Source organism: Topomyia yanbarensis, chromosome 1 (assembly GCF_030247195.1).
Source record: "Topomyia yanbarensis strain Yona2022 chromosome 1, ASM3024719v1, whole genome shotgun sequence".
In the NCBI taxonomy this organism is placed as follows: Eukaryota; Metazoa; Arthropoda; class Insecta; order Diptera; family Culicidae; genus Topomyia; species Topomyia yanbarensis.
This window is the reverse complement of record NC_080670.1, coordinates 4,881,781-5,458,496: the sequence shown is the minus strand read 5'-3', so window position 1 is coordinate 5,458,496 and position 576,716 is coordinate 4,881,781. Positions and strand designations below refer to the sequence as shown.

Sequence of the window (576,716 nt, the reverse complement as noted above, 5' to 3'; positions counted from 1 at the left end):
CGTTCGCCTCGTCTTTCACAGTTGTTTGCTTTTTGCAATTCCAAGACCGTCGCGGATGATTTCCTGTATGCTCTCAAGACCCCCATGCCAGTGATATTGTCCGAAAATGGGCACAAATAAATCGTTTGAACTGGATGTATTTTTCCAGTAAACACTATTAACAATATTTGTTATTTTTCTTGACCTGAAAAACAGTTTACACTACCAGGTTATCGTTAACACTAATAAAATTACAAATATTTTTTTGCTCTCGTGAACGGATGTGGTTTTAGTAAATGCTGTTACTAGTAAAGAGAAAAAAAAACTAAGAAATACTTCTCCCAATCGCATTGCGCGCATCAAATGATTGTCATTTGGTTCAGCCCGAGCACTGAAAACAGATGAAATACGAATGATGAACTGCTGTGATTTGGAATAATGATTATCAACGCCATCGTTTACTTTTTCGAGTGCAATCAATTCCTTTACAGTTAAGTTTATCATTTGAAAATCGACAACCTGTTCATTCCAATTCAAATATGAAGTCATTCGATCTTGAATTTACTATTTTTTAAATGATTGCCATTCGAAATCGTCAACATCGAGTTTTTAGGCCGTTCATATGATAAATCATACGCTATATTGGAATCATTTTTGTTCAATGTAGGCGTGTGTTCAGCGCAATGAATTGAAATGTTCATGGTCATCGGAATGTCAAGAGGAAGTTCAATCCTAACAAATTATCATAAATTCATTAAAATGAGCTGTTTCATTTGTGAATTGATTGTTTTAAAATGATTAAATGTAACACTAATTAGTTCACAGGAAAGTGTGAATCACAAAGCTTTTATTTTACTGATTCTCGCTAGTGAGCAAATTGGGTTAAACCGAAGTGGCCTACTTATCAGAAAGACTGACATCTCTCTCTCTCCTTCTTCCTCCATACAGAAGGTTCAGCGACTCTATTAGGCGAAGGTAGGAAGCTTAATGTGTGCGTACACATCACTGTGGAAAGTACCACCTTTACCGGAGAAAGGTTACTGTTCCCAGATTCTGGATAAAATTGGAAGTCATCTATGGTCTTCGGTTAAGTCCAAATTTGCGAATATAGGTGCACCAAGTCAGTCTATTAGCTACTGACAAGAAGAATACTAAGCACAAAATATTACTTTTTATTTTACTTTTTAATGGGAGAAGCTGCAACATGTTTGGTTATTTTGTGTGTCAAAAGTGCTAATTTTGTTACTGGTTTAGATACATCATCTAACTAGACACCCAGTTGGTGCTAGTTACTGACGAGATGAATTCTAAACGCCAAAATCAAGCTTCATTCTGTTAGTGAGTTTACCTCAGCGGTAGATTTGATTCTGAATTCATATATAGGGATTTTGCCGGTATATTTTTCCGATCTAATGAGATTTAGGGGCGTAGAACATCCCTATTGCGCTAACAAAAATTTGAACAAGGGTCCCGAGCAAACGAAAAGCCCCATGGTCAGTACAATTTCACCCCCACGTCATGGGGTTTTGATAGTGTTCAAAAGTGCCATGAAACCACCATCACCATAGTCCGGTAAATCCTATGTAAAAAACCTGTTTTAATCCACCTAGAGGTGCAATTGTGCCTTTCTCATTTCTCCAAACTATGATTTAATAGCTGGTTCGTACAATATAACATTATGGAAATGTCTTTCATTCTTATTACACTTAAGTATATATAAGAGCACCTTTTTGCATTCATCGCGGTATCGGTTTGAATCGGAGTTTTCTGTGTGATCGCACTCCACAACCCGTAGCTCCGGAGCCGGAAGTTGGATGGAGATGGAATTTAATATCAGTTTCCGGGGACGGAACACCTTTCATTTGAGACTAAGTTGATCAAATCGGTCTACCCATTTTCGAGAAACCAATATAACCGTTATTCTGAATTTGGATGCTTCCGGATCCGTCGATGGTGGCCAGTGTGGCCAAAGAGACTTTGAATGACTGTTGGTGACCTAGATCTACAAATTCAACAGTTGTGTTTACATTTTGGAAAAAAATCCCCTTTTTACATTCATCGCAGAATTCATTGGAATCAAGATTTGCTGCGTGATCGTACGTATCACCCTGTAATTCAGGAACCAGAACTCGGATCCACACAAAATTCAACAGCAGCTGATGGACCTTCCATTTAAAATCAAGTTTGTCAAAATCGGTTCAGAAAATTCCGAGAAATCGATGTGGACAAATCAACAAATTTTGTTTTGTAACCATACTCTTCAAATCGTAATCCGGAACAAGATGTCGGTTGAAAATGAAATTCAATAGCAACCTATGGGATGATTATACCTTTCAGTTGAATCTTAGTTTGTAAAAATCGGTTCAGCCATCTCCGAGAAACCGATGTGGACATTTTGTTAACAAATCCGCACATACACACACATACATACATACATACATACATACATACATACATACATACACACATACACACAGATATTTTGCGATCTCGGCGAACTGAGTCGAATGTTATATGAGACTCGGCCCTCTGGGCCTCGATTAGAAAGTCGGTTTTTGGAGCAATTGCGTAACCTTTCTATATAAGAAAGGCAAAAGAATAATATTTAATTAGCTTAATAAGCATGAGTTCAATGTTATCTTCATGTGATTATAATTTGGAAAGGTTGGTGGAATGGGTTTGAACGTGTAGGGAATGGGGGGTTAGTAGAGTGGGAGTGGAGGATGCGTCAGAAATCCATCATCTTATTTCGGTATACGGGGTGGATGAAGGAAATGCGGGCATGAGGGTGGTCCAAGAGGAGGGGAGTGATGAAGGAGGAAGGTGTAAGGACAAGGCGGGGGGGGGGGAGGTGCGGCGACGCAATACTCAACTGCATATTTTACCTTCCATTTGAGACTTGGTTTGAGAAAATCGGTTCAGTCATCACCGATGAACCGATGTGACTTTAATTGTGGAATATGCCCGGAATTCCGGACTTCCGGAATCGTCGATAGTGGACAATACATCCAAAGAATGTTTGATTGGCAATCAGTGATCTAGATCTGCGATTAGAAGTAATTTGGTGACCATTTCAATAGTTTTTAGCCTCTGAGGTATTACGATTGTACCGATTTATATGGGAAATTCCAGTGTATCCTTACTAACACCCCTGTAACTCCGGAAGTAAGAGTCAGAACCGAATGAAATTCAGCAGCAGTCAATGGCATTACTGTATCTTTCATTTGAAATCAAGTTTGTAAAAATCGGTAGAGAATTCGTTGTGGAATGGGTGTGATATTAGCTTAGGAACATGGCGGGTTCCATGGGGGCGTCATGAACCGTCATAAGTAGCCAACGTGGTCAAAGCTGCTTTGATTGACCATTAGTGATCCAGACCCCCAAAATAGAGTAATGTTACATCAATTTTAATATGTTTTACATCATTTGAATTTCATGATGGTACCAGTTTATATGGGAATTTGCTGTGTGACCGCACTCTTCAACCCGTAACTCCGGAACCGGAAGTCGGATCAACTAAAAATTCAATAGCAGCTTATGGGAGCGTTATACCTTTCAGATGAAACTAAGTTTGCGAAAATCGGTTCAGCCATCTCTGAGAAAATTGTGTGAGTTTAAATGACACACACACACATACACACACACATACACACACATACATACACACACACAGACATTTGCCGATCTCGACGAACTGAATCGAATGGTGTATGACACTCGGCCCTCCGGGCCTCGGTTAAAAAGTCGATTTTTACAGTGATTGCATAGCCTTTCTTTATATGAGAAAGGCAAAACCATGTTTCGTGTATTTATGAGTTATTGAGACCATTTGACGGTATTTTGATGGTTGTAAATTTTGGCACGGACCATATTCATGGTCTTTTCAAGAGGTTGAATGGTGTCTGAGCCCATAAGAATTTTCTCGGGATACCCTTCTGCCTGTTTTTTCTTATCCGGAACCATCTAATCCACCTTAATCAACTATCCTTTCAATATAGCGACTCCTTTGTTCACTAAAGCTTAACTATTTTGGTCATCAGGCTGATAATAATTCGGTTACATGTCATTTAAAGGAAACATTGTTTTTGAGTTTATTCCGTTAAGGTCCGGTGTGATCCTCGGGGAGTTAGGGGTGAGGAAATTTATTGGGTGCAGGTGTGTTATTGGGTCACGGGCGACCTCGTGAACACCGAAGATGTTGTGGTGAAGGGCCCATATTCGGGTTTGGGTCATCGGAGATCTCTACAATACCGATGAGGAGGGCCCAAGGTAGCCGGATTCGAAAAGGGTTGCTAGTCGAATTCGCCATGTGGGCCGGCGTGTTGGTAAGACCGGGGCCTGGAAAGAAATTCGGTGTTATTGGTTGGGTTTCACGGCTTGTAGTCGTTGGTCCGTGTGTAGGAAGTTGCGAGTGGTTAAATGAGCGGGATGGGGATATTGGGGTTCTTAGCTGTATTTTTGACGGGTGGTCCGCCGGGTTTTAAATTCAGTTGCGGTGGCCTGTCTGGCTCGATCCGAGTCCACGAGCGACCTCCTCCGGGGGGTACGGCGGACGATCCATGCTGGGCCATGGATTAATGTTACTCCTGCTTGGCGTTCGTATTGGGCTATGGGTGACCTCCCCAGTACTAGAAGGTCTGGTAGAGGGCCAATCGCTAATGAACTCGTGGAGGCATCTGTTTATATGTTGCCGAATACGTTGTCGTCCTTCAAGAAGTCCAGAACGATTTAGGGCAGGAGTTGATGTTTTACCTGTAGGTTCTAGAGTTCCAAACAGTTGGAAATGGGGGGTTGGACGGTGGGAATAGCATGGGCATGCAAGATTTTGGATGGATAGTCCTTCAATTTTCGGAGTGACGAATGATGTCCACTGCTGTATCCTGCAAAGCCTGCACGAACGGGTGCCAAGACTGGCCAACTGCAAGCCCGCGGAGTACCGAGAGGGAGTCTGTGAAAATCATGTTTTCGGTTTCTTCTGGTTTTCTGAATAGGGCCAGGACGATGACTGCGGCTTCAGCACAGAAAACCGAGCAATCTGATGGAAACTGGAAGGACAAGCCTGTCCCGCTGTAGCTGACTCCAACTCCAACCTCGTTGTTCTTTTTAGATCCGTCCGTTGTTGGTTTTAGGCGGACTCTTTGGGGGCTCCTGCAGCCCGGATCGTCTGAAACAGTGCTGTGTCAATCGGGTGGGATCTCGCGTTCCAGAGGCGTGGTCATACTCGGTGGAAGCGTACGATCAGCGGTAGTTGGGATCTGGTGAATTCCTGGTAGATTCCTCTCGCTGGTTACGGACTCGTCGTTCCCGGATGTTCTCCCTAAGATGAATATCACTCGCCGGAGGGATACCAGGGCAATGTTCCAGCGGAAGGGTACTAGGCTAGCTTCGACGCAGACGCTCCCTGCGTGTGTGCTGGGTAGAAGTTTGGAATCTGCCCAAATGGACCCGTTGTATAGAGACACCAGGCTACGTATTGGCGCCTTGCTTATGGTTACTGACAGGCTCCGATTGTCTTTGAAGTATCTAGCGCATATGGTACCCGTGAGCCTTTTCCAGTTTACGACTTAATTCTTGACCTTCCTGATCCCTGCGATTCCGGATCTTCCGCCCTTCCGAGTTTGAAGAAATTAATATATGTAGTTGCCGAGGTTGCCGCGAATAGTTACTGAATAACTCCTTTACGTAACACTGTATTGTAGGCCGACGTTATCGATGTCAACGTGAAGGCCTTCGTTCGTTGGCTGCCCTACGATCTCTCCCAGGGATGCGAGGTGCGTGCTTTTTCCTTTCCGGAATTCACGTTATCTGCTGTGATTACATCGCTGCCTCTCTTTGAGGATTGTGGTAAGGCGTCTATTGGCCACTCGCTCGAATGTTTAAGCCATTCAGCGGAGGAGGTTGACTCCTTTGGGGATCGGTATTGGAAATGCCGTCTGCCGGGAATCCAGAAGCGGCTCGCCCTTCCATATTAGATCGTAGCTCCGCAGCAGCGCTTTCTTGCCTTGGAGAGGGGGGTCCTTAGTAATAGTTAGCTGAAGTTTTCGAGTTCGATGGCTTTTCCTCGCCCGCGGAAAAGTACATCGTTCAGTTCGGGTCCCGAGAAATGTCGATTCCACTTCGATGATGTGTCAGGGAGAAGGCCACGGATGTTGCTCCGAGCATTGGATTTTTGCTCAGGAAGTTCGATGGCAGTGATGTGGTTGCGAAATGGCGTCCCGGAATAAAAGTCGCGTAAGCTTTGAAACGTTTATATCTGGAATGGATAAATTTCGTCGACAAAGCATTTGTGAGGTGCGCATGACTGGTGGATTACAATTCAATTAGTTCGTTAGGTTCCGGGCTACTAGCGGAGGCCAATATTTTTATTTCCGATGGTTGCAAAATGGCAAGGTAGCGATTCTTAAGAATTTCCGACCAAAGCTTGTTTGTGATTAGTTCCTGGTTGAACAGAAAGAATTGTGATTTTAATCGAATACTTCTAGCTCGTCGGATGCCTTCCTTTCGGAAGACTGAATATCAACACCGGAATAGAAGACGGATCCAGCCGCCTCCATGCTCCGTACTAGAAATGAATGTCTCCCATCCGGAGAATATCTTCTTTAACAAACAAACTAGAAGGACTAGCGCTTACAAACTATTCAGAAGAAAGTGCCTGAACTACATAAATGAGCAGGAGAGTTGTTTTTAAATTTCAAAGAAAATTCCAACGAATTCAGAAGACCCGTTCCCACCCTTATAAAACGTTGACTTCTTATGTCAATTCTGTTTTCTGATTCTGTCCGTCACAACAGTGGTGCAACATAATTAACAGTCTTCACTCATCAACAGAAGTTATTAGGAGTGCTACGGAAAACTCCTTACTTGCTAACCTACTCAGAAGCCTGAAAATTGTTTCTAAAATTGTCCAACACAGGTCCAATAATGGACGCCGGTTGGAGTTAAAAGGAAAACAGCTGTCTTCAATTTTAACTAGAATTATTTAAAAAAAAAAATTAAAAGCTTTCTGAAAAAAGGTCTCACGTGTTTTTAACATTTTTTCAAATAGAAATGAAAAATACAAAATATAAAAGATTTCAAGAAACTTCAAGCTGAAAAAATAAACTGCGCTTGCCAGCCAACTTGCCAACACTCTTCAATCCAATTTTGCACCATTAAATACATCATTGCCAGCTGATTTTGAAAAACTCAAACTGTGTTACCGTGATAGGCAGAACCGTTTTTCTTTTCTTGTTCTATTTCACAAAACGCTTTCAACACTTGATTAGAAGTCATTCTCCAACAACGTTGTCAACAATAACTGATATTTTGAGCAACAACTTCCCTTGGCGCAGCCTGCTTAGTTTCCAATTTTGTTTCCATGGCCGGCACGTTTGACAAAAGTAAACCGGGAGAGCTGTTCGTGTTCTATTTTCCTGAGCATATTTCTGAAAAAAAACACATCTCAATATTATTGGTCAAACAATCATACTTACCTGGCAAACACACTGCGGAACCTCAGTCGTCGCCAACCCCACTTAAACTTCTCCACCTGTGACCATTTCGTTCCAAATTCCAAAACCTAAAATTTCCTAAATTACCGGTCAAACAAAGACAACCTGAAACCGGGTTAAAAATTAGCCGAGCAATTTATTCTGAGCCAAAGTGTAACGCTCGACCGAAAACCATCCATTTCATCGATTAACAGCCGCTAAAAGCATCGGATAATGCGTCGCCTAAAGTTAGCACCCTTCGCGAGACGTCAAAGGCAGAGCTTTTACCCCGTAGATAGCGAACGATTCCACGAATCGATCGACCGAACAGCCGACCTGCTTCTTAGCTGTTCCAACCCGGTAACCCTTTGCTCTGCTGTCTCCCAAAAGGCATGCAACCATTTCTCACAGTCCACGACGCACATCGCTGCCGCTGCTAGTGTTCTCATTAGACCCAACTCGCTAAATAAACAAATTATCCGTTTAGTTTTAATTAAATTATTGGAACGCAAACACGAACAACGAATATACCACCGCGGGAGACCCCGACTTCTGCAATTCCGTGAACTCATCTTCTTCTGCTACGAACACAAAACCAGACATACACAAATGAAAAGTAGTTTAACTAGTTTCAAATCAACTTTCCAATATAAGTAAAAAAAGTTTCACTTCTTTGCTTCGACGAAAATAAAAACTCAAAACCTGTAGAACGTATACGTGCTAATGCCAACCACTTTAGCATTGCGAAACAAGAATACAAATTTACCTTCAATTTGTGACCAACGTTGAATGGTAGGACAAATTTAGAGGTTTGAAGAAAAAAAAACACGAAAACAAGACTCTGGTTTCATAGTCCACAACAAATGTTGACAGAGAGGGAGGGTAAATATTCAGACAAATTGCCCACAGCGCTGGCAACACTGGAAGAAAAGAATCAAAATGTGCAATTATGTATAACTAAACAAATGTCACTTTCGAGGAAAAAAAGCAACCTGTCCTTACGAATTCCTCGAATAATCCTGAGTACTGTACAGTGAAGAAAAAGCCCTATAGTTTTGATAATTTCATCTGAGTAAATACTATTAAACGGACGCCACGGAGGTGTCCAGTAGCGGTAAAGCAGATTTGTTTTTTATATATAAATATATTTTGCAATATTATTTCCAAGGTGTAAATATTTTATTATCTCTATGTCTAAGTCGAATCTTTTTTATATATACATAAAAAATAGAAAAAAAAAACAAACTTTTCAGAAGTATAGTAATATAAATCAAAGAATCTTGTACATAGAAAATAATTTTAGTTTTCCTAACTACGGACAACTCCTGCAACTCTTCGAATCAAATTGTGAACATAAGCAAGCAAACCGATTTTCGCTCCCGTCATTAGTTGTCACGCCAAAATTACCCTTCGAATAGTAGGCGCGCAAACCAAACCAAACCAGAAACAAATTGTCGCAACCACAGTTATTTCGAATACTACAACACTAACAGCTCTTTATAGGTAGGTAGATCCCCCTCTTTATATGGAAAGGGTAAAAATTGGTTCTGGTGCAACCGCAAAATCTCAAATCCCCTCCCGTGTAGTGAAAGAATCCATGCATCCATTTCAGAAAGGTGAATCAGTTTAGGGTAAGCGACATGAACGACCAGCAAACAACAACAAACAAAAAAAACGATAAACAAATTGTGAAAAAAATGTAAGGAAACCTGTAACTTTAAGTGATGAAATGGTCTAGTAAATAGAAGATTTAAATTCTCTTAAAAATAAAGCAGCAGCAAAGCAAACACAAACGTACGTAGAAACCGGCCGCTGCCGGATCGGTGTATTATTCCGAGCAGTGGAAGGGGACAGAGGTATAATACACGCGTGAGAAGGGGTGGGTGTCCTCGGACAGACGATCCCACCCCTTCGGGCATTAATTTAAATTTAGCAACTCTCGTTTTTTGTCACGAAGCATACAATTGAAATAAAAACCATTAAATAAAAGAATTAAGTGTTTTAAAAATTCAACTTGGGCGTTTTTTTTCTTTTCTATTCTCATGGATGTTTAAGGCGCGGGCGGACGCGTTTTTAGAGAAATCCTTTCCAGGTTAGGTGGACGAAAATGTCGCTCCCGAAAATGTGGACGGTTGAAGTGGCCGGGCTCCTAATGATCTTACGGATGTATTTTTGTGATAATAAAAATGGTAGATATCTTCAGAGTGACATCTGTATGGCGAACTGATGCTGGTAAGTCACGCTTATAATTAAGGTTTTCGATACCTTTAATATTAAATTCAATAATCAACTAAAAAATTTATGTAAATCGAAGGAAACCAAAACAAATTCATAACTCATAAAGATTCAACATGTATAAACAAAGATGGCAGCAGTGTAACAAAAGGAAATATAAAATAAGGTAATAATCAAACATCATCCAACCGAATAAAATACAAGTAACAAATAATAACGTAACTAAACAATAATTAAACTTAGAAATTGTTTGAAGAAGCTTTAAAGCATTTTGTTGGTGTTTTGACATTTCATGACGAAATTTTGATTTGTGATAAATATACAATTTTTAATGTGGGTAAACGACGTGATATGTCTCCAACCGAAAATTCAGTAAAACTGTTTTGCTTGTTTTAAAGAATTTGGTAAATCTGTCAAGTAATGAACGTGTATTGTAGTTATAGTGTCGGAAAAGATTTCTTTTCCACTTAAATATAATATGACCATTTTGCTTGAAGGGGTGAGTAAACTTGATTCGTTAAAAGACACATTTTTTTTAAATTTGCTATAGCTTAGTTAATTTTCGTATAACAATGCCACAATTGAAGTTTTCTCAAAAATTCATTGCAAAGTACTGAAAATAGAACAAGCGACAGCGAATCTTCCTTGGTACGGTGTACATCATAACTCAAGTTATTGAAGCGATCGTTTTGAAATTTGGAACATTTTTCAGTCCAATTCCTAGATAACAGCTTTTATTTTTTGATCGATTTTTTAATTTTTCGTGGTACTTTGATACCAGAAGTCCGATTTTTGTTAAAAAAATTGCTTGTAAAAATATTAATACAAATTTGTAGAGCTGTGAAAAATTTCAGACTGGTTGGTTAAGAAAATTTTGAGATATGGTGTGCACCGCGTTTTTTCGTGATGCCTCTTGAAGATTCACTGCTTTTCGCCCAGTTTTCAATATTTTACGATGAAAATTTAGTAAATTTATTCAGCCATTGCACTATAGTATGGAAATTGACTGAATAGACTTACACTCTTTGTATCACAACACCAAAAAAATTTAAGAACGACATTTCCACCTAAAATACCGCCTCCATACTAAAATCATTGTTTGAAGATATATCAATTTATTCAAATATTATGTTGTATTTGACCACCCCTACAACCTTTACTAAATCACCTAAATTTACCTTCACTTTAATGAAATGATAGCTGCGCCAATGTTGCTTGCTAACCAGCAACCACTCCTTGCGGCTTCCAATGAAGACACAATCGTAAACACAACCTGCAATCTGATAACACTGCTAACCTGACTCAATATATGAGAACCAACACCGCCATTGCTACTCAACTAAATTATGGAATGATCAGATTCCAAGCTAAACCATTTCTATTACCATCACGGCACGACTCACTTTCTTCATTACTTTTGATTGCAGAAATAAAACGAGCTTTCCGACTGTAATCTGCTCGAGAACGGCACACGCAACTTCACTCACTCAAGTGATCACTATTTACAAATTTTTCCACTAGAAAACACACCTTCTTCAACTTCCCTTTACCTGGGGACAAGCTCACTTTCCGCATCGCATCACGCCGACAAAAACAAGCCTCCCAGCTTGCACATCTGTATCGATTTTTCGATACTCACATAACCTCACAACAGCTGGAGTAGAGGTGAAATTCACCCATTGATCAGCCAGCTGAACCGATAATTATACCACTTTCTTTTTTCACTATTTCCACATTTATTCCGGGAAAAGCACACAAATTTTCACCGCGGAACGACCGGACCGAGAACTAGACCGTTCGAACCAAAACCCGAAGCGAACGCGACGAAACCCTCTAAGAACGGTTGGTTTCAAAATCGTCCAATGAAGGACGTTCGTTGGACCAATTTGGACATCGTCCAAATAACCGTTCAACGAACGTCCATCGTTGGACCTGTGTTGAACGATTTTGAAACAATTTTTTGGACTTCTCAGTGGGAAACCAAGCGCAAACTGATATTGAACACGATAGAAAGTGATTACTGCGGATCAGGGTTGCCACTACTTTCGCAAGAATATCTGGCAGATCAACTAAATATGTCTGGCAAAATCTGTCACATAACAGTGACCTCAAAGTCATCGAAATTTATCAATCGATTTTTGTTAAATGCGGGAAAATATGCCCTAAATTTCCAAAATGTGTGTACAAACACTTCTATAATTAAAAAATCTGGTAGGATGAGAGGTTTGTCTTTTTGTTTGGAAGCTGCAAAAAACTAAAGATAAATCTGGCATAATGGCATCCCTGCTGCGGATAGGTGATACCGCGCCCAGTGTTGCCACCGTGAAAGCTTTGCTTGATATTTGATCAAAATGAGAAAAGGGGAAACGGATCAATGAAATACTTAACGGGATTTTCTTGTGCAATTAATCAATATCGGGTTAACTAAGAGAAACGACTTTGCCTGTAAGACTTGAATAGTGAAAGTTCATTCATTGCAAACTTGGTCATGTTTTTGCAAGCGAAAATAAAAAGCAATATTAGTTATATTTCTACTCAGGAAAATATGAAGATTTCACGTGTTGTGAAATGAAATTGACGCGACTTTTGCGTCCAGTTTCTTTGGAGCAACCAGCGCTTCTGCTTACTAAAGTTTGTTAAGCTAACAGAAGAAAGGCGAAGAAGCAGGTAAAGGAACGACGTACTCCTTGTTTGCTTCTAAGTACTTCCAGTTTCTTCCGGTAGTGAAAAAAAATATAATATATGCCAACGATTCTCCATTCTAGCCGATCATTCTTGGTAGTGCAAATTACGCAGAAATAAAATCTGTGAAGGTGGAAACCCTGTTCGCTAGAGAGCAAAACAAAGAAAGCGGTGGCAAGCGAAAAGCTCCTGCTACCTATTCTTGTTGCAATTGTCTTGCGACATGATGATGTGACAGATAAAAGTGTCGCATCAGCGCGTGAGTGTATCGCGGTTCTACCGAAAAGGCTTTTCAAAATCAACCCGCTAAGAACGGTTGGTTTCAAAACCGTTCAATGAAGGACTGTTCGTTGGACCAACGTTGGGTAGGCGTCCAAATAACCGTTCAACAGACGTCCTTCGTTGGACCGGCGTTGAACGATTTTGAAACAATTTTTTGGACGTCTCATGCGATTCCACCCGCTAAAAATGGTTTGTTTCAAAACCGTCTAACGAATGACGTTCGCTGGAAGAAATGCAAATAACTCAAATAACCGTTCAACAGACGTTCATCGTTGGAACCGTGTTAAACGGTTTTGAAACAATTGTTTGGGCTTCTGAGTGTCAAGTTTTTACTATAGGGGTTCTTCATACATAAATAGGTCCAACGTTGTACGGCGTTTCACCGAACTGTTCAACAGGCGAGTTGTACTACTGTAATAATGCCAAGAATATTCAATTTAAAAATTATTATTTCTTCGCATTTTTTCGATAAGATTGACATATAGAATGATTTGGAATGGCGTGGATAGGGATGTCCGATTAGTTCTCGATTAATCGAACTAATCGATTATTATGGAAACTAATCGATTAATTTTTAATCGATTAACGAATTTGACGATTATCGGATAATCGATTAGTTAGCGTCGATTATTGGTCGATTAATTTTTTAATACGTTAAAATTTTAATTTTAATTTATTTAATTTATTTATTTCATCTTGGCGACAAGCGCTTTCAGACTACAACTTAACCTAAAATACTAATTAACATTGAAATTCATAGGTCTAAGAGCAACAATATATTGTGCTGCCAATTGTAACTTTGAAATTCACTTCTAGGGGGTGTTGAAACACCATTAACTTACGTTTTTGGAAATCTTACATTCACGATCATATTTTTGAATAATTTGAACAGATCAGTTGGAAAAATTAGATCAATCGCGGAATTACGAATTGAACGTCGTCATTCGTGCCGGATTCGTTCTATAAATACTCTTAGGTTGTCTTGAGTTCAAGCAAGAAAAGGCTTAAAACAGTACCGGCCGCAAACGGTCTGAAGAGAAGGAGAGGTTTAAGTACACTATATGCGTCTCTCCTACAGACACCATCCATGAGAAATTCTTTGAGATAAAGGGGTCCTTTAAATTAAACTTGGTAGAAGCAATTCCGTCTTTATGCATGGGCAGACTGGGTCAAGGCCAGGGGCCCCGGGATTTTGGGGGCCCACACTTATCATAAATATAAAATCATTCTAAAGATTATATCTAGAGAAAATTTTCAATAGGACGTAAGTAACAATGAGAGATTCTCTTTAGGGTCTTTCTCTTCTGTTCATTACTCGGCCATTTCAACATTTACTACTCTACTGTTTGCATAATATTGCAGTAAAAACCGTCGGCTTTCGATATGTACTGGAAAATTAGTACAAAGTGTTGTAATGACGTCGTAATAAACGAAAGAGAAAGTAAACAAAGAGAGACTCTCAATGTTACTTACGTCCTATTGAAAATTTTCTCTAGATATTTCAAAAAATTTCTTCACTCAGATCAGTAGCAGCTCGAAATCACGCATTGCACCGTATCCCGTGTGATCGAAATGTTTAAAGAGCATCAGAGCGGCACGAAACGAAGCATTGCATCACTATCCAACATTTCCATTCAAGTTTTAATTTATTTTTAATAACAGTGAAACGTTTGGTACATCACGTATACAAAGTTTGAAAGTCTCCGAACCTTAGCCAACCAACCAAAAACCTTGCTTGGCAAGCGAACTGCGGATGTAGCAAAATATTCATTTTTCAATCGCATCTTGGTCTTTCAACGGACAAATCCACCTGGAAGCGTCCAAACGTACGAAGACTCGACACTTGTTGGCCGGATTTGGCATGTTTCACTCTGCCCGGTCAGTCTTAGATTGGTACAGAACCAATAATGTTATTTTTGTACTACACTCTGCCGTACTAAAAAAAAAGTCGTCATGAACGTAAACGTTCGTGAAATCTCAAAAAAAGAAGTTAAATAGAGCTATTGTGGAAGTGTCTCCACGTATCTACCCTAGCTGTACCCTAGATTTGACAAAAGAGGTCATGACAAATGTGTGTGCATTTTGAGGATATTTGAAGAACCTCGGCTATTTGGTAGCATAAATATTTTTATAAATACTCAAAGTATGCTTCACACAAGCAGAATATTCTTGCAGTGCTGAAAAAATATATTTAATTTTAAAATTCAGTTTTTCCTTGCTTAATTCAAAACTTCCGTTTATGAACACTCGGCATCTCTTATATTCCGACTGTTTTACATTACTGGCATTAAAAGGAATGATACCGATCATACTGATGGATTCGAGTAATTTTTATGTTTCGCTTTAAAAGTAATTTTAAACAAACTTTACGCGACAACTAAGGTATTGACCTCTTCTAATATCGAATAGCGATCATGTTATGGCTGTCTTCGACACAACAGTTTGTTGAATAGGGATTTTGTTATTATTATATAAAATTCGACCATCTGTTAGCAAAGTGGAATACTGGTCGGGTGGTTAGATTACACCATCTGGGAAGACTATAGCGTAGTTGGTAGGTCAGCTACACTGTACGCGGCTCACCTGAGTTCAAACTCCCACCTCCGCAAATAGTGTGTTAGGCCGTTTGCTACTACCGGTCAGGAAAACAAATAACTTTTTAAGATGCACTCATATTATCTTTCTTTTTCGACGATATTTGGACATCAAGTTGTGAAAATCTGGGATAGTCTTTGTTCTCCATATATTTTGAATCCCACTTTATATTTTGTTAAATATGTTCGACACGGTTGACTGATTTGGCTCAAATATGAAAGAGTGTCTCAGCATGGCATAAGGTAGAAGTGGTTCCTTGATGCTGGGAATTAGTTTGGATCATACTCATTCTCGACAGCTGTTTATACCTGTTCAATTAAAGGGGATCAATAGTGCCCAAGTGCCTCGAGTAGTCTAAAGACGACCCTGGGTAGAAGATTGTAAAGCCAGCATTAGCCATTCGCCGAAATTTTACTATATACCGAAATGAACGATCATCATAATCAGATTGAGATGGACGTTTTGTATTTTCTGTTACTGCTCTCAAAAAACTTAAACTAATCGATTACTTCGATTAATCGATTATTTCTTGATTTTAATCGATTACGATTAATAGCTATGTAAAAAATAATCGATTAGCTACTAATCGATTAATTGGAAAAATCGGACATCCCTAGGCGTGGAATCTTTGCCAATACAAATAGAACATCGTCTTATGACAATTTCAGTGCTTGATCAAATCGAAACAAAACATGGGCAGCATATGCGGCGTTGCCAGTTACAGAAGGATTGATCGGAATTCTAACAAGGTTTGATTTGATTTCACCATATATTTTTTGTAACTTCGAGAGTCCTTTGCAGAACTCAGCAAAATTCAACTAGGGATCGGATTCAATTAACCCGTGGACATCATGACAGCCAGGGCCGGCGAAACACTTTTTTCCCATGTGGGTCTGGGTAGTAAGATTAAGAATGATATCTACCCATGCTGGCGAAAGTTCAAACAAGGAGTGTGTAAGTGAAAACGAAAATTCCTTGAGAATAGCTGGTGGCCGTTTGAAAACACCCTTTGTTAATGGCCTGTATGGTCGACGGCTCAGCGAACGTCCTTCCAGGCTTAATGGAGGTCGATTTGAATACCGATGGCAAAAATAATGCTGATAAGTCTCCTTTTCAATACAAAACATAGATGCAACTGGTCAACTTCCGGACCAAAGATTAGCCTTTTAACATCAATCGTTATTCCGCTTGATATAACTAAACAACACTCGGGCGTGTACGAAGAAGTATTTTGTGTACGTATACGCCCGGGAAGTAGAGATTGATGGTGTAGTATCCGAGAGGGGGGATATAAGGTTGGTTTCTTCCAGAACCCGTCGCTTCAATCAGTGAAAATTCTGGTATGCCAGCAATTGCGTTCAGCAAAAATCGATGAGTATAAAAGCAACTTATTTTCCATCAGTCTCATTTCGTGCTTTTTGCCGGATCTGTTCCTCAAAACGTCTAACTGTTGTGTCTTGTGCCGCGGATCATGAACTGCCGTCGTTGCAAACAATGTGGCCATAGAGTTACTTACTGTAGAAACAAGGCACGGTGCGGAAAATGCGGAGAACATCATGAGCAGTTTTCCTTCGGTGGACAGACTGCGCTTGAACTGTCGACATATCCTGCATTTAAATTATATGGGGACAACTAAAGCATTGTTTTGAGAAACGTTCCGAGAAGAAATCGTAAAGAGGGCCACCGTCCACGACTAGTTTCTACGCTCCTTTGTTCACTAAAAAGCGAGATTTTGATAAACCCATTGAGGGATCATCTTCTAATGTACCTGTAAATTTTCGAAAGAGGAGAATCATTTCCTTTACTAAGCATCCTCGTAAAGACCTCAGAGTGTCCCGTGATGGGTGCTGTTATATAACCGACTTGCCAACAGCTACCTGGTAATTTGATCCCAAGACTTCCCAGCGGATTCAAGGAGGCTAATCGTCGATCCGGTTCATGATGTCCTGACAATGATCTTCCGTTTGTCAAAAAACTTCAACTTTAATTTCTTTTTTCCTTGTCATTGTTGTCCGCCCTCTCTTCACTTTCCCTGATACGGTCTCTACTACTGATATTGGAATCAACCCTTCTTAAGTATGTCTATTGTCTTTCTTATAAAAAATCTACTAGTGTTTCTCCTTGTTTCAATTTTTAATCAACATTATTCTTGTTAAAAATTTGCAAATTGTGTATCAAGTTTTTAAAAATATTGCAAACTGCATCCTTTAGTCTGAATACAATTGCATTGATATTTTTTGTATATCGATCTGAACTCCTTGTTTTAAGGTGTAGATGTGTCAAAATGCATTCCCCTTAGCATAAATATAAAAAATAATTTCAAATTTCAATATTATCCCATATTTTCAAGAAATTTAAATTGTAAAGCACAACAATTTGTATCTGAATAAAATTGTGAAACTGTTGTATATCGAGAATTTCAGACGAATGCATTTTGTGCGCGAGACTTATATATGGTTTATCTCAGGTTTTGTTTTCCAAACTTTCGAGTGGGTAATTCCCCCTCAGTAATTTTCGAGTGGGTAGTAGTACCCATACTACCCACGTGTTCCGCCGGCCCTGAATGACAGCTCCCATAATTTGAATTCAAAAGCAAACTTTGTATTAATTTGATGGTATCATGGCGGCTGAAATAGACAAACATTTGAAAAAGGGCACATTATTTTTATAATTTCCCGGGCCGGTTCAAAAGTATATAATTTAAGTACTTGTAGCTCCAAATTTATTGCGCTGTTTAAATTAGAAACAGAAAACATGAATTCAAAATTTCTGAATTTCTGAATCAAAACTCAATATATCAATCGTTTGTTTACAACGAAAATTCGTTAGTTCGGTCACGACTGGGCCCCAACTAGCGAATCGTATCCGTTAATTGGGGCAACTGACAGCTAGCAAAAATTACCCAAGGGAAACGCTGATCGTTTGTTTTCTTTCGATAAAAAAACAGAAATATTTTGCGGTTCACGAAAGTTAGATGTTTCCTTCCGGTTTAAAGTTGAATTTTATGATAAAGTATGTCATTAGTGTTCTGGCCATTAATTACTTTTTTGAAAAATTCCTTCACATCAAACAGGGAATGGATACGCGGCCGGAAAAAACTCCGATAATGCGCAAGCATAATACATTACCACTAGTTAAAAAATCGTAAGATAATGTAATTGAATACATCAGAGATGACCTCCAAGAAGTTAGCAACCAACACACAACGTCACAAACTAATTGATGCCTAATGGAAGAAGCGCAACATTTAACACTTTTATTTCATTAAAAACATTCCGGAATATGAATTCAAAAAATATGGTTCCATTGGATTTCAAAGTTTGTTTTTTTTCTAGATCACCTCAGAAATCAACCAATGAGCCCCTTGAAAGCGATTACTTTCAAACGTCAATCACTTTTTGACTTTCAGTTTTGACATAAGATTTTTTTTTAGTTATGGCGTGACCTAGGGGCAGATCACTCTAAGAATGTATAATAAATTTGCATCAAATTAGAAAAAATGCATTTAATTTCCATTTTTGCATCAGCTTGGCACTCCCTCGCAGAAAAGTTTGTTTAACAAACGTCCTACGCTGATCCACTTTGTTCGACGTTTTGTTAAATGTAGGGCTAGTTTTTCTGTAGGGTTTTGACGTCTTACACGCAACGCAAACCGCATTGCAGGCAACGCAAAAACATTGCACGCAACGCAAAATACATTATGAATTTCTATTTTGATGGAAATAAATGCATTTAATTTCGCTGATTTTTAAAAATGCATCACAAGTGATCTGCCCCTAGGGCGTGACCCAACTAGCGAACCCCTAACTGACGAATTTACATTGTATCATTTACCTGTCAGTGTCATTCCAAACTTCCAATTCTTTAAATCCTTCTTGAACGAGGGCCGTTTGCATTCGCCATTCAGAGTGACACTGACAAATAAATGGTAAGTAGAAGATTGAGTTGCCAAGTCCTTAATCGGAGATTCAGCGACGCAAATGATGTTCTATTGCGGAAAGAATTATTGCTGAACTTAGATTTTTTACAGGATTGTCCCGGTATAGTACGCCAACAAGTTCAAAGTCATCAGAATAGTTAGTTTAGGCAGTTATTTGACTGGTTTCGGTTTCTGTAGTTTTCACGGTTGTGAATCCAGTTTCCTTCCAGTTAAGCTCTGCCGGAAATGAATCGAAATTCTGGCTGGCTCCAATTCGTATTCCGGCTCCAGTGACACAACCGATTCTAGTTAGAATCGGTTGTGGCACTGGAGCCGGAATACGGACTGAAACCAGCCTTCTGGCTGGTTTCAGTTCATTTCCGGCTGAACTTTACTGGGCTTGTTTGCATCTTCGTTGGTGTGTAAAAGGAGCTTGTGAACGTTTACGTTATTCAGTTCCATCATGTCAGTAATGTTGTACCGCTATCATTTAAAGACTAGGCTGACGCAGAAAGCTTTGTTTGACGTAATCGGGTTCACTTCGCCGAGAGTGATAACGTTAGGATTAGGATCTCTGTGTATATTGACGATGACAAAATCAATCGATCACCTACATTCATTTATACTACAAAACTGTTTTCAAGAGTATTTTTCAAGGTTCTTCTAAAACTTGAAAACAGATGTGTAGGCTCATGTTACAAACGTGTCCAAGTAAAATAAGTTTTACTGTTTCTGCAGATTCTAAGTATTTGATGCGTCTTTGCCGATATCTGAACAGCAGAGCTCTCAGTAAAAGTGACATTTGTTGGCGGCGTCGAGTAATCGAAATAAATGGAAGATTGAAAACAATTTTGAAACTGAAAAATTCTTGCTCAGCTTTTAAATTACAAACTGATTAATTCAGGATACGGGATATGAAAAACTGAACAGAATAGCGAATTTTTGAGTAAAAACGTACTTATTGCAATGAGCTGCCGAGGATGCTTATCCAATAGCTTGTTGCCACTGAATGTCGGATTGCTACGATAATAAACATTCCAAACTACACCTCTTCGCTGCATTTTTTCCGGCGATGACCAAAGTGATAAGCACAATTCCATAATGGGATAAAACCCCGGTCGTCCAACGATCGAATCTTCAATGCATCACCCAACTGTCATCATTATCATTCTCACTGTCAGTCGAAACCATCGGAAAAGATATGGGAATTCGAAGTGAGCACTTTTACAAAGACCATTGCACTTCCTGGCCAACGGGACGTGAGACACGGAGATGACACATTGACGAAACGCAAATACACTCACATCGGACGGAAATAAAACACGAACAATATTCCCCCTTCGTCTGCGCTGCAGACCTGTTCGACAAGGCCAACTACGACCCAGCGCCATCTGTATGAGTGTTGGCGTACAACTGGAATGGATGGATGGATCCTCGATGGTATGTTGTCTTCCATCCAACAGTCTCACCCTGGCTGGAACAAGAATGACTTTTCCTTCGTTTTTCTCGTAACGGAACGGGGGAACGGCTACGTAGGGCGGTAACTTTCCACCCCAAGTGGGTTGTGCGAGCTTGTATTTGCTCCAAACCCTCACCGGCCCGGCCCGTCTTGCCCCGTGCGCGCACCATTCGCATTCGAAAAACTCCGACTGTTGCTCTTCAGCTTTCAGCTCTCTTTCTCCCCTGCCAAAAGTTAAGCGAAAGGGAGCCGCTTGGATGATAGATATCTCTCTGTGCCGTGCCGCTTGCGTCCTACCAGAGCACATGAAATATTGATAGGAAAAATCAATAAAAACCGGAAAAGTGGTACGGAAAATGTAGACTAGGAAGATTTTAACTGATTTGTGGTTCATCAAATAATTTTGTACATGTTTTCCCAATTTTTTTTTGACGTCTACTCTAAATAATTGGCCAGAAAAACTGAGCCAAAATGCGCTATTGATTGCAGGGCTCTTGAATTGCAGCAAGCCATGCGATAAGAATTCGCCCTCTGCGGTACATTACGCAATAAATAACTATATGGGACGACCGGTGATGGCACCACCAGTCCCCGCGGGAAAACAAAAGCCGATTCGAAAACGCGGAAACCGTAGGCACAGGTACCAGCAAACATTTACTGGCTCATAAAACAGATTGAGCACCAATTGACAGTATGGTGCTTTTTGCAATTGGAGCAGAGCCCTCCGTAGAGTGGGTATTGTTCGGAGTATTTGCCGGAATGCTTGCGGTGAATATTATTATTATTTGCGCTTTACTTTATCGTACGTTGGTATACATTGTTAGCATATAGATTTAGTGCGGAGGGCCGAGGTGTTTGATTCGGAAAAGTTTGATTAGTTTGGATGGTCAAAGTGGTACGCTGAATGAGTTGTCGGGGTGATTGGCCGCACTGGAAATCGTGGGGCTACTGGGCTACTTCGATTTTAGGTTTGACAGTCTAAAATAATGTATTTTTTCACAAACCAACCATAAGTTTTAATCAGATATTGTTGCCAGTTAATTTATTATGTAACTCTAACTTATGAAGAAGAAGAAAAATTTGATCATTGAGCCCTTATGCTGTCTTATTTTTTCCGATACAGCTGACGTTAAAGATACGCAGTTGAATTTTTTCCCCTTTTTTACTTGCAAAATGACAAATAAAAAATATTTAATAAAATTGAACTATCTTGACTCCCACCAATTTGCTGGGATAACTGTTCTAAAACTTTTAACTCCCCGAACAGAAATTATTAATGTCAATTTCGTAGAAATTAGATGAAAATGTTATTACTGTGATAACATTGTTCGACGCAGAGTTCTTCCAATAGATTTACAATAAAACTTCATGACACAATTTTAGACCCCAAAAAATGATTCCCTAAGCTTGTGAGAACTTTGTATGATAGTTCTTACTTTCCACACACTAAGCAGGTCCTAGCAGTAATAACTGATAATAACCCAACCCACACAGAACCAAAATGTTCACCATTTCCGGCCTAGACACACTTGACAGCCCCAGCAGGTCTGATGAAGACCTTTGGCCACCTCAAGCCCAGCACGTCATTGATAGATTTCGTCTTCAAAGTCACGTTGAGCGACCTCAAGTGTACCGGCAAGGGTGGCACACTATATGCTAATTTATGCTGCTGAGCAGATGTGAAGTTATTCGAACAACGGAGAGACACCTCATCTTCATTGTTGTTGTTGCTGTTGTAGTCTCGAACCACACGTGTTTGTTTGGGCGTTCTTCGGCGATTGTTATTCTTCGGTTGGGTTGTCATTCCTGTGGAAAGGTACGGAACCACTCCATCATCGGAGACCCTGTACGTGAGAAATGCATCACTTTCGGTTGGGCAAATGCATCGTCCGCGGAACGTAATTTTCATGAATGAATGAAGCTGATTTGTGCTTTTCCTTTTCGCTGAATGCTTGTTCAACGTGATGTTTTCATTATCCGGCTCCGGATTTGAACGTAGGAGGGGGTAAAAATAACATTCTGCCACTTAGTTCGCACTGACATACTCTCTTCAATTCATAGTTCGTTGCATTAGTTATGCATCGGACGGGACGTTGTTAACCTATAGTTACTTGCTGGATTTGAAGTCTTACTTTCTGCAAGGGACTACTCAAGCATCGTGAGATTTTTAGCTCTGAAGAACATGGATGGTGTCCCTTTCAGGTCAATGCAACCGAGCAGCAATCAAAATCAGAAATTTTAATGGACATCACAGTTGGCTACGTTCTGATTGCACCCTGTCAAGCGGAAAACAGTGGCACTCCGCTTATATCGAAAATGGATAACACTTCGCCAGCGCTGCCGGGTGGCAATGTTTCGTAGGTGGATTCTCGGAACAAGGATGGTGTGCGGAAAATCGATGAATGATGATGGTTCGAATATTCAGGGAGTTCGGCGTTTCCCGTTCTCTGCCTCTAGCTAGTCTTCTCGGTTCTTGTCGTGTGAAGGATGCCCAAAATTCGTTCACCGAGCTGTCATTGTGAAAATTCAGCATCCTTTCGTGCATCGTGCAATACTTGTATCTATATGTAGAGGCGTAGTCTGGCCGATCGCCGAACGGAAAATGTACCGCTTGTTAGCTACAAAATTCGATTCTTCAACAAACAGATTCAATGTTCGATATATGTGGCGAATGAACGGCGACACTGGGCCGGAAAAGTTGCCCGATGTCATAATGCATCATGAAAAGAGAAAGTTTTCCCAACCTAACTAATGCCGTTTTTTGCTTAAACTCGAAACTGAGACGGTTCCAAACAAAACCGCTGTCAAACATTTTGACAACAGTTTTGCTTCAAGCAAAAATGGCTATCAAAATTAACGGATCTTATTTACTATCTTTTTCATTAGCCAGTATGCCATGACATTTTCCTCCATTTTGTCACGTATACACGACCAGAATAAAACACGGTAAGATTTGAATTTGTTCCATACTTTAAAGAAGCAGCACTATTTTATCAAAATTTATCGAACAGCAACAGAAAATCGTTAATCATTCCATTTCAGCAGTATCCCCCGAAGCTCCATCGTTGAACGAGGTGTGTGTGTGTGTGTATGTGTGGTATCGTTTGGCAGCGGCTGTCATCGAAGATTAACTACAGCAGAGCATATGGCGCCTATGTGTGCAGCGCAGTCATATTACGGCGACGGCTCATATAAAGACCCTCGTTTGTTCGAGAACGGTTCTGAATTTATGATGACATGCTCGTGAAATAATGCGGAAGCTATCTGGTCCCGTCCGATAAGCGAAAGGCGTTTATTTTCGTTATTTTCTGTCCAGACGTCTAAAAACGACGAGTCGATGCTGGTATGACAAGTCGTTTATAACTTTTTTTTCAGTGTACATCAATTGTTTTCCAACTTAAGGTTCAAGTTACCTTTTTTGAGCATGTGTTAGAATTGAACGCTTGGTAGTATGCGTTAGAAAAATTGTGTTCAGCTTTGCCACCAGATTATCCATTTAAACCTTTTCAAAACTCCAAAAGAAGAATATCAGTCGTTTTATTTGATCATCACGATTCAATTCATGCAAAATACCTGCTGGAAAAACCATCGGCTTAGCTAAATGGTGCTTTTGAAAAAGTGGCTGTGGTTTTTTCATTGCGTAGTTTTGTTCCGTATCCCAGCACGGTGTGGTAGTGTGACAAAAATCACAGTAATTTTTTCAAAAGCACCATTTAGCTAAGCCGATGGTTTTTGCAGCATGTATTTTGCATGATTTGAATCGTGATGATCTAATAAATCGACTGATATTCTTCTTTTGGAGTTTTGAAAAGGTTTAAATGGATAATCTGGTGGCAAAGCTGAACACAATTTTTTCTTACGCATACTACCAAGCCTTGAGGTAACTTGAGCCTTAAGGAAATATAACACATTACTTCAAAGCTCTTTATATACTTGTTCTTATTTTTTAGGTTTTTTAGTGGAATGATTTCAGCACTTAATTCTAATAAAACTGTTCAGCATACGATCGGGGAGCAGAACTAAAAAAGGGCGAAAGTTTGCGGTCCCAGGAAACCCCTGGTGAAGAATTTTTTGAAAAAAAAAATGGAGCGGGTCTTCACAAATTAAAACCAAAGTTTGTATCGAGAGCTAGGGGTGTTAAAGAAGGAAGATATCAATGAAAATCTTAAATTTTCGCATAACGTCTTACATAAAATGCTTATTACATCGAAAAAGGAATCTATGCAATTTTTTGACTCAATCGCACATCATTAAGGTGATGTAGCGTTTGAATATTGATTTCATAATATTCGAAAAAATCCAAAGGAAAATCGAAAATGAAAATCAAAATTTTTGTCTAAAAATAGCATGAAACATCAGAATTTAGTGTCAAACCAAACGAAAACTGCTAAAAACAAATTCAATTTTTTGTTAGTTCCAAGGACATACAAATTTTTGAAAAAAAAATTCGGAAATTAAATTTTTTTGATTTTAAAAAAAATTCTAAGCGAACTGGGCTTGGAAGTACAGCAAATAAAAAGTTGGCAAGGTTTTAGGGTTCCAATTGCATCAACGTGAAAATATTTTTGAAAAAATAGGAACGGGACTCCACAGTTTAAAACCGAAGTTTAGCGAAATTAAAAAAAAAAACCTGTTTTAATCCACCTAGAGGTGCAATTGTGCCTTTCTCATTTCTCCAAACTATGATTTAATAGCTGGTTCGTACAATATAACATTATGGAAATGTCTTTCATTCTTATTACACTTGGTAAGTATATATAAGAGCACCTTTTTGCATTCATCGCGGTATCGGTTTGAATCGGAGTTTTCTATGTGATCGACCTCCACAACCCGTAACTCCGGTGCTGGAAGTCGGATGGAGATGGAATTTAATATCAGTTTCTGGGGACGCAACACCTTTCATTTGAGACTAAGTTGAGCAAATCTAGCCATTTTCGAGAAACCAATATAACCGTTATTCTGACTTTGGATGCTTCCGGATCCGTCGATGGTGACCAGTGTGGCCAAAGAGACTTTGAATGACTGTTGGGGACCTAGATCTACAAATTCAACAGTTGTGTTTACATTTTGGAAAAAAATCACCTTTTTACATTCATCGCAGCATTCGTTAGAATCGGGATTTGCTGCGTGATCGTACGTATCACCCTGTAATTCAGGAACCAGAACTCGGATCCACACAAAATTCAACAGCAGCTGATGGACCTTTCATTTAAAATTAAGTTTGTCAAAATCGGTTCAGAAAATTCCGAGAAACTGATTTGGAAAAATCAACAAATTTTGTTTTGTAACCATACTCTTCAACTCGTAATTCGGAACAAGATGTCGGTTGAAAATGAAATTCAATAGCAACCTATGGGAATATTATACCTTTCATTTGAATCTTAGTTTGTAAAAATCGGTTCAGCCATCTCCGAGTAACCGATGTGGACATTTTGTTAACAAATCCGCACATACACACACATACATACACACATACACATACACACATACATACATACACACATACATACACACAGATATTTTGCGATCTCGGCGAACTGAGTCGAATGTTATATTAGACTCGGCCCTCCGGGCCTCGGTTAGAAAGTCGGTTTTTGGAGCAATTGCATAACCTTTCTATATAAGAAAGGCAAAAGAATAATATTTAATTAGCTTAATAAGCATGAGTTCAATGTTATCTTCATGTGATTATAATTTGCAAAGGTTGGTAGAATGCGTTTGAACGTGTAGGGAATGGGGGTTTAGTAGAGTGGGTGTGGAGGATGCGTCAGAAATCCTTCATCTTATTTCGGTATACGGGGTGGATGAAGGAAATCTGGGCGTGAGGGTGATCCAAGAAGAGGGGAGTGATGAAGGAGGGAGGTGTAAGGGCAAGGTGGGGAGGGGGGGGGAGGGGCGGCTACGCAATACTCAACTGCATATTTTGCCTTCCATTTGAGACCTGGTTTGAGAAAATCGGTTCAGTCATCACCGATGAACCGATGTGACTTTAATTGTGGAATATGCCCGGAATTCCGGACTTCCGGAATCGTCGATAGTGGACAATATATTCAAAGAATGTTTGATTGGCAATCAGTGATCTAGATCTACGATTAGAAGTAATTTGGTGACCATTTCAATAGTTTTTAGCCTCTGAGGTATTACGATTGTACCGATTTATATGGGAAATTCCAGTGTATCCACACTAACACCCCTGTAACTCCGGAAGCAAGAGTCAGAACCGAATGAAATTCAGCAGCAGTCAATGGCATTACTGTATCTTTCATTTGAAATTAAGTTCGTAAAAATCGGTAGAGAATTCGTTGTGGAATGGGTGTGATATTAGCTTAGGAACTTGGCGGGTTCCCCGAGGGCGTCATGAACCGTCATAGGTGGCCAATGTGGTCAAAGCTGCTTTGATTGATCATTAGTGATCCAGACCCGCAAACTAGAGTAATGTTACATCCATTTTAATATGTTTTACATCATTTGAACATTATGGTGGTACCAGTTTATATGGGAATTTGCTGTGTGACCGCACTCTTCAACCCGTAACTCCGGAACCGGAAGTCGGATCAACTAAAAATTCAATAGCAGCTTATGGGAGCATTATACCTTTCAGATGAAACTAAGTTTGCGAAAATCGGTTCAGCCATCTCTGAGAAAATTGTGTGAGTTTAAATGACACACACACACATACACACACACACACACATACATACACACACACAGACATTTGCCGATCTCGACGAACTGAATCGAATGGTGTATGATACTCGGCCCTCCGGGCCTCGGTTAAAAAGTCGATTTTTACAGTGATTGCATAGCCTTTCTTTATATGAGAAAGGCAAAAATACATCTTTTAGGTGAAAATGGGCATTTTTGATCGAATTTTCCCAACGAACTGGGCTTGGGAGAAGAAATAAAAAGATGGCAGGGCTTTAGGGTTTCAACTAAATCATCGCGAAGAAATTTTTGAAAAACATTGGAACGGGACTTCACAGTTTAAAACCAAAGTTTTGTGAAATTCAGTAGGCAGCAAATTTTACTAAGTGTTAAATCGCCTTTTAATCACATTCGCAAATCGCATTCGTTGATAGAGACAATCTGTACAGGCGAGTGAGTCAAGCGTCAAAGTGTTTAAATTGCCTGACAATATTCATTCGCCTTTTTTTGGCTGGGAATAGCCAGGCAATGTTCATTCGCCTTTTTTGACTGGGTTACGTCGTGCTTTCTTGACGTTTACGGTTGATTTTTCTTTTTTGTTTCTTGTTCTTATTGATCGCTATTGTGAATCCGTGCTCTTCGGCGTTCGAATCTTTGTTTGTGACACTGGCTTGAAGATATTGGGAACAGTTGTTATTAAGTGAAGTTCCTGTCAGATCCGTTGATATTGTGGTTTAACATAGGATGTCTGCGTCCTGTTTTTGATTGTAGTAGGCGGACTTTGCTTAGCTGCTGCTGCGCAAGGTTCTCCGTGGCATAGTGTCTCATTGCCGAATTGGCTTGTAGGAATCTGCCCTGGGTGTGCGGTCAGCGTGTTTTGATTGAAAGCCTCATTTTCGGTTTATCAGCATATAATAGTCACGTATTAGTTTGATCGCACCATTTGAAACACCCGGAAAAAAGTGCCTTCAAGTATTAGATGGAATCCACTTCTCCATGGCTTGGCATGTATTTTATAATCACGATGCTAGGAGTGCGCGGGGATAAGTCAAGTAAGCGAACTTCTACAGAGTCATTGTCAATACATAGGGGGATGCTGAATTCAACATTGCCACATTCAGCGGTAAGCTGCATATTGCTCCGCGAAACGAATGGCTCTGCTTTCGGTAATATACTTTAACATAATTAGCACTAGATGTGAAATGTGGTGCAGTTGTAGAGTAATAACTTCTGCCAGATTGAGCTCCACGTTTAATAATTGTTATAAATACTTCAGGCACGCTATTTCAAATGTTTAAATTGACTGACAGTTTTATATATGACAGCTGGAGGAAAACCAACCCCTCCCCCAAGTAGTGTGTGTGCAAAGATTTGCATATAACGCTACAACGGGGCGTTTTTTGTGCTTCTACTGAAATGAAAATATTTGTTAAATTTCCTTCAGTTTTGCATTTTCTTCACTTCGCGTAAGTTTGAAATATTCATAATTTTTTCTATCGAATCGAGTTATTCCTAAGCACTTTCGAAGAAGTTACAACCACTATCCAATCTCAATCGAATCTTGTTCGAGTTCCGACCAATTTGATGTATCAAAAAATGCAATCCAATTCTCACAAGATTTTTATGCGCACCGGTAGCATTTTTAAGCTTGTTGGCAGAAATTTTTCTTCCGGCTGTTTTAGAAGTGCTGTGTCGCTCACTCTTCGAAACGAAATGTGGTTTAACGAGCAATAACGAAAGGTGTCCAGAAATTTTGCGATTGCTCAGACCTTCATTTACATCCGGAAAATTGCGTAGTATGCACGAAGTTAAGCCGACCTGGTCAAGCATTCCTAGAAACGCCTCAGTTATCGGATACCCTTCCACCGAAATCGTCGTCGTTTACTTTTTACTATTACAACAAAAATTGAGTGTTCGTCAAAAACAACTTTTTAACAATCAACGATCTCTCAGATTTCTACAAAATCCTTTAAACATATTATTGTTATTTTGTTATGTTGAAATTGTTTTTTTCCGAAAATATTCGAAAGAAAAATTGTAAAGGTGGCTCATCTTTACAGAAATTTGGCTTGCTGCCGCACTGGCCAGATTACTAATGCGGCAGAAGGTGTCAAGCGAGTTCTCTAGGACTATACCTGTTTTAAGAGTCCGTTCATGACGTTAAAACTCACCTTTACAGACTACAGGTTAGAATTTAAAAACTAAATTGCAACAATATTCGTTACTCTCTTCTCATGCAACCTTTCCATGTTCTGAATTGAGCGGACAGATCGTCGTCTTCTGAATAACAAACAATCATCAAAATGACTCGAAACTCTACTAGAATCATCGTTTTCCTTAACTATGACTCCTTCTTTAATAAATTATTGTCAAATGAACAACACCACTTTTGTATTCAAAAAAAATAAAAACTGTTGAGCCGGAAAATGTGCAGATTACTTTGAAGTACTCAATTAAAATTCATGTTAAATACTTGAATGTACGGTAGACAATACTTCAAACTTATAAATTCGGATCAATTATTAAAATATTTTCTTCATTGAATACAGACAAAAACAAATTTTTATGACGTAGATACAGATTGTCAACTAAATCATCTGGCAGCTCTGTGACCGTAACCCACTGACACTTAACAAGTATGAAAAGGCCTTTTCTGGCCACGTACACTAAGCCACGTTGCGCAATTTACAGCGACATGATGCAACATGTCGCACGACCGATCTCATGTCACATCGCCACATTGAACCACGGGAAGCTTTTTTTTCGCGATTGACGGTTCGTGATTGTGTGTGTGCTGTATTACGTGGCGATATCTCAATCGAATCCATTTGCAATTTTTGTTCGATTTCCGCCGGAATTCCGACTCAAAAGAAGCAATCGATGCCGACTCGTGATCTGTTGTTTTATTTCGGACGGACTTCTATCGGCAACCAGCCGGAGCTTCGAATCAAATTTCCAATGGGTGTTTGATTAGTAAGTGTTGGTGTCGAAATCACGTCCGATCGTGTTCAGTTTTATAATTCGCACGCGGTTTTACTCGGTTACGGATCGGAATCGCGTCGGTCGGTATTTTCGCGGATAAAACGGATGTTTCCCACGGGGGAAAATATTCGAAATGGTCAATAAAAGAAACGCCGGTTCTTCGGTTCAACGATCAACAGTGCGGATTAGTTGATCGTTGAAGTTTGGGTGAATTAAGCGCCCGTGTGCCTGTGGAAAAAAATGGTTGTGGTTTCCGCAATGAAGAAGGCCATTTTTGCGCAAGTTTATGCGCTGGCCTAAATGAGAGAAAAAAGCGAGCTGAGCCGTTTTTAATGAAGAATGGCTCGGCAAAAGTGATGTAAATGTTTAGGCTAATCAGTGGAAGCAGTTCCTTTTGTTGGAAAGAAGTGGTTCGCCATAGGCGAAATATTTTTTGGAGCTGCATTGCTGTAAAGTGTATTCCGTGTGAAGTGACCAGTGCGGCCTGATAGTATTTTTGTGTCGAGTTGTTAATTGCTCGAAAAATGGTTAGTCATCGAAGTAAAGGTTAGTAAGCTCCGTAGTTATAATTATTACCGGTATCTTTGGAATTGGCATTTTTTCTATAATTTTATAATTGTTTTGATTGAACTATTTGAGTTCATTTTGATAGCGAGTTCGAATCAATTGTTTTAATCGAATCGAACCATAAATAAAATATTCCAAATTCGATTTTTCATTGAATGTTGATTGAAATTCTCTTACGATCAGCGATGCCAGATGTAAGGAAATGTTCTTAGCGAAGACATCTATACGATATGCAGTCGCAAATGTGTGTTAGTGTTGCAATGGCAATAACCGATTCAAAGTCACGATCTTTTTCGGTTGGAATGTCAGCAGAAACCAGCCAGCGTTACGACCCCAATTTCTGACAAGTTTAACTGAACTATTGATGTTGAACATCAATAATTCGCGCGCGGTTTGACGTACTTACGTTTCAAAGTCGTGTCGGTTTAATTGGCAGATAAAAAGTGTTTCCCTCGGGGGAAAATGATCGAAATAGTGAAAAAAGAAACGCTTGTTTCCCGGTTACCTATTCAGCAGTGCTGATTTGGTGATCAGTAGCAGTTGGGCGAAGTATTATGTATCTTCGGCGATTGAAGCAACGTGTGTATGTGAAAACAAAATGGCTGTGGCTGCAATGAGGCCATGCTAGCGTTAAATTTGTGAAAGCGAGCTAAGTAGTTCTGAAAGGAGGAAGAATGTGATAAATTATTAGCATTAATTAGTGGTAGTAAAAATTAAATATCAGTAGGCGAAATTAAATATCAGAGAGTAGTATCGATGTTACGTCATCATATTCCATGTGAAGTGTGCTATGTTACATGATCGTTTTGTGAAGAGTTTCACCTCCATCAAAAGTGTTGTCTACAACATTTTCATCTCCCCCGAAAAATGGTGATAAGTCATCGAATTGCAGGTTAGTAAGCACCGTTGTTATTATATGCATTACTGATAGTTTTGATGTCAATTTTAATAACTTAATGAAATTTACAGGTTAATTGTGATATCAACAACTTTTTTGAGAAACTTAATGGAAAGTTTTCAATCAAATTGGTTGTTTTCCTATCTTAATTACAAGAATAATTTCAAATCAGCTTTTCGTGCGAGACTGTGACCTATTTTAATATCTTAAAATGTTTGATAGTGCCACAAAATCATTTATGTGAAAACCTTTCAGATCTTCCTGATCGGGCAACCTACACGTGTTAAGCGATGCCATTCTCGCAATAATCGTTTGAACGGCTCGACTCGACAGAACTCGCAATAAATCACTTTAATTACCAAGCTAATAATTTCCCGGCCAAGAGCAAACAGAATGAATGGTCACTCAACTCGAACTGGGCTGCAGCAATTTCTCCTTAAAAGCCATTAAATTTCTCGCCAACCCGTCCTGAACACCCCGCACATATCTGTCCCTACGGCGTACGGCGCCGCCAGACTGATTGAAGAACTGAATACGAACCCCACATCGCATTCAAGCGGAGAACTCGGGGAGAAGCACGGATTAGAAGTCGAATGAAAAATTTAAGTTTCGAAGAACGGAATGTGGAAAAAGTTTCCGTTCTCGTCTTTCCATTTCTTCGGGCTGATGCCGAGAAAAAGGACATGGAAATTTATACCTTATGTATATATTTTATTTCAATAACAAACATTATATATTTAATGTTTGAATTTTATGTTCTCCAAGGGTTTTTTTTTGCTGCACTTGTACACGATCAAATACAGGCAAGTCGCGATTTTAAACCACTCATCATTTCTGTTAGAGCGGACTCTATCACTACCTTATTTGCTACATGAGCAGCACCGTAACGTAGAGTGAATATCGTTCCGTCCCTGATGCATGCCATTTTCGCCGTCAAGAGCGCCTTTGCACAATTTCCGAGACAACCATTGGACCGGAATTTGGCATTTCACTACAAGATGAGGAATTACAAATTTATAACCCGTCTCGTTAAGTAGCTCCCTGTTTCGTTTCGAGAGAGAGAGAGTGCTGTCCGTTTCAACAAAAACGGCAATGGCGGAGCACAGACAGCAGTAGTAAAGTGGAAGCGAAAGGGGTTGAATTTATTGACTTGCTAATATGCGCATGTCCTCTGTATGCTTCAGTTGGGATTGGGGTTGAAGGATGGGGCTGACAGTCGCGCGCGGAACTCGCTGTGGATCTTTTGATGGTCCGGAGTAGTATCATCATCGTCATCATCAATATCATCAGTCAGTGGTTAGGGTGGAAGGAATCTCGTCCAACGACGTCAGTCGGAATAAGAGGGGCAGAACGTTGATGTTGAACATCAAAATATTTCACTTTATTCTCGATTCAAATAATATTTCTACCCTAGTAACGTGATCAAACTTTTAGAAATAGAACATTTCGGCTAACAACCCCATTTCGTTAAGCAGCCAACGAAAATTTAATAATCTCCCGTGTGTGTATGTTTTCCCCGTTCAGTCTACTTTCTGCTTCCCAACTTCCCCCAAGGGATTTCAAGCCCTCGTCTGTCCAACCAACTCCACTAGCTGTGAAGCGAGATGTTTCAACATGGCCTCCGCTATTTTCCCCCTCTAGTAGTCGTTCGTCATTCAGCAGGAAACAACTCACCATCGCATAAAATAAGCTTCTTTCTTTTTTTCCCGAAATTCGTCGTCGTTCCGCCTCTCGCTACGGCCGTTCTCAAAATTATTGCTCGCGTACATATTGACGTATGCACTTAATTAAATGGATTTGTACATATATCTAGCCAATTCGGGTACCTAGTAGAGGTAGCTGGTTGTTCTCGGAACTGTAATTATTCTGGAGCTCGTCGGATGGGATGGAATGTACACCGGCTTTTGTTCCGGATATTGTAGCTGGTCGGAAAAATTGATTCGGATTTAAGTACACAAACAAAATCAATGCAATGAATATTTTTAAAATGTCACCTTATAATTGAAGCAAAAAAAAATCGCGATTTTATGTTCGAAGCATGATCCGAGACTCGTATAAAGTCAACACAAGGAAGTACCTGGGAAAATTCCTTTCCCTGCAACCCCCTTCATTCAGCATCGTATCCTTTCGACTACATTAGAACAAATATCACAGATGGAGCAGCAGTAGAGAAAAAAAAACTTTACAATTTCAAAACAAACCCACTTCGCTCGTCCCTTTGTCCCCAAGCCCCGAATCGTCCTGATCGTCAGTTTCAGAAAGATGCCGTTTATCACCTTCCACCGGCGAGTATATTTGGAACTTTCTGTTTATCGAGAGCCAATATTTGTGCTGGAAATTTAGTCTCCCGACAGCATCGATCGACGGACCGTCGCCGCCGCCGCCGCCATCGTCGTTCTTCTCTTATCACTTACACACATACCCGGCCAAACAGCTCCGATTCCGCTGTCGTTTTGCGTGAGGTCCTGTACTACTAGGTCTCCATGATTTAGACCAAATAGCAGGACGCTGTCTGACCGTTCTCATGCTTTCTATACATATGCATGTGATTAAGGCGAAAGTAAACCTCAAAATCCGGAGTCGAAATCGGATGTGACCATTTTGTAGGATGAAAAAAAAAACGAAGAAGAGAAAAAACGGACATTGGAGTGACCGAGGAACGGATAGGTCCGGGACGACGAAGACGATTTTGTTGTTGTTGACGTTGATAGCAGCGATGGCCAGCGAGAGGACAATCTAAATCAAATAGAGCGCGAGATATGGCGACGACGCGGGTACGTTCTCTATATTTGTCGATAAACAACATGGTCTGTTTGGTTTAGAATCGATTTTTGTTTGATTTCTTCATAAAAGTACCCGACACAGAACTATGTACGTGCAGTTGTCTATCAGCTGAGCTATCGGCGGGTTGGTTACGCCGGAGCGTGGAATGAAGAATGTCCCTGACATTGGCCTTCGAACGAAGGTGACTATTTGCCAATGGGCGAGCGAACAGCATCTGAATTCAAAAGGTGGTGGTGACGACGACGAGGATAAAGCGAACAACAAAAGCTCGGATAAACAATTTGAATTAATTACCGATTCAGCGAAGGGTGAATGGGTACGGATCAGAATGGGTAGGGCGGAGCTGAGTAATCGAAGAGCTTTAAAGGTATGGTTCTGGTGGACAGGTTGCAGGGCACTGTATACTATGATATTTGATCTTGGCAGCTTGAGATTTTGTACGATATATTTATGGTGGGATTCTTTCTAGGAAATTCAAACTTCCCCGATTTCGTAGATAATTAGTAAGATATTCTAAAAAAATTAATTCAGCTCTAAGAAAAAAGTTTCCTCTCAAATTAAATTAGACCGATTAGGCAGGCAAACTGTAACTGCGAACGTATTAACATTTTTATTTTTAGTGAAGACAGACTTACCAATCGTGTTAATTTTTTTCTCAATTTATTCCTTTTATTAACTTTTCATTTTCTTGATTTTATCGTCTTTGGCCACTAGTAGGTTGATAACAGTCATTCTCTTTTTCCGGACAAAACCAACCCAGAGGTCGGCGATTATAAGCCAACATGTTTGGTATCTAATAGTTGACCTGCAACCACGTGAAATGCCTGGTGCATGCATACTTGCGAATAGTGCTACTTATGCAAATCTATCGAAAATTACACATCAAGAAGTCTGGCAACCTTGCCCAGAATCTGGAGACGGCAACAGAAACACCTCTTGCTGGTGAAGATAGTACTTTTCATAGTGATGCACACACACCCATATATTCTGTTACGTTGAGCTTCCTACATTTCAATAGAAGCAATAACTTTCCTCACTTCTCATTTGTATGGAGAAAGGAAAGAGATATCAGTCTTCTAGATATGAAGCCTTCACTTGTATCCTACTTCATAACTCGTGATACAGTCAATACGACTGTTTATAACATAAACAGAAAATGCCGCATAACCGTAGCCTTCTGATGATTTCAAAAGGATTGTATCATACTGTAGCAGAAATGGGTTTCCACTTATAATAATGCAAATATAATTTAAGGGCAGCTCAGATAGCAATTTGAGAGACCCTGAATTGGGTTTTTTAACCTTGAACCTTCGTTAAATATAAATCATTGTCAAAATACTATGCACTATGGCACCGAAAGTTACACTTTCCTGGACGACAGATTTGGGCACCCGACAAGCTACGTTTTGTATGAATATCGTCATCCTCGACTATTTAAATATCAGCATTGCTGGAGCGAGCTCATTGTTCAATCAAACGACGGATCGGAACCAATAGTAGCAGCAGGCAGGTATATTTAAACACTACGCTGCACGCTGCATTTGAGTACCGCAACCGTATGTATGTATTGAAAACGGCACTCATTGTCGGTCAGCTAGTGGGAGCAGGCTGATCTCAAGTGTGCCGCTATCAATCGAGTGTTTTCGCTTTATGAATCATGATGAAAGTTGTACTCGTATCCAAGCGACCGCTTGCTGAATGTGGGCATTTTTTTTTTAATCCAAACCAAACCGTCGAGAAAGCTAACACATAATATTTCAATTATTATACATTTAAATTTACTAGCAAATGGATTAATATATTCTATATTAAGAAGTGTAGTTCTATGTCAACAGTTCGTACAACTCAATTAGGCTGTCTCTTGTAGCTTTTATGTTACGTGCTTTTTCCAACTATGACCAGCCCAAACTAAGGTCAAATGATTAGTTAGCGTTTCTACTACTTATATTTTGTACGGAATACTAATTTTCTTTTTATCATGTGCTGCATGTTTTTGCCTTTTTCTCCGGCCAATCATGGCCTTTGTCTAATATATTCTAGTATACGAGTCGTAAGTTCACCTAACCTTTACTTAATAATGTGTGTTGCTTCCTTTACTGTTTCTCGGCAAGACATAAAGGCATATGGAAGTATGCATACGACCACACGATTATAGAAATACATTAGTACACGCAAAATTTCAAAATAATAGCGACCAACAAACGCCCACGCGATAAAAATAATGCGCACAATAACATACAATCGCTCGGTGGGAGTGGGCGTAGCGTATTGGTAAATCGATTGCCTTGTACGCAGCGCACCTGGGTTCGGGTCCCGACCCCGCACATAGGGTTAGAAATTTTTCCTAAGAGATTTTTCTAACCCGAAGAGGCGAATGACCTTAAGGTTAAAACCTCTATAATTGAAATAAAAAAAAAAAAAAAAAAAATCGCTCGGTTCTTTCGCGATAATACATCTCCGGTCGCAAATACGATCATTTACGCATCTCTACGCCCAAGATCTCGCAATCATAAAAATGTTTCAGTGCGAGGCAACGTGTTAGCACTTACGAATTTTTAAACGCGGTCTCAAGTGCGAATAAACCGTTTCTACGTGATCATGAACCGGTTACGTCCAGAAACCCCTATCATTAGTCCTAGCAGCGTAGGTACATCCCTTCACTCTTCGACTAAAATAGTGGTTTTCAACCTTTTCCGAATATTGATCCCCATAATGTACCCCTTTCTGAAAATTGCTCACCCTCATTATCCTGCCAGAAAAACATAACTTTCAATTGGATGAAATCCATAGTTTGCTAATTAGAAACCGGCTTCTGATCGCTCTCTGTAAGCAACAATATATAAAGACAAATATCCGACGGGAATGTTAGGATCAAAGCTAAACTTACCCCATATATTTCACCCCCTACAACAGTCTAATTTACCCCTGGGAGTAAATTCACTCCGGTTGAAAACCATTGGTCTAAAACAAACAAGTATAGTAGAAGTCTCAGGGAACCGTGGCTAGTCCGGAAACCATTACTCTGTCCTAATAACTTAGGTCCATACATTCAGTAGGACTAATAAAAAATAAAGCTCATATACACTAGACAACACGTTCCATGGCGACATCACCGGGAACTCTAGTGATATGGAAGATCTCACTCTCTTTTAGCATCTTAGCCGCACACCCAAAATAAAGTATTAGATTCACGGTCCGCGCGCGATTATCCAAGAACACACACGAATATGCAAAAGGCACACGGTTCTAAAATAGAATTTATAAACGCGAAGTTACATACACGTTAGCACACGCGACATTCAAACGTACACGCGATCAAACACGTTAACGTACAAATGCTCGAGCTCTTCGCGATGATACACGCGATCGCTAGTCCCTGTACAATGAATATCACATTCAGAAACGCGGCCCGCTACAATTGGTCTAAAGCAGTGTTTTATTGGGCGACATTGCCTGTCTCGTCTGCAAATTGTAGTATGTGATTTTAACGGGGAGCCCTTCCGAGAACCTAGCTCTACAGCTCCAGTAGGACAACATATTTTTATAGATTTTCGTTCACATATTTTTTATTTGATTTGTTTTCCGTAGAATTTTATGAATTTTCATTTTTTTTTGTTTTACGGTGTCGATCGTTTTGATTCTTTTAATCTTTTTCATAACATTTTTTCTGATACTTTTTTATCATTGGTAATGGTGCTGTGGATCAAGTCCATCTACTTCCCATGCTATCTGATTCTTATCTTTCCCACAGGAATATGCCTCAAATTAGTGAATTTCCTGATTCCATCATCCATAAAACTAATAATAAACCTTATTCCCCGCGCACGAAACTGTACTCTCATAACTCAGCTGAGCTATTGATGGTATTCTTGCTACCTCGAAAAATCGAAAAACGCTCAATAAAATTTGCATTTTTCGAGACCTGCAGGCACATTATTCTGTCGTGACCGATATTTGGAAGGTACGGTCTTGCCAACTGCGCGGTTGTGGTTAGTAGCCTGAAACAAACAAATGTCTATTAGTTGTGATGATCGCTTTACGCCGGGCTATCGTGTATATTTCCCAGCTCGTGACGTAGAGATAAACGGCGTTATTGCAGAAGACCTGCTGGAATAGGTCTAAGAACTCTTTCTTTCAGCCAGTTAAAATGCTGGACTCGCCAGCAACTTTACTGTAAGTAAGCACCGCAACACGCACTACCTCAAGTCGAACTCCGTCAGTTCAACTTAATCATGTCACAATGTCTACCTGTCAGTGTATCGCGTGTCATGAAGTGCCTCAACTGCAAACAGTTGGATCATACAACCGACCAGCATCGTGACATCGAATCATGTCTGAATGTATTATAAATCTCCAGGTTACTTGATCTTGGGCCGCCAGTCACCAGAGCTCTGGAAAGACCTCCACACATACACAACCAGCTAGCGAATGCAGGGTCTGCCCCGAAGTCGACGACCTCGCGTCTTATTTACAACACACCAGTCAGCGAATGAGGTAAGCTCGGATTACAAACGCAGGGCGTCATCGTTGTTTGTGATAAACGAAAAAAGTTTAAAATCTTCAGCGCAAGGCAACTTAAAGCAACTGATAGCAAAATGAGCATCATTCAGGTATAGCAGAAAAATAAATGGGCCGAGAGGGCTTCCTTGAGGAACTCCAGACATCCTCTACATTAACAAAGTTCCAAAAAAAACCTTTAAGGTGGTGTTTGCGTTTTCCTTGGACACGGCGCAGACGATTAGAATTGAATCGGCAGTTTATATTTTTATTAGTGAAAATTTTTTGAGATTTTTTTCAAGGTGGACCTTTTTGCAGATTTTAATCTTTGTAGGAGTCCAGGGAAGATACACAACAGTTTTAAGCTGTTTCGTGGGCTCAAATTGATCAATTGCATAAAGTAGAACATTTGAAAATGCTGACACTGCCCTGTAGATGTTGTTATCTGATAGTAGATCATTCCAGTCTATGTTAGTAAGGACTATCATCATAAGCGGTGGATGGTGGTGACAAGTTTTTACAAGCGCAGAAAGATCTCTGGAAATTGAGAAATTGGGAATCATGTTGTAGCTCACAAAACAGAGATCGAGAATACGTTGATTATTGTTGAATAAGCTATTTATCTGACATATTCCAGCAACACTTTAACTATCCAACTCCAATAGCGAATGGAAGATAATGATGAAGCCGGAAAAAGGTTTTCCATTCAATGTCGGGTAAATAGAAGTCTCCAAAAACTAGAATGCGGGTGTCCAACTTCATTTGTTCAGTTACCCATGACAGAGATTTTAGTTGTTGGTCTAACAGTGTTATGTCGTTTGTTCGGTCCGGCGGTAAAGTAAAGCTAGGGAGCTGTACTACTGTCCAGACTCGTTCAACAAGATTGCTGTTCGGAGAAAATAGTTGATGAGCTTTGAAAAGTGAAGGTATTGCAATTAACACTCCGCCACCAGAGCACTTGTTACTGATTACCTCACAACGTTCCAATTGGAAAATGGAAAACAATGGGTCGAATAAAAGATGGGAAGGTGTATTTTCGTTGGGCCCCTTGTCGATAAATCGACGTTGACATCGTAGCAACCGTTAGAGCATGCTTAAGCGTGCGTTGATGCCTCCTACATTTTGATAGTATATGGTGAAGCGATTATTTGTACTAACGACGTTCTTACGTGTGAGTTGGCCATTGGTGCAGCAAGGGGAAATATTTGGGACAGAGTCTGAACGTTGCGCAGATCTAGGTTAGGTTCTTGATAACTGAACGGCAATGGATGCGAGGCAATACATTATTGATTCCAAAAAGGTCGCTCTCTAAAATAGGAGTGATAGAAACACCAGAGGGTCAAAAATCACGGCGTGATTAAATTCTCTAATAAATCAGGAACACATCTTAAACGTGGCCCGGATTCATCACGGTTGGGACATAGAAACTTATGGCATCGAATGACGGAAGGGTCGCAACCAGTTTTGCTGACGACGAACCGAACCAAATTTTTAAATAATTCGTGGGGCTGAAATCTAGGCAGATAGTAGTCAGATGTGACTGAGTAGCAGAGCCGGTTGACTGATAGGAGGCGATAGTTGAACAACTTCCAAAATACTGGTTCTGGGGCTATTGAGCAATGGTTTTAGTTGGTACGACGTTATTGGTTTGTTGTGAAGTAATTGCAGTGGCTGTCGGCTGGATAGAAACGGTCATGTTGGTAAATTGTGAGATGTCAGCAATGGCGGATTGGCGGTTCGTGACGGTACTACGACAAGATTTGTGTCAAATTGGTGCCAGTTGCTGATGTGAATAGTCCAAAACACTAAAACCAATACTTTTAAATTAGGTATTTTGTTCCTATGCACAAAATTTCGTCGAATACAAGAAAATTGTTCTTTTTGCAAAATTATGCGGATTATCAGATGTACTAAATGATAAATTGGTTTCATAACTCTTTTGGAATAATGAACTCAGGATCTTGCTTCGGAAATGTCATCAGTAAGTGAGGTAGGTCTCGAACCTCCAAATCGATCAATGCGGCTCCGGGTGGGGATAAAATAAGGTCTCTGCATGCCCCCGTACTCTTAGCGAGCCTGGTGATGAATTGAAAGGTTACCATCATAACAAATGCGATGGGCAGGCTAAAACACTAATTAAAAGCCCTTGTTAATTGTTGTTTATAATCAATGAAAAAGTGTAGTTTGCTTCTCTCTAGTCTTCGATCCTCGAACATCCGTGATTAACTATCCGTAGACCGTAACTTGCTCGTCGACTGATTAAAAGTTATCGAATAATTGAAAATGTCTCTTGACTGTCGAACTTATTTGTAAAGGGTGTTTTTCGGCTTATCAGTCGTGAATTAGACAGCGAAAACAACTATATTGTTTTTACTTCCAACGTTTCGATGGCTTTATTCCACCTTTATCAAGGATTAATTTTTTTTGTTTTCTTGTTATGTTAAGATTTGTTGAAAAAGTGAACCGTCCTAATATTTTGTCAGCGTCAAATAGGGGTGCCGTCGTTCGCATATTTTGCACTTCACTGTATCTGATGAAATTTTTCTGGGTTATAATTAACTAACGTTTTTGGGTAAATACTTAGGAAAAAAGCGCTAAGGTTTGTCTGCTAACTCTGCTGTTGAATGTTTGCTCACCGATGTTTCTGGGTTGACATCGTAACTTTTTTAGATTCTACCTGTTTAAAGCTACATTTATTAAATTATTCGTTCGTATCTCTGTTGCTTGAGAGTTTGAGTTAATTTGACCAGTATCAGTAGTTGACAGAGGATTGTAAAATCTCTTTTCAAGAACAAGACTTTTTTGTGGTATCCAACGGGGAACGAAAGCAATTATGTGAAAAAAAATTCCCCAGAGGCATCAACCTTCCTGCAACCTTCGGGAATCCTGGTACTAGGGAAATGTTTTTTCACATAATTGCTTTCGTTTCCCTGTTGGATTCCACCCAAAATTCCTAAATAAAGTATTGGCACATACTTCAAACCCCAAAAAATCCGTTAGTTATTTAACCTTGCTTTGTAAGGTAGAGTCAGTATTCATAACTGGTGTAGACTTGCGAACCTCAATCCGCATTTAAACTGAACTGGAATGATGCGTATTTTTTGGATCCCTATGATTAGATCATATTACTGCCATAGTTTTTCATTTATTCAAACTACCTCAGATAAGAAAAAACTATCTCCGACCGGTTGAAACGTGTCAACGTTGCCATGAAACATCAATGTTCCGAACGAGCGAAGGCAAAACTTCACCAACTGATAAAAGCTACCATTCTATGGCACTGATAACGGACTGCATGGATGCACCAGCAAATCGAACACATCGGGGCTGCGGCGACTGACACACGAGGCCGCCGAAGGCTTCACGCAAAAACCTCCGCACTGATAAAACCGAACCGAATGCATTTCCTACTTTCTCGATTGAAAAACAAACAGTTGTAAATATTTTCCACAGCCAGTCGTCGTCGTCATCGTCCTAGGTTAGTTTTCCCGTTTCCTAGAACCCGACAGCCAGCGACGCTGATAACGCATCCATCATCGTCAGCCTTGCAACTCTCTGTTCGGTTTTCTGGGAGCGGGATGGCTGGCACCTAATGGTAAACAGGCACTGATAAACAATCGTTCATATATCCCCTCGGAACTAGTCCAACGGTACGTGAGATCAATTGTTATCAACTTTAGCCGGGATTATGCAGGACTTCACCAGAACTGAGGTGAATTGTTCCCTGCTGATGAGTCTCAAATAATTGCCGTATGCTGGACTGTTTGGTTAGTTCCCAATCGGGGACTCTTCTGCAATCTTTTGTCCTGGCTTGCAGAATGATTAGCAGAAAATTGACTGGGAATTAAGGACTACAGACAAAAAGATATACTTAATAGGAATTTTAAAGGGAATCTGGTCTAGCATAATACATTACATAACCAAAAAACCAAGAAAAGCTTGCCCCATCAGATCTATTATAGTTTGCAAGTGTCACTTAAGATGGCAAACCGCATCGGATGATGTGCAAACAGAAAGCGGATTGCAAAAGTACTGGATCATGTGTGTGGGTTCAACTGTCATGTTTCCCAGTTCAAAAAGAGCGCACGAACATTTTTTTCAGTGTGTGATGCAAATTATCGTTCAATATTATAAAAAAAAATCGGAATTGCACTTACAATTTACGTCTAACGTGTTCTTAGTGATATGTCCTTTTGTCTGTGCTATGACTGTTTTCATATGAGTAAGGCAAGGGGTGAGTCGCTTAGAACAATGTGCCCTACACACTGTATCACTTCCGATAACACGATATAAGATTACGCTTCACAGTAATACACGATCATTTCACTCGTTACCACAATGTGTGGCACACTGAGGCACACTTCTGACAACTCAAAAACTGTCAACAAAGTGTAGTTAAATGATCATAGCAACCATTGCTTTTGTTTTACTGAACACCATGGCACATCGTGGCACATCGAGGCACATTGCGGCACAAGCTACCACCCTTTTTGAATTGTGAGCACATTTCGATTTGTGTTAAGCGACTCACCCCTTGGAGTAAGGCAATACCTAATCCTGAGACATCGCAGCAGGTCACGCGTTTGCTAATGTTTTTAACCGGTGCTTATTGCCACAGATTTCATAGCGGATAAGTAAAGATCGTAACATCATTTGAGTGCAACCAATTCAAATCAAATCAGAAGTCATCTTCTTCAAAGTAATTGAATTAAAAAATACGAAACTCGTTAATTCAAATTAATTGATATCGCTTCGAAAGCACCCTAACTTCATCGGACCAATTGTTTATAATTAGTATTCCAGAACTGGCGAGCTCAAAGTGCTTCTCCATCGTCACCTGGTCGCGGATCGCTGCATCCCGCAGGACAAAAAAGAAACTACAATGACCAACAATTGATTCGTTTCCGGAACCGGAAAAATCGTGCACAGTTTAATCTGATTTTCCAATCTTCATTATCTCGCTTTTTTTCCGGATTATTTTCCGAACGACACTTTCTACTTTCTTCTCTAAAAGAATGAAACTTATTCGGAAGGAACGAACCGATGTCACATCACCATCATCACCACCAATCACGAAGGGTACCGAGAAGTCAAACAGAATTAATTGATTCCAATTTGCCACTAATGAATCAATTTGTTCTGCTCTGTTCGACTACCGCACGATGAAAGGTGATTGATCCAAGTTCCAGGTCCGTTCGAACGTAGTCGGTCAAGTGTGAAATATGGCAGCCCCTAAATTTGACCAACCGGAAACGGAGACCGCAAAATTCGGGTACACTTCGGTACAGGGACTTTTAATTAGCAAATTGTTCAAACAAAATGCGTTTCAACTGATGAAACCAGTGAGCCTTCTGAATGGTAAAAATCTAAACAATACGCATGTTTGCCAATTGTTCAATTGGTCCTGTCCGTCGGCACTGATTTCGGCAGGTGTCGTTTGTTGGCTACCTTCGTTATTCTTACGACAATCAGCGTCGGAACACATTGCAAAATTATACCGGAGAGTCGCTTGAATTGGGAAATTCTGTTGATCCGGATGGTGGCCGGGGTGTATGCCTGCTTGCTGCACGTCTGCGAACTTTAGTTGCGACTTGATAGAATTGGATTATAGGAAAACACCGATCGACAATTACCTGCAAAGTTCGCTCATAATATCCGAATGGTGTGAAAGGCACAAATCTCCGATCAACATGGGGAACGTGCCATTTGAGCCAGACGCTACTGATTCCTGATTGACTGCTTTTCCACCAAAAATTTGTTCAAACTTTGATACTATAGAACGGTTACATTCAGTGCTTAATATGTGGAAGTAATACGCATTGTTGTGTTAGAGTGAATGGCTACTTATTCATTTGGATCCGAATGAGAAGGACCTTTACTGGTTTCTTCAAAAAAGTATGCTCTTCATTATGTTCCCATTTTGTTGTGTGTTATGAAATAAAGTGTTTAAAAGTTAGTGTTTTTTTCGAGTTTTCATTTGTTTTCCGAAAAAATGAATAATACGCATCGTCAATTTAGCATGCTTATCTAAAAGAGCTGTACAATTTATTCTTTCGCACTAAATCACTATTTCTCGTATTTCCCTACCTTTTTTCTATCTTTTGGTCTATCTTTAGCCCTATCTCAATAAGTATGCGACTTTTCATATTTTTTCTATTTCCACTGGAAGGCCTCCTCGAAAACATGTTTTGTAACACTAGCACTCGCGCGTTATATTTCATAGAATACAGACAATCTATTCACTTCTCTTCAGCGTACCTCGCGGTCCTGATCATATGGAATACTGCTCTTTTCTGCAAACTTGGACAGAATATTATGACCTTATGGATGGGTAAATGATTATTTAAGAATTCTGTTGCCAGGCGGCGCTAGTGAGCGTGCCATTTTTTGAGCTCCTGAGGTTCCTGAGCTTTTAATAGGATGGTGTCTTTGGCAATGTTGCTCAGGAGATCAAAACCTACCAGGTAGTACGTTGAGATTTTAAAACTAAACGCCAGTGTGAAGTTTTTTTTTCGAATTTCTTTATCTTGAGACACTGATTTTTTAGAAGGTCATCAAACATCATCAAGCATGTTTCCTGCATCAGCTTCACGGAACCTCTAACAGACAATTCTTTAAGGATGGTTATTGCACTACGCACCAAGGAAACCGAGAGGGCTTATGGGCTTTTTATATTTTGTGTTTCTTCACAATTTGCATGAACCCAAACAAACGATCAACCCATTGGTGTAAGTGTAGTAATAATTGTTGTTTTTAGTACTAGTGTACAGTGTAGTGCTCTGTGCTAGTCGTAAATCTATCTGTGTATGTGTTCGTCTGAGTATCTGTGATAGCTGGTTGAGAGAATGGGTGCAGAACTGGAGTATATGATAGAATAGTGGGTAATTTATTGTCTAGTGTACATTTTTTTCCTTCGTAGGATTCGTTGGTCACTTTTGTTCAATTCGTGCATTCAATTCGATGCATTCGGTAAGATCGGATTAGATAAATTAAAGTACGATTAATTCACCGACGCGATTTATCCATTTCCGGTCAGCTTAGCATGATAAAATTGTGGTTAATGGTAAATAAATATTATTTGCTGACATTTCGACAAGTATAAGTAATTAGATTGATTGTTACATGTGTTCCTTTCGTTAGTACTTCATTAGTCGGCTTTGATTGTACTACTATTAGCTATCTTTTCTACCATTCATGCATACCATAAAATAATATCGGTAAATAAATACCCGCCACCTTGAACTTCGTTCTTTATCTATACTCGGCATGTTATTTTTCTTTTTTTTACTATATCTTCAATTAGATTCATACAAACATTCACTAACACAATTGTATATTCTCTCATTTACGCACACAATCTCTGTCAACCCAAACGTACAAACGCTCGTGGCCTTCGTGATAACACAAACTTGGTCATAAACGTGAACGTGCAATCGCAATCATCTAGACCTACTTACGTCCGCGATATCGCCAGCATAAAACACTCCGCTAATTAAGTGAACGCTTTAGTTTATAAATTTACAAACGTGACTTTAAACACATCGTTCACGCGATCACATCCGGATATTCCTACCCTCGGTCTTAGCAGCTTAGACTCATACCTTCAGTCGGACCAATAAAAAATAGTCATGACCGGGAACTCAAGTAATATGGGGAAACTCTCTCTTAGCTTCTGAGCAGTACACTAAAAATTAAGACTCAGATTCACGGTCCACGGTCCATGGACACACGGTTATAAAATCGAATTTATACCCGTGAAGTTACATAAACGTACACGCGACATACAAACACCCACACGATCGAACACGTTAACTTACAAACGCCCGATCCTTTCGCGATTATACAAAAAAACGAACATGAAATCGCGATCATGAAGTCTGCTATGAACTTAGTGAGGGCAAAAAATAAAAGAAGTCAGAATAAGTGCAAAGATTCAAAATAAAGAAATACACCCTACATCAATCGTTTTCTTAGCTTCGTAGAAACATGAATGGGCAGGTCACTTACCTAAAGCTGTGGCATAGATCGTAGGCAAGATTGAATGTCACCGAGAAGACTACTCCATGCAGTACCATGAGAATTGATGTTTCCTCGGGCCGAAAGTAGCTGCTCAATTACACAAAGAGTTCGGTGCTCAATCTAGGCCCAAGCAGTCCCGCACTAAGTTGAATCTCTGGTTGGAATGTTGAGTTACTTTTTGTTTAGGTGTTCTAGGAAACGCTCGTTTGATCACAAATTTCTAAGATCAGAGGCTTTTTGTATCGGCTTTGTGTCAGCGCTTCCTCGAGCTGTTATATTTTGCGATCTAGCTAGATAAAATATTAAGCCTTTACGAGGAATCTCATCTCCCTACAATTTTTGGGAGAAATAACAGATGTCCCCCACAAGGGAATCGTCAGAGTCCAACTCTTCCTGAGCCATGATAGCATAATAATAACCGAACAGACAGACGAACCTCGTCGAACAAGACGTAAATAGGTGAAGCAGTCTCACTAAAGGCCACCCGATACGAGTTTGTATATATTGTTGCCCAGTTTTGTACAATTGCCATTTCAAACCTTTACTTTACTGGAGCAAATGGTTTTTCAAACATCCAATTCAATGCTTCAGTAGATCTATGCATGAAAAAATTAAAGGGTTGTGTACAGGACACGACCACGGTGACATTAAAAATGTAGCTTTTTTCAAGAGCGTGCAAATGAATTTTATCTATCACACATATCGACTCACATTCTTGTTCACTCGCCTGTTTTCATATGTTACAATTTGCTATATACCCTCCCCATAAAAACATAATTTATTGAAGGTCTTTTAACGGTAATCTATTAATTAATCAAGTATCTCACTAGGTGATTGGCATTATTTGGCTGATCCATCTAGTAAAAATAGGCTGGTCTGTCCAGAAAATATATTCAAAAGAAAAGTTCCATATTGAGAGCTGTGATGAGGAAGCCCACGCCCGCCAACGGAAATATACAGATTCTCCATGAAATATGAAATTTCATTTTCCATTTAAATTTTCAATAATGTACTAATGAACTTAAGTAAACAATCTTAAGTTTAAGTATTTCTTGATCGATTAGTGGTGGAAAAATTGAAATTATTTGATAAATTACATTGTTATGCAACGTTCGCACTACCAGTTAAAAGGGGTTTTTATGCTATCTTGGTGACATTTTTCTTGTTGCTAATTTAATAATTAGCAACGTGTTATAATTCTGTAGTGTAAACATTGTATTATTAAACCAATTCTGCAGCGTTTTATGTTATATAGGTGTTTTATGTGGTAATAGGACTGACATAATTATATCTTCAGTACAGCGGTTTGTTTCATCATTTAAAACAGATTTATTTTAAAATTTAAATTAGTATACCCAACCGTTCTATTTGTTGTACTTTAAAACGCAATTTGAACTGTGTTTTAAATACATAGGGTAGGACAGATATTCTGACTGGATAAGCTGGGAAAACAATTTTAAATCCAGTAACGCTTAAGACATGGCTTGAATTTGAATCGAAAAAGAACACCCGCTTCAACTGCTGCTGGGACGGTAAGTTCTGTTTTAAAATTTTTTGTTGTGTGCAGTACGAAACAAAATGTTTGAAATTATAAAACAAAAAGTTCCGCTGGGAATGTGATTGTTTCCGATGCAATTACACTCAGATTTTTCACGCAGGGGATACAGGCCGTGTAAATGAAAACCGCGTAAATTTAGAAAAAAAAACGCGTTAATGAAAACCGCGTAAATTTCAAAATCCGCGTAAAGAAACCTGAGTGTACTCTCCTATATAAAATACTACGCTGCTGAACAGTGCAATAGCTACAGTAGCACGTTGTCAGATGCCTTACTGATAAAAAACATATAACCGAAATATGAAATATGAAAACCAATAGGCTCTTTACCCTACGCAGCTACAAAGCGCCGTAAACATGGATTAACAAGTTACAACGCACACGCATGCATAAAAATAACTATATTTTTTTCAAACGCAACACTCTTAAGCAGCACACACTGTATTGAAATAAATCCAAACCACCCCGCCCATCCACTTTGCAAATCATTCTGTGACACCGTGCTGGTACCCGAAAAATCCGCACACGGCCACCGCTGCCGAAAATGCATAGCGTCTACCGCTTATTGTAGTGCCCAGACGCTGCAACCATGATCTTACCCGTTCGACATAAGAACAAAAACTGATTCAAACGGGTACGCGTCACCTCTATTTATAAACTAACCGTATATGGTTTAGTCACTTAGGTGCGAGTGTGTGCAAATGCCAACGTTACCGAAAATCGATAGCGCTTATTGCATCGCCCGGAGACGACGTTGCTCGTGTGGGATAAGAGCAACAACTGATTTAAACGGACATGCGTTGCTTCTATTTATGACTTTTCGTGTTTCATTGAGCAACTAAGCTGCCCTCTTTTGACGGCTGTGTCTGAGAAATCTGCCTCACGAATGATATTTTTCCCGTTTTTTGTGAACTTTTTAATTTTACCAATTTCCAAAAGTCTACTTTTATTGGGGAGATATTAAATTATTACCAATATTTAAGTTAGGTGTTTCTGAATCGGTTGGTATATGAATGATTAAAATCCATCTAGTAATATCGGAGTTATAAGCGTGCAAACCTTACATAGTTTCGTTACATGGGAGATAGTTTAGATTTTAGAATGACACCTAGCCCCAGATAGTGGAGTAAGACATTTTTAATGTCAAAACGTGTATCGTTGACAACACCACCGATCTCAACTTTGTGGGCAGGTATGCAGACGCGGTAATCCTTCATAAAATACTTATCGTCAGTAATGTCATTGGTTTGCTTTGTACGGGCCTGCATCGTATTATCACTGTAAGTGAAAATAAGAAAGATATCTTAATTGTCTACAACTTTGTGCATGGGCCAAGCAGTGCGTGGTTATGTATCAGTACTCAATTCCCACAAACTAAACATTTTTGTGAAATAATGGTTAGATTTAGCTGAATATTACCTTCAGAAGAATTGTAGTACATCTTTCTTATTTTCACTTACAGTGATAATACGACGCATACAGTGCCACCTAGCGGCGAAAATGCAAGCTAGTGAGTTTTCTTCATGTAAATTGTCGAAGAATCCCATAAAAACTTCAGACATGTTGGTCCGGTAGCTTCAAAATGGGAGCAAGTACTCCAGATGGGAATAGGAATCGACTCAGGGTTGGGCAGATAGGGGTAATTTTATTCCTATCACTATGAACAGTTCAATATTTGTAAACAAACTTTTGATATGCTGATTTCTCTTAATTCGCTATAATTTTAACGCAGAAAATATTTCGAACGGTTTCTGCGAAGGGTAAAGATGTGAATCAATGTGTATTGTTCATTCCGCTCGTCAGCGGAATAAGCAGCAAAACAAGTTTGTTTACAAAAATCTCTTTAGCCTTTTTGAAGAATTAATATTGAATTAACTAGAGATTAATAAATCGGGAATGTTATGAAAATTTTAGATCCATGCTCGAATAGAAATGTACAGTAACAAAACCATGATTTTCATTGACAGTACAGTGATTTTACAATAATTTACAGTAAGTTTTAGTGTTATGCTACAATACAATAACAATAAACTTTACCGTTTCTACAGTACAAATTTCAATGTAAAATCGACTTTTATAGTTAAAAAGGGGTGGTTATGTATCTTAACATTAAAAAGATCGATTTTTATCCATACATGCTTTTCTTGAAAACAGTAAAATTTAATGTGAATTTACTGTATCAGTTCTTTGCGGAACAGTAAAATTGATTGTTACATGAAATTTTATTGTAAATCTACTGCGAGAACTCTGCGACGAACAATGTTGAAACAGTAATAACTATAATATTTATTATTTTATGAGTGTTTGTAGAGTGAATGCTATTGTAAAATTCTATTCGGGTAGTACTCAAGTGAGAGGACGGATGTGAAATATACAGATCGGAAAACACGAGGTGGCAGGGTCATTAAAAACAGGCTTAAAATCCTACAGACTAATCTTTTGTCTTCTGCTGGCAGGAGTCGAGCTTAGGTAGTGTTACTACAAATCACTCAAGTCTACCTACATGTCTCACGGCAAAGATAGACTTGTCCCTCTTTACCATGAGAACCGAGAAAAGAGAAGTCACGTAGAATCACCACTGAAAACCTGTCGACGTGCATTAACAACATTAATGAAAATGCTGATTTTATCACTATATGCCTTTCAAATGCCGGAATAGATTTTTATTAGGCTATTGCCATTACTCTTGCAGTGGTTGCGGGTCTGGTACTATGTGTAAGTTGGTTGCGGTACCTACAGTGGCTACTCACCGCTGCTCTGAAATTTTCATAACTTTCCCTATTTAGAAATCTCAAACTAAAAGTCGTTAGAAAGTAAAAAAATATTCAACTAAATTCTTCGGATTTTAGCATTACAGATGTGGGTTGAATTGCCTAATGAATTTTGTGCTCAGTAATCCGATCTGTATGTACAGTCTCCCGGAAAAATACTCCATCCGTCGCCTTCAAACGCCTATCGTCTACTGATTGTACAATATTTCTCAAGAAAATGCTCCATCCGTCGTCTTCACACTCCGCAATGATGACATTTCAGACAAATCTGCAGTGGACTTCTATTTAACAAAACTTTGGTGTTCTGTTGGCGCTTCACATTGATAACTTTTCCTGAAATGGGTTCGGCAATTCTTGTTTTCCACGTCGCTTTCAAAAGAAAATTTTGAAAATTAGCTTCCGCAAACACTCCCTCAATAACGACTGTATCTAATGCCTGCAAACCAACATCCAGCACAACCAACAATTTGGCAGGAAAATTGTGCGTAATTTCGGGCGAAAAACGCCAAAACTAAGTGAAGAGGATATAAAGAACGCAATTGCATCTGTACAAGATGGCGTCAGTATTCGATCAGCTTCTAAACAGTTTAAGGTTCCGTTCGAAACATTACGTGCTCGTGTGAAAGGAAAGTGTTCGTCATCAATGAACGTGTCGAATTAGTTAACATTACAATAATTTTAGGTGTTGAAGTAGATAACCGAAAAAAACAATCGAAAATGAGAAGCAAAACGAATCCAGAAAAAAATGCTCCGAAGAGCAAACGTAATCGTCGCACAGTTAAGCAACCACGTTAGCCGGAATGCACAACTTCAATTCCACACTCTGGTGACGACGAGGGCACCAAGAAGTCATTTGCAAATACAAGACCAGACGCAGCTGCTGAAAAAACATGTTTTTTCAACATTTCCTTCCATGGTTTCATGATTTTTAACCTCATTTGTCACTTCATTTTCTTACCTGAATGACGTCAATGGATTGCATTTATTATTTGAGTCATTTAATTTCAAATGATCTGCAGTATTCTTACTCTTCAAATAAAAGTCCAATATCCAAAGTTCATTAATCTACCTTTTATTTCCGAAATTCAAGATAGTCCACGAACTGGAAAAGGCATTTTTCAGAGCTTTCATCAAATTCCAAATGTAGTACCTATCTGTTCTGCCATATACTGATGAGACGAAGTCTTAACAAATAATCCGTGACGTACCAAAAGCAAGTGTTCGAATTATAATTTTATCTGGTAGCTCATTTCATTACCTTCTGATATTTCCAAAAATATATTTGAAATGAGTCTCGCTCATTTCAAATATATTCTATAACAGCCACAAAAATATTAATCATCTTCCAACGTGTCCCATTGTCACGATTGATATGACACGCATTTGTGTGTAATTGGAAGGGACAGAAAAAAGGGCTTTGTCATGTAGCATCGACGGCGACCAGCCGGACCGGAAGATGAGTTGACCTTTCTCTATACCTGGATCCCCGACGCAGCTCCGATGATGGTCGAAGGTGCAGCACAAAAATAAACATTTCCCTGTCGCTGCTGTTTGTTGCCCCTGATTGTGTCATTGAAACGTCCAGCAGCATTCGATTTGGTTGTTGTACTGGGGCATGAAATTTTAAAAATAAACAAAGCTTTCCACCCAACAACATTCAGCTTCTGGTTTGAACGACGGAAGCTGCTGTCAGGCAAACAAGCTACAAATGAGAAAAGCTGCTTTTTAATATCGAATCAATTCCTCCTCAATAACCGATATAAAATCGAAAGAGTGAGATAGCGAGCTATTTGTAGTTTTTAAGGGTCTCGTGTCCGAGAACGGCCCCGGGAACAAACAGGACGATTGTAGCCTGTGTGTGTGTATAGGTGATTCCGAAAGTTTCTTTGTCTCGCAAGCTGCTGACGGCAGCATCTTGGACTTGGCCCATTTGATAATGGAAATCGAGAGCAACTGTGCAAACAAAACCCGACAGCAGCCAGTGCCAGTGAGTGGCGTGCGTGTGTCCGTGTGTTTGTATCTGTCGGAATACCGGTCGGCCCATTGATAACGGATAGATCTTGAAGGATGCTCCTACCTCTTCGATCGATTCGTTGTTCGGAAGGATGCGGAACTTGAACACGGGGTACACCCGTGCGGCTACGGAGACCAGCAAATGTGTCCGGAAGAAAAGAAAGATTATCAAAGCTGAGCAAATATATCGTTATTGGAAAAGATGGCCGGCTATCCCTTCGTTGGAACATCTTGTTCGGGGTTTACTCGGGTGCCGCCTTGCCATCAAGGTTCCAACGCATGACGACGGCGGCTGCTGGATCAGAGGATAGGAGGCCTTTTGTTATAATCAATCACCCGGTGGGAATTGAAATGGGAACCTTCCGAGAGGATCGACCCGTGAAAAGGGGATGAGAGCGGGGAGGGAATATGGATTAAATTGATTCTATGAAGAAGGGTCCTAAGCCTGAAACACTCAAATGAGAAAAGTCTTTCGGGATGGTTATTGAACGTTGCGAATATGCAGAGTATCTAACGATATGTCAACAAATCAAAAATTTGAAAATTAAGCGAGAAAAAAAAACAGTAGGCCTTGAATTTTCACATCAACCGTCAAAAACACGATGCATATACAAAGTTGCTACTTACGAAAAGGGTGGCAGCCAGCGAACGACAATATGTTGCCACCCGCTCAGTCGCACACAGGGTGTGGAAAAAAGGGGTGAGGTGAAGTGCACTTGAGTCTTTTTGGACAAAACTGCGGTAATTGTAACAAAAATAATTACACTTTTCAGGCGCTTGCTTGCTAGACCTGCGACGGAGGTTTCGAGTGCTCTTCTGCTTTGTTATCGCGGGTTTTCTCGGAGGCCACTCAAAATATTGGTTTTCCCGGTTGCTTTGTGTTGTTAGTGTTTGATTAATTATTGCTTGAAGGGTTAGGGAATAAATGTCGTTTTTGTATGAAGTTTTAGGCATTTGAACGTTTAGTGCTTTTCTTAAAAAAGTAACTTGTTTATAAACAAATAAATCGTACAAAATTATAATTTGAGCACACAATGGTTTCGCACTATTTTTTGAAAAAAGGATACTGCAAAACAATAGCTAAATGTATAAGTTGGAATAGGTTCATATATGATGTATGTTTTTTTTTAAACATTGATTTATATTGGTCAAACTATTGTCGATCAGATTTCGTCGCATGGTATAATAGGGTATTGAAATTAGAAAATACCAAACATCTTGGCCTACTGCGAACCCTAAAAGGGGTATTAGGTGTTGCATTTCTCGCGAATCATTTCTCCGTTGTAGCTGTTGCGAAACAGTCATTTTTAACCAAAGATTATGGAATTTTGTCGGTTTTTATTTTTCGTCCTCTTAGAAATGTCCTACCCACTACATGAGGGACAAAACTATCATTTGAATACTCGATTTGCGAAGAAACAAACGTCCACTGTGTCAGATTGTCGCTTTACCCGAGCAGAAGAAAATAACTTCAGAATACTAAATTCGGGTATACTGCACCCAATACTTGAACACCACAATAAGGTATTGAGCAGCATTGCATAAGAGGTAAAATAGCTGAAATAATAACTGAGACATGTACTAGGAATAACTAGTTGATAATGAAACGAGTTATTATAATCCCTGAATGATAACAAAACCTTTTCAACCTTCCAATAAAAAAATTCACTGTATGGAGGTATTCACTAATGTATTGATTTGGTATTTGTAAAAATTACTGAAATGCATCAATAATACCAAAATAAAGTATTATACCTCATTGAGGTATTAAGCAGGTATTGAAAAATGTTTCTTCAATACCTGTTTAATACCTCAATGAGGTATTGATAATCAATTAATACCAGGTTTTGGTATGATACTAGAAAGTAGTATGCTCGGATTATTGGCCAGTTATTTTCTCCTGGTCGGGTACATGGCACCATGACACTCCTCCGTTCGCGACTGGCATATTTTAGTTTTCTTCTCTTAATTGTTGTCAGTGGAATGCTAGGTAATTAGGCCGAAAGCCGCTATGCAGATAATCATTCGGCCGAATGGGTCATTTGACCGAATGAGTCATTTGACCGAATGTGTCATTTAACCAAATGGGTCATTTGACCGAATGGGTCATTTGACCGAATGGGTCATTTGACCGAATGGGTCATTTGACCGAATGGGTCATTTGACCGAATGGGTCATTTGACCGAATGGGTCATTTGACCGAATGGGTCATTTGACCGAATGGGTCATTTGACCGAATGGGTCATTTGACCGAATGGGTCATTTGACCGAATGGGTCATTTGACCGAATGGGTCATTTGACCGAATGGGTCATTTGACCGAATGGGTCATTTGACCGAATGGGTCATTTGACCGAATGGGTCATTTGACCGAATGGGTCATTTGACCGAATGGGTCATTTGACCGAATGGGTCATTTGACCGAATGGGTCATTTGACCGAATGGGTCATTTGACCGAATGGGTCATTTGACCGAATGGGTCATTTGACCGAATGGGTCATTTGACCGAATGGGTCATTTGACCGAATGGGTCATTTGACCGAATGGGTCATTTGACCGAATGGGTCATTTGACCGAATGGGTCATTTGACCGAATGGGTCATTTGACCGAATGGGTCATTTGACCGAATGGGTCATTTGAGCGAATGGGTCATTTGAGCGAATGGGTCATTTGAGCGAATGGGTCATTTGAGCGAATGGGTCATATGAGCGAATGGGTCATATGAGCGAATGGGTCATTTGAGCGAATGGGTCATTTGAGCGAATGGGTCATTTGAGCGAATGGGTCATTTGACCGAATGGGTCATTTGACCGAATGGGTCATTTGACCGAATGGGTCATTTGACCGAATGGGTCATTTGACCGAATGGGTCATTTGACCGAATGGGTCATTTGACCGAATGGGTTCTATCCGATACCGTTCCGTAATTCGGGCCAACGAGTGGATCACAGGTTTGCTTGCGAGGGGCCGTATCCATTAACAATTTCCTTTCAAGTAACAGTAAGTTTGGAGCAGACTCGTACGTATATTGCGTCAAAAAACAAAAGGGATCCAAAGTTGGTTGGTTACCCTAATCAATACAATGGCAGCGGACACAATCGGATAGGAAAGCAAAAATTAAGCGAGTTTTCGTGCCTTATTTACACAAGTTTGACAAGTGTATCCAATTTCAATACAATAAAGCAATATTTGAACAACATTTTTCCAAATTTTTATTGCAAAATCTTGAAAATTGGGTGAGTGACAGTGAATCTCCAGGAGGCACCTCGAAAAATTGCTGTGTATACCATAACTCAAAAGCTCAAAATTTTACATAATTCTTGATATCATTGCCCAGGTAACTATAGGAGCTTTTAACAAAATTATTAAGATTATTTTTTACAGAAACATGTTAACTAACTTTTTAGCGAAAATAAGGTTTTTGGTTTTAAAGTGCTACGAATAATTCAAAAATCGAGAAAAAAAATTAAAGAACTGAAAAATATTGTGAAGAAAAACTGTACAAAATTTCTAAACGATTGGTCTAGTTTTGAGTTATGATGTACACCACCAAACAAGTTTTCGAAGAGGTGCTTCCGGAGATTCACCATCACACAATTTCCAGTATTTTACAATTAAATTTTGAGAAAATGTTGTTCATTTATTGGCATTGGAAATTAGATGAATATATCAACACTCTGTATCACCACCACAATTTATAAAGTTTTTTTTTACCGAATTAACCTTCCCCCCTCCTTTAAACAATCGGCTTTATTGCCTACGTCGTAATATTTATTCGGCTTATCGTCCTAGTCCCATTCGGCTGTATACCTTTCTGACGTCGCTACCGTTACTGTCTCCAGCTGTGAAGAAACCGAGCAAATGCATCAATACTACAGTTTCGTGAAAATTGAAAAGGGCAGCACATGATTTAAAGAAGGAAAAATACGCAGCTGATTTTTGCAGATTCTTAAGACATATATCTATCATTTCAATGCGTCATGGCACGAAACTGTTTCTACTGATGCGGCTAACTGCAACGTGTAGCTATATCAGAGACTATTAATAATGTGAAATGAAGGCAAAATTTTACTTTTATTTTCACAGTCTAACAAGCTCAGATGTTTTAAACCTTATGTTACTCGGCCTAATAACCTTTCGGTCTTATGGCGCTTAGCCCAACGGTTTTAGACCTAATGGTCCGACACCTGTTGAACGTCAACCTACGAAAAATACTTTGTCGACGGAAAACAAACACGGTCTTTTCAAAAACATCAATTCGGGCTGAACGGCTTTTATCAGATTTTTCACTGCTTTCACTGTGCTTCTAACGACGATTAACCCTCGATTTCACAATTTTGTTTTCTTGACCATTTAACACAGCAAAAGAAACACCTTCCACAAGAAAAACGAGGATATGTTCAAAATATTGTCCCTCTGCACTTCCGGTCCAAAGCTGCAAACACCTAGAACAACAAACCGTTTACGTTTACAATTACGCACAAATGCATCCATCTCGGAGATGACACAACATATCTCAAAGCCTCAAAGTCGTCGGTCGGCTCGAAATAAAGCAAATCCATTGTCCCCTGGTTTTCCTCCAGTCTCCAGTCCAGCGCACATCAAGGCCTACTTGGACCGGTGCTTCTTCCGTCTCCTGGCTGTTTAGTTTATTTTTCAAATTTCTCCACAGCCTACCCAACCACCACCAGCACTAATTTCCCCGCCTGCTTCACCGCTGTCTTCAGATGTCTTCGCACAATGAGGTAGGTAGGTAGGCGAAAACCGAGACAAATTCTTTTATTTATAGAAGCACCATAAATTATTCATACATGCACAATCGCTCTCGCTCTCTCTCCTGGTTCCGATTCTGGTGTGTACATACATACTCTGCTCGAACCATTTCTTATCATTATTTTCACCTGAACTCGCTAACTAGGTAGGCTAGGTTGACGGTAGGGAACTGAAAACGTTTGTTTGTTGTTTTATTATGAGCAGTTGTATCTCGATTCCGGGTTCTGGAACGCGTTTTGTGTTTGTTTTACTGTGTGCTTTGTTGTTGTTGTTGTTTTGGGGAATGTTTCTATTTGTAGTTACATTTATTTCCTTCTCTTCGAATGACTGATGCTGCGATGGTGAATAATTTAAATCTAGCTTCTAACAGAATGTTTGATAAAGTCAAAATAACAGATTCGCTTTAAAAGTTTTCTAATACCATGCTCACACTACAGAGTTAAAACATGTTATAATAATTAGCAACAAGAAAAATGTCATCAAGATAGCGTTAAAACACGTTTTAACTCGTAGTGTGAACGTAGTATAAGGAATTCTGCTGTCGCGTTTGGAGCTAGCGTCATTTCGGTGCTAGCTTAGTCCTGTCACTAAGTTAATGTCAAATTCTGATGAGACGAAGCCGAAGTGAAAACTACATAACTAATTTAGTTACAGGTTTTGTGCCCCTCATGCGCAAATATGGTTTTACCCAATTTTCCTCTAAATCTAGAAAAATTGGTTTCTACTTGAATTTTTCTCCTTAGGGAGAAATATAACATAGTGCATAAAATATAGTTTTTTTTAAGTGTCAGAGATTCCTACGTACCGAAATTCTAATGATAATAAAAAAAATCCAGAACCGCTTTCGTTACGCATTATTTTAGAACTTGCCTCTATAACCCTCACATACCATCGCGAAAATCGATTGATCATTACCAGTTCCTTCCTTGCCAAAGCAGTTATAATCCGATTCATTACAAGTTAAGAACCCTGCCAAATTCCGTAAAAGCCCATCATTCATTACCAGCTAAACTAACCATAAAAGTGTGAATTTTTCTCAGCCTCCTGCTGGGTTCGAAACACGCAACCGCCGGAATCAGCAATCGTAATCGCTACCAAGGGTTGTTATGGGCAAGCCAACAACAGCCTTCCCTTGTTAGTGTCATGTGTAATGACTGGGTCCTGCCAGGGTTAAATGGCACAGCGGGAGACTCGAATAACAATTAACTCCGGAACAAAAACAGGAAATATCGGCTCACCCCGAGGGCAGAGAGGGTGTAACTTACTGGCCTACTACTAGTCCTACTGAAGGTGTTCAAGGTGTCCATTCGCCGCCTGCTTTGTTGTGAGGCATCCCATTTGTTTTGCATTGTTACTGTTCGGGAAAAGTCATTAGATGATGCGCATTATGTGACGCAGGCCGACGGACGGACTTCCGGTTCCCGGGCTGATTGTGTAATGTTGGGATAGGTGCTGTTCAGTTACAGCGAAAACATGGTTTTGTTACTGTCAAGTCGACCTTTTGCAAAATGGATAATAAATAACTGTCACTAGAGAAAAGAACATTTTTTACGCCTCTGCGATTATTCTTCCGATTGGCATCAGGCGTTTAACAACAAATCAAATATTTAGGGGAACGCGGGGCAAGTCCGACACCTTAAGCGCAATAATTTTTCTAAAATTCCACAAAGTTCCTAAAATTGTATATTCTGTGCATAATCCTTGTTTAGGTGGTTCTTAACAAAATATATTTTTTTCAGCGTTTCAAAAAATTGAATTCATTAAAAATTATTGGTTGCCAAAAAATAGAGAAAAATGTCATTTTAAAAACGCTGCGGGTAAGACCGACACCCCAAAGGGGCAAGAGCGACCCCCTTTTGATCTTTCTTTCTGTCTAATTTTTTCCAATGTATTGTGTATGTGTGATAACGTGCAATTATGTGTATATGAGTATGTGTGATGCAAACGCATACTTTCTGTAGTTTCATCGCGTAGCAAGAGGAAGAGCATTCGAATGCGTGGTGTTATGAATAAATAATGTTTAACGCATGGTTTATATTATGGTACAGGTTTTCTCAAGTAATTCTTTCGAGCTTTATTGCCACTTGTATAGCCATTCTAACGAGGAAAAGCTATTCTGCAAGCAGATTATATACGCTGTTACTAGGACTCATTCACTCAGAAGTGACGCACGCTTCGTAGTAAGCTATCCGGTTCGTGTTGTGATTTTTCGGAACATTGTTGAGCAACAATCCGATGGTCAATGAAATTTTTTCATCAATATCATTTCAAAATCTCATATTAGATTATACTTTTCGTTTCTTTTTGTAATATTATTATGAATCACGTTCAATTAATTTTTAATTTTTTTGGTCGGCTTGAGACAATACTGATAAATAAATGCAAAAAACATAGTTTCCGTGTATTTCAATTATTAACATGACGTAATTATAGTATTATTGAACACAACAAATATACCCAGTCGTTTGTATCGAATCAAAAACGAACCCAATTATCTAAACACCGTGTCGGTCTTACCCCACCCAAAACTGTCGGTCTTACCCCAACAGCGCCCATTTTTGTTAAATGCTCAATTAACAGTATTGAAATACTCAAACTTATCTTCAATACATACAAATAACGATATGGAGAGTAGAATAGAATGTGTGACAAAAAAACTGTTCATTTTCAAAGCTTTTGTGTTATTAAAACCTTAAAATGTATCAACTAAAAATAACATCCAAAAGCGCATCAACTTTGCTTTCGCTTGTTTTGTTTATTTTGTTGACGTTTATGAACCCATATGGCATCGATATGTATCGAAATTCCAAAAATAATGGTACTAATAATATCCTGTCATTATTGTATGATTTAAAATTTGATATCTGGGAAAAGTCGTGGGGTGTCGGGCTTACCCAGGGTGTCGGGCTTCCCCCCAGTTCCCCTACCGGAACCCTTCAGCGATAGATTTTGTTACGAAAAATTATAAATAGTCCCAAGAATGTTTCCTATGATGTAAGGGACAATGAATGACAGCTCTTTCTCTCTCGTCGATCGCAGTAGCCGTAGGGTTTGGTACGACTAAATGGAAAATCGACAATGTTGCAAACGTTTTCCACTGCCACCGATAGATGCCACTGCGGCCGTCCGGAGTGGAATCATCAGTAAACAAACAAGATTTTGCAATTTTCCATTCATGCATATATATATTGCCTAAACGGAACTAATACATACACGTGTGGACGTAGGATGGCGCGGCTCTGCACGAGACGTACACGCAAAATAAGCCTGGATTTTGCATTAAATCGAAGTTCGGAGTGAGGCTATGAACAGCCTGCCTGACGACAAAAGCCTCGGCGTTCTGGCATCCGGTTGCTCTCTGTTCCAACGGTGATGGTGATGTATGGCATTTTTTTTGATAGACCGCTCTCTTCTCGGTCCAATGTCGGTTGCCTCCTCGTCATAAGGGGAGCACGTTGTATGGAAACTTTGGACGAGGGGTCTTACCATTGCGCATACATTTGGCAGGGAATTCAACTTTCCTCTGATTCGAGTTATTAGAGCTGTGCAATGTTACTCTTACTCTTACGATCTTACTCAGTCAAACCATTCGGAATTTGGTTCCGCTCAAAAGTTATAACCGATTTCGTCCCAGATCAGTAATAACTTTTTTTTCAATATGACACTGGATCTCGACAATCTATGACATTCTAATGCTGATTTCGTTTTTAAAATCGAGTCACTCTAAGTTCGCTCTGAGCTGTCCTTTTGTATGGATTTTGTAAATATTAGAGCGAACCTGGGGCGACTCTGATCTAAAACCGAAATCAGCATAAGACAAATTCGATTTTAAAAATTGCGCGGGTGAAAATTTTTATACTTTGACCGTTTTGCATGACCCTTTAATTATGTACTTTAGCTTTAGCTTAAATTTGACATAGGAAATTCCTACGAGGTGCTAAAAGTTCTGAGGTGTGCCGGTTATAAAAGTCGATTGTCATTTTTTCCTAATACAATCCATTGTTTTGTAGCAACTTTCATGTTTTTACTTTTAACGAAAGGCCAAAATACAGTTGGGTGGGCCCGTAACCAGAGGCACTCTCGCGCATTCCGTGGGAACAGATAATCTCCTGTCTTGTTCTACTTCATTCGAACCCTGAGATTTTCTGTTCGTTGAAATCCTATCCGGACTCAAGTATTTGAAATCTAAAGATCGAGAATATAAAAAGGTTCGTTTTTGAGAACTTAATCTCGGCCCGAGTCTACAGGATTCAGATTCCGACTGAAGATATTTTCCGGGACCCGATCTAAAGAAAAGATACCAAGAATAATAAATTTGAAAAAGCCTGATGAGAATCTAATTTTGCATTCCGACTCAAGTCGACCTAAAGAACCCGAATTTATTATTTGGCACACTTAATTTGAGGAATCTTACCGAGTTTGTCCAGGTTACAATCCTTGAAAACCTGACCGAATCCGACTCGAATTTCAACTTGAAGAAACCCAATCTAACGCGAACCCGTCGTATTCGGGTTGCATTCGACGGTTTAGGGTTAAAAACATTATAAACGTAACCAAAATCCATCCGAAAAATTAAAACTTTTCGATCCCGACCCGAAAACCGTTAAGCCGAAAGTTGTGAGACTGAAAACTAATAGACTGAATGGATCATTAGACTGAAGGCCATTAGACTTGAAAACTAAGTTAGTTCCTTAGTCTACGAGGGCAAAAGTAAAGGATTCGCGTTTTTAATGTTGTAGCTTTTCTATTTGGAAGAACGTTTACTTCTCCCGGAAACGATTCTTTCTGCGCTTCTCTGTAGAGGTAGTTCGATGCTTGCTGTAATTCCACGCCTGATAGAAGGCTGAGTTTACGTTGGATACCCGTTACCAGTTGCTCAGGAATCGAAGCACGAAACCTACTGTACCGACCAACCGTTGGCCGTTGTCGAATTACTCCACGTTGATACATGGTTTCATGGCAACTCTATGATGGATCATGTGACAACGCATTTCTTCGTTTAGTATTTCCAGTTGTAAACGGCTCAATTTTGCCAGTTGTCGCATTATTGCCAGAAATGCTTTGGACGCTTAAACCATCGACTGTCATTACCAATATCCGGCAGACGTTGCCACTTGATCGGATCATCTACCTTCGCAGGCATCAAAGGCCACGAGCTATGAATATCGTCTATAATCGGACCAGATTCAGCACAGAACGTCACAATAGTCAGTCAAAAAGCACCGTTCGTCCACCTTGATTGATAAGCTTTTGGTTATCATGTTCGCTAGTCACTTCAAGTTCAAGCCTCAGAATCGAAGCAAACTTGAAAGGGGCCACCCGTAATTTCACCGCAACGAACTAAACACTCCACACGGCTGCCTTACTGGAAGCGTAGATATACGACTGCTGCGTAAACATCCTCACTGGCACCGACGAATGTGTGTAACTGCACATTTGATTCGGAACCAATTGACACGAGCAGTCGGTACCATCTCGATACAATGTACATCCCGTATCGGTGGAAGACTCTTCAACCTTTTTCCGTATGTCTCATAGAGCGTCATCGTCCAACCAACCCATGAGCGCCACATCTCCTGCAGTAGAATCATGAGGAAGATTAACAAGTGCGATAGTAATCACAGAGGGTCCAAGATGGTTATCAAGGTGCGCAAAATTGTTCTCTTGGTAGGTCGTCATTTTCCCGATAACAGGTCTTCGTTGTGCTTCAGTGATATTTGGAACGTGAGTGTGTCCGTTGCGGTACACCCCCACCGCCATTTCCGGAGCAAGTTCGAACCCTAGATTTTGGCTCTTCTCGTAGATCCGTTCCTTTTGTAAAGCGTAGAGAACTACTGGAAAGTTGGATATACCCAAATCGAACCCTGCCTGGGCGTCGATACGAGTCGTACTTCGCGAACTAGCTGGATCACCTCTTCCTCTGCTTCCGTACTTGTTAACATATCGTCCACATAGTGGTTTTACGACGATGCCTTCGGATACTGCCCGGAACGTAGGTACTTGATTCGACATCCAGTGAATTTTTTCTTCGAAGAAATCGTAAACAGTTTTGACCCTTTTTTCGAAATCTTTGAGGACTATGATAGCCAACAAGTTCTTCCTGTGATTCTGTTATACCGTGTACCATCTTCCTTCATTTCCTTTCACTGAAAGCGTCAATTTTGCGTTATTTATGCCGGTAATAATACATGGTTGTGCATACTGGTATTAGACTGGAATACCTGTCAGGTTCGGACACTTTAGATAATTAATTAAGGTACACTTTAGATAATTAATCCTGCCTAGGCTTTCTGCCATTATCATGTGATAAATGCCTTGCAATCATTTAAAAACGCTAACTTCGAGCCGCGTCACCGAGTTAGTCATTCCGTCACATTTCAAATCACGATTAATGCAACCGAAGCAAACAGTTCTCCATCGCCTCGTTATCTCAATCTTCGTGTATTCGATGCCGCGCATTTCTGTATCATTCCTCGTTCGCTCTCATACGGTGCTGAAGCAACCTCGCCCGTGCCTCATTCTTCTTCTCAATTAACTGTTGGCACACACCGTCAAACCAGCCAATTCTTCAATGCGGAGCACTCGTACCTACTCCGGCCTCGGCAGTTCTGCAATGGCGGTTCGTATGTTGCTCCAGCCAGTACTCAAGATTAGCCTCGTCTAGCGCTATTTTATCTGCTGCACATATGCCTCGGCCTCACGATCGTCTCATAACTGCTCGACGGTGAGAGGCGACGCTACCAGGTAATGGTCCGAATCTCAGTTTGTTGATCAGGTGATTTTCATTTATAACGGTGATAGGCAGACTGTCCGGTGCGATCACCGGTTTATACAATGCCGTCCGGCTTATCCAGACGTTCATATCGCCTTAATATTCCGCCGCTGGTTACTGTCATATACACGTGCGAAAAATGCATCTTTCACGTCCTCGAGTCTCGCTTCGTGAAGGCAGTGCACGTTGTTGATGCTATAGTTAAAGAAACGGCCTTTGATCCACACTACACAAAGGCGTCGCTGATCGCCTGCCACTTGGTTACGCGTTGGTGCATTTTCTACAGGACTATGAAGTTGATTCCTAGCTTGTTTGTTGGGTTGTCGCTCGGGTAGAATGTCGAACCCTGCTTTTGTACATCAAAGCAAAGCACCTGCAATATTACGGCTTCGAAGTTGCAAGTTTTCAGCTCCTCGTGCAGGTTTCATTTGATCCCAGCGAAGCAAAGTGACATGCAGTTCCATACTCCAAGTTTCCAATCGTAGTCCTTTTATGTCACTTGGATTTTGACCAATCGTTCCGATCCGTATTTTCAGAGGACCGCCGTGCGTCTTTGTTGTCCGTCAGCTCACATTACTGACACCAGCAAACAAGTATTTAGTTCTGCTTACGGTAGGATCATCGGATCAATAACAGTGAACAATCCAGCCTGGTCGAAGCCTTGATCCGTTTAGAGGAAAATACGGTATGTCGACAAAATTAATTGTCTTGTAAGCCACACCCATATGCGATACGTTGCTAAAAAGATGGATACGATTTTTCTTAGCACGCTGGTAGGATCGGTATATGAGTAATTCAAATGTGGAAAGAAAATCGAATTGTAGGCGCCTTGTTAGCAACAAATAGAATATGTGTTTGGCTCACGTGGTAAAATAATTGTATAGACTGGACATTAAGTTCTCTGAACCATCTGTATTGTTTGGAAATTTGTAGCAAAACTTCGTTGGCGAAAGCAGAACTACCATTTATGACACTAACATATCGGACGCCTGAACTTTTCATAGCGGCTGCACCAAAGCGTAGTGTGTGTCAGAATTTTTAAAAATAGTTTTTTTTCGCTATTTTTGCAGATTTTCTAACAAAGACAATACAAATTGTTGGTAATGAAAGAAACATTCAAGTATATTATTTAGATTCACGTGTTCAAACTCCAATTGAAAATTAAGTCTGATATAGGCTTGGAACGTAAAAAAAACTAGTAGCTATAAGAGCAAGCAATTCACTCTGGTTGCACCTCCTTGCTTTCTCCGGCTGTGATCTACTTGACGGTTTAATTGTTTGCTTTAAAATAGTTTATGCCGTATGTATCTAAAAAGCAATTGTTAAAAGAGATAATTTATTCTGATTAATGATAAAATTCTTCTTCCTTCGAAACCGATTTTTTCCCTGAATTAAATGTCCTTTAAAAGTACAGTTTATGAAGAAACATTTCCGCATCCATTGAGCTACCCCTCGATGATTGTCATTCTATAGACTCGTGACATATCAGCACAACCATTCATCCATCCATCCGCCAGCAGCAGCACAGCCAACTGCGTGAGTGCCGGAATTAATGGAAGTGCGAGATGTGGAGCAGTCAACGTCAACGTCGTCATATGCTAATGGCTACCAGCGACGCCTGCTACAACCTATACCTACTACTATTACTGCTGTTGCTGCCGTTCGATTAGAACCATCCTGATGGCAGAGCGACGTTTATGCATGGGTAATGTGTTTATGTTTGAGAATGAAATTATTGAATTTTTGTTCCGTTTATGTAACACATTCGGAAAAGCGTCGTCATTTTGTCGTCTATGTACATATATTGACACAACTGGGTGCCAGAGTTCTACCGGTCGGAGACGTTTGCTCGGAATATTTGTTACCTACTGTTCCACACACACACACACACATGTATTGTGTATTTCTATAACGAAGCATCCTGTCACTTCCGGATAATGCCCTCGAAGCTTTAAGGGTGCCACGTATAAAAGTGGCCACGGAAAGATTGTCTATTTTTATTGTGCTCTCTTTAACTCGAGTGTCACACACACACCGCCCTGAGAGACCGTCCGTTCCGTCTATTGTGTGCGACTGTTGACAGTTTGTCCGCATCAAACCGCAACCGAGCACTCGTGGAAACTAAATAAAATAATACAACACTTCAAACAGGCCAGCCAACGTTCCCGTGTCCTTTTTTTCGAGTGGCCTCTAGACGTCAGTTGCAGTTCCTCTCGCATCGTACTGTAGCAACTTTTCCATCTGACCAATCCATTCAGGCAGCGTTCATGAATGGCACAGAACTATAAATCAACTCGCTGAGAGAGAGTGTATATTTGCGTTCAGTTCCCACCCATTCCGCATCAGAAGTGCAAAAAAAAAGTTTGCTATTTCATGCGAAAGAACGAAAGTATTTCGCCTTGAGCCCGACAAAAGTTTGCATGCAAACAGCAATACTACAGTCAAATTGCACGGAAACGCCACCAACCAGATTCTTTCGAACAACAGCAGCAGCAGAGCGCCCAGAGGAACCACCTTGCAAACAAACACCATACCTACACACACGCAAAAACACATATGTAGTAGGTAGTAGGCCGTACGACGAACGCGTCTGTTGATCTCCAACACTGAGTTTCGAACCGCAAAATAATCGGCCTGCTGATCCGGTAGGGATAAAAGTTTTATTACAAAGGATTAGAAGGCGGTTTCCCAGTACATCAGCTCTTTTCTTTCTTTATGAACTGCACCAAATTATTTAGCATCCTGCGGGGTGTTAAGTGGTTGGAACTTTCCTAAATGCCTTTTTCATTGCATCTTGCGTTTTTTCCATCTATTGGGTTTTTGGAGGGGGAGGAGAGGTTTGCTTACGCTAAGATTAACTTGGTGCACCCACCCCATTGCCGGTTGGTCGGTGCACTAGGCAATAATACCGTACCGAAGTGGGTTCTTGGCTGCTTGAACCACTACAGGCGAGGAAAGTGGTTTGATTGTTGGCAGTTTTTCCGTCGTCGTCGTCGGAAGTGGGTATTTATGCTCTGTGACAGTTATTATTGTTTATGCATTTAACAAGAACAACACCGCCGATGACAGGGGAGAGATCTGTGCCGAGTGGGCGCTGAGTGTAGTACGCTATTGCTATACCCACTTGTCCAGATGGTGGATTGTTTCAGGGGTTTCCGATGAGAGCAAGAGTGATTGGACGAACAGCTGTGATGAGGTGTAGGTGGATGTTTTGAAATTTTTCGGGTATGTTTATTGCTATTATAGCAAACGAAGTAAGAACATACCAAGTCCATAATTTAACGAAAACAAAGTATATAATTGTATTTATTGAGACAAGTTGAAATTGTGATAGGTGAACAATCAAATTTTTGATCCGTCTGGCTGCAGCTTTTATTCGGGCCCCAAAGCACTTCTCATCTCCCTATTCTATATACCAGCGAATTCGCGTGTCGTTCCAAACCAATATTTTTTCGACTTTGAATATACTCCATATTGAAATCGCATCACCTAAAGAGCCTAGAATTTAAACAGGAATTATTTCAATCGCAGTAGCCCAGTCACCGCTCTCTGTTATATAACGTGAAAATTAGCGGTACTGCTGTGCTTTAGTCAGAAATTTGGCAGAAATGAACGTTGCGAGAGCTTCCCGGTTTTGGTTCTGAGTGGCGTACCCCGTGGCGTCGGGTCATGAGCAGTTTGTCCAATGTCGCGTTGGCATGGGTGGAGGACGCACCCCTTTTGGTGTAGTGGTGTTGGACCATGGGCGACCTATCCAGCACCGGGATGGTTTGGCAGAGGGGTCATTGGTGATGATCGCAGGTAGTGTTCTGAGAGCTTCGCTGATAGATGGATGTTCCGGATTGAGAAGGGTCGTAGGAAAATCTCCCCACAGCTCCGGAGAGCGTGGCGGTTGGCTCGCGTTCGTTTAATGATTAAATGCGGTCGTATAGGTCGACGTCCTTCAGGAATAGGAGGAGTACCTTCTCCCGGACCAAGTCGTTAGTTAACACGTCTCGTAGTGAACTTGCTAGATCATATTGCCGCCCTTCGAGCTCCCAGCAGTTTCAGAGTAGGTGCTCGACGGAGTCAGGTATTGCAGGATTTGCATTCCGGTAGGGGGCGCTGGAGATGGTGTGTGCGTGGGTCACTTTGCTGTACCCCACTCGTAGTCGAAAGAGTATTTTCTGTTCTTTTTGGTTGTCTCAATCGGTCCAACTGTCGGTTGACTCCTTGACTTTTAGTATGTGGCCTCATTTTTCCCGCCAGTTGTTGATAACTCTGTACAGATTTGTGTTGAAATCTCTACAGACATCGGTGGTAGGGGTCTCGTTTGGGAGTCAAGTTCGCACTCGTCTGCCATGTAGAGCAAAACGGTCGGCTTCGGTGTTGCGTCTGATGTCAATGTGGTCATGGTCATATTGTGATCAGTGATGATCGGTGGGCTTCAATGGCCTGTGCAAAGTGGAGTCAGGATGTATCGGGCGCGATGGCTCTCAAGACTGAAAGTGAGTCAGTGATGATGACTGTAGGTGCATCGGGGTTCCTTCTTGCCATTGCCACTGCGATGGTAGCCGCTTCTGTCGTGAAGATTGAGCAGGAGGGGAGTTAGCGGAAGGAGATCCCGCTCTGTAGTCCGCTGATTCCCGCTCCGACACCGTCGTCCGCCTTGGAGCTAACGGTGTAGATCTTGGAGTGTCGTGGGTATCGTTGTATTTTGTCACAATGCTCCACGGGGGGTCTTATTGTCCGGGTAAGACTATCGTCGATGTTTAGTCCAGGGTCGTGCCAAGTGCGTGGTCTCACGTGATGCAGTCGGGTGATAGTTGGGAAGGGCTTGTTGGTGAACTCCTGATGTATATTGGTCGCATGAAGGAGTAGAGTAGATTCATCACCCGAAGTCTTCTTGAGGAAGTTCAGCGTCCGCTTGAGGCCTACCTTAGCTGCCTCCCAGCGGCAGGATTGTACTCCAGCCTCGACACAGACTGCTTCGGCAGTGCTGTTCTGCGGCTATTCTTGAGCTAACCAGCCGCTTTCTGTTTCCGCAATACTTTTTTAGTCGTCGGAAGTGGGGCGTCAACATGAGTATTCCGTGTAGGGTGATTCCAAGGACGATTGCATCCTTCCGAAAGGGGACAGCAATGCCATTGAGGCGGATGGGCGTGGAGTTTGCTAGTTGGTGGGAGCCGCAGCAGTGTGTGATGGCGTACTTTTCGGCAGAAATGTGGAAGTTAATGGCGAATGCTTATCGGCCGATCTCGGTGACGGCCGACTGAAGTGACATCCCAGTACACAGGATTGTTCTCCCCAGGGCCACTAGAATTATATCCGCGTAAACGAATACGCAGATGCCTCCGGGAAGCTAGGCGAACAGCCAGTTCAGCCTCACAACGGCTAGTACTGAGCCTTGCGGTACTCCGTTGGTCTCACGGAACTCCTGGGATAAGGTCCTGTCTATATAGACTCAGAAAAGGCGATTGGAGAGGCAGTTTTGGATGAATGTGCTGAAATTTCCCTGCAGACCCCATCGTTTAATATCTTGGAGTACGCCTTCGCGCCACACTGTGTTGTGAACTCTGGCCACGTGGCGATGTCGGTGTGCAGGTTTTCTGCTATGGCATTGTCAAGCACTTCTCCGAGGGAGCTAAGGTGGACTCCGGTGCCGAGTCCCTTTCGGAAGGCAAATTGACGTGGATCGAGAAGTTTGGCGTCTTCCAACCCCGTGGTCAACCATCCTCTCCAGGATTTTTGCGACACCGGATATCAAGCTGAATGAATCTAATAAGGGAAAGATGCCAGGGCACCGGATAGCTCACCCGGTCGGGGCCGTCGGTTTTTCCAAAGGCGCCACTGCGGACGGCTGCGAGCTCCATTCCGGTATAGGGAAGATTGCAGGTGGCTATGAAGCCGGCGTTAAGGTTATCGGTCAAGCTTGTAGTCTTCTTTTACGCTGTACGAAAGCAGCGGGCAAAGCTTCGTCGCCAGATAGGGATTGAATCCCAGTCTGTCCGCGATTTCCTCAGGGTCGGTGATGGTGGCGTTATCGATCGGTAGGCAATAGCCTTGTTACCGGCGTTTATCCGTCTCCTCAGCTCGGTGGTTAAGAAGTCCAGAAGGATGCCGTTGATAAAGTTGGTGCAGCGATCTTCCTTGGCTGTTAGAATCGTTTTTCTTGCGGCGTTCCTGAGCGTCCTAAAATTCTCTACTCTTCAATCCCGAATGGGGTATTTGGGCTTTTTTTCTACAGGATTCGGAGGTTTTCGGGGGGGCTTTGATAGCGACGGCGACTTCTGGACTCCACCAGTGTACGAGTATAACTCCATCGACTTCTCCAATGAACCGGTCGATCTCGTTTCTTCGGTGGCAGCATTTGTCCGAGTTCCAGGCCGTGTGGTAGGCGTTGAGATCGATCTCCTATGACGACGAAAAGGGGTGGAATCTAGTTGATCAAGTTGATGAGTTGATTTCTGATGTTGGTGGTTTCCTGTGGAATGTAGAGGCAGATCATGGAGCACCTGATGGGGGTCGATATTTTTCTGGGGACCGCAAACAGTTCGGTGTTAAGGGGAAGGAGCGGTGAATAGCAGCTCCGCCTTTATACCCAGACCGATGGCTTAATGGTTGTTTTCGCCCCTCGTCATATTCCACTCGTATCTGTTACCAAACCATGGGGAGGGGTCGTCACCGGTGTGCAGATGGGTTTCTTGTATAACGACGCAGAGTACCTCGGAGCGGGCGATTACATCCTGCAGATATTCCGAAGTTGTTCCTTTGGCCTGCGGTTCTCAACCACTTTCGTCCCGCGAACCCAGGGTTGTTGCGAACCCTCACGACTTAACATCCATTTTGTGTACTATCCAAATATTATTGTCAGTTTATTACAAAAAAGCTCATTGCGAAATAAATTATCTTCCTCGCGGACCCCTGGTAACCACCTCACGGCCCCCTCGGGGTCCGCGGACTCCAGGATGAGAATCGCTGCCTTTGACCATTGATGTTCCACTAGGCCACTAAAGATGGAATGTGTTGAGCCGGGGTTGCTGATTGTAGAGCCGTTGGAGAGGCTGTGTCGAGAGCTACCTGGAGTGGATACGGAGCCGTTCGACTGTTCGTGGTAGGAGTAGTGAGAGGCTGAAGTTACCTGGAGGGGAGCCGGACCCCTTCCAGTAGCAGCCGCCAAAGGCTCTTCGGGGGAGGGCGTCCGGTACACCCGTGGTTAGGGCCGGTTCAGGGGTGGGGTTTTTCCTGTGCGCCAACGGCTGTCGTTTTAGGAGGTGACGGGTAAACGACGTCGGGAAGTGATTCGGTGCCTCGAACATCCAGGGGTAGGGTGGGTCATTGGGTTGAATCCGATATATTGGTTGTGGACTAGTTCTTTTTGCCTAAAATTTTGGGGTAGCTGGTTTTCTTAATGGGCTTCGGGATTTTAGGTCGCGAGTTGTTGGCAGTACCTGATTGGTTGTTGATTATCGGTTGCAGCATTTTAGGCTAAGTTGTGGTTTGTGTAGGGGTCGTTTTTAGTTTGTTGTTTGGGTTTTTTGGCGGTAAAGTTGTTGTGAAAGAGAAGCGACCGGGTGTAGGGCTGGCGGAGGGTATTTGCATTGCAATTGCAATCATTGTATCTCGTTCTGCAGGTTTTTGTTCTTTATTTGTTCGTTGAAAATCCGCTTTTTTAGTGCTGTGATCGTAGCATCTTTGCTGTTGTGTTTTTTTGAAATTTGTTCCTGGGGCAGGGCGACTTCCTGGATCAGATGGTGGATCGAGTCTGTCTCAAAAGCTGTACTTAGCGTTAACGAGGGCGCTTCAGGGAAAATGAGTCCTCAGGCGGTCTTTATTTTGAATACTTCTTCCTCTTTCAAGAAACCGGGGGCAGCTCCTGTCCCGAGGCGGAGTGGGCGCTCTTACAGTTCATGAAGGTGCTTCGGTCCTGGCATGGGCTCTCCTAAGATGTCCGGTTCTTCAGACTTCGGTCACTCCCTGCTCTTAGAGTCCGTTTTGAATTGTTTATCAGTGGCATAAAAATCCAAAATGGTGGCATTGGTTTTGTTGAGGTGAAGCTCGGAGCTTATTTCTACTTTCGTACCGTTAGAAAGGTGGGTTATTCCAATAAACTTCTTGTAAGTTCTCTTGGATGACGTTCTGAGAACGTACTGGGTCCCGTCTGCTTCTTTAGTGACATTTAAGAGTTTTTTCGGGTAAGCTATGAGGGAAGTTTTGAGAGACGTGTAGATTTCAAAGGGGTTGAGGATAGACTGGGTACATTGCCTTGGTCATCCTTAACTGCCCTCTGGAGAAGCGTCTGCTGATCGCCTACATCGCCTGTTTTAAGAAATCACGAGTTGGATGAATACCTTTTCTTTCCATCTTACAAGGATCCGCTGCGAAAGTTTATCGGACAAAAGTGACAGCAATCAGTCACTCGAACGAAAACAGTTTGCGTGTCCGGACGTCCCTGTCAGTAAATAAAATGATTTTGTTTTAAAAAACTGCCGTAAATCTAGTCACGAGCAGCGCCTACTAACACTTTTTCAATCGGTCCAAATTATTTCCATCGAACGAAATGATGCTTCCATAGTGGATCATCAAATCGTTTATTACACACAAGCAATGTCTTCCCCGAAAACGGGGTCATTTCGATCGTAGTAGGCGCAGCGATGCATACGAGCAGAAGAGGGTTCTAGCTAAAGTGTTTAAATTAAAAATATCGTCACGTGTCAGACCACCGACGCCACGCCACGCCACCGCCGTCGTTCGGTCGGTCATGTTTAGCCCAAGATAATAACGAGAGTTCACGTAATCAGGCTGACTATTCCAAAACCGAGGCTCTGTCTCCGTGTGAGCAACGGTGGCCACTCGAGTGGGTCGGTCGTGCTCTGCGCTGATATCCTTGATTGAGTACGTGTGATTGGTGACGTGCGTGGTCTTTGTGGCGAGTGACGGTGACGAAACGAAAACTGTACTCGATTTTGGTCACATCCCCGTCGTCACTGTTTCGAACTTTGCGTGATCTAGATGAGGACGAGTGGATTTAGATTGATTGGACACTTTACTAGCAATGGTTTTTGTTTGAACGGAGGGGACTGATTTCAAAACAGGCATTTATAAATTCATAAAAATGCCCCACTAAAACCGAGAAACCCAGTTTTGCAAAACTTTCCAAATTAATGCGACCTAGTACAACTTTAAACGTCAGAACTTCTTGCAACTTTATCCCTAGAGGTTTTTTTTTCTTTGAAAATGCCACCGCGCTGTCGGTATGTGTCGGGAAAGCAAACAAACATTAATGATCAAACATCTGCCATCATTTGATCCTTTCACTTTACGGTACGCACACACCTATCGCATTATGCATGACGCTCTGCGATGAGGCAAAAGTAATATGCACGGAAGAAATTCAAAAGGGGACGCCTGCTTTGCCGCCGAACGAGAAACACCTTTAAGCCTCGTGAAACAGATATGTATGATGTTCCTTTTTTCATCCGTTTACCTTAATATTACCGGTTCACTTCACGACCGTTGATGTCTGAATTCGTTGATCGGTTTCGTAGAGAGAGAGAATTTATAGAGTTGTTATTGTGCGTGGAAATGTGTGGTGAGTTATTTTTCCGCTTACAATAGTGCTGAATTCGTTCCACCAAATCACCGCCACAAACGAGTGGCAATGAGGAGGGGAATGCAAGTGTGTATAGTTCGGGATCATCGTAATCAGTGAATTACTGTTCGGAGGGAAAATCATATTAAAATTAATTTAACAGCCGGGGCTGCGTCATAAATTAAGGTCTTACGGGGTTGTGTTTCGCTGATTGAATTATTGGATTAGGAAAGGTTGTGGCGAATTATGCGATTGGAACGCGTTTTTTATACTGTATTATTGATATGGTCTATTAATCAATAGTACAGAAATAGCAACAACAGGAAGAAGACGAGCTGTTTTAAAATTTTGAAATATTTTACTATTATCACCAAACCCGCGATACAGGTGCTGGCTGTTGATGTTGGGATGCTTGATGCTTTGTATGCAGTTGGACAATTGCCACAAATTTGGTCACCTTTTGTGGTTCAGGTGATTGTAGTTGGCTTAGTTTGTTGGAGATGAACTGGCAATTGATTGTGATGCATTCTCCTGACCATCTTCCGCTCGAGATTTTCATGGTGTTCCATCTGATTACAATACTTGTACATAGGAGTCTACCTGTCATGCAGGCATAGCGAGGTTTGTTCAATTTGAGCTCCGTTATTTTTCGAATTGTAGAGTCAAGAGGGGATAGGTCTTTTGACCTGCATTCTCTCTTAAAAAACGTTACACACAAAATTACACGACATACAAGCGCACTCGCGTTGAAAAGAGCACGCACAATAACATACAAACATTCGAGCCTTTCGCGATAGTACAAATCCGGTCTTAAACACGATCAATCACGCATAAAGGGTGTCCCACGTCAAATTGCATCACGGAAAAAAACGCTGTAGAAAATAACTCATTGGAAATTTTCTCTAGAAAATTTGGGTAGAAGTGGTTTAGAGTGTATTGTTTTCACTGTATTTTAATCGCTGTCAGTTTTATGAAAATTGCGGCACCTCAAAAGCAACATCGCGAATTGATTTTTCGCAAGCACCTGGAAAATACTCAACTCTCGACGGCGCCGGTAGTTGAGTGGTAAGCGTGACCACCACTCATTCCAGTTGGTCTGGGTTTAATCCCAACCGAGATCGTTGAGATTTTTCTGAAGTGAAAAAATCTGTGATCACGTCTTTCTTCGAAAGGGAAGTAAAGCCGCTGGTGCCCGGTCCATGAGTTGATGGGTCGACATCTAGTCCAGATAGTGGAATCACCACTCTGGCGTCGGTAAAGAAGATGTAAAATCCATCTTCTATACTTACTAACAAATATCTCCTCCCCCCGTGATACTTGTGGAGCGCGCAGTAGTATAGTCGGCTTTTGCTTTTACTAGAGCAAGTATCGGACTAACATTCCTTCCCTTTCCTTTCGGAATCTACGTTGGGACATTGAAAGATTTTTCGCTATTCACAAGCATAATTATCTACCTGTGCAACTTTAGCTAGTCCAGATCGATAACGGAGTAGCAGCCAGGGGTGGCCGCACAAGCTCAAACTCAAGCACCTGGAAAATCCTCAATTCTCATCGAGGAATCGGAAAACAACTCGGAGTTGCGCAGTCAACGGTCTGTTGTGTGATTAAACGTTACTACTAAACTCTTAGCATCGAACGGAAGGAGAAAAGTGCTCAGAATGAAAGTTCTATTAGTGATCAGGAGCACAAGCGTGTAGTGAAAGCGTTTAAGCGGAATCCCAATGCTTCGGTCAGGGATGTGGCCAACAAGTTGAATCTATCCAAGTCTTTCGTTCAGGGAGCCAAGGACTGGGATGGACTGCGTACAAAGTACAGAAGGCTCTAAATCGTGACGAACGGCAAAATACGGTTGGAAAATCACAGGCCTGGAAACTGTACACCCAGATGCTGCCGAAGCTTCATTGTCTCTTCATGGATGATGGGACTTGCGTCAAGGTGGACTTCCGTCAGTTTTCGGGGCTACTTTTCTTCATCCCCCAGCAGCACCAGTTTGATGTTCCGGAGGAAGTAAAGAAGCAGAAACTTTCAAAGTTTGCCAATAACAACATGATTTGGCAAGCGATCTGCTCATGTGGTAAACGGAGTTTGCCGTTCGTCAATACCGGGACTGTAAACGGGAAGATCTACCTCAAAGAGTCTCTACAAAGCGTCTGCTTCCTCTGTTGAAGCAACACGAGGACCCTACGACCTTCTGGACGGATCTAGCTACGGGCCACTATTCAAATGTCCTGGGGTGGCCAGAAAGCTACGCAGACACTTTACCCCCCCCCCCCACACACACACAGACACACACACTCCCACGCACCAGAACTAAAGCCCAGAAAGACATGAAGAAAAAGGGGTTTTACGTACAGAAGAAGCTGCAAACCAGATATTGTACAGAACCTAATGAGTTGAGTTAAGCGTAAGGTGCGAGCGTACGGTTATGGTATTGAAGTTAAACAAAATAAATATGCCAACAGCTTAGTAATGGGTTAGATTTTATTGTCTGAAAGATTGAAAAGGTCCTTGACGCAACTTGCTGTGGGACACCCTTTAGGCGCCTAACAATACGTTTTAGGAATATCATTACGATGAACAGCAAGAAAATGTCTAGCAACGTAGTAATTCAAATATTCTTAGAGAAGACAATCAAGCACAAATAATCTCGAAAAAAACAACCAAAAAAATAAAAATAATAAATTAATAGTAAAAACACTGAGGTTACAACTGAAAAGGTATTGATCGAATTCGCGACAAGAAAATGAAATAATTTTGAGAGGCCCAAAATAAGCATTACCTGTAATTCAACGCACGCGTCATTTCTAGCTACTAGCAGAGAACGAAGCAAACAGCAAGATAATAGTGATATCAAACCCCCTAGTAGATACCAGCCCGGATAACCAATAATCGATCAATAATTATTCAAATATTTATTGTATTGCGGGAAAATGATGTCAAAATATAATTGTTCGATGCAAATCTGATGCAATCTACGAAGTTGTTCTGTCCATTCTCGAGTGAGCATTAGAAGAAACTACTGAAGAAAAAGAAACGTGCATAACTGATCGCAAAGTGCAACAGAAACGTCGAAGTGGAATCGTTTGTCATCAAATGCACTTTCCCAACAACTCAAGATTATTCCAAAAATCAAGGCTGATCCTAAAATCTCTGATAAAAAATTGATTACTAACGGTTGTTCTGTTAAAGGATTCATTTCCAAAAATTGAACAAATGTTACTGAAAAAAAGTTAAATTGAGGAATCAGATACGAAAGGTTATCCCGGAGCAAAATCCTGGAACTCAAATTTTATAAGGCTCCTGCTCGCGATTAAAGTTTTTTGACACAAAAAAGAATTATGGTTTGGCAAGGGATCTGTTCCTGTGACAAGAAAATCAGCGTTTTGTGACGGATAAGACTTTGAATTTGAAAGTTTTAACATGAGATGCCACCATAAGAAATGGATTTCACCCTTAAAGTCCCACGATGTTCTACCGTGGGCTCGGCGGTGGACTCCAGACTACAATTTTTTATGCTTAGAGATTTGTAGCTAGAGACCTTGGATTGTGGTGGTCCCTAGAATCTAGCAGCAACACGACGCGCGCTTCAGGTGATGGATTGAAGCTAAGGGATAACCTGACAACAGGCAGATTGAATTTTTTTGCCGTCAGTATCCTACGGTTGGTGGTTACTACACATAATCGAAATTACATATTCAATTTGAACAATGTTTTAAAACTTAAGTGAGCCAAAGTATACCAATTCAAACCCAAATCTAAAGCAAACATCATTTAGTTGCACAATGCATAAAATTTAAGTGAGCATATCAATAAAAATGTTCAAAATCTGCCTAGTAATCTGAAGAATCACCATCCACGCGAACCAAACCGTCAAATAAAGTGGCTGTGTGTTCCCAAATATAAGCAACTTTAAATACATCCCTCTCGCTCTTTTCTTCTACTTCATTGGACTATTTTTGATTTACTTCTATTAGGTTACTTTTACACTACTCATGTATACCAAAAAAATATGAGTCAATTTATACGCTTCTACTTAATCTCTTTTGATATTTTCTTCTTTTAATTCGTCATGTTTTTTTTCCTTTTACTACTTACTATATCTTAAGTTAGATTCATACTTACACTCACCAGCACATAAAATTGCATATTCTCTCATATACACTTACAATCTCTTCCATTCCAAACGTACAAACGCCCGTGTCTTTCGCGATAACACAAACTTGGTCACAAACGCGAACATGCAATCGCTATCATTCATATATACTTATGTCCGCGATCTCGCCAACATTGAAACACCCCGTTAATTAAGTGAACGTTTTAGCAGCTATACAATTTACAAACGTGGTCTACAGAGCTGCCAGATGATTTTGCTAGAAAATCTGTATTGTCTCAATGAAAAATCTGTATTCGTCTGTATTCAATGAAAAAGGGAAGTTTTATAATTTGAAGAGTTATAATGTGAGTTATGAACTTCGAAATATGAATGAAAGTATTAAAAACTATATAGAAATGAGATCATCATAACTACCTGCATGATAATGATTTGCTTTACAATGGTAGCTGCAAAAACTGTTGAAGGAATGGCCACACCGATTTTCCGATTAGATTTTATAAAATCTGTATAATCTTATGAAAACCTGCACTAAATCTGTATTCTGTATCAGACCTGTATTTGCACTTAAAATTCTATATAATACAGATAAATGAATAAATTGCAGCTCTAGTCTCAAGCGTTAACCCACCGTTCGTGTGATCATGATTCGGTCACGTCTCTACTCTCGATCAGCCTAGAGTCATGCCTTCAGTTGGACCAATAAAAAATGACGCTCATATTCACTGGACAACACGTCCCTCCACCATACACCAAACACTAATCAGATTCACAGTCCGCGTGCGATCATTCAAGAATAAACGGGAATGTGCGAATGTCCACACGATTATAAAATCGAATTTATGCACGCGAAGTTAAATACACGCTAGCATTCGAACGCTCGAGCCCTTCGCGATCACACCCTTACGCAATTAGTAAACACCCGCGCCATCCCAGACAGATATGCACCCCTGAACATGAACGCAAAAACTCACACCTTCCACGCACACACCACCACAGGACTCACAATTAAATTCATACATACAAAGTCACAAGCAATAATTACAGGTATTCGTCTGGCAACCGGGGAAAGTGCATCACAAACGCGTTGGATCTGCGTTGTCTGTGTTCAAGGCACCATAGCTTCGTCCGTCAGGTCAACGAAGTATGAAACTCTCTAGCCACCACCCTCGGCCCTAGATGTCCATGTAAATCACAGCTGAAATTATGTCAAAGGGGTCCGACAATCCCACGGACGACGTCTCTCGTCATGCTACCCAATTTAGGTCCCAATTTTATGTCGAATACCGTATAGCCCGCTGACTCATACATAATCGAGATACCCACCAGCCATTTCTTGGAAACGTATGTGCCGGAGTTGACATGCTGCTGTCTGCCAATTTTAAGTGCGCAGCGTGGTCTGAGCATATGGTATGACGCGACTCATTATCACAAAGGATGGGATATAGTATGAATTACACTTTTTAAACTTTAAATAAATGAAATAAAAAAATCAATTAAGAACCGAACCAAAAAAATTATCTAATGATATCAAAAATCTACAATTGTTAAAGTACAATTACTCCTTCGAAAAAGATGATGTTAATTTATCTTCTGTTATGAAAGTTATCTTTTTCCAAACATCCAGCAGCAATGAGTTATCTGCAAGTTTCGGTATCACGCTCTGAGCAAACGACCGTAATCACGCTTAAAACTTTCAACATTCGTTACCACCGACCGACTTTTTCTTTCGGCTCTCGGTTTTGCTGGAAGATACCGCAGCTTCCGCAGTGGCAAATTTTTCCCCTCCAATACATCGCATGGCCGGGCACCGGCATTTGCTCCCCGTGCTCCTAACAGCTATATACACATTCGCCTGGTAGCAGATGCGAGCAGTAAACCAAGCTGGAGAGAAGCAAAAAAAAAAGTATTATAATTTTAATTAACAAAGTTTTCAAAGTACATAGTCATAGAACGGAAAGTAAACGCCTTGCGGAGGGAAATCCTCTTTTCTTCACGGGATGGGACGCCGACGCCGTCGTTTTGTGTGCTAATACGATCTACCAACGGCGAGGTTCGAGAACCTCTCTTTCTATTTTACACCAAGCGATAACTGAGCTGTGCGATGACGCTGGTCGTCGGCGATCGAAGAAGGCCATGAACGGAGATTTCAAGATGGAAACCGAACCATTTTTATCTGCGTCTGGTTTGCTTGGTTTCTCTATAGAACTTATTGGAGTGAAGTGGGATTTTAGTTATTTTTAAATTGAAAAAGTAGTTTTGTGATCAAAATTAACTGATTCTCTGCTATTTTATTGCTGCTACTGCTTTGATTTCCAACTAATATTCCCATTCTGATAAACTCCACCTTGTTACGCATCCAGCGCCTACTTGGCTAATATTTTCGTTACCATTTTCTACACTCGACAAACAGTTCCCATTTTCTTTCTCGCTTCCACTTCCGATGCTGTCGAGGGTCGTTGGGTGCAAAAAGAAAGAGGAAAAAAAACTGCGAAGCCTAAACAACAGCAGCGCAAACATTTGCTCGTCCAATCACATAGTAAACATAAACAGTAGACTTAATTTTTGAGGCGATTGCAATTATCCATAATCGTTATTTGCCAAAGTAATCACTTTCATTACAGAAAGGGGACAAGGTCGCTGGAGGAACTGGCGGAGAAGAAGCAACAGGACCTTACCGTCGCACACAAAAGAAACACAAACGGAACCATTTCGTCCTGGTCTGGCCGCTGCTGCCGTAACTGCATCGCTTTTCCGACAGGAAAAGTCACGCAAATATAAAATTGAGGAGCAAATACGTCCTGTGCAAGGCAAACCGGGAGCGAGAGGGATAGAAAAAAAACATGGCGCGCACGGTTTTTCGTTCGTACGGATAGATTTGTGCACAAATCATCTTCCTGATCTACGGGCCAGTTGGGGCGCAGCAGCTCCACAACGAGACAGGATAAAGCAATGGCGAAAAAGTGCCCGCACTTATCTGCGTAACTGTACGATGCTCCCGAATGGGAACGTGGGGCGCCATCTATAGGTCAGCATTGCGAAACAGGTTCGCCAGGCTTCCGACGGTTGGGACACGGTGTGCCGGAACCCGCTGCATTTGACGCGCTTTCTCACTGTCGCTTGAACCCCCCCTTCCTGAGATAGATCACCAGAACTCGCTCTCCTACTCCCGCTTTTCGGCCAGGAAAATAGGACGACGGCGCGGTTTATGGACATTTTTCATTCAAACACTCTAAAGATGAGTAAATATTGATGTTTGGCAAAGAACTACGCGACCATCGCCGTTCCATCATCGGCGGGAATGTGTACCAGTGATACATTCTTCTCTTCGGTGGGGGTGGTGTTTGCGTTACCCCTCCGAGGTCAACGGCGAGAACCGGCGGTGAAGGTGGCTGAAGACGATGCCAGGATCGACAGGACGGCGGCGATGGCGGTGGCCACTGATGGGGCTTGATTTTTTTTGCGCGACGTAAGGACATGGACATGGTGACGGGAAATAAACTCAAGTGGGGGTTTCTTTGGACCCGGCACTCAATCGGCCGGATTTGATCCGATATTGTGTGGAGTGTTCGGAGAAGTATGACGGGGAACTGGCCGCAACGCAACTGATCGTAGAGATATGCGATGACAAATTGAGTTCAGATGAGGAGAAGAGGATCCAAAATTTCATTATTGATGAGTTTCTTGTACTGGATTTCTGAAATATCAATTAATACAAAAATCGGAATAAAACTCGTTTAATAACTTATTAAATACTAAAAATGAAACCAAAGGCCAATCAGCCCTTTTGCAATGCCACACGTGCCTGTAGCTCCAACGCAGACAGGCTCAATTCGTCCCATTCGAGAAAAGAGCAATCTTTCCAGCAAACAACTCACCACTAAATATCAATTTGCTCGTGCACGTGCTCCGATATTCTGCGATATTTAGTAGTGGATAAGCCGTCCAATAAATGGAACATCAACAATCCGTCAAAACAATTCTATAGTTGACACGTTTTGTTTTTTTTTTTTTCTCGGCACATCGCATGAAACCGCACAACCGTCCGTCGGTAGCAATCAGTTTTTAGTTATAGAAAAAAAAGTGTGCAATGCGTCCTAATCCGCCTAATCGTTATTTGAATACAACAAGGAACCCCTCCGTATAAATGTTACCGTGCTCGGAGGCGGCAAACCCCTACAACACAGCCGTCCAAACCAACAACAGATCCAGATGCGACAAAATCCAAGACCCGGCGGCAGCCAGCAGAAAAAGGGTCACACGTACGCAGTAGCTCGGTGATTCCGATAAGCACCCGAATTACACTTAATCTGCGATTATTTTTCGCTGACACTTTTTCGTTGCGTGTGTCGCAAACCGGCTGGCTCCTGTCAGTTGACAGTGCGTATTCATATATGTATGTGGCAACGAAAAACAAAGTAGCCGTCACAAGCACACCGCGAGTCCGTTCGCCCCGCTTGGAAGTTTGTTCTCGATCCAAGCAAGCCCCGATTTCAAGTCAAAAAACCGATATAAATGTGTGTAATGAAACGAAAAGCATTGTCCAAACAATTGTTTTAAACTGTTTGACAGGGTAAAATATTTATTGCCATAAATATTAATATTAGTACAAGTAATTATTTATGTATGTTCGTTCGTAGATTACCCGCGCCAACCAACAACACTGTGCTGGTGTATGCCGATGGCAAACGCAAAACCAGCAGGCGAAAAATAGGCTTCTGCTGTTTTCCGTTCCGGCTGTTCCACCCGCCCGGACACCGTCGTCATTCGGATTGGGTTGTTGGTGTCGCTTCGCTCCTTGTTTCCACCGGTAAACAATTAAATAATTTGCACCCATCGCGGTTCGGGGTCGTCCGGGAAAAAAGGGGTACAAATGCGGGTTTTTTTACTCCCGCACTCGCAATCGAAGACAAATGTGCTTTGAATGTACGCAAATCTGTCGGATGCCGCTATTGGCCAGTTGTGCTAATATTGCGGCGTAGGAAGATTTTAGGTATATTTTTGTTTTATTTGAGAAAATTAATAAAAGAAAATGAAAATCAGACGGTTGTTTCAGTTTAGAGAGTAAATGTTTTTGAAGTAGAATACTTCTAACGTTTCAATATGGGGGTCCCGTTTCAAAAATTTCTACTGAGATATTTTCCCAGTCTTCAAATGCAAATAACTTCCGTTGTACTGATCGAAATCGCTTAGTTTTATAACGATCCGTAGAACCAGATTAATTGTATATCTGCTGATCGGTTTATTTTATTGATTAATGATTCAACGTTCATTTTAAGTATTTTGTTTGCGAATTTACAGATCAACTAGTGAAATGCTCCATTAAAAAGAATGTCCTGGCGCTACATTCGTTGTCGGTTATTATCAGACTCCACACTAAGAAACCTGCTTGGTTAAGGTTTGAACAAATTATTTATAGGGCATTCACCTTATCTCTTTATTGCTGACGTAGAATACGCGGCTCTTAACTGTGGAGTGAATTCAACTTACAGTAAGTCTAAAAACTATTTGTTATCCGATTTAACCCTTAATTTAGTTTATTTGTACATACCATATTTTAATGTTGCCTAAAAATAATATTGAAATAGCTGATTTTAATGCAACCATGCAGAAGATAGTAAAAATTGCAGCAATCGAATTAACAGCCCGAGTGTATTTTACTTCACTTCTGACATTACCAACCCATCTTTTTCATTCAGATATTTTATTTGATGTGACCCGTGCGTTAGGTTTGATGTACCGGGGTATTCGCGTTTCAATTTCTTTAAAACAAAGGAAGTTACAATTTGGTATTTGCTTAAAACTAAGGTGAAAAATGTGAGAATTTCTTTAAACTAATGTCATAATTTAATAATTTTCATTTTGTTAAGGTAAATGGATTAAAATTACTTAAAACAAATTTATTATTTCAATAAACTATCTTCCCAAGTCACTTATAACTAAAGGAATATTTCGACATCGGAGTAGAATAGCACCTGGGTAGGGGTTATAGGATAGCGCAGAGAACAGACATATAAGCTGGAACAAACATCGCATACAGGTTCACATGCATGAGTCACCATTGCATCCAAGTTTGCACACAAGTCCCGTATAGCGATTGCTGGCCGATCAAAGCGCCACCACGTGGCAAGTTGCTACTTGCTGTTGTCATTTCAAAGCGACAGTTTTATTTCTTACACAAATTGAAAACTTTACTTGTATGTCAGTTCTCAGTGAGGATAGACAACAATTGCAAGGAAAGAAAAAAAAAGCATACTTATAAATTTGTGGCTTTCAAAAAATTATAGATCGACATCATGTCGAAATACCACGAACTGGAACGAGGGGTGGTCTTTCTCGGGCCCGTAGAGAATCTTTTAAAAGGGATCTAGCATATTTCACACACGACCAAACAACATGCTCCATGTCTTGGTAACCCTCGGTTTATCTATGTTGTCAATTTCGACAGTTATCTCCAAGAAACCGAATTTGAATTATTTCGACAGGAAAATTGTGCGTAATTTCGTGCGAAAACACCAAAACGAAGTGGGATGGTATAAAGAATGCAATTGCATGTGTACAAGATGGCGCCAGTATTCGATCAGCCTCTAATCAATTTAAGTTTCCGTTCGAAATTTTGCGTGCTCGTGTGAAAGGAAAGTGCTCGTCATCAATGAAAGCACGTCAGATATTTCGCGTGAGTTAACAATATAATAATTGAAGGGGTTGTTGAAATAGATAATCAAAAAAAGCATGATCGGAGAATAGAAGGCAAAGGAAACCAAAAAAATGCTCCGAAGCGCAAACGAGATCGTCGCCGGAATGCACAACTTCAATTCCACACTCTGGCGACGACGAGGACACTGAAGAAGTCATGTGCAAGTACAAAACCAGACGCAGCTGCTAAAAATATATGTTTTTTTTCAGAATTGTCTTTCGCTGTTTCATGATTTTTCACATCATTTGCCACTTCTTCATTTTCTTACCTGATTGACGACAATGGATTGCATTTATTCTTTGCTGTATTAATTTTTAAATAATCCGCAGTACTCATACTCTTCAAATAAAAGTTAAATTTTCTAGGTGTTTGTTTTATCTAACCTCGAATATAGTGACCTATCGCCTCAGATTTTAAAACCATCGAAAAAAGTACATTCACCTTATTGGATTTAGCTTGAAAAACATTTCGCCATGCAAAAATTCATTATTGCCAAAACGTTGTCAGATGTATAACCTTTCCGACGAGTGCTTGTTTACAGTGCAAAAATACAGTCGAAGGAGGTTGCCAAAAAAACTGACCTACTTGAACCCACCCTACTCTAAATAAGACTCGGCCCTTCGGTCCTCGGATAAAATCTTAAAAATTTGAGCGAATTCTATATATTTTTTTATAAGAAGTGGAAAAATGAAGTATAGAAACAAGAATGATTCAAAATTGAAAATGAAAAGGGAAATAGAGAATTTAAAATAGAAAATCGAAAATGGAAGATGCTGAAAGTGGAAAAAGCAAAACGGAAAAAATACACTCAAAAAAAAGTAAACGTTATGCCTATTGATTTTACACATAGATTTTTGCAATTAACGGAGGCATATAAACACTATTTACTGGAACATAAACCTAATGTGTGTATTTACAAGAAATATTAATCTTACATTTACATTTCATAATTATTAGGCACATAAAACCCCATTCTATAACAATATGTATATATAACTTATGTGTGTGCATACATAGTTTATACAGTTGACACATAAAAGGTATGTGTGCGCGTGATAACAATAGCATTTCTTCTTCATATGAATTTTAAGCGGTTTGAAGCAAATAGAATTAACGTTTGGATTTTTTTCAGTGTAGGAAACGGAAACAGTAATAAAAAATTTAGAACCATTAATCGAAAATCGAAATTCGAAAATTTGATGATCGAAAATCGTTTTCGAAAGTCGAAAAATTGAAAAATGCAGAATCCAAAATCCAAAAACCGAAATCCAAAATCGAACATCGAAAGTGTACAATAACAAATCTAAAATTGGAAATTCACAAGTCGGAAAATGGAAAATCGGAAAATCAGTAAATTGCAAAATTAGAAAATTTGAACATTGGAAAATCAGTGAATTGTACAATTGGAGAATTGGAAAATTGAACAAAAAAATATAGAAAAATTGGGAAATTGAAAATTTGACACATTGAAAAATTGTTAAATCGGAAAACTGAAAAATTGAACAACCGGAAAATTGGGAAATTGGAAACTGAAACATTGAAATATTGGAAAATGGAAAATGAAAACCGCAAATGGAAAATTGGAAAAATGGAAAATTGGAAAATTGAAAAATTGGAAAATTGGAAAATTGGAAAATTGGAAAATTGGAAAATTGGAAAATTAAAAAATTGAAAAATTGAAAAATTGAAAAATTGAAAAATTGAAAAATTGAAAAATTGAAAAATTGGAAAATTGGAAACTTGGAAAATTGGAAAATTGGAAAATTGGAAAATCGGAGAATTGGAAAATTGGAACATTGGAAAATTGGAAAATTGGAAAATTGGAAAATTGGAAAATTGGAAAATTGGCAAATTGGCAAATTGGAAAATTGGAAAATTGGAAAATTGGGAAATTGGAAAATTGGAAAATTGGAAAATTAAAAAATTGAAAAATTGGAAAATTGGAAAATTGGAAAATTGGAAAATTGGAAAATTGGAAAATCGGAAAATTGGAACATTGGAAAATTGGAAAATTGGAAAATTGGAAAATTGGAAAATTGGAAAATTGGAAAATTGGAAAATTGGAAAATTGGAAAATTGGAAAATTGGAAAATTGGAAAATTGGAAAATTGGAAAATTGGAAAATTGGAATATTGGAAATTGGAAAATTGGAAAATTGGTAAATTGGTAAATTGGTAAATTGGTAAATTGGTAAATTGGAAAATTGGAAAATTGGAAAATTGGAAAATTGGGAAATTGGAAAATTGGAAAATTGGTAAATTGGAAAATTGGAAAATTGAATTGGAAAATTGGAAAATTGAAAAATTAAAAAATTGAAAAATTGAAAAATTGAAAAATTAAAAAATTGAAAAATTGAAAAATTGAAAAATTGAAAAATTGAAAAATTGAAAAATTGAAAAATTGAAAAATTGAAAAATTGAAAAATTGAAAAATTGAAAAATTGAAAAATTGAAAAATTGAAAAATTGAAAAATTGAAAAATTGAAAAATTGAAAAATTGAAAAATTGAAAAATTGAAAAATTGAAAAATTGAAAAATTGAAAAATTGAAAAATTGAAAAATTGAAAAATTGGAAAATTGGAAAATTGGAAAATTGGAAAATCGGAAAATTGGAAAATTGGAAAATTGGAAAATCGGAAAATTGGAAGATTGGAAAATTGGAAAATTGGAAAATTGGAAAATTGGAAAATTGGAAAATTGGAAAATTGGAAAATTTGAAAATTTGAAAATTTGAAAATGTGAAAATGTGAAAAATTGAAAATTTGAAAATTTGAAAATTTGAAAATTTGAAAATTTGAAAATTTGAAAATTTGAAAATTTGAAAATTTGAAAATTTGAAAATTTGAAAATTTGAAAATTTGAAAATTTGAAAATTTGAAAATTTGAAAATTTGAAAATTTGAAAATTTGAAAATTTGAAAATTTGAAAATTTGAAAATTTGAAAATATGAAAATTTGAAAATTTTAAAATTTTAAAATTTTAAAATTTTAAAATTTTAAAATTTTAAAATTTTAAAATTTGAAAATTTGAAAATTTGAAAATTTGAAAATTTGAAAATTTGAAAATTTGAAAATTTGAAAATTTGAAAATTTGAAAATTTGAAAATTTGAAAATTTGAAAATTTGAAAATTTGAAAATTTGAAAATTTGAAAATTTGAAAATTTGAAAATTTGAAAATTTGAAAATTTGAAAATTTGAAAATTTGAAAATTTGAAAATTTGAAAATTTGAAAATTTGAAAATTTGAAAATTTGAAAATTTGAAAATTTGAAAATTTGAAAATTTGAAAATTTGAAAATTTGAAAATTTGAAAATTTGAAAATTTGAAAATTTGAAAATTTGAAAATTTGAAAATTTGAAAATTTGAAAATTTGAAAATTTGAAAATTTGAAAATTTGAAAATTGGAAAATTTGAAAATTTAAAAATTTGAGAATCTGAAAATTTGAAAGTTGGAAGATTAGAAAATTAAAAGTTTGGAAAATTGAAATGTTGGAAAATTGGATTATTGGAAAATTGGAAAGTTGGAAAATTGAAAAATCGGAAAATTAGAACATTGAATATTTAGAAAATACGAAAATATTTTGAATTTGAAGATTCAAAATATTAAAAATTTGATGAGTTGAAAATTGTAAAATCGGAAAATTGGAAGGTTGGAAAATAGGCCAATTGTGAAATGAGGAACTGAAAATTGAGGAAATGAATATGTCGGTAAAAGCGAGTACACTAGAAAATCGAAAGCTGAAAAATCGGATAATCAAAATCATCATGAAGCGAAAATGGAACTGTGAAAACAATCTTCTTTCCAAACATGTTGTTTCGAATGAACATTTTGCAGTACAAAGTTGTTGTAACTCTTTTTGATCAAATAATGCAAGAAATTGTCATTTGGCACGAGTGCTACTAATGTTCAAAATCTAACATCACTTGCTTGCCAAAGCACATAGATTAAAAAACTATATGTTGAATATATCCCGAAAACAAACTATAATTTAATTTACATCTCTGTCCGATATTTTACGCATATTTCAAAAAATCGATTTTTCCTACCTATCACAAAACATCTTCCACCTGCATTAACCATCGACTATGAAAAGCCATTAAAACCTTCACTACCCCAAGTGTGTGTGCATGCATCGCAGAGTGCATGCAAATAAGCTGGTCGGCATGCAAAAGCTTGTCCCCGTAGAGTACCTGATTACATACTCGCGCTGTGTCGTCACTTATTAAAATTATGGTCTCTGCTAGTTGAAGCACCCTTTGAAATCCATCCACGAGGCGTACGCCTCAGGAACCAAACCCAGCAGACAGACCCGAATGGTTCGGCTTTTTAGTACCAACCCGGGCTTGAAAGGGCTAACCGGCGGGCAACCATAGCAGGCTTTGGCTTTGATCTTTACCGCGACAGGTAAAATGGAACTATTTATGGTACTGATCTGTTGACTAGACGACGACGACTACTACGACGACAACGACGACGACGATCGGTGTAATGATGAGTACCTACTTTGCATCCTTGCCGCGACCGACGTGTCGCCCCATTATCGTAATGAACAGCAAAAGCCATCAAAAGGGCTCCTGTGATGTGCACTCTTGAGTTGTCGAAAAGGCACAGCCTGCTGGCGCGGGTCCATCGACGCAATCAACGCATTATCAAAGAGTAATTTATGCGCGAATGTGAAGCTTTCTACTACACGGAACGGGAGTTGGTGGGTCAAAGCTGTAGTAGCTGTCAGAGACTATGAATAAATTTGTTTTCGGTATACATACTTATATAATATAATCAGCTTTGCGCTGTAGCAGGAAGGTGAAAATTTTAATTAAAACGTGTCATGATTACAAAAAAAAAATGGCGAAAATTACTCCCGAAAAATCCGCCATCGTCTAATCGAAAGAGTTGTTCCGTTCCTGTACGCCCATCGGTTGGTAGACTGCCCTGATTTTACCATCCGACACACGACGACAACGACGACGTTGTTCTGGGCTCCGGTCGATATGACGGCGACAAGCGCGGTGCAGCAGCAGCCCTCGACGAGTGAAGAAAGGGGTTAGCAGCGAGGATAAATTTTTAATTGAATTCGTGACTTCGTTCTAGAAAATGCAAAGTTGTACACGACGTGCGGCACCACCGGAGCGTAAATTTTAATTACTTTTCGGGTAGGACTTTTGTTTTTATTTCATTAAAAGGAGATTTTTGAAGCTTGGCAACTCTTTCCGCCCGGCGTTGGCGAGTTGGTAATTTTATTACCGCAACGAAGTTTTTAGCTTGATTTGGAATCGGTTCGGTGCTGTTGTAGTTCAAACAGTCAGTTTTTAGGTTAACGAAAATGTCAACGGCTGACAGAAGTACGTTTTGTTAACTTATTCCATTTATTTTTACTTCCCGGTGTCACGTCTTTACAATGCCAGTTAGTTTACATTTCCTAGTACAAAGAAACAACCAGGTTTTCAATGGGATACAAGAAGTAGAGCAAACTCACAGTCGCCTGTACTGAACAAACGGAAAATGTCACAATTATTCATTTAGTGCACCTTTGCAACAGCCTAGACTCAGCAAATTTTCGTCGCATCATCACAAAGATAACAAAGAAATGACTCCGAAATTCCGTGTGCAAATTGCAAACATTCCGCATAGACTTCTCCCTGACACTTTGTCGTAGCTGCGCAAATATCGTGCCTGTGCCTACTATGCGCCTCTTCTTTACATCTCATCAACAACGCTCTTCTCGTCGTCCGTCGGCGGCGCCGGTTCCGTCAGAATCGTCGTCGTCGTCGTCGTATTCATCGCAGTAGGTCTTATCTGTTGCAATGCAGCGCGGTAGCAACGCGTTTCCTTTGCCCTCTTTCTGTCTTCTTCCGTCTTGCTGCATCACTCGCAGGACCTGACTTGAAACCTTTATCTCCTATGATGATGTGCATATCCGCACTCACAGAGCGTGCCAACAAACGAACTAGCTCTCGTAGGGCGTTGCAGTCAAGTCGGAACCATACGCTCCGTAATACAATCACCGGAATGACTTCCACGACTGGATGCGCCACCTTGTTCACGTCCGCGAGTTAGAAAAAAAGCATAAAGGCTCAAGTAGGTTGATTGTGTGATTTCGCTGAAAATAGGAAACTGCGACAGAGTCTTTTCGTTCTCACGCGCAAAATATCCTTCTCGCTGACTATTGCGGGGGACACCAACCGTACCCGGATGGTGCACTGGTATAGGCATTCCAGAGCAAATGCGGATGTGTACCGTAGGTAAACTTTGTGCGAAGGATCATGTTTCTCCCCATCCTAGCGTCCTGTGCAATGCAGTACCGAAATCGGGAAGAAACCTACTCAGCTGCAGTAGCTGGGCCGCCCTAGCAATAAGGATCATTCTTTGGGAATGCGGCAGCGCCTACTATCTATCTGCAGTCGTCGTTAGCACGGTTGACTTTTTACCTTTGTCATGTTTTCGCAAAACTTTGGGCGCGGATGAGTGTGTGTATGTGTGAGAATGCATTCTGCATCTCCGATGCTCGCGCAATTTGTAGCTATGGCAAAAAATAGGTCCGACGGCGTAATTTTTGGTTGCTATCGTACCTTAACTTTTCCACTGCTAAGCAAACAGGACACGTTTCCCCTTTTGCTTGAGTATGGAAGAAATGGACCGCTTGCGCTGCGGAGTACTGTCACCGTCATTTTCTATGACTTGTGGACGTGACGGGAATTTCTGGTTGACTGTGAAACGATTTCAGGAGAGAATTAAAGATACTGCGGTGACAGGGCTAGGGCTTTTTCGCTATACATATATTATTTGTTGACTTATTTCGTTCTATTTTAGGGATTGCAAATGATTCACTGCATCCATATATTAGTTGCTGGATTTAAAATTTCATATTTTTTTTAAATCGATTGAGAAACACATGTCTTAAGATTGAACTGAAAAAGCCTCGAAAAGCGGCAATTTTTGGAAACAAAAAAAAACAGTTATTTTCCATGCCGTTGGCAAAATTTGAATGAACATCAATCAGTAATATTCTAACGACGGTCCGAGTACATTAATTGATTTTCATGAAGATTGTGTAAGGGCTTTCGAAAAAACGGCCTTTTTTGTTCCCAAAAAATGCCCGCTCAATTAAACCCTCAATCGGCCGATACGAATTGCGGTCGGAGGCTGGATTCTCAGTTTGTGGGTTTCACTAACTCTCGTATCCAGTCATGTGAAGCAATGTTCGTTACAAGAAACCTATTGAAGAAAATCAACAAGCGTCTCCTTGCAGAGTCGGGAAGATTCTTTAATAAGATGAATTTTCATTTTGCCTGGCCCAGGAGTATTATTCTAGTTCAATCATCGAAAAATTTAGATCAATTGTGAAGTTTTACGATTACACATATGCTACTTAGGAACAGAGCCCGGGCTTCAGTCAAAAAACCCATCGCGTCGAATATTTCTCGCCTTCGTTCGCTACATTTCCATTACGCATTCTTTAATCAGTATTTCATGAAAAATTCTTCGACATTTCTTTCGAAAAACCATTGGCAAACCGATGCCAATGACTGCTTTCTTAAAACTTTTGACTAAAACCGTATACCGCCCCAATTTTTTCGTTGTTTTGATAAAAAACAAAAAGATAGTGTTGCAAAAACCGTGAAATATGAAGATGGTGGAAAAAGTACAACTTTCTATACTTCTTAAATAAGTCCTTTAGGGTCGATTTCTTCACCCTCGCTTAACTTTTAAACCAGGTTTACCAGTACATTTAAACCTGGCTTAAGCGCATAGCGAGGGTGAAGAAATCGGCCCTTAGAAACTTAAACTACTAACTTTTCAATCGGCCGATACGAATTGTGAGCGGAGGCCTGTTTCCAAGTTTATCGATATCAATCACTCTCACTTGTATCCAGTCGCGTGACAAAATGTTCTGCACAAGAAATCTACAGAATAAACTAAACAAACGTCTCTTTGCAGAGTCAGACAGATTCTTCAATTGGATGAATTTTATTTTGTCTGGCCTCTCAGATTTTTTTAGCATGACTGATAATTCCATCATCGAAAAAATCGTCTGGATATCGCGCCGAATATTACTCACTTTCGTTCGCTTCATTTCCATTACGCATTCTTTTAACAGTATTTCATTGAAAATTCATCAATATTTCTCTCGGAAAAACCCTCGGCAAACCGGCCTTTTTAAACTCGCTGTCTGGAACTGTATACTGTTCCAATTTTTTCGTTGTTTCACCACCACGCTAACAACATATTGTGCTCGAGCTTCAGAACCCTCTTTATCCCATCGCGAGTACCAGGCTTGTCCGTTTGCCGTCGCTCCAGGTCTTGAACCACGACTTCGATGCTCAGGCCAGCGAGAAAATCGTATTCGTCGTTCGAAGGAAGTAAAAATGTAATTATATTACACTCAGGTTTTTTTAACGCGTAAATGAAAACCACGTAAATTTCAAAATCCGCGTAAATGAAAACCGCGTAAATGAAAACCGCGTAAATTTCAAAATCCGCGTAAAGGAAAACCGCGTAAATTTCAACAACCGCGTAAAAAATACCGCGCAAAAAAAACCGCGTAAAAAAACCTGAGTGTACTGGCCTCGGTCGGTGAACTCGCCATCGTTGGATAACATCGCTGCAAGCGGGGGCCGTTAATGTTTTTACTGTTTGGAGAATTGATGTAAGGACTAGTTAAAGGGGATCTGCATGAGTAAAGTGGCTGTAGATTGTGAATTCTTTGGGCTTTCGCTTTCTTCGATAGTGCTGTGAGCTCCTGTATGGATTTAAAACTTCGCAATCCTGAAGCTTGCTTAGGTTTCCTACCAGGACTATTCCAGTTTGTGTTAAATGTCACTCCCGGGAATATCTTAGTTCTATTACTAGGAAGCGCAAGAAAAATAAAATTCTTTCTTTTCTACATCCGCCAAGTTTAGCAAATGAACAAGATTAGCACTTCCCTTTATATTGTTTTGTCGCGACTACCGACTCACCTTTCAATATAGGGGCCCCTTTTCAAAATTGGATTGAATCAATTTCTTCGCCATTTTGTCGAAAATATGTTCAGCAATGTTGTTTTAAATTTTAGAGTATGTATGACATGCATTAATAACGAAAAACCGTTTCGAAATTTTTTTCGAAAACTATTCGAAATTTCGTATTTTCGCCGCCAATATGGTGCACAAACCGAACAGTTAAGTAATGAAAAATTTTAAAATCTAGGCTCTCTACATATTTGTTTCACTGTCATTAATGTTGAGCCGTTTAGAGCGTCTCCTTAAAAAACTGTACAATACCGAAATGGAAATATTTGTAGGCTGTACACGGCTGGTGGATGAATCAGTTTGTGTCATAACCTGCTACTAGCAGAAGTATTCATTTTTATTTCTGATGTTAGAAGTAGCATACACAACGAAGAACCGACCAAAACCAGTTCGTGTTTGGTTACCGCTAATTTCATGCAAACGAGCCGTAAATCTTGAACAGAATGAATTGTGATTTTGGTCGGTTTCTACTAGAGAAAGTGATTATTATGATTAATCCGTTTTCGTGGACTGACTGTAATAATTAGCTTGTACAGCTCCGTGCTAGTAACGGGGGACAATTGAAACAAAACTCATCCACACAGAGAACATTTTCTTTGGAAAATAAATTAGCCCTTATCAGCGCTATCACATCATTAAACCAAGATTTAAATTTTGAAATATTTCTCTTCACCATGTATTAGACGGGTCGAAATTAGCATGCACACACGGGAAAAAACCCCGATTTTAAATCATCTGACTGAAGCTCGTTCGTGCTTGGTTCCCGCTAATTACATGCAGCCGCAAATCTTGAACAGTTTTCATTCGCAGCTCCACCTCTTTAACGATGGAAGTAAACTGATTTCATTCGATGGCCAGACCATTTGGCTTCGAACGTAAACTGAACCGAGTACAAACCCGGGGGTCGTATGCGAGTGTGGCATCCAATCTGGTAGGGTTTATATGGCGAGCGTGTCGGTGCCGAAGCATCCGTCCAGTTAGCGACGAAATATTGGAGCTGGTAGGAAACGCTGCCCAGGATCATGAATATCCCCCGCCAGTTGCAGCTTCTTTTGTTGGCATATGAAACGTTGCCGAGAAAAGAAAAGATGGGTGGGTATTGGGTAATGTCTGTGACATTTCCCGTCTCGTATGCAATTGTAGTGAGTGATTCTTCTTCCGAGAATCCCGCTTTACAGCTAATATAGTAGGAAAACTCAAAAAAAACTATTCAACATAGTGATGACCACGAAAAATTAAAAAAATGATTCACTCTATTAAAAACGTCATTCTTTTCTATAAGAGCCCTTTAACGCTGCGACTCTACAGTAGTGGAAAGTTCCAATCAACCACCATTCTTTCATCAACATTGAGTCATCCGCCGGCCTGCTGCACCAAATAAACAATTTCTGGCTCTGGTATGCAACTTCCCGCAGCATAACCATTTCATTTCGGCGTTGGATTACTGACCTCCAGTGGTAATCCTGTTTGGGCTTCAATGCGTCGGCTTTTTTCAGTACAACAATCAGAATCATTTATGCAAGCATATTTCCAACTCACGTCGTTCGTGTGTTTGAATAAGATAAGAACATGGTTTCGATATTCAAGGCGGGGATTCTGAAAATCACAGGCATGAGGTTGCTTATGACCACGTATCGTTACAAGCTTCCATGAGTACAGATTCTTCCGATGAAGAACAGTGGAAAGAAAAAAAAATTAATCGCGAAAAATGGATGAAAATATTTTTCAAATCTGTCTGCGCTCGGTATCTGGCCCAATTTTTATCAGTACATATTTCGGAAGCGGTAAACAATCCAATGTAGAGATTGTGTAAATGTATTATTATTTTGTGACAGCTAGAGTTTGAAGGGACTAATAGAAGGAATTCTGCAACACTCCCCCGTTGTGTGAGTTTTAAAGAAAAAATGGAACGGTCTCACCAGAATTAATCAAAAAATTATAGCATTAGCAATATTAGCATATCGTAGTTGATATTTAGAGCACAATTCAGTACCCACGTTCTCTCTATTTGCAGCAGGTTTCCTACTTTTAATTCCTATTGTATACTCCGCCCTCACATCGCTGTCATTTAAATTTTGCGACACCGAAGTACAATCGCGCGAAGCTCGATGCCTCGGTATTGTGCAAGAGTGCAATTGCACAATACTTCCCTTACCCTTGCCCCTTCTTTAGTTTATGTACTCACAGTAGAACAAACCGGGATGCAGCAGCTGCGCTATTTTGTGTGTGGCCGAATTCAAATAAGCACCGGCAAACGACGACGTCGCCGTCGCAGAATCACTGTCGGTGAGGTACAACAGAGCTTCGCCGGTTTCATCGTCACCGGCGCCGGTGTCTGTGTAAATAGTACCAAATAAAATAATTAATTAGATATAAAAGCACAAAACCAGCGGCAATAGAGAAACAGACATACAAACACACACACACACCGGCATTTGATAGAACAAGCGATACTAAGTTAAACATTTGAGACCAGAGCTGATGTATACGGGATGATGGTCTCCCGCCCGGTTTGGGGTGTTTGTGTTGGCGAAACGCATCCCTCCGTTAATCGCTGCCCGTGGGATGAGCAATTCCTCGGAGCATCCGAACACCGACGCTGGTTGTTTCGGCGGACACCCAATTTCAGCGTAAACAATATTTTGTTTATTAATTAAAATCGTCCAGGGCAACGGAGGTGCAAAAGCTCGTACAAGGGACTAGTGCATGGTTACTACGATGCTTATTTTGTTGCATGGGTCGAAGTAGAGTTTGCTACAGTGCTACCAAAATCCACACAAAGTGACAGATTCAACCGAATCTGTCCTGAGTTTAGTTCAGATTCGAGAATCGAATTTAGTGCCATGTTTGTGCATATTATTTCCTTGAAAAATTAGAGCTTCACTTATAGGCACTACAAGAGAAAACCTAGTTAGAATCGTTAAATGTACACGAGTATAAATCACGGTCCTAACCCATGATTTTTTTCGTGGAGTTGTTTTAAAAACTTAAAAACAATTTCCCCACCGAAAAAAATAGCGCACATACCGCGAAAAACAAGTAATGGTTTCCAACTCACATTCGAATCGAAGATGAGAAACGGTTTTTTATAACTCACTGCATTTTTAACGTTAGCGGCCAGAATTTTAGCTACACTAGGCACATTTTAAGCAAAATTTTGACGTCTGCTTTTTGTTTCAAGTAAAACTATGTGTGTGTAGTTCGTTTGAGTTGCGTACATTTTGCCCCTCCGTTGCGAACAGCAACCAGCGATGCACACGATGATCATCGCCTACTTTTGTCTCAGCCGACGCAGTCACCATCAGCCGAGCAAAAGGTGGCCGCCGACGATGCTGCGGCAAAGAGAATGGCAGTACATACTATTATCACGAAACATTTTTTTTTCTCCTTTGCGGTGACAAATATTTATTTTTGAATAAGTTGGGAAAATCAATAAAGAGAGATGCTCGTTTACCTTTGGGTTTGTTATTTTTCTGCCTTTTTTCGCCATCACCAGCGCACCATCAGAGGTACGGGTCTTACCGTCAATTGGCTGCGACACGGAAAAAATGAAAAAGGAAAAAAACGTGGTCCAAAAGTGAACTTTTCTGTTTTCAAGGTTTTTTTTTTCTTTCTCGAAATTTTGATGTCTGGCATTGAAGTGGGCCCCGGTTCGGTGCGTCACGAGATGAAAGGAGGAAGCGCCGCCCGGCAGCGCAGTCCATTAGCAGCTCGCTCGATCTCAGATGCACCCCACCCAGGTACACACAGACGCCCCGACGAGGATACGAACACCGGCAACGCAGAAAGAAAAGGACAGAAGGAATCTGCTGAAGAGGTGTACCCTTTAAGAAATGGATCTTTTGTCATAATCACGCAGTAATTCAATTTGGTCTGAGCAAATATTGACACCCCGGTTAGTGGGTGGTCCATTTACGACGACGTCAGCAAAACCGACCGACCGACACGATGATGAAGATGCCAACCACCATCCATCCATCCGTTCAACCATTTACGACAAAGCCAGGCTGAGCTTCCCGTGCCGAAACCGGTACCGTCCAGGACTTAAGTAACGTTTTGTGCCACTTGTGAAAAGGTGAAGTAATTCGAGAAATCGAATGGACATTAAAAACAAACGAAATTTGACACCCCGGTTTGTTCCTGGGTTGTTGTTTCGGTGGGGATGAAAACTAATGATTCTGAAATAGATTTTGGTTGTGTGTTGATAAACTTACTTCCGGTACACATTAGATTGGATTGGCTAAAAATCGCTACACTATAACTATCCCTACAGCAAACAACTTATTATACATACCGCTTTGTTGCTTATCCACTACACAAACAGTATATTCTCGCGGCGCGCAACTCTGGAGTGATATGTATGAGCCACGCAATAGAATAGTGTCGGTGCTATGGGAAATTACCATTGCGATTAACTTTAAAGCCAACAGTCCACGTGGTAGAACAGTTTTTAATGGTGAAAATAAACCTATATCATGAGTTCCAGGGCAAAAAAAATCACACTTGATCCACCCCCACATATTGCTCGCTTGATTCATCCCACGATTAGAATCAACCCTTCATCGGACCAGAGCTCACTGACGCCCTCAGGCAAGTACGCGGGAACTCCACTGGTATGGACGGCGCTCGTTATTCCGATCCAAGGATCCCGAACACATGGGAAAACGCTCGAACGGATGGTCAACCAACGGCTCGCTACCATCTTCGAACAACGCCACAGCATGCAGCACGCCTTACGGAAGCGAAAGGGCACTGGAGCCTACCTAGGATCCCTGGGAGAATTCCTAGGCCTCGCAAACAAAGATAATCTACATAGACAAGTCGACGTAGACAAAGCCTATAATACCGTTTGCCTAGAAGAAGTACTCCGGTCGCTCGACCCTTCGCTGATTCAAGGTAACCTCGACCCATACATCCAACGTTTTCTGAAGTCTGAACGTAGGAGAACTGAGTACCTTAGGGATACGTTCTGGTGCTATCTCTCTTCCTAATAAGCATTAAAATAGATCTTCTCCAGCTTACCAGGGGGAGTTCACATCTTCGGTTACGCCGATGACATTCTGTTCGTCGCTACCGGAGAAACCAAAGACCGAATACGGATCCTACTGAAAACAGCAGTAAACGCTGTCTAAAAGTGGACAACATCCGTGGGCTTCCGTATCTTCACTCCAAAAAGTTTCTACTCCCACTTCTGCACTTCCCACCATAGAACAACAGACCAACCAATGAAGATCGACAACACGGCCATTACCAATAGTAAAGGACCAACCACCCTCGGCATAACAGTGGACTTTAAAACAACATTCATTCCCACTTCCGTTAGATCAAAGCAGAAAAAGCTCGTCCAGGCAGTATGCGCCCGACACCCAAAAAACAACCGCAACCTGGCATTAATAAACGGCAAATCTTTGATCCGCAGCCGGATCTACTACGGCATAGAAAACATCGAGCGGAACAGCGAAGGAATCAACCTATCTTGGTCCCCCTATGCCACAGATCCATGCGCAGCGCTGGAAGGATGCCTTAAGTGACCTCGAAAGAACATCCGGAGACGACAACTTGATAGCCACGGAAATCGCTCAAAGTATCCCCAAAGCATTCGCAAGACTTCCCCCTTCCACAACTCGCATTCTTACCTCGAGTATGGGCCCTCCCTTGGAACGCTTGGGCACCACACACCGATACAGTCGCTCTTATAGCATACCACCAACTCGTTGAACGCCGTTTTTCGAACCACGACCACATACACACTGACGGCTCCACATGAGACAACGAGGGTTTCCTAGATAGGGCTAGGGCGATAGCGGAAGTCATCTAGGAAATCCAAAGACACAGCTACAGTCATCTTCTCGGATTCCCTCTCCGTATTCCTAGGGTTGGAATCCGGGCATTTCCGGCACCCTTTCCTTGGGCTATCCATTTTTACAAAATCAAAGGGATCCTCGAAAAATGGAATGATCGTGACGATTGGAAGGAGCAGAAGTTACTCGGCCGACTGCGTACCGGGAATATCAGAGTCTCCCATGCACACACCATCTTCAGCAACCAACCTCCCGTATGCCGCACAGTCGAACACATACTGTCCAACTGCCGGTAATCCGAGGACTTTCGGCAAAAACACGATCTAAAATGCTCCGTCAGGGACAACCTCTTTAGCAATTCAGTCAGGGAGGATTTTTTTGTTAAATTCTATGAAAGACGCAGGCCTCTATGATGACACTCACAGACCTCACCACCTGACCTGATTGGCCCTCTGCCACAACGAATTGGCCTTGGGGAGTTCGCCCATGACCCAACGCAACTTCACTAAAATTATACAGTACCAAGAAGATAGGCCCTCCACCAATCGCCTCGGCGCTTGAAAGGTCGCCCATGGCCAAATACAACGACACCAACACTACACGGAATCAAGAAACGGTCAACCCCCATCATCACCCCAGAACACCCACCCCCACCCCTTCCGTGCCAGCCTCGTCAGCATAACCGAGTCCAACACCCTCAACCGTGAGCGTCCTGCCACTCCTGGACCTGGTGCTAGAGAGGTTTTCTGCGCCCAAAATCAGCCAGACAGTATCCGGACACACTATCACATCGGATTTTTTTTAACCAAAAAATGACATGCAATCTATATATACTTCCCCATTGTAATCGGCTTTTATTGATGAGTGAATGACCTTAAAAGTAAAAGCTTATATTAATAAAAAAAAACAACAACAAAATAACAATACCATTGTGATTAACTTTCAAACCAACATTGCACGAAGTGGAATAGTTACTAAAGGTGAAGATGGAGCTTGGTCTCATGAAAGTGTCTCGTATACAGTTATACCATGTACGTAATGTCATGCTACTGATAACGTTCCTAAGTATAGCCGAGGTAGTAAACATTCTTTGAAAAGAACAACACGCACTACGATTCTAGATCCTCGTGTATGTGGATGCTGATAAAATCGAGACACGTTAACACGACTTGGCATCACACACTTGCACGAAGTTTATTGAAGCAATCGTGTCGAACTACGGAGAAGTGGTATCCGTTATAAATAACACTTAGATAAACAAATCCAGATGTGTCCAACGGCGTTCGTTTTGTGAATATGCGGGTGACGATACTTATTCTTTTTATCTGAGTATTATTTGCAAAGGCGTAACCTATAATCAAACAACGCTCATAACATGTCACGATTAGATCCCTGCGTGACAATTCTGTAATCAGGCGCCCCACTGTTGAAAACCATGGCCCCGAACCAGCTAAAAACTTGTCACCGACACCTGCAGCTAAATCACAGACAGCTGACCAATCATTTGTTGCTTCCCCTAGTATCTCGAAACTAACAATCAGTACCAATTACGGTAAGACCCTGTGTCATAATGCGAGAGAAGCCAGACTACCTGACCCGCAAGTCGCAATGGAGCGTGTAGATAATACTTTACCGCCAAAAATGGACCTCATTAAAGACCAACGACAGCGTCAACAAGACTCAACGGACAATTTTATTTTTTTTATATATTTGTTGCTAGTGCTGATGTAGCTAGATGCCTATTTCGCTTTTATAATCGACGTTTCATGTTGTTCTGCACGATGAAGTTTTCTACCTCGGCCGAATTTCTTAATGTGTTGATTACAACATAACGCAAATGGTGGAGCTGTATGTGGGCCGCTTCCGCAGTCTTAAGCTCCATTGAATTGTAGTCGAGTATTAAAGCATATGCAGTATGTTTTCAGCATCAGCATGTTTTGTGAAGATGGAAGCGAAAGCGGAACAATATTACAAATTTGAGTAGTGTGTGCTATATACACACGCGATATTTTGCGAAGTAGGACTTGGTTAGTCCCTCCCCAAGGTTTAGGGGTTTGACGGTATTGCAAACATCATCAAGCATCAATTGTTTTAAGATGGGTACTGCATTACGCCTCGATAGTGGTGCATCGAGGAGACCGAGAGAGCAGTTTCAGAAAACGAATCCAAAAATCTGCCGGAAATCTGCTTTCACAGGTTTCTCGTTGAGACAATGTGGACGGTGTCCACTGTTAGTCAACATCTTAGTTCAGAGCTTCCGCGCATGTTTGATTAATACATTTTAATTAACAGTCTAGAGCAGTTATTCTCTACTTGGGGTCCGCGGACCCCTAGAGGACCGTGAAAGGTTTCTGGGAGTCCGCGAAGATGAATATCTTTTCAGGTGGGATATTGAAATTTAAAGCTTTTTGCAACATACGGAAAATATACTAATAGTAAAACGAAACGATCGTCACAAATAGTATTATATCGTCATCTCCGGTTGCGCAGTGGAATGAACCAGCCATAGAAAATAAAAACGCCTGTAAAGCGGGAAAATATAACTTCAACTGACTTTAAGCAAAATTCTCTGTGATCTACAGTACATGACGTCGAACTGTTATTAAAAGTGATAACGGATATTAATCTTAAGGAAGTGACATACATACAGTTACACCACGCGAGAAATTGTGTATAAATATCGGTTTAGCTCAGGCAGAACACTTAATTGCGAAGATCAACCAGGATTATGAATATATGGATACCAAAAAAATGTAGTGTGCCTGCACGACCTAGCGCTGCGCATACGACCGCTGGTTTAGAGCGTATTCTGCTTCACTCCGATTATGCCTCTACCCATCTCTTCTCAAAATTGAAATTTTATCAGTAGGTTTTTATACTTTACACAACTGTACAAAATACAAAAAAGATTCTCATCATTTTTGGATAAAAACCAAAGCAACAATTCACTTTATTCGTGTAGTATTATTGGACTAACCTGATCGCATCATCGCTATTACGTGCCAGTATTACCCAGTACTGTGCACTCGTAACATGTAAAAAGCACCTTTTTTCCGCTCATGACTCCTACCACGCAGCGGAAAGGCCCTCTACCTATTCGCTGGAAAGACCCAAACTACGTCACATCCCATATCCGATGCCCTGGACGTTGTTGTTCGTCGGTTGACTTCACCTCGTGCGAGCTGCGAGGAATTCCTTTGTTTGAACTAATTTTAATGGCAGCCGGCAATGATGGCATTGTTTGCTTTTCACACATCGCATGCAAGAAGGTAATGAAGTTTCACGTTTTTGTCGTTTTGCCCATCCATCCTGGTTATGTTTCGGTCATCCGGTCGTAAAATCGACTATTCGTTTCCCCGCTTGGTTTCCAATTAGTTGTGTCACGCTGACGAAATGTGAGGAGTATGTGAATTTTTCAATTGTTAGACTCTTTCAATGTAACAGCACAAATTAAACAAGGTCAGATTATTCTAGCATATTCCAAAACACGACGCCACGATGCGCATTTGGTGCCGATTAGGATCAACATAATGAACCTAATAAACGGCCGCATCCCTCTGCCGCCGCCAGTTCCGAACACAGATTATGACTGTTTAGCAGTTCATTGATTGAATATAATTTCCCTGCCTATTGTGTTGCACCCCCGTGCACCCTAACCGCCGAAAATCTAGATCAGTTACGGTGGAATACCTTTTTCCCTGCTCGGTTCTCCCTTCGCACGAGAATAAACGCACCTTACAAAGCGAAAGCGGAATTGAATGCGTGCTAATGCCAGCCTGCGTCCGAATCCGTCTGACGGGATAAATCGGTGTCAAAACACCCACAACCCTCCTCGTTTGGTAAGCGGGATAAAATCACCCCTCCGCAATTAACACGACCGATAAAAATGGTATGCGAACATATGATATAAATAAACTAAGCGCGGATAGTAGAAAACACAATAACAACAGCAATAATAATAACAACAACAACAATCGACGACCTTTTCTCCGGTCCATTCGGTATCGACCAACTGCCGGTATTATCGTCGACTCATTCGGTTGAGTGCCTAAATCGTTCCGCTCCTTTGAAAGCCGAGCTTATAGGCGACATGACAGGGTCTACAGGGTGTGTCAGAGAAGTGAGAACGCAACACGGGTTCAGTCCACAGTTATTTTTGTTCCAGATAAAATTAGAATGCAGCGAACTTCGTACCGGTATTAGCTATTTGATAAAGACCTAGTAGGCGGTGATAATAACAGATGGAGTGGATTGTCATGCTTGTATTGTTTCAAACTTAACTATAAGGTGCTTACAGAGTGGCGGCGAGAAACTGCGCAAGGGCTGGTACTGACATTAGAATGCGAGAACAAACCTGCTTGCTGCAAATCAAAGGGATGATGTCAGAGTGAAAGCCGAGCGGATCTGCGCCGACTGCCTGCTTTTACTCTGACAAGCTTAATTTAATATGCTGCAAGCAGGATTATCGTATCTCGCATCCTACTGTCCGTACCAGCCACTGCTCAGCTTCTCGTCGCCACTCTGAAAGCAAATGATCTCGTGAGTTGATGGTTGTCACGGAATTTTTTATTCAGAAACAATTAGTAAAACAGGTATATACGCATTTCACAAGGTAGTAATCAAAGGATCGATTTAGGAAAAGATTATGAAAAAACGTGCATTCTATTCTATTCTAACCCTTACACAGCCAGTATTGAAAAGAATCCTGGAAAACGCTACAGTTATTCTGTAGTATTTTTCTTGTCAATATTAATATTTGAAGCATATTTTCATATGTCGCAAATATTAAAACGGCCAGGCCGAAGATTATGAAAAAACGTGCATTAAAAAAAAACTGAACGACCTTCATTTTAACCCTAGAACGTTGCACTGGGGTACAAATGTACCCCACGCCTTCTTTGAATACGAGAATTCGGTATTTACCGACCTGGTACCCTAACCATAATTCAATTTAGAGCTCCTAGCAAGAGTAGGAAAAGATGGTATAGCCAGTTTGCTTATAGCCTTCGTGGAAGCAGGTGTCAAAGTTGGCGTGGGGTACATTTGTACCCCTGTTTACGGTTGCCGTTAGCGTTTCGCCAGGTTTCGTACTGTCAGTAGAAATGTGACTGACAATACCAGTTAAAATAGTGGTGATTTTACTACGCAAGTAACAATTAGTGTTATATAATCGTTTTTAACCATTTATTCAATTAATTTAATTTAATTTTGAAGTAGAAAAAAATCGTTTTGATTTTTGCTGCGTTTTTATAGTTTTTCTAAGCAATGGCTCGGAAGTATAATTTGCGCACAGTAACTACTGTACCAGTAACATTACGTGTTACCAATGTAGTGCTGGTCAGAAATATTTTTTTCGTTTCAATTTCCCGATTTTCAAACTTTTACTCTTCCAAGTAATTGCACTTTTTTCGAAAATATCAAAATTCAATGTTATACCGTTTCTAGATTATTCTTTCAACTTTTAGAATCATTTGATTTTTTTCAAAGCGGTTGAAAATTCGCAAAGTTATAGATTTTTTTTATTGCGATTATACTTTTAACCTTAAGGTCATTCGCCACTTCGGGTTAGAAAAATCTCTTATGAAAAATTTGTAACCCTTTGTGTGGGGTCGGGACTCGAACCCAGGTGCGATGCGTACAAGGAAATCGATTTACCAACTACGCTACGCCCGCCCCTGCAAAGTTTTAGTAATTTTTGTTAAAAAAGTCAAAACCGCGATTTTTTTACTTTTTTATTAAACAATATATGTATCATTGATTCAATAAATTCGGTACTTTCACTTACACAGCTGTTTTTGCAATTAAAAAACTAATTAAATGAGATATTATTCATTTACTTTGTTTGCATTTTGACCTGCGAAAATTGAGATCAAACGCGTGGGGTACGTTTGTACCCCAGTGCAACGTTCTAGGGTTAAAGATGTATGTGTGTAGCATCATGTCTACTATTTAATTTTGATATTTGCTCTTCTGTTGTCAAAATGGCATCGACATAGGAAGAGCAACGGGGTAAAATTTTGCTCACGCATCGCGAAAATCCGAACTACTTACAAGCCAAGTTGGCGAAATTGTTGCATATGGCGAAACCAGTTGTCACCAACGTAATAAAAGTGTTCGGGAAACGTTTGTCGACGGTCAGGAATATTGGATCGAAAGCCTCTCTCTCCGAGATGAGGGCAATCAAGCTAGGATTGTCATCTACGGAAGTTGTACATAAAGATGCTGACCAAGTTTGATTGCGTGATACAGAATGACGAAACCTACGTCAAGGTAGACTTTAAACATGATTCTGCGCCGCAATCGACTGGAAGAGGCAAGGTGGCAGAGATTTTCAAACACATTAAGCAGTCGAAATTCGCAAAAAAATATCTCGTGCGGCAAGCCATCTGTTGCTGTGGTTTAAACAATGACATTTGCATCGCTGCTGACTTGCATCAACCAGGAAATTTATGTGCAGGAGTACCTGTAAAACAGCTGTTGCCTTTCCTCGAGCAATAAATTAGTTCCGTTCTGTTTTGGTCAGATCTGATATCTTGTCATGGAGCCGCGAGCAACGCCACGGACATGAACCCTTCTAACACACCAGGGCTCCGGCCGATTGGAAAATGTTGGGCAATCGTCAAGTGGAATCTCAAGCAAAGGCGAATGACAGTTGTCAGCGAAACACAGTTCAAGGCAATCTGACCTTCTGGGGTAAGGAAAGTGACCAAGTAGATAGGCTATACGAACTCCTTCAATCTTTGAGGAGTCGATCGTCACTTAATCGATTTAGACACCAACGGATACATTTCAGAAGATACAGGTTTAAAATATTAGTATATCACAGTTTACACCAAAAACCAAGCATCAATGTGAACAGTAATGTTTTCTAATTGCTCCCATATGAGATTGATGATAGATTTCTGGAGCTCTAGCACACAAATGGGTACTCAGTCATTACATTTTCGTACATATTGCACTTAACGTTATTATATGAGTATGAATAAATTTTAATTGCTAACTTATAATATATTCAGTTAAAAAATTGAGGGGCGGACATAGCGTAGTTGGTAAATTGATTGCCTTGTACGCAGCTCACCTGGGTTCGATTCTTAACTCCGCATAAAGGGTTAGAAATTTTTCTAAAGAGATTTTTTTAACCCGAAAAGAGGTGAATGACTATTAGGTTGAAAACTCTAGAATCGAATTAAAAAAAGTTAAAAAATTTAAAAGTTTCGTTGAGTTCCCTATAACATCTGTCTCCGATTATTCTGACCAAATGCTGTACAGTGCCCAGGAATCCATGCACAAAAAAGTGCGGCAAGATTCCAGCGTTTGCAAATCTAACAACATGCATTATACGGCGGAAAACGGATAGGACCGCTCCAAAGCAGTTTTAGAGCAAATCATACAAAGCTTCTTTGAACGCGCTTCAACCAGTTAATTTGAACAGAGTGCAACATACTCCAAAATACTCAGATTTTCAGATCATCAGCTAGAGTAATTTTCCAGTCTTGATGCGGGTGCGTATATCGTTGATGAATAATAGAAAGATAAGTCACCCAAGGTGACTGCCTTGAGGGACACCGATTGGCATTTTAAATGCGCTTTAGCGTGCGGTGCTAATTCTAACAAAAGCGTATCTTCGGAGAGGTGAGATTGCGGCCATCTGATTACCCACGGAGGAAATCCTAGTCACTGAAGTTTATCGACAACAATATTGTGGGGTACCTTGTCTAATGCTTACGTGAAATCAACATATTTTGCATTTACTCAGTCGAAAGCTTTCATTAAACCGGCATTCACTAAATTTCACTGTATTAGGCGAATAATTCTCGTTTCACGAAATGTAGATTAACGGGAAATTAAGAAAATTTGAGCTGATACATCGAGGTGAGCTCAGTTTCAGTGTTGAAGTTGATATTTCAAGAAAAATCATAAATAAAGAATTTAAAAATGAATCAGTGCAAGTTAATTGTTGAAAAAAGTTAGAATGTTTGCATAAACATTTTCATCCCAAGCTCTCAAAGTGCTGAAAGAATTCAGTAAAGATAAATTTTCGTAATCCAATGAGATCTAGGCATTTTGCACAGAACAGCATTTTTGATTTTACCTGATTTTCCGATATTAGAGATTCAACAATTGCAATTGTCCTGAAATTGCAGTCAGCTGGAAAACTGCCAAATTACTTATCTGAGCTGCGAAGCATTAATACCTTTGTGTGAGCTTGAAAGAGGATCGAATGCCCCACAATGTTCCAAGTCGGTTGTTTGCTCCATTGCTCCTCTGTTCGATGCAGTATAGTCATTGGCAGGGTTACGTTCCAACACTTCTGTCGGACCCTGTTACGATCGAAGATCGCGCCTACTTTGATTTAATATATTAATTATTCGCAATAAACGGTTTGCGTTCAACTTTCCATTCTTCCCGAACACTTCTTCTCCCTCTCCCCCTTCCAACCTACATTCGTTTGCTAGGCGGAAGACCGCCGCCGACCAAATCCAACTGATTTTCATCCCTTCATTTTCCGACGGACACGCTTATTCTTGGCTGGCGTCCCAAATCGAGGGTGATTTTAATTTGATTTTATTATATTGCATTTAATTCCTGTATGTGTGCTGGCGTGTTCCCGGTATGTCGCGTCGGTCTCGGTTCGGCTCCATAGACGCGGATGTGCGGGTGGCGACGGTGGTGGTTTGAGACTCACACCCTTTTTCGCTTCCCATATCTGATGCGGCGCTATCTAAAAATTGGCATCGCAGTAGGTTCTGACGGCGAGTAGCTTATACCTAGAGGAAAAACTAGCGCGAACGCGATGATTGATCTCGGTGTGCTTTGTTTGCTTTGGTTCTGTGTTTCATTGGTTCCTTTGTCTACTGGCAGGGAGTAGAGCGATGAATGTTAGTATGAATGACGGGTGCGCGCGCTCACTTTTTCCTTTTACTCTATCTTTAATTGAATGGGGGTGTTTGCTTACTGTTATTATGTTTCACTTTTGGCGGGGTCTGATGCGTGTGTGTGTGTGTTTGTATGCGTCTCAGCGTTGGATATGAGATTCCCAGTTTTGTTCGGGCTAGATTGATCTGAACCCATCATCACCGGTCGGATGGGATGATAGGGGACCGACGATGGTGAACTTTTTCGGGGTGAAATTTGTAACAGCCGAATCGGATAAACAAGTTTTTAATTAGGAGTATAAAGCTAGCCGGCAAATGGGAACACATTGTTGTGGATTTCATGGCTAATCGTGTGATGATAACTAATATCTTAATTCAATCTTGAGTGTTTGAAGGGAGGGGTCTCCGAATAGTTTCGAGAGTGGAATGGATGTGATCCGACACCTTTGAAGTGATGCTAAGAATGGAATTATTAAACATCGTATCGTTAAGTTGGGAGAATTTTTTATTTAAACTTGCTTATTTCCGGTTAAACTTTAACAACTTTATCTGTTCTTACATCCTAATATTTGGTCTTTAGCGGCTGCATTGTCCCCAAAAACTAGGTTCTATCTGTTGCGATCCTAAGTGTTTATAAGCTGCTCCTTAGAATTAGAAGCAAATCTTCAACCAGCACTTCTATTGCGTAGATGCTTTTGATAAATTTGCCTTCAATAAAAAGGACCTAAAATAGTAAAATCATGATCAGCAACTACCCTAGATTGATCTCCCATCTCCGCGAAGACACCGTATGATTGACTTCAATTACCAGCAAATGTCAGGTTCCAATTGTTGCAAACACAAGCGAAAACCACTCGGTCCAACCGATGGAAAAAGGGTACACAACAGTCACCCGTCAAGTGGCTTTCGTGATTGAGACTTCCTACATTCGAGCACCTTTGAAGTTCCACCCCACCAGGTTTTGCCACCGTCAATGGCAGACAGTTCATAAACCATATGGTATATTTTAGCGGCTGTCAGTTCGGGAAAATATGTCGATTTTCCGCGCAAGAGCCTACTCGGATCATATTTGAAGGCACACACGAGCGCGGTATGAAATATGACAGTCGCCTCCATTCGTTTTTCGCCTCTAAGCAGTAGTAGGCTTTTTTCCCCAGTTCTAGGCCGGGAAAAAAGATTTAGGGGCGAGGAGACCGAGCGAATGGTTTGTTCGGAACAATGTCCATCCATACTTTGTCGAAATTAGATGCATAAATGACCTAAGTGGGGGTCAGTTTTTATCATAAGCAGATTGTAAATTTTGACTCTGAAAAATCGTTTTTGCTCTGGTCTTTTCTTCAAAAATTGAAATGGAAAATAAGGTGTATTTCATACACAGAATCGGAGGTCTCATAATGGTCTCATTTTTCAATATACTTTTTCTTTAAATTTCACCACTTTGGTAAGGAGGTATGCAACGGCCTTTTTTCTATCAAACGTACTGGTATTTAATTCTTTTCGAATGAACGTGTGCTTTTGACATTCAAAGAACTGCACAAGATTTTCTGTTTACAGTAGTTACCAGCCGAACGAACAACATCGCGGTGTATAGTGAAGATTACGTTCATTCAAAAGTAAATTTAATGTTAAAGAAGATAATGAAAGGATATCTGCATGCCCACTTACTGACTTACTCTTAATGAGGTGAAATGAAAAAAAGGAATTCAATGATCAGAGAGCCAGAGTGGGAAAAAAATTTTCACGTCTGGTTTCTGGAATAAAGCAAATGACCAAATGACCTGTGACTGCGTAGAAATATTCGTTAAATGCATTTCAATTTATTTGAAATAAATAATTATGCATTCAAATCAGAACGAATGGTATTATTATTCGCGGGCCTAGGCTGAAAAAGATTTACTCTTCCATCATATGAAGCACGTTGTATGTTGATTAGCACTACAAATTCTACAAAAAAGGCTGTGAATTTACCATACCTCACTTCATAATCGACATTAGATATTTATTATCGTGTGTAATCCGCACCAACTATCTCAAATAGAAGTTTATATGCACTGTCGTCAACTCAGGAGTCGTAAATTATTTAAAGAGAAATTCTAGATAAAATACGGCACTGTTGTAGAATAAATTAGAATGAAAAGTGCGAAATGTCATTAGACAACATCAAACATTGCAAATCACGGACGAAAATAATTAAAAAATATAAGCAAAATTCAAAATTGCTTAGAAGATTCCTTCAAATTTTTTCTTAAAACTCTTCGACTTAAAATTACTGTTTTTCGTCACTTGTCGTTATTTTTCTTTACTTTCTGCTTAATGGGGTCCCATCAAGCTCCATTAGTAAGGGGGCATGCAGCAACCCTTTTTTACCAAATGTTTTAAATTTATGATTAAACGTTTGACGACTGGCTACGGAATATTTACAAGTATTTTAGGGCTTTCTCAGTGTGAACAATTCAGGTGAATGATTTATTTGTAGATTGTCCGACGTTTCGTCCGTTTTAGGTGGCCTTTTTCAGGGGAAAATCTCGTCTCATTTTTGTCGGAGTCGTTTATTGCCAAGATTTTCCGTTAAAAAAACAACTAAAAACGGCCGAACGGTCGAGCTATCTACAAATAAATCGTTTGTCTAGATTATTCAGACTGAGAAAGCCGTAAAATATCTCAAAGTTCTCTATTAACTGTTACGCTTCAAAATGATGGATTTTGAAAAAAAAAAACGTAATGTGCTCTTCCCTTAATTGATTAATTCTTATACTATTTATTCTTCTTTTGGTCCCAATATAGTGAAAACCCATTTTGATCAACCCATTGGTTTATTTTTTCAAGCTATCAAAATGGGGAAATATTTTTTCTTTCTTTTTTCATAAATCGAAGCTGTTTAAATATTTTCCTTTAGTTCCTAGACATAGTCTCATAGCCCTGTCTGATCATTTAGTATGCAATTCTATTGATTTTTTCAAATTTTTGTTCTAGATAAAATAGGCTTGTGAAAGTATTCGCTCGAATTTGACATGGTTCGTCTGCTAGAGCCCTTCAAAAATAACTTGTCTTAATTCTTTATCTTCTCTCCTTGTGAAAATTGTAAATTAGGGTCAAAGAAGTACTCCGAAAAATTCAATATTTAACGTAATTAATGTATGGATTTAAAAGTTCATGATAGTCTTATTTCGCTTTGCTTTGAATTGCACCGCTTTGTTGATGCGTTTACTACGAGGCTTTATGAAGCTTCTTTAGTAAGGGGGCATGCAGCGACCCTGTTTTTTTTGTCAAACGTACTCTCGTAGTTAATCGGCTTTCTGATGACCATGTTCTTCACATTTGATTAACGGCACAGGCTGTGCAGTTTTCGTTGAAGCTGGAACTGAGACCAAATTGAGCTCAAACAAAAAATTGAACGATTCAGAAAAAACAGCAAAAAAAATCAATAGCATTCTTATTAACCTTTTAGAAGTCAGTGACCATGTTTCCACTAAAAAGTCATATTTTTTAGCACAATAAAATAATAGAAACAATTAGTTATTAGTTTATAATAAGTACATGACTATTAAAAGTACTTAATATTTTTTTGGACGTCAACAAACGCACAATAATATTTTGATAGCAGGTTGTTTGCTTTAAATTGGCTATTTTTGAATGGTAAGAGAAAATAAGCTCAATTTTGCTGAATGGTGCGTTTCCTTCGAGGCTCTATGAAGCTTCGTTAGTAAGGGGGCATGCAGCGACCCTGTTTTATCAAACGCACTCGTCTAGTTAATTTGCTTTGGAATGACCATGCTCTTCACAAAGCCGTGCGGTATCCGACGAGCTGAAATCTTTCGAAGTATTGGAGAGGCGATTAACGACAGAAGGCATTCCTGAGTTAAGGTACTTTTTCGTGCCGAAGGCCGAGTTTGACAAATGGGACCTAAAAATTTTAGCCGGTCGGAGTATTATGGGGTGTGCCCTTTCTCTGGTTAGCGAATCTCTATGGAAATGAATATTTATTTCTTCGCAGAGCATGGGATTGAAATTATGGGCATGTCCCAGGTTCAATTTTTCTGATCCACGGATAGTGATTATAATACAACGTGTTTGGACTCTTTTGGATGATGCACAAAAATGGCGAAAGACCACATTTCGGGTTCTCTGAACGACAAATTAATTTCCAGTATGAACTTACCGCACGTCATCAGTTCAGTTGTTGAAATACACAATAAATGCTTCTGTTCTAGCAATCTAGCGTGATTTGTTTTGTTTCACGGAATCGTACGCGCTGTTGGGATACATGTGTAGATGATCAGTCCCGTTGTTGATAAATAGCGGATCATTGAGAGCACAGTTTGCCGAACTAGGTATGCTGTCCGTCGACTGTATTAAGAAGTGGCACGCCACAATACTGCAATTAAGTATGTGACGTTTCTTGTATCCATTGGATATTTTTTTCAGTTCATTTCGATCACCTTGTATTGCTTTAATTTAGTCAGGCGCTTTCGCTTTCGATGATTCGTCAACAATGCAGTAACTCTGGTTATGCAACTATTTTTTCGCTCTTATTTTGTTGCAAATAAGTAGTAGTCTTTATTTTATTATTTTTTAAGTTGCACATATTTTGTCTTATTCAATTTTAAATGTTCGTTATTTTGATGGCATTGTAAGGGAGGACGTATCCGCCGCGCGAAGCCAATCGGGATGGCATTGCTTTGAACTTAGCAGAGTAATTTCTTTGTTTTTGTTTGACCAATTAGGGAATTAATCCACAGACAATAGGTGTGCGTGAAAAGGACGCATGGTCTTGTCTGAGTGTAATAATGATTTCAGTCATGTATGAGGGTTGAGAATTGCCCATTCGCAAGAGGGATCGAAGGCCAGTTATCGATTTTCCTCAGTCATATCACCACAAAGAGATTTTGCTCATATCCCCGTCGCAAAAACGGTAGATATCGTTTAGTTGTGGCCCCAGCTCGTTTCCCCTCCGTTTTTTTTTCTATACGAGATAATATAATATTTTTTGGCAGTTTAATATTATTAAAATCCCTCCCACTACGAAATTATTATACAAAGTTCAATTCCAACTATCTACAAGAATAGTACCTAACACAAGAAAAAATTAAGACGCCCACAAATACCAATTATATAGGATTCCGCATTTTATTCAAACGATCGCCGGGTAAAATTCGCACCGACACGATAGAAACCACGAAAACTTCGCCGCGAGATTGAAATGTCAACGTTACCGATTTATTAAAATATAAGCAATGCTCCTCATAGTCGGCTATCCGGATTCCAAGTTGCTTATTTGGCCAATCGTATTAATACAACAAATGACAAATTTCTCAAATTCTCGGCAGCCGGCTGCCCAGAGCAATTATTACATGATAACGCTATTGGCACAATTACTAACAACGCTCTCCATCCCGTGATTCCTGTTGAAGATGCAGAGGATTCCTCGGTCTCTAGCAGCGACATGTATCAGGCTAACGTTTCTTTCTTTCCCAGAAGATCTGCAGGCGGACGTGGCCGGCGTTGGTATTGATCAGCACGCAGGGATTAATATAGATTGCACAATGTGGCGCATCATTTTATTCCCAAGCATGCTGCTCTGATGAACATTTTGAAATCTCATTTGGTTATGGTCAATAACGGAGTAGCAACTGCAGGCGATCTCTTATGCTTATGCTTTCGAATGACCATGCTCTTCACATTTGATGAGCGGCACTGGTTGATTAGTCTTCGTTGAAGCTGGATCGGAGACCACATTGAGTTCAAAATAAGGAAATTCCCGTAAAAAACAACAAGAAACAATCTTAATGAAATTAATTTTTATTCCATTTACTTTTTGGTTGGTTAGAATATTGATTTTTATGTTTTTTCGAACCATTTTTAAATTTAGGGGTCGATCCTAGCTGATAATTCAATTGCTGCGAACCTATGAACTCATATTCTGTATTTGCATCTTTGGATATGCGTCTGCTGAGGGCGAAAAAAACCAGACAAACTTTACGTCACTGTTGCGTATACGTCAACTGTAAACTGCACCGCCAACTGGCACCATCGCAAAGCGGGAGGCAAAATAAAGCTGCCACTCTGATCTGGCAGGGAACGTGCAGTAGAACATACACGTACACTACACGCAACCTGCTCCAGATAGCGAGGCTCTAGGCCCGCACTAGCAAAAGGGGGAAAATTTGAACAGGTGCTCTAGTTTATAAATAGTCAATTGAACAAATATTTGAGTTTTAGTATTTGAAAAGTTTTTTTCCGTCGTTTTCACACACGATTTCTCTCCGTCGTTTAGAGTTTTGTGCTGGAGAACCGTCGCCTATTGTTTTTTTTTGTGCATCACATAGTCAATGCTGTACGCGCTCTAAAACAACCAGATCTTTATCTATTGCTCCAACTGTCAGAATGCACCTGATCGGATCGAAAGAGAAAATCACTATCGCATCGCAGCATGCTATGCGGCGCGACTGGAAAATCATGCCACTTGTGCTGCGGCGACAGCCTGCAGCGAAAAAAAGTATACATACTGCGCCAGAGGGGCACCAGCAGCGCACGAGAAGTACTAAAGAAGGATTACTGTCATTATTATTTTATTGCCCCTGCAGCAGCGCGCTGCCACGAAACATCCTTTATCTCCGTTTATGTCGAGCCACACAAAACCCCCTCCTCCTGGCTGGTTTCTATACATTATATGCAACGGTTTGGTGGAAAGTCCTGCGGCGCTATCTCATCCTCAATGGTACGCGTACTGCTGGCTGAGCTGCTGCTGCTATTGTCGTTGCCTTCGTTTGGACCAGAAGTTTGATGAAGAAGATGAAGCCTACATCCCGCCCGAGTACAAATGAGGACAAATCGTTTTGGATTCGGATACTAGAGTTACCAGCTGTAGGTACCATTTTTCGTTACCAACCAATCGTATCAATCTAGTCACCCTGGATAATAGAGAACTATTGTACGGTGATCGCATATGCCGCAGTGCAGAGCACCATCATCATCAACAACATCAAGAAGCAGGCTAGGCTAGGACGTCCGTCGCTCGTCACGTCATCAAACTGTGCTGTGCGACGACGACGGGCCGAGAGAACTCCGGGAAAATTGCGCGTTTGACGCAAGTGCTTTGAAGCGATGCGGACCGAGAAGGAGAGGGTGGATTAATTTAAATTGAATACAATGAGTGGGTAATTGTTGCTGCTACTGATGTTTGTTTACGTTGTGCTCTATGCTCTCTAACGGCGACGAGGGACGCTATCGAATCCTTACGAAGCGGGGACGTGGCGGTAGTTTTCCGCGAAGGATTTGTCGTGATTATTCCGAGACAGACTGTTGTTGTTGTTGTTGTTGAAATGCTCTGTGCGTTAGGATTGGACATATGTAGCAGGGGGTAGGGAGGGCAAGGAAACGATTTGTTTTCATATGTTTCAATTCCACGGAGGGTGGGTGAGGAGGGCAGATTTAATTTAGCCGACCGACCAGATGTGGTCTCGGCGACAATTTGACAATTCAATTGCGTGCCCCGAGGTGATGACAGATAAGACATTATGCAGTGCTAAGCGCGAGCTGCGGGGCTTGGGCGTGATTTATAATCCGATCAGAATTGTTACACGGAAGAATGAAAATAGTTTAATAAATCTCGACTAAATGTCACATTTAATGCTAATGAGATAGAATGTAGAACTGACGCAATATGTCGCATTTAGTGGGTTTATGAAGTATGAAAATCGTAAAAATACGCTAGCGTAGTAAATATTGTCAAGAGTAGAATTTTTAAGCAAAATACCAACTTCTTTTCCCAGGTCATTCCTCATTTCCTTAATCTCTTTCTCTCGCTCAACCGCTTTATTTGTCTCGTTTCTTTTTCCCTCTGCCTCTTTCTTTTCTCATTTTGTTTAATCACCAAGTTTCTTCTTTTCTCCTAATCTGCTTCTGTTTCTCGATCTTTCATTCTTCAGCCTCTTTCTTGCCTTAAGTCGTTTTTTTTTCTCTTTCTTTCCCCTGTTTTACTTCCTTTTATTTATTTCTTATTCTTCATTATTTCTTTCCCACAGTTTCCTTTTCTTTTGCCACCAATGCTCTTATCTCGCAATCTTTCACTCGGCATCTTTCGTTTTCCCGGTCCCTTTCTTTTCCCAGATATTTTCTTTTCCGGGAGTTTTTATGTTTCCCTCGACCTTTTCTTTTCCTCTTTGTCTTTAGTTTCTTCCCTATTCTCCAGATTCTTCGGTCATCACTGAGTGTCTATCACCAAAGTCAGAGCGACAAATCAACCAAAGACTGAGACCAAAGACGTTACTTCCTTTCCGAAAGAATACATGACCAGAGATTTTTCATCACAAAAAAATCCCAGCAACCTTGACTGGGGTTGAAAACAGAGCCACTGTGGTGATGTGCACTCGCTTACCACTCATCCAAAAGGTTTTCTCCTCACTCTTTCTATATTTCCTTTTATCCACAGCCTCTTCCAGAGACCTCTTTCTTTCCTCAGAACTTTTTGACGTAGGACTACGCCGATATAGAGGTGCACTTTGCAAATTCTACAAAAATGCATGTAACGAAAATGGGTTCAATTTTAAACGCATATAATTCAGCCATCTCAAGATAAATTTTCAAATGTTTTATGCATATCGCGCCGAAACACTTCTACGAATAGATTCCAATAGATAGACCCAAAGAATTTTGATATCATGGCATTAAAAATTTAAATAATGTACAACCTACTCAAAATATCGCGCATTTACACACAGAAGATAGCGCTTCCCAAGTGCGGCACGACAGATTTGTGCAGCGTGCTACGCTTGTATGAATCGTATTTAAAGAACGGATTTGTCTGGACAAGCTCAGTTGCCTGCTGGACGGCAGGCGGAGCAGATCACTGCCGCTTAGTTAGAAGTCCGTTACACTGGCTGTGGAGGTACGCTACTCAGCGCCGTCCAACACGCGACTGAGCTTGCTGGTTCAAACACTATGTTTTTTTTTGTGTTGTGCTCATTTCCAGCACACTTTTATGTGCAATCTCGAACACAATTATTCGTACACAAAATCGCTTGTTCAAGCCTATTTGTCAACACGGTTAACATAGTGTAGTGGTACTAGTTGTCTCTTTCACTCTACCCATTATCGTTGACTAATCTTGTTTTGTGCGCTTGTGTTCAATGCTTGAGGCGAATGTGTAGATAGGCATACCTAATTTGTTAGCAGAGTTACCATATTGACTGATTTTTCTGTAATGCCGCAGATTTTTTTCACAATTTTTGATCACAGATTCTTTTTTACAGATGGCAGATTTTTGCATTTTGATGAAAATTTCAGATTTTCACAGATTTTTGGAAATATTGTGATTTTTCACAGATCTTTCGAAAATTTATCACAGATTTTTCTCCTGTTTGATTTATCACAGATGGTGAAAAGATATTTTTGACTGAAACACAGATTTTAATGTGGCATCCCTGTTTGTTAGCGGTTGCATGCGTAACCTGCATGATAGCAATCTGTGCTTTCGTTGTGCAAAGACGAAAACTTCCTTAGCAACAAATTTACGCGGATCGATGGGAAGCACAACGAAAGTTCATTATTTACGTTCGATCAATTCATTGATTCATATCCACTCAGCCTATTTATAAATGAAAACACTGTCACTAGAAAAACCGTTGCAAAAGCGCATCTAAGCCCATATATAAAATTGTTTTCGATTTTTGTATATTTATAGTTTCGTTATACGATTAAGACCACTGTATGCGCTCTACATTTGTATGTGTACATTACCAAAGTTAAAATAATGGCTAAATATAACTAGAAAGCTTAGTCTATACATGAAATGTGATTCTATTGTCTTAAATTTGATTTTTCTTCACCGATTCGAGTTTTCACAATTTTTAAAATCTGATCTTGTGCTATAAAGATTTAGTTCCAGATATTAGTTCGGTCACGGTTTTCTGTCTTCCTTCTTTAGATCTCCAGGTTTCTACTTTTCCACCAGTTTCTGTCTTCTATCAAGTTTTTCTCTTTTCTCAGGTCTCGTTATTTCTCTCGATCTTTATTTCCCACGACCTGTTTCTTTTCGACCCCCATTTTCCACTGTTTCATTCATCAGGTCTCTTTCTTTCCCACATAATTTTATTTCACCAAGTTCTTTCTTTTCTCCTGATCTGCTTCTTTCTCTCGATCTTTGTTTTTCCGCTCTGATCACTTTCTTTCTGCAGAACTCTAACTTTCTTCAATGTACTTCTTTCGCCCGGTGTTCTTATTTCTGTCGATCATCCTTTTTCACAGCTTACTTTTCTTCCGGTTCTTTTCATAGGTTTCTTAATTGCCATGGATTCTTTTTTATCACACCGTTCTTCTTTCACTTGGAATCTTTCTCCGGTCACTTTTCTCCGGGTATTTTTCTTACCAGGGGCTCTTATATTTCGTCCAGCCTATTGTCTAAATCAGAGCGGCTTTTCCCCATCAACACATAGACTCGGACAACAATCGGTTCCGACAATAAGTTAGTGTCGGTTTCTGATGAGGCGAAGCCGAAACGCAACTTAGTATAAAATAAGGATTTGTGCCCTCCTGTACAAAGACTGGTTTTACCAACAAATTTTCACCCTAGTGAGAAATTTTGGTTTTTACCAAATTTTTCTCCTTACGGTGAAATATAGCATAGTGCTTTCGCATAGGCCTGCTAAGCCAAGATAAGTTTCGGCTTCACTGTGTCTCATCGGCATATACAGAACTTCTGCTCGAACGGGACATCATGTTTGATCAGTCGTTCGATTGAAACACAAAGTGTGTTTTAGTTTTAAGGGATTTGCGTCAAGCCGGCGCTAATCTATTCCGACAATAAGTTAGTGTCGGTTTCTGATGAGGCGAAGCCGAAACGCAACTTTGTATGAACAATCGGTGTTACTTCCTTTCCGTAGGAAGACGCTACTGGAGTCTTTTCAGCTGGTTCGGCTGGGGCTGAACACAGATCCACTGGGGTGAAGTGCAGTCTCGCTTACCACTCACTCAAGAAGTTTTTTTTTCCACTCTATATCCTTTTTTCTCAAAGTCTTCCATAGACCTCTTTTTTACCTCAGGTTTTCTTTCTTGCCAATGCCTCTTTCTCTTGACTTTTCCCCAATTTTCTTCTATTCAGAGTTTTTCATTAAACTTGTGATCACTTTCTTTCCTCTTATCTTTTTTGAGTCTATATTTCTCAGCCTCTTTCCACCGGTTTCTATATCTTTCCCAGTCTCTTTCTTTTCCTGGTCGCTTTTTTCAAGTCTTATTCTTTTCTCCTGCTTCTTGCTTTCTCTGCGACCACTTACTTTTTCCAGCTTCTTTTATTCCCCTGCCTTTCTTGGGTTCTTTCTTTCCTCTAGCCACTCTTTTACTCTTCCTTTTCTCCAGGTTTCTTTCTTTCCCAAAGAGCCTTTATTTCTGGCCTTTTTTTTAATCGGCCTCATTTTTATCTAGGGTCAACTTCTTTCTTCTAATAAAAAAAAATCTTTTCCGTTTGTTTCTTTTTCCACAGACCTATTACTTTTCCCCGGCCGATATGTTTCCTACGATCTGTCTTGTTTCAACGGTGACTTTCTTCAACACTCTGTCTTTTGTCTCGCGTTGTTTCTAGCTTGGTCATTCTCTTTCAACTATCAGTTTCTTTCTCGTACCCTTTTCTCTTCTAGGTGTCTTTTATTTTCTAAGTTACTTTTCCTGCTACCTCTTTCATTTCCAGTGCACTGTTCATTGTCTTGTTGTTTTTTCTTTTGTCCGGTCTCTTTTTTTTCTAGCGGGCTTTTTCTTTCTACCTGAAACATACTTTTCCCTGACCTTCCTTTGCCACTGCTGCTTTGGCTTTTCTCTCGCTTCTTTCTCTTCGGCAAAGACTTCTCTTCTTTTCCCAAGCTTTATTCCTTCTTCCAATCACTTTTCTTATGTTTCTTCCCGTGCTTTGATATCCCTCATTCTCCACCAGCCTCTTTCTTGTACTCGGTTTCTTTCTTTGCAGTGCCCTCTTTCCCTGCACCTGTCTCTTTCTTCATCGGTTATTTTCTTTCCCTGCGTACTTTTTCTATAGACGCACGTCTCCGTATTTATTTTTAAACTGCACAAAATTATTATGTTTACCTAAATTTCATCCGAAGTTTATCGAAAAATAACAGCTTTTTGACGCAAGGTCTTAAGTATCTTTTCAAAGGTAGTTTCGAGTTTCGGGCGTCGAAAATATCCTCAGATTTCTGACCTTTTTGGTGGTATTCAACGGGGAAAACAGATCGAGATGGTCAGTTAACCCATTCATGCCCATGTTGTTTGTGGACAAAAAAGTTTTTAAACAGCTATAACTTTTGATTAAGGCAAAATTTGCTAACAAAAATAAGTAAGGCTAATAAATGTGACTATTGCCATTCATTTGAGTATTAATACTTGCAAGGATCAGCTCTAGAACTTAAGTTATTGTAATTAGTCTGATTAGATTCTGATGAAGCAGTGCTGCCAAGAACAGTTTACGTTGACAACGGAAAATGATTTTTTTCATATATCTTCATTATGTTGCAATATTGTTGAAAATTGATAAAACTTATCAAATTAGAGTGTCTTTGGCTACATTTTCCACGCAATTGGACTATTGTAAATATTCTAGGAGAATTGTATTGAGTATTGTAAGCTAAAAATTGAGCAGCTTCTAGCACTGCGAGGGAAGCACCTATCTTTATGAAAAAAGGCTTTTCGTGTTTCTTGACTCCACCGTTTTCAAGGAAAAATAGTTTTGAAACCCTACATGATCGAGTCAAAAGTTGAGCATGAAAGGGTTAAACTAAAACAGCTATGTGAAAAAATGATCCCAGAGGCAGGATTCGAACCTTCAACCCTTAGGACTCCGGTCAAATGCACAAAACCTTATGCTATCTCTGGGCTATGATGATGTCCCAGGCGTATATGATTATCTCCTTGGCGACGGTGATTGTGCCCTACCTCTACCACCCAACAAATTTTATCTATTCAATTTCCCCGCTAGATACCAAAGCTGGGGTTTTATTATCGTCTGGTCTCTAATTTTTGCTCTGTACCCATCGAACTTCGGTGGATGATAGATGTATTAATATGACTCACCTTCCTGTCGAGCAGTCTTTCCGCGGTTAGTCGGAACGTTGGTTGTGTTGGCACATTTTTCAATATTAATACCCAAAAAAGATTCTTCCATATTGCTACCTAAAGGGAAAAATTGGATTGAACCAATTTGCGCATAAAATGCACGAGATCTAACTTAAATGTAGTTTGATTTTTGTGTTTCGAGTTCATCTCGTCAGTAACTAGCACCAACTGGAAGTCTAGTATAGTAACTGGTACTAATTTGGGTACTAGATTAGATACATTCTCCAACTAGACTCCCAGTTGGTGCAAGTTACTGACGAGTTTAATTAGAAACACAAAAATCAAAATTCTCAACCCTCTGGTCGTCTCATTAATCAGTTCCGTTTCTGTTTTCACCACGAAATTGTTCCAATTTTTGAACTGGGCACATTAAGAGCGGGAGGCGGTTGTTGAGTTCTTATGGGACGACTGAGATCTTCAAACGCTTCATTTCCTCCAGCGACCGCTGGGCGTAATGTGCCGTGACCACTAAATACGACTAAACACAAAGTGCCTTCTTACTGCACCATTTGAACGTGCATCCACATGTTTCTCGATCGACTGGCGGGCGACGAATGAGGTATATAATGTCACAATACTCGATCAGGTCTCCTATATGCTCCATTTGGACACCAAGAATGTAGTACCAATTCTTCACTTTTTTATCTGAGTCGGTGATTCAGCTGATGACGTACTTTTTTTTGGTTATTATTGGCAAATTTTAGATTAAGAAAGCTGTAACGGTAGAACGGGTTAATACATTAATATCTATTATCGTTTTTTTACCATTCATCCGAAAATTACGACGAAACATGACATGATATGGCGAAACATGGAATGACAAGACGAAACGTGACATGACTTAACGTGATGTGATATGACACAATGTGTTATGACGTGACGTAACATGACACCTTGATGTGACATGACGTGACATAAGTGACAAATCCCCGATTACATACGGCGAACGTGCCATTTAAGCCAATATATTCTGATTCCTGATTCCTGAAGCGAGATTTTTCATTCAATTCTAAGGGTCAACTCGGGTGAGGTGAGATTTCCCATTGCCGTTAAATCGGTGTCTCATGTCACCAGAAGTGACTCTCCCGAATTGAGTGAGACAAGCCCAATGCAGTTAGGTGAGATCGTCTCAAGTAACTCACCGCACAGAATAAGGATATTTATATTGTATTGTACCGTGAGCCTAATCAAATTAAGTGACATTAATAATATTGAATGGTCTCCATTCATGGAAATTGGATTGGTCATAGACTGTGTTTTGGATTTTTACGAGTTGGGCGTTATAATTGGTTCAGCCCTAAATTATTAATGATTTTTAAAAAAGAAGCATCAGTATAGGTTTCTGTCAAAGTATATTATAAGAATTCAATAGACACAACAATTCGCTTGGCATATAACCTGCCTTATTCTGCGCCGTGTGTGACGTGAGACGACTAAACTCACCCCACACCGTGTGACATTTTTCGCCCGATTCTGAGAGTCGACACGGCAGAGGAGAGATGCCCAATTACCGCTAAATGAGCATCTCACGTAAGCAGCAAGTGACTCTTCTGGATTGGGTGAGAAAAGTCACGTGAAAATAGTCATCTCACGTCACACAAAAACCGAATGTAAGGAAATCTAGGCAACTCACGTGACAGATATGTTTCTTGTCATTTACTAACGCATTCAAAGTTTGTCTCTGAATTGTGTCGACATTTTGTTCGAAATCCGTTTAAACAACTCCAATTTTTAAATTTGGAAAATGCGATGTGATGAATATATGAAAGATAAAAACTTATTTGGTGCTCGATTTTGCCAAAGCTTATGAGTGAGGAATGGCGTTTACTATTTCTAGAGAAAATTTTCAATAGGACGTAAGTAACAACGAGAGATTCTCTTTGGGGCCTTTCTCTTCTGTTCATTACTCGGCCATTTCAACATTTACTACTCTACTCTTTGCATACTATTCTAGTAAAAACCGCCGGCTTTCGATATGTACTGGAAAATTAGTGCAAAGTGTTCTAATGACGTCGTAATAAACGAAAGAGAAAGTAAACAAAGAGAGGCTCTCAATATTACTTACGTCCTATTGAAAATTTTCTCTAGATTTGTTTTATGACGATGTTATTATTACTTCTTATTTATTATTTATTATTTATTATTTATTATTTATTATTTATTATTTATTATTTATTTATTATTTATAATTTATTATTATTATTTATGGCAATGTCTTACAAAGTTTATGATATTACAATAGTTAAGGCTGCAATATTTGTAGTAAAACAAACCTAAACTATTTTTCCCTCCTCGTCGAATAATTTTTCTGTAGGCAGCTTGTTCCAGTCCAATGATTTTCCACTCAAAATTCCCCTGATCAAGGTGTTGAATATCGGCTAGCAAATACTTATCTAAACAAATCGACCTTCCCCCGAATGGCAAAAGGAACAAGCAAAGAACTCAGATCTAAAAACCAAACCACTGTCATCAAGGACATGCTAGAAGAACCGACGGCGACGACGACAAGGATGGTTTAGCCACAAACATTGAGATTCACCGTCGCCCGGACGCTCCACTGTACCACCTCGCTCCCCTTCCAACAACAACCAGCACACAATGCACAATTCCAAACAAACTTTTCAGGACACCCCCCGCCCTTCTTCCCCATGCCCCATCAATGGACGTTGTGACACTCTCTCGCTGGGTGTATGTGTGTGTGTTCCTGGCTCGGTGAGTGAATGAGTGAGTGGCTGAGTGTGAGTCAATGCGGAATGTTTGCAGGGAAAATATTTGCCACAAAATGGTATGTCTATATGATGACGGTAAATAATTTGCCTTCGGAAGAAGACGGAGACTCGTCCTGTTTCGAAACCATGAACGGGGAGAGGACGACGACTCATCGCCGTTTAACCAACCAATCAAACGATTGCGGCGGACATTTGCGTTGGAATCTTTTCTATCCATGCACACAGAGTGTCAGAAAAAAAAAATAAAACCTTAGAAAAGTAGGTTGTGAAGTTATGTTCATTTTGTTGATTGGAAGGATTGACATTTTCACTTTTCCAGTGTGCCCCAATGTTGTTGAGTTTGAAGCTGTCATCGAACGATTGAAGCTGGTGCAGTTCCGTGCAGGCAATTAGCATTTACGAGAAAAAAAAAGTAACCACGTTGCATATTGCATTGTTTACCCAAATTCGTAATTTATTGATGGCTAACAATTATGATTCAACATCCGCGGGGACGTCGATAAATCGAAATGGCGAGAAAAAAATCCTCCGGCCCCCAACCCCCTTCAAGTCAATAGTTCTCGTGAAAATCACAGTGACACACACACACAAGCATACATAAATAACGCGGCTTGTCGCATTAATTTGTTGTGCTGAGCTCCACTCCGCACTTTTTTTTTATTTATATTGTCAAAGCAAAAACAGTTTTCATAGGTCCAAACAATTTTCCCCCGAATGAATTTTTAATAACGATAAATGTTAAACGTTGATTTTTCCCCCGTCTGTCAGTGTGAGTGTGCGGTGCATTTACACATGTTTGCCTGCACGTAACAATATATGGTTGACCGTTGCCGAGTTTTATTTTTCGTTTGCGTTGCAATGGGATCCAGCGGACGGGACGGCCTACTTTGTATCGTTTGGTGGTTGATTTTTTACCTACTGTTTTCATGGCAACAACGAAAACAATGGATGTGGAAACGGTCTATGCTTTTGTTTAAATATGTTCCATCACGAGCTATTAATTTGTTTCAAAACGATTATGATTCCAAACAACATTCGCCATCAATATTTGCATAAATCAATCAATTAATGAGTGGTCCATTGGGAAATGAAGGAAAACCGAGCGTGAATCGAAGCTTTGTTCTGGAACTCTGTGTCGGCTTTTTTTTTTGCTTTATTATTGTGTATGCCCAGTAATGTTGCTACATTTTAATTAGTTGTTTTCGAGCAAGTATGAAAAATTTACGGTTCTTGATTGTTTGAATCGAACCAACCCCGTCGGTATTTCTGTATGTTTAAGTATAATGCACACGCCAACATTGTTATTAAACGTTTTTGTCGAGCACTCATTTATCAAATATTAACTGGTCGGTTTTTAAAATTAATATGTTTCGGTTTACCCGTGATTGCCGGCTGTCAACGTCGGTCCTGTGGTAAATGTGCTTGGAAATTTTAGTAATTGCTTTGAGTGAGGATGGTTGGAATTCATATTCTGCTTTAATTGAAAAATCAAGAAAGTTCTATCTTGAGAAAGTCAAAACTGTATTTTTGTTCTTTCTGTCGGCCTTATACCATGTTCATACTACAGAGTTAAAACATGTTATAATAATTAGCAACAAGAAAAATTTCATCAAGATAGCGTTAAAACACGTTTCAACTCGTAGTGTGAACGTAGTATTACCCGTTCTCAGGTCACTTTCTTTTTCAGTTTTTTTGTGCGTTTCTTTTCTTACTCCCGGGCTCCTTCTTTCTCTTGATCACTTTCTAACTCACAATTTCTGCTTTCTTTCCTTCACCTCTTTTTTTCTCACCTGGTCACTTCATTTCCCCATGTTTATTTCTTACGTGCGGCATCTTTCTGTTCTCTTCTCCGAACATTTTCTTTCCCCAGGTACCTTTCTTTTACTCCTGCCTCTCTTTTTCTCTCGGCCTATTTCTCTCAATCACTTTCTTTTCCTTGGTCTCTTTCTTTGCACCAGCCCCATTTCCGTTTCTTAGGTTACTTTTTTACTTCAAGTCTCTTTCTCTGCTTTGTTCTATTCCTCGGTGTCTTACTTCTGGTCTCTTACTTTTCCCCCACATTCTCTTTCCGATCTTCTGTGTTTCTTTTCCCCTCCTTTCTCTTCATCTTTTCCTAGTCTCTGCGTACATTATTTCCTATGGGGTCTTTCTTATCCTCGACCTCGCTCGCTTTCATCCCGTGGTCTCTGCATCTTGCTCTGGTTCCTTTGTTTCTCTTATTCTACTTTTTGCTCTCGATCTTTTTTTTCTTTTTTTTACTTACGCCAACCATTTTCCCCGGCCTCTTTCTCTTTCCAGGTCACTTCTCCAATGCTTCTTTGTATGATTTTTTTCTTTCCCCCAGTCTCTTCTCTTTCCACACGTTTCCTTCTTTCCTCTGATTCCTTTCCTTTCTCCGGTTCTTCTTTTTCCCTGACCTCATTCAGTCCACTATCTTTTTTCTTTTACCTAACCTCGACTTACACCCAACGACACACTACAAAGCTTCCGCTGTAAGCTCGTTCTCATTTTTTCCTCCGAATCCGATAAAAACAATATCGCAACAGATGGGTATGAACCAGAACCAGATAAAATACAGTGCGCACAGCGATATAGAATTCGAGCAATATAATAATAAACATCGCCACCAGGCATTCATCTTCTTGGGTAAACAACAAGACCAGCTCCGCCACCAGCCCAGGTAGGGTTCGGTGACATTATTTGGGCTCACGTTGGACTCAGTGTTGATTCCAAATCGTTTGCTTCCCTCTAGGAACCATCTACCCTTTGCTGGAAGGGAACAAGAGAGAAAGAGAGATAACACGCCAACTGGGATGGATATTTTCATCAGCCAACCAACCAACGCAGTACCACCAGCAGCAGCAGCAACAGCGAAACACGTCGGAGTGAGAGGGTTCAGCGATCGTGTTGTAGTTAATAAAAGTTGGGTGCAAATAGCCAGCGGTGCTTGCTTGGATGTTTGGAATGAAGATCCTGTTGGATAGGGACGGAGCTAGCTACCTCCCTTTCCTCTCCGGGGGCTGTAAATCTGTTCTAATCTAATAAAACATTTGCTCGCAACGGAAGGTCATCGGAATTAGCTCTGTTATCTTAATTCAAGCGGGGAAGACGGGTTCTGTGAAGCTGGGGCGATAACGAATGGCTTGAAGTTAAATGGAACTTTGGCTCTGATTTTGTATTTGACTTCCACAGGAACTTTTTCTAAGCTTAAACTCATCTCAATGGGATAGTTAAATTTCGATTCATGATTTTTCTAACTTCAAGTACCAAATTTTTAATTTTTCGGTTAATTATTTAATTTAAAACAATAAACATTTTTTTAAACTATGATTTATAATTTATAAATTATACTTTTCAATTATGTAATCGTCACTTTTTCTAATCGTCCATTTTTCCAGTTTTCCAATTTTCAATCTTCCAATTTTCCAATTTTCTGATCATCCGATTTTCTAGTTTTTTATTTTGCTATTTTCTTATTTTCCAATTTTACAATTCTCTAATTTTTTAATTTTCTGATTTTTTAATTTTTCAATTTTCCAATTTTGCTGTTCTCCAATTTCCCAATTTCTACTCTTCACATTCGCTAATTTCCTAATTTTCCAATTTCCCAATCTTCAAATTCTTTAATTTTCCTATTTTCCAATTTTTCAATTTTTCAATTTTCCATTCCTCAAAATATCCAATTTCCTAATTTTCCAATTTCCTCTTTTCCAATTTTCCAATTTTCTTCTTCTGCAATTTTTCGATTTTTCAAATTTTCCAATTTTCCAGCTTTCCAATTTTTAATTTCCCAATTTCCAATCCTCAAATTCTCCAATTTCCTAATTTTACAATTTCCCAATATTCCAATTTTCCAATTTTTCCATATTTCAATTTTTCATTTCACCAACGTTTCGATTTTTCGCCTTTTCCATTTTCCAATCCTACAACTTTCCGATTTTTCCATTTTCCAATTTTTCGATTTTTCCATATTTCCATTTTTCAATTTTCCAATTCTCCAATTCCTCAATTCTTCAATTTTCAAATTCTCCAATTACCCAATTCTCCAATTACTCAATTTTCCACTTTTCCAGTTTTCCAATTCTCCAATTTTCCAATATTCCAATTTTCTGATTTTCCAATTCTCCAATTTTCTAATTTTCCAATTATCCAATTTTCCAATCTTCCAATTTTCCAATTTTTCAATTTTTCAATTTTTCAATTTTTCAATTTTTCAATTTTTCAATTTTTCAATTTTTCAATTTTTCAATTTTTCAATTTTTCAATTTTTCAATTTTTCAATTTTTCAATTTTTCAATTTTTCAATTTTTCAATTTTTCAATTTTTCAATTTTTCAATTTTTCAATTTTCCAATTTTTCAATTTTTCAATTTTTCAATTTTTCAATTTTTCAATTTTCCAATTTTCCAATTTTCCAATTTTCCAATTTTCCAATTTTCCAATTTTCCAATTTTCCAATTTTCCAATTTTCCAATCTTCCAATTTTCCAATTTTCCAATTTTCCAATTTTCCAATTTTCCAATTTTCCAATTTTCCAATTTTCCAATTTTCCAATTTTACAATTTTCCAATTTTCCAATTTTCCAATTTTCCAATTTTTCACTTTTTCAATTTTCCAGTTTTCCAATCTTCCGATTTTCCGATTTTCCAATCTTCCAATCTTCCAACTTTCCAATATTCCAATTATCCAATTTTTCAATTTTCCAGTTTTCCAACTTCCAATTTTTTTATTTTCCAATCTTTCAATTTTTCAATTTTTTCATTTTCGAATTTTCCAGTTTTCCAATTTTCCAATTTTCCAATTTCCCAATTTTCCAATTTTCCAATTTTCCAATCTTCCAATTTTCCAATTTTCCAATTTTCCAATTTTCCAATTTTCCAATTTTCCAATTTTCCAATTTTCCAATTTTCCAATTTTCCAATTTTTTCATTTTCGAATTTTCCAGTTTTCCAATTTTCCAATTTTCCAATTTTCCAATTTTCCAATTTTCCAATTTCCCAATTTTCCAATTTTCCAATTTTCCAATCTTCCAATTTTCCAATTTTCCAATTTTCCACTTTTCCAATTTTCCAATTTTCCAATTTTCCAATTTTCCAATTTTCCAATTTTCCAATTTTCCAATTTTCCAATTTTCCAATTTTCCAATTTTCCAATTTTCCAATTTTCCAATTTTCCAATCTTCCAATTTTCCAATTTTCCAATTTTCCAATTTTCCAATTTTCCAATTTTCCAATTTTCCAATTTTCCAATTTTCCAATTTTCCAATTTTCCAATTTTCCAATTTTCCAATTTTCCAATTTTCCAATTTTCCAATTTTCCAATTTTCCAATTTTCCAATTTTCCAATTTTCCAATTTTCCAATTTTCCAATTTTCCAATTTTCCAATTTTCCAATTTTCCAATTTTTTCATTTTCGAATTTTCCAGTTTTCCAATTTTCCAATTTTCCAATTTTCCAATTTTCCAATTTTCCAATTTCCCAATTTTCCAATTTTCCAATTTTCCAATTTTCCAATCTTCCAATTTTCCAATTTTCCAATTTTCCACTTTTCCAATTTTCCAATTTTCCAATTTTCCAATTTTCCAATTTTCCAATTTTCCAATTTTCCAATTTTCCAATTTTCCAATTTTCCAATTTTCCAATTTTCCAATTTTCCAATTTTCCAATTTTCCAATTTTCCAATTTTCCAATTTTCCAATTTTCCAATTTTCCAATCTTCCAATTTTCCAATTTTCCAATTTTCCAATTTTCCAATTTTCCAATTTTCCAATTTTCCAATTTTCCAATTTTCCAATTTTTCAATTTTCCAATTTTCCAATTTTCCAATTTTCCAATTTTCCAATTTTCCAATTTTCCAATTTTCCAATTTTCCAATTTTCCAATTTTCCAATCTTCCAATTTTCCAATCTTCCAATTTTCCAATTTTCCAACTTTCCAATTTTCCAATTTTCCAATTTTCCAATTTTCCAATTTTCCAATTTTCCAATTTTCCAATTTTCCAATTTTCCAATTTTCCAATTTTCCAATTTTCCAATTTTCCAATTTTCCAATTTTCCAATTGTCCAATTTTCCAATTTTCCAATTTTCCAGTTTTCCAATTTTCCAATTTTCCAATTTTCCAATTTTCCAATTTTCCAATTTTCCAATTTTCCAATTTTCCAATTTTCCAATTTTCCAATTTTCCAATTTTCCAATTTTCCAATTTTCCAATTTTCCAATTTTTCCAATTTTCCAATTTTCCAATTTTCCAATTTTCCAATTTTCCAATTTTCCAATTTTCCAATTTTCCAATTTTCCAATTTTCCAATTTTCCAATTTTCCAATTTTCCAATTTTCCAATTTTCCAATTTTCCAATTTTCCAATTTTCCAATTTTCCAATTTTCCAATTTTCCAATTTTCCAATTTTCCAATTTTCCAATTTTCCAATTTTCCAATTTTCCAATTTTCCAATTTTCCAACTTTCCAATTTTACTATTTTCAATTTTCCAATTTTCCAATTTTCCAATTTTCCAATTTTCCAATTTTCCAATTTTCCAATTTTCCAATTTTCCAATTTTCCAATTTTCCAATTTTCCAATTTTCCAATTTTCCAATTTTCCAATTTTCCAATTTTCCAACTTTCCAATTTTCCAATTTTCCAATTTTCCAATTTTCCAATTTTCCAATTTTCCAATTTTCCAATTTTCCAATTTTCCAATTTTCCAATTTTCCAATTTTCCAATTTTCCAATTTTCCAATTTTCCAATTTTCCAATTTTCCAATTTTCCAATCTTCCAATCTTCCAATCTTCCAATTTTCCAATTTTCCAATTTTTCAATTTTTCAATTTTTCAATTTTTCATTTTTTCAATTTTTCAATTTTTCAATTTTTCAATTTTTCAATTTTTCAATTTTTCAATTTTCCAATTTTCCAATTTTCCAATTTTCCAATTTTCCAATTTTCCAATTTTCCAATTTTCCAATTTTCCAATCTTCCAATTTTCCAATTTTCCAATTTTACAATTTTCCAATTTTCCAATTTTCCAATTTTCCAATTTTTCAATTTTTCAATTTTCCAGTTTTCCAATCTTACGATTTTCCGATTTTCCAATCTTCCAATCTTCCAACTTTCCAATATTCCAATTATCCAATTTTTCAATTTTCCAGTTTTCCAACTTCCAATTTTTTTATTTTCCAATCTTTCAATTTTTCAATTTTTTCATTTTCGAATTTTCCAGTTTTCCAATTTTCCAATTTTCCAATTTCCCAATTTTCCAATTTTCCAATTTTCCAATTTTCCAATTTTCCAATTTTCCAATTTTCCAATTTTCCAATTTTCCAATTTTCCAATTTTCCAATTTTCCAATTTTCCAATTTTCCAATTTTCCAATTTTTTCATTTTCGAATTTTCCAGTTTTCCAATTTTCCAATTTTCCAATTTTCCAATTTTCCAATTTTCCAATTTCCCAATTTTCCAATTTTCCAATTTTCCAATCTTCCAATTTTCCAATTTTCCAATTTTCCACTTTTCCAATTTTCCAATTTTCCAATTTTCCAATTTTCCAATTTTCCAATTTTCCAATTTTCCAATTTTCCAATTTTCCAATTTTCCAATTTTCCAATTTTCCAATTTTCCAATTTTCCAATTTTCCAATCTTCCAATTTTCCAATTTTCCAATTTTCCAATTTTCCAATTTTCCAATTTTCCAATTTTCCAATTTTCCAATTTTCCAATTTTCCAATTTTCCAATTTTCCAATTTTCCAATTTTCCAATTTTCCAATTTTCCAATTTTCCAATTTTCCAATTTTCCAATTTTCCAATTTTCCAATTTTCCAATTTTCCAATTTTCCAATTTTCCAATTTTCCAATTTTCCAATTTTCCAATTTTCCAATTTTCCAATTTTCCAATTTTTTCATTTTCGAATTTTCCAGTTTTCCAATTTTCCAATTTTCCAATTTTCCAATTTTCCAATTTTCCAATTTCCCAATTTTCCAATTTTCCAATTTTCCAATCTTCCAATTTTCCAATTTTCCAATTTTCCACTTTTCCAATTTTCCAATTTTCCAATTTTCCAATTTTCCAATTTTCCAATTTTCCAATTTTCCAATTTTCCAATTTTCCAATTTTCCAATTTTCCAATTTTCCAATTTTCCAATCTTCCAATTTTCCAATTTTCCAATTTTCCAATTTTCCAATTTTCCAATTTTTCAATTTTCCAATTTTCCAATTTTCCAATTTTCCAATTTTCCAATTTTCCAATTTTCCAATCTTCCAATTTTCCAATCTTCCAATTTTCCAATTTTCCAATTTTCCAATTTTCCAATTTTCCAATTTTCCAATTTTCCAATTTTCCAATTTTCCAATTTTCCAATTTTCCAATTTTCCAATTTTCCAATTTTCCAATTTTCCAATTTTCCAATTTTCCAGTTTTCCAATTTTCCAATTTTCCAATTTTCCAATTTTCCAATTTTCCAATTTTCCAATTTTCCAATTTTCCAATTTTCCAATTTTCCAATTTTCCAATTTTCCAATTTTCCAATTTTCCAATTTTCCAATTTTCCAATTTTCCAATTTTCCAATTTTCCAATTTTCCAATTTTCCAATTTTCCAATTTTCCAATTTTCCAATTTTCCAATTTTCCAATTTTCCAATTTTCCAATTTTCCAATTTTCCAATTTTCCAATTTTCCAATTTTCCAATTTTCCAATTTTCCAATTTTCCAATTTTCCAATTTTCCAATTTTCCAATTTTCCAATTTTCCAATTTTCCAATTTTCCAATTTTCCAATTTTCCAATTTTCCAATTTTCCAATTTTCCAATTTTCCAATTTTCCAATTTTCCAATTTTCCAATTTTTCAATTTTCCAATTTTCCAATTTTCCAATTTTCCAATTTTCCAATTTTCCAATCTTCCAATTTTCCAATCTTCCAATTTTCCAATTTTCCAATTTTCCAATTTTCCAATTTTCCAATTTTCCAATTTTCCAATTTTCCAATTTTCCAATTTTCCAATTTTCCAATTTTCCAATTTTCCAATTTTCCAATTTTCCAATTTTCCAATTTTCCAATTTTCCAATTTTCCAATTTTCCAATTTTCCAATTTTCCAGTTTTCCAATTTTCCAATTTTCCAATTTTCCAATTTTCCAATTTTCCAATTTTCCAATTTTCCAATTTTCCAATTTTCCAATTTTCCAATTTTCCAATTTTCCAATTTTCCAATTTTCCAATTTTCCAATTTTCCAATTTTCCAATTTTCCAATTTTCCAATTTTCCAATTTTTCCAATTTTCCAATTTTCCAATTTTCCAATTTTCCAATTTTCCAATTTTCCAATTTTCCAATTTTCCAATTTTCCAATTTTCCAATTTTCCAATTTTCCAATTTTCCAATTTTCCAATTTTCCAATTTTCCAATTTTCCAATTTTCCAATTTTCCAATTTTCCAATTTTCCAATTTTCCAATTTTCCAATTTTCCAATTTTCCAATTTTCCAATTTTCCAATTTTCCAATTTTCCAATTTTCCAACTTTCCAATTTTACTATTTTCAATTTTCCAATTTTCCAATTTTCCAATTTTCCAATTTTCCAATTTTCCAATTTTCCAATTTTCCAATTTTCCAATTTTCCAATTTTCCAATTTTCCAATTTTCCAACTTTCCAATTTTCCAATTTTCCAATTTTCCAATTTTCCAATTTTCCAATTTTCCAATTTTCCAATTTTCCAATTTTCCAATTTTCCAATTTTCCAATTTTCCAATTTTCCAATTTTCCAATTTTCCAATTTTCCAATTTTCCAATTTTCCAATTTTCCAATTTTCCAATCTTCCAATCTTCCAATCTTCCAATTTTCCAATTTTTCAATTTTTCAATTTTTCAATTTTTCATTTTTTCAATTTTTCAATTTTTCAATTTTTCAATTTTTCAATTTTTCAATTTTCCAATTTTCCAATTTTCCAATTTTCCAATTTTCCAATTTTCCAATTTTCCAATTTTCCAATTTTCCAATTTTCCAATTTTCCAATTTTCCAATCTTCCAATTTTCCAATTTTCCAATTTTCCAATTTTACAATTTTACAATTTTCCAATTTTCCAATTTTCCAATTTTTCAATTTTTCAATTTTTCAATTTTCCAGTTTTCCAATCTTACGATTTTCCGATTTTCCAATCTTCCAATCTTCCAACTTTCCAATATTCCAATTATCCAATTTTTCAATTTTCCAGTTTTCCAACTTCCAATTTTTTTATTTTCCAATCTTTCAATTTTTCAATTTTTTCATTTTCGAATTTTCCAGTTTTCCAATTTTCCAATTTTCCAATTTCCCAATTTTCCAATTTTCCAATTTTCCAATCTTCCAATTTTCCAATTTTCCAATTTTCCAATTTTCCAATTTTCCAATTTTCCAATTTTCCAATTTTCCAATTTTCCAATTTTCCAATTTTCCACTTTTCCACTTTTCCACTTTTCCAATTTTCCAATTTTCCAATTTTCCAATTTTCCAATTTTCCAATTTTCCAATTTTCCAATTTACCAATTTTCCAATTTTCCAATTTTCCAATTTTCCAATTTTCCAATTTTCCAATCTTTTCATTTTCGAATTTTCCAGTTTTCCAATTTTCCAATTTTCCAATTTTCCAATTTTCCAATTTTCCAATTTCCCAATTTTCCAATCTTCCAATTTTCCAATTTTCCAATTTTCCAATTTTCCACTTTTCCAATTTTCCAATTTTCCAATTTTCCAATTTTCCAATTTTCCAATTTTCCACTTTTCCAATTTTCCAATTTTCCAATTTTCCAATTTTCCAATTTTCCAATTTTCCAATTTTCCAATTTTCCAATTTTCCAATTTTCCAATTTTCCAATTTTCCAATCTTCCAATTTTCCAATTTTCCAATTTTCCAATTTTCCAATTTTCCAATTTTCCAATTTTCCAATTTTCCAATCTTCCAATTTTCCAATTTTCCAATTTTCCAATTTTCCAATTTTCCAATTTTCCAATTTTCCAATTTTCCAATTTTCCAATTTTCCAATTTTCCAATTTTTCAATTTTCCAATTTTCCAATTTTCCAATTTTCCAATTTTCCAATTTTCCAATTTTCCAATTTTCCAATTTTCCAATTTTCCAATTTTCCAATTTTCCAATCTTCCAATTTTCCAATCTCCCAATTTTCCAATTTTCCAACTTTCCAATTTTCCAATTTTCCAATTTTCCAATTTTCCAATTTTCCAATTTTCCAATTTTCCAATTTTCCAATTTTCCAATTTTCCAATTTTCCAATTTTCCAATTTTCCAATTTTCCAATTTTCCAATTTTCCAATTTTCCAATTTTCCAATTTTCCAATTTTCCAATTTTCCAATTTTCCAATTTTCCAATTTTCCAATTTTCCAATTTTCCAATTTTCCAATTTTTCCAATTTTCCAATTTTCCAATTTTCCAATTTTCCAATTTTCCAATTTTCCAATTTTCCAATTTTCCAATTTTCCAATTTTCCAATTTTCCAATTTTCCAATTTTCCAATTTTCCAATTTTCCAATTTTCCAATTTTCCAATTTTCCAATTTTCCAATTTTCCAACTTTCCAATTTTACTATTTTCAATTTTCCAATTTTCCAATTTTCCAATTTTCCAATTTTCCAATTTTCCAATTTTCCAATTTTCCAATTTTCCAATTTTCCAATTTTCCAATTTTCCAATTTTCCAATTTTCCAATTTTCCAATTTTCCAATTTTCCAATTTTCCAATTTTCCAATTTTCCAATTTTCCAATTTTCCAATTTTCCAATTTCCAATTTTCCATTATTACAATTTTCCAATTTTTCAATTTTTCAATTTTCCAATTTTCCAATTTTCCAACTTTCCAATTTTACTATTTCCAATTTTCCAATCTTCCAATTTTCCAATTTTCCAATTTTCCAATATTCCAATTTTCCAATTTTCCAATTTTCCAATTTTCCAATTTTCCAATTTTCCAATTTTCCAATTTTCCAATTTTCCAATTTTCCAATTTTCCAATTTTCCAATTTTCCAATTTTCCAATTTTCCAATTTTCCAATTTTCCAATTTTCCAATTTTCCAATTTTCCAATTTTCCAATTTTCCAATTTTCCAATTTTCCAATTTTCCAATTTTCCAATTTTCCAATTTTCCAATTTTCCAATTTTCCAATTTTCTAATTTTCCAATTTTCCAATTTTCCAATTTTCCAATTTTCCAATTTTCCAATTTTCCAATTTTCCAATTTTCCAATTTTCCAATTTTCCAATTTTCCAATTTTCCAATTTTCCAATTTTCCAATTTTCCAATTTTCCAATTTTCCAATTTTCCAATTTTCCAATTTTCCAATTTTCCAATTTTCCAATTTTCCAATTTTCCAATTTTCCAATTTTCCAATTTTCCAATTTTCCAATTTTCCAATTTTCCAATTTTCCAATTTTCCAATTTTCCAATTTTCCAATTTTCCAATTTTCCAATTTTCCAATTTTCCAATTTTCCAATTTTCCAATTTTCCAATTTTCCAATTTTCCAACTTTCCAATTTTACTATTTTCAATTTTCCAATTTTCCAATTTTCCAATTTTCCAATTTTCCAATTTTCCAATTTTCCAATTTTCCAATTTTCCAATTTTCCAATTTTCCAATTTTCCAATTTTCCAATTTTCCAATTTTCCAATTTTCCAATTTTCCAATTTTCCAATTTTCCAATTTTCCAATTTTCCAATTTTCCAATTTTCCAATTTCCAATTTTCCATTATTACAATTTTCCAATTTTTCAATTTTTCAATTTTCCAATTTTCCAATTTTCCAACTTTCCAATTTTACTATTTCCAATTTTCCAATCTTCCAATTTTCCAATTTTCCAATTTTCCAATATTCCAATTTTCCAATTTTCCAATTTTCCAATTTTCCAATTTTCCAATTTTCCAATTTTCCAATTTTCCAATTTTCCAATTTTCCAATTTTCCAATTTTCCAATTTTCCAATTTTCCAATTTTCCAATTTTCCAATTTTCCAATTTTCCAATTTTCCAATTTTCCAATTTTCCAATTTTCCAATTTTCCAATTTTCCAATTTTCCAATTTTCCAATTTTCCAATTTTCCAATTTTCTAATTTTCCAATTTTCCAATTTTCCAATTTTCCAATTTTCCAATTTTCCAATTTTCCAATTTTCCAATTTTCCAATTTTCCAATTTTCCAATTTTCCAATTTTCCAATTTTCCAATTTTCCAATTTTCCAATTTTCCAATTTTCCAATTTTCCAATTTTCCAATTTTCCAATTTTCCAATTTTCCAATTTTCCAATTTTCCAATTTTCCAATTTTCCAATTTTCCAATTTTCCAATTTTCCAATTTTCCAATTTTCCAATTTTCCAATTTTCCAATTTTCCAATTTTCCAATTTTCCAATTTTCCAATTTTCCAATTTTTCAATTTTCCAATTTGCCAATTTTTCAATTTTTCAATTTTTCAATTTTTCAATTTTTCATTTTTCAATTTTTCAATTTTCCAATTTTTCAATTTTTCAATTTTCCAATGTTCCATTTTTCCAATTTTCCAATTTTCCAATTTTTCAATTTTCCAATTTGCCAATTTTTCAATTTTTCAATTTTTCAATTTTTCAATTTTTCAATTTTTCATTTTTCAATTTTTCAATTTTCCAATTTTTCAATTTTTCAATTTTCCAATGTTCCATTTTTCCAATTTTCCAATTTTCCAATTTTCCAATTTTCCAATTTTCCAATTTTTCAATTTTTCAATTTTTATATTTTTCAATTTTCTAATTTTCTAATTTTCTAATTTTCTAATTTTCTAATTTTTCAATTTTCCAATTGTACGACTTTTCCAATTTTCCAATTTTCCAATTTTCCAATTTTCCAATTTTCCAATTTTCCAATTTTCCAATATTCCAATTTTTCAATTTTCCAATTTTCCAATTTTCCAATTTTCCAATTTTCCAATTTTCCAATTTTCCAATTTTCCAATTTTCCAATTTTCCAATTTTCCAATTTTCCAATTTTCCAATTTTCCAATTTTCCAATTTTCCAATTTTTCAATTTTCCAATTTTCCAATTTTCCAATTTTCCAATTTTCCAATTCTCCAATTTTCCAATTTTCCAATTTTCCAATTTTCCAATTTTCCAATTTTCCAATTTTCCAATTTTCCAATTTTCCAATTTTCCAATTTTCCAATTTTCCAATTTTCCAATTTTCCAATTTTCCAATTTTCCAATTTTCCAATTTTCCAATTTTCCAATTTTCCAATTTTCCAATTTTCCAACTTTCCAATTTTACTATTTTCAATTTTCCAATTTTCCAATTTTCCAATTTTCCAATTTTCCAATTTTCCAATTTTCCAATTTTCCAATTTTCCAATTTTCCAATTTTCCAATTTTCCAATTTTCCAATTTTCCAATTTTCCAATTTTCCAATTTTCCAATTTTCCAATTTTCCAATTTTCCAATTTTCCAATTTTCCAATTTTCCAATTTTCCAATTTTCCAATTTTCCAATTTCCAATTTTCCATTATTACAATTTTCCAATTTTTCAATTTTTCAATTTTCCAATTTTCCAATTTTCCAACTTTCCAATTTTACTATTTCCAATTTTCCAATCTTCCAATTTTCCAATTTTCCAATATTCCAATTTTCCAATTTTCCAATTTTCCAATTTTCCAATTTTCCAATTTTCCAATTTTCCAATTTTCCAATTTTCCAATTTTCCAATTTTCCAATTTTCCAATTTTCCAATTTTCCAATTTTCCAATTTTCCAATTTTCCAATTTTCCAATTTTCCAATTTTCCAATTTTCCAATTTTCCAATTTTCCAATTTTCCAATTTTCCAATTTTCCAATTTTCCAATTTTCCAATTTTCTAATTTTCCAATTTTCCAATTTTCCAATTTTCCAATTTTCCAATTTTCCAATTTTCCAATTTTCCAATTTTCCAATTTTCCAATTTTCCAATTTTCCAATTTTCCAATTTTCCAATTTTCCAATTTTCCAATTTTCCAATTTTCCAATTTTCCAATTTTCCAATTTTCCAATTTTCCAATTTTCCAATTTTCCAATTTTCCAATTTTCCAATTTTCCAATTTTCCAATTTTCCAATTTTCCAATTTTCCAATTTTCCAATTTTCCAATTTTCCAATTTTCCAATTTTCCAATTTTCCAATTTTCCAATTTTCCAATTTTCCAATTTTCCAATTTTCCAATTTTCCAATTTTCCAATTTTCCAATTTTCCAATTTTCCAATTTTCCAATTTTCCAATTTTCCAATTTTCCAATTTTCCAATTTTCCAATTTTCCAATTTTCCAATTTTCCAATTTTCCAATTTTCCAATTTTCCAATTTTCCAATTTTCCAATTTTCCAATTTCCAATTTCCAATTTTCCAATTTCCAATTTTCCAATTTTCCACTTTTCCAATTTTCCAATTTTCCAATTTTCCAATTTTCCAATTTTCCAATTTTCCAATTTTCCAAATTTCCAATTTTCCAATTTTCCAATTTTCCAATTTTCCAATTTTCCAATTTTCCAATTTTCCAATTTTCCAATTTTCCAATTTTCCAATTTTCCAATTTTCCAATTTTCCAATTTTCCAATTTTCCAATTTTCCAATTTTCCAATTTTTCAATTTTCCAATTTGCCAATTTTTCAATTTTTCAATTTTTCAATTTTTCAATTTTTCAATTTTTCAATTTTTCAATTTTTCAATTTTCAATTTTTCAATTTTCAATTTTTCAATTTTCCAATTTTTCAATTTTTCAATTTTCCAATGTTCCATTTTTCCAATTTTCCAATTTTCCAATTTTCCAATTTTCCAATTTTTCAATTTTTCAATTTTTATATTTTTCAATTTTTCAGTTTTCTAATTTTCTAATTTTCTAATTTTCTAATTTTCTAATTTTTCAATTTTCCAATTGTACGACTTTTCCAATTTTCCAATTTTCCAATTTTCCAATTTTCCAATTTTCCAATATTCCAATTTTTCAATTTTCCAATTTTCCAATTTTCCAATTTTCCAATTTTCCAATTTTCCAATTTTCCAATTTTCCAATTTTCCAATTTTCCAATTTTCCAATTTTCCAATTTTCCAATTTTCCAATTTTCCAATTTTCCAATTTTTCAATTTTCCAATTTTCCAATTTTCCAATTTTTCAATTTTCCAATTTTCCAATTTTCCAATTTTCCAATTTTCCAATTTTCCAATTTTCCAATTTTCCAATTTTCCAATTTTCCAATTTTCCAATTTTCCAATTTTCCAATTTTCCAATTTTCCAATTTTCCAATTTTCCAATTTTCCAATTTTCCAATTTTCCAATTCTCCAATTTTCCAATTTTCCAATTTTCCAATTTTCCAATTTTCCAATTTTCCAATTTTCCGATTTTCCGATTTTCCAATTTTCCAATTTTCCAATCTTCCAATTTTCCAATTTTCCAATTTAACATTTTACATTTTACAATATCCAGTGTCCTTTTTCCAATTTCAGATTTCCGATTCACCATTTACAATTTATAGCTTATAATTTGTAATTTATAATTAATACAGTGAAGACCATTTATCAGCCCCTTGGTGAATTTTTGGCTGATAAAATAAAAAAATTAAATATTCCTTAAGGGGTCCAACAATGCAAAATTTAAAAAATCGTGTCTCTAAGATAAGAAAAATATGCTCAAGAATGGATTTACTCGTATTCCATTTGCATCTTCTACTACAGCGTATCAAACTACCAACTATTAATTTTCATATGAGGCTGACAAAATCGGATCATAAAACTGGTAAAATGTCTACCCTCGATTCGGGGGCTGATAAAATCGAGTCTTAACTGTACTTAAATATTTATAATTTATAATTTATTGTTTATAGTTAATAATTTAGTATTTCCATTCAACCAAAAGATGACGAATTCAATTATTTTGGGGATAGTCGGGTTCCCAACATTTTTTTCTGCTGTATGTTGAATTATGAAGTAAAACGAAAAATCTAGATGATACTACTAATATTGAAAAAAAACCACCTTCGCTCACAGTAGCCTACTGCGATTACTTTCCACGCTGTTCCCTGTGCCAATGTTTATCGCGAGTCGATTACCTTCCTGTTCCTTCCCAGGTAAATATTCACCAATCAATTACATGTTGATTATCAACTTTCAAGTTGCCCATAGCCAGACTCAAGTAGAACACAGAATGGACGTAGGACCGGAGTTTCCTAGTTGCGGAAAATATTGTAGAGAACGAACAAAAAAAAATCAAAAGCAGTTTGCCAAACACAAATATATTTATCGACTCTGGAATGGATCCTCCACCACCCGAACAACTAACTGACTGACTGACTGAGTGAGTGCCTGACTGCGTCTAGCTGGCTGGCTGGCTTTTGTATGGACAGAAGGAACGCGAACGAGCATCAAATATTTTCATCGCACACACAAAGTCAAGGAGTTTGGACTTCCACGGAGGGAAAAAAAATTGTAACGCTTGTCAAGTGAACTGGAGCAAACCGTTCTTCCCGCTTCCTAGCCCCGGCCCCGGATGGATAGTCCACAGTCGTACCGGGTTTTGTTTTTATTGCTCAAACAGTTCCGCAGTTGACTGTGACACGTGATATCAGGAATGTCATTAAATGTGTATGCGGTAAACAATAAACAGCAAACGATTTCCTCTAATGATTTCTAAACGATTTATGGAACAAAACTGTAATTGATAATTTCATAGAATTTACGGTCAACTGGATTAATTATATTTGAATCCTGCAAATTGACCATCAGCAAATACTTCCGAAAGTCACCAAACAAGCCGTCATTTTTCAAGATATTAAATTTATTATACGCCCAGGTGGTGGTTAGGTGGCGCCTACCCCCAAAAACCGGACCGGAGGTTCCGTTCCGTTCCGAGAGTGCTGTCGGTCGGTGTTTGCGGTACGCTCGAATTACCTAATTAGTTTACAAATCCAAAAATTTCGAATCAATATTGTCCCAAATACTCAACATGATTATCTTTGGTCAAATATGCTAACCTGCGAGGCTCATTTTATTAGATACCGCCGCCGCCGCCACCCTCCGTTACGCTCCGGTTTATCCCCGCTGGTTTTTTCACACATACGCGCGATGTTTTGGTGGTGCCGTGCGCGGCCCTGTATGTGTGCTGCGAGAGAGCAACCTGTTTGTTTACAGTGCTGAAAAATATCTAAACAACGATAATTCAAACGGGTACACGCATGTGTATAGGGTTGCGAAATTCGCGTCCGCCATGCTCTAATCGGGATCAGTAAGCCCCTTACCCACATATCCACACACACACACCGTCCTACTTCGACGAGGGGAGGGGTGCTACAAACATTTGAATTATTAGCAGGCAAATATAGATGATATTTTGATAGCCTGAAAATTCATCCGTGGGTTTCATTGCAGATTTGCGATAGCTAGACCAATTTGATTTTAATCAGCGCACCAACGCAATTTTTTAACACTTTGTACTCAAATATAAAATTTATAACAATACGTTGTAAAGGATTAATAAATGAAAAGCAAAAGTATTAAAACTACAAAGGTGCCACTAACGCTTTTGGGTATAACAGTTTCATGCATTTCCGCATCAAAGCAACCTATGAGAAATGCCCATTTAGCACATTCCGTGTCACTTCTACTTACTTTATTACTTTTTGGTTTAACATATTTTTGTGCATCTCATAGAAGACTGTTCGAATGGCATTCGGTTAGATATTTTTGAAAGAAAAGATGATAATTTCCGATAATCAAAGGCGAAGAACGGAAGAGGATCATTGGAAGAAAATTTGCGGAACAGCTACTATCACTAGAATAATATTATTATCCACTTCATATGTGTCTATTTGGCAAACTTTGATATTGAGGTGTACGTTGTAGATGCGAGGAAGCGTACGAATTGTAGCGCATTGTGTGATCACGGACGCTGTGAATATTTACGCTCCACGGTCGCCACTCGGTTTTGAAGTGCTCTGTTTACAACACTCGAAAGTTTACTTTTCCACGTCAAGTTTAGTGGTTTATTCAATGGAGAAAACCCTAAGGTTGGGCAGGCTGCGTTTAGTTTAAGGGAAAAAAGAAAAAAAGACATGGCAATTTTTGCGTTACGTAATTTTTGAATGGTGCTTTCACATTGTTTGTGTGCTAGACGTCAAATAACTCAATTCTCAGTCACTGTTAGATCATTTGTCAGTCACTCGACGAGAGGTACTTCGAAAGGGACTTTCGGAAATGCAAATTGGTGTCATTTAACCTTCAAACTACCAAGCCTTCTTCGATACACCAAAATCGACGTTCAATTGGCCATAACTTTTTTTCTGTTTAATCGATTTTGATGCAGTTTTTTGCCAAAGAACCGGAAATTATTCCAATTTTCGAAAATGTGTTTAAAATCGTATTCGGAGCTACGACCCCGGAGTAAATCCAGATTGCAGTGGGGTACCAACTTTTGGTCATTTTCAGTTTTTCATAAATATTTTCAAAACAACGCTAGAATTCAACATTTTTCGACAAGAATTTGTCAGAAATGACCTTCTTACATAATAATTGCACTTCATATATTAGTAATACGAATTGGCCAGTTCCTGGGAGCGGTTCCCAAAAGTGGCCATTCATGAGCTTACATTGCATATGCTTTATTATAACAGAAACACTAATTTATTTCAACAAATCTTATCAAATCGTCTACTTAGTATAGCAAGCAATTAATTCAATAAAGGTTTAATATAGATTTGCCACTTTTTGACCAGTTCCGGGAATTCCGGAACACGGTTCCCAGGAAGAAATTTATTTTTTATGATAATTGTGGAATGCGGCACAACAAAAACATCAACTCGATGAGCTATGAAGAATGCAATCATATACGAAGGCAAGGTACACATGTGGACCATTAATGACCAGTTCCGGGAATTTCGGAATACGGTTCCCAGGACAAATTTTATTTTAATGATAATCGTGGCATGTGGCACATCGAAAAACATCAACTCGATGATCTATGAAGAATGTAACCATATACGAAGGCATCCGGACACATACTTAACTCCGCTAGCGAATGACGGATCCCAATAGTAGCATGTCTGTAATAACATACGTACATGGAACTATTGAGAACCAGAGCTACAGGTCCAAAGCCCTGGTAAAGGAGGATGGTTGTGATGATCCGGGCCGAGATCACCACGTAAAGCAAGGTAGGGCATAACCCCAATTCCAAGGCGTGACGCGACCCGTGCCGAGGGATGAGTGATCGAGGGGGTGAAAAAGATGCTCGATCGTTAACGGAGCCTGTGGGGTACCTGGGCAACCCCCACAGTAAGCGTCCCTTACCACGCTAATGCGGAGCTCTGGCGTGGCGGACATATATTTCTCGCGCTACTCGTGGGACTATACATGGAGATAAACAAAAATAAAAACAAACAGACGGACCTTCGCAAGAGGTGGTTTGGCGAGGTCTCCCCCCGTGGGGAGAGTAGTGGAGCGATGAGTGCTGCATCCGAAAGCACCAGTGACCCCCCAGCGGCGGTAGGCAATAACCCTACCAATGCATCGGAGGGGCCAATATCTGCGATGCGCAAAGTAGCGAAGCAACTCGATTCTATAATCGACTTCGCTAGCGGAGAGCAGAATATAGCCAAGGAGTTGAAGTTGAGCCTCCTGGAGCTCCGGAAAGCTGTTCGTGTCGCAAGACAGGAACAGCAGGCATATGTTGAGAGGGTGGAATGTCGGGAGAGGCCCGACAGAGAAACCCAGACAGTGGCCTCCAATAGGGAGGAAAGAGAGAAGGTCGATAGAGGTTCACAGACAGTGGCCTTTACCTTCTACGGAGCAGCCACGTCGATTGGAGCGGCGACCGAGTTCCCCTCGAAGGGAAAAGGAAAGGGCAATCGCAAGACGGCATCGAATGTGAAGCGCCCTAGGAAGTCGCCAGGCGAGGATGCCAAAACCGACACCACTCGGCGTGCAACCGTCAAGGTCAAACGCCGCCTGGGTGAGGTAAGCGAGGGCGAGAGTGACCTCGCTGTGAAGAGCGATGGTACCAGCAACCCGGCACGACCGGGGCAGGGGGGCCCAAACCCCTGGACGCTGGTCACCAAGAAAAAGCCGGCACCGAAACCGGAGGTACCGCGGCCTGCGAGGAAGGCCAAGGACAGAGGCGAAGCCTTGTGGTTAAAAACCGACAAGGACAAATACGCCGATGTCCTTAAATCGATGAAGGCGGCCGAAAGCCTCTCGGCCCTTGGGCAGGATGTGCGTAGCGTAAGACGCACCAACACGGGAGAGATGCTCCTGGTGCTGAAGCGAGGCGCACAATCAAGTGCAGTATATAAGGCCTTGGCCCAAGAGGTCCTTGGTGAAGGAGCCCAGGTCAAGTCGCTAGGGGCGGAAATGACTCTCCAGTGCAAGCATCTGGACGAGTTCACGACCGCAGAAGATGTCGACGCAGCCGTTAAGGAGCAATGCGACGTGACAATCGAGCGTGCCTCTGTGCGTTTTAGAGAGGGACCCTCTGGCACCCAAGTAGCCTACCTCACGCTACTGAAGGCGGATGCCAAAAAGGTAACCGAGAAAGGTAACCTGAAGATCGGCTGGTCGGTATGCCCAATTAGCATACCCTAGCCGTCTTCAGTGGATAGGTGCTATCGGTGCCTTGAGTCCGGCCACAAATCCTACGAGTGCAAGGGCATAGACAAGAGCAAACTATGTCGTCGCTGCGGCGAGGAGGGGCATAAGGAGCGGGGTTGCACTAAGGCGCACAAGTGCCTTATCTGCACCGCTAAGAAGCAACCCCATAAACATACCTTCGTGTCCCTTCGGTAAATAAGAAGAAGCCGTGAACGTCACACAGCTAAATCTTAACCATTGTGCAGCAGCCCAACAGCTGCTGTGTCGCCCTCCTATCAGACCCGTACAACATCCCTGCCGGCAACGGCAATTGGGTGTCGGACGGGTCTGGAATGGTGGCAATCTGTACAACGGGACGGTTCCCGGTTCAAGAGGTAATACACTCCTCCGCCGAGGGTGTTGCGATTGCCAAGATCAATGGTGTGTTCTATTGCAGCTGCTACGCTCCACCAAGGTGGCCAATAGAACAGTTCAACCAGATGATCGACAGGCTCTCGTCGGACCTAGTGGGCCGGAAACCGGTAGTCATAGCGGGAGACTTTAACGAGTGGGGCAGCCGCTGTCCAAATAACAAGGGTCAAGCGCTAATGGAGGCGCTTGCGAAACTCGATACTGTGCTAGCTAATAATGGCTCCGCTAGTACATTCCGTAGAAACGGGGTGGAGGCGTGGATTGACGTAACATTTGCCAGCCCGAGTCTGGTTCCAGGCATGGAATGGAGGGTAGTCGAAGGCTACCCCCATAGCGATCACTTTGCAATCCGCTTTAGGATCAACTATGGTGTGCAGCATCCGAGAGCGGGAGATCCCTGTCAGGTACGCGGGTGGAAGTCCAATCACTTCGACAGCGAAGCTTTCACCGCGGCCCTGGGACTGTAGGTCAACACCGACAGTCTAAGCGGGGATGCGCTGGTAGCTGTTCTACCACGCGCGTGCGACGCCACTATGCCGAGAAAAACACTGCCAAGAAACGGCAGATGCCCGGTATACTGGTGGAGTTCCGAGATTGCAGCTCTACGGTCAACCTGCCTCAGAGCTAGACGTAGGATGCAAAGAGCTCGCACCGAGGATGCAAGAGAGAACCGCCGTGAAGTGTTTCGAGCTGGGAAATTGGCCCTTAACAAGACCATTGAAAGCAGCAAGAGAGTGTGTTTCGACAACCTGTGTGAGAGTGCCAACGCGAATCCGTGGGGTGACGCCTACAGGATTGTGATGGCCAAGACCAAAGGGGGCTCTTCACCCCCAGAACGGTCTCCGGACCGGTTGGCAACAATTATCGAAGTACTCTTCCCGTCTCGAGCCACAAGCCCCTGGCCACCTGCACTACGAGACAGTGCGGGCACGGCCGAAACAGTGGCTCCGGCGATGAATGAAGAACTACTTGCAGTGGCTAAATCCCTAGCAATGAACAAAGCTCCAGGGCCGGATGGAGTTCGCAACAGCGCTCTCAAGGCAGCGATCATAGCGAACCCGAACATGTTCAGGCTAGAGGTGCCTTGACGAATGCCGTTTCCCCGATAGATGGAAAAGGCAGAAATTGGTGCTGTTGCCGAAGCCCGGGAAGCTGCCAGGCGACCCATCGGCGTACAGACCAATCTGTCTGATCGACACGACTGGCAAAGTGCTTGAGAGGATTATCCTCAACAGGCTAACCCCGTACGCGGAAGGTACGGACGGCCTGTCAAGCAACCAGTTTGGCTTTCGGAAGGGTAAGTCCACAGTGGACGCTCTCAACTCAGTGATAAATACTGCCGAGATAGCGATCCAACGAAAAAGGCGAGGCATTCGATACTGTGCGTTAGTGACACTTGACGTGAAGAACGCATTCAACAGCTCAAGCTGGGATGCCATCGCACTCTCGTTACACCGGCTTAGCCTACCGGTGGGTCTGTACCGGATCCTGGAAAGTTACTTCTAGAACCGCGTACTGCTATACGAGACCGATGCTGGTCAGAAAAGGGTTCCAATTACCGCCGGAGTCCCGCAGGGCTCGATCCTAGGCCCGGTGCTATGGAACCTCATGTATGACGGGGTTCTGAGACTGAAGTTCCCTCCTGGGGTCAAGATCGTCGGCTTTGCTGACGACGTAACCTTGGAGGTCTACGGGAAGTCAATCCCTGAGGTAGAACTAACCGCAGAACACGCGATCAGCACGGTGGGGGAATGGATGAGCGCGAGAGGCCTGGAGCTCGCTCATCATAAGACGGAGGTAGTTATCGTCAACAACCGCAAGTCGGCACAACATGCAGTTATCCATGTGGGAGAAGTCGCGATCACTTCACAGCGAAGTCTGTCATTATAGACGACAAGCTGACCTTCGGCAGTCATGTCGACTATACATGCAAGAGAGCGTCGACTGCTGTTGCGGCTCTATTGAGGATGATGTCCAACAGCTCAAAGGTGTGCGCCAGTAGACGTAGGTTACTGGCAGGCGTTGCCGTATCTATCCTCAGGTACGGCGGCCCGTCATGGTCAAGAGCACTAAGTTACCTAAGTTACCTACAGAAACTGGAGAGAACCTACCGCGTGATGTGCCTCAGAGTGATATCTGCCTACCGCACGGTATCACACGATGCATCCTGCGTGATAGCAAGCATGATGCCAGTCGGGTTGGTCATTCGGGAAGATGAGGAGTGTTTCGAGCTACGTGGAAATAGAGGAGCCCGCGAGCGCACCAGGGTGACCTCGGTCGCCAGATGGCAGCGTGAGTGGGACAACTCCTCGAAAGGTAGGTGGACCCACCGGCTGATACCTAGCATATCGAGCTGGGTGGGAAGACCCCATGGGGAAGTTCACTTCCACCTGACACAATTCCTGTCAGGCCATGGCTGTTTCCGTCAGTACCTCCACAGGTTCGGGCACGCGGAGGTCTCAGCCTGCCCGGACTGCCCAGGTGTAGAAGAAACTGCCGAACACATACTGTTCGTATGTCCTCGGTTCGACGTCGAAAGAAGAGCAATGCTTGACGTCGGTGGCTGGGACACAACCCCTGATGCCCTTATTCAGCGGATGTGTCAATCGGTGGAGAAGTGGGACGCAGTCTCGGCTGCTACCACCCAGATTGCCTGTAGGCTACAGGTAATCTGGCGAACCGAGCAACAGACGACGGGCACGGCTAACTAGTGATTGGTTAGCTGGAGCGAAAAAGGTCAAGCGCAAAAAAGGGAGTGAATGGTCTGTTCATGGCGAGGCAGGTTTGGCGCAGCGACTGGCAACCGCGTAAGGGGTAAACCCAGCCACCCCGAAGCAAGACAGAAGAGTGAGTGTATAGGCGTATAAGTGGACTGCCTCATGCCAAGACGGGAGGGTCGTAGCGTAGTATGTTGGGACTTAGCTATCGATGCCTCATGGCGTGGCAGAGGAGTGAAAGGGTGAGCACAAAAGTCAGCCTCACATGGTATGGTAGAGGCTAGCACACAAGTCAGCCTCGCAAGGAACGAAAAAGGTGAGCACAAAAGTCAGCCTCATGTGGAGTGTTTGAGAGTGAAGCAAGGTGCGATAGAGAGAGCACCCAAGTAAGCCTCATACAGGACGTATGAACGCGTGAGTAAGAGTGAATGAGTACATTAAGTGCATCCATCCCCCCAGAAGTAATACCGAGAGGTTGTTCCTGGGAGGAACGATGGCGGAGCCCAATGGAGTTCAGTCGGCATTAATGGCAGCGTCACCATTCGAGCCCGACACGCCCCCAGTGCACCCCGTGCGGTAGCTTGGACCCTACCAATAGCACGTGTACTGGGATAGGACGTAAAGGTCTTCTCCATTGTAAAAAAAGGGTGACATCTACACTACACAACAAACTTTCATAAATATAGGTTGAATGTGACGATGCATTGTTTGATTCAAACGTTTTCTGAGAATATAAATTCAAGCTGGAGTTGCCCTATTGTATCAAAGCAAGCGCTCGTTTACATTAAAGAAGCTGAACCTTTCGCTTTTTCAATAGCCCTTAATGACGGCGTCGGTGGTTGAGTGGTTAGCGTGTCTGCCACGCATTCCAGTTGGTCTGGGTTCAATCCCAGCCGAGGTCGTTGAGATTTTTCTGATGCGAAAAAAATGTGTGGTCACGCCTTCCTTTTGAAGGGAAGTAAAGCCGTTGGTCCCTAGTCCATGAGTTGATGGGTTGATACCTAGTCCAGATAGTGGAGTTCTGCAATGAAAATTTGGGAAAATATTCAAATTCCGTAATGCCTAAAAAGTCAGATCTCTTGCAGAGTGGCTTTATGGACATCGTTCTCTCCAAGGAATTGATGAAGTTCTTTTCTTGTCTCCATGGATCTGTATATTGTTTTGTAGTACCTACTTTTAGAATTTTACACTTCAATGCAGCCCTGATGTGTTTCTTTTGATTATCTCCTGTATTGTATTCGGTAACTCGAGAATAAGCTGATCTCTCCTTTTATTTCCGTTTTGTTGACCTTTTCCCCTATTTTTATTTGCAGAAGTTTCTACGGAAGAATTTAGTTCTGATTTCTTGTTCCGAAGATGAAATGTTTATACATCTTGCGGACGAAGTGGTCAGATTGATTGGACATCCACACGTAGAGTTCCCCTGCTCCGATCCTCGGTGTTGTGTCGACTTTTCTATGTACAACAAATTTGAGTCTGTTTCTATCACTTCTGAGTCGTGTTCTATATTTCCTGTTCATACCATGATTCTATGTTCCCGTCTGTCGTGTTTTCGAATCTGTTTCTTTTTCCAATCCAGCATATCGGTCAAACAGTTTTAGGAATGCAGCTCCTGCTACTTTGTACGTCTTCTTTCTCTATCGGGACACCCTCCTGTATTCGCTTGGTGATTACTTCCGTAGTTGTTTTATTTGTTTCGTCAGTTTTAGTTGACGCAGTTGATGGCCTGGTTTTACATCGATATCTGCTGGTGCATTTGTTTTCTCTGTGTCACTACCCGACGCTCACAGCGGAATGGACAACCGTATATTTTGACGATTCTAGGAATCATCTGCCCTGCCGCGGTAAGCTTCAGATTTTCGGTAGTAATCGGTTGTGAAGTGTAGGAGTTCTTCATCTCCATAACCTTCGGGAACTCCCTTGGAAGAATGGGAACGTTTTGTTGTCTTTGATAGGAGAGAAGAACTTGATGTTGTAAACTGTCAAATCGAGCGATGTCAGCTGCATCAGTGTTAAGCGTATTAACTTTGAATTTGGATTTTCCGATCTGTACTATTTCGTGACAACCCTCGATAGTATTCTCTCGCATTTGGATTTTTATTTGCCACTGTCGTGTGTGTTGTGGCGGAACTTGTTTACAGTTCCGAATGTCTCGCTGCTTATGAGTTCTGTTTGGCGTAATCTGCTTCCTTCCCTGTCGATACTGTCGCGAGTTAGATCGGATTTGATTTCACCGAAACGTCGATTATTTTTCCTTGCTTTCATGCATGCTTTTTTCTTCTTAATTATCTGTCCAGAGCCGCGGCACGGTTGTGCCACTTGTCTGACTTTTGGGCTACGGCTTCGGAGACATTCTCAAGCCGGTTAATTTAATCAATAATATTCATAAAAACACGTAATTTCCTTCTCTTCTTTTTTCTCTCTAGTTTCAATCACTGGATTTTCTTCATTTTGTTCATATTGTCTGCACTCCCAAGTTACATATTTTTCCTTTATTTTAGAGCACTCGTGTTCCTTTTGTAGCCCATTTGTCTTCCAACTGCGCCGTTGTGCTTTTCACACCTTATTCAATTGTTGCTCCGTTGCTATGGTTATTTATTTGTAATTTCCCAAGAGCTCTGCGTTTTGATCGGGAGCTGTCATTCGATTCGGCTGTGTTGCCAGAAATGCTAAAAATGTGAAAAAGAGATTTGAAAATTTTCGCAAAAATTATGAAGTGAATTATGACTTGAACCGAGATACCAGTGTCAATTTCAAGTGTTTAGAATTTTGTAACCTTTCGGGTAACTATTTATACCAATAGAAAATGCGATTAAAGGAGCGTGCTGCCAATCACTGAAATCAGTAATAATTATTAGAAAGGACCGACAAAATGCCATGAAATCGAAAGATAATGTAAACACAGAGAGGCTCTTATTAGAACATAGAAGCAGTTCAATAAGTTTATCAGTTTAAAAATGGCACACCTCATATCACTATTTCAACGCATCAATTCGACTCACATCTAATAGCCGACATCCGAGTTGGGATGAAACGCGGCACATTTAAATGCTGTAGAAACCAAACGAACCAGAAATAATAAACCAAATGGAGAAATGTGATCATCGATTCATCAACGTTTTTTGTTTCAGGTTGTACTTTTTCATTGCCTCCCCCTAATTCCCACTACACACTACTAAGTGAGTGCGCACGGCCATTATGGCGGCATCGATCGATGAGAGGTGGAGAACGGAAAAATATCCACTAGGCGGCAGCGACAGCAAAAAAAAAACTGATGATGATGATGAACCATTGAAGAAATATGAGAAGCACCGACCAGGAGGCGGGCCGCCGAGTTCGAGAAATATCTCGCATGTATTAAATTTCAATATTTTATTTCATTTGTTCCTGGCAAATATTTGGGAACAGACATTTTATTTTAGAGGGAATTCTGGGCGGGCATCCGCCGGTTCGTTTTTTTTCGGATGCGAAATTTGAAGCCTAATGGATTTCCCAAGAAGTCAGATGATTTCGAACAAAATTTTCCATAGATCGAAGTGAATTATGATTAGCATTCCATCAAATTAGTGTGAGTTCTAATCCGAAAATCGGCCATCCACGGATAATCCTTTGTGGGCATGTGAGATGAAGGAGGCAAGGGTTCAAATGAATACACATGAGCGGATCTGCATCGGTTTCATAGCACCGAGCACAAATATTGGCCGGGAGAAATCTGATGCTACGGAATTGGCCGTTGTTGGTCATTTAATTAAATTAATATAATATGACTGATGGCCGGAGTTGCCTTTCTCTCTCTCTCTATCTAACCCATACACTGGAACTCTCGTGCCCTCAATAGGTGACCAGTATACAGTCGGTTGTGCAGAACAAATCCAATAAAAACCCACCCACATTAGATTAGAAATCAGATGTGTGGGAAATATATTGGGTAATATTTGTTCGAGGTCAACAGTAAGGAGCCTACGCGTATGTGTGTGTGTGTTTAGTTGAGTGCAGTAGGGACCATCAACCGTGGATTGGTTCCAGGTCGTTAAATGTTTGACCGGAAAAACAGTTCCACATATTCGTCGATTCAATGTGTGTTTCCTAGCTTTCCAGGTGCACAAAATCAGTGCTGCCAAATTTCTTGAAGAATGTTCAAAGAATGACAAAACATCAAAAGTTTCAAGTGGCTACCTTGTTAAGCCCACGTTCTGTTGAAAACCTTTTGATGCCTGCCAGCATGACGTCCTTCGTTTGGTACTAAAACCAGAACAGCGTAGCTTCATAATCGCCATCAAATAGTAACGTTGACAAGGGGTCTAACAGCGACTACAACATGGATGTACTCGACACCTCTGGAACAAGTGAACGAGATTAGTCCCAACTACTGGGCGGAACTATCATGTTTATTCAATTCTACAGTTAATGTGTCAAATAAATTATGGATACTTGTAAACCGCTTTCTCTTAGTCGATTAAAGTTTATGTTATATTAAATCAAAGAACACCGTACTCGTAAAATGCACTTTCTTCTCAACCTTTTCTTCCAGCCATCTATTTGATTTCAGCCCTTCACGGAACTGTTTCCCGCAAGCCGTTACATCACTCGTACAGCGCATCGAAATTAATTTGAAATGCAAGATTTCATTTCCTTTTCCAACCCGACCCCGACAGGTTGCTTCGAGGGTCTTCTTGAGGTGGATGTTCCTTAGCTTCTTCCGCCATCGGAGCCACATTTGGCAGTAGCAGCCATGCCAGACACCGAGGCAGATATACCGGAGCGCTGTTTTTGTTACCCCCTTACGATTTGCTCAATTTGTTTTTCTCAATCTCGCCGAAAAAAAAACGTTCGGTGCACAGCCAAGCCCGAAACGGAACGGAAGTGCAAGATTATCTATCCTTTGTGTTCCTGATGGGTTTTTTTTTCTCAGTTGCTCTTCCGCATGATCGTTTCGTGTAGGAAAGTGGCGAACAATGATCATTCTGAAGTGTCTGTGCTCTTTGGCGAAAAGGAGAAGATACATGAAAGTCAAATCTTCCGTTCCTGTTGTCGATGAGGATTAGACCTTTTGCTAATTATGTTTAATCCTGTTACGATGGATAAAGTTTTGCACCAGCCTTCGGGATCGCTTGCGGCTGGAAATACATTTACTTATTACCGAAAAGAAATTACGGATTTACCTGATTTTTCTCCTCTTTCCAACATGAATCCAATCAAAGCATTCATCGATTCCGAGTGCCCGTTTTCGGTGGTTTGTTTGCCATGGCTGTGCGTTTTGTTCCGGGACGGGAGGAAATCTCTGAAAATCGGAAAAGCACATGCTCATTTACTATTCAGTATTCATTTGCTTAGCCGCGTGTCAACATGGCGCTGCTGCACTACCCCCTGGCTTTGGGGGGAAAATCGACCGGATGACGACCATAGGGAAATAGGAATGTAGCCGAGGCTTTGCCGGTTTGTGCTTGGCCCGTCGAGAGATAGCGAGAGAGCGATATTTTTCGATTAATTGGTACATGTTCAAATAAATATAAATCTAGTTTTTGATTAGATTGATCTGATTACATTAGTTTATGGCTTTGCTGCAGGTAGTTTCGTCATTTGGGAAATAAATTATGGCTGAAAGCTAGCCAACGTTGGGTTTTGGTCGTAAATCTGGATACAGAATATGTGGGCAGGGGTGCCAAATCATGGAAAATCAGCTACTATTTTCTAAACGTTAAACTATCGCCATCATTAATCATTTCACCAATACGATTGCATGTCACATTAGTTCCTGGAACTTCCCAAACGTCATGCAACATCATCGATGCATATCACAGGTAGACACTGGAATCGAAAGCACTGAAGCTGCTGCTCTCCCGATCGGCCTAAAAATCGTTGAGTAAATCCTACGATGATCACTGATTTTGTTTCTGAAATTGTGTTGTTGATAATCTCTTTATTTTTTGTGAACTTTGGCATCTTTGTTAAACTACCAGTTTCAATAATCGATATGTTCACTTGTTTCTTTATGTGCGAAAAAACTGTCAACGCCTACTGCTACCTGCTGCGTCTTCAAAAATGACATTCAAAAATGAGTGCGTTCAATATAGCGTAGCAATATGGAATTAAATTGAGTCGGTATTGCAAGTATGGATGGATTCTTGTGAAAAGTGCCCTACTGCGAGAATAGTTTACATGAGCTTAAGACATGTCCCGCGTACAAGCAGCGTGAGAAGAAACTCAAGCGTTATTTTCGCCGAAATTCTAAAGAGAGCTACACCGTCTACCATGACAAACTCTTTCGCTCTCTTGGCTCAAGTTTAGGTGTGACTTTAACCAACCCTAAGACACAAACATATGCAGTTATTGGCGCCGGTTCGTCAGCGGGCTATCGAAAAAAACATCGATGAGCATTCTTTGCGGGCACCGTCGTACCATGTACGGAGCAGAAACAGTTCCAACGAAAGCGTGGAATATTCCAGTCACTAGATATTCGATTTCGCCATGAAAGTTTGCCACTCTGTGTCGGCACAGTACCGTCTTTACGCATGGGCACACTGGGAGAGGGCCAGGGGCCCCGGGATTTTGGGGGCCCCGCACTTAAGATGAATATAAAATCCTTCTGTAGACTATATTTCAAAGAAAAGTCGCACTCAATTGCTCATTACTTTTTAATATGTGGGTAACAATAGATCAGTAGCAACTCGGAATCGCACATTGTACTGTATTCCAGGTGAACAAGACGTTTGAAAAGCATCAGAGCAGCAGGAAACGAGGCACTGCATGCCTATTGAGCCAATTCAAGCGTAAATCCAACATTTCGATTCAAGTTTCAATTTATTTTCAACAACAGTAATGACCCTCTATAAAAAGTTTGGAGGGCTCCGGACGTTAGCCAACCAACCAGAAAATCTTGTTTGGCAAGCGATCTGTGGATGTTTATATTTCTTCGTTACATCTGAGTCTGTCAACGAAAAAATCCACATGGAGGCGCCCAAAAGAGACTCCTCGAGGTCTTACGAAGAATGAACACTTTTTGGGCGGATTTGGCATTTTTTTTTATAATAGAACTTACCGTGATGGGGATTCATCGTTGCAGCGTTGGGTGAAAGCTGCCGACACCGTGCAAATCAGCAACACATGTGACCATATTGTCACACACGCTGAGACAGTCACAATAGTCGATAAAATAAAATCACTCAGGCAGGCAATTGGTGAGGGAACAAACAAAACTGGCTCATTCAATGAGTTTCAACGTCGCAAATGCTTAGTGTGGAAGTTTACCATGACTTAACTTTTTGTCGGTTCCGACAGCATGAAGTAACAAGTTACTTTACGCTTGTTCGGACATGCCGTAGACTCAGGTGATTCGCATTTCTAATGCCAAAAGACCCTGACCCCTACGGTAGCAGACAAAAGGTTAAGTCGCCGGTGAGCTCTAAGCTTGCATATATGATCCTTCCACACTTTTCTAAACTTTCTCCTTTCAACACCTTGCTCTCCCTTGAGTACTATGGCTCTAAATATTGAAAAATATACTTCACCTTCCAGTTCCTTGCTAATTAAATGCCGAAAAAACTGTTGACAAATTGACTCAATAGGTCGTTAACAAAAATGGTTAACAAAAAATGGTAAAAATATTGGTTTTTAACGTTTGGGATTCTCCTCATCAGTAACTAGCATAATGTTGGTGCCAGTGAGATGGTTTTAGCATCTAACTGGCACCAAGATGGTGCTAGTTACTGACGAGGAGAATCCAAAACGCTAAAAACTAACTAACTAATGTTAATATTCACATTTCTTTTCCATCGGTCCCTCTTCGCACTGGGAAGCGATTCTACTAACTGAACCCTAGATATCACACCGGTCGGCTTTACTTCTTCCACGTAGGAAGATATAGCCAGAGAATTTTCAAAGGATCTCAACGGGTTGTACTGGGGATGAACCCAGACCCACATTCCGGCTTGCCGCTCAACCACCAGAGCAGTCTTCAAAACACCAATTTGTTGAGTAGGGATACTATTATTATTACTTTAAATGCTACGCCTCCCCGAACCGGTCACAATAAATGAATGCACAACACGTCTGACGGAATATATAACAAAAAGCAACTTCACCAACAATTCGTACAATGAATAAATAATATTTTAATGAACCGTAATTTCTATTCCGGCTGAAAGTAATGAGAATAAAATGAATGAATTGCAAGGCGATTCGCGCGCTTAGATTGATTTCAAAGGTTCCCGAATTCAACCACCTGTAAGTAAATTCACAATATTCGATTAAAAGAAAAAAATGGGCGGTGGTCAGCTATTTTCGTCCGCGTCCCTTATCACCTATTTTTATAAAGTGATTCATCAGCAGTGCTATCTTTGAAAATGAACCACCTTGGTTATGCAACTAATTTTTCCGGTCTTTTTTAAATGCAAATCATTAAGCAATCTTCATTTCGTTATATTCTGAATTGCACGTATTTTGTCGTATGTAATTTTAAATGTACTTTCATTTGATGGCATTGTAAGGGAACACGTATCCGCCGGTTGATGCTAATCGAGCTGACATTTCTTTAGACTGAGCAAACTAAGTTATTTGTTTGTTTAGTGTTTATTTGACCAACTAGGTAACGAATCCACTGGGTCTTTAATGCGTGTGGGAACTACGCATGGTCTTGTCTGAGTGTATGACTTTTGAATTATGTATGAGGGTGGAGAATTGACAATTCGCAAGATCAATTCAAATCCAATTACCAATTTGCGGCAATCATTTCAACATAAAAAACAAATTTTTATAGTCATATATAATGGTTTACTTTTAGTCCATTAACTCATCAGTTAATTATACTGAGCTGAGAATAAGTACGTACTATTTGGAAACGGGGGGTGTTTGATTCGTGCATCATTAATATCGTTTAGGAACGCAGCATTTACTCGAACGAGGTGGAAAATTTCAAGTTACGGGATCACAATATGCTTAAGGACGATTTATAAATTCTGCCACGCTATTAGGAGGAAGAGATATGACTAATTGTGACATGAATGGGAGGGAAGCACGTCATGTGCTTTGACGCAATCGGCCGTTTTACGCACGATTGCGCCATGTATATAGGAAATTCCATGGAACATGAACACTTTTGCAAGTAGCGGCATTAATGTGCTACTACAAAATGAAGGAAAAACTAAAATCATTTGATTCGTATTAGACCAAGGATAAAAATAACGTGGTAATATGACAGAGACTTAGTTAGTGTTGGGTAATCTTTGCGTGACATAATTTATGAATGTTCCACAATACCACTTTTAAACTCATTGTTTGCGGTCCATTTTACATTGTCGACAACACTCCCGACAGCCGGCTGTTCGGAGTTCAAGTTGTTTTCGATGAAAAAATTTCGATAGACGATTACCCAGAGTTTAAACGCCTAGAACATTTACGTATCCTTCAGTCAATAAACTATTCAAACATCTTATGCACGAAAGTATATTCTCAGTCGCATCGCTTGCTTGAAGCGAATCCTGACTAACAACCCACCCACTACCCAATCCGTGGTACTTATGGGAGTGTCACTGAGTCGGGGCCTTCCGTTAAGTAAGTACCACATCAACACTTCCTTTCTCATCCCAAGTTACGGTAAAGATGGTCGTGGCCCGCAATGGTGGCTCTCAGGCGAAATTCTCGCTTGGACTGGATCAATTGTTATTCCCAAACAATGCTCCTCAAGTAGTCTGGCTGGAAATGAGAGTCATCAGTCTGCAATCTACGAAGTTGCTTACGCAACGCAACGCAACGCAATATTCGATTAAAAGAAAAAAATGTGCATTTTTCCAAAGTCGGTAGTCGACTCTGTTTCTATTCATCATATCAAGAGCATCAAGAAGCTATCAAGATCAACACTAAACGAAACAATGTAAATGAACATGTGCCAACTACACCAAGTATTCCAAAAATCATGAACAGCAGTGCACTTCGTTTTTTGTTTAATGGACGTTTAACAGACCATGCTCCAACATCCCTCCTTCTTGATTGAGGCACTTTTAATCTTCAAAGAACGTCTTACAACTATGAAAGTCAGATTACATCGTCTAGGAAGACAATTGCGTAGTTGGTGAGTCCATTACACTATACGTCACCTGAGATCGAACTCACACCACCGCTTTTAGTGATTTGGACATCAGCAACGGCATCTGGTTGTGAAAACCTGCAATACTCTTTGTTCTCAATACATTTTGAGTCCCGCTTTATTTTTTAAAACATTTTCAACACGGTTGACTGATTTGGCACAAATTTAGAAAAGAGTCTCGGGTGACATGGAGTAGAAATAATTATGTAATGCTGGGAATCATTTTTTGATCATCCTACTCTGCAGCTGTTTACTAGAGTGGGACACGGTTATATAAAAAAATTAAATTTTGCTCCGAGTAACTTTCTGGGTTCCATTTAGGTCCCAGAACAAATCAGCAAATTTTAAGCTCAAACGGTGAAACTATATTTTTTGCGCCCACAGTTTAAAGTTTATATGGGATTTCATATGGGGAAATCGACTTTCGCAAAACAATTCTTCCAAGAGCCGCCCGTTACCACCTAAAAGTAAATAGATCTATAGGCAGGAAATTTGTCAACGAAACAAAGTCTCAAAGACCGCGAAACGATCTGATACTTGTGGAAAAAGTTATTAAGCAAAAACCTATTGACGCCCTGAAGATTGACGAAAATCTCAATTTTTATAGCATCATTGCTGCTGAAGGTCGAATTATATACAAAAATTTTAAGTGTCATTTATTATGTACAAAATAAGCCTCAGTTTATCTCTCAAAACTCTTGTGAAGTGGCCAAACAGTTTAGATAATTGAAATAGACACATTAAGCGGTGATCAAAAAAATTGCATTTAATTGGACAACCAACAGCAGTGGTGCTAGAAAAAATTAATACTTTATCAAACGTCAGAGTATCAATCAGTTTCTGATGCTTAATAACTTTTTTTTGAAGCATCATATCGTATCGTTGGCTTCGAGACTTTGTTTCTTCGTTGTATTTCCAATGAAAGCCACATAACAATTTATTTTTAGGAGGCAATGGACAACTCCTGGAGGAATTATTTTGTGAAAGTTAATTTTCTCATGCAAAATCCCATGTAAACTCAGTGGGCGCAAAAATATAGTTTCAGGGATCAAGCTAAGAATTTGCACAGTTGATCTAGGACCCAAATGTTACCTATAAAGTTGCTCGGAGCAGGAATCTAATTTTTGTCGCACCCTACTGTTTACACCCTTTCAATTATTGGGGCCCCTTAGCTCAATAGTGCCCAGGGGCCCCGTGTCGTCTTAAGACGGCCCTGTGTCGGCACGGAAGACCTCCCACAATAACACGAACGAATCCCTTGTTATCAATGCTGCAGTTCTTACTTGCACTCTTTTCATGTAAGAAAAATGCTCCGGGCCCAGGGTTGTTAATGCGATACATTTTTCACGATAATTTATCGGCGTTACTCGTTAACGATAATGTATCGTCATCGGAAACTCCGTTAACGATAATGTATCGTCGCCTTCATCGTCATCGTCGATAATTGTATCGTCGCTTTCATCGTCATCGTCGGTTCATCGGTTATCGCGATACATTTTGCGTTACTTTCCCGTTTATTGCAGTTGAAGTTGATGCGGTTAACTTTCAATTGTTTAGAAATAAATACCTATTGAAGGACATGTTATTGGCAATTGAAAATCAATAGTTTTGGACATTTTCTATGCACAGCGGGGTCTGACGATGCGTCAAAATGAAATTATTTCAACTTTTCGGGAAAATGTATTATGTTGCAGGGAAAGTTGTTGGCAATTGAAAATCAATAATTTTGGACATTTCAATACGCAGAAGGGGATCGATGATGTGTCAAAATTGAATTTTTTCAACTTTTCGAGTAAGTTGGTGCACAGAAGAGTCCCAGGTGCACAGTGTTTCCAAGCGGCAAAAAGGTGACCAAAATTGTTTTGACCATGAAGAAAACAAATTTTGAGCTATTGTGCAATTAGTAATTTTTAGCACGCAAAAACATATATTGAAAAAACTACTAAACCACTATTATTAGACCATTCACAAATTACACTACACATTTAAGTCGTGTGGTGATTAACAGATTTTATTATAATTTTAATTTAAACCAGAAGATTTCGGATTTTAAAAAGGAGAATATACATACATATTTCCAACATTTGATTTCCTTTTCTAGCTAGGAAGCTTTTAGCCCCCTCCTCCGTTTCTTTCACTATGTAACAAGATGCTTCCTTCTTTTACCCTTAAATATGTAGTGTAATTTATGTACGGCCTCATAATAGAGTTTTATTCGTTTTTTGAATACAGTGAAGACCCGTTTTTATCAGCCCCTTGGCGAATAGGCGGATAAAACGATGACATTGACAAAATCGGCCCATATTTTTTCTGGTTCTGAAGAGACGAAGTCGAAACGCAAACACCTGAACTAACATTTTTTTCTTTCTTTTTAATAAACCGGAGCGGTTAAAATATTTTTCTTTAGTTCCTCGACAAAGCCTCATAACCCGTTCTGATCATTTAACCAAAAATTCCCTTAAGGAGGTCTTACAGTACAGTATTATTATTTTTGTATATTTTGCATCTCTAAGATAAGAAAAATGTGCTAAAGAAGGAATTTACTCGAATTTGACTTGAACGTAAGCTAGAGCCCACCAAACGATTTTATAGTGTTTGTTTTACAGATTCGTATTGGTATTCGTCTGCGGAAATTTGCGGCTTCCGTACCAAAATATTGCTTTTTGGGCACTAAAACATTCGATAACTTCTAAGTTGTAAGAGATACAAATAAACTTACATTACAAAAATTCTGTATTTTCTTATGCTGAACAACATCTTAGCACATTTTGAAATTCTACAAACTTACCAGGAAAAGTATTTTGAAAAAAGCAATTTTCAGGGGTATATCAAAGAAATCTCCACAAATGTAAATTAAAATCGATAGATAGACACATAGTCTCTTCAGCGAAGTTAATACTTAAGATATTCTCAACAACTTTGAAAGTTTTTTCAATTTTCATAAACATAAGCAAAAACTTTCTTCTCAGCTTTAGAGGGATTAATCACCCAACTAATACTTTTTAAATGCAAAAAAAATATAAATAAACTTTTCTGAAGACACTATAACTAAAAATGTTTTTTGTGGTTCAAAGACTTTCTTTCACCTTTTTGCCAATTTGGATCCTCGTGTGAATTGAAAATGTCCAAAACTATCGATTTTCAACTGCCAACAACCTGCCCTTCAATATAAAAAGTTCGCGAAAAGTTGAAAAAAAATCTATTTTGATGCACCGACGGTACATTGAAAATGTCCAAAACTATTGATTTCCACTTACCAATAACTTCTTCAATATAACAAACTTTCCTCAAAAGTTGAAAAAATCCATTTTGACACGTCGTCGAGCCCCTTGTGTATTGAAAATGTCCAAAACTATTGATTGTCAACTGCCAATAACTTTCCCTTCAATATAAAACTCTCCCGAAAAGTTTACAAAAAATTCCATTTTGACACATCGTCGGACCCCCCCCCCCCCTGTGCATAGAAAATGTCCAAAACTATTGATTTTCTACTGCCAACAACATGTCCTTCAATAGTTATTTATTTCTAAACAATTGAAAGTTAACCGCATCAACTTCAACCCCAATAAACGAGAAAGTAACGCAAAATGTATCGCGATAACCGATGAACCGACGATGACGATGAAAACGACGATACAATTATCGATGATGACGATGAAGGCGACGATAAATTATCGTTAACGGAGTTTCCGATGACGTTGACGGGTGGTTAGCGTTATCGACGATGACGATTAATTATCGATTAACAACCCTGTCCGGGCCAGACAGAATCTAATTCAACTTGTTGAAGAATCTCCCTGACGCCGCGATAAGGCCTTTGTTGATTTTTTGACCTTTGTTGAACATTTTTGAGAGTAAATTAGTTCCTCATGATTGATGGTCAGTGTGTGCCCTCTTCTTTTGAGATCCAGGAAACCTAGCCTTAGAATCAGGAATCAGAATATATTGGCTTAAATGGCACGTTCCCGCATGTAGTCGGGGATTTAAATGGCAACGTCAACGTAGAGTTTGTGTTAGTAGCTGGAGAACCGTTGACGGATCAGGATGTACAAGTGCTGAAATATGCTGCAGAAGAAATTCATTTAACAGCAACGATCGTTGACGCTCCCTGCAACGAAATGAATGTTTCCGGATATATTCGTGAGGTGGAAATTGTGGTAAAAGAACTGAATTTAATGGCAAAAGTAAGTCAAACTCGCTTTTTTGTAATAAGAAAAATAACAGGTGAATTTTCTTTTTTAGGTCATTCGTGGCGAAGAATTGAACGAAAAAGGTTTTGGGGGTATTTACGGCGTTGGAAAAGCAGCTGCTGATCCACCGGCGCTAGTTGTGCTGTCGTATGAACCGAATGGTGCAACTGAAACTGTAGCTTGGGTTGGAAAAGGAATTGTTTTGCGATACTGGCGGTCTTAGCATCAAAGGCAAAACTGTGATGTCTGGAATGAAACGAGATTGTGGAGGAGCGGCCGCTGTTCTCGGTGGTTTCTATGCTGCAATCAAGAGCGGTTTCAAACAAAATTTGCATGCCGTTTTCGGCCCGGCGGAAAATTCTGTTGGCCCAAACTCAACCCGTCCGGACGATATACATCGCTTGTATTCAGGTTGCACTGTTGAGATTAACAATACTGACGCCGAAGGTCGGTTGGTTCTGGCTGACTGAGTTTGCTATGCTGATCGTGATCTGAAGGCAAAAATTATACTTGATATGGCCACTTTACCGGGGGCTCAAGGAATTGCGACAGGAAAATATCACGGTGCCATTTTGACCAACAGTGGGCTGTGGGAACAAAAAGCTTTAGTTATTGGTTGTTTGTTGTTGATTCACTATCGTTGGTTCCGTACTGTCCAGAGTTACATTTCAGCGAATTCAACTCTGCTGTAGCGGACATGAAAAACTCAGTTATGGATCGTGGAAATGCTCAAGTGAGTTGTGCTGGACTATTTGTCGCTGGCCATCTTGGTTTTAAGTACACAGGAGCTTGATTACATGTAGGGGATTTGAGCCTTAGATCACAATTCGTATCGGCCGATTGTAATGCTGTCAAAGTAAATGGTTTTCTAGCAGATAAACAATTTGGCTTCCGCAAAGGCGAGGGAAAAACCGATAGTCGTGTTACTCTTAACAGAAGTTCAAATGACATCCTAGCAAAGGTCAGATCTTCATGGATATAAAAAGGAGGCTATAACTTCCATGTATAGAGGATCGTGGTAAGCCAGGATGTTTCTAGCAGGAACACGGATTGATCTTCCTCGGACTTGTAAAGAATCTACTAATTGTGATCTGGCTTCACACGATATTCAGTGCACGACCAAACAACATGCTCAATGTCGTGGTAACTAGTCCTTGTTCCTTTACTACGTGACACATAGCAACAGTTCAATCCCAACCGTGTCCGTTTCTTAGATAATTCCGATTCGACACAGCTATGAAGGAAAGTGATTCGTGGAATTCCGCATCACAAGCGCTCACAAATAATTCCAAATCTTGCTTCAGTTTACCTCGCTAGCTGCGAAGTAAACACTTCGCCCACAGAACGCTAATGAATAGGACCATGGATCACTTTAAGAGACCTGCCTGAAAAAAAACGTTCACACCGCATCCAATGTAGCGCGAGAAGCACCCACATCAATTCGATTTTGACAACTCGAATAACAATGGAAAGCAAATAAGTATCCTTGAACTTTCTACGTTAATGATAAGTTACAGAAAAATATATTAACAAGGGAAAAAAGCATTAACAAAATCTAGTCAAATTGTCAGAAGTAGCAATAGGGATCTTTAGGGAAGTGCAGATTAAGGCGTATTATGATGCAGATTAGTACCGTGAGTTTATATCTCTGCCCTTTTTTCAATTTTTTGGCCCGAAACTATTGAAAAAAACATTTTTTTGGTTTGTTTCCTTTTAGGACAACAACACATCCAAACCCATGCAACTTGCACGACTCTATAGGTTGCCTTATCAGATCTACCATAGCTTTCAGATGAAACTTGGAATGGCAGGCTGCTAGCGGATTGCAAAAGTACTAGATCCAAAGAGAATAGGGAAAGAGACGAAGAGTGAAAATCAGTCAAAACGGCAACACTCCCTTTATGATGATTTCAACACTAGAATTTTGGCAACCGCTTCCACAGGCAGCACTTTAAATGACTCCTATTATATTTTGAAAACAAGCCGTATGTTGATCGTTGGATTTGTTTATCAAACGATGCGCATTTCGAAACAAAGAGATGAAATAATTCTAAAGCTTGGTTTTACTCATACATATACTCTAGAATGCACCTCACAATCACGATTGAACCAAATTCTGACGAAAATTGAAATTTCTTTTTTAATAGATGTACAATACTTATCTCCTCCAACTCAGGCATGAGTAATGTTTATTTACATTGCACGATTGGTCTGCTCAATAAGGTATTTTTGGCTTCACACTATTTGTCTCTTTCCCTATTCTCTTTGACTAGATCATGCTGTATATGGGGTCAAGATGGAGAGAAAGGTGGGAACATTTGACACTTTTGAGTGTATTAATATTATACTTGCAAAATTAAGCATGGCGGCCGGGGCCCTTGAAGTAAACATCAGACATCGGCGCACGATGAAAAGTGAGAAAAGGCCGAGCTTCACTTCGGATCTATCGACTAGAACACTTATGGATACTTTTTTCCTCGAAAAAAACCGATTAAATTAACTATGACCGAACCGAAACAAAACTTATGGCAACAGAAGGGCCCGCTACGTCAACCGTTTGTGCTTTTTTTCTTCATATCCTCTTGTTTTTTTCGGCTTCATCAAAGAAAAATGACAACCGCACTCACACACAGAAAAAAATGTGTACACCTGTATCCGTCTTGGTATGGGGTGCTGTCCCGGTTAACAATGAGGCGAACGAGATATTTGCAGGTACGTTATTTAGTAGGACAACTGTCAGTTTGTTGGTTGAATTTAATTTGTTTTTTTTTTTTAATTTAGAAATCGGAAAAGAAAAATTAAGATTTAAGAATGATATTAGTGTACTCGTAAGGAATAGCGAGTGTCATTACATAGCGATAGCGAGCGAGTGTCATTACATATCAAAAACTGACACAATTTTACCAAATTAAAGATCCTCATTGGCAGCACGGATGATGATATTGAACGCATTCATTTATTAATGTTTTGAAGATTCGTTGGATCACAGCAATCGTTGATCCATTTTCCACCTCAAAACAACAACAAACATCGAAACCGCATCAAGGATTTTCCTGGTTATTTTAGGGCCAATTTCTTCACCCTCGCTTAAATTTTAAACCAGGCTCACCAGTACGCTTAAACCTGGCTTAAGCGCTAATAGAGGGCGAAGAAATCGGCCCTAAGACGTAAAGGTACGTGAAGATTAATTTTCATTCTTCCTTTTGGGAAACTGGCCAATTTTTTCCTTCAATTTCAAACTTCAAAGCGAGTCTATACCAAAGATAACTGAATGAGACCAGAATCCGGAATTGTGATTCTTATAGGATGAAAAAACTTTTTATCTATCCTATTTCTGTTCCTTGAATCCAAAACAAAAAAAAAGTCGGTGTACAAGTAATAATCATAAAATGTACCAATTTCATCATTGCCAGACCATTCACAGTTTCCAACGTCTTCGTCGTCGTCGTCGTCGTCGTAGCCGGCCCGTCACCGTCATCGCATATCGCCAGGCTGAAATAAAAACGGCCATGTTTGTTTGTTTAGCTCCGCCTTATTCTTTCGCTGTTCGCATCATCCCGTAGCGTGGAGGACAGGCAGCGTATCTTTGTCGCTGTTGCTGCCTCCTTTGCCAGCCAGCAGGCACATCGCTGAGCCGTGTGCTATGGATGAGGATTTTCTTCTTGGATTATTGTTATTATTATTATTATTATTATTATTACCGTCGTCAGCATCATCATCACTATCAGCAGCAGCAGCATTCGGTTTTGGTGGGGTGTCTGCGCCATGTGTCGCTTTGTACATCTATAGAGGTAGCTTCAAACACGATCCCGCATCCAATCCTGCAGTGGTGAATATTGAAATGTCTATACAGAGAGAGAGAGAGAGCAAAAGGTGCATCCAAGTAGGCCTTAGCTGTGAGAAGGGGGAATATGTGCGACATGGAATAGGGTTTCATTAACGGAAAAGCAATGCAGAAGGGACTCATCTGTTGATTGTCGTTGTTGGACCTAAAGCCTGTAGAGCTGCGATTCCCGATTATACGTTTTGTGTTCGTGTAGCACTGCTACGGAATTACTGGCGGGACGGTGTCCAGTTCCAGGAGCAGCTGCAAACGAAATAAAAACTCATAAACGTGTGGTGGGCAAGTACGGTATAAACTTGCCTGCGGAATAAGAGAAAAGTTATTCCAGTGGAAAAAAATGAGCTCTACGGAATGCTTTTCAATTATCAAATCTGAAACTTGTTGGCTAAATTGGTTAGAGGAAAAACGGAGGGATATAATAGGCATTAAGGATGTCGCAGCAGCGCTATTATTTTTTCTATTAAAAACAACGATAAATGTGATAGCTGGCATTACAATATTAGCTATGGAATTTGCGTTTCCACTTCGTCTTATCAGAATCCAACACTAACCTAAAACCAGGTCTAACCTAGCGTTGCATTGACATCCCACAGAAAGTGACATCGCACAAAAAAGTCGATGAGAACCACTGAAATCTAGCTTAGCCCTGGCGCTAAGTTAGTGTCGGATTCTGATGAGACGAAATCGAAACGCAAATTCCACATCTAATTCAGTTATAGGCTTAGTACCATTCATACGCGAAATTGAATTTACACAATTTTCTTCATAGCAAAGGAAAAACAGGTTCCCACCTATTTTTTTCTCCTTGGAGAGAAATATAGCATATTACAATATTGTACCTATTTTCTACCAAATAGTGTAAAATGATGCTTTTCAGTTCGGTACCACGAAAGATATTAACGTTCAAAATCTCAAGCTTTGCTCTAGAACTGTTTACATCAGGTTTAGCAATATTACATGTACCATTAGAGTGTACTATTTAGGAATCATCAAATCTTTAAAACTGTTGATCTTTGATTTTTTTAACATTTCATATTAACGTAAAACTTTTCGAGTCCCAGCCTGCAACTCTCACTTTTATTAAGATTTGAGCAAAACAAATTGGTTGCTGAAACATCAAATGCTGCGATTACGAAGTTTAATCCTGAAGACCGCCGCCCAATCCATCACGCCAGCGGATGGGGCCATCAAAGATAAATTCTCCGCCTCTCCCATTCCGAATTTATCCGCATCCATCGTCGGTTCGTTGAATGGATCTGTATTGTCGGTCCCGCATGCATTTTTTTTCTTGAACGCATACATTTGAGACTGAGACGACAGTCTCGCCATCGTTCAAAGTCACGCCGGCACAATCAAACCCCCGTTCCGACTAACCGGCCCGAGACCACGGCGAAAGTGTGTCAACATTTGTGCAAAATGCATTTCGCAAATATTTCATAATCACCATAAATGCATACACCTCTTCAGCCGTGTTTGCTTATTGATTTTGAAAAATATTACTGCACAAACAATATGCCAACGAAAGAAGAGGAGACAGAGATAGAGACAGAGAAGAAAAAAACACGTCCGCTGCCGCTGAATGCACGAAACGCATCCACAATCAAACATACAACACCGGGTGTGCGGCTGTGAACGGGTCGTCTAAAAAGCGAAGTAGGCGATGTCGTACGTCGTTTGTGTCTGGTTGCCAGCCGGGAAGGGGGTATAACCACGCGAAGGAATAAGATAACTCGATGCGAGACAATTGGTTCTTTTTTATCGGAGCTGCGAGAGTGCGACCTCTATCTTTTTGACTTTACGGCACCGACGAAGATAGTGGCGTGCATAGCGTCTTTACGTTTTGAGGAGTGGAGATTTCCATATTGAATACTGAGCCGAATCCGAAGAACATTCCTGGACACGTGGAATTCATGATTTTGATTTTAATTTGGCGTCTATTTGTTCGAGAGTTTTAGAGAAAAAATGTTTGAATATTTTTGAGCAGCTTCCATCAATCAAAAACGATGACAAAGGAACCTTACACAAAAAACGACACCGTGGCGCCATCTTTGGACCATTTGAATAGAACACAATACACTGCGTGCTCGCTACAAAAAAACGGTTTGTGTTTTGTTCCGCTAGATGGCACGCAATTCAGGTTGTTTTCTTTTCGGGGCGCCAGATGTCACCGCGGATTATGTTTTTTGTGTGGAGGGATGTCATCGCTGGATAGGCGAAAAAGGGGTAATTGAGCTTTTGGTCAAAAAGGGTGGGACTAAGGGACCAACCGCTAAGTCTATCTAATTTTAGTAGTCAGAAGTATTTTTTTTAAATAAAAGTTATTTTTAATAACAATTGTTTTTAATTTAAAGTGATGTTCTGATTATATCGGCTGTCAAAAAAGTTCGAAAAAACGGCAATCTTTCACAGCAAGCTCAGCAAAGGAAATGATTTTTTTTAAATTCTCGCCTCCTAATTTTTTTTACCTTCCAGAAGGAAAGGTGGTGCAACCGTCTGAAACAGAGGGAGCATTACCGCGGGATTTGAAGCTTATAACGGTTGAAAAAATCAAAATATACTCAAACTGCACATTACACTCAATATTCCCATGACTAATCCTAACTCGTTTCCCCATATCGAAAAAAAAAAATCATTTGGATTAATTTTACGTGGAAAATATTAAATAAAATGCTTCCATAAAATGGTTTCGAAATAGCTTGACTCACTTTCTTCCAACGGATACCGGTATTTCGACTACTGCTTGTAGTCATCCTCAGTGTTTGTAACAGTTTTTCTATACAAAAAACTTCATTCGTATTCAACAAGACGCATTTGTCTAGAACGAATTCTCACCGGAAATAGAAACAAATTTCAATGTGCAAAGGAGTCGTCAATGTGCCAAGTTTTTTAGTTTTTCGAGGGGTTTTTTTAGAAAAATATATGTTTTTTTATTCAGTTCGTTAAAAGAAGTTATTGTCCGTTGAAAAGCAATAGTCAAAATTGTTAAATATTTCAACTATTTAAAGTTTGTTAACTTTTTTGTGGATTACATAGAGCAACAGTTATTTTAAACTTTTAAAATGAGCTAGTATAGCAAAATGCGAAACAAAATAATGTTGTACACACACAAAATTTTGAAGAAAAGAAACTTTTTTGGGACTTTTGGCACAACAAAATTAGCTACGTTGTTTTCAGCCGATTTTTGATTTTATAACATTTCTAAGTTCCACGGAAACAATCTCCCTTTATTAGATATTTGAGAGTTATTGGCATCTGCTCTTGGAGACCACTAAACCTCGAAACGATTCAATCTGCTCGAACCGAATGCGCATTTCAACTACTGAGCATTCAACTCGAACATATCACACCAATCTGAGGAAGCGATGTGTTATTTCCAAGAACCAAAGTAGTTGGTCGAGTGAAACAATCAACATTCTCGCAGGTGTCAGCCTGTACTCTTTCCTGGAACCAGCCAACGTACCCAAACTCGACAGCTAGCAGTCTCACATAAATCCTATCAGCTGACCTCCACCCAAGCGAAGTGATCAATTTACTTGTAAGTACGACCACTTACACACAAACCAGTCATGAACACATCCATACCAACGAGAATGGATCATGCCAGACGAAGGCCACAGGTCCATCACCAACTCGTCCCATCTCAGAAAAAAATATACTTGTGTCTGTCCCTAACTCTTTGAAAGCCCCATTTCATCGGAGATCACTAATTGGTTGATAAAAAGAAACATCGGTCGTTATCTACTCAGACCAAACAATACGTATTTTCCTTGCATATTATAATTCACGCTATCAGTTCCTAGCTTATCACATAGAACAATACTTTGTGCAGTGGCTTGTGAGTTTAGCACTACTCGGCGGGAACTTGGCCGTATACCCACTGCTCTATTGCCGACGCGATGTGATATCCGAGCCAGAATATTATTTGATGATATCTAAAAAGCACACAATCCTATGAAAACCAGGACTGTCAGGTAATCAAGTGTCACATCTCATAATCATACGTATTACATGATATGATAACTGGAAGAGTAGATAAGCGACTATCCGCATACTTTGGCGAACCCGTTGTGCATTTAAAATATCAAAAATTATTGTTTTACAACTGCATAAAGATTAAGTACAGATAAAAGACAATTAGGCTGGAAGAAAATTTATTGAAAAACCTTTGTGAACTTTCAAATTGATAAACGTTGGAAGTCCTAATTGCTGTCGATCACTGCGCCATCACCAAGCGCATTTCAGCCACCCGCGTTATTCGAAATTTCAGTTACGGATACTTAAACACATTTTGAACATTTTTTCTTAACATTCCATAAGGAAAATTATAGTTACCACCATCATAGACTGTACCGTGGGTTGTTATGCAACGGTCCAGTATGACTATCGGTTAGAGCCAACCGTCGCTCAACTGATCTTCAAACCTGCCTATGACTTTCTGGTAGCCAACTGACAATTGACTAACGAACTGATGGAATTGAGACAATCCGGCGGTTTCGAACGCTTTCACCTCAGTTGCATTCGGTCGTCCGCCGCGAATATTTTGGAAGCTGCCCTTTCGAAAAAAATACCCGCTGTGTGATTCGATAAATCCTATCAGCTGACCTCGAAGCCACAATTGGGAAAGGTCGTTTGCAACGATATTAATCCGACCGACGGTTACCTCGCAACTTTTTCTCAACTCGCTTCCATCAGTACCGCTGTCTTTTCTGGCTTGAGAACCAGAGAAAGTTTACAGCAATCACGCGTCGGGCGCGAGGTTCATGCAATCGAATTTATACGTGCGAAGCCACATACACGCGACAAACACGTTAACATACAAATGCTGGAGCCCTTCGCGACCATCCACGCAACCTACACACGCGTACTCACAAGTTTACGTTTGTCTGCGAGGTGTAGGTGCTATTTTCAAAACTGCGTAGACCTCGATATTTTTTCGTTTTTTTGTATTACTAAATAAAAATGAGATTTACAGAAAGTTGTTTTCAGCATACTAGTCAATTCAGCTAGATGTATTTGTGCAGATACTTCGAATCTAGTACACTATTGAGGAACTAGGCGACCGCTCGACCCAATTTTTGTTGGTCAAAACAACAACGTTGTTGTTTCTTGCGTATATTTAGATATAGTTTCGATCCCAAGGAACAGTTCTAAGGACGATCTTCTAAAATTCATCTTCACAAAAGATTTTGACTGGAAATCCCGCGGTCGTGAATTATAATCTGAGACACCACTAGTTAGTAAACATGCATGAACGATTTAAATATAAAAAGTGGTCAAAGTTAAACATTAATAGCTCCATTTTAACAAAAAAGCCCGATTTTTAACAATAAGTGTTTCTCTTTCGTTTACAGCTGTGATTTATATTCGGCGATTAATCGTTTGTCTAGAATTTCCTCTCAAAAAGGATTTGGACAGCATGCTTATTGGCCCTTTTCAAAAGAAACGCGAGATTTGAGCATCAAATCAATGCGAAAAGCATTATTGATTAATTGATTTGTGTTTCTCCTTAACTTTTTAAAAGATTAAAATAAATCTGAACGCCTCACGATTAATTTTTATTTGTAAATTATAATGTGCTTCTTTCTAATTTCACATTTTCCACAAATAAAAAAAAGAGAAAAGTCTATACGTAGACCTTTGAGGAGGGGGGGGGGGGGGTTAAAAAAATCATAAATATCGGACTACGTCGTTTTTGATGGGCCCTTACTGAAATGTCATCAAATTAATGAAAAAGTTGTTTTCGATGAAGTATGTACGCTGCTGAATAAAGAATTGTGATGACAAACCTTGAGAGTAATAAACACAATTCAAAAGGAATATTTGGTTTTGCGTCTTTGATGCATAAAATCGACATTAAACTGTTGCGATGTTTTCACTATCCCTGCTATCTTCGTCAAAAAGGGAAAATTGCTAGCTAACGGGGGGCTATTTGCCAACTCGGATGCGCTAATTGCTCTTCAATTTTCCAGCAAATTGCTGGCAATTAGGGGCATATTTCAAATGCAACATTTGGGCGATATGCCGCCGTCATTTTTGCCGCCCTACCCGCCCTTCAATCGCCCCAAAATCGCCCACGGAACGCGCCATTTAATCGCCCTTAATTGTCTAATATGAAAATTACAAGTAATACTTATTTTCGGATTCATTATCTACTCACATAAGCTTATCAATATGCTAGGTAATCACCACCAAACTATAGAAAGAATGAATGGGGAAATTGGTATTGCACACCAAAACTTACCACAATCTGACGTTCATTAAGACTTTAGGCCAGAGATCTTGTTCTGCTATACTTACACACGATTCCACAATTTCCCACATCCGTTGGCTAAATGAAGTGCACTAGACAAACGAGAACACGCCAATTGTTAAAAAAACAATTTTAAGCTTAAGCCAAACATGAACCGCCATGTTAGAAAAACGCGAAAAACAACTAAGTTCATTTCAGCCGCCAGAAAAACTTGTTTAAGTATTGAAATTGCCTTTAAATCAGATCCGCAAATTGCAATTGTTCCTAAGAGGAGCAATTAGAACAGGCGAGTAGAGTCAAACGTCAAACTGTTTAAATCGCCTGACCATGTTCGTCCGCATTTTTTTGACTGGGATCCATTTGTTCCTACCTTCTCTGCCCTGCAGTACTTTTGATCAAAATCAAACACCGGCTATTGAAACGTCAAATCAAAATCTTAAAACAAAAACAAAATCACATAACATAAGTCTCAGTTTGGACATTTTCTTGTACTTTTCCTTTGTTTTATGTGATAATTCTAGTTAATGTAGAGGTTTAGCAGTATTTCCAAAGTTAAATTAGTGCTAATGTTTGTCATAAGGTCAGCGTTGAGCAGGTGCTTACATAAAACATGTTTCATTACAATTAAATTTCGATTACTCTTAATGCCCCATAATTTGTAGGTTAACCAATGAAGCGATCAAACAGAACTCCGCTGCACTGTGGCGAAAATCATCCCTACGTGCCTTCCAAACCAGCACACACGTTCAGAAGCGCCGTAAAACAAACGAGGAAAGAAAAGCTCCCCGTGTGATAGAGTTTCCCGCAAAGAAACACGCTACTTCAAACGGCGGCGGCCCGGGAACGGTTGTCGATGTGTGGCGCAATATGACCGTAGCTGATCTGGCCAGTACCTGCCACTTGGAGCTGGAACACATACAGGAGGCGATGCTGTACGTTAAAGGTTCCGGCAGTATCGAACCGGGGGCACGAATCGAAGATCCACAGGTCATCAAGGAGATTGTTAAAAAGTGCGGTATGAGAACGAAAATTGTTGCTGCTCCCAGTGTTGAGAAGGAGACCGAAGTTAAGGATCGGGATGTGTTTCCAAGGGAGCCGCCGGCGCTGGAAAATTTAAAAGAACGACCACCGGTCGTAACGGTGATGGGTCATGTTGATCATGGCAAGACAACGTTGCTGGATTCGTTGCGGGGTGCTTCGGTGGCAGCAAGCGAAGCGGGCGGAATTACACAACACATCGGTGCTTTTACGGTTGAGTTGGACAGCGGGGAGAAGGTAACGTTTCTCGACACACCCGGCCATGCAGCTTTCAGTGCGATGCGAGCGAGAGGGGCTAATCTGACGGATATCATTGTTCTGGTTGTGGCTGCCGATGATGGTGTTATGGAGCAAACCAAGGAGGTGCTTAATTTAGCGAAGGAGGCAAATGTTCCGATTATAGTGGCCATTAATAAGATTGATAAGCCCGGTGCGAATGCGGATCGGGTGAAGAGGGAGCTGGCGCAGTACGGTGTGGCTTTGGAAGGGCTCGGTGGCGATACGATAGCTGTCGGTGAGTGTCGAATAAGTTTCAATTAGTATCAGTCTGAATCATTATTTTTTCAGGAGTATCCGCTTTGCACGGCGTTCATTTGGACGAGCTGACGGAAGCGATCAGTACTCAGGCAACATTGATGAGCCTGAAGGGGGAATATGTCGGTTTGATGGAAGGAGTAGTTGTTGAATCGAAGCTCGATACTCGCCGGGGAAAACTATCGACGGCTATTGTAACACGTGGAACGCTCCGCAAGGGTAGTGTTCTAGTTAGTGGTCAAGCGTGGGCTAAAGTGCGTGGTCTATTCGATCACGCCGGTCAGCCGATAGCGGAAGTGACACCCGGAATGCCGGTGGAGATTTTGGGTTGGCGAGAGTTACCTTCCGCTGGGGATATAATTTTGGAGGTAGAATCGGAAAAAGTGGCTCACTCGGTTATGCGATATCGAGAGGCGCAGGCAAAGTTGGCGAAAGCTGAAAGTGATAAGGATGCCATTACGATAAAGCAACATGAACACGAGGAGAAATATAAAGCCGAGAGGGAGCAGCAACGAATGGCGGGTTTTTTCCGACGCCGGAATCGTGGTCCTCGTCCGAAGGAATCCGCCCCGGATGATCCTACGCCGAGGGTCAATGTCATTATCAAAGGAGATGTTCACGGGTCGGTCGAGGCAATTCTTGATGTGCTGGAAACGTACGACGGAAACAAACACTGCCGGTTGGATGTGGTTCATTATGCCGTTGGGGACGTCACCCAAGGCGATTTAGAGCTGGCTAAACTATTCAAAGCAATAATTTATGCATTTTCTGTCAACGTCCCGGACAAACCACCGAAAGAGGTTCAAATTCGACCGGTTAACATAATCTACCGGTTGGTTGACGATCTAAAGAAGGAAATCAATGCGAAACTACCGCTGGTCGAGGTGGAAGAAACGGTAGGCGAAGCGAACGTTTTGCAGCTTTTCGAGATCAATGAGGGCCGGAAGAAGGTGACCGTACTGGGCTGTCGCTGCACCAAGGGTATTCTGAAGAAGGTCTGCAAGTACAAGCTGGTGCGAAATGGGGAAACGATTGCCACCGATCTGACGTTGGAGTCGATGAGACATTTGAAGAATGAGGTCGATACCGTCAAGCGGGATGTCGAGTGTGGTTTGCGGTTGGACGATCAGAGTCTGGAACTGCGGCCTGGTGATACGCTGGTAGGCTATAAAATTAATCAGGAACCGCAGCAGACCGATTGGGATCCGGGATTCTAGGTAGAGCAGCGGCGAGGATTGTTATGCTAGGAAATATATTTGCTTCGGTGCTAATGAACAGGTAAGTTTGAATGTTGAATTGATTGATAATATCACTGCCGGTTTTTTGCAGCGGTGTGTATATTTATATGATTTTAGGTTTAAAAATTTGGATTTTAGAGTCTTGTTCTGCATTTGAAAGCGATTTGCGTTCTTACTAAGAACGTTTAAAATAAATTAGACAAGGGGTTTGCTCAGGAACACAAATTGTGTCCTGTTTTTGGAGCTAGCGTCAATCCGGTGCTAGCTTAGTCCTGTCACTAAGTTAGTGTCGGATTCTGATGAGACAAAGTCGAAACACAAGTTCATAAAACTAATATAGAGTCGTATTCGTTCGAAAAATCAATCCGTCGTAATGACCAATAATGTTGAGTACAGTTTTATTAGTCCATAGTCTAAGGGTCGATTTCTTGACCCACGACTAACGCCAAAGAAAACGGTCCTAACATCGCTCAATAATCTGTTGCATATCGCCTTTTACTATGCAGCAAGCGCTTTTAATAAAGCATAACTCTAGGCGTAACATTCTTACCTTTTTATGATATCGGATGAGAGGTAGCAAAGTTGCCTGAGTTCAGCACTATGGGCTAGAGCTATTTAAGTGAAAATACCCAGTTTGAAGTTCTCGAGAATTCAGACTGTTGGCAAGATTATACAAGCATACTAACTGAGATGACTTACTAGAGAATCCTGGAATTTGAACATAAGTTGAACTTAAGAAACTGTTATCTAAGTAACCATTGGAATTTGTAGACTGGCTAATATAACAACGTCCGTTGCCGTAGCAACGAAATAAAACAATGAAGCAAACATTTTCGAGGAACGGAAAATGCCAGAGAAGTGCAGCAAGGAACGATATTCGAAGGTCAAACAAAATTAGCGGTGAAGAATGTTCGGAAGGAAATAGTTCATTGGCAATCTATTCGAGAAAACTGATTGAAGATGGAAGTGGTTCGAAATTTTTGGCGGCGAGTGCAATCGTTCTGTTCCCAGTTAAGGGGAGAGTGCGTGGTCGGCATAACAATACTTGGGTGTTTGCTGCCAAGATGCTGTTGATACACGACACCGGGAAAAAGAGCCAGTGGATCTTCAGCTACTGACGGTGCTGGTGACAATCAGCCTTGTTAAATTTTTATTGTACTTGAATACGTCCACCGGTAGAGATAACGGCACAAAAAATTCGCTAGATTAGTTTCCCATATGGTGTAAGTATTTCTTCATATTTTCGTTATCGTCATGGGTTAGGTTGACGTTCAACAGGTCAGTACCACTTCACCTCGTTTACAAATCGATTCTATTACGACTTCTCCCGTTACAGATGTGACTAGTACGCATCGAACAAGGAATTGAATTGGGGAGGAAGAGAACACTGTAGATTCCTCGAGAGGATCGATCAGAAGAAAAGGACTGTTACTATCTCCCGGATACACAGTTCTTGCAATTTTCACGCCGCCAAGACCACACAATCACCAACGCGTATCGACCACGACACCCTCAGCGTAGTCGATCGCGGATGATTGTTCCAACGGATGTTTCGCACGGCAGTGGAAGCTGCGTGGTCGCAAAGCGAACATGAGTCACTTGAAGCTGCTTATGTCCAACCACGAACCATGCGCAATAGAGCCGCAAGAACCGAAAGTCAACCAAATCGGGTAGAATCGAGTTTTGCTAGCAGGAACTATGCGTTGCTACTGAAATAGAACTTTCAACACTATTGGCAACATGGTGTAGAGTCTACTTTTAGTCGACTTTGCCGGAAGCATTGGACGGCTTTCTTAATGAACTGGAAGGCCTAGCAAATGTTTCATGGAGACTTCAGTAACGCGCTTGGTCGCTTCATGGCAGTTGGTGAACCCTTCTAGACAGCAGTTAGTAGAATGCACAAAATCAAAAATGGCACTACAATTGAGCAGACTTGCCGTAGTTCGTGTGCACCACACGGCTGAATTCATCAAAGTCACAAGGTGGTGGGACATTGACAGATACAATCGTGGCAGCAGAAATCAAATGCATACCACAACATAGTAGTAGAACTGGCCCAAAAGTTGTGCCATGGTGGTGTCCTGAAACGAAGAAAGTTAATAAGCAGTGGAGAAAGAATCTTTACATCCACCGATGTCTAGATACACACGACCCAGACAGATCACCAGCACTCAGTCTATTCCAGGAATCAAGAGTATCAGCACGAAAAGTGAATAAACTAGCGAAACAAAAGTCATGGGAAGAACTGTAGCGTACAGTGAATACTTTGCGTGGTAATCGATAATGAAGCATTGCAGTACTTAAGGGAACGGCAGACTACATACTAAAGAAGTAGCGGAGGAGCTAGCAAAACGCTACCCTGACGGTTCGGGGAGCACCCCCTGGCGTCTCAATTGATTACGTCTCTTGATAAAGGCTGCGATGTCGTCAATTTATCATCTGCCTGTCATTGTTCACCATCTCTCCCCTGTCTCCGATACCCAGATGCAGGAATTCACCCCCGCCCCCTTCTGATAGTATTTCTTTACAACGGCGACTGGATTGATCTGTTGACAAATTTTGAACTCCCGGCAGTCCCATAACCTAGGACTAGAAATAGTCGAAGATTGTTAAAAAAAACCTCCAAACCCTTTGTATGAGATAGGATTCAAGACGAAAATTCTTCAGGATCAGTTTTTCGGTAGTGATGGAACTCTTCACTGCTAGCAGCCGATAAAAGAGAGTAAATGGTGTTGCTGCACTCTGTCAGAGCCCATGTCACACAATAGTTAGCGACAGGCAGAGCAGTTTGGATTCCGACGAAGAAGATGATGATCACGCCTCCCACGGGAATGAAGAAGAACTACCAGGTCGCAGAGACTACAGTAATACACCGAAAGGCGATTTGTTATAGTTTGTTGAAATTCGATGGGGACGCTCACATCTGGCCAGTCGTTATAAAAAATTATGAACAATTCACTGCTGTGTGCGGTTATAGTAACCTCGAGAATCTAAACCGGTTGCAGGAGGGTGAAGCACTGAATGCGGTTAGGAGCATGCTTGTATTATCAGGGTCTGTACCGGACGTAATTCAGGATCTACGGAAACTGTTCGGTTAGCCCGAGAAGTTGATGCGGACAATGTTGGACAAGGAGAGAAATGTATCACCATCGAATGCAGATGGACTGGGAACCCTCATTAGATTCGGTAAGCAACTTTACGACAGCCTGGTAGCAATTATATTTGCGGAATTTGTGAAGAAGCTTCCACCAGGTTACAAATTGGATTGGGTGAGGCAAAGAAGGTACTCCGTCGAAAAAGTTTGCCTGCTTCATTACCGGAATAGCGGCCGACGTTTCCAAGGTAGCGAACTGATCCGTTACAGCAGAAAGACTTGTCAAGGAGGAATTCGAGCATTTGCACGAGCAAGGGATCACAAGGGTCAAGGGGTAGCAAAACACGTTGGACTTTTCAGCGGACGGACAACTGAATGAGGTTCTGCAATTACTTTAATTGCAATGCTCAGGGCGCGAATCTCATGATGATTTTTCTCATGTTTCCGGTTACGCTGCATATGGGAAAATACGGTTCGAAACATTGGTGTTTTTGGATGAGGGCTCCCCAGCCACGTTGGTGAATGAAAGTGTTACCAAGCGACTAAAGGCACCGGCGGAAGCTGAGCAACAAATCATTAACTGGACCGGAAACATTAACCGTTACGAGAAAATTTCCAAAAATATTGGCCTGATGTTTTCAGCAAAGGAATCAGCAGAGAAGTGGCCATTGGAAAACATTCGTAGTGTCCTAATTGGTTCTACATAAGCAGAAGATGAACTTTGTGCAAATGGAAAAGAAGTATCCAAGAAGAGGAGGAGAAGAACAAGCCGATTACAGTGTGCACGAAGGTAGGCTGGACGGTTTTTGACTTGAAAAAGCCGAAGCCTAACGCGAACCTCTATCCGAAATTACATTCCCCAACGGCAGTAATTAATCAACAGTTTCACGATGGGTGCGTAGGTTTAAGGTGTTGGAGCGGAAGTTGAACAGAAACCCAGTGCTCAAACAGACGGTGGGTCAGCGTGCGATTGCACATTACTGGAATAAGGGCTACGCGCCTAAAGCAACTGGAGATATGTCGAGCCATGCACCCCTGTATCTGCCACCAAATGTCGTGTTAAATTCGCATAAGACAGGCAAGGTGCGGTTCATATGAGATTCTACGGCCATGGTCAGTGGCGTGTCCTTCAACTCAAAGCTTTCGTTGGGACCGGACATGTTGGTTCTAGGGTCATCTGTGACTTTCGAGAACGCCTGACAACTTTTGGGGAAGACATATAGGGAATGTACCATCAGGCCTCGAAGACCAGCATCAGGACAGTTTCGCAAGGGGATGAGACTGTGCGTAGTTACGTCCTGACGTAACTCGACCCGCTAGGATTTCTCGCACCAATAGTTTAGCTCGGAAAAATGCTCATAAAAGACGTTAGGCGTACCGTAGACGAATAGATCTACGACGTATCGTTCAAGAAATGACAGCGCTAGATGGGACTCTTGCAGAACATCGAGTCGCTCAGAATCGTTCGAAATTATTTCGGTAATGCAAAGCCGAACGAAATACAGGATGCGCAGTTGCATATTTTTCTCCGGAGCAAGCGAGACGGCGTACGGATACGTTTCCTACTTTCGGGCGATTGTTCAAGACGAGGTGAGATGCACGCTAGTGGTGAGTCGATCAAAGGTCGATTCCTTGAACTCTTGGCTGCAGTTCTCGCTTAAGAGAATCATAACTTTACGTTTGGTGAAGTCGTGTACTCCTCAACACCGATTCAAACAATTCGTTGGTTTTCGGGTTGGTGAGATCCTAACTCCGGCAAAATTACCGGACTGGCTCTGCAGATCTAACGTGACTCAATGTTGCAGACCAGTTAATCAAATGAGGGAAGAACTCGGAATTGACGTCGGACTGCGTGTAGAGGCGAGCGCCAACGTTCTTGTGCACTCCGGATACTGAATGATCAAAGATGCAGTTGCCATCAGCAAAAACAACACGAACTTCGGGTGCATATTCTCGTGCTTGAAACCGTCATCGATGCGAGAAATTTTTCGAAATATTCGGTGATAGTGCGGTCGGCATACGTTCTGCGGTTTATCTCTATCTACCAGCGAAAGATGAAGAAGATGCCAATCGAAACTCTGAACGCAACGGCTAGACAGAAAAAGTGATTCAACCGATTAGCGTCGGTCAAGTTCGCTGGACATTTCAGCAAGCACAAGGCTTCATCGACAAGTTGAAGCTTCAAACTAACGCCGTTGATTGATGAAGCTGGTTTGATTCGGGTGGAGAGACCATGCGAGCGAACTATGATCTGCGCTTTTCAATGATCTTGCCAGTTGGTAATCGAATCGATCATCTAATTGTTCTATACTATCATGACAGAAGCAGCCACGGAAATCGCCAGACGGCGAAGAACAGATTAAGGCAGTTATACTACATCGTGAATATTGATGAGGTACGTGGTTCGTACGGTGCTGAGTTCCTGCATGTGGTGTAGAATGGCTCCACTACCCGAACAACGCATTACACCATATCTGTGCCCATTTAGTTACACTCGGGTGGCCTATACGAAGCCTTTCCAAATAACTGTTGGACACTGATGTTCCTGAAACTACCGCATCAATTAAAAGTACAGTCATGTTTGAGGCGATCTACCGTTTCACGGACGGACGTGGTTCACCGCTAGGATTTTCCTCGGATAGCTGGATAAACTTCCCAGGTGTCTGTTAGGAATTACTGGCATCGTTCCATGAAATAGAAAGCGATTGTGCAGATCAGCTGACAAATGTTCGGAAGAAATAGACGTTTAATCCTCCTATGGCACCTCGTACAGGAGGAGTCTGGGAGCGTTTCATTCACCCGCTGGATTACAGAGTATGCGCCCTCGTTGAACCATAGGAAAAATAGTTTGGTGAGTCGAGGCTATTGAAAAAAGGAGACGTGTACGTAGTAGAAGGCAACAACCGGAAGTGCTGGATCCGACGACAAATGGAAGAACCCATTGCATCGAGTAACGGACGTGTTCGACAGCCAAAACAGTGGTAATAGTGGTGATGGTAACACTAAATGGGAAGTGGTCTCCGGGTTAAGTTACGAGTCGGGGAATGTTCCAGCGTCCTGTCGGAGCCACTATCACCAACGTTTAGTTGGTGAGGCACGTTCAACTAGGCTGATAGGGCAGCAGCAGAAAAGTCATACGACTGGACGACTGGCTTAAAATTAAATATTTAGTACGGTCACGGTATTGATTGAATTTGAAGACAAAATCACAGTAAGAAGGAGTAATAATCTAACTGTAAGATTCGGATTGATAAAACTTAATTTTATTTGTAACACATTGAAATATATTTACAGTGCCAGTCAAATGGCACGAAAGAACCATCTCTTAAACGTGCCTTAATTAATCTAAACACTTCTTATCTTGTAGGTATATGAGTGAACAATAAGGTCATTTTTAAGCATACACAACTGTCGATGTTCGCTAAGAAATATCTAGTTTGGTAGGCTGTCTGTACTTGTTGCTTAAAAGGCGACATTTTCATCGCAACCAGGATACTTACAATAGCGAATATCTGAAAAAAGCGTCTGTTGCCTGTCCCAAAGCAACACAATCGTTCCTTGATGTTTTGGTCGGATTTGACATTCTGGCATTATGGAAACAAGGCAGTGGAGTGGTAAGTCTCTCAACGCACCAGAGCTCGGCCCAACCGAGAAATATTGGGCCATCGTCAAGAGAAACCTAAAGAAGCCAAAAAAAAAACTGTTGGAACCGAGAAGCAGTGGTCAACAAAGCGAACGGCGGGTCTGTATAAAAACGGATGACAGGAGTCAAAAGAAAGGCCCGCTAATTCGGATTTTGCGTCGACCGGACCGGAAGTTTAAGAGTATTATTGAAATTGAACTTCAAAAAGAAAATTTTTAAGATTTTTGAATTTACATGCATTTTTGATCAAATTTTGATTGTATTACATTTCATTCCAGACATCCAGCAAACAGAATTTTGATTGGATATTCGATTGGGAAGCTACATCGCATGCTTGAGGACTCAGAACAACTTTCACGCAATATATCGATGTGGCAAATAATGAGGAATCATCCGTGATCGCTAATGGATTTGTGACGTTGTCCACTAATGACATAGATATAAACCTTTTTTCCCGTGAGCAAAATGTGAGGTACGGCCAACGTTTGTTGAGTTGGTGGTTATTGGCAGAGAAATCGGAGGGTTTTGTCTGGCCAACCGGCAGATTTCATAAGCTGTGATAGCTGAGAATGAATATCTCGATCGGCACAACCTAAAACAATCGGGATCGAATATTAGGATGCAGTAATTCCTCAATGTGCTATAACCGAAAGCATTATCGTCAGCCTTTCAAGGCAAGAAGGGGTTCAGAGCAAACGACGTTCTCTAGCTATGTGTGTGTCAGCCGTGATGTCTTTGTCTTCTTTCTTATGAAGAAGACAGAAGTACTGAATCGTTTAAAGAATTTCTAAACACACAGTGAATCAAACTGCGAATCGCTTCAAAAGTCTTAGAACTCCAATATATCAACTTGGAAATGAAATATTCTTCGAAGATCGTGGATCCATCACGAGATAACCATTTTACATAATCGAAACAAAATAAACTGGCAGAACGGATGAATCTTGAGTGGAGAAATGTTTTCATGTAGAAACTGTAGCAACGGCAGCGTTGCTTAATAACCGATCGCCAACAAAGGATTTATCGTTCACATCTAGAGAAAGCTTTAGTGGTAAAAAGTCGGATCTCTCAAATCTGCTAGTTTTTTGTTCGAATGCTATGACAGCATCGATGATACTATTGAAGAAAATCCAATCCTACAACAGGATCGATGTCTCGCAAAATAGCTACAAGACCTTCAGGGGCAGCGTATGAGAACGCAGAATTCCAAGCGAATACTAACATATTGCTATGTCTAGCAGTATGCTTACTTAAAACTTTGCCTAATCGCAAAAAACTCCCGAGCAGGGGAGGGATCGTGAGCTGTAATCTTTTCGAGAGGCAAGGACATCCCGTTTTGGCAAAGCACAGTGGAAGCGAAGTTTTCGGCGTTGAACGAAAAGCGTTAAAGTGAAAATCGATGTATAACGTGAAGACGAATTTCGGCGAATCGGTGAATCAATATAAAGCACGCCTTGTCTTCAAACGTTTCTCGCAAGTAAACTACGCATGTACTACAGTTGAACGTACACACTGGTTGTTAGATGTGGCGAACACTCGTTATCTGATGGCCTAAGCGGCTCAGTTGGATATATTAAGGGGGGTTAAGATTAATTTCAAAAAATTGTTTTGGTAAATGTTTACGTAAAGAACTGTTAGAATAAGGGGCATCAACGAATTACGAGTAAGACGATGCAGGGTGAAAACAGTACAGGTATTGGGGGCTTTTTATTTACTCGTGATTCCTACCACGGTTAGAATTATAGGAATGATTTGGAAATAGTTCAAATAAGGGAACTCAATATCCAGATTTTTACTTTCCTTAATGGCGGTCTAAATTGTTCAGTTGGTAATACGTTTGTCATTTTTTGACAATAATCATTTACGCAAGCTTGACAGCAACGTCCAGTTGAAGATGTCGGGCGTTCATCGAATAAACATCCAACGCATTGGACTAACGTAGGATGACTTAATCTCACTGGGCGGTTGACGTAAGCGATTATTGTCAAAAAAGTGCCATTAAACGCATTACGAACTGTAATATTTAGACCGCCATTTTGGCGCGTAAAAAACTGGCGATAGATAACTCGGACTCGTTTTTTTCGGAATGTTTAATTAGTTGTCAGGTCGTGTCGTTGTTACAATCATGTATCAGTCTTCTTCGGAAAATGCTACCTCACTGATGCGCGCTGGATTCATAAGCCACGGTCGTATAATCAACTTTCAACCAGGGAGGATTTCAATAGGATCGTTACTCTAGTTCTGTAACTCTCTGTACACTAACATTCTATTGCCTCGAGAGAATCCAGTGCCCTCAAAAATCAACTGTTAAAATTATTTCAAGCCCTTCAACATTGTAGAATGAGTGGTATCCAAGAAGCATTCCCTTACAGGGTCACTTATTTCGGTTCCGCTTTTAAATACGAAAAAAATGCTGTAATGATACATTTTTATACAATGCCCTCACGCGAGTGCCGAAATCTCCACTGGCTCGAGGCAACGAACCGACTGAGCACAAGCAGTTCGCTGTTGCGTTTAGGTTAAGGGCCCTTTTAAACAGCGAAATCTGTATAGGTATACATATAGTGTTTCAGACCAGAACAGCAGAATCACAAATTGCATCACATGACGACGAGAGCGATTTAAAATTTCTTATTCTACCCTTCCTGTCGGCCTCTAGCTCACCCCCCTCATCCTCCAAGAAAATAACATGGTCAGTCACTCGCACCGCGATGATCAAAAACCCACTCGAAGCTGCTAATCGTGCGAGGAGCCGGGGGAATGCCGTCAGGCATTTCTACAAACAAATTTGCAGACACAATCGACCGACCACGGAGAAGAGCAGAATATTGTAGCTCGGGACAATTCATTCGATCAATCATGCGGCTGGAAGGAGGGAAGTGAAGTTTTGTTGAAAACAATCGAAAGTGTTGAACCAGTTTCCACACCGATTTTCGCCTGCCACAGTTTATTTGACTAAGAACTAGCAATGTTTTGATATATTCGATCTCAAACGAAGTAGGCTCTGAACTGGCGGCACAGAACAAAACACCCAATGCTCTGCCACATCGTCAACAATGGTCACACCAGCCCTGCAGGCGCAGAGCCCAGCGTCGTTCGTTCTTTCTTTGTGGGGAATTTAAATTATTATTGGACGGGATCCAGCACTCTCGCACTCATACACACGCCGCGGAAGGAAGTCTCCGTGGCGGAAGACCACGACTCGGGATCGGAGTCGGAGAAAAGACAGACGACTGTCTAGATTAGTTTTATGTTAGCACGTAAATTATATAGACCCCCTTTGCCGCCGAGCAACGTTCACTGCGTTCTGCTGGAAGCTGTTGTCCAATGCTTTAGTTTCCTTTTAATGGCAAGGTGTGTGTTGCAATAAAGTATTTTTTGCTTCTCTTGTTTGCCGGATCTGTGATGTTTCCTCCGTTGTCGATCTGGTGCGAATTAATGTGCTGGATGTTACAACGTTTATTTTTTTGTGTTCCGCGTGCGTAACGGCTCGTGGTACAATTTGAAGAATCAGTGGAAAATTCTTAGGCTGATTTTGATTTTGGTTCGTTTGAAACTGTCATTTTTCTGTGGATTTCATAAACATTGGAATGAGCCTACTATGAAATGTGTGTGTTTTTCATTGCGCATATTTCACGAAAAATTGTAATTCCTTCACATCGCCTTCAATTAGCTCTGATAATATCACTGCCCCCGCATGGCTCAGCTCGAGCTACCCAGCAGCCAAAGCACAATCCCAATCTCCGAACGGAACTTGCTGGACTGATAAGAAACGCTCCCCGACCGATCGACCGTCCCCGCGGCCACAACACTACACACAGGAACAACTGAATCACTGAAAATGAGTTCAAAGCGATAAAAACAAATGCTACCACTTCGAAACCAGCGCCTGCTTTGTTAGTGGAATCCAATTGTTGCTTAGCATAACGCACACGTCACCTCCCCTGTGGCTATTTCTAAGTCCGCGGTTGTCCACCGCCCACGAAAAGTCGCGGAAACAACCGACCGGATGTGAGGCATGTTTCGCACTTCCCGGTTGTCCTCGTCGGATAGAGAAAAAAAAAAGAAAGTTGCGTGCGTGTCGACAAGCCTCGCGAAAAAATGTGTCAAGTGAAACACTGATAAGCAATCACTTATGTAATATGTGTGGAAAGTGTTCAGCTTCTCTGGAAGCTGGTTAGAGAATCGCAAACACGGAAGCCAATCGTTTTGTCGGAATTGTGATCGGTTGCCTATGCGAAGGTAGACCCTTCAGCTGCCGGTTCGTGGAACAAATCAAAGTTTCCCATTCCGAGGTTCCTCTGCGATGCGTTGCGTTGAGTTGCGGGTGTGGTGCCGGTGATGCATATTAGAATCATATTTCCAGTCATGTTTTCCTTTCTGCTTCTGGCAGTACGCGTTACCCAGACCGGTGGCGGTGCTTTTCATACATCATCAGATGCTGAGAATTTTTCTGCGTTTTGCTACTACACTGATGGATGCTGGTTCTCCTGTGTTGGTATTTGTTCTCCCTCTTCGAGAACCACCGATTTCCGAAAGTGTCCCCGGCGTTTTGTGTTTTGTTGTTTCTGCATTCTGACTTCGGAGAATTTTTCGTTAACCGTGGTATCAGTTTCGATACGGTGGCGTACATCAGGGGAGGGTTATTCTGAAAATGATGGTATCGATTAGTTTGTGATTTTTGCTTCTATTGCTTGATTTTGTGATAGCCAAAATTTATTCAGACAGTTTCCTTAGAAAAGGGGTACGCTGAATTATTATTATTATTTATTTATTGGATCAATTTAATCGCAACTGGTCATTCGCCTTTACATGAAGTTAGTATTATTGATCGGGACTAGCTGAAATTGCACAGCGAATCAATCGATGATAATGCCTGGAAGTAACAAACCATCTTTCAATGTACAACTCCCAGGCGCGAACGCAGGTCCGGCGGAATACGTGAGTAATATGGGTAGTACTACCGACTCAAAAATTACCGAGCAGGGAATTACCCACTCGAAAGTTTGAAACAAACCACAACCTGAAATTAACCACGTAGTGTCTCGCGCACAAAGCGCATGCGTCTGAAATTTTCAATGTACAACAATTTCATATTAAACTTGCAGTTTTTTGACAAACAGAAAATCACTGTCCGGACATCACGAACCGGATCGCCGACTGGCCTCCTTGGATTCTCTGGGAACGCTTGGGATCAGATTTCCAGGTAGCTGTTGGCATGTCAACCAAAAGAGAAGAGATAATTAAATTCGGATCGGGGTTTAAAAATATGTGTATCGGAGAACTGACGCTAGAGCACTAGGCGCACGACCAGACAACATGTTTAATGTTGCGATAACTGTCACCACAAACGCAGAAACCGTTTTCCACGACTCCAATACTCCGAAGATGTGCATTCAACGTACCAAAATTGAACATGACCCGATAGACAACCCAACGGATTTCACGACCTTCATCCATTCACTTTAACCAAGGTTTGCTGATACCTTTCGGATTCCAAAACATTCATTACCCCACAAAATTTGATAAATTCTCAAGCGTCCTCTGACAAGATATACTAAAAATTCGTTGAAGCAACGCGATCTTTCATAAATATCTCCTTATGATGCCGAAGTGTCCGCCCTCTCAAGCCAATCAAAACGTTGTACGCTTCCACCGGACGCCTAACTCTTTGAATCAATGGGCACACTAAATATAGCGAGGTCGAGTACAATGATAAGGCCGAACTGCGGGAGTTGGCGTTCGTGTCATTTCCATCGTAGTCAAGATGGTCATATTGAAATTGTCGCGAATATCATACATTAAGATAGATCGGAAGTTGAAGTCACCTAGAACCAGCTGAGGTGCGATGAGTATGGAAACAATATCAATATCCCTTTGATTCGGATTGGACAAGCGACAACTTCAATACCTGGTACCGAACATCCGATTGAAATAATAGCACATTTTGATCCCCTAAAACGCTCCTACGTAGTGTTTTTGCGGTTCTGATGAATAATGCTAAAATTGTGGAAGATCTACGTCGAACATTAATTAGGTTTTCTATAATGCAAACACATTGTGTAAAACTTAGGAAAATAATAGGTGTGGCGCACATACTTCGGTTTTTATAACAGCACCCATCAAGGGACACTTTCAGGCATTTACGAGGAAGCTCAGGAGAGGAAATGATTCTCCTCTTTCGAAAATGTATATGGCACATTACAATGGGATTATCAGAATCTCGCTCTTTAGTGAGCGTAGAAATAAGTCGGGGCCGGTGGCGTAGTCTTCTTTAGCATTTCTTCTCAGAGTGGACCTCAAAAGAATGCTTCAATGTTTCCCGTCTAATTTGAATGAGGGATATGTCGACAGTTCTTGCGGACTCTCTCCACAGCAGGAAAGCTTTTCACGATTCCCTCCGCGCCATTTTTTGTTTCTACAATGGGTAACTATATAACCCTATTGTTTGCAACGTCGGTAGTTCATGTACAAAAAGGCCAATAAAACATAAGTTGTTTTCTTATTTTCCTGATTCACTGATTGAAGCGAAGGAGCCAATCCCATATTTCGCAGCTTAGGGCCCTCCCGGAGACTACACCATCAATCTCTACTTCCCGGGCGGGTACGTATACAAATACTTATTCGTATCCGCCCGAGTGCTGTTTAGTTAGATCACGCGATATGGTCCGGAAGTAGACCGTCCAAGGACCGGTTGTATTAGATGGATATGGTTTGTATTGAAAAGGAGACTTATCGGCATTATTTTTGTAATCGGAGAAATATTCAAATCGCCCTCTGTCGGTCGTCGGAGATACCTCTCCATTAGTCAATATTATCATGCGGGCTTCAATACTCACCAAACAAGGTTCTATCGCAGGAACTGAAACGAAATTGAAGAGAATGGAGTGATTGGTACTTAGCTGTACTAATATTCTATGTAGTATCAGTAATCAATAAACACATTTTCGCTAAGCCGTCGGTCATACAGTCCGTTAACAAAGGGTTTTTTCAAATGAATACAAGCTATTATCAGCGAGTTTTCATTTCCACTTACAAACGCCATATCTAAACTTTCATCAATACGAGTAGAAATTACTCCGAATCTAGTATGGCATCCCTGCTTGCATATGAGATCACAAGAGGCGATTACGTACAACGAGTGGAGATAGCAGCCCGAAGCTGAGACCCAACAAAGTGGAGAAATAGCGTGACACCCGCACATGCGGATTGGGCGCGGCGAATTCGTTCACCAGAGGAGGTTTGCTGAAGTTATTCAGCAAACGCAGGAGAAGGAGAAGCAGTAGGTTTGAGCAACACCCCACAGAAACCGAAAGTAGTGACAGCAGGCGTGCTTCGTGGAGAAGTTTCACAAGTTTGTGGACGCGAGAGACAATGCCCATAGGAACATTAAGGAGATAGTTCTCAGAATCCGAAAGGCACTACTGTCTGCCGGGAAGGAGTAAAGGGCTGATCTAGCTGAGCTGGCCTTGACGTCAGCTAGTCCACCCCAGAAGCAGGGGAACGAAAAGCTGGTTGAAGTGAAGAACACGCCAGTTTCTACGACTCCAAAGAGGGCAAGAAGCTCACCAGGAGCCGGAAAACCAGGCGGTCCCAAGAGACAGATGCGCGAAGACGCTTCTACTGCCGAAGAGAAGCAAGTCACTCAACAGGGAGAAAACTGGAGTACCATTGTATGTCGGAGGGAGAAACACGGGGAACAGCAAAAGCCGAAGGGAGAGAGAAAAGTGGACTCGCCAAAAGGCGCCAAATGGAAGAAGCCGTGCTCGTTAAAGTTAATGATACGATGACGAAGAAGAAGGATCCGGAGCTGAGGGATTTGGGGGGAAACATGGTAAGAATCAGGCGTACCCAAAAAGACGTGATGCTCTTCGAGTTGAAGAAGGATCCCACACTTAGCAGCTCGACTTTGCAGGAGACTATTACCAAATCAATGGGTAGTTGAAGCCTTAAACCCAGAGATGGTGATAGTGTGCAAGGACCTTGATGAAATCACGCCGGAAGACGAGCGGAGAGGCACTGAAGCGGTAGTGTAACCTATGCGGGGGGGTACTGACGATCCGGTTACAAAAGGGGTCCGTCGGTAATCGTTACTGGCAAGGCGCTGGAGGTAGGCAAAATTACGATTGGCTGGTCGAGGTGTCCATTAAGAACCGCCCCACGAGCGAATAAACAAGTGGAGAAAAGTTTCAAATGTTGGGTTATGGACATTTGGATGTGCTGGAAATGCGGGAAGACGGGCCATCTTGCGAGAGATTGCACGCAGAGACCGAACTGCTTGCTTTGCACCGCAGTGGACGGAAACGACCACCAGCCGGGCGGCTTAAAATACGCTGCTACAAGAGGGCGCCTGCAAAGCAACGGTAACGGAGATAACCCAAATAAATCTGAATCACTGCGACGCCGCTCAGCAGCTGCTGTGGCAGTCTACGACAGACACTATGTGTGACGTCACTTTGATCGCTGAGCCTTATCAAGTACCCCTGATAACGGTAACGGGGTGGCGGATAGATCAGGAACGGCTGTGATACAAGTTATGGGCAGATTCCCCATTCAAGAAGTGGTAGAATGCTCGTATGAGGGCTTCATGATCGCCAAAATCAACGGCGTCTTCGTGTGTAGCTGTTACGCTCCTCCAAGGTGGGCAGTAGAGCAGTTCAGCCTAATACTGGAGCAGTTGATCGGTCGGAAGCCGATAGTCATTGGTGGTGACTTCAACGCCTGTACTGTGGAGTGGGGCAGTAGAGTAACCAACACGAGAGGGTGTATCCTGCTGGAAGCTCTAGAGAAGGTTCTGTTAACCCATTTCAGAGAAACTGAAGGGAGTATAACATCGACGTCACGTTCTGCAATCATATCATTCATTGACAGCGAACATGGATTGCAGAGTATACGAAACGTGTAGATAGCGCCAGGCGATTCGCTACCGTATCGGTCAACAGAATTCTGCTGCAGCACGGTGCCGGATGACCGACGAGCGAAAGTGGAAGACGAAAGCCTTCAACAAAGATCTATTTGTTGAGGTACCTCTACAGAACGGTAAGACTGAGAACGTTAGTGCGGCTGACCTAACAAGAAGGACCGTGGTGGCTTGTGACGCCACAATACCGCGAAAACTGGAACCAAGCAATAAACGACGTCCAGCTAACAGGTGAAACAAGCTGCTTAGAACGCTACGCGTCGTTTGTCTCAGAGCCAGAAGACGGGCTCAGAGAGCAATATAGGAACCAGTTAAAAAAAGTGCAAGGCAGCGTTTCGGGAAGCTAGGGCCGCTTTAAAACGGGAGGTCAGACTTAGATTGACACAAGGAGCTGTGCTGAAAGGTAGACGCCAATCCCTGGGGTGATGCGTACCGGATCGTGATGGCGAAATAGAAGGGCTCGACGACGCCAACCGAAATGTGCCCGATTAAGCTGAAGATAATCGTCGAGGGTCTTTTCCCGAAGTACGATCCAATTATCTGATCCACCAACATCGTACGGCGAAGAAGAAGGAGCAAACACGAACGATCGGCAGGTAACTAACGATGAGCTCGCAGAAGAATTGAAGCGCTTGAAAGCAAAGAAAGCCACCGTTCCGGATGGAATATCAAACGTGGCGCTGAAAGCTGCGATCCTGGCATATCCGGACATGTTGAGGATGGTGCTGCAGAAGTGTCTAAATAAAGGTAACTTCTCCGAAATGCGGAAGGTCCAGGAGCTGGTGTTGCTGACGAAGCCAGGGAAGCCACCGTGCGATCTATAAGGTATACTCGGAAGACTCCTGGAACGTCTAATCCTTAGCCGGCTGACTAAATGCACGGAGGGCGAGCGCGAACTGTCCAAGATTAGTAGTATCGACAGTGAAAGCAATTCGGACAGTGTTCGGTAGCGCTGAGAAGGCATCTAAACAGAGACGAAGAGGAGCGCTGTAGTCTCGATAGATGTAAAGAAGGCGTTCAACTGCACCAGCTGGGAAACCGTCGTCGCTGCGCTGCGCAGAATAGGGGCCCCCGAGCATATATGACAGAACCTGAAGAACTACTTCCAGAACAGAGTGCTGCCGTAGGAGAAGAATGAAGAGCAGAAGTCAATGCGAATCACATCTAGCGTTTCTCAAGGCTGCATTTTCTGTTCAACTCTCTGGGACGATAGTTCACCGCAAGCCGGAAATATTGTTTGTCAGCAACTTCAAAGCGTGATTGCATCGAAGTGTTCACTGAAGCAATAGGCAGTGATAGTCGACGACCAATTGAGCTTCAATAACTACGTCGACCCCCTCGGCTGATGGCCGTACGAGTCGTGAGCGCGTACAGCACAATATCGTCGGAGGCAGTATGCGTTATCGCCGGGCTGATCCACATCTGCATTACGCTGGCGTGCTAGCATCAGAGAAACGTAAAGAAGATGGTGAGAAACGATTCGACGGCGAGGTACCAGTGGGAATGAGACAATACGCAGAAAGATAGATGGACCTACGGGCTCATCCCAAACCTGTCGACGTGGGTCTATAAAGAGCACGGAGAGGTGAACTTCCATCTGCCGCTACTCCTGTCGGGCCACGGCTACTTCAAGAAGTGTCTTCATCGCAACGTCCCCGTTCTATTCGGAGTGAGAATGGCGAGGAACCACCATAGCACTTGGTTTTCGAATATCCGAGGTTCGAAGCGACATGCAGGGAGATGTTTGGGACCGGACATCAACCCGGATAATGTCGTCCACGAAGCGATCAACAGAATGGTGACTCCTTAGTCCTTAATGATCGCCTTATAGTGGAAATGGCGTGACGAACAGGGAGCGAGCGAGCGTTTCCGGGAGAGCGGCCACCGCCAGAGTAGGCTAGATCCACCTTTCGGGGATGTATGAATTCTATAAATGTCGCAAAAACTGATCTTCAGAAAACCCTTCGCAAACGATGGCGGACAAATCAAAATTTCTCAGTGCCAGTGAAAGTATCCGCACGGTGAAGTGAACTTTCACATGGCGTAGTTCTTACCTGGTCATCGCTGTTTCAAAAAGTATCTGAGCAGGTTCTGACACGCGAGATTGCCGTTCTGTATCGCGTGCAAACACCTGTGTACGTGGTCCTCGAATGCCCGCGATTCGAGCACGAACAAAACGAAATGAGAACCATTGTTAGCGAGGACGTCAACATGAACAATAGTTTCCAAAGAATGTGCGGACGAGAAAATGGGACGCGGCGAACAGAACATTCGTTCCGATCATGTCAGCATTGTAAGGAAGATGGCGAGAGAAGCTACGCAGCAGTACAGGACTGCAGGTCGTCGAGGCACCAATGAACCGGAAGTCACACTTCAACTGGAATCGTCAGACCGACCTTGGTACTCCAGAAGTCAGTCTAATGAAGACAGATAAATAAGACCAGCGGCCGCGACCGGACTAAGCTAGATCCACTATCGGGGACCAGACCGAGCGTTACGTATTGTGGACGATAGGCACAAATTCCCGACTATGTACGGGGAACGTGCCATTTGATCCAATATATTCTGATTCCTGACCTCAGCATCTGTTCGGGTAGCATCGGTTTCGGAAGATCTTGAACTGCCGGGGAACTCTTCGTCGGAATAGGAAAGATCCACCATCAGGGACTATTCCGAGTAGTCTGTAATGAATTGCTGGCATGAAGCGTCGGGGCACTAGGATCGTTAGCGCGTCTGTTAACGGTTTCGGGAGATCTTCTTTCATCGGGGAACTCCGCCAAGGTAGGCTAGCTCCCCCGTCAAGGAATACGCCGAGCAACACCTAACGCGAAAAACTACCAGTATTGGTTCCTCGGGGCACCAGTGAATCGGAAGCCACCCTTCAGCCGGAATCGCTGGATCGACCACGGCATCCGATTGGTCAACGCAGAGAGGAACGCATATAATGCCGTGCAGGACTGATATGGCGATGATGAGACCAGCGAAATAGCACGACCATAGAAATAGACCTGGAATGAAGCGAAGAACATGAGAACACCACCCCCCCCCCCCCCTCCCCTAAAGTTGTAATTTCAAATAGAATCCCCCTCTCGCAGGTTGATGGGATTGACGGTATTGTAAACATCATCAAGCCACAATAGATTCAATAGAGTTATCTAAATATAAAGACCTTCGCTCTTTTTAGTTTTTATTTGCACCAAGTTCTACTACTAGAGGTTAATTAGTTTTCATGTTAATAATCCACCAAACATTATGACTACTGAGGATTTGATTTATATAAGAAGCCCGCTTCAAGATGTTGATTACAATACGCCTCGATAGTGGTGTGTCGAGGAGGCCGGGAGGGCTGATATGAGCCTTTTGTCTGTTCTTTACCTTTCCTCTATTTACCAGCTCATAACCAACAATCAACCAGTAACAAATAGATAATTGAGAAAGGATGTGCTATGTGTGGTGATTGGCTATTCAAGTATTAGTAGTGTTTGAAGTACTAATGTATGTCTCATGTGATGATCATAACTTCAGCTGTATCTTGTACCTATCTAATCTATTACGTCTCTCATATATTGTCTTTTATTTCTTCTTTTCGAGTCCTATACTGCCATTCTACACCCGCCTTCAGCTGGGTCAACAAAGATGGTGATAGTGAACGTCTTAACACTCACACATTCTCAAACGCGGTCTCAGCGGGAACCTACAAAAATACCATCGTGCACGCGATTACGACTCGGTCACGTCCGAAAGTCTATCCTTGATCCTAGAAGCCTAGGTCCATGCCTTCAGCTGGACCAATTAAGAAAATACGCCCATACCTATTAGACAACACGTCTCATGGCGACATGACCGGGAACCCTATCGATATAAACGATCGCGCTCTCTGCCAGAATTCTAACCGCGCACTGAAAATTTAATATCAGACTCACGGTTCGCGCGACCATTCAAGAACACACGTTACAAAATCACGTCAGCGCACAAACGTTAGAGCCCCTCGCGATTTTCCAAGCAACTTACGAACTCGCAAACATGATTACACCCCGGTGATAAGGTGAAAATCTCAGCACTCATAAACTTACCAACACGATCTCAAGCGTCAACCTACAAACTCCCGCGCTCGCGCCATCATGAATCTGGATCGTCCGGAAGTCTCTATCCTCGGTACCAACAATCTAGGTCCTTGTTAATTAATAAAAAAAAATAATAAAATTGAAAAATAACTCCCATATCCACTAGACAAAACGTTCCATGGCGACATGACCGGAAACTCTAGTGATATGGGGTAACTCTCGCTCTCTCTCAGAATGTGATCCGTACACCGAAAACTAAAGATCAGAATGACGGTCCGCGAATATATAAAGCGCCGCAGGGTTTCAAAATCGAATTTATACACGCGAGGTCACATACACGCGAGCACACGCGACAAACACGTCAACATACGAACGCTTAAGCCCTTCGCGATCATCTACGCACACCTATGCCCGAGATCGCGTAAACTTGATAACACTCCGGCAATTGTGTGAACGTTTTAGTACTTACGACGTTACAAACACGGTCTCAAACGCGAACCCGCAAACGCGCGCGATCATGAATCGGTCACGTCCGGAAATCTTTAGCCTTCATTCTAGCAATTTAGGTCCATACATTCAGTTGGACCAATCAAAAAAAAATAAAGCTCATATCCACTAGACCACGCGTTCTACGGCGACATGAATGAGAATTCTAATGATATGTAAGAACCCACTTTCTTCTGGAATCTAAACCGTACACCAAAAATCAAAAATTAAGTATCAGATTCACGGTCCGCGCGCGATCATTCTAGAACACACGCGAATATGCGAAAGGCACACGGTTATGAAATAGAATGTATACACGCGAAGTTCATACACGTTAGCACACGCGACATACAAACGCGCACGCGATCGAGCACGTTAACGTACAAATGTTCGAGCCCTTCGCGATGATACACGCGATCGCGAGTCCCTACGCCCGCACATACCTGAACCGTACAATGGATATCACATTCAGAATCACGGCCCGCTACAATTGGCCTAATGCAGTGTTTTTTTGGGCGACATTGCCTGTCTCGTCTGCAAATTGTAGTATGTGATTCTGACGGGGAGCCCTTCCGAGAACCTAGCTCTACAGCTCCAGTAGGACAACTCTCGAAAAAAAAAAAAATTTCAAATAGAATCCGGGGGGATCTGGCAAATGTCGGACTTTTTGGTGGAGTTTCGAGGAGTAGAGACCAGAGTTATCTTCCAAGTAAAAAAACACAATATTATAACAGATGGCTTAAAGATGTTGGTCCCCGGAGTATTCTTGATATTCGTGTGCACTGTTCGTATAATACTGGAATTTGAAAAATAAAAGGCCTACTTGATTGCCTTCATCCAAAAGGTACCTAACGACTCTCCCGTTTGTTTTTAAAGCTCCTCCTAACCAACAGTATCTGTGCGGCGTGTTGCCTTTGGTCCTCCGTGGGTGCCTGCCTGCGGTAAAGAAAAACAATAACAAGCAAATGAATATTTTATGCGCTGATGGGAAAAAGAGTGCTGGCAAGTAACAGATTAAAGAAAAGGAAAAAAAAATGACACACATGTGTGCGACCGTCGAACCGTGCTGCTTGCTGCAGTATTTCTTGCCTGCTGAAGGATCTGATCTGAGGGCAAATGTACAGTGTAAGTGACGTGATAAGCATAAGCATAAGGCAATGGTTTGAATTCTCGCACCCGCGCACATCCCCGCTCTCAGGATATATTAATTCCGTTTTATTCAATTTGAGCAATGAATATGCAAAGCTTCAAAGGGAGACTTTCCGAAGGGATTAGGACGTCAGTTCTGGATCCGGCGGTGCACCGTTTGACCAACGAGAAGGCACTTGCTTATGTTGTAAACGGAGCTGAAAGTGAAAATTCAAATTTAGCTGAAACGCGCAGTAAAACGATGCAGGATAATTAGGGAACGAAACGAAATGTGATATTATGTTGCTGAAAGAAGATGCACTCGAGACGTTGTTATGCACACAACCCACGCAGCATCAACGGAAATATTTGACTCTTCTTTGCTCCGTAAACGCAAAGAAAAAATGCCAAAATTCCTAATCGACATTTGGCCCGAATATTGTTTTTCTCTCTCTCGACCGGAACAGACCGACAAATTATATCTAAACATGCTGCTTTTTTTCTCGTTGGAAGTTCTTGCTCAGTCAAGACGCAGCAGGCTGCGATTTATTTTTAGGTCAAACTGCACGTTCTGTAATCGGGCAACACAGGAAGTGGGTACTGACTGATAAAAAAGGAGGGAAAAAATTCCCCAAGTCAGCTTGTTTCAAGCTGGGCAATGCACGAATCGAGTGGTAGCTAACTGGTGAGAGTTTATTTTTTTCAAAACAATTTTGTTCGAAAGAGATCGTTTCATTTGATGATTTGAGCACAAAAATTTGTCATCCTCAAAATTAATTCCTTCAAATATAAAATAAAACGTCTAAATCGCCATGTATTTTTTTCGGTGTGCTATTTCTTCTATTGAATTCAACTGTTTATTCTGGCCTACTACGGTTTGTTTTCCTAAACTAAATTTTCAGCAAGTAGCTGCCTGACGAAAGCTTTTTCACATTTTTCACAGTAAGCTGTACCAACCTGACGAGAGTTTTCACAACTTCAATCCTGTATCAGACCACCCGTGATTTAATCAATTTGATGTAACTCACGCTTGAACAAACATGATGAATGACATCAGCGAGCTTTACAAGCACCATCAGCCAATCAATCCCGGCCGCCAAAGCAGAACACACAGGGACCGATGATTGCCGTGTCCTCTGAGGCACAATAAAGTCTTTATTGTCACAACACCACACGGAGACACTAAAACAGATATCTGTTAATTTCCATCGGTCCTATCGTTCATCCCCGAACTGGGTCGACCGAACACAGCACCCTGGCCAGTGAACAAACTACGCCATCGTATATATGCAACGGTCCCCGCCGTCCCACGGAGCGTGCCTTCCAGCAGAATTTCACACTCCACGTGAAAGAAGCACATAGAGCCTCGGATTTGTGTCGCCTCTACTGCTGCTGCTGCACAACAGATGGTTGTTGGTTTTCAACGCGGCCAACTAGATCGGATCGGCGAAAACGGATAGCGAGAGGGACGATGAAAAAACCACAAAAGGAAACAGCCTGATTCGCCAACCCTGATGACTTCATCCGATGACATTTGAATCTTTCGCCTGGATCGGACACAGGATGCCAAATCAATTCAACTTCCCGCCGCTATCACAGTTCTGTTTCTGTTTCCAGTAGTCTGACACCCGCTTGCCGACGGCACGTTTTAGTTCTAGCGCACGCATAACCTCCAAACGAACCGGGAAAACGGTCAGTCAGTCCATCAGTCCGAGTCAGTTAGCGTGAAAAAAGTGGCGGAAAATTAATTTTTTCCACGTGTTTGCTCCAGTTCTCAGTTTTCAAGTTCTGCGTCTGCTGGGTGCAAGGCGCGCTGCATCGTGCACAGTGAGTGCAGCATAGCAGGCGAGGGGTTTTTAAAATTTTTTTTATCTAAACATTCGCCATCCAGTAGCCCGCAACGGAACGAGTACGGTGAAAATGTTCGTTCCCCGGACGCGTGTTCACGCGCAGTATATTAATCAAATTTGGTCCGATTCCAACGAATCCGGACTCGAGTCCGTAGCGTCCATGGGCATCATCGCGTCGTCGGAAGCTAGCTCTTCGAATTCGAACCGCTGGCAGAGTGGAAATGGTGCAATTGAAGTGCGATAAAAAAACAGTTTCTACAATGTTGTGAAAATAAACTTGCTGCCACATTATTGGAGGGAGCCGTATCTTCATGCGGTAGTGATCGGGCGATTCCGCTAATGTGTGTAGTAAAAGTTGTTCATTAAAAAGTGATTCCCGATTTCGTCTGTTGTTTTACAGCGGCTGCATTCTACGATTGTTGTGATGCCGTTTGAAGTTTCTCTAGCGATTAGTAGCAGGCCTTGAATTTTCAATGGAATTGCATGAACAATGCTCGCGAGATTTTTAAAAGCAACGTAACTGCAAATGAGAGCCTCTCTTTATTTACTTTCTTTTTCGTTAATTACTCGATCGATTTTACGTTACCTCTTGAATCTTTTTCGGCATTGGCTAGCCAAAAACATTATCCTTCGATATGTACTGTGAAATTTTAGGTAAGTTTTGTTAGAAGGCCGTAGTCAGAGAAAGTAAAAAAGAGAGGCTTTCTGCAAAGAAATGAACTGCAAATAACGAAATGTTTAGTGTTTTTATCCTAATGCTTTCCTTAATCCTATCACTAAGTTAGTGTCGGATTCTGATGAAACGAAGTTGAAACGCGAATTTCATGACTCATGACAGTTATTGGCTATGCGCCCCTCACGCGCAAAGGTTGTTTTGAACAACTTTCTCCTTAATGGAGAGAAAATAGTTTTCACCTAAATATTTTTCTCCGCCAAAGAGAAAAATAGCATAATACCCTTTATCCCAGTTTTTAGACAAATTTGCTTCTACATCTCCGAAGAAGGGTGAATACATCTGGCTAGAATCGTATTTCTTATTAAACAAATTAAAAATATTTCGATTGCAGCTGGTTAAAATGATCACAAGAAAATTCGTAACCCATTCCCCATAATTCGAGTCTTCAATATAGTTTGGATCCATTCCTCGGAAGGAGATTGAATTCGGACAACTAGAGTTTTTCATTAAACGTCTTGGAAGTAGGCTGACTACGGCTGGCATTTCTTATGTTTAAAAGTCAGACTTTAGATTATTAGAATGACCACGTGAAAAATCTAAACCCGTTTTATCCTAATTCTTCCCATTTCTCTAGCCTTGAATTTCTTCTGGTTCTATAACTTAAAAGGACATTGAATCCAAATGAATCAAATTCAACTTTCCTTACGTAAAAAGCTCACGAAGTTGAATGCTAAAAACTATTTAGACTCCTCGAACATTTCGATTAAACCCAAATCCTCTTCTCGGAACTAGAATATATGTGGTTGGCCAAAAATAGTACTTCTAAAAAGTTCACGGTATCGATTGCAGATGTTTTGCATAACCACTTAAAAAACTTATTCCATTTTTACCCCGATTCTTCCCTATAACTCAATTCATATACTGAGGCAATACTACCACGACCGGCTGTTTAGAGTTCAAATTGCCTTTGTTTAGAAAACATAGGTTACTCTAGGCAGCCGGCTGCCCAGAGCTTCAAAAAATTCAAAAACAACAAGATTTTTTCTTTTCTGCTTGATCCGGTACTCGAAGACTAACTAAGCAACTAGATAACAAATTATGCTCTACAGGTCGCATCGCGATCCACAATTGCGGTTTATCACCGTAAAATCTGATTGCAGTGACTACGATCTGTTCCAGTCAGTAAACAGCAGTCTAAAACAATTAGAGCAATTTGTAGTTCCCGCATTTGTTTACACAGTTAAATGCAATGAATGTATAAGTTCTTCCGAAGTAGGACATACAGATGTTCCTGGCCCGGCTGAAAATCAAGACCCCTATTACAGGCGGACACCGCCACCATCGCCGCTCGTCTTTCTACCGCTCAACCTTTAGCACTTTACTTGTAGGAACATATTAATATCTACTATCAGAACGTAAGAGAACTACGCACAAAAATTGACAAATTGCATACGATGGTATTGTTCTGATCGAATTGGATGGCTGGGGAAAACGTGGTGGCGGTGTGCTTATTGCAGTTTCCTATCGATTCTCGTCCAAACACAAAACCGAGATTAACGATTTTGAACATTTATGCGTAGATAATCGCGGTTTTCGGTGGGTGTAATATAAATTTCCCCCTGGTTTCGCAAGTAATGTAGAAGTTACTCTGCAGCACATAGACTCAGCACTTCCAGTCAACCCAACACGGCTCATCTACTGTTTGGTGCTTATAATCAACCTGAACTTCTCTGGAAGAGTACTCCCTCCGGCTATGCCTTCTCAGATCCTTGTGAATCTATCTTTTCGGGAACGAGTATTGCCTTACTGGATGATGCACATTCAGTAACTAACAGACGAAATCGAACTCTGGACCTCCTGTTCGTAAATGAAGAAGCTTCTGTTAACTGCGCCGTTTCAGAAGCCGTTTAACCGTTAGTTTCTTGTGACGCACATCATTCTCCCCTTCTAGTAACGCAGATTTTCGTCAGTTGGATTTTTATGACGAAATGCTGGCTGTCAGGGAGTTCAAATTTTCGAAAACTGATTTTTCTAGGCTTCAAAACTCACTGCAGGCTTTTTATTGGACGACTTTGTTGAATTCCGCGATCGATATAGGTGTTTGCGTAGAAAAACTTTCACTTGTCTTAAAACAGCTTTTCAAAACACATGTTCCCGCACCCGTCCACGACCAAAACCATGGTCCATAGTTCAAACGTCAACTACGTAAACTGAAAAAAAGGCAAGCAGTTGCGCTTCAGCTATTACATTAATAAAACAAAACAAGAGCCTTTCAAGCCAGCAACAGTTGCAAGACCTATAATCACTTTCTCTATTTAAGACACGTAGCACCAACCCAATTGAGCCTGAAACAAAATCGAATCCAGTTTTGGTCTTTCGTTAACGGAAAAGGCAAAGAAAATGGGCTCCCTTTCAGTAGTTTCCTTGCAAATGACACATCAAGCACTCCAAGCGGTCTCTGTGACCTATTGTTGCGCAAATAAAAGTCTCGGCTAACTCCGGCCCAATTCACTTCGCTCTGTATTAAAAATATTGAAGTTGGATCTCAGATCGATACCGTATACACGGATCTGAAGGCTGCATTCGATCGTGTACATCACTCTTCTACTGGCAAAGATCGAGCGGCTGGGCGCTTCATTAAATGCTACAGGGTGGCTTAAATCATATCTCGAGAATCGTTCTCTATCTGTAAAATTAGGAACTATCGAATCATATAGCTTCATCAACTTGTCGGGAGTGCCTCAAGGGAACAATCTAGTACCGTTGCTTTTTTCGTTGTTTCTCAATGACACTTGTTAGCACCCTCTCATATTTTCATGAAACTTTCTGTACATGAAGACTTTGTCACAAAAAGCCACTTTGCATACTTTGTTTTTCCAAAAATGATCTAGACTGTCTTTTGAAAGGATGTCAAACTTTTTTACCAATTTTGTTCGAATCGCTATAGTCTAAAAATGACAAATCCTACAAAAAATGTTGTAGGAACGATTATCACAAAATTAGTCAAATTTTTGAATAAAAATATTGAAAAAATTCTTCATCGGTTCCTACACTGACAAAAATTGATTTTAATAATTTAAAGTCGATTTACAAAAAACCATCTTTGATTTGAATGGAATTTTGTTCCCTACCTTCCGTAAAAAATTCAAGTTGGGCACGTTCAAGGAAAAGTTATTTGAAAAAAAACTTTTGCTTGTCCAAACTGAATTTTTTTCAGTGTATTTTTATTCAGGGTCCATAGCCCAGAGACCAGAGCCTAAAGTCCCGAGGAGAGAACCCACACATTCAGATTCCACAGCCCAGAGTCCAGAGTCCCGAGGAGAGAGACCAGAGTCGCGAGTCCTTAAGCCACAATGCTGAGGCGAGTCTAGAGTCCAGAATCCAGAGTTCAGTGTCGAGAATGCAGAGTCCAGAGTACATAGCGCAGCGATCAGAACCCAGAGTTTCGAAGACAGAGCTCAGAGTCTCGAGTGCAGATTTCAGAGTCCAGAGTTCAGTTCTTATCCCAAAATACTGAGTCCCGAGTCCTCAGCCCAGAGCTCCTAACCCAAAATAGTGAGACCAGATTCCAGAGCTCAGAGTCCAGAATCCAGAGTTCAGATTCGAAAATCCGGAGTTTAGATATCACAGCCCAGCGGCCAGAACCCAGAGTACCGAGGAGAGATCCCATAGTCTGGAGTCCAGAATCCAGAGTTGATAGTCCAGAGTCCATAGTTCAGAGTCAAAAGTCCAGAATCAAGACTCAGAACCCATAGCTCAGAGACCACAGTCTACAGACCAGAGTCTATAGCACAAAATCTCGAGGCGAGAGCTCCAAAATCCAGAGTTAAGAATGTAGAGTCCAGAGTTCAGAGTGCCGAGACCAGAGTCCAGAGCCCGCAACCCAAATTACTGTGGCCAGAGCACCCGTCGCTCGAAAACTTCTAGCACTTGCAGGTCCTCGTCTCGTGCCCGTAGAGAACCACCGGTCTTATAAGCGTTTTGTACATGGTGCATTTGGTGCGAGGGTGAATCTTTCTTGATCCTCTGGAGCCCATAGTAGGCCCGACTTCCACTGATGATGCGTCTTCGGATTTCACGGCTCACGTTATTGTCAGCCATTAATAAGGATCCTAGGTAGACAAAATCCTCCACTACCTCGAAGGTATCCCCGTCGATCGTAACGCTGTTTCCTAGCCGGATCCTGTCGTTTCCGGTTCCGCCTACCAGCATATACTTTATTTTGGACGCATTTACCACCAGTCCGACCTTCGCTGCTTCGCGTTTCAGGCGGGTGTACAGGTCTGCCACCGTTCCAAGTGTTCGGGCGATAATGTCCATGTCGTCCGCGAAACATACAAATTGGCCGGATTTCGTGAAGATCGTGCCCGGGCTGTTGAGCCCGGCTCGTCGCATCACACCTTCCAGAGCGATGTTGAATAGTAGACACGAGAGTCCATCACCTTGTCTCAGTCCCCGTCGAGATTCGAATGGACTGGAAAGTTCACCCGAAATCCTTACGCTGTTTTGTACACCGTCCATCGTTGCTTTGATCAGTCGAGTCAGCTTCCCGGGAAAGCTGTTTTCGTCCATGATTTTCCATAGCTCTACGCGGTCGATACTGTCGTATGCCGCCTTGAAGTCGATGAACAGGTGATGCGTTGGTACCTGGTACTCACGGCATTTCTGGGGGATTTGCCGTACGGTGAAGATCTGGTCCGTTGTCGACCGGCCATCGATGAAGCCGGTTTGATAACTTCCTACGAACTCATTTACTTTAGGTGATAGACGACGGAAGATGATCTGGGATAGCACTCCGTTGGCGGCATTCAAAATGGTGATCGCTTGGAAGTTCTCACACTCCAAATGGTCGCCTTTCTTGTGAATGGGGCAGATTACCCCTGCTTTCCACTCCTCCGGTAGCTGTTCGGTTTCCCAGATCCTGACTACTAAACGGTGCAGATAAGTGGCCAACTTTTCCAGGCCCAACTTGAGTTCTTGAGATGTTGGATGGCATCCTTAACTTCCCTCAACGTTGGAGTTAGTTCATTCCCGTCCTCAACTGCACTGACACTGAGTCAAATCCTCCGTTGCCTTGGTCATCTGTACCTACATTCTCCTCGCCGTTCAGGTGCTCGTCGAAGTGCTGCTTCCACCTTTCGATCACCTCACGGTTGTCCGTCAGCAGGCTCCCGTCCTTATCCCTACATATTTAGGCTTGCGGCACGAAGCCTTTGCGGGATGCGTTGAGCTTCTGGTAGAACTTCCGTGTATCTTGAGAACGGCACAGCAGTTCCATTTCCTCGCACTTCACTTCTTCCAGGCGGCGTTTTTTCTCCCGGAAGAGGCGTGTCTGCTGCCTCCGCTTCTGTTTGTATCGTTCCACATTCTGTCGGTTTCCATGCTGCAGCATGACCGCTCGCGCTGCATTCTGCTCCTCCAAAACCGCTCTGCACATCTCGTCGAACCAATCGTTCCGTCGTCTCCGTTCCTCGTACCCGACCCGACAATGACAGCAACGTTGTTGATGACTGCTTTTACTGTTCTCCAGCAGTCCTCTAGAGGGGCCAAGTCGAGCTCTCCCTCGTCCGGCAACGCTACCTCGAGGTGCTGCGCGTATGCAGTGGCGACATCTGGTTGCTTCAGTCGCTCCAGATCGCACCGAGGCGGCCGTCGGTACCGTACATGATTAATGACGGATTGTTTTGGGCGCAATTTAACCATCACCAGGTAGTGGTCAGAGTCGATGTTAGTGCCACGATAGGTCCTGACGTCGATAATGTCGGAGAAGTGCCGTCCATCGATCAGGACGTGGTCGATTTGCGATTCCGTCTGTAGCGGTGATCTCCAGGTGTAACGATAAGGGAGGCTGTGCTGGAAGAAGGTGCTACGAATGGCCATGTTCTTGGAGGCGGCGAAATCAATGAGTCGAAGGTCGTTTTCATTCGTCAGCTGGTGAGCGCTGAACTTTCCAATCGTCGGTCTGAATTCCTCCTCCTGGCCTACCTGAGCGTTTAAGTCCCCAATGATGATCTTGACGTTGTGGCTTGGATCCTGTCCAACACACCTACTGCAGCGCTACGATTCCGAACCCGCGGTCCTTGAGAACATCGGCGAGTACGCGGGTGCTCCCGATGGAGTTGAGAGATCTGCAGTTCCACGTTCCGAGCTTCCAATCGCTAGTCCCTTTTCGTCGCAGTGGTCGTCGCCATTGGTTGGTATCGGTTCGCATTCTTATCTTCTTGACTTTTCGCTGGAATTGTTTTTTTACGGCTGGCTCGCAGCGCCTGACACCAACCCCCTAACTTTCCGGAGGACCACAGTGCACAGTTGAGCTTAGAGTCCTTCACTGGCACTCGGACGATGACCAGCCGCCCCTAACATGGGGAACAGACGCTGTTTTGAGCCACTCCTCCTGGAGATCAGACGCTCAGGCTTGCAGCAGCAAACCCCCCTTCCCTGTCAGCCTACGACCAAAGTTCCCACCGGGGTTGGTTACCCGATCTTCCCTAAGGTTGCTCGTAGTTCCCGGCCAGTACCACGAGGAGGTAGGGATAGGAGTTGCTGGGAAGAGGCTCTGTCTTACGCATTACCCAGTCTTTACGGACCAAACTAAACTAATACATCTGATCTTTTCCCAGTTCCTACTAACACAACACCTTTCCTGCGATGCTCGTGGAGATGCGGAGGTAGTCTCGGTATCTATCAACAGTGAGTGCCGAACTAACATTCCTTTCCTTCCCCGGTGGAAAAGCATTGGACGTGGCCGGCGTCGTTATTGACCATTTTATGAAAATTTTGGGTCAGCGAAACATGCACAGTGAGAATGATTTGCTACTCAAGGGTTTTTTGGTTCATTATGCATTTTTACTTTTTCGTCAATCACGAAGTGTAATTACGGGAAGTCTACGTAAGCTAAGAAATAAAAAAACGCGTTTTGAAAAAACTTACATGGCCAATATTTCGACCAATTGCCTACCCTTCTGCGAAAAGTAAAAAATACGAAAAAGACTAATTCCAGATTAATGAAAAAAATTTGTTGTATAGTGAGTCAGCCCAATAATCCGGTCGTTATATGTCGGCAGCCCTAAGTTTGCGCCGCTAAAACAACAAAAATGATCCATAAAAAATTGAAAAACGATCCATAAAAAAGTTGTCCATGTTCCATAAAACAAAACTGAAAATCCATAAAACAGTGTGAATGATCCATAAAAAGGGGTGATTTGATCCATAGATTATGTAAAATTGAACCATAAAATGGTCGTAAAAGAGCACTAAAATAGTAATAAAAGAGCAATTAAAATCAACTAATGCCCCATAAAAATATTGGAAATGTTCCATAAAATGATACATTTTGCGCCATAAATTTACTGACATTGATCCATAGAATATTAACAATGTACATTAAAACACGTCGATATGTTACATAATATCGACCAAAATGTTCCACGATATTACAAAATGGATCACTAAAATGTCAGAAAAAGTTCCATAAATTTGATAAAAATGTTTGCTAAATAATTTTTCTTGCTCCATAGAAGATGTAGAAATGAACATTAGAATCTTTCATATATCGAACGTTAAATTATGGTTCATGGATATTTACAAAACGATCCATAGGAAAAGAAAATGTAAAACGATCCATTAATATGTGCTTATGCACCAGAAAAATTAAATTTAATGAATTCATGCGAAATTGTTGCTATTCGAACTAATAATAAAGTTTATTACGTTTGGTTGTAATGTCAAAGTACAACAAACAATGCATACATTATAGTTAAACTTCAGCTTCCGTATCCCACTAGTAAGCTAACTGACCTTAGCTAACCTGAAATCATTATGGCAACTCTTTAAACGTCAGGGTATTTATGATATTAGAGCGCTGAGAGTTATTAGACCACTGATACAGGCTGGCATGAGTCGCAAATACTATCTGAATAACTATCTGAAGCGAAAACGGACACTTTATACACGAACACTGACTAATGTGGCTACGCCACATCGCTTTCTAGTGCACTGTCCGACTTCGCTGCCGCTCAGTCGGCTTTTAACTAGCTATAGCCCCTATGTTTAAGTAAACCGGGCAAACGAGAGGACCACGGGTTTGCTTGCAATTTCAGCTACGGGTTAATCAATGCCTCGTCCAACGGATCCTCAGCGGCTTTGCGCCGCTTCGGATCCTTGGCCTCGGATATGCGGCCAAGCCGCATCATACTAGCTCCCAGTATAAGCTCACTTGTTAAAACACTGTCACTGTTATGAGAATTGTTAAGCACAACTTATTTTTTCAGTTTACCATAAAATTTCGCATGAATTCATTAAATTTATTTTTTCTAGTTCATAAGCACAAATTAATGGATCGTTTTACATTTTCTTTTCTTATGGATCGTTTTGTAAATATCCATGAACCATAATTTAACGTTCGATATATGAATCATTTCTAATGTTCATTTGTACATCTTCTATGGACCAAGAAAAATTATTTAGCAAACATTTGCATCAAATTTATGGAACTTTTTTGACATTTTATTGCTCCATTTTGTAATACCGTGGAACATTTTTGTCGATATTATGGAACATATCGACGTGTTTTAATGTACATTGTTAATATTCTATGGATCAATGTCAGTAAATTTATGGCGCAAAATGTATCATTTTATGGAACATTTCCAATATTTTTATGGGGCATTGGTTGATTTTAATTGCTCTTTTATTACTATTTTAGTGCTCTTTTGCGACCATTTTATGGTTCAATTTTACATAATCTATGGATCAAATCACCCCTTTTTATGGATCATTCACACTGTTTTATGGATTTTCAGTTGTGTTTTATGGAACATGGACAACTTTTTTATGGATCGTTTTACAATTATTTATGGATTATTTTAAATATTTTATATGCAAAAGTACATTTTCCCTTATATGTCCAATCCCCGACTAGGAAAGTTTCTTAGCGGCAGTAGGATTGTTTCATTAGCCCTGCACTGTAATCTTAGCATCTATAGCGAAATGTGTCGAAAAAGAAGATAATAATTCCGCAATCCGTCTTTGTCTACAAATTCCCTGCTAGATCATATTTTTTAACGAAACTGATGCGTCATATTTAAAAAAGTGACGAAGCATGGCCTGCTTTCTAACGTGCATATCGTCGTGCATCGTAACCAAAATACTCTCGTTTTTGGCTCATCCCAAAGCTCCATTCGTTATTCATTGATCCAGGTCAAACTAATATGCACTAATTATGCAAGCTGCAGTAGTCTATTTCGACAGGCCTCTTGAACATAAAGGGGGGAAAAATAGAACAGAGTGAAACTCCTGCCCTCGAAGGAAGCACCCCGCGTTGATTGACCATTTTCCTCACACTCCTCCAAGTGCGATTTGTTCTACATTCAGTTTTCAAGAAACGAATAAGGAAAGAGTGAGCGAGAGAGAGAGAGAAAGAGTTTTTACACACTTGTAACATCGATTTCCGTGGAGGTACTCGAGAGGCGTGAGGTGACGAAGTTTTTTTTTCTCCCGGACTCTAGCTGGAGGAATCCGTCGGTCTCGGTTCTTCTAGCACTTTTACTTTTATGTTGGACGTTCCCAGCACTGCTGCATCGAGAGCCGGTTCGGGGAGTACAGATGTTTTTTTTTGTATTCGCTGTAGACCAACTCCGATCGTTTTGCGTTGGTTGTTGGTGGGTTCCCTGCCGATGCCGGCCTGAGAACGGAACGCAAGTATTATTTTTATCGATATATGCTTGTTTGTAATATACATAATGAAAACGAAAACTACAGTTTACATTAACTCACGTCCCGGCTGTTCCAGCCGAGTGAGGAGATTGAAATATTGAAACGCGCTGAGATCGCCTTACGCCGGCTTTAGTTTATTTGTTGAGAAAGTTCGGCAGTAAAACTCTTAAATGAACTAACGTTCTGGGAACTCGCTGCTTAACAGATGATTCGAAACACTCGAAATGAGTTGGGTTGAGAAATTGGTACTTGTGAAAGGGAGGAAACCTTGAAAATATGTCGCTCCCGGGTCAAAACACTTGAAAACAACCGAAAAACATCCCGACATCCATTCGTTTGACAGTCTACAGGCATCCGTAATTAGCATTTCTGCATATATACCATAGCCGAACTACGGGAAGAAGATGCAAATTCTCGGACACTTGTAGCGTTGAGGTATTCGTCGTGCCATCGCAGATGCACGACAACGACGTCGCAGACAGAAGAATCGTCACGCGAAAGCCGGTTCACGACCGGCCCGGGTGTGGCGCGGTTGCCGATTAGCTGGTCCGATCTAACGATCGCCTAACAACAACAAGAACAGCAAATCTGAGCACAGGGAGAATCTTTTTGCAGATTTGCCTCTCGCTTGGAGAGTTTCAACTGATAGCAACTCGTTGGAATGCCAGCGGAGGTCTTCTGGGTCTAAGAGACCACCGCACCACAATCGTCTCCCGATCGAACCCGTTCGAACCGATCATCGGTGCGGGAGAGACCGATATTCGGTCGTTGTGTTGTAAGTCGCTTACAGCGTTGTTTTCCAGTGTACATACACGTGTCTGGCTGGCTGGCTGACTGCCTGTGTGTGTGAGTTTGTGAGCATGAGCGCGCGCACGTTCGATGCTATAGGCGCAGGACTGGTAGCAGTAGTAGCAGAGGGCGAGAAAATTTGTTTGAGGAAAGAAAATCGTTCAGGCTCAGTAGGCGCATATGGAAACCGATCGGCAGCCACAGCTTTATGTGTGACGTTCTGCTGTGCGAGCGAGCATATGGTAGCGATGGTGGATGGACTCGAACAGGGACTGATGGTGAAATGGGAACACGTGATTCGATTCGTTTGCTTGGGATTGATCCGAGGGTTTATTGCTAAAGATTATTGTGAATTTGGGATGAAGAGAAGCTGTATTCCGTGCGATGTTTCTTACATCCGCAATTAATATTTACTATCTATATTTAATCCTCAGTTCTAGATAGAAAAAACCTGTTTAATCCACCTAGAGGTGCAATTGTGCCTTTCACATTTCTCCAAACTATGATTTAATAGCTGGTTCGTGCAATATAACATTATGGAAATGTCTTTCATTCTTATTACACATTTTTGCATTCATCGCGGTATCGGTTTGAATCGGATTTTTCTATGTGATCGCACTCCATAACCCGTAACTCCGGAGCTGGAAGTCGGATGGAGATGGAACTTAATATCAGTTTCCGGGGACGCAACACCTTTCATTTGAGACTAAGTTGATCAAATCGTTCTAGTCATTTTCGAGAAACCAATATAACCGTTATTCTGAATTTGGATGCTTCCGGATCCGTCGATGGTGGCCAGTGTGGCCAAATAGACTTTGAATGACTGTTGGTGATCTAGATCTACAAATTCAACAGTTGTGTTCACATTTTGGAAAAAATCACCTTTTTACATTCATCGCAGAATTCGTTAGAATCGGGATTTGCTGCGTGATCGTACGTATCACCCTGTAATTCAGGAACCAGAACTCGGATCCACACAAAATTCAACAGCAGCTGATGGACCTTTCATTTAAAATCAAGTTTGTCAAAATCGGTTCAGAAAATTCCGAGAAGCCGATGTGGACAAATCGACAAATTTTGTTTTGTAACCATACTCTTCAACTCGTAATCCGGAACAAGAAGTCGGTTGAAAATGAAATTCAATAGCAACCTATGGGAATATTATACCTTTCATTTGAATCTTAGTTTGTAAAAATCGGTTCAGTCATCTCCGAGAAACCGATGTGGACATTTTGTTAACAAATCCGCACATACACACACATACATACATACATACATACATAAACACATACATACTCACATACATACACACAGATATTTTGCGATCTCGGCGAACTGAGTCGAATGTTATATGAGACTCGGCCCTCCGGGCCTCGGTTGGAAAGTCGGTTTTTGGAGCAATTGCATAACCTTTCTATATGAGAAAGGCAAAAGAATAATATTTAATTAGCTTAATAAGTATGAGTTCAATGTTATCTTCATGTGATTATATTGTGAAATGTTGGTGGAATGGGTTTGAAAGTGGAGGGAATGGGGGTATAGTAGAGTGGAAGTGGAGGATGCGTCAGAAATCCTTCATCTTATTTTGGCATACGGGGTGGATGAAGGAAATGCGGGCGTGAGGGTGGTCCAAGGGGAGGGGAGTGATGAAGGAGGGAGGTGTAAGGGCAAGGCGGGGGGAGGGGCGGCGACGCAATGCTCAACTGCATATTTTGCCTTCCATTTGAGACTTGGTTTGAGAAAATCGGTTCAGTTATCGCCGAAGCACCGATGTGACTTTAATTGTGGAATATGCCCGGAATTCCGGACTTCCGGAATCGTCGATAGTGGACAATATATTCAAAGAATGTTTGATTGGCAATCAGCGATCTAGATCTGCGATTAGAAGTAATTTGGTGACCATTTCAATAGTTTTTGTCTCTGAGGTATTACGATTGTACCGATTTATATGGGAAATTCCAGTGTATCCTTACTAACACCCCTGTAACTCCAGAAGCAAGAGTCAGAACCGAATGAAATTCAGCAGCAGTCAATGGTATTACTGTCTCTTTCATTTGAAATTAAGTTTGTAAAAATCGGTAGAGAATTCGTTGGGGAATGGGTGTGACATTAGCTTAGGAACTTGGCGGATTCCCCGGGGGTGTCATGAACCGTCATAGGTGGCCAATGTGGTCAAAGCTGCTTTAATTGATCATTAGTGATCCAGACCCGCAAACTAGAGTAATGTTACATCAATTTTAATATGTTTTACATCATTTGAACATCATGGTGGTATCAGTTTATATGGGAATTTGCTGTGTGACCGCACTCTTCAACCCGTAACTCCGGAACCGGAAGTCGGATCAACTAAAAATTCAATAGCAGCTTATGGGAGCGTTATGCCTTCCAGATGAAACTAAGTTTGCGAAAATCGGTTCAGCCATCTCTGAGAAAATTGTGTGAGTTTAAATGACACACACACATACATACACACACACACAGACATTTGCCGATCTCGACGAACTGAATCGAATGGTGTATGACACTCGGCCCTCCGGGCCTCGGTTAAAAAGTCGATTTTTACAGTGATTGCATAGCCTTTCTTTATATGAGAAAGGCAAAAATGTTACTGGAATTTTTTTTTCATAAAACGTTTATTTGATACGGCATTTGCAAAAGCGTTTTTACAACGGGGTTTCTTTTTGTACATAACATTTTACAAAAGTCCTCAAGAATATCACGTTATAATAAAAATTCACTTTCTAATGCTAACACTGAGGATTAGACCTCTCCATATTTTGAAAAAGTTTTGAAATATACATGGGTCAGCTCAAATTTTTGTTCTAGGTGTGAATTTAAGAACTTTCGCCAAAAATGGCTTCATGTGGACATGATTTAGAGGTGTCTCCAATCAAAAATCGTGTTTTTGCTATATTTCCATAGGAAGATCACTTACACTCTGAATTAATAGGCCCTACATGCCCACATATCATCAAACGTTGTTCCTTGGACATATCTTAACATGTTTTAACAGGTGAACATAACTCTAATCGCAATAGAAAATTTGTTAACTGGATTTTCATATAGAAAAGTATATCAAATCCAAGGAAAATTAGTAGAATTTTTTCTTGGTTTTTGTATTTTTTTTCTATATAAAAATCCAGTTAACAAATTTTCTAGTGCGATTAGAGCTATGTTCACCTGTTAAAACATGTTAAGATAAGTCTAAGGAACAACCTTTGATGATATGTGGGCATGTAGGGCCTATTAAATCAGAGTGTAAGTGATCTTCCTATGGAAATATAGCAAAAACACGATTTTTGATTGGAGACACCTCTAAATCATGTCCACATGAAGCCATTTTTGGCGAAAGTTCTTAAATTCACACCTAGAACAACAATTTGAGCTGACCCATGTATATTTCAAAACTTTTTCAAAATGTGGAGAGGTCTACTGAGGATAATCATCATTTTAAATATTTTTATTTCTATTCTATTTTCTTGAATTTCATTGTAAACCTATTGATAGTTTTTCTATAGTGTTTGTTTATTTTCTTTCTTTTATTTATATTGTTTGATCTAACTTAACTGACTGCGAAGATATCTAAATTGTTTGTGGGTAGTAAGGGAAAAAAACTAGGAACATAGTGGGGATAATTATATTTTAATATTTAATGTTTTCAGGAAATGATAAATATGGCCCATATGTGTAAGATCTCGTAAAGCGAGGATATCACGAACAGAAACATAGGGTGGTTTTCTTCTGGCTCGTAAGGAGTCTGTTAATTGGGATCTGGCTTCACGATATTCAGTGCAAGACCAAACAACATGTTCAATGTCTTCGTAACCCTCTCCGCAAGCACATTGATTATCGTCTGCGATCCCAATACGGCGGAGTTGCGCATTCAACGTATGGACATGAGCCTAGACATCACACGAATGAAGTTTCGACCTACATCCAACCCTTTTGAACCATGCCTTCGTTGATACTTTAGGGATAATTGAGTGCAACCACCGTCCCAGGTCTCCATTGTCCCACGATGTTTGCCAACTAGTAAGCGTCCTCTGACGAGAAGTGCTATAAAATTCATTGAAGGCAATAGGTCTTTCATAGATGTCACCGTCCAGTGCCCCTATTTTGGCTAAATTATCCGCTCTCTCATTACCCGGCATTCACACTAAGGTGAATTGACAAGATTTTTTTGTTAATTTAGTCAAGTATTCTCGCATCTTCTTCAAAAATAACAGAGCGTGATTATCAAGCTCTAATGAGCTTAGTGCCTTAATAGTGCTGAGGTTATCTGTGAGGATGAAATAATGACTCGGGACTAAAGTATCAATGATTTTCAGACTATAGTGAACTGCTGCTAGTTCGGCTGTGTAAACAGATTCTGCAAGCTTGAAAGAGATCGAGGTGTTATTGTTGAAAATACCGAAGCCAGTGGTCTCATTGATTTGTGACCCATCAGTGTAGAACATTTTATGACAGTCAATGTGTTGGTATTTACTTATGAATATTTTAGGGATCTCCAGAGAACACAGGTGATCCTGGAATCGAGAGTATCTAGTATATTAACACATGTCATAACATAACTAGAAGGCGTTATCTCTTGTGACATCTGATTAAAGTACACTGTCATGAATCTGGTTTGGGATTGAAGCTTGACAAGTCTTTCAAAATTTTCAATTACCAGTAGGTTCATAACCTCACATCGTATAAGTAAACGAGAGGAGAGATCCCAGAAACGATCTTTTAAGGGAAGAACTCTCGCTAGTACTTCAAGACTATATCGTATGTGTCGATTGCATGGAACCTAAGGCGATTCGTAAACAACGATACTGTATTCGTTCCAATTTAATAATGTAATAATAATATTCCATTACTGAAAGTATCGTTGTTTGATACAATCTTATCACGTCACTTGGATGAGCACCCCACCAAGATCCGGTTTTGTTCGAAGGAAATTTATCCTTTGTTGGCACTTCTTTATCAAATACCTAATGTGGCCTCCCCATGTACCTTTAGAATCGAACCAAATTCCGAGATATGAAAAGGTTATGACTTGGGCCATCGTACTACCAACCAACTGAAGCTGAAGCTGAGCTGGATCACCCTGCCTTGAAAAAACAATCAACTTTGTTTTCTTCGTAGAGAAATCGATGTCTAGCTTCAAAGCCCAACTTGATAAATTATCCAAACTAGCTTGCAATGGTTGTTGTAAATTTATGACTTTTGGTCCTGTAACAGAAACCACGCCATCATCTGCAAATTGCTGTAGAGTGCATGGGCTGACGATACAATTATCAATTTCATTCACGTAAAAATTGTAGGAAAGGGAGCTTTAACAAGAACCTTATGGGCGGCCCCTGTAACTTACTCTGAATGTTGCCAAATCGCCATATGAAAAATGCATGTGCTTTTCTGACAATAAGTTGTGTAAATAATTATTTAATATTGATGAAAGACCACATTGATGTAGTTTCTCTGAGAGAACATCAAGGGAAGTCGAATGCTCCTTTTATGTCTTCTGACGAAAGTAGCGCCAGACAGTCATTCGTTCCCTTGCCCCTCCGAAAACCAAACTGGGTATCTGATAGCAAGCCATTCGCCACAACCCAATTGTCGAGACGTCGTAGAATATTTTTTTCCAACAATTTCCTGATACAGAATAGCATTGCAATCGGTCGATACGAGTTATGGTCGGAGGCTGGTTTTCCCGGTTTTGGAATGGCGATAACTCTTACTTGTCTCTGTCTGAAGCACAATATCTTCAACTTCAAAACATTAGAAAAGAAAACTACCTATGGGGGTTTGAACGTTGTTCATTTTTCGAGTTTGCAGGTTGGAATGATACTTGTGGATAGTTTTTGTTTTTGAATTGGCAATACTTTATCGAAGATGCTTGTTTACTTTAATAGTTTGGGGTTTGTTTACTGAAATAGTTTGAAATACCAGGTTTTCGTAAACAGTAACTACAATTACAAATACATTAAAATTAAGCATTTTCGAAAAATAACATACTACGCCAACCCCTCCTCCTCGGCCATATCGAATTTCTTGCTACGCGGGCTATTATTAAATTTGATTTGGTGAAAGGAGGAGGCGTGGTAGGTTAATTCGGTAAGATATTTTTTAAAAATCAGTGGCAATACAGAGAGTTAGAACACGGAATAAAAATTGTTCCCAAAATCATGATTAAAGTACCATGAATTCTGGAACAATCACGTTTTTTCTTTGATTTTTAGAATGCATAACAAACATGTTCTGTTTTCAACACATCAATAGAAATTTACTCACTTCCGCGCAAAAGTGTGTCAAAGGTCCGAATTACCCCAACCCTGGTGCACCATCTGTTTCATATCTATTTTTGCAATAGAAATGAATACGCAATTAATCCTATTTGTATTTTACCTAACTTTCAAACCGTGAAATGGAAAGTTCTCCCCATTTGTAATTCTTCGTGTTAAAAAACATATAAAGCTGGAATCTAAAAAGGCGTTAATCATCGAAGTTTGTCAACCGGAAATATCTGATTTCCTGGAAGCTTGATCGACTGCGCGCACTATTTTCTCAGCCGGTTTTTCGCGATGTCGTACCAGATCGTATCTATGGTACGTCACGATTAAGCGAAATCAGATGTCATTCTTATCTAAAGTCTGGTTAGATAAAAGATATTATCCGATTCAATTTATGTATACATTTGTATATATCACCGCTTTGAATTCAAAGTTATTGGCTGAATAAATGTTTACCGCGCTTTCTTGCGGCGCTTCTATTCATTATCGTTTGATAATGCGGACAAAGTTGCGACAGACATTTTGGTCTAAGCGGGTTCGCAGCAACACAATATGTTTACGCCTTCAATCCGTTGTTTGAAATTCGCCCGCGGCGATGTTAGACGTGAAATAACTAAGTTGTTAAGTGCTAAAAGTGGCGTGCGTTTTTTCTGTGAATGAGAAAGAGGCGAAGAGGGCATTTTTTCCATGTTGTCATATACTATATAGTTAATAAATTAATAAACAATAATATGACTCTTCGGATCAGGAAAAAATCACGATGAATCTGTATCTCTTGATGATTTTATAGCTGATTTAATAATTAATATCGGTCAATAGGATTTCCCGCAATAAATGTTCCATCTGAATTTGATTTTGCAATGACCAATACTATCGAAATTGACCTTTTAAAAACCATTTTCAATATGGTTCGTTCAACAATAGAATTGCCTGGTATAATATCGAACATAATCGTTATCGTTTTCCATACTCAACCATACCAACTACGGGTAATTAAGAACGGTCAGAATACCAATATAGGCTTTTTTCCATATACATTTCGACAACATACCATTTAAGAATCATATAGTTTATGGTGACATGCATATTTAGATCGAGCGATGCATAATGTATTAGGTGGAGAAAATAAAAATTCTTCCCTTTCATATTTCAATTCTATCTATTGATGAAGTTTTCTCATGACATTTCTTTAAAATTATTGTGGCGATACAGAGAGTTAGAACATGGAACAAAAATTGTTCCCAAAATCATGAATAGAGTGCCATGCATTCTGGAACAATTACGTTTTTACGTTATAAAAACGAGACCATGAACAAAAATCATGTTTTATAATTATGTTCAATTTCGCTTCAGTAACGCCCGCATAACGCTTTTATTACAGTCGTGATTCGATGGTTGGACACTTTTTAACTGGACCGCTTTTTAGTTGGACCTCTTATGTCAAATTTACTTTGACAATCAATCTGGCAATATGTGAACAGATACATACACACTGCCAACATCTCTTACAACTCTTTTAGAGAGTTTTTGACATTTGTCAATCGGTCCAATTAGCGAAACAAATTCGTTAGTTGGACAAGGCTGTGGCCTAACTAGCGAATCACGACTGTAGTGGGAATATTTGTTTTTGTTTTGTGAACCTCAGTTACGGTTTCCGCCAAATTATTTCTTATTCGATTTTCAGTACGCGAACTAATTCGCAACTTTATGAACATTATTCATAAAACCAAAGGTTGACTCATTATGTTTTTATAGATATAGGAACATCAGTTCACAAAAACAAAATATTCTGGTTATGTTCTCGTGAACTATTTCCCGAAATTCGGAATTTTATTCGTAAATTCTCACTCCATCCCCGTGAACTAATTCATGATCTGTAATATTTTACCTACGATCCAATATCCGTGCTCATGAAATAATTCACAAAATCATTAAATATAATTCACCTATTCGTGAACTGGTTTATGATTCGTAATATATTTGTTACGATCGATTTGTGCTCGTGAAATAGTTCACGAAACCATGAAATATTCATAAATTCGTGAACTAGTTCATGATACCCAGTATAATAGTCACAACTTACCATTCGTGTTCGTGAAAAAGTTCACGAAATCATAAAATGTTATTCAGGTTTTCGTGAACTCGTTCAAGATTCCTACTACATGATTTACAATTCATTTTGCGTGCTGGTGATATTTAGATGATATCCCTAATCATTTACAATTTCATGCAACATGGTAATGAAATTTTTACATGATCTCTCACAAAATTTGGAGTATTATCCGTAGAATCATTTTTGTTCCATGCACTTTTTCATGAAATGTTCAGCTGCTAGCGACCAGTAATAGGTACGAGCAGTAGAAAACTATTAGGACCTCAAACATTTAAGAAGGTTAATTGTGATGTTCGGACAGAAAACGGAAACTGCGCTGAGAACCCCCAATAGCGTACGTGATATAGCTCACAGAACAAGATATCGCGAATCAGTCACATTTTTATGATCCAGTTTATATTGTTCCCGAGTAAGAAAACCGATAGTAACCAAAAAAATAGATGACGATAAAATGAAGAGAATTTACGAAGACTATGATAAAATTGCTGATATCATGAGCATTACTTACATTACTACACATACTACACATACATTACTGGAAGTAAGCTCTAAAATAAAATCTCAAAGCAAATAAAATATCACGATAACATGAACAGAAGCTACAGAAATCGTGACTAAGTTCCTGAAATCATGAACACAAATCACAGAACTCGTGACAAAAATATCAAAAATCGTGACTAAGATTCTGAAATCATAAACGTTAGTCACTCTACTCATGACTAAAATATCACGATAACGTGAAAGAATCGAATAAGCTCTTGAAATCATGAACAAAGTTTGACTGTCGACTGCGTATTCCCATATCATGAACAAGAATCATAACAGAAACTAAACATGTCCAGGAAACAACAACAGTAACCCAACCAAACATTCTAATGTAACACCATGTATATTAGGGTGGGACAAAAATTAGACTCCAGCTCCGAGCAACTTTTTAGGTACCATTTGGGTCCTAGAACAACTGTGCAAATTCTGAGCTCGATCGGTGAAACTATATTTTTGCGCCCATTGTTTAAAGTTTACATGGGATTTTGTATGGTAGAATTAACTTTTACAAAATAATTCCTCCGGGAGTCGTCCATTACTTCCTAAAAATAAATCGTTATGTGGCTTGTATAGGAAATTTAACAAAGAAAAATAGTCTCGAAAACTACGAAACGATCTGATGCTTGAGAAAAAATTTATTCAGCAGAAACCGATTGATGCTCTGACGATTGAAAAATATACATTTTTTCTAGCACCACTGCTGTTGGTTGCAAAATATGCTCAATTTTTTTTCAATCCTCTTTAAACGTACCTAAATCGTTTATCTATATTATTTGGCCACTTCGCAAGGTTTTGAGGGATAAATTGAAGCTTATTTTGTACATAATAAGGGAAAGTTAAACATTTTGTATATAATAAATCCGTCAGAAGCAGGGATGCTATGAAAAGTGAAATTTTCAGCAATCTTCAGGGCATCAATCGGTTTTTGCTTAATAACTTTTTTCACAAGCATCAGATCGTTTTGCAGTCTTCTAGACTTTGTTTCCTTGACAAATTTCCTATAAAAATCAGACATCTGTTTATTTTTAGGAGATAACGGGTGACTCTTGGAACAATTAATTTTCAAAAGACAATTTTCCCATACGAAATCCCATGTAAACTTTAAACCGTGGGCGCAAAAATATAGTTTCACCGATCGAGCTAAAAATTTGCAGAGTTGTTCTGGGAGCTAAATGCGACCCAAAAAGTTACTCGGAGCCAAATTTTATTTTTTTCATATAACCATGTCCCACTCTAATGTATATATTCGGGGTGAACTAATTTTTGGAAACACAAATAGATTTCATGAATACGAGGTTAATTATTAATAATTTCAGGAACTTGGTCACGGTTTTCATAAATCTTTCAGTTCACGAAATCGTCACCTTTTGTTCATGAATTGATGAACGGATTATTTTCCGTGTATTTTTATCCAACTTCCATAAATTAATGCTACAATTGAACAATATTACCTTAAAATATCATACTGAAAATGAAACGAGTGACAGTGAAGCTCCGGGTCTTCTCTTCGAAAATTTGTTTACGGTGTACATCATAACTCAAACTACCAGACAACCTGTTTGTGAAATTTTGCACAGTTCTTCTTCACAATATTCCTCAAGTAATGAGCTTTTTTCGTAGCACTTTGAGGCGAAAACACCGGGTTAGCTGAAAAAATTAGTTAAAATGTTATTGTAAAAATAACTATAATGATTTTGTAAATCGCTGCCATCGCTACCGGGCAATGGCGTGAAGAAGAACTGTGCAAAATTTCAGAACGATTGGTCCAGGAGATTTTGAGTTATGGTGTACACCACAATTTTTCGATGTGCCTTCTGAAGATTCCATGTCTTTCAACCAATTTTCAAGATTTTTCATTGAAAACTTAGGAAAATGGTGTTCACATGTGTATTGTATGGATATTGGCCGCCGGTTAGGTCACAGACATTAACCACCCATGTTTTTGTTTCACATACCCAAGCAGATCTCAGTTTAGTGTACTCAATAGTCAATAACACTAATAAATATGTGGAATTGAATAGAAATTGAACGACACCGCGTATAATCAAGAAAGTTGTACCTGCGTCCATATATTATTGATTTGATAGTTTCCATCTAATATCACTTGATCTTCAAATTTATCATTTAACTGCCTTCTGCAAAGGTTCAGTCATGTTAAATCAAGCATTCCAACATCATATCGCCCTTATCTTCCTCAAAGAAAGAGTGACTCACGCTAATCCTTTTTTTTCTATAATGCAAAAGACATGTCCCAACGCCACCGTTAATCCCTGTCCACGCTAGAGTGCAGATAAAATTTTCTAAAGATTTCTTCGATTTTCCTTCTTTCTGCTGATTTTCAGGGGCCCAACAAAGTCGGCTGCGCCTTTTTGCTGGTGAATCTCCGTCGCCACCATCACCACCACCGCGTCGCTTCTGTTTTGCGTGCGTGCATTCTGACGACGACTCTCTCTCACTCCGACGACGACGACGACGCCGTCGTTTGAATTTGGTCAAAAACTACAAAAATCTCGGTTGCTTCGGTTGAATGCAGACGATAGTGAAGGCAGACGACGGCGACGTTGCGGATGCGATAGAGGCCTCCACACACAAGTTGCTTGCTTCGCTGGAGTTGCCAGGCTAACCGCGTGCCGATGTTCTGCTCTCTTGTGCATACAGAGACCTCCTCATCATCATCATCATCGGCACACACAGCGCTCATCTTTGGCTGGCTGGCTTTGCTTTTTTTCCTACCATTTCGCCCCGACCGCCGCCGATATGTATTAATAACATAATATACACATCCATTATTTAGTTGGACCATTTAGTTAATGGTCAGTCAGTCGCTTGCTGTCTGCCGAAAGGATAGCAACCCAAACCCCCCGGAATAGAATAACCAAAAAAAAAAAATTAACGAGGAACACGGTACGGAACGCAGATTTATCCCGGAACTTGGAACCTGCCTCTGGTTAAGCAGTTGTGCGTTTTTTTTTGTAATTACGAATAAAACTCAACAAAGTAGTGCCATCGAATGGAAATAGTCTGAACAAGTGCCATTAAGGATAACGGATTCTCGGCGAGAATCGCCGATCTACACGGTAAAGGAGAAAGTGTTTTTTTAAGGTTGATCAAAAACGTAGTGCCTTAACAGATTAGATCGTGATCGTGATTTTAGATTGAGAAGATTTTTTGTTCTGATTGCCGAGAGAGAGAGAAAAAAAAGGAAAAGTTTGAGTGTGCGCATGGTCCTTCGAAAAAAAAAAGTGAAGCAAAGGATCGTCGATCAAGGAGTGCGGAGGGGTTTAGAGAACCGTTGTCGGATTCGCCGTAAATTTTAAATTACTATCATTTGCGAGTGAGGAGAATTGGATCGCGATCATTTGTGATATTTGTGCAATTTCCTTTTTTGCCAGTGGAGATATCCCGCGAGCAGCGTGTGTGTGTGATTAAGAGAAGTGATTTTTGCTGAGGGGTGAGCAACCTGTTGCGAAAGGATATTTGAACAGTTTGTTGGACAGTTTAGCGGCCAGTCGTCGACGACGGCGGATGGAGTTCGGCAGAAGATTAAGGTAGGTGCGCACGTCGGTTGGGAGCTTTGAAACATTCTCCAGTTTCTGAATATCAAGGCACACTAGACCACATCGAGTGTCATTTATGTTTGAATGTGATGCAGGGGAAATTGACGATTTGAATTTCAGGCACGTGTTATAGCTTTGAGACGCAGAAAAAAACCGATTGCTTTGATTTATGAAAATTTGAAAAAAAAAAATGCTCAATTGGACGTTAGTAAGGATGAAAGCCTCTTTTTATTTACTTTATTTTTACTACGGCGCCGCCATAAATTTTAATCTAAGAATTTTTCAAATTACTTTTGGATAGCTTATTTTACAAAATGTTTTTTACGGAAAAGTTAAACTGATCGAGTTATAAGATGAGCAAACAAAATGAGTCATTCATTGTTAGATACTAATATCCAATAGAGAATTCTTGTTTAGGTATTTTTGATTCTGATTGTTGATAGCTACGATCCAGACGTTCAGAACTGCGCGGTGCAATACAATCAATTGCTTGGATCGAAAACTGTTGAAGGGGAGTAGGGCATGTTTCGTTAGAGAAAAAGATATATAACAGTCGTACTTTCCACACAGTACGATTCTGGGAAAAGTTTATCAGCACCAATACAATTATTGCACTTTTCCCAGACTGATTTTGAATTTCACTTCCAGAAAAAGTTTACCAAAATCACTATAAATGTATGCATCAAAGGTGAGAAATCTATTTATTCTCTCTTCTTTTTTGATTTTTTCGCGAAACGGTGTATTTTTGTCCACATAATGAAATTCCAAATGCAGTTTTTTGCATTGTTAGATGTTATCTGGTAAAACCTGAAAAATCGGGTTTACTACAAGAATTATATACACGTAAACGCTAAGATCTTCCGTTTCCCTATGCAGGAAGCCGTTTATTAGTTTGCAAGTTGTTGAACATTATTTTACTTCAAAACTAGTCAGTGTCAACAAATCCCGATGTACAAGTAACCAATATTCGAACCGTTGAAGCGTGGAATAGTTGACTATCCTGTACAAACCGATTTGGACCAAAATGACTAGCTTAAATTCAAACAGCCTCTGGATAAAAGCCATCAAACTTTTGTTTAAATTAACGTTTTGTTCCTTTCATCATTGTTTTGATTTTTGTTGAAACTATCAGTTGTATTTTGACAGTCGATCGTACACACGCAAAAAATCTCGTTTGTTTTTTGGAGAGCAGACATAGCGTATGTAGTTGGCAAATCGATTGCCTTGTACGCAGCTCACCTAGGTTCGATTCCCGATCCCGCACATAGGGTTAGAAATTTTTCTAAAGAGATTTTTCTAACCCGAAAAGAGACGAATGACTATAAGGTTAAAATGTTAGGAACATTTTACAATCGACCTTCGAACTTCAAGATAGTGCTGCACACTCCAAGGAATTTCTAATCACTAAGAAACTTCAAAGACTCGCTACAAACTCTTTCAAAGAGATCTTCAAATATTCAGACGGTTTCTCGAAGACATCCTGTCTTTAATGAACTTCCGAACAGGTTGGACTGGAAAACGAGTTTTGCATGATTATAGATATCTCACCATACCTTCGGCATATTTCGTCAATGGCGTTATTGAGCTCCGTTAAGAAGAGTCGCTAGAAATCGAACCAGGGAAACTTGCTTTAATATTGAGAGGTAAATATAAGTTTTTGCTATACCATGCCTTTCACAAACTTTAGTGAGTCAAGCATTTTTTTTCTTTCTATATACACTATCTTCAGATAATTTCTATGATATTCAGACAAGTTATAAAATATTGGAGGCAGTCCTTCAAATGTCGCGGATTTGTTTTCAAATTTCATAAAATTTCTTTGAACTTCAGAGGTTTTATAAACATCAGGGAAGGTGTACTCGAACCGTAATTCAGGGGAATCTTTCAAGAAATTCCTTCAACGTTCGGAAAAGCAGAACTTCTAGAAACCTTTATCTCCTGAGTTTATCGCAAAAATTTGGCTTGGCTGGATTCTTACTCGTGTGATAGAGCGCTGCGTGTGCAGCTTGGATATTGCGTTTTCTCTCAATTTACGAACAAGTCTGGACTCCCACAAGGAAACAAACGGACCTCTACTATTTGTACTGTTTTTCAAAGACAATGCTTTACTGTTTGGTGTTGGATGCATCCTGGTTTTCAATAGCTATCGTAGTCAGTCCAATATGTTACAATTGCCAAATCGAAGGTTTGAGTTGATCACGTTTTCAATCTCGGAGCCTTGCTAGATGCTAAGCTAACCAACAATCCGCATCACTCAGCTTTAATATGTCGAGAGCACCACGAAAACTCGGCTTTATCCCTTGAGCACCTCACAGCGATGTCCACGTTTGAGTGGTTTGCTTCAACCGAAATTACTTAAATTTTATGACTAGACCTAAATTTTATTTTATTTTTTTTATGATTTTTTCATATAATTACTTACGTTTAACTTGCCATCTCGATCCATTTTCTCCCTTGTATACCACCAAAAAGTCTTGAAAAAGTCTTAAACTTTGTGAGTTCTAGGAACTTCAGGGAGATTCTCTAAGTTTCAAGAAAGTCTAACTGAGATTGGTAAAGTAATATAACCAAAGTTCTGCAAACTTCTGCGAAATACATAGAAAAAGATTTACGCCCTTGTTACTCTTAATTTATTGAAAATTTGACAAGCTTCTAGAAAGTCTTGGAGGCTTCCTACAACTTTAATTCAAAGAAGTCTTGCAGTTTCAAAAAAATTATTCTTTGAGTTCTTCAAAAGCAAATATACTAACGAAACTGAAATAATCTTTATGCTCCTTAATTTTTCCCAATAAAGTTTGAACTTTATGGTTTTCAGTAAATTTAAAGATAAGATAAGATCATAGAATGTCAGCATGTCACGGACTAGAACTCACAATCGTAAGGAATCTACTAATTCGAGTCTAGCTTCGCTATATACAGTGCGTGATCAAACAACATGCTGAATGTCTTGGTGATTGAAGATTCCACGAGCTGGATATGTGCTGAGATGGTTTCGTTGATAGTTCATGGATAATAGAGCGTAGTCATCGTCCCAGATCACAATTGTCTCAAGATGCTTGCTTTCTAGTAAGCGGTTTCTAATGACAGTGCATGATCGGGAAGCCACACTAAGATGAACTGATTACACCTTGTCGTTCAAATTATTAGGCACTCTCGTGCTAAAATTTGTACCGTAGCGATAATATCACCATTGATCAGGTGAAAAAGAGTGTTCGTGTGCTGAGAGGCGGATGAAAAACAGTTATGGACCGAGAGAACTGTAGACGACTTCTTGATACAGCAAAAGACATCACGGTTTTAGAGGTAAGTGAGAGAGTACACCAATTTTTATCTAATTATTCGATCTCTTTTTTTTGCAGGACGAGGAAACGGGAATCTACGCTAAGGTGGTTTAGTTTTCTCGTTTAAGTTCTCGGTTATTGCTGCCCCAAAATTTTTTACCGTAGCGTTAATATCACAATCTAATAAGCTGACGTCAAACTGCCATGAACCGATTGAGCTATAGATGACTTCTGGGTACAGTAAAGGACATTACGGTTCCCAACGGAATGAAAAGGTAAGTAATACGTATACACAGTTTTATACTTGGTAAAATTAATAAATTTCGCTTTGGAACCGGTATGAAGTATTGCTTCCTTTGAAGAAATATTTCTGCATTTTTGATTATCCTCTGGTTGCCTCATTAACGGCGTAGATTAGATGCTACTCCCGATTCAGTTTTTTGTCTAGGATGACACCTGGGTGCTTCAATTCTTCTGTGTACTTAATTGTAGTTCCACTAAGAGTTGGAGAAATCTGGCTCTTTCCATTGCAAAATTAACATTGTTTCAGAATTTACGTTGAGTGCCCTTTTTGAAATACCGGGTCATGCTAATGTCCAGGACTAAATGAAAACGGTCAATCAGCACAGATTCATGTTCCCCTTTCATAGTCATGACTATGTCGTCTTTTTATTCAACAATCTCGAAACCTATCGCAGCCTGACCATTGAAAGCGTCCAGAGCAGCCCGTGATAGTGCATTTTTCTTCAGTCAACAGGTGCGCGTCCAGAATAAGGTTGGATATAAGAATGTTTATTCGATTCTTTGAAGAAGTAGGAGGGATTTGTAGGGCTCGACATTGTTGATGGGATATTCGAATCTAATCAGCGACGCATCCAAAGTCCTGAAAGGAGCTTACTGCAATATTGACCTATCGAATTCTCGTATCTCGTAACCAACCCAGAAAAGTAAGGGTCATCTTTTTTATCGATTGCCGTAGGCAGTTTACGTATGATCTTCTTGTGATAAAGCTTTTTGAAAAGTTTTTTCGCAAAACTCACGAATCGAGCTTTTTTACATTTTCAAATCAGCGTTGTACTTGATAACAGCTGTCCTGTGGTATTACTAGTAATTTTCGCTTTATAGAACAGGCTCCTTGCTCCCTTCCTATGTGTTGTCAGTTTTTCGCTCTACCCAGGAGCATCGCGACATACAGACCTTTTTATTGGAGTGGAATTGTTATGGTAGGCGGTTATGGTCCTCTTTTGTAGGTCGTATATCGAATTGTTCAGATCATCTAAAGATTGCTTGCTTTCCGTTTTCTTCAACTGTTCCAGGTGTGAACGGAAAGCACACTAGTTTGTTTAACTTATTTTCTATGTAATTCCAATGCTTCAGCGGCGAACATTATGTGTCCCTGTGCCGACAAACTATGTTCGTCAGAAACGTGCAAAAAAATAAAGTTAAGTTATTGTAGTAGTACGTATTGTAAGGTCCAGTACTTCTTGCCCAACTACGATGCTCATTTCCCCGGTTTTTGGAACCAATTCTTCGTCTTCTTCATTGTGACGACTGATCACAGTACGACCTGTCTTTGGCACGGTTCCTGACATTTTTTGCGATTTTTTTTAGCTACTAGGGAGATCCATGTTATCAACTCACATTATAGTAAGCCACTTGCGGTAGGAGGCTTTTATGTATAACATGTGAGACGGGCTGTCACTGATGTACTCGTTACTGCTGCAGCGGGCTTTCCATGAGGAGCGGTACGATGTGGCTGAATTTGCCCCCTCATCAGCATTTATTTACCTAGAAGTACCCCGTTCGGTAACGCCCGGAGGTCCCTCCAGCTGGATCATTCTGGCCCTCCCAAAAACGTAGTTCAGCTGATTGTGCTGGGAGGTTAGGTTATCAGTTTTGTTAAAGCTAACCGCCAACAGGAGCTCTACAGTTTTGAGGACTCTGCTCCAGTGCTTTATACATAAAATTGTCATTCTGGTTTAGCACCAGGCGAATGATTTTGCATTATGACGATTGCGATGATAACCACAGCCAATTCACCGATCAATCTGATTTTCGCCGGAGTTCTTTCATACTCTAATAGCTAGTTCGGATAAGGATTTCCATGTCGATGAAAATTGTATTTTTTCCGCTCACAACAATCAATTTTCAATTCCGTCTTTTCCGTTCCGTTTGATTCGTTTGCAAACTGGTAATTATCGAAAGAAAAAACTCAAGAAAATAATTGTATCGATCAGTATGTGCGTGTTAATCACGCGAAAAGGTTTGTAATTTCTTAGTCGATTGGTGGTTAAATAATTAAAATCCATCAACAAATTGCTGCACAACCCTCTCGTGATTTCGTCACAATTTTCAGAGGACATCCAGATTCAAACAACTGAATTGAAGCAGGTTCAACGCTGATGAAAGTCAGCATTAAAAGTTAGACAACTTTTTCTCCAAACATTGACCACGTAAAATTCCAAGGCACATTAGCCGTTAGCTGGAAATGCACCAAAACCAAAAAAGAGTTTTGCATTTACCAGCGACAGTTAGCAACTCATCTGAACCACCGTAGTTCCCCGGAGATCGCACACAGTGGTTGACATTGAATGGAGAAATTCCTCCATCTCTATTCCGCTCCCACACAGAACCCATTATGCTTCACGGAGCAACATAAACACAGACACACATGCTTGGGGATGGAACTTTTGCCGCTTCCTTGCGGTTTTTGTGTGATCTGTTTTGCTTTTCAAAAGTAGCGCACGCAAAAAAATTAAACGAACCTAAAATCGCAAAACAGACAGTCAGACACGCATCCCACATCCAGGAAGACGATGATGGTAGCGAGAACTGTGATCATCAGTATCTGTTCCGTGGGAACGCCGTTTCGACTAACTACCGAGATATGGTTATAAATGGAGTTATTCATGTTTCAATTTACGAACATTTTCTCTTTTTTTTTGCGCAACAAACCTTTCCCCTCTCGAACTGTGAAATGCTACCCCTCAGCGGCGGCGAGGTTGCGGAACTTCTGGAAACCTGTAAACGAGGTGTTATTAACCAGATCGGTAAACAGAATACTGCCTATTTCACAAGCACTTTCCTTTGCTCTGCTGCTGCCCAGTTCGAGGCCTTGGGGCAAACATCCATTTGTAACGAGCGGTTGAGAAATGTTTCCACTTCAATGTACGGATCGGTTCAAGCCGGAATCTGATTTGTTTCAATTAACACCTGTCGATTGCCTGCCAGTAGTCAGTCAGTTTGTAAGGATCCTATTCTCCGCAAAGCAATTGACCATGCGGTTTCTGTTTGTTATTTATTCGAATTTCCAAAAATAGACCTGCAGACCAATCGAGAGGCTAATCTACAAACAATCGAGTGCCTATTGTCAACGGATTTTGAGAGGCAATAAGCAGCATAGAGAGAGAGAGAGCAAAAAAATTGCGCATGCAATCAAAAGTCAATTTTTCCTAAATGGCAAATAAATATTAGCTTGACGCGATTCGCCGTGGAAGTTCGGGCTAATGGGTGCGCGCGCGGGTAGACGACCTCGGTGAGCCGTGACCACACACACGCCCATGACTTTGAGGATGCTTTCGAGATTAAAGCTAACACAAATAGGATCGAATTTGTCCCGACTAGTGACAGCCGCTTCGAGTGAATGATCAACCAGTCGCACGCCACCGCCGCCGTCACCCAGAGGATCAATGGCAATGAGATTTCACGGAACACCGTTCAGCTCCGGTGGGAGTTCAAGTTCACGCGGTTTGCGGATCGATTACATAATGTTCGGTAAACAGCAGATGTTGGTGCATCTTCATAGGGTGCTTTGAAGTCTGGGCTCGTTTTTTTGCAGAGCTGGCCATCGCTTTTATCGAGATATGGATTCCGTCCGTGGAAGATGCTGAACCTGAAACGAGAAAAAAGAATTGTGATCCAAAATTTGTACTAAATGCTCAACTTTATCGTTTCACATGTTGTACTCATGCTACAGCAAGATTCATTTTGGTCCGTATCATCGCTCAAAGTGATTAATGCTGCTTGGAAACATTCTCACAAGCTATTCTAGAACGCTGCTCTACAGCATGAGGTCATTTCGCTGCTATTAACCAGACCAGACATTATATTCATCGCATTCCTATCCAAATTAGTTTCCATAAGCATATCGCACATCATTCGTAATGTAAACACTCTAAGCTCGCAGCATAAACGCGCCGTCGTCTGCCTCGGCGAAGAAGCCGGGAGTGGTTAGACGGGGGTGGATAACACAGTGCGAATTTCACATTTCGATCCATTAGTTTGTTCGTGTTTTCGCGTTTTCTCGGAACGGTACGGGATGCCTGTCACTGTTTAAGACTGTTTTTGGTGCGTGTTCTGGGACTTCTCGAATTTTAACTGGATCGCGTTCTATCTATATTATCGGATTTATCAGCACCACCTCGTCAATCACAACCGAAAAAATAGATGATTATTTTCCAACCGTCTACAATAAATCATCACAATTGATTCTGAAAACCCGTGCCGTGGTTTGAAACCAACTTTAAACTCGATAATTGAAAATGTCGTGGCATTTCACTTTTCCAGTCGTTTCCAGGAAAACGGCAATTAACTACCGTGACACCTCATAAAATAAAGGTTGGCACTCTTATCCCCCACCCAAACAACTGACACCCGCTCGCGTAGCCTGCCTTGTTGAAACTTTCACCTTTCTGAGATTGTGCGCTAGCGTTCTTCTTAGCTCAATCTTGTGGCACTCAACACTCATTGCCGTCATCATTCTGCCATTGCCTGGTTAGAGAGACGCTGGCACTGCACTGGCAAAGAGCGCAATCCTTCCCGCTAGTTAGAACCACGTGGCCTGCTTTGCCTGAACAATGTGATGGCACGAGTTTCGTTGGAATGCTTTCCCCTGTGTGTTGTGTGGCAGGCAAGGCGGGCGTAGCTCCCTAACCCTAACCTACTACAACGGTACGACAAAAGTACACTTCACGGTTCACTGAGGGTGTGCACTTTTAAGACCAGGACGAACCTCTCGTTTCGCTGCTCGACTGCTTCTGCTGTTGTTGCTCTTTTATGCTAGCTGAAGAATACACAAACGATCGTTGTGCTGTGAGACATCTTGCAACGCGCTTCCTTGAGTTGTTAAATAGCAATGAGGATTTGAGGTTTCCGCTGCCGCAGAGCTGGCCCATCATGAACACGTCCTGTCGAGAATATATCTTTGTCGGAGTGAAAACCTTGAAAATTTAAATCGGTGCCAACAAAACGCAAACTCAAGAACAAAGGATACAATGCCTTGCTGTTGTCATGTTCCGCAGTTCTGAGTCGATGCTTGGAGGGCACACGAAAAAAGCAACATTCTTTTGAGGTTATTTTCCGCGAAATTACTTTCCCCCCGGTTGCTTTGTATCGAGTCGCGTACCTCCGGCCAACGAACAATTGTTCAACCCGAATGTTCGCCGATCATCATCATTTTCATAATCTGTTGTAATGTTGCATGTTAAGGGGTAATGTGAATGCAGGTTGCTCTCTTCTCTCTCGCTTTCCACCTGCCCGCTGTGGCTTGTACTTTTTTGTATTTCGCGGAGTCACCGGACCCGGGCTAGGGTCACTGAAACGGCATGAACTCTACAGCAACTGTGATTGTTAATTGCAGGAAAATTCGCTCGCCGATATGCGTCGTGGGTGGTCTTTTGTGTCGTAGTAGGCTTCTAATTAGTTGAAACAGAATGGGTGCTGTGTTTGACGAATTCCAATCGATCACTAATGAGATTGGGGGAATCGTCAGTGCTTTTTCCAAATTTATACACAAACGTCACTATGTCTGTGTCTTTTTGTCCGATAAGGCTTTTTTGATTTGTTTGCGATTGACATGTAATTTGGTTGATTTCGTGTAGAGTACTTCGAAGGGTTCAAATGTAACGGTCATATTTTTAGTTGTACTGAATGGAATTAGTTCATCAATTTTCTATTAAAATGATTGAATAACGTAACAACTGATTTACACAATTTGATCGACCGATACGAGTTGTGATCGGAGGCTTTCTAGTTTTGGAATGACAATGATTCTCAGTTGCCTCCAATCATGAGAGACAATCTTTCCATTAAGAATCTTACTGAATTAGTGTAGCATTCTGTAGTATGATAAAAGAGCTAGTGAGAACTCCATCTTTCAAAAAGGTGTTTCGTTCGCAGCATCGCAGGGGTGGGAGCTCGCTGTCGTTAGTATCAGTCGAGCGGTTTTTTCACAGAGTACTGATCAACATCTTTCTTGTCGATTTGCCTCGCAAAGTTCTGTGTACTATTTATCTCATCAATGGTTGGAAGAACGTTTGCCAATTATCGGACCGGCTAATCGTTTCGTCTAGGTATGAATCGCAACTCCGAAAGTGAAGTCTGCGAGCTGTTTGTTTTTTTCGTCGGGAATAAGTTTGATAACCGAATTGCTGACATCGAAATTATCGACGACTAGTTCCAACGAGACTGCTACCAAAATTTTGGAGTGGATGTCATTTCTACATAATCTGGCCGCTTGATCTGTGGTATAACTACTATTCTGTTACTATACAAATCTTTTGGGCAACATAGAGGTTTTTTGAAATATTTTTTTCCATAAAACGACAAACTCGTATTGAAAACCCTTATGAACAACTGCTAAAATACTGGTGAATGGGAACCCAAACCAATTTTCAATAAATAAATAAACAATATTTAATCGTCCGATATGAGTTGTGATCGGAGGCTGATTTTCCTGATTTTAGAACGACAATGACACCAGAGACTAATTGAGACGGCGGACTCACGAGTTTTCCATGGCTCAAGAGGTACTAACTCATGTAGTACTAGAGGTCCCTCGAAATGTCAAATAGAAAATGCCTCGATAATCAAGCATGCTTTGCTTATCCGACTGTTTTACTTATTGCGTGTTTATTTGTTGCTAACGATTTTTCCAAAAAGAAAATCCAATTATTATATCACTGATCTAGAGCTGAGGAGTGTGTTATTTCCTGCTTTCGATCTTGGAATCTTAACAAGGACTTAATCTAAATATATCTTGCTACCGATAAGGACTATTTCCAAGAATTTCATTCCATCTATGACCCCAAATAGTGTTCACAAAAGGGATTCGACTGCTTGTGTTCAAATCACCATGAGTGACACATTCATTTTATTCAGATACTGAACCTTAATCTAGTTTTAACGAAAGGTGATCTAAACACACACATGGGTGGGCCCTACATTCAACTAAAGGTGTGAGAAAAAATGATCCTTCGCTTTCCTGTCGCAGTTACTAATTGGATTTTTTTTTGTGAAAATCAAGTCTTTTAGTGGGCGAAAAGTAGTGCAGTGCAAGCTAGACAACTATTTGTGATAGAGACAATACTGGCATTATCAACTAACTATTACTTATATTTCAATGTTGCGAGCAGATGATAAAATCGACACGCATATAATACAAGTAGGTTTCCTTAGACAAGTTCGATGGGCATGGTTCTCTATAAGACGACTATGCCATATGATAGCAAAACTTATTGTTGAGCTCTCTTTACAAACTGATATACATGTCACCTAAAACCACTCTAGACCGCATAGTAAACGACAAGCGAAAGACGAAACTTGCAACTGAACCCTGCAGGGAACCATAAGGCAACCTTCCGGCAAACTTCAGCGAGACCAACGTAAAATTCTACGTGCCACATTATAGACTTTCAATATTTAATGAGGTTGGACTACAATATTTTTAATGAAGTGAATGCGTGGATCAGTTTTTTACATTTCTTATAATTTTCTAAATAAATGGCATTTGTTTTGCTTCCCATCAATTCATTTTTAATTCGGTTTTTTAGAAATTACGGTAGTACAGTACATATCGCGACATATTACATTAAAAATCTCTTCAGTTAATCAATTCAGTTTTTAACTTTGTTTTTCTTGAATCCGCTAAGAAAAGATTTTTTATTGATTATAAATTACAATATCGTGTCAATTATTTTAACTATTTTCACCTCTTTGCAAGGAATCCCCATTCTTCTAGCCTTTCCATTCTCGAAGGTTTTTGTTTATTTTTGCTTGCATTTTAATCACTTGACCATTTATGATTGTATTGAGCAGACAGTCGACGAATTTATTCAAGCATGGATAACAAACCGTTGTAATCGACAAATAGTTGTCAAAATCAACGTATTCACGTAATCTTGACTTCACACCCAAACGGCTTTCGCAAAGAAATTGAAAGAACTTTTCTTTGAATGCAGCATGCAAAATCAGACCAATTTCCAAAGCCAGTTGATTTGGATACACGAATCCATCCGTGTTGGAGTAATGTTTTAGTTGACAAAATAAGTAGTTTGTATGACTCCTATGTTCACTATCGTGAGCTAAACTCAATAAATCACGACATTTTCTGTGGATCATTTTAGATAGTGCGAACCCTACCACGTAGGTCAAGGCGTTCATCTCAGGTGCATCAGGTGTGTTAGCTGTCGCAAGATCCAATGGTTCAAAGGTGCGAATACGCAAACTTTCGCTGGCATCAAATGCCAGAGGATCATCTTGATCGTAATTAGATGTTTTTGTATGTTCATCGACAATGTTTTTTATGGCACTAGCTTCACAGTTGGAATTGGATATTATGTCCAGGGTCTTCGATATGCTACTGTATTTCAATGCAGCCGCAAACTGATGTGCTGTAGGAGCATCGTTCGCTCCACATGTTCGCCTAATGATTGAAAACTCATTTTCTAGTGGATCTTGGCAAATATAGTTCGTACACAAATGAGAAAAATTTCGCTCTTCATGAAGAATTCCCCACAATATACGTAGCCCATTTATGTTGTTTCTAAAACCAGTTAAACAAGGAGGATACCGCTGTGTCGCCGTCAGTTGATCTCTCGCTTCTTTCGTTGCCTACAAAATATGTGTTGCAATTGCAAAAAAAATATTTAAACATATATTTTAAATTTGTTACTGTTGCTACATCGAAACATGTCTTCGGCACAAATGTAAGATTTTCTAAAAAAGTGTTCATTCGATCAAGAAACTTCCAATGAACACTGCCTTCAAATATTGCTGCACGGGTTGGCTGGATATAAATGAATATAATATAGAATAATATTAAATTGTTGTACCGAACGATACCTTGATAGAATCTGTTTCGAAACGTGAGTTGAACACGTCGAAAAGAGTATCAATCTGCTCAATGAACAAGGATGTTGCCATTGCCTTCTCGGATAAAATGTTTAGCTTAACATATGCTTCGATGGCCTTAGCTGTTGTTCTGCTAAGAGTAGTAGTTGCAAGCTTTACATTCATTTTTGAGAAGGCTGGTAAGTCAATAGCTTTCCTTTTCAACTTGGGCACTAATCGTGGTACATTTTTAATATCAATAGTGAACAAATCTCGAATGTATCGAAATGAAACAATCTGTCCATCAAATAATAAATTTTTCGCAAATAAGTTGTTTCTCACGGACTTGAAAAGGTGGGGATTATCGTAGAATACAACCGCACGATGAGTATTTACTGTGAAAACAGGGCTCTCTGTGGTTACCCCTAACTCTTTTGCAGTTTTTATATTCGTAGGATGTTGATCCATTATTAGAGCAACCGGACAAAATTTAGCTTCCATAACCCGACGAACTGCTTCACATATAATCTCCGCCTGACGTTGATAATCCAGCACACCATTTGCAAGAAAATATCCGATCGCCTGGAGAATTTCAAAAATATCATTTGTCTAAATTCTCAACATGCCTTTTTAATTTTTGTTCTTGGGGTCTCACCTGCTTATATTTTGTGTTAAGGCTTCTGATCATCACCGTGATAGCCTCATTGGCTAGATTATCGGCATTATTATTTTCACATTCTCTCGAAACGCCATCGTCTACAAATCCGTGAAAACGGTCAGTTTTCGCATGGTAATCTAGTTTTGCTCGGATGGCCATTCCATCAATCAAGATGGCAACAACTTTGTCCTTTTCGGACATGGACATGCCTGCAGTAGCCATACGTCGCAAAATCTCTTGATTGAATCCAGGTAACAGATCAACGGAACGATGCCATCCAGTCACGGTCTTCGGATGTGGCATACACAAAGCGGTTTTTGCGCGAAGATTTCTATATGCCGATCCTGAAGACAGTCTTTGTCGGATGGCTAAATGTCTTGTGTGTACATAGCGTCTTGCGTGTTTGTTTTTAGAGAAATTTGCGATTGACTCTACAAGAACAGGGTTTTGCTTAATAGAATCCAGCAATTTCTTGTCTTCGATAATTAGTTCATTTTTTTCCTTCAATTTTACTTTAAGCAATCGATTTTCGTTGATTTTTGTGTTCAATGATTGTTTTCGTCTGTTACAGAGTCGTTTCAAACTACGGCGCACTTTCCGCTCGCTTCTCAACATTTTCTCCAGAATTTCAACCTTAGTTTTTTCAGATTCGTACATTGCTCGAAACGTTAGTGAAGACTCGCTTGTTGAATCAACATTCATTATTAAATTAGGGGAACCAATAGCTTTTGCTGTCAAAAGTAAAAAAAAGATTGGAATTGGATGATTTGCAAATTGTGTGTTTAAAATTTAAAGAAATAAATCGCAAATCACATTTAAAAGATGCCATTGTGTTAGAATAAGGATTCTTGAGACACATAGTCGTTGTACATGAACTGGCTAGTATAGGACATTAAAATTAATACAATAATTTTCACCTGAATTTTGGTTTCGGGTCAACTCAATATTTTCAATTATTCGTGGCTGAGAGTTTTCAGGCAACCCCCCAATCGGAGAAACTGTTCCATGGCATTTCCTCATCTCAATATTCTTACTTTCCTCATCAACATATTGATCATCATCCAATATAAGCCATTCTTCCTCCAACGTTTCATTTAACTGATCAACGCTGTCATCATTTGTTTCATATAATCTATAAGTCAATTTTGTATTTGTATTAATCATTCAAAAATCAAATTTACCTTCGGTTCTTTGGACAATTTTTCGGTTTCATTATAGAAGGGAAAGCATTTTTCTTCAACCTGTATTTATGTTAATATATTTTCAGAATATCACAAAACTATACAAAATTACCCTCTGGAAGGATCAAAAGCGTTCCGAAAACAGGACTCCTCGAAATGAATCGAGCATATTCGTCGATGTCCTAGCTGACCTCGCAAAGCTGTGATTTCAAGCTCCGGGGATTCGCAGTATTCCACCCATCTAGAACAACTAAATTAGAAATAAATACGCTCTTAAAGTTGATTATTTCGCCAGAACTACTCAAATTAAAGTAATGCTTACATTTGTTGATCCTCTGGGAACTTATGAAGTGAGATTTTACTTCCATTCTCCCAGCTGGAACAATTTTTCACCGCGCAAATTTTCCCCATTTTTGTTTCGATCTAATCTATTGCATTAGGTAAACAACATTCCAAACTAGTTACTAAGCAAACAGAATGGGTGTAGCAACGATCAATAAATAAACAAGTACTGCTACCAACTTTACCGAAAAAAAAATCAGGTAACTTGATTATTTTGTCAATATTGGCAGAACTGAAGGGACCGTGCTCCCTCTGCTACTTCAAAAGATCTAGTACACAAAGTGCCATAGAATTTTGAGTGTTTGTTCGTGAGTTGGTAGTCTCGATTAGTCTCTGATGACACTCAGTTACCTTCAATCATGAGGACCATTTTTTCGCCCAAGAAATCTTGTTGAACAAGTTCAACCCAAGTTTGTTTTCACGAAATCAGTTATATTTTTCAACATGCTGACCTTATTGCAGCATGATTGTGTTTCGTTCGTAGTTTCGTAGGGTAGGAAGCGACGCAGTAAAATGTCTGTACCGAAGCAAAGTCTGAACAGACATTCCTTGCGAAAATGAGTGTTTTTCACTTTTGTTAATTTCGTGCTTATCAACGTCTCACTCGTGAGGCAGGCAGTCGACACGTCGAGTTTTTCTCGTACGAGAAAGATTTTGCCTCGTAAAGCACTAGCGACTGTAATCACGATCGGCAAATGGTCACTTTCTTAGGTATCAGATGTTACATTCTGCTTAAGATGTTACTGCAACAAGGTAGAGCGTAGGAACTCGCGTCACTTCTGTACCGTAGGAGTTTAAGTCTCAAAGAAGCAACCGCGAGCAGGGAAGGTGTAGTTTAATGAAACCGGGGAGACCTTGGTAATCCTTCGTAGTCCTAGGAGGAATGTATGCACTAGCAATGCAAAGATCTTTACTTTTGATTTAGGCTTGAAAAGATACCATGCTTGGCATCTAGACGAGGTATATTCTTTTGAAGGAAGAACACTTTTTGATCCACGTTCCGCTGTACAGAAGCCTTCTCAATCCAGACGAATAATAATACAATCCTGGAAATTGATCTTCACATCTAATAAGCAATGATTTTAATCTACACAGTTTAAAAGAAACCTGTAGAATTTCATTGAATCAGATGTAGTAAGAAATATCTACGTCTGTTTACTAACTAGGCCACACCCCCGTTTAGGACTAAAGACCCTTACGAGTAAGCTCAGGGGAGGTTGGATTTGATCTTTTAAGTACAATTTCTTGCACTCCAATATCTCAGGCTTTCTTGAAATGGGTCGTAGAGGGGGGTACAATAGAGCTATTACCTTCCATTACCAGGGCTAAACATTTTTGCATCAATAAATAAAAATAAATGTAAATAGGTGCAAGCAAGTTTTTCCATAAAAACACTGCTGGTAAGTAGGGGATGGATTGTATACACACAATTGTTTGCACTACAATATCTTAATTGTTAGAAGGACAATGTTATTAAAGCGGATATACCCGTCTTTCATCAGAACATACACACTTAATTTGAATTACTGGGTACAGTAAAATTTTGCTGGGGTTTTGAACAGCAAACCGTTCGGTAATCAATTCAGTAAGACAATTCGGTTACCGAACTCTCCGCAATCCATTCTCTCCAAACGTCAAAAAATACTAGTCAGTCAGCAGTTTCCTCTGAAAATGGCGACTTGACAGATAAGTAAGTTTTTGACGAAGATCGGTAATGTTGGTACAATTTTGCCGAACAATCAGTCAGTATTTTACTGGATAATGTTTATGTACCGAAAAAAACAAAAGTGCTGATAAATTCAGTGAAAAATATTGCGGGTTTCAGAAAATTATTGGAAAAATTACTGAAAATCGCTAAAAAATGAAAATTTTACCGCAAGTTTTTGAACAATTTGCTGGTAGCTCCGTAAAAATATCACTTTACTGTTCAAGTCGTCAAAAGAAATTACTGAACAACTTTTGGCTGGCTTAGTGTGTAGTTAAACTCGCATCGCTAATAACGCCGTCGATTTCCACATCGTGCGAAGGAATGTAAACGCGATATTCTAGTGAAAAAAGAAGTGTTGAAGAAAGCATTTGCTATCTCTACCATAATAGCAGTTCCTTTATAATGCCGATTTTCGTTGCGGGAGCAACAAGCTCAACCAAACTATAAGATTTAGGTGCAAAGATCGGAAAAAATCGAATGGAAAAACATACAATCCTTAATGAGTAAGTGGGTAAATTACTCCTCGCTGTCCGCTGTGTGTGTGCTGCATAACCTTGATAAGGTAGGGTTGGATTCGGTCGTTTGTAACATGTACGACATGAATAGTGGTCGGGGTGGTCAAGTTTCTCCCAACAGGAAAAAAAACAATTCTTCACAAAAAAATCTTATGATGACTTTCGGTAACAAATGGGTCCCGATAGCCACGATCGGCAAATGGTCACGACCTCGAGGATCAGATATTGCCTTCCACTCACGGTCTACGAGATAGAGCGTAGTCATTTAAATCTCCAAGAAGCAAGGAGTAAATTTTTTGCCTAATGACTCAATAGCGACCTCGATAATCCATCGTGGTCCTAGGAAGAATGTATGTAATAGCAATCCACAGATCTTTACTTTTGATTTAGGCTTGAAAAGCAACCACTTCAAAAGGAGCCTTTTTCGATACAAGTTCGTCTCCACAGGAATCTTCTCAATCCAGACGATTCTTATTTTAGTCTATAGCAATAGAAATACTACTAAAAAGGTATAATACTACGTGTTCTATTCAATAAGTTAGCCACCGAACGATACGATCACTGCAAAGAGCGATTATTGTTCAGTCTACTGTTTCAAAAATGTTATTACTGTTGGTAGAAGAGCTCCCAAAGCACTTTTAGGCCGCTATCCGTGTATGAATTTACGCAGTCATCCCGAACTACTAGTTTTTGCTTGAGATATTCCACATTTCACAAATCACTTTCCATAACCAGAATTTCTTTCAAGCGATGGGTGATCGCAGAATGCAAACTATACGATAATGTTCGATTCACTGCTGAAAACTTAGCAATCTGACAGGATCGCCAATGTGAATATATACCCTAATAAACATCTTATGATCCAAGTGCCCAACAACCTGTTCAGAGAATCATCCGACGTATAAGTGGAACCGTTCGACTATATGGGTTAAAGTTCGTGTATAATTTTTTTTTATTAGGGTAGCTCTTACCTCGTTGACGTAACTGCCGTTACGATAAAGAATATCCATGTGAAGAAGAACTGGCAATTTAACGTTGGTAATAAATGTGTCAACTTTTTCTCACGGACGTAATTTTCTCTGAACATTTCTCAAATGTTCAGCTAGTTTTCGTAAAGATAAACTGACATTTGACAAACATCACAAAGGCATCTGCATTACCGACGATAAACAGCCTTAGGCCGATGACATGCTTACGCGATTTGCGATGCGGTAGCGGTAAGCGAGGCGAATGCGTTTAATCTATCTCTTTGGTGTGTGCATATAGAACGCGTAATACTGTCATAGTAAAAGCGGGGCGAACGCGGCAAAACACTATGTAAAGTGCTCAAACGCGTCCGCAAACGCTTCGCTTTTCGCTTCAGCTTGTCATCGGCCTTAGGCGGAAAGCGGAAAGCGAAGCGTTTGCGGACGCGTCATAGTGTTTTGTCGCGTTCGCCTCGCTTTTACTATGACAGTATTACGCGTTCTACATGCACACACCAAAGAGATAGGTCAAACGCATTCGCTTCGCTTACCGCTACCGCATCACAAATCGCGTAAGCATGTCATCGGCCTTATTCTGCATTACGACGGATAACATTTTCGAACTAATGTGGTTCGATCGAAGTAGGCTCCCATTTGGTTTTGATGTCGTTATTGAGAATACAGATCATATTCGTTCGAAAAAGCGATACGTCGTAATAGAGAAAAAGGCTGAAAATCGCCAATATATTCGAGAGCCACGACAGACGTTACCGACATTGTGCCACACAATTATCAAACCTGAAACACGAAAAAATTAAAAATATCTCAGATTTTGTACAGTTGAGTTAGCATTTAGTTTAATACTGAGCGGAAAACGTATATTTTTATAAAGTGATAAAATTAACATTTAGGGCAATAAAAAATTTCTGTTTTCCTTCCTGTAAATTTAAATATAACTGCCACTGAGAGTGGTGCGATCCACATTCTTCCTCTATTCACCACTGATATTTGTACACGTAACTATTTCAGTTTACAAGTAATTTAGAAGAACTAAAACTGCATTTTCGATTCACTACCCTCGGGAATGACAAACTTATCTCCGATCCATTCGAAGGGTATCCGTCTGCTTTTGGTCTCCTCCCACTCGGGTACATCACACATCAGCTTGCGGAAGAGGTCATTGGAGACCACGGCACCTCCGAACTGGGTTGCAATTGCCAACATGAAACAGTCGTCATAACACATCGCCCGAATTAGAAACTCCTTGCAGGGAGTCGCCACAAGTCGCCCACTCCGATAGAGCATATCCAGCAGAGCCGCGTCGCTAGTTTTGCCCGCCTTAAGCTGGAACCTTGGCAGTACACCGTACGCTTCGAAACCTCTGTCGCTGAAGTACTGCAGCGCCAACCTGACTCCTTCCGCCGATAGGACTCGATGTTTGCCATGCGCGTAACCGACATTGGGTGCGTCGATAATTATAATCCTTTTCGTTGAGGTCGGGCTGTCAGTTTGGCGGCGTAGTTGAAATCGTTTATGGCGAATAGTTTTCACGACTGCTGCTGGTCCGACTCTGGATGCGGGTAGCGGATTACTAGTTGAACGGAGGATAACTCTTCTAACCATTGCAACTGGAAAATTTTGTAGGATCGAAATGATGAAAATTCTTTTTGACAGATCACGAATAGTAGAAAAATAGCCCGCCTACTGATCCATTTTGATTATCGATCAGCGGGTGGCTCTCTTTAAGAACCAAATAAGTTAAGCACGATTCACACGATAAAACAGCCGCCGTCAACGGACATCATTTCATCGTTTCGGCAAGATAAGTTGGATGCACCGTCAAGATAACTAATTTTGACATTCAGTTGGCGTACTATTTCGGTGACGGAGGATTGACGAATCGTGTGAATATCACTTTGAGGGTATCCAAACGAAGATAAATTTGACGCATCTACAATAGAAATACGCCAGGTTTTGCTACTCTTGTTTTGTACAAACTAGAAGGCTCTAATACGTATCCGACACAACCATGATTATGAGATCATGATTAGCAATTCACCCATAAATACTCAACATTCTTCACGGTTAATTTGTCAACTTTTTGAAAACCAAGGTCATCAAAACCTGCGTCACAACCGTACCAAGCAGGAACCGCAAACAGCCCGACACTAATCAGCTCTGTCAATATGAATAAGCTGTTGTTTCACAATTATGGAATCAGCGAATAGTACCAGCGCACACTTAAAAACGAATAATTCCGTTCAACCGTTTACGTGCCTAACAACAAAGCCCCACTGTGTTCGAACGAAAGTGACAAAATTATTTCCCACATCCTTTCGACACATCGTTTTTTCTAGCCCCCATAACGTCCCTAATCTCGCCTACTGCCACCCGTACCGGGGTCAATCATATTCGATGATGTACCTCCCCCCCACCCTTCCCTCTCTGAATGAAGTGCGTTTGCATACAAAAACCATTTCCGTCCGTGTCGAAAACTATCCTCATATTTTATCGCAATTTAATGTCTCAATGGAGAAATAACGACGTGCCGGGTCAGAGCGAGAGAGAGAGAGAGAGAGCGCGAGAGACAGAGATACGGAGGGTTTGAAAACAATACCGGCCTACGGAAAACGAACGACCGATTTAGATCTCAGATGGCGATGGTGTGTGGTTTTGCTTTGACGCGCTAAACCGGTATTGTCGTAGTGTGCTACCTCTCACAAAGGTGCCAGTGTGCCACCCTGCCACGGGCTCGTGTGTATGTGTGTGTGTGGCACAGATAATGCACGGGTTAGTGGGAGAGGGATAGAGGTGAGATTAAGATAAATTATAGTGGAGCATAAATTTTAAGGTGATGGGACGAGCCGAGCACGTTATTAGGCATGTCGAAGATAAGAAGCGACAGATTAGTGGGCCTCGTGGGCCAAGAGGGGAGCTGGTCTGTTGGAGGCACGGTCCTGGGAAATTAATTTTCGATTATTGTGCGGTCTTGTGCATGATCCAAATGGCCAATTTTTTATCTTCTTCACTGTGAGCAGAAGTGTCATATAAAATCAGTACCTTTTTGCAAATTGAGCTAATAGAATCAGCAGGGAAAGTTTTTTGAAGCAGGATAGAATGATAGAGCGAGAAGAGAGCAGTAGATGTTCCATCAAAACTTCTTCGAAGTTAGTTTTTATTGGGTTTTTGATTCTTCTCATCAGTAACTAGCACCATCTTGGTGCCAGCTAGATGATAAATCTAAACTAGTGCCAAAATAAGTACTATTAGACGCCCAATCCTAAATCCAAAAAGTTATACGTCGTGCATGAACTAAGCAACTAACAGGTTACGAGTGATGTCTCGCAAGCAAAGCACAGAAGCTATGGTTTGCTGATGAGAAAGCTGAATCGGAAACAGTTTTTTGGTTTTCAAACCAACACACCTGGTACTATGCAAAAAAAGTTTATTTTGTGCAGGTATGCAGAATTCCTAACTTAAAATTAGTTTTTAGTGTTTCGGTTTCTCATCAGTAACTTGCATCATCTTGATGCCGGTTCTTTGAAGTATTTAAAAATGCAGAATGATACCCGCTGTGGCACAAGCCGGCTAAAAGAAATTGTTAACCTAAAATGTTTCACAGGCGGAAAGTTTTAAATTGAATAAATGAGAAACGAATCCACATCGGCTTTAAAATTATTGAATTCTATCATTATTACGTTCCGTATATGATGGAACTGAGCTATACCACAGTCAAAACGTACTCAATCCGACCGGTTGATTTTCTCAATGTAGATTTGTCGGTAGACGGTTCCAGGTTTCATAAAAAAACCGACTTATTCTGACACATCTACAGATCGCTTGCCACACAAAAAACTTTTTGTGCAATTTGACAGCTTCATCTTAGGCCAATTCAAAAAAAATTTCCTACATGAATGTTTGCTTTTTTTAAATGCGAAAGCTTTGAAAGTTATACCTTGGTGTGAAGGAGCCAGTATATTAATATAGGCTGTGGCTTAGTGTAAAATTAAACTTCGGCTATTGTACAACCGCCAGAACAAACCTAAAACGTTGGTACACAATCGGGAATATTGAACCAGAAAAGGTGACTATATGTCAGTAATTCACTCAATACAGAATGGACAAAGGCTATGATTCTAAACCTTAAGGTCCAGGTCCAACTAGGAACTCCTAGCATGTTGTTAGTCGCCTCTTACGACATGGGAGCAGGTTCCCAGTGGTTCTATTCTTAGCTGAAATACTGCAAAAAAAATTTTGATTGCCGGACACCACACAGCTTAGCTCGTGCAAAATCATAATTTTTACTCATTTCAAGCATCGATAGAGGAAAAAAACCCACGTTGTCTCACTTTTCAGTCTTCGACTTTCTTACATCCATGATATTCACTAAATATAAGCAAGGTTTCAGCTGTCGCCATCTACTGCTTCATTCGCTATCAATATTTTCGTTTCGTTCCTTTTTTCAAGTTTTTTTTATGAAATGTACCTCAAGAAATTTTAAACGTAAGAGTAACATTTTGCGAATGGTTTTTATTGTATATTTATGATGATTTTGTAATAAAAAAAACTATGCGCTAGAGAAGTATGCATACAAAAATTGTCAAAATTGTTTTTAAGACTATTTTGGTATACAGTGCCATCTGCAAAGGTTATGGAGTTTATGCACCTTCCAATCAAATCTAAAAAAAGCGAAGAAAAACAACTTTGTAGATGAAAGTTTTTCTAGGATGCCACTATCATAAGATAGAACTCATCTAAGTTTTCACTTATCCAGATCAAAGCCAAATCTCCAGGATAAGTACCCAGAGCACTAGAAGTTTTGATCGTTGAAAGTAGTATCCTGCCCCACTGTGTGTCATCTACTCGTCAAACCAATTTCAAAAATACCCTTGACCAATCCTGAATTTCAAAACGGCGTCAAACATCCGTTTCCATCATCTACTCGTGAAGCGTTTGTTCCAAAGAGACCCATATTATTAGAGTTATTAAGAATTTTGCTTAACCAGAAGTTGCCATCGTGGATTTTTAAATGGCACCAAGCATTCCTTTCCACAATCTGCCCATAATCTAAGCCCGTTCCAAAAATAGTCAGGTCAAGAATATCGTTCAACCGGAAGTCGCCATATTGGATTTCATATAGCGTCCTACATCCATTTTCTCAATCTACTCGTCAAGCCCATCCCAAAAATACCCTTATTGTTAGGGTTATCGAGAGCATTGCTCAACCCGACTTCCGGTTGATTGGATTTTAATATTGGATTTTGGATTTTAAATTGGTGTCAATCATCCATTTCCATCATCTGCTTGACAAGCTCGTTCCAAAAAGATTCATATTTTTGGGGTTTTCGAGACAATTTCTCAAACGGAAGTCACTAGATTGACTTTCAAAATAGCGCCAAATATCAACGTTCATCATCTATTTGTCCAGATGATCCATTAATCTGTGCTCGAAACCCTTCTTGGTTGACCTGTCACATGCATTGAACATGATGTCATGAACCTCAAGGAGAAGTATACAGAAAAAATCATCAACCTGTTACTTAATACGCTTGTAGAGTTTATGCTCTGTATTTCAGAATGGTTTTCGATAACCTTAAACATCGATTGGATTCAATATCTTATTCAACTTTGCATTATTGGCCTCTATGAGTATGTACCGCATCAATACACGTTTGGACGATAACTGGTTACGCTTGTAGATCTTGAAACCTTCACTCCAGGAAACTCTTAGAACTTACCTAGAATATGAGTGTGAATGATTAAGAATCGTTTTAAGTTAAATTTTGGGGATTAAATGCTTTGACAAAAAAAATTTTTATGAGAATAGGAAGCGAACTTTTCTACGTATTAAATCCCAAATAACGAGCACTTTTTGTACGAACTACTTCAATTTATGAATCCCCGGTTTGGTACGTAAATGGAAGTTTCAGTGCAATTTGTTTCGACCCGTGCCTACTTCAGACGGCATTTGAAGTATCAAAAGAGTGAAACATTTTCTTATGCAGTGGAATAAATTATTTTCCTGACATCTAAAAAAGGAGGAACTTAAATCTATAATTCGCCGAGATGGACCGATTCTTCGAAACTAACCTTCGTCTAAATCAACTTACCACGGTTCCGTTAAGTTACTGCAATGAGCCGTGTTAAATAAATAAATTAGATGAAGGAAAATAAGTTAACTTGGTTCTTTCCCAGAAAGAAAATCCTCCGTATGAATTATTGTCCAGAAAAAAATCCTCAGAATTACTACGATTGTTCTTTCTTATGCATTAAGCAACAGCTCATGTTCAGAAGAAGGAAAACAAAATTCTTGTGCATTGTTTTGTGTTGCCTAATATGGATTGACGTTCGAGTAAAGGCACTTTTTCGGCGATTTTCTGACTGCTTTTAAATTTTTATTTTTCGTGAGTGGTTTTGGGAAATTACTAATTACTTATTACCGACTTAAGGATTTGAGCTGGAACACAGTTAGTTCTCGTGAAATTTTGAAAGTTTTACTGGCTGTATTACCGTTGCGAAATGTCGAAAAAGATGAGACGATGCTGCGTGCCCGGGGATAAATGCGCTGCAAAGTGGCTGAAGCTGCTCAGAATGAGGTGGATGTCGAAAAGACGGCCTATTTCAAGCAAACCACCCGTTAGTCACTTTACTGAATCGTAGAAGACATCATTTCGTTCCAAATTGCCAAAAGTCCGGTATGTCGATAACCATAACAATTAGCATTAGTTTATGCCAAATGGTCCCAACCCGCGAGGCGCTTGTCCTGCTGCTTCGACAAATTTGTTTGTAAGAGTTATTGTTATTAGTCGAACTCATCTCGTTTTCGAAAACATTCATCAGTAATGAGTTAATATCATTAACATCACCTGTCATCCCTGGTCGCTACTTACTACCAGCTCTCATCGCACTATACTGCTTCACACTCAACTCACGGATAAAAATTTTGCACTACAATGCAATCTACATTTAGGCGCTCTCACAAGCCATATTTTAATAAAGCGAGTAAAGTTGCTCCTGTTCCATCTCCTACAATCTTCAACCCACTGGGCAGCAGTTTTCGCTAATCGCGCAGCAAGCCAGGTGAGCCAGAGTTTCCGATTCACGTACGCAGCACGTGTCACGCGTCGCTCAATCACAGCTTGCTCTGTTCGAACCGAAAACCGCATACCAACCGGGCGGCCAGCCGACGCCGGCGTCGCCAATCACAGAAAGTCCCATAATTTATTCATATCGTGTATCAAATGTCATAAATTTGGCTTCTCCTTTGATTTTCACTTGAGTGGAAGGAGTGGAGTGGGAGCTAGTTCCGTTCCTTGAAAGCTGCTTACCGAAAGGGTTTGGGTGGTACAACGACGACGCTGACGAGTTTTCAGAATTTGCGGTGACAGAAGGTAAATCGGAAAATTCATATATCTTCATATTTGATCGACATTTGGCGCGTTTCACAGCAAACCCGGGGCAGACAGCCAAACCGATACAAATGCCGCCGACTTGGGTGGGTGGGACGTCGATTGAAGAAGGAATGCATCGTTGAACAGCAGGCAGCTGAAATCCAAGATTTTCTCGGAAACGCTGAGGATTGAATTTCCGACCCTTTCCGCTGACTCCTTTCCGGACTGAGGAAAGAAACTCCCGACCAGGTGGCAGATGCCTGATGGATGAAAGTGTTGTCAAAGATCGTTCTCGGAAGATGCCGGGGATTTATTCCATTCTATCACCGCAACCCGCCGCAACGGCATCAGCAGCAGCAGCAGGGAAAGATCTTACGGTGCAAAGTAAACAGTTCCAGGCTCGGTCGGCAGACTCGGCTGCTGTATGGATGGATTTATACTCGATGGCATTTGTTGTGTGTTGTGAAATGCTCAAGGCAAGCCGTCACAAACAGTGATTGTAGCTTTGGCAAATTGAAACGCTAGCAAATCTTCCAGAACCGGATTGCGTGAAATGGTACTTTGTGGTTCCACCGGGACCGGGAGGAAATGTGTATGTGGGTGGGGGCAAAACCATTATTCGTGGGGCATGAAAGCCTTCTTCTTGCGAAAAGTGCCAAAAGTGATGCGATTATATGATGGGATAATATATACATTCGGCTTGCCGGTTGGCCGCAGGAAAATTGGAAATTTCGCACTCCAAAAGCATTGAAACGTAGCTGAAAATAGCGTGATGGATTGGGGGGAAAATAGCTGCCAAAATCAGCAGGAATCTATACTGCCAACGAATCGCACGGAGAACAGAATTTCGTGCTTAAATGCTTCCATATTGTATTCTTGGATTGTACTATCAAATTGAGACTTTCATAATGGCCGTATGTTATTTAGTAAGATTTCAGATATTGAAAGAGAGCTAAATAAGGACTCTTACGGTTTCTGATTAACATTTGAGTGTTTAGAAACCTTTTACATTTCTTATAAAAGAAATGTATAGAATTCGCTCAAACTTTCAAGATTTTTTCCGAGGCCCGGACGGCCGAGTCTTATATACCAATCGACTCAGCTCGACGATTTGGGACAATGTCTGTGTGTGTGTCTGTGTGTGTGTGTATGTAACGGACAAATTCTCATTCGTGTTTCTCAGCAATGGCTGAACCGATCTTATCCAAACCAATTTTAAATGAAAGAACTAAAAAACAGTATGAACGCTATTAATTTGTTTTTGATTCTGATGTTTAGTTTTTAAGATATAAATGCTCGAATGCGTAAAAATGGCGTTTTTTGCAGTTTTTTTGAATTATCTGCAGAAATTGACAATATAGATTACCAATTTATATGTTTTTAGACAGCTTTAACGAATACCTTTCGAACAAGCTATAGATTGTTGAAATCGGACTATTATCAAAAGAGATATTTAACATTAAATGCGGACGAAAGATTTTTATCATTTCCCATTGCCAGAAATATGACCAAAAACATGTAATCTATTATTAACGCCAAAACGGCTTATTTTAGGTCAATTGTATCTTCGGAGAATTTAATGGAGGTAATATGCCCTTTCTTTTGGTATTGTGCTTTTGCTGATTAATCCCCCTATGAGTGAGATATTTTCACAAATTTTTTTGGAAGTGATTATATCGAAATGATGTCTTCAGCAAATTTGTAGCTCTTACTTTTGCGAATAACTTTACTAAAGACTTTAAATATCTATTTTGAATACTTTAAAAGTTATGGCTTGTTGTTTGTTGATTACTCTTTGTCGCCTATTTATTGTTCAATATAGTAATAATCCATTGAAATAAGCCAAACATTATTTCGATAAATCGAATTTTGTATTTCATTTTTCTATCTACAACCGCTAGAAATAATCACCGAACACTTCCAAGTTGTCTGGAAGGAACTTGATAACTTATCAGTGCAAAAATGTACATTTATGCGAACCTTCTGACTGCAATTTTTCTAACTTATGACCATCGGATCGATCTGAAACCTTTCGGAAAATGAAAAGCGAAATAAATAACTCCAAGCAACGGCGTAGCCAAGAGAAGGTTTTGGGGTTTAACACCATACAGCCCCCCCCCCCCCACCAAAAAAAAATATTGGATTGAAGTTGAAAATTTATTGATGCAAACTGATTTAATTCAATATTACAATAACATTATCTGATCCGTAGATTGATAACCTGTTGTTGTAAACATCATGAGGACTTTTGATAAATTGTCGGAATGGGGTCCTGCTATGTAACTGATCTATTGGTCTTGATTTCACAGTTGTCTAATAGCATCAATATCAAATTCCTGCCTGAAAACATTCCAATAGAAAATTCCAGAGTTCTGTAATCAATCATAATCCTCAGATTTATTTTCAAATTGAGTTCGTTTTTGTAGAGATGTACTGTAATAAGGGTCTTTATTTAATAGGAAGCGAAGTTAAAATTGATTTAATGTCTATGAAACATAGAACTGCTCACCAAAAAAAAAATGCATAACTTTCAACATTTGCTAAAAATGTTTTTGTCTTTCTCATTCACTCTAAAATTCGTCAATCTAATCCCGACCCGGAGGGCCGTGTCATATGCCAATCGACTGAGTTCGTCGAGATCGGAAAACGTCTGTGTGTGTATGTGGAAAAAAATGTGACCTCTGTTTCTCAGAGATGGCTGGACCGATTTGCACAAAGTTAGTCTCAAATGAAAGGTACAACCTTACCATCGGCTGCAATTGATTTTTTTATTGATTGGACTTCCGGTTCCGGGGTTACGAGTTGAAGAGTGCAATCACGCAGCAAATTCCCATATAAACTGAAATGAAAAATTTTCAAAATCAAATTTGTATTTTTGATGCCAAATGACTTTAAAATGCATGAAACATTGAGATGTTTGACAAAAATGGACTTTTTTAGACTTTGTTACATTTTTGCCTTTCTCATATAGAAAGGTTATGCAATCAGTCTAAAAATCTTCAATTATACCTTCCCGAGGGGGGTATGCAGTGAGGGGTTGCTACTTTAAAATTAAAACTAGTTTAAAATTTCTTAACAAGTTGAAAATTTTCGGCAAGACCTGGACCTCCCGGATCTTTCTCCATGATCCGCCGCTGGTTTCAAGCGATGTTTCAATATCACATAGTATCTCAAGATCGTGGCTGTCGATCCATTGTATGTATGTGCAAATCGTACTGAACATGTAATATTCATTTCCACCATTGTATTGAACATAACCAGCCATGGAATCGTAGTCTGGACAAATGAGACAAGCACAATTGCACCACCAGGTGGATTAAAACAGGTTTTTATTTTGGGAATGCGTCGAGTTGAGACGAAAACGTAATATGATTAATAGCGAGAATAACACTTACCGAATGTAGAGAGAAATTTATGAAAAATAACGATTTCCATTCGATTCTAGCAGGTTCTGATCGATTTTGATGAGCATTTGATTTTTGTTGTATGACCAATTATATGTATAGGTCAAATGTTTAAAATCAGTAATTTAAGGTCAAGATAGCATCATTTTGAAACCGCCAACTTCGGAGGTTTAGTATCTTCGATGAGTTTTACAAACGTTAAACAGCGCATCATTTGATAAAATAATTTTGACGGTATATCGTCCAAGAAGTATTTATGGTGATTTTTCTCAGGTTAATATTCATGACTACAATAAAGTCTCAACAAATTCGCTAGACACGAACTCTGTTACTATTTTCTGAAAAATTAATTCTGCATAATTTTAAAACTTCAAAAATTACGATTTCGGAATTATGCCGTTTGGACAGTATGATCGATTTTCACCAAACCCCCACCAAACCGAATTTCTGGCTACGCCGCTGACTTCAAGTAAGTAGAAACAAAGTCGTTCTACACTCGTTCACAAGAAACTTCTTCGAATGCTGAATATCTGTCATAATACATTGAAACCCCGATTTTATCAGCCATATATGAACATATGTTTGATGGGCTCTAGCAGACGAACAAGACTGAATTCGAGTAAATCCTTTCTTGAGCATGTTTTCCTTATCATGAAGATAGAAATATGCAAAAATAAAATGTTCATCATAATCAGAAATAGTTATCAGACTACATCAAGGGACGGGAAGACTATTTTAACAGCTTCAGTTTATTATAAAGAAAAAAAATTGCCCGATTTAGTCAATGTCCCCATTTTGTCAGCCTAAAATACACCATGAGATTGATAAAAATGGGTCTCTATTGTATGTATTATTCACTGTGTTTCACATTAATAGGGACATTTCATTTTCGGGGATTTTTGTATTGCATCGAACTACAACAATTTTTAGGTAGCTTTCAAGGGGTTATTTTATAGACTTCTTCCAAAATTTGGCAAACCTATTCCAATTCGTATATCAATTAATTGGTATACTTGAGGGTTTATATGTTGCAGATAGAGAAAATACTGAAATTTTCAGCTTTTTTCCTACACAATATTACGAAAGCTACATTTTTCCTAATAAGTTTGTGAAAATTATAAACTATTTGAAATTTTTTAATAGTTTTATTTTTTATTTAACCGTGATTTTTAATAAATAGTGACCATCGCTTCACAACGTAGTCTATTTTTCATGGCTTGCGGTGAGCACGATCTCTCGAATTGCTGAACTGAAAATTATGGAATAGAAATTAATTTTTAGTATTCTTTACAGATTAAACTCGCCGCGCAGATAGCTCTGAATTAGACCCGCTGGTGCCCTAAGACGATTTCGCTAGATTTTCAGAGCACTGTGCACCCAGTGCATTTACGCAAGTGACGGAAGGTTATCGAAAAGTTTCGTGAAAATGAAAATTCCAGTAATGATGATGATTTTCCCAAACGGTTCGTTTTCGAGAGGTTTTTATTTGTTCTTTGGCATTAGGATTAGCGATAATAATTCAAATCAAGGATACTACTGGGAAGTCACCTTTAGAAAAAGTCGATGTCAAAGTAAAATTTGGAACTATGCATGCATGCACTTCAGAGATAGCGTGATATCAGAAGCTGCGATTTCATTTCAACGCTTTTTTGTGAAAAGGGCGATACTTACAAATGTAAACATAGAGCTTTTTTCTTACATGCGAATGAGGGCTTTGAAACGCAACAAATTAACCTAAAAAATTGGATTCTACGATACTGCTTTCTTAAACTACAGCAAAAAATACAACGGGCGAAACTGTATTTTTGTTTATTTATTTAAAGTTTCGCCCTCCACGCTCCATGCAAACAAACAGGGCGATACTTTTTTTGCTAGCTGTTTAGAGGCGAAACTGTTATTTTCTGATACCAGCTGTAAATAGTAACAATGATCGCTATTGAAAAAATACGGACGAAATCGGTGGTGTTATACGGTAGTTATTGTAAAAAAACGTAAGGGCGATACTTCAATGCTGATAGGTGGGACCGAAAAAGTAAACAATCGCCAAAGGGGCGATACTATCATTTTGTCAATTTCAATAGCAAAAACAAATTTTAATTTAATAATTTCAAATACTTTATGAAGTTTTGGGTTTCGATCACTGAATCATGTAATCTAGGATGTAAAAACACAATAGTTCTTATATAATAAAACCAAGTCTGGAAATATTCACTGTTGATTTTCTTTGAATGGTATCACTGCTAGTATCGCCCTTTTTAAGAAAAAGCGTTGATTTCTTAGTTCTCAGTCACGTTGGAAATTTGAGTAAAGTATAAACTTCAAATCGATTCAAAAAAAATTTCGATTTTTTTGGCTCAGTACAATATATAACCCCTTTAGGAAAATTCAGTTTTCCCACCAAAATTTAGATATTTTATTAACAGAGCATTAACAATAATTCGTTGGTATGTCTATTTTATGGGCCATTTTTTCGCTTTCCCATTGATTTGGTTTGAGATTTCTAGCACTGATGTTGTCCTATGCTGATTTGAGTGATTCTCTGAGTCCTGCCACTATCCCATGTAGTATGTGTTATCAAAAACATCGCGAAGCATCAAGATCTAAATGCTCTCAAACGATATAATATCCGAAGAGTGATAAGAGTTATAAGAAATGTCTCATCACACTGTTAGGTGGATTAAACACGTTTTTGTCAAATAAGTCTTGATGAAAAGTTGTGTTTTTATCATAAGTGTATTGTGAAACGTCAAAATCGAAAAGAGAAAAAAAGGAGTAATGGTTTCACAGAATTTTTCGCAGCCCAGAAATCACCACAGCAATCGGTGAAGCAGTAGATTAAATGCCTCGCGAACCAGAAACAGTATAGTCACAGGTTGGAAAAAAAATAACTTTGCATCGTGCGGTCTGTGAAAGTACCTAATCTTCAAACCGGCTTGGATACTCTTCCAGAACCCGCTCTGAACATCGCAAATCCTTACATCAACAACGAAGGAGCAGCACCAACAGGTCCCATTCCCCAGCCAAATCACGTTGCTGCCACTGACTGGCACAATCAGAATCGAGTCTAAAGAACATGACTCAGACAATGTTGCGGTGGCGGGGCCCCATCTACGGCAACCAGGAAAAACTCTTCTTTGAAGCTTTGAAGCTTGATTGCGAAGAAGAGCACATCCGTCCGGTCGCGATACTTTGACTGACTGACTGACTAACTGACTAACTGATGCCAGCGCAAGGAGATGGTGATGGTTTAATTCATCAACCGGTCGTTTCATCCGCTCTATGCGCTTTATAACACCATTTCAGGATCCAATGCACGCGGTCGGCAAGGCGGCAAGAAATCAATGCGGGACTGGTTTCTCTTGCACCGAAAGAAGGGATGAAAAATGGTACGATGCACTCATAAGAGGATAATAATAAATAAATAATAAGCATTATCTGTAGATTAGGTACGATGATTGCCGGTGTGAAGAGCAATTGCGCGATTGGCTGCGATGTGGGAGTTCTTCCCTGCAATCGTTGTTCCTTGCAGTTTTTCTTTTTTTCGCTGCAACCAGATGTTGCCGCTTGGGGGCTGTTTCTGTGGTGAAGTGTGGTCTAATGAAGACCGGGAAATGGCGAAAACAAGTGTTCATTTATCGACAAATGAGCAGCTTTTATGAGGATATTACTTGTCTGCGATTTTTCTCCGATTACGTCAATAATCAGTGCAATTAGACGATAACGTGCTTGGGTTGTCCCAAGCGTGATAAATTAAGAAACTCCGTCAATTATTGTTATTAATAGCGATTTTTACCGTTACCGTTACCATTGATTGTATTAGTTATATCCCGAGCAAATACTCATGGGTTCAAATACCACATAGCCCCTTGAAAAGACCTTAAACATGGTCCGTGCCAAAATTCACAACCATCAAGACACCATAAAATGGTCTCAATAACCCATAAATACACCAATATATGGTATTTTATATGGGATCTACCGGACCATGGTGATGATATTTTCATGGGTTGAACCCATTTCAAACACCCATGCCAAACCCCATGAGCATGGGTTTATTTGGGCTTTTCGTTTGGTCGGGATGCGCATTCTTCTGGAAAATATTTTGTGGTCGCAGTATGCTATGCATAAGAATCGATTTAATTGCAGATTAACGATGAATCACAGTATAACGACTCAGACTTCCCGAGCAAACGTAAAGTCCATAATACCCCCATACTCATGGGGTTGGGCATGGGTGTTTGAAATGGGTTTAGACCACGAAAACACCATCGTCATGGTCCGGTATATCCCATAGAAAAATCATACGTTTGTATATTTATGGGTTATTGAGACCATTTTATGGGGTTTTAATGGTTGTGAAAGTGGGCACGGACCATGTTCATGGTATTTTCAAGGGTGTTTGAACCCATGAGTATTTGCTCGGGTTGGATGACTTCACAGGAATAAAAGAACTAGTAGACATACTGCTCCGCCAAGTAAAATTAAATATGATACATGTCCTTTTGAAGCTAGGATTGATTTTTTACTTGATCGTTTTAACTGAAACATGGTTGAACGATCAAATCAACTCGATTCAGCTGTTAGGACAAAGTTAAACCATCTACCGCAATGACCCATTGAGTACTGAGAAAAAGCGAGGTGGTGGTGTTCTTACCGCGGTATTCAACCGGCTATCGTCAAAGCGAGTATTGTGGGGAAATATTCCCATTCAAGATGCTACTACTATGTGTAGGTGTTGTGTATCTTCCTCCGAGCTCTGCTGATAACGCTAATGTCGTTGAAGTGCGTGTCGTTACAGTGTTGGATATAACCAACTCCCTGGAACCGAACGCTATTCATTTACTGTTTAGCGGTTATAACCAACCTGGGCTTATCTGGAAGTCCACTTATTCTAGCTTCGCTTCTTCTGATCCATCTGAATATACTGTCTCAAGGTGCTTTACTCGATGGGATGTCTATACTAAACTGTAAGATTTTTCTAACGGTGTGAGAAAAAAACTGCATTTTTTTGTTTTCCAAGATGGCCACTTATTGAGGCGATTTCAGTTGAATCTTTACTTACGCATACGTGGTGTTGTCTATGCAGAAGCAATGGGCTTTTTTGCGAAAGGTAAATTTGAACTAAGTCTTTAAAACAAAGTATCACAAAACAACAACCATATCATCAACGTGATCCAGTACGAGGGAGATGACCAATTGACATTCAATGCCTTTATTTGATTCGAACCAGCTAAACGGTTTGCACTATTGTTACACACAGAATAGCTGAAGTGAGCTGATGCGGTCGCCCTGCCCAGTCTCTGTCCGAATGATGTCCTGAAACCCCTGACGTTCTGGTAGTAAATCCAGATTGCATTCTCGTTTCCATCGTCCATCTAAATCGTTAAAATACTCGCCTCTGGGGGAAACCCGCAGATTTTCACCGTCCACTGTAAAGCGCACAGAAACAAGTCCACTCTCTGTTTTTAAAAATGGTATTATGAGTAGCCAGAAAGACTTAAAGGTACAGAGCATCTTTCGCATAACTCCTTTATTTCTATTACATTGTGTGTGTTTTTTATAGTAAGGTTAAAAAGCTTCAAAAGCCTGGCCTGTAGTGTATTGGCACTCACGTTCGTGCCTAACCACTAGAAACATTCCTTGCTTTTTACGCGCTTCTTCCCCACGGAACTACGTCATCGTATTACTTCGCGGGGGGGGGGGATCGTTGTGCTTTCGTCGCACCTATTTCTTCTGCTCTATCACGGAGCCTCACTTGGTTCATGGAGCTTTGGTTTAACTCTCGACTCTTCTCTTGTTTCTTGTCCGGATTACGTCGCCGTTAAGCTCTTATCCCCGTGAGCCGTTTAGATGCTGATTCATTGAGCCATTTAGCTCATGTTTCCGTGAGTCATTCAGCTCCCGGCATTATCACGATCTACTTGGATAGTCCCCAACGGTGTACTCACCTTATTCCGACCGATAGTTCCCCAACGGAGGAATTTTCAGAACATGATGTAATCGGTTGTCCGAAGCAAACAACTGCATGATCGAGATGATCTCGGTGTAATAACGACTCAATATCGCCTATATGTTACTCTTCCGTGTTCTGTTTAGCACACTCCGCCCGTTGCCGGAGGTCTTCGACTGCGATCAACGGTGGATCAGATGTTTGCTCTGCGATGAACTCTGAATAAATTTCAATCGTACAGAATATACTTTGAGAACTCATCATCGGCAGTATACGATTCACGAAAATGCTTGTATATGATATAGCACCAAAAATTGTTAGCGTCAAGCATCAGAATCAGAAATTTGTTGTTCACTATAGCGCTCAACGGTGCGGTACGAAGATTTGGTGTGCTAAGGAACCGAGCGATCATGCTTCTGAGCTTCGCGGACGATATTTTGTAAGTAAACAAAAAATCTAAATTTACCGACTTTTATTTTCTCCAAATCCTCTTGCTATACTGTTCACTGCTGGATCTCATCGATCTGCTGTTATCGTTGACGGGAAGACGGGCGGTTTCTTCTGACCGGCTGGGACTACAACGGCCGAGTTATCCCGGAATGTCGTTGGTTGCTCCGGTCCTTTGCGTTTAGCTAGGTAGGTGAGCTTGGCTCCTTTGTTAGAACCTCCCTAGCGACGATGGCGACGACTTGCTTGTCGCAAGCGATCCCGGAAGTCATCGCAGTGCACTCTAAAATTGTTGACTCATGATGTTATCCACAAATCTAGGAACATTGTCTATGGACCGAATATACGACATTAACTGATTCATGATTTATCACATCTTGATCATTATTTGGTATTAGTGGTCGTCAATTGGATTACAAAATTAAAATAATCTTGATCTTTTCTCGAAAACCATTACACATTACTCGTTATATAATTCAAAGATCCTTCGTCAACTGGTTATGATTGTGAGCATATAAAAACTTCCACTTTCAAGATATATGTGCCTGAAATAAAGGATTATGTGCCTGATCCTAATCTTTGCACGTAATCAATTTCACTGGAACGCAGTGTATTATTCATTGATTTTTTAACCGATTCTTAATTCCTAATATGCTACACACGATTCACCAGTCGAGCTCGTGAAACTGTTCATGATGTAATTCATGAAGTAATTAATTTTCCACATAATCTTATTATACTTACGTAAACAATTACAAGCAACTCAGACTATTATTCATTTCTATGTGAGCTATTGTGTACAACTGCTAGCAACTAGTCTCATAGGCACGAGCATTAGATCCAAAGACATTACTAGGACCTGTAACCTTGTTATTAGTTTGCTAAAATTCAGAGAAATGTTCGGATTTCAATGAAACTGCGCTGAGCAAAATACATTACCTAGCCACAATTCATGTTCGTGAAATAATTTAGAAAACTATAAGACACGTGACTCTGTGTAAAAAATCCAACGGTAAGCTCAAGACTAAAATATCACGATAAAACGACGAGAATTTACGAAAATCGTTGCACGTCATTCAATTCTTGACTGTTTTAGTCAATAAAGTTAATATAAATCAATGTTTCTTCGAGTTATGAATTAGAATATAAAAATATTAAACATATTCAGACACAACCACCTACTAAACATTTGAGTATAATGTCATCTTTTTTTTTGCGTGAACTAGTTTTGTGAAAACACAAAAATTATTTTCAATACGAGGTTTATTTATAATTGATTGAATCGTGACCTATTTTAAAAAAAAATTCTCGAAGAATAGTTGAGCAAAGTTATCTTGACTTTTCGCGACGCTGGTGCACAGATGTGGCGATGCAGAGGGTAAGATTTCTAGTCTCATAAATTATGCATCGTGTGATCTAGCCACACTCAAGAAAGATTTTCAGTGTCAGTTGCACCAGCCCGGTATCACAGACAAATAAGACGTAACACGAGATGAATTTTCATCACTCGTAGAAAAAAAAACGGACGATTTCAATTACAAATCGGTGGCGTTAGTGAAGAGATTTTGACACAGAGCTAAATGTGTTACTTAGTTTCCGCACCCACCCGAAAACGTTACGGTCTTTTTAATCTCATGCAAACCAAAACAAACAATATGGGCCGGAAATGTGAAATTCATTCTTGTGGAAGTGCCCAAGGTGGGAGTTGTTCACAACCATTTCTTAAGTTACAACACGATGCCGATCGGTGAGTAAACACATAACAGGATGTTAGTAATTTAATTGATTCGGTGTATCGAATGTATGCAATGGATTAAAATTTGTTGGTCCCCGGAACTGCTGGAGAAATTGGCGGGGTGCAGGTGCTACGAAAACTAGAGATACGCTCAGACCATTTTCAATCAGACTTGTTTAGTGATCAGTTTCAACCTAACAAGAGCTAACACGTCAAGTCGTGGAATGATTATGATTGATAGTAACTGTATATTTAGGTTTCGTCAGGGTGTAGATCTGTATGATTCCAGCACATCGAGCATACTTTGCACTCAAGATAGAAGCAGATCGTACGTTGTAAGAAAATGTAGTGGAATCGTATTCCTTATCATCGTGGCAATTTTGCACTTACAAGAAGTAAAAGTAAACACCAGCCTGGAAAATGAAGTAATGTGTCTACCTTGAAAGATGTCCTTACATGATCATTAAAAGTGACATTTCTGCGCAGTAATGTCAATAATAACGCCTCGTGTTAGGGTACCTGATATTTACGGGATTCTAAAAGAGCGACGGTAAACAACCCAGGGACAACTTGACAGATAGTGCTTGTTTCATATATGCACCACCGATTTGATGGTGGCGCTAGTATGCCTTCTCTGTATGAGTACCACGAACAACGAAACGAAAAAGTTTCAAGAGAAAAGCGTGTTTCGTTACGTGTGTTATGAACGCCGTCAATGCGGCTAGAACAACATTAAGAAAAAGCTTATTCCAAAATGTGAATAAATAAAACTGTTATTAGAGAATAAATTTATTCCTAACTGAAAACCGTCAGCAAAGTTACATAAATCTTATTATATATTTAGCTGGAAGTCGTTGTTTTTAACAACCGGCTCTCTGCCTTCCTGAACATGTTTTGGTTTTCTTGTTGTGTGAAGTTTGAAATCGTTAAATAATTGGTGCTTTTTATCTCGAATGAATGTATGTAAATGTAAATGAAAAACATTTTGGCCAATGAAAGTACATCACCACCAAGCTTAACAATTCGTTTTGAATAGAATTTGTGTTTTTATCAGAATTCTAGCAGCAAAAAGAAATGGTAGAAATGCTTAAATTGATCATTTTCCACAGATATGGAAAATAATAAATGGGATGCGCCTTTTTCAAATTTTGCTCCATTCGAGCCGCCATGATTTCACCAAATCATCCCAAAATTTGCTTATGAATTCAATATATGGGAGCTGTCAATTGTCCCCGGGCTTACGGTAAAGATGACTAAATAGAAACAAAAAACAATGAAACGACAACAACAATTAATTTCCTCAAACAAAACAAAAACTGTTTTACCGTTGCTTAATTTCCCAAATATAGAACAATAAATAATTATTATGGATCATAGAAATACAGTCGTTACTCTGCATTCTTTCAATTTGTCCATGGTAATCATTATTTCATGCGAAATCATAGTATCCGACATCGACAATTTTTCTATTTCGTTTTTCAAATTTTACAACTGTAAAAACAGTTCCACCTTTCATTTATTATCTTGACTTTGGCAAGCAGGGTGGGCACTATTAGAGCTTCAGTTGAAAAAAAAAATTGATATGGTTTCGAGAATTACATTTTGTGCAATGTGTTCAACAGATGTCGCTAGTACATCGTGGGCGATGATTTTTTTAGATTTTCTTTAAGCTGTAACGTTTGTATGTCGAACAGTCTGCTTCCTCATCTCGTACAGATCAGAAGCCAAAAAGCGACCTGCTTGCGAACAGCACACAAACAAAAAATACTACCCGCGCCGCGCCGCTCTAACGTGTACGTGTAGCATATAGACACAGGAAAGTTCCGTTGCAGCTAACTGCGAGTGAAATGAGTGAACAACAAAATAAATTTCGCCCATTACGGGAGAACACAATCGCGATTGATTTTTCGCAAACCCGTCTTAGACCTTCAGTGCGCGAGGTGGAACAATTGGTCAAGGTGAAAATGGAACTTGATCTTACAGAGATATCACACGTCCAGCTTCACCACACCAGGAATGTAGTACTAATAACGTTCAACTCCTTAGCCGAGGCAGAAAGCTTCGTAGCAAAGAACAACATGCAACATGACGTCGAATATGAAAACGTCAAAACCAAGATCCCCGTGTATATGGACCTTGATCTAACGGAAATTCGCCTCCATGATCTGGCACCTCGTACTAGCACGGATTATATTAAAAGATTCATGTCGAAGTATGGAGAAGTGGAATCCGTCTCTAACGACACTTGGAGAAACTTTTTCCCTGGCATTCTCAACGGTGTTCGGGTTGTGCGAATGCGGCTGTACCAACCTATACCATCTTACTTGACTTTCGAGGGCAGATCATCTCAAGGTGTTAACTACATACAAAGAACCCTATGCACATACCCTGGGCAGGCGCCCACGTGTCAGTTCTGTAATCAGACTGCACACTACGGTAAGCCATGCGCCAAAACAACTAAAGAAAACTCATCTTCAACCACCACTACCAAACAGCCTTCAACATTTGCTGATACACAACAAACAGCCGGCCAACAAATGAATGCCGGACAAACAATATTCCACGGCATCCCAAAGCCAATACTCACCGTACGCAGGGATGAAATAAACAAGAAAGAAGACGGCTATATCAAAGTCACTCGAAAACACAAAAAGCACCAAAAATCTAACAGCGACAACCATTCTAGTGATGACGATATGGACACAAACACAAGCGAGGGGGAAGGCAGACAGATTGATCAGCAAGCAGCAGAAGGTACACCCGACCATCGCTCACCGCCGAGAAAGAAAGTCAACACAAGAAACGGAAAGCAGTGCACCCAGGATAGTCGACAAAAATAATGTTCGATGGTTTATATATATTTTGATATCTATTTTGAATGAAATTTTGAATTTGTAATTTTTGAAATGTACATTATTTTCAAAAAGGCGAATGACCCTCGAGGTTAAAGCCTTAATAAATAAACAAACAAACAAACGTTTGTATGTGCTGTGAAGTCTGTTACAATATAAACCGAAAATTTGGGAAAGGACTTGTACAGTCAAGAATTTTTTTAGTTACACAGGCGTCAATATTCGTCACGCCGACACACGCCGGCGCGCCGCCGCCGATAGGGTCCAACGGCGTGATGCCGCCAACGCCGCCGCCGCCGGTCAAAAATGTCGCTTACGGCGCCGCCGATTAAAAATGCATCGGCGCACACCTCTACGCACACGCGCACTGGTTATGGTGGTGGGAAGTTGTCCCGAAAAAAACAAAACTGATCGGGCGTCTATTCGATGCCGTGGTCCGTCACTATCTCTCTCTCATCACTCGATGGTCGCCTTCCTCAAATTTTCCTGAACGAAAATTTAGAACTAAATGTGAACGATATCGAACAGCGGTGAGCATAATTTACGTAAACAAATACACTCTACGGAGTGTATAGCCAAAAATAGGTATATTTCCACCCAGTGCTAAATTGTCACCCGGGACGGGTTACAATTTACATCATTGAAGTTAGATCGCAGAGCCGTGGAATCAGACTGGTTTATAAACTATAAACTCTGAATATAAAAGCTAAGAATATAGATCTGATTCTGGAGCTCGTGGATGCTTGATGCTGGAACTCAAGGATTGTTTGATTCCAGGGGCGGATCTAAGAAAAAATGTCGGAGGGGTCCGAAATTTTTATTTTGAAATGTTTATTGTATAATACGTACTATGTAGCACCCTCATTTAATTAAAATTAGTTTTGGTGGTCAAATCTTGCTTAGAATGTTTCTTAATTTGGAATGAATTTAAAATAGAAACTATTTTAAAAATTTTCAAGAAGTTGAGAATATTCGGGGGGTGTCAGGACCCCAGAACCCTCCCTCTGGATCCGCCACTGTCTGAAGGAATCCTGCACATTGGTCAGGCACAACATTGCGAAGGATGCGAATTGATTTCTCGCCTACTTGGGTGTTTTGACATGCTGGAAATTTTCTAGAGCAATGTACTAGTTATGGAAAACATCAGATATAAGTAGGAACTCTATAGTCACTTCTAAGTATTAAAGGATAATTTCAAAAATTTGAGCAAGTCAAACATCTCACATTTCACCGACCCAGGACAGATTTTTTTTTATTGCAATCGTGTGCCGCACGGTCTGCTGCGGTGGGCAAAATCCACAAAAACACAGCTTGTTTACCTACCACAAAAGCTCGGAATTTGTTAAACCAAACACCAAGCTCCTGCTGGGTGATTCCAGTCAATTGGCTGTTTGTTATGATTGCTAGACTCTCCAGATTCCGAAAATATTTCCTCATAACTTGTTGATTATGCAGAGCACAGTGTGCCCGCCGGCGAATCGATCGCCCGCAAATGTGCAACTCAAGAATATCCTCCTCATCGCGGGAAGGGAAATAAAAATTTGAACCGAAAGAAAACAAAACCGCGCGAGCTGTCATCGTGTGTCAACAAATAAACAAGCAAACACCGCCGAGAGTAGCCGGGCGCGAGCGGGCAGCACTTTTGTGTTTGGATGCACCGCCGACACAAAACCACCAGTGCGCTATCAATAATAAGAAGGAGGGCAGCACTATCAACAGCAGCAGCAGTAGGCTGTGACATACGGGGGAATTCGAAGAAAAACATTCGTCAAGGCGGAAAACCAATCAGCCACGTTTTTTACCTTATTTGCCTTGTTATGCTAACATCACAAAAAGCAAATATGCAAGAATTTTCGGATTTCGATTCGGAGTCGGGTGCGCGGTAAGTTGTCACACGCCTCACGACGACATGTTTGTGCATAAACAATAGAAGACGAACCGCACTTGGGTGCCACTTGGGATAAATCTTTTCGTTTTTTTTTTCGTTCGAACAGAAGTAAATAAAAAACCCTTTTTTGTTCGGTTTAGTTTGGGCACTTGTGTTTGTTTGCGATGTTTTCGCTCGTTGCTTCATACCACCATCAGGAGATTGGGCAATCGTGCACGGTGATTAGATGTTGGTCATGGTTTAAAGCCAAACAAAAGGTACCTTTGCCGTGGTCGTTAGCATGTCCCCGCCGAAAAATGTGTAAATTTCTTCGAACAATTGCGATGAACTGGCTCTGGTCTAATGGGTAGTGCGCACAAGTGGTTAGATAAGCATTTCCTAGTTTGCTGTTCACTGCTGACGAAAGTCGTGATAGGCGTGAATGGGGCGACTCAGCCCATCAGTTTGAGCTTATTTATTCACCTAACAACAAAAGGGTTGCAAGTAAGAAGAAACCAATTTTATATCAACTAAATGTGGAAACTGCTCCAGGTTGGGATCTACATGTTTACATGCCAATAATTCCGTTTTATGATCAGCTGGTTCTGTTTATTGCACGTTCATTCCAACGGACAGGGTGATTCCGCATCATCCCAGTCCTTGGGGATACTTCTAAAAGTCAGATGCAGTGCTTCCCTTCCACAAGACGTCTCTAACTGTAGCCTACCTGCAACTGCTTCAACCGAGCCGTGAAGTCATTGTGCCCATTAAACACGCATGATCGTCTCTCATGTGGCGTCATCGCCGGTGTCTCCTGTCCGTGTCCAAGATGAGATCGGAGATGTTGTGTTGAATGTGTACAAATGTCGGGATTTATTGCGTGGAAAAAAAATGACCGTCGGAGAAAATGTGCGCAGGTTCATCATAAACGGTTTATCGCTATGTAAAATCTGTTTTTTTTTGTATATGAAGCAGCATGCCATGGTTGAAATGGTGACGTTTAGACGTTGCTATGCAAGAAAGTCTGAGTCTAATATTGATTGAAGTAGAAAGTATTTTCGGGGAAAAATACCGCCCGCATTTTTTTTGCGTTGCAATGTTGGTCTATTCGATCAATTTCCATACAATAATAAAACATTTTAACAATATTTTCCCAAATTTTCATTGCAAAATATTGAAGGACTGTCATTCTTCAAAAAAATACAGTTTACACCATAACTCAATATCTCCTGGACCAATTGTTTTGAAATTTCACACAGTGCTTCACATCATTGCCCAGGTAACTACAGGAACATCTTAAAAAAATCCAGGATCAAGCATGTCCGAGTTCCAGGGTCAAGGATCTTTGGGTTCCAAGACAAAGCACGCAGTCGCTCCCAGATTTTCCCCATTCCATGAATATGGAATGTGCTTTCTATGTGTCATTGAGTAATGATTGGTAGACAAAGTATCAATGATCCCAAGGGTATACTGAATAGCAGCAAGTTCTGCGACGTAAACTGAAGCAGGATCATTGAGTTTGAATGAGGCGATGAGGTTTTGGTGGAACATACCGCAGCCAGTGGAGCCGTCGTGGCTTGACCCGTCGGTGTAAAACATCTTGTTGCAGTCGACTTCTCGAAATTTACTATGAAAGATGCTTGGGTTCACTTGCGGATGTATGTGATCCGGGATTCCACAAATCTCGTCTTTCATGGATGTGTCGAAGAATACAGTTGAATCAGAAGTATGAGGGAGATTGACACGGTTGGGATAATATGAAGAAGGATTGATATTTTGTGCCATGTAATCGAACTACAAGGACATAATCCTTTTCATAGGACATATCGTATACAGGGCAGCATTGCAATCGGTCGATACGAGTTGTGGTCGGAGGCTGGTTTTCCTTGTTTTTGGATGGCGATGACCTTCACTTGCCTCCAGTCATTAGGGACAATATTACCCTCATGAACCTTATTAAATAAATTCAACAAGCGTCTCTTGGCAGAGTCTAGCAGATTCTTTAACGAGTTAAATTTGATTCTGTCTGGCCCTGGGGCTTTACTGTTACATGGCAAGAGAGCAAGTGAGAACTGCACCATCGAAAACGGTGTTTCGTTCGCGTTATCGCGAGGTGACGCGGCGCGGTAGATCTTCTGTGCCGGGGCGGAATCCGGACAAACCTTCTTGGCAAAATCGAATATCCAACGGTTTGAATATTCCACGCTCTCGTTAGTACTGTTTCGGTTTCGTAAGCGCCGGGCCGTGCCCCAAAGAGTGCTCATTGATGTTTCTCTCGTTAGCCCGTCGACGAACCGGCGCCATAGCTACGTTTTTTGGCTTTCATCAAACTCTTCATGTGCGTTTCCGCCATCGCGTACTGTCTGTAGCTAGCTGGCAACCCCTCATCCCGTCTGAGCACTCTTTGTCCCAGCATGGATTGGGAGGACGCTCGCGAGAATTTGCGTCTGGTATGCGTTTGGTCTGAGCTAGAATAGCGGTATCGAGAATCAAGCCAGCCATGAACCCGTACTCTTCTTCCGGAAGAAGCTCTTGTGTCGTTTCTATTTTTCCGGATATCGCGGACGCGTAGCTGGTCCAATCAATATTTCGTATGAGGTCATACGAAACATTGATTGTATTCGGTGGCCCTGAACCGTTAGCAATATTAATTACGATTGGCCGATGGTCGCTGCCGTTGGGATCGGAGACCACCTTCACCTTCCCAACAGAGGGACAGGTCTAAGGCGCTCGGACGCGATGGGGAGGCAGGAATCCGTGTCATTTCACCCGTATTCAATTGAAGTCACCTAAAACTAAAATCGGGGAGGAGTTCCGCAATATCGCAAAGCCGTCGGTGGCTAACTGAGGCTCTAGGGAGGATGTAGGTGCAGAAGCAATGCAAAGGTCTTTGCCTTTAATTCTGGTTTGGCAAGCGGCCACTTCAATGCCTGGTGTCGAGGTGAGGTCGATTCGATTGAAAGAATAGCACTTTTTGATCCCCAAAAGTACTCCTCCGTAAGAGTCTTCTCGGTCCAAGCGAAAAATGTTAAAATCGTGGAAGTGTAGGTCTATTTATGAAGTAAACCATGTCTAGCATAATGCAAATGCATCGCATTTCAAATTATTTAGTAAGATTTTAAAGGAGCCGATTTTCGGGATAATAATCCGTGACCTTGTTCGATGAATTAACCCTCGAAGGATACAATCGCTGAAAGGAGGGGCCATTTCGCAGTGAACTGCATCAAGAATGTTTTTACTGCGGGGAGAAAGCTTATCAAGATGCCTTTGAGAGGGTCAGAAATATTTATTGCTGTAAAAATTCGGTACACAATGTCCGAGAAGTTTATTAAGCCAGCGCTGGTTTCTTTCTCTGGTTGCGATATGGGAACACTTGGGGTTTTTGATGTTCCTGGAAGTGCTGGGAACTCCTTTTCTGAGCTCAGGTTTCTGAGACCGGCAGCGACTTGCTTCGGTTTTGCATCATTGCTTTTGTGAAAGTGAATATGGTAACTTGTGTGAAAGAGTGCGTAAACATCAATCGGTTAAATCGTGTGAAATACTTTACTTTTCGTTGAAAACTTTGTGGGCGCCTATTGCTAATCGAAATATCATTGAGATAAGTATAGTGTGTAGTCATACAGACTATTATTGTTCTGTGATTTTCAGATTTCATTTCGCTGCGGCTGGCTTTATAAGCTTGCCCGCAGTGGAAGACGCAGTGTTATATTGTTCTTTGGTATTGTCCCGCTTCTCCAGCTGTAGTTTAATTTGCCTATAATGAGCGGCCTGTGTGCAAAGTGTACGAGCACGGTCAGTCTCGCCGAAGGCCTGGTTGTATGTCTTTTTTGCGGTGATAAATATCATCAAAAATGTTCCGGGCTAACAAAGGCCATGGTAAATTGGGTGGCAGATAATGCAAGTCTTTGCTACAAGTGTGCGAAGTGTTTATCAGATCAGTCTTCTGGTGTGCAGGATGTTAGTTCGATATCCATTGAGTTGAATAAGAAGATGGAACAATTCGCTTCCATTTTTGAGTCTCTCACTGATGCCCGAAAAAACATCGATGCACAGATAAACATCGCAGTAGAAAACGGAATAGAAAAACTGATCAGGTCTTTCAACAACTCTCTCGAGAGTAAATTGGCTAGCTTGGAAAACAGTGTTGCCAAAAAGTTGGAAGATTTGAAAAGTTGTTTAAATGAAAATGTTAAGCGTGAAATTGAATTAGTTGGAATGAACAGAAAGAGGAATTTTAGTAATAGGAAGGTTCATTCTGAATCTGACGGGAATCCCAGTAGAAAACGAAAAATTTTGACGAATAAAGAAGATGAACCGATGTTAATTGAAATAGACGATGATGGAAATAATGACGAGGTTTTTGATAAAAATAGTAGAATTACTTACGCGAATGTTTTGTCGGGAGCTACTGGGACGAATAAAATTCGAACTAGAAGTCAAACGAAACGTAAGGCTCGCCCGGTCATTGTGATTAAACCAGTCGAGCCGTTGCAATCGAGTGACGACACGAGGAATGAATTAAAAAATAAATTAGATCCAAAGGTGCACAAAATTAGCAACTTTAAAAACGGTAAAGATGGCTCGATTATTGTGGAGTGTGCAACTCGGGATAATATTGAATCGGTGAAAGAAAACATTGTAAGCAATCTGGGTGAAAAGTATAATGCTGTTATACCGATACCCGGTAAACCGAAGTTGAAAATAATGGGGATGAGTGATCGATACTCTGAGGAAGTTTTCGTTGACTTATTAAAGAATCAGAATGAGGGCATTCCGGTCGATTATGTTAAAGTTGTTGCCAATTTTGAAAATCCACGCTTCAAGTATAACAAATACAATGTTATAATTGAAGTTGATAAGAACACTTATAGCGGCCTGATGTCAGCCCGTACGGTGAACATTGGTTGGGATAGGTGTTCTGTTTTAGAGGCCTTTAACGTGCTGCGCTGCTTCAACTGTGGAGAATTTGGTCATAAGAGTACGGGATGCGTTAATAAAGAAACATGCTCCAGATGTAATGGAGCACATAGAACATCTGAATGCTCGTCAACTGATTTTAAATGTGTAAATTGTATAAAAAAGAATAGTGAACGCAAAATGAATTTGGACGTAAACCATGCGGCATTTAGTAAGCAGTGTTCAGTATATCGGAGACTGCTAGAATCGAAAAAAAGCAACGTTTTGTTGAGTGAATAGCAACTAACAAACGGGAGGCTGTCTGAAATATTATGTTTAAATATAGCTGGGTTGTCTACAAACTTTGTTGCAATGCGACATCTTGTAGAAAACAAACGTCCATTGTTGGTTTTTCTATCAGAAACACATATTGTTAATGCTGATGCATTTGATCAGTATAGCATTCCGGGTTATAAAGTTGCTTTTTGCCTATCTCATTCCAGACATACCGGTGGAGTTGCTATTTACGCCAAAGAATCGATTAAATTCAACGTTCGGTTAAACGAAGCAGTTGATAATAATTGGTTCTTGGGTATATCAGTTGAAAGAGGCATGCAGATGGGAAACTTTGCAGTAGTATACCATTCTCCTAGTTCTAGCGATCGACGATTTTTAGAAATTTTAGAAAACTGGTGGGAGAATTTCGTTGATTTAAGCAAACTTAATGTAATTTCGGGCGATTTCAATATTGATTGGCTCAACGATCAAAATTCGAATCAGTTGAAGCAGTTGGCTGAGTTTTTCAATTTCAAGCAAACGGTTAGTGAGTTTACAAGAATTTCCAGACACAGTAGAACATTGATAGATCACGTGTATTCCAATTTTGATGGGGTTCATTCGTATGTAGAGGCCGATTGTAAAATTTCAGATCATGAGACAATTTCAATTTTGCTGGAGAGTGAACCAAACCGTGAGGAGGATAAAGTTAAAATTAAGTGTTGGAAAAGATATTTGAAACAAGCCATGTCTCAACTGGTTTCGAGAAGCCTGGATTTTACGGAATTGAATGGAAATTTGGATAACAAGGCAGCTGTTCTAACTAATGTGTTAAAAGAGTGTACAAATAGTTTAGTTTCTCAAAAGTATATTAATTTAAATAACTCGAACAGCTGGTACTCTTTAGATCTTTTGCGCCTGAAACGTAAAAGGGATAAAAAGTACAAGAAATTTTGCAGAACTAATAGTGAACGTCTTTGGAATGGGTACACACACGCGCGAAATATTTATTCACGAGCTTTGAAAAAGACCAAATGTGAGTACATTCAAAAGAAGATCGATCAACATCAAAACAACAGCAAAGAGTTATGGAAAATCCTAAAGAATTTAATTAAACCTAAACCTAGTTCCTCGCAGTCCATAACTTTTAACGGGGTAGAAGAACAATCTGAGCAAATAATAGCTGAAAAATTGAACAGTTATTTCGTTGACAGTGTGCAACTGATCAATCAAAGTATTGAGCTGGTCAGTGAACCTGCGGAAATAACACAGCCGATTAATATTAACTGTAGATTTGATGGATTTCACCCAATCACTTTTGAACAATTGAAAGATATTTGTTTTTCTTTGGGAAAATCGGCTGGTATCGATAATGTCAATGCAAAAGTGATACAGGATTGCTTTCATGTCATCGGACACGATCTGCTGGACCTTGTAAATGAATCGCTACAAACGGGGCACGTGCCGACAGTTTGGAAGGAATCACTTGTGATTCCTATTCCCAAAGTTACTGGGACGGATAAAGCCGAAGAGTACCGCCCCATTAACATGTTGCACACATTAGAGAAAATTTTAGAACTTGTTGTTAAGGGCCAGCTGATGAGTTATTTGAATAATAATAATTTGCTAATTCCGGAGCAATCGGGATACCGAGAGGGACACTCTTGCGAAACCGCTTTGAATCTAGTGTTAGCAAAATGGAAAGAGAAAATCGAGGTTAAAGAGACTATTTTTGCTGTATTTTTGGATCTGAAACGCGCTTTTGAGACAATTTCGAGACCATTACTTTTGAAAACTTTAGAGCGATTTGGTATCGGAGGGATAGCGCATAAGTGGTTTGAAAACTATTTATGTGATAGAACTCAGAAAACTAGTTTCAACGATTTTGTATCTAGTCCTCTCGGCAATCCTCTTGGAGTGCCGCAAGGTAGTGTCTTAGGTCCTATTTTATTTATTATGTATATAAATGACATGAGGCGAGTTTTACGATTTTGTGACTTAAATTTGTTTGCTGACGACACTGTTCTGTTCATTGCAGCTAAGGATATAGATGAAGCCGTGGCGCATTTGAACGAAGATTTGCATTCCCTTGCTCGTTGGTTAAAATTTAAACAATTAAAGTTAAATGTTGCTAAAACTAAATATATGATCATCTCTTCGACTAATACTAGGCCTGACGTTAACGTTGAAATAAATGGTGAGACTATTGATCGCGTTAGTGAATTAAAATATCTTGGAATAATCATTGATGACAAGTTAACCTTTAAGTCTCACATCGACAATGTCATCAAAAAGATTGCTAAAAAGTATGGTATATTGTGTCGTCTGAAAAATGATTTAACAATTAGTAGTAAAATTTTATTATATAAATCTATTGTTTCACCACATATTGACTTCTGCCCATCCATTTTGTTTCTTGCCAATCAAACACAAATATTGAGGTTACAGCGATTGCAAAATAGAATCATGCGATTAATTTTAAAATGTAACAGATACACTTCCTCTAGTTTCATGCTAAGCGCATTACAATGGCTCTCTGTGAAGCAAAGAATTTATTACTTAACAATGGTGTTCATTTTTAAAATTATTAATGGAATGCTGCCTCGATATTTGTGTGATCGAATTGAAAGAGGAAGTGATGTGCATAGGTACAACACTAGAAACGCGTCGGATCCAAGAACACCAAACTTTTTATTTAGTAGATCACAGAACTCCTTGTTGTACAAAGGAATAAGTTTTTTCAATTCGATGCCTAGGCATATTAAACGTGCAGCAACATTAGCGGAGTTCAAAACACTATGTATTTCACACGTAAAATCTGCTTTGTAGACAGATTTTTGAATTTTTATATTTTGGAGTTATTTGAATAACTATGTAATACCACGAAGATTGTATTTTTTTTTTCTCTTCTATTATTTGCATTTAGTCACACTAAGTTATTATATTCGCTATGATGATGATGGATTTTTGTTACTTGTTTATTAAAGCTATTAAAAAATAATGAGATGTCTACAAAAGTCTGAGCCACGCGCGCGCTAAGCAGATAGAGACTAACTTGAAATCGAACATGGTGACCAGCACTAAAAGCTCATCGGGTTGAATCGAAGCTTTTAGACTTTTGTTGTGATCAGGGTCTGATTTGATGATGGCGTTGTGTTGACTTTGCTCGACAATAGAGTTAAGTTCGGTTATTGCTGCGATAGTGGTAATAACGGAGTTAGCTCGTTGAGTATGGGGCTTGATGACTCCTTCTGATAACTACTAGATATCGGGTTCAATTCCTGATCAATCAAGGATGTTCTCGGATAGAAGTATCCCTTGATTGCCTTGGGTTAATGGTAGGAAACTTTCAATAAAGGGGTCTGATGTGGATGATATAACTCGACCGGACTCTGCACTGCCACTAGGCTCGTCACTGCTCACCTTAGCAGGTGGTAGTACCGATGTTTTGGTCAGGCGGGAGGAGTCTTACAGAGAATTATCGGAAATGGAAGCTATTGGGTTCAATTCCCGATTCTATCAAGTATCTTCCCGGAATGGAAATTTTCTTGATGGACCCTGGTTGTTGGCGGAATATTCGAAATGTATCTGGTTACGTTCTTTTGAAGGAAAGCTATGTCTGCAAATTGAACCAGTCCGTTTCTTTTTGTTAACTGGTTTTGTTATGGATCAAAATATTAATTATCTTTTAGATAAATCGTTCAGCTCACACCTTTGTGGGGGTATGAGGTGGGACCATCATCATCATATCATAATACTTCCTTGAGTAGTTATTTTAGGTGGGCCTTTACGACCAATTTTGGGAGAGGAAATGTTCCTCCATTTTCTATTGCTTCTAGGCACAGCAGAAGATGTTCCCTCCTGGGGTTCATCACAGTCGCCTTCGTCAGTAGACAATTTGGTATAGATGTTCGTAGCTATTTTAAGCATTTCTGCAAAAGATCGCTCAAAGCGTCCATGAAGCGAACTCCTAAGATTTTCCTCGCGCTGTTTGTACGCGGGACATGCCGGGAGATCATGTGGGTTTCCCCCACAGTAGAGACACTTTTCGACATCTCTACCACAGGAATCATCCGCATGATTCCCACCGCATTTCCCACAGCGGGCCTTATTGCTACAATCGAAGGCTGTGTGTCCCAATTGTTTGCAATTAGTACAGTTCATGACCCGCGCCACAAAGAGGCGAACAGGTAGACGAACCTTGTCAAAGAGGAGGTAGTTGGGTAGAGCAGAACCGGCGAAAGTTACCCGATAAGAGTCTGAGTTGACATCCCGTCAGCTGCGACTGATGCTGAATGCAAACGTTTGCACTCCAGTATCTTCACTGGCTTAAGCATGGGCTCTTTGAAACAGCCAGTCTCATATTTCAGCAGGTCCTCGCAACTCAGACTCGAATCGGAAACGACTCCACTGACTTCAACCCTGTTAGCTGGAATATACACATATCATTTGTCTGATTTAAACTGTTAACAACCACCCGAAGCTTATCAGCTTTTTGATATCTCTGTCACGGCCGAATACCGATCCGTCAGAACTCGAGAAATCTGCAACAGATTCAAACACTTTTTGTCTTTGGTCCGGAAGAAGATCACGAAGGGCGCGGTGGCCGAGCTAGGATATACCTTGAGCCGATTTTGTTTCGACGTCCATCTCTCCTTGAGATGAACCGCCGTCAGGGGAAGTCATTTTTGCACGGGCCTATTGCCCAGTGCACGGTAGTAAGACAACCAAGAAGGGCAAACGTAAACTAATACCGTAAACCGGAGTGACATTGATCACTTTTCGAAGTAATCATTGCATATTTTTAGACGCAACACATTTTTTTTCAAGTTTTATATTTTTAAACCATGTACTGATGTAAGGAGAGCAAGATTGGATGGTTTTACCTAAAATTGTCCGCTTACAGATATTTTTCCAAAAATGATTTCAAGTTGATGTCCGTTTTCGTATTCCGGGGTGACTTTGATAACCTGCATGTTCACCCATATTAAGTTATTGATGTCAATGTTTTTCATTCAAATGTTTGTTTAAACTAATTCTGGAAAGATACTCATTGTTAAAAAAAGGTTAATTGGTATTATCCAAAGTATTCAATGTACTGTAAAATTCGAGTAACCAAAATTCGTATAATTTGTGTCCAACTAGAATAAAAGATTCTGAAAACCTTTAAAACTGCTAAAATTGTTTTATTTCAGTGCTTTATCAATGTACAAAATGTTTCATCCATTTTAACACGTTGGAATATTGAACAATAAAAAAAAGTTGCGAGTTTAAGCTTAGAAAAATTTGAAGTAATTGCCAACTAGTTTCACAAAAAATTGTAATTAAAATAAACAAACTCTTAAAAGTAAATTTGGTACATCCCACTCTAAAGGAAAATAAAATCTCGCTTGTCATTTATTACTCTTGCTCAAATCTGAGATTTATTTGTTTTATAAAAAATAGACACTTTATGAAGCTTCGTAAAAATAAGGTAAAGTCAAATTTCGGTTTTTTGTAGTTTTTGTACCCAAAAACCGAACAAAATACTCAAAAAGTATAACAAACCAGTATTTCATAAGTTTAGAGTAAAAATCATTTCAAAATAAAATGATTCGGAAGACTATTCTGGTTTAATAAACGATCTACGAAAAAAGTTCCGAGTGATCAAAGTCACCCCGGTTTACGGTACTTAACTTGTGTAGGTAACGGTATCCAGCTGGCTTATTAGAAGAACACTGCTTCACTGGTCACTGACCGGCTAACAATACTCGGAAACAGAAACACAAAAGAAGGGAAAAAATACTGAAAACTCGACGAGGCGGAGAGTGCGCAAGATATCCTTGAATGCGGATTAGCACTATTCTTTGTCGCTATATACCACTCGGACTGGCAATAAACACTTCTATTTCGACCGAGCGCTCGAAAACGAAGGACTATTTAGTTGTTGATCTTTTGACAGATCAAAATATACTGTTATTGGATCATCGCGAGTCTATTGCTTATATAGCGCTCAAAAATGTTACGCGACAAAATTGGCATCACTGCAACACACACGATCTTCATCCATTTGTGTGTGTGATGATAACGATAATAAGTTCGCGCAGTGGAATGTCAATAACTCGTCGTGGTTTCGTTATAGAAATATAGTGTCTTCGGCTTAGACTCTAGGGTTTAAGTTGGTGATATCAAATTAGTTCCGATCGCGGTCGCCAGGGCGGCGCTGCTCCAAAGACAATACTATTCTGAGCATCTTCTATCAAAGTTTCAAGTTCGTAAGCCTTGCAGGTTTTCAGATAGTGTGCACATTTGGTAAATTAGCTTTGTTCGACATAATTCCTTATTATATGCGAGAGTAAAATTCAATGTAGCATTAAAAGAGCAAATTTGATACAAGAACGTAGGAGAAACTATAAGAAATTATATGAAAAAAGAAGATTGTCGCCTTCTGCATGGAAATGTATGATATTTTGACTATGCTTTACGTTATTTAAATGTCCAATACCGATTATTAAAATTCTATACTTTTGCGTGTAAAATATTTTTCTAATCAATTTACGTTATGTATAATTATTGAAAACTAAGACGTATTTCTACAACATAATGAAAAACCCTGCTACAACAAACTTTCTTAGAGTAGAAAAGTTATTGAACACGAACCCACTAGCCTTTGATCGCTGCCAGTATACAACAGCTACCGCTTCAATGAAGTCATCTGACTCCCCATAACTTGAACACGGTCGGGGCGTTGGTATCGATAGCAACGACTTCGAGGCAGGTAAACGGTACAAACATTTTTCGCTCGATTACTGTTGTTCCGGTATCAAAGTGTCAACTTTAGCCGAGCCGCGAGATTCGTTCAGTCACTCAAAAAGGTTCATTCAGGGAACGAACGATTGGTTACAAATTTTGCGCGAAGAGTAGCATTCCGAAATGATTGAAGTAGGCGTTGCTTGAGTAGAGACGTCAAACTTTTTCGTGCATATTTTATTTCAAAGGAAATCAAACTTTCATCAGTAGCACTTATAGTGAACACGATTGTTTTATAAATTTCAACTCACATAGTTTCAGTATTCCAAAAGGATCTGCCGTGAAAATCGTTGAAGAGATTCATAGTGATTATCGCATGTTAAATCGGGCAAAATCAGAGGACACCACACTGAACGGAGTTCCTAGAATGAAACAACAAACTTCAGAAAATGATTAACTGTATTCATATACGTACGAGGCAAAGTAGTGTTTGGAGCGATTTAACATCACACTCGATTACTCAGAAAAGATATAGAATTTGAATCCCTGCTAGAAAGTCTTCAAAAAAAAACAAACATCAGCTCAGAGATAAAATCGCTTCGGATAAAACTCACATCGTCCCGTTCCGGTCATTGAGGATAGAGTACATTGGCCACACACGGACACTTCATAAAGCACAAAATTGATATAATTGCTTCCCGACACAAAAACCCACAAGCGGTCAGTTGCTCAGCTTACATTCCACTAGGCAACCCGAACGGATGAACCTGGCAGCAGCAAAAATTAGACGTTCCTGCTGGATCAGCAGAGCAAAAAACTTCCCACTCCGGATCGTTGAAGACGGTTAATTACGCGTTCGAATGCAGTTAAAAACTTTTTTGCCCCGAACCGGCAACGGTGCAGTTCATAATTTGCACTTTATCACACTTGGAAACTTGTCGGTGCTGTTCATCTTCCTTCGCAGCTAACCGCGGCCGGCTGGGCCGCTCCATGCCGTGTCCTTCCGCAACGAATCGGAACGGCACGGTGCGGCGATTTCATTGAGGAATTTCGACACCCTTATCCTTACTCGTCCTCGGTGTAGGAAAGGAGGGTGGTCTTATGCTGTCCCTTCTTCCATCTCCCAACTCCTCGGATCGCACAAAGCCCTCAGCGGTTGTTTTTTAGTCTTCGTTGCCATCCTCGGACAATGATGGCTTCCGCAAAATCCGCTTTTAGTGCTAGAGTGCACATCCGCTCCCCCACCTTCTCTCTCTCGTCGTTCTCTCTTTCTCTAACTGTTTCACCAACCCACCAACTCATGGCTATTTGATCCTTGGGAGCTTGTTGCTGCAGTCGCTGGATCGGTCAGCTAGCCGCGGCGTCATCTGCCATTTAGACAGAATGGCAATAATATGAAGTGCCCTGTCCAGCGATCTATTTCCCTTATACGTGTGTGTGTGTGTGTGTGAGGGAAGATCCGGGGGAATCCATTACTCTGGTGGACGTATAAATGCACTGGATTTCGGAGCGGCTTACAAGCTTATATCTTGCTTTGGATTCAGTTTCATTTGTTCAGTTGGGATAGACGATGATTCGAATGGAATAGGATTGGAACATATTAAGTGCAGGAGGGAATTGTTTGAGAAATGTAATAATGTTTATACAGTGTTCTAGTTTAAACTATGAATAATAGCCGAAATGACGAGTTAATTATACTCTAAAAATCTCTGGTAATCACTTTTTTGATTAGTAACACAAGTAGTGTTTTCCCTTTTTGAATTTAGCATCTCTTTGAGCGTCAAGTCGGACTGCCATGATACTGATGAGACGAAGTTGAAATTTATATTTCTTTTTTCTAATTTTATTTTCTTTCTGCAACTAAGCCGTGCATAAATTTCTCGCGTTGTGTTGTATTGTTGTTGTTTGCTAGTTATTTTGTAATTTTGTTTTACCATCATAGTAGTTGTCAATCCAAAACCAACTTGAATCCATCATTATCGGATTCACCCGAACAGAAGTCGAAGTAAAACTATTTGTTGCTTCAAATCCATCACCCCGTCGTCAGGATGCTTCCGGACCAGGCTGGTTGTGCACTCGACAGTGCAAGGTGCTTTTCTTTAGAACTTCATATTTAGACTACCATTTTCTTGCTTTCCTCTATATACTATCTATAGCGTAATTGAGGGAAAAAGATATAAAATTAAGTTATTCGAGTTTCGCTGTCCGGGTACCGTACGAAGCAGGATGTCCCGTACCAAGAAGTCAGTTGGCACCAGGTCCCAGCTGGTTGGCAGTACGAAGGCCAAAGTTGCTTCCTTCGCAGGGCACTCGCCTGGATGCATTTAGAGTAATATTTATTGTTATTGTTAATGAAATTGCTAATCTAATTTAAGCTTGAGCGAAGAAGGATACACTTTCTCTGCACTTTGCAAACAATAGGTGGGCAAGTCAAATTACAGCCTGGCTCAAATCGAAACGATGGTCTGAGGTTAAGAGTTTGAAAGCTGAGCAGTTAATTTGATCTGACGGAAGTCATTTATGTGTAATAGGCTTTTGAGTTGCTCTCAAGTGGAGATTGGAAACCCGTTTGGTTGATGCCGCATTTATTAACTTAGTTCGCATTTGCGTAAAAATGTCTTATTCTACCGTTTTCATAAAAAATCACACCTTCTCCTCTGAAAAAAAAAAACAAAAAAAAACGATTAAAATCTCGAATCATTCAAATTAAAAGCCTTCGTCGACAGCCAACTCCACTAAGAAGTGGATCCAAAGGGTTCGCAGCCGAAAATAAACCTTCCTGATTTTTCAAATCAACCCATTTCGAACAACAACATTACGACGGTCGCGGACACAAATTAAAAACTACATGACGCGTAATAAAAAATATTTTGGCCCATCCTTTCCATTCCGACAGATGAGGATGACGACGACGACGACGACGATGTGGTTGGTTGATCGCTCGGTTCGCGGTCGTTGTTCTCCATCGCGGATGGCGGACACTGTTGCAGCTCGCGGATCGAATGGGGAAATGCAGCTTTATGGTTCTTCGTGCGATGGCCAAGGTTGGTGCACATTTCGAAACGTTTGTGCAGTTCCAAATGTATTCAAAAAGTGCTGCTCATCGTCGTTAGGTGTATATGTTGCAATCGCGTACTCGAGTTTTTTTTTTTCCTTCGTTATGACGGTTTGCATTCTCGACAGATGAAGCCTCCCGACGTCATAAAGTTAACTCCGCGGACCCGTGGTGGAATGCGCGAATCTTGCACAGTCATTTAATTCGGCATAGTCGAAGCGGACATTTTAATGCTTCGGCAAGAATGACAGAAACACTCGATATTTGGGGCATTGTTCACTGGCCGACAATCGTTTCTGTGGCGAAATTGTTGTCTTCAGTAGTCCCCACAGTACAGGATAGTAACAGAGCTAATACTATAGGAAGGAAAATGTTCGAAAACTCTGATTTGTGCGTTTGAATTTTCACTTCGAATTCCATTTTTTCTCAATGTAAACAAGCGGCTACCACATATCTTCACCTTAAATTAAAAAAATAAAAGCACAGGCACTGATACAATATAACTATAAAACTGGGCAGATGTCAGCAGGAGTGGAGCAACACGTTGTTGTCAACAATATCAACGCAGACCCGAATGCATCGCCTACTAAGATTTGTAAGGATGATGACGATGAAAATTCACTCACCTCAATCATCGGATAAAGCTCGATTCAGACGATATATCATCTCCCGTCAACGGAAATGAAAATCAACGCCACATTATCATTGCGTCAGTATAAGTTGAATATGCTTTTCTCGTGCGTCTATTCACACGTTCTGTACGTTCAAAGCGTTTCGTGCGGTTGATGTTGTGCGTGGATAGCTCAATTTAACTACATGTGACTACTTTCGACTTTCTGATGACGGGTTGTACCGGTGACGAAAGTCTGACGTTTCGGGTAAATCGTACTTCATTGAAATATTGGACGTTTAACATACGCACACTAAGATCTCGAATTTTTTATTCAATTGGTTTTTTTTGATAAGGCACATTTGCGTTAGCTTAAAGGTGCCAATTTCTTTTTTTGCATTTTAAATTTCTTAAAAGCAGCACATCACACATTCATTTTTTTATAATGAAACTAAAGAAATTTTACAGCTATCTTAGACGCATACAAGAGGGGTTCTTAGGGAGGAATATATCATAATAATTTTAGTGAAATTTGGGAAATCAATTAGAGCTATTTTAATGAGTAGTAAGATAGTAAGGTTTTTTTGAAGATTGGAATAAATAATTACACTAAGGTTTTTTTACACGGTTTTTTTTTACACGGCTTTTTTTACACGGTTTTCGCAATTAGCACGGTTTTTTTTGCACGGTTTTCGCAATTAACACGGTTTTTCGCAAAAATATTCTAAGTCCTTTTAAAGGCAAAAGACTTAGACGATTTCTCAACAATTTTTTTTTGCACGGGTTTCGCAAAAATGTTCTAAGTCCTTTTGGAGGCAAAAAACTTAGACGAGTTTTGATCAATTTTTTTTTTGCGCGGATTTCGCAATTAACACGGTTTTAGCAAAAATCCTTATGAAGGCAAAAGACTTAGACGGTTTTTGACCAAGTTTTTTTTGCACGGATTTTGAAATCTACACGGTTTCTGCTTTTCCATTTTGAATGCAAAGAATTTCGAAAATTTTTGGAAAAGTGGAAGTGATTGCTTTTGGAACAGCATTAACGAGTAGATGCCAAGTGTTCATGTCTGAGGCCATTTTAGAAACCAAGATGGCGACTTCCGGTCCAGTGGAAGTCTCTGAAACCCCATTAATATGGGTATTTTTGGAACGGGATTGATGAGTGGTCAGATATCGATGTTTAAGGCCATTTTGAAAACCAAGATGGCGATTTCCGGTCCAGTGGAATTCTCTGAAACCCCATCAATATGGGTATTTTTGGAACGGGATTGATGAGTGGACGTCAGATATCGATGTTTAAGGCCATTTTAAAAACCAAGAAGGCGACTTCCGGTTCAGTGGAATTCTCTATAACCCAATCAGCATGCATATTTTCAGAGCGGGCCTAATAGAGCGCATGATAAAGATCAGTGTCAGAGGCCATTTGGAAAACCAAGATGGCGACTTCAGGTTCATTGGAATTCTCTAAAATCAAATCAATATGGGTATTTTTGGAATGGAATTGACGAATAGACGCTAGATATCGATATCTGGTGCCATATTGAAATTCAAGATGGCGACTTCCGGTTCTGTGGAATTCTCCAAAGCCCAATCAATATGAGTATTTTTGGAACGGGATTGACGAGTAGGTGCCAAATATCAATGTTTGAGACCATTTCGAAAATCAAGATGGCTACTTCGGTTTAGTAAAATTTTCAATTACCACAACAATGTGAGAATTTTTGTAATAGCGTTAATGAATAGATACCGGATGTCAATTCCGGAAGTCATGTTTTCATCTAAGATGGTGACTTCTATTTTAGTGCCAAGACGATGTTTTAAATATAAAGACACGCGGCGAGAAAAACAGTAAATTTGGCTGCACGGTTTTACAAATTATTTGTCTGCTAGTTTTGGCAACCAGGAATATTGTGTAAACAGCGAGTGACTTGTAGTTTTAATGAATGCTTGGCGAATTCCTTTTTTGAAATATTTCCCACAATACTCAATCATGTAACTTGGAAACGCATTGATTTACGTTACTGAGCCTGTCTACATGTTTTTCGTTGCACTAGAAAAAATGTATCGAGGATGCAGGATGCAGACATGCATTTCTTTTCATTTCAATCTCGATACTCCCCACGCATTACTTCCTACATCCGCCCTATTTGTTTACATTGCTAGTTTGGAACCGTTGTTTTGGGTTCGATTGGAACTTTTGGCTTCATTCTTCGCGCATCTCTATAAGCATCATCTCTGCTTTAATGTACATCTCATTCATCTTAAGGGGGCGTCTGGTGTAGTGGGCAAAAATATCGACTTCTTTTTTATCTGCTTAATTGTTAGTATTGAGCCTCTAGAATAGTCTCCCGCAATCTCGGTGACCACGCTGAACTTCTTTTGTTTTAAACAGCCATGCATTCCTCGCGCGTATTTGCTGTGACACACGCAGATTTCAATCTATCGGCAACAATTTTCTTAAGACTGACAGCGATAAAAATACAGCGTGAACAATACACTTTAAACTACTTCCACCCAAATTTTTAAGAGAAAATACCAAATGGATTGTTTTCCAGGTCATTTTTTCCGTGATGCAATTTGATATGGAGTATCCTTTAATAGCGTTTTTTTCGAAACCGCATTTTTCAAATTGATGAACACGATAACTCAAAAACTAATCAAAGAATTGACTTGATTTTTTTTATGAAAATGCACAATATGTGTAGCCTGTCGGTGAACCACAGAAATCAGAATGAAAAAATTGTTCTCTTTATTATTTTGAAGAAAAGTGCACGAATTTTACAGAAAAATTTGAGATTTTTCGGTTTACATGAAGCCATTTTCCTAAACTCGAACTTTTTTTGGGTTCATCGAGTAACTACAAGTCTAAGCTTTACAAATTTTTCTTAATTTCCTGTGTCAAACAATTTTATCAAGAGTCATCGTGTTAGCCGCGGCGCTCCTCGACGTGGAAATGGTTGGACGTCTACTCTTGGAACGCTCGTATGTGTGGCTCTGCGTGGCTGCCGACCCTATTCTGCGCGGCGTGTGACGTGAGACGACTAATCTCACCTCACTCTACGTGACTTCACCCAATTCTGAAGAGTCACTTCGGGTGACGTGAGACTCCCATTTAACCACAATGAGGAATCTCACCTCACCCGAGTCGACTCTCAGAATCGGGTGAGAAAAGTCACGTAAAGTGAGGTGAGTTTCGTCGCCTCACGTCACACGCCGCGCAGAATAAGGCCGTGCAAATATTTTTTTCGTACAGAATAAACGTACAAATTTAAAGCTTAACATTACATAAAAGATGCCTTCAAAATCGTAAAACAAAATAACTTTCGGTTTGAGCACTTTACACCAGACACCCCCCCTAATAATACAGCGAAGACCTGATTTTATTATTTCCCCCTGATTATGTCAACTTTTTGATTCGACTTTGAGTCTCGCATGAAGATTCGCTCGATGAGCTCTAGCAGACGAACCAACTCAAATTCGAGTAAATCCATTCATGAGCACATTTTTCGTATCTTATAAATGCAAAATATACAAAAATAAATGTATCTTTTTGTTTACGCTGGATATTTATACTAAATAATCAGAACCATCTTGGGTGTTACAATGACGTCAGACCTCTGGCAACTGCATATTTGTCAATCCAGTTCCAAAACACTCCATGTTGTGAGTTATACAGAATATCGCTAAGCCGATAGTCTCAATGTTGTATTTCAAAATGGCTTCAGACATTGATCTCTATCATGCGCTCATTAGGCCCGCTCGGAAAATATGCATACTGATTGGGTTATTGAAAATTCTGTTAGACCGGAAGTCGTCATCTTGGTATTCCAAATGGCCTCAGGCATCGATATTTGGTGCCTACTCGTTAACACTGTACCGAAAACAACCATATTGTTAAAGTGCGGGACAAAAGGAAACCTCAAGATCCGACGTTTCCACTTTAGCCAAAAACCTAAGGAATTGGAAAAAGTTCAAAAATCGTCTAAGTCTTTTGCCTTCAAAAGGACTGAGAACATTTTTGATAAAACTCCGGAATCATCCCTTTTCCTAAAATCGTCTAAGTCTTTTGCATTGAATGTAACGCGGTTTTTTTTTGCACGATTTTCGGAATTAACGCGGTGTTTTTTTGCACGGTTTTCTGAATTAACACGGTTTTTTTTACACGGATTTCGCAATTAACGCGGTTTTTTTTACACGGATTTCGCAATTAACGCGGTTTTTTTGCACGGTTTTTTTTACACGGTACGTATCCCCCGTGTAAAAAAAACCTTAGTGTATTACTAAGGGGAACAATTTCTGTCGATTTTCAACCACCAAAAACGTCGGTCACGCAACTTTGCTGCGCAAAACGAACCACAACACCTTAACTTTTTTATAAGAATAAAGGAAATCGGTCAGTTACTAGAACATACGAGCCATGCCATGCCATGAGTGAATTTGATGAAAAAGCGCTGCTTCGACCCAACACCGCCGTTGTTGACTTGAGATTTTGTTCTACCCGACCGAGTCCCCGTGAGGTGGAACATTTTCTGAAAATGAACATGAAGCTTAGGCTAAGGGATGTCACCTATATTCAGTATCATCACCTGCGCAGTGCAGTATTGACATCAATTATCACGTTACAAGTAACATTCAATATACCAATCCTGATCAAAATTATTTGGAAAGTTTTTTGCTTTACAAATAACTTACTAAAAGGTGTATTGGTTTACTTTACATGTTGTCGAAAGGTGTGATATTTTACTTTTCTTGTTGTCGAATTCGTATTTTTAGATAAATATATGAATTAATCAAATTTTTTAACTGGTTCTGAAATGTGATTTGTTTTCGACTTGTTCACCATTCGTAGAGACCTGTGTCGTAGGTATCTAGAGCATTTCCGTAGAAGATCGCTCAGAGCGTCCCTGAACGAGAACGCTTCGGTTTCTTCTCACACTGTTTGTACGCGGGGCATGTCGGAAGATCATGTGAACTTATCCTACACTAGAGACACTCTTCGACATCCCTTTCGCAGAAGTCATCCATATGATTTCCACTGCATTTGTCACCACGAAACTTATTGTCACAATGCTGTGTGTCGCAATTGCAATTAATGCAGTTCGGAAACGACCACATCCACTTCAACCTAGTTAGCAGGTACACATACTGTGTACTTCTTCGTAAAAGGCTTGTAGCCAACAATATCGTTTGGCTGCTTCAGACTATTTAACACCACCCGAAGCTTATCAGGCCGAATATTGTTCCGTAGGAACTAGTAGTAGATTAGAAATCTGTGTTAGACTTAAAAAAATTGTCTTTGGGCCGTAAGAGGAACACATAAGGCCAGGTTGCGGATCCTGGATATAACATGAGTCGTGCAGTCGATGTTATTTCGACCTCTATCTTACCTTGAGGAGAATCATTGTCAGAGGAAGTCATTTTCGCACCGGTCCGAACCCCAGTGCCGAAAAATAGAGAAGGCAAGATTAGGGAATTTAATATAATAGCGGTACATAACTTCAAACAGCAGCAGTAGCTGGGAGCGAAACACCAAAGCCGGAAAAATCATCGTTGTAAAACTTTTTGCTTGCTTGCCTTTCATCTTCTATGTGTGACGGTAGGAACGGCTCCGGTAATTCCTTGGGACGCACTTAAGGTTGGACAGAGAAAGGGTAAAATTCGCAAACGAAAAAAGCAGTTTTTTTCCACACCGTATGTCAGATCTTCATAAAAATCAATCAGCAGTACTGTAACAACATTCTACATACGCTGATTTTTTTATGAAGATCTGACACGGTGTGGACAAAAACCTCTTTTTTCGTTTGCGAATTTTGCGCATTCTCTGTCCAACCTTAAACAAAATTGCTCTTTGGAAAATAAATTCGAAGAGAGGCTTCCTAACTCTAATAAAATAAAGTACACCGTAGTTGATAGAAAACCAGGTAACCCACACGGTATTGGTTGGCGGCTGTAAATGAGATTTTCTACAGCTTGCGTATTCAGCTGAAGTCGCGTAGCCTACAGACGCGCACAAAACTTTCTCCATACTTATCGCTGATACTCCCTGTCACTTTGTATGGACATGAGGCGTGGTCGTTGAAAGAGACAAATTATTGACCGCTGCTGCTAGAATGTCGGAAGGGCACTTGAAGGTAGGTTCAGGCCATTGCCAGATGGGCTTGCCCATACTCTGTTTCGTGTCGCCAGGGAATTACACAATTCACTTACATTGAACGATGAACTCCCAGGTGCACTAGTGTCATGAAAAAATGCTACTCTTGGGTCGGACAGAATCTGCCTGATCCAGCTAAGAGTCGACTATAATTGAATTTATATAACAGATTTCTGCAGCAGAGCATGATTGTTATTCATAAACCGGGATAACCAGTTTTCCATTACAGTACATATTTGCCGATTTCAATGCTATTACATTAAGCCTAGACAATTTTGATAAGGTAAACGGCTTGTTATCAAAATTCAATTGGCCTTTCACAAATGGGAGGATACAATAGATTGTCGCTCTTAAGAGCAAATGGTGTCTGTATTCTTGGCCAATAAGTGAGCTTACGATTCTGTGGCAATTGGTATATCGGATAAACTTTACCGTTAATTTTAAACTATTTGTATAACTTGCTGTCAGAAACCATTTTATGTAGTCTACATATGCTTGACGAATAAATAAATAAATAAGAAAAAAGAAACAAAAAAAGGCACATTCTGCTCTCATAGCGATACGGCTTCATGAATTTTCCACAAGGCTCTTGTTTGAGACACTTCTTTACAATTCCTACCTGAATATAACTGAAGCGTCAATATAATTTTTTACATTTCTTACAAAAGAAATGTATAGGATTCGCTCAAACTTTGACAACTTTTTCCGAGGCCCGGAGGGCCGAGTCTCATATACCAATCGACTCAGCTCGACAAATTGAGACAATGTCTGTATGTGTGTGTGTGTATGTGTGTATGTATGTATGTACAAAATGTCATGTAATTATCTCAGCAATGGCTGAGCCGATCTTAATGAAATTAGTTTCAAATGAAAGGCCTAACATTGCCATTTGACACTATTATTTTTGATTTTCGATATGTTGTTTACTTTCTGAGATATGGGCGATTTTGTCAAAACACAGCAGGTTTTTTGCAAATAACTTTCAAACGATACAATTTTGTCCAACAAACTGCACATAAAAGCTTGTAAAAATACCTTTCTAACAAGCTATAGATTGTCTAAATCCGTGCACAAGCGGCGGAGATATTAGACATTTTGTATTTTTAGTCCTCGCTTACCAATTTCCACTAATTAAAAATGAGATTGTTTCATACTTCATTCATTTTTTACTGGTGATTTAGGGGCAAAACTAAACCGATTTTGAATATCGGGGTATGAAAACACATCTACGTGATTCAAGGAATTCGATGTTGAGAACATTTTGTGAATTACCTTTATAATAAAAGAACTATTTCTCAAAAATCAATATATAAGTTCATTTCAAAGACAAAATAATGCGTTGATAAAGAAACAGTCAGTTCTAGTATTTATTCCTTGGATTAGGCATTGCGTTCAATCATGAGGTAAATGTTGGATGGTATATCAATACACAGATCAACAAGTAATTCACCTAGTAGTGAGATAAAAGATTTCTAATATAATTATACTTGTGGCGTCACCGAAAGCAATTGTATGTTTGAAGCCCAAAAATCTAGCGAAAATTTAGCTCTTTTGCAAGATTTAGGTTATACTGGTTATGGAGCAAAAATTACTACTTACATTATTTATGATAAGAATGTAAGAATCAATATATCATAATAATATACCTATAAAAATAATGTCACTGCATTAACCATCATTTGCCATTCCTCACACAGCCCCCCCCCACCTATCTCTATCACTCTCTCTCTCTCTCTCTCTCTCTCTCTCTCTCTCTCTCTCTCTCTCTCTCTCTCTCTCTCTCTCTCTCTCTCTCTCTCTCTCTCTTTCTCTCTCTGTCTCTCTTCTATCGCATCTATCTAGCTATTTCTGTATGCATTTCTAAGTTGTGTGATAAGATCTTCTGCCAATCTGAAATATTTGTTAATTGTAATTGCGAAGGTTTGAGAAAACAAAACTATTTTTTGTCTGCTGCTACATCAACTCAACTTTAATTCAATTGTATTCAAAGCCTGTTTCTACACTAAAATTAAGGAAATTCATGGCTATATCAGAAAAATATTTGGCTTAATTGGGTAATATGAAAGATTGATGATGGAAATTTTCAAAAGAAAAATCAACGTTTCGAAGACAAAATACATGAGAGGAAGAGGTTCTAGAGACGACAATGTAAACCTCCCACCCGAGTTCGGATTGACGGTGACGAAATCGAGATGGTCGACGAATTCATGTATTTGGGCTCACTGGTAACCGACGACAATGATAACAGCAGAGAAATTCAGAGACGGATCTTAGCGGGAAATCGTGCCTACGTTGGACTCCAGAGGACACTTTGGTCGAACAAAATTCGCCACCGCACGAAGTTGATTAGATCGGTGGTCCTCTACGGCCACGAGACCTGGACTATGCTCGTGGAGGACCAACGCCTTGGAGTTTTCGAACGAAAGGTGTTGCGTACCATCTATGGTGGCGTGCAGATGGAAGACGGAACGTTGCGCAGGCGAATGAACCATGAGTTGTATCAGCTGCACATTCGTTGTATTGATACGAACTTTCATGAAAAATAACGGATCAAAGACCAAAAATATCCACAAATTAGATCCAGGAAAAGAAGTCTCCCAAAGTACCCACTCTCGATGGGGGATATACTGAGTAGTTTGAACCATTTCTTTTTCACAATATTGGTCTGTATAGGACTTATTTATCCATATTTCCTGCACGAGAATTCCGAACGAAACAATACAAACACGCTTTTATGCAATCGACATAGCCTAGACATTTCACACTATTTACTTCAATGCAAATAAAAACTCTGAAATATCTACCTGTCTCATTCACGAATCGCATTCTCCCTCTATCGTTCTCTGTTCAAGAGGCTTGAAAGCACATGTGACCTTGTCTCACTTTACTATATTCAATTGCGCGTTAAAATACTGGACCAGTAAATTCTGTTCTGCACATAAATCTTTTTTCGGGAATATGTGACCAAAAAGTAAACTTTGAATTCGTCAAGTAAAGAAGCATGAAAACAAAAAGATGGAAGCCCTAGAAAGTCCATTGCATATTTATTAGCCTTTTCTCAGAAGATGGGATTTTCAAGAACATTTCAAAACTTTCTGATGCAATGGTTTTCAAATTCGTACAATCCGGTTTATTCATTTTCTTTATTCAAAAATGTGTTGGCTTCAAATATATGACCATTTCATTTTAATTAATTATTTCATTCCGCATCTTTTTATTCATTTTGTTCATCTGCGTTCATTTTACTTATTTTATTCGTTTCATTCTTTGGATTCACTCTGATCCGTTTACTCTTTTTGTGCATTTTACTCATATCATTCATTTAACTTATTTTATTCATTGCTTTCATTGTATGTATTTTATTAATTTTTTCCAGTTTATTCATTTTGTTCAGTTTCTTCATTTTAATAATCTGACTACTTTTTCAGTTTTAATCATTTCATCCAAATAATTTATTTGATTCAATTTATTTCTTTATATTAATTTATAACCTTTTACTGTTGTTCAATTTTTCATTTTAATCAATGCATTTAATTCTGCTCATTTTCTTCTTTTTATTCATTTTATCACTTCAGCTCATTTTGTTTATTTGATTCGTTTGTTTTATTTATGCATTTCATTTATTTTTTACTTTATTCGTTTTGTTCATCCATTCTTTTTATTCATTTGATCCATTTCATTAATTCATTCATCATGTATTCACTGGATGAATTAAATCAATTTGATTCATTTAGTTCATTTGATTCATGTGATTCATTTGATTCATTTGATTTATTTGATTGATTTAATTGATTTGATTCATTTGATTCATTTGATTCATTTGATTCATTTGATTCATTTGAATCATTTGAATCATTTGATTCATTTGATTCATTTGATTCATTTGATTTATTTGATTTATTTGATTGATTTAATTCATTTGATTCATTTGATTCATTTGAATCATTTGATTCATTTGATTTATTTGATTGATTTAATTCATTTGATTCATTTGATTCATTTGATTTATCTGATTTATCCGATTCATTTTATTCATATCTTTAATTTTATGCATTTCATGTTCAGTCATTCGTTTTATTTCATTCAATTTGTTAGTATGAGTCAATTTATTCTATTAATCTTATAACTATTTCTAAATATAATCTTAATTTTTATGTAATAACCTAATCTAATTTGATTCGTGTATTTGGATCAAAATTATAATGATTTCCATTACTTTTTCTACTCATTTTATGAATTTAAAAACCTATTGTTTCATTTTTTGCTTTACTTTTTTATTTCGGTCGTTTTGTTGATTTGTATAATTTATTCAGTTTATTCGAGATTTTATTCGTGCAAGACTAGAAACTGTTTTCATCCCACCTCTAATTGGGTGCCTACTTCTCGTGAGTTCTGCAAACTAATCCAATAGTGAAATGTGTAAGAAATGTCTCATCTCACTGCTAGGTGGATTAAATCGGTTTTTTCATGTTAAACGGCAAAGTATCAAGTGAAGTTGCTGAAAAACACTCAAAAGCTTCAATTCAACTCTTCATTAAAACGAGCAAGTAAAACTAATTCAAAAGTGCTAGGGCAATTTGGAGCAAATATAAAATTTCTAAATGCACAGTTCAATTCATCGAAAAATTTCGGATATTCGTAGGTTAAACTCATAATCTACGAATATGACCTCATTCAAAAGTGATCACACTGCGCTGTCAGAAACGAGAGCTCGAACTTGCATATTTCTTGAGCGTTTTTTCAAAACGTCATATCTGCAATGAGTTACACTCTGTTTATACTTTCTCTTTCGATTTTTACGGCGTCACTATAACACTTTTCACTTATTTTACAGTACAGATCGAAAGACGGTGGTTTTAGCTAGCATATTATGCAAAGAGCTGAGGGATAAATGTTAAAGTGACCGAATTATTAACAGAAGAGAAAGTAAACAAAGAGAGTAACTCATTGCAGATATGACGTTTTGAAAAAACGCTCAAGATTTATAATACCGTCCTCCCCTTTAGCACAGAAGCGGTTTGTTTTCCTCCAAATTAAAAAGTCTATTTGCAATGATCCATTTCGGCAATCGACAGATCAATTTTTCAAAACATCAATTACTTCATTAACAAATTAATCCAAGCTAAAGTCTTAAGCTGTTTTTCTTTCATCTTTCATTTCATCCATCATTGGTTAAAAAAAATTCCCAGAACGTGAAATAAATTCCTCTCCGATGATGCCGCATCGAAGGACACTGATTCCCTCAGCTTCCGCACGGTGCCAATATCTTGAGTAGCACTGGTTAACATGACAACCAAAGATCATTGACCAGGGTCAGGTTGCAAAATTTAAGCTACCGTGTCGTGTGACGATTACCGGAGGCGATTTTTACCATTAGCTAAATGAATGGGATACTCTTCTCTCAGTGCAGTGGGACGACCGACCCCACTCTTCAAGAGTGTGGTTTTGCTCAGCTCATAGCTGGCCGTGACTTTGACGTTCGTGCGCAGGCAGAGCAGGCCTTTGCTGGGCTATGTTTTCATTGTTGTTTTGTTTTGCTTTGGTTAGGTTGGGGTAAGGGGCACCAATCTTCGCGCTGTGCTGATTTTTCGCAGCGATGGTTTTATGCTGAACTAACGGTTGAGATGAAAATTGTTTCTTTGACTTTAGTTAGTGTCTCCTGACGAGAGACTCAGGGCTAGCGTTGGGTTGGCTTTTGGATACGTATTATCAAGCACGTGTTGTTTTTGTCAATTGTTGTTTTTTGCCGCTGGGTTTGAAGTTTTTCATTGATTGTTTCTCCTTTAATGTAACTGATACTTATTCGCGATATTTTTGGCTCAACTGTGTCATTGACCTGTCAATCTCTATCAACCAGTCGAAAAACGTGAATGGAGTGAGATTATACTATTGGGTGAGTGTGGGTTAACTTGTTATTAATAGTAATTGTCAATGAAAATATTTTTCCCCTACAGAAGTTTTCTCGTAGTCACGAAAGTTTTGAACTGTTGATAACTCAATTTTAGCAATAAATGGACTAAAGAAACTGAAAACCCAAAATCCCAAAACAATTTATTTTAAGAACTTTGAATAACAATTTATTGAACCAGTATTTTCTCTATATGCAGAAATTGGTGCTGTTTTGCTACCTGACGAATAAAAGGTAAAAATATGTCTTAAATCTGCAATTGAAACTTCGGCAAGTTGGTTTCGATGCACCTCGAGGTAGCTTCGTTGACCCCTTGCTCTTATTACAGTATATTAATGATTTCAACAAACGCATTTATTTTCTTGAAAATTCGTTCAAAATGCTTCAAGTTTTTTTTGGTTCATAATCAAAGTAAACTAATAATTAAAAAAAATCAATGGCATTCTGCAACATTTTAAATTGTTTAAAAAAATGTCCTTTATTTGACATGGCTCAATGAGATAAATAGTTTTGACTATAAATGAATAACAGACTAGTGGCTTGGGTCTCTTGTAATCGGCGAACACGAAATTATTGCGACACATTCAACAGGGCATAACTTTTTTACTATTGGGTACAAATCAACCAAATTTTGCACACTTTCTCATTGATGTGTATAGTTTACATGCTGTCAAACTCGAAGTCGTGTTTTTCGATTCAACGAAAATGGAGGTGAACCAACGCGAATCGAGAGAACAAATTCTTTCCAAACACCTGGAATTTCCTGACCTGTCGCACCGGCAGTTGGGAAAAATGTTGAACATTCACCATTCAACCGTCTCCAGAGTGTTGAAGCGGTTCCAGGAGCGGTTGACGTTGGACCACGGCAAAGGAGCTGGAAGAAAACCGGGACCGGAGAACAAAAAGACGGAGGGAAAGGTGTAGCGGATGATTAAAGCAAATCCCAACGTCTCAAGCAGTGATTTGGCTAAAAAGATCGGCATGTCGCAGAGCTACGTCCAGAATGCAAAAAAGAGACTACATGTAAGGTACAGAACTTCCCAAACCGCGATGAGCGGCAACAATCGACTGCTAAAACTCGGGCACGGAAGCTCTACGAGAAGATGCTGGCAAAATATGGCTGCTGTGTGATGGACGACGAAACGTATATAAAAGCCGATTTTAAGCAAATTCCGGAGTTGGAGTTTTTCACTGGCAAGAGCAAGTTCTATATGGACGACAAATTTAAGAAGAAGAAAATGTCGAAGTTCGCCTCCAAATATCTCATTTGGCAGGCCATCTGCTCTTGCGGACTGAGGAGTGAGCCTTTCGTGACAAAGGACACAGTAAATGGCGATATCTACAAATCTGAGTGCCTCGAGAAGCGCCTTTTGCCGTTCTTGCAGCAGCACGACGAAGCTCCGCTATTTTGGCCAGATTTGGCATCATGCCACTATTCTAAAAGTGTCCTGGAGTGGTATGAGGCCAATTCTGTCCATTTTGTTCCAAAGGACATGAATCCGCCAAACTGTCCGGAGCTGCGCCCGGTGGAGCAGTACTGGGCAATGATGAAGCGGGAACTTCGGAAGAGCAAGAAGACAGTCAAAGACGAGAAGGACATGTTAAGAAAATGGAAAAAAAAACTGAGAAACTGGTACCGGATGACACTGTAAAGACTTTGATGGAGGGCATCAAGCGAAAATGTGTTCAATTTTACACTCAAGGCTCCATCGATTAACTTTTCTTTTGATTTTTGAAGTAAATATATGTATAAAACTACCCTAAAATTTTGGTTTGATTTTAAACATTATAAGAAAATTGGCATGACATTTTCGGTGTCGCAATAATTTCGTGTTCGCCCTTTAGATAAAAAATTGTCCAACGTCAATCTCAAATTTTAGGTTGGCATCGATTGCAGAACCGTGGAAGAGGTGTTTTTTACATTTTAAATGAGACGCTGCAAGAATCGAAAGGACTATTAACTCTGGCAAGTTACCATACATTGTATTTGGTACATACCAAGGTTAGTCTGATGTGGAAATGGGTGGTGTACGGCATGAGGTTGTTGGCGAGATATATTATAATTGCGAATCGGACTTGCTACGGTTTTACATAAGCTAACATTCCGTGGCCTACACAAAACTTGGTTCATGCAGAATACCGATATCGCTATTGAGTGCTCGGTGAGTTTGAAAGAAGAATTATTTGTCCACTAAAAATAAAGAATTCCTTAAAAGTTTACCAAGGCTAACATCGGAAGGTTGTTAAAAGACAACCAGCTACAGTGGGTTTGGCATGTTGCAGTTCAATTTATGGTCGACAGAGAATCTGGAAGAGTTTTTCAACCGCCACGGGAACCAAGCTTCTGGGAGTCCCAAACTTCCATATTTCCCTTGCTACAAGATTTCCAATAGAACCAAATTTCCAAGAGCGGAAACCTCCATTCGTAAAAGATATTGTTCGCGGACCTCAAACAACTACTTCACAGCCCCTAGGGGTCAGCGAACCTCAGGTTAAGAATCGTTGAATTGGGTTACCGAAGTTCTAAACTCCTAAATTTGTGGCTGACAAATTTCAAAGATTTCAGATTTTAGAACTTCCACATTTTGAAGTTCTTCAATTTTGAAATTTTCACTTTTGAAGTACATCTTGTTCATGTTCCCAAAATTACTGATTTCTGGCTGAGTATAGGATGAGCATTTCGTTTCTCCGAACCCGTTTCGAATCTGTCCCGAATCTGATCCTGTAGTATTTGGAGAAACCGAACCAGACAATTCTGGGTTTTAAAAACTTATCCCATGTCATCTCTTCAACTCCTGTGAGCGAGTTCGAAAGCGTAAAAACCGTCCAAGATTGAATGATTTTTACAAATTTCTAGACTCCTACAATGTCAGGTTCACAAATTTAACACGTCATACCTTCCTTTCCCTTGCTAATTAAAAAAAATCGAAAAATAATCGAAAGCAAACTCTACCAACCAATGTTGCTTAAGTTCTTTTGAATTGTTATACCCTGATTCAATCCCATATATGAAACGACCTTCTCTTTTTACCCTGTACCAATTCGTCACAGCCTGCTAGTTTCAGCAAACGCAAAAAAAGCCCAACACAACCCATTCCCACTCGCCACAGAAGATTGAGGAGAGACAAATGCATCGAAAAAAAAGAACACAATCCAAGTAGCTTCTTTGACGGTACTCGTGTATTTATAAATAATAAATAATAAGTTCAGCGTTCAAATTTTTTTACAGTTCGGCAAGAACGGGGCTGAACTCGCCTTGCCTACAAAAAGATTACTCAATAACGAAAGAAACAGAAATGATACATTCCAGATATGGGAGTTGTGTGCCGTGTCGTCCTCCATACCGTGACAGTCTTGATTGGCTTTTGGGGTGCGTGGTGTTGTTTAGTGATGATAGGCGTAAGCCGGGGCAGCAGCAACCGGAGCGGCATAGCTGATGGTCTTGGTCAGGGCCGGAGCAGCGGCATAGGCAACCGGGGCAGCAGCAACAACCTTGGTAACCGGAGCGGCGATGGCTTTCACGCCCAGTGGCTCACGGTGGACGACGGCGTTGAATCCGTTGTGTGGGTCGGCAGTGTAATCAACCGTACGCTTGGTACCATCTGGATCAACGACCGAGTACGATCCCTGGACGACATCGCCTTTGCGGGATTCCTGCTGGCTCTTCTGATCGCCGGTCAAAGCGTCGGAGATTCCGTACGAGAACGAGTACTGTGGATTCGGGTCGTACTCATCGGCGGCAACGACAGTCTTAGCAACGGGAGCAGCGATCAGTGTTTTGGCAACCGGGGCAGCATAGGCTACATGAGCTGGGGCAGCATAAGCCACATGAGCTGGAGCAGCGTAGGACAGCGGGGCGGAGATAACTCCAGCGCGGGCAACGGCCACCAGGGCGCAGAAGGTCAGGAACTGCAAAAAAGCAAATTACATTGCGTCAGCTCTTCCCAGCATCACTTAACTTTTCTCGAGACAATCCGTCGGATTCGACACACTTTTCCGTTGTTTCACTGGATGCCACATACCTTGAAAGCCATTTTTCGTCGTCGATCTAGGAGTTATTGTTGTTCACAGCACTAACCAATCGATGGAACTGTGCCTTAATCAACCCGCCGCGGCCCATTTATACCGACTTCTTGGTGAGTTCCCGCCCGACACTTCCCACTCGCAGCTTCTCCGAGATACCCCATATCGATCACCAAGATCGCCGAGATCGTGTACCACCTTAACAAGCTCTAGGTTGGTTGGCTGGTTGGTTGGTAGGTAGGTAGGTCAGCCACAAGAGTAAAGTCTCATTCAGATCGACCAAAAACTGCTACACAGCTCAACGGTGTCCCAGAGCCGACACCGCCCCTCGCGCAGCAAGACAACAACGTTCCTCTTCTTAAACCGGCAAGGTCAGCTGACGGCGCGAGCGCACGCAGTGCGGTGCATTGACTAGGGTAGGGTGGTTCAACGTTTGGTTCAAAATTTAAAACTACCACCGAATTTTATTCGCTGCCTGATTCACCCTACTGCACCTATGAAGCAATCAATATGTGCAAGGGGGTTGTAAAAGGTGAACGCATTTTTTTGCCTGATTTGCGGTGATTTTTCTTTGCCTGTGATGTTGTTTCGTGGGACCTGTCCTGTCCTGTCTTTCTGTTTGCAGTCGGCAGTTGTTTACCGTCCGGGCGGAAACAGTTGCAGCGGAGTGTAGGGTACCGGGTGCAAAGGTTCATTGATTCTGGTTGATTGATTGGTTCATGGTTCATGAGGTACACGGTTGACTTCATAGAGCAGACGATTAATTTTCGGATTAATTAGGTTGGGCGGAAATTAGACGCATTTTGATGTTTTAATTAACAAAGATGTGAAAATAAAAATGTTTGGATATAGTAATTAACCACGATTTGACGTTGAAAATACTGCAGTGCTCCACATATTTTTCTTTCAAATCTTAAATAATGAAGTTTTATTCAAAGAAACGTTTTATTGTGCGAGATTGATCTTAAACACTGTGAAGATATTAAATTAATATTATTTTTTGACGAATTTTGGAAATTTTGATCGAACACTTTTCATCAACCTCCGGACAAGTGTTTCATTACATTTTCAGGACACTTTAACTATTGTTATTGCACTCCTGTATATTTCTAGCTACCTTACCAATATTTTTAAGACTCTTCACGATCGCCCAGTTCGAGGGGCCAAAGTTGGGAAAATCAATACCCTTTTCTGTGATAAAATTGGGAGTTGTTTTGGCGTGGTGCGCCGGCGTTAGATCCGGCCAAAACGGTGGAAGGATACCATACTTCTAATATAATGGTAGCAACGTCTTTTACAGGCCCTCCGATCGATACATTTCCGCATTTCTAGTTCCGGTAGTGTAAAAAATGAAAAACTTCAAACCGCAGGAATATATTGCCTGCCATAACAGCACTTTGGGCCAAATTTCTCCACGTGGATCGACCGGTCCCTTACAACGGTTTTGAGTCCTCTTTCACATAAGTCACGTCAAAAAACATGATTTTCCGCTGGCTAAAAGATAGTCAGGTTGTTTCGTTTCTTGAATCAACCCGAAGCTCATTCCTGTTTTATTGGCCAAATCACGTATCGATATTGATTTATTTTTCCTAATTAGAAATATCACTTTTGGTCCAGTTTCGGGTTGAAAGATCCAGATTTTCAAATTGTTCCTTGCAGTCCATCTAAAAATAGTGTTCCCGCAACTTGTTCATGATGAACTTTCCATTCACGTGATGAATTCCAAAGCGTCTTGCCAATTTTCGCTTATCAACACCTTTTTCACTTTGCCATGTGGCCCTAATTGTCACTTCATGTTGGAAACGAAGAATTTAAACCTCAGCAAAAAGTGATCAAACGAAAGATGACAATCAAACGCAAAGCATGCTGTGATTAGCACATTAAAACCATCACAAATACGGTTCATCGTCAAGCCTGGTTCACACGAGTGGATTTTTTGTAGCGCGACTTTCAGTGACGATTTTAAATCGCGTGCTGTATGCCTGTATGTATTTTTGTCTGCCGATTTGCCTGTTTTATTTGCGGTTTTGTATTATTGCGGATCAGTCAAAGATCAAAAGAATTTGTTTGCACATTTAAACCTATTTATAACAAGGGGCGTGACACTTCCAATAAATTGTAAAGTATTATACAATTATAATGTTTTGATAGAATTATAAGCAACATTATAATTTTATACACTTTATAAGCAAATATGCTTTCAGAATTTTCGAACTGGTTTTCGAACTTATTCTCAGTGTGCGGTGAATTTATTAGTTGTCATTTTTTATTGTTGACATCAGGCGAAAAATAAAAATCGAAAAAATAATTTTCGCTGCACAAAACCTCGGATACGTCTGTACTTGTGCCACAACGCAAGAATTCGGTACCAACTTTATCACCTAGGCCATAGAAGAACTACCTATGGAGCAGCAGGTAAGGACAGGCCGGCATTAATTCTAATTCTCCAACTATTTACTATTTTTTCACTTTGCTAGAATGTTAAACAAACATACCGTGGGTCACGAAGGAGAATTCCTTCTGGAAGGTAAGTACCTGGTTTGTTAACTTCGACCGGTAGGTATTTCTGTGGAACTTGCACGGGTAGTGCGAAAATGTCGGTATGATGACAGGGAAATCGGGAATTAGATTCCATCAATTTTAACTGCAGTACCGTGAAGTTTGTTATATGGGGTGTTTGAATATGTGCCTGTACCAGAAAAGACATTCATATTTTCGCAACAACTACAATGAGCAAGGCGTACGCCAATGCTGGCCGAAAGATAAGTGAAGGTTTCACGGACTTCAGTATAACTACCTACATGACAGATATCCATCTCCTGAATAAAATAATGTTATAGACAATCGGAAAAGGTAGTTTTATTCTTTATTCGTCTTATCGAAACGCCTAGGACAGAAGAATAAACACACATTTAGCAAACCGTCCGAAGTAAGACAAATCAATTACTACTATCACTTTCTCAGTGTGATTATTATTCAGTTACCGATGTATCGTACTCTTTTTTCTCAAAACAATCCGTTCAATGTATGCTGTCGTAATTTTAATAATGTAGCTGACAAATATGATTTTAGCATTACTAAGACTACTCGAAGACCAGTAAATAAATAAATAAATAATGATACCTAAAAATGAGTGTCGTGATCGTTATTCGAACAGATCGCGATGATACGAATATGACCAGATTCCGGCTCCGTCTCATGACAAAGCTTCCAATGTGTAGCTTCCGTCGTAGTCCGTAGGTCAAGTCAGGTGCACGAATTCCAAACAGTATCTGGTATCCAAAAATACTATTCACTGTACATAGAAACCCAGTATTCATACCGCTATGAATTACCGTCCACTAACTTCAAAAGCAGGCCCATGAATTTTTGTTTAACCTCGCTGCAGTCGTAGACGAAACAATTTACTGCGACCGATGCCACTTTGGATCTTAAAGAGGCATAACTGTCTATAATCGCAAATCTGTCCCATGTGGATAGGAAATCCCATATTAGATGGGACTGGCTTGCGGTTCTTTCAGAACGATCTCGCGTGCGCGATCTGCGATTCCACCAAAATCGACCTTTGCGTGTCATCTGCCTAGCGGATTTGTTCCTATTCGAAAGAAGCAAATGCCAAATCAGTACGGTTTGATGGTAAGATGGATTGATATTGAACTAGTTGGCGATATTACCTGGCTCTCGTTCAGCTATGCCGTGTTTTTTCCCGATAGTTTGTCATATGCGCTTTTTACAAACGAGTCACATACACGATTGTCCCGTTTGCACCTCAAACACATGTTTGGTCTGTAAATCGACAGTCACTACATATTAAAAAGAACGGTTGGAGGAGAGGCATTGTGAAAGATACCGAAAGAAAAAATCCTGTCCGAGCAGCTTGCTGTTGTGTTTGTAGTTGATCGGTTGTGTCCTGCTACACTACTGTTGAACGATTTGTGGCCAATTCGATCTGAAAGAGATGTGATTTTTAGCGCGATCTTTTTCTTCAAAGGATATATTTATTGCGCTACAATCAGGGGGATTGCATCCCTATTCCGGTGTACATGTCGTCCATGCTATTGCATTGTGTTGGCTTCAAAAGATGGCCTTCTAGCAGAAAGTTGAATACAATGTACTGATCCGTTCGAAATAAAATAACTAACTAACCTTGCTGCGGACGCTGCACCAACTGAATAGTGGTTCTTCCTGTTTGCGGTGCTCCCACTGCTCGGAGCTGCATTGCATTGTATTGTATGCTGTTGTACCTGAATGGACCGTTGCTGTATCTGATGCTGCGAACGCTGGGTGATGATAGTTTCAAATTTTGCTTGTTGCTACAACTGTTGTTGCTAATTAATGGTCTTCTGCGTTTGACAATGATTGGCTTGGATCGTTCACACTTTGTCTGCCGCAGGGTTCACCCTTCGTAAAATAAATGCATTTTGATTCAACACCACAATATTGGATAAGTTCGTTAACTAAATTTTTCTTACCTTTCACGTTTGTAGATATGACCATTTAGGCGTATTTTGATTATTACGTGATTTTTGTCATGATGGATGTTTTTTGCTATTGGTCCAAATGTTGGAATTACTTTTCGGTGATTATGTTGTTGATTTGCGGGTTCTAAGTTGTGATGGTTATAGTTTTTTCAGGGGATGTAGGTAGCCGCTGCTGTTGTTGTTGATGCCACTGCTGTTCTATTGATTGAATGTTAAGACATTCAGATCCAGAATGTTGGATCGAGATTAGTGGAGAAATACTTTGTAGAATTTAATAATTGTTAGGGAACTGCGGACTACGGTTGTTTGCGTAAGTGTAACGATTGCATTCGCATTTTTTATAATTCTTTTGACGTTGATTTTTTGCAGGCGGTGAAGTGGTAAATCCGTTGAATCGGTCACCCGCGGTGATAGCGGTTATCTTCAGCTCTACCTAGTTTTGTGGTGAAAAAAAAGTTTCCACCTGATTAATTAGCTAGACTTGATGATCTTTTAACAACCTCCGTTCCGTTATGCAGCATTTCGCAGTACACTTGTCCAATAGATTTTCTAACCGAAAAAACTGGGGGAAGTTTTCCTTGGCACGAAACTATGGGGAACATTTTCCTTAGTGCGGGACATTGTGCGGTTGAATGAAAAAATTCACATATGTTGATTGGAATCGATATTCCACCGTGGAAATCAATCATGCATACATTTGACAGATTCTAAGCTGCCGTTAAACCGAATCTAATGAATAGTGAGGGGATAAAAGGATCGTTGGTAAAAAAAATTATGTGTAAATATAAATGCGTACTTACCATTTTTCATTGTTTTTATTTGATCACATGCGTAACTAAGACTACTATGGTAACGGCTGTTCGAATTTCGTTCGAACTTTTCACAATTCGAATACAGTTATAACTTTTATAGACGAATATAAATAAATATAGGGGAGTATAAAAAATATAAAATCAGGGGAAATATATTTATAAAAGAGTGTCACGCCCTAGATTTATAAATTAACTGTAAGAAAGTTTAAAGTGACGGCTCTTTGATTGCTTCATACTTTCGTTTCAGTTTGGATTGAAGCCTCAATTGTTTTGTTTTACACTTAACCACGAATAGTTTAGGTAAGAAACAGCAAAAACAAAAATGCCATTGTTTCTTCTAGCACCCAGCACGCAGAAAAGCCATGTTTAGAACCACAAAGAATTCAAATATAGTTTTGCAAACCTATTTTATTAAATAAATTCTTCGATGTGCATATTCGAAAGACGAAATGTTGGGGTAAGTTAATTTTGCCACTTGGGGTATTAGATTTATAAAATACAAATTTCTAACATCATATTAAAGAAATTAAAGAAATTGGAGATCTGGAATTGACAAATTTACTCTAGAAGTAATAAAGTCCGTGCAAGTAATAATAACATCTTAGGTTATTCTAAGACCAAATCGATTCATTCATAGACTAATGAGACACTTGAATGCTTTACCTGTAAATCCGGATTATGGTCCCCGGTTATGATGTTTTACCCAACCTCTAACTCTATCCAGCGACATGGTTGTTTGAGATAATCAGGGACCATAATCGAGAGTCACAATTGACTTGAAAATTGTCGGTATCGTAATGCTATGAAGCCCTACAGCACTGACTTGGAAGCCATTCGAGCAACTTGTTTCCGTAGTAGGCATCTGGCATTACCTTCCTTGTTTCTGATTGGCTGTAATACTGCTGCGAATTACATCTGCCACAACAATTAAGTTTCAATGTAAATAATTTTGTCCCCATTTTAATGTTTACAGTTTATAATTTGTATGGACACTTATGGAGGCTTTCTTCAGCCCGTAACTCCGGAACCAGAACCTCGATCATCAACAAAAAAAATGAATAACACCCATGAGAGCGTTATACCGCACATTTGAAACTAAGTTTGTGCTAATCACCACAGTTATCCAGTCATTCCTGAGAAAATTGTGTGTGTTATAATGACACATACTGCTCAACCCCCCTCACCATACACAGCCAACCTTCGATCTCAACAAACTGAGTCTAATGGTATATGACGCTGAAACGAGTTTTTTCAAAGTTAGTTAGTGCTGGAATCTCGGTCGGGCTCCCTGTCAGAATCATTCACTCTGATTGCAGACAAGACGGGAAATGTCGCCTTAATCAACTGCTTAAAATCAATAATTCTGATTGTGATATTAAGAGCACGGTTCAGCACTACGTTTGATCAACGGCATTAGGCCTGGTTCCGAAATGTTGAGTAAAGTAGGGTTGAGTAAAAACCCAACATTTGAGGAGAATTTGGATTAAAACGTTTTATGCAGACAGTACTGCTATCATCTATAGAATATTTGGACTTTTTTGCATAAGGAACACTAACTATGGTAGCCCGCATTCAGTTTTCTTCCAAGTTATATAGCCAGCAATAAAAATAAACACTAACAAAAAGGGGACAACCATACTTAGCGTTCTATCACACTATTGAATAATGTCACATTTTTTAATCTTTTTTTCCTACAGTCGGCCTTTATATATTTATAAGCTCTAAAACGTTCATTTAATCACCGGGACGTTTTTGTTTGCGAGGCCGCAAGCGTAGGTGTGCGTGTATAATCACGAAGGATTCGAGCGTTTCTATGTTAACGTGTTTGATCGCTTTGGCGTTTGTTTGTCGCGTGTGCTAGTGAGTATGTATCCGGTCATTTGGATATTCGCGTGAGTTTTTGGAAGTTCTCGCAAACCACGAGTCTGATGTTTGATTTTGAGTGTACGGTTCAGTGTACTGGAAGAAAGTAAGATCCCCCATATCACTAGAGTGTCCGTCAATGTCGCCCTAAAACTTGTTGCCTGGAGTAAATGAGCGATATTTTTTTAACTTATGGCATAGACGTAGGGTGCTATGATCAAGGATAGGGGTTTCCGGACGTAACAAATTCATGATCGCGTGGAAACGTGCAGTTGTATCGCACTTGGGACCGTCTTTATGAATTCGTAGGTGTTAAAACGCTTATGTAATCACAGGGGCGTTTATATGTTTGCGAGATCGCAAGAGAGGGTTTGTCATAGTTTTCTCCAAATAACTTCTAGAAGTCTTAAATAACTTGTGAAGTCCATAATAAGATCAGTCTTTCAAAACTAACTAATCAACGTGGCCAAATGTCCTCCAAATTCTTCTAACTATTTTTGACTCGTCTAATTGGTAAGGAAAACCATTTCAAATAAGCCACTTTCTGGGACCATATTTGGCCTACAAAATGAGACTTTTTGGTGATATCCAATAAGGAAAACAGATCGGGAGCAATTGAGTGAAAAAAATTCATCTCCCCTCCCACGTGGAAGGATACTATGCTCCTGCTAGAATGGTAACAACGTCTTTTGCAGACCCTCCGATCGTTATACTTCCGCATTTATAGTTGCGGTAGTGTAAAAATTAGTCTTCAAACCGCAGGAGCATTAAAAATTAATCACGTTTTCATGTTTGCGATATCGCAAGAGTAGGTGTGCGTGCATAATCGCGAAAGATTAGAGCGTTTCTATGTTTGATAGCGTAGGCGTTTGTCGCGTGTGCTAGTAAGTATGTAACTTCGCGTGTTTAAACTTCTTGGAAGTTCTCACAAACCACGAGTCTGATGTTTGATTTTGAGTGTACGGTTCAGTGTACTGGAAGAAAGTAAGAAACTTATTGTCTATAGTATATGAGCGTCATTTTCTTAACCATGGTCAGACTGACGGCATAGACGTTGGGTGCTATGACCAAGGACAGGGGTTTCCGGACGTGACCAGCTCATGATCGCGTGGAAACATACAGATGTATCGCACTTGAGATCGCGTTTATGAATTCGTAGATGTTAAAACGCTTAATCACAGGGGCGATTATATGTTTGCGAGATTGCGGGAGAGGATTTATGTGGATGCCTCCATCTGCGATATGGTCATAGTTTTCTCCAGATAACTTCTAGATAGAACTAATCAACATCGCCAAATGTCCTCCCAATTTCTCCAGCTATTTTTGACACGTCTAATTGGTAAGGTGAACCATTTGAAACAAGCCACTTTCTTGGACCATATTTGGCCCACAAAATGAGACTTTTTGGTGTTATCCAACGAGGAAAACAGATCGGGAGCAATTATGTTAAAAAAATACATCTCCCCTCCCACGTGGAAGGATACTATGCTTCTGCTATAATGGTAACAACGTCTTTTGCAGACCCATCGATCGATATACTTTCGCATGTATAGTTGCGGTAGTGTAAAAATTAGGAGCATATTGCCATACCAGCACGTTTTGGTCGAATTTCTCCACTTTAATCGACCTATCCCCTACGACGGTTTGGAGTACTCTTTCACATAGGCCACGTCGAAATGCATGCATCCGGTCGATGGGTAGTGAATGTCTACGGATGTCCTCAAGGTGGTGTGCTGTCACCACTTCTGTACGTAGAACTTTGTCGCCTATGGCCCAACTCCTACTTAGCAAAAGACAAAAAACTCTTCACATTTCCTTTCGTTCATGGCTATATGAGTCTGCCTAGTCCTAGTTTTCCGTTCTAAGTTTATAACTGATTCGCTCTAGAATACCTATCCGTCTTTCAATTTCATTGCTTTCGTTTCTCTTAGTCTAAAATTTGCCGAAAATAGCCAACAAAATCGATACAGTAGAACCTTGCGGCAATTCAAACATAGTAACATACTTTGTTTTTCCAAAAATGATCTAGACTGTCTTTTGAAAAGGGTCAAACTTTGTTTACCATTTTTTCAAATGGAAAAAATTTTCACGACTCCTTCACTGAAAAAAATCGATTTAAAAAATTTAAGGTCGGTTTACAAAAAACCCCATCTTTGATTTGGATGAATTTTTATTCCAAGAAAGGTAATTGTGTTCCCTGCCTACTGTCAAAAATTCAAGTTGGGGACTTTCAATGAAAAAAGTTATTTGAAAGAAAATTTTCCTTGTCCAAACTGAATTTTTTTCAGTGTATTTTTATCGAAAACTAAACCAATGAAAGTCGTAATGATCTTAGAATCCAATTACTCAACTTTTTCCCAATTTTTTTCAGTGTATTTTTATCGAAAACTAAACCAATGAAAGTCATAATGATCTTAGAATCCAATTACTCAACTGCTAGTTACCTGATACATGCAAAAAGTATCAGTAATGGTATATATTCATAACAAACTTGAATGAGGGCAAAGATAAGCCATTTAACATCATTTATATATCCACGAAGAAGTATCTTGTCTATGTACCCGCCCGGGAAGTAGAGATTGATGGTGTAGTCTCCAACAGAGGCCTTCATTACGAAGAATGGGATTCGCTCCTTCAAGAACCCTTTGCTTCGGCCAGCGAAAATTCTGATTCTCAAGCAATTGCTTTCAGGAAAAATCAAGGTGTATATGAAAACTACTTATTTTCCATCAGCCTCATTTCGAACCTTTCGTCGACTCATTATAGAAACAAGGCACGCTGTGGAAAATGCAGAGAATCATGAACAGTTTTCCTACTGTGTAGAAACTCAGCATGATCTCTCGATATATCCCGCATATAAATTATGTGGGGACAAAATGAAACATTCTTTTAAGGAACGCTCCGATAAGGTATGCAAAAGAGCGCTATGCCACCGACAAAGTCTAATTTCTATGTTTTCTTATACACTAAAGAGCGAGAGTCTGTCCATCTCATTCTGGGAACATATTTTAATATGCCTATAAATTTCCGAAAGAGGGAAATCAGTTACAAGTTAGCTTCCTTGTAATGGCCTGAGAGTGTCCCTTGAAGGGTGCTGTTACGAAACCGAAGTAAGTGGTTCCTGGTCTCGGTAATCTTAGAAACTATTTCCACAAGGAGCATCAAAAATTCCAAGTGTCCCTATATTTTAGTCCCTACATTTTCCCCCTGGTTTTACACAATGCATTTGCACTACGATTAAAGGTCAGACGAAACGAGTACCCGACGCGAATAGCCGTGAACAGTCTCCTACTTCGTGGTGGCCAGAGATTGCTTCGAATTGTACACGAAACGGACTTTTGAACGTCCCATCGCCCAAATTTTTCCCAATATACGCGACGCTACAAATGTAAATGAAAAACTTGATGAAAGCTGAAAAACGCGATTATTGGTACCGGTCCGTCGACGGATTAAAGGACGGATCATCAGAGAAACAGTGTTTCGTCTACGTTGTATATTCGATTCATCCTGTAATTGGAACACACGGAACGATATATATGCCATATGATGACAGCTATGCATCGGTTTTATTCTAATTATTATGGCATCTAGTTAGCCCTAGAACGTTGCACTGGGGTACAAATGTACCCCACGCTTTCTTTGGGGCCGTGTGAAAACGAGAATTCGGCATTTACTGACCTGGGACCCTAACCATAATTCAATTTAGAGTTCCTAGTAGAAGTAGGGAAAGATGGTATAGCCAGTTTGCTTATAGCCTTCGTGGAAGCAGGTGTCAAAGTTGGCGTGGGGTACATTTGTACCCCAGTGTACGGTTACCGTAAGCGTTTCGTGCTGTCAGTGGAAATGTGATTCGTGACAATACCAGTTTAAATACTGGTTGTTTTACTATGTAAGTAACAATTAGTATTATATAATCATTTTTAACCATTTATTCAATTGATTTAATTTAATTTTGAAGTAGAAAAAAATTGTTCTAATTTTTGCTGATTTTAATTGTTTTATTATTTATTTTTAATAGTTTTTCAAAATAATGACTCGCAAGTATAATTTGCGCACTGTAACGTTGCGTGTTACCAGTGTATTACTGATCAGAGAAATTTTCATTTTAATTTCCACCCCATTTCGTGGTATTTTCCAAAACCCGACTTTTAAACTTTCACTCTTCCAAATAATTGCACTTTTTCACAAATTTCAAAATTACGTTTTATACCGTTTCTAGACCATTCTTTCAACTTTTAGAATCATTTGATTTTTTTCAAATCGGTTGAAAATTCGCAAAATAATAGTAATTTTTGTGAAAAAAGTCAAAACCACGATTTTTTCAATTTTTTTTTTGTTCAAGCCAATTTATGTATCATTTATTCTATAAATTCCGTAATTTCACTAACATAGCTGGTTTCGCAACTAAAAATTCGCATTTTTACCTGCGAAAATTGCGATCAAACACGCGGGGTACATTTATACCCCAGTGCAACGTTCTAGGGTTAATATGCTGTTCTATAACCTGTACCTTAACCTCAATCGCGCGCAGTAAACAACTTTTTCATCAATTTTCATTTGCTTGGTTAGAAAATTACTGACTTTGTCTGTTTGGCATGACGCTAAAATCAATTATGAAGAAATTCTTGCAATTCTCCTCCATTTCCGTAGCTGTGTTCGCTATTTTGTCAAGCACTATTAAACTAAATAAACCGAACGAACCATATCAATGGGAGGTAAATTTATCTCAGCAGGTGTGTTGCACGCGTCTATTTTATACTACGTTCACACTACGAGTTAAAACGTGTTTTAACGCTATCTTGATGACATTTTTCTTATTGATAATTATTATAACGTGTTTTAACTCTGTAGTGTGAGCATAGTATTACACACAAGCTAACTGGCTTTATTGGTCAAATCACATCACATATCGATATTGATTTATTTTGTCTAATTAGAAACATCACTTTCTGGTCCAGTTTTCCTGCCTCTTATTAGCAGTTCATGTAAAGAACAAGCAGTGTTCCTCCAACTTGTTTGTTGTAAATTATACATTCACGTGAAGAATTCCAAAGCGCTTCGCCAATTTTCGCATATCTACACCCCTTTCACTTTGCTATGTGTGGCAAAACCCTAATTTTTACATCATTTGCAAAACGAAGTTTTAAAACCATACAATAAAAGTAAACCGAAAGCTGACAATCCAACGCAAAGCATGCTGTGATTAGCACATTAAAACCATTACAAATACGCAATCAATCCCTCTTTATCTATACCATTTCCGGTATCTTCTAGTTTCCTTCTCTTTTATAAATTTTCACCACTTTTTTGTAACGTTCTAATTTCCAAATTTTAATAACTGAAGAAAGTGAACAAACAATCACTAAGGAGTAGTTTTTTTTTTATTTCTGAATAGCATAACAAAAGCAATACTCTTTGACAAGTCAGCTTAGTACAGTACCAGTTACCTAGACCCCACGGGAACTTACAATCCTAAATGAAACACAGCTATTTACATACACACATCCCATGGCCAACCGAGACTAACTCACTTCCCCTAGTAACAACGAAATGAATGAAAAGCGCCTTTTCCACTAATCGTAAAAGTATTGAGAAGAGAAAAAAAAATGTTCTCATAATCGTAAACCATCGAACGAGCTACCTAGGGAAGGTCGTTCACTTCTCGCGCCCGCTCATGCAGTTTTGGGTCCGGTTTTTTCGGCTGTCACCTCTCACCCTCGCTGCTACTGCTACTCACTATCCTTTCCCGATTGCTGCCATCTGCGCTTTGGTTCGACTGGGAGTCGCAGTGAGCGAGTTGTCTCGAAACGGGTGAACCTTTTCGTACGTGGCCCAGTTACACACGGCTTCCCAAGCAGCGAGTTGCTACGAGACACGCCGTCGCGGTGCGGTGTGTCGACTTGACCTTTACGTTATTTTTTGTTTCAATTCTCGTTGTTTTATGCCAACATGACGCGGTGAACTTCTGGACGGTCGGTTGATGGTCTTTTGATATCGGCGTGGGTTCTGTTTCAAGTTCCGCATGGATATTGGAACGAGTGCATGCTAGCGAGATGTCAAACCTTGAATGAGAAATTGTACCATTGTTGCTTTAGTGACTACTGAATTTTCATGGCACACTTGGAGGTGCTTTTCGCGGTGTGTCATAAAAAGCAGGAATTTTGCAGGCGAAAAGAGCAATTTTTCAAGGACAGGGAATGGCTTAAAAGTCAAACCCGAACGCTGGAGTGTAAATGTCATATACATCGGTAAAAATCCAGCTCTTTCTCAAATCAATCAAACGGTTTCAATCTAAGCCTCTGTTGAAGCTGGGATTTGGAACTAAAGAACTGATGGCCCTGAAGTTGTCTCTCTCTCTCTCCCGCGACCTTCACTCGTGCGTTGTTGATTGTCCCACAGCGGCGGCAGCAGCAGCCCACCGAATTCGAGTCACTGTTACGTGTTTTTCCCTCAGACACTTGCACACATTCAGTTGCGGCCATTGATCGAGGGGTACTTAAGTCCCTCACGTGTTTGGTATCGAGTGCAGCACCACCGCCGGGCACAGCGACAGTCTCCTCTCTCCCTGGGTGGTTGATGAGTAACGTGATCTTGTTTCATCGCACGCCTGCTCGGATAGTTTCGCGCGCGCCCATGTTTTTTTTCCGGATTCGACCACTTGAACGGCGTGGCACGCGTTTGCCGCTACAATTCAGAAGATGGACGGCTCCCAGCTGCCACCCTAGGCTGGGGAGAAATGTGATACAAAAATAAATTATTTATTGCTTCGCTTTTCTCGAAATGATTATTGTTATTGGAGTCTGACTGGAGATTCCAGTTACATCCCAGTATCACATTAACCGAAAGATTCTTGTTAAACTCGGTAGAATTAAATCTACTGATTGACGATCGCTTACTGTATCACGCCAGTGAACAGTACGAAACTCGATCAATACTGGCTGTAATGTCAAGGTCGATGATCCTCGCGTCACGAAAACAGGCTTACCACATACGCAACACGCGATCACGCCGGTGCGTGGTAATTATCCTTGTGTCAGATGGGACTTGATCGTACACGCACATAGTCTCAAACGCAAAAGCCAACAATTCTGTGATCCAAATGTGAAGGTCAGGGCCGTTAGGGACATCTTGCTCCGGTGAATCGATGTACGTATAAAATACTGTTATGGCGCTGTTGGTGTGCTCTATAGATGACCGATTTCTGGTGGGTTGTCACCTCCGACCACGCTCTATAGCGCGAGGGCTGGTACAATCGTGTAACTCGACTTGGCAACGAGTGTCGGTAGGTAAGTCTTACGAAAAAAAAAAACGCTCCAGGAGACTAAATGTCGTGGCTATTGGAGGTGGTAATAGCCAGCAATTAAGTTGTGATTAATTTGGTTGACATGGTCTGCTTGTTGATTGGGGTTGTTTCTTTTGAAATTTTTTCCAATAGTCTTTTCTTTTTTAGACTGCAGGTAAAACGTGATTATCGGAGGATTCATTTATCTGTTCCGGAAAAAATCTAGAGTCTCAGCTTAAATGACAGATATCAGAGAGAATGTGATTATTGTAATTAGTTGACTTTTTAGGGCTCCCATCTAGATGCCGCTCAAATTGTTTATCATTCTCATTTTATGTGGCAGAGCGAAGCAAGGGGAACTTTCCAAATGAACTTCATTTTTAGTTATTTATAAATTTACAGTGATTTTTTTCAGTGCATTTTTTGAGCTTGCGCGGCCTCCCTTGGCTGCTATTCCTTAATTGATCAGGACTAGCTGAAATTGCACAGAGAATCAATAGATAATAAAGCGCGAGAATAACAAATCATCCTTTAATGTACAACTTAGATGTATAGTGATCAATACCATCGCTGGCAAGGCCCGAACGTAGATCACAGCAGAAGAACGAAAGAATGTTAGTCCGACACATGTTTTGGCTAGAGACCGTATATAGTACTACGAACTCCACAAGTGTCACGGATCGAGATGGTGAGCAAGTAGGGTGAGAAACCATCCCAGAGGTAGGATTCGAACCTGCAACCCTAGGGACTCCGGCCCGATGCACAAACCCTTATGTTATCCCTGGGCTATGATGATATCCCAGGAAGAACAGATGATTACCGGTGATAGTGATCGTATCCTACCTCTAAAGCGAGATCACAGTTCCCATCCAACACATTTGATTTATTTGATTACCTCGCTAGATACCAAGGCACGGGTTTTTATTATCGTCTGGTGTCTAATTTTAGCTCATTACCCATCGGACTTCGATGAGTGAAAGAGCTAATAGAGACTGTCGATTTCTGGTCCCATGTCCAGTTATCTGAGATATGACGGGAGCGAACCGCGTCCAAATGAATGAAATAATTCATTTTTTTTGAGTTTTGGTGTAAGTGCCAAACCTTATTTTGGTGGTATCCTACGGGAAAAAACAGATCGAAATGACGATTTAAACGAAAGCAATTATGTAAAAATGCCCCTGAGAGGAAGAATTCGAACCAACAACCCTTGGGACTCATTAAGTACCTTAAAATACATTTTTGGAATATCGTAATGACGAACACCGAGAAAATTGAGCGTGAGCATGACGACCGTACAATTCGTAGTTGCTATCCTGTGATTAGCCAAAACAAGCGAAACTGCACAGAGAAGCTACGAATGAAACCTGGGATTGGCTATCCTCAATGTGCACGTTTCGACAGTTCTATACATAGAAATGCCAGTAACGGCGCTGAGCTCGTCCGGGGAAAGAACGGAATGTTAGTGTAACGAACACTTTTATGAAGACCGTGCATACCGCTCTGCATCTCCTCGTCTTCCACGGGAAGCAGTTTTTGTTACTAGAGTGTAGTAGAGTTACGCAAATCTCGATTCACCTTGATAAGTAACGCGATCTAGGCAACCCTAAGAAGAGTTATCATATGTTCATTCCTCTGGGCAGCCGGCTTCCGAGAGTTTGCGATAGATTTATAGTTTGTTGAATTTATTCCAAAATGTTGCTTGAACTCCGGACAGCTGACTCTTGGGAGTGTTGCTCATAATTAATTGAATCGAACGGCATGTGAAAGATTTTATTCTGTCTTGTTTCTTAACTCCGATGAAACACGACATTCCAAGAACAATGCAATATGATGAAAAGCGATTACTTTTACTGTCTCGAGACATTTGTCCAAATAGATATGAAATTGATGATTTCGTAATATAAGTATTATTCATCGTGTAGGAACTTTAGTATAGGTAGTTGGTTTTCGATCCTTCTCTCGAATTGGCAACTCTCAACCCTTTTATATGATTTCAGAATCATAATTCCACCCAGACAGGACCATGCATATTCCCCATGCGCAGCAAATTCCCTGTAGATAATTTCCCTAGCTGGTCAAATAAACACTACACAAACAAAGAAAATAATTTGCTCGGTCCAAAGAGATGTCCGCTTGGTTGGCATATGTGTTCCCTTACAATACCAGCAAACAGTCTTCCCAAATGAACATCGTACACAATGTTCGTTTTGGTTGTGTACTCGTATTAAACCCACAACTCGTGTATGACCTCGAGCATGCTAATTCATACCGAAACACGTGCATATGTTCGCCTGCACACCCGAACTTTATGTACGTACACGGTCTGCATACACATTGGTTCGTGGCACCAGTTTTCCCATTCTCACTCTCATCATCAATAGCGTCGACTCTTTTTGCCTCTGTGCGAATCGTTCCCGTGTACGCACCCGGTGTACGTACGTACGGATGTTTGAACTAGAGTTTGTACACCGTTCGCTTGGGTTCGATGTTCGAGGCGAACCTGTACATCGAGACGAAGCATGTTTGAGTTTGAACGCGTGCACGAAATTTTATGCACAGGTACAAATTTGTCGATGTTCCTGAGAAGTCTGCCATCAAATCACCGAACTTTTAAAATTACATTTGAAAAAATACGTGCAATATAGAAAATATTAATATGAAGACCACAGAATAAGATCGGAAAAAATAAGTTAGGTCATTCTCACAGATAGCACTGTTGATGAAAAGCCGTATAAAAATAGGTTATAAGGGATGCGTACGAAAATAGCTGACCACCACCTGTAATAGCGAATAGCGAGAAAATTATAAAAATATACCTAATTTAATTATTATTATTACAGAAGACAAACTAGCAAAATGAAAAGAACAAAAAATCTCGAAAATAATTAAGTGTAGTATACATACTGAGGCTACAACAAAAAAGCTATGGATTGTATTCGCAACGAGAGTATGAAATAATTTTGAGCGGCCGAAAATAAGCATAAACTATACTGAAATGCTTACTTATTTGATACACAAAATTAGAAAATCTGAAAGATGAAAGAAAAGAAGTCTTGTTTTGTCGCTTCTTGCGATATAGAAGCAGTGGATCAATTCTTGGCTTCTGCCGCCGGATTCCGCACGGCCTCCGGAAAACGTGTTCAGGAGCTAGCCCGTGGAAGACTAAATAGTTTGAAATAAAATTCTGCCGCTAGGTAGCGCCAGTGCACATATTATTTTTCCAGTTACCTGTATCTCAAGATCAATACTTTTGAGAAAGTCTGCGTCTTCGCCGAAGTTGCTCAGATAATCAAAGGCTTCGAGATAGTATACAGAATATTTCAAAATACTGCTATCAGGCGGCGCTAGTGAACCTGTCATGTTTTGACCTACTGTATCTCAATTGCCTGATTTTCCAGCAGGTTGATTTCCAAAATTAAAATCAACGAGGTGGTATATCGAATAGTATGGGCTTCTTTCACCAGAAGAGCTGGTGAAGATGTAATTTTTTTTTTTGGAATATGCGAAACTTACAAAAACTTTCGAAATTGTTCTACCAATTTGACAGTTTATACGCAAAACATCCACTCTAAGCATCCAGCGCCCGCTATATATATTTTCATCCTAAATATGCCAATAAAATCTTATATTTCCGTAAAAAATAAAGCCAAATTATTTCGCGAATGAACACAAAACATTTTGCACTCTTAAAATAATTTAGGTATTTTGCGTTGTAAACAAACTAAACAATTTTGTTGTGTTTTATAGCTGCATATGCACAGGGTGGTAGCGTTAAAATGATGCACTTATTTGAGTGACATCTCGTTGTAATTTCTGCCACACCATGAGAATCTTTTGTGTGTGATATAACAAAGTGGTTTATTGACAGAAAGGAACTCCGGCAAGCAGCCTTTAATAAACAGAAAATCCACAGATTGTCCCGCAACAATATTGACATAAGATTTACGAAATCTAGAATTCATGCTCTAGGTTTACGACGAAACTCGTCATTACGTATTACCCTGGTTGGGGCTAAAATCTATAACGTTTTCAAAATGGCGTCAAACACCAATTTCCGTTATGTACTCGTCCACCACATTCCGAAATTATCCGAGTTTTAGAATATGATAGAACTTCATTCTGTGCTGTATGCATTTAAGCTTTTTTCGCATTAGATTCATAAAAATAGTGTTCCTTATTCGAATTTACATCCAAAAAAAGTTAGTTAAATCGAATAATACGTAAAAAGGGGTTCGTAAATGAAGTTTTCATTCCATATTTCAATAACACATCCATAAAAGTGAACTCAAAATTTTAACATCTTATTTTTTTTTGCTTACAGGTAAATTGGAGGCTTCTCAAATACATTTGGTAACTGACGTGTGCGAAAAATTGATTATAAATTGATCTCGAAATTCGGTAAGGTAACAGAATTTAAATTAAATCTCATATTAAGTATCTCTGTAGGAAAGTTACACTTCCATGTATCAAATTCAGTTGTTTTAATCATACACATAAATACGATTTCAAGCAAATACGGTAGAAGTTGTGATGCACTGCCCATTGGTAATGAATACTTCGAATTAAGTTTTAATATCTGGATCTGATTTGGAAGTATTCTTTTCTACCTGAAACTTCTAGAAAACGCAAAGAAGTGAATAAGTAAATCGAATGTCGAATGTATTTCCACCCAAATCATTTAACCTACAAAAAACAGATTTCAAATTACCACAAACTGCTTGCATTCTAAAGACTTACTTGGAAATAGATATTTTCCACAAAAAATCTATCTTCTACATATATAAAAGTCAAAGTTTGTATATACATACTCCATACATTTATAGACTCCTAAACGGCTCAACCGATTTCCGTGAAAATTTATACACAGTAGGCATTTGTGATGAAGCGTGTTTGTGTGCTATTAGTTGGGGATTATCTACCCACCAGATGGCGCTACGGAACAAATTGTGTTTTCTTCCTATTTCGTTGAAAATCGCAGCAACACGCGATGGGCTTTAGCTAGTAGATTATAAAAAAATATGTTTTCCAGGAATGCAATTAGGAACCTTTGTTCTTCTTGTCATTTTTGAATTGCACTCGTGGTGTTGTAATTAAGTAGTTCACTCTTTTGAATCAAAAATCTATCAAAAAACTATCGACAAGCTTATGAATTGGGCGTTACAAACCGTTATTCGTCAATCACAGCTGTTGATAGTGAACAGAAGAGAGTTTTTTTTCTTTCGTTGATTACTACGAACTGTGTGAGGCCAATATGAGATTTCGTCTTTTAATAGTACCATCCTCCCGTTAGGCCCAGAAGTTGTTTGTTTACTTTAGAATTTCTCGTGCAAATGATTTGCTTTCCTTTTGGGAGCGGGCATAGCGTAGTTGGTAAATCGATTGCCTTGTACGCAGCTCACCTGAGTTCGAGTCCCAACCGCGCACAGAGGGTTAGAGATTTTTCTTAAGAGATTTTTCTAACCCGAAGAGGCGAATGACCTTAAAGGTAAAACATCTATAATAAAAAAAAGCTTTACTTCAATTAAAAATGTCAAAACCTGAGAATCAAAACCAATGGGGCCGGGTAAGATGGCCTAGCAAGCATATTAACATATTTTACACAAGCCTGCTATGATGCTTTTGCATGAAAATTCGTCAAACTGCTGCGGGGAAAAAAGGGAAATTTGTTTCGGAGGTACATTCAAAAGTTGTAATTTGTTTGCTAACGTTCAAATTTTTATCTATTCAGGATTATTATTTTTTCCTACAGGTATCGCTGTGACAGTTGTTTCGACTAGTTTTTTTTCGTTCGTTTGTTTAGTGATGGTAAGCATAAGCTCCGATGGCTGGCTGAGACACCACGGTCTTGGTGATGGCCGGAGCTGCCGAGTAGACGACGGGCTGCGAAACGACGGTCTTGGTCACGGCTGGTGCAGCGGCATAGACAGCAGCTGGCTGGGCGACGTAACTGGCGACGGCTGGAGCGGCATAGGCAAGCTTGGCTACTGGGGCGACGGCCTTAACGGCCAATGGTTCACGGTGGACCACGGCGTTGAATCCATTGTGTGGGTCGGCGGTGTACTCAACGGTGCGCTTGAAACCGTCCGCGTCAACGACGGAGTACGATCCCTGGACGACATCTCCGTTGCGGGACTCCTGCTGGCTCTTCTGGTCACCGGTCAGGGCGTCGGAGATTCCGTACGAGAACGAGTACTGTGGGTTCGGGTCATACTCATCGGCGACAACGGTTTTGGCGATCGGAGCAGCAACGATGGTCTTGGTGATCGGAGCAGCAACGATGGTCTTCGCAATTGGAGCAGCGTAGGCCACTTGGGCTGGAGCAGCATAGGCCACTTGGGCTGGAGCAGCGTAGGCCACGTGAGCCGGAGCAGCATAGGCCACTGGCGCTGGAGCAGCATAGGTCAGTGGGGCGGAGATTACGCCAGCTCGGGCAACAGCCACCAGTGCGAGGAAGGTCAAAAACTACAAGAAAAACACGAGAAGATGTTAGCTCAAATTTACTTCTTCACACACGCAAATAATTGCACTTGATCGATTCTAACACGCACCTTGAATGCCATTTTTTCGTCGGGTAAATGAGTTGTTCACAGCACTAAACAATCGATTGAACTGTGCCTTAATCGAACCGTTTCGGCCAATTTATAGCAGATTGATTAGCTTGTTTAAGTTTTCGGCATACCACGCTGTGCGTACGCATAGTTTTCCGGTTTCTTTGGCTACCCACCGTCTAGGGGCTGCTCTTGAACTGCACGTGACCAAGCAGAGACAGAGTTCAAATTTAAGCGTCAACCAGCAACCCGGCCCTCAGTTTCAAATTACAGTCATAGAAAACTAGATCGAAAAAGCGATCACCAAACTTAAACCTCCAGCAGCGCTGAGATGTCGGACGAGGAAACTAAAGCTAAATAGTTAGACGAGGCGGGGGGGGGGGGGGGCGGTGGTGTCGGACAAAAGACATACATGCGAAACCTGTGAAGTTCAAATCATGCGGCTGGGTTGTGATGAAATAATATATGTAGTTTTGACACTGCACTTGACTGTACCTGTCGATGGCCTGCTCTGGGGCAGGGCACCGTTTGAGGAATGAGGAGAACTGGTTTAGCGATTGGCAGGTGCAAAAGGGATTTTCGGCGATTGGGTTTGTTGTAATCCGACGCCCCATACGAAGGTGAAAAGTGGTTGAGGGTCACTGTCAAGTGGGGGCAGTTGGGTTACTGATATTTTGGGGCTGGACTGCAGACATTTCGGGGGGAACCATATTTGTAGCGGGTTGGCTTTTTCGTTACGTGCAGAATCACGCGAGTGCCACAGTAGGCCCCGACGGAACCCGTTAATGTGTTACAGCTTCTTGAACTTGCCAGTGTTTCAATGCGGATAAAAGCTCTATAAGTGATGGGGGAAAAGTAGGCTTTGGATGCATGTCTGGAAATTAATCTTGTGAGTTCAGGCGCAACCCCTTAATTGTTGGGTTTATCGAATTGGGGATAAACATTATTTCATTGGTCCCACATTGTATCGAGTTATTTTTTCGCTTTTTAAGTCAGTTTTGTCTTATTTATGTAACAAGACAATTTGCATTCCTGAAAAAATTTAGACGAAATTTGTTGGAGACTGTTTTCTTTTTTAGAGAAAGGAATTATAATTTTACCTTATTCAGCTCTAAATTATTCAACTAACTTATATCACGGAGTGACCGGCAAATTCTTGTGATTTTTCAATCAGAATTCTTCGAAATTGTATACTTTTCTGTCGTAAATTAAATGCTGATTTGATGACATTCGCCTTAGCATCTAGAACATTTACGTATCCCACGGTCAATAAACTATTCAAACTTCTTACGCACGAAAATATATTCTCAGTCGCATCGCATGCTTCCTGACTAACAACCAACCTACTATTCAATCCGGGGTACTCATAGGAGTGTCACTGAGTCGGGGCTTCCGTTAAGTGAGTACCACATCAACACTTCCTTTCTCATATCAATTGTTATTCCCAAACTTCTGCTGCTGCTGCTGTTGAAGTAGTCTGGCTGGAAAGGAGAGTGATCAGTCTGCAATCTACGAAGTATACCGTGCTTGCGCTACGCAACGCAATAGTCGCTGATTTGATGACATTGCAGGGAAACAGTGGGAAATGGAATGTATACACATACACTGCAAACTAATGTTAGCTTGATTTGGGTGTTGTAACGACTGCATTTGCCTTTATTTGTTCAGTATTTGTTGGGCCAACTAGAGACTGGGGTGTTACATATGCGGGAGAAATACGCATCGTTCTGTCTGAGTGATGTGAGGACATCTTTAAATATGTTTTATGGGCGCAATATTCATTATATATTGTTAATCTTTTATTAATCCTATTACTAGTATAGTATATTTATGTTTTGAACAGCATGTGCTCCTAATGTTTGATTTAATCATTATTGGATATGCTCGGGTTTCATTTTCTCCGAACTCGAATCCAAGAATTTTAAAACTGAAAAACCCTAATCCAACCGAACCCCCTACCACCCAAAAAAAAATTAAAATTTGAAACACCTTTCCTGTGCCGACCGCCGAGGAATTCAAATTTGAAAAATCCTAAAATTTCAAATTGTTAAAACCAGAACGCAAGAATTAAAAAAAAGCTTTTATTTTTATTCACTGCAGTACTTGACCAACAACGGTTTCTCTGAAATTTCCTCTCGAAGCGTATTTTGTCAGTTGGCTTTTACGGCATTACCCCATTTATCGTAAGTTAGGAGTGTCTTCAGCAAAGTTTATTCATATTTTTTTAGCATTTGAAAAGTATTTGTTGAATGATTAATCCCTCTAAAGCTGAGAAGCAAGCTCTTGTTTTTTGTCATTTATGAAAATAAAAAACTGGTGTGTGTATCTTCGTCGCGAGCGGTTGACTCTCGTAGAGCTCCCTTCGAGTCGGTTAATTTTCATCATTTTCGGCACAGTTTACTGCCTCCCGGTTATTGAAAGTGTGAATAACGGTGCAATTTAACGACTATACAAAGTGAAGTGGCATATAAAAGCATTTTTCGGCATATTTTCGACAGACGCGAGTGGTGACAGTTTGTGAAAATCGAATTCCGGCAAATGAAAAATTATCTTTTCCTCGCATCACGGGCCGTCGATTCCTGATGCAAGGACAATAAAAGTGCACAGAAGATGTCTAGAAACACAGTGTACATTGTAAAAATAGTGAAAAATGAGCTTTCAGAGAAAAAAAAATCGATCCGAAAAGTGAAGAAAATATGGCAATAAGAAAAATTGATATATTCAAATACTTGGCGTTTCACCAGCGTCTAGCGACTACCAGGTGTCGCCCCAAAATTCTTCGCCCGAAAAATAGGTGGCAAACCAGCCGGTCGGTGCTCAGCTAATTTCGTCCGCGTCCCTTGTCACATATTTTTATTTAGTGATTCATCGGCGGTGCTATCTTTGAAAATGAGCCGCCTTGGATATTAAACTGTTTTTTTACTTCCTTTATTGCAAATGAGTAGAGGTTTTGAATCTTTGGGTGTCCGTTAATGTGATGGCGCTGTAAGGGAACACGTATCTGACGGTCGGCCAACTAATTTCTATGTTTGTTTAGGGTTTGTTTTACCAACGGGGGAACTGATCCACAGAGCATTCAATGTGCTTAGGGAAAACACATGACCTTATTTGAGTGGAAAGATGACTTCAATCATCTATAAGGTTTGAGAATTGACAATTCGCGAGAGGGATCGGGGACCGGTTGGCAATTACCTTCAGTTATGTTAGCACGAAGAATAAGTGTTTTGCTGTCATTTTCATTGGTTAGCTTTCAATTCTATCTCATGCCTCCACGCGAGTCTAAGTCTATTGATGACATTTGGTCCTTAGACCGGCGACGACTGGGAGCTATCAGCCTTCTGCCGGTAGTAGCAGAATGAGAGTGTGCGAACAGATCTAGCCGAGAAAGCAATACCGTAAATGTTGTTCGGAAATCAGCTCCAATAAGACTTTAATTTGACTAGTATCGATGATCACGGATCAATACGTACTGAAAATTCGCCGCGTCTGTTTTAATGAATCTAATTTCAAGTTCCGTTATTGGTAACAAGCCCGTCCATCAGGTTAACGATCCTCTGTATTTCCCTTCAATGTTCGATATAATCGTTCGTATACGTGTATTTCACAAACAATCCGATATTAGAAATAGGAAACACTTTCGTTGATTTATAACATCTAGAGCTATCATAACTCTTTGTCTGTATAACGTGTTATCACTCGGTAGTTTGCAACCCAAAAAATATATCGTAGAGAAGGAATAGCGAAGTTAGTCTAAATAATGTCGCAATAAATAGTGATCCGGCCCATTAAGCAGATAAGATTAGTTTTTTCTGGGCAATACTCCCACGATCGACTGTGTGGAGTTGAAATTGCTTTTGTTTAGAAAACATAGGATGCTCTCGGTAGCCGGCTACCCAGATTTTAAAAGAACAAAAAACTAAACAAGATCTTATTTTTCGAGCGATCGTGTTCTCGAAAACTAACTGAACTACAAACTAATAAACTATGCTTTACAGGTCGCATCGCTTGCTTGGAGCGAATCCTAGACCCTATTTCCTTCCAAACCACCAACTCCGCGACACCTATGAAAGAGTCTGATGAACCTTCTGTATAAGATTCCTCATTTTATTCAAACGATCGCCGGGTAAAATCAGCACCGACACGACAGAAACCACGAAAAAATTCGTCGCATGATTGAATAGTATTAAAAAATATAAGAAGTGCTCCTTATAGCCGGCTATCCGGAGTTCAAGTTGCTTATTTTGCTAATCGTATTAATACAACAAATGATAAATTTCCCAAATTCAATTATTAAATGATAACGCTATTGGCACACTTACTAACAACTCTCCCCTTCCCGTGATACATGTGGAGATGCAGAGGATTCCTCGGTCTCTAGTAGCAACATGTATCGGACTAACATTCCTTCCTTTCCCAGAAGATCTGCATTCGGACGTGGCCGGCGTCGGTATTGATCAGCATGCAGGGATCAGAATAGATTGTACAATGTGGCTCATCATGTTATTCCCGAGCATGTTGTTCCAATCAACATTTTGCAACCTAATTTGGTTCTGGTCAATAACGGAGTAGCAACTACGGGCGATCTCTTATGCTTATGCTTATGCTTATTACACCATTTATCGTAAGTTAGTTGAGAAATGAATATATTTATAGCGTAACTAAATCTAACAAATAATAAGAATGAAATAGTAAATTTTAAAAAAATATAAAACAAATTGAATAAATTAAAAATAAGAAAATAATGCCTGTGCAATTTTAGAACCCCCCCACCAATGCCAACTGCGATACGTGCATGACCGGGTAGGGGTTATACAGGTGAGCGCCTGCTTCCGCCGCGAGGAGGAATTATCGCTACAAGAATGAGGCTACGAACAAGAAGGATTTTTACCATGCGACCCCCCCCCCCCCCCGCCCCAGAAGGAAACCCCAACTACTGCAGGTTTTTATTATGGGGCACAATGCGAACTACCAGAGACTGAGGGTGGGAGATGTATGAGTTCCAAAAACTACCGCTAAGCACAGATGGAGGTAGCATCCATAGACAGACTACACAGGCAGTAAAGTTTCGGAAGTGATCCAAGCCTACTATCCTTACACAGCGCTCGAGACAGAGCAGCATTGAAAAAATATTCTCAGCCAATCGGAAATCGAATTTATTCAGCAGGAAGTACAGAGAGAGAAGAGAGAACTGAGTAGAAGAAACAGTAGCGCACGTGATGTGTGGAAACGAAGTGGTTGTAACAATTGCTATTTTCATGTTGCGCGATATTTGACAAGACGTAAAATGAAGTCGAAGTTATTAATGTCATAAAATAATAATTTATTTACATTTTAAAAATTCTATTCTGAGGAAGATAGGTTGAAGGTAATCACATAAAATATGATTTTTTGTCCTCAAAACATCAAAACTGGTTAAAAGTAATGTGAGAGGATTCCTATTTTCGGGATTAAAAACAAAATTTGAACAGTTCTGTGATATCACTACAAAGTCAAATCGAAAAAAAAATCATTTCATGGATGATTTTTCATCTATTCAAATGTCACTTCTCGTCCTACTAAATAAGCACAGTCAACAAACAGTCGATAACAGGATCAGTTGCTTAGTGATGATACAGCGCGGGGGCAGCATAGGAAGCGTAGGCCGGCTGCGAAAGGATGGTCTTAGTAGCCAGCGGGGCGGAGTAGGCTGCATAAGCAGGCTGCGACACGATCGTCTTCGTGGCCAATGGAGCAGAGTAGGCGGTATAAGCAGGCTGGGAAACAATTGTCTTGGTGGCCAGAGGAGCGGAGTAGGTGGCGTAAGCTGGCTGTGCGACGATGGTCTTGGTGGCCACAGGGGCAGCAGCATAAGCAGCAACGGTCTTCACTCCGATTGGTTCACGACGGACGGCAGCATTGAATCCATTGTGGGGATCGGCGGTGTAGTCAACGGTGCGCTTGAAACCATCGGGATCAACAACGGAGTACGAACCATGGACGACATCTCCGCTGCGGGATTCCTCTTGGCTCTTCTGGTCTCCGGTCAGACCATCGGAGATTCCGTACGAGAATGAGTACTGTGGGTTCGGGTCGTACTCATCGGCGACGATCGTTTTGGTCAGAGGGGCGGCAACTAGGGTTTTGGTGACTGGGGCGGCATACGAGATGGTTTTGGCAATTGGAGCGGAGTAGGCTAGTTGAGTTGGAGCAGCATAGGATAGGGCTGGAGCTGCGGCGTAGGACAGAGCTGGGCTTGCGATGATTCCAGCACGGGCAACGGCCACCAGGGCGAGGAAGGACACAAACTATTAAACAACAACAAAAGCAATTATTATTAGTTTCACTTCCGGGATCAATGCACTAGATTGGAACGTATTTCATCGAAATCACAAATACACACCTTAAATGCCATGGTTACTAAAGGAAAAGGCAGTTGCTGTTGACTGAGCAATGAAACCGATCGAACTGTGCTGAAACAAAAATGTCTCACACGTTTTATAGCAACTTGTTTGTTGGTTATCCAAATTCGATCGTTGCTAAAATAACTAGCGGCCTCGACAAAGGATAGTACCTGCTTCACACTCACTACTTATCCGATCAGAAACCATATCAGAAACGTTTCGCGATGTTAAAATTAGATGGTTGGTACGAGAACTGGTCCTAGGACTAAAATGAATGTATATCAAATCAATTGTTTGTGCAAATTTTTAGCTGCTCCTCTGGTGGCACGTGTCTGGGGCAGAGGTCACTCTTCGAAAGGTTCGTTGTGGGGAAGCCGGTTGAATAGTAAACTATTTTCTCGCAACGGCTCTCCTAACAGGTATTCGAGATTGCATGTGAGAAGCTGAAAATGAAAGATTTCTATTCAAAATGTTTTTGTTTCGGAAAATGAGACAATTAAAATCATGGCTTGCTGTGTTTTAGGCGATGTTTCTTCTTCAAACCAAAGTGCATCGAGGCCACAGTTGATTTCGATCTTTTTTATTCGAATTGTTTTAGTTTTTAGACGAAATCAAAAGCAATCAGAACTTATTTTCTGGATTAGAGAATTATTTACCACGCTCACGGAGAAAAGTGATGTAGTTCGATTATGCGAAAACACACCGCACAGCATAAAGAATGATGCAACCAAACGGTGCTATGAATCAGCCAACATCGCCGTCAGTTGGCTTAGGTCAGTTTCGCAGCTTCCCCTGCCCCACTCGTCATTGTCCTCAATGTATCAAATAAGAGTAACCTGTACTGGGGCGGTTGATGCTAGGCGAATATACCTGCTTAATTGCGCTACTCGAAATAAAATTGCATCAGATCATTCTTAGCAAAACGGTGCCTGAAATAGTCTGCTGACAGTGTCAAGTTCACTTTCACGTGTTGGGTTTTCAGGCCTCGTGGGACTTGAACTACCCCAACAAGAAAAGGATTCGAGTGACCGAAACCGTGGTCGCTATAAAATGGCAAAGTCGCTCATTGCACAGCACAGTTCAATCAGATTCATTGCTTAGTCGACACACAGAAAACTGCCTTCTTCAGTAACTATGGCATTCAAGGTATGTTTCAGGCGTCAAACAGTTACATTTTGATTTCCCAGGAAAGCAACTGATATTATTATTTTACAGTTTGTAACCTTCCTCGCCTTGGTGGCCGTTTCCCGCGCCGGACTCATCGCAAGCCCAGCGCTGTCCTACGCCGCTGCTCCAGCCCTGTCATACGCTGCTCCAGCACAACTGGCCTACTCCGCTCCAATTGCTAAAACCATTTCGTATGCTGCCCCAGTCACCAAAACACTAGTTGCCGCCCCTCTGACCAAAACGATCGTCGCCGATGAGTACGACCCGAACCCACAGTACTCGTTCTCGTACGGAATCTCCGATGGCCTGACCGGAGACCAGAAGAGCCAACAGGAATCTCGCAACGGTGATGTCGTCCAGGGTTCGTACTCGGTCGTTGATCCTGACGGTCTCCAGCGTACCGTTGACTACACCGCCGATCCACATAACGGGTTCAACGCCGTCGTTCGTCGTGAACCGCTTGGAGTGAAAGCTGTTGCTGCTGCTCCAGTTCTTGCCGCCAAAACCATCATTGCCCAGCCGGCTCTGGCTACCAAGACCCTGATCGCTCAGCCCGCTTTGAAAACCTACTCGGCACCACTGCTCACCAAGAGCATCGTCTCCCAGCCTGCTGCTTATGCCACGTACTCAAGCCCACTGGCCACCAAGACCATCATTTCGCAACCGGCCCTTGCCGCCTACTCTGCTCCATTGACCACCAAGACCATCCTGTCACAACCGGCCTACGCTTCCTATGCTGCACCTGCCTTGTATCACTAGGAGACTTATTTCGTTACCGGCTTTTTATTTACTGTGTAAATTTATGAAAATCCTCTGAGCAAGATTTGAATAGTTTAAAAATCATTCAAAAACTATACAACTGTTTGATTGTTTATTGCATCCGATAATAGCTAAAAAGCTCGTTCTCGTGTTTTTTGCGTTAAAGGTTCCGTTCTACCGTTTTTCATGTGTTCTATTCAACCGAACCATTTTGCCACATTGATATATGTGTTTGAGGTCAAACGATCTTTTATCTGTGATGGTAAACACAAACAACAAATAATCTATGCAAATATTTCAGATGGTCTGGAAACTTTTGATATTCCAGAAATCTAAAAATTCGCGGTGTTCGCTAGCCATTTTGCATTGTCAGTGTAGCCATGGTCGGGTCTTGTACACAACCCTTTATTTTTGTTCTGAACCGAAAAAATCCTTCTAAACTGGTACCACCATGCTATCGAAATGATACAAAACTTATTAAAATAATTAAATTATTTGCCAGTCTAGATCATTAATAACTAAACAAAATTGCTTTGACAACATTGCACAATGGTTCCCCCAAAAAATATATCGGAGAAAGGTTGTTTTTATCTTGCAATTATATCGTTATGGATGTATGATTTATAGTTTCATATTTGATTTTGCAAACGATGAACTGATTTTTTTAGTATGTAATTTACCGATTATTTAAATAATATCGAAAAGTTAATTTAAATGTTTCGTGTTCCACTCGTCAGTAAGTGACATTAACTTGGTGCCAGTTACCCAATATATCCTAATCAACATAAAAATTGGCACCAGATAGACACTAAATCAAAACAGTGTGTGAACGCCAGAAGCAATTGGCTGGTACCGAGTGATTTCTCGGTTATCCAAGTAGAGGAAGATGGGGTAAAACGCACCCCCTAAGGAAATATGATCATAACTCAGCTATAGAACATCAATTGGGAGAATTTAATTAATGATATCGTTTAGCCAACATTTTCCATTGTAATCACAATCATAACGCTTTGCAAAATGTTCAAAAACATGAAAAATATTCAATTCTTCAAAATTATTAAAAATTACCGACGCCGACATTCAGTTACACCAGCTGCGCCATTCCGTACTGATACCCAAGCTAAAAAAATATGTTGCAGAAAAATCTAAAATAAGTGCTTGAAAATGACAAATCGTTAAATGTTTTGGATTTTCTTGTATACAGAGAACGATAAAATTCACAATTTTGTAATTTTATCGTGGTGCTAGCTCATTCTTCCAGATTCTACAATTCAAAACAAACGAGGGATTCCATGAGAAACCGGCCGACCGCAAAATATGACCATCGTCGATTCGAACGAAACTTTGCAGGTGTGTTCGCTGTATGAATCTCCATGATATTCTCTGGCAATTGGAATATTTTGATACAAGAGTAATTTTTCAAAAGGGCGTAAACGTTTCTACGTGTACGAATTTCAAAAATTTTTTGTTCGATTACTGTATTTTATACAGCAAAACTATCTGAGAACAAGTTACAGGGAATGAATACTTCTGTCCGAAAAAAATGTTGTCATTTTTCAAAAAAACAAAAATTTATGATAAAAATTTAAATTGCGAAAAAACCCATTTTTTAATTTTTTTATATTTTGTTACCAAAAACCTAAAGAGAAAAGAAACATTTTAATTGTGATTGCATGATGGAGAAAAAATCGGTAAAAAAGTTTTTCTAACAATAACTTCGTACATGTTTTTAAATTTCATACTAATTGACATACAAAATTGTAATTTTATTACAGAATATAATTCTAAGCACCATTTAAAATCAAAATGCATTTAACAAAAATCTTCCATAATGCGATAGTTTTGGAGATATTTGAAATTTTGCTACTTCAAAAACAATTAATTCGTGTAATTATGCTCTTTTTAAAAGTTACTCGCGTTACCCCATCAAAAAATGTCAAAAATTTAATGTTTATCGTTTTAAAGACGTAAAAGCAACCTATTTAGTGTATTTGGATCATGGAGAAGCTTTCAATAAAAAAGTTTTCCTAACAACAACTTTTGACATTTTGACAACTTTTGACAATTTTCTTTTTGAATATGATTCTAAACGCCATTTTAAATCGAAATGCTCTTAACAAAAAATTTCTAAAATGTAGTAGTTCTCGAGATATTTTAACTTTTGTTTTAACAACACAATTATTTTGTTTTATTACGACCTTTTCATAAGTTAGTCGCGTTTCCCCATCAACAATAATAGGTTTTTCAAAAGGCCCGTAAACTTTCGTGCAACTTTCTCTTTGACATCAAGGCGATATTGTAAACCATTTGAAAGTTGCTTTTACGTTTTTAAAACGATAAACATTAAATTTTTGACATTTTTTGATAGGGTAACGCGAATAACTTTTAAAAAGAGCATAATTACACGAATTAATTGTTTTTGAAGTAGCAAAATTTCAAATATCTCGAAAACTATCGCATTATGGAAGATTTTTGTTAAATGCATTTTGATTTTAAATGGTGCTTAGAATTATATTCTGTAATAAAATTACAATTTTGTATGTCAATTAGTATGAAATTTAAAAACATGTACGAAGTTATTGTTAGAAAAACTTTTTTACCGATTTTTCCTCCATCATGCAATCACATTCAAAATGTTTCTTTTCTGTTTAGGTTTTTGGTAACAAAATATAAAAAAATTAAAAAAATGGGTTTTTTCGCAATTTAAATTTTTATCATAAATTTTTGTTTTTTTTGAAAAATGACACATTTTTTTCAGTGTATATTTTTTCAGACAGAAGTATTCATTCCCTGTAACTCGTTCTCAGATAGTTTTGCTGTAAAAAATACAGTAATCGAACAAAAAAAAATTGAAATTCATGCACGTAGAAACGTTTACGCCCTTTTGAAAAGTTGCTCTTGAGTCAAAATAATCTTATTACCTGTGGAAAATATTTAGTCTTGCATGACGGTGAAACGTGTAAAGTTTCATTGGAATCTAAGATGGTCGGTCACGATTTTAAAGATTTTCGGACGGATCTTCGTGAAATTCCTACGGAACCAAAATTAGACACGCATTCCTAGGTACCTATCAAGAGCAGATTACAGAGGAGAAGTTGCACCGGGACCTATTTTGCGACGGTATGTAGATTGAATTGGAAATGTTGTTCACGTAATCGTGAATAAATTTGTGATTCATTTTTTTACCTGACGGAGCTATTATTTTCAGTACGGTTTTCATAGTTATCCTTCGATCGTAGCAATTGTGTTTTGAGAAAATATTAAAAATACGTGAGGATTTTCTGATTTGAAATTGATTTTAGGCTGCCTTTTGAAGTGCGTATATTTTTTACACAAGTACATTTTCTGTTTAATTTATTGTTTTGGAAAATATGTCGGTTTACACGACATAACGATTTTTTTAGGAAACGAGCCACTGCGACCAGTATTAGTGGAAACCATATGAACGTCTATTATCTGTGCTATATCAACGTGGACTAGGGTTGTGGTACCGGTAGTACCGGTACCGAAAATCCCGGGAATACCGTCCCATTATTGGTACCGAAATACCGGTACTGAAAAACAATGAGTACCGGTACTTTCGGTACCATGTTTTTTTTGGTTCATTTTCATTACTTTCTTAGTTGCTGGCGCTAGATTTATTGCCACGAATGCATTGTGCATGAATTTGCATCTCTTACCTACGATTGAAAAGCAAAACATTGCTTTCTGTCCAAACTTGCAGCACAGTTCTAGCACTGTGAAAGGGAAAGAAACAGATTTACAAACACTACTATAATTCGTCTATGTATGAATGAAACGATAGATAATCACTTGGCTTTAAACTGTCATATTCATTCTAGTCTTGTTTACACTTTTGAATGGAGTGCTTTATTCCTTTTGTTCACCATTAATAATGGACTTTGAAGCAAATGTTAAGGAAGGAGTTCCAGAAACCTCTGTCTGGAAATATTTTCTAAGAGGAAAGCAGAATCGAGGTATTGCAAAATGTGCTACGTGCTCAAAAGTGATTAAGTGCGAAGGTTCGAGCTCCTCCGGTTTGAAAAAGCACCTAAAAGGTGCTCATGAGATTAATTTGGACAAGCGTCCTGTTTCTCGAGAAGTGCCAGAGGAAATTCCAACCACTTCGTCATCATCTAAACCGAAAACAATTAACACGCTTCATCAATACTTTTCAAAAGCAACCCCGCTTGAAGCTGTTCTAGCTAGGATGGCTGCCAAGGATAATATTTCTTTTAATACTATTTGTAGTTCGGAAGACATTCGACTAGGGTTGCTTGCGCGAGGGTTCTGTGAAATTCCTAAGACACCCAATGGCATTAAACTTAAAGTTAAATCTTATTCCGAGTTTGTTGTTGGAGAGTATCGCAAGCAGTTTTTGGAAATGAAAAAACAGAACCGTAAAATTAGTATCACTTTCGATGAATGGACCTCTACTAGAAATCGTCGATATATGAATGTTAATGCTCATGACAGCAAGCGTATCTGGAACTTGGGACTCAAACGAATTGAAGGATCAATGAACGCTGAAAAATGCATAACACTGCTGGATGATAAACTATCAGAATTCGGTTTATCTCTTTTCGAAGATATTGTTTCTGCTACGACTGATGGTGCTTCACTCATGAAGAAAGTTGGCAAATTGATGCCCGCAGATCATCATCTTTGTCTCGCGCATGGAATTCATCTGGCTGTTGTGAGCGTACTTTATTCTCGTGAAGAGCCAATGAATGATGAACATCAACTCAATCAAAAAGGTTTGTGTATTTTATACGGAAATACTTGCATGGTATTAATATATTTTCCCATATTTCAGATTCTGACTCTGCTTCCACCTCCGATAATGAATATGGATTTGAGTCATTCTTACACTATGGAACCAACAAAATTGTTCCGCGACCGGAATATTTTTCTACAATTAAGAAGATCCGGGATATCGTGAAAATTTTCCGCAAATCCCCAGTAAGGAATGACGATGTACTCCAAAAGTACATCAAAGCAGAGTTTGGGAAAGAATTGAGCTTGATTTTGGACGTGAAAACACGGTGGAATAGTTTGCTAGCTATGCTGAGTAGGTTTCACGACGTTAGAAATGCGGTGCAGAAAGCGATGATCGATCTGAAAGGACAAGTGATGGTTAATTTCTGGGATGACGAAATGGATTTGATTCGAGAAATCATAAACGCTCTTGATCCCATCAACACAGCTGTTGAACACTTGTGCAGAAAAGAATGTTCTTTGTACGAAGCAGATGTGTCATTACATTTTATGCTTGAACAACTTTCCTCTCAGAATACGACAATATCCAATAAACTTTTCGATGCACTGAAGGAGCGGATTTTGGAAAGACGGTTTGAATACGCTGATCTCTTCGCGTTTTTAAACAACCCTTCGGTGAAAACATCAATAAGAAATGATTATGGCATATTTTTCAAAACGTCAAGGACTACTATGGTTAAACAGGCTGTCGAGATATTGAAACGGTTGCATGGTGCTGATAAAGAAGCTCCCATTGTTGCTAGCACGGATTCAATTGTAGATGAAGGAGTTGACGAAGTTGACGACTATGAAAACCTAACAATGAAGCAGAAACTCGGCAGAAGACTGCAGCAGTCGAAAACGAATGAAGGTGTTGTTGAAAATTCAATTACTACGCCAGGATTTACAAAAATAGTTCGGCAAGAGTTTGCATACTTCGAATCTGAGAAGTTGAGAGGGAAGTATTTGTGTATACTTTTTGAGGCCCAGTCAACCGTTCGTCCCACATCGGTAGATTCAGAAAGAGCATTCTCTGTGTCTGGTAACTTTGCGACAAAAATACGTTCCCGCATGGCAGATGATACATTGAACATGCTTTGCATTTTGAAATCTTATTTTGTAAACTAGAATAGATGTTGAACACACAAGAGTTCTGTTACCCAATAAAATAAATATTTCAAATGTATTTCTCTTTGAAGTTTATTCTGTCCTTTAAAAAACTTCCAGTACCGGTATTTTACCGGTACTACCGGTACTGGGGACTTCGGTACCGTAGTACCGGTACTCGCCAAAAAGGGTCGGTACTGCGAACCCTAACGTGGACTCCTTAGGAGAAAACAGTTTTTCAACCACTGAACTTCAGTTATAATGCTTTCAAATAAATTTTTAACGTATTTAGGAAAAAAGCTTTTTAAACCACGAGTCTGTTTTTCCAGATTCAGAAATAAATTTAGCGTACCATAATTGGCACCCTAATATTTGAACCGCTGCGACAAAGTTTTTACTTCGATCCGCCATTTTTTTTTGTTAGGCCGGGCCGACAAATCTATTGTTTCATGAGCATTCTTTGATCCATTACGATTCAAAATAGCAAACAGTTTTGTGATGAGATTTCCAAGATAATTGTTTTTTAAGTTTCCACACTAATTATTAAAAAATTCAAAATGAGATATTACGGACAGTTTTGTGATATTACTGAACAGTTAAATCGAAAAAATAGTAGTTTATGGATGACATTTCATCTATTCAAATCTCACTTCACGTCCCAATAAATAAGCACAGTCAACAAACAGTCGATAACAGGATCAGTTGCTTAGTGATGATACAGCGCGGGGGCAGCATAGGAAGCGTAGGCCGGCTGCGAAAGGATGGTCTTAGTAGCCAGCGGGGCGGAGTAGGCTGCGTAAGCAGGCTGCGACACGATCGTCTTCGTGGCCAATGGAGCAGAGTAGGCGGTATAAGCAGGCTGGGACACAATTGTCTTGGTGGCCAGAGGAGCGGAGTAGGTGGCGTAAGCAGGCTGCGCGACGATGGTCTTGGTGGCCACAGGGGCAGCAGCATAAGCAGCAACGGTCTTCACTCCGATTGGTTCACGACGGACGGCAGCATTGAATCCATTGTGGGGATCGGCGGTGTAGTCAACGGTGCGCTTGAAACCATCTGGATCAACAACGGAGTACGAACCATGGACGACATCTCCGCTGCGGGATTCCTCTTGGCTCTTCTGGTCTCCGGTCAGACCATCGGAGATTCCGTACGAGAATGAGTACTGTGGGTTCGGGTCGTACTCATCGGCGACGATCGTTTTGGTCAGAGGGGCGGCAACTAGGGTTTTGGTGACTGGGGCGGAGTAGGCCAGTTGAGCTGGGGCAGCGTATGACAGGGCTGGAGCAGCGGAGTAGGACAAAGCTGGGCTCGCGATGATTCCAGCACGGGCAACGGCCACCAGGGCGAGGAAGGTTACAAACTGCGAAACAATTAACAAAAAACGATTATTGTTATTATTAGTTCTACTTCCGGGATAAACAGGTTGAAACGTAATTGGTCAAAACGATGATCACACACACCTTAAATGCCATGGTTACTGAAAGAGTAGGCAGTAGGCTGTTGACTAAGCAATGAAACTGATCGAACTGTGCTGAAACAAAATTGTCTCAGTCGTTTTATAGTAACTTGCTTTGTTGGTTGTCCAAATTCGTTCACTGCTAAAAGAATTGCCACCGCCACCGCCGCAGCAACGGTGTTGGTAGCAAGCAAAAAAAAAGTTATATCCTTTTCTTGTTGGGACAGTTCAAGCACTGATCGTGAACTGGATCGAGTACGGGCGGGTATGTGTGTGTGTGTCTGTTTATGTTTGATATTTGCAACCGGTGCGCGTGGACGATGAAAGTGATCTTGGGTGGTGAACTTGAAGCTATTCCGAACTATCGGATGCCAGTGATTGACCTTTTGCAGAATTATTCTCCAGCATGATCTGATGCAATGTTTGTTTGATCGAGTGTAATTTCGTTTATGATTGCTGCATTTGGAATTTAGCAGTCAGTTTTGGAATAGTAGGTGGTACGCCAACCATCAAACTATCCTAGTTAATATGTTCTAAATCCGCGCCTACAAATAGCTTACCAAAAAAATGATTTTTTTTCTGGGAACATCGATCTGTATTTTGTTTCATATATTTTTGGAGTACCTCATTTGAAGTAGAAAAAATTGGAGCGTTCTGCTTTATTTCATGCAATTTTCGAATATTAGTCATGGCGTCGGATTAAAAATGCCACCTTTTCATTATTGACTATGTCACAACAAACAATTCTATCCCAGTGATTGACTCCAATCCAAATATATCAATCTGGCTTTTAATCCGCGCACACATTCCCAATAGCTGAACAGAGGTGCCCCGCTCTGAGCCATGCTGAAGGCTACGCCCCGCACCCTGTGAACATTTTTCACTTTCAGTCAAAATGCTATCCCACTCGTAAATTTATCAAATTTGTCACAGCTTTTGAGAAAGGTCCCAACCCTCTCCGTCTACTGGTAACTCGCCCACCTACGTCGATGTGCCGTAAACCAGCGCTGATGGATAGACAAACGGCCGTGATGGTGATTTAAGACATTTGAGAAGTTTGCTGGCAACATTGGAAATGTTTGGCGCGATCAAAACATCGAACTATCACTATAGCAACGCCAGCGGCAAGGTCACTGCGAAGCCACACACTATTAGTTACAATATCGCTGAAAAGACACTTCCGTTCCCGAGATATTTTTTTTTTCGTGAACCTGTTTCATTTCGGCCAGTACTATCATAATTTGATTGTCATCCGCAGATTGGTCGACGATATACAGATCGACCGATCCGCACCCCGTCTAGTCGAAGTCACTCAATTTTTTTAGGCGTCAGGTTTCGGACCGCTTGCGAATAATTAATATGAGTAGTATAGGTAGTTAAAAGGTTCATGGCAAAACGAAACAACAAAAAAATCGCAAACTGAACGACACTAGTAGTCTCCGCATTCCACAACGATACCCGGTGAACCGAGACAATCAGTTGCGTTTTATGTTGTTCCTGATCTGGACAAGTTTTCAGCCCCCTTTCGTACCACAGATCCTTGTGCGGTGGTGCGGATTTAATACAAGCAATTCCATTGAAATGTCAGTGACTGTGTTATTGCACGATCTGACAGAAAATTCATGGAACTGGGATGTTGTGCAAATCAGATTAGCCTACTACGATTGCTATGTGTTGACTGAAATGTGGGTTTCGGGACAAACGCATCGAAAACCATAGCCTACTGCTGTTTTGTGCGCTAACTGTTTGGGAGCGGTAAACTGTCAAATTTGAGGGAAGCCAACCGAACCGGATTCATAGTATTGCTTTAAAGGATACTGAAACGAAAAGGATAAATGTCGACAGCATCATAGAACCTGATTTGGTAAACCAAATTAAAGAAAGATTTAACTAATTTTGATAGTCAAACCGGGAGCACTATAAATAGCCGATGATGATCGTTAGAAGCACAGTTATATTAACTTCTTCGCCCAATCAACAACATGGCATTCAAGGTAAGTGAGTATTAGATTCCATTGTTCGATTCTAACGATTCATCCCCCAAAACAGTTTCTAATCCTTTGCGCCGTGGTAGCCATTGCCCGTGCTGGTTACATAGCGGCACCGGTACCTCTAACCTACGCCGCTGCCCCGATCGTTAAGACCGTCGAGTACGATGCAAACCCTCAGTACGCTTTTTCTTATGGAGTTTCGGATGGTCTGACCGGTGATCAGAAGAGCCAGCAGGAATCCCGCAGCGGTGATGTCGTTCAGGGTTCGTATTCCGTCGTAGATCCGGACGGTTTTAAGCGTACCGTTGACTACAGTGCCGATCCACTCAATGGATTTAATGCTGCAGTCCGCCGTGAACCGATTGGCGTACCTGTGGTGGCGGCGGTGGCACCTGTCGTTTATTCGGCACCAATTGTAAAGACTGTCGTTGCCCAGCCAGCTATGGTTCAGTACGCTGCCCAACCGATCGTTGGTTCCTATGCGCGCCACTAAAAAGTACAGACTCTTCCGAGATGATGATCTTAATAGAAGTTTAGGAGCTGTTGACTGGAGACAGGCAGGATGTGCTGATAGATATTTACCTGATTTGAGTGATGAAAATATATTTACTTTCTAAATTTTGACTCAACAAAACAAGTAGGGGTTTTCCCATTACTTGTGTTCTTGTTTGCCTGGCGGACCCTTACTGACAGGGCGGGCAAGCTGCTTCTACCCAGATTTCGTAAACACAACAAAAACGAAGATAACAAAAAATATTAAATTTACTGTCTTTTATTATCATCTCCTCGTTCTGATACCTTTGCTGGATGCTTATGGTGGTCGGAATGTTTGACGATTTCTTGCCGCTTCCGACCGGTTCGGATCCCAACGGTCGCGTTCACCTGCAGTTTTCATTGGCTGCTACAGAAACGGTCCTTGGTTTTTAGCTAGGAAGGTGAGCAAGACTCCTTTGATAGATCCTCCCTAGCGACAGTGGTGATAAAGGACCGGATCGCTTACTACGCCAGCTGGCGACCGTTCGACTGATCCTCCACAGTGAAAACGGTTGATGTTTGATTCCTTGCGTTTTAGCCGGGAACGCGAGATCACTCTATTACGGTTAACTGTCCCCCTTCGGCGAACCAACACCATACACACAAGTACCCAAACCACAGATCGGCACTTTTCGAGTGGGATTTTCACCGTCACACACACGCACCGAATTGGTTAATTAATCAACTTTTTGCCGCAAAAATGATCTAACCTATCTACACGAACCAAACCGATTACAAACGCGAAAAGGAACAAAAATTTACAACTAAACGAGAACGGTAGAAAATAATTGTGAGCAAAATGTTGCGTAAACAAATACACGCTACGGAGTGTATAAACAAAAATAAGTATATTTCCACCCAGTTCTCAATTGTTACCATAGCGGATTACAAATCCAAGTCGAGGTTGTTGCGATTTTCTGAGTTGCAAAATGCTTGGTCACGTCTTCCTTCGGAAGGGAAATAACACAGTTAGTCTCGTTCCATCTATTGATAGGTTGAGATATGGGATGGAGCCCAGATGGTGAAGTCATGAGTCTAAATTCTTGTGTTGAGCAGGTCTTAAGATTTTGATGTTAAATAACAAATAACCTGTGCTGGTGCCTGAAATTATAAAAACAGATTATCATTCAATATCAAGAATTTAAGCTTGTTAGTAGGGGTTTCCCCGCTACTTGGTTTCTTATATTTACCTGCTCGACAGACCCTTGTTGTCAGGGCGGCCTAGGTGCTTCTGCCAAAAAGACACAAAAGTAAACAAAACAAATAAGTTTCCCGTACCTATTTCCCTCGAGTTCCCTCCTATTGCTGCTATTACTTGACGCTCTGCTGTCAACCGGCCGGGAACACAACAACCGATGTTACAGTTTGCTGCTGGACAATTTGCCAGGGAGATAAGCTTTGCTCTTTAGATGGAACCTCCCTAGCGACGGGGCGAATAATCGCCGGGTCCACTCATTCCCCGTAAATGGCCCAATGAACTACCTCAGGGAGAACCTTTGTCCGCTCTGATTCGTTCTCCTTGTCGGTTAACTCTGGAGGAGTGCTAGGCTCGTTCGGCTGATCCTCCACAGTGAGGGCGACGTGATATCATTATATCATATATTTTTACAATCACTCGCATCCGGTTTCTTTTTGCAAAGATGAGCTGTTTTATCGTCTGCAACAGATTTTTGCTCTTTGTCTTCATGCAAATTTCCCGATGTTTCGTAATCCGTTCGCCTGCAAAGTTCCGATTGCAGATACTGTACCGAGTCAATCCCATCGGAGTTGGGCCATCGATGGAAAAACTATCAGAGTCAGAGATCCAGTGATTCAGTCTCTGAGACAGTTGACGCCGTCGATGGTTTTCGTCTGGAGAGGACCATTGCTGTTTTTCCCGACGGTGATGCTCTCTAACTGGACGACTACAACGAGATAAAGAATATTAAAATTTTAAACTGACGGTTGCCATGCAGAAATGGTCATTTGGCAAAGCCTACTTTGGCGGAGCTGAATTGTGAAGCACGCGAACCGGTTGGCGAGGGGCTCGTTGATGACGATGATGGTACCGCTACCGCGGGAGTTGTTTTTTCGGAACCAGTTTCGGTGTACTGATGGTCGGTTTTATGTCAACCCCAGTCAGTGCACGACCCGCAACAGGTTTCAGTTTGAGGCTGTTGACGACGGATTGTGAAACCACCAACATTCGGAAGCTTCAACTGATCTGATAGCAGCTGGAAAGGGTAGCAAAGCAGGAATCGTCGTCCAACGAGATGGTGTCTGGAATGATATTTGGAGAGGCGGGTTAGTTGAGTTTTTTATTGAATAATAATTGAAGTCACGGAAATCTCAGTTTTGCTCATACGAGAACCGATTTGAGTGAATTAAATATATCAGAACCTACTTGCCCAACGCCAAAATAGTGTAAGGTAGTGTCTCAGATGAAATTGCATTGTTATGCTTCCGCTTTGAATTTGATATTGAAAGTACAGCAATGTTTGTTTAAATTTAAAACCACTACTTAGTATAATGTTTTTTCACTCACTTCACAATTGACATTTTCTTGAAAAACAAAAAAAATCGAAGCGAACATTCAACACCTACTATCGCGCCACCTTTGAGCCGACCTGCATCGTTCAATCTTATCTAGAGCTTTACCAGCGTCACACAAATCCAATCAAAGTAAGCATCACAGTTTTAATTCAGCCGCGCTGAACACGTTCAATCGTGATCGGCGTCAGTTGAGACGCGTCACTCGCTTCGATCGGTTTGTTTTTTTCGTTTACCTCCCGTGCGTCGGCTTGCGGTGGTTGATTGCGTTTTCCGTTGTGAAAATGGAAATTTGAAGAAGAAAAAGTGTTAAAATTACCGGCATCAACTCAGCGTTTTTTTTTTGCGGTAATGTCGGTAAATAATTCCGATTTCGGAAAGAGCGTCGTAATGCTATTTTGTTCGCAGCGCTGTGTGTTACTTTTTCGGGTAGATTTATCGTTTTTAGCAGCTTTGAACGTGCGCGAATGTCGAATTGTTCTCGGTAGACGCCGTGTGTGAATTTGTTGGTGTTAATTTTTCCTGTTTTCATCGGAGAGGAAGGATAATCTTCCCCACTCCGGCAATAGGAGTGAATATGTTGAGAAATGTGTTGATGAAAAGTTGCCTTTTTACGAAGACTGCATATCAAGAAGACTGGCAACTCTGTCCAGAATCTGGAGACAGTAACAGCAACGCCACTTACGGGTAAAGGTAGTACTTCCCATAGTGATGCACACACACATATACACTTTTACATTAAGTTTCCTACCTTCTTCCAATAGAGGCGCTGTAACCTCTGTCGCTTCTCGTTTGTATATCGAAAGGAAAGAGATATCAGTCTTCTTAATATGTAGTCTTCGCTTTTTGGCAGCTAAAGCGCCCAAAGATTAATTTGTGTTGGTTGATTGAGCGCCAATATTGGTGCATATAGTTGGAAGCATTGCAGAAGAGAATGTGGCATGCTGGTAGTGGCCGGTAAGGGGGGTTAATCTTACCCCCTACCGAAAAAATGAATGTCGATCATCCGACAACTTTGATGGTGTGTTTGGTGATCCCTCACGAAAATTAGTGAAGTGGCATACTGAAAGTTTTAGGCGAAAAGTTCGTTTCCTGGCGTTCGCTGAAAAGTTCGCTTCGAACGAAGAAAATATGAGGTGAAATCAATCAGATAAATCTTATATTCGCGTTGAGAGTTGAAGGGTTTAATCGTCAAAAGGATTTTCTATGTAGTTTGTGAAATATCAGCATCTTCGAAGTAATAGTGTGTTTGCCAGCATTTCCGTATCGTAGAAACGGAAGTGCCAGAGTGAATCCTGATATTTCTTTTTCACAATTTTTGGAACAATGATGGGGCCCCTAACACCATAGTCACGTCACCTAGTGACTAGAAGGAAATTTCCTGTTAGTCAATAGGTGACGAACCCCAAGTAACAATTTAGGTTTTATGATACTCCTGATGTCACTCTTAAAACTTAGATTACACTTGTAGTGTGCTATAAAACTTAAAATGTTACTTGGGACTGTTACTTATCGCATAAAAAGTATCCCCATTTTGTACTATTAGTTTACTTTTGCATTACTCATGTATACCAAAATAGAATGGGTCAATTTATACGCTTCTAATCAATCTCTTTGAATATTTTTTTTTCTTTTTTGGGTATGTTATGATTCCTTTTATTACTACACTTTATCTATACTCATATACGTACAATCGCTCGTGTCCTTCGCGATAGCACAAACCTGGACACAAACGCGACCATGCAATTGCAATTATCTACACATACTTACGCCTACGATTTCGCCAACATTAAAACACTGCGGTAGTCAAGTAAACGTTATAGCACCTATAAACATACAAACGCGGCCTCAAGCAATAACCCACCACTCGTGCGATCATGAAACGGCCACGTCTGGAAGTCTAACCTCGGTACTAGCTAAACCAATAAAAAATAATGCTCATCTTCACTAGGCAACACGTTCCATGGTGACATGACCGGGAACTCTAGTGATATGGGGAAACTGACTTTTCTACCATCTGTACCATACACTAAAAATTAAGTATAAGATTCAGAGTCCACGCGCGATCATTCAAGAATGCACGCCACATAATTATAAAATCGAAATTATAGATGCGAAGTCACATAAACGCGACATTCATGGCACATACACCCGCGATCTCGCAAATATGATAACATCCCTGTAATAAAGTGAACGTGAATTAAATTTATATCTACTAGACAACACGTTCCATGGAGACATGGCCGGAAACTCTAGTGATATAGAAGATCTCACTTTCTTCCAGCATCGGAAACGTACACAGAAAATTAAGTATTAGATCCACGGTCCGTGTGCGATCATTCAAGAACACACGCGAATAGGCGAAAGGCACAGGTTATAAAATAGAATGCATACACGCGAAGCTACGTACACGTTAGCACACGCGACATACATACGCAAACGCGAGCGAACACATTAACGTACACACGCTCGAGCCCTGCGCGATGATATACGTGATCGCGAAGTCCCTACGCTTGCACATCTGAACAACGTACAATCAATATCACACTCAGAGCCACGGCCCGCTGCATTTGGCCTTAAGTAGTGTTTTAATGGACGACGTTACCTGTCTCGTCTAGAACATCTCTCGAAAATCCCTAAGTATTCGATTCTGAAGATCCGAGGTAAAGTTCGTCCTTTTCTCTCTTTTCAACGTGTGCCAAAGAATCAGGATGCTCGTTCAAATGTTTACGTTTACTTCCAGGGGCCCGGACAATTTACATTTAATTTTACAAGTATAAAACTAACTCAAAAGTGACAAATGTTCCCACCTTTCTTTCACTTCATCTTGAGCGTTAAAATTACAATACTACTGTATACAAATCACTGAGAAGTTAAGATGAAGTTTTTTCATTGACTGCACGCGTCTCAACGGTACGACCCTAAAAAACCGTGATGACACGGGAAAAGAAGCCAATCTGAAACACATGAACGAAACTTTTCTCTGTTGCTACGCAACAGTTGCTACTCGAATCAAGTTCATTTCACACAGAACCTGAAATTGTTCGTTTGTCGCTTTATTGTGGGAATTCATCACTACTATCAGCGAAAGTGAAAGGAAACGAAAGGACCTACCTCAACTTAATTGAATCCAAAAGTCGGGCGGCTGTTGTTTAGTGCATAGGCAAAATCGGCCTAATCGATGACAAAAAGGGGTTCTGCAATCTGTTACTATTCAGCAAAAAAAAACCCCAACCGACATTTATTCGACATTTGGAGTGATTGAATACCCGCCCTAAAACTTTTAAAACCGTCCAACCTAGCCCCGTTGAAACTCACGCAAGCGATGTGAAATTAATAGCCGTGAGTTGGCAGTTTTGGCCAGGTGTGACATGACTCTCGGTTTCTCAACACCTACGAAAAGCCACGTTGTGCATACATTATTTCCCTCAATGAAGTCGGGTCGGTCCGTGCCTAGGATGTGTTTGCTTTCAACGAAGTGTGTAAATTCAGCGGGGGAAAACAAATAATAAAACTAGATAAATAATTTGTTTGCCTCCAGAGGAAGGTGTACCGCCGAGCGGGATTAGGGTCGGTGCGGTAATGTTGGGGTGTCAATTTGAGTAAATATGAAAAAATCCGGAACTGCACCTATTATATAAGAAATTGTGCAATACACAAAGCAGGCTACTAGAGCCTCTCCTGGTTGTACTGTTCACCGATGGCATTTGCAAGATAAATCAAAGTTAATTTGGCATGAAAATGAAAAAGGGAAATGTTTTCTACTATATGCCACAGTTGACAACTCGGAGTTGAGGTTGCATTTTAACCGGAAATGCTTATGCTTAATCCTTTAATGTCCAACGTTGCGCATACAAAAATTCAGAATAAAAAAAAACAAACGAAGCTGATGTCAAAAATTACCACCTCCACCCTTTCCCTACTTCATGCTCTTATACGGTTCATATCTACGACGCCACCGCGTGAGAAAATCCTCAAGTGGCTTTCGGTATGCCTAATATGTCCCCTTTCATATCTCATGCTTGCAAGCATGTTAAAATTTATTTGTTTGGTGAAGGATTAAATATAAGCAAAACATTGCAGCAGAAGCTCAACTTCCGAGATGTTGCTCTTATAATTAGTTCTACTTCTGCCCAAACCACCTCCAAATTCCCTCACTCGGTTTTAGGACGAGATTGTTGCTCGTACACCCAAAACGTACCCGGTAAGATTCGCTTACATTATTGCAATAAATGCGTGCGAAAATTGCAAGCGTTCTGGTAATGTGCAAAAATTGCAAGAAGCTTCCTTGCATGTAATGCAAGAAACAGAAAAAACGAGTTTTGCCTATGTATTAGCGATGTATGTGTATTGGTGACCAATATGCGTTAGATAAAAAAGACAGCTGGTATTGAAAAACGAACACTACACGAACAGATCACTAATCAATACCTTATCCAGCCAACTATGCTATCAGATAATTATAAGTGGATAAAAGTCATATATAAACATTTGGATGAATTCACGATTGATGAAAAAAGTAAAGCACGCACCCAAATTTGAACTCGGCCCATTGAATATCGTAGCACAGACTATAGGCACTGATCTATTCTTACACATAAAAGTTGAGCGTTAAAACTCGTACAATCAGCACATCCGGAATTCGATGCTGCCTCGTGTGTAATGAATAAGCCACAATATTGCGTTTGAGGATGTTGGTGAGAAATGAATAAAAAGCAGACGGTAAATAAAAACTCGGCGTGCGTTGCCATACAAACCGGCATAGGCACGTGAATGTGGTGGCAATCCTGTGACAGTGTGTTGAAGAAACGCATGTAGATATAGCAAGAGATGAAGTGTTTTATATGCTTGCAAACATTGCAAGCGGCTTTAACTGCAAAATTGCAAGCGATGCGAACATTATTTGCAAGTGATTGTCGCTTACAATTATTGCAAGAGGTTTTTGTTTTGGGTGTACCATTCAACCATGTGTTAAATTGGATGTGTATGTGTGTAGAAGGCTGAACCATCTGTCACACTTGACAGAGTTTCGCGGCACATTTTTCAGCTTCTAAGCAAACAAATACAGCCGGTATCATCATCATCATCATCGGTAGCAGTCGCTTCGGTGGTTCGAGAAAGGCAAATATTTCGCGAGCTAAATTTGTAACGTCAATACCCCGACCAATGGAGAAGATTCTCCAGGGGTGAAATGTGAAATGGTGGAATTTAACTGGGTAAGTTTTTTTGCCCTCAAATGCGCAAAAAAATCATCTCAAATTATCAGTGTGACCATCCTAATTTAAAAAAATAGATTTGTGCCTTTAAGGGTTAAAGACCAACAGAACATTCTGACCAAACCAGTGACGGACCATTCTGTTTGAGGCTTTACGACGAAGGGCACTATTTCAAGAAAATGCACACGAAAAATGGAACGTTCTCACCAGCTCACACACTACACACCTGACATTGCATTAAAGTAAACCGTATCCAGCGCCCTTCACGAACATAGTCGCCCATCGGTGCCGGTGGATGCGTTGGGTATGTTGAAGTGCAAATCGCAGATTTGTTGCTTCGATGCAATGATGATGATGATGATTACAACGATGATGCGTCTGCAGAAGTGTAGATAGGATAATGATGGAGCATATTAGTCCCACATGTCAATCCTCGCACTTATGGATCTGTTCGTGGGAGGAGCAGGGGATGGGAAAAGGCGGAACGGCTTCGTCATTTAGGAGTTGTTTGTAGACGCAGTTTGTACCGCATGAGTTGTCGTTTGTCGAAGACTTGCTGGCAACTGTCAATGTTATGAATAATAATTATCAACGGCATCGTTTTGCGGTGCAGTTCCAAAGCCGACGGCTGGTGATCATTTACGCCCGTGATGGAGCGGTGCTGCTGGTCAGAAAGGTGGATCTCATGCAAATGAGAAATTACACAGATGAGTGTAGTGCGGTGTGGAAGTGGTGGGCGGTCTGTTACGTTACAGAGAAATTGACCGTTTGAGCGATACCCATGTTGATGTTTGTTGACAGTAGGCGAAATTGTAAACATAACTTTCTTCAGGGGGGTTGGAGGTATGATACGAAGGGACTTTGGCCAAAGGTAAACTCAAGATAGAATGGTCAGAGTTTTTACATTTTAGTATAACCCCTCGATGAATCTGGTTCGTTTTTACAGGGTGCAACACCGGTTTAGTGCAAAAAGGAGATAAAATGAGTTCACCCAAGTTTGAATGAGTGTAGTTCCTGTTATTTTCAATCCTTCGGCGAGAACCTTTCACAGACGAATTGGGCATCCTTAAAACTCGGCAATCGAATAGACTACACTTGATTCATTTCTTTCCCGTTACACGCAATCGTTTGCTGAAAATTCGAACTGAAAATTGCGGAACTCACCGGGTAATCCAACTAGGCAATCGATTTTATCCTGTTTTTCCTTTGCTCAATTAAATAACTTTTAGTTGAATCGCTTTTTTCCCGATAGATGGTTAGCATTTCGTTACTTTGTTTGATTCGTATCCATGGCTACCTGTCGACGAATTCAAATATTAGTCGACATCGATTAACAAGGAGATGATGGCAAAGCACACTATTTTAAAATTAAACGATTCACAGTTTTTTCATAATTTTCTAATAGTTTGTATTGGATTTCGTAATGTTGAGTCAATCTTTGCTTTGATTGCTTTGAATTTGATTGTTTGAGTTATTCAAACCAGCTCGTCGGTTCTAAAGAAATGCGGATATTTGCTATATTTACAGAATTTATAACATTGAATACGGTTTATACAATATAGTTTACATTTGGGAAATAGTAATGGAAATTTCCAAATTACATTTTATCACATTATAATTTTGGTTTGTTTCAACATTTAACCAATTAATGGAAAAAAATCGGCAAAGCGATAAAGTTAAACTTAAAAACTCATCAAATTCAAATTTGACAAATCAGGAATTTTTTTAATAAAATTGAACTAACTCAGAACTAACCTTGTATACATTTCGTAACATACGTATTGACAAAAATGTGAAAGGAATTCTGCAAAAAGTTTAGATTAGGACGTAAGTAACATTGAGGGCCTCTCTCTGTTTACTTTCTCTTTTGATTATTACGACATCACTATAACACTTTGCACTACTTTTCTAGTAAAGAAAAACTATTTGTTTGACGATGCTTGCTTGAGTTATGATAATAATATGCAATCATTTCACACGAAATAAGTTTAAAAAAAACTGCAATCCCAGTGCAATCCATTGCTTCGGGAGTTTCAATGAAAAACAGTATTGATATTGTGATGTAGTAGATGTTAGCTCTTACGATTTATTAATGACTGCTCGACAAAAAAAAACCTACCTGAGAGTATCTTAACAGCAACAAGAAGAAGGAAAAATATGGAAAATGGCGTTTTTCGTTTGTCCATAGTATGACAGGATCGGTTTTTAGGAGCATTTAAGGAGTTATACATCATTGCCCATCAGTTTGTCGCAAAGGAGGGTACCAATGTCGCCAACATCAAAATGGTATGCTTCGTCCATTGTGGCCATCTAGGATTTTCATTTTCGTAAACAATGTGCACAGAGAGCGAAATTAGCAGAAACAGAGCAGAATTAACAAAAACAGTTACAACATTTTTAATCAATTTGTCCTCAATTTTGAACCAGGCATGATTTAAAAAAAACGCTGAAGCTAATTTTCAGAAAATCAATATGAAGTAACAACAGAATACTAAAGTTTTGTTAAATTTGAAATACAAGCGCACTGCAGATTTGTCTGTAATATAATACAAAGTCAGGTATTCGAAGGCGACAAACGGAGCATTGTTCCGTGCAGATCGGTTTATTGAGGAAATAATTTATTAGCGATTTCAGTTTACCTTTATCATGAAAAATTCCGAAGAATTTATTTATAATAGTTGTGCCTTACCAATCGTTACATTTGTTTGCAATGGTTGAAAATTTAAAAAATAAAAATATGTTTTTTAAAAGATTTGACTGAAGTTCGTTCATTTGGACTGTGGATTACGGTGCATGAAATTAGATTGGTATTTCCAGTCCGATTGCCGTCACAACATTTCGGTTTTGTCGTGGGGAACGTGCCATTTGAGCCAAACGCTACTGATTCCTGAGTGCTTTTATGATCTAATGCTGATGAAGGGCGTTCATACATTTTTCAAGAAGTAGCAAAAAAATCGGCATCCAATCATACTTCTACCCTCTGTCTTGTCTTTCAATTTTTTATATCTTCCGTAATTTTTGCCTCTGTCTTCGTAGTTTTCACCTCGCGCCAAGAATGAATAAACTTCCCCGAAAAGGCCCCGCTTCCGACTTCCCGTTTTAAAATATACATTAAACCCGGTCGAACCATATCTGAGCTTCTTTCGGATTAAAAATAATCCGCTCAGTATTCTATAGCCTTCGAATGAACTGACTCAGACATATTTAACAGCGACAGACATCCCCAAAAGTTCGCAAATGACGTTAGTGACGACAAGGGTTGTATGAAAGACTACTGCGTCTACATATCCACTCACAAAGTGGAGATCGACGGCGGCGTCACCGATTCGGGTTCCCAATTATGTCTTCTCCGACAAGAATCATCTGCCTGTTCGGCTGTTTGTACCACTCGTCATGCATTGCAGCCTTGCACTAAACACAAACAAATGGGGCATTGTTTTAATAACAATTTATATTATTGTTTAGCTTGATCTCGAAACTGAGTCAGATTCTAAACCCGCTCTCAGTCATATATTTTGACAGTAGTTGGGGTTAGAACCTGACTCAGTTTTACTTCAAGCAACAACGGCATTAGTTTGCGCCCCTTCGGCGCTTGCATTCTCTTCAGTTTGGTTTTCTAATAATATCTCTAAGTATTATATCTATATCTCTGTCTTTTTGCGAGCTTTTTTCAAAATAAAAACAACTACCTTAACCTAAAAACATATTCTAAAATATACGCAAAATAGTAACACAAATAATATAATTCACTATCATTATATCACAAAATCCTGAAGATGCTCTATTTTTTAGAGTCTAATGCTGATTTCGGTTTTAGATCAGAGTCGCCCTAGGTTCGCTCTAATATTTACAAGATCCATATAAAAGTGACAGCTCAGGGCGAACCTAGAGCGACTCGATTCTAAAAACGAAATCAGCATAAGTAGATATAACCCCTTAAATGATTTTTATGTTATGAATTATAAAAATAATCACCCAGTGCGATTGAAAATTAAGTAAAACAAGAAAAATAGACGCAGCTTACTATTTTCATGTACATTTGAGTGCTGAACTAAAGGGGGTAATTTGAATGTGTATACAAGGTCAAGGTTCTCAATTTATGCACTTTTAAAGTCAACAATACTGAACTAAATGTTCAGATTTTTACGGTCAAGATGATAGAATTTTGAAACCTTAGAGAGTCAGTATCTTCAGAGAAGTTTTATATGATTCAGCCAATAATTCTGGTGATTAATCCATTTAAAAATAACAAAATCTTAACAAGTTATTTAGAACGGATATAGAAACAACTTTTTGGATGTCATGAATGCTCTACATATTCAGGATATTCAAAAAAAAATCAAAATTTCAGAAAAATGTCATATTTGGCAAGCAGTTTGTTGCTACGGACAGCGAGAGAAGTGTAACTTTTTCTGAAACAATTTGAAGTTTTTTTTGTTCATTTAAATTCGACAAAACAGAGCCAATAAAGGGTCCTATACTTACAGTCTCGTAACCTAGTCACTAGAAGGAACACTGCTCTAGTCGTATAGGAAGAACAAGATTCCCATTGAAATGCATCTTTACTTTTTGGCCCACATGAAAAAGTATGCGAGAAAGTTTGTGTCAACCCGTTTCTCTAATAACATGCTTCAAAATCAAAATGAAACAGAATAAGGAAAGATAAAAACGTCCGATGGGCAAAGCAACCATAAAACAAAACTTAATAGGCGATTGGGCGGCTCGGAACTGGGAAAAAACCGACACACACACAAATCAAAGCTAACCACAAAAGGCCAGGAGGTTTCTGTTGTCACTTGTGACCTCCTGTCAGTGGCATTCGGACTCGGACCTTAAGCCGGTAGAATTGCCAGTACAACTAAGTAAAGGGTGTTACGATCAAAAATTGATCACACAAGAATGTTTGTAAATCATTCAAACTTTTTAATCAAACATTAAATCATGTTTCTTTTACAAGTTCAGTTCTTACAAAATAATGAAAGAATAGTCATTCAGCTTTCCTTTTTAGCGAATGCGTGTTGCCAGGCATTTCGTTTGACTCCTTCCATCACGTCCTGTTTCACACCGACAAGTGTCTGTGGCGTCTTCTTGAGGCTCTGCTTACCGACCTGGACGTTGTTTGCCGTCTTTTTTCCGTTATGGCAAATCCGCCCAAAACGGAACAGAACAATTATGTTACTTGAGGAAAGATAACAGATGTATTTCCAGCCAGTCCTGCACATAAATTTCCTGGGTAATGGTCCCGGTTGTGATGTAAATGTTGCTCTTCCATCCACAGAAACAAATTGCCTGCCAAACGAGATATTTCTTTGCGACCGGCGACAGCTTAATGTGTTCGAAAATCTCTTCCAGTCGACGTATGATATTCCTGGCTAGGTAGCTGTTTAAGGTCTGCCTAATATAGGTGTCCTGTACCTGTACATTCTGTACCATGCCATCCACAACTTCATCAGCATCTTCATGTGCATTCATTTTGCCAGCATCACGATCTGGAGTCACCACTTTCTTGTGAGTCGATAATTCGGCTCGTTTTTAGTTCGATGCACGGTTGTACACTTGTTTGCAACATCTCGAAAGGAGATGTTGGGGTTCCGCTTGAAAGAGTTCACCACTCTTTTTTCGTCATTTTCGACAAACGATTTTATTACGTTGATGACAGTTGCCACATTCAACGATTTCACCAATTTAGCGTACGAGATGTTCGCATAGCAATCGACTGTTCAGTCTATTGGGATATTGACAGATCTGACAATTAAAATCGTTACACACACAGTTATCTCATCTTTACTGCACCATCCTACCTGAAAGCCAAAAACGTGTTTGTTTGTGTCCAAATCCCCTACGTAAACGATTTGTTTTCTTCCAAATTAAAACGTCAAAATGGCTCCATAGCAACCCAATCAGATAAGTCTATAGTAGGCCATGAATTTGCCTCAATTGTCTGTACTTGAGTACAATTTCGATTGAATTTCAAACTCAATGTATACTGCGTCGAAGACTGAATTCTTTCCGTATATTTTTCAGCATAAACAACTTTGTTTTCGATTCTCAGTTGAGCCATGCAATAAAGAATGCAGCTATTTTTCCTACCCTTCATTACAAACGCTTGAAATAAGGATTTACTTCGAAATTTGTTTAATTTTTTATTCATTTCCAGTAAGCTACAAATTTAAAATTTAAACCACAGCCGGTAGCTTGCAATACCAGATCTACCAACAAACAGAATAAAAGTTAGATATTTCTGCCATCAACTCCTTATATTCGCCCAAACAAAACCCCTTCCCCGAAATCCCGGTTGGCTCCGAGTGGGGGTAATCGATGCAACCGACAGAAGCACCGTCAAAGCGTTGCTCATCTCACACCTGAGGGTGCGCCCCCCTACAGCAGCGCCGTCTCCGCAACATTTAAAACACATTAGGGAAATTGATAAACAAAATAATATTTTCACGAGATGGCAGATTATCTGGTTTTACATTTTTCACTTTAGCTCGCTGTCGGAAGCACGGCACGGAACAACAACAACAACAATCGTCAGCGGAGATCCTCGACGACGACGACGACGTCGACAACGATAAAGTAGATAGGAGGAAAAAGAAGAGAAAAAAAAGTTGCTAAATCGCCAAGCACCAACATACGAGCTCTGGCAAAGGATTAGTAACTTAGTACGGTTGAGGGGGTACGACACTCTGCTGCTCACACTGGATGCCTGCCGGATGAAGTGTGTTCAACGGCAGGAACAGCGATCCTGATTGAATCTATATCGATTCCGAAGGATTTGGCCGTCGTTCAAGGAGTCTGTCAGCCGGAATAAATTAAGGGACACAACACCGGGACTGCTTGGGAGTTGCTAGTTCGCTTTGCGCCCGCTCGGCACTATCGAAGATTGGATGTTTTTCTCTGCCGTTTTTGGGGATTTGTAGTTCTAGTAATTGATTGAAAATTTACCGAAAACAATGCTGTGGCTGCTGTTGGAAGAAAAAGAGAAAAAAAGTGTCGACACAATGTTACAATACAATGAATCAGGACTTGCACACTTTATGTCACTGCGACGGTGATTTACAGCTGAAATTTATAACAGCAGTGCGCCAGATCTTGGCAAATCAGTTTTTATTGTGTTGCTATGGAGACAACATAGGTGACCACACGTGAAAATTCATTTCATAAAATTGTCAACAATTCGCACGGTCAATCGGTGACCAAAGCATCTGCAATAAATCATTAACTAATTTACCATGTCTGCTCTCCGTCCGCCCACCGAACACCACTGTCCACCGGTTGAAAATTCGAAACAAGTTTCGATGTGAGAAATCACACTACGGAAAGGGAACTGCGAAGCACTACACACTGCGGGGAGACGTTGAGCGTCCACCCACCGACGACAGAGTGGAAGTGTCAAGTGGGAATGATGCACTTGAAATTTAATTACTTTTAACGCCTGAATGACGATGATGAGTTGATGACAGCAAATGATTATCGCCTGGGTCCGCTGGTCGCCCTGTCCGGTCCGACGATGCTCTGGATGATTGATAAATGCAATGATACATTTGTTTTAGAAATGATTATAAACAAACTATCGATTTTAATTGCTGCTTCGAGTTGCGGTTAAAATCAACTTTAAAATTTAAATATATACTTGAAAACTGACTAAATCTGATTCTAAGTTCAATGGTAGTAGGCGAGAAAAAAGTCACCTAGGCGACTAGCATTTTTCCTTTATATTTTGATTCTGTTTCTTGGTTCTCGGAGATGTATTTGTGCGATCAACAATTAAAATAGTTTAAAGGTGATTCTGAAACTGGTGAGTGTCGAGAATTTTGATCATCAGTGAAACATTACCTCTAATTTCAATCACAACAGAATGCAACTGGTAAATTATAAATCCGGAATTCGAATGGAAAAAGGGAACACTTCGGCGAATCGATTTTCCACTGGGTGTCCGAACGGGTTGAACGGATTATGCGTGTGTCCTGTACAAAATTATGCACTGAGGCCGTGCAGCTGGCTCGGGTGTTTTGTTTCACTTTAGTGCTATGCGCGTCGAAAACATGAAAGCACGCATGTTTTGTCTACGGTTCGTGCGTTGCTAGCAAGCATCGTCCCGGGGGCGGTTTTTCATTCAAGAATACGGAGCCGTTAGCTGTGATTAATCGATACACTATTTTCGGAACAAAGTTCCCCCGAAGGTTCAGTTTCTGGAAACTGTGCTTTCCCCTAGCCGATATGGAGGTTAGGTGTAAAGAAAATTGTTTGCTGAAAGCAATCTAGTTAGCTGCGGTAGTTTTGAACCTCGTTTTGGTCGCGACTACAATAATGAGTGCCGGTGAAAAGTAAACCCCGAAAAAATCTAAATTCAAATTTGAAGAATTCAGATTTTTTCTCTATACTGAAGCAATTATGATTATCTCGCATATTCCTTGCAAAATACAACGCCTAAAAAGCACATTTTTGTTTCGAATGTCGATAAAGGTTGTAACCGCGCCTAAAAGGCACGATGACTTTATTTTAAAGTTTTGTGTTTCCTCCGTAAAGATACGCATTTTTACATCACAATTAGTTGAGACCTGCACAGACCAGATGACGCACCATCAGTCTAGAATTGTTTTTCACTGTAAGAAACTAATCTTTCTACATGAATAGGACTGATTCGTGATCCTTCAAAATAGTTTTTGCTAAATAAACGATTTTCCATAACAAAAATGAGAAAAAATCTCCAAGAAAGAAAGTTTTCATAATAAATTTGAAATTAGTGCAGAGTTGAGTGCTGCGTCCGATGTCTGTGCGCTTGCATCCAAAAAAACCAAGGGAAGTATACCGATCAGCGTTCAACTCTCGCTGTAGCAATTGAAATACATAACTCCACACGGAGTAACACAAAGATAGAGAAGACGAAAAAAGGCGATGATTTATTCATCGACCGGCTGCATTATTTTTATTCCTAACTACCATGCGATTATTACTACCCGTTTCCGAAGATGACTCGTTTCGTCTTCTCGGCTGCCATTCCATTCAGCTTTTTTATTTTAAATTTGTTTTCGAGTTTTGTTTTGGTTCGCATCTTTCTCATCTTTGCCGCGGATTCCGCGGTTTGGACGCATGCGATGCTGCACCACCAGGTTCACACCTTTCCCTGCCTTTGCTCCGCCATTCATTTTGAAGCCATCCGGTCAAGGCCTGCTATGTTGTATCACGCGTAAAAATTATAGCAAATTAAATTATAGCAACTGTTCATGGGGAATTTGGGTTTGACTGGTCGTATAGCTGTATAGCTATTGTCGTGTCGTATAGCTATACGAAAAGGCATGGCTGACTTTGGTTTTGAATGGATTTTTAGGCGCTGCCTTGTTTGCAGCAAATTTTTTCTTCGTAGACCGATGACATGTTTTCGCATTGTTCAAGCACCCTTTATAAAAACAGCCTGAATGTATTTGATTTGCTTACTGCCACCGCATTGCTTTCCGCTTAAGCATGTCATTTGACGTATTCTCGCGTGCACGTGATTTGGTCATTCAACCGAGGAGAGTGATATTGGATCGGTAAGATCATGGCGTGACAAAATACAGTTCGAGCTAAGGATTTGTGCAGTGGTTATCAGTAGTCTTCGGATATCGTGACATGCGGTGGTTTCGCAAAATTGGGCAGCTTCCAAACACTTACACGGCTGACTATTTATTTATGTCGGCTTTGGCATATACCGTATAGATTACTGTTAATTTAATGCTATTGTTAGTGTCAAAGTAAAAAAAAATATTGCTAATTTAATTATTAAATTTACTTGTATGGAAGTCATAAATTAGAACAGTTTCGTTGAATTTGTTACAACATCTGTCTACTGGATTATTCGGACCGTAAGCTATACGGTGCCTAGGAATTCATAGAAGCGGACGATTCCTGCTACCACGAAGAGGAACAAACAAATTAATCCTTGAGAGAATGTCGAGATAGTCCATAATGCTTGACAACATATCGAAAATGAACATTCTTCACAAGAAAGTGCGGCCAGACTCCAACGTTTTTATACGGTGGAAGACGGATAGGGTCGTTTAACGGCAGTTTTTTAACAGCAACTCGTACAGAGCTTCTCTGAACGCGCTCCAACCAGTTACTTTGAACGGCGTCGTATGGCGCCCATACTTGTACAGCGTAAGGTGCTCCGGACCAGTGTGCAGAACAGTGTGTACAAACCCTCAGGCCGATGACATGCTTACGCGATTTGCGATGCGGTAGCGGTAAGCGAAGCGAATGCGTTTGACCTATCTCTTTGGTGTGTGCATGTAGAACGCGTAATACTGTCATAGTAAAAGCGGGGCGAACGCGGCAAAACACTATGACGCGTCCGCAAACGCTTCGCTTTCCGCTTCAGCTTGTCATCGGCCTCAGTCTTATGTTTCAGAAAGCCCAATGATGCAAAAGCCTTCGCCGTTGTTGCTGCGATGTGATGTGGTCGGCGAAATGAAGTTTCCCGTCGAATAACACTCCCAAGTCACGGATCGAATCCACCCTCTCGATAACACGCTCGAAGGGTGTATTCGCCGTTCAGCAGGCACCGTTCCTCTACATTGGCGATATCAGATGTTCAGACGTCGAGTAGCTTTCCAGACTTGATACAGGTGCAGGGATTCGTTGATGAATAAGAGAATGATAAGTGGCCCTAGCTGACTTCCTTGAGGTACGCCGGTTGGCCTTTCGAATACGGTTGAGCATGCGGTGGTAATGCTAACAAAAGCGGATCGTTTTGCGGCACCTTGTCGAATGCTTTCGCGTAATCTAAATATATTGTGTCCACTTGTTGACGCTTCTCGGCAGCTGAAACTACAACAGGTACATTATCGAGGACTATTAGCTTTGTCCAGAATGCTTTGGACTGCAGAGTACAGAAAGGTGTACGTTGTATAAGTCAGGATCGAAACGTGTACAACTTGTTCCAAGCGTTCAAATCCAGTCATTTTAGTACGGTTCTACAGTGTGCTTCATCATCTCGTACAGATTAGAAGTTAGAAGCGCACCACTTGCAAACAACATCCAAACAAAAAATACTACCCACGCCGTGCCACTCTAACTTGTCCGTTGCCCCCAACTGCGATTGAAATGATAAATTAAATTTTGCTCATTACGGGATAGCACAACCTCAATTGACTCTTGAGGCCCGCTTAGACCGACTGTACGAAAGGTTAAACAGTTGATCAAGGTGAAAATGGAACTTGTTACAGAAATTTCACACACACAGCTACATCATACGAGACAAGTAGTACTAACAACGTTCAACTCCTTAGCCGATGGAGAAAGCTTTGTAACGAAGAATAACATACAGCACGACATCGAATATGAAAACGTCAAAAGTAAGATCTCCGTGTATATGGATCTTGATCTGACGGAAATTCGCCTACACGATCTGGCACCTCGTTCTAGCACGGATTATATCAAAAGATTTAAAGATTGAACCAACCTACTCCATCTTACTTGACTATCGAGGGCAGATCATCCCAAGGTGTTAACTACATACAATAAACCCAAGGTGTTAACTACATACAATAAACCCTCTGCACATATGCTGGGCTGGCGCTCACGTGCCAGTTCTGTAACCAAACGGCACACTATGGTAAGCCATGCGCCAAAGCAACTTAAGGAACTCATCTACTACAACCACATCCAAACATCCTTCGACATCCGCTGATACACCAGAGACAGTCGGCCACAAAATAAATGTCAAAAAGCTATATTCCACGGTATCTTCAAGTCAATAGTTACCATACCTAGTGAAGAAATAAAAAAAAAAGAATACGGCTATATCAAAGTCACTCGAAAACACAAAAACCACCAAACATCTACCAGCGAAAATCAAAGCTGCTCTAGCGATGACGACATAGACACAAAGACGAGCGAAGGAGAAGGCAAACGGAGCGATTAGCAAGCAGAAGAGAGTAAACCTGACCATTGTTCATCACCAATAATACGAGAAATGAAAAGCAGTGCGCCCAGAATAGACGACAGCAATAACATTCGGTTATTTTTGTTTTATTTTTATTTCTCATGAATTGCATATTATTTTAAAAATAGGCATATAACCGGCGTTATTAAAGCCCTAAAAATAAAAAAAAAATAATAATAAAAATATGTACTGTCCCAATTGGACTTTCATTATCGCTATAAGAACACCACCTTCGCGACGTAGATGACTGAAAGTAGAGTTTCGATTGCATCGGTAGGTTGCGTAACTCATCCTTAGCTCGGCGTTTAATATATTATGACGTAGCTAGCTTTGGATGAGAAGGGTAATAGCGTAGTCGCAGGAAGTGAGGACTAGCAAGAAGGCCTGCGTTTTTTTGTTTCCATTACCCGGACGTTTTGATAGTAGACATACAGGAAAGTATGCGTTGTATGCGACGGTATGCTTGAAACCAAGAGGTTGTCAGGGAGCAGAATATCATGTAAAGCAAAATACTCGCATGAGAAGGGAGTTCCGAAGACCCTCTCAGAACCCTCGTACGCACTGTCGGGACGACTAAGCTAGACGCTGGCTGATAGCGGAAATGTGTCGGAACGCTCGGAGGCTTCCGTAGTACTGTATAATAGGCGTTCCGATGATGGTCGTAGCGAAAACAATGTACCTTCATTTTGTTGGTTGAAGTTATTGGCGAGCGCAACCGAGTCAGGAGGATGAAATTCCAATCGACTAGTGCGCAGATGATCTTTGGTGACTGTCGAAACTGTTGCGTCCAGAAACAGACTGTAATGGGAGGCATTTTGCAGTCAAACTTTCCTCTTTGATACTGAGTTTTTTTTTGCCAGACAGGTTTGCAATGGTAGTAGAATCAAACGAGTTAGGTTTATCAGCAACCTACAATTGAGATTTGTATTGAGGGTGTGCAGAATTTTGAATTGGTTTGAAAGGCTTTACCTGACACAGAAGAAGTCTCCGACTCACCAGGTAGTCCTAGGTCGATTGCCGAGGGGAATAAAGTTAGAGGCGAGTTTTTCTGGAAAAGCGTTGAGCTATAGACCACCACCAGATGAATTCCTATCTGCAATTGGTTGTTCACTTATTCAAAATTTCACGAAAGTAAAGGTTTTCGGCCAGGCGTGTTTATAGAGAGCATTATAACTCAGAAATGTGGCATCCTTGTCCTTAGAAACTAGACGAAATATTCTTGATTGCTGGGATCAAATTATCCAGGATAATTAGATATAAAGTATCACACCGAATAAAAAAAATCTTGTTTGGCAAGCAGTTTGTAGTTGCGGAACCGTAGTAATTGTTAAAAAGGGTCTTGGAATAAGACCTTTATTTAAGAATAAAGCAATAGAGGAAAACTTGAGCTGTAGAATGCTTGAGATATACGTAAATCTACGAAAAAGATTCCCAGTAGTGTGCCTTGCTGTAGTCTAGCATCATAGTTGAAAACAAAAATCTGCACAATCTGTCGTGTAAAGCTCAAATATAAAATGCTGCTATAAAATTTTCGGAGTGACAATGAACCTCGAATCTAGCTCGTGTCACCTTCCACGCAGAATTTACCCGCCAGTGTCAGCAGAAACAAACCAAACACCTCCAAAAAAAAGATCGATTAATCAACTTCATCAATTTCAAACCAACAGCAACACCCACAGCAGCGTCAATCGACTGAGGTTACGTGCGTACCTAATTGGACCTGATGTAAATATTTACCCTTCCCCATCGGAAGCGGAGTTTAATCAAAGTGACTCAGGTGTCTTCTCTCGTCGTTTCATCGCTGTAGTAGGTACCCCCGCGGTAAATGGTATAGGTTCTTTCATGTCTAATGAGGTACGTTTGCTATCTTAGGGTTACGCTATTAATACCAGCGTGCAAATATTTCTCGATCTAATCATGTATGAACTGATCAAATGAAGTGAATGCGAATCGTGTGATAGGGGATGCTCGTGATTTGTGTCGTTACCTTTGATTTTTTCTTCTATCGGTCTAAAACTTGATCCGATTGAAATTGATTTTTAAAGTAGTGACGTAAATCAAATTAAACTGGGTGTCAAACTTCATAGAATTTAGAGCGATTTGGGTATCTTCCAGCAGTTATTATCGGATCCGTCATTTACCACTTTTTGTATCATCATACACTTATTTAATAACTCTTTAACAGATTCTGTTTGCAGATGATAGATTTCTGCAGATTTTCGTAAATTTTCAAAAATTGTTAGTGACGGCAACAGGGACTACGTTCGACATATAAACTAAATTAGTTATGGAATTTGCGTTTCGCCATCGTCTCATCAGAACCCCACGCTAACTTAGTGACAGTACTATATATATTTTCTGCTTCCGATCTAACCACGTGTACAATTTATAATTTTCTTACTCTATCCGCCAGCGCCTCCTGCGATCAAGTCTGCTATAATCGAAATCTCAGCCATATTTTTTTTGAATTCTCATGGCATACTAATTTCTAATTAATACTTTCACTGAATTTAATTATTTTAACACATATTTTTACGGATTTTTCCTTTCTAATTTGAACACGTAGAAGCTCATTCCCTCCAACTGCACTTCACTCGTTATCCCATCATTCTGATTGATGTGCACTGACCTAGAATACCGTAGAATACAACCCCCCCTTCTCGCGCATCGTGTGACGACCAACCGGGCTGTGATCACAAATCGCCCGATGAAACCGATGATCTTGAACATTCCAACTGTGAATTTCCTATCAATAAACACACGCGCCTGTCATAATTCCGCTTACGGCTAAGGAAGACCTCGAACCGTCTTCATACCGCGAAAGATATCCACACCGCCCTTCGCATCCTCCTTCGTGAAACCTCGCGGGATATGGCAGCAACAGCCGCAGCTGCTCTTTAATGTTTGCGCAAATCAAATGTCGTGCCCCGGATGATTTGCTGCTCATTCAATGTTTATTTATTAATTGATGCAAATTTAATTCGATTGATCGTTTCGAGCACACTAAGTAAAATCCGTCATCTGCAACCGTTCGGTTAATTTGATTTCTTCTTCTTCTTCTCCGCTTCTGCCATTTTCAGATAATGCTGTACGAGAACGAGTAATCCTTGCAACACCCCTGTGATCTACAGCGCACTGCTTCTAGAGGGACCAACCCTACGGCATCACAGCAGGCCGAGCCGGAATCTTGATTTTATGGATGCTTTCGATAGGCGATAGCACCTATTTAGCAGCAATATGAGGTAAGAGCCTAGCTTTCAACATTATCACACAAAAAATGGATAGGATGGGGATATTCGAAAACAATGAACCATTTTATTACGAATCCGAGGTCAAAGGTCAAATTTCAATTATTATAGCTGTTCTTATCTGGGGTTGGAACTTTGCAAATCTCTTCATACCAATCTGTTCTGCTCCGCAGCCGGGTCGGATCGGGTCGGGTGTGCCATTTTCTGCTCAATGAATCGCGACCGGTCTCTACTGTAGTAGTTGTTGTTGTTGTAGGGTTGGGTGCAGCAGCAGTGTGGGAAATGAGAAATGTTACCCAGAGCCACCCGGTTCCTTCCTCTGTGTTGGCTGCCAAGCTGGGAGTGAGAGAAAGGGTGCAGCTGGTGAACCATAATTGACTCGTTTCATATTTTTATGAGTCAGCCATGTTGTGCGTGCTAGCCAACCAGTGATCAACTGTTCAATTTTGACAAGCTTCCATTCCGAAATTGCGTCCGGGAAAATTGGGTCACACATTGCACGTACACGGTCCGGCTGGCTCGATGATTATACCGATAGAAGAGAAAAATTCGGATTGTGAATGGGAGAAAATTACTCACCAAATGAAACGGTCCCTGCTAGGTGAATTGAATCATTCAAACTTCAACGAAGCGATCGATTGTTTTCTTCTGAACCTTTCGGAGCCATGAATCAATCTGTGCAGCTTGTTATTAACCTTTTCACTTCTCATCTTCAAAGGTACAATTTTCCTGTTTGCACCATGGTTGCTGCGATCTGTGTGGTTGACGGTGTCGCTCAATCGCGATGTGAGCAAACATATTATCAACTATTTGGCCACAGCTCACACATTCATGGCTTGCTATTCCGCAAATTCCTGTTTTCTGTGACGTTATTGAAATCATTGAAATAAACCCGAAAGTTGGTAATTGATTTCCGGAAGCCTGGAAAACTGCTTTCGTCATTCCAATTATTTTTTTAAGTTATTGAAAATCCACCGGATTAGCTTCTGTTCGAACATGATATGATCCCGAACGCTGAAAGCCTGTCGTTTCCGTGTAAATTGAGCTTGGAAAATCCCAGACGGATACGCGAAATTAACAAAGAAACAACTGTTACCTCCGGCATGTCTGTTGAACGGATTTGGTAAATAAAACTAAATTCATTGCAATCAGTATTACATTTTATTAACTACTAATTGTAGTTCGAAAGGAACACTTTTTTCCAATCAAATTACAAAAACAAAATCCCAGCAACATGATTGGATTGACACCGAAAACCCATAAATTTCCGGTGGACACATTTCCCATGTCCAATAGACACACCGAGAGAGACAGGCCCCAAAACTCTGTCAGCCGCTGGTAATGACACCGGCCACATTAATTCGACCGACCCCCGATAAGCTCTCTGTGGGGACATACCTACTTAATGCAAATGCCAAATTACACGGATTCGGCGAAATGGATTCCGCAACAGCACGGGAAAAAATCTGTCAACTGACCGATTAATGTACTGTTTTCGAAAGGGGAAAATAATCAGCTGGGTCGGAGAATTTCACACATACACACGCACAGTTTCTACTACTAGCCCTCAAATTGGTTGTGTAAATGGAATTTATTTCACTGATCGAACTCGTAATGATAGAATGAGATTATGGAATGGTTTTTTTTGGTTTGAGCTTTTTTTTTTGAACGCGCTGACCACCAACGAATACAGGAGAAAGTAGGCTGCGAAATGTTGTGTTTTAATAGGGAGAAGTGTCCGGGTTATTTCATTAATGCATTAACACCCTGAGCTCGGATTAAACCAATGTGCTTGAAAATTGTGCTTAATTTGTTCATTACACTAATTGGAAAACGAAACTGCACCAAATGAGTTACGGGCGCGTTGGGCTGTAATTCGATCAGTTGCCATAGCTGTCAGGGTGGAAAATTTCTCAATTGGTTTGGTTGAAATGAATTTTAAATTGACTCTCACAGTGGCGTCAAGGCTGTTATTGCAATTAACCAGTATGTGGGCAGCTAGCTGCCCAGAGAAAATTTTAAATAAATAAGTTTCCTCGTGATTGCAAACAATAAAATCGCATGACCTGCGATTTGAAAATCGAAGCAGTTTTAAACACAGATTCGATTAGAAAACAATGCAATTTCCTCTCTACTGATTGCAGGCGGCGGCGGCTACTAATCAATGAAACCATCCATCGTTTGATACCGCATCGAACGAATGGAGCTTGAAACAATTAAAACTCAGTTCATCCCTTCGCACCTCCTCCGCAGCACCGCCATTTCATCACAGATCACAACAACGGTGGAATTAGATTTTAATAAAGACCCCGGCACGGATCATCAAAACCCTGGAGGCTTGCGATTGATTGCGGAATCACAATATTGACAATGGATAATGTTATACACTGAACCAGAAAGGTAGCGTGAAAGCGAGTGAAAGTGTAGTGTGTGTGTAGGGGGGGGGGGGGGTAAATCCGCGCATTTGTGGCGCATGAATATAACGTAAATGAACCGTTAAATGATGTTTGCTAGAATCCATGATCCGTATGCATATGGGGGCCCCGTGCATTGTTGGCCAGTCAAACAAGTGTGTATAATTAATAAATTTATAACCGCAATAGCAGTTTTGCGATGGCGGTGAGGGCGATGATCAGTATCGTTGTCAAAATTTAGTAGTTATTTATGTGGCCGGTCTTTGTTGGCAATTTGCTGAGGGCATCATTGGGCTTTTGCTTTATTAGAACACAAAATTCGCACAAAGTTAATTGGATTTGGTCATTGTGTGGCCCGTGATTAGCGGAGGTAGATACGTGATTGCTGACAGTTGGAGAGTCATTTTCGGCTACAATGTTTCTGTTTGTGCCGGGATGCAAAACAAATCAGGTTTGGTTTGATTGAGAGACATAGAACTCAAAATTAATTAAAAAAAAATCTAAGCGCTTTAATATAGACCAGATAAAGGGTGTTCCACATCAAATTGCATCACGGAAAAATACACTGAAAAAAATTACCTAGTGGACCGATCTTTTTCAAACTTTCAGACAAGAAAATATAACCCATTAGTAAGCTCATCATATTCTGTACATCTGGCTGCAGCTTCTTCTGTACGCAAAAACAAACTTTTTATGTCTTCCTCAGATTTGACCTCCTTGAGATGCTTCTGTAGTGCCTGCTTCATGTTTGCCCAGTATTTTTCGATGGGCCTTAGTTTGGGTACGAAAGTGACAACGTTTGCTTCGTACGATTCCATTTGAATAGTGGCACGAAACTAGATCCGGCCAGAAGGTTGTAGTGCCCCCTCGTGTTGCTTCAACAAAGGAAGCAGACGCTTCTGTAGACAATCCTTGAAGTAGATCTCCTCGTTTACAGTCCCGGTAGGACCGAACGACGCACTCTGTTTACCACATGAGTAGATTGCTTGCTAAATCATGTATTTATTGGCAAACTTTGACTTTCTGCTTTTGGGTATAGTTTCCGGGCCCGTCACTTTCCCACCATATCTTGCCGTTCGTCACGATTTGGAGCCTTCTGTACTTTGTACGTATGCAGTTCCTTCCGTGCTTTGGTTCTCTGAACGAACGACTTGGACAGATGCAAGTTTTTGGCCACATTCCTGACTGAAGCATTAGGATTCCGCTTAAAGGCTTTCACAACACGCTTGTGATCCTGATCACTTCATCCATTCTAACCGCATTTCTCCTTCCGTTCGGTGCTCAGAGTTTAGTAGTAACTTTAAATCACACGGCTAGCCGTTGACTGTTGTTTTCCGATGTAACATATATTATATTATATTCTTACTGCATCAACAGAATTTTAATTGGAACTGAAACTAAGGAACACTGGAATTTTTTATGTTCCAGAAGCTGCTGGAAACTCCTCCGATCTTAATCGATTACCAAGAAATGTCACTTTCGGAGCCCCTTCTGGCCTTTACAAGGAAATTTAGGAGAGCAAATGTGCCTCCTCTTCCTATAACATCTAGCCACCGTACTGGATGTTCCCTTTTGTGGGTCATTAACCTCGCCCTCGTTAGGAGGCATGAGAACATAGAAATTTGTTGAGGATAGTGGCGTAGCTTTCCTTCTCACTACATGAATCATCTAGCTAGATGATTCGGGCTACAGCGCAAGTGGATGCAGTTCGTTAAAACGGTACCAGCGAAGGTTGCCGATAAGAGTTTGATTATGGGTATGCTTTCGACCCATCCCCCATGACTACTACTGATTACAAACGCTCAATCATTTTCACCGGCTGAAGTAAGCGATCTCTAAAACAACCAAAACCCCGTATCCATACTGCAGCAGAGCCTTACGTGTCAAACTCGCGTCGTGGATGACGCCTTCCGTCTCCACCCGTACAGCTGGAATGTACACATTATAGTCGAATTATAGTGCTCACAGCAAACAATATAGTTTGCCTAGCTTGAGTTAGATAAAACAACCCTGGCCTTATATGTGATATTTTGGTCACAGCCGAGAACCGTTTTGGCAGATCTTTGTAAATTTGAAAAAAATCAGTTTTGGGCCAAAAGGAGATCACGAATGGACCGGTTGAGAGTTCTGAATATTGCCTTGGGAGTCGCTTCGACCTCCATTTTACCATCCAGAGGGGGAGCCATCGACAGCGTTAACGCACGGGGTTAGCACCCGCGCAGACAGGAATAAAGCAATAAATGTGTTAGGAAAGGTAAAAACTACTTGAAACTAGCTTCCGGTACCGCGCCAATCAAGCGTATTAACTATTTAACTCTCACTGCGCAAACAAGACTAGGGAATGTAGCCTTGAAAACATAGACGAGACAAAGCGTCCAATAAACCACTGCACAGAGATTAAAACACACCCGAGCTGTTTGAGAGCCACGGTACGAATGATCGAACTCGGTTGATATTAATGATATTTTATGTGTTAAAAAGATTTCCGAGCAAATTCTACCGTGGGCTTCGATGATGAGCCTAAGGGCGCGTACTCTTGGATGGTGGATATTTAATCCACGCGAACCACATCATCAAACACTCAATACTCAATAGTATAGAAAATCTCTATATTCCCCGCTTTAAAGATCACTTTACTCTGCCGTAACATTATCCATGCATGCTAAAAATAATCTATATTTGTGTTCTAACTCCATCTATCTTTGCCTGATTTATTTTTCTTTTTATTACTATGTCTCAAATCAGATTCATACTAACACGCTAACACAATAAATTGCATATTCTCTCCCATTCTAAACGTACAATCTCGCAATCTCTCCCACGTACGTTTAAAAACACTTGAGGCCATCGCGATAATGCAAACGAATACGAACATGCAATTGCAATCATCCACACATACTTACACTCGCGAACTTGCTAAAATTAAAACAACCTGGTAATTAAGTGAATGTTTTAGCGTTTATAAATTTACAAACACGGTCTCAAGCATTAACCCACCGCTCGCGCGATCATGAATCGATCCCGTCTCTACCCTCGATCCTAACAGCCTAGCTCAATGCCTTCAGTTGGTCCACCAAAAATGACGCTCATATTCACTAGATATCATGTTCCATGGTGACATTCTAGCATCTGAACCATACACTGAAAATTAAATATAAGATTTACGGTCCACGCGCGATCATCTAAAACCGCACGCGAATATGTGAATTGGCACACGGTTATAAAACCGAATTTACACACGCGGAGTCACATACATGCGATAAACACGTTAACATACAAATGCTTGAGCCCTTCGCGATCATCCACGCAACCTACACCCGCCTTCTCTATGATGACATCCCGATGATAAGATGAACGTCTCAGCACTTTTCCTTTTCAAACGCGGTCTCAAGCGTGAACCTACAAAGTCACGCGCTCGCGCGATTATGAATCGGTCACTTCCGGAAATCTATCCTCGGTACCACCAGTCTAGGCCCATGCCCTTCATTTGGACCATTAGGAAAAAAAAGCTCTCATATCCACTGGACAACGTGGCGACAGGACCGGGAGCTCTAGTGATATGGAAGAGCTTACTTTCTTCTAGCACCTGAACGTTTGCGTAAAAATGCTCGAGTCATCCGCGATGATACAGGCGATCGCGAAGTCCCTATGTCCGCACATATCTGCACCGTACAATGAATATCACATTCAGAATCACGGCCCGCTGCAATTGGCCTTAAGCAGTGTTTTAGTGGGTGAGCAATGTGTTTTCCGAGCAAATTCTAATGTGTTCAAACGCCATACAACAGCATAAAACTACCATAAAGAAGGTCTGCGCCAAATTTCACAACCATTAAAATACTACAAATATTTGTTTATATTTGGGATCTTTCAGATCATGGTGATGGTGTTTTCATGGGTTTGATCTCAATTCAAACACCAATAGTGGGGGTGAATTTGGACCCTTAACACGAGGTAATAATGGGGTCTTTGTATGCTTGGGTTTGCTGTTTGTGCCACCAATCCGAATTGCTCCAATCACTTCGAGTTTTTCTATCATGCTAAATTTTGAATGGCGATTTTAAGTTGAGTCTTAGACTCGCTCAGATGTGAATTCAACCTGCTGTCGAATCGTTTGATTGTATGTAATACACCATGGATCTGATACTCAGCTTCGATTTAAACACGAAATGCACATATATCAGGTTTGCTCACAGCACGGATCGATATTTCGCGTGAACCGAACTCGGATCCCTGGAAAACGATTCCTTGTATAAATTTTTAACCTGCTTTTGTACCACATCACTTTCAAATTCAGAGAATTTTCCAACACTATTCATCCGGAAGCCACCGCACTCACTCACCGCCAATCACTGCTACACTCGCCATAGCAACGCATTTTCAAATTGCATGCAAGTTTGCGATATTGAATATCACATGCCCATGAAGCTGCGTGAATGCATCGCCTACTACGATGAAACTGGATTGTTTGTCCTATTAACAGCTCATAAATATCATTATTCATCGCGGCATCGGTGTATGAGTTTGGTTGCCGGTAGTTTCTCCGGAATTCTGTGAAAATGATTGCCTTCAAATCTAGCCAGATGGAATCTCTTAAAACTTCCATTGTGAATAATAAGACAAACTTTAGCAAAGTTCGTCGAAATCATCGCTAATAAGGTTCAATCTAGCGCCATTAATAATTCATCAAAGACGCGAGTGCCTTATTATGATGAGATAATGGTATCTATTCCAATGTTTGACTATTATGTTCTTTACTGAGACAGTTAACCTCACTTTTTGACAGTTCACTAGTACTGCTTACATGGACAAAAAAGTTTTATGGACGACTAGACTCGCTCGAAAAAACTTTAAATTGGACGTGATAGTTCGATCTCAAACTTTGAGATCAATTTTTTAGCCCTATTTTCCACTTCAATGCTTCACTAAAAATAATGAATGCACAGAATTTGTAGATTTCAAAGGTCTCCAATTTAAAAAATCTTTCGAGGGGTCAAAAGATGAAGTCTTTAACTTGACCGTTTTTAAATGAGATTGTACAGTTTTGAAGATAAACGCGTTTAACTTTCGAGAGTTTCGATTGTATTACTCGTGATATAATGTCAATATTTTGTGACAATTGCATGGAATTGTAGGTTTTGGACATCGCTGATTACGAATTTGAAGTCAGATTTTTTTTTGAAAATGGCCCAACCAATATGGCGGACCTCTCCTAAAAAATAAGTTATATTTCAGCCAAAATCGAGAAAACAAGGTTTTGTGATTTGTAAACACGAATTTGAGTTAATATGTATCAAACTAAAATAAAATAAAAATGGCGATTCCAATATGGCGTATAAGTTAAACAATTTTGACCAAAATTTTTCCTTTTTCGCCGTTTTCTGTGGTTGTTTGATAGCTCACGATTAGTCCACAGAGAACAGACATATAAGCTAGAACAAACTCCCGAAAAACCTGTGTAAACATTTATATAGAAATACGTTGAAAATCACCATCGTATACAGGTTCGCATGCGTGAAGCTTCATTGTATCTAAGTTTGCATACAAGTCCCATATCGCGATTGCTGGTCAATCGAAGCGCCGACCAGTGGCAAGTTGCTACTTGCTGTTGTCATTTCAAAGCGACAGTTTTATTTCTTACACAAGTTGAAAACTTGACTTGTATGTCAGTTCTCAGTGATTAGTCTGTGTTGACAGGTGCGTATTGAAAGTGTCACTTGTATAACAACAAACTTGTTCAATGAAGGAGTTGCTATTGGGTCTGAAGCAGCCCATTTCGCCCGGTCCTCTGATGATCAACGTCTGCCAGCTGCCAAACGCAGTGTGTCCGGCTACGCAAGGACGACTTATCTGGAGAAGAAAACTCGAGCCATCTATCTGTAGGATTATCAGAGGACCGGGCGAAATGGTCTGCTTCAGACCCAATAGCAACTCCACCGATTTGAAAATTTTACACAATGTTTTTCTCTGCTTTAATCATCACAGATGGTGAAAGGATTTTCAGTGAATTCTGGGAATGTACATAATGCCATGAAAAGGTTTCTACCTGAGGCGCGCGTCTAGAGTCGAGAGTATCCCGTGACGGCTAGGACGCCGCTTCAAACAATGGCCTGTAGAAACTTTTGATACGCGCATCAAAAAACCCGTTTAACGCAATTTTTAATGAAACCTCCCCTAACCACAACGAAAAAACTTGTAAACAATTCCCAAAACGCATGGCGCTCTTAACATACAGTGGTATTATCTTTCAAACCCACCGACACTGCCGCAATCGTCCCACGCCTACTACTCTGACGACGGGGAATATAAATTTCTGTGTTTTCACGGAATAAACTGCGGGGGTGAGCTCGCGTTTCGTTCACAGCTCTTTAATCCGGATAAAATCAAACCCTGCTTAAACGGCAGCGAGTATTTTGCCAAACTGTTTAATTCATTTAAATCACAAATCAAATTTTTCATTACAAAATCGCATTCCCGACAAACACCACCAAATAACCTAAAATTTATGCGAAAGGTGCTTCTACCCAACAGTTAATCGTGTGAAAAAGCCGGTGGTTCAATGATAACCAGAAAAAAATGTCACTCGTGGGCTCCGCTCGGAAAACAAACATTCTTTTACACTCTCACAAATCACTGCCCTGCTCCCTTCTCCACCCTCATCCCCACCGACTACAGGCAAACACCATTTAATGCAAAACCCACTGACTGCCTGTGTTCAGCAGTGTAATTTTATTTGCATTTCGTTTTTCCGGCTCTTAAAAGTGTGTTTTCCTCTTCATATGTTTCCCAAACCCTCGAAAGAACTCTCGGCAAAGTGAATAAAAGCTGAATGAGTCGAGCTGTGTCTGTGTGTATGTTCTACCGAAAAAAAGCAAGTCCAAACAAACTACAACCAAAGCAAGCCGAGAGACCGAAAGAACAATAGATCCTCGGGTATTGGTGGGTACTATTTTCCCACCGTGACGAGTTTTCACCGGAGATCCCGCACAGGTCCGGTGAGGTTGGAACGTGGGATCACCTCTGCAGAAACTCCAAAACCGAAAGCAATTTATTTAGGGCAAAGTAGCGTAAATAAAAGCACTTGACATAATTGAAAAACTCCAGTCTTCGACGACTTCCCTCCTGTGACCGGGGACAAACCGCTGGGGCCCCCTTGCTCGAACCGAACCAAACAACGTACATATGGCCAGATGAACCACAAACCCTGATTCCTCCATCCCAAAACGGCAGGTAGTTCCCTCTACTCCTTTCTGTCCTATCGTCGGAAGTGTCCTAGCAGCAGTGTAAACTGAGTGCGTGGCCAGGATGCAAATTGTTCATCACAAAACTTTACCTGATGGGAGCTTTCTCTCGCTCCTAGGATGAGTGGATGCTCTCAAGATTAGTTTGTTTTATATTCTTTGCGGTTCCGTTGGTGCTAGGATGGCTCAGGAAACGGTGACTATTGATAATTGAGTATACGATTTAGAGGATCTGTTCCCAAGTCGAATGGAATTCTTACCATTGTTTTATCAGTACACGTTCATTCGCAATAACTTGGAATAGAGTGAATAGCCACTCAATTGAATGAAAAATGGAAATGTTTTTTAACATTTTTTTGAGATTTGAGAACAATTATTTAAGATTAAGTGCATATTACTTAAAAAATTATATTTTGAAAAAAAAAATCAAAATATCGATTTAAGTTCACTAAATTCTGATATTTACAAAATTCACGAAGCATCAAAAAAATAGAAATATTCAAAATTGACAATTATTTACAAAAACAGTTTGAAAAAGCGCATATTTTTTATAGCAATTAGTAAGCTTCCAACAAAAAAATCCGAATTTTTTCGCGGAAAACCTCTCGTCAACAAATATTTATTTTTCGCAAATCCACAATACTCCACGCAGCACTACAGATCTTCGGCCACAACAACGTTCGGGTCAGCCTACTGCGACCTTGTATATGTTGACCGAAACACACAAAGTATTCGAAAATTTTAATTAGTTCCCGTACCTGATTGTCATAGATTAAGCACAGATCAGTTGTTGTCTAACTTTTTTCCCTTTTTCTATTTCTTTTCAGATATTTACAAATTATAGTATTTATAGTAGCGTACCAAATTAGTTTATCCTATTCAAGGCGGGTAAGTTGAACACAATTACTAGGTATACAGTTTCTGTCTCTCGCTTCATTCTCCCTAGCTGTAATAATTCTAGCTGGCATCAGCTATACATATGTTGGGGCGAAGGGAATGAGATAGAGACAGAGAAAAATAGCGCATGTAAATGTGAAACAAACCAATTAAAATCTCCATTAGTAACTCTAGCATTTTATGAACAATCGTAATCCATACCGAGCACTGTAAACAAGCTTCGAATTAATTTTTCAAAATTAGTGTTTTCACCCTGTCGTGGCCTGCTATTCCGGGAGTGTGCGGATCGGGAATGGCGTTGTGAAACAGGGACGAACTTTGCGATACCCGATGCGAATCTGTTTTAATTTGCTATAGTTTGTTCAACATTGTGCACGCGTCATTTCCATGGATCAAAAATGCGAATGCGTGTGTGTTTATTTACCCATACGTGAGAGAAACGTTTAAACTTTATCTTGCTAGTTTTTTGCCATTTTGTCGAAGAAATATGTTCAGCAATGTAGTATTAATATTTAGAGTAGGTATAACATGCATTAATAATGAAAAAACTGTGTTTCGAAAACTACTCGGAAAAGGTGAAATTTTCCAACTCATCTCGGTCAGAGCCATCAATATGGTGTATTAAACACTTAAATGATGAAAATTTTAAATATTGGTCCGCTACAAATTTGTTTCTATGATCATTCGTATTTGGCTGCCTAGGTCGAGCGGAGGTTTTACAATACCGAGAAGGAAATATGTACACGGCTGGTGGATGAATCAGTTTGTGACGTTATGTACTGCAAACAGAGGCCGCCATTTTCATTTCCGATGCGGTAGAAGCTACACGCGGAAAACTCGATTTAAAATCATCTGACCGAAGCTCGTTTGTGATTGGATTCAGCTAATTTCATTCACTGAGCCGCAAATCTTGAACAGAAAGAATTGTGATTTCAGTTGGTTTCAGCAAGTCAACCAATCTTATCAGATGTCCGAAGAGTGTATGTCAACAGCGGGAGAGAAAGTGATCATTAAGATTGATTCGTCTCCGTGGATTAGTTTGTGCAGCTTCGTGCTAGTAACCAGAACCAGTTGGAACAAAAATGTCTCACTCAGCACTATCAAACTACTCAATAGAATTTAACTCTTTTTCTTCGTTAACCATTATTTTTATTTTCGAAGGGTGGAACGAAGCATACATATGGGAAAAAAAACCTTTCCTTCACCAACTATTACTATTTTGATTCGCGTTGTACTAAATGAACAAATTAGAACAAATTAGATTTTGTAGCTAATTCTGTAGAATTTTAAATTACTGAATATAGCTGAAATAATAAATTTTGTGAAAGCAGTTATTGTCTGCGCCATGATTGATCCGCACAATTCGAGCGACATGATTACTCCGTACCATGCTAGCCAGACTAGTTTTCATTCGAAGCTTCAACTCTTTGACGTTGAGAGTAAACTATTTGGGTTTAACGACCAGCCTTTTTAGCGTCGAATGTAAACTTAACCGAGTACAAAACCGGAGTTCGTAAGTGTGTGTATCATCATTCGTGTGTTACACTCGTGCTACAACACACATGTCTGGATGCAGTAAGAAGGAAAGGTGAAGGGAAAACCAAAATCCCGCTCGGTTCGTGTCGGTCTCCTGTAGGCCGAATCCACCGTCTGCAGAGGAAGGACAACTACGCCGAGTGTGTCGGTGCCGGAGTCCCTGTCTACCTGGTAGCATTGATGGAATATCTTGCCGCCGAAGTATTGGAGCTGGCAGTAACAAATTGCTCTCCGGCCTGAAAATTGCCCAGGATGGAGTGCTGCTTAACATCACCTTCTCGCCGAAACATCGAAAAATCGCCCTTGTCAAGGCGACTAGTTTTTTCGCATAAAGAATTCATTGGATTTCAATGCCACCCTAAATAGTAAAAAAAAGTCCGTCGTCTGATGATCCGTATAGTGAAATAGTTTCCCATCTATCGTGTTTATTGTTTTGATTAAATCGTGTTTCTTTATTTTCGATGGGTGAAAAGTACTATACATTTTAATTATGGAAAAAAGCGAGTTTAAAAGGCCCGGCCGTAATTCATTAATGGTTCCCGCTAATTTTATGCACCAAGCCGCAAATCTGGAACGGAAAGAATTGATTTTGGTCAGTTTCTACTAATCAACTTTGTCAGATGACAGAAGACTATTTCAACATCAAGAAAGGTGATTATTAGGATTTGGCCGGCTTCATTGACTTACTGTAATAATTAGTTTCTGCACCTCCGTGCTAAGTAACGAGGGCCATTTAGAACAAAAAATTCTCGCTATCAAATCATCAACCAAGAATTGAATTTGAACATCTTTTTATTCACTATTATTTTATTTTCGACGGGTCTAAATTAGCATTCAGACGCGGAAAAAAATCGATTTTAAATTAACTGACTGAAGCTCATTCCAGATTTGTTCCCGCTAATTTCATGCCCCGAGCCGCATATCTGCGACAACGGAAGTAAACTAATTTCGTTCAATGGCCAGCCCATTGGACTTCGAACGTAAACTGAACCGAATACAAAACCGGGAATCGTATTCGAGTGCGGCATCAGTCCTGCTGGCTACACTATACATGCGCTCTTTATTTATAGATGCGGTAAAGGAGGAAAGTTGAAGGAAAACTAGTCACTACTGCCAGTCCAGTTTCCTGTCGGCCGAATTCACCGTCTGCTACTGAAGGGTTACTATGCCGAAGCATTCATCTAGCTTGCAGCCTTAATAGAATATCTCGCCGCCGAAACTTATTCGTGATCATTTTTTAATCAAATTTCTGTCATGTACGTCAAATAATTGTTGTACTTTATCGCTTTCACAGTTGGTTAGCTTTTTATGATGCCCCTTAACGCTGACTCCAGTGTGGCTTGACATTTAGTGAAAGAAAATTAGTATTCGCATTCTCCCAGTCAGAGCATCCTTTCTGGCTTCTGTTTAAAGGCCGAGTCAAATGCAGGTACAGATTAAGAAATTATTCGAGCCCGAATCGGTTGATGCATTTGAACAGGCAAGCTGCAACAAATAAACCAGCAGGCTTTTACTAGGATGGAAGTAAACTAATTTCATTCGATGGCCAGCCCATTGGGTTTCGAACGTAAACTGAACCGAATTCAAAACCGGGGGTCGTCTGCGAGTATGCACATGCGCTCGCTATTTCTGGATGCGATAAAGAAGGAAGGAAAACTCAAAAACTCCGCGCGTTTTGTACCGGTCTCCAGTTTCCTGACGGCCGAATACACCGTCTGCTGAGAAAAGGCTAGTACAAAACAATATAAGAGTACTATGAGTAGAGGCATGAAAAACTAAGAGAATATTTCCAATTAATATCGATAACACAGACCGGAACTCAACTGAACTTGTCAAGAGAAAACCTTGTCCATAATATGTCCAGAATTATGTTGTTTCATAAACTCGATAATTCCACTGAAAACATGAAAACGCGATTCCCAATTCAAGAACAGAATTTTAACGATTGTCTGATCCAAAACGACTACGTTTTAAATTAAAACACTGAGAAACAAATCAAAGCTTTAATTCAGCTTTTTATTGACACAAGGTAGGTACTATGTTATATTTCTCCCCAAGGAGAAAACATTGGATAAACACCAAAATTTCCCCCCGGGGCAAATATCTTTGAAGGACACAAATCCTAACTTAATAAAGTCATGGGTGCGTTTCGACTTTGTCTCATCAGAAACCGACACTAACTTAGCGCCGGTTTGACGCTAAATCATAGCAATTAGCTGCAATCATTAGAAGCAAACAAAATCCACAATTCACATGTCATAGCTTCTAAACATTTTTTTTTTATTTTGGTCAGTCGAACTCAAAATCAACGTTATAGTGATAGCGATTAATCCCCCTTGAAGTGAAGTGTTTGCTACAATTCGTTTCAAAGTATGAAAAACTAGGTGAAGACTTCAGAAATGTTAAAGAACTTGTTTTTGCGAACATCTTTACTGAAGACCCAAAATCTCTATTTATGGTACCCTCGAAGTTATTGACCGTTGTTTGTGAATGACCACTTAAAAACTTTTTTTAACGTAACTTCTTAAATATTGTAGATAAAGCTTCGGCATATTCCAACTATTTTGAATAATTTGAATCATTTTAATCTAATAAATCGACTAACACTCTTCTTTTAGAGTTTAATGAATGTTATGAACTGGAGACAAAGTTGTGCACAATTTTGCCTACCAAGCGTTTTTCGCATACATGTTCAAGAAAGTTACTTGGGCCTTAATAGTAACTGAAGAGTAAAAAAAGTCAACCCTAATCATAAATTTGTTGAGATTTTGCAGACATTTTATTAAAATATATGCCATCCTTTTCCGTTGCCTTTCGCATCATCGCCTACTGCTGCTTGTTTTCAATATAGTTAAACCAATTTTCATAGATAGTGTTGACGTCTTCCGATCTGATTAGGTTTTTTTTAATGTTTACAACAAAGAAATATTAGAGTAAAAATAGTTGTCCAATAGATTCAGTGGCACTTATGCACTCACCACTAACCGATTTGTTTGTTTCCTTTGCTGTCGATCCAGAGATCTTGTACCTCCAGATTCTAACGTTTTTCCCCATATTTTCCTCCACAGTTTGGCAGCCGACACAAACGACAGCATGGCAGTAATCTATATTTACCAGAGAGTTACATAATTCCAAGCGGTGACGCTGATTCGCCAGATGACCAATGGGGACCCTGGAGTTCCCCGTCCGAGTGTTCGCGGACCTGTGGCGGTGGGGTAGCTTACCAGGAACGCGAGTGTCTCAATCTGAGGTAACACAGAAACGCTTAAGCAATTCACAGTGTCCTGCACGGAACGTTCCAACTGCTGCTGGAAGTTTATAATAAATATTTTCTATTTTCTTCCTTGGATGTTCCATTGGCGGTGCCCACCTACACACAACCACGCGCGCGCACACACAGTCCAGATGGTCAGACACTGTGTCGAGGAGGAAATCGAAAGTATTTCTCCTGCAACATTCAGGTAGGTTGGAAGATGAGCATGGTCGTTCTTCTGTTTACCGTTTGCGTTAGGCATAGCAAATTAAACACAATCGCAGCTCAGCAGTAAACCGGGGGCCATAAACGCACCCTGACAGTTATAACACGCATCGACGACCCGGTGGTCACCTCTCGCACCAGGTTTGTTTAGGTTCCAGCAGCAAAGGGCGGGTGGTTGAAAAACAGACGACGGCCGGTGATGATGATGTTTATACGAAAGCAGTTTTAGCACTTTCGCATTCGCCGTACCAATGTTTATGGTTCTCACTAATCACAATCCGGGAATGGTGGCGGTGCGTTTGAGTTGCTGCAAAGCAGCGAGCGGCGTGAAGTGAGGAAGTGAGCTAAGCAGAACAATTATGTTCACACCCGGCATGTGTTTAATGTACTCCGGTCCCGGGCGGAGCAATTGACGCTCAAACGCAACCGGCTCGACGGGGGCTGACTATAATTTCCGTTTTGGTGGCCCGTCCGGCCAATTCTCTAGGTAGCGCACGTGGCGAAAGCGAGCAGCTGAGTCACCACTTGTGGATTGAGGGGGTTGTGTTATCTAGAGTAGGGTCTGATGTAGAAGATGAACTCATCCAGATAGACCGTGTTTATTGTTGAAATGAGGGTTTCAGATGTGGTTTTAGTTGTTTTGGGATAAACTACAACTACATTGTATGCTTCCAACATTCCTTTCACTGACTATTGAAGACAAAGGGAACGGATGGATGAAATTGCCTAGATGTAGGCTTTATCGTGTAGTTTTTTATAGCACGCTACTTGTACACTCAAAATGCTTATTAACCATCATAATACAACTCGTCCTCACTTGCCTATTCTAAAAATAATTTGGGGCAAAGCTAATATCAAACGAAAAATCTAGTCAATTGCGAAACCAAAGCATATTGTCAAAAAACAGAAAACGATTCAACGCCGAACAAAGATGTAACATTTTTTCATATGATGCTGATAAAATGCAGCCAAAACGCCTTCCCTGTAATAATCAATAAATCAGTTAATTAGTTTGGACATATTCAGAGCGATTTTTAGTTTCGAAAGCAGCTGTTCTACAACACACAAACTCATTCCCTGTTCAGAATAAGTCATATTTTAGGTATCCCTGTGCGGAAACCTCGTATATTGGTATATTGGTCATTCGATCACTTTGTAATTGGCGTGTGTGATATCAAATTAAATTTTTTTCAGAACATATTTCTTCAGGAGGCATCCAAGTTTATGAAAGCTTTGGCGGCTTTTCTACAATTGAAAATCATGGAAAAATGACCGAATTCGAATTTGCCCGTTGACCAGGTATTTTCATTGAGAACCGATGATAAGCTGAGAAACGAATTACAAATTGTAATCTTTGAGAAATTTGCTGAAGAGGATGACGGAGTTAAACATGTTTTAATGCTATCTTTTTTCTTGTTACCAATTATTAAAACGTTGGCCGTTACACCCTGTTTGAGTAGTTGACCACAGTTCTGTGATAAGATACCATCCCTTTCAATCCTTTCCGAATCATCCCATTCAATCAGGAAAGTCTCATTTTGCTAACAAACGACATCAGTTAATAAAGTGCAAAAAGTCGATTTCTTTGTCATAACATAATGTCCATAAATTACTTAACACAGAGAAGATAAACACATCTTTCACCGTGAGCAAAGATAGCTCTCCGGCAGGTAAAAGAAGCAAACCTAACCGGAAAAAAGCAGGAGAAAACCTAGACACACACACAAAAAATGTATCTCTCCCCCTTTTTTATATCCGAACCACCGCATCGTCTGTTTCCGGTGGAAACAAATAATCGCATATCAGTTACCGGTTTTGTTCCCTTCTTGACTATATACGCGCGCCACAAGCGATCCCGGGATCCAATTTTCTTGCCAAAGTAGCTCTGGTTGGGCAAGGACCATACCGAGATGGAAAGCGGAAAGGGGTGGAAAGCCAATAATTGTGTCGATAAATTTTATTATGTCAAAGACACATATTCAATGGTTTTCGATTCATTCTTCAATGCCCAATCCCAACCGACGAAGTTGGGCTGATATCACCTCCCTCCATAGACTTGCAAAAGGTGGAATGAGCGAGAGGATGCACTATATTGAAAGCAGTCACAAAACAACGAACGACAGCTTTCATTTTTTTTCCTGTACTTACTACAAAAAAAAGAGTAAACGCCAAAGCACAATGGGCAAGAGATAGTGCATTTCAGAACGGGTGCATTCTTCGTCCTTCGGACGGGCAAACCACGGTTTTTTCGAATAAACTAACACTTTCTAGTACCCAGGAAACTTTTATAAACAAAAAAAAAGTTTGTTTTTGACACTTTTTCCCTTCTATTAAGCCACAGCCTTCTTTGATTTCTTTGCTCTGAAAATCACTACGGATGCGTGTCCCTGGGATCACTGTAGTTGCGCTCATCACCTCCAAATAAGCTTTTTGCTGAGACCGGCAAAACCAGTAGCAGGAGATGAAGCAAAAAAGCGATCCCATTACCGGCACCCAACGCTTCCTGGTCAATGCTGCTGTGCTGGTTGTATAGCAACGAAACGCACTATTACATCATGGTTCTGTTGCCACTCGCTTGCACCTCTCCGACCATGGAAATGAAAAAAAAAACGTTTTCAGAGATTGGTTTATTAGAAAAGACTTTCGTCGTACCACTGCCGAGATGCTGCTGCTGTTGCTGCTGCCATTGTGTCTTCCCTGTCATTATTCTTTCCGCCAGAAAGATGACTAATGATTTCATTTTTCATACGTCGATCCACTGGACGAAATTGAATTTTCCTACACGTCGTTCGACAATGAACCGATAACTCATCTCGTTCGTTCCCTTGTTCGCAGGACTGCCCGGAAGGTGAGCTGGACTTCCGCAAGCAGCAGTGTTCCGAGTACAATGATGTACCATTCGAAGGCCACCGCTATCAGTGGGTACCCTACACAAAGGCTCCGAATCCGTGTGAGCTAAACTGTATGCCCATCGGTGAACGTTTCTACTATCGTCACAAGGCGAAGGTTACCGACGGAACTCGTTGCAATGATGAGTCGTTTGATCTGTGCGTTGATGGAACCTGCCAGGCGGTTGGTTGCGACATGATGCTTGGATCGAATGCAAAAGAGGACAAGTGTCGAACGTGCCAGGGTGATGGAAGCGGTTGTAAAACAGTCACCGGATTGCTGGACGCCAGCAATCTACAGGTTGGCTACAATGACCTTCTTCTGATTCCGGCCGGGGCCACCAACATCGCTATCAGTGAACGAGGTCCGTCGAACAATTATCTAGCGATTAGGAATCTGACTGGGTTCTACCATCTGAACGGCAACTATCGAATCGATTTTCCACGAGCACTCCACTTTGCTGGCAGTGACTGGCACTACGAACGAAGACCGCAAGGATTCGCCGCTCCTGACAAGTTGACCTGCTTGGGTCCAACAGCTGAATCCGTTTACCTTGTGCTGCTATCGCAAGATCGAAACGTTGGTGTTAGCTACGAATACAGTGTAGCATCCAAGTCGGCTCCTGTGGATGAACCGGACAGCTACTCGTGGACATACAGCCCCTTCGATAACTGTAGTGTTGCTTGCGGTGGAGGTGTTCAGTACAGAAATGTGACTTGTAACAGCCGTACCACATTGAAGCAGGTCGAAGAGGGTCTGTGTGATGGTGCTTCCAAACCTACGGAATCCCAGCGATGTGCTCAGGAAGCTTGTCCACCTCACTGGATCGAGGCTGCATGGGGTAACTGCTCTTTGCCATGTGGTAGCGAAGGCAAGCAAACGCGAGATGTGCACTGCGAACGAGTTTCTGCGGAAGGGTAAGTTTACCAAAATCGAGATCATCGTCTAAAAAAAACTAATCAATTGCTTGATTTCAGTGTTGCTGAAACCGTTGACGATACGGTCTGTTTGGAACAGGTTGGCAACAAACCGGCGACGGAACAGGAATGTAATCGTGGAACAATTTGCCCCGAGTGGTACGTTGGAAAGTGGTCTCCTGTAAGCTTTCTCCAACAAAGGGCAGACTTTTTGTTTCTCATCAAAATTTTGTATTTCAGTGTAACAAGCTGTGCGGTGAAGGTGAGCAAACTCGAAAGGTTACTTGCTTCCGGAAAGAAAATGGACGCATCACGGTGTTGGACGATGACGAATGTGTCACCGAGAAGCCGGTAACGCAACAGTCATGCATGCTGCAGCCATGCGAAGGTGTGGATTATATCACTTCTTCATGGAGTGGGGTAAGTTCAAGAATTGATTAAAAGGCACCAATAGCAATAACCATATCTTTACGCAGTGCGATGAATGTGGAACAACCGTGGAAACCCGAACCGTACACTGTGCCTCCAAAACCGGAGTCGTCTACGATAGCAAGTTCTGTGCGAATCATGAGCTGCCGGAACTAAAGCGGGAATGCAAGGCCGCAGCACCCTGCGAGTATCAATGGTTCACTTCCCAGTGGAGCAAGTGCTCGGCGGTTTGCGGGAAGGGTGTTCAAACGCGAGCCGTAGTCTGTGGAGTCTTCGACGGGCAGTCGTTGAAGCGAGCGGATGATGACTACAAGTGTGATGCTTCGTTGAGACCGAAACCGGAACGGGAATGCGACGGACCGGAGGAATGTCCCGGACAGTGGTTCACCGGACCGTGGACAAGCTGTTCGAAGGATTGTGGAGGAGGATTCAAATCACGAAAGGTACTTTGTATCGCTAATGGGACTGTAGTGGCCGAAACAAACTGTAAGGTTGATACGATCGAACTGAGTACGGAATCATGCAACGGTCATGACTGTACGGATGACGAGATTATCCCGGTGGATGTCACTAGTAAACCACTGCAGGAGGATGATTACGATGAAGAAGAGTGGTGTGATGAAGAGGAAGAAGAGGCGGCTACCGAATCACCGGATGGAGTGCTCATGGTAACAGATGATAGTACTTTGGCGGAAGGAGTTGATTTGGAATCCTCACAGGGAACAACAGAAGCATCGTTGGAAACAGACGAAGTGATGTTAAGCGATGCGACTGGATTCGAAACGGGAGCTACCGACGTTGACACGTCTACAGACGTGTCTACGCTGGAAGGATCCGGCTTTGACATAGATGTTCGAGCCGGAGAATCAGCTTCCTTAGCAACGGAAGTAGAAGGATCCGGTGATGATGATGTTGAAGTATTTACAAAGACTAGCGACTCTTTGGCAACCTCAGATGCGCTATTTTCTTCAGTGGCACCAACACTGGAATCGCTATCGTCTATCAAAGAAACTGAATCTTCATCGGAATCGTCTTCGTCCGAAGTTACGGAAGCCTCAAGTGTTGATTCTTCTTCTGCTTCTGAGGCCACTTCAGAAGCCACCGCACAGTCAGCTTCTACAGAAGCCTCGATGGACGCCTCCAGTGAAGCTAGCAGTATTGCAGATTCAACAATCGATGCTTCCCCGACCACCCCAGACGCCACTTCCGAAAGTTCACCTTCTGAAACAACGGAAACAACCGATTCCAGCTCGACTACCGAATCTTCGTCGCCAACAGACACCTCGGATATTGCTGCGTCTTCGGATTCGTCCACTACCGAATCTTCTACGGATTCCTCTCCAATCTCGTCGACAGAAGCCGAAACAACTGAATCTTCTACGGACGCCGCAAGTGGTTCGACTAGTATGGGTGAATCTACCACGGTATCATCGAGCGACAGCTCTACAACCGATGACGCCTCGACGACAGATTCTCCCGTCGAAACTTCCGATTCAACCATCGCTGTTAGCACGGAATCGTCCGAAATTAGTACCGAACTATCGTCGACAGCGGCTTCCGATGGAACTCAACCAACAGAACCCACTGAATCAACTGTTAGCGAAGAAACCGTTTCGACGCAGGAACCATCAAGCACTGAATCGCTCTCAACGGTGTCTTCCGTCAGTGAAGCTTCCGAAGCCGCATCCACCGAGAGTGCCACGGATGTTAGTGACTCATCAACCGATTCCTCGACGGATGTGGAATCGAGCACCTTCGACATTTGGATACGCGAAGGCGACGAGGAAGAAAGTAGTACTCCATACACTCTTACTTCTATCATTTCCAAGGAACAGAAACCACGAAAGTGCAAACCAAGGCCGAAAACGCCGCAATGTGCCAAATCGGAGTTCGGTTGCTGTTTGGATGGAAACACGAAGGCAACCGGTCCGTTCGACGAGGGATGTCCGGCGCCGGAGACGTGCAAGGAAACCAAACACGGCTGCTGTCTGGATGGAGTTTCACCAGCGAAGGGACCCAAAAACAAGGGTTGTCCGAAGTCGGAGTGTGCGGATTCGTTGTTCGGGTGCTGTCCGGATAAGGTTACTCCTTCGGAAGGAAATGATTTCGAGGGTTGTCCGGTGGAAACGACTACGGTGGCCGGTTGTGTTATTAGCAAATACGGCTGCTGCCCAGACGGTGTTAGTGAGGCTAAGGGAGCGAACAATAAGGGATGTCCAGGAGTGGAAGAACCCGGGGAGGATCAGGTGGTTGAGGGAGCTACGGAGGAAAGTGTTCCATCAGAGGTGGAAGGTTGTGCCGGAACGACTCATGGATGTTGTAGCGACAATGTTACAGCTGCTGCCGGTCCCAACGGGGAAGGATGTGAACTGTGTGCTAAAGAACCTTTCGGATGCTGTTCTGATCGTAAAACCCCAGCGCATGGACCGAACGGAGAAGGTTGCTGTCTTGAAACACCGTACGGATGTTGTCCTAATAATATCAATCCAGCGCGGGGTCCTAATCTGGAGGGATGTGGTTGTGAGTATTCACCTTACGGATGCTGCCCGGATAACACAACATCTGCACGGGGTCACAACAACAAGGGATGTGGATGTCAGTACGGGGAACACGGCTGTTGTCCGGATAAGGAAACGGAAGCTGAAGGACCAAATTTCGAAGGTTGCCCATGTCATGCCTTCCAGTTCGGTTGCTGTCCGGATGGTGTTACTCCGTCGAAGGGTCCGCACAATCATGGCTGTCACTGTTCCTATAGTGAGTTCAAGTGCTGCTCGGACGGTCAAACTCCGGCTCAGGGTGCCAACTTTGAGGGTTGTACATGTGCGACTAGTAAATACGGATGCTGTCACGATGGAGTTACCGAAGCCCAGGGAACCAAATTCGAGGGATGTGAACTTGTGCCGGAATCACCGCAGAAAGCTTGCGTTCTTAAGAAAGACATGGGAACCTGTCATAACTATACCGTTAAGTACTTCTTCGATGTCGAGTACGGAGGTTGCGGACGGTTTTGGTATGGAGGATGTGGAGGAAACAAAAATCGGTTTGATTCGGCAGAAGAGTGCAAGGATGTGTGCGAAGCACCGGCAGGGAAGGATGTTTGTCAGCTGCCGAAGATTACTGGACCTTGTACCGGGTACTATCCGATGTGGTACTACGATACGGACAGAAATCAGTGCTCGCAGTTCACGTACGGTGGTTGTCTCGGCAACGCCAACAGGTTCGAAACTATTGACGATTGCAAGGCCTCCTGTGTTGTGGATGAATCGCTTCGTGAGTATAATGTTGATGTTTTTGAGGAGGTTAGGTGTTATTTTTCACGATTTGGTTATTTGCAGCACCATGTGATCAATCGGTGGAGAATGGACCTTGTAATGGAACCTTCGAGCGGTGGTACTACGACAAAGAGCGAGATTCCTGTGAGCGCTTCCACTACGGAGGTTGTAAGGGTAATAAAAACAACTACGCCACGGAGAGTTCTTGCAACTATCACTGCAAACATCCTGGAGTTCACAAGCGTAAGTACGAGTTCTTTGCTAATGGTTTTCAGTTGGTGCCTGGGTAATGCCGTATTAGACGTTAGTTCAGCACTAAAACCTATTATTTCATACACGTGTGCACAAACCTATCGATTGCACGTTACTTTTTCTAACCAATCTAAACGCACTAGCGAGCTGCACATTGCCAATGGACGCTGGCAGATGTGATGGTAAGCTGGCCCGTTGGTACTTTGTCAGAGATGATAATAAATGCATGCCCTTCTACTATACCGGTTGCGGTGGCAATAATAATCAGTATGTCTCGTTGGATCAGTGTGAAGAACAGTGTCCACCGAAGGTCGGTAAGTAGTCGTTTTCTACTTGCTTGCTTGCTTGGGATGGAATGTGTTCTCCAAATTAAGACTCCCAACCATTGGCAACCATATGAGGACAAAATTATACTCCTTCGGACATCGACAGAACATTCCAGCTGGGTGAAAAAAAAAACAAAATTTATGCTAATTGGTTTTGGTGTAATAATTAAAAACTAACAAACTCCAAGGATTGGCGTGGACAATTCGTTGTCCACCGATCTCTAGTCGAACCTGGAAATCGGAAATCCCCGAATAACCTATTACTTCAAATTTTCCAGAAAAAGACATTTGCTTCCTGCCGGCGGAGATTGGCGAATGTCAGAACTACACGGCCCACTGGTACTTCGATACGAAGGAATCTCGCTGCCGACAGTTCTACTATGGCGGTTGTGGCGGTAATGGAAATAACTTCGCCGACGAGCAGGCCTGTAATAGTCGATGTGTCGAGGGAGGAGCGAAGCAGCCAGAAACATCAGCACCCGTTCAACCAGGCGCTCCGGAGCAACAGCCAGCCGAACGTTTCGATACACGATACTGCTTTGTGGAAATGGATTCTGGAGATCGCGATTGTACCGAGTATGAGAGGCGCTTTTTCTACGATCGCAATTCGGGAACGTGTACGGAGTTCACCTACACCGGCTGCGGTGGTAATGAGAATAATTTTGCCAGCTTTAACGATTGTGACAAAGCTTGCGGTCGGGCTGAAAATGCTTGCAATCTACAGCCGGCCTACGGACGGTGTTCGGAGAATGAAACACGCTGGTACTACGATCAACGCAGCCAACGATGTCACTCGTTCACGTTCAGTGGATGCGAGGGCAACGCGAATAACTTCTACTCGGAGCGGGAATGCGAACAGCAGTGTCGACCGGCCGCTCCAACTCCGGCTCCAGTGGCACCCGCTCCCGGCCCATCTGCTGGCGTTTGCGATGAGCCGTACGATTATGGCACCGGAAATGATCCAACTATTGTATACATCTACAGCAAGGAACGGTCATCGTGCGAACAGAACTACTACAGCGGAGAAGGTGGCAACGGAAACCGATTCAGCTCGCATGAACAGTGTGAGCGACAGTGCGGTCAATATCGTGGGGTTGGTGAGTATGGAAGCGGGTTCCCGTTGATGATTAAATTCGGTCACCCTTAACCCTCAAACTTTTTCGTTCAGATGTCTGCGTAGAGGCGAAGGACGTTGGACCATGCGAAGAATCGACTCCGAAGTTCTACTACGATACGCTAACGAAGAGCTGCCATCCGTTCAACTACAGCGGTTGTGAAGGCAACGGAAATCGGTTCGCCACGAACGAGGAATGCGAAGCAACCTGCGTCGATAAGCGAGGTAAGGGTTGAATGAATGTCTCTGTGCGATGATGAGTGCATGCGTTGCTCGTTCGTGTGCAGCATGAAACAAACAATGATATTCCCCAATATGTATTTGTTGGTTAGATGTGTGCACCCTACCGCCCCAGATTGGCCTGTGTGCCACTGAGGAAGCCCATTACCGAAAGCGGTGGTACTACGATTCCGAGCGAGAGACTTGCTTTGCGTTTATTTACAGTGGTTGCGAGGGCAACCGTAACAACTTTCTGTCGTACGACCAGTGTCGCGACTACTGCGATCAACTGGTGGAGTGTAAGTCCACATAAAGAAAAAAAACAAATGGGATTCAATCTACACGTGCTTATTCCATTCCATTTTGCTGCTGGATGTTGCCTACGCCATGTCTTTCCTGTTCTTTCGAGTTACTCGAGTTGGATCAAATACTGAACCGTTTCCAACTTGGGCAACTTTTCGTTCATCCAATCAGCAACCGCACAGCCAAAATCATACTCTCAGTAATGGGTGTTGTCTGTCGTCTCTCTCGGCTTTTATCATGTAAAGGAAAAAAAACCGGAGTACGGGTCGCAACTAACAGTTCTTCCGAGAAACTAACCTTCAAAACCCCTTCGTACTACACAACCTAACACCATCATTCATTAATTCCCACAGTCGACAACGAAGTGGACCCCTGCGATAGCTACAACGAAGAGTGCCAGCAACTGCACTGCCCGTACGGAGTGGCACGATCGTACGATCCGCACAACGACTGCGAGCGATGCTCCTGCGAAGATCCATGCCAGAACGAACGCTGTCCGCAGGGTACGGAATGTGCGGTGGATCTGCAGAGTGACTTCAAGGATGGAACCGTATTCGTTGCCATCTGCCGACCGACGACGAAGGACGGCGAGTGTCCCCGACTGGTCAATGCAACTGTTTGCCAGGATGCCTGCCGAACCGATGCCGACTGTCGAAACGATAACAAGTGCTGCCAGGCCGGGTGTGCAACGGTTTGCGTTCCACCGGCTGCTCCACCGGTAGAGGAACGACCCCCGTACGCAACAGGTCAACCGGCTCCACCAGTGCTGGAATCAGTTCCGGAGGAAGATTTGGATATCAAATCAGAAGAGGGAGGTGTTGCGACGCTGAGGTGCTACGCCACTGGGTTCCCACCGCCCTCGATTCGGTGGAAGAAGGGAGAAGTGATCGTTAGTATATGAGGACTACATTGTTGGTGTTGGATTGAACTTGACTATTGTTGGTTTTGTTTTGCAGCTGAACACTAATCAAGGTCGTTTTGTACTGACCTCGACCGGAGATTTGCAGATTGTCCAACTACATCGTACCGACAGCGGAACCTATGTCTGTATTGCTGACAACGGAATTGGCGATCCTGTGCTTCGAGAAGTCAAGCTGCAGGTTAACGGTAAGCATTATCGACCGACCGAGGTGATTGGTTTTATGCTGTTTTTAAACTCTGTGTTTCTTATTTCTGTTTTTAACTTTAACCAACATATTTCTTTTCTTATTATTTATTAACAAATGCACATAATTTTGTGCTTGGTTTGCGGTGCACATAACTGTTTATTTTGACGCTTTAAAAATGCTGCTGCACGGCGTGCTTTAACACGTACAAAAAATATAGATCCCGTCCCGCGGGATGCCTACATTGTGGGACCCCACAACGATACTCAGGTGGTGGAATTGAATCAACCGGCGTCGATTCGTTGTCCGGCTGGTGGTTTCCCCAAGCCGATCGTAACCTGGTGGAGAGAAACTTTCATGATGCCCATCAAACTAATCAATCGGGATTATTCGCTGCAATTTACCCGCGTACGCCTATCGGATCTCGGTTCGTACGTTTGTCAGGCTTATTCCGGTGCTGGGAAGGGTATCTCTAAAACGGTTACGTTGAAGGCATACGGCCCCGTACACATCAGTGACCCGGTGGATGAAAAGTATCTGCGTTTCATCGTTCATTCTCGTCCTGCTCCAGTTCCCACTTATCGACCTGCACCCGTTATCCCTCACCACCCACGTCCTACACCTCCAGTCTTCTATACCCCTCCCCCTACGCCGGAGCATATCCCAGAGCCAGGTAAGTGACTCCGCTGCTTAATCTGCACCGCTTTGATCGGATGCTGACTGTTACTAACTGTTACCAAGTTCGTCAGAGACCAAATGATAATAATGTCTCCCTTTCTCCAGTCCCGGTTTCGGCCCGACAGGAACTACCGTACGGTCACCAGTTTGCCCCGAACAGCAACATTACAATCCGCTGTATTACCGACGGCTATCCACGGCCCACGGTAAATTGGTACAAGGACGGCCGAGTAATGGAACCATCCAACCGGGTGCATATCGAGGACGACAACACTCTGAATGTTTTTGGTGCCCTGCCGACAGATGCCGGTGCCTACAAGTGTCTCGCACGAAACGAACACTCGGAATCGTTTGAGGAATCTACTATTCGGGTGGAAGGTAAGATTCAGTTACGGCGACAGTTTCAAGGATTATTCACCCATTGTTTTTTCTAACACGTTCAGGTGTCTTCATCCCGGTGGGCTGTACGGACAACCCGTTCCTGGCCAAATGTGCCCTTATAGTACAGGCCCGATTCTGCAACCACAAGTACTACGCCCGGTTCTGTTGTAAATCTTGTACCCTGGCCGGTCAGTTGCGTCACTAAGGAAAAGAAACGATGGACCACGAAACGAATGATAATCGACAGCGACAAATAATGATGATGATGATGATTATGATGACGAGCGATTGATTGTACAATGTGTGCATGCGTGAGTGTATTTAGCTTTTATGTTCCCCTCTACTTTTAAGCACTACGATTTACATTAACAGACGCAAAAGAATTATCAGATGACCGTGTTTCGATTCGAGCAATTTTTCCAAAGTTTAATATTAGTCAATTTTTCGAATAGGAAGTCATGCATTTCGATATTTAGTATGTAGAAGCTAGCAAAGATGTCGCTAATCGCAATCGCACCCGATATACGTTGGAACCAAATAATTTTCCCTCTTTCCTGTCGATCTACCCCATTCGAGGGGTAAATCAAGCGACGAATGCGAACAAAAAACTTTCCAGTAAATGCATTTAAGTGTAATTAAAATCTCTTAACAAAGAAAGCTACTAAACGTTTAATGAATTGCATCCAATTGGCACCTGTAGTAGGGTAAACGGGTGCGATTCTGAATCGAGAATAAAAAAAGAGCTGCAATCCTCCACATCTGTTGTGTTGCTTTTGCATTTAACTCTGTGTTCATAGCGGGAGCGCTGTAAATTTGAACTCGCCGTTCACCGCACACTCTACTGTCTACACTAAAGTTAGTTGCTGTAACCGGTGTTAGAGTTAACTCCGGAAATTTACGGCAACCAACTTTCTCGAGGAGTGCCTGTACAGTGTGAAACAAATGTTGCTTCAATAGAATGCTTTTGTTGTACACTCGGGAGAAGGGCAGTTACATTATAGGGTTTTGTTTCCAGAATCAATTTAAAATACTCTACCTGTCAGCAGTTTGCTATACTACTGTACTACACTATAAGCTAGCCGTTTAGGTGACCGACTCAGCAGGTGAATCATTAATTTGGAAATGTACATATTCGAAAGGAACCATGCAAAATAGAAAACAAAACAGCACCCAGAAGCATATGTTAGATTAGTTTGCTTGCCTAGCCAGTAGTCGTAACGGAAGTCAACACTGTTCATTAGATTAACAACCAACAAACCAACAAAACACACTAATAAGAATAGATGATATACAACCGAAGTGGGATCGCGATGTTTCAGTTCAGAAATATCACAACGCCCTGCATAAACACGAACACCTGCACAAATCGTAGATGGAGTTGCAGAATTGAGCATAGCCTTTGCCATATCAGACCTCGCCACGATCTACAATGACGTAGACCCACTCAATTCCACACACCTGGCCACGTCCTTACAAGCGTTTTCATTTCATAATAGTCCTATTATCTACTCAAGGAAAACGCTCGGAACCGAAACAGTTTTCATAGATGACGGAAATATCAAAAGGCGAAATGTTATTGCCCAATACAGGCCATATTGCCATGATATTTAAAATATTTGAAAATGTCAATACATGAAACGGTCTCACCGGTATCCAGCATGCGAAGATCCTTCCTATATCCTATGTACTGCCAAAAACACGTTCTACGTTGCTTCCGGAAGTGTAATAGGCTACACGTCACTTTCTCTCTCTGCAATTCAGTTTGAACGCACCTTTCGCTTGATTTCGCGCGAATTGTACTTCGATGAAACCGGATTTGAAACTGCAGGTTCTATTATTTAATCGGGGCAACCACAAATGGTCCAAAATGTCGAAAATTTTCACAAATGAAAAATAAAGGCAACTAAATTTTTCACGGAGAGCGAAAATTAGTTGCGTCTGCAGTCGACGATTGCTGCGATCCATTCAGTACTCTTCAGAAATATCACAACGCCCTGCAGGGAAGAAAATACTGTTTGGACGAGATGACGTGTAGAACGTGCAAAGCTAAACGAAAAAGGCGCACATGTGGCAAAGGACTACACAACGTGCTTTGCCTCATCCACTGACGCTTCGTTTTATACCGACATGCTTACATGGGACGCGAGCGGTATATGCGGAAAAAGGTTTCAAACTGTCGCAGTAAAAATTGAAGTAGGCTTTTAAAAATTGCAATAAAAGGCTTAGGGCTTTTTAATAAGCTGTAGCAAAAATATAAATTGCTCTCTTTACCCAAATCAAAAGGCGAAATCCCACAAATATAAATATGTTATTGTAAGAGGGAAGAGATAATGTGCAGATTCACCGATAGTTGACGATCATATCTCGTGGGTCATCTTGGGACCAAGCAGATCACTGTGATGTCTCGTGGCTGGCAGTCCTTCTTCCCGATACGTGCGCCTGCATAACGAGACCGGCTGATGGAGAGCTGGGACGGTCTTGACTGCGTCGATTCATTCACCGCCGTCGCATGTGCGTTCGATGATAGCACAAACTCGCTGTAACCTGCGAGGTCAATTCCCGTTCAATGCTGCTCGACCTAACACGTCTTTCGGCCTCGTCGAAGGTTCCGGAACTTCCGAATCTCGCTTTTTTTCAGGTCTCGGGAACACGAGCGCAGTTTTGTTGGTGTCGCTGGCGATAATCCAAATTGTCTCCCAATCGCAGAGCGCACGGATAGAATGTCTCCGTGATTTTCAACACACCGATGACCACGAGGACGATTGCGACGAGACCCAAGCAAAAGGGAATGGAAAAAACTAGCCTTTTGACCCGACCGAAGCAAGAATAGGCACACGTGCGCGTTCGTTTCGGCCAACCTGATTTCACTCCCGTCCACCACGTAACTTGCTGCGCGAATCTCGCCTTTATGGAAAAAAGGGTGCCACTTTTGCAATAGCGGTCGCACTACGGCCCGACCTCGACCGTTCTCTCACTCGTGGCGTTTTTTTTCCTTTTTCGCCTCCCGTCGGGGAGAAATACCACCGCTCTCCGTCGACTTTTTTTCAGACTCACTACTTTTTATTTTCCGTCACCCGTTCTTCCGGGGATGTTTTCAAACAAATTTTGCTAAGCTCTTTTGCTTTCAAGCGGGCTGTCAAGTGCGCAGTCTGCATTACACACTAATCTCAAATTTCTCCCTTTTAACATTTAGATTACATATTTTACTGTAGCAAAGCTTTGTGTCTAAGTAGAACCCCACTTCATACAATTAATAACAAATTATTACTATATTACCACACTAACAACAAATACTTATAAGTTATACACCCTTATTCTTGTTTACGACGAATCCAAGATTCATTCGAAAGTAATTCGAACGAATAGTAAGCCCATTTGATTTTGTTGTCGTAAATGGGAAAAAACCACTTTCGAACGAATCTCGCATTTGTCGTAAACAAGAATAAATGACAAAATGAATGACAAAATCCAAAAAAAAAATTCCTCCAATTTGGGGACGGCCATAGTGTAGTCGGTGAGTCAATTGCCTAGTACGCAGCTCAGCTGGGTCCATATCCCAACCCCCCACATAGAGTTGGAGATTTCTCTCAAGAGATTTTTCTAACCCGAAGAGGCAAATGACCTTAAGGTCAAAACCTTTATAATCGAAATAAAAAAATCCTCCGATTTTAAGCCATTTGGTCATTAATACAAATTTCAGCACATAAAGTAAAACAAACATCGTCACATTACGCACAAACAATCGTAGCGCATTTTATTGTACAGCACTTTCCGCCCCCCTACCTTCAACCGTTGTCGTTGCAATCCGCAACCAACCGGTACTCGTAATTTCAGGAAAACAGTTCATTCTTTCGCGAACAGCACAGCACACGTTGAACCAATTCTTTCAGCCCGTAGCCCGCTCTCGGTGGCAGAAGTTCCAAATTCTGGGCATCGTCATCATCCTCCGCATCGTTATCCAGATAATCTTCACCTTCCCCGCTAATCGCGCGATTCAAAATTTTCTTGTAACCCTTACTGTTGGACAACTTCCGACACTGTTCGTAATCTAGTTCGTCCTCCTGGTCCGATTCGATCGTCATTTCCTGTATGCTAAACGTATCCGACAGTTCCTGCCGTGTGTGCCGCTGATTTGCCAAACCATTTCGGTCCGGTCTCGGGAAAAATGACACCGGTTCCAGTTCGTCTTCATCGCTATTTCCTTCCGCCGGATTGACATCCACCAGAGGTTGCTGGCTGTCCCGAATACTACCTCCCCCCGGAATCGCTAGGCGGCTTATTGGAATCATGGAAGCCGATTTCGTGGCCAGTTCTTGGTTTAAATCCTACTCGTAAATAACCATTTTTAATTTCGATATATTTCCGTACAACCAAAACAAAAACCTCACCTGTTCCTCATACATCTGCCGATAGTTGCGTTTCGCCCGTTCCACCTTCAGCTCTAGCTTTCGTTGCAGAATTTTGCATGTATTTATCTGGGTCAACTTCTGACTACCCCGGACCTCGTCGTCCTGCGTCGAAACGCTGCTGATCGTCGCACCGGAGGAAGCGTATGATTCTGTGCTATTGTCACTAGTCAGAATCCTCCGACTAATGGCAGCTGGATCATCCACCAGTACTTCACCACTCGGCTGCTGGTTTGGTTGTTTCGGGTTAGCAAACACTACGTCTAACTCGTTCATTTTAGAGTAGATATCACTTTCCGCATCGGAATCTGCCAGATTATGCTGCTGCAATATGGGGGTCTTTGTTACATTTTTTCCTATTCACACACAATCCTATGAATTACCTCATCGCTTTTAAAATTATCCAGAAACAGCGACTCCAACCGGTCAGCGCTTTCGTTTCCACTGTCCACCATCAGCATGGTTTGTTCTGCAAAGGTATTTCCGGATAAAAAGTTCTTACGCGAAAATTCCACTACAATATGTTAGTTACGCGACCGTTCCAGCAGTGTTTACATCGTCGTGTCGGGGACTGTTGTACGGAATATCGATTTTCCCTATCATAGGCAGTCGCTCGCTGTAAAACATATGATTCGGAACTGAATGGACGAAGGCTTTGTGCGCAAACTCCCCAGCAGGATCCTCGTGTTGCTTTCCATCCAGCATGCTGCGTGGTTGCAGGTTTCACCCTTTAAATGCATACTGGTGCCGCCTGATAATATACAGGATTATATGAGATAGTCACCTCGCACCGACCGAAAATTTTGTTCCACGGAAAATAGGAAATCATGCATTAAAGGGTCACAGTTTGCGCCGTTCTGGTAAATGTTAGATGAAAGTTTAGCTTTGATCTGAAGGGTGACAAAATATGTTTATCAAATATTCAGATTTGACAATTTCCAAGAATTGTAATCGTGAAAAGTAAAGTTCAATAATCTCACGACTTTTTCTGCAATTTTAGTTTCCTTGTGCGAGTACCGTGGCTGCTACTCCGTTATCGATCTGGACTCGCTGAAGTTGCATAGGGAATCAGTAGATAATTATGCTTGGGAGTAGCGAAACAACTTTCAATGTACTTACCGTTCAGGCTAGAGCCTTGTTGTCTCTTGCTGTATGCAGAAGCCGTCTCCACTCCACTCGGTCCATTGCTGCTTGTCGCCAGCCTCGCAGCCTTCGAACCGTCCGCAGGTCGTCCTCTATCTGGTCGATCCACTGTGCTCGCTGTGCTCCCCGTCTTCTTGTTCCTGCAGGGTCGTCCTCAAGAACTATCTTCACCGGGTCGTCGTCCGACATTCTTACGACGTGTCCAGCCCACCACAAACGTCCTATTTTTGCGGCATGTGCGAGGATGGTTCTTTCAGCAGCTGATGCAACTCATGGTTCATTCGCCTGCGCCACGTTCCGTCTTCCATCTGCATGCCCCCATAGATGGTACGCAACACCTTTCGTTCGAAAACTCCAAGGGCGCGTTGGTCCTCCACGAGCATAGTCCAAGTCTCGTGACCGTACAGGACCACCGGTCTAATCAGCGTCTTGTAGATAATCAACATCGTGCGGCGGCGAAATTTTTTCGACCGGAGCGTCCTCCGGAGTCCAAAGTTGGCATGATTTCCCGCCAAGATTCGTCTTTGAATTTTTCTACTGGTATCATTGTCGGCGGTTACCAGTTAGCCCAAATACACGATTTCGTCGATCATCTCGATTTCGTCACCGTCAATCCGAACTCGGGAGGAGAGGTCCACATTGTCGTCTCTAGAATCTCTTCCTCTCATGTATTTTGTCTTCGAAATGTAGACGGCAAGCCCCATCTTGCTGGCTTCAGCCTTCAGTCTGATGTACGTTTCCGACAACGCCTCAAAGTTCCGTGCCATTATGTCAATGTCGTCGGCGAAACCAAGAAGCTGGACGGACTTCCTGAAGATCGTGCCACTTGTATCTATCCCGCAACATTGAACAGCACCATCACCTTTCCGTAACCCTCTTCAAGATTCAAAAGGACTCGAGTGTCCCTGAAACTCGAACAACGCACATCACCCTATCCATCGTCGCTTTGACTAATCGTGTTAGCTTATCCGGAAAACCGTACTCGTGCATTATTTGGTTCGTGGTGGTATGAGAACCCATGAATCCCGCTTGGTAGTGCCCCACGAACTCCCTTGCAAATGGTGACAGTCGATGGCAAAGAAGTTGGGAGAGGACCTTGTAGGCGGCGCTAAGTATTGTGATCGCGCGTTAGTTGCAGCAATCCAATTTGCCACCCTTTTTGTAGTTTGGACAAACGACATGCTCCATTCACTCCTCCGGAAGTATCCTCTTCCCAAATTTTGGCGATTTACCAGTGCAGCGCTCTTGCCAGTGTTTTGCCACCGTATTTTAATAACTCGCTGGATAGTTGATCTACACCGGCAGCTTTGTTTTTCAGCCGACCGATCTCCTCCTTGACTTCTCGAAGATCAGAAGCCAGCAGCCTATCGTCTTCTACGCGTGCTCCAAAATCCGTTGCCATACCTCCTTCGTCCTCTGGTGCTTCACCGCTGAGGTGCTCGTTATAGTACTGCTTCCACCTCTCAACCACCTCACACTCGTTCGTAAAATGGTTGCCGTCTAAATCCCTGCACATATTGGCTTGCAGAACGTAGCCTTTGCGCGAACTGTTCAGCTTTTCGTAGAACTTCCGTGTGTCGTTTACGCGGTACAGTAGCTTCGCGATCTGGTTCCTCATGTTGGCGCTTCTTTCTTCTGAGGACCGAGGTTTGCCTGTTCCGTACTTGTTTGTATCGCTCCACATTCTGTCTCGTTCCGTGCTGCACCATCCTCGCCCGTGCTGCATTCTTCTCCTCCATTAACTGCTTACATTCGTCATCGAACCAGTAGTTTCCTCGATTCAGAATCGCTGTACCTAGTGCCGCTATAGCAGTACTTCCTATGGCGGAACGGATCTCCCTCCAGCCATCTTCAAGAGTAGCTGCGCCCAGCTGTTCTTCCGTGGGTAATACTGCTTCCAGCCGCTGTGCGTATTCTTGGGCAACCCCGGCGTCCCGAAGTTGATCGATGTTGGGTCTTGGCCCAACTTTCAATGTGCAACTCCTGGTAATCCTAGTGTTTTTTATCAATAGCGGTGCCGATCAGGGCCAAACGTAGATCGTGGAAGGAAAGGGAAGAAATGTTAGTGCGATACTAAAACCATGACCGTTCCAGATAGCGCCGAATAAAATTTATAAATGGTTCCCACTCAGATGATGCTCTAGCTTCCATCGAGGCCAGACATTAACCGATGCGGGACTAACCGGAGCGAGCAGATGAATTCGGTCATGGTCACTGCCACGAAGATCAGAATTCACCTTCCAGTGAAGGGGCAAATTCAATAGATCCAAACGGAAGGTCACTAGCAAATACAGAAACAGTTGATGGGGACATATATGTCGGCGATCCATCATTAAAAATATGTAGATTTCTTTCGTAGAATATTTCACATAAAGCTTCATCCTGGACCATCATTGAACCAATGACCCCACAGAGTGTTAGGGGAATTAGAATCACGAAGGATAAAGATGGACAGAAGGAGAATATCTACTAATTTGAGTAATTGCTCTTTGGACACTAGTTTTTGGGGCTGTTCCAACGCAAGGACGATTCACACTCACAAAAACGCAACGTGACACAAAACTTATTGTTCTTACTAACTACAAAAAAGATTAAAAATTTACCTTTTTTCGACTGGTTTTGGGCTGGACTGTACGACTGATTACTAGGTGGCACATCCATTCATACTGCGTTCAGTTCTTGCCGAGAAGATTAAAAATTTTCACTGAATTTTTAGATTTGTCAGGTGGAAATTGGGGTGATGATGTTCGCGCCCCGTCCTCCACGCGTTCAGGTGTGCAACTTTCCGTACAGCTTTCACAAGTTTCGCGCTGTTCCAGTCTATTGTGTGATTGTGGACTTTAGTGTGAGCCGCCACACAGGTCTATCAGCGTGTTACCACTTTTGTATGCGACTTAGTAACCATGGTGCTTTAGGGTGGTTTGAACGGAGTTAGTGATTTTAGGTTAAAACGGCAAGCAGATGTTTGGTTTGTTTTCTATCCGACTCTAACGTTGGGGCATGGAATGGAAAGCTGCTTGTTTTTGATCGCCGAAATTGTGGGAATCGGAAGTTATGTATCGATCTGTGGATGTCGTTTTACGGTAATGCCGAATTTTAGTTTGTTGTCCGTTTTTCTGGTAATCATCAGATCTAGGATCGGCAATTTCCCTTCTATTTCCTTCTCTATCGTAAAATTTATTTTGCTGTGACGGGAGTTCTACAGGTCAACGGTCTTGGTTGTCTTTTTGCAGCTGCAAAAATATCATCCACGTAGTGTCTGCGAACGTGGGGGAAAGAGCTTTTGTTTCCTATGCTGAGACCCAATGTTTGCTTCTAGAACTTCCCTTTAAGTGAAAAGATTCTGTTTCATACAACACTGTCACTGAAAGGTAAACTTCGATCTAATAGGGTAGTACGCGTCCTCATTCCACATGTCGTCGAAGACTTTCGAAGGCGTCCACTACTGGTAGCTTTGGAAATAAAGCAGTCCCATCAAACGATACCAGAATCTCCTCTCGCCTGGTTTCAAAATCTTTCAGTTGCTTCACCAGCTCTAAGCTATTTTTTATACTTTTCCGTGGGTAACGGGTACTTTTTTATTACATCCACCAGCCAAGCAACCATCTTATCGGTGGGTATGCAAATGATGGATGAGATTGGTGGCATAGACCCTGGATTTTAATGGGTTTTTGGCAGGCAGTACAGTGAAGGAACTTTCGGGTTTGGAACGTGGAATCTCCGTTCGAATTTTTTATTTCCCATCAAACGGACGATTTTTCGACGGATAGTGTTTGCCTCCTCTATCATCACGTTGTTGAGGTCTTTCGGTGCGTCGTTTTTATATTTGCACTTCTTGTAGTATTTTGTTCAAATTCCTCTTCATACCCGTTCAATTCCGCAGCTAATGATGTCGCGACGATCGCAATCTTATTTATCCATGATCACTATGGCTTACTTCGACGTGAAACTATTGCACTATATGGCGCTTTCAACATTATTTACTATGTCGGCAAGGAAGGGACTACAACTGTTGTTCAGCAGATCCAGCTCGTAATGGTTGTGTGAACGAAAGTTATCAGCAGCAGTAATTTAGTATTTTAGTCAAATACACATTTCAATTTAAGTTGATAAACGTTTCTACTGTGAGAAGCTGGATTTGATTTTTTTGTGTCCCACTCATCAGTAACTGGCACCAACTTCAACTATATCCAAACTAATTGGCATTAGTTAATCCTTCTCGATGTTTCTTTGGCCCTACGATATCATTGCAATATTTCTGAGAAGTTAGTCAATTCACATTTTCATCTGCATTGATAAACTTTTCCACAACTCCTTTGCATATTCGAGATTATTTATTCTTTTTCTTAACTTTCACCTTCTGTCCTCGCTGCTACATCCTCTGTGGATTTGTCTGAAATATTTTTCTTATCTTCGGAAACGAAACTTTGATTTTCCAATTTTTTAATTTTCAGGTATCGCGGGCTATCCGCCCACAAGGATGGCCTAGAAGATAATAAATCATTCAGGATACTTTATTCCTCACCGGAGAAATATCCGGATAGCTAGATTCTATATGTATGTTTCCTTGGTTATAACCTCACTTTTTCGAGCACAATAGTGTAGCTAAAATTTGACTTCATCAAAATCTAGGCTGAAATTGCACCAAGCACAACATGGTTGTTTACAAAGGGATAGGGGGTGCACTTACCTTAACCATATTGCTGCAGTATTTGTCGTCATCTTTTTTTTTTTTTTTTTTTTTACAATGGAGAAGACCTTTATGTCCTAGCCCAGTACACGTGCTAACGGTAGGGTCCAATCTACCACACGGGGTGCACTGGGGGCGTGTCGGACTCGAATGGTGACCAGCCATTAATACCGACTAAACTCCATTGGGCTCCGCCATCATTCCTCCCAGGAACTACCTCTCGGTATTACTTCTGGGGGGATGGCTGTACTCAATGTACTCATTCACTCTCACTCACACGTTCATACGTCCTGTATGAGGCTTACTTGGGTGCTCTCTCTATCGCACCTTGATTCACTCTCAAACACTCCCACATGAGGCTGACTTTTGTGCTCACCTTTTACGTTCCATGCGAGGCTGACTTGTGTGCTCACCTTACTCATTCCTTGCTAGGCTTACTTTTGTGCTCGCCCTACCCATCCATGTGAGGCTGACTTGGGTGCTCACCCTATCACCTGATTCACTCTCAATCGTGCCACTCTATTGTACCTTTGTCACTCCCTCTGGCATCCCATGTGGGACATTTTTCTTAGGCCCCACTTCTGACATACCATGCGAGGCTGACTTTTGTGCTCACCTTTTTCATTCCTTGCTAGGCTGACTTTTGTGCTAGCCTCTACCAACCTGTGAGGCTGACTTTTATGCTCACCCTTAACATGCAGTGTGAGACTGACTTGGATGCTCACCCTTTCACTCCTCTGCCACGCCATGAGGCATCGATAGCTTAGTTCCAACATACTACGCCACGACCCTCCCGTCTTGGCATGAGGCAGTCCACTTATACGCCTATACACTCACTCTTCTGTCTTGCTTCGGGGTGGCTGGGTTTACCCCTTACGCGGTTGCCATTCGCTGCGCCAACCTACCTCGGCATGAACAGACCATTCACTCTCTTATTTTGCGCTTGGCCTTTTTCGCTCCAACTAACCAATCACTAGTTAGCCGTGCCCGCCGTCTGTTGCTCGGTTCGCCAGATTACCTGTAGCCTACTGGCAATCTGGATGGTAGCAGCCGAGACTGCGTTCCACTTCTCCACCGTTTGACACATCCGCTGAATAAGGGTATCCGGGGTTGTGTCCCAGCCACAGACGTCAAGCATTGCTCTTCTTTCGACGTCGAACCGATGACATACGAACAGTATGTGTTCGGCAGTTTCGTCTACACCTGGGCAGTCCGGGCAGACTGGGACCTCCGCGTGTCCGAACCTGTGGAGGTACTGACGGAAACAGCCATGGCCTGACAGGAATTGTGTCAGGTGGAAGTGAACTTCCCCATGGGGTCTTCCCACCCAGCTCGATATGCTAGGTATCAGCCGGTGGGTCCACCTACCTTTCGAGGAGTTGTCCCACTCACGCTGCCATCTGGCGACCGAGGTCACCCTGGTGCGCTCGCGGGCTCCCCTATTTCCACGTAGCTCAAAGCACTCCTCATCTTCCCGAATGACCAGCCCGACTGGCATCATGCTCGCTATCACGCAGGATGCATCGTGTGATACCGTGCGGTAGGCAGATATCACTCTGAGGCACATCACGCGGTAGGTGCTCTCCAGTTTCTGTAGGTAACTGGTTACCCTCAGTGCTCTTGACCATGACGGGCCGCCGTACCTGAGGATAGATACGGCAACGCCTGCCAGTAACCTACGTCTACTGGCGCACACCTTTGAGCTGTTGGACATCATTCTCGATAGTGCCGCAACAGCAGTCGACGCTCTCTTGCACGTATAGTCGACATGGCTGCCGAAGGTCAGCTTGTCGTCTATAATGACTCCGAGAGACTTCAGACTTCGCTGTGAAGTGATCGCGACTTCTCCCACATGGATAACTGCATGTTGTGCCGACTTGCGGTTGTTGACGATAACTACCTCCGTCTTATGATGAGCGAGCTCCAGGCCTCTCGCGCTCATCCATTCCTCCACCGTGCTAATCGCGTGTTCTGCGGTTAGTTCTACCTCAGGAATTGACTCCCCGTAGACCTCCAAGGTTACGTCGTCGGCAAAGCCGACGATCTTGACCCCAGGAGGGAACTTCAGTCTCAGAACCCCGTCATACATGAGGTTCCATAGCACCGGGCCTAGGATCGAGCCCTGCGGGACTCCGGCGGTAATCGGAACCCTTTTCTGACCGGCATCGGTCTCGTATAGCAGTACGCGGTTTTGGAAGTAACTTTCCAGGATCCGGTACAGACCCACCGGTAGGCTAAGCCGGTGTAACGAGAGCGCGATGGCATCCCAGCTTGCGCTGTTGAATGCATTCTTCACGTCAAGTGTCACTAACGCACAGTATCGAATACCTCGCCTTTTTCGTTGGATCGCTATCTCGGCAGTATTTATCACTGAGTTGAGAGCGTCCACTGTGGACTTACCCTTCCGAAAGCCAAACTGGTTGCTTGACAGACCGTCCGTACCTTCCGCGTACGGGGTGAGCCTGTTGAGGATGATCCTCTCAAGCAGTTTGCCAGTCGTGTCTATCAGACAGATTGGTCTGTACGCCGATGGGTCGCCTGGCGGCTTCCCGGGCTTCGGCAACAGCACCAGTTTCTGCTAGATTCTATATGTATGTTTCCTTGGTTATAACCTCACTTTTTCGAGCACAATAGTGTAGCTAAAATTTGACTTCATCAAAATCTAGGCTGAAATTGCACCAAGCACAACATGGTTGTTTACAAAGGGATAGGGGGTGCACTTACCTTAACCATATTGCTGCAGTATTTGTCGTCATCTGAACATAGGGATGTGGCAGATCACCAACCTACCGATGATTATTTCAAGATGGTTGCCGCTCTCGTGGTTATGGCCATCTTTGCTGTTCTCCCCATGTCGTTTCTTGCCTATGATTTCTTCTCCGATTCTGATCGGCCGTCCTCCACTCAGATCACTAAATACGACGGGGTTCCAATGCCGCAGATTGTGCATTTCTTATGACCCGTGGTACACGATCACGAATGTTGGGCACCGGGCGAATGGCAGTAATATTGCAGGACGGTCACCTCCCTTCCTTTTCTTCTTTCCTTGGCACTTCACCGTTCACACCTTTTTAGCGTTTCGCATTTCCCTTCTCTCACTACAGTCTTCTCTTCCGTGTTGCACTTTCTACGTTTCGCACTTCCCCTTTCTTGCCACTATCTTCTCGTCCGTGTTGTAGTTTCTCATCTCCTCTTTTTCAGTTTCGTACTTCCTTTTTTTGCCACAAACTACTTATCAGTTTCGCACTTTTCGATTTCGCTCTTCTTCCGTCTCGCACTTTCCCGAGCATATAATTAGCACACCTTCTTCGGTAGTGTGTACGTGTACGCTTACCTCAAATACCTCAAAGAAACGTTATTTGATATTATATTTTCTCTCACTATCTACCATTATTTCTAACAGTAATGTTTAAACATAATAATAGGTACAATAGCATGAGGGTCCTCGACAAGTGCTTTGAGATTTCAACACTTCGATTTACCAAAGCCAATGGTAGATTGTAGACGGGAAATGTTCCGAACTACATTTAGATAGAACAATATTTGCACTCTGTTCACTAGAAAAAGCACGTGTTTTACCAACGCGTAAGGCTAGATTCAATGCACCATAGAGCGCTTCGAAACACCAGCGTGCACTCGTGATAGATCTGTATTGGAACGAGCCTGTTTATCCACATGTGGTGTGGATTTGGTATTAGTCCATGGTCTGGCTGAAATTAGATGTTGTTATAAAATATTATGAAGGATTTTTTTGGATTTAATTCTACGTTTTATGCATATAAGAAACTTAAGTGTAATGAATATAATGAAAATGCAATGTGACAGACTGTAAGAAATAAACAATAAATATTATATTGAAAAGATCTCACCCGGTTGCCGACAAGTTGTAGAGTTCCGTATGTAATATGCACCTGTAAAGCACAGTTGTCGCACTAGTTCTTGCTCCTCTTGGATCTCTAGATGAGATCCAGATTATTATCTGCGTATGTTGGTTGATTCATTTTCCTCCCGTTGGGTATTACCGACAGAGATGCGCACTCGTCCGCCATTCGCTTAAAATTTAAAACTTTTCACGGAACGAAATCACAAAAAATTACAAAAGCAAAGATGTTTACGTTAGCTCCAGTCAAGGTCTACTATGTCACAGTAGTGGTACAAGTAAAATATTTTGCTACACGTGGATAATCAATTTCCAAATCCATTCCCCTTATATTAGAAAATATATGAAGACAACTAATGAAAAACAAACGCAGTAAAAGGCAAAAGTTTTATTCTAATCAACACCAGTAAAAAGAGAGCATCCAGTAAGTAACAACAACAATACAACAAAATCAACTGACACCCGGGAGGCTCCGGACCAATCAGTCCGTGTTCATAACCAGACAAACTCCCTGCAGGACCCAGTGGCTGGTATGCTCCTCGGTGTACAGATCCGCCTCGAACACCAGACCGATTCCCATCGCGTTGCGCCGCTGGGACGTCGTGTAGACAGGTGTTCGGAATGTGTTCTTCATTTGCGATGCGAAGAGTGTTATTTCAATTCCCGGCGCACGGAAAGAAAGCATAAAATGGAAAGAAGAGGTTAGTGGCGTGCCTTATGCTGATTGGTCCAATAAAGGTACGGTTAGTGAGTTCTCAGGAACTGTCGATAGTATTCGAATAATACGAGTAAAGCTAACTTGCATCAAGTAAATTACTACAAATCATATCTCATAGACACTAAATGATTGATTTTTATTCAGAAAAAAAGAAAACGAAAGGCCGCATAATCAAACACTTTGTTTTCGTTTGTCTCTAGCGAAGGGAAAAACAAAATAAAATTAGCAGCTCAAGTAGAACGAATCGAAATGTTTATCAACGGAAGCGCGTGAGTCCAATGCGAAACGTGAATGTTCTCTCTCTCTCGTGTCCGAGCCGGAAGGGGTGGCAAACAAATACACAAACGGGAACAGATCGTAATCAAATAATCGGTATGGACCCTGGAAACACGTACGCAACTGGTACAGTTCACTAGCACAATAGCACAACCAAATAAAACTACAACAACAAATATGAAGACATACAACGAAGGAATGGTAACTTACTTGTAGTTTGAGCCGGTGCGCTTCGATCGGAACCACGGATAGCACCGGCAAAGGTTCCACCAGTACCTTCGGAATCGAACGTGCCAGACAACGATTGGCCGGATCCCAGCGGGCGCCTTCCAGGTACAACCCGGTCACGTAGCACCCCTGCATTTATCAGCGTTTCCGGATCACCATCCACATGCCGTGCCGTGCCGTTCCGTGCCCCAAGCCGCAGGTATAGTCCGAATGAAAGAAGACAAGACAAATATAAGACAAATTGTGTGTAGGAACAAACAACAGTCAGACGGGGAAAGAAAGGAAATTTGTCGCTCCCATATGCATTCGAAATGGAACTTTTGTCGCCTTTTGCCGTGTGCTCACTTCGATGTTTGCTGAGCACTCACTTGGAAAAGTTCAGCTTTTCTTCACTTTCTCATCGGTATCAGGTTGGTGGTGGTGGTGGTGGTGCCTCCGGAAGGATATTTCGAAATTGAGGGAAAGTTTTATGGAGCAGATTGGTTTTTGGAACCACCCCACACTGGACCGGCGACCGACGGTATCGAGCAGTAATTTCTACTCCTATTCTAACGCCGGGGTCCTAAGGGGAAAGGGATCGGATAATGAAGACTCATTGAGTACACCCTTTTCCGTTTCGATTCACCTGGAGGCGAAAGAAGATATCGACAGCGGCGCGTATCGTGGCCGATAGCTGATGCTGTGAACTATACAGTACAATATAGGTAGGTACGGAGATAACAGCTCTCTGTGCATCCCTTCATTTCCGGTGCTTCCAGTGAATTTCTTATTTATTCCTTCAAGTGCGGGATTCTTGGCTGAGTGGTGTAAAGATAGAAGCACCAATAAAGGAGCTGCTTTCAATCTCCGAGAAGAAGTGAAAACGATATCTTCCGACACCCTGAGGCTGTTCAATGTACTTTCCGGAGATTTGATTCGATTCGTTGTAACAGCTACCATGGTGCTTGTACACATGTTACAAGTAACAGAGGAGTTTTTATTACTCTTTGGACGTAATAAGTTGAACGCCATGGGTGTAATTCTATAAATGATTTCAAAATGTCCATAAATCGTTCGGGACAACACTACATGAGCTTTCGAGCAGTGGCTAAGAAACCTCAATATGTTTATAAAGAAGATAACTGGACTGAAGTGAAGCGGAGTAAGAAATTGAGCTTCTTTATCTTTTTATGATTTAAGAAAATGTCTTTTTTCGCTTTTCGATTGTATATCAAAGCTGTTCTCATACCGTTGCGATTTGTTTTTCAGAATCTAGTGGAGAAATGTGCTGAATAATGATACACAATTAGATGAAAACAAGAAACTTTGGGTTAAAATCACCATGAAGCTCAAATTTACAAAAAAAATCTTTAATTTGGAAAAAATGTGACCGTTTTTCAAGCGTATTGATAGTGGGTGTGCTTACGAGTACACTAATATTATTATTAAACCTTAGTTATTCTTTTCTGACCTAAATTTTAAAAAATTAGTATTGAAAAAGTTGGAAAACTAAGCAATCTCCTTTTCGAGTGAACGTGTACTCCAAGACTAACTAAAGAACTACATAATAATCGAATCCTAGACCTTATACCCTTCTATACCTCCAGCTCCGCGACATCTGTGGAGAAGATTGATGAGTCATCGTTCTTCCGTCAAGTAGGTTAAGCATCAATACTTCCCGTCTACCATATCCTTTATCCTTCCCCGTGAACGAAGAAGATGGGGGCGGCTGGAAATGGTGGCTATCATGCCGTTGGCATGAATCCATACTTGCCATTTCCTACGCAACTCCTATTAAATAATCTGCAATCAAACATGATGAAGTCCGCCAAACTCATGGTCCAACACAACTTAAAAGAAGGATACACACTTGCGTTGGAGTTCAATTTTGTGTAAAATGCATAATAATCAGGTTAAATTTGCACTCCACGAAACCAATCTATACTAAGTTAGGATTTGTGCCCTTCACGAACAGTGTTTCAACAAAAATTTTCGCCTTTGGGAGAAAGATTGGTGTTAACTGATTTTTCCTCGTTAGGGAGGAATATAACATAGTGCTTTCGCATTGCCCTGCTAAGCCAAAACGAGCTTCGGCTTCGCTGTACGGCGAATTTTCATCGCATGCTGCTCCAACTGCACTCTCACTTTCCGAAGGAGCTTAACACGTGTCAGTTCTTCCGTTTTCACCTCGACGATCATCGTCCTTAATTTTTCCAGACGAGGCTTGAGTATTTCTTTCCTTTCCTTCTGCTTTTTTGGCTTCGACCTGTGATTTGTGACAGTGCGTCAACAACTGTGGCTTTTGTTGCCTCAGCTCGTACATTTTTTCTCTCCTTCCTCTCCATTTTTCGTTTCTCCGAAAGTGAATTTTTAGGGACTCCTCGGCGTCGCTTGTACTTCCTCGGATACTACTTTCGCCTTTGCCCCCATGAACTTTTTTTTCAGCATTCCCGTTCGACGGCATTCATGTGTTAGGCACGAAAAAGCCCGCAAAATAATTATGCTATCCCACTTCTCGGGATTGTATTTCGACTCAAGAAATTAAATTAATTGAAAGTAATGTGCTTTAACCTACTATATTGAGTTTATATTCTAAATATTTAATACTACTAACCTAAACTCCTAATTGTGGCCCTAATCTAAGCTATGTACAATCTGTTTACAAGTGTTTTGTGTCATGTGTTCGTTGGGACCCAGAGGCTGTTGCAACTGGCTTGTTCTGTGGTTTCCTGTGGTTACTGGCTCCACGCTTGTTGAGACGATTATCTGGTATGTTACCCTATAGTGGAGCGGTGTTGAGTATGAGCACGCCTCGTTGCTGGTGCGGTTGATTGGATTTTGGTTGTGGAAAAATTGTTTACGATTACACTGCAATATGGTGATGCTGTGAAGATTAAGGTTAAGTTTACGATTGGGATGTAGTGTTCCGTGCATTCGGTATAACACTGCGGATCAGTAGGAAAATTTACACTATGGCCTAGCTTTGCTTCCATAAATTTAAACTGCTTCGGAAATGAACAAGACCTTCATCTCCTGTTAGCCAGTCACCTCGGGGATAGATTTAAATACTTCCCAGGTTAGTTTTTTTATGGTTGATAGCTACTGATCGATGGATAGCAGCAGCCTTGGAATATAAGTGATGTAAAGTATATACCAAGCTGAATATATTACAGACCTGTCTTTATACAATTTAAGTTTCTTCTACTCTATTATTTCCACTTTCATTTTTTTATATGTCTTAAGTTCTCTCAATTTCCCATATTCTATCATCTAGGTTTAGTCGATACCATTTCCTGGTTACGTAGCCTCAGAATAGCATAATTTCAAATATTTCACGTCTATTATTGTGATTACATGTAAACTCAAGAGACAGACAGCCATCGAACCATTGTAAACGATTTGGTCTGTTACACATAGCGGATTTGATCCCCATCACTAGTTTCTATATTCTAGTGTAGACTTTGTTCTTGTCCTTGATGAACTCGTAGAGTGCTCCTCTATTTTTTTATTCCGCCGCTCGCTTTGACGCTCACCGATAGTTCAATGTCGTCGTTGTTTTGTTTTTTCTGTTGTACATAGTCACCTCTCTTGATGCCATGACTATATGTGTGGCCGCGAGGACATGCTAGAGTTGGCATTATCCTTCATGAAGAGTAGTGCTCAAAGTCGGATCGGCGTAAATTCGAGAATGCTCTATTCGAACCTAGTATCACCAACTTGTTGTGACGAGTTTTGAACATTTTGAGGGAGCTGAATACCGCAACTGTTAATCCTGTAGGGTAGTATCAAGTCCGATTATCCGTATTTCGTATCCATTGTTCTATTCAGTGACCAATATATCATATTATGATCTTACTAGTATTGATTCTAATGTGCCGGTTGAACTCTCCTCTTCTTTGTCTGCATACTTCCAAAAACTTCATCGGGGTTGGACATCCGATCTTCACGAGGATTACTCGTATCCCAGCCGACACCGCCGGGAAGTAGCGATAATACAGTTGTGTCAATCGGACATCGTCATGTAGATGGAAAAATGAAATCCGAAACTACGTCTACGAAACTGGTCTACAAAAGGAAAATTTTTAATTCTTTTTATCGTTGTATAGAATAATAATGCGTTTTGATTCTCGTCGTGTTTTTATGGATGAAAATTAAAACATTATAGCCTGTATATATCCTGCATGGGTCACCAACCTGTACCGACGCTTACTACAGATTCCTGTTAATTAAAATTTAACAAATCGCTAAACAAATCACAAAACGTGGCAAATACTCGTTAGACCATCAGTCAGCCTATCGTTAGCCGAAAGGTACAAGGACAACAATTTAATTGACTTACCGCCTCCGGCCGTTCCTCAATTTCATCCTCCCTCAGAAAGTTGGTCACTGCCGTAAACAGTGTCGATCTATCCAGGGGCCAATTGTTCTTGCGGCAGGCAACCTACGAATCGAGAAAAAGACGTGTGTTTTAATGATGTTTTATATTAATTAGCTATTAGATTTTGAACCGTATCGACCTACACCTAATATAGGTAATCAAACAACATATCACAAATTATAATTTGGATACATCCCACTCGCTTAATTTGCCTCCTCCGCTTCCAACACGTAAAACGAATATCTGCAGGACAATTTGCACCAATTAATCGACATAAAAACAACAGTTTAGTAAAACACAAGTGGACCCGGATCGGTTTCTCCGCGTGAATGGGTTTTCGCCGGCCACAAGCTAGTAAAAATGGCAAGTCGATTTCACTTCCCATCCTCTGATCATTGTTATACACCTATACAAACACACTCACACATGGCTATTGCTGACTGTTTTCTGTTTTCCCTCCCGAGCTTCGATGTCCCTATCGCAAACAAATTGGACACTGTGTAAACAATTATCCGCCAGGAAGGGTTTCCCCCTGACAATGTGCCCCGTTCTGGGTGGGTGACCGAGCGAGCCTAGTGGCGGTCATCACATCATCGCCATCCTGGGAAAAAGGTAAATTTGCCTACGGACGCGAAGCGACGAGTATACATGTTCAGAGATAAAGAGCGCAAACAAAACGGTAAACACGTTGAAACTAGGGTTGTGGTACCGGTAGTACCGGTACCGAAAATCCCGGGAATACCGTCCCATTATTGGTACCGAAATACCGGTACTGAAAAACAATGAGTACCGGTACTTTCGGTACCATGTTTTTTTTGGTTCATTTTCATTACTTTCTTAGTTGCTGGCGCTAGATTTATTGCCACGAATGCATTGTGCATGAATTTGCATCTCTTACCTACGATTGAAAAGCAAAACATTGCTTTCTGTCCAAACTTGCAGCACAGTTCTAGCACTGTGAAAGGGAAAGAAACAGATTTACAAACACTACTATAATTCGTCTATGTATGAATGAAACGATAGATAATCACTTGGCTTTAAACTGTCATATTCATTCTAGTCTTGTTTACACTTTTGAATGGAGTGCTTTATTCCTTTTGTTCACCATTAATAATGGACTTTGAAGCAAATGTTAAGGAAGGAGTTCCAGAAACCTCTGTCTGGAAATATTTTCTAAGAGGAAAGCAGAATCGAGGTATTGCAAAATGTGCTACGTGCTCAAAAGTGATTAAGTGCGAAGGTTCGAGCTCCTCCGGTTTGAAAAAGCACCTAAAAGGTGCTCATGAGATTAATTTGGACAAGCGTCCTGTTTCTCGAGAAGTGCCAGAGGAAATTCCAACCACTTCGTCATCATCTAAACCGAAAACAATTAACACGCTTCATCAATACTTTTCAAAAGCAACCCCGCTTGAAGCTGTTCTAGCTAGGATGGCTGCCAAGGATAATATTTCTTTTAATACTATTTGTAGTTCGGAAGACATTCGACTAGGGTTGCTTGCGCGAGGGTTCTGTGAAATTCCTAAGACACCCAATGGCATTAAACTTAAAGTTAAATCTTATTCCGAGTTTGTTGTTGGAGAGTCGCAAGCAGTTTTTGGAAATGAAAAAACAGAACCGTAAAATTAGTATCACTTTCGATGAATGGACCTCTACTAGAAATCGTCGATATATGAATGTTAATGCTCATGACAGCAAGCGTATCTGGAACTTGGGACTCAAACGAATTGAAGGATCAATGAACGCTGAAAAATGCATAACACTGCTGGATGATAAACTATCAGAATTCGGTTTATCTCTTTTCGAAGATATTGTTTCTGCTACGACTGATGGTGCTTCACTCATGAAGAAAGTTGGCAAATTGATGCCCGCAGATCATCATCTTTGTCTCGCGCATGGAATTCATCTGGCTGTTGTGAGCGTACTTTATTCTCGTGAAGAGCCAATGAATGATGAACATCAACTCAATCAAAAAGGTTTGTGTATTTTATACGGAAATACTTGCATGGTATTAATATATTTTCCCATATTTCAGATTCTGACTCTGCTTCCACCTCCGATAATGAATATGGATTTGAGTCATTCTTACACTATGGAACCAACAAAATTGTTCCGCGACCGGAATATTTTTCTACAATTAAGAAGATCCGGGATATCGTGAAAATTTTCCGCAAATCCCCAGTAAGGAATGACGATGTACTCCAAAAGTACATCAAAGCAGAGTTTGGGAAAGAATTGAGCTTGATTTTGGACGTGAAAACACGGTGGAATAGTTTGCTAGCTATGCTGAGTAGGTTTCACGACGTTAGAAATGCGGTGCAGAAAGCGATGATCGATCTGAAAGGACAAGTGATGGTTAATTTCTGGGATGACGAAATGGATTTGATTCGAGAAATCATAAACGCTCTTGATCCCATCAACACAGCTGTTGAACACTTGTGCAGAAAAGAATGTTCTTTGTACGAAGCAGATGTGTCATTACATTTTATGCTTGAACAACTTTCCTCTCAGAATACGACAATATCCAATAAACTTTTCGATGCACTGAAGGAGCGGATTTTGGAAAGACGGTTTGAATACGCTGATCTCTTCGCGTTTTTAAACAACCCTTCGGTGAAAACATCAATAAGAAATGATTATGGCATATTTTTCAAAACGTCAAGGACTACTATGGTTAAACAGGCTGTCGAGATATTGAAACGGTTGCATGGTGCTGATAAAGAAGCTCCCATTGTTGCTAGCACGGATTCAATTGTAGATGAAGGAGTTGACGAAGTTGACGACTATGAAAACCTAACAATGAAGCAGAAACTCGGCAGAAGACTGCAGCAGTCGAAAACGAATGAAGGTGTTGTTGAAAATTCAATTACTACGCCAGGATTTACAAAAATAGTTCGGCAAGAGTTTGCATACTTCGAATCTGAGAAGTTGAGAGAGAAGTATTTGTGTATACTTTTTGAGGCCCAGTCAACCGTTCGTCCCACATCGGTAGATTCAGAAAGAGCATTCTCTGTGTCTGGTAACTTTGCGACAAAAATACGTTCCCGCATGGCAGATGATACATTGAACATGCTTTGCATTTTGAAATCTTATTTTGTAAACTAGAATAGATGTTGAACACACAAGAGTTCTGTTACCCAATAAAATAAATATTTCAAATGTATTTCTCTTTGAAGTTTATTCTGTCCTTTAAAAAACTTCCAGTACCGGTATTTTACCGGTACTACCGGTACTGGGGACTTCGGTACCGTAGTACCGGTACTCGCCAAAAAGGGTCGGTACTGCGAACCCTAGTTGAAACCCGCCAACGTCGTCATGGACGATGGAGTCACCGGTGGAGAAGAGGAAAGGCATCGGTGGTTCGTTCTGAATTTACAGCGTTCCTTACCGGCAGAGTTGCCAGTGTGATTCAATACTGTTTCGTTCGGAAAGGATTTTTCTCAGCTCATTTTAAGATTCGTATGATACTGTGAGAACTTTTCAAAAAAAAATCAATATTCCCAATTCTGGCAACCTAGCCCAACAATTACCGACGGGTTCACAAAGATCCACAACCCGCACAGTCACTCTGTCCATTTGATAGCTCTACACTGTATATAAATTATGTGCTGTTTGTTTAATTTACCTGAACTAATGCGGTTAAATAACTTTCCGGTATGTGGAGTCCCGACAACCACATCACCAGTGGTTCGCCAGATACTGACCAATATTTATACTGTTGGTTCCTCCTCTACGCCAGGTTTCGCCAGCATCATCATCATCGTAGTTGCAGTCGGCGTCGTCGTCGTCATCGTGGAGAGCAGCATCATTCCGAGCCGGGTTTGTGCGGTATTCCGAAGCCAGGATTCACCCACGGACAGGTGCCACCCACATGCAACAGACACGTACAGGTAGTTTTGGAAACCGGAAAAAAGAAGTACAGAAGACATTAGTTTTGGTTGACAAAATTAGTATGGGCAAGGGAAATTCAATTTGTTCGTTGTCCGATGAACGCGACTGATATGCAACTAATTGATCTAAACTAAAGTTATTTTCTAATTGAAATTTCATCACTTCTAGTGAGCAGGATCAGGAAACGATGAATACGGTAGCGCTTCATCCGTCCTCAAACTACTACCGTCTTCATCGTGAACACACAGCGCGGTGACAGCTCTACTAATTGAGTTACATATGCAAAATACATTGTATCTAAACAATTAATCCAGCTCACGTTTGAACTGTTTTGCAATTCTAACTAGCTCAGCCCGGCTTTGAACTTCATCATCAGTCACGGAGTCGTCGGTCGGTGGCAGTGCCCCATTTTGCCATACATTCCAACCAAGCAATTAATCAGCCCACTGCGGGAAACACTTGTTAACAGAGATTATACTGTCGCTGTCGCTAACCTGCAGGTGTTCGATCCAGTCGCCCAGTGGTTTACAGGTGGCCGGCGCCAGATCCCGCCAATCGTCCGGCAGCTGACCGTTGAACAGTGAATTCGCGATACCATCCTGTACGGCGTCCATACCGATCTCACCGGCCAGTGCCTTGCGTAGCTGCTGCAACGTTCGCTCCATCCGGTTCAGCAACCGGTTGAACCGTTCCAGCTCCTGCAGCAGCACCACACACACCGGCGTTATGTTGATTTGGTACTGCTTCTTGACACGCCAGATTTCGAACTGTTTCGGAAGCTTTTTCAGTATGTCCACCGCTACCTTGTCGATGAGCTCGTCCCGGCTGATGCCACCGGTTTCGGTGCCTGGATAAGAAAAGGGGAAGTGGGTTGAAATTTAATGAACGGGAAGTGTTGCTTTATGGGGGTGAGGTTAATTAGGTGGGTGTTTGCAAGTGTGATTGTGTTTCAACATTTCATGTAGGTGCGTTTAATTTGTGCAAGGAAGGGTAAAAAAGGTTTAAAATGGTTTATTTCAAATCATTCACATCAAGTTCTACGATCTGCTAATTCTTCTTCACAGTCATCTCCAACTCTTTTCATTTATTTAGGTTCTCGTTTGATTGCGCTGCAGCCTGGGCGTAACTCCCTTGATTTTGTTGTTCAGCTCGTTTGCGCGCTTCCGGGAATGTCAAATTGTCGCGGATTTTTATTTTGATGGTCTCTACTTCCTTCTTATAGTTCGGACATTGGCGGCTTGTTGGTCGGTTGATCACCTTTGCAATTTAGGCAAGGCGTGGCTGCTCGACATTCTTCTTCGCCATGATGCTCTCCAGAGCAGTTGAATCACTCCCTGGCTTATAATTGCTTGTAAAACATCCTTCTTTTGTACATGAATCAGATCGTAGCAGGAAATTGCGCATCGGCTCTTCAGATTCGGATGGGCTTCAACCACTATTTCAGTGTCGTCAATGAGCTAGGTCATTTTCTGTAACTTAGCAACTTGGATAGGGTTCCGTACTCGAAGGGTATACCATGTCCCTTGACCCTCGGTATTCGCACCTTTTATTAATCCACCGAATCACCGATGATGGACGGGCTTTTAGGCAATGGTACGCCGTCTTTACCTGTCAGCTGCAGGAATGTCAGTTCACAAAATTTGGCCCATAAACTCCTGAAGTCTTCTTTTACTTGACGCTACCGGATCACCGCTACTAGCGGCCGCCATTTTGAATCACACCACCAGACGTTGGAAACTGCTGTGGCATGGACAAAAAACGTAAAGAAAAGGCAAGATCTTACCTTATTTGCCCCTTCAACGTCGACTATTCTGAAGTGTTCCCACAATCTTGGGACACACTGTAGGTAAGCAGAATAGCAACTACCTTTTTTCCGCTTCTAGGTTGCCTTCAATAGATATAACGCGCAAAAACAATCATTTTGCAATTTTTCCATTTTTCGCCGTTACAATATTTTTGTCTTGCAATGATCAATAAAGACGAAAATACAAAGAGTTTAAAAATTCTTACGGAAAACTGAATTGCACAACAAATTGTAAATTAAAAACTTTTTTGATACCAATGCATAGATTAAGTATAACTAATAAACAAACAAACAACATCTCTTTCACATATTTGAGTCTAATGGAGTCGCAGGTTACTTTGTAGTCTCCTATTCAAATTTACCAAACAAGTTAGTCCAACGAAAACAAAAACGTTAATCCACTAAACATTCCGTCGGAAACTTTAGCTACCATCCCGGTGCCGTATAAAAAATTAGTTCCATAAACATACAAAATCATACTCATACGTGCAGCAGAGCCAATCGTTCATCCAAAGCTGCACTAGACAACCAATCTACCTAGCTAAACTACATTGTAACCACCAGCCCTTAAATACGTACCGTAATCAACTTTGTCCCTACTTTGCATCCCGGTAGGAGCTGAAACGTATTTTTTTACGTTCGATTTTCAGCAATAAGAAGAAACCAAATCCAGCGATGGAAAGCACAAAACGTAAAAAAAAGTAAGTATTTATGTACATCAGGAACATCCGGAATGAGAAAGGTCCAACCTCGGCCAACCGAAGAACCCGATTTTCCCCATATCACTTCCAAAGTTTTCCATGAACGTGCTTTATGCAAATATCATAATAGAAACGATAATAGCTACTTCAATTATAGAACCGATCGGGTCGGAAACCGGTTGACATAGATACGCAGCTACATTAATGTATCGTGTGCGTGTCTATGTGTGCTAGTACAATCCGATTCCCGACTGGATGCAGGATGCACACTGGGAATGCCGGAATCTGGTTGAAATCACGAGGCTGGCCAATGCGACGGGGAAAGGGTGGTGATAAGGTGGTGGGTAAAACTTTACCCGGTGAGTTGCAGCAGAACGATGCGATATGTACATTTGCAGTGAAGGTTAGTTCTGTGCTAGATTACTCTGTTCTGTTAGATAGGTATGACGGCGGGAAGCGGGATGTGGTGCGGAAAGCACAGTTTTAGTTCAAATAGTTTTGTAATTATTATTGCTAGACTGATACGAAGCTGTTGTGAAATTGTTATAATAAAATTAATTATCTCTGGAATAATTGAACGTGATGCTGCTTCACTGGAGTGGTTATGAACGAGCGAGCGAGCGAGATGGAAACTTTGGGAACGTAGCGTTGTCGATCTGTTTATCTTTTGTATATCGTAAAGCCATTAAGCACAATGGGGTCTATTGTATGCGCAGCATTTGGTAAACAAGCCGATAATATGCGCTCGTTGACTGCATGAGCAGATACTTACTGGTTTGTGGTTGTAGATCGATCAAATAGGTCCACATTTCACGGACCGCAATTGTGTAGTAGCCAATCTCGGCGTTAGAGTGCAGTCCAAACACTTCCGGCGTGTTGGTCAGGGGCAGCGTTTCGATTGATGCTGTGAATCGATGTAGAGCAGCTTTGAATTAAGCACTTAATGAGATGGAATTCCAGTATCCTACCTATGAACTCATCCCGAGTCTCGGCTTCAAAGATTTTGTAGTCCACCGTATCGTCCTGGTAGAAGTGGAATGGTTGGAAAGTATCGAACAAGAAATCACCCATATACTCGTCCATGTAGGTTTTCACTACCCGACGATCGAAGTCGTCTATCACTCGACCACCGTACATTACCTTTCGGAAAGAAAATATCAGAAATTGATCAATAAAGAACCAATTAAGAGTATACACTTCATCAAAACAAATTTCATCAATACCATTCACTATCCATGAAAAATCAATTGACTGAAGGGGACACCTGGTATTTCACCAATATTATGAAACTGTACTGTGGTCTTGATAGTTGTATAATCTACCATCTCCGTCTGGTAAAAACAAGAAGAAAAAACCCTCACCTCACCAATCAGATACTTCAGGCTGTTCCAGGGCATCCGAGTCTCGTTGATGCTGAGTGCCTTCGTTAGGTAGGTATCCATTATCTGCAGACAGACGTTGAAGTCGGACTCATTAAAATCGTAACTGATGTTCCAACCGAGTTTGCCGTATTTTCTTCGTTCCTGATGGGCACCACCACGAAATGATAACGAGATAAGATGGTTAAAAAAAACAACAAACAAGCACGTGGAAACTTAATAGTCAGCATAGCTAGTCGGGTCGTCAGTCAGCCAGTCAGCAAACCGGTAAATGCTGTGAAGCACAGGGAAATCTGAAACCGTTTAAATATTGTCATGCAACTTGGTGACATGCATTTTTTTTGCTTTGAATCCTGCTGCTGCGGTTTAGCCTGACAGAATCTCTATGAATGATGCAATTCTTCACGCTGAAATCATGCAAACCGCACTTATCGTAATCCAACTGGTTCGACAATGAGAATGCGAGACAGATGGAGTGGGAAATTCGTCCTGGCTGATATTTGTTTTTCAATCTTTCCAGTCACAAGCATTACTCGCGTACGACCATAGCCTGATTTGGTTTGAAAAATCATTATCGTTATTATTCATGAGCAGCTTTCTGCACCGAGTTGGAAGGAACCCCGGTAAGCCACGCGATTCTACAATCCCAGCCAGAAGATGAGAAGATAAATTTACATCTCGATTTGCCACGTCAAGTATGACGGCACCGACGACGGTTTCTGACGGCTTTGAGTCTAATGATGATGATGACGTCGATTCCGGTGAGTGGGTAATATTTTATACATGCCCGACGTGGAACGACAGAAAAAAGAAAGTTTCTTTTCCGCCGGACCGTTCTTACCTGTAGCACAGCGTGGAAGAACGCCAAAACGTATGCTAATGGCTTGAACGTCAGGTGGGTGCACGCGTCAAGCGTTTGCTGGCGAAGTTTGAAGAAGGTTGCCCGGAGATTCATTTTCAGTCCGTTAGGCGGCTCGGTAACGACTTTCAGTGACTTTTGCAGAATACCAATAGGGAAGGAACCGGTGGCCTCGGTCGTTATCCACAGGCGAAAGTCCGGATGGGGTTTTTCCACAGAGTCGAGCAATTTTTCCAGCGTTTTGATGAAGCTAAGCAGAAGGTGACCATTCTGAAGCATCAACCAGAGGCCCTGCTCGAGCGAAAGATGCAACAACGAAAGGGCTTTCTGTTCCTGACCCTGCCCGAGAGAAATGTACTTAAATTTGTTCCCACCGAAACCGCACCGGTCAGCTAACTTCATCAGATCGTTGGTAGGATCAGATCCAGGGCTCAGGATAAACACGACCGGGGTGGCCGCGGATGATTGTTCGAAGATGGAATCGAAGCTGAGCATCGGAGGTGTGATGAACTCTTCATCCATGATCGTGGAGACGTAGTTGTTCAGGAGTCGGTATACTCGGTCCACGCGGAAGCATCGCATTAGCATCAGGTGCTGCAAAGGGAGATTGAATTATTTGTTCGGAATGGGTGTTTAAGTTAGTACAGCTTACATCATAGACATTCATGTTATCCGCAAAATTGCCCGGGTAGTCCGTTCCTTCCGGTTCATCCACGTCGTACCACTGGGAACACAAAGAAAAGATACATTTTTGCAGCTGCTAAATGATTGATGAAGGTTTTTTAAACTAAATTAAAAATAACATTTAGGCTGTTTGGCGTAAAAATCATTCGGTATAATGCCCATTTGACATACCAGTAGTATTTGGCCCTATACTCACTGCTCTATCATCAATGTAACGTGATATTCGTTACGAAAAATTATTTTGGATATATGGTGCCTCATCAAGTACCAGATTGTGAAAAGACGAAGTAGAAACACAAAGCCATAAAATTTGGAACCCTTTACGCGTGAAGTGATTTTACATCAATTTTCTCTTTAGTATCGCGTACAAATAGCAAACGATGGAACAAGAAATGATTACAAGCTCATTAGTTTTCTTTCAGCATCATGTGACACAATTGCATTCATAGATATATTAAGTATATCTAATAAATGATGTGATTGACCGAAATAATAGATAACCAACTCCCCCCACCATTTGAATACATTCAAGATACGAAAACAAAATTCCAAGCCACTCACACTGGTCCACTCAGCAATATTCCGCTCCACGTGCCCCGGCAGTTGGCCAAACTTCTCCGGAAACAGATCGGCCAACAGCAGCACGTCCTGCCAACCCTTATCGCTGATCCAGCGGGCCGGACAAGCTCGTTCGGATTTTTCCAGAGCAATGTTTCCCTTGATGAAGAAATCCACCTCCGCCTGGCCAAGGTGTCCCTTGCTTTGCTCCAGCTTCACGGTCATCTGGAAGGAAAACAACAGCTTGTGCCGCTCGAAGAACCCGATACAACCGTACTCGTACACGTTTCGGGTCAACGTTTGGATAATGTTCTCCAACCGTCTGGCGAGAATGTTATCCGGGACGGCCTTCCGCAAGGAGTACGAGAAAACTTCCAGATATGAGCTGAGCGAGTATTGATACATAGGATTTACGACGGACATTTCCGAAAGTACAAAGTAGAGGATGGCGCCTCGCTGCGCGGCTAACCGGTAACCGTTTCTTAGCAGTTCGATGTCCAGTGAGGTCTCCTCGGCCAGTTTAATCTTCAGAGATACCTCAGCAGCTTTTTCCTTCGTGTTTTCTAGAGTGGTTACTAGTTCAACGTTGTCCAACATATTGCCGGTGGAGGTAGCAAGTTCACGAAGTAACGAGTCCTCTAAGTTTTTCAGTAGAATTTTGTTGGCGCTGGTCTCTGCAATGAGACTCTCACGTCGCTCTTCCAGGTCGGGACGTTCGGCGCGGACGACCACACTGAGCAACTGATCCTCCAAACCACTCATCGTTACCATATAGTTGATGATCAGTGCTTTGGCGTAAACGGCCGGATCGAAGTTTGGATTCGATAGTTTGGTGGTGAGATACATTCGGAAGTTCGAATCTACGTCCACCTCCTTGTCTCCAAGCATTACAAACTGGCGACCAGCTTGAATTTTTATGTTCTTCTCTAGAATATTATCAATTACTGGATCAATGTAGTCGTCTACGTCCTGGAACAGAACCGGTGTTCCATACTTGATTGCCATTTCCAGGTGTCTCAAGAAATCTTTGTCGTTAAAGTTCAGTACTTTCAGATTGTTCGGCGTTTCCCGTTTTTTGATCCACATCAAAGCTTGCTGCTGTGGGTCGATGCACAATGGAAAGCGAGATGCTCGGGTGGTCAAAATGCCGTTTTGAACTGATAATTCATCGGGAGGAAGTCCCTCGGAGGCCCAAGTTGCCATTTCCAAGTCACTACTCAAACTGGTGTAGATTCGGAATGGTTTTACATACGGAATCTCCCGTTCTTCCACGTCCACGAGCCAGTCTTCGAATACTATTGAATTACGGAATTCCCAAGAAAATGGTCCGGTATAGGCAAGGAACGAGGCAGATAGGATACAGGTTCCTACGACTTTAGTTTTTTCATCCTGAAGATTTTTCAGATCTATCCTCCACCGGTCCCGTTCGGAGCTCAATCCGGAGATGAGTTTGTCTGCGGCGATTAACCTCCGCTCCGCTTGTTCCATCATCTCCTGGAGCATCTGCTTCTCCTTAATAGCTGTGGCATACTGATTATTTAGCTCATTGAGCTCGAATTCCAGTTTGCTGATCTCTTTAGTCAGTTTATTCAACAGTTTAATCTGTCCGTCCAACTCAGCTTCCAGAAATGCCACACGTTCTTTTTTGGGCTTCACTTCCCGGTAAACGTCGCAGTAGCCGAGAACAGCTCGTACGAACTTTAGCAAACCGAATCCTGCCTTGGAGATGCTTTGCATATCGTCCAGTTTTTGCGATTTCTGAAATATCAAGTTTGAAGTTAGAATTTAACAATAAAAAGAGAGCTAATAATAACCTTCATATGGGCCCGAACGTTCGCCACCTGCTTCTGAGTGATCTGGTCACAATCCAACTCCTGCAGACTGCGCAGAAAACTTCCCTCGGACATCATTCCCTTGGCGCTTTTCCAGGAGATGTCCTTGATACCCTTGACAATGGCCACACACTCGCACACCACCTGCACAGCCTCTGGTGGGGTAGCGAAGCTGCGGATTTCCGTAATGTCCGACTTGTCCAGATCGGAAAGTGCAAGCCGGGCTATCTCCAGAGCTGGTAGCGCAGCGGCTAGTGCCTCCTCCGCTTCCGCCTTCTCGACGGTGATAATCTTTTTCTGTTGTTCGACCTCGACGGATTTTTCCGATGCTTCAGCTTTTTTGGAATTGGCCTTCTCGGTTGCTGTCGATGGGGAGGTGCACAGTCAATTTATATTGAGGTTCATAAAATCAAGTTTGCTCGTGCAGTAAAAGTAAGCGAGGGTGGGATAAAATTGGTATCAGCTAGAAAAGGAAACAAAAAGCGAAACGAATGAACGGCAATCCCAAGTGGAAACATGTGCTAGGTCCGGATCGGACCAAGAGAGCCAACCGGGTCGCGTGCCGTGTCATTCTGTTCGCCTGCGGTCAACCTACACGTTTCTATCCCGACCAGCATCTGTTCGCATCTCAGGGCTGCCTCGACGACGTTCTTCCGCTGCTCCTCCACGATGATGCTCAACTGATCAATCTGAAGTGAGGCTTCATTAATTTTCTCGATTCCGTCCGATAATCGGGAGCACTGTTGCATGATGAAATTATCTTTCTCCTCTGGTGAAGCGTGACAAATTGAAAATGAAAGATGTACCACAGCGATATTCGCTTTCATTGAGGGTTTTTTGTTTCTTCGGAATGAGGAACAACGACGACGGGCGAGATATTTATAGTAGTATCATTTTCGGGCGTGAAAACATCGTCATGGATGGGATGAGGAAAGGTACAATGTAGACTCACTTGCACCCTCACAAATAGATGTATAGAAAGCAGAACAAAACGGTTTTTGGGAAAAATCAGCCGGAAAATTGGGATGTGAGATAATGACATATCACTTCCAATATGTGTTCCGCTCTTGGGGTCATGGACATGGGGGTACACGTAACGTAATTATCGACTGGGATTCGGTCTATGGTGTCCTGAGCAGGGTCCAAACCCGGTAAATTTGGGCTCTATTGCGCTTGAAGAGTAATTTTAGCTTTATCATATAAAACGATTGATCACCGTGCGCTTTTGGTTCAATGATTCTATACTTATTTCTCCCTTTCAAGATTAAGCTTTATTTCAGACTTGAATTATCTTCTACGTGAATCTATAATATTACTAAAAACCAATTTCAATTTTTTTTATAGTAAGTTAAAGTCCCAAAATACAACATGTTTTGCAAAAAGTTTACAATTTCGCGAATGATGTTTTTTTTTGGGTCATGGAAATCTTTTTGGTTTTATTGTTTTGAGCGAAAATTACGAGCTGAACTTTTCCCGCCAATAGGGTATTAGAATAGTGAGATGTTTCACTGAATAATGCATAAGTCCACCATTTTGTAACATTTGTTACCGAAACAAATTATTTAAGCTTCACAAATGCTGCAGTTTTGTCCATCAAGGTGCAATCGTTTTTTACAAATGTATTCATGATTCTTCCGGAAGGACGTTCTATGAAGGTGTTTCCAACTAAAAAAGTAACTTTATTCTTTAAAATCGCATCTCAGTCTTGGAGCTCTGATCCTAAAGAACGTGCAGCAATCTTGATGTCATTCTACGAAGGGATTTTGGGGCGGATGATTTTGTTGTGGGCATCTAACCAGTAGTAGAATGAGGTGTCGTGTTGTACCATTATAAGGTATTCAGCAAGATCCATCTCATGCCGGTTTAGCGCATGATAAATTGTTCTTTTCAATAAGGAACCGTCTTATCTTCCAACTTTTCCATACGCTTGGGGCCAGTACGGAGCAGTATAGTTTAGCGTAACAGTATTGTTTAATTTCTGAACTGATGAATTGCCTGCCATTGTCCAACGTAAGTTCTCGGATAACTCTGCCGGACCAAAATTGGTTCAGTTTGCCTGATTGTTAGTCCAGAGATTATCTTATAGATTATGCACATGTCCTAATAGAGCCTGTAATAATCTATTATTACTAACAGATGTTCTCCTCAAGGTAGTGGACCAAGAAAGTCCATGGGAGAGCATCAACCAAGGGTTCGTTTGGCAATTTCTCCTTTGTGTAGGCTCTAGAACTGATGGTCGACCCACCAAACGACCTTCGCATGCATTAGTTATGTTCTTTGCATCATCTTGCACCATGGTGTCGTTCTTAAACCAGCTACAGCATTATTGATAATGCGCACGGAATAACTAATCTGAAACAACTGATGACAAGTCCTTCAATGAGAGAAAGTCCTTTCTCGAAAGGTGCGCATTCTTTTATGCCTACTTAAACATCTTCGTAATTCCATCAGTTCTTCCTATGGACTTGCTTTACTAATAGAGGCTTAGGTTCAGTATCCAGAGTATTCTTGCGCTTAAAAATTTCAATTTTAACTAATTCGGTGATTGTAGCTACATAGAGTCGATCATCAGAATCAGTCAGCAATATTCTCTTTCCCGCTCTTGTAGACAATCTAGCATTGAAAGAGTGGTCGAAAATTTGTTAAACATGGTCAAGTTCACGCTGACTGTTACTATATAAAAGGAACCACTATATTTCTTTTTGAAGTTCTATAACTACAATACACTAAAAATCATGTGATTACGAATTGTCGGGTTTTACGTTTCACATCTTCCATCAGATTTTGTATCGCTGTTCTGTCTCCTTTATTTGATGACGAACGCCAACTTGCCTTGAATTGTTTTTCATGTCCAACTATTTGTTTGTTCGAGGTTCCACTAAACAATTGTCCAATATTTTACAATCAGGCACAAGTCCGGTGAGTTTAGAGGATTTTGTCCTAAGGTGCGAATTGCTGATCCATTTTTCCGAAGTTACCAGAAGCTAGCGCAAGATAAACCTCATGAAACAGTTGTGAATCCTTAAAATAGGCAATAAGTGTTTTTTCATACAACATCCTTTCCGTAAGCCTGAATGACAGTTTCAATTGTCACAAAAATTCCGCCTTTCTGCTCACATGTGCAAATCGCCTGCCAAACCAAGCATTTTTTCGGATACATTAACAATGTTTTTGGCTTAAACTTATCTTGATCCATTAGTCGTAAAATTCTTGGCCTGAGAGTTACATGAAATCTGCCTCAAACTTGTTCAACAAGATTTTTTACAACCTATGCGGTCTTTAATCATGTTTTTTTGTTGATAAACTCGATTGGGTGTTACTGAAACTTTATACATTGACAGCCCAGCTACTTTTTTTCGACTCACCGGCACTGTTATTATGTTTGTAAATGCTGGCTACTCTGCTTCAGATTACTGTGGAATTCCGAATAGGGGTTGCTCTTGATCTTGGTTTTCTAGCATACCTCAGACGTACTCTTAAATTAGTCGACCAATTATTGATCGCTCCATCTCTTGAAGAACTGTAAACGTTCAATTCGACCTGAAGGTTCATATGCGGGTTTGCAATTGTGATTAGCGGTTCAGGCTGTTTCCAGTTTGAATTCTCATCTTAGAAAGTATAGTTGAAATTTCGCAAAGCTCCAACAAGAGTAACACCTTCTATCTCTGTTTGGTAGTATCGTGGTTCTGTGGGGGAAAGGATCAAAAGGAATGCACCGTCACTGACGAAGCGTCAAAACTTGTTTTGGAAACTCTGCCAAACCACCATAAAATTGTAAAAGGGCGCTCCCAATTCTACTGGAGGTGCGTCGGCGATAACTCTCACACGTCGATGGTTGTAGAAATAGTACAACACGGGAGCTTAACATACGGCTTCTCAATTTTTTCATTTATCGTTATCTGATCGAATATTTTCGTGCGCCAAATTGGGAATAAAACGCCCGACATATACGATAAGACCCAAAAACTTTGAACGTCTTAAGCGTTTCGAGGCAATCGAAATGTTTTCACTGCAATTATTTTAACTTCAGATGGTTCTATACTGCTTTTTAGAAACCTCATTTGTAAGGATCCCTATGGTATACTTCAGAAGGCTTTCGCAAATAAGTCAATTAGTACCTCTGATATTTGCACAATTCATCGATGACAGTCGTAAAATGAAGTTTAGACGTATTATACGGGCTGTTGCGATTTTTCTCTCTCTCTCCCGAAAATGACACTACCAATATATCGATTCCGCATTCCAATGAAACGCAATTCCTAAGGTGTAAAATACAAACCAATCAACTTCAGATACGTATTGATGTAATCCAAGTAGTGCTTTGGTGTAACAAAATTTTTCCGGCGCATACTCAACAAAAACTGCTGGGTGTAATGCTTAAGAGATTGATGAACGTGCACAATGTGCGTGATAATAGGTTCTCGGTGAACTTCGGGAATCTGTACAAAATAAAGAAGAGTATGAAATATAAATACACAAGACAAATATAGCCATCGCTACCTTCACGTGATCCGACAGAAACACTTTGGCCACCGCATACAGAGCCTGCTCCGGCCAAGGGAAAACCCAATCGATGGTGGTACTGCCGACCAGTCCAGGGAAATTGCGGCACCGGTTTCGAAGGGCATCACCTTCCGGTGACATACACAGGATAACGTGCAGATTTGTCACAGATCGATTCAGGAAGTACGACCACACACCGTCCCTGCGCAAGAGAGCAATAATATAAATGAAGCCAATTTACAGGTAACCGTTATGTGCCAGCAGTAACTATCATCGAATTGATGAAAGATTCAACCGGTCCTAAAACTAAGAATTTAAATTTCCTCATTCTACATAATCTAGCAATTGGACAACAGACAATGTCGAATTGCATTAGAGAAACTGCGAAAGTCGGTACAGGAAGCTAACGTTTACTAGATTCATACAAACACGCACACACACCATTTCGTTTCTCGATTGGAACTTACTTTGATATGGCGAAGCCTTGTTGCTGTGCGGCACCCCGGCACTGGCCAATTATCGTATCTTTCTCTTCGTCGGTAAATAGTGCTGGCACCATTCCAGTGGTTAAAATATTATTTATGAACTCCAGAAAACCTTCTTCCGCAATCTATTTTGTTGGAGCAGGAGTTTCGCGTAAGCAAAATTCAAACATTGAAAAAAGATATTATGGTGAAACCATAGATTATAGATACTGAATATAGTGTTCCTTGTGTTGAACTGGCAGTGTGGCTATGCTATTATGGTTTCGACACTCATTTTCGACATCGATAAAAATTATCAAATACTAAAATGGGGTACTACCTGAGCTGCTCTAAAGATGAAGCAGGTTTTCTGATTTTTGACGCCTACATTGACAAACAGTTGTTTTAGATCTTCCCGGAACGATGTTTCGTTGTAACCTCGGCTAAGAACAATCTCGAAAACTTCACATTCTACAAAACAAGAGAAACAATACAATTCCTTGAAGGTATTCAACCGAGAAGGAATCTCCGTTTCATACCTGCCGTGAAGGCTGCCAACTTCGCTATACACTGCTTGCCAGATCCGCCTACGCCAACAAGCATCACGTGACCTCTGCGAAAGAGAATAAAAAACAAAACAAAATGTTATTGAATAGTAAGCTCATCCTTGCATCTCTCATACCGATCCATTCGTAGAGCCCGATGTACTCGGGTCAGATGTTCCAAGCAGTCCTCGAACAGCACTAAATTCATCTTTGATTTCTGCTCATTATATTCCAGTAGGATTTCTTGGAACAGGAAATAAATCGCTTCATAATCCAGCAAATCCTCGTAGTACCTGGTCTCCGCTAAATTTACCGCATTCCGATAATCGCCAAATAGAAGTGGATCTCGCAGCACAAAATCCGCCGTAGAAATCTCAACAATCGGCGCCATCGACTCACTGCGCATATCCTCCAACCTTTCCACCATGATTGTTTTGCGAGCAACAGGCTTCGGAGGCGGGAATTTTTCATTAACTTCTTCTGCAATCTGATCAGCCATCAGCTGTTGGTCCTGACTGTTGATTAACCGGTCGCAAATCACCCGGCTAAACTCATTACGCCACACCCGGATTAGGTGCCGAATCTCCTTGAAGTAGTTAGGATCTATCTGCAGCATACCGCCGTAGATTCGTGACAGATCCTTCAGATTGAAAATATAGTGGAACTTGGACGGCGTTGGAGGTAGCTTTACGACCAACACTTTGAATAAATTCAGCGTCATTTGTACTACTATATCAGCCGTCGATTGAAGTTCCTCGGAGAACAGCTCCAGATGACCGCGCAAAATGGAACTATAAATGTGCAACAGGGTGATGTCGCTTGGGAACACAATATTACATACCGAGAACATTGAGATAAAGCGAGGATCGACGTCATTACGGCCACCACCAGCACGACCCATAGCGGCGATGAAAGCTGGAAAGATCAAAATTATGATCGATAATCCTGGAAACTTGTAGTAACTACCAAACTCACACATATCTTTGAATTTCTTCCAGTTCAAATCTTTGCTACGGTCGTACATTCCTTCGCGCTCAAAAAGCAACTTCAACAGTGCGATCGGTTGCTGTGTGCCGTAGCTATCCACCTGAGGCATGTTCATGTCATCGATAAATGCTACCAACTTCTTACCGACCGGAGGTCCGAAGATGTCCTTCGTTCGCTTGTCAACCGCTGCTTCAATCGTTTTTTGCACATCCAGTGAGGACGTTCGGGAGGAAAAGTTTATGTTCAGGATGATCTAGGAAGTAAATTGGATATATTTCGGAAATTCTAGTTGGATTGGAAAGAAACTTACATATGTGTCTCGGCTAAGATGCCGTAAGAAATCCGAAATCACGGCCGTCTTTGAAGTGCCAGTGTCACCAACCAACAGAATGGGATGCCGAATCTAGAACATACAGAATTCTAACCCAAAATTGATGATTGGGAAGGTACACTCACTTACGTCGTTCATTGATTTCAAAATCCACTCCGCTTGGAGCGTTTCAATAGTCGGAACCAGAATTTCACTGAACGGCATTCCGCGATCGTGAACATACTTTGGTACGACCCATTCCCAAGCGATCCATACTTTCTTCTCCAGATCGAAGAAATAATCGTACAGAGTCGGTTTAAGCGAAGGTAACTGACCAACCTTGGCCGGGGCGCTTTCACTATCTTCGTAGTTGATCATCTCCAGGTTCCGCTTTATGAAGTCATCGAACTTCGGTCGAGATTCCTCCAACAGGGCAGCTCCCAGTGAAGCAAACAGACACTGAATAAAACCGCATTCCACTACGTCTTCCTCGTAGGGACAAGCGGTGGATACCTTCGGGAACATGGCTTCGTAGAAATAGCATAGCTGAGTTACCATATTCAGGTTCGTCTGAGGAATAACTAGCTTTAGAGGATCTTCCTGGTTGTTACCATCGACACCCTCGAGGATGTAGTCAATCGCAAGGGTTACAATCTTATCGAATGACTTTCCGAGAATCTCTTTCTCTTCATCGTAGCGACCGCGCAACCACCGCTGCCAGTAGCATAGGTAGCCAAGATTCTTCGGATCCAAGTAGACCATACCGGCTCGAGAAACGGTGGCTGGCGAAGCATAGGCGAGATCCCCTACTTCAAACAACAGAGCACAGTAGCTGTTAAGCCGAATACGTTCACCGTTGGCCAGAGTCAGCAGTTTGTTGTCATCCATGACCGAGTTCATGTTTTCGATCCACAACGCATCTACGTCACCGTCGAAGCACACGTAGCGGCGTTCCTGGAAGAAAGTTTCTGTTTACCAAGCGAAATCATTTTAATTCAAAAGTGCATATGATTCAAAAGTCTCAACTAGGTCCTAACCGAGCAAAGCTTAATTAATCAAGGGAATGAAAAGAGCGAACATCCTTTCACTAACGCTACTTCAATGGATCCATGCTGGATTTCAAACAAATCCTTCTAATACTCACATCTCGTTCCGTCGGTCTATTCATCTCGCGGAATATGTTGGAGAAGAGGCCATCAATCCAATCGCGGGTGCTCGGGTCCAGATAGCCGTACAGTTCCACCACGGAGCAGGCCTACCAATGGAAGGGAGAAATGATGATTCAGATGATTGGAATGAGGCAAAAACACTCGCGTGCAGCAGTAGGTGGCAGTAGGCCGCGGCAGCTTGTATCAATAGCGACATGGAAAGTCGGAAAACTGGAAAGTGGGATTTGGAAGCACCTTCTCCACTTCAGAATTTGCGGAAATTTTCTCCCATATGCAGAATTTCATTTCGATTCAGAATGATATAACTAAAGTTTGGCGGCGGCGGCGGCGGAGGTGCAGTCTATTTTCCGCCCATCCAAATGCAATGATTGTGTCTGGTCAGCGAGTTGGGATGGGGAAATAGGATTCGAGGAAACGGGGGTAGAACGAACATCCGGGGCACGATTTGTAATTTGTTAGGATAATTTTAATGAGTATTACTTTTTTTTATTTATTATACCCATTATGACTTATTTCTACGTTTAATTATACTTGAAATTTTGCTGAAAATCGCGACAAATTTTATTTCGATTTGTTAAATTAATTAATTTGTTTAGTGTTTATTTTCAATTTAATTGCACGTGGCATTTAACTGAAGTATGAGTTGCAATTTAACTTATTCCTGTCTAATTTGAGAGAAAAAGTTAGTTTAGGTTTGACTTAAAATATTTAAGATGTATTTAACAGATTGTCACTAGAACTAGTCACAAACCAAACAAGAATTTTGAAAGATGTACACGAAAATTCAAACAATTTTTAAATAATTTGATTTAAATTCAATCTGCTTTATTGATGAATAATTGAGATTTTGATAATTTGTATTTCATCTGAACTTAAATTTTAGTTTTAAAATAATTAAAAAAAAAACGTTGATAAATTTAAATTAAATTTGACCAAAAGCTCAGTAACAAGTAAAACGAAAATATGGATCAGGCTGCATGGAATGGTTAAAACGAATTTTGGAAATATTTCAAACATTTTGTCAATGATTTGAAATTACTGCGTTTTTCATTAGACATATATGAGCGTTGGAAAGAATTATCCATACAGTGCGCAATCGTGTATAAGATTCGCGAATCCCCCTTATCAAAGCGATTATTTTGAGACCCAACGAAAGTAGTTGATAAAATCGGATACCATGTAACTGAACATGCATTACTACAATCAACAACAATATTCTATACGTACAAACCGTGATTTAAGTTTACTTCCACGCAGCAAATGGATGTAAAACCTCTCACTAGGATACGTGCTCAAGTTTCAAGGTTACAAGGCTGAAAACACTCGGCTGAGATTCTTTCTACATTTGAGAACAGTCGACTCCAGTGTTTGTTAGTGCATGCTTCTGAATTAGCTGATCCTGTGTGCCTTTCACAATACATACATACGGTAGCGGTGTCCAAATACGGCGCACAGTTCAATGTTTACAGGGTGCGGCACTCGAAGTGTAACCAACTTAAGACGGTTCGCGTAGCTGTTGCCCTCGCTCTCGCCCAAATGTTGTTTAAAAAAATTCTCCTTAGTGGAGAAAAAATTGTTTTCACCTAAAACCTTCTCAACTATGGAGAAATATAGTACACTCAGGTTTTTTTGCGCGGATTTTCAAATTAACGCGGTTTTTTTAAAAATTTTCGAAGTCCTTTTGAATGCAAAAATGGTGCCAGACATTTGTTTGACGCCATATTGAAATCCAAGATAGCAATTTCCGGTTTAGCGAAATTCACTATAACCAAATTAATATGGGTATTTTCGGAATGACCTTGACGTGTAGGTGCCAGAAATTTATGTTTGACACCATTTTGAAATCCAAGATGGCGACTTCTGGGTTAGCGAAATTTTCTATAACCCAAGCAATGTGGGTATTTCCGGAATGGTCTTGACGGGTAGGAGCCAGAAATTTATGTTTGACGCCATTTTGAAATCCAACATCGCCAAGATTTTGAAATCCAAGATCATTTTGAAATACAAAATGGCGACTTCCGGTGTAGCAAAATTCTCTATAACCAAATCAATATGGGTGTTTTCGGAATAGTCTTGACGAGTAGGTGCCAAAAATTGATTTTGACGCCATTTTGAAATCCAATTCGGTTTAGAAAAATTCGCTATAACCCAATCAATATGGGTATTTTTGGAAGTTGAAGTTGTAGTACAAAATGTTTTAATTAAACTGTTTAAGTTACTTGAATTTTAGCAATGTGTTTAATTTGAATCAATTCAAACCACCAACTCAAACCACATCCTTCTCTTTCTCTTCTCACTTCCACTCTCACCGCTATCTTCTGGATGAACACATAAAAATATATTCGAAGAAGTTTTTCACCCAGATTTTTCATGCGGGAATTTCGGTGAACCGGAAGTCGCCATCTAGAATTTCAAAATGACGTCAAACATCGACCTTTGTTTCCTACTCATCAATACTATTCCGAAAATATCCATATCAATTGAATTGTAGAGGATTTCTTTAAGCCGGACGTCACCATCTTGGATTTCAAAATAGCAACAAAAATCAATTACTGGCACCTACTCGTCACTTTCCGAAAATACCTATATTGGGTTATAGTTAATTACTTCAAGCCGGAAGTCGCCATCTTGAATTTCAAAATGGCGTCAAGCATAAATTTCTGGCACCTACTCGTTAAGACCATCTCGAAAATACCCATATTGTTGAAGCACGGGCCCTAAGGAGTCTTCCAAACCCGGCTCTTCCATCTTTCCGAAAATCTTCTAAGCCTTTTGCATTTAAAAGAATGTCGAATTTTTTTCAGGAAAAAGTTTTTCATTCAAAATATTTTTGCTAAATCCGTACGAAAAACAAACTTCCAAAAATATTCTTTTGCTGAAGGTTTTTTACGTGGATTTTCTAACTAACGCGGTTTTTTATGCGATAAGTAACCCCCGCGTAAAAAAAACCTGGGTGCATAGTGCTCGGAAATAGATAGAAATGTGATGTGGGATAAACAGTAGGTTCCGATGGGAAAATGATGAGGTTGCCATTGTCCCAAGGGTATACTATGGAACTCGAACTGCTCGATATGATGACTAAATTCGACTCCACCAATAGAAAAGTTTAATTCGGAAAACAAACTTAGTCTGAAGGCATTTTACCTCATCCCACCTTGAGGCGAACGATACCTGCTTTGCTAGCTGCCGAATGCACTGCAGTGGTTCAAGATAATGAATACCTCAACTATTCACCGAAATATTGGACGTTCGTTTCTACTCCTCCAAAACGTATAACAACTGTTTAAAAAATAATTCCGTTTTTCAACCCAACACACACCGCAGTACCGCCACCTATCGGCTATATTTCATCTTGGCTTCTAATATTCGAATGGCTCACTCAGATATCGAATGCCGAACGTGAGCCAATTATTGAGGGGCTTTTCGTAATAACGAATATTGAATTCTAAGTATGATCAAAATAAAGTTCAGCTGGTGAATAATAATTTACGTTGGATGCTAAGCATGCCGGTCTCGTTGACTACACGATTTGCAATAATACTTATTGCATCGTTTCGATGAAGGTAAGAGTTTTTTTTGCAATCCTACAGGTATATCCTCAATTCTGATGATGAAAGCAATGGATGTTTACAGTAATAGGTGCATGATGAAAGACTCTCCTTTTATGAGTAACCAGAGGTTATTTTAAACTAATATCTGCCGTTTTTGATTTTGTATATTAGTTGGAGTGAAATTGGGGTATTTTTGTATCTTTCACATTGAAAAAGTTGTTGTGAATTAAGTTTCACATGCAACGATATCATAGTTCATAAGAGCAATCTGTTGTATTTATTATTGATACAAAAGCGAACAGGATCAAATGAAACCGCTTTGCATATTGGATTCCAGAATCACTTGCTCGACCAACTGAATCAAGGAAATGATTTATATGAATTGTGAATGTGAACAACAAACATCACATGCGCAGAGGCATTCCCGATCAGGATGTCATAACAAAAAACTATCAACACTATACTGCCTATAATTGCAAGTCAGTCCCATGTAGATAGAGAATCTCATAGAACATGGGACTGACTTGAGATTATGGGCAGTATATCTCCTGTTTATACTTATAAATTTATTTTCTTTTAACTACTAATGAGACCTAATTTATACCACAACTTGTGGAAATTGCATTTTGCTATAATCTTGTTATTATTCTTTGATCGGGTTTGCGCTCGTCGGTCAGCAGTTGCAGCCTGACGAGGACCTTTTAAACCTTCGAATAACAACCTCCCGATCACAAACAACCGTAGCCCACTCCGATGATGTGGACTATATAATTGTTATTGTTTCTCCTGCTGACCCCTGAAAGTATACCACACCCGTCGCATTAGATCTTACATCCAACGGGACGGGCCTTATAATGTATTCAAAAACTCTTTTCATTTCGTTTATCGCGCCATGTTTCGTAGCCTTTGTCATTCTGAAGCAATCCGACTGTGTTACGATGGGTCCTGGTTGGGCCTATTCATAAACTACCCGATAAACACAATTGTTTGGGAACTGTACCGCGTGGTTTGCATCGCCAAACAGGTAGGTGTAAGTTCGAATGCACGTATGGGTGGTGACGAACATCGGAAACTTTGATTTTGCAGTGGCAGGGTTGCTGGAATTGATGAACTATTTACGTGTATAATTGAATCGCTGTGTTCGTTTCTTTGCCCCTGCTGAGTAACAGCTGTCGATTGTATTGAATTAATATTTCAGCAGCTTTCTCTAACCTAGACGTCTAAATTGGTTTTCCTTTCAATGATTAGATAAATTCACCTAAATAGTACATCAAGAACAGCTATCCAATGGAATGAACAAACTTAACATTCCAAATTCTCAGCATATCACGAATCTGCCACCACGGACATTCTTAGTCCTAGATCAACACACTGTAGTACCAAACGATGCAACTCGTACGTGCCCTAGATATCATCGTGCACACTGGAAAATAATGGTGCTGCAGAAGCAAGAACAACAACTGCAGTAGCACCCAGAACAGCGTTGACAAATTTGTCTGAACCGAACAAAGACATCCAGCGCCCGGGTACGTACCACTACGACGACGACGACGACAAACGGGTGACGTTTCAGTTCGATCCGATGAGAGATTGCCATCGCGGCACCAGTTGTTGCTGATGACGATTATAGTACCAAGCTGTCTGTTGTTCCCTTCGCGTCGCAAATCCCTCCCTACCTCCAGCTCCACCATTCGCAATGATTGGAATGCAAGCAGATGCAACTCATAAATTTTCCATCACGCAAACGGCGCGAAGCGTCAAGTTTGAATATTGACATTTTGCACCAAATTGCCACCCCCCAATTCGTACATACAGACACATACATATACACACAAAATACTCCAACCCGTCCTGATAGATGCGAGCAGAGGTATCAACGCTTGATTGCATCCTGTGCCAGCCTGCCATACTGCTTGCTCGCTTATGCACATTTTGTTCGAACGTACCTTCGGATTCAGCACGGTGCACTTTGTCGGTAGGCCCATATTGGTTTGCGCCTTTATCAGCGTATTTATTACAACCGTTTTCCCGCCACTTGTTGGACCGACAATCATGGTTGAGTGACGTGTCATCATTGTTTCGTATAATTGTATAACTTTGTCCACCTGCGAACGAGCGAATGAAGTCAATCAACGTTGGATTGGGGGAGGGATAAAGTTTAAAATTTGTGGGTGTTTGATTATCTTTCTGCTGGCACCGACTGACCGGGATAGGATCGAGCGGGTGATTTATTTTCAGAGCTCACCTGATTCTGTAAAATTATGTAGCCATCGGTTTCAAGCACGTTTTTCACCTCTTCGGTAAATTCGGGATAGCCAACGCGAGGATAATCGACTCCTGGGAATAGATCCTGAAAGTGACGAGAATGTTAATAGCTTCACGGGGACGAAATCAAGTTTACGTACCTTCATCAATCCCATGAACAGCGGCACGTCGTCAAACACAAACTTGGGAAAATTCATATCAAAAAGTGTCCTCATCAGGGTTGCGGTTTCCGAGATCTCTGGCGACTTGCGCTTGTTAACGCCGGCCATCCGAAGGACAGCGTTCAACGAACGTAGACCCCAGTCGTAGTGGTACTGCTTGGACAGTTGCTCCCGTGCCAGTTTGTACAGAACCGTCATCTTCTTGGCCAGCGTTTTCGCTCGCATAAACCCATCGGAGAACAACGAAATCAAACAAATTAGCTCCAGGTCTGGCATTATGCAAGTAACTGGACGAAAAAGGGCTTTCACCGATTCAGGAAGCTCCGTACGGCCCGCATATCCGGGATTCATGGTAATGAAAATTCCAACCTTCGGGTCTAGGTTTATCTCGTAGCCTTCAAACTGTAGTTTAAAGAAGAAACAATTTCAATTATTTTCTCTTATTTTAAGTAGAAATAAGAAAGCATTCTTACCATGAAAGTCTTCTGGTTGGCAACCAAAGCAGTTCGGATCATTTGTAGTTGGGTCGATATTACGCTCAGAACCGAAATGTCAATCCGATTAAACTCATCGAAGCAGCCCCAGGCGCCACACTGAGACAACCCTGGAAGATTGGACGAAAAGAGACACTTTACTAGTTCATGTGGAAATACTTTGGACGGTTTGGCTGCAGTTACGGCTGAAAAACAATTGGACGTAGAGGAAAAATGCAAGCTCAGAAAATGTTTTTCCTCAACAACCATTTCACTGGAAAGACACTAGAAGTAATCGGCCCTTCCAATGAACGCTAATGGGAAACGATCCAGTTAGTCAGTTCAAATAAACCAGCTACGAGCGTTTGTCAAGTTTGAAGTACCGAAAATAAACATGTTCATCGTAATCACCCGTGATCCTGGGTCTAGCATTGCTCAACCCTCGCTTGCCTGGCAACCTCAATCGTTAATCGGATTTGTTCATTTTATAAACGACAAATTGCTCTACCAATAAAGCGTTTTGCAATGTTAATTCAATTTATGTCCTCCACTTATCGCTCTCTCGTACCTGTGTACTTGTGTAACGGTATGGCGGCTCAACTCGATAGCGTCCATCCTCGCACAGCCCGAGCACACATAGGGAACGCCGTGCGGAATCAAAAGCCATTCCGATACTTATTATCAACATTTACCATTTGCTGGAGAGATATTCATTGTTTGTTCAAATTAAGTATGGAGCGGCTGGGAACATGTTCTGGTACATTCAATTTCTGGCTACGGTACGATACAGAGACATACATGTGTTGAGCGTCCCTAGGGTAACTGTTGGTTTTCGAGTGCTCCCATTATTGCTCCGGGAAGCTTTCTGGTGGTGTCGTGACCAACGCCGTTGGAAAAAGCATGTTCCTAAATGATGGCACTAAATGTCCGCTGCCGTTTTCTATTGTATTGATCAAATCAAATATAAATTATATTAAAATCCGGCGTGAAATATAGAATTTAAATGCACGATTAATTTTTAAGGGCTCCTCGCTGCTATTTGACTGAGGTTGTGTAAATTGTCGTTCGTACTTATAGCATTTTGCGACTCGCGAGGGTGGTTTGGTTCAGATTGTCCTTTCTACGTATAATTATAATGGAAAAGGTCATTTCTACGTATAATTATTAGACCGACTCAAAATTGTAGATTTTTTTTGGGATTATCGTTGAATTTAATGGCGTTCGGTCAGTAAAATGTTTTCATGCGAAAACAAGATGACGGGCGGTCCAAGTTTTCGACTTTGACTCGGTTGGTAATTAACGTTCTTCACACGGTCGTTATTTAACAGCTCTTCTTACGGTTTTTACCCAAGCCGAGTATTGTTGCGCAGAATGATGTTCTCAAATTCACCCAGCACTAGAAAGTCTGACTCCTTTCACGATCGTAACCGTGCAGAGCAACAGAGAGTATCAATCTTGGTATCAGCAATTTGTATACAGCAAAACAACGGGAAGAAATGCTCGAAGCCTCAACATGCATCGACTCTAATCATATCCATGTACACAAACCCCAGAAGCATACGAGATATCATGATGTTAGTTCTGTTCTTTTGCACACCAAATACTGTACAACAAATTTAAAAGCGCATCGTCTAGCTGCAATGGATCTAACGTGGGATGTTTCTTTGGCTTTTCTGAGCTAAATTTTATCCGTCCAGCTGTATGTGATATAATCAGTTTTCTTACAAAGCCATCCTTAAACAGTTTCTACCCAGCTCGTTTCGCTTCACGGAATTGTACGCTGCATTGAAAATAACAAACGGATCGAGAGTCCACACCGAAATTTGTCCAAGATATAACACAGGGTTGATATCTTGTTTGGCGTTAATCGTTTGTGTTGGTGTTAACCTTCAAACAATTTAGCCAACGAATGCAAGCCAATGTTGAGGATCGTTGAGCCTAAATCGTTCATACACTGGAGTTTGTGGCTCTCTTCTTGTAGAACGTAATAATCTTAATTCGTAATGGTCACTCCGCTACGTAATGGTCACTCCCGACTTTTAGAAGTTCGAATAGAATTACGTTATTCTCCGGAAAGATCTTCCCGTAACGTAGAGGTCTAATTTTGCTAGAAGCGCAGCAGGTGGAAAATGATGTTATTGGCAGAGATTTATCTTTTTCTAGGGTAAGTGACGTAGCTTGCGGTCGAGAATGGCACCAAGGTCCTTGACGGATATGACTCGTTCTACGGGAGCAGGAAACAGAGTATTTGATCATAATTGGAGAATTTACTCGCGTAGATAGATAGAATATTCACACTCATTCCGTTTCTGTCACTCCAGTCGATAATCCTATCCGTCCATTTGCAATGCACAACAGTCTACCCTAGTTGTTATACGACAGTAAATTTTCAGTTCGTCTGCATACATGATTTTAGGCGACGACAATTCACTGCAGAGGTCGTTCACAAAGAGCACAAATAGATGAGATCCGAGATGACTTCCTTGAGGAAGGCCCGATGTAATGTGAAAAGGATCCGAGAGTGTAGTTCCAAGTCGCACCGAGGCGCTACGGTTCGCAAGGTACGACGAGATCCAATTAGTCAGACAGCCCGGCAGTCCAATCCGCCTTAGCTTTTCAACAGCAAGCTGTTGGATGAAGAACAACGACACGTAGCTCATCAGATTAGTAGTTGTCGAGCGCTTTCTTACAAAACCGTGCTGGTCCGAAGTAGCGATATGTTGTAATGCCGGATAGGTATTATAACGACATACTTTCGGGGATTTTTGGTAGGCAGCTCAATTTCGTTATTTAGTTCGTTTAGTTGACACGGCTCCTTGCGCTAGCTTAACGGAACCATGCGCCTTTTATATACCTACAACAAATAAATATAAATTATTTTAATATGTTAATATTGAATCCTGCACGCGCAATTTAACATTGCGGAATGCGAAGAATATTTTCCGTGAGTGTAATACTTTCACGCGTTGTTCACGGCAAAACTTTCCTCTGTCTGCACGAGTACATTTTCGTCGCACTATCATTTCTTACACCGATGTAGCTGACCCTATGGTTCCCTGTTTGACGTGTAGCCGCTGCAAGCATCCGGCCTCTAGTCTGGTATTGCGCGAAACCCACCATAACATGGTCAGAGTCGACGTTCGATGCTCACAAGGTCTTGATTTCGATGACATCAGAGAAATATCGACTGTCCATCAAGTCATGACCGATAAGAAAGCGCGTTTTCCCATTCGGGCATTTCCAGGTGCGCTTCTGAATATTGTTTCGTACAATATAGACCGTTGTCGTTGATGGTTGAGTGTAGACTCTCATCACCAAGAACTGGACAAAATAATCTTTCGATTGCGACCTGTGCTTTTCCCTCCCCGTTAATTAGGTTTTACGTCTTTTTTTTGGTACCCTCCGTACATTTTAGAGATCCCCCGGCATCCAGATTGGAAATGTGTTTGTCGAATTCCGCACGGTTACCGTACGCAGCTCATACGCTATCACCATTTGCTTCCTGCATCTGCACCGCGAGGAACCTTACTGACAAGCGCGAATTGTGATGGATTTTCATATTTATTCTGACTTGAGGTTTGGTCCTGAATTAAGATTAATACGTTCCGGGTGTGGCGAGGGGCACGCGGTTGTGGATGGTTGACTTGCTGGTAACTGCATGGTTCTTGTTGGATGATAAGAGACACTAGGGGTTTGCTGGTTGGCCAATGGTCATGTTGGGTGTGCGCCGTCTGGGTTTGCTTTGAATGCTGTCTGTTCCTGATCTTCTCCCTGACCGCGTCATTAGAGGGTATCTCGAATAGAAAGCGGGAGAACGAGCCTTGCCCAGAGGTCCTGGCATTCGATACAGTTGATGAGTATATGCTCTACGGTTTTTCGGGCCCCGCATGTAGAGCAGGTGGGGGGACGTCGGACACCGTGTGCGCATGCGACAATTTGGTGTGCCCAATCCGTAGCTTGGAGAAGAATTTCCTGGCCTCTCCAGTCCTTGCGGACGTCCCATTTGGCTGGGAGGCCTTTTATTTTCTTGAGATGCCCCCGGGATACCCGCCAGTGACCGACGAAGTTACAGTTAAGGGCATCTGCGAAGTGTCGGGTGATGTCGGCCGCTGGTACCTTCTTTGTCGCAGTGTCCGGGTATCCAGATGGTAGTGAGGAAATCGGTTTCTCGTTCGATGGCCTGTATAAAAGGATGGCGAGATTGACCGCTATTGAGTGCGCGAAACGCCGACAGGAAGTCTGCGAATATGGTGATCGCTGAGTCATCGGGCTTTTGGGCCAGAACAATGGCTGCTGCTTCAGCCGAAAACATGGAGCATTCGGGCGGAAGCTGGAAGGAAGAACCAGTTGGGCCGTTGCAAACACCGCCCCCCACCGTCTTTCCGAGTCGGTAAAGACGCATGTGTGGTTGGAAAAACGTCGCTGGTTGTACGTTACCCGAGCGATTTCGGGGCCGAGGCCAAACCCAGTGCAGCCGGGCGACTCGTTTCCATTGGTTCGCTCGAGTGCGCTCAGTGCCCACCGAAGAATTATGAGGGCGCCGGCCTTCACGCAGATGCTTTCTGCTGGTGTGCTGGGTGGGTTTGGAAGCGCTCCCGATAGACCATTGGTATAGCGGGGCCAGGTATTGACGCATTCGAAATTTTTCCCATTTATCTCTATCCCATAATGAATTCGGCTGTGGATCAGAGCTTCGCCAACCCACAGTGCGATACCTCTATTGCACTTCGGGTGCCTGGCAACTATTGTCTATCAAAGATAATGTTCACGATACTCTGTGTGCTGATTACTTCTGCCCGAGCCAGCGCGAAACAGTTGTCAAATTCCGTGCACGGATATGAGGGACAATCTTAATTTATAATTTATAAAAGGCCAATGACTGTTGAGCTAACGCACCGAGTCGTGTCCAATGAATGAATTAAAAAAAGCTCTTTGGACCCTACATTTCGATTCATCTGCGCATTGGCAGAAAACCTTTGCCGTTTGCTTTAATTCTATAAATTTCATGCGTCGCATAAAGCAGAGATTGAGCTTCCGATTTGTATTTTCGATCGCTCATATGAATTGTCGCTCCAATTGCTTTTGCATACCACTTTTATTTTTTTTTTCTGAAGGAACAAAATTGATGTACCAATTTGCGCATAAGGGCACAATATCTAACTTAGAGACGATGGATTTCAACGTGTCGTATTCCACTCGTCAATAACTGTCACCAACTTGCTGCCAGTTAGACAATATATCCAAACTAACACAAAATTAGCGCCAGTTACAAATAAATGTTGCATACATACAGGCGTTTGGCTCTAAAAATGCCAAAATATAAGAGTTCGTTTACCTATACTCGTGAGTGACCCAGAGCTTCTGTGATTGGGAACTAGTTGCTTTAAGAGTTAATTCATGTTGTGTAAACTATTTGGATGTAATGTCTAACTGGCTCCAATTTGGTGTTAGTTTGGAAATATGGTCTAACTGGCAGCAAGTTTGTGCTTTTGTAAATTCTCCACTTTAACCCTTAAAGGCAAATTGCTATTTGGTAACATACAGAACTTTATGATAGAAAGCCTCAATTAGAGGTATATATCGTATGTTTGATGAAGATGTTATCCCAATGAAAAGTATATCCGTGGATCATTGTTGGAAACATCCTTCAAAAGGCCGGCGATAAATCCGTAATTTCTGTAGCATGAACATTTAATTCTCGTAGATTCTATCTGCGGATCCGTAGAAAACCTTCAAATCCATAGATCTACAGAAATTTCCGTAGATCTGACATCGCTTTCTTACAGATGGCCTTCGTTCACTTCTATGCTTTCGTGGGACGACCGGTGAACTTCCAATGAAAGCCTTCACTCAAAATACAGTAGGCCTGGAACAGTGATCATTATCTTCGAAACATACTTTTGGACGTGAAGTTATTGAAACTCTATCGTGCATGTTGAAATGATACCAACGCTCAACTACACGATCACTCGCTTATCAAACAAACCCCATCCACTCGCGGCTATCCAAAGTAGAACCAAACGGCCGCCATTAAAATGTCATATCGATTCCCTGTTTTAAAATGCCACGAAAAATATAAACTTCAACTAGACTGACACTATCATACCACAGGAGGGGACTAGCAAACACTAACAAAAAAACTCCACCATAGAACCCAACGGACGCCCAATAGGCCCGGCTCGAACAATGCGTTCAAATGTAGAACCAAACAACTGCCATAAACATGAGTCTTAACATTGGGTTGGCAAGGATTGTATAGTGTAAAAATATAGCCCACAAAACAAAGCAACATACCTGACAACACCGTTCCGACGGCGCGAAAATCCATGCCCTCGCCGCAGTTGGTCACGACGCACAGCAGAGCCATCGCTTTCGCCAAATCCTTGGTGGTTTCCGTTTTTCCTGTACCAGCGGGGCCTGTCGGTCGGTCGATCGATTTCATTTACAGGAAAACCGCGAGAGTAAGCGAGAAAATGGGTTAATAACGGTGCAGTTCCCTTCGTAAGTACACAATCCACCAATGTTGCGGATTTGGTGGCGATGCTATGCGGAATCGGGTTATTCTCGGAAAATCGAATCAACCATAGCATCAGTAAGAGAAATATTGGTTTCATTAGCAGATTCCGTTTTCCTTCGTCAGCAATTTTGTACTTGATGGAAGCGTACGGACAAATGACAAGCACATTCCTTCAAACCTGCAGTTCCAGGCCTGCGTAAAATCCCTTTTCCAACAAGCACACTCGGCGCGGTATGGACGATGCGAAAGTTGCGTAAGTAAACCAAACTATGATAGGTACCGACGCCATCATTTCCGTTGTTTGTTCTAACGTTCGCAAAATTGCCGGACAACAGCTGACATGTTTGTTTTCCGGTAGTTACTCCGTGAGATATAAACACACATGTACCATCGATAGGTCAAAAACGACGATTCTACCAATTAAGTGTTGGAAACGACTAGATGGAATGTGCTTTCAAGGATAGTCTCTAGCTCGATATGGTTACACCTCGCTCCATCGCAACACTGCAGAGGATTGCTTCGGTAGGCTCTTACTTACCGGCGGGTGCAGCGCCCAGCTTCATCGTCAATGCTTGCGTGATTGTTAAATAGATCCGATCCGTTAGCGGCGTAATCACAAGACGTCCATTCAGACCCATGTACTCGTAGCCGTAATCGAATTTCCCTATTTCCAAAGTTGATCCCGATCCCGGCCGTGGTTTGAGCACACACCCGTATGATTTCATTCGGTTCAATCGATCCGGAACCATCGACGTCCAAATCCAGTCATGGATAGAGGAAATCCACAGTTTCCATCCCGCAGCGCAATCGAAGGGTAAAAAGAGAATGTAATTAGTGCAGATTTCGAATGGTCATGTCCTAAACCCGAGCAAATATGTACGTGTGTACTTGGAGGAGTGAGATCGGTTTGGGCATTTGGTTTCAACAATTATAACGACGCCCCCGAGTGACTTACCTGTGCACTGGAGCACGAACAGGTTGTCCATATCCCGAAGCCAGTAGAATCTGTAATTCAAATAAGTAACAATTGATTCAGCAAGAGCTATTTGAAATTCGAAACCTCTTCCGAAAAAGGGAAGACCAACCGACCGGCAGTCAATTTCTAACACCTATCGGAAAAATTGCTCTCATCATACGAGTTGTCGGTGTCACTTTGTGTCCATCTGTGTACGGAAGCTTTTGCTTGTTTGCCCCTCCCTCAAACCTCAAACTCATCTGTTATTTGATGGTTCTCCTCCGATCCCCCGGTGGTAGCCGGTTCCTCTGTTCGAAAAATAAAACCAGACACACGAACCGATTGCAAATGGAATCAAACGACACGTCCATTCAGGCTTTAATCTTTTCCAATCGGCTTTACCGTGTGTAGATAGGGCCACAGTGAGCCAATTGTAGACAAAAGTTGGACCAAGTGTGTAAGGTACTACTAGGGCAAAATTTAAACCTATCACTATTACAGTGTGTAACCAAATGTGGAATCGATTTGATACTGGAACTGAAAAGGGTCGAAAAGTGGGCTACGGATAGTTTTATAAGTCTGATATTATACACCCAAAAGTTTCATATTAGGATTTGCCAATATAAATCTGCCTGTAGCTGACGTTCTGGCAGTCGATCCGCAAATGTGTCGTTTTTTTTTTCTTTTTGACAAACTTCACGATTATTTCCAATAAAGCTGGGCTTTTGAATGGCTCTTTCTTCTTATTTACTGGTTATTTTTATAATAAGTTATTCATATAACCAATACGAAAAATGATTACAAAGCATTTTATTTTTCATTGTAACTAATCAACTAAGTGACATTCTATTTATATCGAGAAAAACGAGTTTGAATCGACAAAAACTTTACGTTGTCATTTCAAATAAATGTATGCCGAAATTTTTACTTATGATAACATTCTCCAAATGACAGAAGTGAGATATGGCTTGATCGAAAACTATCACTATCTCAGTTTTTGAGTAGCTCTGCAAACTCCAACTAAATATTCTGAGCTTTAAGTAAGCCATAAATGCATCATGAAAATCTATCAATTATGAAGTGAACCCTACAAGTTTTAGAGATGTCAAGAATCTCGCATATGACCCAACGAAATCAAAAGCCTCTTTTATGTCATTTTATTAGTGAGAGAATCGAATGCCTGAAACCGCTCGATCATTTGAATTTAAAATTCTAAGACCATTGAACCTAGAGAACTGTAATTAGCTGGGCCTCTGAGAATCCTTGCCTGTTTGAGGGTTAAATCAGTAACACCTTGTCGAACAGTATCCCAATGAATTTAAGGGATAAGATTCGAAGGTTGCAAGGAATTTAAGAAAGCCTTAAACTTCAGAGAAGTTCTATGAACTCATACACCTTTCTCTACATGTTATCATTAATTTTGTTGGTATTACCTCTTCCATATCCATTATTCACCCCTGTGCTGATGTTCACCACATTTATGCCTTTGTGAATACCAAAGTGTCTCGTTCTTTTGATCAAATTTTGATTTTCTAGCCTGGCACTCCTTTTTCTCACGAGTACTCGTAATATTTCTCGTACATTCAGAGTTCGTTGTAGTCCATTGGTTGGTGGTAGTTTGTTTGCTTCTTTGACATCGTTTATTTCCTCTTTAATGCACAATAAAGCTTGCGTGCAAAGCAAAGCCTTGGTTTTGTTGCAGAACTTGACCTTATTTCCTAGTGCAGGACTAGTGCTGCGATTGTAGTGACTGCTGAGAAATCCTTCCTAACTGGATATTGAACAAATGACCCTAGCTAGTACAATAGTTATGCTATTTAATATCACCTAGATGACTGGTTATATCTACGAAACGCTGCCATTCATGAATCAATTTCTTTCAATTTCTATTTCCATTTTTCATTTCCGCTCCCGTCTTGTTCCGACCATTGGGCGTCCTTTGCCCGTCCTATCTCTTGATAGTATTGAGGTTTAAAGCACATTCCAACTCCGCCAATTTCGCGTTTTTGCTCCACTCGTACATGAAAAAGAAAGTAGTATAATATATTATGAGTATAATTAATAAAAAAATATTGGGCACTCAGTACGATTCGACGGATTTCACAAGAAATCATGGTTACAATTTTTCGTGATACTCTTACTAATGCGAATCATTTCACTAATTATAAAGGGCCTTCCAAGTAGCTTCTGATGCCGCACGCACACCACCACAAAATGTCGAAATGCCAATTTTACGGCTGACATTTACTTTGACATATGCTGACGAAGATCGACAAAGTTGGCGAAATTGGTTTAGCGAACAACTTGGCTGAAGAAGCTAAGTCTCTTTCATCAATACTTTCGAAGTTGTAGCCCGTTAGATGCGGATTGAACATTATTCTATATTGAGTATTGAACAATTAAAAAAACAAAAGCTGTTTCAAATCATGTATAACCAAACTCGAAATAATGACATACAAACGAATAAACGCTCAAAATTTTGTATATTCAAACTCAAAGTCCCACTGTGATACTTTTTATTCCCAGTGAAAAGTGCAACCCTGAAGCAGTAGCACAAGCCCAGCCTGGTCGGAATGCTCCAGTATACCCCCTCTCCCCATAATGACGATGGTTCTGGGTGTGGTTCTGTAGAATGTGGCAACGTGTAGCATCACATTCGGTCGTTCTCTATTTAGGCAACTGATTTTGATTTTGCAAATTGAATCTCTGCATAATGTTTCCACCTCTTGTTACCAACACCGGTTCGGGTGATTGTCCACTAGCGATAGAAAGTCAGTCCGAGGTCGTCTCTGGAGAATCCTGCTATAGTTAGGATGATGGCAATATTGTCGGTTGTTGGGTAGCTGCTTTTTTTCTCTGTCTCTGTTGGACCTCTCAATGTAAGCAGGAGAAAGAAACGGAATGAATGTATCCGGGAATGTGTGATGGAAACTAATGAAAACTGTTGAATAATAAAACGAGACCATCAGCTGGATCTGTAGGAGGCTATTTTAACTACCGATACCGGGTTCAAGTTGTCTGACTCTGGACTCTGGGGTTGGTTTTTTTGCTTAGTCCTCTTCTGAATTCCGTTGAATCATTCATATATAGATGTTTTTGTGCATACTATCAAGGTTTCATTCTATATCGAGTTTATCAATGTTATGTGTTGAGAAGGGAATCAATTATTCTGAAGAATTTCAGACTAGACATTCCGAATGGGTATTGCTAATTGGTTGAGCCCCTGTCGAAAGGCTCAGCTTTTATGTTATCCAATCAGTTTGTTTGAGAGAAGACAAATCTGAGCATTCATTTTGGTTTAGGTAATTGTCAGCTATCGAATGCTTGAAAAATTTCGGGTTTAAACATTTGTTTAAGCAGTGCTCTGATGTCAATGTCGGTCGAAAGTTCCTTGTGAATTTTACGACAGTGTCTGTTTTAGGAAAATGAAACAACAGGTGTATTTTTTTTAAATACCTACCTCAACTGGCTCTCCCAACCGAACTCCTGGGAATCTAAAATACTATCCCGCACAAACCCCTCGATGATATCTCTAGCGTGTACATCGATGGTGGCAATCGTCTTGAACTTGAGCCTATCGTTCGGAGAGAGATCGGCTCTGACTGAAGAAAACAAAAAACAAACATTTCAGTGCAACTCTAATCAAACTATGAGCCGACCAATCACACCTTTTACAACGAGATCATCCAACTGTCGATTTTGAGCTTCCAGGAATTCCTTCATCGCTCGTTTGTTGCCTTTCTTTACCTTGGCGAACACCTCCTCCACCTCCGCTGTCCACCACACCTGGTTGGCAGCCAGGCATACCATTCCCTGGTACAGCAGTATCCAGTCCGGTCTGTTAAATGGGATATGATTAAAAAGTAAACTTTGTTAACCTTAACGCATTCCTACCTACTACGTTCCCTATCCTTGCCATAGTCGTAAATGGCCTTTTTTGAAATAAATCGATTCGTCGACCGCATCTCGGCCAGGACTGCGGTCATCCAACTTTCGACCCGATCTTGTACCGGAACTGCAGGAAAAAATCAATATTTTAAGCATGCATTTTCAAACATAACTTAACATAAACAAAGCAACGTTCGACCTCTAACAATTCGCGACGTCAAAATGACTCGTTATAAAAGCAATTGAAACATAAAGTTTGCACCATTTTTTCCAGTTGGAGCTCGATTTTGAGCTGGAAGGCCAAACGTGACGCTATAAAATGAAATGTCAATTGTTTTGGCCAAACTGGCAACGTGTGCCTGAGAGCACTCGATTCGCGGAGACGCAGTCGGCTTCGAAGCTGAAAATCACAAACACACGCACACTTACCATGCTGCTGGAAATCCATAACTTCCCCTTCGGCGGATATCATGGCGGTGACAATCGGCGTGTCGGAACGATCTTTAGCAAATCGTAAAGATTTTATGTTATCGAACATCTGTAACGGGAGCACAGAATGGTAAGAGAGGGATAGGAAAAAAGCAATATTCTGAGAGTCGATAAAACCCTTCGGACCGAGGCCAGAGGCAGAGGCAACTTGTGCGACATAGGCGCAAATTACAGCACACATAAACGACAGAGGGGGTGTTGGGCGGGGTATGAGGTTGGTTACTCGTAAAATGTGTGTAAATTTCATTAGGAGCCCCAAAGTTCGGCTAATAGCCTATCAGGCTGTGCAAGCTCGTGTCAGAATATTAATTGCTTTTCAGCGAAACAGCGGATTATCCCCTTCCCCAACCCCACGAGCAGCCCCACAAGTTCGAGTGGTTGATTGAATTCTGCGCGATACGGCTACGGACAAGCAAGATGTCTCCCTGCTGCTTACCTTGATGATGTGTTCCTGGACGCACGTGTGCTCACTGCTGCCGAGGATGGATAGCAGCTCCTCCGTCGAGATGAAGTAGAACCTGTAAGTGAGTTACCGGTAATTAATAGGTTTGTCTCGGCACATAAACAAGCACTCTGGCGCTCGGGAGGATTATTGTTACGAGCTTGTGACTGCTCAAGCTGGCGCGTGTTAATCTAATCATTGCCATTTTCTGATTTCTTTTTACGATCGTATCGTAGTGTGCTTTTTAGCATCCGCTAGACATTGATGTTAAGTAGATGGAGGATAAACTTGACTGGAGTTTAGAGAGAACAATTTTTTATAGGTTTTCCTTGTTCCTTTTAATCACGTTTGTAGTCATTTTCAACAGAAGAATAGAAAGGTTTAAATTTAATTACATATATATTCCATGAATGGTTAATAGATAAGGGGGAATTCGTTTTAAAATGATTAAAACTGGGCACAGCCGAGTGAACGTGAGACTAAAAATCCTTCCGATTTTGAGGGTCGACTATTGGGTGAGGTGAAGTTTCCTATGCCATTAACTCCTTCATGCCCTTTCGCATAACTGAAGTTTTAGCAAAGAGTTTGATTTGATTTTGCTTGAACAATGCCGTCAGGGACAGTTTATTGCAATGGGGGAAAATAAGTTTTACCGTATCTTTGGTGTCACGAAATATTATTGAAAACTGATAAAGCCTATCAACTTTGCCTGTATTCGATAATCTTATCCTTGGAAAGTAAAAATTGAGTAGCTTCCTTTTTGTTTTCTTTAACGCAAACGGAATTAAACTTTCGAACCCTTTATGCACTAGACAAAATATGGACATCAAAGGCTTAAATGCACTTTTCATGGAACGTCAATCGACTCTTCAGAGTCGGATGAGAAAAATCGTTGTCAGTGAGGAGAAATTTGTCATCTCATTTGATCATTCACAATGGTATTCACCCGCAAGAACATTCTCTTCTTTTGTGATTTTATTATTTTCCGTTCGCAACCAGGGGGCCACGATATTCTACTGTTTGTACAGTGGATAAGCAACAAAGCGGTAAATAGAATTTTCATTTTAGAACGAATTTCCACATTATCATTTTGGAACAAATTCCACCTTACTTTTTGGATACATTTGAACTTCGCTTTTGAATCTACATTTGCAAAAAAATCATGGAATTTTTAAAAGATTTAAATTAATGATCTCTTCATCGTTTCGTTACTCTTTCTCGATGTCTTGGTTGTATTCTGTTTATGAGTGGAGCCACCAAAAAGAAAATTTCGTAAAAGTAGCTCATGTTTAAAAGGTCTAAATATACAAAACCTTTTTAAACCACCTAGTGGCGCAATTGCGCCTTTCTCATTTATCCAAACTATGATTCATTAGCTGGTTTTGTTCAATAGAATTGTGGAAATGTCTATTACACTCTTATTTCACTTAGCACGTATCTCACAACTACCACGAAAGTAGACGCAGACTAACTTTAAACAAAAAAGTATATGAGAGACCGGGGCTAGTTTGCGGTGTTTTCAGTTTCCTTTTTTTACCGCTTTGATGTAGATCGATCTTGCAAAATAGAACATCTGGTTGTTGTCAACATCCCTGAATTTTATCAAAGTGTTTGTTGCATTGTCTTTGTTTTTATAGACAAAAATATGTGACGCGGAAAACCATAAACAGAGTCATTTATGCGTAATCCGCAGGGACTGAAACGAAAAGATCCAGCCAATTGCATAACTCAATTTTCAATACTTGTTAAGGCACTACCTGATGGTTTATGTGAGCAGGGCGCGTCAATCCACAATAGTTTGTGGCTTAGCTCAAAATGTCGAAGTGTGTTGAAATTCCGTTATGTGCAATGTCTGACACTTGGCAATCTGATTGGTATAAGTGCACAGCGTGGTCTCAGTATAGGGAGGGATATGAGCCACGGTGACGAATGAAATAGCAGGCGCTCACCGCATAAACCCCATTATCAGTGCTCGTTAAAATCCCTTTCCGCATCTACACATTCCATTTTTTAAAAATATTATAGCACGGTACTAATTGATGACGGATTGTGAAGTCATACCTCGATTGTGATGTCGTCTACATTTACATTTAGCCAACTTCATGAACAAGGTCAAGCAAATTTTTGACTATAGCTCACTCATCACGATACAAATCACTGTAGAAATGTTAATAACACTTTTCACGGCGAACAACATCTGAATTTTTCACAGAAAACCTGAACCGAATATTCGACATTTTTTTAAATTCCCCGATGCATTCTACAGAGTTGATAATGTGATTGTTCACTGTGTAGACGTTGTTAGCATTAAGCCGCTGAGGATGACTGAACATGTTAGTAGGTCGAAACGTCCGGTAAAATGCAGTTTGTTTTAATTTTCACCGAAAAAAATCGATGACCGTCCATACCAAATTTGCTAGCGGTGATGAAAACAAAGCAACAATTCTACAGAGTATCAAATCATCGTCGGAACTTCGGTAAAATACTAGTGCTTTTGTGATATAGATCCGTAAATATGCGATTATTAAAAACAAACTATGAAGTGGCAATATAATTCGATGGACCGCTTCCAAACAATCGCCAACTCAAACGAAAATCCCAATCCGATAATACTCACCGCGGAAACAGCATCCTCTTGTGCTCCAGATAATCGTTCAACGACTTTTGACACCCATCCAGTTCCATCCCCAGGCGTAGAAAATCATCAACCCGCCCGGGCACTAGACAAACATCCACCACAAGCGGATTTGCGGCACTGCTGGCCATAATCTGAAACCCGCAAGGGATAGCGAAAAAAAATATTTACTCATCGCACTTGATTCAAGCTCTCGATGTGAATAGGAGTACGCATCCTCATCACACAGAATAGACACGTACACATGTCCGGTACCGAAAAGACCCGGTACAGTCGATATAATATAGCACCGGTTCTTATTTACCTCTTGAAACTCCTCGTCGATCTTGTTAAATTTTTCCGCCTCTTCCGGTAATTGAGCACTTATATCGCCGCCAATAAATATTCCCTCCAGGTAGAGCCACTTCCGCTGGACGCTGAGCCACTCGTCGATGATTTCGGAGATCAGCGTCAAGTCCTTCTCCCACCGCTGCACCGTCGGCAGAAATGGGCCAATAAATCTGCGGATTGGTGGAGGAAGCAGAACAGAAGGCGATTTAAAAAAAAAAAGTACAGGTGAATAGAGACACGACTCGAATGGTTAAGGGACCAAGCCAAACCGTGTGTTCCGGATGAAGTGGCAAGCGGTGACGAATTGCTTGTTGTCTGTTTGTTCCGTTCGTTAGGACCCTTCCGAAATCAATTATGGGTTCGATAAAAAAAACACGAACAGAAAGTATTTACTGTACGAAAGATCCGGTTTGGCCGGAAAGTTTCAGTTCAACGTCGGTTTGACTAAGTCCCCGAAGCGACAGCGGACAAATGATGCTAGCTCGACGTGTACACGTCCGTTGAATATTTTATGGTTACGCAAATTGAAACTTTCAATATTGAAACGTGTTCCAGGGCTGGGGGTAGGGGTGCCTTTCATTTGTCCGTACGCTGCCCGTTCATGGAAAAGTGCTATCAATTGTAATTACTGTGATGCCGCCATCGATTGGAGATTCATTGAGTTTTCCTCTAGCGTTTGCATTATCTCGTCCACTCCGCCAAGGACGAACCTGAAAGTGTACAAACGGAACGCTGATAATAAATATAAATGAACAGGGTGGCTGTTTGGTTAGTGATGCCAGTGAAGCAGGTTTGGCGCGAAATTTCGATTTTGCATTTATAAAACTAATAACTTAGAACAAAACTCAGCTAGTTTTCGTTTCAGTCTTAGCAGAATGTTTTTTCAACCGCTCTGGCAACACTGTCGCACATACTGTTGATGGTAGATGGCGTGCCCGGTGGGAAATGAAACTTCCCGATTTAATACAAATTTATCGAAACCGGCGGCAATGTGCGTCCATCAACCTATGCGGTAAATCTAACTGTCATATGGTGGAGGGGAAAATGGCTGAATCTCTTTTTATCAATTATCAACTTCAAACCCAACCGGGCCCCATCCAATCAGTCGCTCACGCGGGGACTCTCAGTACAAAGGAAATTAATTTCGATGCTGATCGAAATCACGAGCACAACTGGAAATTGTGTGCTGAATTGCAGTTGGAAATAGTGTCCGAAAAATGCGTGACCAGTGCAACACAACGAACACTAATTGCTGAACCTGCAGATCGATACTGTATGCAAAATGTCGTACTGAAAAGGTGGCTACCACAGAACATCGAGACCTAACATGCTGAAAATCTTGCCCAGATCGAAATAGGTTGATAAAATAAACACTTTTATAACCCTGAAAAAGGTTTCTAAATCAACCGAAACGTTGGAAAAAAAGAAAATGCTATTTTTTTATGTGTAGCGAGAAATAATATCAGAACTAGCATTTTTTCTCGCAAAAGCATTCAACGCACAGAACAGTGCAGCCTGTTTATCTATAGTCAGACCTATCATCGACGTTGCACAATGTACTGCCGGTCACGCCGCGGGAGGTAATTTATTCATCTGTTGTCCGTTGTCTTCAATACGATAAATTAATGTTTTTTTTGTGATCAATTTTATTTTAAATCATCAATTTCAATTTTATTTATCCTGTACTCGAAAATTAATTACTCACCTCAGGCGGCGACAGGGAAGGAACTGGGAGACGGCCGTTCCCGCAGGGAGATACTTTTTTTTGCATTCGAAACAACGGCAGCCGAATCGGTGAAGACTTTATTTGTATGTGTTTTTATTTGGTCTATAACAACAAGCCGCAATTGAGAATGATATAGCAGCCGATTATGGACTCAAATATGAAGCTTTAGATGTTTTTAGAGTTTGAAATTTAAATACTGTTCTAGTACTTGTTCGCATCTCCGCGTAGAAAACAGATTATAAGAAAAGAGGATGGCCACTTTAGGGACAGTGGTCAAATATATTCTACGAATATAAACTCTATCAACATGGGTATAAAATCTGTTAGCCGAAATCCCATTTTGTTCCTGTATAGCGTAAAACAATTAACATTTATGCTTTAATTTTAATTCCACCCTCAAGGTTTAAATCATTTCATGGTACCACTAATAAACCCCTTCTTACCTTCCGCGTTCGGATTCACTGCGGCTCTCGTACGGGACGATGATGAATGTCATTTGTCGCCAGATATCCGCCACCTCCTGGACGCCTCGTTCGATCGACAGTTCCTTTATGGCATTATTTATGATTTCTTCGGCGATATCCTGCGCGAGTTGGTAATTGTACGTTTCAGTGCCAAGTCAAGTAATAATAAAAATTAAAGAGAACATGAAAACGGAATAAATCATTTCACCGTTTTTACCCTACATAGGTATTAATAAATGTTAGATTCAAACGATATGCTGTGGCAATTTTTTGGACGGTTCATTTTGCGAATTCAATACCACCGACAGATTTATCGGGTGCATTAGGGTTGTGCGAAGTACCGTAGTCGGGCGTATAGACTCGGTATCCTTTTCTATCAGGTTCCAACGACACCCTAAACGAGCGTTTGTCATTGTCCACCGCGCGACAAAGTCGCATTAAAATCCGGAACACATTTAATAGATTTTCTTGGAATAAGTCCAGGAATAATGCTGTCCATAAAAATTTACGAACACGATAATGACATTTTCCCCGTGGCTGCCTAGGCGACGCCAGTTCCCTATTGGTAGCCAAGGGGACGAGGCACGCGAAGCCCTATATTCAGTACCTTTCGCATTAATCACTTTCGCCAGCGGGAAAAATAAAAGAAATCCCACAACCAGTACCTGGTACTTGTGCAGTTCCATGGCGAACATATTTTCCAACGTGAACCGATCGGGCGACATATCGAAGTGCTGACCAGTTTTGTCCATTAGCAGTTGCCAGTGGCGTTCCCGCAGGGCTTCATCTTTCAAACTCAACATCAGCGGCACCGATGATTTGAACTGCTTCATCTTGGTATCCAGTGCCTGGCCAACCGGGGTCTGACGGACCTATCAAGGAAGGGTGGATATGGGTTTGTGTTATTACACTAGTGCCGGAAATTGATTACAGCTGAAATAAAGCAAGAAAAAAAACTTACCGAACGAGGCAGTTTGCGGAATTCCTTCATGAAACTGTCGATTCCTTCCAGCAAGGCCTGTGGGTTCAGATTTACCCACAGCGTTCTGGACCACCTTTCGCGGGCGACCTTCTGAAGTTGGTACAGCCTGTATACCTGTCATTCAAGTGGGGGGAGAAGATGAAAAGATAGAGCTGGCATTAGCGATTGGCGTTCAAAGTGATTATAAATTATTTAGTTCCTTCCCTTTGCTTTAGATAGAAGCATCCATGGTACAGTACGGTATCGATTACAGGTTTATGTTAACCTTCCGAGTGCACGCCGTTCGGAAAATCTAGCGAAATCGTCTAGTACCAGAAGCTGTTCATGCAGTGAACCATTTGTGCGAATTCCGGAGGGTTAAAAAGTGTCAATTGTTGGCTATTTTAAATTCATAAAATTATTTGGAACCTTTCTTCTTTTCAAAAAGAAGTGTTGTTCCTTAGCGTTTTATTTTCAAAATGTTCGATCTTTTTCGAAAATGTCACCCATGTAAAATTACCGTTTTAGGTCAACAAAAACAGAATAGAATATAATTTCGACAGTATTACGTAAACCACAGGAGCAAAAAGCGTAAACTATTTTCTCTCTCTCTTTCTCTCTCTGATAGCATAACTCAGCCGGGCTTTTTTCTAAATTTTACAATGCGTAAAAATAATGAATATCATATTATTTATTATTTGTAGCATCTTGTTGACGCAGCAAGTCACCGCATGTTGAGATTCTTTTCTTTGACCACCAGCCATCATTCTACATTCATTAGAGACACCAGCCATCATTCTACTCAGACCAAACAATACGTATTTCCCCTGCATATTAAATTCTGCAGGTATTTCCTAGATTATCTAACTGAACAAAGCGAAAATATAGTTTGAGCAGTAGCCGGGAGGAACTTGGCAACATACACACTGCTCTATAGCTAATGCGATGTGATATTCCAACCGGAATACTATTAGATTACGTCAAAGGACACACAATCCGCTGAAAAAAAAAAGAACTGCCAGCTAATCAAGTGACACATTCCAGTCACACTCAAGTATATCTATTACATGATGTTATGCCCGGAAGAGTAGGAAGTTAGTAGAAATTTTTGCCACTATAAATTCCCTGAAATTCACAAGACCTCCCGGAAGATCGTCACTTTGTCCTGATAACACCTGAAAATCATAAAATTCTCCGAGGCTCCGAGATACTCCCTGATATTCGTAGGACTTATTTCTGCAACACTTCAAAACTCCACGAAATACGTAGAAATTCGCAATAATTGTAGGCTTTTCTTGAAATTCTTGAGCTCATCGATGGAGTTTGTAAAACTACCTCCAGGCCAAATATTTGAATCGGTTAGGACTTATATAATATATTATTACATACAGTATATAAAATAGTTGAAGACACCCAGCTCTTTTTTTCTTTAGTTTGTTACCACTCCTCGACTACCGCTCTTTACTACCGCAACAAACTCATTTTGTTTTATGATTTATTGGCTCTTGAATGGTAAATTAAACCTTTAAATATAAACCCATAATATAACACAACAAATCTACAAAAATACCGGAACAATAAAGGGGTGTCTTAAATTCTTTTACATACTGTACATTGTTAGGTCTGCGGTAGCCAAAATTCAACATTTCACAAACCATTTACGTTTTATTCTGCTGCAACCATTGCTATCGGTTGAAGTAAGCCCCAACAGAATGAAAAAAGGCTGTACTTTTTGCCATCGACGAATGTTTTTTTTTTTTTTTATTCATTTCGTTTATTTGATAGGCACAAATGCGTTAGCTTGGCGGTGCCAAATTCTTTTGTTTTTACATTTTGTATATTTTAAAACTAGGAGGTTACAATGTTGAAATATTTTTTTAAAAAAGAAAAATTTTACAGCTATCTTAAGACTAGAAATAAGATTCTATATACAAGAGAGGGGGCGAAAGATTTTTTTTATGAAAAAATTTTAAAACAAGGAATTCAATAGTAATAATTTTTAGGAAATATTTACAGTTATCTTAAAACTAACAATATAGTTTGGTACACAAAAGGGGGAACAAATATTTATGAGAAAATTCGCAGGTGTTTTAAGACTAGGGATACAATTCTATTTACAAGATGGGGGACAATAGTGCCGACGAATGTTGCCGTACAGGCTGCAAGCTCTCTGATGGGGACCAGCTCATAAAAAAATAGAAAAAAGAAAAACTTTCAACTCGCACATAAACTCACCACTTGCATTTCTTCGTACTCGTGTTTGCACTGCAAAAACTCATTGTAATCCGTTAATGGGATGTCGAAGAGTTTTTCCGCGTTCTCTGTGTGGGAGAAAATTGAGAAAAAAAATTAAACAAGGGAAATTGATGCATTTAGTGCAGCTTTTTGGCGCCCCTCGTCGGCTGCAGAATGGGGGCAACTCGAGAAAAAATCTAATTGTTTCAGAATTGTTAAAAGCTTTGCTTTTCCCCCTCCTCGGCACTTATCTTCTATTTAGTTAAGTGTCCAATTCGGATGAATGCTTTTTCGCGCAGATAAGCTTTGTCTTTTGTTCGCCCTCTTGATGAAAAAATCTACAGCCACTTACCGAGCTCAACGCGTTGTTTGTCCACGGCTTCAAACTCCTTTCCATATTCATCCATCAGTAAGGCACCGCGGTCCAGATCCAATCCGACTGTTCCGGGACCTTCGCTCTTGTACCGTTGGACGAATTCGTTCAGCTACAAAAACAGACATAACCACAAATATAGATTACACCATTTAGCGCACATCAAACGGGCGGAATCAAAGCGGCCACACCACATTAGATGCTCAATTTACTTCGCCCTTCTGGAGCAGACGACCGATACGATGAAGGTACGCCGCTTCAAGACCGACGTGGAGCATATAATTTCCCCTATAGGTAAAGAAAACCGGAAAACGCTGACGTAGTCACTTTGGTATACCCTCGTCGTCGTCTTACGCCGAACCGTGTGGTGGGGTGAATTTAGTTCGTCCCAACTGAAACATTACAGCTGTTTCAAAAGCACCCCGCCGCCCGGTCACCGTAGGGTAACAATTCGTAGAACACTTTGATTCCATCCAGTTTGTAAACTCGCTCGCAGTGTTGGCCCAGGCCTGGTTTGCCCCCCCCCCCCCGGGTGGAAAGGAGTGAAGAGTGCGCGAATATGTGCTCAAACTATACGCTCAAAATACTCACTTCAAAGCAGAATATACTGATCTCGTTCTGTGTCATCTCGGCAAACTTTGTCTTCGTTGATTGCAGCATATTTGCACGGTATAACGCTGAATTGAATAATTTTCGCCAGCGTTTCTCCAGCTGGTACGCCATCAGCATGTCACCGAAGGGGAGCTGCGGAAAAAGGGAAAATGGTTAGAACTTTTGTTACCGGCCACCGCTAAACTTTTCGGATCTTATTTCTATTTCTGACTGAGTTTTGAAATTGAATTAGATGTTCGGAGAAAAAGGTTGATTCTGAGGGGGCTTGTTAAGTAAGTATAGTTTATCTAAACCATCCGACGTTTCGGTTAACTGTTGTTACCTTTGTCATGGTTAATTGTTATTGATTTTATTTATTTGGATGGCAATTTTAGTTTTTTTTTTCTTTTTTCAACAGAAAACGTGTCACATGAGCTAATTTTTCTTCTTTCCCTCTAATCAATAATCGCGATAGAGTGATCCAGCACTCACAATGAGGGCCCGAATCAAGGAGCACCAAATTTGCCACAAATTTGAAGGAAATGGATCACCATCAAACACTTTCGGGTTCGGTTTCGGTTCGATTCAGCGGCACAAGTGCCGAAGCAATCAAGCTCTAAACTATGGTTGTGATGCAGCCGCAGCCAACGTTCGCTCCTTTCCGTCGAACGGATCAACAGGAAAAGGAGGGAATGGAAGCAAAGGGAGGTTCTTCAAACTTTCAAGTAGTATGTGGGATCCAAAATGGAGCAAGCAGAAAAAATATATAACTTTGCGGGAACAGTGATGTGTGTTACAAGAGGAAATTGAGCGTTGCCAGAACTGGAAGACGCTATCATATGAATTTTAGGTATGTGAAATTTTCGAGTGCCAAAACCATCGTCAACCATTTAGGGGAGGAAAAAAAGGAAATAGGAATTGATGGAACTTTGTGGTGACACGACCTTAACCAAACACGAAGCCAGACGAGGAAGTCTCAAAAGTGGCAGCAAAATTTTCCAATCGCTGGAGGGGGGAGATGAGAGTGTTTGGAAATTGATTTTGCCAAATGAGCCTGGGAAAGCGTAGCGATGTAGAACAATCTGCACGTTTGAAATTGAATTGGAAGTTGGGAAATTCGATTGCACTTTAGCTTGATCGTTAGCTTGCCAAACAAGTGGAACCAATTAAATCGGAACTCGGTCTGTTGAGTGCCACAACCGAGCTCAAAATTTAGTTGAGTGTGCTATTCGCTGCATTAGGGTTTGTTTCAAATAGGTGAAAATTTAGATTAGCTGCATGTAACATGAAAATTGCATTGCAAAAAATCACTTATTTTTGAATTTTTAAAGTATCTCACTTTCATATTACGACAAATATAAAATGAGGTCAGATGCCAAATTTCACATCATTTGGAGAATTTTAGATCTCCGGCCACATTATTTGGAGTTTTTGAAATTGGTGCTTTTGCAAAATACGGAGGAAAATATATTAAAGGCAATAACTTTTCAAGTAGCACTCCGAAAATTAGAATTAATACCTCTTTTTACAGGAAATAACCAACGTACATATTTGAATGGAGATATTCTAATTTCTCGAATAATACGGAAAACTGGGGTACTAGGCTATCATGTCCCTAGAATCTCCCATTTTTAATATATTCCTGATAATTTTACATGTTCAGCAAGGTACATTTTATGAAAATTGATTGAAAAAATAGAGATAAATGCACGAGCTAACGGAAAAATTTGATAAGTATGTCAAATTCCTCTAGAACCCCAACTTCTCGTATTCGGAGAAAGGTTGGAAAGTCACATGCCCGGAAACTGTGCATCCAAATGCTGACGAAGCCTCATTGTCTCATCATGGATCTGTTCTTCACCGTTCAGCATAAGTCTGATGTTCCAGAGAATGAAGTTTGCCAATAAATACATGATTTGGCAAGCGATCTGCTCATATGGCAAACGGAGTGCGCCGTTCGTGACTACCAGGACTGTAAACGGGGAAATCTATCTTAAGGAGCGTCCACAGAGGCGTCTACTTTCTCTGTAGAAACAACACGAGGTCCCTACGATCTGCTGGCCGGATCTAACTTCGTGCCACTATTCAAATGTCCTAGAGTGGTACGAAGCCAACGAGGTCACTTTCGTACCCAAGGATATGAACCCCACTGAACGCACAGGAACTAAGGCCCATTGAGAAATACTGAGCAATTACGAAGCAAGCACCGAATGAAATAAATATGCCAAAAGCTTACTAATGGGTCATATTTTATTGTCCGAAAGTTTTAAAAGGATCGGGTTCGCTAGGTAATGTTCCATAGCGTTTTCACGGGATGCAATTCGATGTGGGACACCCTCTCCTCTTTCATGTAACATATTGTTAAAAATTTCATATTCAACACCCCCCCCCCCCACACCCTTCCCCCTCCAGAGTGTGGTCATTTGTCATGGTCATTTTGTATACAGTTATTAGACATAAGCTCATTTAGCATAACGGATATTTGGCATAATTTTGAGAATTGATTACACTACGAGTCATTTGGCATAACGGACATTTGACATTTTTTACCCCGAAGCAGTAATTCGGCATAAAGGCCATTGGGTATAATTTCTATATATGCGTAAATTTAAGGTCATTTGGAATAATGGGAATTTAGCATAATTTTGAAAAGTGAATTACTGAAGGTCATTTGACATAATTTTCTTCATGAAAACAGGCATAATTTCAAACCTGGCGAAAAGTAAGCTCATTTGTCGTAATTTTGGGACGGGTTACTACTGAGTAAAGCCATGTCAAGTGATCCTCGAATTTTTCGCAAAATCACCGATCTTCATGAGGTATATTTTATTGTATAGGGATTATGGTGAATAGCTTTTGGTATACATATTTCGTTACAATTCCTTTTTTTCTTTAAGATATTAACCCTTAAACTTTATTGCATGATAAAATTGAAAATTTTATATCTCAAAAACTACTGAAGCTAATTCAATGAATTTTTGCACACTTATGGTATGATATTTGCACTATCTTATAAAAATATTTTTACTTTATAATTACGTGAATAACGGTATTTTGCATCTATTTAAAATTTTCAATTGTATTTTTTCTTGTGTTCTTCACGCTAAAAATTTTCAAAACTTATATCAAATTCTTTCACCTTCAATAATCTGTATTGATAATTTTTCATTTTTGTTCCTATCGAGAGTTATAGAGGATTTTGTAACAGTGCGCTGTTTCAACGCACGCACAGAGGAGCAACTGGGGTCGAATCCTGGCTAAAAACTATTTATTGCGGCTATTGCTGTTATTTTGCCTTAATATGAACTAAAAATAGACAATAACTAGTTTTTGGGAGAATTTAGCATCTATCCACCTACCAGTGCAGGGGTCAATTTTCTATATCCTTCCGAATACTTGTATTTTTGAGGTGATCCTTGTGAATACATTTGTTTTTCCCGTTGCATGAGCAGTTGGTCAGTGGAAAAGCAAAAAGAAAAGGGATGCCTATGCACATATTCATAGAGATACATTTTGCCAAACATAGTATTTGGCCCTACAGCATTTCGGCGTACCTCAAATTAGTATAAATATCAATATTTTCAAATCGCTTGGAATTTGTAGATCGGACAAGATCGGAAGAGATTTAATGTTTTTTAGATAGCCAGAATCTTGTTTTGTAATGTTGTTTCAGCAACATTGCCGGATCGCGCCGTATCATGTAACTTTTTTCACATTCGAATTTGGAATAAAATGTTAAAAAAACGTTTTTTTTAAAGCTGGTCCAATATACAGCAACACTGTTTTTTCAGTTATTTTTAAGCTGAGGTTATACAAATAGTTATGTTCAACTACGTTTGTTATAATATTGTCTTATTTAACACAGTCATCATCATATGAAAGCGATTTTGCTGGATACATAACAAAAAATGATTAAAGACCCCTTAAAATATCACTATTTTGCATCCATGCAAAAAATCTTTAGCAATTTTCGACATACTCTTTATTTTGCCACATTATGCAGTATGCTTTTAGGTATGTAAAAAAATATAACTAATTTAAAAAACGAAAAAAAAATTTGTTTGGTTATTGGCCAAGAATTTGTTCTAGTTACTCCTCTGTGGCACGGCACACTTTGATGCAGCCCGCGAGAACGTTCATATTGGCAACGTCGCACGTCACTACGTCAGAAAGCGCATCGTGTAGGAAGTGCGTATCGCATGAAACCATATCTCTCGATTAGCGCAAAAGGGCAAACTTTTCAATACGGATTATCGAAGGTGATTTTTTTTCGGATATTTTGAGATGCGTTAAATTTTTTGACCGAAGGGCACAACAAAAATTATAGTTGTTTAATATATTTTTTTTATTATTATAATTTAACGCTACTAACAATTAACATCTTTAAAAACACTTTTGTTAAACAAAATACATCTACGTTATATCCAAATTCTTTTTTAGTCTACAACATTTCTATATGAAAGTGGAAAATCTTATGCCAACAGCATTAAATGAGCGTGTAATTTAACGCACGACCCTATCACGAATGGCTGAAAAGTCGCTATGTGTATTTAAGAAAAGATTCACAATATACCGTGCTACCTCTTAGACAGAACCAACTGAAAATAAAACGTGGTGAAGTATGTCAATTTGCGAAAAATATGCCAACGCAGATTAAAACATGCCCACTGCTCAACTTTGCTCATCGGCTGGCAACAACCGAGCGCACTTGTCCGAGGTATTGAGTGACAGAAAATTAAATAACTCTTGAACAATGTAATAACGCCAAAGAGCATGCAAATTACTCAGAAAACATCACTTTCAATAATCCATAAAGAAAAGCTTGTCTTTTCGCTTTAATCTCAAAGTGTGCCGTGCGTTGAAACAGCGCTCTGTTACAAAATCCTCTATAACTCTCGATAGGAACAAAAATGAAAAATTATCAATACAGATTATTGAAGGTGAAAGATTTTTGCATAATTTGATATAAGTCTTGAAAATTTTTAGCGTGAAGAACACAAGAAAAGATACAATTGAAAATTTTAAATAGATGCAAAGTACCGTTATTTACACAATTATAAAGCAAGACTATTTTTATAAGATAGTGCAAATATCATACCATAAGTGTGCAAAAATTCATTGAATTATCTTCAGTAGTTTTTGAGATATAAAATTTTCAATTTTATCATGCAATAAAGTTTAAGGGTTAATATCTTAAAGAAAAAAAGGAATTGTAACGAAATATTTATACCAAATGCTAATCACCATAATGCCTATACAATAAATTATATCTCATGAAGATCGGTGATTTTGCGAAAAATTCGAGGATCACTTGACATGGCTTTACTCTACTGCAAGTCTTTTGAAGTTGCGATTTTTATGATCAGGGAAACACTAATTTGTAAATCCATCAATAAATTATTTTAAAATTTTGCGAAACCCAGGAATTATAAAGCTGCTAATTATCGTCTCTGTCAAGGGGTACCGTAATTGAGTTGATTGAATTGTATTTTTTACATCATATAATTCGAAATAACAGTTCATGATATAAAGAAGGATAATGTACAAATAATTTTAGTTATTGAATCGCTGATTTGGAAAGTGATAACTCGCTGGTGAAAAGTGTAAGGTTCTTCGACTATGAAAGCAAATACCAACAGCACTCATGTTGTGAGTGCCGCGAGATTAGGTTTTAACTGATTAGAGAATAAAGGCGAGTCAGTCTTGAACTGAACGTGCTACTGTAAACTACTAACGTTTAATCTTGTGTTTATTCATCCGAAAGTTTGATACACTTTAGCTGGCGACGAGGAAAAAGTGTTGTGAAATTTATTGCTAACACGCCACGTAAGTCAGTTAATGTGATTCTGACCAATTCTCCAATAATTCGTGATTTCACGTGTCGGAGTGATAAGTTTTGATACCAGTTCATCAGCCATTTTGAAGAGTCAGCCATTGTGCTGTGACAAAAGCGTGCAATTAATAGTAACACTATACAAAGTAGCAATCTGTGTTTTTTGTATTTTCGTTTAGATCGATTTGGAATATCCTGCTTTATTGCCAGAAATTGTCAAAGTGTGCAAGGTGAATTAGGGTTATTTCGCGGAGTTTCGAATAGTTGGAGTGATTTCGAGCAGTTGAGAGACTTGGATAATAACGAATCGAGAGGAGAAAAGAACAACTATAAAAGTGAGCAGAAACATAGTGACCAGAGAACGAGTTAGTGAAAAAAAGAGAACATCCAGAGAATAGAGAGTGAGAGGTAATTGGATAAAGTATCGTATAGAGATGAGTTCAAACGCCAACATTATTGGAACTATGGAACCTTATGTTCCAGGTTCATCCTTCAGCGAATATGCTGAGCGCTTTGAACATTTTTTTGAATTTAACGAAACACCTGACGAACGCAAAAGATCTATGTTCATTACCCTAAGCGGCCCAGCTGTTTTTTCTGAATTGAAACTATTGTATCCAGGGCAAACCTTAACGAATTTGACTTACACCGAGATAATAACAAAGTTAAAATCTCGTTTCGATAAGGTGGATTCAGATGTTATACAATGTTATAAATTCCACACTCGTATTCAGGCCGCTAGCGAGACAACAGAGAATTTCATTCTAGATTTGAAATTGATGGCTTCGATGTGTGATTTCGGAGATTATAGGGATAAAGCCATACGAGACAGAATTCTCGTTGGGGTGTACGATAAAAATTTACAATCACAACTCTTGAAAGAGGAGCAGTTAACTTTGGCAAGCGTAGAAAAAATAATCACACATTGGGAATTAGCGAGCTCTCGTGCACAGGTACTCAATGGTGGTATAGGATCTCAACCCCAAGTGGCATCAGTGAGAGAAAGATTAGGTAGAAGAGGGAACCACAGTGGATACAGGTACCAACACACTTACAACAATCATGATGGGAACCTTCGTAGCCGTAGTAGAAGCCGCAGTGAACGCCGAGTTTCTTTTAGAGAGAGAAGCAATAGTAGAGAGAACAGGTATGCAAATCTCACATGCAACGGCTGTGGCATGAAGGGCCACATAAAAAGGCAATGTCGCTATCGTAACCAGAGGGACCAAGGTCGAATACACAGCGTGTCTAATCCAGTGCCTTCAACGAGTACTGCAGACAATATCAACCAAGCTATGCATCGTCTTAGAGTGGAGCTCAGCGACGAGTCTGATGATTCAGGTGATTATATGTGTATGATGGTATCGTCTTTAAATAGAATAAGTAACCCTTGCTTAGTGAAACCAGTAATCGAGAATTGCGAGGTTGAGATGGAAGTAGATTCTGGCTCCGCTGTGTCTGTTATGGGTAAGAAAATGTTTCGTCGACTGTTTTATGCATCTGTACCACTATACAAGAGTGGTAGAAAATTATTGGTGGTAAATGGGGGTCGATTGCATGTACTGGGTGAAGCAGAGGTTATGGTGAGAATTAGCCATATAGAGAGAAAACTAGCACTAGTTGTCTTGGATGAGCATAGGGAAGGAAATAATTACCAATTCGTTCCACTTTTTGGTAGAGAGTGGTTGGACGTATTCTTTCCTCAGTGGCGAAATGCATTTTTGAGCAATACTGAGAGGATTAATAATATTTCCATGACAGAGAACCTAGAGCATGTTTTCGCGGAAATTAAACAACGGTATTCGAATGTTTTTCAAAAAAGTTTTGTTTCTCCTATAGTCGGATATGAAGCCGATTTAGTACTAAAAGAGGATAAGCCTATCTTCAAGAAAGCGTATGATGTTCCTTACAGATTACGTGATAAGGTGGTTGATTATCTTGATAAACTCGAGAAAGAAAATGTGATTACTCCAATAAAGACAAGTGAGTGGGCCTCACCAGTAATCGCAGTGGTCAAGAAAAATCAGGAGATAAGGCTGGTAATCGACTGCAAAGTGTCCATCAATAAATGCATCATCCCTAACACTTATCCATTACCAGTTGCGCAAGATCTTTTTGCTCGTTTGGCTGGATGTACAGTCTTCTGTGCATTAGATCTTGAAGGTGCTTATACACAGCTTTCGTTATCGGAGAGAAGCAGAAAGTTTATGGTAATTAACACGATAAAAGGTCTCTTTGTGTATAATAGACTGCCGCAAGGAGCGTCTTCCAGCGCGGCAATATTTCAACAGGTTATGGATCAGGTGTTAGAAGGAATCGAACATGTTGAATGTTATTTGGATGATGTGTTAATTGCCGGTAAAAATTTAGATGATTGTAAGAGAAAATTATATGTAGTACTAGAACGATTATCAAACGCTAATATCAAAGTTAATTGGCAAAAATGTAAGCTTTTCGTTACAAACCTTCCATTCCTCGGACATGTGATAACTGGTAAAGGGTTACTTCCATGCCCAGACAAGTTGGCGACCATTAGGGATGCTCAAGTTCCAAAAAATTCAACTGAGTTAAAGTCATATTTAGGTCTCGTAAACTATTATGGCAAATTTGTACCTAACTTATCATCTAAGTTGTGCTCACTTTATAGATTGTTAAAAAAAGATGCAAAGTTTGATTGGACACATGAGTGTCAAGAAGCATTTCAACAAAGCAAAACTCATTTAATGAATGCCAAAATCTTAGAGTTTTATGACCCCAAGAAGCCTTTAATAGTTATTTCTGATGCTTGTGGTTATGGATTAGGAGGAGTTTTGGCACATTTGGTCAATGGCGTGGAAAAACCAATTATTTTCACATCATTTTCCCTGAATCAAGCACAGAAATCATATCCAATACTGCATCTTGAAGCATTAGCACTAGTTTGCACAATAAAAAAATGTCACAAATATTTGTATGGCCAGAAATTTATTGTGTACACAGACCACAAACCACTGCTGGGAATTTTTGGTAAACAGGGGAAAAACTCCATATTCGTAACGAGATTGCAACGCTATATTCTAGAGCTATCGATATACGACTTCGAAATACATTACAGAAAGGGAGCTAATCTTGGTAACGCCGATTTTTGCTCACGGTTCCCTTTGAAACAGGCTGTTCCTAGTGAATTGGACGAGACATTTGTTAAAAGCTTGAACTATAGTCAAGATTTGCCTCTAGACTATTCTCGCGTAGCCAAGGAAACTGCGGAGGACACTTTTCTACAGAAAGTCATTCAGTATGTTAAACAAGGATGGCCAGAGAAAGTGGATAAAAGCTTTTTGAATATGTTTTCAAACAATCAAGATCTTGAAATAGCACAGGGATGCCTGATTTTTCAAGAACGTGTTGTAGTACCAGTCTCTCTCAGAAAAGAACTGCTACTGCTCTTACACGTAAACCATTCAGGGATAATAAAAATGAAACAGCTTGCTCGAAGAACTGTCTATTGGCCTGGAATTAACGCCGATATAGAAAAATACGTGCATTCCTGCGTCACATGCAGTAGAATGGCTGCCATTCCCAAGCCAAGCCCTACATCTTGGATTCCAACTACTCGACCATTCAGTAGACTTCACGCGGATTTTTTTTATTTCGGACAAAAAGTTTTTTTGCTAATCGTGGATAGTCATTCTAAATGGTTAGAGGTTGAGTGGATGAAATGTGGTACTGATGCAGTTAAAGTTAATAAAAAGTTTGCAAATATGTTCTCAAGATTTGGATTACCGGACGTAGTTGTGACAGACGGAGGACCACCTTTCAATTCGGAAGCCTTTGTAGCGTTTTTACGAAACCAAGGTGTTAAAGTTCTTAAAAGTCCCCCTTACAATCCTTCGAGTAATGGACAAGCGGAACGCATGGTGAGGTTGGTGAAGGACGTCCTGAAAAAGTTTCTGTTAGAACCCGAAGTTAAAGGGTGGGACACGGAAGATCAATTAAATTACTTTCTTATAAATTACCGGAACACATGCCTGACGCATGATGAATGTTCCTTTCCTTCAGAGAAAGTTTTTAAATACAAGCCTAAAACATTAATAGATCTAGTCAATCCGAAAAAACATTACTCTCGACAACTGATTGAAAATCCCACAGATTATAAACAGCGCCTTGTAAAAGAAAAGTGTAATAAAAAAGTTTCGAAAGATCCCTTTGATTCATTGCTATTAGGTGATATGGTTTGGGTCAAAAACAATAGATCCAATGATATTGCTAGGTGGATAGAAGGTAGGTTTATAAAAAGACTATCTTTAAATATATTCCAGGTTGCGTGTGGAAACGTAACAACAAGCGCACACAAGAGTCAACTCAAGATTCCGAATAAAGATCATGTGAGGAAGAATATAGTAGTGCCTATTGTACCAACTAGAAAAAGGAAGCGTTTGGATTCTATTGAATTGGAGGAAGATTTTAAAGGGTTCGAAGATTCATCTCACGCTAATAAACCAGAAAAAGCGGACAAGGTTTTAGTGAGAAGATCAGAACGGCTGCTAAGTAAAAAAAGAAAAAAAGCTTAAATGATTGAAAGTGTATTTGAAGAAAAATAGCATGAATTAATTTATAGTATTTAAGAAATATATATGAATGAAATTGTAAAAATTGGCATGATTGAGGGAACGTTTAATTTAAGAGGGAAGAATTGTAAGGTTCTTCGACTATGAAAGCAAATACCAACAGCACTCATGTTGTGAGTGCCGCGAGATTAGGTTTTAACTGATTAGAGAATAAAGGCGAGTCAGTCTTGAACTGAACGTGCTACTGTAAACTACTAACGTTTAATCTTGTGTTTATTCATCCGAAAGTTTGATACACTTTAAAAAGGTACAGAGAAATTTCCCAAGGCAGGTGCTTTCGTGGTCTGTTTGCGTACGACGAGAACGAGCGATATCATCATTCCCTTAAGGTACAAATAATTATACCTAATGTCCGTTATGCCAAATGACTTTCAGTGTGATCACTTTCAAAATTATGCCAAATATTCGTTATGCCAAATTACCATTTTCCATAGGTTAAAAAACAATTATTCCAAATGTCCGTTAGGCTAAACTTTCATTATACTATTAAATAAGATCCTTGAAATCCCTTTTTTATCGTTGGTCAAATAATGGAGCAAGCTTTGAATAAATTTCGTATGTTTTAATTTTGATAGATTGTAGCTCAACTCAACGCTATGAGCTATTTCAAATAAATGAATTTTTACTTTCCAAGTATTATTATTTTAGAGGGATAGAAAAAAAAATTAACTTAATGCGACTTGACAGTACAACATAACACCTAAACAACCCTAAAACTTTTACCATTGCATAATTCAAATCTCAACCCGAAGCCTCAAGTCTGGACACCGAATTACAATACAAAACCTCAGTTTGATTGCCCCATACCAAAAAAACATTCGGCACCGGAAAACGCGACTCGATTTCACAGGTTTCAATCAAGGTTCGGCAGAAAAATTTACCCCATAATCAGCATCGGTAATTTTCAATTTTACGCAGTGTTTCGAGCGCGAATTTCGTTTGCTCCATCAAAAACAGTCGAAGGGCGTGCGGAGAGACGCCCTTTTCTCAGCAACGCAGTGAAGCAAGGTTGTTTTTGTTGCTGATTTTTTAGAAGTTTGCTTGTAGCGCAGGGCGAAAAGAGGGCAGGGTTAAGCTTCGAGTTAGGTACCAAGCAAGCGTCCTCGTCGAGTGCGATGGTTCTGCTTCAATCAGCTGGGGACCCACGGAAGAGGCGAAGCGAGTCTTTCGTTCATCAATATGCAAATGAATCCGATAAAGTTTTCATCAACATGACGATGTCTGTGATGATGATGAATATCATGATGATGATGATGATGGGAACGATGATCATGGTGAAAGTTTCCAGTTTTCCGTGTCGAAATCAATGTCTCATCTTTCTATGCGGCGGTAAGAAGCGCGACTGTTGCTGAATCCGCCCATCGCCGACTAGGTCCGGTGGGGATAATCGTAAGCCAGCATAATGAAAATGATGATTTCCGTATCCGAGGAAGAAAGCGGATACAGTTGTTGCTAGCGATTGGGAAATGATTGCAGTTTGAAAAGTTACTTCATGCGCATATCTAGGATGCCAATTTTAAGATTATGTACAAGCAATGATTTATTTGGAATGAAATGAAATTTACATAAACACAGTCAAGCAATTTGCATAACACGTATGGCTTGAGAAGTGTTTTACACTATTTGAAATATTTTTTAATATATTCTTTCTTTCTATTACCTAGAATGACCGTATCAAGCGTGTAAAAAACCCAGAACAATCGAAGTGGACACTCCCTACCACGAAGTCACTTCTTGAACAAAAGTTCCTGGTAAGATTCTCTCCAGAGCTCTTTACCGACTTTGGAATTCTATACAGGGCAATTTTTCGGATTTACATACACAAAATTCTCAATGCCCCACAATCAGCAAAGGTTTCAATATGTTGTTGGAAGAATTTACAATCCTAAATTAACCGGTTAAGATGAAATATTTTGAGATTGTATGCGAAAAATAGTCGAGGAGTTTTCGGCACTAAATACCGGTCATTGAAGTAAAACAGAAACATCAACGGTTCCAAGTAGCTTCCCGGGGCTATTTCAGAAGTCGATGTAAGTGTGGGTGGCTGGAAATCTACAATGACAACCGAAAGAGATAATTCTTGATCTGTGAGCTAGGATCGAAACACTGGCAGAAACCACCGTTTATTCCAAATTTCTTAATTTTAACGATTGTGAGGCTGTGGTTGACTCTATCAAAAGCGGCAGATGGGTTGGTGTAACTAATATCAGTTTAAGCGCAAAATACCGTACCATAAAATCCAATTCTAAAGGTTGCATACGGCAGGTTAGCCGCTGTTCTACGTCCAGACGTGAAGCCGTGTTGATAGTTGAATAGATACTGCTTGTGTTTAGCCTAAATTTGTTCCATAATCGCCAATTCAAAACTGAGCTCAATGAAGTTATCCCATGATGATCGTTGATTTCTCGATTTTTTTTCTTTTCAGGGACTGGAAACAAAATCGCGTACTGGTACTGGTATGCTAGTTTTTACAGGTGTTTCGACCCTACCTCACAGATTGAGAATTATTAGCCCTAGAGGAGAAACACCAAGACAATTCAAGCGTTTTTCACAACATCCTCGGACACCAGCAGTCAGTTACAAACATGTCCTGGGAAACAAGGACGTATGGTCCCTCTAAATTTCTAAAAAAAAAGTAATTCAAAGAAACACGATAAATTATGACAGCTCGACAAGTGGTTGCCGCCGTACTATTTTCACAAACTTGAAATAATCGAAGTAGGTACTTCGCTTTGTTTGCAAACTTTTTTAAAAACGTTAAATTTGCATGACTACGAAAGGGATGTCCAAGCTTATCAAAATTACCAAATTTACTTTTCTGAAATTCAACCCACCTTAATGCGGTGTTCCTGCAGTATGTTATAGGTCTCCTGCATCTCGTGTATTCTCAGCTCCACCGTCAGTGTTGTCGTCTGGATGGTATTAATGGTCTGCATGACACTCTTGAAATGTGACAGCTCCTTGACGTTCCGATCCAGCTCTGTCCGGAGGTTCTGTAATTCGAGAAGCAAATTTCACATTTAGTATACAATTTAATTTATTTATATTCCCACCCCTATAACACCCATGCCACATAAAAGTCCAATTTCAACCTACAGCATTTTTGGTTGCGGTGGTTTCAAATTAAGTATCAACCTTTGAATAAATATTCCCACAACGTAACATGAGTGATCTAAAAAGTTTCATAAACTAATCCCACAGTAGCCGGAACCGGATCATTATTTATTCCCCCATCCTCGCATCCTACCCCGCAAAAATGACACCATATCAACCAGTACCATCTATAAATAATAACTTGCGCTTCCTTTCGCTTGGGATTTTTCCCCGACAAAAGTAAAATTCTGATGAAAAGTATTCTTGTGATCATGAACCGTCGGACCTTCATGCCAACATAGCTCAGTTAGTTGTTCCGACTGGCTCTTGGTCTCTCGGCAAGTCAAGGTTTTATTCATTTGTATTGTCAACTTTTTATTCTACTCACATCACCTCTCCTTCTGGTCAGAACCAAAGTCAGCAGCACTGGAGGGCCCGTCGTTTCATCCGTTCGTTTGTCGGATGTCACGAATTTAAGCTGCACAACGGCCAACTCAGCAGGCAGGTATGTACTCTTTGAATCGTGGCTCAGGTAGGAGGGACACAACCGAACGGTCACAGTCCTTCGGGGCTTACGAGGAAGAACAGTTTGAATATTTAAGACAAGTGCGAACCAGGGTCCCCGGTGACGCCGTACGTCATTCAGTTGGAATTTATTTACTTGAAATTTTAATCAACATTTCATTGGAACCTTGGGAACACCGGATGTCACAGTATCAGGCGAAGTGAAACCACAATCCCCAACCGAGGGAGAGTGTTTAGTTTGTGGTATTCCGCACCATGATGGATCGTTAATTAAATAGAAGCTAATGAATGCAAATGTTCTTGTGAGAAACGTAGAGTGGGTCGAGGTAAAATTGAATACTCTGTGGTTCTGCAATAAGATTGTTTCATGTCCTACTAACCAATGATTTTTCAAAATTTCAAAATAAATTGCCATTCCGGTTCCGTTTTAAATTTCAACTAACACAACTTTGAAGCAGTTGTCCAAAACCGATTGAACTAGATTTCAAGGCAAACATCAAACAATCATGATAGAATACCAGATTGAACGGAAGTGTACTGCAAAACCAGCGCATTAATTTTTTCCCACTCTAGAGAATGGGAATAAGCCTTTGGGATGAAATTCAAATATCCTCGCTTCCCTATAATAGTTTGTGACCGCTTGTGCACGTGTCCCTGCATGAACCTCCCCCCCCCCCAACCATCCACTCGGTTGTCAGCCAAACCAAACGACTATCGAATCTGCTTCATCCACTAACGAAGCTGCCACCTGAGGCACTTGTGTAAGCAACTAGTCTACACACGTTTTCTCCAGCCCGGGCGGCGTTCGGTTGGCCGGTGGCTTTACCCCCGCCGGTGCTCCCAAATCGTCTTAATACGAAAGAGCTTGTGACCACAGATGAAGTCTCCGTCGAATGGGAAAAATGCACCGAGAAACTAGCTTTGGGAATTTGGTTCATCATCAGACCATTTTTTTTCTCTCTCAATTCACACCGATAACTCGTGGGGCAAGAGTGACACACTCACCTGCATGTGGTCATTCAATTCAACCATCTGACGTCGGGTTCGGGCAGCGAGAATATTTCCCAGCGTGTTTCGCCACTCGACTGCGTGATCGATAATGCTCTTAATTAACGGCTGCAAATTAATCCGTATCGATTTGAGGTCGTGGTAGGGACGGTGCCGCTCCAGGTCATTCACAATCTGGGTGTAGAAGATAAACTTCTCGTCCAGCCGGACCAGCGGTAGGTTCTGGGAGAGGAACTTTTCGCAAACGCTCATCTTTTCGTACATCCAGAGGTTCTTGTACTTTTGCCAGCTGTGGGGAATAAGAGAGCACATGATTGGAACATGATTCAAACCGGATTTGGATATTCCCTGGCGATTTCTCTCCTGATTGCTGCCATAAATCGTGCTGCATCGTCATATTTCCGGCAAGGCGATGGCGAACTTGGTAGTGCCAAGGAATTAAGAAAAAAAAACTCACACAGGAAATGATGGGACGTGTTTTGCAAGGAAAGCAAACAGGAGTGAATATGGGACGAGAAAGAAACCGGGGAAAAAATGAAATATTACCATTTTAAATACGCCAGAACATCAGCCACTAAATTCTGGATAGTTTGTTGCAAGTTCATAACAAGTTCGCAAACTTTTGGAATCTGTAATATGGTGGAGAGAAAGAGACGGGTAAACAAATTTATCAAAGTCAAATAAAATATCGATAAATTGTACAAAACTGCAGTGTGTTCCGATGGTTGCATCTATTCAGTTATAAGTTAGTCGTTGCCCATCGAAACTATCAAAAAACCAACCATCCGACGTAACCCAATGCACAGTTGAGTTGTGATGGTGCAAAGATGAGTGATGGTTTCAAACTTTCAAGAGCCCCTATCCCTCGGTATGATGCATCATTCATGGAGGAAAATTTGATGTTTTGATCGGGGTAAAGTTTTGTACAAAATCCTTCCACATTCGAGTGGATGTTTTAGTACTTGATTCACAGAAAACAGTTCAACGATTACCTGAACAACGTCTTCGAAAAATGTGAAAGTATATGTTTCATTACTAGGCACGGGTAAACAGGTTTCGGCCATCCATCGGCGGAAGCTTTTCAGTCTGAAAGTAGTGAGGAAGTTGGTTCGATTAAATCCAATCTAATGGCAGGAAATAGATGAAATACATTACCTTTGCAGAAAATCCGTCACCGAGTTGATGACAATGCCGTAAACTTCGGCAGCGCTTGGTTTTATCAGAATCTCCGGCACCACAAGCGTAGCATCTACCTCGAACAGTGGGTGCTCCTGTTGTAGGTCATGCATGAACTTTTCCAAGTTTTTTGTTGTAAACCTGAAACCGTCGAAGAAAATTGTTCCAGGAAAATAAAATACACATTATCTATCTAGTTTCCTGTTCAAGAAACTTACTCATCGACCAGTGCGTTCTATTTCAACTAACAACGATGATGCACGGAAGCTTGCTTCCCCAAACCAAGCTACGTAATGAAACAAGTTTGAAGCAATACCGAACGTACCTGCTGAAACATGTAAATATCTGCTTCTCCCAGTAATTGTAGTAGAATTTCAACTCTCGACACTCGCCGGTGTATGTACCGAGCACCAAACTTTCCAATTTAATCAGTATGGGTCCTATCGAATCGTAAAGTTTCACCAGCCGAGTGGTTTTCGCGGTCCGCTCCAGTTCCAGTGCTTGAAAGTAGTCGCGGCAGGGTTTCACCCCGTCATCCCGGGACATTTCCCAGATGGAGACCCGTTTCGGTTTTCTCGGCTTACCACCCGTGCGTTCGGCGGCGGCGGCTGCTGCTTCAAGCTGATCGTCGGCACCGTCTTCTGTCGGGTCCTGCTGATGCGTGTGCGAAGAATGATGCTGATGGTGATGATGGTGGTGGTGGTGATGGTGATGTGGTGGATGCGTATGCTCCTTGACTCCCCGGCTCGGAGTTTTTAATACGATTTCCGTCGCAGCTGGGCGCTTTTCCTTTGTCTTACCTGCGACCGGATCGAACTCGAACATCGCAAACGATTCCAGTTTATCGATTCGTGACTTTATGTCGCTACTGATGTGACCAATTTGCGATACCAGCGAGGATAAACTTTTCATAAACTTCGGACGTCGTCATGCGTTTCGGGGAAGGAAGGAGGAAAAAAGGCGCATTATTGAAAGGTGTAAACCGGGAGGGATTATATAAGATTGAGAAATTTCGAACGGTAATACCGTTTATGTCTTTTGAAAAAAATACTTCTGAAGGCACTGGCGATTGATAATCTATTTTACGAGGAATTTCAATTTAAAATTTTATTGAATGAATACAGGTTCGTTTATGGCAAAATCAGATTGCAAAAACCGATTTTTTGTGAATTTCAGTTCGATTTTAAATCTGAAATCTATGAGTTTTGAATTTGGCTATTCTCGCTCTTTATGAAAATTATTTTATTTCTCGTGAAACACACGGCTTAAAGCAGCACGTGTCTACGGGGGTCAAATTTACCAATTTTTTGGGTAATTCAATTTCTAAACTTGGGATTGGCTAGCGCATTTGCGTCGATTTGGAACTGTTAAAAACTATGATAACAAAAATTAAAAAAAATAAGGTTTGTGCAATTTGAACGAAAATAAGTCTTGAGTAGAATCCTCCCCAAATACCGCAGTACATTTAACGGAATCATTTCCTCGACCATTTTACTCCCATCAATGTCCGCCCACCGTACCTCATACGCAGCAATACAATGCCTCTCGCAGTGCCCATAATCGTTTCAATTTATTATCCCACAACCAACGACCGAACAAAAAAAAAGCCAAACCAAAAAAAATAATTCATCGACCGTATTTTGTGCCACCGTTGTTCCCGCGGGATTACCGAACGAGAATACGATGGTCGTAGCAGGCCGGAGCACACTTACCTGTTGGCATCGTTCGCAGTATGCCTGTATGTTGAATGACTGCCAGGTGAATCGGCCTAATCCGGCTTGAATGATTGTCTCGACTTCGTACAGGTGACCGCGCAGGAAATGGATCTGCCGAATGGAAGGACACAATGGGGAAAGATAAATTCAACTATACCGGCTCGGAATGCGACGACAAGATTACAAGATTATGCAGGAATAAGTCTAGGACGAGTGACTAGTGTTCTGATATTTTATATTATTACTTATTTATCTAGTTGACCCGACCCCGTCGGTTATTGCTATTTTCACGCATGAGTTTTTGGACACTCAAAGGATGCAGACAAACATGTCAAGAGGTGTTAAGTGCAAATGAGAGCATGCTCCTTAACTCTTTGCATAATATGCTAGTCGAAGTTTTTTGATTTGTACTGTACTGACACAATGTTGAAAAGTTTCATGGTGAGTTAAGTTATTTGCACTTAGGGCCATTTGAGATGTTTGTCTAGAAATGATCATTCCGAAAAGAAGTAAACATCACTCACACTTGTTTTTCGGATCAATAAAACGCCGTTTGTTAGACTCCGCAGAGAAGATCGTATCATTTTTTCCCTATTGAGGTTCCCGCCTTGCCAGCGTATGACGTGAGACAACCAATCTCACCTCACTCTCCATGACTTTTCTCGAGCGAATCTGAGTCACCCCTTGCCGTTAAATATGCGTCACACGTAACCCGTAGTGACTCTTCAGATTCGGATGAGAAAAGTCACGTACAGTGAGGTGAGATTAGTCGTCTCAAGGGCTTACTAAAAAAATATTCGGCCTTACTCTGTGCGGTAAGTGCCGTGAGGAAACTAACCTCACCTCCCTGTGCACTACATTTCCCACGCCCATTTTATGGCAATGGAAAATGTCACTCTCAGAATCGTCACATAGGTTGAAGTGAAATTTTCTTCTAGTCACTAGGTGACGGGACTGTGAGAATAGGGCCCTTGTCATCTCACATCACACACCGTCTGTTCAGTAACAATCGGCCATACTCTGCGTGGCATTCACATGCCGTGAGAGGACTAATCTTACTTCACTCTACGTGACTTTTCTCACCTAATTCTGAAGAGTCACTTCGGGTGATGTGAGACGCCAATTTAACAGCAAGGGGAATCCTCACCCGGATCGATTCTCAGAATCGGGCGAGAAAAGCCACGAAGAGTGAATTGCGATTTGTCGTCTCACGTCACAAGCCCCACAGAATAGGCGTGATAAATATCAGCAAAACGAAACAATGGCAAGGAGAGATATAAACTAACGTCGCTGAATCTTTGAATAAAGACTAAACATCTCAATCTTTTGGGTCATTGGGCCCTATCCTCACATACACGTTTCCTAGGGGTCTACTCTCACAATCACGTCACCTAGTGACTGGGAGAACAGGGGCCCTATTCTCAGTCACGTCACCTAGTGACTAGAAGAAAATTTCCTTCTAGTCACCAAGTGACGTGACTGTGAGAATAGGGCCCCAGGGCCCGACGAGACGAGACGTGACGTGACGTGACACGACGTGACGTGACGTGACGTGATGTGATGTGACGTGACGTGACGTGACGTGACGTGACGTGACGTGACGTGACGTGACGTGACGTGACGTGACGTGATGTGACGTGACGTGACGTGACGTGACGTGACGTGACGTGACGTGACGTGACGTGACGTGACGTGACGTGACGTGACGTGACGTGACGTGACGTGACGTGACGTGACGTGACGTGACGTGACGTGACGTGACGTGACGTGACGTGACGTGACATTACATTACATTACATTACATTACATTGTATTGTGTTGTGTTGTGTTGTATTGTATTGAGTGAGATAAGCGACACTGTTCCATTGTTGATCTGGTGATCGTTTGTCTTTTTGATGTTTGTGGGCCGAGATGAGTGAAGCTATGCAGTAAACTCTTCGGTTTAATACTTTTTTTATTTTTATTTACGTGACTTTAAATTTTCTTCATTCGTCACGTTTCGGTTTAATACAGAAGCTGATGATTTAAGATATTGTCGCTAAGGGGCCGATTTCTTCACCCTCGCTTAACGCTTAAGCCAGGTGTAAACGCACTGGTGAACCTGGTTTAAAAGTTAAGCGATGGTGAAGAAATCGGCCCAAGGTGGAAAATTTATTTAACACCTAAAAGCTCGGGTTGGGATTCCCGCAAAAAAATTTTTTTTTTAGATTATTAACTCTGGATAGAGTTGGCCAATTTCGATGCTTTATATGTCAAAAGAACCAGAAATTCTTCAAATTCATACTAAAGAACAAAAGACCACCATGATTCAAAAACACCGGAGTTATTCCGGATCGCGTTGGGATAAATCAGTTTTGCCATTTGGGGTTTTTTTTAAAAACATCGAAATTTTCTATAGGACTTTTTTAAATCTTATAGAATTTACTAAAGGACATCATCAAAAAATAATTTGAGGTTTGGCCAATCTACCCCGAGGACCCTGGAACCGGTCACAAGATGCCAATCATGAATGCTCATTGGATCCATTGAAAAAATGGCTTCACGAATGATAAAGTCAGTGTATGTGGCAGTAGACTATGCGAAAGAACCATTCCAACCATTTTTAAACTACGAGGACACTAAATCGGTTCACCGGTTAATCCAGAATCTGCTCCCTGGGAGTCACTTTCATCACATCACAAACCTTCATCATGCGACATGTCAAAGACATCTGCTGTGCTTCACAAGGTGGTTGAAGGCGTTCAAAACAAGTTTGGGGGCCATTTGGCCGCGATGGCCACTTCCAGTGAATCCTGAATATGGTCCCAGGGGATCACTTATCAAATCTAGATAAATTAATAAGCTCTTGAACGAAAAAAGTAAGGGGATTGCTTAAGTGGTTTTTGAGATATCCATGGTACCGACTGTGTATTGAGTTAAGAAAACACAATTAACGTGTTCAAAAGGGGCGGAAAGTTTAATTTGGTAAAGACATAAAAATTATGGCTATAGGAGTGTGAGTATATTTCATCTACTTCCATACCATAGGCTATAATTGGACAATATTTCCCCAAACTTTCATGGCAAAATTCAAAAAATTGAGCGAGTAAAGCGCCTCGCCGAAAACTTGTTCGGCAATGTACACTCAGGTTTTTTTTACGCGGGGGATACGAGCCGCGTAAATGAAAACCGCGTAAATGAAAACCGCGTAAATTTCAAAATCCGCGTAAATGAAAACCGCGTAAATTTCAAAATCCGCGTAAATGAAAACCGCGTAAATTTCAAAATCCGCGTAAATGAAAACCGCGTAAATTTCAAAATCCGCGTAAATGAAAACCGCGTAAATTTCAAAATCCGCGTAAATGAAGACCACTTAAATTTAAGAATCCGCGATAAAGGGAACCTCATTGATGGATACCGCGTAAATTCCAAAATCCGCGTAAATGAAAACCGCGTAAATTTCAAAAACCGCGTAAATGAAAACCGCGTAAATTTCAAAATCCGCGTAAATGAAAACCGCGTAAATTTCAAAATCCGCGTAAATGAAAACCGCGTAAATTTCCAAATCCGCGTAAAAAAAAACCGCGTAAAAAATACCGCGCAAAAAAAAACCGCGTAAAAAAAAACTTGAGTGTATATCATACTCAAAATCTATTAGACCAATTTTATAAAATGCATAGTTCTTTTTCAGATCATTCCCCAGACAGCGGGGAATGTTCGCTTTTTTTATTCTTCTTGGCACTTAGAAACCAAAAATTCGAAAATCATTTTATAAAACACTCCCGTAGTTACCTACGAAATGAAAGAACTGCGAAATTTCAAAACGGTCGTTTCACGAGATTTTGAGTTTAGGTGTATATATTTTCACCGAAAAGACCTTACACCCCCTCCCCTCCCGTAGCTCCACTTTAAGCATAAGAGCACAGTACTTTCATACAGTTTCATCATACACGAAATCCGGCTCAAATTTCGCATAAAGGCTTGGTGCTTAAACTTTTGAGGGGTGACCGGTTATAAAATTCGATGTAACGGAATCGCTACGAATGAATTACAACGGAATGTGTAACAGCGCGTAAAGAAATTTTAGTACGTAGAGTTTTTGACAGTTATTTATTAAGGTTATGTTCAAACGACTGGGATGATGAGATTTTGAGTTATTTGAAAACGGCTGTCACAGTATTTTAGAGAAATATGATGGTTGTTTACTGCCCGATGTTTCGGCCTTCTGGTGTTGGCCTTTTTCAAGGGAAACTATTTATTTAAAAGAGATCGTTAACAAAAAAATATAAATTTTGGAAAGCATTGCAAACTCACTATAGGTCTATCGTCTTTTGTTAGAATGTCGCTGTCCGACGATACGGGGTCTAGGAACTATTTGAATTTACTGTGATGTACGGTACAAATGAGAGTAAAAAATTTCGCTTCGAGATCCATTTGACAGTTATTTATTAATAAAAATTGAGCAACATCTCTCATATCCCGTTTAATGTTTTTTCTAAAGTTCTAACGCAAAAACATGTTTAAATTTAAGTCCGATGGTTTGTGTTTCGGATTCTCCTCGTCAGTACCTAACAGCTGACTGGGCCTCTAGGTAGACACGCAACTTACGTGTACGTTCGAACGACTGGTCGGGACTGATGTGCCGGTGGTAGAGAAGTTCCGTTTTTTTACTGATGAGGATAAAAGTGAACCGAAACTTTTGTGGCTATCGTACCAATATGACTGTGACCGATGTGCACTAAATTGCATAAATTAGAGGGTTTACCTAAATTTAGCTCCTTTAGGGAGTATAAGCATGTCTAAATTGTAAATTGAAAAAATTCTAAAAATGAAATAAACTTTAACAAATATATTACACAAATTTTTCAAAAGTAATTTAAAATTTTCCTTTAAGTAAAAAAATGCTTTGATGGTTTTTACAGAGGTTCCTTTGAGGTTTCTTGAAAACTGTCAAATGAAACAAACTACTCGAAAAAAGCAATAATAACACCACTTTGACACAAACATGGAGACCTTATATTCGACCATTATTATTTTCAAGAAATGAAATGTGTAAGATCAGCGAACTATACAGCAAATCTGACCAAAGTAGTGCTGTAAGCACAATTTTGTTATACAAAAATTTATCACTTCAACTGATGACCGACATAAGTAGCTTAACCAATGGAGGAAGTCGAGGAAATGTTGCAAGACTAAATCAAATTTATGAACAGAAAGTGATGAAATTACAATCGCAGTTAATCTAAAAAATGGAACTAGATCATATTGGCTTTCAATTCTGTATTAACTCTGCTAGAGTTTGACGAGAGGGATCTATCCTTTCATTGAAATACAACACAGCAAAAAAACAGTTCGAAACTCTGTGATTTTAGTGCGATATAATGTAAAAGTATAATCACGAAAGTCGTATTAGTAATTCAGTTCGCGTTCGGGATTGCCATTTACGGTTTGCAATGCAAAACCGGTTCATACAGTTTTTGGTTTTAGTCTTGTCTATTTTAAGTTCATGTTTCATGTGTATGTGGATATAACTAATTATGAATGACTTATAGTAAAAAAAATTCTCGAATTTCTGCTGCAACACAGAGAAAAGCAATCTGAATAAAATAAGAGCTGAACAAATTTTTGAAATACTGTAAAAACTTGACTGATTCAAAAATAAAGCCACCAATTTAGAAACACATTTTTACCGTGCATACAATCGCTGCCGCCACATTGTTGAGCCACCCTATCCAACCCCGTCCCGGTCCCGTCACAAATCACAGTATCTTTTTCAATCTCAACCTCGACATCGTCACAATGGCGTAACGCTCCCGATTCGAGCGATCCACTTAGCCCTGCCTGCCTACCACCCACCCCCGATCTTTGTCCATGGTCCCGGTGTGGCGGCCGAGGTTGACGGCAAAAATCCTTGCCCCGATATGATGAAGGAATATGATAATCTTGGCCCGGGGTATTCAAGAGACTCGTCCAGAACGATGACTCCATTGTCGCGCACTCTTTCCTTCCCCGCTCGGAGACCTACGACAGTCATCATTTGCTTCGTTACTTATCATTTTCTATGAATATTTATGACTGCGAGGATAAATTAATACCAGCGGTTGGCTGTGGCTTGTATTATCCTCTGGTGGTACCGATGGGTACGGGCTGCAACCGTTTGTGGCGGGCAAACCGGGATCGATTGTATTTGCGCGCGAAACGTTGCAAAACAAAAAAAAAACAACTGCCAACAGCTTCGGTCGTAAATAATTGATTTTCCTAAGTGAGCCTGAATCTGTTATACGTTTGCATTATCGAAATGAATGCCGACTATCCTTTTTCTTGCTAGCGCTGAACTCATTACTAAACATAAAAGTAGTAAATGAGTTTCGAGACGAATATTTTTACCCTGGATTGCAGTCAGCGGTCACAGTTTGCGTCTTTTAGTGCGGGGTTAATTATTTATGGAAAAACGGAAAATTCTGCAGGCGGGTTCATTATGGAAATCTACCTCTCGAGATAAATTAATGTTAAAAGCGTCATTCTTGGAAAATAGACTTTCAAAGGGTGGTTGTGTGTGTGAGTGTTTGCGCCGTCGGCGACGGAATTGAATTGTGAAATATTACGTTGATTATAAGTTTGGATTCCAGATTTTCACCAGCATATGGATTATGAAGACCTTCCTTGAACGCCTTGTATTGTAGTTAATTGTTCATCTTAGGAGGTGGAAATCAAATTCCCGTTACAAAAATTTCTTTTGAGATATTTTCCCAGTTTTTAAATGCTTTCGTTGTACTGAATGAAATTACTATATTTTTGCACTATCTGATCGAAAAAAGTGCATGTGTTTTGTATTTAATTTCGTACAATGTACTACTATAAATAAACAAACAAAAAACGTTTCTCAGAAAAACGACGTTGAAAATAAGAACCTTGCTAGCCTATTTCAGGAAGAACCTTCAAGAAGAAGTATCTAAGCATTTTATCACATTTGGGAAAGTTTTTTACATATGTCACGCGCACTCGTTTTGTATTAGTCGATGCTCACATGCCAAACGAGCAACCTGTGGACTGTATTGTCCAGACGGTACAAAAAGTGGTAGATGCAATAGATTTTCGGCAACATTGGAATATGCCCAAACTCGCACCTAACTGACTCAATCAAATAGGGGTAGCTAGCAAGTAGAGGTGCCGCGTGTTCGTTTTAATCATTCGTCGCTGAAATATTAAACGAGCAGCATCATGGCTATGTCGTCCGGACGGTACAATCGTGGGTGTGGGTCGATATATGTTTTCAGCGGTTTGTGGGTGATGAACCTATTGACACTCACTTTTCATTCTTCGAATATGTGTGAGGCGTTTTTAATCACTTAGGTATCTGACGACATGTTTCTGTAGGTAAACTTTGGTTGGCGAGAAGATTGAGCTATATTAGACCAGTTTCAGTTTCAAAAAGTTACGCAGCTAATCCGTGGTGTGGTTCAGTTTCAGGTTTTTAATTTTAACTGTTCTTTAACATAAAACTCAAAATTGTAAAATTAGAACTTACTCTCTCCAGCGTGAGCAGGGGTCTTTTTGTTTAAAAAATCAATAGACGTCATGTTTAAGACGACGTTACGCGTTACTTTACGACTCAGTCTGAGTATTTGTGCTGATATTGTTTTTCATAAAGCTACAGATTATTTAAAAATTAAAGGCAGAAAGCAAGGTGTTGCACATGGTTTAAAAAAAATATGGCAAATTGTAACGAATGGGAGCAGGAGAATTTGTTATAGCGTGTTTTACTGAAGATTATATTGTCTCCAGGCCGTCTCTGGTCGATAGTTTTGACAGATTGAGATTTACTCGAGAATTGTGGCTCTTGAAAGGGGCTATATTTTTAATGTTACCGTGGTTGTGTCATGTACATAACTCTTTAATTTTCCGATCCCAATGACAATTTACGGCACAAGTTAGAAGGGAAAAAGTTAAGTGAATTTTACTTCATTGCGGTTATGTTGACATTACCCACCCATTTTTTGCAGTCTTAGCCTAGTTACTAAAATAGGTTTCTTTCTATAAATACTTTGGGTGTCTCATAATATCACCAAGTTCAATAAAATTCTACATATTTCACTATTGATAGTAATTCTTCATATGTAATCAACTTCCAAAATCTCTTTTAAAAGTAGAAGATATACCACAAACCTTATCCTTAATCTATCTTATCCCAGTTTCAGCCAAAACCAGTCCAGTTTAGCATCAACTGAGTTAAAAAGTTTTGAAAGCAAAACCAATAATGTTCCTTCTCCGCTGCAAAATGAGCCATTCTTCAAACCGAGATTGAAACGAGAACTGCAAATATCACGCCACCTTGACCACGCTCGCTATAGAGAGGGATATCATTCTGAGTTATCTGAGGTATGGCGCTTTGTTCTACAATGCGCTGCGCCATGTTGAACGCGATCTGAATCATAGCTGCCTGTTTGCTACTCTCCAGCGTGTGCTTTCCATGTTTGCGTTCGAATAAAAATCAAGAGGAACCCAAAAGTTGGGGAAGGGTTGCTGACGATGTTCCTGTCGCACATTTATTTCAACGGGAACTAAAATCTAGCAGGGAAAAAAGGGTGATGGAGAAATCGGATTTTTTTTGCCTGCTCGGCAAATGTGCTATGTTCAGTCAGGAGGAGCGCTGTATGTGTGTGAGTGTGTGTGCTCGCATAGAAGCGAATAGCACTTTCTCAACAGTCCGAGAAGTGAAGAGATATTCCAAGGACTCGAGAAAGCAAACAGCATGTGCAAATGTTAGAAAACCGAAAAGTTTAATTAAATTCTTGGCCATTCCTGGCACGGAACCTACTCACCTCTGGTGCTGCCAGCCGGAGTACCATATCGTTATAATCGTTCACCATTTTAGTAACGTGCTCCACATCCGTAAATAGTTGTTTCTGAAAGTAGGTAGAGCGGAAGAAAACGGATGATGATATATGATGTCGTCGGTAGTTGTCAGAATAAATGGCTGGGCAATCGATATAAACGAGGAGGAAGGGGCACACTGTGTGGATGATGGGAATCAGATCAAAGGGATTTTTATTACTTTTTGTTGATTGGAACAGGTGTATTTTAGAACTGCAAGCAATTGTATCTTTTAAGCTATTTCTGCATCATCCGGAATCAGGAATCTAAATATAATTGCTCAAATAGCACTTTTCCATGTCATTTTAAGGTATGTGCCTTTCTGTACATTGCTTTCTCATAATTTCTCTGATGGGGATTGGAGTAGTGAAAAGTGTGTGTATATTGCGAAAGCAGTTTTTTTCGCGAAAAGTTATGATGAAAAAACTGTTTTTAAGGGACCTTCCACAAATAATGCCCCATATCTGCAAAAGCTTAAAAGATAGAGTTGAAGTCATCAGGTAAAATGTTTGTAACTAGTTTCTTTACTACTTTGCTGAAGTAAGTATTTTTCTATCTGAATTACTGAAGAAAATAAATTTGGTAACTCACTATTACGGTGATTAATTACCAATCCGATAGAATAGAAAGAACTTCTATTCAAAGATTTTGTTTGTTTGTTTATTTTTATTAACGTGACTTTGAATTTGTTTTCACTCGTATTTATTCAAAGAAACTTTCTCAACCACATTGCTAAAGTCAACAATTTTGACGCAATCTTAAAAAACCCTTTTTTGCTCTTTGGGACCACTGTGCGCTCGTTTTACCAGTTAGGTTATATGGGTATGTTAAAATGCAATAAAAAATTCGAAAATAACTCTTAACGGGTGATGCATAACGAATAAAACCATAGCATTATATTGGCTGTATACTTGCTCTATCATAGCATTAAATGTAAATGTAAAGCAAACAAGCAAAACAAATCCTCGGGAACGCAAATGCATATGTTTTTTCGCTCTCGAACTGTGAGCAAAAAGCTTCCAAATCATTAGTTAATGTTCAACCAAACTCATACTTGCGCATTACAATATCGCCTCTCATAGTTACACGTCGTTAGCTACACTGTTCAGAGATATAAACCTATAAAACTGTGGCGGCCTAGGGTGAGAATAACAGACCTACACCCTTACTCTGCGCGGCGTTTGGCGTGAGACGACAACTGTCACTTCACTCTACGTAACTTTCCTCAGCCGATTCGTAGAGTCACCTCGGGTGACGATGGATAGTATATTTTGTGCAAATGTCTTGAAATCCCAAAAATTGCCTTTCATTTTGCGAGAACAACAGGCGATTCGATTTGCATGATTCATGAACTTTAAGGAATGCACCCACTTGCCGAAAAAGCCCTACGCAGATACCATAAATTAGCATACGTTTTTCAATTTTGTCTACAAATATTTGCTTACTATGCTGACAGGAAGATTAGTTCAAGCTTGCTGACTCTATAATATACCATCATCATTTTTGGTATTTTCAACATCATGCTCTAGTTGGGCTCCCTCCAGATACTGGTCTTTTACGGTAGGCTTGTACATCTATCAGAACAGTTGCCGTCGGATGACACAGATGTCCGCCGAGGAATAAAATTTAAAAAAAAAAATACAGGTCACCACCCAATTAAGGCAAGATAAATCTTCCAGATGGTGGGTTAAATATTCTGCAAACTTTTATCGGTTGATTGAAACGTTCTAAGCAACATACAACAGATAGTGCGGAACATGAATCTTTAACAAGACTTCTGCAGCTCATCAAATTTGTCATTTCATTTACATTTTAATCGAATGTACATTGATAACTGTCCACTATTATATGGATATTATTTAGACGAAAACGTCAAAACCTTAGTTCAATCAATTGACGGAAAAAGAGCGATACCCGATTCGCCCGAAGGAATGCATCTATTCAATCCATGCAACAGAAACTTCGGTAATCCTGCAGCTATGTTTCATTTACAAAATGGAGCGTAATTCGGACGGGAACACTCCCCAACCCAAGTAGCAATTGCAACTTGTTGAAAGTTTTAAATGTTGCACAACTGCTAAACAATATTTTTTATTGTTGGATATATTTGAAAAGAATTTCCACGGGTTTTTTTAAACTGATTGTGCAACTATGTAACTATAGAGCTGGCCAATAGTGTTAAGTATGCAAACATCAATAACAGTTGTGAAACTAAACAGAAACTTTGTTAACTTGCACAAACAGTCTAACAAGTTGCAAATGCCTCTTTGTTTGCCATTCCACCCTAAAACAAAGCTGTCCAACTACCCAGTGCTCAACAAATGGCACAGCTATTGTTTTCATTATTTTGCTGCAATTAGGAACATGTTGCACAACATACAAACAAAGTACGCTTTTTCCATAACATAGTTGTTACCAAGAGAGTTACAGATACTGTACAGTAACAAAGCGTGCTACTTGGGAACTAAACCCCCTTCTTTTGGATAGACCACTAAATGAATCTTCTCACGATTCCCCATCCAGCGGGGTGCAAAACGGTGTCGAAAATGGATTGCTTACCTTTCTCATAATGGCAGTCCTAATGGCAGGACTGAGAGTAAATCCCATGTACTCGAACTGCTGACCTTCGCTGATGGCATCGAATATGTCTGGCGGTTGGTGGTTGTGGTACATAAAAGAAAGCCATGAAAAAGAGAAAACACATTTCAGTAAAACCATGCAGCGAACGATAGTCAAGTGGGTTATTGGAAATGATAATCAGTCTCTCTGAAGGATGAACGAAGGATACGCGCTCCGGTTGGCAACGGTTCGCTGGGTTACCAGTACTTGGACTGTCTGGCGAGGGGAGCAAAATTGCCAAGTCAGTGTTTTTCAAACAGGAGGTCGATTCTTGTTCCCCATATCTTTTTTTCGTGCTCCATTCACCGCTCAAACAACTCTGTTCCAGTGAATGCGTTGCACATTGGAGCGCTACCCGGCAGAACCTGGCCAAAGCTGGGTACCGAAAAGGGGTATGTTTCTCGTTCTTCCTTTACCAATTGCCTACTATGCGTTCAAAAACTTACCGTAGGAGAAATTTACGGCGAACTGTAGCTTGAATTCAATGAGCACCGAATCCCCGATCACTTCTCTCCAAGTGGGAAGCTTCTTCTGTGAAACTGCTGACACCATCACTGCCCGGGAGGATGGAGCAATAGGAAAGGTACATATAGTGTTCAAAGGGTTGAAAGTGATATACCGTAATGTGCACTCCACCACTGCCACCACCAATTCAATGATTCGGCAAATAGATGCTCGAATGGTGGAGCTTCTATTTTATTTGTCTCTCCGGTTGATGGTCATAGTGCGAACGCCATTACCGTGGGAAAAGTTCTATCCAACTTACATTGTGCTTGTTTTATCTTGAACTCTCGAGCCGGGGTGTGCACTCCGACGGTGTCTGACCCGGTCGTCGTTACCGGCGTAGGTGTGTTCCGTGAGGCTCGCACCAACGTTTGGGCGAGTGTCAGTTCAGGATTTAGTGATTCTGGCCGGTTGACAATCCACCGGACGGCGGTTGCGATGTTCGAATACTTGCCCTTTTCCGTGGCGGCCATCAAAGCCGACGGTCTGCGAGAATGTTGAGCCCGGGCCTCCCGTTTGGTGCGAGCTGTCCGCTTCAGTTGCTCAAGTTCTACGAAACGGGAAAAATAGTGGATAATCCCCAGCCAAAGTTACAGTAATTATGCAAGAGGCAAAAATTACACAACCCGTACAACAAATCCCCCACGGCGCTCACCATAGATCGGTTCGCAAAACTCCAACTTGAGAATGTTGCGTTTCAGGACGGTATTTACGATTCGCGTTCCGTAAGCCGTAAATTGCTGAAAGTTTTCCTTCTCGTAATCCCTGATGTTCTTCACCAGCCCAATGTACTGACTGAAAGCTGACCGCTTCTGCAGGCTATCCCCGCCCGGTCCGTCCCCACCACCTTCAACCAAATTCGTAGCACCGACACGAACGAGGGCCATTCCATCTCTGCCTTCATCACCAGCAGGAGCACCACTGTTGCTGCTGCGGGGTACACTTTCAAACTGTGTGCATGGGGTGATTATAACCAGAGAAACAACTCAGTCACTGGAATTTGCGCTAATAAATTGTCAACTCAAACCTCTCTAAAAGCCGTCATGGATTTCCGGATGAAGGAAAGCAGCGAACGTTCCCAAAATATTGCTCCCACGTGGTTGGGCTGGTTCCGCTGCAGCGGTGGGTTGGATTTGTTTTTCTGTTATGGGAGAAAACAAAAATAAAATAAAATAGGGCCAGACTTGAAAATGCAGGTAAGCAGATTACGGAAATTGCGATGAAAGTTTGGATAGGTCCGGAAAAATTTATAATACAGAATAATGCAACCGGAAAAAAAGTTGTTGCTACTTGACGGAAGTGTTGTGGTAAGCGGTGGTTGTAGTTGCAGCGGGGGGAATGCTTCCGGTGGTATTTTTTCGCTGTCATTTTGTGGTCAACAATTGTTGCGGTTGTGATGGGTTTGTGTGTGGTGTTATGATTGGAAGACATATTATACCAAGTTGAGTTGATTGTAAACGAATGTGCGTATATTTTCGGGTGAATATTTTGTTCCGAATCTACGAAACTCTTTAGAAAATTGTCAGACGCCCAAGTAAACGATCGGCGAGTGGCTTTAATTTAAATCGGCTCTATTAGTATTTGCGATTGTAGTAACACAATTACTCCAGCAATTACGACCTTTTAAGTGAGTGTCGAGTAATTAATAAGGAAGTCACTTGATCCCATATTGTTTCATCTTATTCAATAACAATAAAATATCATTACAGTAGGAGCAAGAATGTCGAATGTTTGTGCTTCAGGGTGATTTTTGTCGCTCCAGTCACGATTTGATGATCGTTTTATCAGAACTGAGTTTTTTTAGATATATTAGTGTCCTAAATAACTGCGTAATTCGGGGTCGATTTGTTATGAACCGGCAGCGTGGCGCATTGCGTTTGAAATTTGTATGGCAAACCCTACTTTCTGCATTTCCAATCCAAGAGACCACAGTTTTTCTTGCAGTATGCAACAAATTAAACAAAATAATAGTTCAGAATTTGCCCAACTGCCGCAGGAAGCATGCTGCTAGAATGTCTTTGAACAAAGTTATATCTGTTCAAAGTTCGATGGTTTGTATTAAGTGGCAAAAATCCCTTATTTTAACAAGATGACCGGTGTACTACTGGTAGTCAGATTTCAAGCTGAAATAACTTCATGGTTTTTCGTTTTGCTGAATCGGTATGTTCGGATAATGGTTGGCAAAGCTGTACTATTGTGCAACTGAGGCCAAACTATGTCGCCATTCACCTCTGATATAGAACTCCTATCCCTTACCTCACCGCGGTGCCAACCGGGGTACGAGATAACTTATGCCGTTTTTGCTTGGGTCGGGTTCTGGCCCCAACTGCTGTCAGCTCATACATTTGGACAGCGGTTAGGGCTGGAGTCTTCGAGCCTTCAGGTAGGAGCTGCATTAGTGAAGTTCTATGGGTCGTATGTTGACAGGGAATGGGAACAAACGACGCGCGCGTGGATCTGTTAATGTGTTGTGTGCCAAAATAAAACTTGTGGTACTGTAACAGTTAATACTCATTTTGGGCCGCTCAAAATTATTTCATATTCTGTTCACAAATAAAATCCAGTTTTCTGTCATAACCTAGGTTTGGTTACTACCCTGGATTATTTTTTTCTAGACTATTTTAATCTTTTCTTTGCTTGTTTAGCTACTGCAATAAATATTTACAAAGAATATCGATTGTGTATATTCTAAGGCACTATTTAACGTAAAGTTCAAGCTCAAGTTTAAAGAAAACTGAAAAAATCTGAAAATATGCATTGATCGTTTGAAATTCTTAGAAATTGATCGCGAGCGACTTTCGTACATATTGCTAAGATCATATTGCTATTAAGTCATACCCCCTGATCTTTTCCCTCTCCCGATCTCTATCAACAGCGAGTGTTGAACCAACATTTCTTTCATTCCCCGGTAGAACAGCATTGGACGTGGCCGACGTCGTATGAAAATTGTATGAAAAAGCTGCGTCAGTGATTTGCTCCTCTCAAGCATCATTTTTTGGTTCATTATCCATTTTCATCCATTCGGTCAATCACGAAGGGCAACTATGGGCAGTCTAACTAAGCTAAGTTTTTTTGGGTTAGAAAGATCTCTAGAAAAATTTCTAGCTTAATGGGCGGAGTTGGAAATTGAACCCAGATGAGCTGCGTACAAGATAATCAATTTACCTAGTACGCTTATCCTAATTTCAGAGTAACCCGATACGACTTTGAAGGGACACACAACTTTGTGCAGTAGAATACGAAAGGCATTCAAAATTTTCGCTCATTGGAGCAAGGGGCCGTTGAAATAGCTAAACCCGGGTTTCATAAGATCTTCACATGATAAACTCGTATCAAAAAGCACACCATCGATCTAAACTTTGTGGGTGGGCATGTAGACGCGTTAGTCCTTTATAAATGACTTGTCTCCAGCAACATCACTACCTTGCCTCTGCCACAATATCACAATTCTGAGCTGTTCTGGGCACACTCTCAATATATCTGTCACATCTAAATATTTCTACGTCAGTTTCTCGAGATATTTAAAATGATGAAATATTTAAAGAATGTTAGATATAGTCCGACCGAGTGTGTAACTGATTTCAAGAATATAGCGTTCAGGCGCGCTACGCGCACGAACAAACTTCGGTCGAATCTTTTGGAAGTGGAGTTTTCGGCATAAGAATTGCGAAATGATTGCTTTCAACAGTCTCCCGAAAAAAAAATACACCGTCCCTTACCTACAAACATCTTACTTCGAATGCACTACAAACAAATCTGCAGTGAATTTATATTTGATAAGCCACATACTCTTAGTGCTCTGGGGGTGTTCTATACAAATGGCGTTGTCCAAAAAAGGCTGAAAATTTTCGGTTTTCCGCTTCGCCTTTGAAAGATTTTGTGAAAATTTGCTCCCGCATTTTTTATAAAGAAAAACTACAGTGTTTTCCAGGATGCTTTTCAATACTGGCTGTGTAAGGGTTAGAATAGAAATTTGTTCCCGCGTTTTTTTTTCGAAATTGAATAAAAAATTAGTTAAGAACTCTTCGACTGATGTGCTCATTTTGCTCAGATTTTGATCGGCCTTTGTGTGTTGAAATTTTGCCGCTTTAAAAACTAAGTTAAGTTATAAAAGTTAAGAAAAATGTACCATTAAGGGAGCAGTCAACACATAAGGTTTAGATTGCTGTAAAAAGAGAATTTTCTAACCCGGAAAGCGATGAATGACCATAAGGTTCAACCTCTACAATTAGAACAAAAGAATGTGATTTTCATTTCAGAGTGTCATTCAGTGCCAAATTATCGGCTAACTAAGGCTCCGCCAGGGGCGCGCGAAGACCACACTACGGTAAGGAGTTCAATAAACTTCTTTGAGGAGCATAGAACTGCTGTAAAGTTTCTAAAAATTGTTGTGACACTTCTGTAAAATATGTCCCATTTCCTTGAATTTTACGAGAGCGAAGCTAAACACATCGCTACTAGATAGTACGTACTATCCAGCCAAAATATGCACAATATCGAGGGTACATCGAAAGTTACACAAAAAAAAATGCAATCTCTTGTAAAATGATGCTATTTTCCAAATGTGACAAAACAGGAAACATTCCAGTCTTCAAAAAATATATGTTCCACCCGAAAAAGCGCATCCCAACGATTCAACCGACCAAAGAGACAGTCGAAAACCGAAAACAATAAACTAGCGCGCTCCTTAAACCATGCTCTTCCATCCGAAGAAAAAACATCTACCTTCCACCGGACGACTCCGTGTACTACAACATAGAGCTTACGATAAATTTGATTACTATTCACCCTGACTGCTACCTGCCTCGCTTAAGCCTAAATTTACGTACCAGAAACTCGTGTTCGACCATCCCCACTTCCGCCAGAAATTGTTTCATAATGTTTTCGTATTTCGATGACAAATGGTTCGCCAACGTTTGCCGTGTTTCCATCCGGTTCAGGTTCTTAATCAACTGAAGACCCAAGTCGGCCGACCTGTTGCCAAAAAAATCGGAAAAATAATTTTCCAATACATGACCATCATCAGAGAAAGGAAGGTAGAAGTAGGTGTGATTTATGTTTCATTCGGTAAGCTGATTGTGTCACATCACGCGAATTTTAGGGACCTTACCTTAACGCTCCGATGCACTGGTCCAACGCGATCCGGGCTTCGTGTTCCACCTGTTCGACACCTTTGTAGAAGTACTCCAGTGTGGCTTCCCAGTTGGCCAGATTGCTCGGCGCGAACATGTCATAGTCCACCGAAATGATGTGATTGATGAGGCGATAAACCTATACGCGTTCCGAATAGAGAGTAAGAAATGGAACATTTATCAACACTGATTGATTATGCATTAGGAATCTGGGACTCTGCTCGTCGAGAAGGTATTTCCCTGTTCGCTCGGGGGAATTGAATCGTTATGGAGGTTATACTCGAATCGTTCAAACATAGGTAGGTTCTGATTGAAAATGGCCATCGCAAACGAAAAAAAAAAAATTCCAACCATCGATCAATTCCATCAAATCGTTCATTAAAGAAACCACCACCGGTTTTCTCGTCTCTCTCTCTCCCTAGAGGGTATAAAACTTCGGCCTGTTGAATAAACAATCATTCAAACATTTCGGCATAATTTTCCAACCGAATTTCGATTGTCGAATCAAAACTGAAAGAACCGTACCGGTGGGTTTTGGTACGAGACGAAATCGAAATGATATGGTAATTTTGCTGCTTTCAGCAAAATACCACTGAAAAATTGACGAGTGCCTGGGCTATTTGAGCCAGCGGTATGGAGGCCGAGCTGCGAATGGTGTGCCCATCAACTAGGGCAAAAAGTCATTCCTTTTGGATTTTGCTTGATGGAAAAAAATGAACCCCCCCAAGCGGCGGATATTGGGAGACGATTTGGTGAGTTTTTCAATCAACATTGAAAAGCTTAAACGACGAGACCGATCAGAGCAAAAAATGAGAAAATCACACCTTGGTTAGAATATTATCCACCTCCTCCGGGTCGCTGATCATCATCTTCAAATTGTGGTCGAACATGTTCTCAAACTCGATGAACACCTGTATACGAGCATTGGAAGAAAGAAAAAAAAAACGATTCGGTTAAAGCAAACAACTTGTCTTGGTCTGACGTTTCACTTACCTTCGCGACATTCGCTGTATCCTGGCTGAGACGTGTCATGTGATCCACATCACGGAACAAAATGTTCCGATCAAACTCCCAGCGTGATCCGATGCCAGATTTTTCGATCTGAGCTCGCGTATCCATGTAGGACTTTTTCCAGGCTCGCAGCATCTCGGCACAGTTGGTGGCACAGCGGAAGACGTAGCTGGCTGAATGTCTGGTTGGGGAAGGAAAATAATTTAGTTATGTTCATCAAAATAGATCTGATCTAGTGGAGATGGGATTGCGCGAATAATGAAGCCGGTAGGTACGGTCGGTTCTTTACATCAATTTTTGTGCTAAGAAATAAGAGGATGTATGCCTAGTTTTGTTATGCTATCGTTTGATTCATCTGTCACGGTTATGCTACTTTATAAATTTGTTTGAATACTAGGTCGATTGTGATTTAAAAAAATAAATTCTAGTCCTATTGAACGGAAAAGTATTCTCAAAGTTACACACGTGACCGAGACCGCAAGCTGAACACACCGCCGTGGCCAACCCGCACGATAGGAAACAACAGTCAACTAAAAAAATCCGCTTATTCCACAACAAATTCTACTCGCCGGTCTACCCGTGTCGTACCAGCCGGTACACTCTGAACCCATTCCGGAATGGTAAATATTTGAAAAGTACAATGTCAACGCTAACAAGTGAAACTTCAGAGTGCTCATTACCACCAGCGCATCGTGGAAGAGCGGAGGATCTATCCTTGGTTGGGCAGTCTATTCCAGTGACTGACCGAAACTTGTTACCCATCGTATTAGTTGGACAATACATATAGGATACGGGAAAGAGCAGCAGCAGCAGCAACCTTAGAGTTCCAATGCAAAACCGGCTGCTGTACAGCATGTGGAACCAAATTAAGTGTGACTTACTTGAAAATGGTATCAACATTAATTAGTATTTTAACTTTCTCGGCAAACACATAGGATATCTGGCCAAGCAGGGTCAGCATGTTCCGGTCCTTGCTGTAGTAGTCCGACATGGTCCAAATGTGCCTCAGTATGATCGTAACGTTCGGTATAATGGACAGGATGAAGTTGAAGTCTTCCTCGGTTTTGATTTTCTGCAAAAGAGTGTCGCATGGAGGGGAAAGGGAGATTAGTTGGCAGTGCCGATGTTGGTGATGGTGACGATAATGATATATATAAAAAGTAATTTTCGGAAATTTTCCGAACAACGAACGATAGTCGAGGAGGAGCGGTTTAATTCGTAGCAGAGTGCGGAACGCCTAATGAACGTTTCAGGTTTCGGGTAAAAGTTACAGACATGAAATGTTAATTTATAGGAGATTTAATTAGAACTTGAAAGTTTGTCGTCGTCCTATCACGATTCCGAACAAGTCAATCCGGTCGGTGGCAGTATGCCGGGAATAAATTGAAGGTGAAAAGGTAAAAAGTTTGCATCGAATTTTCGGTTTCGATAGAGGCAGACGACAACTGCTGTCTACAACTATGAGCAGTTCCGAACAAAACGAAATAACAAAATGATAACAGATTGCAATTTTCATAACAAAATTGTGTTATGAACCAAGTCTTGTTTCGTTAGTAGATAAAAGTCTCTTTTGTCGTATTATAAAAAAAAACTGCTGTCATTTCCTGCACTCCAATTATCCTAAATTCGTCTCTCCTAACAAACTTTCCTGGTGATACCGATTACACATAGAAACAATTTTCCACAATCGTAACCCTCAAAATTATTTCAATTGAAAATAATGCTTGCGCAAGTCTAAAAATTAGTCAGAGACAGGTTGGGGCAAATTGAAACCAGAACTTTCAAAGTTGAATTGAAACTACAATCGTTCTCGTTCCCTATTGGTTTTAATATAGCTTATCGAATTTCCTCCAATCTGACAAATGGAGGGTGGGTGTTCTCCACCTAGATCGGTTTGCAAATTTCCGAATGATGATTAGCAGTAACCGTTTTGCACAACTTACCAGAAGATACTTTTGCAGCATCGCCAAATGTTCGACGTTATCCCGGGCTAGGCACAGCGCTCCCTTCAGTTCCTTCAGAAGCGCCGGCCACGATTGCAGCACGGCACACTCGTTGTCCTTGAGAGCATCTGCGGAAGCGATAAAAGGAGTTATGGGTGAACGATTATTTTTTTTCGCTTTTTCTCCCCTGAAAGGTGAACGTTTATAAGGATTTGAGAATTCGTTGCAGAATCTGACTAATTTTTGGGCAATGCGTTTCGGTCCTGATACAGTGCACTTGAATTTATCTGGTTTCATCTGAAATTTCCGAGTTATGCTGGCATTTTCGGGTAGGGCGGCAGAGAGCAGCATAGATTTGACTGTCATCCCCAGCATTGTTGTAATAAGCTTCTTTTGAAATCGTTGCAGAAAATGTAGGCCGCAGGAGAGAAGGTTGTGTATGAACTATATATTCAAGGAAAATCTATTTGGAGCGTGGAATTATCTCCGATTTTACAGAACGAAGTATTATGTGTGACAGTTACTAAGGGCGAATGTTAGTGTCTACGTCATCAATACCACGTTTTATGGGCAGTCTCTGTTCACTACCACTAATTGTTTTGACGCATGCTAGGTCCTTGTTTAGGGGGACTTTTTTGTTGTATGTACTATTGACTAATCTATGTGGAGTTGTGTTAGTGCGAGATTGAGGTTAAATCAGATAGTTTTTTGCCAAATGAGGTTAAATCAGATGTCGAATTGTAAACTTAGCGTTATATGTATGTTGTCTATACACATTGCAACTGTGTTGAGCTTGAGCTTGTGCGACCACCCCTAGTTGCTACTCCGTTGTCGATCGGGACTAGCTGAAGTTGCACAGGGAATCAGTAGATAATTATGCTTGAGAGTAGCGAAACATCTTTCAATGTGCAACTCCTGGCAATCCTAAAGTGTTTCTGATCAATACCGGCGCCGGTCAGGCCCGAACGTAGATCGCGGAAGGAAAGGGAAGGAATTGTTAATCCGATGCTTGCTTTTGCTAGAGGCCGTATATACTACTGTGCACTCCACAAGTATCACGGGAGGAGGATATTTTTGTTAGTAAGAGTATAGAAGTTGGATCTACTTCTTCTTTACCGACGTCAGAGAGGTCCTTCGGAAGGGAAAGCTTTACTTCCCTTCCGAAGGAAGACGTGACCACAGATTCTCAAGAAAAATCTCAACGACCTCGTCTGGAATTGAACCCCAACTGGAATGAGCGGCGGTCACGCCTACCACTCAACCACCGGCGCCGTCACTATATACATTGCAACTGTGTTGGTGTCCTAAACGTCAGATAAGTCAATTAGGGGTAACTTCAACTAACTAACTGCTGTGCGTTTGGATTTCATTTTTCGGCTCTTTACTTTTTCGTGATATTAAAAATTTTCCAACGCGAGACTCATATAAAAATGGAACAAAAAAAACCTTTCAAGTCCATATTATACTGCCATCGTGGGGGAGAATGCAAGCGATAACTATCGATCGTTCAAGTGGCTAGGAAATTGTTTCTGCGATTTGAATCACACCATAGAGCCACAAAAAATCAAACTTAAGTTAGGCCTTGAGTCCTTAATGCGCAAATTGGTTAAACCCATTTTTCCCTTATGGGAAATATTGCATGATAAAGGCTATCAATTTGGACTGTTTACGACTATCCTTTCCACGATATTGGAGTATTCAAGAAGAATTGTATCGAACACTGCAATGTAAAAATTGTACAGCTTGCACCAGTTTATAAAGAACGCCATCTGCGCGACTTCCGGAGGTTTCACTTAAATTTAGGTAGTTTTGAGATTTGTATATCATTCGCAGTCATTAGAGTTGCCGAAAAAACGAGGAACACTTCTGAGTTCTTTGATGCTAAACTAAAATTTGAGTATACTCAACCAACCAGTAATGAGTTCTATTTTTGTCGAGGTCAAATGGAAACCATCTTCAACGGCAGAACATTCCTGATATGATGAAACTGAATAAAGGAATTTTTTTCAAGCTCTATTTACATATAACAATAAAGATGGTTCGACCCGAATCCGAGAGTTCGTAAGCTGAATATCCCGAACCCGAGATCATAAAGATTAAAATACCCGAACACAAGAATTTAAAATTAAAAATTAAAAAACCCAGGCGCGTAAATATACAATTTAACAAACTCGAGCCCGACCCGAGCTCAGAGCTCAAAAGTTGGAATATGGAGTACCATCCCAATCTTCCGATTTAGAATTTTAAGCCTATGGAAGGCGAAATCGTGAAGAGAGAAATTCCCATTCATTTGTACGTCGAATTTATATCGGTCTGTAGAGGTTATAAATTGTCGACATCTTAACAGGAATGGTCGGCTAATTAAAATACGGGAAACGGGAAACTAAATAAAGAAAGTATCAATTGGAAAAATGGGAGAATATAAAAACAGCAAAGTAGAAAACTGTCAATGTAGACAAGTAAAAAAGTATAACAGTTAAAAAGCGGGAAAGCATTGCTAGGAAAATGAGGTAATAGAGAAATTGAAAAGTGGAAAATAACTCTCGCCATTTATAAGGACGGTTTAAATCTGTTCGGTCCAGCCAAATCTTTCGTCCAAGAACAATTCCAAATAACTATTTCCGCATTCGCCAGAAATGTATCGTAAAATAACCCGACATTCTAGTTCCCTACTTACCAAATACCTGAATCACGAACGGTGATTTCAATTGCTCAATAATAGAATTGTATTCCAGCTCCCGCACCAGCCACAGATTGTACTCGGCCATCGGTGTATATTCGTCTGGTTCCTGTTTTGAAAGCGCCAAACAAAATCAACTTTATAAAGCTTTCCACCGATTACTCCTCTCAACACAACTACATACCCTTTCCATCGATTCGCGCAGCACCTTACGAATGTAAATTGACCACCCCTCCACGATTTCCTCCTGTTGCAGGGTGGTCAAATCCTCAACCGTCGTTCGGTTTATGTCAACTTTAACTTTGAACTTGTCCTCATCGATCGTGATGTTCTCCTGCCCCGGTGCATTGTACTGCGTCGGCATCCCAAAATCGTACCGAACGTGACTCATCGTCCAATCGAGCACTTCGATGAACCGTTCCAAATTTTGGTTGAGATTCTCCTTCATGGGTCCCTGCTTAACGGGAGCACTTCGTTGCTTCTCATGATCCGCTTGGATTTTGGTGTCCGCCACTTCCAGCAGGTTAGTCCACTTCTCCGAAGGAGTCTCCTTAATCACCACTTCACTTTCTACCGTCACTTCCGAGGCCTTAGTTTGGGTAAGATTCGACTCGCTACTGGGAGTTTCACTCAACGACTGACCACTTCCCAGTTCAACCTTGGAATCGTCGCCCATAACACGATGGCCAGCCTTATGCGCTTGGATTGCTTTCATACGAAAGTCGGATGGTTTTGAGTAGTCCATCAACACGACGCTGGTCCGACTTGCAGCGCGAGTCAAATCTTCCTCCTTTTCTTCTTTCTCCGGTTTAGGTCGCTCGACGTTCGGCTCCCGAAACTGGTGCTCGACGGCAGGTTTGAACAGCCGTTCCAGCGAATCTTTGGCACTGTTTACCACCGATCCCTTCATGCAACCCATCAGAACGTAGTGCGGCATCTCGGCGCAGCAATCTTCGAATGTGTAGAATCGTGCTGTAAAAAATCGAAAAAGTTTAAAAAAGAGACTTTTGAAATTCAATGTGTTCTTACCAACAGGGGCACTGTAGCGCCTAATCATGTAGAGGTAGCGAATCGTCGGGTCAATCTTATCCTCCGGTATGAATCCGAAGCAGACGTGCACGATTGGTGTTTTAACCGATGTCGAAACGATTCTCTGTTTGCCGCAGGCAGAGGGGGAAAAGTTTATTTCAAATTAGCCAAAACTGCACTTGAAATTTTTTAAACAGCGCTGGCTTTTCCTGGCGCGCAAAATTGGCCAGCCTTTCCAACGCGGAGAAGCCCCGAAGCAAAACCAATTTCCGCGAACGCAACCCTCCTCCTTCTGATCTTCCTGTTTTTTCCCGAAAGCTACTTACAGTTACTTCAACGAGCTCATTATCGCCGGAAGCCCCCGCTCCTAGGGCAGTTTCCGGGCCGCGATCCTGGTCAGCATCTAATTAGCGGATGGAAGAAAGAAAGCAAGACAGCGCCGCACCATCATTGTTCGGTTTGAAAGAGAAAATTGAAGCAAAACAATAGAAATAAAACCAAGGGGGGGGGGGTAAGGGTATGCAACAACTGTTATGCTGGTCCGCGCGGGTCATTACAACAAGAAACAAAAAATAGAAGCAACCGAAACGGGTCAGCAAGTGCACCGAAAGAAGGGTGCTAATTGCTGGTTGGAATACATTTCCGCGTTCTGTCGGTACTTGTTTGATGTGATTACATTTTGTTCATTAATGAGTTGATGGTTTTTTGTTCTTCTGCGTAATTGTTGCATGCCGTAATAATTACTGGAGAAATACTGCGGGAAATATTGTTTCAATTTTTAAATTTAATTTTTTCCAGCTCGACAATAGTGGGAACATAGTTGTTAAGCTCAGCGAACTCAGATTTACCGGTAGTATACAAGTTTGAGTACGACTTACCTAATTTCCTTGGCTTCTTCGGTTTTGCTTTCTTCTTCTTTTCTGCGAATATATAAATAAATTTAGCATTAGTCAATGTCGATAACAAAGCACTTATTTGGGACCGATTTCTTCACCTACGCTTATCTTTTAAACGAGATTTAGTGCACCTTTAAACCTGGTTTAAAACTTGAATAGCGTGGGTTAAGAAATTGACCCTTAATGCAAAAAAGTCTATGCTACAAATAACAAATTGTTCAAAGCAAATTTCCTCGAGCATTGAGCATTGAGTAAAAACAAACTCACCCGCATCATCAGTGTCCTCGGCAAGACCTGACAAAACCGAATTACAAAAGAAGACCATGTTAATCCGTGTATTCACTTAACTAACAGCCGGAAATTGTGCCAGATTCGGCCTCGAGAACTCAAACAACAGAACGGAACTTCATCATGATGATGCAGCAATTTGTGCAAAATTTAAATTTCAAATTTGAAACCACTTGAACAGAAAAGCCATTTTCGTATAGCCCACTCACACTCTCACACGGGGTATGGAAAAACCGGAAAGAAACCCGGGAACCACTGGCACGTCATTGTTTCTGGTGTCGCATTTCTGGTTTTCTTGTAGTATTATAGCTCATTCACACTCTACCCCTACCCTGCAGCCTTCTTCCACAATCTGATCCCGCTAAACTTGTTCCCGACCACTCGGCTGCTGATGGTGGTAACGAGAGAACCTTTGAAATATGATAAAAAAGTGCACTAGTTTTGCGCACACATACTCACGTCATTGCACTGTCGCATCAGGCTCCAGTTCGTTCCTTCCAACCCAAACCGAAGCGGCTAAGGCTTATCAGAGATGGAAGTACCGGGACGGAGTGATGGTGGTTCGGGACACAGAAAAAAAGCTGTAAATAAATCAAATTAACTTACCAGAACGTGTTGCCTCAAGAATATCTCCAGCGGATCCGTTTCCGCATCCGGACCATGCTAGGCTGTGCAGAGTAGTGCACATCCTTGCAGATGTGGTTTCTTTTTTGTTTTAGGGAGGGGCTGTAACCACACTAAAATAGATACGTTTTGCAGGGGACAATCTGAGGGATTAGTGTCATTGGATGGAAGGGGGGAAGGTGTAGCATGTTTGGATGAAATTCGGTGTTTCGGCACTGCGCGGTTACAACATTGGGAAAGGGAGGCTAATTTCACGTGTTTAGCGATTAGAGTTTCACAGTTTGTCCAACGAAGGAAGCTAAGAGCAACGTATTTCGGGGATAGTTTTGGGGTTTGATTTTCATGTTAATCCTCACACTACAAAATGTTCATCTTATTATGATTTTCTTGTCCGCATTTCAGGGTAAATTTTGTAAAGCGAATACAGCCGAAAGACCCCGAGCTGTGTTCGTTGTCATACCTTTCTTCGCAGTATGTGTATAGTCTAAGCTTACCATAAACAGGCGTCTCGGAATTTTTTTTTGCGCGTTGGGGAATTCGCTCCGCTTTCTCTGGCGGCAATTTTTTAATTATTGGTGCTGTTTGGTTATTTATTTGAAGGCATTTGGTGTAATCGTTATTTCTTCGCTGTTAGTTTTCTGCTCCAAGCAACTTTTTAGTACCATTTGGAACCTCTAATAAGTGTGCAATTTTTTAGTTCGATAAGTGACTATATTTTTGCGCCCACTGTTTAAATTTCACGTGGGATTTCGTATAGGAAAATTGACTTCCATAAAATAATTCCTCCATGAGTCGCCCAAGGTCTTCTAAAAATAAATGGATAAGTGGAAATTGAACCAGGAAACAAAGCCTCAAAGACCGCGAACTGACGCTTCTGGAAAAAGTTAATAAGTAGAAACCGATTGATGCTCTGGCGATTCAGAAAATATTAATTTTTCTTGCGCCACTGCTGTCTAATTATATGCAATTTTGTTTCGACTCTTTCTCTCGATCTCTCTCTCACTCTTTTATTGTATCCAAACCAATGATCTGAACTGTTTGGTCATTTCACAAGACTTTTGAAGAATAAATTGAGGCTTATTTTGTACATGTTAAAAGAAAGTCAAACTTTTGTGTATAGTTTGAACGTCAGCAGCAGTGATGCTATGAAATTGCCATGTTCATCAATATTCCGATCGTTTCGCGATCTTCGAAATTTCGTTTCCTTGAAAATTTACTATAAAAATTACACATCGATTTATTTTTAGGAGACAATTGGCGACACTTGGAAGAAATATCTTGTAAAAGCTGATTTCCCCATACGAAATTTTAAACCCCGAGCGCTCGAATGTAGTTTGACCGAACAAGAATAATTTGCACAGTTATTCTAGGTCCCAAATGGAACCCAGAAAGACTCTCTGAGCAAAATTTTATTATTTTTTTTTATATAAACGTGTCCCACTCTGCTGATTACCGGTCTTGGTTGTAGTAGATGGAATTTCCTTAGCAGCCTCTGCGCAATATTTTCCGTGGTGTAGTGGTTGATCACAGAATTGGCATGTAGAAATCTGTCCTGGGTACGTGATCAATGTTCGCTAAGTATATGTAATATGTTGGCTTGATTTCCTTTGGATGGTTATGTAGGAGGGGTTAGATTTTGTCAGACGATTTCTCACAACACAAACGCTATTGCCTAGACCTGGCAAAAATTACTCCAAGTATCTTGCTTAACCGCATCCACTTCTCAGTATTTTGACATGTGTTGTTTGATAGTGCAAGCATTAGTAGGCGGTGCCAGGTCATTTAGCTTTACTTCAATACTGTCATTGTCTTGATATGTTTGGATGCTGAATAAAATATCATTACATTCGATGACGTGTTTCAAATTCTTCTGCGAAGCAAATGACTCTACTTCACTTATGGTTTTAACATAATCAGTACCTCATGAAGTCGTCGAATTGCACAGCCGTGACTTCTGCTATGTTGAGCTTCATGTTCACATTCGACAATTGCTCCACTTCACAAATCGATGGTCTCATCGAACATTTCAAAAAGTCAACAGCATGTTTATTTATTCCCTGGCTTTGCACTGTCACTCATTGTTTGTTCACGTTTCACACACTAGGTAGAAGGGACAAAAAAATTCTTCTGTAGATAGACAAAGCGGGGCACGGGTAGATTTGATTGCGTGCCCTACTACAGCAGCAAAGCTATTTTTATCTTCTGAACAGGGCAAAATAAGAAAACAAACTCAAACTCTTGAAATAATATATCGATTTTGTTCTTTTTTCGGCAAATGTAAGACTAAAAGAAACGCTGAGTTCATTGGACTGACTCGAAAATGTATGTAAAAAATTAAAATGATCCTAATTAGCGGGCACAGCAATTTTTGAGTTCCTTCTGTGGTCCGAAATGACGGTGCAAATTATGAAAGTGAAAGTTTGTATGGAAATTAGCATCGGAAAATGTACATTTTTGCATCTCCTCATGTTCAGATGACGTGGGTAACTGAATCAACTCGCATCAGTTTTCACAAGGAGGTCGATGTGTTAGCTTCCACGCCACCACAATCCAAAGGCAAGGTTTTTATTTGAAATACCTTGAAATCGTTAGCATCAATCAGTTTAGGAGACTATAGTAGCTTGTAGTGGTCGTTGATGAATAACACGAATATCAGTGGGTCTAAACGACTCCCCTATGGCACACCCGAGGAAATGTCAAAAAATGGGGATATCGTGTCTCCAAGCCAAAAAGAAGCACCAGATAGACTGCATCAGCCAGTCAAAACAGTTTTGATCAAGATTTAACTCTTTTAGAAACACAGTACAGGATGTATTATTTTTGCTACTGGACAACAGTTATCCAATTTTGAATAACATCTAAAAAATCCGAAACTCCAACCCACATTGTGTTTAAAACGCTGAGAATATCACATTCAACCACTCTAATAGCGTTTTCGTTTTTACTTGACACTACACCGGTGTAGTGCAAAAAAGGGATAGACTGATTACACCCAAGTTTGAATGAATGTAGCACCAACTACACCAGTGTAGTAAACTGTCAAAAACGAAGAGGCTACAAAAGTTCAAGAAAAGAAAAGACTGACATTGTATCACGCTGTGTGTGTGTGTTAGCCTTCCGAATCCCGGCCAGCAGTGGAATTATGAAAAAAAAAAGTTTTCTACACATGGTGTGGCTTCCTTATGCAAACAACTTTATTTCGGGATGTAGGAGGTGTTAGCTCGGCCGATTTTCCAATGACCCATTTCAGAATGACAGAGACCTAGCGGTACATCCCGAGGTCATTTTCCCATCGCAAGTTCCGTTCAACGATAACACGTGTATCACCAGTATTACTATTAAACTTACATTGTATCACGCTTTACATAAAAACACATTATTCGATGGGAAATCTCCACCGGTACAATATGAAGGGAACAGAACTTAATGCCTCCTCTAAACTAAATTATACTATCGTATCAACATCTCCGGTAGCGAAGTTGAGATTGACGGAGTGGTCAGCGATTTACAGTTTCACGCGCGGTTGGCAGTTTTTGGGTATTCGTCATTTCATACGATGAAAATACTTCAGATTGAATGAAATTATGCCCTCCGTCAAATTCATTCTTGGGTGATCTTCGCTCGGTCTATTGGCTCCACTGATTGCTTTAATTGCAAACAATTGGGCCAAACAGCCACTCTGCTGGGGAAAGTACGACGATAATAAAAGATGATATTAACAGTAAGAAAAGTGTTCTTATTGTGGGGATAATTTGCGTGATATCTTGACATGCCCTGCGTGCAAACTACGAGGGTATGAACTAGAAAGGTCCCTTCAAGAAACGTTCCAATCGATCAGAGAAATGTCACTCCGAACACACTCCTTTGCTATTTCGTCTCCTAACGAGGACGACTTAGAGGGACCATCTACTGAAAGAGGAGGAACAATTCATCTCCTCAACTTGGTTGTTAAGTATTTTGCGGGGATCCGAAAATAATATCTCTTGGCAGTACTGTAGAAAAACCGAAGTAAGACTGAGTTTATTCTTCTGAGGCTCTTGATCTCGGAAGAATCAAATCAGACATGGATAAATTCGGTCCAAGAATGACAAGACTTCTTCAAATATACTAAAACTCCAAATTTAACGGTTTCACAAGTATGGGATTTTGATTGTAAAAACCGTCTTAACATTTATTTCAGTATTCTTGACTCTAAATGTTCAGAACTTGAGAACTTGGTGTACAAAATCTAATTACTCCATTCAATTCAGTACTCGACTGTAAACCCTAACTACCAACTTATTTATTTTTTTTATTTTGATTAATTGTCAATCCCAATTAATAATACCAAAATTCTTCACTGCATTTTGATCGTTTGCCTGGTAGTCCATTGTAAATAAAAGATCCTTTTTCTGATTAGTTAACAGCACCATATCTGTTGTTTTGTGAATTGTTTCGTGTTTTGTTAGAGTATAGGGGTTAGATCTTGCTATCTGCTCCGACAGGATTTTGCGAGAGTGGGCAATCAAAGTTCGAATAAATCATTCCTGGACACGTTATTATACAATCCAGAAATTGAGTAAAATGCAAACTTTTACAATGCTCAGAAAATATTCTTGCTACTCATCGTTTCTGCACAGACAAACAGACACAACACTATGAAAAAATTCCTCCAAAAATTGAAACCGATCAACAAGTAAACAAAGAGCACTAGTTTAAAAAAATCACCCGGATAACTGAATTAAAGCCGTTCAGAAATCCTAAAGCAATAAACTCAAAGTTAGACATCGATCATTCAAGAAGCTAAGAAAATAAAGTTTCTTTGTATTCAGAACTTTATAAAATTCAGTAAACAGATCAACATCCCAGAATTTTTTAGAATTAAGCTGAAATTATATTCATCAATGCAAGATCTAGACACAAACATATTTAGATTGTAGAAATAAAAAAATCTTATAAAACAATGAATCCAGTAAATTCGGACTACAGAACCCGAAGAAGCTGGGGATGAGTAAATTTAGAAATCAAGAAAATTGTTTAAAAAATCCAAAGAAGCAGGAACAGAACATTTAAAAAAATTAGATGTCCCAGACTTATCATAATCTAGAACTACAGGGATTAGTTCAGAAATATTAAACTGCAGCTTCACAGATCATTTGGTCGGTGTTAAGTCAGACCGGACTAAGTGACAAAATATTGATTTCGAGAAAAACAGGTTTAAAGTTTGAATCGCAGAATCCTTTACATTATGATTGGAAATTAATTATTGCCATAATTCTAGTTTATTGTTACATATTTCAAATTTGGCAAAAGTCGAATGTAGCTGTCATTATCTAATTTTTTGATGTTTTGCGACTTAGTCCGGTCTGACTTAACACCGACCATTTATTAAAATTAAAATAGGAATCTGAAATTATTTTATATTTTCAAAAAATTCAATGGCGGATTCCTAAGATTGCCCCTCGAATCAAGTAATATTGGACCCCGGATGCAAGAATCAATCAATTTGGTACTAAAAAAGTCAAACAGTTCCAGTTTCTCGAAGTAGAAACCTTCAGGAATCAACGAATTTCAAAACTAAGGTATCGATTAATACAGGGATGCATGACTACAACTACCACGAATGCATTGTTAACAATTTAAAGTTATCTAGAGTACCTGGAAAACTATAAAACTCAAGCCATAGTTCATTGAACTCAACCTTGATTCAGTAATAAAATAAGTTACTAAATTTGAATGATTGCTTTCAGCGCGTTAATAAATTAATAAAGTGCAATAATTACTTTTTTTCACACAATTTGAGAGGTCCCTGTAAATTCCACATAAATTTCATTTGAACCTTGTGCAAGGCTGATAAGAATATTATCATAGTTTCTTCAGTCATAATAAAAAAAATGTGCAAAAAAAGCAAAAACCACAACAACTTACTTTTGAGTGACTGTTTTCTTGTTCGCACTGAACGCCCTCCATCACAGTTTTTTCGCAGTGTCATCTGATGCGACATCCCCCAGTCTTATGCTGATTTCTGCTGATTTCGGTTTTAGATCAGAGTCGCCCTAGGTTCGCTATAATATTTACAAAATCCATACAAAAGTGACAGCTCAGAGCGAACCTAGAGCGACTCGGCTCTAAAAACGAAATCAGCATTCGTTTTTAGTTCATGTCGTTTTGGCTTGAAGCAGAAACTAACACAGTTTCGGACCTAACTGCTGTCAAACCGTTTGTTTGAAGCCAGTTTCCAACCTAGGTTATGCGCCACTGAACTGAAAACCGGGTTGGGTTCCAACCTGAAATATATTTCCGGTTCGCTCACACCACCGCTGTTTGGTGAGAACCCAACTCAGTTTCATTAAAAACGTTCGTTTGAAGCAACTAAACTGGGTTAGTTTCTAGGTTCTCAATCGAAAACGACATCAGAGTCGCTCTAGGTTCACTCGGAACTGTCATTTTTATATAAATTCGGTAAATATTAGAGCGAACCTATGGCGACTCGAATCTAAAACCGAAATCAGCATTAGCAAACCCAATATCCTATCTACTAATATATTTTTGGTATACTGATCCCAACCAAAAACTGTATAAAAACAATATGTAGTACGTACTTTTAGCTTTCTTCCCTTTCTTCTCCTTCAGTATTAGCTCTGGTTCGGTGGCGAGCATTGGACCCACTATTTAATCAAATATCGGAAATAAGAAACCAAAATCAGATCAATTTTGCACCGAACATCAGCACATACTTCCTACCAGGTTCCAGGGCCACAACCTCTTCCTCGACCAGCTTGTCGTAGAACGTCCGATAGGCGAATAGAATCCGCTTCTGATCCTCCCGATGGTCGCTGATTTCGTCGTCAAAAAACGCCATCAGTTCGTCGTAGAACTCATTCAGCACCGATTCGATGTAGCGCGGTTCGTCCACACCCAGCGTCCGGCACAGATGGTCTCGAACCCAACGGAACCGGTAGTCCATTCCGGACGGCTGTTTCGTATGTTTCAATTTTCGCACAAACTAACCACACAACACGTTCTATAAACGATGCATGAAATGACGAATTGAAAGAAAAAACACTTCCAGCGGCGTCCACGGCAACGCACTCCATGGAAACGGTGGCGCTGCATAGCAACTGACGCGACGCAACTACAGCGTTTGTGAGGAAATGTAGCCTCCTACGATAGGACTGGCTGCCACGTGAGTTCTTTTGTTTGCTCTGTCAAGATACGAAAAATTCGATAGAACCATTTCGAACGTCACCCAGCAGACCGCGTGATTTAACCGCACGTTGCGTAAAACGATTCCACAGGCTGACCGAAACCACACTTCTCGTTGATAAGCTCATTTTCCGGGGCATAATTTACCAGTGTTCAGCAATTATGGAATTCATTTGCGTGCCGACATAAAAAATTTAACATAATTCACCGGAAACGGTTATCAATCGGACGAAGTGATGAGCGTTTCGGAATTGTTTGTTTTCTGTTTCCGCAGGAGTCCAAATTCCCGTTAGTCCCACGGGAGTGCATTTTATTCCCGGAACCCATCCGTACCCGGATGCAGTTTGCCGCGGCGCCGTGATGATCGATGTGTAACAAACGGTTTTTTTGCACTTAATGAAATTCCCAAGAAACACGTAAATCCAACATTGATTTTATTGAACAAATAGCTCGCAGCTTCGACGCCATTACGGTTCCGAGATAAAATTTATGCCGCAAAGTCCTCTGGGTTTGCTGTCTGTGGCTGCATGTAAGAACTCGTAAAACGGGAAGGAAATGATTTCTGTTTGATTTTGTCCTCATTTTTTTTCTCCTTTCAGTGCGAGGGAAGGGATGTGGCAGCGATGGGTGCTTCCAATCTCAAGAAAGACCGTCTAACGGAACGTGCAAACTAATCTTATTTCGATTTTCCTCCGGCAGCTGATGCTCGTATATACATAGGAAGAGAACTCCTGCATCGCGCGCCGTGTCGCCTTATCCTCACGATCCTCGCTGTTTGTTAAACTTTCCCGGCACGCCCTGTCATTGTTTTCCCCCGCGCGTTGCACCAGCAGATGATGGGGTTGCAATTTCAGGCTGCGCTGGCACGATGGAAAATTTTGGGCTGAATTTGATTGTGATAAAATAAGTTAGTAAAATCGCTGGCATTTTCGCTTTTGACATTGCACCAGACCGGTATGGTGTAGTCCTTGTAATAAATCTTTTTTTATACACTGCACCGGCCCAGCACAATGTGAAAATGAAATCGCTATGAGACCAGGAGACACAAGAGTTTTAATTAACATCACTAATTTGAAACTACTTCATAATCCACCAGTGCCCAACATTTTCGGCATCTACGAGTAGGAAAAAACGGCTTTCACCGAAACGTAATGTATGATTGCTGCAATGGCAGCAGCAGCAGCACCACCACCAGTACAAAGAAGAATTGCTTTTCGTTTTTTTTCGAGTCTAAGCGACGGTGTCGAATCGGCAACTAGCAAATACGGGTAGGGGAAGCGGGTTCCGAAACGGCAAATTTCCGGAAGCGATTCGAGCACCAATTCCTATTGCTTCTGCTGGTGGTGCTGCTGCTTCTGACTGCCGTTGCTTATTTTTAATCCAATCAAACTGTAAATAAATTTATCTTCAACTGCCAGCTGCTAACGAGAACAAGTGGAATAATGATTGCTCCACCTCCCGAGCCCAGTAGAGCTACCAGCAGGGACCAGGTCCGGGGCAGCAACGTCCTCGTCGTCGTCGTCATCATCGTCGACAGCCAACTGGTCGGAGTCGATTTTCGGGAAACTAAATGCGGCGGGAACGGTGGCACTGGCCGGCGGAATCGTAGCAACAGCAACATCGAGTCTGCCGCTGACGCTGTAATCAACAAAAAGGATAAATTAGTGCTGCGTTCTGTTCGTGCACAGAAAATGGGAACGCTACTTAGGAGATGGAACCCGGGATTAAGCGAGTGGTTGGCTGTTAGTCCGGGCCACATCCGAACTATCGACTGTTGGGGGTGCTGGCTGAAGGTGAGGCGGACACGTACCGTTGGAGAATGATTTGAGAAAATGGTTCAGCTGCAATTTTTTAACTTTTTGGGGAATGGATGGTTCGGGCCCCGAATCTTGAATCTCGTATCATTTATCATACATTTTAAATATCAAATCTAGAGTCTGGAATATCTCAACCATATTTTTTGAATTAATAATTATGCTACACTGAAAATTTGACATAATTTGATTTATATATAGCTTGGCCGACAGTAGAATTCGGAAAAAAAATTCAAAAGATAGTTTTGGAGCGCAGTAGGTATTAGCTCAACCGGTTTTTCCAATGACCCATATCGGAATGACAGACAAATTTATTCCAGTACTACAATGAAACCTTCGAATGCCAGCCACGAATAAGTTCTTATGGAATCGACGCGTGTTTAGTGTAGCACAGGTTATTTGATTGGGCCCAAGGTTTAAGCTATTATTATGCTAGGTAATTCACTTGTTCACCCCATACATATCGTTATTTACATTTGGGTAAATTATATAGGGACATTGAAAAATAACATGAAACGATCTTGCAATGAATTACTGTGTGTTTATTGACTAAAATAGCTTCACACGGTAATTGGTACACATAACAAAAATAAGTACACTAGAACCATCTAAATATATATATTTGCACCCAAGATAAATTCAGTAACGAGACCTTTTGACTGGAGAATTTTATTCTCTGTTTGCTAATCGATTCCACAATACTCGTGATACTGAACCGTCAATTGACGCCATATTTTCCTCAAGTAATAATGGCTAATTGTGATAAACCAGATCGTCAGGTTCAGATCACACCAGATGAGCCAGTGTATCTTTCCTTCAATAATTCTTTTTTTTTTGGGTTTTGACGTAAATGCAATTATGTGAAAAACAATCCCCCAGAGGTAGAATTGCTCAAAATTTCAATCTGTTTTCCCTGTTGAATAACACCAAAAAGTATTTTTAGTGGGACGAATAACATTTTTTGAAAGCGACAATAAGACCACTATGCAAAATTAAACTATTCGCTCGACAATTTACTGAACTGTTACCGTACCCAACCGAAGAAGTGAAATGTTGTGCAGTCGAGCTGTGGTACTGTGGCTGGATGGCGAGTTCGTAGCCAACCAAACCATCTTCCTTTATATAGTTCATTGAACATCCTGAGCGTTCCTTTAGAAATGATTGCTGTCACTCCTTATGTGGTCATTGGTAGATGGACTCCTTAGAACCGTTTGCGACGCGAATTTCTTTTTCATTGTTAATACTGTTAATTTTAGCTTAATATAGGTTTTCGGGGTTTTGATGTTGAAAATGCAAAATTCAAAACGTGGGATCTAATATGGCGACCCTGCCTTGCTAAATTTCATGTTTATCTTTATACTGGGCTAAAACGTCTTACATGTGGGTTTTCGGGGTTGCTGATTCTGATTTTGATGTCGAAAATGTAAATTCAAAATGGCGTATCTAGTATGGCGACTGTGCTTGGCTAAATTTCATGTTTTTTTTTATATTGGCCTAAAAATTCTTCAATGGGGTTTTCGGGGTCGCTAATTCTGATTCTGATATCAAAAATGTAAAATTTAAAATGGTGGGTCCGATATGGCGACTGTGCTTGGCTAAATTTCATGTTTTTTATATTGGCCTAAAACGTCTTACAAGAAGGGTTATCAAGGTCGCTGATATCAATACGTATTTCTTTTTTCCTTGATCTTGGATTTTTAGGATCTAGCTTCTCTTCACTGTTTTCCATGAATTTTACCATTGTAAGACATTCAATTTCCTTATTCAGATTTCCTTATTTGGATTTCACTTTTTGCTTTCTTAGTAAGGTACGAGGAGATTAAGATATTTGATATTACCTTAACCACCGATTATGTTGACGAGCTCTACCTGTCATGGGCCAGATTCTCCTCAGTTCCTTCTTCTGAGGAGACGTAGTTTTAACGTGCTATGTAGATGTTAAATGTTATATTTTCTTTTATGGTCCATTTCCATTCTAATAGTAAGCTACTCTAGGTCCACGCTCCTGATGTTTTTGACGATAACCTCCATACTGCTATTATCGAAGTTGCCCATTTTGACGAAGCCCCGAAGAGGCCAATAGTTCCGCAATGGCCACGATCGCTCGTCCATTGTCCAATATTAACCCAAACTCTGAGTATTCTTTTTACTTAGTACCTTGCCCTCTGGGTAGATATATCATGCTCAGCGATTGAATTATTATGGGCACATACATCGCTGTCCTGCCGATGGCACTGTTAGAATAGCTCGAGAAAAAACTAAAGGTGAAGCTAATACATTTTGAGCTATTAGGTGGAGTCGGTGTATGAGGAGGAAGACGATAAATCTGAAGAAAGCAAAACTGAAGAGCTACTTCCTTCCAATTTTGATGGATTCGAAAGTGACGCTTCTTCCCTGTCTGAGAAGTTTTAAGATATTCAAACATTCCATAATTTTATTTACTTACTTTTCTCGTTCTATGTCCTCTTCTGTGTGTACCTTTGCTATTTGTTTCAGTGCGTTCATTAGTCTGAATATGCTGCATACTTCTATATTTCTGAACTTTTACTCCAATGTATCCGCTTCTCCAAGAATAATAAAATACTAAAATGATGCAGAGAAAGAGATACAAGTTCAACGAATATGAAACGGGAACATGGTAAGTCAACTTTTGTGATATATTCGCTAACTTGGTTATTATTCAATGCTATTAAATATGTTAGATTTAGTGACTCCAAACAGTCATCGAGTAGACCAGAAATATTTTTTTATATTATGTCTCCATTTCATAGTCTTCGGTTGATTATTGACAGTGAGATGTCCATCGGCTTTGAGCGTCAACATCTCATTAGTAACTGACACCATTCCTAATGCATACAAGCTTGTCTCATTTTTGCATTTTTTTATCCTGACTTCTGTATATTTTTCCAAACTACTCTCGTTGCTTAGTCAACTGTGCTATCATTAGATTGGTTTGCTTTCTACTTTCCGCTGTGTTGCACTCGTGTTATCTCACTTTCCTGATATCATTTCACGTCCCAAACTGTGCATTTCTAAAACCGACATTTTTCCTTCGACCTCTTTGGTAGAGCAGAAAAGAAAACCAATTCTAGGGATATCGAATTGGAACTGATCCTGATGCCAAGATTGCACCGATTCTACTACTGTGCGAGAGACCACAGGCGCGTGTCCTGGGCCTGGGACCATCTTCTTCAAACAAGAAAAGCTTCAGCATCTCACCATACCGTAGAAGGAAGACCCGGAACGGTAGGAGGAAGGGATGGAGGAATGAAATTCTTTTTTTGAGTTTGATAAATTACCTTGACATGACCACTTATCCTCGGAGTGATATTCGTATTCCCGTTTGCACGTACAGATCATTTGTCCTTTGCAGTAAGCATTGGTGATGCAGTGGGCGTCGTACTGACAGCGTTTGCCGATGGCTTTTTCGAAGTCGTCGTGGTTGTTTTTTTGGTCGTTTGTGACATTTTTTTTATTTTGGACATGAAAAGGAAAGAAAGCAAAGTAAGAACGATTAAGGTGAGTTAGTTGGATACAGATTTGCAGCAGTCGTTATATGTGTATCCAAACAAACAACAGCTGGAGTAGAGCTGATTTTTGGTGACACATATTAATGATTGGATGTATCACTTAATTTCCCCCCTAATCTAAAACGGTTGCAGAGTATACGTCTTTACAAGAAAATCATCATTAAAATTAAAACGGTTCGATGTTTCACAGTGTTTGAAACAAAAACAAGCTAAGCTTTAGTGTCCAAAAAGCTGAAAGCAGCTTATGTGGAACAGTAGAATCAAACTGTTACGAATAGTTTTTTTTCGCACTTTTTTCCTCAACGATGATGTTTCACGCGATGCTCTCACGCAAATGACGGTTTTATTTTTCCACTCGAAAGGGTTACCGAGAGTAAACAGTTGATGATTTTTCCACGTGGAAAGTGAAGCGAATAGATAAAACACGACGTGCAGGGTGTTGTTCGTTAAAACCTCGCCCATGTGACACTTGCAACGCAGTCAGTGGAACTGCACGGGTACAAAGATGTATAAAGTTGCACGTGAACATTGAATTATAGACCGTTGCACGTGCGGCAGCTCGGTGCGATTAGACCGCAAATTTTTCTGAGCTCTCAAAATTTACGTAAATAGAACATTGCGTGAAACTATTTATTCTCACGTTTTTGACAGTTTTTAGTCTTTTTTTAGATTTTTTTTCTTTGGAATGCTTTTTTATTCTACCAGTAAAAAAAATTGCTCTAGTCGCTTTCTAATACTTTGTAAACAAACTCGCTGAACTGTTTTTTTTTCTTTTTGAAATACCCTAAAAGAACTAGCACCGTGCATTGGTTCATGCAGCGAAATCACCGACTATGATGACGGATCCTCTCATCACCGGCGAACCGAATTGGAATGTGAGTCGCGATAGCAACGAAACGGTATCCGTTACGATTCCCGGGAAAAACATGGAATAGTCAGGATTTGTACCGACATGGACTATAACATTCGACGAACGTACAAATAATGCGATTTGAATACATTCACTTCGCAGTAAGCGCGCACATTTCCGCACCCTTGCCGATGGTGGAAAAAATTTACCTTCAACCAACACCAACATCGGAGGATGTTGGCTGGATGAGGAATAAAACACGACAGTTGACAATAATAGCTGTTCTACCCTCTACGTATAGCAGGAATGATAAACTAATGTACTGGAACGGGACAAAGCGCGATGAATATTGAATTCCCTGCAAAGACGGTATGTGCCGTTCTGGTGCGAATTCAAGGCACTAAGAATTTTTTTTTAATATTGAATACTGGCATAAGAATGTAAACTATCAGGTTAATTTACCTTCGAGGAAAATCATTTTTCTTTGGTTTAAAAGCTGATTGTAAAAACTCAAACTAGGCACACTGCTCTTTACTATTGAATCCAGTGCTAAATTACTAGATTTTGAAGCTTTTTATCGATTGCATCTATTATTTGAATCACTGCAACACACAAATAGAATATTATCTAGCAAAAAACACAAAATAATAACGTTCTGTTGATAATAATCAAGAAAATGCTAATCGTTGGGACGGCATTTTTTCAGCCTACTATTCCATTACTCAACCACTTGGATTCACAACCAGTCGAATGCTGGTAAGGGATCGTTCAATTTTAGTATCCATTTAGTGGTTTTCAAATAATGATGTTAATTGTGCGACCGGAATTCGGAGACAATCGAAAAATTTACAACAATTTATTGCACGTGCTCGTGTGCGAGGAGGTAGCACGCTGTGATAATTTATGTCCTTTTTGGCTTAACTGTCGCTAGAAAATCAGGCACACGACCAGACAACATGTTTATTGTTGTGATAGCCGTCACCACAAGTGCAGAGATCGCTCTCCACGACCCCAATGCGCTGAAGACGCGCATTCAACGTACAATGATTAGACATGACCCGAGATATCACCCGAAGGAAGTCACGACCTTCATCCATCCCCTTTAACCAAGGTTTGTTGATACTTTTGGGATTACTAAAATACCATGTCCCACGAAATTTGCCTATTTTCAAGCGTCCTCTTACAATAAATACTGAAAACTTCGTTGAAGCTACACGATCTGTCATAAGTATCTCCCGCTAACGCCTAAGTGTCCGCATTGCATTGTGTAAAACATAGAAAAATAATAGGAATGACGCACTTACTTCGGTTTTGTAATAGCATCCATCAAGGGGCACTCTCAGGTCTTTACGAGGAAGCTTAGGAGAGGAAATGATTACAGGCACATTAGAAGATGTTCCCTCAATGGGATTGTCAGAATCTCTCTCTTTAGTGATCAATTGAGCGAAAAAATTAGTCGTGGCTGGCGGCGTATCCCTCTTTAGCATTTCCTCTCGGAGCGCTCAAAAGAATGCTTTAGTTTTCCCCGTATAATTTACATGCAAGATATGTCGACAGTTCATGTGGAGTCTCCGTAAAGATTCACAGAAGGTAAAGTTTTCATGATTCTCTCCGCATTTTCCACACCGTGCATTGTTTTTACAATGGGCAACTTTGCAGCGACGGTAGTTCATATCTAGACAAACCTCGTTCAAAACAAAGTTTGTAACAACAGATCCGAGGAAAAGCTCAAAATGAGGCTGATGGAAAATAAGTTTACTTATAATCCTCAATTTTTCCATAACGCAATTACTTGCATACCAAAATTTTCACTGGCTAAATCGAAGGGTTCTGGAAGGAGCCAACCCTATATTTCGCAATCAAGGTCCCTCCCGGAGACTACACCATCAATCTTAACTTCCAGGGCGGGTACGTAGACAAAATACTTGTTCGTACACGCCCGAGTGTTGTTTAGTTAGATCACGCGATATATCGGAAGATCATCCAGGGACCGGTTGTATTAGATTGATATGGTTTGCTATGAAAAGGAGACTTATCGGCATTATATTTGCCATCGGAGAAACCTGAATGGATGTCGGTCGTCGGAGATACCTCCCCATTAGTCAATACTATCATGCGGGCTTCAGTACCCACCAAAGAAGGGTTTATCGCAGAGAACGGGAAATCAATGTAACGAAATTTAAAAGAATTGAGTAATTTATACTTAGCTGTGCAAATGCTCCATGTAGTATTAATCACATTTTCGCTGAGCCGTCGGCCACACAGCCCATTAACAAAAATTATTAAGATTCGAACATTGATATTAATTTGATAAGATTGTGTGATATCTGGACAGAAAACGAAAATTGCGCTGAGCACCAAAAATACATTGTAGAGCTACTACAAATCGGGTTCGTGATAAACTTCACAGAACAAGATACCGCGAATCAATTACACTTGTATAATCCAGCTAATATTGTCACGTTATTCCGAGTAAAAATCGTAATTAAAAAATAACATATAGCGGTGAGGCGAAGAGAAATTACGAATATTATGATAAAACTGCTGATAGCATGGACATGAGTCACATCATTCCACGTCACAAATTCGAAAATAAGCTCAAGAATAAAATACCTGAAATCGTGAACATAAATCACACTACTCGTTAAAAAATATTAAAAATCGTGACTAAGATAACCCTACTTATGACAAAAATATCACGACGACGTGAATAAAAAATACAAAAATCTCGACTAAAAACCTGCAATCATAAACATATGACAAAAAGTAGAGTAGAAAAGTAGAGAATTGACACACTGGATTTCTGTTCCCATGTCGTAAGAGACGACTAACAACAGACGTGGCTGTGGTCCTCTAAGAGGTTGATGCCAGTTTATTATCTTTCTCCAGACAAAAACCAGCCTGGAGACCGTGTGGCATCCGACAAGTTGAAGTATCTCAGCCAAGAATTGATCCACTGAGTTTCTGCTCCGAGGTCGTAAGAGGCAACTGAAAACAGCAGTCCTCAAGTAAAGGTGTTTCTCCGTGCCGAGGACTGAAGGGCTGGCTGGCAGAACAAAAATATTCCGGTCGCCCACGAAGTTTTGTGGGTCTTACCCTCGCTATGTCTAGTGAATCTCTAACACAGTGATGGTGCGTGGTGGATCGAATGATGGTCATGTCATAAGTCAACGTGTTTGGTATCTTCTAGTTGTTGTACAATAAGGATGAAATACAAAGTGCTGTGATCGAGTATCGTTGGAGTAGCACAAATTAATCATCAGCATAAACGTACAGCGAATATCGATGTTTGAATTCTGGTCACCATTGTGCAGGAAGGAAAAGCTTCTACAGTTTTGGTTGAAGAACAGTTTTTCCATAAAAAAATTTCTGTTGGAAAGCTACCTAACACGTCTTCATAGCTTTCAACAAAAATGGCATTACAAATCCACGTGAAATGCCTCGTGCATATATACTTGCGAATAGTGCTATTGACGCATGTTTTATATCTGACCTTACAACTTGCGATACTCGTGCTGTCACGGTCAATATGACCGTTAATAACATAAACAAGAAATACGGTAATTGTTCCGTAGATTTGCCACATAATGAATCATCACCTTCTGATGATTACAAAAGGGTTGTATCGTACTGTGGCAGAAATAGGTGTCTCCTCATAATCGGCGGTAATGCAAATGCCTACCACACAATTTGAGGCAGCTTAGATATCGAATTAAGAGGTACCGAATTAATGTAATAATTAAGTAGTACAAATTTGCGCATACCTAATGTAGGAAATTACCCAAAATTTGCACGAGTTGGCAGAGAACAGATGTATGTCTGCTCTGACAGTATCACGCATGAGTTAGCAAACAGACTCTTCCCAAACTGTCGTTATCTGATAATAAATACATGGTCTTTAATCATTCAAACGTTTCGCTCGCATATGGTAATACCAAATCTACGAACTGGAACCTCTACGAAGAGGGCTGGGAGACTAGGTTTCAGAGGTTGGTTAACTCACTTATAGTAGCAGCACACCAAGAGGCTAGTCCGCTTCGAACTAGTTCGATTCAAAAACTTATGTAGAAGATCATGGAATCTCAGACGCAGAAATGTCTTTCGATCCTCTGAACGAAGTGAGTGGAAAAGTCTCAGCACAAATGTCTCAAGATTAAATGAGTTACTTTCGATATCGACAGACTTTCATGGCAGTTCGATTAGAGATGCTAATGGTGAATACTCATCCGACGAATATGTGATACTCAACTGTCTTTTCGCCACACACTTTTCAAGCTGTACGGAACTAGCACTGACGACTGCCCCTGAGTTCCTTTCAGGTAGTTCTGATTCTTGGGCACTTTCTCGTAGAATTGTGACAATGGAATCGATCAAATGGGCGATTGGAAGCTTTGTTCCATATAAGTCTCCGGAAAAAGATGGAATCATTCCAGTTCCACTTCCAAGAGGATACGAACACTACAAGCATATTTTGAAAAAAAAGTTCTTACTTGTAGTTTTGCAACCGGATACATTACATTAGTGTGGTGGAAACTAACAGTAAAATTTATTCCCGAAGGTGGCCGTGTCACTTATGAGAAGGTAAGAGCTTAAGACCAATATGTCTGAGCTCCTACCCTCTTAAAACAGTGGAACGTTTAATCGACCACTGCATTCGGGATGTTAGCTTGAGGGAGCACCCACAGCATGCAATGCAACACGCATATCAGCGGGGTAAGCCAACTACTACTGTGTTACACAATGGTGTCTACAACGAAGAAAAAGCTTTTTCGCAAAAACAATCAAGTTTAGGAGTTTTTTTGACAATGAAGGTGATTTTGACAACGTGTCTTTCGAATCCATTTTGGAAACAGCCCGAGGTCATAGAGTTCCTTCATATACTTCACGAACTGAATACACGCAATGCTTAGCAACCGACATTTGTGCTCATCGTTAACACAAGTAGATGCAAGGAAACTGAGTGTCTGCGGATATCCTCAAGGTGGTGTGCTGTCACCTCTTCTATGGAACCTTGTCTCCGATGGCTTATTGAGAAAATTGAATGAGCTTGGTTTTCCGACATTGAGTTATTGAGCAATGCTGCCTTCGAGTTGAACAATCAGTTAATCTGACTGTGGTCTCAAATGGTTACTTACGATTAATGTACACTTGCTCCCAGTGACCCTACACTCACATGTAGTTTCAAAACTTCAACGTGAGAATTCCTCCTCGCAAGGAATGGCTGTCTGGATGCATGGAATGATAACTCGTAGAATACGTAGTTTGTTATACTGACTGTTCTTGGTTGGAGGGCCGAGCCGGTGTCTATTGTCGTCAAATGAGATTAAGCCCATCTCATTCTCTTGGTAGATACTGTACCGTATTCCAAGCAGAAATCTTCGCGATTCTGTGTGGCGTACAATCGGCACTGCAACAGGGAATTTGAGTTGAAAAAAACTATTTTTGCTGTGACAATCAGGTTGCTCGGAAAACACTTCGTCGGCAGATTTGAGAAATTAGTAATCGCATGTCGAACTTAAATTGAAGAACTAGCATTTCAAATGTTATCTACCTTCTATGGGTACCCGGTCACTCCAGTATTACTGGAAATGAATGAGCTGACGAATCGGTTAGAATCTGACTTCGATGCCCGTTTCATCCATACTTCAAATGCGATGCGCCTAAATATTTTTCTGGTTCAAAACAACGTAAATAAAAATAAACTGCACTGACTCTGCGCCAGGTGGAACTAGTGTCAGTTCATTTTATACCAGAAAACTATTGCCATCCAAAATCAAAATGTTACAACCTATGAAAAAAATTCAACCAATGATTTTCCTTTTGTTTGACTGTTTCCTAAAAGAAGGATAAACTTCAACTACGAGCGTCACAAGTCACTTCGGAATTACTTGCTCGTGTGACTGTAGCATGAATCTGAGCTGAGTCAATTTTGAACCTTAATCCAGTGAGCCAGTGAATGAATGAATGAGTCGGCACCAAAACTACGGACCAGACATGATATTGCTAAAACTACAATCCTCCCAACCCTACCCCGACCACCATGGAGAACACAATTTGTCACTCACCTCCAACGCAGGTCCTTCTGTCCTCATCCGGCCGATATCCTTTGGCACATTCACAGATTTGCTTTCTGTCACCACACTCGTACGCATACTGGCGACAATCCTCCGTTGCTGAGCAGGTCTGTCCGAGTTCTGACCGACAACGAAAATGAAAAAAAAAAAAAAAACAGAACATCAAACGCCAAAAAAAACTTGGTACATACACTAACCGACGGAGCAAGTCGTCAGTCGGAAAAGCAAAGCGTTCAATCACTGGTTCCGGAATCGGCCGGCGGCCTTGTCGCCTCCTAAGCGGACAGCGATTGAACCATGTGAGGACCATTTTGCTGCTTTCCGAGAGTAGAGAAAAAAAAGACGGCACGCGAAATGGACAAGACAAAAGTGAATTATGTCGGGTCCATAATGTCCGGAGGAAGACGACCCGGATCGGCGTTGGAATGATTGCATCAATCGTGCTGCCAGAATTGACCGTTCACATCAATCAATCCGTGATTCCGTGGTAGGCGGAAATTAAATCCCCGTCAGAGCGTAGAGGTTAGTTGAAAAAAGGTACCACAGTCAATCAATGAGCAAACCAGGGAAGCCGAGAAGAGGTCAGGGTTCGACGAACCCTTAATCCATCACCGTGTACTCGGTGTGTAATTGGAAATTATCGCAACCCAGAATATCCCACACAAACACACTAATTTCCTGTATTAAAACTTCCCTTGCTTGTGGCATCGTGGTACCGAACCGAAAAACGATTTCAAACAAGTCAATCCGGGATTAGCCTCAATCCAGACTGTGTGCATACGTCGAATGGTTTGTACATGTGAAAGCGGAAGATGCTCTCGTATCCAGCGGCGGAGAGTAGTTTGTTATTGTCCATCCGGTGCTGCACAGCTGGCTTACAATAAATTAAACTAGCCGTCATCCTGTCCTCCAGTGGTTGGAATACCTATACAGTTGTGCTTCGGAACGCCCGCAGAGTAGGACAGAAACATTTCGCTAATCGATGGGTTATAAGCCCTTTGGAATGTAGGACAGAGTGAGAAAGAAGGAACTACTACTGCCCGAGACGAAACTGGACGCCGGAGGTAAAGTTTAATTAAATTTGTTTAACTAAGAATTAAGTCATCTCATCGTTGGTGCGTCCTTTGAACTGGTTGCTGATAGGAATGGTGGGCGGTAAACAAATTTCTACGAAGTTCGGTTTGCATGATTAATTCTATCACATTTCAATCTCGTCTTAATCTAAAACGAAAATTAAACCAAAAGCTTAAAAATTGTGTTTTAAACTAACAAAGCCTGATGGGGATATTTTTCGTTGATTTCCCGGGAGCCAGAATTTGCACCCTACCACTATTTAGAAACAGTAGCAGCACCAGTTTACAGACATGCCGAAACCCACAAGCAAAACACTTTCCCACGTCAACTGCCGAATTGCTTCAACACATTAACGTCCGGACATCCGGAACCACTTTCCTCGGTTTTGACAGAAGGGAAGACAAGAGAGAAAAAACGATAATGCTTACCTCCAAAAAGGTGATACTTTTGCATCGCTATCACCGGCCGTAACTTATCGTAGTAGGCTCTGCTATCGGGCACCCGTGGTGAGTCGGGAACGGCCGGTATACTATCGCCACAGCTGCTGTTGTAGGATGGTGGACCAGCGCCACCTATGATTCCATTGCCGGTGGTAGTGGTATTAGTTGTTGATGAAGTTTTCGTCGCTGTCGAAACTGTTACGGTAGCGGCGGCCGAGGCAACGGTGGTAATACAAACGCTTTGAAGCAGAACCACGACGAAATGCACGCGGAATACTAAATCACCACTGAGGATCATTTCCGGAATTACAAAATGCGTATAGGTGGGGTGCCTCTGTCTGTGTGTGTGTCGGCAGCCTCAATTTTGGTCGGTTTGGTGTTACCAGTTCAGGGAAGTCAGCTCGTTTATTCCGGGATACCTACTCTCTAATACGAGGTGTCACGCTATTTGGCACCTACACCGAACATAGGTTGGGGGGAATCGGTTGCAACACGTTTCGCTCGGGGTCTGGAACGTGTTGAGTTCACTCGATGCAGTTCGTTGAGCCTGCGGAGGTTAGAGTACTGTATGTACTGTCAAACCGTGTTAAACTACACCCCGACGGGGACGCTGTTTTAATTCACTTGTAGATTTTTGGCATTTAGCTACAGCTGTTTCCCACGATGAACCGGCTTCCAAAATGCAGCAGAAGGTCCTACATGGGTACGCCCGCCACAAGCACGTACTCTAGTCGGGTGTATGCGCTGCTCCTGGCTGCTCCGTTGGGACCAATTAGTGCTGAATGTTTGGCGTGTTTATGCGATCACTTCTCAGCCGCTGCCGTTGTCTACCGAACGACTAACGGGAATCTGCAATGATCTGGAAAGGGAACCGAACTCAGAATGTAATTATGGGCTACGAATGAGGAAAACCAGGGAAATAACCCACAAATTTCACATCTACATTTACACAAACGGAACAACAATAACGCGCTTTATCGAGTTTTGTATGAAATCATAGAAGCTCAATACTTTAAATCGAAAACTCATTCTCATCATTTTAGGAATTTTTTCACGTGCTATTGGTGAAATTTCATAAAGTATACTGCTCTAATTCAAACGCCTGATTACTTCGAATTTCGCATACTATCAACTTTAATATGCAAAATTATTATTTCAAAAACCATAAAAAGAGCACTAGTACTATTTGTTGAGCAAACCCTCACCAGTTGAACGCACGTGATCGAATAACCGAGTAGTAGGCTGGAAAAAATGTCATCCAAACAGATTGTTTTCTTCGTGTTGTGATTCAAAAAATAACCTTCGATTGTTTTTATATGCCCCAAAATGTGAAAGAAACCGGTTAAAAAAACCTTTCGATTAGATGATTTACTGTACGAAAATGAATGTACGGCATTCAACAGTAAAGCCAAATTTACACATTTCCAACATCATGCCAGACATCTCATCTCACAGTCAAAGATTAGACTTTTAATTATCAAGAAAAAGGGTCCGATTCTGTTTGTCTACTGTACAATTTCACTAACAAAATTCTGGGCGTCTGGTTTTGCTGGGCGAAAATGTAAACCTCGCGCAGGCGGAAAAGTTTCCCCATAAAACCTGAGCGGATGTGTGTGTGTGTGTGTGTGTGTGTGTGCGTGTTCCGATACCTGTCCCGAACGAGTTTCTTCTCAACTCACCTGTCGAAGGCCGGTTGCGAACGTGTCCGTGGTCTGTCGATGACTGGTTTACTTTTTTAGGGAGGGTTGATGATTGTTGTCGGTTCGTTTGGGGATGTTTTTTTTGTCTGTTCTAGGCCTTTTTTGGGGAGGGAAGGCACTAAACAGACAAAAAACTTATAAAGACTATAACTACCGAAGTTGGTTGCTTCTGGCGGCTGCGGTAACTGCCACCCACCAGTAAAAGCAAGGAATGAAGTATAGGAAAAATTAAAAAGATAATGCTTTGATAGTAATGAGAGGTAGCTCAGAATATTTTAGCGAAAGGGGATAATTAGTATTATGAATTAAGTTTGTAAAAATATTAAATTAAAAATGAAAAAAAAACACGATTAATTTAAAATTCCCTTTACAGGTGTCCAAATCCATTGTGTTGGGGATCAAAGAGAGCCGATCCGCGCTTCAAGAAGTAAATATAACCACCAAGGGATAAAATTGGATTATAAAACGCAATGCTTTGAGTCGGTACTGTAGAAACGAATTCAAAACGCAAATTACTTACCAAAACTATTCTCAATAACAGGAAAAACTCGAGAAAGTTAAATGAAAATATTTTGTTCACAAACGCTTTCTGGATTTTTTCCTTCCCGATCGAAGAATTGAACTAATCCAGAAATCAGAAAATGACATCCCCATTTTTTCAAAATACATAGCTAGCAAGTAAAAATAATTCAAGGTTGAAGATGACGTTGTAGAGGCAAAAGAGGCCAAATTTTTAGTGGATCCCTACCAGACAAATAATCTCAGTATTCTAAATAAGGAGAGCGGGAATTTGTTCGAAAAAGCAATCCGTAATGCAGTAAGACTGAAGATCTATATCAAATTGCGTCATTTTGAAGCGAAGAGTACGTATCATAATCTCGTCGAACTCTACTATTATCTGCTTGAGTTCATCTTAGCAATTAGTGGAGGATTTACTAATGCTGAATGCCATTTTATATTAGTTGGAATGGTTTAAATTACTGGGTATGACTCGTTTGGTATTCTTATGCTGAAAACAAAAAAAAATGGGAGCTTTCATTTGATTCTGCTCAAAGGTAAGCTGTTTATCCCTGTTTGACTTATTGATATTAAAAAAAAGACATTACAATCTATCTTCAGCCGTTTCTCTCGTTTGATGATACCGCGTATTTCGTTCGCGTAGCTTTCTGGCAATAGATACGTTCCATTCAATTTCCTCTTGATGTATGAGATACGAATTCACAGAAGAACAGCGAGAACGGGCTCCACATTGGATTGTTTGTAGAAGTTGTCTCTAAACCTGAAGTGATGCTGCTTCTTACATAGTTAAGTTAGCTTCAGATAACATTAAACCTTTCCTTTCCAGCTGTTGTCTTTGCTTTATTGGAATAAAACTTTTAGAAGCTTATTAAAGTTTTTTTTTACCGAGCCTTTGGAAAATATAGCTATGTGACGTCGAAAGTAACCCAGATTTCAACATCTTCGTAGTTGTTTGACAATTGAAGCTCCCGTGAAGTTTGGACTGATAGGTTTGGGAATTTCATTGGCATGGATTGGAATTCTTTTCTAACCATTTAGCTAGTTTCTCAGTTGCAGCTCAGACGTCTGAAATACTTTTTCTGATCTTATTTCCTTTCCATTCATCCCCTAAAGTGTAAAGTTCTGAACTCGAAGAATACTTTTCTATCGTCGAATTGGCTAACATTACATCATGATTTGTCCAACCATTTGATCATATCTGAAAGTCGGTTCGGTCTGTGTCGTCCATAAGAAGCGTATGCGAGTTTTTGTAGTAACAAGTTTCATTTCCTTTATCTGCCTTCACATAATACATAATGATTTCACGTTCAGTGCATCGAGTCATGTTAATGTGTTGTGGATGAGTTAACGATATTTATATTGATTCTACATCAATGAAATGTGCAAAGTTTGGCTGAGGAGTAGTAGCATAGTTTAGATCTTTATTGAGTAAGCTTACCTGAACACCACGAAATCCTCCAATAGATGGACTTTTTTGATAAGCGCTTCTAGCTATGTAATGAGGAACCGGTTAAGCTCCTCATGAAGTAATTTCCCTTTCCATTCCGCGTCGAACTGTTCTACGAATTCCATCTTTGTAAGAAAAGAATTTGGAAGTGTCAGATTTTTTTTCTTTGCAATTCTATTTCAATTTTTTTAAACAATCCAGGTAAATCGTAGCCAAACGATCGGGGTACTCCGAATCATGACCGGATGTATTTTAGATTTCCTGTCAACTCCATCTTGGACCGCTAGTCTCCTGCCTGCTTGAACGCCCGTCGAACGCACATCTTCCTCGATTGCACACAGCCAGCGAGTGCGGGGTCTGTCCAGAAGTCGATGACCTCCCGCAGCCCTCTGCTAGGTATTTATATCGGAAACAATTCCTAAAAGAAAAATAAATTGAGATTTTTTTAAGATAGCTTATAATTTAACTTTTTAAATTTTTCCTCTCAATAATTACAGTTGGGTTCAACATAACTCGAATGATATATTAAAATATATGTCATCGCTACAAAACATCGCTTGAGGAACATAATTGGCGGGTAGAATTCTCTTGTTTTATGAATGTCCTAATTTGATTCGAGAAGCACTTTAAAAATAAGTGTCATGATTATTGGAGTTGTTTCAGTAGATTGTTTCCTATTGTGATGGAACCTTCGAATGGGTTGATTTGGAAACGATTTTGAATAGAACTCTTTCAATATACAGGTGCCAGAAAAACCATGAACTGTGAACCTAATTCGTTAGAAGCTAAACTATCAAATATTCAACATTTGCGGTCATAGTGGGTCATATTCTCAGTCACGTCCCACCGTGTTCGTTCGTGCGCTTAACTTCCCGTTTGATCGTGTTTCTGATGTTGTCCTAATTGACCGGCCACTTTTTCGGTTGAAACACAAATCCATGACAACTCAACAGTGATCTACAACTCTCGTCAACCAAGTGCCCTGCATGTAGATACTGAAAAACCCTAAACAAGACCTTTTACTTTTCGTCGAAGATATACTAGGTTACCAAATATGCTTTTTTTCAATTCTTAAACCGACACCGAGAAAAATAAGCCATGACATCACATAAATAACTGATTACGTAGAAAAGCATTCTTGCCTTAACAGATTTGATTTAAAATGGCTTCAGGAGAATTGAACTCACAATTTCCATCGGTAATCTCTCTGTTTAAATCATCGGTCTGCTACCCCAGTTACCAATACGTACAACATCGTTGACGCCACCCAGCTGGTACAAAGTGTAATTTGCTAAACGCCTTTCTCTATTATCTAATAGCGATTAAAACCGAGTACAATACCCGTCATGTGGCCATTCTGGTACCGGTTGACAGTGTTTATGAAGATCGTAGTAGCCTTCTGAGGAAGTACTACCGGGAGACACTCGTTGACCGGGGTGCATATGCTACATCCCCATTTTGTAGCACTATAATTGCAACCTTTCCTCTTGCTGCCCCACCCTTTTTGTCATCATCTGTTTGCTTCCTATATTGCAACAAGACAAATGAGCTTCTGAGTACAGCATGACATCTTCTTTTACACTTCCAGTTAGTCAGAGTTCATACAAAATAGGACTGATGAACGAACGGGTTGTTCCGCTTGGCGTTCTCATCGGGACAATATGAAGTTGTTTCCCTACTCTATTGTTATTATTTAACCATAATGATTTTGTGGACAGCATTCGCAACAGTTCCAGACCTATCAGCTTTCGACGTTGTGAACTGTCATCATTCGAGATACTCTGTGTATTGTTCCAACCAGATGCTTATGCAATGTACCACATAAATTTTATTCAACCAGTCGTAAACAAATCGGCTTAAGTTTTCCCCCGCAGACTCCACCCCTCTGTATCTTTGGAGTGAAACTTTCCGCGAGAAACTTGTTTAATTTATATAATATAAATGCATGCGTATGCAACTTTTTCTCCGAGGCCAAGCAGAATTTGCATCCTGCAGGCGCTATAGAAAACAACGAAAAAAACACGCACAACAAAATATGAAGCCAAAAGACTCGAATCATACCGTATTATTTTTCCCATTTATATAACTCACGTTCGTCGGAAGTTTTCCAACAAATCTTGACAAAAGTCTGACAAACGCCGCCTCCCCGGCCAGTCAGTACACATATGCGGGTGGCGTAGCATACATGCCAGCCTCTGTATCGAAAAGTGAACAGAAACGTAAAAGTGCATGCGAAAAAGTTCAAATCTTTCATCTGCGGGTGAAGTGCCGCCAAAACTTTTACTTTACGCTGCGATCGTGACATGGTATCGAGGGGTAATACGCTCAGGCTACTGTTTCAAATCAAACGATACGATTTAAATGATTTTCAACAGTCAAATACCAGCGAAAACGGTTTCCATCCCATCCTTCCTCACAATTGACCAGTTCACATCTTTAATCCAGACAACGCGCGTTACGTATGAATCGTTTTACCTCAAGCTACCTTGTTTTCGAGAAAACAAAACCGTCCCAACTTTGCAACCGATGGAGAAAGAATCCGGGCTGACACTCGGTTCCCTTTTTTGTCTCCCATACTAACGGAAACTAAGAACTAAGTACAAGTCCCCATTCGCTGTTGATGCACCCCCCGTGGAATGGTTTGGCGATGGCAAAACAGACTAAAATCTTCTAATTTAAAGGCGAAACGGGAGCGCACCCATGTCGAAGTGCGCTCCGATGAACAGGGTAATGAGTTTTTCGCAGGATGCAATTAGTTTTATTTTTCCGTAACGTGAGCCCCGCCAGAGTCATACATATGTACGTGGTGATGGTAGCCGTGCCGGTGCAGAAAATGGTGACACGACGAACAAAGCGATGCGGGTTCTTATTCTTACGTACGAAATTGAAGTGAACCGAAACTCAAGCTCCGCCTTCGACAGAGAAAAGGCGATTTTGAAGGGATTAATATAATCGTCTCTTTAGTCGGTTATTTTTAATTTGCTACGTTTACGTGTGACGCAGGCAGCTCAACATTTTCTACTAACACGTTTTTAACCATCAATTCTCTGGGTTGGTTGTCAAGTATGTCGAAACCGAAAGTCACGTTCTGCAACGGGTTGTAGTGGCTAGGCTTTGCAGCTAATAGGTTTTGTTACCCATTACGCCTAGTGTTTTTGGAACTGTCCGCACGTGCCTTTGGATGATAAAATAAATTTCAAAGCTAAGTTGGTTTATCATGGTGTTAGGATTCAGTCCCAGAAAGAAAATTCTTTCAAGCTTGAGAGAAGTTCAATGAAAATGCTGACAACAAAAATTGTCATGGAAAACTGGTTGCATTGATGGTTTTTCGACGAGACACGTGTAGCCACAAAATCGAGGGTTGCATTTGAATGTCTTTTTGTAATTCCAAATATTTACTAGACGATCACCAAAAAAAAAAAAGTTTTACAAATAGTTTAACGCCAACTTCAAATGCAAACACACTTTGAAGTACAATTCAAAAGATGGTCTAAGATCAATTTCCCTTAATAACTCGGAATCTTGAACGAAGTAGGCCGTGGCATTGTAATGTCTTCGACAATTATATTTGTTATGTTTTGATAAAGAAGAATATCGAAGTCGTCAAATCTCTAGCGTTCACGGTTGAAAAGATGGGTTCGAGCGTAACGGTAAAGTTGGGTACTGAATTTTGATCACGAAATGAAGTGTATATATTCCCGGTAAAATTTTTTTTTTATTACAGTGAAGACACGATTTTACCAGCCCCTGGTTTTGTCAGCCTCACATGGAAATATGTTCGATGGGCTCTAGCACTAGTAGACGAACCAAGTAAAATTGAGCAAATCCTTTCTTGAGCTTATATTTCTTGTCAAAAGAATGCAAAATATCAAAAAACAAAACAACCAATTTTTCATAAATTTTGCGCTCGACAACCCCACCCTCTTAAAGGAAATGTATATTAAATAATCAGAAAAGGTCATTAGACTCGGTCTAGGGGCTACGGAAGGATATTTTAACAGCTTCGTTTCAGTGAAAGGAGATTAAAATATGTTCCATTTTTTCAATGGCCCTCATTTGGTCAGCCAAAAAATCACTAAAGGGTTGATAAAAACGGGGTTTTACTGTATTTAACTTTATCATTTTTTCCCCCATTTTTCTGATGTTTATACTTATTTCTAATTTCCCATTTCATTTTCAATATTTCGTTTTTTTGTAGTTGGTAAATCTATTGTTTTTTACGCAGCTCATCTGGGTTCGATTCCACATAGATTTAGGAACTTTACAATACCGACAAAAGAGGCGAATGATCCTAAGCTTAAAATTTCTATAAACGAAATAGAAAAACGTAAAAAGAGTGATTTCACCGAAAATTTTTCCCCCTGATGTCCGGGGAGGAAAATTTTTCCATTGTGGTATTATACCATTCTCAATTCTTTCCATTTATCAAATTTCCTATTCTAAGGACCTTTTATTTTAGGGGAGTGGGCGTAGCGTATTGGTAAATCGATTTCCTTGTACGCAGCGCACCTGAGTTCGAGTCCCGACCCCGCACATAGGGTTAGAAATTTTTCTAACCCGAAGAGGCGAATGACCTTAAGGTTAAAACCTCTATAATTGAAATAAAAAAACCTTTTATTTTCTTCATTTTTCTATTTTTGTATTATCCTAATTTTCCGATTTATAACTTTGCATTCTTTTATTTTTACATTTCTTAATTTATTTCTCTTTGTTCCTTTTCTTCAATATTTATCTTAACTTTTTCTGATTTTCCATCTTAGTTTTTTCGTCTCCCTTTTTTATTATTTTTTTTTTGCTATTCTACTTGTTTTATTTCAAATGTTCTCCATTTTACTTTGTCACATTTTAATTTTGCAATTTCACCATTTTTTATTTTTCCATTTTGGATTTTTCCATTTTTTTATATTTTCATATTGTAATTTAAATTGGTTTTATTTTTCTGTTAATACTTTCCCATTTTCCAATTCCCTTTTTGTGAACATACGGTATTCCGAACGGTTTGAATATAAGCATTTTGGAGATTTCGGTAATTGAAGATATGGGGTGTTTCGAGATATGTGGGGTTTAGGAATTTGAAGGGAACGATTTTGGAATTTGAGGATTCGGAAATTTGTGGATTTGGGAGTATTGGGATATGGGGAGTTTCAGGTGCTTCGGAGATTTGGGAACCAGGCGATTATGAGATTTGGGAAAAATCGGACCTGGTGGATTTGGGAATCTGAAGAAGATTCAGCATTTTGGAAATTTGGGGATTTCAAGGCTTTTAGATTTAGGGACATGAGGATTCAATGATTAGGGGAATTAGGGTTTCGAAGATTTGTCGAATTTCAGGATTTCAAGATTTGGAGATAAGAGGATTATGATGTTCTACGATTACTGAATTTCAGTGCATTGGTACTTCCAGATTTTAGGATTTAGAAATTTTAAGATACTATGATTACTAGATGTTCTTTGACTAGACTTTGGGATTTCGGGATTTAAAAAAAATTCGGCATTTTAGAATTTATCGATTAAAGGATATTGGGGTTTCAGTATTTAAAAATTTTGGATTTCAGGATAACGGCATTTTTTAATGCTGGGATTTTGAAATTTCAGGATTTTAGGGTTGTGATTTTACGACGATTCTAGAATTTGGATTTTTGGTATATCAGGACATTTTGGGACGTTGGTGAATTTGAAAGTTAAAAACTTCGGGATTTTACATTCTTATGACAACATAATTTTAAGATCTCAGATTTTTATGGAATTTGGAGTTTTTAAGATCGTGATATTTCAAGATATTGGTATTGGAATTTTAGGACATTGGGGATTTTAAGATTTTGTGATTTAATGAATTTAGGATTTTTAAACTTCAGGGATTTTAAGATATTTTGAAATTAAAATTCTACAATTTTGGGATTTCAAGATATTTTTAAGATGTTGAGACCCAGTGAAATTTAGTTTTGGATGTTGGAATATGTGATTTTTAGAATAGGAGATATTTTGGAATTTCGGGATGTTTTAGAAGTTTTGAGACTGGGATTTTTAGGATTTCGGGTTTTTAGATTATAGGATATTGGGATATGAGGATTTTAAAATTTTGGGTTTTTAAGAAATTTTAGGAAAGATAGATTTGAGAATTTTTGATTTTAAAGAATCGGGATTCTGAGATTTTGTGATTCTAGTGATTTCTCAGAATGTTGGGAGGTGAATGTGAGTTTTAGATTTCGGGATTTTGTGATTTTAAGGGGTTTTGAGTCTTGGAGTAATTTTGAAATTTCGAGATTTTTGCTCTTATGATTATAGGATTTGGAAATTAAAAGAATTTGAAATTTCGGGATTTTTCAGGAATCTCGGGACTTTTAGATTTTGTAATTTCAAGATATTGGGGTTTTCGGGAATTTTTTCGCGCATGGTATGAAGATAGTAAAATTTTGGGATTTCAGGATTTTTAGGATGTTGAAACTTGGAGAATTTGAAAGGTTGATATTTCAGGATTTTAGGGTTTGGGGATTTCAGTACTTTTGGGATCTCGGGGATATTTTCTTTTGGGATTCTCAGGATGTTTTCAAATTTTGGGATTTTGAGGTTTTAGGGACACAAATTCTCACTATTTTTACCTACAATCGTCGGCGCGGCGCGCACCTCTATGAGATTTCAGGATATTGGAATTTCTGGATCGTTTTTTCTGGATCGTTTTTTCTGTATTTTGCGAGATTGGGAATTTCAGATTTGGGGGTATCAGGATTTTTGAATTTGGAGATTTTGAAACTTCGGGATCTTAGAATTTGGTCTTCGGGATTTTTTTCGAGGTGCTAGGATCTCGGGATTTAGGGACTTAGAGACAAATTGAGGCATTTCGAAATTTGAAATTTTGAGATTTTTAGATTATGTGACTTTACAATTTGGGATTTGGAGAATTCTTTCGTACTAACGAGACTTCAAGACTTCATATTTTTTGATGCGAGCTACTGTCATGACGTCATTTATCCCTAATATCTAAAAGTGGGACTTACCGACCTGCAATGTCTCGTCACCGCCCTATTACTTCGAACGGTCATATTTTTCCAGTTATTTATGTTTCGCTTACACATAAAAACCCAAAAAACTCTTATCAGAAAATTACTTGAACCACAAAAACTATTCGTTTATTCACTTTGTTTTGCGGTACCAGAATAAATAAAGCTTTTAGATCTTAGTGTATTCAACATCATCTAGTGAAAAAACGAAGATAAATTATGTTGCTTCAAGCATTAGAAACGATGTATTCCCTCACTGAAGCGGATCATAGAATAAAATTGGCATTGATTTTTATCATTTCGCTTTAGTGACAATGGTATGAAAACAATTTTTTTTTAAATTACCATGTATGTTAAATTGAGGAAAAAATAACGTTAAATCGAGGGTATGTTAAAACGTGCGTATGTTAAATCGAGGTATACCTGTATAGCGTCAAATAATTGACGAAAGGAATATTTTTAACAATTATTCAAAGTTCTATCATATGTTCGAAATTTAATTTATGCTGTAGCTTCGTTCACAATCTAATGTTTTCATTTTCACCTAGTACTACACCGGCGTACGACAAAAAGATATAGTCTGATTACACCCAAGTTTTAATGAATGTAACACAGGTTATACCGGTGCAGTGCGATTTCAAAACAAAAATACCTTAAACTTTGCCTCACTTACCTTTAAATGAGAGAAACGTAATCCAGCTGTAAGATCCAGCAGTGCCGGACATTCGATCAAAGTTAATAAATGACTCTCACTTTTTCACTCCTTAACGGACATCCTTTTCACTATTAGTCATCGATAATTTTCACTTTCACTTACTCTGCTTTAAACTTTGCCACTACCAATAAATAATTTCCTATTGATCGTGAACGAATCATAATTATGATATAAATCACAGCGGCCAATTTTCCGTCTAGCGACCATGGTGAAGACAAACACGATCGCATCTAAATCAAACCAACCCGTACAAAAAGCGCCAATTAAAGCCAAATTCCAAAGATCCGCTTTCATTTTATTTTCAATATCTATCACTAACCGAAACAATTTTTTTGCTGCCCATAACTGATCAATCACCAGCTCAATTTTTCTTTTCAGCATAGAATATTTTCGCTTCAACCCATCGCGCACTGGAACCGACTGACGCGATGGAATTTCCGAGAAAACGATCGACGCCATCAAAATATAATGATGTTCACGGATGGAATAATATTTTAATTACAACACCGCTTTAAGGTCTATCCGCACTAGACCGATCCGATCCGATCCGACCCGACTTTTTCATCTTCGGATTCGCTCGGGTTGTTGATGTAATGGTATTGGTAGCATGTCGGGCGTCCGACGCAAAAAAGAATCGTTGCCAACGATATTCCTCGAACAGACTCTCCGACTTTTTTCTGCTTCTCCACCGACCGGCTCGAACAGAGAGAGAGAACGTGTGAGGCAACCAAAGCAGGTAAAATGATTCTTCTGCTGGTGTGGGACAGCATGTCGTCCACTCAGAAAGGAAAAATAATATCGTCAATAACTTTTGCTTCTACCCATGCTTGAACGGCTTGACCAGAGGCGCATATGAGATAGCGGACAGATTTGTTTTCCAACCGGTGCGGAATTGATTCTATGCCGGGATAGCTAGGATTCCTTCCGATTTTACTTTCAGGTTGTTTTTGTTGCCGAGCTGGATGTTCAAATTTGTTTATGAACACCGTAACGTAGGATATTTGTGCTATTTGCGGGTCCCGGTTGAATTTTGTACATCGATAGGAAGAATGTTCTCGATTTGTTGACAAATATATCATTTTTGCTTGAAGCGAAACTGAGGCATGTTCTAACCCCGACTGCTGTTAAAATGCATGAAATGATAGCGTTTGGGTTTACAACCAGACTCAGTTTAGCGGTCAAGCAAAAACGCTCGAGAAAGGAGGCTGACAAAATCGGGTCAAAAAGCTGATAAAATCGGGGACTGATCAAATCGGGTCTCCACTGTACCAACTTTTGAACAAAGTTTTCCTATTTAAGATTTGCAGATTGCGAAGTTTGTAGATGGCGCAAGATAATAATTGACTCTTCTTTGAAATCCAAGAGGGCGCGACTTCCTGTTACCTCAAAACGCTGGAAACAGTCATCAAAATTTAAAAACCCAATATTAGAAAAATTTAAAAATTTTGAAACCAAGAAATTTATAATTCAACGATTCCAAGCATTTTCAAATCAAAAAGACTGAGAATTTGAAAATCTAAAAATCAGAAAAAAAATCAAAATATTCAAATTTAATAATTTAGAAATCCAAAAATTTTAATATCTTAAGATTAAAAAATATAAATACAGAGAAGACCCGTTTTTATCAGACCCTTGGTGAATTTTAGGCTGATAAAATGGGGACATTGATGAAATCGGGACATATATTTTTCTTTCTTTTTAAGACACCGAAGCTCTTAAAATATTCTTCTTTGGTCCCCAGATATAGCCTAAACTTCGCTTAAGGCGGTCTGACAGAGCAAAAGTTAAAAAAATTTTTTTTTTTGCATATTTCGGATCTTTAAGATGAGAAAATATGCTCAAGAAAGGATTTACTCGAATTCAACTTGGCTCGTCTGCTAGAACCCATAAAACTACCAACTATCATTTTTCATATGAAGCTGATAAAATCGGGCAAAAAAGCTGATAAAACCGAGTGCTGATAAAATCGGGTCTTCACTGTATCTAAACATTTAAGACTTACAGATTTTTAAACATAAAAATTTTAAAATTCAAGAATATAAAATTTTCAAAAATTGAAATATGTGAAAATTCATTAATTTAAATTTGGATTTTAAGAAATTTAAAAATTTAGATCTTTACATTTTTAAGAAATTAAAAATAAACTGATCCTTTCGTTGGAATAAAACGGAATCAAAAATACTCATACTCATCATTCTCTCATTAGATTGCCAAAATTTCGCGGTCTGTGTAGGTGAGTGGTTTTTTTAGGAAAATCACGATGTTGCTATTGAAGAATTGCAGATGGAGAAGTTCACAGATGACGGAAGTTAATAATTTGCCTTAGCCTGAATTTAGTGCTTCTAGAAAACAGCAATGTTAAAAATTAATCCATATGAATTTAGATCAAATAAAATTTGGAATTTTTAATATATTATCCAATTCATAAACTTCAAAATTTAAGCATTTAAAAACTAAACAATTAAAAAAAATTAGGATGTAACATTTTTAGAAACGTTAACATTTAAAAAGTTCAAATCCAAAATAAAAATTTGGAAATAAAACAATTCGAAAATTTAAAAAGTTAGAGCGCTTGAAATTTTAAAATTAAAGATTCAAAATATTAAAAAGGTTAAAACTTTAAATATAAAAAATATGAAAATTTAGGAATAGGGAAATTCAAAAATTTAAGAATTTAAAAGACCAAAAATTAAAACATTTAGAAATTTAAAAATTGCAATATTTTCAAATATAACAATTTTAAAATTTTAATATTTAAGAATTCAAAAATATTAAAATTTAAAGGTTCAAAAATTTGGAAATTTATGAATATAAAGATCCAAAAATTTAAAAATCCTGATATTTAAAAATTTAACGATTCAAAAATTTAAAAATTTAAGAATATGAGAATTTAAAAATTCGATGATCTAAAAATTAAAAAAAATTTAAAGTTAAAAAATTTAGAGATTTAAATATTAAAAATTCAAGATTTAAAAATTTAAGAATTCAGTTATTAAAGAACATTCAAAAATCAAAAATTTAGAAATTAAGGAATTCAAAAGTTGAAGAATTGAAAATCTAAAAAATTTATAAATTTATAGATTTAAAAATTTGTAAATTTAAAAATACAAGGATCGTAGAATTTGAAAATTTTATGATTTAAAAATATTAAAATTTAAAGATTCAAAAATTTGGAAATTTAAGAATCTAAAGATCTAAAAATTTATATATTCAAATATTCTAAAATTTAAAGATTTAAAAATTTAAAAACTTAAGAATTTAAAAATTCAGTAATTTAAAAATTTAAGAATTTGAAAATTTTAAAATCTGATTATTTAAAAATTCTAAAAGTTTAAAAATTTCAAGAAATAAAAATTTAAAAATTCAAGGTTCCAAAATTTTTAAATTTAAGAATTTGAAAATCCAATAATTTAAAAATTTGCAGATTTAAAAATCTAAGAATCTAAAAGTTTTAAATTTTAATATTTTAGGATACGAAAATTCAAAAATTTTAATATTTAAGCATCCAAAAATTTTAAAATTTAAAGATCCAAAAATTCAAAAATTTTAAAACTTAATTTTTTAAAAATTTAAAAATCTAAGAATTTAAAAATCTAAAAATTTATAAATTTAAAAATATAGTAATTTAAAAATATAAAATTTTAAAATTCATAGATTCAAAAATTCAAAGATATGAAAATTTAAAGATTTGAAAAATTAAAAATTTAAGAATTTAAAAATTTAAAAATTCAAAGATTTTATATTTTATAATTCTGAAATTTTTAAATTATTTGAATTTTCGGATTTTAAATTTTTATACTTTGAAATTTTTAAATTTCTTAAATATTTAAATTTTAGAATTTTTAAATATTTAAATTCCCAAATTTTTAAAAATTTAGAAATTCAAGAATTTAAAAATTTAAGAATTTAAAAATTCAATCATTTAAGAACTTAAAAATTTGAAAATTTAAGGATTTAAAATTTTAAAGATTTAACAGTTTAAAAAGTTGAAAATTCAAAGAAATTAAAAAAATTAGAATTTAAAAATTCAAAAATTTAAAAATTCGGCTAAGCATTTAAAAATTTAGGAATTCAAAAATTTAAAAATTTATGAATTTAAAGATTTAAAATTTTGTAAATTTAAAAAATCAAAGATTTTGGAATTTGAAAATTTTATAATTTAAGAATTCAGAAATTCAAAAAGTTAAAAAATTTAAGGAGTTAAGAGTTTAAAAATTTAAAGATCTAAAATCCAAGTATCAAAAATTCAGAAATTTAGAAAGTTTAAAAATCAAAAAATTTGGAAATCTAAAAATCTAAAGCTCAAAAAATTGAAATCTAGGAGTTTTAAAATTTAGGAAGTTAAAAATAAAAATATTAATATTCAAAAATTTAAATGCTTGTATATTAAAAAATCCAAAAAATTGTGAATCTAAAAGTTTAGAATTCTTAAAATTTGAAAATTCAAGGATTCAAAAATTTGAATATTTTGAAATAAGGACTTTTAAAACAAGAAATAAAAAAATTTGCATATAAAATTTAATAAACCAAAAACAATGTACATTCAAGTGCGTCAATTTCCAATTTTTTAAATGTTATGCTTTTGATTGTTTAACCTTCCACATCTAAAGCCTCTTGCGTTCGTATGTTGAATAGCAACCTAAAAGGTACCCTGTTCTTAATTAAATGTATTTCCATCTAACCGCAATTAAAGGAACAACATGCAAAGCAAGGAGGAAAAGTGGATTAACCCTAAGCGGTCTAGGGGCCAAGCGCACAAAGCCGTACATTCCTAAACTTTTACTGTCGCCAACTTGTTTCTCAAACCATCCTACGATTTACTAACGTTCAAAATCTCACTTCTATTTTTCCGATCTCCAAGCTTTGTGAACCCATTTTTTCTTTATGACGGATGCTTCTTCATATTCAAGTGCTACTACCATTATCAATAGTTCTTCTTCTGTAAACTTTTCCTTTTTCTGTATACTAGCTATAGTATTATAGGTTATTCTTTCAATTTATCACTACGCTTTTCTCCAAAATGATTTGTTTCTTTGTTTTTACAACACTATTTTATGGCTAAATGATCGACAACGGCCAACGCGGAAACGCCATCCGATTCAGTTTAAATACCATTTCTTCGACTCGAGCTTTCCAAGACACTCTCACATCAAGGATCTCGTAGTCATCATGGATTCGGCACTAATACGCAAACCACACACCACGTACACTGGTTAAAATCACTATTGCGCACAGGCTCGCTCAACACTAGAATATTGTTCTGTTGTTTGGAATCCGTACTATATACCAGAACGGCGTTGTCACAATCGAAGCCCGCCAACGTCGGTTCATACGCTTTGCACTCCGACATCTTCCTTGGCAAGACAGATTTCAGGGTGGATTGTCCTATAATCTTCGGACGCCTGGATCTTCAAGCCCGCGTTTGAGCTGTACGCAATAACTCTCTTTTGCGATTACCGTTCAGGAGAACCAACTATGATCGCCAGAGCGCTGTTACCGAAGTTCAGTGTATTGTTAACAGTGCAGTGTGGCGACGGCTTTTGAATCCAACCTGACGAGGAATTCGATAAAAGCTAAAATAGGGGTGGGCGTAGTGTAGTTGGTAAATCGATTGCCTTGTACGCAGCGCACCTGGGTTCGAGTCCCGACCCCGGAAATAGGGTTAGAAATTTTTCATAAGAGATTTTTCTAGCCCGAAGAGGCGAATGACCTTAAGGTTAACACCTCTATAATCGAAAAAAGCTAAAACATTTGCTATCCTGAAATGTAATTAGTTTAAGCAACCACCATTGAGGCCAAAGGGTCTGTCAGTGAAGATACAACAAATAAGGGACCATCAATATACCACGTTGACAATTAAGGGGAGGGTAGGGGTCACGCGAAAGTTCACGCTTGTCCATGGGGAACGGGTGGGGGTATTAAAAATGTCCACGTGGACTTATCATTATAATTTTGTCTTTTATAAGAAAATGAAATAAATTTGTAATGTCATTCATGTGTGCGCATACCTTCAAATTTTTTCATGATATTGAAATAATCAAAGTGCCTATAACAGCATAGTATGTAATAGCAAATCATTAAAAAAATCAGAGGAAATCGTGCGAAACAAAATCTGAGAAAAATGTTCTGTCCGAATCATTTGATTCAATCTTCTGTAACTCGGTCAAATACCTCTAGTTTTAGATTTGAAAGCGTGTGGTTGAAATTACGAGGCCAATTGAAGAATCCATACGTTACTTCAATTTTATGTTATTATGATGAATCTTTAATACATATATATAAAAGATTATAATTTCGTTCAGAAATGAGATATTTCCATGAAAATTTGGCAAAAGACGGAAGCAGTGGAAGTTTGAACGATTTTCATTCACCTTCTTCGCCATAGTAGTCTAACACAAACGAAAACTTTTTGAAAACTCCTTTTTTATTAAATTGCCCAAAAAATGGGAAACTCCACGTGGACATAGTATGGCGGGCGGGGGTAGGGGCAGATAGGGGTAAAGGATTGTCCACGGAGGGGAGGAGGAGGGTAAAATGACGGTTTTTTTGTCCACGTGGTATATGAACGGTCCCTAACAAATGAATGGCTGGCGTCCACAAGGGGCTAATCCACATTTTTTCCGAAATCGACATTTTTTGGTAGTTCTAAGTAATCCACGTGTACTGCTATTTAAGAATTCTGAAAATAATTTTTTGATTTTTTGCTATTAGCAGTCAAAGTTGACCATGAAGGTGACCCCAGTACTAGGTACCCCCGGGGTTAGCCCCCCGAATTACGAAAATGCTCGTGAATTGAAAAGTAGTGCATGTAATGATCTTATTTTTTTGGCAACATGGATCAATGAACTACTAATAAAATAATGTATTTTTACAATAAAAACAATGTTAATTTGGAAATGCGGAAGTTTTTTTCATTTCCTGTATTGCGAATCTTTTCTAAAATCCACATCGTGACATATCAGCCATGCGCCGCCAAGCCGTTCGCCGAATCACGCGCCAATTCTCTTTGCATTAGTGCAAGCGAAAAACGATTTGACGTTTATTTTTGTTTCGTTCGCACTCATGTGTGAAACATATAACAACAAATCGACGAAATGCGAGTTTATCTCGGGATAGACAATAAAAAAATCAAAATGTGGGTTAGCCCCTTTCGGACGCCAACCATTCAAATAACAAAATTCATTGTAAGGTGCACGCTCCACAACGCCTTGATATACAATATATTATACATATCGAAAACATATGACGGCTTAAAATGTTAAATGCTCTAACGAGCTTCACGAATGTAGAAAAATGCGCCGCCCACACCTCTGCAGGAATGGTGACTTATCACCCTATTTCGTCGTGCTTTCTTCTACTAACAATTTATTTTACGTTATTAAAACATCTAGAAGTTTTTAATTTGAAATTATATTGGATCACATAGGTTTCTACGACGTACCGATTTTGCTGTATTGGTTCGCGAAACTTCTATAGTAAAATATATTGCGTAAGACGCCTAAATGAAATTACAAAACTAAAATAAGTCTTGTCTACAAACTTCGCAATCTGCAAATCTTAAATAGGAAACATTGTTCGAATGTTGGTATTTCCAACTTAAGTTTTCTAATATTCGCTCCGCATTCGGCGACTTTTGCTGAAAATTCCACATTATTCAATCAAAAAAAGATTCTGTTACATTTCAAGAAAAGGATTAGTTAACAAATTCTGTTTTGTTGGATTGGAAGAATTCTTTAACACACATCATTTGCGTGTTTTGTTTTATTGCTTTGAGCTGGTGTAATTTTTATACATAAATATTGTTGATACGATCAATGCAAACAAAGAAGTTCGTTGTTTAAATAATAAAATATGATCATTATTAGAATCAATAAAACGTTCGGTCGAATTAAGAAATATTAGGGTTCGACCATCATAGTATGCCCCGATAAAAACAATTAATGTTTAGTTGAATTGAAATATGCGCTGCTTGACCGCGAAACTGAGTCTGGTTGTAAACCCAAACGCTATCATTTCATGCATTTTAACAGCAGTCGGGGTTAGAACATGCCTCAGTTTCGCTTCAAGCAAAAATGATATATTTGTCAACAAATCGAGAACATTCTTCCTATCGATGTACAAAATTCAACCGGGACCCGCAAATAGCACAAATATCCTACGTTACGGTGTTCATAAACAAATTTGAACATCCAGCTCGGCAACAAAAACAACCTGAAAGTAAAATCGGAAGGAATCCTAGCTATCCCGGCATAGAATCAATTCCGCACCGGTTGGAAAACAAATCTGTCCGCTATCTCATATGCGCCTCTGGTCAAGCCGTTCAAGCATGGGTAGAAGCAAAAGTTATTGACGATATTATTTTTCCTTTCTGAGTGGACGACATGCTGTCCCACACCAGCAGAAGAATCATTTTACCTGCTTTGGTTGCCTCACACGTTCTCTCTCTCTGTTCGAGCCGGTCGGTGGAGAAGCAGAAAAAAGTCGGAGAGTCTGTTCGAGGAATATCGTTGGCAACGATTCTTTTTTGCGTCGGACGCCCGACATACTACCAATACCATTACATCAACAACCCGAGCGAATCCGAAGATGAAAAAGTCGGGTCGGATCGGATCGGATCGGTCTAGTGCGGATAGACCTTTAACAAACGAAAGAACATGAACAAGACCGCGAGTAAGCAGCACAAGAAACCGAACCGGATCGAAATTGCTTGCCAGCGGCAGCGACTAGAACGACAAACCGAACGCGACGAAATGACGCCAAACATGATCGAACGGGAATGAAGAAAGCGAGCCGAGCAGCGCAGCTTGCTTCGATGTGGTGAGTGTGCGATGAAATATCTCATCTTATACCAGCAGCGATCAACTGTGATTGCGCGGGTAACTGATTGTGATGCTCAAGATCATTTTGATACACAGATGGCGCGAAATGAGTTTTTTAATATTTCTAATATTTAGCAGCGCGTTTAGATTTTTCGGTCAATTTTCATTTCTCATAAATATAATCAAATTTATACTCGAATAGATGTCGTTACTATACTTCAATTTTTAAGAAGAAATCTAAATAGATTAACTGTTAGTAGTTACAGCAGAATTGAAGAAATTTGATTTTTGAACTGTGAAATTTGAATTTGAAGTTGCGGCTTGGATTTCAGATATTGGATTTTGAAGTTTTATGCATCGACATTTACCAGTATTCATGTGACGTCGAAACATGTTGAGTAATGTGAAACAAACCTGAACATGTTACGTTCATTGACTTACATTCAAATTTATCATATTCGTATGTTGTGATCTTATCCGACCCTCCCAAGCAGCAGACACAATCAAAGTCAAGCCCGAACCCGTGGCGGGATCTACAAACGGAAGCTACTATTCATGCTGTTAATGCCCCTTTTATATCCCGAGATGACGGTGATGATGAGGATGGCTATAAACGAAAGTGCGATGCAGCTGCTAGAGAACCATCGGAATAGTCGGTCATGGCAGCCGTGCTCACTCACCGACGACGGATGGACCGACTGATGTCTGATGGTATGTGTGGTGTGTGGCACAGACAAACCGGAAACGTTGCAGACTAATTCAAAAGCCCACAATTTCAGCTTCCGCAATAAGTGGAAACTATAACTCATTTTTCATCCGAACGACGAGTACGTGAGCTCATGTGAAAAGCATATGATGGCAGCGAAATGGGCTTTCTTGCTCTCGATTGCCATGACACAAACGTAAATGATCTTGTTCGTGAGTCGGCTTTAGAAGCGTGTGAGGATGTGTACGGGTGAGCCGCAAGATGAAATAATCATTATAATTAGTGAAAACGGTAATAATAAAAACGAATCCTAAGTTCAGAAAGAAAGCCTTTCACTGAAAGGAGGAATGATTTTGCTTCACACAGGGTTGAACTGAATTCATCCAGCATAAAGCGTGGCAGACTTTCGGTTCTATTAGTTCAACCCTTCTCATGTGCTGGACTCCTCTCGCAAGGCTTCTAGTCAGTCATTATGTACGTGTAGAGTTAATCTTTTACAAATCGGAATTACGTTATAATTACGCGGTGCCAGCCAGACTGGTGGCGCTATCCTTCGGGGAAAAACGCCTGCGCTTAGTTAATTCTGCGTTGGGCGGTCTCGAATGGCGGAATCGGTTTTGAAAGTTTAGTCCTCCTTCTCATACATTGGATAGGTGTGAACTGTACTATGCTATCTGTCAGCACGGTCGCCATATACTTCCAACGGCGTTCGGTGTACAACAAAGAGAGGCTTTCCCTTACAAAAGCTGGGTAAAATTGGTTAGACACATAATGGCACAGATCTGCGAAGCGATAAGTCGTGTGCTATTCAGAACCCGTTGATTGGACTCTGGGTGGCGTCCGGGTTCCGTTTTCAGCTGAACTGCCTATTCCGTATAGGAGATGATTGCTCTAGAGCCACGAAACAAGTGCGTGCACGAAGTTAATTGAATCATTTGTAGTTTCGAACATCGATTGGGGGAAGCCTCCGCATTAGGATTATATCGCGGTTTGTTCGCAGCCAGCTGTTTCGCTCTCGTCGTAATTACTCCGCACTGTCCCCCGTAAATTTATCGATTCCGACAAACACAAGAATCAATCACTCATCTCAATCCGGTTCTGCCTAAAGACCAGTAATTAAATGAATACCGGTCCCCTTGTTATTACATTTGCTACAAAATCAACAACTCTGAATTAAATATTTCCATCATGCTACAAAATACCACCGGGTGTAGGTACCGTTTCGACATTTCATCATCGCTAGCGGGGCTCACCGTCCGTTAGTTCCTGTAGTGCTCGCTCAGTCAGCGTGATTCTCCGTGTACCCTGGGTTCGGTTGTCCCGAAATGCACTCAGCAAATTGAAATCATTCTTTCACGGAATGCAAATAGTTCCACTCGAAGTGCGGCATCCTGGCTGGCAGTGCCTCCCGGGGAGGGGTCCACCCATTCGTCCGATCGTCCTTCCCGTCCCGTCTGTCACTCGACTCGCTCACCGACTCGTAGAACCGGAATGGAAAATTATTTTAAAATAAATTCAAACATACTGCAATTTAACAACATGAATTAAAATATTTTCGTACAGTTTCGAGTGCTTCCCGTAGCTTTGGGGCTTGGGATGGTACGATAGGAGCAAGAATCGGGTTCGGACTCAAAGGTGGACCGTGGGGATGGGGTGGAATATTTGTAGTCGCCTTCCAGTCTGGTTGGCACACTGACATCAGTCGAACTGAGCGGCTGACTGACTGCCTGACGATGGTACGTCACACTGGCCGGACGCGCAAACGACAAGGACACAGACGTGTTTCCGATGGAACGATGGACAGTCAAACGTGAAATCAGTTCAAGGTAGGGGGACCAATATCGTGCTAAAGCGCAGGGATGTGATTAGGTTTATATTCAAATTGGATTTGGAAAAGTAATTCGAAATTTGAATGATTTTGAAATGTAAATGATAATCATATTCAGCGATTACGGTTGGATTCTGCTTTTCAACGAAGAATTTCGTGTTTGAGAAAGCATTTGAAACTTCGTAAGTGCTATTATTACCTTATTACCGGGGTGTTATCAAATTTGCGCGATTGCGGGCGTAGTTGTTCGTTATTGATCGCGAAGGGCTTAAGCGTTCGTATGTTAACGTATGTTTTTCGCGTGTGCTCGCGTGCATGTGACTTCGCATGTACCAAACTGGATTTTGTAATCGTGTGGTCATTCATATATTCGCGTGCGTTCTTGGATGGTCACGCGGACCGCCATTCTGAAATTTAGTTTTCGGTATACAATTCATATTCTGAGTTACCCCATATCACTAGTGTTCCCGGTCATGTCGCCATGGAACGTTTTATGCAGTGGATATGAGAGGATAGAAAAATTCCGGAAGTGACCGATTCATGATCGTGTGGGCGTAAGTTTTTAGGTTCACGCTTGAGACCGCGTTTGAAAACTTATAAGCGTTGAGACATTCACCTTATCAGCGGAAAGTTATCATGTTTGCGAGAACGCGGGTGTAGGCACCGTGGATAGTCGCGAGCGGCTCAAGCATTTGTATGTTAACGTGTTGGTCACGTATATGTGACTTCACGGGTATAATTTCAATTTTATAACCATGTGGCGAGTATTCTTGAATAATCGCACGCTGACCGTGGATCTGATGCATAATTTTTAGTGTATGGTACAGATGGTAGAAGAGTCAGTTTCCCTATATTACTACAGTTCCCGGTCATATCGCCGTGTTGTCTAGTGAATATGAGCATAGGATGCCGAGGTTAGACTATCGGACGTGACCGTTTAATGATTGCGCGAGTGATGGGTCAATGCTTAAGAACGCGTTTGGAAGTTTATAGGTGCTACGTTTTTTAACTACCGTGTTGTTTTAATGTTGGCGAAATCGCGAGCGTAAGTATGTGTAGATGATTGAAATTGCATGGTCGCGTTTGTGTCCTGGTTTGTGCTATCGCGAAGGCCACGAGCGTTTGTACGTTTGTACCTATGAGTATAGTATAGATATAGTGATAAAAGGAATCATAACACGCCGAATAATGAAATAAAAGATGCTAAAAGATTGATTAAGATTGATCAAAAGCGTATAATATTTTGAACTGTTATTTGGGAATATTGGATCCAAAAAATAATCATATGCGAGCAAACACACTCGCCAATGTAGTGTTTTATAAGAGATATTAAATATATTTACTTAAATTTTTTTTGGGCACATTTTAGTTAAAATTAGATAAAAAATGCTGGAAAAAATATTAATTGTGGAAACTGCTAGAGAATGGCTAACTTTCGTTTAAACTGCTGAAAAAATCCTATGTAAACACCCATAGGCTAAAGACAACGTCCTGCAAGCCCGACCCACATTTATTCATAATAACTGATGTTGTTCTGAATTGTAAAGTGGATAAAAATAAAGACCTGTTTGACCTACACGGTACGAAAATTTTAACTGCATTATTACAACCTTCTTCACTCGTTTTTTTCAATTTCATAGAAACATGAATGGACAGACCACCTCCTTAAAGCTGTAGCAAAGATCGTGACGCAGACAGGATTGAATATCTGACAGGGCTCGTTTTGTCACAAATTTCTGTTTGATTTGGTTTTGTGTCATTAGCCTGCAGTTTTTATCGATGACCACACCATCGATCTCAACTTTGAGAGCAGGTATGTAGACGCGGTAGTCTTTTTATTAATAATTTCATTTGTTTACTTTTGAGATATCTACTGCTGAGTAAATGAACTTTGATCCCTAAGAACATCAGATATTATCCGGCTGATGTGCATGATTTTAAACGGGATATCGGAGTTTTCGATGACGAATCTTATTTGACATCTATTTTACCATCAGTTGGGTCTTTTTCGAGAGAGATCAGTTATGCATGGGTTTAACGCCCACCAAAACAAGTACTTTAAGAATACGAAGGAAGAGACTGAAACTACGAAGGATATAAATAGTTGAAAGACGCGTCAGGGAATAGTAAAGCAAATATGTGGTCACCTGTCCTTATACGATGTATAAATGGATTCTACCAATTATCTTTGAAAATGGCGGAATGAATATGTGAAAACCTCTAAGAACAACAGATGGCAGAAGCATCTTTGTATCACTCGCTTGCGCAAAAAGATGGGTGAGTAATGTATAGGACATAACCGAAGTGCCATGACGGCAGTTGGGCTAGTAATTCAAATCTAACGATATGCACCTTAATCAACAATCCACCAACCAGGTCATAGCTCCTAAAAATTGTCTCTTCAGTACACTGCATTTTATATACAATAGTCTCCTGGAAAAATACTCAATCCGACGCCATCAAACACTTAATGTCAACTGATTTCACAAATCTACATTTCAAGATTAGCGACTGGTATTTATATTAAATGACCGACAGTCAAGAATGAAAAATCAAAGAGTTTTTCGGTTTTTTACATGTTTCCAACCCTCAGAAATAAATGTGATCGTGGTGAAGGAGCAAATATTCAAATAAATGGGGAGACGAATACAAATTAACGCCCTAGAGAAGAGCTGAACTGTCGATATTACCTGACATCAAGTCGAAAACGAAGACTCTTTGCAGGAAAATACGGCGACTCACCAGAGTCTGCAGAACGAGTACCATACATCTATCGGCGTAAGCAAGCAATATAACTGGAAGTTTCCTGAGAGCGAATCGCACAAAATATCTTTGTATGCATTCTAGTCGGTCACTCAGTGCGTAGAAATCATCGAAGTCCGCGGTGTTCCGCTTTAAGAAGCCCAGCATTCCGAAAGCCTTAGCAGTTGTCGCGGTGATATGGTCGGAAAGCTCAACTTTCTATCGAAAAGCACTCCCACGTCACGGATCGAGTCGACGCTTTCAATTTTTCTTCCTTGTAGACTGTACGTCCTGGAATAAGCAAGTGTCCGAAACCAGTCTTCTCATGAACATGGACAATCTTGTACCTGTGTACAAAATTTCGTGCACGCGTTCAAATTCAAACATGCTTCGTCTCGATGTACAAGTTCGCCTCGAACATCGAACTCAAGCGAACGTTGTGCAAACTCTAGTTCAAACATCCGTGTACGTACACCGGGCGCGTACACGAGAACGATTCGCACAAGACAAAAAGAGTCAGCGCTAGTGACGATGAAAGTGAGAAAGATAAAACTGGTGCCACGAACCGATGTGTACGCGCACCGTGTACGTACATGGGGTTCAGTTGTGCAGGTGAACATGTGCACGTGTTTAGGTACGAAATAGCCTGTTTGAGTTCGTACACGAAGTGTGGGTTTAATATGAGCACAGAACCAGAGCGAACATTGTGTGCGATATGCATATGGGAAGACTGTCCGAAGCTAATTACTTTGCATTAATTAACGTTGACTTCCATTCCGTTAAACGTGCACCATTATTGCATAATACAGATATCTTCTTGAAGCATTACGGCGTCAAGTGTCGAAGTGATAGCTCGAAAGATTTTGAGTTCGTTCGCGTGTAACAATTTCCCAAACTTAATCCGACTACAAATATCGTTGATAAACAAAATAAAAATAGGCGGACCCAGATGGCTATCTTGCGGGACACCTATGGGTGTTCAGAATGTGCTTGAATGCGCATATCGAAATTGAATAAAAATTAGTTTATGTTTCACCGACTGATGTTTCTGCCTCTGTTCACATTGTCTGAGAAAATAATAAGCCTGAGTCTACAAGGGAGTCAATTTCAGTGGTTTTTAACAGACACAACCTACAAAATTTCTTACGTGATTACTTATAAATGAAGAAACAGCAAGCTGCATTGTATTGAACAACTCATGCCAAATTACGGAGATGTGGTCTCTGTTAACCTTCCGGAAGTCGCGAGCAGCCGCTGGTGTCCTAAGACGATTTCGCTAGATTTTCAGAGCAGCGTGCACTCAGCGCACTAGCGTGACTGCCGGAAATTTAAGGAAGATTGGTGGTGGAACATCTCTAGTTGAAATAAAAAAAAAACTTAGTGAAGAAAAGATACGTTAAGAGTGCAATTTGCATGTACACACTAAATTATCTTTCGACAATCGAACCAAAAAAAGAAAATCAAAGTAAAAACCAAAGGGGCGTAAAAACCAAAGGGACGTAAACTGAGAATCCGCCAAGGGTGCCAGAAGACCACGCTACGACCCTGGCCTCAGATTCTAATGATGAAATACTCTTAAAAAAAACCCTTCTGGTAATCGTAGGTCACTAGAGTAAATTAAAACGAACCCGTTCGGATATTAGTTCTCTACACGGCCAAAACCAACTGAATTTAATCATCGATTGTTCCAATAGAATTCAAACAAGCCGGCATCACAACCATCCCATTCACTACCAATCGGTGCAAAAACGCCTGCGATCCTCCGGCGTACCCAACGCAAACGGTCATGGTCTACGTCAACTTCCTCCCATCCTCTTGAAAAATGCCCAAATGAAACCCGTTCAGTTGACGACAAGAACCTCTTTCGAATTATAAATTGAATTTACGACACTTTCACAAATGACCGAGTTACCAACCGGCAACACGGTTTATTCAGAGTACGCGGGCAGCGCACGAAACACCGTCACGTTAAACTGAACTAACCGGACAAAACAACTTTCCCGCTGCTATGGAAATGTAAACTTTTCCGATGGCGCCTACGTTGATGACTTTCTTTTCATTTGAATCAGTGACAGTTGGCCCGTCCATTGGTAGTGGAACGTGCGGAGGTGATGCCGAGGACGTGTACCGCTTCCTCGCTAGATTACATTTTTCGGTGGGAAAATGGACACTACCAAATTCAAACGGATTTCAGTGGACAGGAAAACCATTCGGTGCAGAGAGAGAGAGGGAGAAAGCGACAGAGGGATCATATCCTATCGGACTGGTTCTCCGCTTGTGATGAAATGGAATAATTATGTTAAGTAAACACACGGTTTCCGGATACCCCTCTGGGACCTTTCGTGAAATCGTTCAGTTCGGGTGGTTTGGCGTGGGACCGTTTTTCGCAATGTAAAATGTAGAACAGTAGGGACGATATGGTGGTATGTTCACACTTGGACGCTACATGCGATTACGGAATGGTGAAGAGCAGGAGGACGCTGAAGTGTAGAAATAAAATTGGGTTTGCTCTGCTCATGCAAGGATTCATCACATCACGAGCGGTAGAGAGCACTTGAATAGTGTGGGTGGTTGAAATTGCTCGGAGCTCGACAGTAGCGTAGCTGCAGATAAATTCAAAGCGTCCAAGAAATAGATTTTTGTTCGACTATTTAAGAAGTAATTTTTACTATAAATCCAATGCCCTTAACCTCAAACCGACAAACTACAAATAGTAGAAACAGTGACAAATTGTAGTGCCAAAAAGTGTATTAAAACTGTCCCAGAAAGTATGGACGAGAGCCAATCAGAAGTTTTGGAATGGCAAGCTATTTGTGGCTGCGCTAAGATTTCGCAACCCTTCATTACACCTGATTCGACGAATAAACTGCGAAATATACGCCAGAATGTTTAGAAAACCGATTTCTATTAAGCCACAAGGATCCAATTGCTATCTGGCCAGATCTTGCACTTTGCCATTACACGAAATCAGCGGTAGATTAGTATACTACTAAGAAGGTTACGCTCGTTCTAAATGAACCCTCCTAAATGCTCGTTAATTCGACCAATTGAAGAATTTTGGGCGTTAACGAGCGAATATCTTAGGAAACATTTCTTGGGTTCAGAGACCAACATTGGAATAAGGTGTCCGAACTTGACTCTAAAGTCTGTGCTGAATTCAATGGAAACCGTTCGATAGAAGGTGTTTCAGTTAAAATACGATAACTTGATAGTAAATATTGAGGAGAACATTAAATTAGTTATTGAATTTGTCTCGTCAGAATCCGACACTAACTTAGTTAACGAACTAAGCTAGCGCCGGATTGACGCTAGCCCCAAAAAAACGAAATTCAGGAACGCGAATTGTGTCTTTATTTTTTGAGGCTAGCGTCAATCCGACGCTAGCTTAGTCCGTTAACTAAGTTAGTGTTGATTAGTTTCTAGATCCTGAACCAGTATCCAGTTTTATCACGTAAAGAATGTGATACTGTTAGTTACCGCTGCGCTACAATTTGCAGCACCACGCATTGATTGAGCCCGTAGCTATTAAAAGCCTACCTCTCTGTATATATTTGGACGAAAACCCAATCGAGCTAATACTACACGATCTGTCATGAAAAGTAAAAACCCAAAACAAAGCCCCCCACTCCCTCAAACGACGACCGCATTCACCTCCGTCTCGCTCTTGTGGTAGATCATCGTCTCGTAGTACTTCATGTTCGGTGTGAACCACGCCGACTCGTCGATCCTACGCTCGAACGGATAACCGAACGGCAGCGTATCGATGTAGCGTGCCCCGGAACCGACCCCGCAGGACAGCGTGGGATCGTAACCGGTGAAGCGTGGCATCTTCGGTGCGTGGTACGGTGCCAGCATGAAGAAGAACTGGAACGGCATGCCACCCTTCTTGCCCTTCGGTAGCATCAAACGGGCCGGGAAACCGCAGTGAGCTTCGGACATGTCCAGCGGGAACTTGCTCGCACCGGTGTACGCCAGCATGATCTGTTTGTACAGCTCGAAGTAGGTGGTGCGATCCTTGACGAACCAGCTGAAGTCCTGCGAGTTGCGGGTGATCAAGTTCTTGCCCGGCACCAGATCGACCAGGAAGTGATCAAGCTCGAAGAAGTTTTCCCGGTTTTCGTTCACACCATAGATGTTTCCGTACTGGTCATACTTGGGACCGACGAACACCACTAGTATAGCCTGCTGGGCTTTATCGGAAACGACGTTCAAATTGAAGGTGAACGGAAGGTGGTTCAATCGTGGCATTCGAGCGTAGATGACAAAGTCTTCACCCTGGTAGTGAGCGATTTTGCCGAATTTCTTCATCTCGCTGGACTTCATCAAAGTGTCGTCGAATACCTCAACGTCAACGGCGTTGGTGATGTCGGCGTCGAACTTGTCGAAATAGGTAACCAGTTTGTCCATTTCGACAGATTCGATCTTGACACCAGGGAAGGTGAGTTCGGTTTTGGTGTATGATGGCAGTAGATCCAGCTGGCGGTAGTAGAAATGGATGATGCGTTTGTACAGCTGATAGAACATTGGATCGCGCATAGCGGTTTCGAATTTTTCCAGGACGGATGGGATAAAGCGATACTCGTTGAACACTTTGAAGGAACCACCCAGGAAGAACTTTCCGAGGATTTCGAGATAACCGTAGTAGCGGCTGTTGAGGCTGTCACCGTTGGATTGAATAAGATTGCCAAGATACTCGATTCCGTGCGGTGTGGTGATGTTAACGATGGTTCCGTCGGGCAGAGTAATGTAGCCTTGATCGATCGCTTCCATGATACGGTGTTCGTAGTCTTCAATCTCCTCCAGCAGGTAGCTCTTGTCGATAGAAGCAGTGAAATAATTGTCACGAACCGGGAATGGTACGCCGTTGTAGTAACGCAGATAGGGATAGTAACCGGTGGTGATTGGATCGTGCCATGAGAATGAAGGAATCACTCCGAGATCGTTGGAAAGACGCTCAAGATAGTAACGAGCGAGGAACTGCTGGTGCTGGTAGAGATAGAACTCGCCGCGACGATCCTTGTGCAGGCCGAATTCCTTGCCACCCATCCAGAATGGATAGTCTGCGTGGAAGTAATAATAGTAGGAGTTGAGGCCTATGTCTTCGGTGAAGTAGGCAACACGTTGTTCCGGTCCAGTGTGGACGTAATAGTTAGTGTAGTTGCTCGGAATGACGGCGGTGTAGACGTCGTTGATTTTTTTCATCTTGTAGAAGCCTTGCATTTTGTAACGCTGTGCTTTGCTGATGATCATGTCGTTGAAGAAGTAGAAGGGATAGATCTCGTACGGAGCAGGCAGAACAATTCCTTGCATATCCGGTCGATGAAGGACGGCGACGGTAAGTGCGTACACGAACATACCTTCATTGATGTGGAAGCGAGCCCAGACCATGCTCTTGTAGAAGGTGTCCCAGTCCTTCGCGTAGAAGAACAGATGGAACAAGCTGATGACTTCCTCGCGGTGAAGTTCGTTGTGAATAGAGAAGATCTCTTCCTGCGGAAGCATTCCGTGTTTGTAGAACCGAAGGAATTCTTTCACAGCTTCCACATTGGTGTAGTGATCCAGGTACTGTTCGACGTCAAACTTTTTGGACTCATCCCACAGCGTCGTGTGTAGTTCCGGTTGATGAATGTGTTGGAAAATCTCTAGCATGGCTTTTTGCTTCACGAGGAACGTCTTGTCGCCATATTTAACGTCCTTGGTCATGTAGCTACCGTTTGCCACCGCAGCAAACAGGCAGACAATAGCGGTCACTGCCAAAATCGATCGCATGGTCGCTTTCCACTGACCGTCGGTCGGTCAAACACCACTACTGAATGATGGTTTCCAACCGCGCCGGGGTGGACTTTTATAGTCGGCACCTGCTGCACCCGGTGGTAATTGATAATTTGCATCACCTCTGAACCGCTTATCAATTTCGCGGCTAACCACAGAACACAGCCGGGCCGGTTTATCGCTGGACCGAAAAATAGATGCAATAATGTTACACATTATCATAGCAGTGGCTTTTTTGCATGTTTGGAGTGTTTTTATGAGCTGTGCATAATGAGCAGGGCGATGCCTGTTCGTCAGATGCAGTTACATGATTTTTTTTTGTTCATTCTCGTACTCATAATTTAAATGCACCTAGGCACAATGTTATCTCGAGTGGAAAACAACATTTTCCTGCATGCACGCAACGCCTAAGAGCGAACAACAAAGTCAGTCTTATCAGCCTGTCGACAGCTCTCGGAACTATGTTCATTCTAAGTCACACCAGGGCATCCTACCCGGTCTCAACACGGATAAACCAACAGCAAGCCAGACTTGCATCACCCCAAAAAAGGAAACCTTTTCAAGAACCGTGATGTTGAGGGGAAGATAAGCTTGTTATGTGTGATTTTCGTTCCCTACTGACTGGTTCCCGCACGAGAGCTGGTGGTCACACCAAGATGCGTCCGGTTCGTGGTGTCGCTGTAGAACAGATGCACAACGTTTGCACAACAACGAAAATGGCACCACACATCTAAGATAAAATTGAATACTCTTTCATAATTACATTTTACAGCACACTATCGCGATGAAAGCGACCAGCTCCATCCCAGCTCCGAGCAACGTTGTTGGACCAACAGCAGGGGAAGGGGGGGGGCAGGGTTTCGTTCAGGCACAGCAGGACACGATGATAGGATGTCCGGAAAACAAGGAAGGAAACACACGAGAAGAATTTATTAGCAACAAGTGAAAGGCGACTCTGGACCAAGCTTTTCACTGTGGGGACTAATTGAGAAAGTTGCTGCTAAGAATATAGATGATGATTTGCGTTCCCTTGTCTGGTGGTTGGAAGTTAAACAGATAAAAGTTGGGTTTGTCGCGGTACGGACAGGAGGGTCCTGAAAAAGTCTTCTTACTCGTTTCGTCCCAATTTCCTTTAATCTTTTAAATTATTTTCCAAATGGACTGTACAACATGCAGCAGAATTAGTCTTTTTCTTTTTAAAAAATCCAGGGAATCGACTTTTGGTAGTTACCATAACTACAGGGAATATTTTAAGTAGTCTTGCTCCAATACTACCCAACATGCGAGTTTTCAATTGCGACAAAGAAGTCCATGATAGAATGGTCTCCCGATCTGGTAGTTCTCGTTCGGTTGATACGGTGCGAGTATGTTGTAATGACCGGATTAGCATAATTTCATTTCGATCCCGCCAGTTGTTGCCCCATAGCTCGTGCCATGATAATGCACTTCTCTTATCGCCGAGCAGCTTGGGCAAGTGAGTAACTTTTCAATGGGACTGCTGTACCGTCTCGGATGCTAATTTGCTTCGTAGTAGTAACCCCGATTACTTTGATGCGTTTCAGTTGGTTATACTAAAGAAAGTGGTATGTGATGCTACGCTTCACAGTAACGATAATTTTCTATGCTCTAGTACTGCAAAAGAATCGCTGAGCTCAATATGTTCGTTCCAACCAGTAAGCGTTGCAATTCGCAATATTCAGTAATTCACTACCTGCCCTGGTTGATGTAGGGGATATCAGCCTGAAGCTTTTCCGTTCTAGCTTTGCAAGCACGCAGAATGAGGATTGCCTCGGACACCAGAGTCACTAGTTGCTTCGCAGTTAGCGGAGTTCCATCGGTTTTACCGGATACCACCCTGACATACGATAATCCTAGGGCAGCTGCAGCAGTGGGGCAAGGCTAAGATGTGAAGTGTGTCTGACCGTTGGGATCCGGTGTTGAAAGGTAGCAGCTCCAGATTCGGAACTACTCGATGCGGTTCTAAAGGCGGAGTACTGTGCCACAGTGAAAGGCTTAATCAGATGAACATTCCACACTTTTCTTCGGCAACAGCAACTAGCACATTTGGGGGTAGCTGCACATCGATCCCATATAGCTCCCACGAGACCACGAGACGAATGACTTTTAGGGCACAGTTGATTTCGGGAGTTGTTGCTGTCAGCTGCGTTGCGGCACGACTCATCGCGGCTCTAAACTAGGTATTTCGAGCTCCAACACCTTTCGTGTCAAAGGGCGACGATCCAGGATGTTCCGAATTTTAGCCAACTCCTTCAAACTGTAACATACTATTCTAGCAGCGAGACCATGGATTTCGAAACACCTCTCCTTGTCAAACTTAGACGATGTCTTCTACTGGGCAAAAAAGCGCCCTTTACGACAATTTTACCACATCCACTCTACTTTGACAGCACAGTAGGGCATTGCAAAAAAAACTTTTTTTTGAATTCTCAAAGGCCCCCCCTCTCATATTGTGACAAATGTCAAAGTAAGCTCAGATGCCAAATTTCACATCATTTGGACAATTTTAGACCCCCGCCCACTTCGCTTGAAATTTTTTGAAATTGGTACTATGGGAAAATATGGAGGAAAAATACATTAAATGCTATAACTTTTGAAGTAGCAATCAGAAAATTAAAATTTTTACCTCTTTTATAAGGAAATAATCTTAGTATTTGAATATAGATATATTTGTTTCTAGAAAAATACGAGAAAGTGGGGTACTGGGTCATTTTGACCCCAAAATCCCCTATTTTTAATGATTTTTCTGCTCCGTGATGAAAATCATACATATTTTGTAGTTTTTCTAATGTAAAAAAATCTCAGAAATCTAACGGAACCCTTTTGACCTTAGTCCGAATACGAGAAGTTGGGGTTAAATGGCCTTTTGACATTAATATTAACCTTCATCATTTTCTCGTGAATATATCTCTATTATTCTTCACTCAATTTTCATAAACTATACCTTGTTGAACGTGGAAAATCCTTAGGATCATAACAAAAATAGATTCGTTACCGGTAAAATTCAGGAACCTCAAATTATCTGACATATAGTGTCGATTTCACATTTTTATCATAAAATCGCACATATTAACTCCATTTAACAACAAAATTCTTATTTAATTTACTACTTTTAGTGTAAAATATGCTTAGGGATTACATGAGAAAAGTTACATTCCTGGAAAAATAGGGGAAGTTGAGGTATTATGACAAATAATGAAAAAAATGAGATTTGTAGAGTAAATATCAAAAAGTTTGATGTTTCTGAATTTTACCTTTAACGTTTTTATTTTTGTTTTATTCCTCAGAATTTTACACGTTCAATAAGTTACATTTTATGAAAATTGATTGAAGAATAATAGAGATATATGCATGAGAAAATGATAAAATTTAATATGACTGACAAAAAGCCCTATAACGCCAACTTCTCGTATTCGAACTAAGGTCAAAATGGTTCCGTTCGATTTCTGAGATTTTTTCACATTAGAAAAACTACAAAATATGTATGATTTGCATCACGGAGCAGAAAAATCATTAAAAATAGGGGATTTTGGGGTCAAAATGACCCAGTGCCCCACTTTCCCGTATTTTTCAAGAAACAAATATATCTTCATTCAAATACTTAGATTATTTCCTTTCAAAAGAGGTATAAATTGTAATTTTCTGATTGCTACTTCAAAAGTTAGAGCATTTAATGTAGTTTTCCTCCATATTTTCCCATAGTACCAATTTCAAAAAAAGTCAAGCGAAGTGGGCGGGGGTCTAAAATTGTCCAAATGATGTGAAATTTGGAATCTGAGCTTACTTTGACATTTGTCACAATATGAGAGGGGGGGCCTTTGAGAATTCAAAAAAAAGTTTTTTTTGCAATGCCCTACAGCACAGAGTACAGATTGCTCTGCTGGAGAAGGTTCTCCGCATCGTTTAAAGGCGCGTTCGGCTGCTTGTGGCGTTTCTTTTTCGTGTCATATTACGTTCCATGTACTATTCTGTGTTTAGACGAATCAAACTCATCTGAATCATACGACGCTAACGGTTCTACCACGGTGGACGGCATTCAAAACAAACGGACGATGGGATAAAACTGTGAGAAAACCAAAAAAACAAACACGATTAAATTATGCGAGTCAAAAATGATGGACGAAAGAGATCGTCTCGTCTTCATCAGACTTTAAATTTAAAACATGCGGCGAAATGGAAAATATTTACTAAATCGGAAAAAATAGAAATGGTACAATTAAAAAAGAAAGTAGAGAAACTATTCAAATAGTCAAACTGAAACAATGTCAGAAATAAAAAATGAAGAAATATACAAAAATGAAACAAATGGAAAAAATCAGAATGTTAACAAAAGAGCACAATAAACAAAACAAAAGAAAAAGAAAATAATGAAAATGACGAAACAACGAATGGAAAAATGCAAAAAGGAACAAATGGAAAATGAGCGATTGTGACTTTAGCGTATGAGGCACTGTTTTAGTGTCAGAATCGCTATGCACAAAATGTGGATGTGACCTTAAGAGGTAAAAAGTGGAGAAAAGAAATAATGGAAAGCCATGAGACTTATATCAAAAATAGTAAAGGGCGCAAAAATAAAGTACAAAATGGAAAAATAATGAAAAATAGAGAATAAAATAAATAAAAATACTAAGAGAAAAATTTAAACAAATAGACATAGAGAAAAATTGCACAAATACTTAAAACAAATACGACAAAATGTAAAATTCGGAAAAATACTAAATGAAAAAAAAAAGAAAAATAACCAAATTATGCAACTATGTAGTTGAAATGTAAAAAACGAAATATAAAATGATCAAAACAGAGGAGCACTGAAAAACGGAAAAATAGATATGTGGGAAACCATATTGAAAATACAATGAGAATAAAAACAAAAACGAAAATAAAAATTAAATAAACCAGAAAACAAAAAAAATCTACATTTTGAACAATAGCAAAAACATTGAGAAATGGTAAAACTGATGAAAAAATAGCAGCCTTACATTAATAAAAAGAGAAAACAAACAATGAAAACATTTAGAGTCCATCCATAAAATAACGTATTATTATATAAGGGATGGGGATTTTTTTTTTAATTTTGATTATAGAGGTTTTAACTTTATGGTCATTCGCCTCTTTTCGGGTTGGAGGAATCTCTTTTGGAAAAATCTCTAACCCTATGTGCGAGATTGAGAATCGAACCCAGGTGAACTGCGTACACTGCAATCGATTGACCAACTACGCTATGCTCGTCCCCGAGGAACGGGGAGTTTTGTATTTTGTGATGAATTGTTATAACAGGAGGGTAGCTTTTTTTAAGTGGCCAAGGAATTTTTGTCATGAAAATATTTTTTTTGATAATCTGAAATTTTAAGAATACCTATTCAAAGCCGTTGGTACAAAACTCCTCGAAAACAAATATGACCGAGCGCGCGTGTAAAACCGTCGAACCCAAAATTGAGGACAATGTTTAAATTTTGAAAAAAAAATCAGCATTTTCTAAATGTATAATATTTCAAAAATATTGCCTGACATTTTTCAACAAATTTGACTTTTATTTTATGAACAACATTGGACGGAACCGTACACAAAACTTTACACGCATTTTTCTCGAAACCATGTCTTCGTAGTCGGTACCATGACTATCTCATGAACATTTAAAGCTATTTTTTGTTGAAGTTATTAAATTGTTTAGTCTGACCCATTATATTTGCGAAATTTGAATAATATTTTAACAATTAAAGACGATTTTATTCGCCGAAAATTGATAATTGTCATAAAATGTCCGGCATTTCGCGTAGTACTTGAAAAAGATGCGTCAAGGATAAAAAAAATCAAATATACATTAAGACTCTTTAATTTTTTCAATTTCTGTTTTTGTTTTTAATGTGCTTGACTGCCCATAAACGCATAAGAGTCCCATGTGGATTTTTGTCGAAAATGAGTTATCCGTTGGATTGTATTCTGTATCACCACTGAATCACACTGCACAAATAAGATTACCGGGTTTGTTCAGAAAATATAAAAAAAATACCAAAACATGGTTGTCCCATCCATTTGGCTCAATGGATGGGACAATCTTGAACAGCGTTTTTCTCGGCTTGCTGTTTTTCAACATGGGACTCTTATGCTGTTATGGGCAGTTGACGGCACACTAAAAAATGTTGTCATGCACCAAACTTCAATATATTTTGCTTTCCCATGTTCGAGAAACAAAAACTGATATTGAGTCAGAAAACATGAATTAAAACTGCTGCCTCAATATCCATAAAAACCTCGAGGTATTTGCAATCATTTCTCGACAAACATATGATTACGGCCTAAAAGCCGACTGTCAAAATCCACTTTGAATGGAAAATCCGGACAAACCGTTACACGCCAATCACAGATGTTGGCAGTAAATGAAAGAGAAAAGTTTTCTTTTTCATAAACTGTTGTGAACTATGTTTGACTAGTAACGGTTTGTCTGGAATTTCCATTCAAAGTATATTTTGACAGTTGGCTTTTAGGCCGTAATCATATGTTTGTCGAGATTTATTCACTCACTGTCTACTGCCATTAATACCGACAAGTCCAACTCATATGATACAAATCACTGCTGTGCGGTAACCCTGCCTTGGGGAACGATATATACGGCCCTATTCTGCGCGGCGTGTGACGTGAGACGACTAATCTCACCTCACTTTACGTGACTTTTCTCACCCTATTCTGAGAGTCGACTCGGGTGAGGTGAGATTCCCCATTGCGGTTAAATGGGCGTCTCACGTCACCCGAAGTGACTCTTCAGAATTGGGTGAGAAAAGTCACGTAGAGTGAGGTGAGATTAGTCGTCTCACGTCACACGCCGCGCAGAATAGGGCCGATAAAGCCAGCGAATAATTGTGAAAGATCGTCTACCTTCTCATATTGCAACAGTATAAAACCAAACGCTGTCAGCAAAGTGAACAATTCTAACGACCACTTTGTTGCTTATCCACTGCACAAACACTACATTATCGTTAGCTCCGGCTGTGTAGTTAAATACGAGCATGTAGTTCTATTACGTACATCACGTCATGTCATGTCCACTCACGTTATGTAACATAGCTGAAGTAAGATTTATCAGCTCATGTCACCCGCCGCACAGAATTAGGGTGTTCACTCTAAGTGACTTTCCTTCTTCGATGTTTAGGAGTCGACTTGGGAGAGGCCTATTGTCATTAAATGGGCGCCTCACGTCACCCGAGCGCGGTTCTATTGATCGTGACACGTCACACGCCACGCAGAATAAGGGTGAATAATATTAAAAAAGAACAACCGAACCTAAGCATCAAAACACCAGCAGGGACGATAACAGGCAGGGAGGAAATTCGCCAGTCGTAATTTGAAACCACAACCGTACTCATTCGACCACGGTCAAAAATTAAAATATTCAAACCCAGCTGAGCGACGCTTCTCCGCGTTCTGAAGTCATAGTAAACTCAATTATTTACATCAGTTCGAACATATTCTCATTTCCAAACCAATCCATTAACGGTAAAAATCAGTTCCGAACAGAACCGTTCCTGCCAGGCCATGTGGCACATTCTGTCATTCAACTCCAAACGTGGTGATTTACGATATCCTATTTCGGTTCGACGTGGCCCAATTAAACGTTGCGAGTGGGCCCAGGGTTCGGAAATTTTAATTAGCATAGTTACCGCTACCGGCTTTGTCCTACTTCTGTCAGCGCTCCACGGCCATCCGGAATCGATAATTCAAACCCCGCGGGGGGTTGTTTCGTCGCTTATCCCCCAAAAACGTTCGTAATGATGTGTCGAAATAAAAAAAAAGACCGCTCGGCCGCCATTCTTGGAAAACCGATTCCGTGCCGGTATGAGTATGCATAAAAAGTTAAACAGTTTATTGCTTTCCCATGAACCTCATACTCCGCAACCTGCCAGGCAGCGGGGGTATTACTTTTCCACCTCATGTGAGAAAATGAAGCACATGACCTCCGGTTTTTGGGGCGTTGCATGTTTCTTGGGAGTCTTATTCTGTGTAGTGTAGCGTCGAAAGGAGAAAAGCGGGTGACTTCGGTTTAAGTCCTCGCTTGTGTTCGTGCGAAACGACGAAAAGGTGTTTGACTTTCTTGAACCTCGTGTCGGTTGGTCGATCGAACATTCGGGACAGGTGAACCGTTAAATTTACTTTTAGTAGGTCTTTCTTTGCTCGGGTGTGGCGATAGGGTGTGTTGGGCAGGTGGGTGGTACACCGGAACAGTAGACTATCTCCCTCTCGCCGTTTGCCAGGGTCGGAATGACTTTCTACGCGTGGAACTGTAATGCTTTGATCGGAATTCGATCGATTTTCCACTTTCAGGCCAGTTTACCTTTGATAATTAAAATCGAGCAATTTTCCGCTAAAATGTATTTCTCAATTAATTAACTATTAAAATGTATTATGTTGTAATGAAGCGGACACTGTCATCACTATATTAATACCTATTAGCTATCTTCGAGAATCACGAATAACATCGATGTTGTTTGTGAAAATTGTAAACGCGAATTACATTTTTTCTAGCCTACTACGCGGCTTTCGTTCCGCTTGCAGTCTACAACTAGTTGAAGAGCGCTAAGCGGTTGTTCAATATGCTTGATAGTATCCGGTATGGTACTCATTTTATGATTCTCGAGTGAGTATTTGGATACACTCAGGTTTTTTTTTACGCGGGGGATACGAGCCGCGTAAATGAAAACCGCGTAAATTTCAAAATCCGCGTAAATTTCAAAATCCGCGTAAATGAAAACCGCGTAAATTTCAAAATCCGCGTAAATGAAAACCGCGTAAATTTCAAAATCCGCGTAAATGAAAACCGCGTAAATTTCAAAATCCGCGTAAATGAAGACCACTTAAATTTAAGAAACCGCGATAAAGGGAACCTCATTGATGGATACCGCGTAAATTCCAAAATCCGCGTAAATGAAAACGCGTAAATTTCAAAAACCGCGTAAATGAAAACCGCGTAAATTTCAAAATCCGCGTAAATGAAAACCGCGTAAATTTCAAAATCCGCGTAAATGAAAACCGCGTAAAAAAATACCGCGCAAAAAAAAACCGCGTAAAAAAAAACTTGAGTATGAGTATTGGATTAGAGTTCGAAGCAATCTGTTTAATGCAGGATTTCCTTTAATTTTTCAGCTCAAGTAGGCGAAAAAAAATTTCGCTCCATGTCACTAATTCTGTTCAGCTATTTTTCACCTTCCAAATAAAACCAAGTTGATCGACCTGAATTTAATAAGATTACCTTTTTATTACTACACTGAAAAATATCCGTTCATAAATTTTCGTAAAAGATACCACGATTTCGTGAACTGAACGATTTACGAAAACCGTGAGCAAGTTCCTGAAATTAAGAACAACAAAACTCGTATTCATGAAACTATTTGTGTTTCCACAAAACTAGTTCGCACTAAAAATACACATGGCGTTACATACTAATGTGTGACCCCCATCAAATTGAAACGGTCGGTACGGTTGTCCACGTTTCTTCCTTATTCAAGATTTGAAATTGGTTCGTGGATTAAATACTTCATTACATGAATAATTGCCGTACAATTTTGAATCATCTTCATGTTGTACGCTGTACAGTTGGCCTGGCCGCTTTAAGGATTGTGTCACATACCATATGTTCCACAAACTTTAATATGTATTATTGTTATTGTTATTTATCAGTGTGAAATCGGGCTGTCTCAACAACCTATTTTTGCAACCTATGTGCATTAACTGTACACCTACCGTCTCACCGTTGCACTTGACAGTGTGTGCAGTGATTTATGGTCACACCTACGACCGCGCACCCGGCTTCCCATGAGCGTTTTGGCGGCTCAGAGGCTGTCCTTCCATGTTACTCAGTGATACATGCATACAGGTATACATACGGGCTTACATTCATACATACATAAAAACTATTTGGCACAAGTTTAGAGCATGTAACGTCGTGTCATCTAGTCTGTCATCCTATGGAAAATAATCCTACCATCGCCTTGGGGTCAACGTCATATTGGCAAATTTCGCATTGAATCCGCTTCTGTCTCTTCCTAATCTCCTTTTCGTCTTCTAGGTCCGAAGCGGATCAATCGACTATTAATTGAAACGGTAAACATACTAGCAGTATTAGTCCTTACTCGCGAATACACAAACATTAATATTGACAAGAAAAATTGTAAGCGAACGTTTGCAATTTTCCAGGATCCCTTACATGTATTGGCTGTGTATGTATAGACTGACAGTTAAACGATGTTCATGATTTCAGGATCTTGGTCGCGATTTTCGTAATTTCAATTCACATTACACTCAGGTTTTATTGCGCGGTTTTTTGCGTGTTTTTTTACGAGGATTTTCCAATTTTCGCGGATTTTCCAATTAACGCGGTTTTTTTGCACTGATTTTCCAATTAACGCGGTTTTGCAAAAATGAATGCAAAGATTTTAAAAAAGATGGAAGAGACGGGTCTGAAAGAGTCCTTATGGCCCGCACCTCAACAATATGGGTATTTTCGGAATGGACTTGACGAGTAGGTGCCAGAAATTGATTTTTGACGCCATTTTGAAATCCAAGATGGCGACTTCCGGTTTAGTGAAATTCGCTATAACTCAATCAATATGGGTATTTTCGGAATGGACTTGACGAGTAGGTCCCAGAAATTTAAGTTTGATGCCATGTTGAAGATGGCATTGTCCCAGATGGCGACTTCCAGTCTTCATTCAATTTGTATTCATACATACCAATTTCGTTACTGATTCTTCTTGCATGTATCAGGCAACTAGCAGTTGATAGATTGGATTCTGAGATGATTATGACTTTCGTTGGCCTAGTTTTGATAAAAATACATTGAAAAAAAATTCATTTTTTGACAAGGAAGCTTTTTCAAATAACTTTTTTTCCTTGAAAGTGCCCAACTTGAACTTTTGACGGTACCTATCTTGGATCAACATTTCATTCAAATCAAAGATTTTTTTTTGTAAATCGACTTTAAATTTTTAAATCGATTTTTTTTTTCAGTGTAGGAGTCGATAATTAATTTTTTCCATATTTTTATTCAAAAATTTGACTAATTTTGTGAAAATCACTCCTACAACATTTTTTGGTAGGATTTGTCATTGTTAGACTATAGCTATTTGGAAAAAATGGTGAAAAAAGTTTGACCGTTTTCAAAAGACAGTCTAGATCATTTTTGAAAAAATAAAATATGCAAAGTGGCTTTTTGTGACGAAGTTTTCATGTCAAGAAAATTTAATTAAAATCAAGAGTGCTGGCAAATCTGAATACGATTTAGCACGAAATTCGTCAAAAACAGACTATGAATAACATGTAATAAATCATGAATCAGGACACGTCGTATAGTCGAACTCTGAATAATGTTCCTAAACCTATGAATTAAATCACGAGCCAACCTTTGATTTTATGAATAAAGTCATTGAAGTTGTGAACTAGTTCATGTACGGAAAATCGATTTGGTGAATGAAATTCACTAAACAAAAAAAAATCCACTAACAAAAACGTTATGCGGGCGTTTTCCTCCATTTTGAAATTCTGGATGAGATATCTGAAAAGGCGTGGAATCCAAAATGGTTGTGTTTCGACGAACTCTACAACAGATTGCCTGACTTTTGAGCATCGGATCATCATGAAATTTCCAAGATAGACTCAGTAGATGACAACGCATCTTGTAAAGGACGTAATTACTCTCTAAAAATGTGGCAAAAAATAATTTATTTTTTTAAATAAGTAGCTGTATATTTGGTGTGACAGCAGCGATTGATGTTAGGTGATGCAAGATATCCCTCTGTTCTTCAAGAGGAATATTTACTCAGAAAAAATGTGGACCAGTTCCACGGAAGTCACCTGCATCCGGTTGTATTATGTAAGAAATGTGGTACTAATAATCGTAGTAACGTATTAAACATTTTTCTCAAAATATAAAAGAAAAATAATTTACATTGCCGCAACCAGTGCACAGTGGTCCAAAATGTAAATTTAATAGGAATTTCGATATTTTGCTGAAACTAAATAACTTAGTCTTAGATCATGTATGTGGACCAGTTCCACGGAAGTCACCTGCATCCGGTTGTATTATGTAAGAAATGTGGTACTAATAATCGTAGTAACGTATTAAACATTTTTCTCAAAATATAAAAGAAAAATAATTTACATTGCCGCAACCAGTGCACAGTGGTCCAAAATGTAAATTTAATAGGAATTTCGACATTTTGCTGAAACTAAATAACTTAGTCTTAGATTATGTATAGAAAAATTGTACTTTGAAAGGCCCTTCTTTCCATTTAAATAGCAGCTAGTATGGTCCTAATTTTAGCAAGATCGAAATTTACGTTTTAATCATTCTAGATTGACCGACCAGTTTTAGGAAAATTTTTCTGAAGACATGCTAGCTCTGTCAGACTTTTCATTTTAAAAAACTTGCAAATCAAGGTTTAGGGTGTTCCTCAAAAATGGATTTATTTATATATCTTTAGTAGTATTTACGTTACACTAATGTAACCTTTGAACAACTTTAGGATTATTTAAGGGCGTATTATTTTCGTTTCAAAATTAAGTCTTGTTTGGTGGTATCCAACTGGAAAAACAGATAAAAATTGTGAATAAAACGAAAGCAATCATGTGAAAAAAAATCCTTCTCCCAGAGGCAGAATTAGAACCTGCAACCCTTGGGACTCCGGTTCGATGCGCAAACCGTTATGCTATTGCTGGGCTATGATGAAGTCCCAGAAAGAACACATAGGCCACAGTGATCGCACAACTGCATCTAAAGAGCGAGATATCACACAACCGCCGGATTTGCTGTATTTAATAACTCTCAAATTTGTTTGACCTACCGCAAAGTTGTTAAGAACAACGAAACATACATTTTTTCAAACTAGTCTCTAGAGACTTCTGTAAGTTGTTTATTGTAACAAAAACAAACAAAAACTGAATTTAGAAAAATTTTATAACTACCGCTTCATATCTCGATATGCTGCATTCTCAATATTTTTGTTGAGGTACGCAAGCCTCCAGCAAAATTTGTTTGAAACGAATATCTTGCGAAGAATAGTATCACATACACACTCTCAAACGTACAGTCGCAGACAACGACACGCACACGAAAAAGGATGTAGTCATCAACTGATTGATTACTAACCAAACCTGTTCTTAATAATATCATTTTATATTTCCCATTTGAGTTCCGTTTTTTTCCGAACAAAACACTTTATTCCGGGTTTGAATTTAAAGTTACATTCCCGACGTACTACTGTTGAGCTGTAATTTTTGTTTTTCGACGCACTTACAACGCAGACTTTTTTTCATCTTTCACTTATGTTATACATGTTTGCTTTGTGTTTTTTCTTAATTGTCATAATTTCATTAATTTACTTCTTTTTGTATTTGATTTTGTATCTATTGTTTTATGTATAAAATAAACATAACACGTTTTTTGGCTTTTATACTTTTACTACTATTTAATTATGTTATTATCGTTTCGCCTTGCGGAATCCGCTCACCAACGAAAGGGAGAATTCGGTGATTTTTACTGTTTTGTTTTTCTTTTGACGGAGCGAGAGAAGTTTCTGAACTCATTTGAACCGCAAAAGCTTTTCTATAACCAGCGTTATTGAATAGAAAACACAACCGAAGTTAGGTTAAACCTTATCTACATTGAAAACCAAACAAAACCGTTGAAAAATATTGAATCCCTAACCTAACAGGTTAACATTGTTTCATATTTCCTGCTCACCTCCTTGTCAAAATAAAAGCTACAATCCATTAATGTGTCCAGTAACAAGCACCTCCGACTATTGTTCAGCTTCGTGCGCAGCTTACACGAACAGCGCATCTCGTTTTAAACGTTTTTGTTTTAGTAATTATTTTGCTACAATTATTATTATCTGACTGTCTGCCCCCACCCTCTTCACACAACCACAGCACGAGTAGCGTAAAAAGCTATCAACTTTACACATTTCGACCAGACGCACGGTGTTCCTCTTTTTTTACAATCAGTTTGATTTAATTCCACAGCGGCCCAGGTTGCCCATAGTTATGAATTATGATGTACACTTATTGGTAGGAGGAAAGGATGCTCTTCTGACGGCTACTCGGCAAATTCATTGAGAAGAGTCGGTTTACTGTTCCTCTCTCTGCTGCTGTTACAATATTAAACTAACATCATATTTTTATTTTTTCCCTTTCCAATCCCGTTCAAGGTTTTTAGACTATAATTTTTTCAATTAGAGTCTAGAGGGAAGGGGGTAGAAAAAAAAACAAAGCAACCGGGTCCGTTTTGTCGAAAAATTGGCACATGATTTGATCTGTACGCAACAGCTAGACCGCGAACTGAGAGCTGGTTTGCGGGTGACTCACTCCCCCCGGTTACTTGGATCGATGACCCGCGTCAGTCATCAATTCACAATCGTCGACGATTTGGTTGTTGTTTGTTTGATTTCTAACATACTAAACTTTTTTGTTTGCATTAGTATAAACATGTTGGTTTTGTTTATTTTCCTCTTAACTTTCATTCGAATATTTGTTTTATTTATTGTTTAAAGTTAATTGATTATTTTCGCTCGTTCTTTCTGTCGACATCCTCGATGGGATGTGCGTTTGTGTGAGTGAGTTGCTGGCTTAGTTCACTGTTAGAGGGAGTACACGCGGTCCGCTTTTGAACGGGAAGGGGAGTCTTGCGTATGTTAAAATTAACACAAAAAAACTTGGAGAAAAACGGAGACTCCATTTTGGTTCGTTTGGAACTGTTTAAACTGTATTTAACCGGAACAATAACCTATTTTGATAACAATGCAATCCCGGACATAAATTCTAAAAAAACGATGTTTTTGTTTCCGACTGTCCAATGAGTCACAAACATTTTTTTTTCTTCTATCTAATTGATTAACTAATGTATGGAACTGGTAAATTGGAGATAAGTTGATACGGGAATATCTAACCGAACTCGCCCTATCACCTGGAAGAGCCAGAAAATATTTATTTCGGGCACTGGTTGGGTCGGGCTTTTTTTCCAAACACAGAAATAATGATATTCTTGAATGTTCATATGCCCAACCTTGGCAAATATGAGATAGAATGGTTTTTTCACAAGTACGGAAAGAAGGAAAGGAATGTTTTTGACCAATCCGTTGGTGGTGAATTTTTTCATCAAAATAACATATTTTAAGGCTCTTTTAAGACAATTTTGAATCAAAAAATAGGGTCGCTGCATGCCCCTTTAATATCGAAACAATTACTAGCTGGCGGAGCTTGTAAATTAGAACGGAAAATATCCCGAATAGAAGAATCGGATAGATTGTTCTGGTTAAAACTAAGCAGCACTAGAGTAGCGTATCTAATTTCGAATGGCCAATAAGTGAAATTCGCCTGAAGTATACGAACAGTAGCTCAGCAGTATCCGAGCCTAAACCATTGTCATCGGCTATGATTTTGAACAAGTTCATTTTTGAATAGGTGGAACCAACATGTCAACGAATTTGTAATCCCCAACCTGTTTTGTGGCTTTGATTACACTGCCCTAAGTCAGAAGCGGATCCACAATGTTCGCTGATAATTTCCAAAGCATCACGACTGTTGGAATTTATTTCCAAAAAACTAAAGACGTATTTCCGCTTCAGTGATCTGCGTTTCCTCATTAGGTAAAATAATCCTTTAAAAACCAACAAGGGGAGAAAGGCTTCGAGCGCTGGGCGCTATAAAATTGGCCGTAGTATGATCCGGTTAATCTACCACCATATCCGAATAGGGATCATCCATAAATGACGTAGTATTATATGGGGGAGGGGGAGTTTTGTATTATGTGATGAAGTGTGACGACAGGGGGGCAGGAGGTCATGTCATGCTACGTAGCTTTTTTAAAGGGGAATAACTACCTTCGTTTTTTATATTTTTAAATAATTTTACGTTGACAAGGGGGGGGGGGAGAATCACCGTCAAGCTACGTAATTACCAAGGGGGGTATTCAGAGTTTTGTGAAACAATGCTACTATGAGGGGGGGGGGGGGGGGGGGCTAGTTAAAATCGCTTAAAAAATGCTACGTCATTTATGGATCGTCCCATAGGTGTCAACTGGTGTAAATCGATATGTTTGAACACTAGCGAAAATACAAGAAGTGCTGCTGATCGAAACTATTTAACGGAGAGATGAATGCTCCATAGCTTCACTCGGAAGTAAATTTTCAGATTCCTAATTTATTTTTTGAAAAATGAACTGAGTTTCAGGGAAGCGACCTTTTTCAAAATAATTTATTTGCGAATCATCTAGTTAAGCGCTTTCTAGAACACAAAATGTGCACTGGTAAATCGAAAAACAAGTATTTTTGAGAGTAAGGTTGTGTATGAATAATTTTCAAAACTTCTAAAAGCCCTGAAAAAGGTCCCAAGCAAACCGAAACGTCAGATGAAGACAATTTTTTCTCAGTATTCCTCGACTACGCAGTTAAACTAAAACAATACTCAGTCCACTTCTAAGTAAACTTCTCTAGATTATTTGCCGGAAAAAAATAATGAACTCTGTTCTCCTATTGCTAACGCATAACACGGAGCTCATCATTTCTTCCGGCGAATCTTTTTGGCTTTCGTATTTTAGAAGCTTAGTGAAGAGTCGACTGTGTTTTTTGGGTTTACCTGCGCAGTCTTGATGTGCTGAGAGAAAAAAATCGTCTTCGTCTGACTTTCGGTTCGCTTGAGGCCTTTTCCAGGGTTTTTAAAAGTGGTGGAAATTATTTACACACAATTTTCCTCTTAGAACTGCTTGGATACGTGACGAATTAAGCTTCCATTGACCATACAGGCAAGCAATTTTCTCATAAATTAAAGCATAATAGAAAAACAAGACCGTTTTTAAGCGAAACTCGATAAAAATTGGATAGGCCCCCTAGCAACCATAGAGGATGTTCCAAAACAAATTTCTATGCGTCGATAGTGAACCTTTGGCGTTTGACCGGCACTCCCTGAGCAGATCACATCTTCCATCGAGAACAAACAGTGAATTCCCTATACAGTACTGTTAGAAAAAGCTCAAATACATATATTTTACATGCACATTTCAACAGATCCGTTTCCGCTATTCCTCTCCTATATAAATATAGTTGTTGTGGGGGGTGTGAGTGTGTGTTTTGCTTTGAACAGCCCAATTAACCGTGCACTTGCGGGCTGGGTGGATCTTTTTGTTTTAGGTTTGTTTCCTTCGTATATATATTTACAATCCTGCCCGAGTCGGTCACAAGTGTTGCACTCTACCGGTAAAGCGAAACACTAGCACGAGCAGTACTACCAGTGGCCAACAGATGGCACCGACGAGCGAAGGTAGCAGCTGCAAACCAGCAGCTCCCGTTAGAGCCGAATTGTCCGGATCACCGTTCGCTTTCCGCCGATTGTTGGACCCATCCAGTCCGAGCAGGGCCGGACTGATGGTCGTCACCAGGTCGCTCACGATAATCAGCTGCTGGGCGCTCTTGGTGTAGATGTGCAGTATCGAGATCTCGCACATCACCGACAGGCTGGTCTGGAACGGGGGCATCGTCTGGTAGATGTCCTGCAGCACCTGACTGTGCGGGTACATTTCCAGCGAGGAAAAAGTAGGTGTACCCTCGTAGGAGCGGTACGTGATGCGCTGGTAGGGCGAACGGTGGATCTGTTGGGTGGGTCGAGCAAAGGATTTTGGATGTTAGTTTCCTCGATAGATAGGAAAAAATCAAACCCAAAATCGGCAAACGAAAACAAAACAACCAACTACATCAAAATCGATCTGCCTTCATTCAAACTGATCGCTCACTAATCGTCAACGAAATACCAAAAAAATCAAATCAAGTGATAATGTAACAAGCAAAGTTCAATGGCACATAGGTAGAAAACTTTCCGAAACTCACCTTCTTAGCGTTGATGTACCATGTAATGTTGGCCGGCGGAAAAGACGTGCCCACTGTGCACACGGCCCGAAAGTTATCCAGCGTGGTGACGTGCGTCTTATCCAGCTGCATCTGTGGGTCCTGCTTTGGCAGCTCGACGACCTGCATCCGCGCCTGCCGGATGTCGGTGTGGAAGAGCGGTGCATCCTCGGACACCTCACACTGGAACTGTCCGGTCAGATCCCGGGTTACGCCTCGTAGCGTCACCGAGGTGGCATCCGATTGGGAACCCTGTTGGGGGATAGAAAAAAAATTGGTCGGAGTTAGTTATTTTCGTGGATATTTCAGATTAAATGTATGAAATTGTGATAATAGTACGTGGTACGACCGTTGAAATTCGCATTCGAATTACATAACAGCATTGAATACATCCCTGGAGCGACCAACAGGACTCTAACAATCGCGATTTTTTTCAACCGCGACACAAGTAAAGAGCCTATACATCTTGAACAATAGCTAACCGAAGAACCTTCTCGAGTAATAAATTTGGGTCGCTGCATGTCCCCTATCTACCCGGCTGTACGTTGCCTCGAAATAACGTCCGACAGTCCGACAGAGACTGAAATGATAGACATAGTGATACCTAATGTTTTCTTCGCTCAGTATGAATATAGGCAATGGAATCGTTCGAAACTCTGAGCGAGTCCGTAATTTACCTATGAAAGATCTCGCTCGCAGTATCCCTGTTCTTAAACTACAACTCTTCTTTAGTATAATGGAATTGCGGAGTCGATAAAAGTGCTTGGTTCAAATCTTATCAGTGAAGTGTGATTTCAGGGCTTTTCATTCTCACTATTTCATTTCATCACTGTTCGAATTGTTTCTCATTTACACTGGTTTAGTGTAATTAATCTTAACAACGAAACGAAATTTAAAACTGCTATGAGCTAAAAATTACGCTAGAAAAAGCTAGGCAAACAAAATTAATTGCTTATAATGATCATCCCCACATACAACAGTTCTCATTTTGTGCTCTAAAATACTTTCTAATTACATCAACACCCAGCGGACCCCAGTGTAGCCGAATTTGGCTTTCATTCCTGAAGCACTGAAAATTTTCCCACGATGAAAACTAAAACCTTCATGTTCAAATAAATGTAATTAACTCCACCGGGACAGGAATGGCTCGGAGAGGCTAACTTTTCCACCAAAATGCACCAACAGACTCATCATCAACGTTTCACTCGAAACTCATAGTCCCTGGAGGTACCCCGGACAGCAGTTTCTAGAATTAACATGTCTCACATTTTCGCTACAAATACGAAATTGAACCAGTTCTAGCTGTGGTTAGTGAAAACTGTGTTGCGAAAAACCAGAAAAAAATAAAGCTCATGCGAACACGCGATGGTTTTGTCATTAACATGCCGGCCTCCACTTCCCGTGGGTTCACAAAATTATGAAAGGGGTGAGGAAACAGACAAAACCCCCTTTCCTACTACTGTCAGGTCGCTCGCAATTCAATATTGCCCAAAGACACGCTGTCATTCATCACATATGCCAGCCTGTTTCGAGGTTTTCTTCGGTTGTTAGGGTAGTTCCCCCCTCACCCCACCGGAAGGGGCTTGTGATGTAACGAGTGTCGAAAGTTAACGTCGAGCATATTTTGCTAAATGAGATGATAATGCTTGGTTGGACCCCTGCGGGAAGCAGACAGGGATGAGTTCCATTATTTCGTCTATTTATTGTTTACTTTATTATTTTGTAATTTATTAATTTAACAATTTAATTGGTAAATAATTTAATAATTTAGTAAACCAATATTTTCGTGCATCAAAAATTAAATTCTTGAAACATTTAGTTTCCAATTTAATAAATAAAAAGTTTTGAGTAAAAAATTTAATTATAAAATTGAATAATTAAATAATTAAACAATATAATGATTTAATAATATAATTTATCAATTTATTGATTCAATAATTTAATAATTGGCGGGAGGGGGTGGGCGTAGTGTAGTTGGTAAATCGATTGCTTTGTACGCAGCGCACCTGGATTCGAGTCCCGACCCCTCACATAGGGTTAGAAATTTTTCATAAGATTTTTCTAATCCGAAGAGGCGAATGACCTTAAGGTTAAAAGATCTATAATCGAAATAAAAAAATAATTCCCTATCCGAATAATTTAATATTTTAATGATTTAATGAATTATTAATTACTCTAATGATTTTATAATTTAATAATTTAATGATATATTAATTTTATAATTTGAAGATTTCATAATTAAACAATTTATTATTTTTAATAATTTATTAAATTAGTAATTTTATAATTTAATATTTTAATAATCTAATGATTTAATAACTTAATAATTTAACAAACTAATGATTTATTAATTTAATAATTTAACAATTTAACAATTCAATGATTAAACAAATCAATGATTTGGTAACATAATAATTTATTAATCTGATAATTAAAGTATTTAACAATAAAATAAATAATGAATTTAATAATTTAATAATATAACTATTTTTTTTTAATTTCAATTATAGAGGTTTTAACCTTAAGGTCATTCGCCTCTTCGGGTTAGAAAAATCTATTAAGAAAAATTTCTAACCCTATGTGCGGGGTCGGGACTCGAACCCAGGTGCGCTGCGTACAAGGCAATCGATTTACCAATACGCTACGCCCACTCCCAAATATAACTATTTAATAATTAATAACAATTTATTAATTTTGTAATTTAACAATTTAATGATTTAATAATTTATTAATTTAATTTAATAATTTAATGCTTTAATAGTTTAAATAATTTAATGAAACCGTGCCGAAAATGGAACCTTTCTTTAAAAGCTTGATTTTCAATTTGTGGCATCATGAATGTTACAAGAACATTAATTATATAAAATTAAGTAAAATGGAATGCAATGATCGAAAAAATCAGCAAATTTTTATTTTATTCGCTATGCCTACCCCCATAAAATACATGTATAGCATGTATAGCAAATATGTCTCTCATGTTTGGAAATGAAGTCAAAAGTGCAACCAATTTTTACAACAAAATGTGAATTGATAATTTTTTTAAAGATGTAATATGAACAACAACAGAGTTGCCAAAAACGGAACTTTTGTATTGCCTAAAATGGAGCATGCCGGAAACGGAAGCTTACTGTGATTTAATAATTTAATAATTTAACAATTTAATTTAATAATTTAATAGTTTAATAATTTAATAATTTAATAATTTAATAATTTAATAATTTAATAATTTAATAATTTAATAATTTAATAATTTAATAATTTAATAATTTAATAATTTAATAATTTAATAATTTAATAATTTAATAATTTAATAATTTAATAATTTAATAATTCAATAATTTAATAATTTAATGATTAAGTAATTTTATAATTGAATAATTTAAAAATTTAATAACTAAATTATGAAGTTGAAGTTAGTTTATCGATCTATCATTTAATCATTTAATCACTTAATAATTTAATCACTTAATAATTTAATCATTTAATCACTTAATCATTTAATCATTTAATCACTTAATCATTTAATCAATTAATCATTTAATCATTTAATCACTTAATCACTTAATCACTTAAGCACTTAATCACTTAATCACTTAATCACTTAATCACTTAATCATTTAATCATTTAATCATTTAATCATTTAATCATTTAATCACTTAATCACTTAATCACTTAATCACTTAATCACTTAATCACTTAATCACTTAATCACTTAATCATTTAATCATTTAATCATTTAATCATTTAATCATTTAATCATTTAATCATTTAATCATTTAATCATTTAATCATTTAATCATTTAATCATTTAATCATTTAATCATTTAATCATTTAATCATTTAATCATTTAATCATTTAATCATTTAATCATTTAATCATTTAATCATTTAATCATTTAATCATTTAATCATTTAATCATTTAATCATTTAATCATTTAATCATTTAATCATTTAATCATTTAATCATTTAATCATTTAATCATTTAATCATTTAACCATTTAATCATTTAATCATTTAATCATTTAATCATTTAATCAATTAATCATTTAATCACTTAATCACTTAATCACTTAATCACTTAATCACTTAATCACTTAATCACTTAATCACTTAATCATTTAATCATTTAATCATTTAATCATTTAATCATTTAATCATTTAATCATTTAATCATTTAATCATTTAATCATTTAATCATTTAATCATTTAATCATTTAATCATTTAATCATTTAATCATTTAATCATTTAATCATTTAATCATTTAATCATTTAATCATTTAATCATTTAATCATTTAATCATTTAATCATTTAATCATTTAATCATTTAATCATTTAATCATTTAATCATTTAATCATTTAATCATTTAATCATTTAATCATTTAATCATTTAATCATTTAATCATTTAATCATTTTATCATTTTATCATTTTATAGTTTTACCATTTTCCTATTTTATCATTTTCACTCAGCTTCACCACTGACGTTTGTCTCCCTCCCCTACCTAGTCGAACAAATGGGCCCTCGGCCTCCGGGGGACCTGCTACTGCTGTATTTTGGCTAACGAGGGGAGGAAATAAAACCACTTTCGTGACAGAAGCGTAAAGTTGCTACTCTCGAAACTGTCAAAAACATTGTTCGTCTACGTCCCGTTGTTGTCTCTGTCTCGCTCAGTCTACATCCGGCGAGTCGGTTGTAATTCAAAGAACCCTCCGGGTTAAATTTGGTTTACCGACACCGGCAAGATTGGTGAAACAGCTGCTGAGCACATATACCGGATAGTTTCGGGTTAGTTACTGTTGCTGCTCGGGACTCGCCTCTGGGAATGTAGGTGATTGTGTTTACGTTGGCGCTGTTGGTTCCGCTGCCGCCGCTTTTCGATTAAAATTAAATCAACAGCTCGAGGATTGTAAACCGGGTTAGGCTAACGGTTGTTTAAAGTCAATCAAAGGATGAGTTAAATTTTTTTGACTAGGAAATCCTCACTCCATGCAATTATTCGTTACTTTTCTCATATAACAAATATTTTTCTGAAACAATTTAACTTATTCATAATTACCGTAAATTCTCCCACTTTTTTCTCAATTGATGGCGTTGGCAATTTATTCCCATCCGGGTGCATGCCACCAACTTAGCGATTATCAATTCTTCGCAATCTCGCCTCCCGGGGTCTATTGTTCAACACACACACACACGCCGCACTATGCTGCCAGCCAGCGTAGCGGATGTTAATTAAAAAACACTTTGTAATATTTTAGCACTAAAATGTGCAGTTTCCGCTAGTTCCAGCGCTTCACAACCCGTTTTCCCGAGAACACTATTCAGCGGACTTTCGAGCTCTGGATGGTGGATCTTTCCCCGGGGGGATAACGAGAAACAAAAGGCAATCTCTTTCAGGTCGAAGCAACCATCGCCGAAGCGCGTCGCTATGGAATCGTACTGAAGCGTATCCGAAGGGACTACCAGGCGAGTTGTTGGCATTGGCGTCCCATGTACCGGGGGGTCGGGGCGTATCCAGCACTCACATACGCAATTGCCTGATACAAGTGCGATGACCTGCTTCCTCCGAATGGTAATCTTAGTGACATATGCGACATTCATGCAAAGCGATCCCCGACAGCGGAGGCGGCGGTGGCGGATGCAGGGCCCACATCATATCATACGTAGAACTAATTTTCTCCGTTTTTATCGCCATGGGGAACCGGCGCTAATGGGAGACCAAGCGTTGCTGCATGCATCCAGCAAGCGACAAGCGCGTATGTGGGAGCTCCTTTTTGAACTGGCACTACTATTTAGGTAGGAAACAAAAAAACGAAAGCTTTTCACCATTTATACTGTGCACATCGTCGTCGTGGTGTCGGCGACTGTGCGATGCAGTGGCTTTTTTTCATGCTGCAGTAATTTGCAGCTGCATCAGCTACGGAACAACAACACTGCGAAGGCGATGGATACTCGGCGGTGCAACGGACCGGAACTCTCTCGACGGTGAAAGGCGAAAAAAAACCTTTTCCTGTAAATCAGAGAATCCGCATTAAGCTTTTTCAACGTTTGAACTGAATTAGATATTGTTGAACTTTGGACGTAAAAGGTAAACGAGCCGGGCAGGACAGTTTGTAGTCTCGCTCGATGGGGTTTCGTCAGTCGCTTGATAGTTTTAGTGCAGAGACTGTGAAATTGATTTCACAATAACACAGTAGGCATTGGCTTTCTCATCCATTTAGTAATACCTTCGCTACGGTTTTTTTTTCATAAGGTACCCATACACGAAGCGTTCGTAATGCCATTACGAAGCAGTAATGTCACTTTCAATAATCATGTAAAGTGAGACAATTCCATTCATGTCATTATTTAGTAACGACACTTTTATAACGCGTGTAAAGGCCGCTATAGGTTTAGTTGCGGGTCTGGTACTGCTAAATTCACATTCTGGACCTGGTGCTGCCAATGTTGGCCAACGAGAAGCAGCTGTAACGACAGAATCTTTACCAAATCTTCAACCATTCAGATTACCACATAAATAATAGCCCCTTTATTGGATGGAAAACTGTTTGACGAAAAACGCTCACGGAAAAACAGTAGTAAGCCTTTACACCATATCGTCGCTGTTGTGCTATCTTATGACAAGCGCCATTTAGCACATTTCGAGAAAAACGATTTTTAAAGTTTGAGATTGAATATTTTCAAACTTATAAATAGTAAAAACAATCCAAAGAAGACAATTGATGCTTCTATCTATTCTGTATTAATCTCTCAAATATTTCGAAGATCGGTTTACTACGTTGCGAGTTTTTACTATGAATGTAAACAAAAGACGCACTCACACGTGTCATAGGCGTGTATTGATGACAAAATTTGTATGACGTGTCATAATCGTGCATGGAAAATTTTCCATAGAAAAAAGTCATCAATTTTTAACTTTTATTCATATCTTTGGGTTCATTTGGTCTATAAACAATCGGTGAGATGCATTTTGAAGGAAATGAATCAGGGAATCTAGGAAAAATAATTATTTTTGGTTTCAGTGTTGCCAAATATGCTATATTTCCAGTTTAAACCGCAAACTGCGTTTTTCTCACAACTCGTGTATTTTTCTTTTGAAAATTTTTATGCCATTGTGTTCCTCAGACATTTTTACACATAAAAACTTCTAAAACTTCAATATAACTTGAGCAAATCCCTAGATACAGCTATTCGAAGCAAAAAACTGACTATTTCTTATCGTGTTTCTCGCTATATCTAAGTAACCAAGTACAATTTCAAAAATTTGAAAGCGCCACTTTGTAGAGATTGCTCAGACAAGTGATGTGGCATATCTAACTCAGTTTACCCCAAAATGGCGTTTATCATAAGATAGCACAACAGCGACGATATGATCAAATCGACAGAAAAAAAAACGTTACCAATAGCAACAGATAAACACTTAATATCAATACAAGTGTGCATCTTCAACAAACAATTTTCACTTCGGTAGCAGTTTCAGACAGAAACAAAACCACGATTAATGAAAACACATCCTACTCAAGATGAATCGTGATTAGGACAGACAAGTATGACAAAGAGTGACAGCCTTCCACTCGGCCCGCATTGGAACACAGGTACTTGATTATTATTGTGCCCCATCCCACCCGTCTCGATGCATGGGTGGACGGGTGAAGATAAGCACTCATAATTGCCTTTTCCCCGGGCTTGGATGTTACTAAACTGTGATTAAGCGGATCTTCCAATAGAAAGGGAGTGGTGGTGATGGTAGTAGTAGCATCAGCACGGTAGCTTCGAGGCGTGACAATTAAAATCATATTTATGTGCCTAGAGTGTGATTATTTTTATTGTTATTGTTATTACAGTCGGCTAGAGTTGAACGTCAGTTTGGTTTCCATGACGGTGCGGGCGGGAGCCAATAGTTGCCAAAGTCATTTGAGGGCAGTTGATGGAATTGCTTCTCCTAATTGAATCACTTGAGAAGATGACTGGTTGATCGAGCTCAGGTTGCCAATTAGTTGTAGGTGGTTGCAGTTGGGAATGCTTTCATCACAATTCATACTGACCATAGACAGATGATGAGTGAGGCTAGTTTACTGCCCATGATCGCATATTTGTTCCATTTTCCATGGGATTTCCTATATTTATGGGATTAGTAATTGGAACTAAGCAGATTTATTGCAGTCATGTCAACAAAAACCATGCGTCTCCATAGAAAAATTTTGTCTATATGGAAACGCTTGGTAGATTATTCCATCGATTGCATATACACAATTTTCATTCGATTATCCGATTTCTTCGAATTCTGTCAAGTTTGATATGATTTAAAAGCTTTGAACAAGTGTTTAAGCTGATTACAAGCTTATTAAACAAAACCTAACCACCCTTCACTAGTTGGTTGTTAGTGCAAATGCTCGGATAACCGTGGACATAGTAGGCTAGACAAAAATGTAGTCCTGACGACTGTCCTGTTTTCTGTTACACAGTGATAATATTACATTATTTCCACAGAAAAAATATGTTTGTCTTATACTCACATCGACTGTAATGCCAGAAACGGGAAACGTTCTGGCCGGTGGCGATTCCTTCGGTACGTAACGGTAAAACTCTTCATTCTCGAAGTACCACCGAACCGAATATAGTGAGGCCTGGCGAAAAAAAAATCATGAATAAAGTCATTGTTAATCATCAAAACTACCAACTCGATCAAAACTTACCTTTTCCAGCTCAAACTGACAGGACAAAGTGGCCGCATTTCCCATGATGACAGCATCCGGAACGAAAATCTTCAAATCCTTCAGGCTGAGAACTAAAATCCAGAAGAAAGCCAAAAACGAAAAGACATTAATTAAAACTGAAACCTGAAGAAGCATGCGATGGAATAGATTCCCACATTCCCTTCCGTCCCCAGCAGAAAGATTACATTTTCTGCGGCAAAATTCTGTTACTGTTTTATTAAATTAAAACATTATTCCGAGCAAACATTCCTTTCTCGGGACCCGTCCGATTCGATTCGATTCGACGACTGCACAGGCAATTGTTTCGATTGAGAAATTCTCCGATTGCAGCCACTTGCTCCCGGTTCCGATCGGCTTGAGAAATTTCCAGAAAGCAGTACCAGCTGCATAAGACTTATAACACTTGCCCCCTATAAATTCGTCCGAGTCCAGGAGACCCAGGTCTACCTCGGCGGGGGTGGAGGTCCGTTCCGACAAACGGAGCGGTACGGCATGGTTCTTGAATTTATGAACCATTTCGAAGCCTTCGAGCTCAACGGGAGCATAAAATGCCTGGTATCATTGCATTTAATCTGCAGCAGATTCGATTCGCCGGAGGCTGCACCAGCACCAATCTAGGGTGGACCGAAGGGGCAGTAAAGGTCTTTCCCATTTCGTAAAGTTTCACATTTATTGATTTTGTCATTTGACTGGGGCTAGGCTCGTAGGGAAATGCATTTTCCTTAACCCGAAGTGAAACGATATATTTCACCACCTACATTTATTACTTTGGAACACTCTGTGTGTGTGCGTCCGATTTGCCTTTCGAAATTAACT

The 576,716-nt window shown here is 40.2% G+C and overlaps 12 protein-coding genes, 1 long non-coding RNA gene and 1 pseudogene across 26 annotated transcripts in view; 5 read left to right on the top strand and 9 right to left on the bottom strand.

Annotated features, from left to right (window-relative positions):
* The window catches only part of LOC131676711 (protein fork head), a 20,563-nt gene extending 17,748 nt beyond the window's left edge, over positions 1-2,815 (top strand). The window contains exon 1 of the mRNA XM_058955972.1: positions 1-2,815. This exon is cut by the window's left edge and continues 17,748 nt beyond it. The gene's annotated coding sequence lies outside the window, so the exon portion shown is untranslated.
* Positions 2,816-98,759: 95,944 nt separating this feature from the next.
* On the top strand, positions 98,760-164,757 carry LOC131693377 (probable aminopeptidase NPEPL1; annotated as a pseudogene).
* Positions 164,758-174,321: 9,564 nt separating this feature from the next.
* LOC131676701 (papilin) lies at positions 174,322-387,393 on the top strand. Of its 5 annotated transcripts, XM_058955953.1 has the most exons (19): positions 222,373-223,525; positions 358,475-358,636; positions 369,125-369,185; positions 373,799-373,980; positions 374,131-374,191; positions 377,044-378,014; positions 378,075-378,195; positions 378,255-378,434; positions 378,491-381,713; positions 381,779-381,958; positions 382,111-382,281; positions 382,572-383,390; positions 383,462-383,632; positions 383,740-383,925; positions 384,283-384,818; positions 384,886-385,036; positions 385,256-385,708; positions 385,819-386,091; positions 386,157-387,393. In XM_058955953.1, exons 2-19 carry the CDS (start codon positions 358,632-358,634, stop codon positions 386,297-386,299), a joined length of 7,887 nt encoding a protein of 2,628 aa, XP_058811936.1. In that variant the 5' UTR covers positions 222,373-223,525; positions 358,475-358,631; the 3' UTR covers positions 386,300-387,393. The 5 variants fall into 5 exon arrangements, 4 of the variants coding, with proteins under 4 accessions (XP_058811939.1, XP_058811936.1, XP_058811937.1 ...); XM_058955956.1 differs by lacking the exon at positions 385,256-385,708 and having other exon boundaries at positions 222,372-223,525; XM_058955954.1 differs by lacking the exon at positions 382,111-382,281.
* Positions 295,729-296,647, bottom strand: LOC131676705 (larval cuticle protein A2B-like). The gene is made up of 2 exons (XM_058955961.1): positions 296,585-296,647; positions 295,729-296,471 (listed from the first exon to the last, which is right to left on the bottom strand). The coding sequence occupies exons 1-2, from the start codon at positions 296,594-296,596 to the stop codon at positions 295,947-295,949; spliced, it is 537 nt and encodes a 178-aa protein (XP_058811944.1). The 5' UTR covers positions 296,597-296,647; the 3' UTR covers positions 295,729-295,946.
* On the bottom strand, positions 316,820-324,126 carry LOC131676507 (cuticle protein-like). Its single transcript, XM_058955572.1, is given in 3 exon segments — positions 316,820-317,495; positions 323,173-323,855; positions 323,951-324,126. Coding segments are annotated over 3 exon segments (1,371 nt in total). The 5' UTR covers positions 323,963-324,126.
* Positions 325,037-325,891, top strand: LOC131676703 (larval cuticle protein A3A-like). 2 transcript variants are annotated; one of them, XM_058955958.1, is made up of 3 exons: positions 325,037-325,097; positions 325,167-325,607; positions 325,710-325,891. In XM_058955958.1, exons 1-3 carry the CDS (start codon positions 325,086-325,088, stop codon positions 325,875-325,877), a joined length of 621 nt encoding a protein of 206 aa, XP_058811941.1. In that variant the 5' UTR covers positions 325,037-325,085; the 3' UTR covers positions 325,878-325,891. The 2 variants fall into 2 exon arrangements, with proteins under 2 accessions (XP_058811941.1, XP_058811940.1); XM_058955957.1 differs by having other exon boundaries at positions 325,167-325,891.
* LOC131676704 (cuticle protein-like) lies at positions 332,380-333,707 on the bottom strand. The gene is made up of 2 exons (XM_058955959.1): positions 333,203-333,707; positions 332,380-333,102 (listed from the first exon to the last, which is right to left on the bottom strand). Exons 1-2 carry the CDS (start codon positions 333,212-333,214, stop codon positions 332,449-332,451), a joined length of 666 nt encoding a protein of 221 aa, XP_058811942.1. The 5' UTR covers positions 333,215-333,707; the 3' UTR covers positions 332,380-332,448.
* Positions 335,166-335,967, top strand: LOC131676706 (larval cuticle protein A2B-like). Its single transcript, XM_058955962.1, has 2 exons — positions 335,166-335,192; positions 335,248-335,967. The coding sequence occupies exons 1-2, from the start codon at positions 335,181-335,183 to the stop codon at positions 335,680-335,682; spliced, it is 447 nt and encodes a 148-aa protein (XP_058811945.1). The 5' UTR covers positions 335,166-335,180; the 3' UTR covers positions 335,683-335,967.
* LOC131676707 (uncharacterized) lies at positions 336,038-338,100 on the bottom strand. Its single transcript, XR_009303229.1, has 3 exons — positions 337,703-338,100; positions 336,914-337,627; positions 336,038-336,824 (listed from the first exon to the last, which is right to left on the bottom strand). It is a non-coding gene; the product is annotated as an uncharacterized LOC131676707 (long non-coding RNA).
* A 2,424-nt stretch (positions 387,394-389,817) lies between the features above and the next one.
* On the bottom strand, positions 389,818-391,107 carry LOC131676700 (uncharacterized). 4 transcript variants are annotated; one of them, XM_058955950.1, is made up of 4 exons: positions 391,033-391,107; positions 390,884-390,969; positions 390,483-390,824; positions 389,818-390,419 (listed from the first exon to the last, which is right to left on the bottom strand). In XM_058955950.1, the coding sequence occupies exons 2-4, from the start codon at positions 390,959-390,961 to the stop codon at positions 389,925-389,927; spliced, it is 915 nt and encodes a 304-aa protein (XP_058811933.1). In that variant the 5' UTR covers positions 390,962-390,969; positions 391,033-391,107; the 3' UTR covers positions 389,818-389,924. The 4 variants fall into 4 exon arrangements, with proteins under 4 accessions (XP_058811933.1, XP_058811935.1, XP_058811932.1 ...); XM_058955952.1 differs by having other exon boundaries at positions 390,483-390,821; XM_058955949.1 differs by having other exon boundaries at positions 390,884-391,107.
* Positions 391,108-400,586: 9,479 nt separating this feature from the next.
* On the bottom strand, positions 400,587-504,065 carry LOC131676668 (dynein axonemal heavy chain 10). Of its 2 annotated transcripts, XM_058955902.1 has the most exons (71): positions 503,791-504,065; positions 503,649-503,714; positions 496,138-496,179; positions 495,586-495,662; positions 495,260-495,383; positions 494,415-495,202; positions 494,228-494,339; positions 491,551-491,678; positions 490,489-490,679; positions 489,590-489,788; positions 489,421-489,507; positions 488,575-488,735; positions 488,294-488,438; positions 484,492-484,605; positions 484,120-484,414; positions 483,727-484,014; positions 483,407-483,514; positions 482,901-482,989; positions 480,290-480,373; positions 471,486-471,599; positions 470,099-470,688; positions 469,753-469,914; positions 469,590-469,683; positions 469,144-469,226; positions 468,595-468,886; positions 466,806-466,964; positions 453,532-453,684; positions 452,920-453,052; positions 452,568-452,653; positions 450,333-450,467; positions 450,037-450,243; positions 449,351-449,490; positions 447,811-447,891; positions 447,156-447,351; positions 446,834-446,985; positions 444,211-444,292; positions 443,715-443,823; positions 443,292-443,412; positions 443,066-443,235; positions 442,858-442,999; positions 439,398-439,447; positions 438,981-439,106; positions 438,220-438,342; positions 431,926-432,056; positions 431,432-431,854; positions 431,272-431,376; positions 430,973-431,131; positions 425,451-425,561; positions 424,457-425,260; positions 424,307-424,399; positions 423,985-424,249; positions 423,147-423,924; positions 423,004-423,077; positions 422,805-422,935; positions 422,468-422,610; positions 421,998-422,202; positions 421,777-421,936; positions 418,093-418,266; positions 417,480-417,859; positions 415,669-417,423; positions 415,076-415,147; positions 414,406-415,017; positions 413,547-413,708; positions 413,154-413,325; positions 412,958-413,089; positions 412,064-412,102; positions 410,175-410,527; positions 409,415-409,519; positions 405,754-405,855; positions 401,418-401,564; positions 400,587-400,841 (listed from the first exon to the last, which is right to left on the bottom strand). In XM_058955902.1, the coding sequence occupies exons 1-71, from the start codon at positions 504,011-504,013 to the stop codon at positions 400,695-400,697; spliced, it is 14,955 nt and encodes a 4,984-aa protein (XP_058811885.1). In that variant the 5' UTR covers positions 504,014-504,065; the 3' UTR covers positions 400,587-400,694. The 2 variants fall into 2 exon arrangements, with proteins under 2 accessions (XP_058811885.1, XP_058811886.1); XM_058955903.1 differs by lacking the exon at positions 412,064-412,102.
* Positions 504,066-505,288: 1,223 nt separating this feature from the next.
* Positions 505,289-538,151, bottom strand: LOC131676689 (uncharacterized). Of its 5 annotated transcripts, none has more exons than XM_058955939.1 (7): positions 538,049-538,151; positions 529,733-529,922; positions 529,372-529,643; positions 518,023-518,893; positions 516,512-516,640; positions 509,366-509,488; positions 505,289-505,890 (listed from the first exon to the last, which is right to left on the bottom strand). In XM_058955939.1, exons 4-7 carry the CDS (start codon positions 518,330-518,332, stop codon positions 505,637-505,639), a joined length of 816 nt encoding a protein of 271 aa, XP_058811922.1. In that variant the 5' UTR covers positions 518,333-518,893; positions 529,372-529,643; positions 529,733-529,922; positions 538,049-538,151; the 3' UTR covers positions 505,289-505,636. The 5 variants fall into 5 exon arrangements, with proteins under 5 accessions (XP_058811922.1, XP_058811925.1, XP_058811926.1 ...); XM_058955941.1 differs by adding an exon at positions 508,513-508,649 and having other exon boundaries at positions 505,694-505,890; positions 529,372-529,922; XM_058955942.1 differs by lacking the exon at positions 509,366-509,488 and having other exon boundaries at positions 529,372-529,922.
* Positions 538,152-547,033: 8,882 nt separating this feature from the next.
* Positions 547,034-549,320, bottom strand: LOC131676674 (hexamerin-1.1-like). Its single transcript, XM_058955913.1, has one exon. It carries the CDS (start codon positions 549,275-549,277, stop codon positions 547,139-547,141), a length of 2,139 nt encoding a protein of 712 aa, XP_058811896.1. The 5' UTR covers positions 549,278-549,320; the 3' UTR covers positions 547,034-547,138.
* A 13,119-nt stretch (positions 549,321-562,439) lies between these two features.
* On the bottom strand, positions 562,440-576,050 carry LOC131676687 (uncharacterized). Its single transcript, XM_058955937.1, has 4 exons — positions 575,880-576,050; positions 575,700-575,810; positions 567,163-567,432; positions 562,440-566,927 (listed from the first exon to the last, which is right to left on the bottom strand). Exons 1-4 carry the CDS (start codon positions 576,033-576,035, stop codon positions 566,514-566,516), a joined length of 951 nt encoding a protein of 316 aa, XP_058811920.1. The 5' UTR covers positions 576,036-576,050; the 3' UTR covers positions 562,440-566,513.
* Positions 576,051-576,716: the final 666 nt, after the last annotated feature.

Excerpts from the sequence above, each read along its gene's own strand:
- LOC131676701 (XM_058955953.1), top strand. Across the intron at positions 381,714-381,778 it reads TGTTGTGGATGAATCGCTTC|CACCATGTGATCAATCGGTG; the intron begins GTGAGTATAATG and ends GGTTATTTGCAG. Across the intron at positions 383,633-383,739 it reads AACCTGCGTCGATAAGCGAG|ATGTGTGCACCCTACCGCCC; the intron begins GTAAGGGTTGAA and ends TTTGTTGGTTAG.
- LOC131676700 (XM_058955949.1), bottom strand. The coding sequence starts at position 390,961 with ATGCTGATGGTGGACAGTGGAAACGAAAGCGCTGACCGGTTGGAGTCG. Across the intron at positions 390,825-390,883 it reads ATAATTTTAAAAGCGATGAG|CAGCATAATCTGGCAGATTC; the intron begins GTAATTCATAGG and ends CCCATATTGCAG. Across the intron at positions 390,420-390,482 it reads GGCAGATGTATGAGGAACAG|GATTTAAACCAAGAACTGGC; the intron begins GTGAGGTTTTTG and ends ATTTACGAGTAG.
- LOC131676668 (XM_058955902.1), bottom strand. The coding sequence starts at position 504,013 with ATGGACTACCGGTTCCGTTGGGTTCGAGACCATCTGTGCCGGACGCTG. Across the intron at positions 468,887-469,143 it reads GTTCTGGCGTATTTAAAATG|CTGGCAAAAGTACAAGAACC; the intron begins GTAATATTTCAT and ends TATTCCCCACAG. Across the intron at positions 425,562-430,972 it reads GCACCGTGCTGAATCCGAAG|GCCTGCTCCGTGGTGGAACT; the intron begins GTACGTTCGAAC and ends TTCCATTGGTAG.
- LOC131676689 (XM_058955939.1), bottom strand. The coding sequence starts at position 518,332 with ATGATCCTCAGTGGTGATTTAGTATTCCGCGTGCATTTCGTCGTGGTT. Across the intron at positions 516,641-518,022 it reads AAAGTATCACCTTTTTGGAG|AACTCGGACAGACCTGCTCA; the intron begins GTAAGCATTATC and ends GTTGTCGGTCAG. Across the intron at positions 505,891-509,365 it reads GGATAAGTGGTCATGTCAAG|CGTCAGCGGCAGACTCGATG; the intron begins GTAATTTATCAA and ends TGTTGATTACAG.
- LOC131676674 (XM_058955913.1), bottom strand. The coding sequence starts at position 549,277 with ATGCGATCGATTTTGGCAGTGACCGCTATTGTCTGCCTGTTTGCTGCG.
- LOC131676687 (XM_058955937.1), bottom strand. The coding sequence starts at position 576,035 with ATGCTTCTTCAGGTTTCAGTTTTAATTAATGTCTTTTCGTTTTTGGCT. Across the intron at positions 575,811-575,879 it reads GTCAGTTTGAGCTGGAAAAG|GCCTCACTATATTCGGTTCG; the intron begins GTAAGTTTTGAT and ends TTTTTTCGCCAG. Across the intron at positions 566,928-567,162 it reads GGTACATCAACGCTAAGAAG|ATCCACCGTTCGCCCTACCA; the intron begins GTGAGTTTCGGA and ends CCCACCCAACAG.